Source organism: Anomalospiza imberbis, chromosome 14 (assembly GCF_031753505.1).
Source record: "Anomalospiza imberbis isolate Cuckoo-Finch-1a 21T00152 chromosome 14, ASM3175350v1, whole genome shotgun sequence".
In the NCBI taxonomy this organism is placed as follows: Eukaryota; Metazoa; Chordata; class Aves; order Passeriformes; family Viduidae; genus Anomalospiza; species Anomalospiza imberbis.
This window is the reverse complement of record NC_089694.1, coordinates 2355844-2932559: the sequence shown is the minus strand read 5'-3', so window position 1 is coordinate 2932559 and position 576716 is coordinate 2355844. Positions and strand designations below refer to the sequence as shown.

Genomic DNA, 576716 nt, shown 5'->3' with positions numbered 1-576716 from the left:
TTTTTTTTTTTTTTTAATGTCTCAGTCCACCAAAAAACAAGGGGACAAGGCATGACATTTTTAGCCTCTTTTCCATTAGCAGGAGTGACTGAGCAGGGGGCTCAGCTTGGCTTGCATTCAGGGCACAGTGAAGCTACAAGGAAGGTGATGGGGAGGATTTTCCTGCTGTTATTTTCTGTGTCACATCCCATCCCGACTGTTTTAGCTCTGGACACCCAGCAGGGTTGCTGGGTGCTTTTCTTGGCCTTCTCCTGGCTCTTCTGGGATTGCCTCCACTTGTGTGGGCAGAGCAAAATTGGAGTTTCTGGAGGAGCTGGGAGCAGTTCCACTCAGCGCTTGTGGTGGCTCTGATGGCAGGCCCTGCTTTTCTGCAGACATTCAGGAACATTCAAATTCAATAAACCACAGATTATTGCAAATTTCTCAAAGTAGGTAAGATCTTGGATTTTCAGCATGACTCCTTTCTACAGTTCTACTGCCCACAACCTTAACCACCTTTTTGTTCATTGCCTCATGCATCTGAGTGACCTGTCTGGACAAATTGCTGAGGCAATTTTTATAAAGAAATGTCTTTTTACTGTGAGAAGTGTTCTTTGGTTGATATTGTACAAAATTTTGAGAACTCAGCAACACTAAAAAGCACAGCACAGTACAACAACCAAACCCCAAAATATCTGGAATTCCAATAATGCTAAGATTTACAATAATATGGATTTTTCCCCCAATAAAGTATCTGCAAATGAAGTCTATGTTTATAAAAGATACCATCAATCAGAAATGCATTTGAGGAGGAAATTTACTTTCTGAGTAATTAATAAAATTATTATTCACTTCAAAAATTTCTTGCAGTTTTCTTTAAAATCTCTGGTTACTACCACCAAATGGAATAGTGGATGAGGCTGATTCCACAGCTGCTCTAGCAAGAAAATTAATTTATACTTTATATCTGTGTACTGCAGTGAAATATGGTGAAGTACAAAGGTGATCACAGGAATGCAATTAGGAAATAAAATCTTCCAGAGGAAAAAAGAACTCTAAAAGATAATTGGTTTTGTGAGTAGAACATATTACACATAAAGTACTCCTACTGCTATTCACACTTCTGTGTTTAAGGTCAAGTCATCTTTAATCTGATGTGACACATGGGTAAGATGCAAATTCTCTAACGTAATGTTACAAGAATGCACATAAATATTTCAATATAAGTGGAAAGACAAACACAATTAATCTTGTCTAAACACACATTCTCTTTTCCCTGCATCATCCTCAGTAGTTAAAGACTATGATCTACTGTAGACATTTCCAAGAGTATAAATCTTGCAGCATTTGCTAATGATTCTCTGGCAGTGACAGAGAAAAGTAGAAATCTGGCTTTTAAAAAAAATTCTCTGAGTAAAATGCAAATTCTGCTTTCTTAAAAATCAAGAAAGTGCTCCAGAGACGAAACTCAATAGACCAGTATGGGAGTAAGAGTGGAAACTTTAACACCATTAATTACAACAATTGAACTGGGTACCTAGAGCAGTTCAGGGAACTTCATGGATCAAAATTATTCAGATAAATCCTTCCTCTGCCACCTGGATCCTACTCTCCAGAACCAGGTGTAGGAGAAAGGCACATGCTGACATCTCTGATAAGAAGGGTTTGTCCTGGTTTTCATGATCATTAAAAGACAAATCTTTACACACTGAAGTATTTAAAATGCTAAAAGATATATGCAGATTTCCTAATATTTACACTGGAGATAAAACAGGAACTATGGAAAAATAATGAGCTTTATACTGGAGGTTTTGGAAAATGCTCTTGGCCCTCGATATTCTAGATATGAGTGTGCACCACTGAGAGTCTGCAGATCTCTTTTCCCTCACAGTTTTCAGGTAAATGAGGATAGTGCATGGAACTGGGGATGCACAAGCACATGTTAACATAGATTATGTGCAGATATTTCCCAGGCAAACTCAGTAGCTGTGAAAAAATAATAAATTGTACTAGGTAGATGTCAATCTACTTTAGATCTTGTGGTTTCCTATACTATCACTTCAAAGATAAGAAAAGGCAAAACAAAATCGTAAAATTAAATTAAGTGCAAGAATTCAACAGGACCTTGGTTTATGAAAATCACAGAGCAACGATGCCATGCCCCCCACAGGGTAAATATTCTACCTAATCCAGAAATTTGGCAGACTCAATAAAATGGAGTGACTTCCTTACACTCGCCCATCACCAATGCCTGAACAAAATGAAGATTATTCAAATCACATGAAATTGTTTGAATTGTGCTTGATAGCATCATTTAAAAGACAAATTATTTATCTCAAATCTGCAATAAAAATCTCTCAAAAACAAATGTTTTTAAAAACATCTACCAACAAGTACATGGTGGGTTACGAATTCAGGGGCTGCAAACCTCTTGGTACAAGATTCTGCCCCAGCAGGAGGAAAGTCCACAAGCCTCTGACAGTAACTAATGATAACGTGAGGCAGGGGAGGACAAGATAAACTCCCATCCTGCCCTCTCAACTTTTCTTTCTGTAAGAACAAATGTGACTGTCACCTTCTCTGCTCCTCAGAAAGGAGCGCAGGCTCCATCAGCTGCAGCTGATTAGCACTCCAAAGTCTGCATTTCTTCTCTCTGTTTCAAAACAGAGGTTCTCTTTTAAACTGCACATGATGGAAGAGTGATGGGTTATCAAAACCCTCCACTCCAGATGAAGCGGCAGCTGCTGAATGGAGGACAATAGGTAAGAGAGAAGTACTTGCATTTGGGGGCTCAAATCAGGTATCTTAATAATTCAGTTGTAAGTAAAGTACATTATGGATGTAAGACTGCAATTACTGTTCAGTGATCCTCTATTATTTGTGTCTTTTATGAACATTGAGATGTGAATGCTGATATTCACATCATGGAACTCCTTACTGCTGACTGGTTGGCAAAGGCAAGTTCATAGAAATAAATCTATCTCAAGCAATTTCCGATAGAAGAGGAACTGGCACATTTATAGGAACTCGCTGGAGACTGGACAAAAGCTCCCAGCCACAAAAGGAAATGAATATCTTTTCTGGAATGAATTTCCAAGGTGAATAGTGGGGGGAAGAAATAAAGAGAAAAAAAAAAAAAAAGAAAAAAGGAAAAAAAAATAGATTTTTTTTCATGTATAAAAGAAATTAAATGGTGAAGTTGTTTAGAAAATGTAAAATTGAACTTGATGGCCAGAAGATTCCAAGTCCTATCATGTATGTTCATCTTGTCATTTAAAACATAAAGCTAAGATTAGACACAAATTACAAACAATTCACCAGAAGTTTTCTATTTGTACTTTCCACCTCAAAAAATATTTCCTATAAATTATACATCCTACATAACTTTTTCTATATATTATATACCAGGTTTTTGGCAGAGGACACCTGCAGAGAAAGTACTTCAGATTCTCAAGTTATACGGAAATTAAAGTAATCTGTTCCCTTTATTACTTGCAATCTAAGGAAATCCCATCACCCCATGATCACTTCATCTCCACAAATAAGCTGAAAAACCAACATCAAAACATAGGAGCCACACACAAATAAGGAAACGACCCACCAAACCAAGCTAGATGTCAGTATTTGAAAATCTATGTGAAAAAAAAATTGTGTCTACTACCAAAATCAAGGCATTAGCTAGAAATCTATATTGAAGGGGTGATGTGGCTCCATATTGCTTAAAATGGTCACTCTTCAATAATCCGAGTGTTTATAATTGTGCTGATTTGGGGTTAGTGTGCTCCAGCATGTTCTCTAACACATCCTGTAACCAGTGGCAGATGAGCAGAGCCATCTTTCTGCTCTCTAATGGCTGCTTTCCCTTTCCTGTTCACTTTTCATTCTTTCAGCTCTTCCTTCTACTGTGCTTCTGTCTTTCTGGTTTGATTATGTTCATCAGAGCTATAAATAAATAAACAAAGCACAATAGTCACTGATTGCTATTTTATATGCTACAATTCTAAGATACAGAATTTCTGAAACAGAAAAAAAAAGTCAGATCTCCAGGATAGCACTTGTTCTATTTCTGGAGTAACCACCAATAGAAAAAAATCACATTAGAATAACAAAAGCCCTGTTTTTTTTCCAATGATGGTGAAGAAAGAAATATTCAAACTCTTCTTAATAAAAAGTTTTCTTAAACTCAGAGTTTTCTATGACACTGCTGAAGAAATTCTGAGCAAATGTTCCAAGGAGAACTTACAGTTCTAGAAAAGTACACGGAGACCAGAAAAAAGGAGCACACTGGTTCAGCTTACCCTTTGAACCCAATAAACCCCAAAAGTGTCTTGGCATTTTCACCTCTTCTTTCCTCTTATCTATAGAAAAAAGATTGCTCTCTTTGGCTGCTCAGCCTTTGGGTCAACATCCTGCAGGAAAGATGGCTGCAGTGTTAACATATTCCTCTGATTTCACCATTTCCTGGCTATTTTTAACTGGAGTGGTCACTGCTGCTCCATTTCTCCAGCCTGACATCCAGACCTTGCTCAGGCTTTAACTGTGACCCAGCAGGTTGGGATCCCCTCCCAGGGGAGACAGAACTCTCCAAAGCAGGGATGTACCTGAAATTTTGCAATGCTTCCCTTAATACACCCAAAAGAGCAGAGGCAGAGAAGAATTTTATGATTGCATCCATCTGAAGGAAGGAGAAACCAAACAAAACTATGTAAAATATACTTTGAAAAAGAGAGCAGGACAAACTTTAGAGCTCAAAATTGAATGAGTTCTCATGGGGGCCTAAGCTGTCCATCTGTAGCTGCAATCCTTCTCCCAAACCCTCCTTTTTACAAGGGGGAAGTCGTTGTTGGATAAACTTTCTTAAGCTTGGGAACTTTCTTAAGGAACTCAGGAGCAACCAAAGCAACATGATGGTGATGGCATTTTCAGTGTTCAGCCAGTGATAAAGGCTGAGTGCACTGAAATTCTGCCTCAATGTGAAAGCAGATCTACTAGATCAAAAATACTGACAATTATGATGTTTTCACAAGTTTATAATGGGCAAAAGTCCCGAAAGTGGACCCTAATTTCAGGTTTGTGGTTGAGCAAACTTCTGAACTACTCATGTGCAAACCAGGCATTTCTGAAAACCCCATAATTTAAATACTGGGAGATTTCTTTCTGTTTTGTTCATTATAAATGTTCCACATTCAGCCTTTCATTTTATTTCAGGGTTTTCTCTCTGGGCTTCCTGACTTTTCAAATAGAGACTCTTGCTCATAACATCTCAGAAGTTAACTTGGATGCGGATCAAAATGACAAAAAATTTAGGAAGTTTGAAAGGGAAAAGAAACTAAAAAAAAAATAATAGCCTGTTTACAGCAGTATTAAAAATGGAATTCCTTGGCCTCTGCTGGTGTTGTTTGGATATGTCACAGGCCGTTACATCAGTCATGTTCTGTTATGTTAATATGCTGAGATGAATCACAGCAAGGCCACAGCAGCCAAGAAATGTCAAACACCAACACCTTGACACAAAGTGAGAGCCAGCCCTTCTGTGTGCTCAGGCCTTTGATTTGCCAGCAAATATCCCGCAAAAACACACAGCCCAAGTTCCATGCACTTACTGGAAAGTGAAAATGAAGTCTTTTTTGCCATCAGATGGGTTTTGCTTTAATTAAAAGAACCCTACACGTTGAAATACCATTAGGCTTCATCTTCTCAAATCATCACCTTTCCATTTTAAAGACAGGTATATTTATTCACCCTTTTTCATGAAAAAGCAAGAGACCAAATTCTGTAAGAAGGAATGATGGAAAGTCACCGAGTAAACACTGGCATGTCTTGTTTCTGGGACGTGGCACAGAGGTTGTTACCTCCAACCAGGTAACAAAATAAAACCAGTGGGGAATTCTCTCGTTCCTGATGAATTATCTGATAAACTAGAGAAGAAATTATTTGGAGTGACATACTGAAATAAGTAAAAATGTACCTGTAATTTTAATACCATGTCAGGTATATGGAGCTTTAATTTATTTAGAAATATAGGTTAAAAAAAAAGGCTTGTGAATAAATTCAGTGACGACTGTTATCTTTCAGTACCTAGCAACCCTGCTGAACACGATGGTTCCTGATATTACAGCAGTCCTCTGTGCTGTACTGGCACCACTTCTAATTTAAATAACATCTGACAGAAAGTCTCCTTTGGATCAGTTTATCAGATGATTTACATCTGTGGTCAAACCATCTCTTCATTTTCCCTATTAGAGGATTAATACACTGATCTGTATTTTTACTGTTTTTTTTTTTTTTTTTCCTGCCAGCCCTGAAGCTCAGTTTCTCTCTCTCCAATTTAAACATGCAGCCATGTAAATGTGATCCTCCTTTTGTAGCACATCTTCCAGGGAACAGACCAGCAAGGAGTCCATGGAAAAATCGGTGCAATAGCAACTTAAATTATTCCACTGCAAGTGTTAACCTCCTACTGCATTTCCATTTGGAAAGTTAGTCCTCCTGAACTCACTCCAAGCATTATAAAGGCTCGGAGGGCTGGATTTAATAAAAACAACTTGGTCAGAGTAGCTTAAATTTATACAAGTACAAAGGGAAGTCATTAGAGATGCAGTTCACATAAAAGCCATGCACTTATGCATTTCAATTCTGTCCCTTTTTCTACTTTAGCAGAAGTACATGAGAAGAAGAAAAAAAAGAAGATCAAAAGCTATGGAAGTTTTACAAGAAGCCAAGTTAGTTCATACGACCATATAACAAAGTAATGTTATTTTCCAAGTCAATGTGGCCTTAAGTGCCTTAAATATGCCTCGAGCTTGCTGGAGGCAAACAACTCCTGCAGACCATCCTGCTTCTTGTCTACTTTTTGTTCACTCATTAGGAAAAGTTTTCCATCTCATGTCTTACCTACCTCAGTCTTCCTCCTGCTCTGAGAGCACTTTTTAGTCACTTTGAGAGCCCATCTGCCAAATGTGCTCTGACTCAGCCTCTCCCCTCACCCCTGCCTATCCACAGGCACACCTGGACATGCACCTTCCCTGCACAGAAATGGAGTTTGTTTTATCTTGCCCTAAAAACACTGTTGTTGTGATATCCTTTGCCTGTAGGTTTGCTATGTTTAACAGGATTACCAGCTGTCACTAAATTCATGAGCTGTTTATAAATCTAACTGAATTCTTTGGACAGCTGTTCGTCTGGGCATAAGCACATTAATTCTAATAGCCACATTAGTTCTACAAGTTTATTTGTTTGGTTGTGATTTTTTAGCTTTCACTCAGTATAACTGCTTCTGACACTCTCCCATCAAATAACTTTTTGTTGTTGAGAGTTTTTGTACTTCTGTCTGTTTTAAGCCAAACCACTACAAATTTTTTTCATAGCAGATGCTGTAACATGATGGACAGGCTGCCATAAACAGATGGACTTGCTCTAAATCCAACCTCCAAAAAAACCATCCCATCAAGGATGAAGAGCTGGTCTCCTGGGAGAAGCAGTCAATACTCAGCACACCTTCCCCAGTGTTTGCTCAGCAGATCTCCTGGGCAAATTCCAAACAAGCAGCCATGGATGTGCCAATAAGAAAGGTAAACAGAGGCATTATTTTACCCAAAATACAGTAACCAGCTCAACTTCATGCATAAGCTGTCCCTGTTGTGGGATTTTGATGTGCTAACAGACACAGCATGGAGACAGAGGTAGGATAACAGGGGAAGGAGGCAGCAGGTGAGGATTTGGATCACGAGTCAGAGAGTGGCTCAGAGAAGGATCATGGAGCCAGAGACACTTGTCTCTGTCTCCTGTACCTATAAATCCAAAGGCAGCAAGACGTGCTAATCTATATTCTGTGCACAGAAGGCTTCCTCTGTGCTGAGGGAAACGGGCAGGTTTCAGTTCTATTGACTCACCAGCATTTAAGTGAGCCTCTGCAGCAGTTTCCTTCCCCTCCTTCCTGAGGGCTGCTCTGTTTCATGGCTCACCAGATCAAGAATGACTAGCTGGTATCATCCCTGGCAGACAGCACAACTAACTACTGACCACAGCAGAGCTAAACAGCCTCCTTGTTCTGTCTGAAAAGTCACTCATATTGGATTCCTTGAAATTCTAGCAACTTGACTATAAAGCATGCACGTGTTTCTTTAATTCTCTGGATTTATGGGTGCCCTGAACATCTCCGAATCTGATGTACTGGAACAGAAGCACCTGAAATAAATTGCTATGTACTTAAGTGTGGTTAGCTTCTCTATGATTATTTATCCCCTTCTATAAAATATACTACAAGTACATAACATGGAAAAAATATCATTATTAACTACATTCAGACATGTGATCGTCAACCTGCCTCTGGATGTCACTGTTCTGTGAGAGCTGAAAACACTTAAGGGAAGAAAAAGAAAAAAAAAAAAAAAAAGAGACTGAAAAAAAGCCCTGATTTTCTACAGACTTAAGATGTAGAACAGTCTAATCTCTTAGATTAAAAAGTATTTGTTACATTCTTCCTTTTGGTTGCACTTCCAGAAAGGTTCTGTTGAGAGGGTGGATATCTGAAAAGAGCTCTGTAAATTGCCTGCATAAAGCCAAGCAAACAGCTGCACTGTAAAAACATTCCTCAGGAATTTCACAGACATTATCTGAAAGAGATGGCACAGAAAACAGCAAGTGGATTTTCCATTATTCCGATGCATTTACTGTGTTCTGATGGACTGCTGTGATAAGGAAAGGAGGCACAAATCAATTTGGATTTTACATTCCATTTAATTGCATATACATCGGAGTGTGTTGGGGCTTTGTGTGCAATCTGTGAGCTGTCATCAGCACAATAAAGCTGCTTGTATCACTTGCACCACCACAACCAATTCTATATATCTTTGCATCAGGGAAGCAGAAGGGAATTCTTGGTTGAAGATTGCTAGGCTTGAATCAAGATCCACTAAAACCTTTTTTTCTAATCTGCCAGAATGGAATGGCTTAAAGCAGGCAGAATTTTTCCCATATAAGTTCTCTCGTTAATGCAGGGATGAAGTAAACATACTGCATCAGTGCAGAATAAATTTTACAGTACTCCAGGCTTGCCTGCCACTCTAGTTATGCTTTGTTTTACTCTCCAGGAAGCAAAGCAATGCAGAAACTCGTGTTTTTGCAGTGAGGGATCTGGCAGCCATCTGCACAGTTCCAGAGCACAGTGACTCATCCATGGGAGATACATAATTCAGGAGATGTTCCAGGCTTCTTCCATTCTCTGGTGTAAGAGGTGAAAAGCTGTGTCAGCACCAGGGCCTGCTCAGTGGATTGAGCTCTCAGTAAAGGGAGATTTTAGCAGGGACGTGGGTCCCAGCAGAGCCAGGGGACTGCAGTCCAGCAGGGCTCAGCTCCAGAGGGTATCAGGTTGCCCAAAGGATTTCTATCTTTTGCTGTAAGCTGCTCCTAGAGCACTCCTTGCCATCTCTGTGCCTGAGGTGTAAGTCTGCTGGGAATTTTTGGGAGTTTTATGGTGTTTGGGGAGTCAAGGTTCATCACTAACACTGCAGATCCCTGAAAATTTAAAACAAAATTTCAGAGGTAAGCAGCGATAAGAATCATGCTGTCTGTTCCCAGACACTCTTTTAGGCATCTCAACAGGATAAAATGCAGAGTGGAGCGACTGCGTTCCAAAAGTATGAGTTACCCATGCACGGTAAAAGATGCAGCAAATTCAGAAGAGCCACAGAAGGGAATTCTGGAAAGCCTCCACTTGGGGCATGAGAGGGGGAATATTGTCACTGAGATAACTGCTGGAGCTTCCAGAAGTAGCTTTAGCCTTTGGCTACCCACCACGACTTCCAGGACTGCAGCAGAGGTGAGGCAGCTGTAATTATGGTGCTGTTGTCAGCCCACAGTCTCATAATTCCTATTTTAAGCCAACATTTCATGTTCCAACTACCGAGAACATAATTTTCTAACTCTCATCAGCTCACAAATCTTCTACAGCAGAAGAACCTTCCCTTAAATCCCGCCATGGCAATACTCTAAAGTATCCCTGGGTGACTGATTTTGTCAAGTCTAATCATCTTGGATAAGACAGCTGAGATTTCAATTTGCTCAGGCGTGAGCTCTCACCTCTCCACAACACTATTTATAAGGGCATTGTGTTGACTGCAAAAGCTTGGTGATTAAATCACCCTTTTCAAGACAATTTCCAGCTTTGCCAGGGAGACTCCCTAATCAGTGACCCATATAATTACTTTTCCATGTAGATTGAATTTGAGAACTGTTCATTAATGCTCCAAACATACGGATATCAGTGTTTAAATACCCACAATCATAAATATTGCCAGGAGCAAAATTTCCCAGTAGGTTTTGTTGGATAAAGCAGCCCAAAAGATTCAGAAACACAGAGACATTGTAAGTTAGAAGACTCCCCTGGAACAGAGAGGAAAAATTGGTGGGGCTCATTATAGGGCTTGATTTCTGCTGGGGACTTGAGTGATAACAAATGAGTGACACCCAAATGTGTGCTCTGATCACTGGAATGTTGGTTGTTCTTGCTTCAGTGTTTTCCAAGGAAAGGAAAATTTTGTATCCTATAAAAAGTAGAATATTAAAATGATTCCAGGACAAAAATATATAGACATAAGAAAGTCAATGACAAAAAAATCTAAAGCCTCCAGATCTTTTTTTTTTTTCCTCCTTGGACAGATAATTTCAATTTCAGCTCCCTTTGCTGAGCCCTGGAGACAGAATGGTCAATGTGAGAGGCCAAAGTGACAGGCCACAGCACTCTGCCTTTCATTTTAGGTCACTGCTTTTGAGAAACCAAACACTTTCTTATGTCAATAGGAAATAACATAAAAATGGTAAAAGCTTTATGGGAGATGTGTCTCTTTTATGTATTTTTTTCCCTAACTTAGAATCTCAGTAAAAGAAAGAGCAACTACACAAAACAACTGTAAACTTCTCAGCACTGCTAAAACACCTGACGATTACATTTGTCCATTTTTATCACACCAATAACTCATTCACCCTTGAGGCCAGTATTCATTTTTATCTGTACCTAAATAAGATTTTAATTTGAGAAATAAAAGTCTCTACCTTGGACTGCTCATGCTGTGCAAGATTATCAACTGCTATTTTTTTCTTTTTAATGCAGTGGGGACCTCACCCCATAAATTCCTCAATGCTCAGTCTGAGACCATTTGCACATTTGATGTGATCTCCAGATTAAATGATGGCCTTCCAGCACTCCAAAAGTTCTAACATTCCTCAGCTCACAGGAATGGAAACAAAGCACACAGAAAGCACATTCCCAAGGGATAAAAGCACATTAACTCTGGTCACAAAAACAGTGCAGAAGGGAGTATGTAGCCAAGCTGATGAACTGCACCTTCAAGTTCTCCACACAAGCTCAGGGCTATCATCAGTACATCCCAAAAAACCCCAAGCAACCTGCCTGACACAGGCTAGAGCTTGAGAAGCTTCAGCAGAACCATTATTTAAGCAGATTGGCTTGGTCTTGCAGCTTTTATGTGTACAAAGTAATAATACAATGCCATCAAGTGCACTTCTAATATGCCTTGCAATTATGGTACCAAGCACTAATTACGCTGTTATTGCTCATTTTTATGATGAGAATTTCACTTTTTTTTTTCTTCTTAGTTCATGGGAATAGGAAACCTCACAGAAAACCATGGTTGTAAATTTTAATTGCTGAGCCTTAATCACAAAAAATAGTGAGAGAGGGAATTAGTCAAATACAGAGGAGCAGAAAAAAATTACTTATATCTATGCAGTTTGCCAGAATGACATCTGGGACTGTCAAGACTGGCAGTTGAGATTCTACAGGATGAAACTTTGAAAAATATGTACATTCTTTAACTTGAGCTGAGCTTAACAAATTTTCTGTGCTTTTCTGAAGTCTTTGCAGCAGCTTGTAAGAGAAGAATCCTCCCCCACCTCAACCAGGTGAAAATTTTAATGGCGAAAGTTCTCATTCCATTAATTTAATGAGTGAGATAGAATGATCAGAATCAGTCCCATAAAGAATCAGTCCCAACTATCAGACATAGATTTAACCAGAAAGTATTGGCCTAAATTTGACATTCAAAAGGGGAAGTAGCTGAGATATTTTGGTATTTATAAAAGAAAGCATACTTATACAAGAAATTGTTTCACTTACCAGAGTTTTAATTCATTTGATAACACTTTAAAAAAAAAACTTTTTTATATTTTCTGTTTTTAATTTAGTGAGCTGCTTTCTGTGAACAACAAAACGTGAATTTTATTGTAGTTACAGAAATGTGGGTCTGCACCCCCTCTTTCTGGGCAGCATGTCACTTCATCTTTTCTCTTTGTTAAATTCTGGACTATACCAAAATTCATTTTTGAACCATGCAGAATATTAAGCAATATTTTTAAGCCCTAACATTAACAAGAGTAACTTCACTTTTTCACATCTTCTAAAAATGTCAGAGAAATTTTCATTAAAGTGCCTTTCCTTCAAACTATCAATTTACTTTTCTCACAAGGATGTTTTTCAGGAGCCATCTCCTTGGTACGGTTGAGAAATTCCTGTTTCCAATGAGTGCTTTAATTCGGAGCAGATTGAAAAGTTCAGGAGGAAAAAAATCCAACAACAACAAAAACCAACAAAAAACCCCATGATGAAGATAAGGAGGAACCAATAAACAGAGCCAGAAAGGTAATAAAGTCAAGCATTACAGAGATTACTGAAGCTGCTGTGAGAGAGAAGTTCTCCAGATGTTTGCACTGAAGGCAGTGCAGATGTTTTAGATGGATTTAGATGGATTTAGATGGATTTTCTGCTCCTTCAAGAGGAGCAATCCAGCGTTTCCCAGGAGTGCTGCTCCACGAGCAGAGCTCTCAACTCGGGATGCCGACATCACTGCTGCTCTCCCCACACAGCACATCACCTGCAGAATTTCCAACCATTTACTGACTCATCAAACCCCGTGTCAAGCCTCATAAGCCTCACTAGAAGCAAACTGCTTCCTCAGTACTCATTCAACCTTTATTGCACCAACTGGGTGCTTGTTTGTTAGTGGTTTTTTTGCCTTTTTTTTTGTTTTGTTTTTTTAATTTTTTTCCCTTTTCTTTAATGACCTGAATTTGAAGACACAGAAAGTCTTGCTCTGGTAGCAATCTTTATTTCGCTAATACATTTTAAAGGTAAGGTGTTGTAAATGTGCTTGCCACAGTAAGGTGTGACTAACAGCTGGAACAGTTCTACATAGAATTGCTAAAAATTTGCAAACTAATATTAGTATTATAACGACAATATCCAGGGCAAAATTGCTTTGAGGAATTATTTTAGTTAATTGCCTCACAAAATGCCTTGGGTTTTTTTAAAGTTCTTATACTGTAAAAGAAAAATAAAAAGACTTATGCATCTAAATGTTTTTCTCTATTAATATCATAAAGAGGTATGTTGGTTTTATTAGTAGAATCACAGAATGGGCTGTAAGGAACCTTAAAATTCATCCCATTCCACCCCCTGCCATGGGCAGGGACACCTTCCACTGTCCCAGGCTGCTCCAAGCCCCAATGTCCAGCCTGGCCTTGGGCACTGCCAGGGATCCAGGGGCAGCCACAGCTGCTCTGGGCACCCTGTGAAGTTTGTCCCATTGCAAAGATTAGAAAACATGACATTTTCGTTAAATTTCTTTTTATTATCTTCCACTGTGTAAACAAAAGGAATATTTACTACTTCCCTGTCCTGCCAAACATTCTACACATGAAAAACAAATACTGGAAGGACAACATGGGAGGTCAGAGATGAGACAACAGCACTTGTTGGTGAGGCCTGAGCTGCAAATCTTTATCTGGGCTGCTGCTGGGTAGAGTTTCTCCCGTGTATCTGGAATCCTTTACTCTTCCTGACTGTATTTTCACTACATATATTCATTACAACTACTCAAGTCACTGAGGCTGAAGTCCTGTGTCCCTTACAGACACTGCCATTATATACAATCCTTTGTAATGCTTCAAGTTTACTCATGAGACGAACTCTTGATGGGAGCTGGTACACAACCCTAAAATGAAATCTATTTCCAGATGTTCAGATGAGGGGTAAATTGAAATCCAGATGCACTAAAGTGCAACTGAAGTTTGCTACCCAAAATGATAAAAGATTTCTTTTTATTCATTCCTAGATAACATTCCTGGTATTTCTAACCCATCTCAGCACTATTTTTTTTTTTTTACCTTTAGCCCATAAGAATTCTATATAATAATAAAAAATACATTATTAAGCTGGAGTAGGATCTACTTTGAGCTTTTTTTTAACCTTCTGCGTTTCTTCTGCTTCTCCGTTGCACAAATTTAAGAGTAACTTTGAAAGCTTAGTCTCAAAGTTGTAAGTCCAATAATTCTACATCACAGCATGACAGAAATCACAAAAAGATCAGAAGAAAAACTCTAAAGAACTGATCAGAAGGACCAGAGGTTCCCAACCTGGCAGTATTTTACATTACAAGACAGGACATTAATAATATGTCACAGGTGGAGTGGAGGTGGAGAATTCAGGCCGGAGTGCTAATAACATCATTTCCACACCAGATCAGGCAGCCTCAGCCACCTTCACTGGGCTTGTGCAGCCAGGACAGGTCAAGGATTTGAGCTCTTACAAACAGTGAAACACCCTGCAAACACTGCTATTTCCTCCTCTGCATGGGAAATCACAACTGAAAGGATGAAGGAATTCTGATGGATAACCAGGATATTGTGAAAATACCAAGTTGTATCAAATATTTCCCCTTCTCTTTTCTCTCACAGCCAGCACAATTTCTAATTAAGCCCTTTGCACCTAAAGATATATTTCCTTGGACTACAAGTTATTAGAATAATACAATCTGCCCTGTTCTTCATCTTTCAAGGGATCCAGAGAAGACCTGAAAACGTTTTGGAATGTCATTGTTGCAAAAGAGGCCACAAAGGGCACCTTCCACACATGGAAACTGATTCCACCACATGTGAGGATGTAACTGAGAGGAAGACTTTAAGAGCTGGGTTTAGTTTTGTCACTCTTGTATAGAATATAAACAAGATAGTCTATGTATTCTTGTACAGAATGCCAGTTCTCTTCAGGGGCCACTCCTGAGCCTGTGGGGTAAGGCAACCACACAGCTCAGCTCCTGTCTGAGCTCTGCCAAAAACCATCATCCCGATCCTCTGGCTGTGCTGCAGCCCTCCCACCTGGAGGACAGGAACAGCACTAACCAATTCACTATAAAAATTCCATAGCACCAAATTACTACAAAAAAATCTCAAAATCAAGTCAAACTCATCTCATGGCTAACTTGTGCATTGTTGCTTTTAGCCTGATGATTAAAACCTGCAGGGTCGGAATGCGAAATATTCTGTCTCCTTTCTCTGCAGAAAACGTGGAGTTTTAGCTCCTACTAATTTCCAGATATTCATACTGCATTTATAAAAAGGAAAAAACCAACCAACCAAAAAAACCAAACCCACGCAATAGGTGCCTGGGCTTCAACAGACCCCAGTCAAATTTAAAACTCTGTGAGTCTCAGCATAATTACTACCTACCTTAATTCTAAATTATTTTATTGGGTCAGTGGAATTCCAGTCATTTACATCAAGTGTAAAATGCTGGGGGACAAAACTGGGGAAGAGCTGTACAGACCTTCAGGCCAGGACTTTGATGATCTTTGTGGGTCCCTTCCAGCTCAGGATATTCTAAACAGACACAGCAAGCCAAACATGTTACACAGCCTCACTGCACTTTGATAAGGAAGAGTTGAAATTAAGTTATTTTATCATTCCTACTCTTTATTGGAGTAAAATATGGATGGATCACATTAGAAATTGTTGGACTAAAAAAATCCTAAATTGGAATAATCCCCTTCCATTGCCTTTATTCTAACATGGCACATGGAGGATCAACGCAACGTGGAATGATGAACATAAAAAGTGAGGCAAATGTAAAACAGTTCCTCCATCAGAATAAGCAAGAGCTGTTGTTTTGCTGAACAACTCCAGCAGTCATGGTGGCTTCTCCTGTTATCTGATGCCATAGCAACAATAATCCATTTTCAAACTCCTAGTAAGGTAATATATTATCATGACAGCTACGTTAGACAGCCTCTCCTTTGCTCTTGACTTTACACAACAATGTTAAGATGTTTTTTAACCAAGTTTTCAAGTTGAAAATAACATGGTGTCAAAATATTTTCTCTGAACCAATCAGCACTATTGAAAAACATCACTGAGCTTTGCATTTCCATGACAACTTGTCTCAAATGTTACAAAGCTGCACCAAATTTCCTTACAAAGAAGGGTTCTTACAAGAAAAATTGATTCACGTAACCTACTACACCTTAAAAACCTACATATGTTTTGTATGTTCACGACAAAACTGAATTGGTGATGTTTAGGTTTTCCAGATTTACGTTTCTGTCAGGAACTTTTCATAAATGGCAGGGGTAACTTCTCTGTTTTAATAAAATGTAGATTCAGCTGTGAATTGTTGATTACAAGGTAGATGCAAAAACTACAAACACAAGAATGTGAAAATTGAGAAATTATTTCCACCAAACAGAGCAGGGGCAATTTTGGCTTGAACTAACAGTTATACAATTAAAATGAAAAAAAAAAAAAACCAAAACAAAACAAACCTTCTATAGTTTCTGTGCATTTTCCCCTGGTGAACCACCATCAACAGCTGAGAAACTCAAAATCCTTGCTTCTTCTAAAGATAGCTCATCTTATGATCCCAATGATTTGTGTTTAAGGAAAATAATCCCTTTAATACACTGGCAGAGATGTCTTATCAAACACAGTCTGCTATGGGATTAACAATTTATTATCAAATCTAAAATCACTCAGATTAGCGATGCAGCATGATTAGCGTGGAATAAACATCACAAAGCATTATAAATTTACAAGTAAATTTCATTTGTAGTGGATTTCCAGATAACCAATTACAATTTACAATCCATTTACAATGGATTACTGTGTACTTTAAGGAGGTCTTTTATTAACAGTTGGATAGGGGGAAAAATATTGGCTTTCCAGTACTATTTCACCTACCCTGTTATTGCAAACTCATAAAGCACAGGGTAAAATTATAATGAAAATGCTTAAATTAGGTATCCTTTGACAATTAACTCGAACTTCTAATAGAGCAGTACCACCCTTTTCCAGTAACTCTGCTATCTGCATGGGCAGGGACTGTGGGGAGTGCAAAAGGAATTAGAAAAACCTGCACAGAATGAAATGGAAAATAACGGACTTAGGATAATGATTAACTTTTATATGGTCATAGAATATTCTTCTAACTCGCCTTTCCACAGATGTGACTTTCTTTAGTTTAAAAAAAAAAAAGAATTTTGATGGCATTGACAAATGGGTTCAAAGTCAGATGCAATCTCAGTTTTAATTGGTTGATATAACCCAGGCTGGGACTTTATTACAAGGTGGAGATCAAATCAAAAATAGATGTCAAAGAGTTGTTACATATTTGATTTTTTATTAATAGACTTTATTATATATGTAATTTTTGTCCACTATAAACATTAAAGAAGAGTATTTTTCATGACTAAAATAGAATGAGAAAACCCTGAATTTGTGAGCTTTATCCAGAGGTTCATTTCATGAGTGGAATTGCTTTGAGTAAAGCAATCAGTCTTTCAGAGAGTGCCTCTACAAAGTGATGGTTACAATTCACTCTGGCTAGGGAGGAAACTCTAGGAAACATTGCTGAAAACCCTGCTAACGATCCCAAATGATTTCTGTGTAAATCATTAAATGAAGAGAGATTCCCAAACCCTCACATTTTCAAGTGATTTGTCTGCCTGGTTGACAAGCTCCAGTGAAAGGCAATTCTATGGCACAGAACATGATTCCACGGAGCCCGCTGTGATCAATCTAAATAAAGTATGAAATGCAAAATGCTTCTCTGCATTGATTTCACTACATCTGGCAATAATCGTTCCAGCCTCCTTGATTGACTCCCAAAATTGCAGCCCACATTTTTCAGAGTGACACGTCCCCACCACCACACGAGTTCTGGCACAAAGCACTCGTTATTAAGCATCTTTCAGAAAGTGACATCAAACCCTTGTAAAAAACGACCAGACAAGACATATTCAGGTTCTGTCTGGGTGATGGAAAATAGCAACAACCCCCACAGAGAATGAGGAATTCTGAGGAAATGCATTGTTTTCAAAGGATAAAAGGAAGAATGTGCTATTCTACCTTGGCTTGACATGAACTTGACTGCTGAACTGGCCTCTCTGACAGATGAGCACCAGGTACTCACACTTGGCAAAACTCTTGTGAGATTATTAAGAAATCACATTAATTTCATTCTATTTAGGATTTTTGGTCCACAAACAGTTATTTAACAAGTAATTAACACCAAAGCAGTGAGTTAACTCACCATAACCAGATGTGCTCCACAGAGGGAAGAAGCAGGTAAAAGAAACTCCAGCCCACTTTTTCACACAACAGCAGCATCCCAGAATACTGAAATTCATTACTCCCAAAGCTGAAAATTGCAGTGGCAACAATTTGAAACTTTTGCATTTTTTCCTGACTTTTGCCCAAGCCCAGGGAGCATGGCTTTTCATTGCTGAGGTGCTAAAGCGACCATGTCCACTCCTGCACACAAGAAACCAGCCAAGAATCAACAACAACCTGTCAGGAGGATTTCCTGTGTCACTCCCATAGTATGATGCAGTTTCCATTTTGGGGTTTGAAAGGAGAGCCAATAGCTTAAAAAAAAAATGTTTTAAGAAATCACAATAGTTTGGGATTAAAAAAAAAAAAAAAAAACAAAATATAAAAAGCTTTTAATTCCAAAAGTCTATCACAACTTTAAAAACCCAAAAATGAATTTTCTGATACCTTCTAACAGCTGAGATTCTTTTGGTTTTTTTTTTTTTTTTTTGGTTTGTTTTTTTTTTTTTTTTGAGAATTAAGCTGAAGTTTTCCCAGCATGTTTCAATCCTTTAATTTGGTTTACCAGGTTAATGATTTCAACAACAAAAATGTCATCCTCCTAAACCTCCTATGGCAACATGGCACCTACTCCCTAGCTGTGCTGCCAAGAACAAATGGGTTGTTGGGTTTATTGATGTTACCTGAAGCAATTTGTTGGCCTCACTGCCTCCAGCAAGTGGGCATGTCAAATCCACCAGAGTAATAATTATTTTAATGTATTCTCTTGTTTGGATCTCCATTTCAGTAACTGCCTCCCCTCAAATCAAATAGAATAATTTAACTCCCTTACTAGCTGAATATTACAAAAAGAAATACAATTAATTAAAAGAAGGCAAATTCCTACAGCTCTTTCTCAATCTTTTCAGCAAGATGCAGAAGTAAACAACAAACTTTATTCAGCTGCTTTTAAAAGCAGATCATTAAACTATTTCATTCCTCAAATTACTTAGCCCCATCTGTACCCTTGCCAAGGCACTAAGACAAATTAAAGAGGGAGGTGCACATTTTCTAGGAGACACTTTAATATATTCTCATGTTTGCCCTACATAAGACTTTTACCACCTTCTCACAGTAACTCTTTGAGAGAGAGCAGGAGCAGAAGGAAGGGCTGGGCTTTGGTTTTTGTTTGTTTTTTTTCTTCCACAAACAGCACTGCAAACTTTTTCCATCACTTTGGCCAGACAGTCTGATCTCTACCCACCACTAGGTAGGATTATGTTTCTAGTATAATAATTAATTGCCAGATACACAACCACACACATAAAATATAAAGCCAGATGCCCCCTTTAAGATTTTATCCAGGGCTGCATTGGCTGCTGCCTGCTGTCCAGGTTTTTGCTTGGAAGAAACACCCACCCCAGAGCCTGCTCAGTGCCATCACCTCAGAGCTGCCTCTGAAACTTTTGGAGCACAGATGGAATTCTGCAGAGACCTGGAAGCACACATGGAACACCCTGAAATGAGCTTAATGTAGAAACAAATGTTTGGCAGTGCAAGATAATGACTGTGTAGCTTTTTGTGCAAATTAAGCACTTCTCAGGGTTGATTAGGGCTGCATTTGTAGAGAATTCATAAAGACATTCATGAATAAAAATCACTTGCTGGACTTTGGTCTAAGCTAATCACTGTCTCTCTGGAGAAACAGCAGCAGAGGCAGGAAAACTTCTGCAATATCATATGTTAAGCATCTTCAACATTTTAAACTCAAAATAATCTTAATGCCACATGCAGAATCAGACCCACGCTAAAACCACTCTTTTTCTGCCTTTCTCAGGCCTTCAAATAAAACCAAGCAACTGAGAGAAAACAGCTTCAATTAGAACAATTTTTATAGGTGAGTTGTAAATCTCTGAAACCAGGAGTTTATAATCACAACACCCACACAACTGTGACACAGCTCCACGAAGATAAATCAGTCCTGTAAGTCATATTCTATAAATCAGAAATTTGGAATGTCGATCTCAGCACTTCTTCATAAATCAGCAAAGCTGATCAACAGTAGGAACAATATTTTGGCTAAATAAATCACATTTGGCAAAGATAATCCCCTGTGTTAATTTGCTTAAAGTTTTTTTAAGGTTGCATTTTGGGGGTTCTCCCTGTGAGCCTCCCAAACCAGACCAAGATCCCAGAGAGAGATCCCAGGAGAGAGCTCGGCCTGCCCAGGGAGGGGTGTAGGGATGGTTCTGTTTCTGATTTTGGTGCCACAGTTCTTATCCAAAATATACACCTGAAAACTTGGCTAAACCCTCAGGTCCTGCACATTGTGCTCTACTCCAAAATCCAGGACTCTGATGAACAGATAGGTGTGACACCAGGCATGGATATATAAAGTAATGAATGTAATAGGAAAAAAGCAACGAGGTGAAAGACAGAAGCTTTCTGTTCCTGGGTTTGCCTCACTAGTTACCACCCAGCCTAGTGTAACCTCATCACTTCATTAAAAATTACAATTTTCAAGTACATGTCAAAAGTTTTGCTTTAAAATGAAGGAAATTGAATGAATGCAAGAAGAATACTGGCTTATTTTCTGGTTTTCCTGTGTAAATTTGCCAATGGTTTTCTTTAAAAAAAACAAATGGAAAAAAAATCCCTGAGAAATTGAATTTCTGACTTGTTAACCCTCTCCTAGTACAGTGAGAATGGCACTTTCTAGAGAACACTTCTTCCTAGTACACACATTTAATATGCTGTGTTTCTGACTGAAAGCTGTTTATCTCTTCAATGCAATCAGTAAACAAACACATGCACATGTTCATTTAGAGTAGTTTAATAATGTTCTGTGTTTACTGAACTCAGAAAGGCTCATCTGGGTTCAAGCTTAACTTCTCTTGCCTCCAGCCTTTAAATATGAGGGGAAAGCTATTTGTTTTCTCTTACTAAATGTTCAAGAAATTATTACTGAAGAATACCTCTCAGCCTCAATAAATAGAAAATGCAGAATGAAACTATTTTCTTTATTTATTTAGGACTTATTTATTGCCTCTGATACAAACCAGGGCCATCTCAGAGTGGGGCTACCTGTGCTCACCTTCCTAAACTACACTTACAGCAACAGTTCCTATGGATGTGAAATTGAGATTTCTCCTGAGGAAATATGTCACTTCCAAAAGTCCTGATGCCACCAGAGGAAATGATGCATCAGAAAAAATATTTTCTACTTTTAACTGTTCCTCCAGTGTAAAGGGCTGAGGGGATAAAGGAACAAAGCCACAAACTCAGCTCACCACCTCTCCGTCCACCTGCAGCTCTGGTGGCTAAACTGAGAAAAGAGACTGATGGCATTAAAAATACCCCTGCAGCCCTCCCAGGAGCTCTGTACTGCAGGCTGGGATTCCAGGAATGACAAAATGCCTGCCCTTGAAGTGCACACTCACAGCTGCCTCTCCCAGGGCACTACAGAGCGAGCCAAATGAGCAAATGAAGGGCAGGGGGATCTGTGGGGACATCAATCTTAATAAGGTGGGCTTGTGCAGTAACCCACAGCTGGGCAGGGCTGAGGTTCCTTTTGCTCAATGCCTCCTTCAGAGGCCCCTGTACAAGCACAATATTGCCATAATATCCCTCAGAATTTATCAGAAATGAGGAATTTGGACAGGCTGTTGCAGCTCTCTGCCCCAAACCACGGTAGGTTCATGCTCTAGAGGCAGGAGAAAAAAACATTTCTGTAGGATCATGCACTACAAATTACAGGACTGATTTAACCAGAAAATTAATGCACAAAATAGATAAAGATAAATTAAGTAGAATATCATGTAGAGTCCTTGTGTAATTACAATTTCAGATAGCAAGAGCTGATATGAAGTCCCTAGTTACACCGTATTTTCATATTGGATTTTTCAGCAGTGAGCTAACTTAGTAGTTTCTGTTAAAAAAAAGAAAAAGTCCTTCCTTTTTTTTTTTCCTGGTAGTATTCAGAGACGTGAATGAGATTCTAGTATTTGGGATGTGTTTGTAAGAACACTTACACAATGTGAATTATATTTGAATGATTCCACCTTCATAAATGACTGAAAAAGGGAGTCATAAGTGGAAATGCTCATCATGCTTTACTGAAATAATTGAAGTTTGCCATCCCAATAATTAACTTCAATCACAAAGTTTGTGATCTAACAATTCATGGTAAAGATATATATATATTTTTTTTTTACTTTGCTGGAATGTCTTCCAGGTGCACACTACTTCATGAAGATAGAGAGGTGTGGAAAAGAAGCAAGCCCTGTAGCCAACAAAATCTTAATGGGTCAGGTTAATACAAATGTTATGGTAAGTTATATTCATGTCTTTAAAACACCTAAAGTTATTTTGAACTGTTATTAAAATCTCTGTCCAAAAATACACTTTAAAGATTCACAGAGTCTGACAAACAGCAAAAAAGTACTGCTGAGAACAACCTTTAATTCCAAAGGGAATTCAAACTGTGCAAAAGAAACCAAGTCTTTAATAGTTATTTGTTAATAATTATGCACAGACTTGTGAAGGATTTTAATGGCATGATTTAATGTAAACTATTTCTGCCATATAGGCATTTCCAAAGAATTTATCCAGGATTCTTGGCCAGTCTCTTGTAACTGAAAAGGTTATAAAACTGCTTCTGAAGTACAACTGGAAACTGTTAAATGTAGCTGTGAACAGGCCAGATATTTCCTTTTCAAGCTCATTTCTCTAACAAAGATGGGATTGCTTCAGCGTCTGGTACCTTTTATACCCCAGAGGGGAATTTTTCAATACAGCATCAAAGCGAACCAAAGTTTCCATGTGTGTGAAGGACAGAGGATAATAAAAATGTACACCCTCTGTCATCAAGGTGTTAACTTTACTTGAAGTCACTTATTTTTTTTTAATTTTTGTCGAGTTATTCCTCCAGTGGATTGAAGAAATTAAATACAATTTATGGAGGAAACAAAACAAAGCATAGAGCAACCAGAGTTTTCTGGGAATCAGATATTCACCTTCCCCCCATCCCTCTACAGCTTTGCTGTGCAGGATACCTAAAGCTCTTGAAATACAATCCACATAAACAGATAAGAATTGGTGAGTTCCATTCTGAAAGTTCAATACTAAATTATAAATAAAACTCTGAAGCAGATGCAACTCATCTTCTCTGAATGTAAAGTGGGATAGATAAACATTGGTAAATGTTATGTATTTCAAAACACACAAAGTTTAATCAAATTAAAGCTCTGTTTCACATTCTTTGGCTTTTATTCCAAGGAAATGTTCCTATTCTAACTAGCTGTATATTTATTTTAATATACAACACTGCAAAATATCATCTTACTTCTGTTATTTGCCTGAAGGAAATTCATTTCAAATATGAAACTTTTACACAATATTTACTGTTCAAGTATTGCAGCTTTTATTAAATGGGGCCAGACAGGATGCCGAGGGATTTAAAGAGAGAATTAATAACAACCATTGCTAATTTAGGCTTATGCACTACTTTATTGCAAAAGCAAGAATGAGATAGGAAACCAGGGATAATCCAATTGATACTAAACATTTTGAACCTATTAACTGTATGTGAACAAAATATTTTTTAATGGCTACATTGCTAAAATAACATACATAATCCATCAGAGATAGCATAGAAAATTTATCTTTTCCTTTTTAATTTGTGTACATTTGCAATAACAGCACACAAATCTACCTTCCTCAGCTTCACGTGATCCACACTGATTCAATGAGGTCACAAATGAAAGGACAGCTGTAATTCACAGAAGCTCAAAACCCAGATTTCAATTAACTAATCTCACAAAGTAAGAGCACTGAAACAAAAGCAGGGCCATGGGATAATTCAGGCTGAAAGGGACCTGAGGAAATCCAGTCCAGCCTCGTGCTCAAAGCAGAGCCATGGTCAGATCCAGCTGCTCAGAGCTTGATCCAGTCCTGGCCTGAAACCTTCAAGAAAGGAGATGGCAAAACCTCTCCTGGTCACTGCTCCTCTGACTGGGCTCATCAGGAGAGTTTTCCTTAAATCCAGAGATACAAGGACTGTAATACAGAAATTCAAAATCTCTGAAACTCTAAATTTCTGAAATAAGATACAATTAATTTCTACAGCTAGGGTAAGAAACTAGTTTGGTTTGATTTCCCAATTCAATGCAGTCATCTGCCATTACAAATCTCTGTAGAGAAAAGGTGAAGAGAAACCCTAAGATATTGAAAATCCATATCATTAAGGTTTTTCTTTCTTAGCAGACAGGATGGATACACTAACTTTAATTCAGCATGTACATTCAGAATTCAATACAGACTCTGTTGACTTTCTACAATGACCATGTTGACTTATTCTTTTAGGATTATCTGTAATATTCATCAGTGTAGTGTCTGACTGGTCTAAAAATAATTAGTTAATTCATCTTAAGACCACTCCTCAGAATTACCTGCCATAACATCCTCAAATATCTTAGACAAAACCCCTTAAAAGTGGTGATTCCTAACTCACTATGGAACCTAAGAATACAGTAATTAAAATTTCCCCCCTTTTATTCTGTACAAGGTTTTTCTTGTGATGAAAACATGGTTAAATTCCTTCAAGAACATAAACCCAACCCCCTACAGCAGAGCCACTGCCATCAAAGGTCTTCAGTGTGAATTCTTGAAGATGGAAATCTATCAGAGAGTGTCAGGGAATCTTCACAGCAAATGGAGCTACAGCTCTCTTAAAGCAGCCCATATGCACTGCTTAATTAGTATTAATATTAATTGTGCATCTGTTCTCTGCAATTTATAATAGCAAATATATAGCAGAATATAACGCAAAAATGCACAAAAGAAATGCAAATATCCTTGCATTAAATAATGTCAAGATTACTGTCATCACAAGTCTGTACAATGTTGAAGAGAACATGGAGGTAACTTTGTGTTAAAATTCTTTATGGAAAAGATAAATTTTATGTATTGAAACCCAGAACTGTGAGAAAGCTGTATAAAACTACCTACAATAGATGACAATGAACTATATTAATTGTTAATGGTCCAGATAACCATCAGCTGGAATTATGTTTGAAGCATTAATGAAGGCATAAAAGGCACCCCAAGCTAAGACACCTATGCTTAGAAAGTTTAGCATGAGCTGCTCTGAGCTCATTTTGCCAAAGTCTGCAAAACTACAGCCTGTCATAGTCTTGGCACAAAATCTGTAATTTAAGGCCTCCAATCTAAGGCCTCCTCTAATATCTTAATTCCTACACTGGTTCAAGGTTTTTATTTTGTGAAAAGCAGGTTGCTCCCATCTTGTGTAAAACACCCTTTCCTTCCCATTCGTATTTAAAATACTGTGAAAAATCTCAAGCTCTCCCATGAAAATTGGTAGATGTCCAGTCAAAAAACAACTTCAGCTTTTTTAAATTTGAGTTGTCACTCTTCCTCAAAGCTTCTCCAAATCCTTTGGTGCTAACTGTGGTTTCTGTCACTGCTCTCCCTATCCTGTCCCATTTACCCACAACACAAACACGATATTTTTATGACTCCATTCCCTCACCATTTACAGGGCCCCACTGACTTTTCTGCCATGGCAATAAATACAAACTTATCTTCACTACAAGTTTTTCAGAATAGGAATAATTCTCTAACAGTAAGAAGCCCACTAAAATGGGGAATATTAAGGAGGATAAAATTATCCTCACCTTGCTGCTCCATGGAGAGGCCAAGCTATAGCAGAAATATCACTTTTTACACAGAGGGATCACTGACCTTTCAAAGATCTGCACACTCTCTCATTTTTTCTTACTCTTGATTAAATGGCAGGAAGGCAATTTAATAAGAACAAAAAAAAAGTCATATTAATGCATGAAAGCTCATAAAAATGCAGTGAAAGCAGGTAATCCCCTGCTATAATGTAGAGAGAAAGGCAGAGTCAAACCAAACAAATAAATACCCAGCACCAAACCATCCAGTTTCTACCCAGCAACTGATAGTTCCAAATACTGCAGAAAATTTAAAAAGTAAAAATATAAAAAGTTAGGCCACATTGCGATCACCATCACAGGGACTGCAGGGTCCCTTTTTGTAGAGCCATTTTGTGATCCTCAGACCAAGAATTTTCTCGAGTGTATATTTAGTTCCCCATGCTAAGAAATTCTGCAGATATTCCCATAACCAAAGACACCATCACTGAAATGACCAACAGCAATTATAAACCTTTTCTTTCACATTCTGCTCATTCCACAGCCTCACTTTGGGTTTGTGGCTTATTTTTTCCCCAATGAGACTACAAACAATTCAGTTTAAACTGATCTGTTTTTCCAGCATTCCCATCCCAAAGTGTCTTCTTCTGGTTTCTTAAGAAAAAATTCAAAACTTCAGGATGATCAGCCATTTTCCATTAAAAATGTCATTTTTGTTCAGTGCTTGCTTTCCTTCCAAAAGTTTCAGTGACAAACTTTAAGCAAGTTAAAACAAACTGAGAATGCAAATGAAGATATTCAGTGAAGACTGGTAGCTTTTTTCCTTTAAAACTTTCTATAAATAGCTCATGTCAGTTTGACCATATCACCGCTAACTACCACATAAGAAATTTGTATTTCTATGAAAATACAAAATACAAGTCCTTTGCTTTTCCTGATTAAAACGTTTCAGGCAGCAGTCTTTACAAGCACAAACTTTCTTTGATGATCTTCCAGTCTGCCACCACGTACAGATGGCAAGTTATAATGGGGAGGGATCATATACTAATTTGAGACATTTCCAGCTCAGATCATGAATCAAAGTGCTGGCACTCTATAACGAGAGATCGATAGAGTTTTTGTAGAAAGACCCTATAGAACTCTGTAAATAATGAGTGTTTAGTGGGATGTGCAGGCAGCAGAGAACAAATTACATTTCCTCCAGAGGGGTCTTTAAAACCCCACCTCAAATGTGATAAATGTAGTGTGATGGAAAAGACTACAAATGTTAGAATGCTGTGCAGCATAATGTGCTGGGAAATTAGAATCCGCTGCATTCACTTTCTTCTGTTTAATGGTTGAGCAATCATTTCATCAAGACCTTTTCTCTTGTTAGAGCAGCAGTGGGTCACAGCCAGCACTTCTCAAGGTTTTACAGATGGCAGCAAAACGAAATAACATCTTTATTCCCAAAGGATGGGGATATTTAACATGCTTGTAGTTTGCTGTAACACACTGCATGTGAAACATGTAAATATCTTCGCCAACTCATTACACCTTACTCCAGGGTAATGAGGTAATGGTCTTCAGCTAAGGCACCATCTGGGAGTCCCAGAAATAGCTTTAATTACTGAGCTGCACTTCCTGCTCTTGGCAGGAGGGTGGGCACAACACAGGCTGTGGGCCAGCTGGCAGCTCCAACACCAGGGACAGATCCTGGACAGCACCAACACCAGGGACAGATCCTGGACACCTCCAACACCAGGGATAAACCCTGGACACCTCCAGCACCAGGGACAGATCCTGGACATCTCCAACACCAGGGAGAGATCCCGGACACCCTCCTTGCCTTGAACACCTCCAACACCATCCTGAACATCCTCCTGGCTTCTAATCCATGGGTTTCTGCCACCCTTGCAGTTGGGAGGTGTTTGGGGAGACCATACAGAAACTGCCAAAACTCATCCTCCCTTCTACCTTGTAAACTTCACCTTGTTTTTCTTCAACAAAACAACCAAGCCTTGACCTTGCTCTGGTCCCTCTTCCCTCCTCTCACTGATACAATATTCCAGCAAAACAGAAGGAGATAGAAAGAAGAACACACCTCAGAAGAATTAGAGACAGAAGTAATAACTCAATTACTTCTTCACAGAGAGAAACTTCAAGCAGAAGTCACTCGCTAATCTTTAAATGAGCCCTTAAGCCATGATCACTATCAAAAACATGAGAGAACATCCAGGTATTGCCCAGAACTAGAAAACAAAGTCTAAGCCTCCAACCTGGGAAGCAATGCCTAGTTTAAGGATTTTTTTCTTTAGTGCTTCCCACATGGACATCCCAACATACCAGTAGAAATCACCCATATCTCTTAGATCTTGGTCTTGGTCCCAAAATTTACTTAATCAAGCAGGAAAGGAATGTGTGGGAAATTAAAAAGCTTTTCTACCATTTCAACATTTGATTCAAAACCTGTCAGTTTTAAGTCTAAGGATTTCCTCTTATTCTACACTCCCTTACTCTCGAAATGGAAGTGTTAAAAGGGACAGGTCACAGGCAGGTACAGCCTGAGACCTCTGCTTGCTCTTCCCTGTGTGTTCTGTCTCCCTCTCTGACTCCATGTGCCTCTGCCCCTTGTGCAGGAGGAATCCTGGCCCCCATTAATCACTCCTGTTAGCTGTGCACAAATTAACACCAGATCACTGACCTCCAGGACAACCTTTACAAATTCACGTTTTCAAATGGAATTCAGAAAGAACCTGATGTTTTCTTGGAGCAGAATTTTATCAGAGAGAGCTTCTGTGGGTTCTGTGAGACATGCAGGCTCCCTGGAGTTCCTCTGCAGAGATGTGCTGTCAGTCCAGCCTGCAGTGCCTCACAATTTCAAATACTCAAGGAGGTGCAGAGTAAATAATGGGTGCCTTTCTAGGGCACCATAAATCAAGGCAAATAATGAATAAAAATAATGTTCTACTTCACAGAGGTGAAGTTCTTTATACTCTTCTAATCAGCTGTAACTCAGAAAAATATGAATGCAAAGACCAACACTATGTCTAATGCCTCTAGAAGATTTAAGTGGGGAAAAGAACAGTGGTAACCAATAAACAAGATTTACCTGCTTGCTGTATGGCAATGTTATTTAATGCACATCTGTGTTTAGAAGCAGAGGAACACAACATCCTTTTCCTGGTTCTGTCAAGGTCATTGGAGCCATTCTGCTCAGACAGAAGTGGCCCAAAGTCACACAGTTAGTTTTAAGTTATTGCAAAGCATCGATGCTAATTCATCTAAATGAACACCTATTCATTTTGATTTATTTCTGGAAGGGACTTAGTCAACTTGGAGGCTACAGTAAGTCAATAAATTTCATCAGCAGTTATAATCTCTTGGCATGGACTGAAAAGAAAGATGAAGTGACAAAACAGAGTCAGTAATGTGAAGGTGTTACAAATCTACCCATCCCTACCGGCCTTGATAAGGAGAAACACATGCTCAGTTTACCAGTTATGAATTTTGGTATCTTTGCTTTGCTAGGCAGAGGAACTCATGGGACCCTCTCTTCTCCTTACATTTCTGAAAACACAGCAAGCCAGATGCAAAATTCAGGAAGTTAATGAATTTTAAAATCAATTAACTCTAGAATCAGTGGTTTATATCTATAGCTCTCTATGTGTATTTACACAGGAAGGTAGAAATATATGTAAGCACATACACTTGGCAATAAAAATATTTAAATGAATAGTTTTAGTTTGCTCTTCTCGAGTCCCAGGCTTTGCTTTTTTCTTATAGAATAAATTAAATGTTACACAATATAAAATAAACATTTACTTGGGAGTTTCTGTCCACATATTGGCAAATGCAACATTTTTATTTTTTCTTTTTTTCTTTGTTTTAACAATTGCTATTTGCCAGTCCCAGGACTTCCACTCTAGGGACAAAAATCTCTTACTGTGAGTGGCCATGAGTTGAACACTCCGGCCACTTATCAAAGTATTTTGCTCATCCTCAGCAAAACAGGAAACCACATTTGTTTAGTGGGAAAGGAGTAGTAAAGGCCATAAGAAAGCAATATGGGAGTGTCTTTATTAATGCTGCTATTACCAGAACAGTACTCAAAAGAATTTGGGGAATTTTTTTCATTATGTCCTGAATAATTTAGTTTAGAACATGCTCACAAGGCACACTTGCACAGAAAAAATACCATTACATATTTTATAACAGAAGCAACATGAACTAAATAATGCACAGGACATTCTTATCATTGCTGTTACATCGATTTTGATATTTGGTATTTATTTTATCATTCTGGAGACCCTGGAGGACAGAACAACACAGGAAGGGCAGAACGGAAATTAAAGTTATGCTGATGGGCAATAAAATTCTGTGTGGGGGACTAAAATTCTGTTATTCCAGACAGCAAAAATGTTGTTTAACTTCAAGAACAACAACAGCCCTTGCATAATTCATCTCTTCAATATAATTCAGATCTAAAAGGCCTTCATATTCTGTCCTCACGATAAGGGCCAGATCCTTTGACAGCTTAGAGCACTTTACATCTGAAAATCACTTTAATCACTTTTTAATCACTTTGTACTACTAAGTACCTTTGTGTTTCTAACCAATGGCAACTAAATTAAGAAACAGAAAAGAAAAAAACTATATTGAAAAGCACATTACTGAAATTGCTAATTCACTGGATCTGTTCCAAGTTACTAAGGCTGACAAATTGCAACTAAATGAAGGTTTACAAATTTTTGTAAAGATCAGAAGCTGTTGTACTCAGCACACAAATCGTGATCTACACCTCTACTTGCCTCAGAGATATTTTATCAATTAAATATATGAGACAAAAATGTAAAGACATTTTAGTATGTGGAAGGAATAGATGTACAGCATTAACATGGCATCCAGAAGAGTTAATATACAGTAACTGTTAGATTTAGACATTAAAAAATTATCTGCTTGGAACAGGTAAGTAGCCCAGTAATTATACATGCATATTTAGGTTGGATGCTTAGCTTCCAAGTTAATTAACCAGCAAAAAAAAATTAACCTGGGGTGTCAGCAGGAGATTTAAAAAAAAATCTTGATGTGTTAGAAACACAAAACAGAGCAGTCTGCTTCAAGGCTCTGATATATTTAATTTTTTAATCACTGTCTCAGGCATTCATTCCATTATTCATTCTCCTAATGTATTCATCCCAAGATGCACCTGGGAAACTGCTAGATGCTGGAATGTTGGTGTGCTAGCTCTGCAGGAGGTGGGGTGTATTTACTTCGGAAGGTTTGTGGTAAATAAGTCACTGAGCAGTTTGTCTGCTCTGGTTGGGAAGCGCAGAGCTCCCTGTGCCCTCCCTGCTCAGGTTGGACACACTTTACAGAAGTGACACATTCCAGGAAATCCCTTCAGCACTGCGGCTGTTTCTGAGCACTCTCAAATTCACTGAGCATCATCCACAAAGCTCCTGAAATTAAAAGTTTTCATCTGTCCTTTCATTGTCATTTTCAATCAGTTCCTGCAATCCATAAACATCCATTTTCTCTGTCTCTCTCAGAGTCCCTCCACTCCCACTGCAGGTCACCGTGGGACAGTTCCCTTCCTCCCATCTGCTGGATACAGCATAAACTAGATAAATTCGGGGGACATGAACATCTCTACTCTGCAAATTTGCTGCAATTCCTTTGTATTTCCTATCTATGTTTGGGGAAAGCCAGCTGAGATGTATCTGGCAGCCTCTTCATCTTCCAAACACGTGAGGATTTGAAAACCAGGCCACCAGTGCCAATGAAGAACGAGAGGCTCATTAGACCTTCAGCCCAAACCAAGCTGCTAAAAGTGATATTTCCTTTCAGTCCCAGAATCCTCCTGCCATTTATCTATGCAGCAATCACCTCCTCCTCTCCTGTCCCCCTGCTTATATTCAGAATTCTTCAAATCACATGGACTGTATTTTGGATTCTCAAAAAAGAGTTTTACAAAACTCACGCTGAGGAAAGACTGGATGCTGAGAAGGGGCTTTCCCACAGGTTATCAAGAATAGATTTTGATGCAGATCATGATTATGATCTTTTCTTTATTTGCCTCGGGAGTGGGAGATAAAAGACTTGTACCTCATACAAGCACTCACTCCCTCATCCACTAAAAATAGTTTAAGCTTTTGTAAGATCCTTTCTCTGCAGATTTTTTTAAAACTTAACTTCTGAAGAAAAAACTATGATATGTTTAAGATTTAAACATAGTACTTTTCATATAGATTGTAAATAAATGCTTGAAAATTGTCTGATTTGCTCAGTTCAGCAAATGGAGAGCCAGCTAAAATGCGAATTAGAAATTCTAAGATTCTAATCTTCTTACAACTTTTTTTTTTTTGATCTCCCAAAGGGAACGCAACTAAAAGCTTGGAGCAATCTGAAAATTAAGAGAGATAAATGTAGCTAATGAAGTCTGGAAAAAAAAAATTATTTTAATTACAACATTTTATGTTTTGTCATTCATTAATCATGTCAACTAAGTGATCCAAATGACTTTTTCATTGGATATTAAAATACTTCTTTGTGCTTATACAGGTCCATTGTAGGTGATTATTTAGTTTCAAAGAATTTAGTGAACAGCCTCTAAGACACAGAATGATGTGTGAACAGCTTCAGCATTTTCCCTTCAGAAAGGACTCATCTTCCTCTGGAATCTGGCTGCTACAGGGGGCTCTTGCAGAATATGCTGCCCAAGTTTAAAACTTTGATCTGTAAGCCCTCTGCCATTGTGAAACAGAAGTCACAGAAATTAAAGAAGATTTTTGCATCAAGTCCTGCTTAGCCCCTTTTACCCTTTCAAAGACCTTCGTGGACATGCAGGTACCTGTGTGGGACCAGCTCTGCAAATCCTCCCCGGGGGAAGGAGAAGGCAGCAATAAAAGCTGAGCTGTTTTTTCACTGGAACCACTGGGAGATTGTCCAGAGGAGATCGAGGGTCAGAACCTGAGCTGAGGCAGAGTGCAGAACCCACCAGCCCCTTCCCTGTCCACACCACTCTCCAAACCAAAGACTGAAAGGAAAAATCTTGGCCAGAGGCTACTCAGCCATAATTCATCCTCCCAAACCCTGTCACACCTGCCACTTGGAGCACTTAAATTTAAAATTTCATCTTTCAACAGATTCCTTATTGAAACTACAGTGACAGATCTGGATTCTGCATCCCTCCTTCCACTGGTTCTGGGTCTGTTTGGGCTATTTTAAGGGAAGACACTGCATTACAATTTTAGATGACAATTTTATAATCTGAAATGCACATTAAAGGAAAAGTGCCCTCATGTTTATCACAGGCATTTAACACGTGTCCACCACCCTCACAGGCAGGGTCAAGGACAGTTCAAGAGACACAAGCAGTGCTTGTCCCAGCTGCTCACCTTTGAGTGCTTTTTCTGTTATTCTCTGGATTGTTTTATTCCATACAAGCAAACCTCTCCAGAAATCAAGGGGCTGAATCATTCCCTACACAACCAAATCTGACACAGAGCAAATTCTTCTGCCCATATAACAGTGGACAGCAATAGGTCATGCTGAGGCGAAGGCTCAATATTCCATTATAATAAAATAATGCCAATACTTAGTGTGGCCTTCCATCTCAGAGAATTTTAGAAGCAATTATTAATCTTCATACTTTGCTATGAACCTGCTTGGAATAAGGGAATAAATTCAATATTTCTTTCTTTTTTGAATTTCAATATCTTAGAATTGACTTCAAAATGGTATTAGTCTGGTGGAGAAGCAGAGATTGTAAACTAATTATTGGTGTTATTTTTAGAGATATTTTGAGTCTTGAAGGTTTTAAGGCAACTCTACTGGAAGGCCCGAGAAACCCTAAGTTATAAAGTGTCTTGCATAGTTTTTACCTGTCACATAATTTTTGATATTAAATACAGAATTATAAGAGAGCTAATTATGAAATTACCAGCATGGAAAATAGTTCAGTTACCCAGTAAAGGAGGGAAATAAAAATCCTGCAAATTCTTACTGGGGGCTTGAAAAAGGTAATTATTTTCTATTATTCAACAACTAGAAGATAGGTAGGAATAATAAATGGCAACTGCTGTTTGTATGAGATTTCCAAGATAATTCTACATTTTGAGAATAAAGAATTGAATTTTCTCTAAATGATGGAACAAGCAACAGTAGTTTAATTTCTTTGAAACAGACAGACACACAAACCCCAAGCATTATATTTCAAAGAATTTTAATTAAATCCATATAACAAAAAAGAAATGTTTCACATCTTAATTGAAAAATCACCAGCTAGAGAACCAAGCCAGTGAAACCGTCTGGAAAGCCCTGAGATATAATTGAAGAAAAGAATAGATGAGAATATTCCAAATGGTCTCACTAGTCAGCAACCAGTGCAAATACTGCAATTCAAACAACAGCGTCAGAGTGATTAGGAGAAGAACCAATTTCCATTCTATTGCTGCTTTGCTTTGAGAATTATACCTCACCCTTGAGAACCGCTGAGTGGCCACAGAAGTCCCTCGCAGCCTCCAGGAGCCGCGAGGCTCATTGCTGGCACAAACACTGCACAGCAGAGCAGGGCAGCAGCCCAGGCTGCCTGGGGGGTGAGCAGGTATTCACCCTCATTCTGCAGCCTTCATCTGCAGCACAGAACCCTCCACCTTCCCAAGGGCCCTTTGAAAAGCACATGGAGGAGCAGGGAACGGGCAGGTGTTTGTGCAGCAACACCCAGCCACTGCTGCAGGACAAGGGAAGGGCTGAGCTGGAGCCCGTGGTGTGAAATGAAGCGGGTGAAGTTTTAAGATTCTGACATGGAAACATGCCAAGGCCAGATGGAAATCTCAGCTGTCACTATCAGAGGTCATCCCGACCTTCCTGGAACAAGGTGGTGTGAAAATCCTGTGTGCTGCTTATACAACTTTATCATACCTATCTTTTTCCATTTAAAATAATTTTTGTTTTATATTACTTTCTTGTTATTGCCTTGTCTTTGTTTACTTCTACTTTTAAATAGAGAAGTCCAGCAGAGATGCCCCCAGGGTAATGTTGGTAATCTAGGCTTACATTTCTAAGGGATTTGTTTAAGAGAAGCTTGGATATACCTTAAGGAATCTTTGATAAGGCTTTGTTATTTTAAATTATTTTAAGACAACGTTTTCAGAAAGGACAATTCTTACTGAGTGGAGGAAAGGTTTGTGGATGAGACTTTTCTAGTGGAGTTTTAATGGAACTGCTCATAAAATATTTTTACATGGTCTATTTAACCCTCTGAAACTATCAACAGCTCTGATATTATCATGCATGCTTAATGCTGATAATGTTGCCCACCAGAGAAGCAAACAGAAATGCCTCTTATATAACTAAACATGATAGGGTGGTCTATACCCTTCCTTTTTTTTTTTTAATATACTTTTCAAATTCTTTGAGTGCTGCTGACAATATATGTAGGAAGAAAATTTTAAACAATTCCAGTGTAGCACATGAAATAAAGAACAGCTAAGAAACGTGACCAGAAACATCAGAAAAAAATTCTTCTACTGGAAATAACTAAGTAATAGCTAAACCTGATTTAGATCTCCTGAAGAGATTAAATACACAACTGAAGTTCCTCTAAATCCTACAGTCTACATTCAGCTACATGTGAAATTAGATCATTCCTAGATTTGGATGATTTCTCCATACCCTTCTTGTCCTCTTTGCACCTCATGGGTTCCATTGTACAGTGACGCTCAACGACAGCATGGCAGTCCCGATGTGCTGCCAGACACCAGGGCCTGTGGTGACATCAGTTTAACAGCCCAGCCACAGAAAATCTGCACGAGACCAAAATCCCAGGCCCACACTAAGAACCTAACCAGTTTATTTTATTTTGCTTGCCAAGGGGAAGTTTTGGAGGGTTCTGCTTTCAAAGCAAGCCCCGACATTGGCTGCAGGGGTGAGCACTGACCTTGCCCACCTTGGAGCCATGCCGCTCAGATGAAAAACTTCCCAAAAAGCTGTCAAGGCAATTATGCAGATGTGGGAAGAGGGATCCCTGCATGGAAATCAGGGATTTTCATGGGAAATTTTCAGTGGAAAAGCAGTAAACTGAGACTGGGAGCTTTCTGAAGGAAGGGAGGACAGCACGGAGGTGATGGCAGCTGAGCTGGGCACTGCAAATCTTGTTTAGGTTGGAAGAGGTGGGTGGGACTGGCTGTTCTCTCCCCTTTAGTACAGAATTGAAAAGGCTTCAGAAGGTGGCAGTGCTTGCTTGCAACCAAAACTAAATAAAATAAAAAGGGGGGGAAAAAGAAGGGGAGCTTGTCCCACAAGACTTCTGGTACTTCTGTGCTGAAGGATGCTGTAGATGCTGCAGTTCCACACATGTTCAAAAGCCTAACTTTGCTTTACATGAAGTAATTAAATACAGAAATTAACTGAAGTTCAAAGTCAGCGAGGTGGAATCAGCTGTAAGATGGTTGCTCTCAGGGGGATCGATCATGTGCTTGCCCTGTCTCCCCTTTTCCCTAGAATTTTCTGTCTCTTTCAGTGACAGGATACTGAACTAGATGACCTGTGGCGACATTCCTGTGTTTTCAGGTTTACTTCAAATCTTTTTGTATAAATTAAATTAATACTCTAACTTGAGTAGGATTTTTGTTACTTCATTTTTAGCACATAAGATCTACAATTATACTCCAACCACAGGGAACTCGAGCCCTGAGAATACCACAAAGGGACAATTTCTAGACTAGGCTCCAGCACTGGGATGACACATCATTAAAACAAAGTAAAATCCATCCAAATCCATAAAATATTCCCTATGTTCTGACACCAATGGTCATGTACTTTTTCTCAGTTTTCACTAAAATTGTTTTAAACTGCACTAACACTCCTTTGCAATTTATCATGCATTCACTTAAAATTTTAGAAATCACTGGGCATACAAAGATTGTTTTTAACAGTCAGATCCTTGGGTTCTGTCAAAAATATGAGGAAAACAAAACTGATCTCAAATGTCATTACTTGAGACCTGAAAAGCTGCCATAATTCATTACAAATGACATAAAATAAATTTCCTGTTAAGAAATTCATTATTTGCTGGTCACTGGTGGCAATATATTTATCTGATGCCTGTACATCTGCATGTGGATTTGCAGTGTCTCCCCTTCCAGGTGTAAAGAAACACAAATCAAAATTCTCTCCATGTCCTGCTATCTCACAGGTGAAAGTGAAGAGAATGGTTTTGAAAACCCACTGGGTCAAAGGAAAAAAAGATAATTTATCTACATTAACATAGCCTGTCTGTCCTGCCACACAGCCAGCACATAACAACATGTTTCTAACTGAGAACCAGCTAAATCTTCACATGGCTGTGAGAGGAGGAGAAGGAAAAGTATTTTGCATGAGTTTAAAAGCACAACCCATATGTTCCCCTATTTTTAAGGATTTTTTCACCTTCCTTCTTCACAAACCTGTATCTGCACCTCACCTGGTTAAGAAGCTGCACGCTCAAGTGTCTGACCTGCTCTCTTGCAGTAATGTTTGTGCCAACAAATTTAATTTCTTTTTTCAAAGGCGTTGCAAGATTTGAAGCAACCTATCCTCCTCCACCTCCTGACAAGGGGAAAGGGAAGTGAGCTAGATGCAAAACCCTCTATTAGAATTGAATTTACTGAAAAAAACTTTGTATACTGAAGCCCACTTTGCATCCATTTGAATGTGCCTGGTGGACAAGGGGTGAGGACAGACAAGAAATTCTGTCTATGACCAGAGCTATCTACCACAGTCACCATAAGGCACTGAGCTGGAATTAGACTGGGTTGTGTTTAGTGCAAGGTTAATTTTTTATCCACTGCTATCTCCACAATTTCCCCCTTTCCTTTCTATATGAACAAACATTTATTGGCATTTAAGCAACATAATAATATGCAACTTTATAGCATTTCTACCTTAAAAAAAAGCCAAATAAAGAAGTTGCAAGCTGACAGTGTAACATTCTGCAGAGGGCACCCTCGGTACAGTCAGAACCGATCACCTTCTCCCACTGCATCCCTCCTCCTCCATAACTTTAACTCCATAATATCACATTTACAACTGTCAGGAGCACACAATAGCAAAAGGCTTTCCCTGATGGCAGCAGAACAATGTCTGATGTAGACCTGTGAAAGAGAACAAAGTATGCCTACACAGAGTACAGGCACTTTGCTTTTCAAAGATCAGAAATGATTTTTGGCTTAATAACTTATCATGAATTAATTTGCTGTCAAGAACTATATACTCATAATAAAGACAGTGTCTATCTGCTATTATTATTATTATTATTCCATTTTCTCCTGTATTGTTCCTTTTACTTACTCAGAGATACAGAGAAAATTCTCCATGAAGTGAAAGAAGGATTGCAAGCAAACATGGTTATAGCAGCACATATCTGATATGGCATAATATTAAGACTTTTCACAGTTTTAACATTGAATTCTCATAAACAAGGCAGGAGATACTTTCTTCATCAGAGGTGTGAGAAAAGCCTCATTTAATTATTATCCAAAAGCACATTCTCTCTGCATTTTACTGCTCAGACTGTTCATACCCCATGCTCTGTGCTTTTTGCTTACACAGCTGTTTCTTGTCCATCTCTACTGCTAATATGACCTGCTCTCTTTTTATTTTTTCTCCCGCCTCCTTCAGAACCATTTCTGGGCAGTTTCACAAGAATTTTCATTGCTGTTGTAAAGTTTATATCACTGCCATCTGACAGCTCTTTGCTGGCCTTGGTGGAATGAGTTGATGGTCTCAGTCAATTTCCTAACAGGCAGGTGTTCACAAGTTCAAACATCACCTCTGCTGGCACAAGGACTCCCAGCCAACAAAAATAAAAGTATAGGCTCACCACTGGGTGAAATCCATGCTTAAAGGGACACACATTTAGAAGTGCTCTTGGAAGGAAAGCTGAGCTTTGCAGAAGGATTAAAAATTAACAGAAAATGAACTCTGGTAAAATGTCCTGTAACAAAAGATCTAAATGATACCAGTGGATAACTTATAGAGAACCCAGAAATACAAAGCAAATTGGAGACCAAGTTGTGCTGATGGAGTTATTTCTATATCTTTATCAATATCTTTATCAATATCCATACAATAAGACTGCTTGTGAGCTGGGGAGAGGAACATACACAGAAGAAGCAGAACCTGACCACTCAGTGTTGGGAACTTGCTTGCTGCTCTAAAACTAAAAAACACTTCATTGTAAATTACAACATTTTCCATAATAAAGAAATTAATATATTTTCCTTTGAGAAAACAAGTAATTTTTAGGTAAATTCCTGGAATTCACTGTGATAAGCCAGTTAAAAAATGGGCACATCAGAATCATTTGCCATTAGAAAGCTTTCTAACCTGCAAAAAACATGTGGCGAGCATTGGGTAAGTAATTTAAGAAGAGTGCAATCTGAATCTTTGAACCCAATTAAAATCCAATCTCTCCTCCAGAAGTGGTCAGGAGCAGAGTTTAATACCCCTGTAAAACTACCAGGATGTGTGAATTCAGGTGAGAGCAGAACTTCCTCAGGAGATCCAACCATTACCATTGTATCCCGGATTCCATCTAACTGGGAAATGAAAGCAGCTTCACACCAACTGCAGAGCATTCTTCTGAGAGTAACTACTGCTACTTAATTTTATTTCCAGTGTATTTTTCTCAGACTCAAGGAAAATTACTCGCTCTTTGTTGATTAAATTGTGTCAGCAAGTGTTTTAATTTATGTGTTTTAGATAGCAAAGCAGAACAATTTCCATTCTTGGGCAAGGATAATCATAATTAAAAACACATTAGCTGATTATGCCAAACATTCATCCTAAAAAAAAATACTTTATATCATGATGTATAAATTATAATTTGTTGACTAACACATTTTGAAATGATACAACTTTGTAAGCTGATGAATGGTTTTTTGGTAATACCCCAGCTACGCAGGCCTTGGAGCAACCTGGTGTGGTGGAAAATGTTCCTGCCCAGGGCAGGGGGGCTGGAATAAGATTAATTTTAATGTCCCTTCCAACCCAAACCATTCTGTGACTCTATGAAGAAGCTTCTAAAACAAAGACTGAAATATTTTGAAGCTCGGGCGATGCTTTGTTCATCCAAGGATGGATGAATTTCCTCTGAAGCAGACTTGGTATTTCCTATTTCTGTGTGGTAAAAATATCTTACTGCTATAATGAGATTAATGCTTCCTTACAGATCTACTCATTTGAGCTCATGTTCAAGTTTTTGACATCCTCCACAAGCAATCGTATCCCATACAGGGTGTATTGCTTTAACAGGTATTCATTTTACTGAGCTCCACTATAATTTCTTAGTCTTACATGATGCCTCAAGATGTTTCACACATTCTGAAAAGAAAGCTAAAAGGGAATAATTTGCATATATTACTTAAGTTGTACATGCTGTAAATATTGATCTGCTGATAGAGAAGAAAAAGGTGTTTTTTTTTTTTTTTTGTTAATTAGCACTTATATTCCTGTAGCTTTTAAGAATATTTTTCAGGTTAAACTTGGTGAAGAGACCCCAGCTCTGCTCACCCCTGCAGCTGAAGGCTATTTGACACTGCAGCCCATGACATTCAGTGTATATTATGGCAATTTACAGATGATGGAAACTCTATACTTTACTCTTTTGGAGTTATTACCAATTCAGCACAAACTGTTCAAACCTCAGCTGCTGCCTGTGTTATGCAGAGAGTGAAGCTGCATTTCACAGCTTTGACCCATTATTTCAGCCAACTCCCACTGACTCTCAAGGATGATGCACAGATACTCTTGGGAAATGTTTTGGGTAACTTTCAAGCCTTTTCTCCCCTCAGAAGTGAGAAGCTGTAATTTATCTAACATGAGGGAACAAAAAGAAATAAACAACTCTTCATCCCACCTTCACACCAACCCCCACTACCCATTTGGGAAAGGTTCTAGTAAAGAACTGCAAACCTCAGTAAAAAGCAATAAGCATAAAGAGAGAAGGACTCTCATCTTCCTGGCATCCCTGGTGCCTGAATTAAGGTGAGATTCTGTCCCCCTCATCCCTTTTAAGCACCTCAGCTCCACACCAGGGCTGGGCAGCACTTGCTGGGTTTATTTTCAATTTTGTTCAAAATGCAGTGTCTCTGCTGCAAATGTCCAATGTGCTATTTCACATTATAACAGAACAAAACACTTCCTTCTACCAGGGAATACCGTGGGGCCCAATTTTTCATTGCTTGGATTTCTATTTTTAAGGTTTTTCCACCCAAACAAATGCTTTTGCTCTGACAGCGTTTAATAACAAGTTTGACCTTGGAGTGTGTAAGTTGAAATGATTTCAGAGAACGCTGCAGCAGAAAATCAGGGGCCAGGGATTCTTTTCCTTATTTGAATTTTATTATTTTGGGAGAAGGGGGAATCCCTTGTTTCACAGCAGAAATTACTTTTGAGCCACAGCGTGAAGACTTTTTGCATGAGCGCATGAAGAGCCACAACTTTTTCTGCTTCTTGAAGTTGATACAGAACTATCACCACAACCAAAGCAACTTTACTGCTTCCCCCTGGGAAATGTCCCTGGAAATACAGGAGAAAGAGCTGAGAACTGCTGTAATGTGTGCTGGGAAAGGAATATTCTCATTATCCTAGGAGTCAGGACACCTTGAGCATCATCCCTGGCTGGCAGCCCCGGGGGCTGGCACAGCTTTGTGAGGCTCCGTGATGTTTCCAGTGGGTTCATGTCCAGCATTCCCATCCTCATTACCAAACCCCATTCCCAAGAAAGGTACAGCTTGCATAGAGGAACTGGCAGGACTGCAGTTCGCTGTATTTCACGCCTGGATTGAACATGCACAACTCCTTATATCTGAAGCACCAAATATGCAAGGATTTAATATAGATGATTAAACTCCCCAATATACATGATCCTATTCACATATTTGGGGATTTTTTTTTTCATTTCTCAATTTCCTATAAACACCCCACGAACTCTGAGAAACATTAAAGACACACACAGAGTAACTATTTTATTTTAATGCTAAGCAAGAATGAAAATTAGTTTATGTTGCTGAACAGAAGAAAGGTCCTGCGGAGAAAAAAAAATACTGTTTGTCTAAGTTATTACATAATTCAAAGATTAAATTACCTTGGGCTAGAGCTGTATCAGTCTTTTTTCTCCTTAAAATAATAATATCCTGAGTACAGCTGTGTAGGTATAACAGTGGGAGACGGCTCCTGACAGTCTAATCATTGGTTGATCTAACCATGTTCACGGGGAGTCAAAATGCTGCTGTTAAATCACTGCCCTGCCCTATTCTAAAAAGCCACCAGGTGAGCTCTTTCATTGGTAATAGCAGTGGCAAACACAAAAAGAATTTATAGCCAACAGATCTGCACAGAAAAGCAGCGCTGCAGAAGCAATATTGATTGCAGCAGGCAAAAAAAAAAAAAAATCAGATGTACTCTGCATTACGCTTACACAAAGCCTCTTATGTAATGTGGGATGATGTTACATTTCATGGACATTCATTCTTGTGTTAAAACTCTCTCTAAATCTATGTGCTATTAATTTTCTGTACTGATCTGCAACAATTTGAATCTATACAACATGTTCACTATAATAACTGCTATACAAAGAACATTGATCTCCACAGAGGATCCCCTTTTTTTCCACAAGTATACACAGATTCTGCAGAAAATTCTATTTCCATCATGTAAACTCATAAACAGGAGAAAAAAGAGTGGAGAAAAATGAAAACAAAACCAAAGACAAATCAAATAACTTGATCTGTTTTCTCTCTTGGAAAATAAAGATGATGAAAGAAATTATGACCCTTTCATTGTTCATAAATCATCTCCAACACCAATAAATTTGATTCACATTCAGAGTTGCAGTTTAACTGCCATTTATGGGTGTCATGGGTAAACATCAAATTTATAGTGACAATCACTAGGGATTTCCATTTCTAACAAAAGTGTTGTTTAAAAAAACATCAGAAGCTTGTGCATTAAAAATATTGACAAAGAAGTCCTAGACTAAACAAAAGGTATCAAAAGCATTGCATTAAAAAATATTTTGTAAATTAAGACAGTTCTTGCAAAAAACATTAGAATTCATAGCTGGTAACTATCAGCTCTTCTTTGAGCCTCAAAAAAAAGTGTAGAAGGGCAGTTTTAGCAGAGATTTCCACATCTAATCCTTTCTAAATCTTTCTGTGGAGTTTCTTGTATTTTTACAAGGTTTAGCCTCTGGAACTGTTGCACCTTCCCTCCCAGGACATCCAGACCACATACACTCTGACAGTAATGGCACTTCATTTCATGAACAAGCCTTTCATCAAACAAGTATTACTTTCTGCCATGGAGATAATTTATTCTTTATGTATAATTGATTTGTGACTGCACTTAAAAATGTCTTTTGAAATCCATATTATAACTAATACTGTCATATAATAAAAAGCAACACTTTTAATTTAAAGTTAATTATTTTCCATTATTCAACATTAGTAGACAAGGCAAGAACTCTAGCTTAGTGCCAGAACATAAAAGAAGTTATTCTGAACTTATAATACATGGTTTAACAGCTTAATGTCAAGAAGCAATACTGTAAATTAAAAACTGAGTAAAAGGATTATGGTATCTCATATTTAGAAATTTCACATGACTACAGATAATTAAGTCAAGTGAAATATTTTTGCAGCATTGTCCTGAAATCTGCAATTATAAAGGAAGTATTTTTATAGCAATAGCACAATATTCTGTAATAACACTTTATAGACAGAACATCACTGTGGCCTCTGAGGCTTGCTGCAATACACTGCTGCATTCTTCAAGGGGTGGAGGAAGTATTTCTTTCTATTTCTTGCTTCCTTTTGTCATCACTACAAGACAGCTCACTTCACCCACCTTATCTAAACCCCAGCTGGAATTGGGAATTCACAGCTGTGGCACGGAAAGGTAGCCTCAAGCACTGCAGCTATGCAAAGGTGCTACTTTTGAGGCCTCTTTTAAGTGATTATTTCAGAAATAGAAACCACACGTGGGCAACACACAATTCCTTGCAGCTACTTCAGATTTGGAGAACAAAAAACACTTCATAAGCCACGTGAAATAATTTCAGTGTTGGCTTTCTGCAAACATAAAAGTTTTCAAAATGAACCAAACACCTGGAAATGAGCATTATCTCGTTCTGAAGGAATCTATCCTCCAAAGGAAAATCATCCTCACAGTAGGCTAGAAGCCACTAATATATTACTAAATTTGAGAGATGGAGAATTGCAATCCCTTATGGAGAGTTTGGAAGGAATTTAAAAGACAGATTTTCCATGTTTGTGTGTTCCTTATGCCACAGATTATGGTTATTCAAAAATCTCTGTCAAGAAAGTCACCCTCAGGGAAGAGCTCTTCCTGGAAAGTTCCCATCAGATAACACAGTCAGAATTACTCCACAATCCGTATTCTTTTGTGTATTTTGATGTGCACTTACCATTTTTTTTTTCCATATCAGCTTGGAAAATATTGTCTTTTATAGATGGTCGTCTTTTTGAAGTCCAAACCCCCTTAACACCCCCATCCCCTCCAAGAAGTGTTCTATTCTTCCCTTAAACTCATTGTCAGGAACTCTCTTAATGGGAGAGAAAAACTCCTTTCGTTGACCTAATTATGTGAGAGTGTCCTTGCTGGACTCAGACTTATTCCCAGCCATAACCCCTTGTCACACTAAGATGGATGAGCTGCTCCAGCCTGTTTGCTCCCTTCTGGAACATTCCACTGCACCTCAGTGTTCTCCCAGCACCCCAAACATTTATTGTGCACACACCCCTCACTGCTGGCTCTGATCTGTTTTGGGTGCCTGACTGGAGAGCTCTCAGGGATATTTAAAGAAACCAGCTCACATTTACCACTGCCAAGGCAGAAGCCTGCAAGTCCACGAGCCCCACGACATAAATCTCTACATTTGTGGCATATGGTTGGCTTTTTTTTTTTCATTTTGACAGAATGTGTTGGGATTTTTCAGTCAGTCAATCGAATCTCCCTGCACAGATTGCAATCGTTTCATACTTTCATAATCCACATCCAATATAGCACTGATTAAACAGCCAGCTACAAAAGGTTTTAAATCTTATTTTGAGAGTATTCACACACACACACACATATACAGTGGAACAGACCACTGGCAATATGCTTAACGAACTTTCAATCACATTAATTAACACCAAATAAGCAGTAGAGCTCTATGCCCACAGAAGCCATGGTATCCCTGCCTACAGACAGATGAACCATCACATCCAACTTCCTTCAGCAGGCACAGGAAGTTCTCAGAATAATTGCCCTTTAGTCATTACAGGACTACTTTTATTTTAATAGATGCTGGTGTGTGAAGGAGAACATAGAAGTAAATTTAATTTCTGAAATGTCTGTATCAATAAAGGTACCTAATTAAGGTATTCATTAAAATATACAAAGTTAACTTCACAGGAAAAAATCCACAAAATATTATTACATTTCCCCATTAAACTAATTTAATTTGGTTATAACACAAATTCTAATAGGATGATATTGTTAACTAGCTCGATTTCAAAATGTCTTCTCATGTTTATTATGTTACTAAGCAGAGTAGCAATTGACCTAATTTATTTTATTAAATAACATTTCTCAATCTGTTTAAAAAGGGGCAGTGGCCTACTACTGCCCATATGCCCTGAGCGTGTTGCCATATAAAAAGCTTACAGGAGTTCAAATTTGCACCAATTTCACATTCCAGCATTCAAAACTATGTACAATTTATTACTCAAATCAGTCATTGTACCTGCAGTTATGCAATTCTGAGGTTAATATCTATAGTCCCTTGTGAATAGGGAACAGGTCTCTATTTCAGCTGGGCCCCTGCTCAGCTGGGTATTTTTGATTCTTTTCTTTCACATTTTACTAACAGACAACACAGATGTTTTCAGCAGGATTTCAAATAGTTATTAATTAAAAACTACAAAGCTATGTTTAACAGCCTCCCAAAATGGAAAGAGAAGAACTGCCACAATAAATCAAAGTAATTTCTGACTTTCTGCTATGATGTTCTACTTAGACCACAGAAAATATAACACCTATGGTTCCAGTGGCACATTCACTGCATCCTTGTCTAACATGGACACTTCTGCCTTATGGAAACCCCCTATGGAAAGTTATGCAGAGTTTGCTCACTCTGGGCTGCCCTGAGCCCCAGCAGTCCACAAACGTTCCACGTGTGCCACCAGCAGAGCAGGACCCAGCATTCCAAACAGCACCCCATGGAGACATCCTTGTCTGTATGGGAAGGAACATGACATCTCCACAGGCACTGTTGATGCCTCAGGTTTTAGTTTTTACATTTTTCAGATTCTCTGCTGCTTTACTATGTGGGTCTGGGCTTCATATTAGGGATGGTGAGCTCTCTTCACAGAGCAGAGAGACAAAACAATTCCTTCTCCAGCTGGGGACCAAGGACAAATGATCCAAATCTCAGGCCCAGGAGCACAAACAACGTGGGCTGGAGAGAGGAAAACAAGCAGGATGGGACTGCACGGGCTAAAGCTGGAATGGGACAATGAACTCCAATGTGCCCATGGAGCAGAGCTGATCACAGGGAGAGCCCCCGGGAGCGCTCGTGCATTTTGGGACCATTTGGGTTCATCTTGGGTGCAGCCCTGGCTGGGCTCTGGTGCTGCCCAAGGTGGATCCATGGAGGAGATCCTTTTAATAAATCCCTGCTTTATTCTTTAGCTCTGTCTAGTCTCTGCTCTAGGTCAGCCTTGACAAGGCATCACTGCCAGCTGCATTATCTGGGTTTTTAACCTTGTCTGAACACCTTGTCTGTTCAACACCGAGATCCCGAGAAAGAACATGCAAACAGTTGTAATCCCTGCAAACTCTGCAAAATAACTCCTGAACACAGCTCTGTTCCCTGGCAGTGTTAATTATCACCTCTGAGCCCTCCCTTCTCCCCCTGTTGGTGTTGGCATCTCCTCCCATCCCTTCACCTGCAGCTTTGTCTCTGCATCCCTCATCTCTCAGCCAGCTCTGTGTGGAGCAGCTCCCTGTTCTCTGCACTGGGTCTCATCTGAGCCGCTAAACTCAGATCTGTTTCACATGGGTTGTGCATCAGAAAAATCAATGCTGACAAATTTTCAGTCCAACCTATAGATGTGGTTCAAACCCCAGAATGTTAGCAAGGTTTATTCAGTGCCAAACTAGGATGTAACCTAGTGGAAAACCAAGTTATTTTTGTGAATAATGCACAAATCATTCTTCTCCTGAGACTTTAAATAAACAAACCAAATAAAGATATTCTAATAGATTATATAAACATAACTTCTTGCCAAGAAAAATTAAAATAAATATTAGATATATTAAAAAAAAAAACATAAAATTAAGTATTTACATGAACCAAGATTGTCCACTATTCACACATTTTTAGTTCAGTGTAGAAGATCTCAAAACGAAACATTTTGGTCACAGAGGTCATATCAGTTTAAAAGCTTCCATCTGCTCTGCCACATTGATTTTCTAATGCATATAACATGTTAAAATGAATATGGTCAATAGTTCAGCAGACCATACAAATCAGAGGCCAGAAATGCTGCAAAGATTATCTCGATGCTTCACCAATCACAAAGTATGGCCTAATGTCAGGAGAATAAAGGGATTTAATTCAGTGCCAAGGGATTAAGTTTTATACTTTAGTACAAGTAGAGTTAAGTACTACATAAGCAATTACAATAAGTGGAATATGCCAGGAAGTGCATAAAATTATTAAATCTGAAGAAAATGGTAATTCAGTTGGAAGGTGGGTATCAACAATTAAAATCTTAGGCAATCTCACCTGCACTTCCCCTGATGTGGCAGAAAGAGGGGGGGTAGGGTAGGCTGACAGTGTGAATGGTAAAGAAGAAAAATGACATTGAAAGGTAAAGTAGAAAAATTGTAACAAATCTGTCCATGAACCAAGCAACTATTTTTTTATAATCTGGTCCTTTCACTGTGGCTCATACAATCCACCTACTACTTGTTGTCAGAGTCCAATTCTAAATAAAAATGTAAGAAGCCAACGTTACAAACTTGTTCAAGCTCAATCTCTTAACAAACACCTTCTGCTACAAAATTAATGGTTAATTTTAAATCTAAACAGAAATGTTGCTCAAAACAGGAACTACTTTGCTTGTTTGAAGGCAGAAAGGTGCTAGGACCTGATTTTATGAAAATGACACCACAGAGTTTGCCTGGCACAGAGAAGCTCCAGCACACATCTCTGGAAGTGAGCACTGCTCCATCAGCCTCACTGCATAATCAACCACAGATTCTTTGCACATAAGAGATTTCATACTGTACTTATGATTGATTTTTTTTTTTTTTGCAGCTGTGGGAAACATTATTATTTTTCCCCAGTGGAAGTTACTCCAGGTGTCTTTCCCCTGCTGTCACCTAGCTCAGAGCAAGTATAATATAATGGTTTTTATCTGGTTGCACAAACTTCTCTTACTCTTCTTTAAGCAAAGACTCCAAAGCAGCAGGATAATACCAGAACCTATGAAACAAATTATTTGACGTCCAAAACTCTGAATCTGGTTTAGCTATTAATTAACTCAATGACTCTAACAGCATCTTCCTGCATTGCTGCTCATGTATCAATGTATGAGAAAGTAATGAGAGGAATTTGCTTGTTGCTGCATTTATCTAACAGTTCATTATCATCATCAGGGGTCAAAATATTCATCACCCTCATGTAATAGGAAAGGAAAAAAACAAAACCACTTGTAACACCAAATAAATGCTGGCAATTAGTGGAACAAAGACAAAACACCTGGATATACAGTGAAACAATCCCTTGTTCCACTCAGACACGTGGAGGTAAACCAGAGCCTAGATACTGAATTTAAAATAAAGAACAGCATCAATGATATCAAGTTTGAAATTAGAAGTGCAATTAACTGAAAGCAGTTTATATTATGACTGCATGGGTCTGCAGTTCCAACATTTGTCTTACAACTTCAGGGCAATACTTCCAAACCCTCCCCGCCTGCTCTGTCATGTATTACTGATGCTGTGGTCACTTGAGGTCCTGCTCATTTGTTTCTGCTTTTCTGCCCCAACAGATGAGTGGATCCAAAATCTGATTTTACTTCAGAAACTGGCATTACATAGCTGAAGACATAAGGTGAATAATTTGCTCTTTTACTTTGCAGTTAACCAATACCAGAGTGACTTCAGTGTACTGCATGAGAGCGACTTGTTAAGAAAACACAAACTCATTTGGATATCATGGACAATCAAAACTCCAGTGAATTTCACTGATGTGATCTACATGCTCATTTCCAGGAGTGGTGGAACGAAATGATTTGCCCTCAAAAATTCACTTGTGTGAGCCTGTGATGGAAAACACCCATCCATCACAGCACTGGGTATTTAAAACCTCAGAAACAAACAGCAGAGCTTGTAAAATAGTAGAGGAAAAAGGAGAAAAAAAAAACCAAACTGATAATTTTTAAATGCTAGAATTTTGCAAATGCTGATTTATTTCCACAGAGGGCAAATTCAATATGGAATAAAATTCATTAAGAAACTGAATATTAGTTTTCTACAATACCCAAGATACAGCCAAAATAATGGAACCAGTAGTATATATTAACCAGAAGGTTTCAGAAATATTGGTTCTGCCTCAATCCCTGCTCCCAACTCCAAGAAACATTGGCAGAGGTGCTGTTTACATCCCAAAGATTCTGTATGGATAAGCAATAGACGTTATCCAGAAAAGAGGAGGGGCCAGGGAGTGTCTGGGGGACAGTGAGGCTCTCACATAACGAAGCAGTAACTACAACAATAAAATATTGCTAGTAGCACTTCTGCAAGCTTCCTTAGAAACCTGTGTCCACAGAACACAGTGGATCCAATACCAGTTCTGGCATTCTGCTGTAACTCCAACCTTTCCATGTGGCACAGCACAAATGCAGTTTACCCAGCGCCAGAGTCCATCTGTTCACAAGGGTTGTTCAATGTCTTCACTGCTCACTGGTACAGCAATGCTCAAATCTGCAAGGCCTTTGTGATTCCCCCTGCTATGACCTGACTGGAAACCCCAGTTTCTTTCTGAAGTGTTTTAACCCTTTAGTTAAAATAGATTTTAATAGTCTGGGGGTTTTTTGCCTACAAAATACCTACTGCCTAGAGGGTTGCTGCATTTTTATTTAAGTGTTTTATCTCAATGTGAAAAGAAGCCCAGAGAAATGGGTTTGCTTACAATTGAGAAGCAGTGATCAAAATATCTTTCTTTCATTCTCCCTAGAATTTTGCCCTGTCTCTAATAAATACTGGAAAAAAAGTACTTGAAACAAGTTGCAGCAAAGACATTTTGTTGTTGACAAAGTTGTCAAGATTTCTTAATTAAAAAAAAAAAAAATTCAAAACAAAACATATCTTTAACAAAGCTTTCTACATTGGAAACTCACTTCTTACCCTTTAGCGAACAATTTGTTATGGAGACTTCATGCTCCTGTCTTCTAATTGACACATTTTTTATAACCAGAGTGTTTTTCTCGTTCTTTGAATATATCCTGTCAGGCAGGACTTACATACAAAACAAAATTAATTTGGTTGAAACCCTAATTTGATTCTGTTGATAAAAGAAAAATATTCTGTCAAATGACTCAAACCATTCTGTCAACAAAACATCCCTGGCTACTTTCAGATCTTTTCTAGAGATGCAATTTGCAAAATAGTATCTTTGCTTGGAAAATAACTCATAGCTTCAAAATAGGTGTAGGATCCTTCTCTGCTGAAGTACTGAATGCCTTTGTGAGCACCTTCACCTCCCTCTGAAGGCCCAAAGTTGTGCATTTTGCAGATTTATATCCTCAGCCATCACATGAATTACAATGTGCTCTGTCACGCCTTGTCTCAGGCTGTCTCTGGCATTTCTAGCTTTTATTACTCTATATCCCAGAGAAAGGTTTATCAGACAAAATAGACTCTGGTTATCTGTTGGTGGCTTTAAAATAAAAGCCACATTTACAAATGAGATAATGTTATCTATCTTCCTGATTTTTCTAAGAAGTCATCATTCTTGTAAAATTTCATAGCGCCCTTTAGCTTCTCTTGTAAATTGCTGTTCAAGAGAATTAGCTCTGGGCAAGGCAGAAACTCTCTGGTATTTCAATATGGTGAAATAATCTCACAAAATTGCACTTGCAACATATTTGGGGGAAGCATTATTTATTTATTATTCACTTTGCTCTTATTTCTGTGTCAGAAATTCGTGTCTGAGAGAGGAAATGATAGCAGGGATCAATGTTATGGTCATTTCACAAAGCCTGACTGTATTATTGGGAGTAATAATTTTTTAGAGGAAGAGTCTGAAAAATGAAGCAAATTCACATCCACTTAGACACAGTGGCTGTTCAGATCTCTCATTCAGTGATATTTTCAACTTCTTGGTTTTTCTTATTTTGTATGTTAAAAGGGATAAGTTTGAAGGAAATCTAAAAATGAATATTGTCTGCACAGTGCATTGGAAATCTCTGCAAGCAACACCTGTAAGAGCTCCAAGGTTCTTCAGCTTTATTCACTTCTATAGCACAAAACCATAGGCTATGTATGTGCCTTCCACAGCTACTAAATTATTGTGCAGTTTTTAGAGTTACAGGTGAAAGCCCTGATGTTTTATTGTCCCTTCTTTGGCTCAAAGTATGGCAGATGAAACTGAATTCTGGCATTGAGAGGAAACAAACACCATCCATAGCAATTGAACTCTGGAATTCAATGCTGTAACAAGGGCTCCATGCTCTTCATACCTGACTATCACAGGCTCTACACTTCGTGTTAGTGACCAAAACCCAGTTTTTGTTTTCGTTTTTTTTTTAATGAATGTATTTTTTGTTCTTTAAATAATATTTTTACCATCCCCAAATGATTGGAAACATAAATGCCATGGACTTCAATCAGGCTTCCACTCATGACTCTGTGGACTCACGGAAGGCAGCTGCCTGTGCAAACCACATTTATAATAAATTTCACTCTTTTGTAAAGCTACTTTTGCCAGCACAATGAACCTTCAATTAAAAACAAACAAACCTGCAAATGAGTCAAGAGAAAAAAGATGAGTCTGCTGAGATAACAGCACTGTGTGAATCAAAGTTTGTGATGAAGTCAATGGAGGAAAGCCAACCAGAAAAAGTAAAGATCTGTCCGAATATATTGAGGAAATCAATCAAAATTGAGTGCTGTTGTTTTCTCACACATCATAATAATATGATTTTAAGACCAGCTGACCTTATGCACTTAATTAATGCACAAAACATGTTTGCAGTGGGGAGAAGGGGACAAGCTATTGATCAAGAGATGCTGAGATAGCTCCAGTTTGTCGCTTCAGGCAGAATTCTGAAGGACAGTCTATGTTCTCCCAGTTCCACAATGTGATATAAAGATATCCCACTCAGGTCAGAAGTTCCTTCCGGGCTTTATCAAATCCCCAGATCCCCCACATGACTTTAGAGAAGACGTCAAGACTTGGAAGAGGAACTCACACTCCCCTTCACAAAGAAAACATTTGCTTTTATGTTCTGCTGCCAGGAGAAATAGTGGAAAATAAACGCTCAGTGGAAGAAGCTGTGCTCTCCTCTTCATCCTCACCACAGCTGGGAAAGGAAAGACAGTAATACGCAATAATACATGGGAAATCTGTCAGGAACTCAGGTGGGATTGGGTTTAAGATAAATTCTTACACAACTGAAACCCACCTCTGCTTCTGGCCCAGTTCTGAGCAGCTCAGTCACTGCTGTGACATTGTCTGGGACATTAGAGGTGAAAGGTAACAAAAACTCTGCCTATTTCCTTCACCTCACCACATTTGTTTTATTTCAGGATTCCCTAGGGAATTTTGTCCCTGCTTTATAATCTAACAAATCTAGAATTTGTTAATTCTAGAATACTGTCCACACTAATTGATGCAGTTCTCACCTCTTCAGTGCATTTATAAAAACACTCTCCAAGATCATATTAAAAATATTTTTTATTTTAATCACACCTGGAGTTCTTTGCCCTGTCTTTTTTTCTCCCCTGTATTTAAACTATCATTATCAACTCCATTCATAGTGTATCATCAGACATCACCCAGTTTGCAGCATTCAGTAAATTTAGTGCCAGGGCTGTGCTCTAAGTCACTCCTTGCACAGCAGCCACATTTATAACTGTGACACTTTTGTCACAGACCAAGGACTGCACTCATGAGGATTTACACTCATACCTTCAGATGGCTCCACTTAAAGATAAGGGATCAAAAAAGGCAAGCATTTCAGTGAAGGAAACACAAAACCCATACCAAGGTTTCTCATGTGTCTTGGATTTATGACTTGAGGTTTATTTTTATCTCAATTCAGGTATGCAGAGAAGGGTGAGAGAAAGCAACCTCTCTATTCCTGTGGCAAACTTTTCACAAAACAGAAACTGCTTCAAGGGTTAGGGCAGAGTTCAAGAGCCTGAAGTGCAGCTCAAGGAAATATCATTGGGTTTACAGTGTTAGACTTCACTACCAGACCGTGCTACCCTGACCTAGAGGACATGATCTCACTTGTAAGAGACTGAACACAGCTATAGGTGGAAATGAAACCACCAAATCTTCCAAAAAATGAAGTCTTCAATCGCCATACAACCCAAATTAATTTTATTCAACTTACTTATGGAAATAGAACTAATTATTTATAGTAGTGGATAAAACAGGCACAAGAGTTTTGCCTTTCCAAGCCACCAAAGCTCAGAACATCATTTATTTTTCTACAGGTTGGGTTTGAAACCCACATCATTATCAATACTGGATCACAGAAAGGGCAGAGAATTAGAATTTTCCATATTTTATTTATTAAGATAATTTGAACACTGAGATATCAAGTCTGCTAATTAAAAGAAAAACCCCTATCATGAAAAAAAAAAAAAGGAAAAACAATGAGATGGAAAGAAAGGAAACTAAATGGAAACACTGAGTTCATTTTACAGTTTATCAAATCCTTACTTACTATAAAGATTAGCTGGATGCAACTCTAAGTCACTTTTTAATCCAGAATACCAAAGCCATACAATTTAATATAATTTCTAGCCATGCACTGACTTTGTATCATACATTGCAAGATATTTCATGCTCTGTAGAGTAAAAAATGTAGGTCAGCACCCAGAGGCTATAGTCAAGCCATGCTGCTGTGAGTTTAACATATTATTCTTTTGGGAAAATAATGAAACAATTTAATTTTACCCACACAAGCCAATGATCTTCTAACATTTCATTTTCCTAAGAGTAAAAGGAGACTGACACCTGATTGGTATGAAAGTCACCCTACCAGATGCAAAAAAATTTCAGTAGGGAAGCAAGTGGAAAATGTTGAAGTTTTTCCTTGCTTGTCAATGAAAGGTGCTAAAGTGGGTCCAGAAAATTTCAACTGATGCCCAAAGCTGACAGTCAGTTCATCCACCTGTGTGTTGTGGTTGGTCTTCTCCTACCAAATCAAAGACCTGAGGTCAGAAGAGTGGTGGAAATCACAGAATCAGCAAATGGTTTGGGCTGGGAGGGACCCTAAAGCCCCACCCCACCCCTGCCATGGCAGGGACACCTTCCACTGTCCCAGGCTGCTCCAAGCCCCATCCACCCTGGCCTTGGGCACTGCCAGGGATCCAGGGGCAGCCACAGCTGTGCCAGGGCCTCCCCACCCTCACAGAGAAGGATTTTTTTCTAATATCTCATCTAAACCCTCTTTCTTTCAGTCAGAAGCATTTTCCCTCATCCTGTCACTTCATGGTCTTGTGAGTAAACAAATAAGTGACATAGAAAAGGTGCAGGGAGAGCAGTTAAATTCAGACAACCTCCTGCAGTGCGATTTATTTGTTAATACATGTGAATATTGCAGCTCTTTGTTGGCCAAACGGCTTTTTTTAAATGCTGGAAATGTTCTGTGTATTGGTAACAAGCTCTGCCCACTCGTGGTCTTACCTGCAGTACCTCACCTCTCAGACAAACATCTCTAACAATAAGCACAGCAGAATTTGCAGGTGGGTCCGTTTGTATTAACCTTGCACTTCAGGAAAATACTCATTTCTTTCAATATAGCTTTCTGCCAGAAAATTGGTGATGTGGTAGTCAGAGCAGGAAGGCCTGTACTAAATAACCAGCTCTGACAGGAAGGATGTTGCTCCATCTTGCAGCACACAATTTTAGTCTGGTTTCTCCAGGGATGACAGCTCAAGGGAGAAAACATCCAGAGCAGGAAGGTTTTCATGAGAATTAGCACTGTGACCTGCCTCTGAAGTTCTGTTTAATGTTCTTCTCTCCCTACCATTTATATATGGATACACTGAATATTTCCTTTACCTGTGAAGATCTCAGGGGGCAAACGTGTGCACAACTGCACAACAAGTCATGTTATAACAGGCAGGGGAAATATTTTAAAGATTTATTTTACACTGTTTGTGGCTGCAGCACATTTACACAAAACACCAAATAATAAAAAATATCCTTAGTTAATCAGCACTACTCCTCTACAGAACAGAATATCCAGTATTTATTCCATTACACCAATACAGGAAGATGGCAAATAACACCTTGGGTATGGATTAGTATGAAGCATCTCCAGTGCTGCCTATGCAAAATGCTTTTGGTCCAATGCTTCACCAGCCACAGTTCAACTCATGGGCACCGCAGGCAGTTTTAGACTACAGAAATCAGGAAAATCAGCCAATAAAAAAAAATCCACACAAACTTGCAGCCTGTTTTACCAAATAGCTACTTTTTTGGCCGGACAAAGGCTGTCTGTAAACCTCTTCTTCTTCTTCCTAGCACCCAAAAAAGCTTGAATCCTCATGGATCATGCCATCACCGTGCCTGTCTTCACATGGGTCACACAAGCTGAGCCATGTAACACAATCAGCAGAAAGATGGGGCGTTAAAGCACTTTTCATTCTAGATGACACATCCAGATCCTGATTCATATTCCTGAGCTGAATCAAGCAGAGCCACTGCAATCTAAATAACCCCCAGCTAGTGAAAAAATCCTCTTCAAAAGACCTTACACTGGCTTTAATTTCTAATGGAGAAATTAACAAAGGAATTGAGGTGGGCAGAGTGAACCTTATGAAAAAGGTCTGTTTGAATATACAGATTAAGAAGTCAGGTAGCTCCTTTGTGATGATAACCATTGAAAAATATAATGGAAAACAGAAACCTGTGTAAATAATGAAAAACAGTTGAGTTCAGCATTCATCAGTTGTAAGATATATTTGTCCTTTTTTTTTTTACTCACTGGAGATGAGCATAAACCAACAGTGGTGCAGATTACCATAGAAAAACATAAGTGAGAGGCTGTAAATAAAAGTAAGAAAGGCACTGATCATACAGAAAAACTCATCTTCTACTTGACTCACAGAAGGATTTATGATTCACCTAATTTCCCATGTTTACAAGAAATCCCACAGAAAAGAGATTACAGGAGAAAGGAAGAACAGTCCTAAGAAACAGATGGTTCCATGCCCTCTTTTTCTTCAGTTAATGGTTAAATTCAGGTACCTTTGGGATTCAAAACTTTTGGGCAGAGACTTCTCAGGCAGCATGGGCTGGCTACTTCTGAGACCTTGTCACATGAAATATAAAAGGTTTTCCTTCAGGTGTTTCAGCCAAATACTGCAGTGCATGCTGGCCATCAGATGAAATTAGGCACATTGCTCCTTGGCCATTAAAATGAGCAAGCTTCCCAATTTATCCACTCAGTAATTTAAAGCCACTTCATTACAGCAGTGCCTTTTAAAAAGTAATAATATTATGAGTGCTTCTAGTTAAACTATTAGGTTTGTCCCTTCTTCCAATTAAATTTACTCACTTATGAAGAAAACATGAGCACATCTGAAACTGAAATTATCCTTGTCCTAGGAACATTTACACAGTTCCTTTTCTGAGAATGTATTTTAACACTTCAACAAGAAAAATCTGCTCATGTGAAGATAAAATTCAACACCAGAGCAGCATGAATATGTGCAAGGTCACCGTTCTTCTGTGATTCCGTCAGAGCACTGCAAATTATTTGTCTGATGTGCAAAATGCTGAGTTGCTAATGGCAAGATTCTTAATGCTTTGAAGCAAGGCAAGAGTAGATCTCCAGTTTCCTTAGTCTGTGAGCCACAAACCACAGCCAGATCATTGCCAGGCACCCTTAAAAATGTCACTTAAATGGACATCAGTCCTCAGGACATATCCAGTGTTCTGACCATTTTCTGAACGTACAAATTTTAAGTTGAAAGCCATCCAAGAATAAAACAGACATCGAAAAAAAGAGAAATAGAAAGAATGTCTGAGGTGCTGGTTTCATTCTGGAAGATTAAGACTGAGGATCTTAAAATGCTTTAACAAATAAGCTGTACAAATATCAATCCCATTTCACAGAATCCTGGGATCCACGGAAGGGATATTAAACAACATCCTATTCCAACACCCCTGACATGGCAGGGACACCTTCCACCATCCCAGGCTGCTCCAAGCCCCCTCCAACCCAACCTTGGACACTTCCAGGAATCCAGGGGCTGCTCTGGCACCCTGTGCCAGGGCCTGCCCACCCTCCCAGGGAACAATTCCTAATTCCCAATATCCCATCCCTCCCTGCCCTCTGGCAGTGGAAGCCATTCCTTGTGTCCTGTCCCTCCATCCCTGTCCCCAGCCCCTCTCCAGCTCTCCCTGGAAGGGCTCTGAGCTCTCCCTGGAACCTTCTCTTCTCCAGGTGAGCACCCCCAGCTCCACAACGGGTGCTCCAGCCTTCAGAACATCTCTGTGGATGACTCCAGCATGTCCACATCCTTACATTGGGGGATTTTAAATTTCCAGGCCTTTTGCTGCTGTTTATTGTAATAAAAGCAACTTAAAAACAAATAGATCTAAAAAAAAAAAAGCTTTACTTCCTGTCCTTTTAATAATCTTGCCTTCAGTCTTATTAAATTATGTCAATCTCAACTTAAATGCATTTTTGCATTTAAGAAAGTTACTTTATCCCATTTCCTTCCTAATCCAAGTGGGCTTTGCACCACACATATTACACTCAACACTTGGACAAAAATGCATTTGCTCAAAATAGCATCAATTATGCATATATACATGTATATATATTTATTTCACATGTCAAACACACTTAAATTCACAGAATAATTTTCTAAAAAGATAATCACACGAGATCTCAAAAAAAATTAATGGTTACTATCTGAAGACCTGACAGCATAAATACAGAGACCTGCTCTCAGGAATGTAAGTACTCTTTTAATGATGGCTTAGAGTGCCAGAGGAATTCCATACAGGCTTTAAAGGAAAGAATTTTTCTTCCAGGATTTTTCAAAGCAGGATCTTCATTTTACAACAAAGGATGCTGATGTGAAGGACACTAAATGACCCAGAAAATTTCTCATCACTACTCAAAGTAGTAACAAAGAGAGTTACAGATTCCACTTCTGTATTTTGAGCTCCTGTTCAAAACAGCCATTTATCCCTTGGGAACACTAAGCAGGAGTGGGGGAAATTTTAAAATCAAGCATTAAAATTGTAAGCAACAACAAATAGAAGAATTCACATTTTTCAAGAGGGAAAAAGCCTCTGCCTTAACTGAAGACAGAATTTCATTCAATGTGTTATAAATCCAACATACAGAAATTTGCCTACATCCATAAATAAACACTCCATTTTATACTGTTTAACCCAAACTGATGGAGTTGCATCAATATATGGAATTCAAAGAGTAAAACACAACATCTAGTGAGCCCTGGCCTTTGGCCCTGAGCTTTGTACAAAACAGAAGCCCTGTACTTCAGGCAGTTTACAGAATTGATGAATAGATACAATTCATTATCTCAAGTACTAACAAATTAATTGCTTAATTGATATAGATCTTTTTTTTTTTTTTTATTTCTGGATATGCTAGAATTAAAATATTGGGGAGGTGGAGATGACATATCTACAGAAAATTGACTTTGGTGTAGCCTGAAAGTCAAAAATGAAATCAGCTGTTGATACAAGCAAGGCAGATCTGCTGCCTGCAGCACAGTTTGGGCTATATTCACTATTTGTCTATGTAATTATTGTCTAATATTGTACAGATGCCTATTTTTACAAGCAGAAACTGGGATTCTCACAACTCCAATACTCTGATTTATAGGACTCAGTTACTCTTCCTAGGAAACAAAACCAAAAAAAAAAAAAAAAAAAAAAAAAAAAAACACCAAAAATAACAAAAAAAACCCAACCAAACAAAACATGACAATCAGTTTATTCCAAGCTGTTCCAATTATGGAGCCACTTGATTGGGAGCATGAAAAGCTGGAATATGACACAAGAAAAGTGCTGGAAAGGAAATGGTTGTTGACAGGCTCCTACTTATGGAAAATGGGAAACATATCCACTGTTTTAGGGCATTGTTATGAAACAGCCACTTGAGCCTCCAGAGTCTTTTTCTGGATTCCAGGGAAATATTGGAAGGCTCAAACTTTCTTTTCTCTGGGGTTTTTATTAGAAGACATTCATTCAAATTCAAACACTCCAATAAACAAGCAGGCAGAGTTAGTTACAAGTCCTCAAGGTGCTACAAACCATGAGTGTTTAGTGTCTCAAAACTATTAAACTCAGCACAGATTCATTCTTCAGTGTAATGTGATGATTAATTACTCTTTTTTTTTTTTCTTTTGCAATGCCATGAACACCTTTAAAGACTTCATGCCCCACAAATTCCTTTACACCTCAACCATTATCAACCACTTTTCATTAAAGACCTCTCTGGCTATCCAATGGATGAACTTTTCCTTATTCCTTTATACCATTTATTATTACACACCCTTGTGACCAACATTAATTTAAGCATTTATGCAATAAAGAGATGTTTTCAAACACATTTTGACTTTGTCAATCCGGAGGAAATTTTGTAATTTTGGTGATGGCAGCTTCAGCACCTTCATTCCAGGTGTCTCACAACAAAACACTGAATAACATTACAGCCAGTGGAAATTATTTTAAACAATATAAGATTCTATTGGAAGAGAATATATATTCTGTCTTCCACAAAAGTCCTCTGACTGCTAATTTTAAGCGTATGCAAAAATGATGTTTTTATCTCATGTTTGAAGCTTCTATATTGATAATGTTAATCACACTTTCTCCACTTCTTCTGCACTGGTTAATGTTTTTTCCATTTTCCAATGACTTTGCAACAGGTATTTTCTTTGATTCATTATTTGATTCAAAGAAACATCATGTAGAACATTTGTAATGTATTTTTCACTTTCTATTATGTGTATTAATTTATGCATTTACTGTGATTTATTTATTTTGGCAACTAAGGACTTATTGATAAATTTGCTATGTAACTTTGAAGAGCAAGTCAAGGAATTAATTTCTGTTGTACTAACTTAAGCACTGTTTAAGATCCTTTAGTTCCTATATACACTTCTGAAAACCATTATAAGATAAATTTAGTATAAATTTAGAAAACACAGATCTAAATACATAGACCTCATCGGGAACAATCTTTAGAATTTATTCTGAGTTGTCAGGGCTCAAACAAACATCTTGAAATCTTTGGTAAGAGAAACAACTTTGGTTTCCATTTCTAGATGTGCTGCTCATTCTTGACTGCCTCATGCTTTCCTAGGGTGGGTTAGCAAAAGATTTCCTGCCAAGAACTTTCCTAAAATCCCACAGAAAGAGTAATGTGCACATATATTGGCATATGATAACAACAGCTAATAGAGGGATGAGGAAAAAAGCAAATAAGACATACATAATAAAGTTGGGTATGTATATTGAGTCATTTTCCTGAAAGACTGAGAGCACTACAGAAAACAGACTTAAAATAAATAGTGCTTCTCTACTTCTGCCCTACAGTGAGACTTCATTGTAGTGATTTCATATCACTACTAAATGCTTTCAATCTAAACCAGCTTTCTGGTATTCAATGAATAATTTTGCAAAATAGAATTAGCATTAAGCTTACAATTTGAGAGGAACATGAAAACAGACATGCTGGGCTTTCCAAAAGCTCTTCCAGTCACTCTGCAAGGCAGCAAGACAAGCACTTTTTTCTGCTTAAAGTGGAAATAAAAACCACAAGACTCATTTTAAAAATCACTTGAGTACACAACTGCTGCACAGAGACATTTTACCTTCAAATTTCTCCTCCCACGACCACTACGCATTCAGACTGCAGCCAGCTGTCTGACATCCTTCTTTCTGATAGCTCCTCGTGAGGCATCCCTGGAAGTCCAGCTCTCCCACTGTTAAAGCCATCTTTATCCCCCTTCCCCTGGTTCTAATGCACTGGTGTATCACAGGAGCTGCCAGGGAACCAAAGGAGCCTTCTGGAATGAAGCAGAACTCCCTAGGGCTTGCTGATAGATGAACATTGGGTTGGAGTAACTCAAGATGTGAATTTAAACCACGGAAACAAAACCATGTACAAGACTTCAATCAAGTTATTTTCTAATTTCATTGCAAGCTGGCTCTAAAAAAAATATTTACCTGCAGAAAATGAGCAGGTGTCATACAGAAACCTGTGTACACATTGAAGTCGCCCAGTGCAACACATCAGGCTACTACTGCTGGGTGGTACAAGTGGCAAAAGGAGGGCACTGCTTATTCAGATGGATTTGGACAGGCTGGAGAAGCAGGCTGCTTGGGAAGCTCAAGGAGCTCAGCACAGGTGAGGGCAAAGCCTTGGACCTGGGCTGAAGCAGCCTCCTGACCTGCTAACAGCAGGGTATTCATTGTCTCCATTGCTCTGCAGTTCCACACACCCCATTGCTTCTCTGCTGGATGCTGTTCCTGTTGGCTTTGTTACACCTCAGACAGGTTCTGTCCCCAGGTCCCCTCTCAGACTGGCTCTGTCCTGCTCCCCAGGTTGCTCTCCCCTGTCAACCACTCATTACCAAAGCATTTGAGTCATTTACAGCCCTGGGGCCTCTGGAATCATCCTGTGCCTGATCAAGGCCAGCCCAGAGACAAAGGATAGGTGACACCAGCAGAAATAAACCCACCAACCTGCAATTTCACTAATTTCACATGAAGTTTTTTTTGTTTTTTTTTTTTTTTGGAGCATCTCTGAATTCAGCCCTACACTCTCAAGGTATATTCATCCACTACAGAAAGTTTTCCAGCCCAGGAAATTAACTTACTCTGGCATCATATTTGAGGTGATGCTATAATCATTCACTTCCTTGCATAATGTGTGGCTGATTACAAAATCCTGATTACAAGGTAAGCAAGAAGTGAGGGCACTGCCTATGCTCATGTGCAGCTCCTAAAAAGATCTCTAAACAGGAGAATCTATCAGGACTAATGGCATCAAGGAATGGATGAGTTTGGCTACATTACATGTGACAAGGACAAAATTTACCTAAATTTACTTTATTAAAGACATTTACAAGAACAAAACCTTGCCTGTGAGAGAAATAGAAAGGGAACATAGGAATGTTGGAAAAAACAGAATTTCAAAATTTAATTTCTAGTGTTCAAAACATATAAACTGTTCCTATAGGAAACTTGAATTGTAAACAGAGAATTTTGTTGCACCTGTAAGATTTTCTCTCATCTCCCTTGGAACTGAAAATTCTGTCAAGACTTGTGTAGTGATTCAGGATTTCAGTTTGATATATTCCAGAGGCATTAAAAGTTGGGCTGGTTTTCCATATGCTGGGATAAATTTCATACAAGTTGAATTTGCTCTAAGATCATCTTGAAGTATCACAAAGATTTTTAATCCTCCTTTAACACAGTACAGCTGACATGACCAGTGTTATGATCAGAAAAATGCCAAGAGGCACATATGTATATGTAGAACGCACTGTCTCAGTTTCAGATTCAACAAAATTCCATAACTTATAATTATCTGATGGTTTTCTTGAATGTGAAGGGAGAACCAGCTAGCTCTGATCTGCTGCTTCTCATGCCAGAGCCGTTTATCATGACCAAAGATCATATTTAATACATTAAATTATTTACCTTCCAAGAACTGCAAACAAGAATGTAATTTCAACAAGAAATTAATCCCACTTCTCACACCTGAAACTGTAAAACACAGAGGATTCTGCTAAAAATGTGTTTTTCAGCAAGTTTTTAAAAACACTCGAGAACATTATTTTTTTCTGTATGACATGGCCACGAAAGAGAACTGCCTGGTGTGTACTTAGCAAAAGAATAGTCAGGAAAAAACACTCCATGGAAACAAGTAGTATTTCTTTTATAAAACAGGGGAGGTTTTAAAAACGGGCCGAATGCAGAGCAGAGCGTGCTGTAGAGCTTTTGTCAGGGCTCATTTCAGATCACCTGAATAGCTCATCACAGCTCTGGCAGTCCGAGGCTGCAGAACTATTCCAGCAGTTTGCTATCCTCCTTTGTACCCTGCATTTTGTACTGCTCACTCTTTTCCAAGTGCAGTTAGTAGATAATAACTACAGCTGGGTAAAGGTAACAATGCTTTTTCCCCATCCTGTGCCTATGAAGACAACAATCACACTGGGCCAGATGAGGAACTCTGCCATAAATAGCCCACAAGTCTCACTATTCCAGCTCTTCCGTGTACTGGGTGTCTTTAATAAATTCAGAAGTTTCCCACCATTTGTGTCAAATGCAATATTTCAAAGGAGCCCTGCACTACAGAGCAGAGCTCCAAAAGGAAAATATACTTCCCTTGCAGAGTGGAAAGCGAGCCTGCCTAGTGCAGCCTGAGCTGTACTTTGATGTAGTTTTATGCACTCCTCTCTTTCATTTACCCAAAGTTAGCCAACTGATAAACAGAAAAAAATGTATCCAGGAAACCAAAGATTATTCACCAGGGAGAACAAATTATAAAACTGTTCTTCATGCCCGGTAATCACTTAAATCACAAACCATTAGCAGCAATCACATTGATCACAGAAAACAACTCTCATCCCCAAGAAGGAGCCACTGTAATCCCTCAGAATGCAGACTGATAGCAGGTGGATGATTTAGTACTCCTAATAAATAATAATTTCAAACGGCTACTTAAAAATAGTATTGATGGCCAATTTACTGTGAAGCTTTGACTACTGACCAAAGCAGGATTTTAACTAAACCACTGCTGTGGAGCTCCATATATAATAAAAGGTGTGGTAAGAATTTAGTGTACATACACACTGCAAGGACTTTGAGGAAAATACATTGAGAGATAAAAACTTTCAACTGCAATTTGTGAATAAATATTCCACCTGAACACCACAAAGTCCTGGCGATCAAACCACTCTTTATTAAACTGCCAAGACGCATAAATGTGCACATGTCAAATTCCACATTCACTTCAGCATCTCAAAAAGCAAGAGGATGCAGCCACTGCCATTATATATATATATATATATATATATATCCATTTCCATAGTATAAAGAGGTTTCTTAGGATTTTGAGGAGTATCCAATGAGATCCTCCCCAGACAACCTTGAGAAATTCCATTTCTTTCCATTATTGACTCTTTTGTGTTCTTTAATTTGCTGGAATGATGGACATATGAGGTATCCAAAGAGATTACTAGAATTTTTAACTTAACATCAAAGTTTTTGTCTCTTCTGTACCTCACCCCTGTTCCTGATGCCAAGAGCGTCCATCTCAGCAGTGGGTACCTGTGCAAGTGCTTGAACTTAACAGCAACACACTTGATCAAAAGGGAAAGCAAGAAAATGGGCCTCAGGATAAGCCAACATAAATAACTACAGCTAGAAATGAAAAACTGGAGGGAAAAAGAGGTGAGAAGAGAAAAACAGCAATAACTGATAAGGAACAGTATCTGAAACCAGCTGGAATAACTACACTAAACACATCTTCCTTTCTATCTCTTTGAATACTTTTAAATACTTCAAATGTAAGTCTGTTTTTCCTGCAACACACCAGATATAAATGAGCTGACATAATTTAGTGATACAGTGTTTGAATGCTACATTCAGACACACATGGATATAAAAGCAAATAAAGATACAACACATCAAATTTGAAAACTCTAAAACAATCTTTGAGAGTAAAAATGTGGAAACAAGTGGCTAACATGAAGAAAATCCTACAAGTCCATAAATAATAACCATAGGAATCACTGCTTAATTTAGTGCCTTTGACATTTCTGTTATCTGATCCTGGTCCTAGACTGCTCCACAGAAAACCAGAATTTAATATTGAAGATAAAACCAATAGCCTCCTATAACTACATTAAGTGAAATTAAATTGGTATTTCTGTTCTTCCTGGTACGTAGCCATTTGTTGCAGTGAGCAGTTACAACATCCATGGCTGAACACATGGCATTCATTCTCCAGCCTCTGTAGTGCTGGCAGAACAAGCTGGTGACAGAAACAGACACCCAGCAGCTCTGAAATCTGCCCAGAACGTCTGACCTGGACTGCAGGAAACACCCAGAGCTTTCCTGAGCAAGAGGAGCAGGAGGAGAAGCCCTCTGGGGGAGCACAGAGCAGCCCAGCCAGGTGCAGGTCACTCCCCCAGCACCACAATCCCCGCACTGGGTTTGCCCACATCCCTGTTGGATCTGTTCATTAATTACCTGTCCAGGGGGTCCTTCTGTCCCTTTCTGAACCAGCTGAACCCATCTTTCTATCTCCTATGTCCACAGATCTCTGAAGATGTCCATGCAGAAGTTCTTTATAGGATGTCCCCAGAGAGGCTGTGGCTGCCCCACCCCTGGAAGTGTCCAAGGCTGGATGGAGCTCTGAGCATGCCAGCCTAGGGGAGGTGGTCCTGCCCATGGCATGGGAGTTGGAACAAGATGAGCCTCGAGGTCCTTTCCAACCCAAACCATTCTGTGATTTAAACTGATGTCTTGCCAGATTTAATTAGTGCCTCTGGCTCAATTACTTTGATTTGTTGAGTAAACCTCCTATTTTCTTTACTTGCTGCCTTTGTGATTCCATAATACTCAATTTTCCCCACTGCAACCTCATATTCTCCAAAGAGTAGAAATTCAGCCTTTTTAACCTTTACCTACAAAGAGACTTCCTCCATCCTCTCAATTATTTTATCTGAGATCTTCTGTAACCTAACTTCACTGTGTCCTCCTTAGAACACTCAAGATACGAGCATAAGTTTTTAAATAGCCTTTATCTCTTTCTCAATACTTTCCTGATAATGCCAAAGGCTTTTTTTTTTTTTTTTTTGAGAACAGGTATTCACTGAGCCAGCGATTTCACAAACTGTTAGCAGTGACTCTTAAGTTCTGCTTTCTGAAATCTGTCAGCATCTTATCAGGTTTAGATATTTTTTTCCTCCAGATTCATTACATTAAATTTATCTGCACTGAAACTCATATGGCACTTCTTTGCTCATTCCTTACACTCTGTGTAGTCCTTTTGGCACAGCATTAGCCTACCCAAAAGAGCCTGTTCATCTGCAGCCTTGGAGCCTTCACTGCATACCAAATCACAGAATTTAATTTTCTCCTTTGCAATTCAGTCTGTTTCTCTGCTAATTTTTATGAGAGGCGCCCACTGAAGTCTTCAGCATTTTCCACAATTAGGCTACTGATTAGATTATGTTTGGATTGGAAATGACTTTTGAGCTATCTGCCTGCTACTTAGGCTCCTAAACCCAGCTATAACTTGTCCTTAGCTAACATTAAATGCTGGAAACAACCCCAGTATTTTAGACAACTCTTTGTACCTCAGACTACAAAGAGGAATGGAGTGATGGTGTGTGGGACTTCTCCCAGAGGCTGAATTCCTGTGAAAATGAGGCCTCAAAGATAACTAAGGTTGGGTCAAGGCAGAGTCAAATAATTTAGCTGAATATCTAAAGCCCATTGTACCTATCCTGGCATCTCCAGTGATGAAATCTGTCAGTCCAAAATTCTCTAAGTACAATTTTTCTTGCTCTTTTACGGATATTTAAAAAACATCTACAATGGATACATTTAAGATTGGAGAAGGCAAATAAATACATACATAATTTTTGAGAGAAACTTCAGATTTTTTAATTGAGTGAGTAATTGTAATAATTTCACTCCCTATTCTTTTTGTCCTCGCCATGCTTCAATTTTTAAAGAGCTTTTGATTGTATTTTTTTATTTGTTTCCTGGGAGTTTTTTGAGGAGAAGGAAAAATGTTTATTTATCACGTCTAAGTCATTGCTATACTTAACACTTCAAAATTTTGTAATGTCTTCATTCAGTGAAGGAAAAAAAAGCATTACAGGGAAGATTGTAGCTCCTCAGACATTCTCAACAGTGGCTGATGTTTAAACCCAGACAAAAACCAACTTCTCACACCTAATTCACTTGCCTGGATGCAGAAGTGCCATTACTTTTATGTTCTCCATGGATTTGGGAATACAGAGGTGCTTTTTTCCTCCCTGGACTACAAGTAAACAAATGCCCAGTGAATGGCAGAATAACAATATAACCAGATAACAATAACTGGATGTTCTGTCAGGAGCAGCAACAACCAATTAAATAAATTTCCTGGTGATCAAAGCTCACTAATAATGCTAAGTGACTTTTAGCTCATTTATAATAAATCTTGGTGAATAAATGTAGGGCAGTGTGAGTCTCTTAAAAGAACACCTGCACCCCCATCTTGACAACAAAGCTTTCCCTAATCACAGTGAGACAGGGAGGAAATTTGTGCACTTGGAAAACCCTGGATGAAAGCTCTTTGCCACTACAGCACATCACATTTCCTCAGAATGTTATTTTTCATTTTCTGGATGCTGTAAAACTCCCCTGTGTAGAGCAAAAGGCCCTAAAGCCCTGGGAGTTGGGCAGTGATTTGTTCCTGTGGTACAGCTTTGCTGTCTGTGACTGCAGAACCAAGCAGTGATCACTCCTTGGTATGGGTTTTACCATAATGTAAATTATTGTAAATGAGGTTTATCTGCTGCTAACAAAGGTGCAGCTCCCAAGCCACCAGTTTAAGGGACTGCTCTGTATTTCATGTTAGGACTCTGCTACGTTTTTTGATAGAAGGTCCTTTAATTCAATAATGCAGCTGGGTTACTCTTAATAAAAAAGAAACACAAACATACATTAAAATATAGGCAATAGCTTTCCACCAATACAATGTAATCCAATTCTATAGACATCTCTGGGTCTTACAGCCTTTCCTGCTTTTCTTTAATTGGTGGTGGACAGGGTCTTCCAGAAAGCAAGCAGCAGGCAGTGATCATTATGTTTCTTTACAGCTCATTATCATCATACAATTTTATATTTCTACTCTAGAAACACATTTTATGGATGAGGCATAAACAGCAACCAGCTAACAACCACCCCTGGCAGGATGGCATCCAACAGTGGGACCAAAAGCAGAGCAGGAGTCCCACGAAGAAATGGTGCCCCAGCATGAGGAACGTTCCCAAAGTCATTGGGATTTCTCATGTAACCAAATATTGGGCTGAAATGCTGCCACTCTCTTCTGCAATGCCCATAAAGTCCAAATGGATGGATTGACCATTGCTCAAATTATACTTAAACCACTGGAAAAAAAAAAAAAACACCACCAAACAAAAAAAAAACAAACAAAATTGAAACAACACTAATACCAAATGGATGTATTGACCATTGCTCTAATTCTGCTAAAACCACTGCCAATAAAACCTCATAAATGGAAGTAACAGCTTATAAAACTAGTCAAATGTAATGTATATTAATTATGTATATTAATTGTCATCTATCTGTAAATGATACCAGAATCAAATGCAGAGGCACTAAGACTACACAAAAAACCTCACACACAAATGAAGAGTACAGATAATTCTAAAGTCTCAAAACTGGTCTTTACACTGAACCCATGAGGACAGGGAGGGAATATAAACAAATAAACTTTTCATAACAGTTAATTTTTTTTTTCTTCTTCTTGCATATGCCTTCTTAAAAGTTATACAGAAAATTTCTGAAGTTAACTTAAAAAAAAAAAAAAAAAAACACAGTATCTTCTTCTCCCTTTCCTAAAATTTTCACTAAAATAGTTTTCACAGACCTGCATGTTCTGGCAAAATAGTTTCATCTGCTTCCCCCAGACCCACAAACAGTCACATACTAAATTAGTAAATAGATTTAAAAACACAAAATCAACAAGAGGAAGTTAACACTTCCACAAAATATGTTTACTAACCACACAGGAAGAACTATTCACAAGGGGAAAATTCATTTTAGAAAGCTGAAATTGAATTTCATTTTCCAGGATCTAATGCACTAAATCACTGAATTGTATTTTGGCTCAGGGCTAAATTGCAGTGCAGGTAGACACTGCAATACTAATTCTAACTTGAAGTGCTGTTCAGAAAATTCTGTAGAGTAACTGATAATTTTTTAAGCAGAACTTCCAGAAATGGAGAAAATTTATTTGAATCTCACCTTCCTGCAAATGAAGCTCTGAGCCTCTCCACTGATGGAGTAAAACAGCCCTGTTGCAGACCGTCCACCGGAATATTTCTAACTACAGCTGAGACAACTGCTGGAGAGTTATGGCCAGGATAACTGCAATCAGCTCACGAGTCAGCCTTGGATTTATGGGCACCCCTCAACTATTGCTCATGGCCTGACACCTCACCCAGCTGTGCAGAGATGTCATTGCTGGAAAGAGCCACGGGAGCCGTGCATCCCTCAGCTCCCCCAGCACTGCGGGGACAGGCAGGGAGGAACCACCTCTGCCACAGCCACTTCCAGTTATTAATACTACCTAACCTGCCAGGCTAAGGTCTTTGCCTCCTCAGATCTCTTTAAAACCTCTGCTTCCAGTGTTATGCTCTGTTTAATGGTGAAGTCCTTTCTTCCACAGAGATCATAAGTGCTTTGTGGAAGGGAGCTCTGACCTTGGGAGCTCCCTGGAAAGGAGGTGGCACCATGATTTCTGTGCTTTCATTTCCCAGGAAGGAGGTGGCACCATGATTCTGTGCTTTCCTTTTCCCAGAAAGGAGGTGGCACCATGATTTCTGTGCTTTCCTTTTCCCAGAAAGGAGGTGGCACCATGATTTCTGTGCTTTCCTTTTCCCAGAAAGGAGGTGGCACCATGATTTCTGTGCTTTCCTTTCCCCAGGAAGGAGGTGGCACCATGATTTCTGTGCTTTCCTTTTCCCAGAAAGGAGGTGGCACCATGATTTCTGTGCTTTCCTTTCCCCAGAAAGGAGGTGGCACCATGATTTCTGTGCTTTCATTTCCCAGAAAGGAGGTGGCACCATGATTTCTGTGCTTTCATTTCCCAGAAAGGAGGTGGCACCATGATTTCTGTGCTTCCCTTTCCCCAGAAAGGAGGTGGCACCATGATTTCTGTGCTTTCCTTTTCCCAGAAAGGAGGTGGCACCATGATTTCTGTGCTTTCCTTTTCCCAGGAAGGAGATGGCATCATGATTTCTGTGCTTTCCTTTCCCCAGAAAGGAGGTGGCACCATGATTTCTGTGCTTCCCTTTTCCCAGAAAGGAGGTGGCACCATGATTTCTGTGCTTTCCTTTCCCCGGAAAGGAGGTGGCACCATGATTTCTGTGCTTTCCTTTCCCCAGAAAGGAGGTGGCATGTTGATTTTTTGCCTGCTACACAGGCAGATTTTCAAATTAGGAATCAGGGCAAAAATCAGTTACTAGTCCTTGTCTAACTTCTAGTTTTCATATCAGAAAATTAACTTCCTAAGCTCCTTTTGGTCACCACTGCCAGCTGGCACTTACAGAACCACAGAATTAATCATGGGAGTTGGAAAGGACTTTTAAGACCATCAAGTCCAACCAGCACTGCCAAGTCCCGCACCAAACCATATCCCCAAATCTTTTAAACATCTTCAGGGATGGTGACTGCCCTGGGCTGCCTGTACTAGGGACTGACAGCCCTTTCCATGAAGAATTTTTTCCTCAGATCCAATCTGAATTCCTCCTGGTGCAACTTGAGGCCATTTCCCCTTGACTTAGCACTTGTTGTCACCTGAGAGAAGAGTCTGACCCTCACCTCCCCACAACCTCCTGCCAGCTGCAGAAATGTTTACTGTTGTCTTTCAAATAGAATTATACAATTATCCAAAAACACCAAGTCTTAAGAGAACCACAGTGCAAATCCTTAGATTTGGGTTCCCACTGACTTCAGTGTGAATTGGATAAGAGGGAATTTTCAGACTGTTGTTATGCATGCTGTCATCTCATTGTCAAAGATGAAATGCCAGGCAAAGTATATGAAGAATACTCTTGAAGAAGCAGAAAAAAAATCCTCCACTGCTTGAGAGAAAAGACCCTCCAGGCACTGATAAAGAAGGGCTTAGTGTCACACTTTTGTTTTGGAAGGATTGCAAGGACTTGCATGGATTTTTTCACTGGGCAAAACTTAAAGCTTGATCAACACCAAAAAGAACAGATAAGTGAAGCAGGACTCACAGTACTAAGCCTCCAAAATATGGTTAAAAGTTATTCCCCTTTCCCTTGTAGATTTTTCTATAATTTTTAATTAGACTCTAAACTAGACATGGGCCTTTTTGATATTTTCCACTTTGGTTTTCTTTGTTTAACTTTGCATTCATGACATGAGTACATAAAGCAAATGAAAGAAGTTAACAGTGATGAAAACAAAGGAAGAAAACATTCTTTACAAAGCTATAAAGTTCCATAAAAACCCTTCAGATCTTACTGTGGAAGGTGGTATTTTATCTTTAGGAAATGCTAGCTGTATCAAACGTTGACTGCTTCGTGAATAGGATTTTATGGTCAGCTTTATTAGAATGGTAAATGAGTTCAGTGATGGTTGAGTTAGGAGGAAAGAAAAAAATTTCCCTACAGTCTATGCAAAATGAATCATAAATAAAGAGACCAAATATCCAAAAGCAGCTGGGCAGCACCTTGCCTTGTCGTGGCAGGAGGTTTACACTCCAAAAAGGTAAAAAGCAGAAGTAAAACTGTACACATTCAATGTTTGATGCACAGACATGCTTATCACATTGACATTTCTTCTGAGGAATGGTTGATATTCACCTCAGGAGTGTTAAATATTGGCTCCAGGGGTTTTTTTTCAGTAACATTAGAGTTGGGAGAGTGAGCCTTATGGGCCCTGGATCTGGAATGTCATGAGCAGAGCTGGGATTAAAGCTGGTCTAATGACACCCTATCATTGTGCAGAAGTCAAAGAGCACCAACAGAATCACAGACTAGATAGCCATGAGATAATTAATTAGGTCTAGATAGCTACCCAGACCTAATTTGAGGCTATTAGAAGATGGAAAACACATGATTAATGCCCATCTTTGTTACCACAAATTTTGCATCCCTATTAAATCTCATTATTAAAATCAGACAAGGGACAGGAAAAGGATGAATACAGAAAATCCAATCAGAGGAGGAAAAAAAATGCACATTTCCATTGTAAAGCACATACTCTCTCCAGCTGTCTTCCCTTCTGTGGTGCTAAAGTGTGACAGCACAAAGCTCCCCATGTTTGGGGAAAAAAGAAAAGTGAAGGGCTTGCTTCAAAAGATCCCAATTGTACTTGGAGAAAAATATGCAAGGAGGAGGCTAAGGAGAAGACTTCATAACATTATTCAGAGACTGATTTAATCCCTTCAGAATAAGTACTTCAAATAATCCCTTGATTATGAAGACAAAAATAGGAAGGTAATTTCTCTCAAGATAAAAGTTAGATTTAATGAATGTTCATCCTCCTCAAGAGGAAAACACATTTTTACCTGAAATACAGAATTAGACCAGTAACAAAAAAAAAAGGGGGTGGGAAGTGGGATAAAATAAAGAACTAAACCAATCTAAATATTCCTAGAAATGCAGCACAAAAAGAAGGAAAAGCTATTTTACATGTTGCAAAGCAGAGGCTGTGAAAAGACTCTCGTAACCTTGACTTGAAAGTTAATGATCTCGTAATAGTGGAGTTATTCTTAAAATGTAAAAAAAGACACAGCCCCTGCATGGATCACTTGTGTCACTCTTGCTTCCCATGCTGGGACCAAATGCTAGACAGAATTAGTTTCACAACACAGTAATTCATAAGCCAGACAGTCCAACTGTGATCTATCTCTCATGCAGCAATTATTTAAAAAGTCACAGCAACTCTGCTGTGACGCAACGTAAGAAACTGATGTCCCCCAAAATCCATTCCGAAATTCCACCTGAAGGAGAGACATTAGCATTGCTGTTAGGGAGTGATTCTTTCATTTGCAAGGCATGGAGTTTGTGCTGGCTGCTATAAGCCACTCCTAATGACCAAGAAATGGAAATCAAACCAAACAGCTTCAGTGGACTTCAGAAATGCACATTCCTCCTCCCCTCCCTGAGCGCTGCTTAATATGCAGCTGCACTATAATGTTTCTTGTTAGGCAGACAGCTTCAAATTAGAATTGTGGGAGAAATGATTGATGACCTGGGCTCCCTCAGCCCTTTCAATGAAATATATTCCATTTCCATTTCAAATATGTTTATTATGAATTATTGGTTTGTCATTGGACCTGATGAAAGTAAATTTACACGAGCAACTCAGACCTCTGCAAGGGGAAACACTTTAATCAAGTAACCTTTTCCTCGGTGTTTTCCATACTTGATGGAAACAGACAAGCTAGCTAGGATTTTATTCTTTGCATACAGAACTAGTTTATTGATTGAGCAATGCTTTCTTGTTTGGAAGCCACTTACTCAAAGTCTAAAAATGTTGTGACCTCAACCCCTTCTTCTCAGAATAAAACCTTAACATCAGTGTTTCAGGCAAAGCTTTACCCTATTTGTACAAAAGGATGAAAAAGCACCTAGATATCAGATAAGAAAAAACATCTTTTCCAAGAGTTCCTTATAAAACAAAAATTTCATCAGAATGGTCATTCAAGAAGAATGTGGTGGAAAAATTTGGGTAAATATGCTTCAGTTTAAAGAATTCCAGTTTTCTAAGCAGCTCTAGTCTGAGGTTTGATACTCAAATCAAGCAGAAGAAGAGGGAACAGGTCCTGATGAGCGAGACAACCACTCCACTGCTGAACCACGAGGAGTTCCCTCTTCCACAACACCGCTGCCACACTGCCCATGCTAAGAAACTTGTGTCACAGCAGAACAGGGCTTTTGTCACCACATCTCAGCCACCAGAAAAGAATTGTGTCATTTTATCCACAAACCAGAAGAAGGTTATGGAAATGTTTTCCCCTGTCTTACACAGCACAGGGTATGCAGGCAGGAGGGTTTGTTTGTTGTTTTTATTTATAAAGCAGCCACAGTCACCACTGTCCCTCTTCACAGGGACTTTCTGAGGGACATTCAGTGACAGGGTGGGAACATTTCATACACAAGAGTCCCTCAGCCATCGCCTTAAACCCCCTCAGGTTCCTGGCACCAGTTGTTAAATCAGCAGTTTGGCCGACCATAGATCTCATTTAAAGTAGAAACCAGTCCTTGCCAGAGTGTGATGAAATGATTTCAAGGCCTGTTGCAAATGATGAATTAGTTTGCAATTAAAAGCATGCAGGAACCAGTAAAATGCTCCCTGTGGAGAAATTAAAGGAGCTTCTGAAGTCTAAGGTCACTGCACAGTATTGAAGGTCCATGTCAGCACAAACACTGATTCCTCATTCTCCTGATATTTTAACACAGGCTTCTGCAAACTCCCCATTATTTCTTCTGGTGATTGCTATAGCCAGGGCAACTTAAAAACTAAAACCAGTGCTTCTTCAACCTGAAGGACTCCAGGTCTGAATCCAGTAGTTATCTGAATTATGCTTTTACTTACCTAAAAATGGGACAACTTCCCAGATTTGTGATATTTCCTGACAGTCACAGACAGAAACTGATCCTACTTTATTTGCCAGTAGTCTTCAAAGTCATTCTATCTACTAAAATTGTAGATATATAGTGTCTACAGAAACATCATCTAAATAAATAAATAAAATTAAAGCCAAAATACACTAATCATTCTTTTTTTTTTTTTTTTTTTTAATGGAAAATGGTCTAGACCACTCCTGGACAGCATGCATCTAGCTTACAGAAGCAGCAGCAGTATCTGAGCTCCTAGAAAGAGATTTTTCCTAAAGAGTTGATATGGATTTTTATGTCATTAGGGTTGCATATTACAGTTTCTGCTTGGGATGATTTGCTTAAGCACACACTAGAGGATAGCCAAGGCAAAGAACTGCTTTGACAGAGCTCCTAAATGGTCCAGTACTACTCTGAACCCTGGCAAAGTGGACATGAGGAATAGTAAATAGGGAAACACTCATTCCACAGACAGCATGACTTTAATTTGTAAAAGCACTTCTGATATGGAAGGAATATGTGTCTTATTCACTGGTAAACAGCTGCTCTCAATTAGCTCAATAAGGATGTGAAGTCCTCCTCTCTCCATTACAGCATAAGCTTAGATTGATGTTTCATGGGAATTCTGCACCATTCCTGAAGTTATTGAACTCTGCTTCCCTTTCCTCACTCTGTTCAATGCACGGTCCCAAACTTCTCCCAAACAAAGCACACTCACACTCAGGAAGTCACAAGGAGCAAAGGGATGGGAAACACTGGAAATGGTGATCAGAAAGGCATCATTTCCTAGTTCCTTTAATTATTCAACTGATTAAAACACATGCATCTGGATTAAAGTTCTGTCTCCATACTACAGGCCAAGTATGGAATCTAATATTTTGTCTGGCTTTGCATTATTATGTACCACTGACATGCTGGATTTCAGCTGCCTTCTCTCATGGGTTTCTGGCCAGACAGTGCTAGTAATCTGATTTACTCCAGAGGGTGATTTGTAGATATCTAATCTTATTTCTGTAAAAACTGAGTGGTGTGTAATTTTATATCTTCTGTGCTGGATGCTAGTAAATGTACAACTAATGTGATATTCCATACCTGCACAGAGGGGCCGAAATCTCTGAATACATTACATCGAACCTACCTGTTCATTAGAGCACAGAGTTCAAATAATTGTGCTTCCAGGTCTACCTTGTCATCATTCATCCATCAGAGAAGCAAAAAAATGAAACCTAAATCTGCAGCATTAAGAAATATTAGAAAAACACCAAGTAAAATGTAATGTTCAATAGAAACTGTTCGATATCTGCATGCATGTACACTGCTGTTTGCTGTGCTGTTTTTCTACCTCTAATCAAAGGTAGTTAAAGGTAGAAGTCAACCAAAAAGAGGTTCATGAATTGAGAAAATAAACTCTTTCATCCCTTCTTCTCTGACTTTGCCTATCTCATATCTTTAATATGTCCTTTTGTGGTTTCCAACACAACAGGATTCTAAAAGGCTTGATTTCAGTTTCAGGTGTCAGTTTTAACAAGCATGTTTTTCTCCAGGTGTATACAAGACTTAGGTGAGCTACAGAGTGATGCAGAAGCAAAAGGGAGCTGATATCCTTGAGAATAGTATCAATAGAAAGAACAATTTGCCTCTCTGTTTTGGGTTTTTTTCCCTCTTCAGCAGACTAGCACAGCTATTAGACAGATTTATTGATGGCATGTATGATTATTTCAGCAGAAATGGGAGGGAGCCAAAGATCAGCACACACACCTCATTTCCCATCAAACCCCACCACAACCTGTGACCCCTCCTGCCATGCACTGAGGGATAGTGCCAGACAAAGAGAGAGCAATGCCCCAAACACAGATATTCTTTTCCTCATTCTGTCACAGGTAAGAGCATAAATTTACTCCCCATATGTACAGAAGTGTTTGTTTGCTTTGAATGTACAAAGCAGCATTGCCACAATTACCATCTGCCACTTCATCAAGGCAGAGAGATGCAGCTGTTGTTTTTGCCTTCTTTATTTTGGTTTGCAACCTTTTCTTGTGAATTTCATGCTACATAATGTAAACTATTACTAAGTGATTTTCCAAGTCACAGTGAGCAACAGTTTTGTTTTAAGGGCAGCCTCAATCCTTCATGGTAAAACTTGAGCACCCAGGTAAACTCTGCAACTCAAGTGTCCCCAAGTAAAAGTGAGACATGAGTATTAAAACGACCAAGTACAGAAATTATCTGACAGTGCATAAAGATGAAAACATAAGAAATCAAAGAATTGATAATTTGTGCTTATTTTACATCTAACTGGCATCTATGAATTGAACTATTTAATTTAGATCACCTTTCAGAGAAAGCTTTCTGCAATCTGAACTGCAGCTGTCAGGAAAAGGTCCCCAGTGAAACAAAAGAATGGTTTTAGGAAAAACAAGTAGTTTTTGTGTGAAAGTTGTAGCAGTTACAGCAGTGACCTGTGCTCTATCTTTGATAAACATAACATCCACAAGTGAAAAGAATAACTGTGATCCTTCAAAAGACCTTTTTCATCATCCCAGTGTTTGGCAGAGACATGAATTAAAAAGAGGCACCTTGTCTAGCCAGCCTGAAAGCTCATACACATATATCCACTCCAATCATGAGGAAGGTGAGAATAACAGCCATTTAATTTTAAGTGGCTCTACTCATAACAGATTTCTTCTGACAAAAATTTCCTTTAGGAAGAATGGAGAATTTCTCCCAAGGGAAAAAATTCAAACATCCACCACACCACCAGCTTCATTTTCATCTCCAATCTACACCCTTCAGGTACCCCAATCCATTCATTTCCTTCTTATATAAACATTTATGTAGTACATATCTCTCATAAATGAAATCCCAAAGCAATGATGAGCTTGCCATAAGAACAACTTGATAAAGATTATTATTCTGCAAGGATAGAGCCAGCAAAATAAAACCATCTTAAAGCCAGCATTTGGCAGGGGCTATCAAATCCAGCTTGTTACACAGTGTTACCATCGTTTATAAAAGTGCACTCTAATTAAGGTAAATGAGGTAGCAAGAACACAGTGACATTGGTAACTTAATGACCCATGGCCAAATTATTTAAAACTTCTTTGAAGTTCAACGTAATTGTAATAGATCTAATATGGAAGAATTTTTTAAAGCCCTGGATGCTTTGTAGAGTAACCTTAATGATCTTTTTCTCCTCTCCTTTATATTCTTGGTGTTTGTGTGCATGTGTTTAGAATACTGCTTATAATCCTGGTATTTAGTATGGAAGTGAATTCCAGTTTATAGCTGGTGCCATCCACGCAGTAAAATGGCATCCATGCTCTCCAGGCCCAGCACACTGCCATATTTTAAACTAATAAGGTACAAGAACTTGGCAGTTATTACGAGAAAACTGGGTTTTGACCAGATTTCCATTCTGTCAAATGAGGTTTTGTCCATGCAAAGAATATTTTTCCATAATCTAAAGACACGTTCTAAAAAAAAAAAAAAAAAAATGTTCTAAATACAAAGCACTCAAAAAACTACTTTAAATTAATTACCAACATAACTGTATTTTGCCTTGTTCTAGAAAGTACAGAGTACCGTGGGCTTCCAACCAAAACAAAAGCCAGTAAAAAAAACTAAGCTTTACTGCAAACAGCAAGTTTAAGTTACTCTGGAGATGAATAGTGAAATCCAACATACTTTATTTTTCTTAGCTGAATTATGAGGGCATTGTTTTCATCTGCAGAGTGAACCTGATGTCTAATGTGTATTTGTTATAGAGCAGAAATAGGCAGAACATTTTTTTTTCCCAATGATTTGATTATGAGTTCCAGAAGGAGAGTTTCTTCCCACACATTGCAGAGCACTCAGATCTGTTTAAGGCCGTTGGTACAAATCACAGAAGAGATTTGGAGCATTCAGAAAAGATGGGCATGTTGCATTTCCATAGTGGTTATCAGAGAATAAGGACACAATCAAAAGCACATTTGCAGCAAGCAAAACACACGTGGAAAAAACCCCAAATCTTCAATCAGCTCAGACTGCAGCCTTGTGGTGCCTGACAAGAGCTCTTGCACACAGCAAGTTCACTCCCATTAGTGGGAGTTTCTGATAACCACCACATGCTAGGGCTAGAGAAGGGCCAGGATGCCCTTAATACCTTCAGAGTGACCTTTATTTCACACAAGTCAATAAAAAGATCCACTGCTGCTCACAAAATCCCTCTGTTAACATCACTATCCATCTTCACTTCCAAAGAAATTAGTGTAAATGCTTTGCAATCTTCCCACCCACTCCATGATGTGGGAGATGATTTCCTCACTGCGTTTCAAACCACCCCATGCTTCAGCCTCAGCATGCCAAGCACAAGGGGCAGGGGAGGTTTAGCTTTAATTCTGAGCTCAGGCCTATTTTGCCTAGCTGAGTTCTAGAGAACAGGGCTCAGAAAGACCAGTGATGGGCTGTGCTTGCCATTTCACAAGTTACCACTTTCATCCCCGTGTCACACTGCAGGTTTTTCTGTCTTGCTAATGAAAGCATCTTTTCTCCTTCTCATCTGAATGCTTCTTGAAGCATCTCTATTTTATTTCTAATCATGTCTTATTCCTGAATATATTCAGCACAGCTCAAATCCACAGTACTGCATAGCAATTTTCCCCTCAGTAACATTGCTTTAGAGCTGACCAGTGGATTATAGGACAAAAATACTACTAGTGAAAATGATTCCCTGGAGCAACAGGCCAGGACTGTTAGAAAATCCATCATATTGCTTAAATTTCCCATAAGCTGATCAAACTACATTCAAATGTAACTAAACTTAGTTAGATCATCTAACTACTGGTTAGATTTTATTTTCTTCTGACACTTCAACAAATTATTATTCCAGAGCTGTCTTTAATTACCATTATTTTCTTGCATGATAGAGTTTATTTTAATTTCCTCTGAAACAGTCATATCCTAAAACCACAATTTAAGGAGAAGCAATATGTGCAGTGAGGAGACAGCAGTCCAAAGTGAGCACAGCCTGCACAACACATCAGAGGCTCTGGATTTGTACACGGGTCACTGGAGCTCCCATTGCTCAATTATCACATATTTACTAATGCCAGCTAAAAGGGAATTAGCTTGGATTTGCTTACTTACACTGTTAATCATATTTCCTTCAGCCACACAGACAGATTACTAAACTGAGGCTTTTAAAGCATAATTTTTATTAGAAATACATAGCAAATGCTGGGGCAAGTGGCATTTCCAGCCAGCCATTTGGAGGTTTCTGTCCCTCGCCGCTGTCACACGCTGCCTGGACAAAAGGAAATCACAAGGCTGCTCTCCTGGGGCTCTGATCTCTGTGGAGCTCCCAGGATTTCATTTCACACACAAAGAGCAACATTTCCATGGACTGATGCAACCTTTCAGCTATCACTATTAATGCTAAATAAACAAAATAAAAATATACAAAAATGCCTCATATTAGCTAAAGTAACAACTAACATGGTAAATGCATTTTAGAAAATCCACTTGCTGCTCTTCTTTGCAGTATACCTGGTCAAATCTATCCCTAAATCCAGTATTATCTCCATGATGATTCTGGAGTGTCCTCTGTGTATGTTTCTCTGAAAATCTGGATGCAATAAATGGAATATTCCCTTTGTTCTCTTTCTCACCTGATCAGTCTATGGTGGTTTTAGCTCCAAATTTGACAGGGATGTTTTTAATGCTATTTGCAGATTAATGCAAGCAGGAAATTTGTGCTGCATTTAGCAGAAGTCTAAAGCAATAAAAAGACAAAAGCAAGCCTATTGTGTTTTTGGTTGGGATTTTTACACTTAGCCACACAGATTCTCAATCTTTCTACAGTCAACTGAGAAAGTTAACAGATATTTACCAGTAGTCTCACCACTGTCTTTTCTCTTGATCAAACCAAGTGAATTTTCCAAAATGCCTCTATTGGAGGAAAGATGCTTTTTGAGAGCTACTTCTGGAACTGCGTAGAGACCAAGTACTTTCTGTATAGAGAGCTTTATCATTAGAGGTGAAACACAGGACAAGCTAACAATATGCTGGGATTTCTGAGACAAAAGCAAGCTCAAAACTACTACAAACAATTTAGGGATTATTTTCTATTTGCAGTTTCGACTCAGATGGGAAGCTGCTGTCGTGCTAGAATGGCCTCATCCTCTTCTTAGATATTTCAATGTTATTTAAGGTGCAAACACAGAAAGAGGATTTGCCTTTTGGAGAATTCCTACTGCCGTGCTGGCAGCTTCCCTCTGTCTTTTCACAGGGTTTGTACTTCAGCAGGGAGAAGCCCTCTCGTGTAACTCAGAGTTTTCTGCTGTGGTAATGAGTGTGAGCACAAGACTGGTTCTGTCCATTAAGGAATTGCATGTAAATAAAGGGACTGGAGCTCCTATTTCTCAGCAGATCCTCCTCCCAAATAGTCATCAGATAAGGATGGTAAAACCCATCAATATTTTTTTACAGCAAGTGTTAGGAAATGATAAAATCTAGGAGATATAAATGTTATGGCAAAAAAAAATGCATTGGTACTGATGTACCCAGCATGAAACAGAACTGAACCGAGGATTTGGGACATTTGATTTGTGTACACACAGTGACCAAAATCAGAGCTTTCTATAATTAATACAAGGCAAATTTCATTGCACTTTAACTTTTGCTGTTCCATGGAGAAAGTTACCGTGCATCCAACGTACTGTGGTGGTGTTTTAGCAAACACTGAAATACTCAGTTATCATCATGGAATCACTCACTGGTATTTTTTGGAACATTTCTCTTGACTGAGGTTCAATGGCATGAGGTAAGACCCATGAAAAGCAGTTACAAAAACTGAATAGCCCAAGTTTTTGAAAGAATCATTTACACCATAGCTGTTTCTCCAATCCATCTGTTCTCTCTTGAAATCCCACAGTGACCAAACAAATAAAATCAAGGCAGAGCTGCTGTGAACTTGAGTAGTGACTTTACCATTTATTCCTTTTCCACTGCATCTGGCATTTCAATATCCCCACAGCAGAAGGGAGCAAAGGGCGGCTGATGGCTGAATAAAACCCAGGGAGCATTAGTGGTAACACATGTGCATTTGCACTCTGATTTCTAACATCACACTTAATCTATTCCTGCTTGAAAACTCTCACTTTGAAATACTCAGGGGATTTGTTCTCCTTATTTTCCTGAGCTGGCATGAATCGGTGTTATTTGTTGGGGCTAAAATGCTCTCTTGTTGTAAAACCTTTTAGAATTTCATGCTGTAAATTAAAATTTATTTCATATTCCTTAATCTAGCAATTTAATTTACCTCATTATTCACTTTGTTAAACAAGGCCTCACTGGATTTTTTTTTATTCTTTTATTTTAAAATTTCCTTTTAAAATTATAATATTCCTTTATATGATGTGTCTCTGTGGCCAATATGTTCTTGATACAAAAAAAACATTTGGGACGATTTTTTTTTTTTTAACTGAATGTCAAAGCAATCTTTAGCCTATTTTTACAGTAGGAGCCAGCAAAAACATAAAAAAAAAATCAGAGTTCACAAACAAACGCACATGGATAACTAAAACAAAAAAGGTAAAATGTAATCAATGCTTATTAACTTTCATATAGGATCTAGAGACTTTTTGCTTTAAATTTGTTTTACACTGACATTATAATTGGCTTCATTAGTCTTGAAAATTGTCGCTGCAAGTCAGACAGGCTGACTGCCTGGCTCCTGCAGTTAGAAAATAGCATTAGAAAATGCTAATTGTTAAATGAAATTCCAGGCTAAAATATCCTACATTGAAACACATTGCACTTGAAACACACAGAGTTTTTGAGCAGGCAAGTAGAATGGGGATTTTAAAATGCAAACTCAAATCGAGAGCAAAACAGAAAACAGGGAATGCTGGAACTTTTAAGGTTGAGGCTGATTTGAAGAAACACATACATGACATTCGCAGGAAAAGCTACAGCTTGTAATAAAATAATTCAGTCAAGAAACAAACCTTCCATGCTCTGCTAAACAATTATTTTGCACTTCTCATTTTTTCTAAAATTTGCAAGAAATAATATACAGCACAAATCTCAAGGAAAACTTTCTGATCATTGATAAAGTTGTGTATTGTTAAACAGTATTCTCATAAGGCAAATAATTTATTTGAAGCAATGATGGAGAAAGCAATAATGAGATTTAACTTCAATAAATTATTTGGATTATTTCTTTATAGATTTCTGCTATTTTATTAAGTACTCAGGTTTTCCTCTATTTGTCATCGTTTTCCCCATTAAAATATTAGCAGAAGTTGAGAATGTTTGGGGGAAAAGTAAAATGCCCTTATACACAATGGTCTCTCTAAAATGGGCTCTTTCACCATTTTACTCCTTTGAGGCTTCTTCAGACTCCTCATACAAAATTCCTGTACAGCAGCATCCTAACACAGACATTGTAATGTTGAGAGAGAACTACCTCTAAGTGAATCCAAAACTTAATAAACATAAAGAAATAAGGTCTTTAAAAATCACTTTGAAATCTGTCATTTACTCAGTTCTTCAGTCTCATCTAAGAGGAAAAGTAAAAAACACTGGAGGAGGCAGCCTCCTCTCTCTCACATGGAAGAAAATGCATGTTAGCCAAGAAAAACTTTACAGGTCTGCAAAGCTGGTTCACAAAACTTGACAGACTTTCAGAGCTCAGCTCCAAGTTCCAGATGTAAATGCCATGACAATCTTGGCTAGAAAATGACATTCAAAAATCTGCACAGGGATGGATTTTATTGGGGTTGAAATCTAGAAAGCAGTAGGGGAAATTAGTGAAAGAAACAATGCTCCTTACTCCTCCTCCCTTAGAAATGTCTGAGGGAACATCTCTAAGGGCATTCCAGGGAACATCCATCCTGTCAGAACATTCCTTCACATCCACAGGGCCCTGCTCCTTCTGGCACTGGATCTGCCAGCACAGACAAAGTGTCACCAACTACAGAATGTGCAGAAAACCAGAGGTGGGGAAAACACAGATTTCCTTGAAGTTGATCAGAAAATTCAGTCTAGAGACAATAAGAATGGTGCTCACTCAAGATGACAATTTCCTGCTTTGCCCAAGCCCCAGGTCCTGCTTTGTCCATCTGAGGATATGAAATAAGAGCTGAGGTTACACTGAGAGACAGCACTGCTCACCCTGCCCTCAAGGCCACAAAGCAAAAGGAGGAAGAGCAGTCAAGATGAACTTGTTATAGAACCCAGATGGGAGAAAAAAAATTGATTTGGAGACTGAGATTCTGGCCAAGCTTGGAGCAGTTTACAATAGCTGCACCAAGGATCTGCTCCCAGGAGGGAGCCTGGTACCTCCAGCACAGGCAGTAACAGCTCCAGGAGCCAAACTGAGAGCTGGGACAGCTCAAGGGCTGGGATGTGTCAGCACCAGCAGGGACAGGAATCTTCAGCTGAGACAGCCAGCAGCCCCCAAAGACATTGTCAGGGCAGGGAGGTGTCACCAGCTCCCTCGAGTCACTCCCCGTGCCCTGTCCCACTGCTGCTCAGCTGCCACCACTGGGTGACAGGGCAGCAGAGGGGTTTGGGTGGAGACTGTGCTCCCAGATGATCTCCAGGCAGAGATTTGTGCACTGGTACCTGCCCCTAGAGAGGAGGAATTATACACACACGGATGCACTGAGCTATTAGAAGCTGCTGAGGCTGAAGAGCAGCCAGGATGCATTTATCGGCTGGGAAAAGCTACGGAGCAGCAGCACCTTTGACACTTCTGTAATAGTCTGTGTTCAAAAGATCACAAAGAAATTCACATTTATGCGCTATGTAACAATAATCCTGCAAGATGCTGTGGTTCTCCATATGCTCTGTAAGAGATAACAATTACAAATGCTATTTTCCCTTGTAAGGCTAATGTAGTTTTTAAAATAGTGTTTATGTATAACTACAAGATATGTTTTCCTGCAAGTGCTCAGATAGCTACTGGAGACAAAAATTGTTTCTGCTTATTCCAAGATCCTCATTAAAAAAAAAAAAAAAAGTCTTCAGCAGGCCATGATGCTGTGCAAAGGAATCACTCTTTTTTCTCTCTAGCCTTAAGAAAGTTGTAACAGCTTTATTATATTAAAGTTCAGCAGCACCACAGAGTTTGTAAAACTGGAATCTCTCTTACAGCCTATGAAGTCTAAAAGAAACACTGGAATTTAAGCAGTACATCCTCTCACCACAGAACACTTGTCTCAAACAAAACACCTTTTCCTTCCACTATCACCTTTGATAGATATTGCTGGTACCACTAAAATCAGCTGACAATGCATGTAAAACCTGACATTTCCTTAATCAATTACTTGCTAAATGACTTCATACCTTCCATATGAAGTGTTGGAGGCAGGAAAAAAAGAAAAGTTTAAATTCTACCATGGGATTAATGTCAGGAGGCAGGAGGATCTTACAGGGACTGTAAAGACTTTCAGATCCTGGTGAGAAAAGTGGTTTAAGTTTTAAAGTACCTGACTAGAATAGCATGATAATTCTACAACCAGTAATTTAGACATACAAAAAAATTACTAACCAACATCACTATCTCTCCTGAATTAATAATCCAGAATATTCTTAGTTTTTTTTATCCAATTCTAGCACTCCTACCCAAGCTAGCTGCTCTCCTGGTGTTTTCATACTCCTGCCATAACTCAGGACTTACAAAGACACAAAGTACTGACAGTGAGAGGAAATCAGTCTGAGACTTCATGCAGGTAACAGCTGACTACCCCCTATTTGAGCAGAAAATAATAAATCCAATTTTCTCTCTTACAGGTAGCACTAAAATCTGATGAAACTGCTGCTTAAGCTGAAGCATAGCAACACGTAACCGGCACAGAACAAAGCTGGCTGTGAGCTGTGCCACAGCTCAGTTACCTGGGGATGCTCCTGGGGTCCTTCAGGGAAGGCAGAGCACTGAGAACTGTCCTGACAGTCTGTCATCAGGAAAAAAACAGAATTCCTTTGGCACAGGGAAGGAGTCCCTGCTGGTGGTTAACATTCTGACTCCAACCTTGAAAGGAGGCATAGAGGCCACCTTGTCGGAGCCCAGGACACCGCTCTGGCTGCCCTGGCTGTCTCCAGACCCTGGCAGGGGGCTCGGGGACCTTGGCATGAAGTCAAAAACACCTGTGGCTTCCATTTTAGCCCATGGAAAAATCTGCCAACTTTGTATGAGGAATTACAAATCACAGGGGTTTGAGTAGTGTGGTAGTTGAGTTAACACAGGGTGGAAAAGTAGAATTTTGGGGCTTTTTAGAATGTGATTCAGGGGGTACAAGATGGAGGGATTTGGGCGTGTCCTGACCTTCTTCTCCTTCTCTTGCCCTCCATGTCTTGCTGTGATGGTGACACTTTTCTGTTGGTTTAAGGTACAGACACACTGCCCAACATCAATGACAGACATTGGCACGTTATTGTAAACATGGCACACGGAGTTTTTGGGATAAAATGTGAACACCGCCCTGAGGGCAGACAGAATGCCATGGCTGACCTGCTGGACAGAGCTCAGCAGGGCAGAGAGAGAATGTTCTGGATAAGGGAAAAGAAACAACCTGGAGAAGCCGACCCTGCGCACTCAGACTCCTTCTTTGGCTGCAGGGGCTGGGAAACGAGGACTTTTACACGCTTGGGGTCGTCCCAACACCCAGACCCTGAGAACACCCCTTGATTTGGGTTGATGCCTGCAGCCTCAAGCTTGTTTTGCATATGGCCAAGGTTTTAGTGCACCCAGCTTAGAGGTGCAAGTGTTCAGTCAGAAGCTTTTCAAAGGGCAACTATGAAAAGAAAAAAAGGATTATCAAAAAACCTGAAGTCGCCATTAAAGGTATGACTACAGAATACACAATATTTAAAAGCCTTCCTAAGTGCAGCTGCACAATTTCCTCATGAGAAGGTTCCACACCCCTCACATTTCAATTTTATTTCCATTTCTGTTCTCCTCCTGGAATGTATCAAATTTAACAACATGATTTGGGACTTTTTGGTTTGATTGCCGTGAGACAGACAAAAAGACCAATCAGATTCCACATAAGACAACCATTAAAGATTTCAGCAGGCCAAGGGTAAAAGACACAGCCTGTTTTTTTCTTGATATGATGGCCTGACAGTCCATAATAAAATTTATGATTACTTCTGCAGACTGTATATAGTTTTAAGTATTTATCAACATATTAATTCTACATTTGGCATTGATTCCACACCTTTCATCTTTGTGATGGAGAGCTTTGCAACCGTGACAGGGAGGAAGCACAACTTCAAACTTTGCAGCACTAAATATCTTTACTTTGGGGCTCTCCAGTCATCAACATCAGAGTATCAGCTGGGCAGAGAGCAAAATTACCCGGGGACAGCTGTGTTGGAGTGGGCAAAGAGGCCAATTGCCACATGGTCTGTGCTTTGTCTGACCTCAGGAGCTTTCAGCACTGGCCTGGGAGCAGAGCACAGCTCCCAGCCTCCCTGCCCAAAATACACAGCAATGCAGGCAAGCTAAGCCTGTCCTCCACCTGAAGTAGTTCCTGAAAGTAGGTTAAAAACCCCATGAAACGTTCATGGACTAAGGGAAAACTATTTCTCAGTGTGAAATGGATTAGTTAAGCACAGAGATGAAAATTTCTATCATGATTCTGACTGCTTTATTGTATTTGGCCACAACTTCACAGTACCATTCATTCAGTCGTTTTTACTGACACATGAGAAAGGCATGAAAAGAGGCAGCATTTTTGTAACATTTAGTCATGGAGGGTCCATGAGGTACCAAAACTGTGCAGATGAAAAAAGGGAAAAAATATTAACCTAAAAATTAAAAATATATCTATTTATTTTTCTGATGTAGTACATTACACAGGTACAGCACAATACCAGTCACGCACTGTGTGAAGAGCCTGTGAAGGCTTGATATCAAACCTAGAGACAGAGGGAGAATGGGACATTTTGAAGTGTCCACTTTTTACTCCTTCAAAACCCCACAGGAAATAGCACAGGGAACAGTACCAGGGCCCTTAAAAACTTACACCACCTCACACTCCTAATATATGTCTGTATATTTAAAATGTGTCTTTCTTACTTGTCCTTCTTTCCAGACACTTTTGAAATCTATTATTTCATACCACACTGGGTCTTATTTCAACAAAATTATCAGCACCTCCATGTGAAAATGTTATTTGCACCTCCATGTGCAAATGTTTTCAGCTCCCTTTTACTGCAACAGAAGTGGCCAGCACCTACAAACATTAGCACATTCCCTTCTTTTTTAAATCACTCCACACACATACAGAATTGCTGTTACCTTAGTGAGCAGCTCCAATATCAGAGTGCTGCTCTCTGAGTAAGACACAAGATTGCTGCTGAAGAGCAAGATCTCAGCACAACAGCACATAGATTCAGTCCAGATTGCTTGCATCATTCAGTACAAGGAGTTTTCTGAGATAATGAGACAAGATAGTGACTAAAATATCTTGCTTGGCAGAGGGAGACACGTAGCAGGGCTGTGCTCCTCTCTGGCTGTGGTTTCAGCTCCTGCACTGTTTGAGCTCCATGCTCACTGGCAACAGCCCTGAGCCAGAGAGATGCTAAAGTTACTGCTGGAAACTGGAGGTGATGAGCAGATCAGCTCTGCCCCACCTGCCGTGCCAACCCTTCCCCACACATGGATTAACCTGAGCAGATGATCAGCCCACGCCGAGCTCACAGAATCTGCTTCTCACCTGAGTGTCAGGCAGGGGCAACTGGTGTGAGTGGGATCCAGGAACTTGTGACAGCACCAGGAACTCAGTGCTGTGAGATCAAGGTAACCCAGTCAGCAGTTTCAGCAGTCTGGGGCAGCTGCAGAGCAGACCACAGAGCTGGAACACAGAGCTGTGCCTACTACAAGTGATGGGCTGAAATTTAATTTCTGACGCTGCTAACCAGTTTAGGAATTGCCTATTACTTACTGCAGCTTCCTCTATTCTGTGTGTAAAACAGTGGAGTGCAGTTCAGAAACAGCCAGCAGAAGGAAAATGAAGCACCTTGCCCAGGAGAATACCTGCTGCTGGATTGGTGGTCAGTGATGGAAGAAATTCCTACTCACACTAGTCAGGATTCAGCCTGCCCATAAAACCACTGATTTCCCAGGGCTGAGAGTGTCCTGAAGCAAGAGCAAAGTCCTTTGTGTTCAAGTGAAATCAGGATTCTCCTCTAAGGAAACAAGCACCCAGCAAGGAATAAAAAGACCATCATGTTCTGTGTATTTCTAGGAAAACTTTGGGATCATCTGTGAATTAGGAAGGAAATAAATGAATAGAACAATGAAGCTTCAAAATGAAAATTTTCTAGATAATCTTCATGCTTTTGATAGTGCTGTAGAATGTTATAGATCTTTACAGAAAGACTCCTATGATTGGTGCAAAAAATTGTCTTAATCTGACACAGGAGTAGGGATTTTTATTTGAACAAAATAACAGACAACCCCACACAAAACTAGGTTAGAGGAAAACTTAAATTAAACCTTACATAAAAAACCCTCACATATTTTTGATGCTTCTTCTATCAGCCATGATGGCAGGCTGAGATAAAGGTAACTTTTTTCCACGTTGACTGGCACGGGGCTGTGGTGGGATTTGTGCTGGATGCAGTGTTGATAACTCAGGGATGTTTTTGTTATCAGTGAGCAGCACTTGCACTGGGCCAAGGCCTTTTCTGCTCCTCGGGGTGCACAAGGGGCTGGGAGGGGACCCAGGCAGGCCAGGGGACCCCGAGCGACCCACGGACAGTGCGGAGAGCTGGGCAAGCAGGAAGGGAGGGACAGAGATGGCATTTCTCCTCCAATTCCCAGCCACGAGTGATGGAGCCCTGCTCTGCTGGGGCTGCTCAACACCCGGCGCCAGTGGGAAGGAGGGAATGATTCCCTTGTTTCTCTCTGCTCTCAAGCACAGCTTTTGCTTTTTTTAGTAAACTGCCTTTATCTCAGCCCACGAGCTCTCAGTTTTACCCTTCAGATGCTCTCCCCATCCCACCAGTGATCAGCTGTGTGGGGCTGAGCTGCCGGCTGGCATCAAACCACGGCACATCAGCAGTCCCTCCCCTCCGGGCCAAGTTTCCTTATCATCACCTCATGGTAGCTGATAACCAACGCGGGGGATAATTGGACTCTGGTTTGGAGTAAACTCGTTGAGCCTTAGCCAGGGGGTGACTCAGTCCCCCCTGCTTTTAACTCCCTGCACTGTTCTAAACTATCAACAGCAGCTCCTCAACTCCCAGTGAAAAACATAGGCCATAATGAAGGAAAAAAAAATACCAAAAACAAATAGCCCACAACCAAAACCCCTTGAAGTATTAAAAAAAGAACATCAGTAACAGCCAGAATTAAAGGATGTCCAAGAGCAAAATCCACGTGTCACGTATGTTAATCACTTGCAGGAAAATCAGAGATGCAATCCTTATTGCCTAAGAAGGAGGGAATAAGATGTTGCAGGTATTTTTTTTGCATATGGTACACAATTTAGAAAATAAAACAGTTTGTAAAGAACTACGTTTTTGGTGATTTAAAGGCCTCCTTTCTTCCACACACATTCAGCTCTCAAATGTGACAGACTTCATGAAAACTTTAATAAAAAACCAAATCAGTCAACATCGGATGAACATTTAGAAAGTTACAAGCAATAGAACAGATGAAGCCCCTCAAAATACCTTGAAAATAAGAAAAAAAAAAAAAAAGAACTTTTCCTAAAGATTTTCAGAGCTAGGAAGGGGAAAGCCAGAAGGAATTCAGTTTGAAAAATGACAACTGTAACTCCCAAAATTCACAAAGAGCCCTTGGGCTAAAAATTAAGACCAGCAAACAAGGCTGCTGGAGTCTGCAAGAACCCCCATGGGTTGCTTTCCAACTTAATTTCTCTCACATGTCAGTTTTGCCTAGAATATCCCTAAAAAAACAGCTCCTGGTATTAGGCATTTTCTATACTTGGAAAAATTATAAAAGGAAATGATGCTTATGACACCAAAGATGTTGATAACACCTGGCAAATTAATAGCCATCAAATAAAGGTTACAGGTTCCAACTCTAGTCTGGCAAGGTCCTATTACACTTTAATCATGCTCTAATAAGCTTTCACACTTTGAGAGTCAGTTCAAATGTGAATTTGCACTGGTTTTCTAAGTATATTTAGAATTACTGATAAAATACATTCCTGTCAAGACTGCTGTGCCTTGACTCCCAGCAATATAAAGATGCTGAAGTCTTCAGAAGACCAAGGCAATTTTCAAAATGAGAACTCCTAGAACCTGGACAGTGAAGACTCTTGCAAATGGCCTTCACCTCCTGCATTCAGGCCCAGCTGTAAACCATGCAGAGTCATCTGAATTTGTCCTGCTTTCACTATTAGATTGACTGTAAAAATGAATTTTCACACATTTTTCTGACTAGCAAGTACCTGCACTGCTTGGCCAGCACTGGCTGTTACCACTGGTAGCCATGGGAACCATGTCACAGATCTTTGTTATTGCACTGGCAGTTAACCTAAACTACAAGCTTTCTTTTATATTGTACTGCAAGAATTAAGAGATCACTCAGTGTGGTTTTACCATTCCACAAAGTCTTGTCCATTTTTCTGGAGGGTGGGAGAGAGGTTTTTGGGTTTTTTGTGTGTGTGTATTTTGCAGTTTGATATTGAGCTGGGTTCTTTTGTTTGTTTCTTTGCTTTGAGTGTTTATTTTTTTTTTTTTTTTTTTTTTTTGTTATTTAAAGAGAATTTGAAAGATTTGTTCCTATTTCGAGATGTGATTCAGCACCATTGTGCAAAGCTTTTTCACAAGTGAGTTAGAATTCTTCCATCCCTTTTTAGCAGAAGAAAGGGGCCGTGTGGGAAGGCATGTGGAAAGTGTGGGAGTTCAGAGAAGGTTCATTATGTAACTCAGCAGGGAACAGAAAGTCCAGGAGCGTGGAGAAGCCAGCTGAGTGAGCAGTCCAGTGAGCAGTGGGTAAAACACAGCTACTGCATCTTCAGAGGCTCCAAGTTTTGTGTCCTCCCTCTCCTCTTTCACAAAGCTGCCACTGCCTCAGATTCAAAGCCAAAAGGGATCCTTACAAATCACTGAAAAGGTCACGCTGGCCAAACATGAGAAGTACAAAACCATCTTGAATATCTTGCATTCATCTTTGAAAATACTGTCTCTGCTTCTCCAGGCTGGCTGCTCAACTTGAGCTTATTTTAGCTGGATATGCATTTGCTGTGATTCCAGGAAATCTAAAAATCTGGACACTGTTTCAATATGGATCCCAGTTTTATAATCAGAACTGCCTTTATTATAGCAATGTACAGTGAAACTGGGATGTGTAAGGAATCCTCATCAAGTCAGAAGCGTGCCAAGTGCAAATTGAAGTGTTACCTAACTTCACATAGAGCAGAAGGAAATTTCTTTCTACAGGAGCATTTATAGTGAGCCCGGCAAGATTCCTGAATTAACAGGAAAAGCATTAGCAATTGATCTGGATGAATCCAGTATCCTATGGCTGCTCAGCTTGGAGTGTTCTATGCTTGTGCACATCAAAGCCTATTGTGATAAAAAGAATGAACCAAATGAAACATAATCGTCTCTTGAACCACGATGTGCAGTGGGAGCACAATACATTTTTACAGCTGGAGTAATATATATGGTCAAAATTAAATATTCTTGATTGCTTACAGAAGAAATTAACTCCCAGAAAAACAGGCAGAATAGATCACAGGGAAAAAAAAAAAAAAAAAAAAAAGCTTTCTCACTAATTAGGGGTTGGAGTCCTGGAGGTTTCCCACCCACTAAAACATTTCAGTATTCACAGACATGTTTGCATGTCAATTCTGTGACTTGAATGGGGCAGGGGGGAGGTGGAAAAAAAACCAACCAAAAAAACCTTTTTTTTTTTCTCCATTTTGAAAAATGAAAACCACATCTGCAAGGAACAAGTCTAAAATGTAAGAACACAACCTCAGTGCCTGTTTTCTGTAGCATTATGAATGTTTAGCCCACACCTGAGAAATCCCCATGGAAATACCACAAAGCTCTCTACCCACCTTTATAAATAACAGCTCCCTGTAAACTTCAGTACCTTGCTGTGGGAAAGCACCAGCAGCTTTTCATAGACAGAAAATTGCTGAAACCAAACTCTTTTGTGTTTGGGCTGCTAGAAGAAGACCCGATGAGGTGTTTGTGTTAAGGTACTGCTAAATATGTCATCATCAAAATGGCACGAGGGGAAATTTAAAGATTGGCAGCACAAGCTCAAGAATGACATTTCCCATTCAAGGGGAATATTTGCTATTTTAGATAAAACACTGGAACCCACCTGTCTGTGCTTTCAGCTTAAAACAATCGACTGTCAAAACAAGCTTTTGCCTCCATCTTAGATGTGTGCACTTTGGACTAAAAATGGACTTTGCACTAAAAATGGACTTTTAGTGAATAACTATTATGACATTCTTCTCTTATTTTCTTTGTACTTTTTTTTCGTTTTCTACTTTTTCCCATCTTGGATTAGTTTTGAGCTGCCATTCATTCACATTCCAGCTTTCAATCCACTCCCACATACCCCTTCTCCTCTGTTCTTCTTAACATCTTTCCGTGGGATCTCCTCTCACCAACATTTATACTCATTTTCTCATTTATCTTCCCCCCACATACACTGGGTTGCACACAACAGCAGTTTGCTAAAGCAGATTAACATGCTGCATCATTCATGGGCTTTTTGACAGCTTCCAAAGAGTCACAAAACACAGGAATAATCATCACTTGGTATTTCAGCCACAGAGTTTCACAGTCTCTGCTGTTCTTACATCTCTTAACAGATGTACATTAGCACTAGGACTGTTGATTTGCCCTCGGGCAAATTGGAAATACTCAGCTGTAGCAGACCATGATTGATTTTGGAGTGATGCTGCTCTGTGGCTGAAGACACTCAGGTGTTGTTAACTAAGTTCCTCCCAACGGGGTTTCTGCCCTCCCTAGATGTTTATACAGAAACATTCCATGGGCAGGGCAAACAGCGTCTCCTTGGACAACAGTTACAGTAAAGGGCACTGAACAAAGACAAAAAAACAACAATGATCCAACATGAAACTCCTAAGGAAGCTGCTCATAATTATTTCATTACCTGTACAAGTTACTGGTAAAAACTGCTAACTCTAAAGAGAAGTTTTTTCAAGTTTAGAAATCACTGAAACACTGTTATACAATCTAGTTTAAAAATAACTCGCTTTGAAAAGAACAGGCAATAAAACCAAAACCCAACACACCCCAAAATGCACACACAGTCAATGCTAACATCATGAAAAAAAACTTCCAATAACCACGTATCTGGCATTTTCCCTTATTCCCCTCCTGGCACCATGCAAAATCAGAATCTCAGTTAAGAGTTTCCAGTTAAGAGCAAATTGCATTCAATAACTGATTTTCTATTTGAGTTGCAAGCAATGTACAGAAATCAAAACATTTAACAGAAAATTTAGCCTGCCTCACTTTGCTAAAACAAACAATAGTTATGAGAAGCAAAACACTCTAAAGTGGAACAATTCACTTCCAGCACTTAAAAGCAGAGAAAATGTGGAAGCAAATACAGACGAATAGTGGAACAGAGAATGGGTGGCACAGCTCTGCTTCCTTGCAGGAGATCAAGCTCCAGAGTTAGAACATTCTTAGCAACTGTGAGCTAAATCTGGCTTTTCTTCCTTTGCCTGCTTAATTGCAAAAATTTCAATCAACATTTCTCACACAGGCAATCAGGTCCTGGAATATGCTGAACTGACCTCAGTGTCAGACTCTGGGGTGTGCTGATGGCAGACTCCTGTGTGTAACAGCAAACTACTGCTCCATGCTGCAATAAAACAGATACATATTCATGCAATAAAACACCAGGTGTGGTTTCCTGATGATTTGGACAGTCATCTATGAATCAGTGGACTGAGGTTGTCCATAAAGTTTTTATTTATGCCAAACAGAAAATTAAAGTGAAAGAATAAAAGAACATCATTTAGCATGGAGGTCACAGAAGTGTCATAAACAGAAAAGATTAACAGTTCAAAATTGTTCAGGCAGCAAGAAACATCAAGTACAGTTCTTGTGTTCTCAAGAACTGCCCCAGCCCATGAGTGAAAAGAGAAATCCCCACAGCCCAACACCAGCTCTGGCTATTTCCCTGGGGAAGAGCTGAATTCACACACTGCACAGAGAGAAAAAAATGAACAGTGAGGAGACAGGGACAGAGTCCTACATGCTGTGATCCATCTGAGTATCCCTGGTTCTGCAGGCCCACTGACTCACCAGATACAGCTGAATAATTCAGGGACGCCCAGAAAGTTTTGGAGTAAGTTTTTCTATCTTTAATCCAGAAATCCATAGGGGTTACACGATTCACCTACTTACACGTGTGACTACACATCCATGGGGCTCTGTGCTGCTACAGCACTTCCTACATCCACCTTTTGAGAGAGGGCTGGCAATGGAAAGGAGCTTGGAAGTGTTACTAGTTCAGCTCGTGCTGGAGATAGGTCTGGGCCATCTCTAGCACCACACCGGAAAGAGGAATTCCCTTCTTCTTCCTCCAGCCTAAGATCTGACCTGCAAACCTAATAAATGGCAAAGCAGAAACTTTTCCTAGAGGCTGCTAGAAGAAACCACATATTTTAGTTTGAGAGCAAAGCCTAAATTTCACACACTTCATTCTGGGAAACAAATCTATACATAAACAAAAAGTAGCAAAGCGCACACATCTAAGGTGGAGGCAAAAGCTTGAATTGACAGAAATATCATGGACATAATTTCCTTGGACATCAGAGTGAAATGTCTAATGTTAGAGTGCTGTTAACCATAACAGCCAAACTCAGCTCTCAAACACAAGGAATAATTCCCAGTACATCATTGTGTACAATTTTGGGTTCATATAAAACTCTCTTCCTTCAGGAAATTAAAAAAAAAAGCAATTTCTGCTGTACCTCAGTATCACAATGCTCTTCAGATAACTAAATCTCCACTTTCCCCAAAGAGCAATACAGATAATTGCCCTCTGCTGTTATTAATACAGAAGCATTTGTTTGCAAGTATTTTGGTTTGTAGATATACTTTGTGGCTTGCCACTGAATTGCTGCAATCTAAGTGAAATTCCAAAACCAGCTTGCCTAGTCAAATGTTGGGCAGAAATGGATTTCCAGCAAAATGATGACTGCTTCTACTTCTGCTTGCAACTATTTACACTTCATAGTATTTTTCTCAAAATACATTCTAGAGTGCTTGATCACTCTTACTCAATTGCATTCTGAGAGCTTCTACTGCTGAATTCAACACAAAAACATCTGCCCAGTGAAAGTTTATGTTCCTGAGCTGCTTGGACTGATGCCCATAAAATATATCTTCACTGAAGCAGAATTAGACTTCAGCACAAAGAAGGTTCAGTCCATGAAGTAACTTTAGCATGGACAGCTTATTTGTGAATGATCAAAACAATTGGTCAAATCAAAAGTAGTTTTTAATTTCCCAGTTTTTTTTGTTTGGTTTTTTTTTTTTTTTTTTTTTTTTTTTTTTTTTTTTTTTTTAATTTCTAGACAATATCACCACTTCACCCACGCCAAACAACTTCCGCAATGTTTTCCAGCTGCATAGCTAGAAATTCTTTAGGACCAGGAACCAGCCACAAAAACTTATTTTAAAGGGTGCAACTCCTTAACAGTAATTTAGTGGTTACATAAAACAGTTGTCCTAAGAACAACATCCTCCCGTGAAAGGTAGGACAGATTTCCTGTTACTTTCTTCTTCTGGTGATAAAGCTGGAAAATATTAATTAATTTGGGCTATTTGCATACAACCCAGAGTTAGCAGAAACATGACTGCTTAGTGGCAGTAGAATAAAAAAGAAATCCACACTTAAAAAACCTAAAAGTGAGGTACATAATGCATGAAGGATAAGAACAGCAAAAAGTTAAGAGAGCAGGGAAATGTAGCCTGGCTCAGGCTCCCTGAACAGAGGAACTGGAAGGGCATCCACACACAGAATAAAATATCAGGCAGTAAATGAGGAAAAAAAAAAAAAAAAAAAAAAAACCAAAAAAACCCAGGATTAGTGGATAAAGCATTCATGGAAACATATCTGAGCTTCTTCCACTAAAATAATTTTATAGAAGATAGTTGTTACAACTTTGCTGTCAAAGCCCAAATGTTCATCTAAGCAAAGACATCAGGATCCTTCGACTGAAGCTCGGAAGACCTTCCTACCCCCAGAGTCAGCCTGCAGGGACACTCCTCAGGGAGCTTTGGAGTCCAGCTGGGATTCAGCTCTGAGCAGTTCCAGGAGGTCACTCACAAACAGGGTGTTTAACATCTCTGCACAGACAGTACAGTACAGGCACAGTATTTGTTTTGAGGACCTCAAACTGAGACAAACTTTGTGAATTAAATTGTATAGATAGTGAGTGTGCAAGAGTGTGAGAGTGTCCAAATGCTGGAAGGAAGCAATTAAATAAAATGTCAGCATTTCTAATTTTTTTGCACTGTGTATCGTGGCTTTAATTACACTCCTGATTCTTCTCACCTTCTTTAAGATGATGAAGGAGAAAAAAGTTCAAAGAAAATAAACCACAAATTATTTATTTGAGACCAGGATTCAGCAAAGGCTCAAAAACCTATAGCTGTAATACTTGTAAGTTAGTTTATTAACATTGCAGAGTTTCTTTTGTTTCACCTTCCAGAAGTGACCAAGCACCTGTATTCTTACCCTGTATCAATATACCTGCTGGTAGGTTACCAAATTAACAGCTCTTCTTAAAGACAATAATTAAAAAGTACAGAATAATGAACAGAGAAAAGAGAACAGGAAAAAAAAAATTATATGATGACAGTGATATGCCTCAAACAGCAATTTTTCATCAATATCTATTTTTCATGCAGTAATTATAATGCTAATCCATTCTTCTGTGACAAAAAGGCACCTCCACGTTATTAATGACAACTAATATCTGTAATATTAATTTTAAATAAATAATTCATGCAATAATTTATATACTAATAATGTAATTAGACCAGGGTTATGATCTCTGAATAGTAGATCAGTGCTCAGTTCATGTTGGTATCTACTCTCCTCTGACACAGTGTTTCTTGAGGCTTAATTAAAGCCTACAATATGTTCCAGCCTTTTTTCATTATATAAATATTCTACTCCCTCTCTGGACCATTCTTCCTCCTCATATTTAACTTTTTGGCTGAGCACAGCAGAGGTGCAGGTGCACATCAGGAGGCAAATACCCGTTGTGTCCTCTGAACAGCAGGCTGGTGTTTCAGGGAGTCTTCATCTTGGGTAACAGCTTTGTTTTAGAAGAGTTTTTCCCTGACCACATCAAGCCCCCTGCAAAGTTACCCAAGGCTCAGAGAAGCTGTCTGAAAGCAGAGAGCATCAACAGGTGCTGTGGGAAGAAGTGACACTTTCAGCTGCCCCTCAGCACAGATATCACCTGCAGCACCTCTGTGCCCTGGTGGGATGGAGCTGAGCTCACAGCAGAGCTCTGCTTTCCCCTCTCGCTCTCTCTGTCTCTCCCTCTCTCTGCCTTCCCCTCTCTGCTTTTCTCCTCGCCTCCTCTCCCTCTCTGCCTTCCCCCCTCTCTGAACTCAGGATGGTTCCCCAAAGTCACACAGATCTCTGCAAAAACCTACCCAGCTCCCAGCTGGCCAAGTCACCTCGGTTTGTTAAACAAGTTGGGAAAAAAAAAAAAACAATTTGTTTTCCTGCTTTGGAAATACTTATTGGTTTCTAAAATGTGGGGGTGGAGAGGAAAAAGACATGAGAAAAACAAAACAAAGAAAGAACTAGGACTATGCCTCTAATTACTTTTTCTTAGAAAGGCTCTTTAGACCCTCCCCTACTCAATGCCATTAACTAATACTTGTTCCATAGACAAACCCCATTATCTGTTTAATTAGTTCTGATTAAGTTTGGACAGGAGCAGCACTGCACAGAAATGTTTTCTCAGTGGCCCGTAATGGTTGTGGTGCTGCTCCTTTCCCAGACTCGTGTCCATATCCTACAGCACCACTATTCATCAGGAACCATCTGTGCAGCTCAGACTGCACAGGGCACAGTCAGGAGGGGCCAACAGAGCAGTGTTTGCCCTCCTTATCTGTGCATCTTCCCTTTGCTTCCTGGACAACTCTTGGCTGATTATTCTCCTCCTGCTTCCCAGCAATAGGAACCAGATAATGCATCTGCTTTCCATCCCCTGGACTGACTGTGCAAAAAAGTATTCTTGATGGTCTGAGAGCATCCCATCGTGCTGAAATAATGCAGCCATTTAGATTACTCTGGAAACATGCTTCTACTACAGCTCCCATTTCTTAGGAGAAATGGCTTAAGTGCCTTGGTAGTATGGTGTTCAAGACTGCTTGGCACCAATTTTCTTCTTTCTACAAGCCTGTTACAATAATTTATGATGGGCATTTGGAAGACATTTCTTATTTACAAACTATTCTAAAGAATAAAACTGGAAAGATATTCGAGGTTTCTGCATCTCATCTGGTGCTAAAGGACAATTTTACAGTAGTGGCTCAACCAACTCTTGCAGGAAATTTGTTCAGGTTGGACCCCTGTGGTAAGAAAAATACTGAATCCCTTCAAGCTGTTCATGCAAATTCCATTCATTTCCCAATACATGCCACACAACTCTCCTGGACCAGCAGCACCCTGTGAGCATGCCTGCACACAGCAGCATCTGATATTTACCCTCTTCTCACCACCAGCACCACCTCAGCCCTAAAACCACGCACAGGAACAACTGGCAGGTAACAGACTTGCAGCTACACCTAGAAAATCCAAGACACTCAACAGCTGCACAGTTTACACTATCTTTTATTGGTTTTTCTCCTAGATCTAAGGGTTATTGATGTGTTAGAAAGCCCAGCAGCGATCGCTGTCTTTCTTTACTGAGGTGATTATGTCATTTGCTAATGATTCCTGCTAACACAACTCTGTCTCTGAGGCTGATGGTGAGGCTCTCACAGAAGCAGCAAGCAGAAAACATCCAGCGCAATCACAAGTAACGTGTTTTTATAAAGCACAGCATAGTTAAAGACCTAAACAGTGAATTATGTTGACTAATGCATTAAAATGGAACATGCTTTCACAGAAAGGTTGCAGAAGTCACTGTTTAGCAGGTCTGGTAAGATTTCACTTAAGAAAACACAAAGAAGGAGAAGAAAAAAAAAGAAGAGGCAACTAAAGTTACATAATTGCTTATTGACAGTGACAAGTGCAATATTAAGGGTAAAATATTACATGTTTAAACAAAATGAGTAATTGCTGTAAACATCCATTTAGCAAGCATTCAACAACAAGGTGAACGAGAGGTCTCTTCATTCCAGCTAAAAAGTCTATTAGCCTAATTTACAATTACCCACACATTAGAAAAAAATCTGTCAGGGCACAGAAATGTCACTGGTGACAGTTTACATTACACCAGTGCTCAGATCACAATGGAACTGTTAGCAGCAAATTACCATCAACTCAAACGCAGAAGTGCGAGAGTTGGAACAATGTAAATCAATCTTCCAGCAATTCCATTTCTTTCCCAGATGTTTTTTGAAAGCCCAAACAAACTCACACAATGCTAAACCATTCTGTTTTTAAAAAGGAATCTGAGAAAACTTAAGCATTCTCTTGGTTTTTTAATGCTTTAGTAAACACATAGGGTACATTTATATAGGACACTCTTGCACAGGAAATTACATACAAAAGTAATTTTATAATTAAAGTTTCCTAGGAAATATTTTAAGAAATGTTACTGGCTTATCCTGCAAAACCTATTGCAATTCTGCCTCTATAGAAATGCCTCAATCTAAATTAAACAACTTTCTAAATGCACTGTAATCACATTTCCCTGTGCCCCATCTTTCATCATTTGCTTCTTCTGGTTAAAACGAACCATCACCTTTCCTTCTTGAAAGTAGTGATGATTTCCTACTGCCTGTGGCGAGTTGTGGTTTTTCCTTTTATATGGTACTAATGTGAAATAACAATATCAGGTATGCCTATACTTCACATTAGACTTTCAAGAGGAAAAATAAAAGAAAAAAGCTTGCACTTGCTCAAAAACTATAATGGAATATTTTGTCCAAACTATAATGGGATTACACAGGATCTCCTTGCAAAGCTCAATCACACAATACTCAAGCCTGGCAGTCAATAAACAATATATTCCATTTCTACCCTAAGACCACTGTGTAGTTCATGCCAAGGCTGCTCTGAAATCTGATAACAGAGTGAGCACGAGGTTAAAAACTGAATACTTCCAGTAAGTTTGCTAACATCCATAGTAAGTTCCATTCTACGAGTTTTTGAACAGTAAGGTCAAAGTTAACAGCTCAAGTCAACCTCCCAGTGGAAAACATCCACCCTGGACTATTTTTCCAAGTAAGAGCAATTTCTGAGTACCAGCAATGGAATTGTACAGCCATCGACCACTGTAACAATTCCTTCTTCAGAATGTCTTAATTGAATTCTTTACTGGCTAAAGAGATGCTGCTGCTTCAGTGACAAGTAGGCAAAGGAAAGGTCTGCTATGTGAGAGAACTGGGTTTGTGATGTGGGGGTGCTGCAGTTATTCTAAGTTACAAAAGAAAAGTAGAACTTGAAATATTTTGAGAATAATTAACCACAGTAAAAGAGTGAAGGGCTTGGTGAGCAGGATATGGAACAAGGGTAAGGATGGAAGTGACAAGTTTTATTAATTCCCAGCAGGGGAAAGAAATTGCTCTTTTTGACTGAGTAAAGGAGAGAAACTCCTCTCCTTTGCTCAGCCAAAGCAACTGTCCTTTCACCTTTCTGAAATTTAATAAATGGTTAAAGTACTTGTTCTCATCTCTGCTCAGCTCGGGGGCACTCTGCCACTCTCATAACCCTTAACAGCTTCATTGATCCTGAAAAACTTATCATTTTGGGAAATCATTGGCATAAAAAGATATTTATAAAACACCTGCTATCAGCCTTGCAAGTGCTGACTCAGCATTGCAGGTATGAACACTGCCTCAGCAACTCTCCATAGTGACCCAGCCCAAACTATGGAGAGGTTTGAGAGTCCTCAAATATGGACTTTGCTTCAGAAGTCACCAACAAAAGTCTGTTGTAAATAATTATGCATACTCCTTGGCAGGAGGAACACTTCCAGGTGTTATACAAGGATGAACTCTGACAAATCTGGACAGGGGAGGGTCACACCACAGCTCTAACAGCATCCAGCATTCAAGCACCTTTGGCCACTACCTGTAGCTGTATTATATTTAAAAACAGTCAGGCTATATTTCTTTCCTGTGAAGACATGTTTGTGCTTAGAAAACATCACTGTTTTTAATGATCAGGGGTAAAATCAGCACCCCCAAATCTCAGTTTAAGGCAGCCCAGTATGAAGGTATCTGCAGCCAGAGCATGTAGCCACAGCACCAGAACAGAACCTCAGCAACAAGCATGGCAATAAAGAGAATTAAGGAACTTGGTTTTTAAAATAGAAAACTGCAATAAAAGCAAATGGATTGAAAGCCTAATGGTGGAATGAGAATTATGTATTACAGCCCTGGGCATACAGATCAAGACAGTAACAGCTCAGTAAGCTTCTTTATCTAGAAACAATCACTGCAAAAGCGTGTCTAAAATGGGATATTTGTGAGTCAAGCTGCTCACAAGCCCTCTGTAGCACTACCACCTTCTCTCAGGCTGTTCTGACCACTGCTGACAAACTACATGCTGCTATTTTCCCTTCAGCTACACTCCCATCTCATTTCTTTACGCTCATGGTGCACAGCTCCATTAAATAATTTGCAATTATCACCTGCTCCATGTTGTCTATAAAACACTGCTACTCCACGCTGCCCAAATTGAAGCCAAAGTCTAAGCAAACTGAACAAAAGCCTAAGTTTGCCCACACTAAATGCTGTCGGAGACCTTCATAAAATTACAGCTCTGGTGATTTTCACCATCTCCCTCATCCTATGAATTACACTGGCTGCTGGCTGGCAACAGAATTTCCAGCATGCAGCTGCTGAGAAAAGTATTCAAAGATGTGACTCAGAGTAAGTTTTTACGTAAAAAGCCTGAAGTCGACAGAGATACACTGAATTATCATAGCTCCAAAAGCTGTGCAGGCATTCAGGTCTCAAAAACATTCCATGTGTTACAGAAGTGGTGACATTAGTGCAGAATGAGAAACCGAGGCTGATAAAAGATGCAGTGCTACAGCAATGATGGCTTTTGCCCAACCCATTACAATTCACACACACACAAGGGCAGGAGAAAGGCCAGACCTTTACTTTGGTATTTTAGTCCCCTTGTGCTCCACAATTAAGCTTTAATAGCCATGTGATATTTTTAGCAGTTTTGAATGGACTGCTGTTGCTATTTTTACAAGTAGCACCATTAGTCTGCTCAAAGTGTTGGTATGTAAAATGCATTTTTGCTTCTACTACTTAGGGTAGGCTCTTCAAATTACTTCAGGAAAACAGAGCATTAGAGACAAACATCTACTGCTGCTTTGGGATTTCTTTCCTCACATTTGATAATTTATGGATATAAAACTAAATACAAACAAAAGGAACATAATAGTACCAGTGTTGAACTCCTCCTGGGAGGAGAGGGACAACACAGAAGTGATTATTAAATCTGGGGGGAAAAACTTTCTTAGCCTAAAGAACTTATCCAACCTTGAGATACCCAAAAGAAATCAATTTTTGTTGGAATTGTGGCTTAGTTAAATATTAACACAAAATATTACCAGCTCAGAAGAAAAGATGATAGAAAAATCCCAGATGTTGCAGCTGTGATAATCTTGGTTTGCTGTTTTGTTTTTTTTTAATACTGATTTTAGCATGTTTATGGTGACATTTTTCCTTGTGCTGAGCAGCTAAGATTTCTGGTCTGCCCTTCAATCTGTCCAAATGTTTCAGTCTAGGGGCTGACATTCCCCTCTTCCTCCTGCACCTCCCCATTCTCCTGCTTTATTTCCAGTATTTTATGCTAATATTTCCTAAAATACTTCCTTTGCTTTTTATTTACACTTCCAGCTCAAAATCTCTCATTGCTCTTACCCTGTCTATGAGCAAATAATTCCAACACCAGCACAGTGCAGATTTCCTCAGCCCAATCACCAATCTTGATAAGTTTTGTTTCAAGCTACCATGATAATTGTAATTTATAGTTTCACACCAAGGCAGGGCCTTGAACAGCTGGAGTCACCAGCCAGAGGCCTGGATTCCCATTAAAGTGTTTTTTTTTTTTTTACAAAGGCTCCAGTCTGGGGGTTGAGCAGGACAAAAACCTGATCCTGTTTATAGCCAGGCTGCTACACCTGTGCAATTACTCACCTCCCTCAACAGAGACTTTTGCAAGCCACAGCACGCTCCTAGACCAAAATATTCCTTATTCCCTGAGAAAATTCCTCTATGTGTATTTCCTTCTCCTTAACATGTTTATTAGAACCCAGAATTTCTCACTGCTGTCTCTAGAATCATCCATCACAGCACAGTGTTATGCCCTTGGTTCGTTGCTTCACCTGGCTGCTGTACTTAAGGGTGTTTTTCACAGCCTACAATAATATTTTTTTTTTTTCATGCACACTGACAAAGTAACTTTCCACGGCCTGTTCTGAATTAAGGATTGCACCAGGAATCACTGCTTGTATTTCTACTGATAGCACTTGAAGACATGGAAGTTTTTGACCCTCTAGACACACACACAAAGCAAGTTCCTGGACTCCACACATTAAATAAAGCAAAGCTCTGTCTTTCCCTCGATGCACAGTGAGCGTTTCCATGAATTGAACCTTCCTTTTTGACTGGTTCAAAACAACACTTCAGGTGCTCACCTTTGTATAGTTTAAATATGTGCTTTGCAAAAGAGCCATCAGTGACATAACCCCAGAAACAGCAATCTGCTCCTGCTGACCCAATCCAGAATTTCGGGTTGATCCCATTAGTAGAGACTCTACTAGAAGCAAAATCTGCCAGACAGTGATAGCTTCATACTTAGAATACAGAAATACCTAATAACCCAAATACTTTCAGGGAAAATGTTTAAACACCTTGAGTTTGCGTTCCATGAGAACAATATTTGCTGCTCTAAAATACAACCTGCACAGTCATCCAGCAAACAGGCTGCTCAGTCTTCCCTTCTGAAGAACACCTAATATGAGGACAAAGTGAAAGGAATAGACCACTGCTGAGTTTCCCAAGATCACTCTCTCAGGTAAAGGACGTCAGGAGTCCTCCAGAGGACAGGCGAGATTTCCAATGTGAATGATATATCTCACACATTTTCTTTAGAAAAAAAAAAAAAAAAAAAAAAAAACCAAAAAACAAAAAAAACCCAAAAAAAAACTATTTAAAAATTCCCATTAGACAAACTATTAGCAAAGTAAAACAAAACCTTCAGGGTTTGTTTTTGTTTCAGAGCTGTTCTGTTATCAAGTTTTTGTACTCCACACACAGCAAATGCCTGCAGTGTTATATAAGAGAAACTGTTCTGCAAAGAGGCACCAGGTTGTCATCAATGCAGTTGGCAGTGAGGACTGACAGACTGAATCCCCTCCTTGCAGTTCTATTAATCATGCATTCTGTATCACACAATTGGGTGTTTCAGGGCCCAAGTGTGTTCACAGCACTGCGTACGCCTTGCTGACTTTCTAACACTTCACTTATTGGCAAGAATATTCAACCCAGTCTTGAATCACCAGCAAATGTTCCTGAAAAGAAATTGGGGAATTTGCACCTGCACCACAATCCTGAGAGTGGGAGTTACACTCAGCCTGGGAAGAGCATCAGAGTGCCAGCCTGTCACCAGAACCTCGGATCAAAAACACCATTGTTAGCCGCTGACAAGAATATCAAATTAGCACCCAGAAAGGCGGGAGCAAGGATTGCTCAACATGCAGCAATTAATATGTTTCCAATGACAGTTTACAAATTAAAAAGCAAGCTAGCCAAAAGTTACCTAACACAATTAGGAACTTGTTTCAATCATTTATTCAGCTCTGACAAAGTTTAAGACTCTGTTAATTAACAGTGATACATTCCATATATGCCATGGCTGTCATCTCCCAAGTGTTCTTTCTGCTAAGAAAGCAATAAATAAACACACTAAGCCCAAGTGAAAGCTTCTAAGTGTAATAATTGTAGAAACAGAAGTCCTATATAATTATTATTTCCATGCTGACATCACAGTATTTTAGGACAATCTCCCTCCAGTAGAACAGCAGCCACTAGAAACAGTTTCTCTGGAAGCAGATTCCTTGTGCAATGGAAAGAGTAATCCATGACTGAGGTTCTTGTTTGGTCCATGTGTAAAGCTAAGTTGGAGATGTCAGCTTGAGCTCCAGATCCCTTTTTTCCCCCTACAGCTTTTTCAGATGTAAAACTCCTTATTATCAGCTTCTTGGACAGTCTTATCTCCCAGAATCACTTTAAAATGATTTAAAGTGATTAATCATTTTTAATGATTTAAAATGATCCTCTGCAGCTTAACTAAAGCTGGAAATGGAAAGCTACAAAAATAAAAATAAAATAAAATAAAAAAATCATAATTTCCATTAACAAGAAGTGCTGTAACACCCTCCCTCCCATCCCAAATGGAACATCTCAGCTGTACAAGCCAGCCAAACATCTCCTGGACTGCCTGAGATCCTGGAGCAACCTGCACCAGCAGAACAGAAAGTGCTCTCCATCCTGTCCCTGGACACCCCTTGGAAAGGAAAGGCATAAATCCATTTATTCCTGCCCAGCACAGGAGGAAACAAGGCGCTTTCTGCACATCCCCCAGCGTTCACTGGCTGCTGGGATTTATTTGTCAGGCTGCAGATGGGTGATATTGTAATTAGTTATGACAGGCAGAGCAGAAAGGTCAGACAGAGCGCTCAGGGGAAGGCAGACTTCAGGAGAAAGGGAGAGATTAAAAACCAGGGGGAAGCAACAGCCCACCCAGAGAGACCTTCTAAAGCACCCAGCTGATGCTGGAATGCAAATCCATTTTATTTCCCACTAAAACTGATGAAACAACATCGCTGTTCCCTAACTTCTACAACAATAAAACTGGCTTTTATGAAGATAAGCTCAAAGAACTCTCATTTTTAAAAAGCCTATTATAGATTATTTTTCCCTCATTAAAGTTCAATCAGAAAACTGAAAAAGTTATTTCAAATGGACACAGCGCAAGAAAACTTCTTTCACAGAAACACAGACAAGTTCAGGGGACCTGGGAAGATGACAGCAAGACCAAGCACTATTACTGCTTTTCTTTATGCTTTTTTTTTCTGTTTAAGAATACATGCATTTTTTGGTGGAAAAAAAAAATCACACACCATTTACTTTTATATCGCTGTGGAATTAGAAGTGCAAAAACAATGTAAGAAAATAAATGCAAGAAAAAGTAGAAGGTTAAAGGTAAAGTAGAAGGTTAAAAGATGAATGGAATTCAAATATAAGATAAAAATTTAATGCTTTTGAATTAAGATTATCAATGTTTATAATACTTTCTGCTAGAGAGTTTGACACTGGAACACCTTTACTCCATTTTTACATTTCTATGCCATTAAGGTCCATTCAAAGGAGTTCTAGAAATCAGAAAATAGTCACAAGATACTTTACAATTTTATCTATACTTGATAGCATAATAAGTATGCTACTGTTACAACATCCAACTGAATATAAAGCAGGATGTAGGTGAACCTTGTTCATTTTCAGATGAAATCCATAAGTCACCACCAGCTCATTCAGTTTTCTGGATATTCTGTTTTGCCACACGATCTCTCCTACTGCAATAGCTGTATTTCATATAAATAAAAATAAATGTCTCTGAAATAAGGAGAAAATACCAAACAAACATCTAAACAAGGGTCTTCAAAGGCATTCTGAGGTGATGCTTCTATTTGGGTACTTTTTTTTTTACACAGTCTAAACATTACCAGTCCAGTTTACCCCATTAGTGTCAAAAATTAATTAACTAAAGTCTGTCACCTTTCAAAGCAGCTGCCCAGCTTAAAGCTTTCTGAGGTGGGTTACCTTCAGTTCTTCTGAGAACAATTGTGCTACTTGATACAAAATACATAAATATTCATTTCAGGGAGAGCAGGAAATGTGTTTAGGATTTCTTGTTAGAATGTCTGCCCAGGCCATTCCAATCATTTCTGCTAATGAATAACCAAACAATTAGTGCTCAGGTACACTAATATGGGGAATAACAATCAGAGTGAGGGCAAAATACCCCACTCAGACAGCGCTGCAAGAACACTTTATATTCCCCTGATAGCAGCAAACAGGTTTTCTGTCATTAGGGCAAAGCAACAGAAATCCAATTAAGGTTTCAGAACCACATTTGATGTAAATCTGTTTACCCAAAGCTATCTTTTGGCTGGACTAATTACTGTTCCTTTACATGTCCAGTTGTTAGAGATGGCTCTAAACTGATCCTGAGGCCATTCCTTAAGTGACATCTCATTGTGGAGAAAGCAGAGGTGAAGTGCATCAGACAATATCAGCTCCAAGACATCCAGCAGTAATATTAAATATCAATTCCCCTTCTGCTCTCAAACTTCTTTAAGAGGGCTTCACTTTCATAACTTTAGATAAGAAATTCACCATTTATTTATTTTTTTAATCACCAGGATAAATGTACTTTTACTTTGCAAATAATGGCTGGGTTTCCAGAAACTGAGACTTCCATTTTCACCATGACCCTAATTCCACTAGGAATAGCCTAGCCTTTCTTTATGGATGCTTGGAAGAAGAGAAGCAATAAACCCCTCTAAATACCGATTCATTTGCAGAAATAGCCTCACATGGCTCTCATGGGACCACAGGGAGACAGCACAGTTTAAGTAAATAATCTCTCTCGACCCAGATGAACCATTTGCTGCCCATTGTCCTTTTACCACAAATATCTGCAGATCTATTCCATTTGTGTCAAGCTGACACCAGCTCTGGCTATCTGTACTGCTATTTCCAGCTTTTTCTTCCCCCATCCTTAACTCATAGTCTTATCTGCTATGTATCATCTTCTATGTGTTATTTTTCAGGTTTTCAGTGTTTAACTATAGCAAGTTGTTCTACCACGTTCAGTTTTCACAAAAACAACATTGTAACAATGGTAAATTATCAATGAATTTTCACAAGTAGCATGAGTTGTAACAATGGTAAATTATCAATGAATTTTCACAAGTAGCATGAGTTGTAACAATGGTAAATTATCAATGAATTTTCACAAGTAGCATGAGTTCTTTCTCCCCATGTTTCTTTTTTTTCAGCTAGGTAAGATACTCCAGCAGTTACAAGAATAAATATATATATATAGATATAACAAGAATAAATATATATAGATATAACAAAGTTGACTATGAAATAATGATGTATCTAAAATGACTGACCCTGACTCCTGTTTACAAAAATATTTTGTATAGAGACAGTCCGAATCCCACTAAAAGCCATTAAGATTGTGGTTCCTCACATTATGTCTACTCTAAGAACACCTTATCACCATAACAATCACAACTGCCCAAGCTGCCACCTACAAGTGCATTTCCTACTCACACACCAGCACCTTGCTGAAACAGCTCTGCTGATATTTTTAGTATTTAAAAGAGCATCAAAAGTCATGGGCTTGATTAATTGGGGCCAATCATCATGGGCTTGATTAACTGGGGCCAAACTGTTTCCAGATCTCTCACCATTTGGATTGGAAACCCCTGTCCATTGCCATACAAATTCATCAGCTACTACAAGTTAGCTGTCACTGTGTATTTTTACACTCAAAATATGTGTCTGTTAATTAGTCAGACAATTTAAGCTTTCAAGTGATCTTTCATTTAATTTCATCCGAGTCCCTGTCCTACTGTCAAATAATGGTTCTATCACATGCTTTTATTACTTTGGGAAAACCAGGATTCAGGTGGGGTGGAGAGCATCAGTAAGTAGGTACAGACTCCCTAATGGCTCTGATTGTCATTTTTCCTTGCTTCAGACACACTGTTACAACTGTGACACATTATCAAAAAATTAAATCAAAAATTAAAACTTCAGGGAGCCTGAATGTCTGGTTCCAGTGACACAACACCTAGTCAATATCTATCTCTTCAATTTGCCAGCAGAGCTTGCATTTTGCCTCAGCACATTTAAAGGTTCCCGTTTTAAATTACATCCGAGTAGAAAACGCCAGAACAACAAGGCTGCTTTGTAAAGTAGAATTTGCATCTCTGCACCCATGCGCAGGTCAGTTAGACCATCAGTGAATCAAATTAATGATGTGCTAATATTTCTTTCTTCATTAAGATACTCCTTGGTTTTGAGGAGAAGAAGAATTTCAGATGGCATTAAAAAGCCTTATGGTACCACAAAAAGGTCAACACCAATGCAGATTTAAAATGGATACTTGATTGCCCGAGGTAAATTTAATCCCAGTAACAGAACCATTCAGAGTTACATGCACACTTCAGCTGTGCAGTGCTGCTTCTCTAAAATGCTAAAAGCCAGGGCAAGACACCCAGCTCATCATTCCTCCTCCTCCCAGAGGAGCTGCAGTTCCACCTGCACACACAGTGGACAGTGGGGGAAATTCTCATGTAAAGTAAACTTGAAAAGACTAAGTAATACAAAGATAAAATTACTAAACCGAGTTTAAACAGTAGGAATTGGTAACTTTTCCAGAGAGACAGACTGATTTTCTAACCCTGTGTTCAGTTCTTTCCATGGCAAAGAAACTCAACAGGAGTCTTTTATACCAAAGCCAAGGGAAGTTTAAAATCAGTAAACCAATAAAAATGGCTCTAGTAGGCCACCTTCCTCTATAATCTTTTTAACTTCTATTTTCAATCAATTCATGCTTTTTGAGATATGTACAATTATCTAACATGCTATTTTGCCATAAAAAACCCTTGATTTAGTTACACTCCACAGTTTCTGCTCTCTGACAACAATCTTTGTGTGACCTCTTAGCCACTCCCAGGAGCTCAGCAACCCCAGAACAAAGATTTAATGCCACACACACAGACTGCACGGTTCTGAACAAGCTGAACCAGTCAAGAGTTAATTCTGTTTGGTCACACAGACTTTGTGAAACTCGCTTTCTGTATAGGCTTGGAGGAGTTTGTTTTTGTTGTCCTTCAGTCCGTCACATGTGACACGCAGCAAAACAACCCGCATCCATCCGAGTGACACACTAATATCTAGGGATGAAAACATGACACGAGAACAAGGTCTTCCTGTCCTCCTAACTGAGCTCTTTCCTGGCCACAATGATAAACTGTTAGAGAAGAAGGAAGATGAGAGACAGAGGCAGAAAGGCAAAGTGTTCCACTCAGTTTAGCCTGATTTAGAGCTGACAAATGACTCAAATCACACTGAATCACCTCAAAGAAACCAATGAAATAACCTCAAACCAAAACCTCAAAACTCTACTAAACATCAGTCCTGTGCCACAGAACAAAAATGTGGTTGCTTCCCCCCACCCCATATAACTTCACTTTGCACTTTTGATCATTACCTAAGGGCAGCTTTAATATCATAAATTTAGAGGTCTTGTAAATTTCAAAGCAGTATTTCAACTAAAATTTCTAAATCAATATTTAAAAGCTCACAGACACTTTTACCTTCAAATACCCTAAACATACTGAAGTACACAAATACATTGTTTTCTATAGTTATGATGCCACATCAATAGAAAATTAAGCCTGTGAAGTGCAGTACAGTGACCTCACATACCTTTAAGTGTGTAATTTTAGATATAAAGTGTAGAACTTCTAAGGCTGTGCTTAAGTGTCAAATGCAAAAAAAAACTTTTACTTCAACTCATGCAAAAAAAGGAGCATTTCCCACAATTACATGAAATTAGGAATCACGTGGCATTTGTACAGCAAACACCTCTTACACATTCAAGTCCGCATTTGTTCAACATTGAAAACACAGCCAGCTAAATACACATTATTTCTGTGGCATTTTATCACAGAACCTTACTCGGTGTCCATCTGATTCTGCAGAAAGATTACACCTGGCACAAAAGCAGGAGATGAAACCCAGACAAGCTTTTCATAATGCTGGATCACTTATGTTCCCTGGATTAACCACTTAGTTGGGAATAATGGAATCAGGCTAATGGAACATAGTGTTTTCTGTAATTGTATATTGTGCAAGCACTTTGCACATTTTAAACACAGACTTCAGCTCTTCCACTCTCTTACTGTATCTGCAAAAAGATCATTAAGGAATGCTGTCTTTGCTGCTTACTCTTCATCACTCCAAAGAACGCAGCACGACGTCTGAGAGAGGCAGACAACCCTTTCACTTACTTTCCTCAAATTAGATCTCATCCACTCTTGGTAAAAACCTTACAACTTCAGTTTCCTGGGCCACTTAAGTGTTGAAAACCAGGCTGGCTGTGTCTCTCCTCAGAGGCTTCCAGTGTATAAGTCCTACTACTTTGGGGTATCCAGCACTCATAGAAGAAAAATAGTATTTGTACATATAATATCAGCTACTGCAAGACCTGCTGTAATTGCTATGCATTTTGCTGTAATTTAGAGAATACATTTCTAGGAAGGTTGGACAGGAACAATGAGAAAAAAGTCCAGCAGCAAATGCCATTTGAAATTGGATCCATAACAAAAAGGTAATTTATCTTGGTTTTCTCTAATAAGACCATTTCATCATTAAATTTGGCAATAACTTACACAGCACGAACTGCCCCTGTGATCAACACAGTGACATTTACAGTGAGGGGAATGGATCCACATTCCGGGGGACAAGTGAGGGCTGAAAAGGAGATTGAGGAAACTCAGCACTGAGGTACCATCATTTTTGTCTGCTCCACTCTCCCACCACCTTAAGATCACGTCTGCCTCTCATTAGAGTGTCTGGAAGTTATGAGCACACACACTGAGATTAGAAAATGCTCCTAAATCAACAAATGCTTCAAGTAATGAACTAGAACTTGAAAGGAAACAACAAAAGGAAAAGGTAGAATCTAGCAGGGATTGGACAAAAGTTTGCCTAAAGTAGCAACCCCTGCTCAGCAAATTCTCTGCCAAGCAGTTTTTAGCCACAAGAGGTACAGTCCATTCCCTCAGCCTCCAGTGTCTTTTAAAAGTTAGAACTCCTGCCTTGCTGCAGTTTATGGCACTTTTTACTGTGTGTACTTAGGAAGCAAGCAAGGCCGACTAAACAGATTTCCTCCATGACCTTTACTAGCGTCGGCTGAAAACAATTTAGTCCATTTTAAGTCATTTGAGAGCACTGTAAACATTATCCAAGGGGCTTAGGACTGACTGCCTAAAACATGACCTTTCAAGCTGACAGCTGACAAAAATCCTCCACTTTAAACCACTTTAAAAGATATGATAAAGGTTCTTATTCTGCTGAAACAGAAAGGAATTTTCCTTTTACCACTAGAGAATAAAGATGCCTTTCATTCCATTTAAGAAATCTTGGGGTTTTGTTTTGCCTTTTTTTTTTTTCCTTTGAAGGACATGGAGAAATGAGGGAAATAACCTAAAGTACTCAGATACTTTCTCTCTTCAATAAAAGTTCAATCCACTCAATTAATATAAACCAAAAAGTGAAACAAAGAGGTTAAACAAGCAACAACAGAGACAGGCCATGCAGAAACATAAAACCTTACATAGGAAGTAGTTTAGCTGGAAATTAAAAGTGAAATAAATAAATTATACAGTCCAGTTTTATAAACATTTGGTGTAAATAAACATTTATAAACATTTGGTGTATATACCTGTTTAATTCATTCATACACAAGGGAACACAGACATAACTTTCCAAAGAGCAAAATTAATGTGGGAAAAGCTACATTTTGATGGTTTGGCTACTTCAGACCATAGGATTACTCTGCTCATCAACCCAGCTCTGGGCAGAAGGCAGCCTGACTTAACCAGAAGTATCCAGAGAAAGCAACACACTTGATGGATTCCATATGGCAACATAGATGATCCCATTCAAATGAAATTAAGTGGGTTTCAGGCTATGTAACATGATGAAAAGTATTCCACATTTATTTGCCCTTGTCATCTCACAGGACTAAAATGTAAAAATTCTTATGAAGAACTTATTCCATTATCAGTTTTTAGAAAGTGTATAAATGTCATGATCACCAGTTTAGAATCACCCTGCCTTCCTCTTAAAACTAAAATAAAATCAACTGCAAACAGGCTGGAAATATACAATGACACAGTACTTACTTCCTGTGCAATTGCAAAATAATTCTGAAAACAGCCAAAAATATTTCAAAATTCCCTAGACATTCTGCTATGCAGATTTACTTGGCACTCTGAGGTACCAAGTAGTTTTACACTAAAAACCCTAACAGTGAGCTAAAGAAAAATATAATCCCTACTTAAATCATCTTGTTCCTTTTAAAGTTACTTAGTTTGATACTGCACCAGTCTTTGTAGCAGCACCCTATTGTGTGTGCTGTCTAAAATACTCTACTGGAGCCTAATCATCTAACCACTCTTCGTTTAAATCCTAATCTTTCCCAGTTTTTCCCTACCTGCTGAACACCCACTGGGAGCTCCCACAGTTATTCTTGTGACAGGGAAACAAGAATGGGACGCAGTGTGTGTGATAGAAGGGATGCACACGTGACTGAAACCTCACAGGATGGCCACCCTGCCCATCTGGATTCTTCCTCTACCCCATCTTCTGTGCAAAGAACCTCAGAAGATAGCAGTGAATTGTTTTAGTGGAGTTTGAGTGAATAAAAACATCTCCATTACAGAAATAATGAGCATCACTTATTTAGCAGGTAAATGAAGGCAAGGAAGGAATACCAATCTGCATCTACCTGCCTTTCCCTCATTACATACTGAATTTCCAGTGTGGCCCATTTTTTCAGGTTTTAATTCCATTACCTCTCTCATACTGAGCACTGTTTTTTTCCTATGCAGAGATCCAGCCACTCAAATAGAAGGATTCTACCCTAAAAGCAGAATGCAAACACTCTTCTGGAGAAAAGCTTTATCAGCTCACACATCCTCCACAGAACAGTGGGATTTATCCAACCACCTTGCTGTTACAAAACATTCAGTCGCTTCAGGGCTTTCAAAAGCTTGTTCTTGTCTCCTGTCATACCATTTTAAGCTACTTTGTTCCTCAGAAACAGCACAATAAACATCCTTTTTCCCCCATTCCTCTGGCACAGCAGCACTGCTGGACTGACACCTCTGCTTCCCTCGCCCTGCAGGATGAGCAAGGTGCCCTGAACTGCTCTAGGCAGCCACAGGAGCACACAGGACACAAACACAAACTACAAATACACACAAAAATGCTGCAAACAGCTCAGATACCAAACAGCTCTGTGGGTCATCTTCTACAAAATTACTCCCATTTCTCAGAAAGCTTAAAATTGGTTTGATTTCATGTTCAGGAACCAAACCAACTAAAATAGAGTTCCTTAACTACAAATAGAGTCAGATTTTACAGTTCAGTATTTATTTGCATTCAATTCTTTCTTAAATTCTTATTGACTTGAAGAAGAACTATTCTCACTCATCGCACTAATTTATTCAAAAGCAAAATTTTTATCCTAAATAGAGTCCAAAAGGGATAGAGAGAAGATTCTCATCCCATGGTAGAATTTTTCACCAGGTCTTGGTGGTCTTGCATGCAGAAATACCATTATGATGGATTTTCTTCCCTTCTCCTTTCTTGCCTAGGCATTTCATGTCTCTAACCATATTATGTGAACCACAGAGATTTTCTCTTCATTCAAAATTCACAGGTTTTGAGAAAGCAAATGAAATCTAGAGAAGTTCCAGATTACAGATGGCAACTGTCAATTTTGCTTACGTTTGTAAGATTACCTTTAGGGAAAACATTCCTTAATCAGATTTCATGTGCTTTGCCCATTACATCTCTGCAGTATTGCTGATGTAGGAACTCCACTGGCAGGAAAACCTTCTCCTTCAAATACAAAGTGGATTTTTTTTCTTTACACATAGTTCCTTTGTGTAAGCTGTACAGCACAAGCTTTTGAATGATGGTAGAACCTTCACAATATTTTTGAAAAAAAACATTTCAAGAGATTGCAAACACAATGCTACAAATAGATTGCCAGGGAATCAGAGAACAGCCTGGGGTGGAAAGGACCTTCAAGACCATCTGATTCCAACCCCCTACCATGGGCAGAGACATCTTCCACTATCCCAGGTTGCTCCAAGTCCCATCCAGGCTGGCCTTGGACACTGCCAGGGATCCAGGGGCAGCTACAGCTGCTCTGGGAACTTGTGCCAGGGCCGCCTCACCCTCACAGGGGAGGATTTATTCACAACATCTAACTTAAACTGACTCTCTTGCAGTTTGAAGGGCAAGATGGGCTTCTCCAGTTGTAGAGATAAACCAGGTGAGTGCAGCCTCACCAAACAGGGGACACAGTCCCACAGGATGGAACAGGACACAGCTGGGAGAGGAGAAACCTTCCCTGGAGTCCAGAGAAGGCAAGATCCAGGCAGACAAGACAGGCTCAGAGACAGGACTGGGCTAAGGCCAGTCACAAATTCCACCTTCCTGCTGGAGACTGGAGCAGAGATGAGCCTGGAGACAAGGAACCCACAACAGCTCCGGGGTTCTTCCAGGAGATGTGCTGGGTTCAGGTGTTCTGTGGCACAGCACAGGCAAGAGCCCCAGAGCAACAGGCCCCAGGTTACCCTGGTCAGGGCAGTTAAGGCTCATTAGTGCAGCCAGCCCTGACACAAAGCAGCGGTGCTGCAGCCTCCAGGGCACTATTTAAAGAAAAGCGAACACGGAGCAGGGATTGTTCCCTGTTTGGCTCTCACACCAACATCTGTTTCAGGTTAAGGCTGTATCAGTTTCCATTACCAGCGTTTTAACTTGGGGCTCTTTGGTAGGGTTCAAAAGGAGCATAAGGAAACTCTTAGCATACTTTTAAGAGCAGACACTTGATCAATCACAAAACTAATATAAATTACATAACTGGACAGGAAAACAAATTCCAAGTATTATAATTTATCCTGCAAAGGATCTTTAACACACTCGTCATCACCAGCCAGGGGAAAGAGGAAAGCATGACTCACTCACCACTGATAATATCTCAAATTAGCATTGAGCCCAAGTAATCACTGAGGATGCAGAGCAGTCTGAAATTTTAAACAGAAATGCTATTTTCAAATGATACAGCACCAACTGCAGCTGACCAGCCATTCCACTGCTTACACATACTTTCAATATTAGTTTTTCTACTGCCTTTTCTCTTAAATAACTTTCTACAACAAGGAATGAAAATAGCGCTAAGCAGCATAGATGTTTATCATGCTAAAATATCATTAGGTATGCAAATCAATTAACTCATTAGGCAGAAACAGTGTGTGACTCTATGATGACCATTTCAAAGCACAGCTGTTGTGGTAAGACAAGAAAAGCCAGTTGCAAAAGGAGGGCTTGTTGAGGATATCTGGGTACCCAATGAGTTTATAAATTAAAGAAAGCACGAAGAATCCATTATGCAATAGGCTCATTTTTCTGTCTTATCAGTAGAGAAGGTGGTGACTAACAAAGTCCAAGTATCAAAACAAGCAACAGAAAAGCATTTAAATTCTGTGGTTCCCAGACAGATTGCTTTCCTGCAGACACTTGTTCAGTTAACAGGTAATCCCTGTCTTCACACAAACCAACCTCTGAGTAGGAGAATTGTCCCAGCTGAAGTCCAGCTTCCCCAAACAAAGCTCTTCCCCAGGCCTCGCTGCGGTTTCCCTGCCCTTTACAGTGTCTGTAATGTTGTTAGAACACAATAAATGCTCCTCTCAAATGCTTCTGCTCCCTCAGTCATTCATAAAGGATATTAACAAAGACATTTCAGAAACTCAAGGAAAAAGGGACAGCTTAAGAAAAACGCTGGAGAAGTAATACAGTTTATCTACACTTTTGCAGAGCTTTAGAGGCAGCCCACCATAAAGAGCAAATCTACAAAGTTACCTTAAAATATCTGAGTTACTGGAGTAGATTAATAAAAGCAGATTTCAAATCAAAGGAGACTTGCAAGTGGGAATAGTTTCCAAGGAGTGCAGCAAGTACAGAAGTGCCACAAGAATCAATATTAATACTACTCCTTTTACTATCTCTTAAGATTCACACAATGCCACATGGACTGTAGTGACAATATTCACATAAAGTACAAAGCAGGGGCATTCAGCACCAAGCAAGGTTTACAATTCACATGCAGAGAGGGTTCCCTCTGCTACAAAGGGGACAGTGATGGAAAACAAAAAGGAACACAACATTTAATGAGGTATATCCTACAGAGATGTGCAGTAGAAAGAGCTGTTCCAAAAAAACAACTGTATTATTCTTCTAACTGGATTATTTAGTTACCAAATTCTTACCAAAGGGAAAGAACATTTTGTGATACTTTTGTGAAGCTCAATTTATATAACTCATTTCTTTGTTTAAAATAAATAGATTAGAAGTCAGGAGAGCATAATGCAAGAATAACAATTAGCACATCAATTTGGTAGCAGAGTGCCAAAGAATTAGTACTTTTAACGAGAATATGTTTTATTTAGGAATCGTGCTGGATCTTCCCTGCCTGAAATGCTATACCTTGGATTTAATATGAGCTTGATCACCATTGACATTTAGACAGGATTGTGGTTCATATTCACAGCATCTGGTAGCAATGAACTCATGGACAATGAAGGGTCCACATAAAAACTTCTTAATTACATATTCAATGTACAGTTTGATATGCATGCAGAATATACAGAGGGATTAAATGGAACCTTCATGCTGCAGTTACCTGAGCTCTCCCACCATTACATACATGTCATTTTCCACCATCACATGTTTTCTTTTTACCCTCAATAGTCACTGCTCATGATATTGAGTCATCTCACCTGTTCAGCATACAGAAATAATCACTACTAGCACCATCAAAAAGCAGCAGCCCAAACCATACATTTGTAAAATTCACCAGTAGCATGCAAACCCTCAACTTTAAGCCTTATTTTCTAGTAAATTAAACCTTTATTTAGTTTCTCTTCCTTCTGAGTGGGAAGTCAATGGCCAAAATCTTCAGCTTTACCACTAACATTGACCAAAAACCACAGCTCAACAGACCATAACGAAGTGACCTCCTAAACAAAGACACACATTTGTAAAATTCACCCGTAGCATGAAAACCCTCAGCTTCAAGCCTTGTTTTCTTTACTAAACCATTTTTTGACACCTCTTCCATCAGACTGAGATTTCAGTGGCCAAAATCTTCAGCTTTACCTTTACTATTTAGCAAAAACCGCAAACCGGACCAAAAAAGACCTCCTGGATAAAGAAAGGCACGTGTCTCGGGCTGGAGGCCGGAGCTCCGCACGCCCCTTACCTTTGCGGAGTCTCCGGGGACACCTCCCGAGCATCGGGACTCCTGCTGCCAGGAGCGGCCGGGCTCCGAGCGGCTCCAGCGGCTCTCGCAGCCCGCGGCCGCGTGTGCGCTCCGGGAACAGCAGCGGCGTGGCGCGGGAGGGCTCGCGTCCCCTCCCAGCAGGGCCTGCAGGTGGCCCCGGGGTTACACAGGTGGTCCCGGGGTCACACAGGTGATCCTGGGGTTACACAGGTGGCCCCGGGGTTACACAGATGATCCCAGTGTTGCACAGGTGATCCCGGTGTTGCACAGGTGGTCCCGGGGTTACACAGATGATCCTGGTGTTACACAGGTGATCCCGGGGTTACACAGGTGATCCCGGGGTTACACAGATGATCCTGGTGTTACACAGGTGATCCCGGGGTTACACAGGTGATCCCGGGGTTGCACAGGTAGTCCCGGGGTTGCACAGGTGATCCCGGGGTTACACAGGTGATCCCGGGGTTACACAGGTGGCCCCGGGGTTACACAGGTGATCCCGGGGTTACACAGGTGATCCCGGTGTTGCACAGGTGATCCTGGGGTTACACAGGTGATCCCAGGGTTGCACAGGTGATCCCGGGGTTACACAGGTGATCCCGGGGTTACGCAGGTGGTCCCGGGGTTACACAGATGATCCCAGTGTTGCACAGGTGGCCCCGGGGTTACACAGATGATCCCAGTGTTACACAGGTGGTCCCGGGGTTACACAGGTGGCCCCGGGGTTACACAGGTGATCCCGGGGTTACACAGGTGGTCCTGGGGTTACACAGGTGATCCCAGGGTTACACAGGTGGTCCCGGGGTTACACAGGTGGTCCCGGGGTCGCACAGGTGGCCCCAGTGTCACACAGGTGGTCCCAGGTTCACACAGGTGGTCCCGGGGTCGCACAGGTGGTCCCGGGGTCACACAGGCGGTCCCGGGGTCACACAGGTGGTCCCAGGTTCACACAGGTGGCCCCGGGGTCGCACAGGTGGCCCCAGTGTCACACAGGCAGTCCCGGGGTCACACAGGTGGTCCCAGTGTCACTCAGGTGGTCCCAGGTTCACACAGGTGGCCCCAGGGTCACACAGGTGGCCCCAGTGTCACACAGGTGGTCCCAGGTTCACACAGGTGGTCCCGGGGTCGCACAGGTGGTCCCGGGGTCACACAGGCGGTCCCGGGGTCACACAGGTGGTCCCAGGTTCACACAGGTGGCCCCGGGGTCGCACAGGTGGCCCCAGTGTCACACAGGCAGTCCCGGGGTCACACAGGTGGTCCCAGTGTCACTCAGGTGGTCCCAGGTTCACACAGGTGGCCCCAGGGTCACACAGGTGGCCCCAGTGTCACACAGGTGGTCCCAGGTTCACACAGGTGGTCCCGGGGTCGCACAGGTGGTCCCGGGGTCACACAGGCGGTCCCGGGGTCACACAGGTGGTCCCAGGTTCACACAGGTGGCCCCGGGGTCGCACAGGTGGCCCCAGTGTCACACAGGCAGTCCCGGGGTCACACAGGTGGTCCCAGTGTCACTCAGGTGGTCCCAGGTTCACACAGGTGGTCCCAGTGTCACTCAGGTGGTCCCAGGTTCACACAGGTGGCCCCAGGGTCACACAGGTGGTCCCAGTGTCACACAGGCGGTCCCGGGGTCACACAGGTGGCCCCAGTGTCACACAGGTGGTCCCAGGTTCACACAGGTGGCCCCAGTGTCACACAGGTGGCCCCAGGGTCACACAGGTGGCCCCAGTGTCACACAGGTGGTCCCGGGGTCACACAGGTGGCCCTGGCAGCTGCGGCCGCTGTTCCCAAGGATCCCACAGGTGTGGGCAGGATCACAGCACCACTCATCATCACCCCCGAGCTCAGCCGCTGCATGCACCCACAGCATCCCAACCATCGCTGCAAGCGCTGCCTTTATTTTTGGGCCTAAAAGGATGCATTTTCCTCTTTTTTGACCTGGCTGTATGCAAATGTATCAGATTTGTCTGAAATCACTGCATCTGTCTGGATCAGTGACCTGGCCTCTTCATTATCTGTCTTGGTGTAATCCACAGTAATTATCTTGGATGGTTTCATGTTTTCTTCAAGCTCATTGATAATGTGTCAAGCAGTGAAGGACAAAGAACCAATTACATTAGGATCCTTCCAGAAAGTTTTCAGTTGGATGACAATTTCCCTCTGACTTCCCAGTTATTAATCCCTTAAATGTATTGTTTTAATTTCTTCATACATCACTGCCTAGAATATCATGATTCCTCATTAGAATATTTTTCTCTGAATTAAAGACTCTTAAATTTTACTCATGAGCTGCTACAAAAATAATTTTAAGAATTATTTTTAAAAATCTGATTTTTAAACTAATCCCATAACACTGGCAAGTAAGAACTGTTATGATATCACTTATATTTTGTTTTTAAAAGCTTGTTGTAACTGATCAGGAATTTCTTAGTAATTATGAGAAGCTTGTGATTTGTAACCCACAATTGAATATTACTGTCTCCTACTTAGCATAATACTCATTTTTTTATTATAACTATTTAGAAGTCTGGATCAGTTATTGTTTTAACAAAGACTGACTATGCAAGCTAATGAAAGAAATTTCCAACACATTATGTAAAGAGTAAAATAAAAACATTATTTCCAATTAGTAGATAATCTGTTTAAACTGGGACTGATTTTTTTTTCCCTAGGTTACATGATACAATACAGTTTTCCATAGAATGAGGGAATACTCATTATTTTAAATAAAGTCAGGCAACAAGGTGGACCAAAATGTGGCCTAAGCAGTGCACTTGTCCAGATGCTAAAGCTGAATAAAAATGCCTTCAAATTCATTGTTTAAGGGTTATTTCCAAGTCAGCAGTTTTATATTTCCCTTTCAAGTGTGTAACTCATTATATCAAAACCCAGGACTTTGCGGGACACCCTGATGAACAGCACCCTGATGCAATGGATCAGTGCCCTTCACAAGGATGGAGTCCTGTGTAACTGTTTGAACAACAAGAGAAAGAACAAAAATAGGAGTGATTAATGTCAGAAGTTTATAAGTTACATCCACACACACATAATTCTTTGATTATATTCCAGTTCCTGCAACACAGTAGACTGGCAGTAACAAGATAAGTAAGTGCAATAATAAATATATTCCTTTTTATTTTCTTTTAAAATTAATCACATTTTAAGTATTTGTGTTATTTCTTCTTACATGAAAATTAAAAAGAAAGCAAAAGAAAATAATTTAAATTGATAACAAAACCATCCATGCCAAATATTGTAACTTTCAGGTTTTGACTGCTAATTTTTTTCCTACCTTGTGTACAAATGTTGAGTGTAGCATCTGCAAGTGCCCCACAGGCTGTTTTCTCAACCACTTCCCCACAGAAACCACTTTGCAGATTTTCATTGACATGAGTAGATTTTTCTTCAGACCCAAAAAGCCTGAAGGACCAGACCTGTCATCTGCTCAGAAATACCAGTTGGTTTTTCATTTTCAGGGACAAAGTGTGACATGAAATTACTGGGAGACAAATCCATACGTCTGTGGCAGCCCTTCAGTTGCTCACTGCAGGCTCAAAGGACGGAGCAAAGGTTGGGCAGCTCCTGTCTTTTCCACAATTCTCGGGCACAGAGCAGAGATGTGAGGATTTTCTTTTCTACACAAATGTGTCAGCCAGCAGAGAAGGGAATGAATACAGACTTAATATGCTTCTGGTCTAAGCTCAGCACAGACCTTTCTCCTCCTCTGCTCATTAACATGACTGATCTTAGGTTCTCATCTCTAAAGAGAGACAAAAAAATAAAAGTACAAAGTCATGGTACCTGCAATAATCTTTGAATCGATTTCACTGTCTTACTCACAGCATCATGTTTTAATTTGTTTATGCACTTACTTGGAAATTAAGTGTTAACCAAATTACTTGCAAAGAAACAGTGAATTTTGACAGAACATTCCCTTCAAAATCCATTGTAATTCAGTTTGTTCTTCATGAAGACCATAAATTAGTATTTACTTCATTTTTTGGGGGAACAAGGAGCAATGCTTTTAATAATCAACGTGCTTTCCTTCACATTTTGAAGTGCAGAAATACACATAGTAACAGCCACAGAGCAGCAGGAGCTTTATTCAGAGTGGTGGTGGTGAACCAACTTACATTTGTTTCTTACAGTTACAAGCAATGCAGATTGCAGGTGTTTGCACTGACATTTGCTTGATATGAAAATATACTTCCAAGCAAATATGCACTATCAGGCATCTTTAGCAGTCACTCTCACCATTTTCTTTCACATTTAAACACATGGGTGCAGGGAAAGAAAGCATAATTGAGCCATATTAGCAATCATTTTAAAAATGGTTTTGGATGATGAGGATGTTCTTTGACATTTTCTAGAAGAGCTCGTTCAGCAGCAGAAGAGAGCAGTGCTGTTCACAGCTGGCTTCTCGCTCTGCTCCTGCTTCCTTCTCCTTGCACACCTTCAGCTCAGCCCCACGGCAGTGATCCTCACACCAGCCCAGCCAGCCAGAATTCTCTCTTTGTTTTCCTGTCGCTCTGCCACAGCCGCAGATGAGATCCAGGTCTCAAGTGACACCAAACAGAGAAGTGTTCCTGTCCCAATTCCATGCACAGCACTCTGCTTCAGACATACTGTCACACAGAAAGCCAAAGAGGAAGTTAGCAGTTTATGGCAAAATTTTACTGTTATTTCGAAGCAGTAACGAGTTGTGAGTTTTCACCCAGATTTTCATTACATATCATCATTAAAATGCAGTAGTATTTAGTGTAGTGATGTGTTTTTTTAAGTATTAGCCCATGCAACCTTGCAGTGCGAGCAAAGCTGATCACACAACTACCTGCATGAGCAGAATTTTAAGTACAATTCTTTGCAAAATGTGTCCCTTGGCAGTGTAACCCTAGATTTTTCTTTACTGGAAGATACTATGATCAAATTATCATTTTTTGCTCCTTGCTGTACTTATTGTACCTTGCCATCTGTCTTGTCTTCCACATCTGTCTTGTATCCCAGTTCCTACTCCATTCATTTACTATCTGTCCTACTGGTCCCATTTGCCCTTACTCTACATTTTCATTCTCTTCATGCCGCTTGCATGCTTTTGCTTAAGCTCCAGCACTGCCCCCTCCTCTTACTAAGAGGATCTCAAGTGTGTTTAAATAATTCTTGAGCACCCCTCTCGTTTTCTCGGAAATTGGCCTTGTTTATTTAGAAAAGACTGTCTTTGCTGTCTTGTCATTTGCATTATTTTTCATAATTGTTTAACATAGAGCACGTTTAAAGGAATCAAACAGAAATCCAGCTTTTGATGCAATGGCAGGTTTTGTTTTTAATTTGTGCCTACAGACACACATATGTAAACTTCTCCTTCACAAAATCAACTGGCAGAAGCAAACAGCTCTCCTTAGTGCCATTGCTTTTAAGATCCTTTTCCATAATGGAGTTGTAGCAGAATTTTTTCACAGAGAGTGAGAGAGACAGCAGCATTTTTGCTATAAAGAGACCTTTTTTAGACTGGGGGGAAGAGAAACTTTGGCTGGTACACGATTTGGAGATCTCAGGGCTTCTTTCACAAGAATGGAAGATGATAACTGATGAAGGGACCTTTGAGGGACTCCAGAACTGTGTGCACCTCTTATGTTAGTCTAATAAAAGTGTAGCTGCTGAGTTCACTTAACAAGAATTACATTTTTCAATAAACCATTTTCTAACCTCTTTTGATATCAATTCCCTTGAGTCAATGATAGGTTTCTGAAAAAACAAAACCAAGGAACTCTCCTGGGCAGTTTTTCAGTGGCAAGTACCAGACACAATGGATCCCAAACGCTCCTGGGCACTTATGAGTACCTGTAACCATGGAGTATTCTCATAGTCACAGACCTCCCAGTAGTGTGTTGGCTAAGGACATGACACAGTGTTTGATGTACAAGCTGGAGCAGAGGGCCCTGAGTCTGTGTTGCTCTTGTTCTGCCATGTGTGGACTAAGCAGGTCACTCTGGGCCTGTTTCCTGTCCTGCTCCCTACCTGCTTTGCCTGCAAGTTCTTCAGAGGGAAAAATGTGAGGCACTGGTATTATCACTTACCAAAGTGAGGCACTGGTATTATGTGAGAGCTGCATTCTCTTCCTCAGCATTACTGAGTAATTCAGTGCTGGTGTACAAGATAAATTTCTTAGCAAATTGTACAAATGAAAAGTTCGAGTTGCACAGGCACCACTTTTTAATGCCCAGCTTCCTGGGCTCTTCATTCCAAAGAGATGCCAAAGGGTGGCAATTACAGCGGCATTTGGGACATTTGTCACCACTGCTAACATTTCAGTGTTGTGTGTTACCAATCATCACAGAACTGGGCATAAGGGATCTATCTGGAGTTTTTTTTTGAATCTGACTCATTTTTTTCTCCTAAATTTGGAATGAGAAGTGAGATTTCTTTAATTTGTAATAGCATTTTCTTGGTTTGTATGCTTTTATCATGTCTCATACACAGGAGTATCACCCAAGTTTATACAGAGAGACTTTTTATAAGGGAATGGAGTGTCAGGGACAAGAGGGAATGGCTTCAAACTGACACACAGAAGGTTTAGATTGGATATTAGGAAAACAATTATTCACAGTGAGGTGATAAGGCCCTGGCACAGGGTGCCCAGAGAAGCTGCAGCTGCCCCATCCCTGGAAGTGTCCAAGGTCAGGTTGGATGGAGCTCAGAGCACCCTGGGATAGTGGAAGGTGTCCCTGCCCATGGCAAAGGACTGGAATCAGATGATTGTTAAGGTTCCTTCCAACCCAAACAATTCTGTGGTTCTGTGATTCTCTAAAGATCTTATAGGGAGCCCTTGATCAGGTTACTTCAACCTTCATCCACCTATGTACAAAATATCACATTAGGCCTCATCCAAGAGTAATGCAACCCTTAGTATATCACAAACTTTAAATAAAAATTATCTGTAATTGTCATTATTGCTAATTACTTTACTTGGTCTTGTAATGTCAGTCATGCAGTCCATTCGTGGCACGTCCATTTAGTTGACCAAAATTCAAGGCTGTTAAATGGAATGACTTTCCCAAAAAAAGCCTGTAAATAAAAGTACATAGTGTTTTATATTTAGAACAATATAAATATGCTGTCATCTCATCAGTCAGCTCAGTATAAATATGCTTTTCACGTAAGGTTTAATGTTTGGCATTGTGCTGCCTCCCTTGCTGACCAAGGAGTACTTTTACATGCATTACGTGCCACATTCATTGCAAGCTAATGCATTATACAAAAATAATTAAAAAAAAATTAAATATTTACATTCCTTTCAAGGTTTAATACCAGATATCCCTAATGGCTGCATTTTCTCATTTCTGCATTTTATAGTAATTGCTTCCCTCACCATGTACTCTTTGGTGATTTTCCAATTAATTGCCAACCCGTCTGACCACCTTTACTCTATGTTTTATTTCTGGCTTATAAAAGAAATTTAGCAGCTGTTAAGAACATCATGGTAATGTTTTTGACTGCTTATGAATCTGAAAATGCTAGGCAGACATTAATTAAGTCACATAATGGTATTTAACAGACACCACTATGATTGATGGGATTACTTTGTGCGCTGTATATGTGTAGGCAATTCAAAGCACAGCTTCATAGAGATTCCCAAGCCTGGGTTTCACTGCTAGAGTCCACTTAGGGATTAATAGGAAATTTAACTCATAACATCAACAATATGACACAGTACCCAAAACCTGTGGCAGAAATTAAATGGCAGCCTAACAAATGTTAAATGGTACAAAAAGCCACAAATATTAAATGGTACAAAAAGCTAAGCTTTCCACTAAGTCTTCATATGCTTTGTGCGTACAGACTTTACTGTAAAGTTTACTGTAAAGTTTACTGTAAAGAGGGTTTAAAGCTATTCTCTTCAAAAACCAGGAATTAAGAAAAGGAAGGGCATCACGATGCAATACCTTCCTGAAGAAAAAAAAAAAAAAAAACAACCAAACAAAAAACTCCACAAAAGACCCAAAAAAAAAAAAAAAACCAAAAACTAAAAAGAAGAGAAAATATTACCAAAAAAAAAAGAAAAAAAAAAAAAAAAGAAAAAAAGCCTCAGCTGTATTGGCTCTGTTTGGTAGGATTTCATTTAAGGCCCTAATCGCAGGAACAAGATTTGTTCTAAACTGTTTGCATTCGCTTCTGAATATCTGGAAATTTGCTTGTTAAGTGTTCAGGTGGAGGAAAAAGCCTTCTCAGGTGCAGAAAGAAGTAATGCTGTGCAGTCAGTGGAAAGAAACATTCAAACAATTATACACCCTACTGCTCCAAGTCATATTAAAACAATCTATAAGCTAATTCAATGCTAACACAATGTCTCATAAATGGCAAACGGGCCGGATGAACATCCCGGCTGAGCAGGCTGGATGAACAACCTTCCAAGTCAGGAAATGCAGCATCATTGCAGTGTTCAACAAGGTTTTAACTGCCACTTACACTTTATACCTGCTGCATTTAATCAGGGTTGCCAGCACAGATTTTTTCCCAGAGTGTGTGAAGGCAAACCAATAACTAGCAAGCAAGATTCTAAAGTTTGATGATATTTTTTACTTTTCTTATTTCATTCCCATTTTTACTCATACAAGCTGGTCAGTAGAAGATAATCAAAGAGATTTAAATGGAGGTTTAAGACAGTAACCAGGATGAGTCTAAACCCTGCTCCCTTCTCCCCAACTCTACAAGCTCCTCCCACAATTAATGCCTGATTCTTCAAGGTTAATAAGGGTGAACATGTATTTTTGAACTTTCTAACTGTTTGTTGTTGCTTTTTACCTCTTTCCTCTGAGGCAAAATTGTTGGATCTGATCATCATAAGCACATTATCCACTTTTAGAATAAATATGGGAATTTTACTGCAATTCTAAGAACTGATGGGAAACTTAAATTTGAAGATGATGCTTAATGCCACCTTGCAGGCTTAGTAATGAGCACTCACAGATCTTCTGATTGAAAATTCAGCTGGCTGCCTAGTCCCTGAGATAACTTTAAATTAATAAAACTTCCAAATACTTTTTTCTTCTTAATTTTTCATGATGCTTCTATTTGATGAAAAAGTAAAGCAAAGCAAACTGTGAAGATAAAGGTAAACATGAGAATCCTGAATGCTGTAAATCCAAGGAACATCACTAAGGGTTCTCCAGTTTGCAGATGAGATGACAGTTTCATACCCTGGAGTATCAGTAGGATCAGCTCCGAGATTCATCAGTTAGGATATATAAAGAGAAGTACTTGCAGTAATGCTCCTGGTGATTCTTACATTACATTCATATCCTTATTGTCTTTAAAAATTAAGGTTGCTCTGGATCTGACAACCTACGGATATGATAAATATTTGAAAATATAAAAATAAATAAAAGTTAATTTGGAAGAATGTTTGAAAAGTAGAAGAAACTTTTAACTTTTTCATATTGCTGTCTGCAAGCCAAAGTAAGTACATTTAGCTCATTTCCCAGCCCCCCCCCACCTAAAAAAATATATATTTTAGGTCTGGAATATGTATTGAAAAACCAAGGCAAGAAAAGACTGCCCAAAAAGACAAGGTGGCACAGACCATCTGTCATGCATCCCCAAATGTTAATTACTTATGAGTAAGATTTGAGATCAAAATGGAAATGATCTTCAAAGTGTAACTGAAGAGCCATGGCTGTAATTCATCTCTCTGTATGTCTTGATCCTCTTTTTCTCACACTTCAATTGAAGCATGACACTTGGACTTTTCATAGAATCTGTATTGCAGCACACGTTACTAATCTGGTAAAAATTTCTGCAGCACTAAAGGGCAATATCTATTTGGAATGGCTGTTACAGGAAGTTTTGTATTTATAGAAAATTCAAATTGTAATTACAGATCTTTAAATAGGCTTTTCCCCCTCACTTTTGGTACTATGCAAAAAGAAATAACAGTGAATTTCTTCATATTCCATTGATATTAATAAACCTACAGAATGGCGGGGGTAGAGGAAAGGAAGGCAAAACTATTGATCTAATTTTGAACCTCTAGATGTGAAATGTTGGATACAAGGCAGCTCAGTAATTTTGATTCCAAGCTACATCCAAAACTGAACAAAGTCTATTCCTTTACCCTTAAGATATAAAATAATTTTTTTGTAATAACTTCTGTTCACTGAAGATTTTGCCCTGAGAGGAACAAAAGCATCACAAAAATACCTAATCTTCAGGGGTTTCTATACCTTACAAGGGAAAATTCCTGCCCAGAGAATAATCACTTGAAAAGAACTTATTTACTTAGCCCTCAGGTAGAAAAGAGTTTATGCATACACAGAAAATCCAGATAGTGTCTTAAATAGAGTCTTGGATATCTCACACAACCCCTCTATTCATTGCTATAGAACCGAGTAACAGCTTCAAAATCGCTGTTTGCCAGCATCTCTGGGGGAGGAGCTGAAGCTAAGCATAGCTATAAAATGCTTCCCAAAAAGACTAATAACATTTTGCAATGTAAGAATGGAAATCCTAATGTTCGGCTTTTCTTCGAAGAACAGTTTCTTTGTGTCCTTTGCTCAGAGAAGGCGAAGTGGCTGTTCAAAGCCCCTTGTTTTGCTGAGGAATGTTTTTGTTGTTGTTACTGCCCCGCAGTGGCTCATTGGAATATGTATGTAGGTTAGTTGTTTTTCTTCTGCCTGAGCAGGCATTTGGAGACGGGGAGGATTGCCAGGGAATCTTTTATTTTCACTCAGCCTGCCTTGCAAATGATCTACAGTTATAGGCAAATACAGCTATAATCCAAAAGCACGTTTTCTTTCACATCCTTATTACAGAGCTAATGTATTCCTCGCCTCAATGTATAGATTATATTTTCTACTTACTGATGGTTCTTTAGATTGGATGAAATGGAAAGATTTAGTAGATAAATGGGGGACTGATTCAGAGAACAGGCGTTTCATTGAGTGCTCCCGGTGACAGTGAATCCTGCAGTATGCCATGAATGGTAAAAACCTCAATGAGTGTAAATACACATCCTTGTGTGTAAATACTGTTTTCTCACACACTGGTCCTCTGTACACACTTTCATTTAACATGACTTATTCTGAGAACAAAACCAAAACTACCTTACAATGTCAATAAAAGTTGTTCTGTATATTTAAGACATGAATTTAGCAAGCAGGAGCCCCTTTTTAGGTTAGTGGTCTGAGTGCTTCACTACTGTTATGATTTGGCACAGTGAACACATTGCACAGTGACCCAGATTCTCCCTGTGCTCTGTGGCTTTGGACTGCTCTGCCAGCGTCATCCATCTCCCAGAGCAAAGGGGAGCTCCAGTCACACATTCTCAGCCCAATGCAACTCTTTGCTGGGACTGTAATCAGAAAAAGGAAGGGAGAATTCCAGTGCCAGCTCAGCCTCCTGGCCCCCTTAGCCATGGACATGGTACCTCAATTCTGACACTGGCCTTTGTGTACAGCAGCAACACTGTGATAGCGTAAGCATAAAATTACTTTTCTTCGACTATTTTTTCTAACAGTTCCTGCCTGTTTCAGTTTAGATACACTTAGTTCTGTAGTCAAATACATTTTCAAATTACTATCAGATTAAAAGAGCAAAAAGCATTCTGGAATTCACAATTGCTTTCAGTCAGTGAAGCAGGGAGAATGTTACAAAATACGAAGTCACCCTTCAGTCTGACCTTGATTTGCAATCTGCAATTTAGTGAATCTCACATCACATCAGATGTTCACTGGGTTAAAAAGATCAGTGAGCTTACCTGCCAGTACATATGTAGCTTATCTCTTTGTTTGGAGTTCAGCTTGTCAGCACACTAGTGATCTGTGCTCCATCTGCACATGGAAGCAGAAATATTCCGGTCTCATAATACATAGGCTAGCACTGCCCTGTAGTTCTTATTTCAGCTGAGGAATGTTTATGGGGCTGAGCATACTGGTGCTGTCATCCTAATTTTTCTACGTTGTTATTGTACCAGCACAAAGTTCTTGCAGTGTGTAGTTTAAAATGCTGGCTGCTCAGCAAATGAGCTAGTGCATGCAGCATTGTAATAACACAGAAATCTGCATGTTGAATTTCAATTATGCTTTAAAGCTTTTGAAACAGAATGCTTACACTTTCTTTTCAACATGCAATGAAATGTTAGTTGGTTGGTTGTTTTTTTTTTTTTTTCCTTTCTCTACAAGCATCAGCACGACAGAGCACTACAGAGTTTCCTTCTATGTAAGTTATTGTTCACTTCAGCTCCCGTGCCCTGTGGAAATCCTGCCTAGTGAGTGACCATGTTAGAAAAGAGGCTCACTCTGTTGTCAAATCAGTTAATGCACTATATCCCTCTCATGAAAGAGAGGAAATTAATTCTGTGGAATGCTTTTTACCTTCCCGTGTTAAATAGCCAGTAATAGTGCAGTAATGCATTTGGGGGTTGGTGCAAAGTAGAAGGGTGCCCAGTGATGAGATTTCTTTGCAGGAATTTGTCACTGGTGCCTGCAGTCAGCACATGTAAGGGACTGGCTGCTTGGGACAGGAAATAAAAATCATTATTACTTGAAACTGAGGTTTGCGACTCACTAGCAATCATCTTTTTTATTCTGGGAAGCGTTTGGATTCACCACCCTCTAGCAGGCTAGATTTCATGGTCAATCTCATAGTGCCAAAAGAACATATTTAATTACTTTAATAGAACATAAAGTAGAAACAGTGCAAGGCTGGATTCAGCCATGATGGCAGCGAGGAATTAGGAAAGGTTTCTACCGGAGCAGAGCATTCTCATTGTCACAAAACATGGTCATTTTGAATTTAACCCTGGAATGTTGCAAAGAAGTTCTCACAGCCTAAAAATAAAACCTAAAAGCAAGAGAATCATGTTAGAGAGGCTGAATGCAATCATATCAGCCCAGTTTGAAAGGCAGAGCTAATCTGCCCAGCTGCAATTTTTTTTGATGAAGCCACATTTTGTGAGGGAACTCTGCACTCTGCTGCACTGGTCTGTGGAGACAAGTCCATCATCTGCCAGGTCAAGCCAAATTGGGTTTAGGTAACGGCATATCTCTCACCATGAGCAAAATTACAGGCTGGAATAGGAAAGTGTTTTTAAAGTTAGAGATAATTGAAAAGAACAATTCTAGGTTTGAAAAAGGTGCAAAATAAGAAACAAAGATGCTCCTTTCTCTTCTCTAAGAGTCTAAAACTTTATGGTTCTTCAAGGTAATGGACACAGAAACAATGAGAACCAAAGTTCTCATTAACAATAATCAAAGAGAAGAATAAAGTTGTAAACTTTGAATAATGACTTCATAAACCTCATTTATAGAGGAGTGTAATTTAAAGCCTCTACTGGTTTACAGAACAACATAGCCTCCAAATGAAGCTCCAGCATATAAAAATCTTGTTGCACATAGTTTAAAGAAAATACAAAGAAATACCACATACCCATGGTAGTTGTATATTGGTCATGGTACCATAGTTGGTGTCCATGGTGACAGACAACAGGAGGAGGAAGAAAATGCGAAGGAAGTAAGACTTTCACTTTCTTCCTATGCAACATAAATTAAAAACGTGAGTACTACACTATGAGAAAGGTTCTAAGTACATTTCAGGGCCCCTACTGACAGACCTAACCACTCTAGCTCTGTTTTTCAGTTTAGTACAATGTCACTGAAGTCTCTTGAGGTGAACAGCTTCATAACCCACAGAAACTTCCAACACTAATTCTCTATTTACACATGCATACACTCTGCTTTTAGAAAGCAAGAAAACCAAGGGTAAAAATTTGGATTTTTTTCCATAACTAATGAATCTAACAGTAGTCTTGAAGCACCACAATAGAATAAGGTCTGTATTTGTTATGTATTAATATTTAATCCATTGACACAGCTACAAGGATGATAAGGGGAAAGGAACTGCCCCCATTGTCACAAGGCAGTACCTCCAAAATGAACACTGAATTGTGATAAAGCCTCTTCTTACAGCCAAGAAGACAATCACAATGCAGAGATCATAACCACAATTATTTGAATTATTATCCCATATTTTCAAGTAGAACTTGGTTTCCCAATCAACATGGGTGTTAAAACAAATGACAGAAGGAGCTGTTTTGGTAGCAGCCAGATTTTAAGATGAAGTGACAATGAAGAAGACTCCAAAGAAAAAATACTAGTCTACCCAGTAGCAGGAGGGGAAGAACAGGACCTGATCCCCTGTGAATACCCTGTGACAACAGAGTTGCTTGCAGCAAGGAGGACATCACTGCTCCTTTCCTGTGTGTCTCACTTCTTAACCTGTGCATTTCCAGAGATTTATTTGCTATAAATGCCAAAACAAGGGAAAATAAGCCTCAAAGATGAACAGATATTAAAGATACAGCATAATGTTTTGTGATCCTTCACTCACATGCCGATTTTTTGTTGATTTCATTCTAGTATAACTTCCAGCAACAAACTGTGCAACACTCCAATGAGAAACTTTACCCTTTACCTTTTTTCTGTCAGAGATAAAATTGACTCTAGTAGTACTTTTTTTGTGTCCTTGCTATTCTATCAACATGAAGCTGCTTGAAATTTGCTCCCTGCTAAGGCAAATATAGCTCTGTAGAACAAGAGGAAGCAGCTAGAGCTGATGATTCTAAAGTTTTCTTCTAAGGTACAGTTCTGGTTCTGCACATGTGTAAGTAATACGGACAAGCATCTTCCAATCCAATATTTAAAATTATTAAGGCTAAAATAACTGTCTGTGAGGACACAGTATTTGTATGGCTAGTTCTTAGATGTCCCACCAGAAGAGATATGTTAAAATGAATGGGAGTGCCTGAACAAGACAAATTCAAGCTCATTTGTTTTTGTCACTTATACATGTACGTGTCACTGCTTAGTGATTCATTCTTGAGGAAATGACTGGTAAATATCAGTCCAAATGACTGGAGGAAATAGTAGATGGAGAGGAAGACAGCAATTGTCCATGTATTACAGGACTGTAAAAGCAAGTTAACGTTAGGGGGATTTTGAGTGCTGGAACACAGAATGTCACAAATGGGGTGATACTTGGTTTTGTCTTATTAATAGGCAAATACTGAAAACCTTATAGAAATCTATCAAATAACTTCAGAGGAAATTTAAAACTAGTCTGAAAAAACACTCAGCTTTGCTTTCATTTCCTATTAGTTACTGTGAGAACTGTCTTCCGAGATACTGAAGGTATTATCATGGTTGACTACGTTACACTTAAAACCCTCAGGGCAGCACTACACTTACCTGTGCATAACCTGCAATCAAGTATGAAAAATAAATATTAAGGCACATTTTGAAATCCCTGAGGCCTTGTTTGAGTGGCTTATGCTGTCGACTTTGGTTTATGTCATGATTTAAATTTGGCAGACATATAAACAGCAACGGATACTTTATTTTCAGTTCAGACAAACCATTTTGTTTAACTATGGCTGGAAAAAGCCCTGAACTGCATGGCAGTACAGATTGCAGGTTGAGCTTTTTTTCCTTCATAGAGCAATGTGAAACATTTTTATTTCAGGTCTAGCATAGACCACAGACTCTGCTCTTCATTTGCAACATGGTACAAGTAAATGATTAGAAGCAGAAGTGTAGAAAGACCAGAGTAAATTGCCTTTGCCTTTTTATATAGTGACCCATGGCTATGGTCAGGAGAAAACAATATTCTCTAAAGAGATCTACAGTCTATTTCTCTGTTTTACATACTGAAACACTGCAGAGCACTGTGGGAATTGTAAAACAAGGCAATGTGCAGTTAAAATAAGTTGGACAGTGCCATAATGTATATGCTCAGGTGGTAATCATCAATCTGGCATTTACTGCTGCCATGCCTGCGTGGTTTTTCATTAGGACACAACTGCCCACGGTGTAGCTGGAAACCTGGGTAGCTCTGGCTTGTATTAAAGGATAACTCCCAAGAACCTGAGGGAGGTTTTATCGAGATCAGCTTCTGGCCCTACTCTCCTCTTACGCCCAGTAAGTCTGACACATAACAGACATTCCTATTATCAGTGTAGGATAAGATTTAGGCGTGATCTCATTTAAATTTTATCAGCATGGCTGTTGATCAGCTGTTGTTATTCACACATCTCTCCCAGTCCTAGAGTTATCTCTTTAACTGCTGTTGTACTGATGCCAGGGTATGCCAGTAGAAACATTTTATACCTGTGTAATTGGATCTACAGTGAAGTGATTGAAATAATGATAAAGCCAAAAGCTGGTGTCGTCTGTGCAGGGAATTTTATGACAGAAATCTGTCTCTATAGGCAGGGGTTCAGGCTACAAGTGACTACAAGAGCAATGCATGGAGGCACAGCACCAGCTAACCCATGGCAGCTCCTGCCCATGTGCCCAGCCCCTGGGGACACAGGACAGGACAGCGGTGCCAAGTTTAAGGTGATGGAGTCACCAGGCCCTTGCTACGGGCAGAGGGCACTGCCTTGGCCACCTGCTTGGCCCAGATGATGGATTAACTTGTTAAGCTTCAATAACTTGTGAGTGACTCTGAGTCCCCTCTTTATGTTTCCAGCAATTCCGGTCACCGTGTGGAAATGTTGTAAAGGAAGAGCAGCTTTTTTCTACTTGGCCTTACCCTGCCTTTTCAGTTATTTGAGGCACACAAAGGAAACTTATCAAAACCATGGCAGTGACTTTTGTTCAGTAGATCTCTTCTCTACAAAATTAATGTAAGGAACACAAACATAAAAATTTATTCCTGCCAAAGAACCCAAAATATGTGTTCAAGGTAGCAAAAGTTCAGTAACTGAAATAGAGGTGATCAGAACAAATACAGTAATAAAGATCTCAGCTACCCTGAGGAGAAAGGCACCCTAACCCCTAACCCTAACACTGAGTTCTTTTTTTGATGCTCTTGATAATGATAATGATGATAACAATGAAAATGAGAATAAATATCTCTGGATTATTTTAAAATTTTATTCATGCAGATTAACTTTGGAAATGAAGCAGAGGCAATTTTTCAGGGTTGTGCCCAAGATTCCTTCTTGGTCTGGCTTCTGCCTTATCAGACAATAAAATTACTCTTTCTCTCAAATTATGACCCAATATATTACATATATTATTAGATATATATTTGATACTATTGGATCAAATTATGTTCCTTCAATAATATAAAACTAGTGTAATATATAAACACAAATAAAATTATAAATACTCTGGTGTACTTAGGTTAATCAAACTTCACAATATAACACAAAAGGTTATTTTGGTTCATGAGTTTACATGCTATAGAAAAATGAAAATATCTTCAAAAATATTAATGACCTCACTTGTGACCATACCCTGAAAGGTGTGGTCTTGAAAACTCACTTTAAAATGTTTCCAGAGAACACAAGTAAGAATATTAGCAAAAAAAACCCCAGCAGCAGAAGGATATTCTCTAGGATTGTATGCTTTAAATGCATAAAGATTTATTGGAATTGGACCAAATATGGGGTTAATACATTTTTGCTAGTCCCTTGATTTCTAATTTCTTTGCCAAACAATTTTGAACAGTGGCGATGATTTATCCTGGCCCTCCGTAGTTCTGCTTTCATTTTTTAGTTTAGTTTCAGAGGAAGTTCAAGAAATTTAGGGTGGTTTTGTGCCCAAGTTTTGCAATTTATACTGATACAGTTAAAATGTCAAAACATAATATTAATTGATTGATATTATTTTAAAAGCAGTTGTAGGAGTTCAGGAGGGTGAAATCTCACTCACATAAATCCGCCTTGCACCAGGTCAACTACAGCTTTTATTACCGTGACCAAAGCCACAACTGCCATAGTGGTGCAACCAATTATATCTATTTTTAAACTGAATATCTAAGACATTAAAGAAAATGTCAGTCACCTGTATATTTTTGGACTCATGTTCTTGTCAAATACCATAAGTAGCCATCTTTTGAAACAAGCTCTGTCTCACCACTAAGTACCACAACTCCAAAGTTGCTTGCTTCTTTAAATTATATTTATCATGACACTCTGGAATGGACTACACACTAATTTTACTAGCTAAATGGAAATTTGAGACCTCTAGGCTATATCCATAGCTACTAGTTACAAAAAATAATAACCATGTGTTGCAAAAAAAAAAAAAAAAAAAAAAAAAAAAAATTGTTGTCAATTGTCTTACTATACATCAAATACATTATCTGCAAACTGTCATGGTCCAGGTCTGTGTATTATTTCATTGTATTTCAGTATTACTAGGAGTAAGCATAAGAAAAATATTTTAATCTGTTTTTATTTTCCCTTCAAATTCTTCAGTCTGAGAAATTCTGTGAGCTAACAACTTGGTTTCAGCATAGAAAAGATTTAGGACAGCAAATTTTATATATATATATATATATATATATACACATATATATATATATATATTTTTTTTTTTGCCCCAACAGGGATTTTCTTTCTTTAACAACAAGAAAAATGCTATATAAAACTTTAAAACTTGAATAAAATGAATTTTCTTCTACTGCAGTGAAATCTAGATTTTAAACTCAAAAGCAAAGGAGACCTAGGCTAAGCTTAATTAGACACAGTTGCGTTGTCTTGACAAAGAGTGATCAATGCATTTTAAGCTGTTTTTTACAATTTTCTTTTGCCGTTTGCTCTAAAATCCCTGTGAATATATAACCAGCATTGCCTTTTTTTTTTCTTTTTGACACTAATTGAGAGATCTCTTAATTGGAAGCCTTCTGAGGGACGTTTCCCTGGGCGCTTCCTTGAGGTTGTTACATGGGATCACGACTTGAGTCAGGCGGCTTGCAAGGTTAAAGAAGCCTCCCAAATAATCAGTAACTGGGCAGCGAAATTAAGTTGTAGCGATGAAAAATACCGCGTGTTTTGTTTTTTTTTGCCCCCTGTTTGACGCTAAAAAGGACCTTTTTTTTGGTAATTTTAGCTGCGAAGCTGTTGGAGGCCGTGAGGGAGTAGCGCTGCCTGGGGCGCCCTCTAGCGGCGCCGCTGTGGGAAATGCAGCCAGCTGCGGGAGCAGGCCCCAGCTCCTCCCGGGAGAAATCTTCATCCCAAAATGAAGATTTCATAACGCCTGTGGCATGATGGACAGCGCGTTAAACAGCGAGCAGCGGGGTAAGGCACTGTACAACAAACACCGCTCTGAGAAACAGGTAAAGCATCTTCTGATGCGAGGAGCCTTCCTCCCTTCTGCTTCACTGGCAATCCTGACGAGCCACGGTCATGAGCGTTAGCAACGGGTGTAATTTTGATGAAAAAAGGAAAACACCTACATGCAATTCTAGACTTCGATTGGCAAAAAATCTTTTTTTTTCAGGAAGCAGGCTTAAGAGTGCACACATAATAACCAAAGCTGAACTGAGCGAACATAATGCCCTAGGTTGCCGACCCACGGCCCAGGTAGGACTGACACGTCCGTACTGATACCTCGGTGTTCTTGTCAACAACCCATTCCATGACCCTGCTGGGGAAGGAAGGTCTGGAACGTTACATAATCCTGTGAAAACCTTAAAACTGAACGTTTTGTTCTCCAAATCAAAGGAAAACAATCCACATCCCGGTGGCACGCATTTCTGCATAACTCTTCTGCTCAAAACAATCCCAAGCATTTTTAAATGAACAGCTTCACTGACTGCTGAGATACAGCAATCCCTGGAATGGGAATTATTAAGCCTTTGGCAACATTACATGGCTGGAAGCATCCATGGCCATTCTCTGCTATCACTTTGCCCCTGCAACAGATGTTTGTTCAGCAAGTCCTGCCTTGTACTTGCATGGAATGAATAAAGTTCTTGATGGGGTCCAGGTAAGTGTTCTGTCTCAGAAACTCTGCTTTGCAAAGCAATTATTTCATTCTCTAGCCCATGAGGGAGTAAATTCTTCAAAGTTAGGGTCAAAGAATTGTGAGACTATGGACATGAGCTCCTGTTTCTCTGGTGAGCAGTTTTGGTACTCAGATTACAGAGCATGGGAAGCCAGGAAATATAATTTCCTGCAAATCACACATCAGACTGATCTCTCTTTGGTATTATATCACCACCAATACCATTGGTATTAAGGTGATGTCAAAAAGGATCCTAAAACATATCCTGTTATTAATGTTCTTCACTTTTGCAGAACGCAACATACTCAATATGTTAAGAAATCCAGGTCTGATGATGATTTAAAAGCACTTTATTTCAACAGGTGTTTGCTCTCTCAGCAAGATAATACAAGGAGATCTAGGCATGCAACAAACTCATAAAATCATTTCCATTTCTGAATGTGAATTTTTGAGCCATATCAAACAATATCTGCATATGTTTTTTGAAAATTTTGAAATATTTAAAATATTTCCATTACTGACATATTAATTTTCACATTAAATAAGAACCTGTCAGGCACGGGAATTAAAAGACTTGCCAAAAGCCAGATAGAAGAGAGAAGCCTGGTAGAAAAGGAAGATGGATCTTCCATCATCCAGATCAGTACCTGATTTACTGCATCCCTGTTGTTCTCCAGCTACAGGTATGCTCAGTGTAGGTATCTACCTGCTTTGTTATTGCCCTGCACAGTCACAAGGAGAAAAATTCTGTACCTTGGCATGGTCACTTCTGTCATTTCTCCAGAAGAAACAGCTCTTTTCTACCCCGGTGGTCATAAATTCAAAATCTCAGTCATGACTCTAGCTGATTATTCTTTATTTGCACACACAATTCAGCTGAAAGGAGAATGAATAAAAACATATTTATTTAAGACCAACTGGTGTTTGGAGCCCTATAATGAATATTAAATAGTATTTAATAATATTTATATGTTAAAATAGGTTAAAGAAGCCACTAAAGTAAGGAAGGGGAGAAACACAAAAGGATGTGACTTTTCTTGCTAGTAAGTAAAATATCCTGCAGAATATCCTGAAGGTTTATTTTTTCTTTTACAGGAAATCACTTGTAATTGCATTAAGTTGGAATGAAATTTATTTTTATTGTGGCAGGTAACAGAATAGCCTTTTAGTATCTTTTGTTTGGAATATTTGAATAGATATGCAATCCTGTTAGTGTGCATCATTCTGAAATTTATAGCTTTCCAGTAGAAGCTAATTTAAAATAATGAAAAAAAATATTGTTTATTCTAGCATTTTTGCATGTCTAGACTGCTTCTTAAACACAAGCTGTGCTGTAAAGTACAGCTAAAGACACAATATATTTCAGCTTTCTTAGTTTGTTTCTATTTTGCAAGACATAAATCCCCAGACACTCTTAAAGATGCACAGAACAGCACAGTGCAACTTGTTACATTTACAAAATGTATTTAAATGAACAGTTTCTGCAGATTCCTATTACTCAGTTTGCTGTTATCAAGGACAGGTATTTCATTAATTCCTAGCTGGAAGACTGGGTCTGATTTTGATCTTATTTTAGTTATTTTAAGCTGCCACCTGTATTGTCATAGATATCATTGCTGCTGGCTCCAGCAGGGAGCTGGGACCACGAGTTCCCCCTGCCCTGCGTGGCACAGCCCCTGCCAAAGCCCTGCCCTTTGGGTGTGAGTACAGCAACTCTCAAAGCAGAGCATAAAAATTGATGTATTTTATACATAATTCATGGCATTTAAAAAACATTGTCACTTGACAGCTGAGTTGATAATAAAATTAGTTTGTTCTACCTCCCGCAGTTAAGTACGAGCCTTCCAGAGCTCTGTGTTTTAATGGTTCTGGCAATACCTCTGTGAGATGATAACCACCACTGGTGCCTGGCTTTCCCTCAAAAATCTGTGTACTTAGAAACGGAGACCCTTCTAGAAATAACGCAGTCTAAACTTCCTCCCTGTCAGCAATGGGTGTATAATTTCTCCACTCCTGAGTGGAGTAGGGTGCATATAGACATCTGACAATTGTTCATCTCAATTTGTGGCTCTAGGGTTTCTTTTTTTATACATCTGTGTCATTTCTAGTTATTGTTGTGTACAACATAAAGTGATTTGATCTGATGTTATGCCAGTTTCTTGGCCAAAAAATAAAATTTCCACAAATAATTTAGGAAAAAAAGAAGATCAGCCACTGTAATTATAGAGCACTGCAAAGGGATGGACTCTGAGAGACCCAGAGCCACAGTTTGTGTTATTAGCAAATCCAAATACAGGATCAACTGGCATTGATGGAGTATGGGGCAAAGGAGATTAACATTTCTCCCAGAAAAGGTAAAACTTGGAATTTCCATTTTTGAGAAGCAGAAGTAAAATCCAGGCTAGTGCTCAAAAACCCAAGTGGGATTTATTTTGCATTTCCACTAAATGGGGGTGTGGAAAAAGGAGAGAAAGAAATTGCTGTTCACACAAGTATATGGAAAATAAGAGTCATATTTGGGACTGAGGCAAAATCCTAGCAAAAGATGTGGTATGATGTGGTTGCAATTTGTCCTCTGAGTTTTTCTGTTGTTCTAACAGCAACGAAGAAACAAAGCAGAACTTTGTGAGGCCTTCAGCAAAGACCTCCAACCTTATCTGTCAGGCTGGTGAAAGTAGTTCCTTTTTGTTCCCTGCACCAGTCTCCACACAGCCTGCATCCCCAGCACTGAAGGGAAGGCTTGTGTCTCTTATTTTCTTGCATAGAGACATAAAAGTGAATTACACTCTTTCTTTGCAGCTGTCATCATGTGGCCTCTCAATGACTTATCTGGCGACCAAAGTAAGGCTACTCAAGCAATATATTTTACATGACCTTTGCAAAAATGCTGAGAATTCGTCCTACAGGCAGTGCATTTTTATTAACAGGTTTTTCCATGACTGTAAAGCCAGGAGTTGTATAATATCTATGAGACTCTTACATTTTGAGAAGTTAATAAAAAAACCTGGCATCTGTGGGAAGAAGAAGCACAATAATTGCAATCAGGGGAAGGCAGGGGCAGCCCTTGCTCTGCAAGGCAGCAGCTCCCTGCAAGGCAGCCAGCCCCAAAGTCTCAGGGACCTGCTAGGACACAAATTGCTCTTAATCAGCCACGGTGCTGACAGCATCCTGAGGAATGAGCTGAAGGTGCTCTATGGAAACCATAGTTCTGAGAGTTTGTCTGCTAAATGCAAGTTTCAGAAAAGAAGCAAGCTTGACCTTCACAGTATGCAAAACTTTGGCTCTGGTCCTAGCTCTTTTCACATGTGAATAGTTCCTGTGGGGCCTCTTCATGTGCTCAGAGTAACAAACAATTTCAGGATTTAGACCTTGATCTGAATCAAGGGTAGCAGCAATACCTTCTGATGAACAGAAGTATTTTCTTCATAGCATTTTCTGCATGGACAGAATTAGTCTGACTCAAACTCTTCAGTTCTGTGATGTAACTGCTCTGGTTTGTAAAGGGTTCTTGCCCTTTTCCAGGGTTTCTTCCCAATATCTGTTAAATAAGCCACCTACTCCTTACTCTTTTTTACTTTTTTAATGAAATAACAATTTTTTTTACTAAATTTGACTTCTGGCTGTGCATTTCAAACGCAGTTGAGGCAGAATGCTGGATCCATTGTAGCTTAGACACCCCTTGGAAAGCTGGACAGGTCATCCCCCCCAAGACATACCCCTCGCTTTCCTATCTGGACTGGCTGATGCTATCGCAGCTGATTGCTCTTGCACAGGACAAACCACCCTGAAGGTCACTTGTGTCCAAGCAATCCACAAAAATTCCTTCCCCAATTGCCTCTTCTTAGGAATAAAATACAATTGTCCATTATAGACTTTGCTATTTTAGAAATCCTCTGTAACAGCAGCTCGGTGAAATGGGTATTAACAGGATTGATAGCCAGTCCTCATCTGTATGCCACCATTGTGATGTAAACCAAACATACAGAGCTGCACTCTGCTTTTTATTTTAGCCTTTTGTAGTTTATGTATATCCCATTTTATTGCAAAATGTTCAGGAATGTTGATAAATAGGTCTCAGTGACTGGTAGGTGTTACTCCCAGCAGCGTGGTGCACAGCAGTCAGGACACGAACTCTGAATTGTGGGTAATGTTTTGTTTGTACATAACGAGGCACCTCTGCCATCTGTATGTATGTGGGACAAAAATAATGAAGTCATAACTTGACATAATTCACAGAATTTAGCACCCAGTAGAGTAAAGTACAATGGGCATTTGGTTAGAGTCGGGCAACTGAAATACGATATGGAAATATGACCTAGAAGAAAAGGCATTACATCTGTTCTGGAGTATTTCAGCATGGTTAATGGCCATGCAATTGCTCATTTCAAGTCCGTATTCAAAGAATCTCATTGCATATATGAGTTAACAGGTAAGATAGAGACAATTCAGTGAATAACTGGGGATTTTCAGAAGCTGGTTTTAGAGCTTGCTCATCCTCTCACTTATATACCTTTATTTCAGAGAAATTCTGACATTTAAACTATATTTAGCGATAAAAGTGAGGCATCACCTACATCTTGCTAGAGTAAAGAAGGTAAATTAAGGCTTTCACAGACATTTTCATACTATTTTTAAAGAAGAGCACATGAAAAATGTGTGCTGTTAGGTTAAGTGCAATGGCTTCTCTTCATCAGAAGAGTTTAAAACTGTCTTGTCACCCAAGTAGAGAAAAAATGCTCAATTATTTACAAATAATTATTGTGTTCACTGAGAAGTCCCTACTGCAGGCATCTAGCAAAATACTGCAAATAATACAAAATACTCAACGTATTAAAATCAACACCACAAATTAACTATGAATTAAACTGCATTTTCACGCAAGCTGAACTCACCACCACAACCTCACTGTGTCATCACTGATCCCTGACCACAGATTGAACTGACTGCACAGGGCCACCAGCCCCTACCCCCGGCTGCATCGCCCCGGGCATCGCCCCCAGGCGGACCCCCGACTCCAGCGCTGCCCCTCCCGGGGAGCGGGGTCCGGCTCGGGCGGGACAGACCGGCCCGACGGACACTGGAGGCCGCCCGGGGGCGACCCGAGGCCAGCGCTGCTCCCCTCGGCGGCGAGTTCCCGCCGGAGGCTGCGGCACGACACCCCCCGCCTCTGTCGTGGTCTCCCGCACCCCCGAGCTCCGGCCCTAAAGAGGAGCCGCCGAAACGTGCGGGAGCCCGCCCCACTCCGCGCCCCGGACACACAACACCCCCGAGCCCGGGCACCCAACACCCCCGAGCCCGGGCACCCAGCATTCTCCGAACCCGGACATCCAACACCCCCAAACCCGGGCACCCAGCATCCTCCGAGCCCAGGCACCCAGCACCCCCGCGCCCGGGCACCCAGCACCCCCGAGCCCGGGCAGCCAGCCCTGCCGCCGGGAGGATTGCGCTCAGCCCCGGGCGCTGTCCCCCCGCAGGCCCCGCTCGGAGCCTTCTCGCGGCGCCCGTTCGGCAGCGGGAGCGCGGCTCGGCCGGCGGCTGCTCCGCTGCCATCGCGGGCTGCGGCGGGGGCGGTCGGAGCGGGCTCCGCCGCACTGACGGGCACGGAAGGCGGGCGGCGGAGCCGGGGGCGGCAGCTCTTCTGCGGGTACGGGCGCTCTCCCAGTCGGGGACACGCCGAGGGGCGATCCCTCATACCCCTCTTGCTCCTCCGCCGCGGCGCTTGTGCCGGCGGGGAGCCCGGCGGAGCGAGGCAGGAACGCATCGCCGACGCTGAGCTGCCCGGCCGCCTCGGGCGGTGAGCGCCGCGCCCCGCTCCGGTCCCGTTCGGACCCCGAGTGCCGGTTGTCCCCGCTTCTCCCCTGTCTGGGAGCCGCCCGCCGGGCGGTACTGGAGGGCGGGGGGCGCCGGCGGGGACTGGAGCCGCCCCCCGGCGAGGCGGCGGAGCGGCCACACCGCCGCTTTCGGGGGATTCTCCGAGAGGAGCGGGCAGGGCGGCTCCGGGAGGGGGAACCCCCCTCGGCCCGGCTATTCGCGTCCCCGGCGTCGCTCCTCCTCCTGGCGCTGATGTCAGCCGCGGGGAGGGTCGGCTGGCAGCGGCAGAGCGGGGCGCGGGCGGCCGCGGCAGAGCCGAGCCGGAGCCGCCGCCGCCGCCGCCGCCGGGACAGCGCGGGCTCCGCGGCGCCGCCGGCAGCGCAGCCCGCGCCCCCAGGGCCAGCCGGGCCAGCACCGGGCCAGCCCCGCCGGGGGCCGGGCGAGCGTCCAGCGGCGGCGGCTGCCCCGCGGGGGAACCCGGCGCTCCGGTGCCCGCAGCCGCCCGGCGAGGGAAGGGCTGCCGGGCTGCGCTGCGGAGCCGCACCGAGTTCAGAGTCTCTCCGCGCAACTTGGGTTACGCGGCCGGACCTCTGCGGACTGGTGCGGGGCTTCCAGGGCGCGATTGCCTTACCATCGTCTCGCGGCTGCAAAAGCAGATAATTGACTAAACCCAACAGAAATAAAACAAACTCAGGCTACCTAAAAGTTAGGATACCTTTTTTTCCCCACCCCGTTTCTTTTTCAATTTTATTCCCTATGTGGAACTCGTGTGTGATTCGCGCTCGGCACACTGCATGGGAAGAAGCGGCTAGTGCTTTGGATCGAGGATTTGCTGTTGCAAAGCGGTCTAACTTCCATGCAGTGGGGCAGCCTTCACTACTCTAAACGCCTTGATGATGTGCTGAGGAGCCCATGTAGATTGGCATCTTGTGCAGAGAAGGCACTTAAGGTAAGAAAGGGGCTTGGGGAAAAGGGGGATTTTTGTATCCTTTTATGTGATATCTTTTGTCCAGCATCCCCCCCCCCCACACCCCCCCCCCAGACATTGGACGCAGAGCCTTAGCGGTTCATCCAGATCAGTATGGATAGGCTGGAGCCGATCAAGTAAAATGAAAGTCTGCTTCTGTGAAAAGTGCACGGAGCTCACAAGTGATTGCAAAAGCTGTATTTATTTTTAGTCTGGTAGCACAGCACGGTGAGGATGTGTGCTCACGGCGCGGACAGTGAGCAACTCGCCAGCTCAGGAATGAGGAGATCCACGGGCTCAGTCTCCGATGGGCAGTTTGCATTGGCTGCTGCATTTTGTTGAATGTGTACCCCCCGCTACCTCCCTAGAGCATCCCATCAGCCTGTTTGATTTGTTGTTTTTTGCAGATATAGTGCCTACTATTAATGAGATGGGGTGAGGGGTGCGAAAAAAAACCGAAAAAAAACCCATATGGAACATTTTATTGATGTGATCGTAATCCTGTAATGGAGATTGCATTAAATGAGGATTGCATCAAAATGCCAGGCTGCTGTGGGGAGCAGAGAAAGCAAAAACTATGCTGGATTGTAAATGAAGTTCTCTGATTGAAGGATTTTTTTTGAACCATGAAGGGATGTCTGTAAGCTTAAAGTTGCTGTATATGTGGAGTACTGGTTTGGGATGAAAACCAGATGAAGCTGAAATGTGTTTTAATTGACTCAAGCTCTGGATACAGTTAGAATTGGTTAGAGGCATTGCAGTGATGCCCAGTGAATTCTTGGTTTCAGCTATGGAGACCACAGAAAGGCAAGGAGAGAGCAGAACACAGAAAGAGAAGGAGAGAACGTGATCGTGTGGGGAAGGGAAGGATGGTTTGTGACTTTTGCCATTGTGGTACAGATCTTGCAGCCTGCTGGCTACAGGCAGGAACCTTGCAGGCGATGTGGAAGGCAAAGGATTTATCTCTTTACTCTCCCTTTGCAGCCTGGGTGTAGTTGCCTGTAGAGTAGCTGCGAGGTTCATGGCAAGAGGCAAGCAGAGACCTATTTGCCCTTCTCGGACACTGAAGGAAACTGAGGTTGGGAGAGATGCAGTCGCCTCAGCTGATCCTGCCTTTTTGAGCTTGAGTTGATAATACATTTTGAGTAATTGTTGCTGCTTATCTCAATCGGCAGAGGAGGGGAGAAGATGTTCAAGTTTATTGAACCAAAGCAGACCTGAGGACAGTAGATACTATCAGCTCATCCTTGCATTCTTTTTGCGCTCAGTTATATTCTGGCATAGAGAACTGAGCCGCAAAGAGCACCTTCTTCAAACCTCACTGAAAGGAAGCCTAAAGACAACAAAAAGATAAAGTGAAAGATATTGTAACTTTTTGCTTGTCTGCAGTGGAAGTATCATTGCTCTGCCAGATTGCACAGGTCAAAAGAGGTAAGATAAGGAACAAAGTTATTTATTTATTTATTTATTTACTAACATTCCCCCACACACAAACAAAGTTGGCGTGCAGAGAAACATCCCAGAGCGTGGAAGCACCATGGCTGAGCACCTTCTAAGAAGGTGATGTAAACAGCAGAGAAATTAATGTAAGAATCCTCAACAGTCCCTATCTGTAACTGCAAAAGACTTGGTTAAATGCTAATTTACAAACCAACCCTGAATAGCTGGTGTTCTCAGAAGGAATTTGTTTTCCCATTTGTGTACAGAATCCCAGGTAACATCTCCAGAACTCAGTCTCTCTCTTGCTGTGTTTTTGGCGTAATGCTGAGACGGAAACACTTATTTTAAATAAAATTAAGAAAAGCAGTATAAGCATGTTGAATTCCTCTTAAGCATTTTATTTTGGCAAAAGGCAACTTTTCGTGAATTGTAAGAGATAGGTTTAGAATATTCATGGCTTAACTCCAGGGAGCTTAGTGTTAGCTCAGTAGGCAGAAGGTTCTTCCTCCAAAGAAGTATCTGTAAAAGTCATGTTTAAATTTCAAGCCATATTCAGTAGAGACTGTTGGTTTCCACATTTTAAAATCATTTTTTAATGCCTCTTAGGGGAATGATGCTTAATCTGGGCAATAAAGCAAGTATTCCTAGCTTGCTTTTTTAATGGAAAAAGCAAGCAGTGTGCTCCAACTGTACTTCTGTATGTCCAATACTCCAGATTTTACTCTATTTTTTATCAAATAACAGCTGTAGAAGAAATTTTGTCCTTTGAAACCATGGTTATCCATGCAGATCTTGGTGTATATTTTTGCTGCAGGAGAACTCTACTTCATGGCTGCATTGTTCATTCTTGAAGCATTTCTTTAAATGTGAGCCTCACTATCGTTAAAGGATAATTTATATTCAGTGTAGTACTGTCTGCACAGTGGAATTGGTTTTATACATCACAGCCTTTGCAAAAAAAGAGATCAAAGATCTGAACCTGTGGTCCTGTATTGCATTTGTATTCTAGGTGGACTTGAGTAATCTCATAGTGGAGCCATTCACACTCCCAGAGTTAGGAGTATGTCAGCCTTTCCATTAAAACACCCATTTGCTTAGGAATGTAATAGCTGGCTTTAAGGACGGGCTCCAAGCTTAAATTGGAACATTCATACAGTAAAAAGAAAAAACACATATCCCAAACAATCAAGTCTAATAGCATTTGGTACTGCTGAGTTTATAGAAAGCTTAGCAGTAAACAACACCTGTATGAACAATTGAGAGGTTAAAAAGGAAAAAGAAACCAACAAACCTTTCAAACGGCCCTTTTGGATCCAGGTGAATGTTTCTACCTGAATTTTAAAGGACCCTGCGGTTGTTAAACAGTCAATAGGACTTTTCTTAAAGGAGAACAGCACTGCCTGTAAGCAGGAATTAGTCAGATCTCAGTTCAGTTTCATACCCCATCAGAGCTAATGCCTTTGGCACTGATCCAGGTAGTTCTTTGGAGGGTTAAGTTGCAAGAACAATAAACTCCAAACCTTGTATTGTAACCAGTGATTTTTTCCTTTCAATGAGCCAAAGAGAACCGTTCACATTTGAATAGTGCTGATTGTCTGACCCAGGTGTTGGAAGCCTTTGGGGGATGCTGCTGCTAACTCTCACTTGCCAGGTTGTCCACCTGAAACAGCCAGCCCAGTAATCCTGCTTCCCATCAGCTGACTGCCAGCGGGGACAACTAAGAACCCTTTTGTCTAGAGCATCCCAAAGCCTTTTCCTGGAATTACAAATACTTGTGGATCCAGGAGTAGAGTTGCTCATGCTATGTAATGCCAATGTTCAAGGAGCAGGTTCAAGATGCAGCTTCCTGTATTCCAAGTGTTTTGGACTGGATGAAATAAATGAGTATTGTTTGCCATTTACATAAAAAAATCCTTTGGGGAGATTAATATTCTTCTGTCCCAATTACCTCTTTCTGCAAAGAGTTTGCTGAGGAAATTTGTGGCAGTTGCCTTTCTTTTGTGAAGTAGCAGTGACCATATCCGTCTTGGGTCTTTGAAAACTCATCCTCCTTGCAGATACACAGGCGAGTAATACGATGTCAGGAGAAGTTAATGTGAAAATTAAAATACAGATGAAAAACACTGTGGGATTTAGTGGACATAATCTAGTCGTGGTAGTTTTGACAGTAAGTAAGAAACTGTGTCACAATTAAGTATTCTTTTCCTTTGAAGTCTGTTGTCGTTGTGTTTGCTGAAATCCTGTCGGAAATTATTTCTGACACTCTTAGAGAATGTATGATTTTCCATAGGCTATGCAAGATTTAGCCTTCTTGATCCAACATGGTCTGAGCCAAATCTTCCTGCAATCTGAGAAAAAAATTTCTAGTGGAACAGAGCCTTCCATAACTGCTTTTTGTCTTGCATTACGTACATACTTTAACTTCTGCCAGTCCTTCAGGAGTTCTACTTGTTCATGTGGTATTGAAGGCATTGCTGTGAAGCTGTTTTACTTGCAGGGGTGGCAGAACTCAGGCAGTTTAACAGCAAATGCTTTACTAACTTTTCAAGGAAGCTCTTTTTAAATGGGTGTTGTTTTCCTTAATTTAAGTAGCAAAGGGAACCTGAGTAACCAGATCATCAAAGAGCCAAATGCGTTGTTAGAGAGACAGATTAATGTTGAAGTCACTGGAGACTTCCAAATTCAATAGTGAAATTACGAGCAGAGGTGCCCACTCTCTTTAAAAGCCATAGCTAGTGGGTTTAGTGGGGCAGTTCCCTGTGCTCAGAAACTTCTTCTTCGTCTTCCTGCCGAGGGAACATCTTGCCTTGTGTTCTACTTTGATGTGATATGGTTGTTTTGGGGAAGATTTTCTTCCTCCAAGCCGGTCTAGAAATAAGATGTCACTGGTGATGTAGTCTGTTTGCATATCAGTGTTTATCTGTTGCATCCTTAAGGACATAGTTTTATTATAGTTGTAGGAATTTAATTAGTAATTATTTACGCTCAATGCTGTCTACTGAAGTAGCAGGAAATACATGCTAAAGGGGGAAAAATCAAGTTTAAGTTTATAATGCTTATTCACAGCATATTTCATTTAACCAACTGTGCTATCTTGTTAAATAAATAAATGTATATGTATGGAAATCTATGATCTGCTGGATACGTGCTCTCACACGTGGGCACACTGCAGCCACATGCACTCATGTTTCCAGCTGTAGTCCCTGGCACAAGACACAGGCATGCCCACCCCAAGGAAAGTATGAAATGCTTGGGGGATGACTGAACTGCATAAAATGGAGAAGGGAACAGTTATAAAAAAGCCACTGTCTCCCTCCAGCTTGTAACTCAGATTTCATTAGGTCACTTTTTTTTTAAATAATCCTCCTGAGAAAGGAGGTTTCATGACTGTGTTTTATCTCTGGTAATGGAAGTAATCATTTAAACCCGTGTTTAGTCATGTCTGCAGGTTCTGTGATTGCTCTTGTAGTTATAAAAGTGTGTATCTCCCTGTCTCCTGACAGGTGTGGAGCTGTGTGTCCTGACAGGCACACGGTTACCTGGATCATTGGTTTTCCTTGGGTGTGATGGCATTTTTCTCTCTGAAATGGAGCCTAGCTTCAACTGGAAACACCATGTCAAGGTGCAGGTTGGATTCACAAACTGGAAATAGATTTTCCTAGGACCTGTGGGATGTTTCTGATGAAAGACCTAGACTTTTTAAATAGCGAAAGCGAGTGCCGTGGCATTCCCTAAAGAAAAGTGCAGAGGAACTCTAGTGGTTGGAAATTCCATTAAATGGTGACTTATAAAGAACAGTAACATGCATATATAACTCTGAACTCAAATGATTTAGGGCCTCAGTGTAGTAGTTTGTTTAGATTAGGGTTGCTGTCAGTAATTTGTAAATATATGTAGGATACAAGGATGAAACTAAAGCTATCATTAAATGGAGTAATGGCTTCACTATGTCAGCCATTTAATTGACCCTTGGAAAATGTACGTAGCAATGGGTTGTAAATCAAAATCAGGAGTGCGATGCAACACAGTAATAATTTTGAGGATGAAAATTGGAAAAAGAGTACGTAAAATTCATTTTCTGTTCATTTCCCTACCTTGTCTTCAATTGAGGTTTTCCAGAATGAATGGATTCCTGTGAAAGGTTTTGAAATAGTTTCTGGTAATTGGGACTGTCCTCCAGGAGATCAGTTCAGTGCTTGTCAGCTGAGAGTACATCCAGAGATCTCTGTTTAAAATTCATTTTCAGGAGACCTGTAATTTAATGACTTATTAAAGAAAATGTGATATATAAAGTAAATCAAGAATTTTACTCTCCTAGTTTGTTACAGAGGCCTCGTCCTCTGACCAAGGAGCAGGTGAATTGGCAGTTATTACTTCTTTATCTTCTATGATTCCACCAGAAACTTCAGGAAAAAACCCCATACACTTGTACATGTGCTATTGTTTATGGTGTTAGTGAAATCTGAGGAGTGAAAGTTACAGAAGGGTCCTTGGATACTGGAAAATAAGCGTATTTTAATTGTATGTAATCAATCTGGAATAATTATGACTAGAAAAGTAGAGCTATAATGAGATTTTTGGTATTCACATATTCCCCCACCCATGTATAAGCCCATTAAATATATCTAAGAGAACACCATAAAGCACACTTTCTTAGCAAGAGACTCCTTTAAAATCCCTCTTTAAACTGTTACAAAATAGTCGGCCGTCAGTTACAGTTATTTGTTCTTGACAACGTGATCATTCAAATATCAGGTTGTATCTTGCACAGTTTAGATTTATCCACAGAGAGGAAGAAAGACCATTTTCATGAGCAGCGCTGGGAGTACCCTAAAGCAGAATGCAAAGTATGTTTGAGATCAGTTCACAGAACATTAACTTGAGGTGTTTCAAGCTAGAAATGGGGAGAAAAAAGACACTTGGCATATCATTAAAAAAAAGAAAAAAAAAAAAAAAAGGTTGACCACTTTAAAAAAGTCAGAAATCAAAGACTTTACTGCTTTCAAAGAGATGTGTCACTTGTGTCTCTGGTCAGAAACTGTTGTGTGTTGTGTTCTAGCTGAGGAATGAGGTGGGATGTGTTGAACACTGGCAGCCCTGTGAGCAGTGAGCCCTTCTGGCTGTGTCAGTGCTGAGCCATCGGCAGCTCTGAGCAGCCTGAGCTTGTGTGCAGAAGGGAGAGCGTCCCTGGTGCCTAAATACCAGCGACTCTCCGAAGAGTTTTGTGTTTTAATGGAAGCACTTAAAAACTCTGGCTTTCTTCCATCCCTGAAAACAGGGCAAATTGAATTTACTCCTGCTTGCTCTTTCTCACCTTCTAAATTTGACTCCACTGCCTTTGAAATAAGTTTGTTAATTGAAGCTGAAAAGTTGGTGCTTTGATGGTTGAGTTTAGGACCAATTATTTCTTATTTAACATTCTGTGTTTTGTGGCTCATCACATGGTTGAGCATCAACCAGTCTGTCCAGGTAATGCAGTGGAGCCCTCAGCACTGGAAAAAGACACGGTTATATATAGGACAATCACACTAAACAAGAAATATGCAAAAAAAAAGAAGATTCTCTCTACTTTCCGTTAATCTAAACTTAGACAACAAACAGAAGTTAAAACACTGAAGGAAGTTTAAAAACAGGAAAAGAACTGGCTGAAATTTACCTGAATTTATGATGAAAATAATTTACTTTTATTCATAGAATCATAGATTCATTGTAGAATAGTGGGTTAAACCTGAAATCCATTGTATTATCCATTAGGTTGAAGAAAAAGGTAAATGTGCTGGTATTTTTTTTTTTTTTTTGTGCTAGGACAGTCTTTCTGTGATTGTATTGCCTTCCACAGCTCACATTCATTAGAAGGTTCCTGACAATATGAATGGAATTTGGCTGCAATTCCGTGTTTGAGTAGTGCTCTTTGGAATCACTGGGTAGGGTACTTTAAAAACACAAAACAATATCTTAATTAACAAAGTATTATTGCTCTTTGAGGCTGCTTAGCATCATATACTGGGTCAGTTGTCCTGTAACTGCTTCCTTTGGCTATTTCTTTTCTTGCTAACTTAGCAAGATAAGCAGGTTTCAGGTTTTGGTCATTGTTCAACATCAGTCGGAACACATAAAACCGCAGAATGTTTAACTGTTAAGTTTGATGAAAACTTTGTCTGGCTTCATAAAATGGCATTTGCTATGAGTCCCCTTAATGTCAGTGTTTGTACTTTTGTTGTAGCGCACTTAACAAGAAAAGAGGATTTAAAAAGTGATGCCTGAATCAAAAATTGTGCAACATGCCTCTCCAATAAATGTGGAGAGTCTCAGTTCCTTACATGTAATTCATTTTGGCAGGTACAGTACTTCTGAGCTCTATTGTATATTATAAATGCTAAAAAAAAAGCATTGAAAAGAATCATTGGGAAAAGGTTTAGAGTAAGTGATTTAGAAGAGGCTGGCAGATGGTAGTGTGGCTACTGCAGGAATAACTAAATTCTGGAAACCAGTCACTTCAGAGTATTGGATCCATGTCTTGATTTAGTCATTACTGAAGCAGAAATCACTTTGCTGATCTGCTGAACTGCAAGACACTGGTTGATGGAGATACTAATCAACCAACAGAAATTGCTTTCTGAAAAAATTGGGATGCTCCAGTGATTAAAGGGATAACTTGGTCAGGGCAGCTCTTTAACTGCTGCGTAGGTGGTTACATGTACATATGATACTTATGTAAAACCATGGCACTACAAATAGGTCTTTTGGAAACCTCTAAGGGGAAGTGAAGTGGAAATGATGAAATTTCAAGATGCTCTTGGAAACAGCTTCAGTGTGTTACTATGGTAGTAAAATACCTGTTGATGAGCCTCACAAAAGTTAGTTGTGCTCAGATATTTCTTAGTCTGAGGGCTGAGGGAATTAATGTTTTTAACAGACTTTTGTGTAATCCATAAGACCAGTTTTAGGATGACAGCCATCATTTTGGGAGCCACATTTATGGCAGATTTTCCTCCTTTCCTTTTCTTTTAATACTCTGTGACTGATGTTTTTACAACCTCAACCATAACAGTTTTGGAGGGAGAAATGTCAAATCTGTTGTGGGTTGGAAACAGCCATTTTCTTTCCAGCTTTTGAAGGTCCTACTCAGTTTTGTGAAGGACCCTGGAAATGGGAGCCCTATTTGGAGTCCCATATTTCTGTCAAAATGGAGTTTCCTGCTCTGCTTGATAACAGTGTGATTTTAGGCTGAGTTCTACATGCTAATTTGCACTAGATCTTTTGCCAGTTTATGTTTCCTGAATATAAAAACTCTATTCATTGAGTTTCCTAGTGATTCGGAGTGCTGCAAGCACATTAGATAATCTTGGTAGTAAACCAAAAGAAATACTTGAAGCGGATTCTCCTTTTTGCGCACTACAGAAATGTTCACTTAATATACAGAAGTATCCTTGGAAACTTTCAAAGCTTGACCCAAGGCCCTAAGCAGCCTAATGTAATTTAGAAGCTCGAAGCAGGTTTGGCTAGACAGACTCTCTAGAGGTCTTCCAGTCTGAACTTCCCTGTGGTTCTATAAAAAGACATTGACTCCTCTATGTAGGTCACTGCTTTTTGCCTTGTCTCAACTGTGATTTTTTGCTCAAATCCAGGAGCTTGCTCTGTCCTTGCTGTTCTGGTTGTTCGGGTGATGGTGAGGAGAGGGGCAGGACAGGAAGAGAAACCAACTAGTGAGCAGAGGAGAGCTGTTATTTTTGGGCTGGATCTCAGCTATTCCCGTCTCACAATGTGCTGTTTGTTGTAATTCTGGGGGCCTTCTTCAGCCGAGGTTATCGAGACAAGGCTGCCACTTCAACAAGTCATCTCTTCACGTTGTGCAGGGCCCTTCTCAATACAGGTTGAAGCACTGCTTTTGATCTATACAATTCTTTTTAGTTTCCTTTCTCTTTCCGAGGAAACCCTGCTGTTCATTTTTGTTCTTCTTTAAAGGCCAAGTGGAAAGCAGAAGCCTCAGCTTTATTAACAGAGCTGAGGGCAAGAGAACCTGAGACTGATTCTTTTCCCTTAGTCCTACAAAACTTAAGTTAGTTGACATTCAGAGCTGTAAGACAAACTTGTTAATTCAGTTTTTCCTGAGGGTTTTTTGGGGTGGACACATTAGCTTGAGTGTAATTTTGTTTGTATTTGTGAAGAGTGTTCTGCTGATGCTTCATGTTGATGGTTTATTGCTCTTGACTACAAGAGTGACTGGAGGTTGATTGGCAGATTCCCTACAGAAAAATGCAATAAATGCAGTTTCTAGAGAGGGACTTAACAATGTATGACTGTGAGGATACGAGAATAAAATCAGTTTGAGAATAGACAATGATTTTATGGGCAGAAATTTAAGTACTTTAATTAAATATAATAAAAGATCCCTACAAATCAAACCAAGGATCACAAAAATCCTCTGAAAAGGATATTTATGGTTACAGAAATTCTAATTTATTTGTTGTTTTATCATGGAATTATTTGTCAAAACAGGCAGTCAAATAGAAATTGTTCACTGGGAAGCAGTGATGAAGGTGCATGAATGTGAACAAGCATTTAATGATTTTTGTTGTTGTTAAAGCTTCATTTCTGGTAGTTTCACTTACTTCCCATGCTGTCTGTCTAACATGATGTCATTGGTATGTTTTTTTTGTGCATCTAAAAGGATCATAATACTGCCTATGCTAAATTTAGCTGAAATTTAGATTAAAAATTACTTCTGTGGGTTTGTGTTGGTTTATTTGGGCCAATTTTCACTGAAAGCTCAGCAGAATACTGCAAGTATTCATTCAGTATTTTCCATCCTTGATTCTTGCTGTACCATTTTGTTTCTACTGTATCCAAAAGAACATTTTCCTTTAAAAAATACTTAGGTCTTACTAAATATTTCAATAAATGTCTGCTGCATGCAGTTGGTTGGAGAGTTAGCATGGCTGTTCCACAATTATGGACTGTTTCCTTCAGATTCCATTGATGAAAGCTGCTTATCCTAATTATTTGTTTATCTTAATGAACGTGTGGTAAAGGCTGTATTGCATTTGTACCTTTAGACACTCTCAGCCTGATATTTTCAGAACCCTGCAGATGTGGATTTTAAACAAATGAAAAGAGCAGATGGCGTACAGGGAAATCTTTGGTAGGCCAAGAAGCTAAATCAAAGTTTCCCTGAGTTCCAGGAGGTACCTTATGTAGGGACTGCTTTTCCATCACTAGAAAATTTAATAAAGTGTTGATCTACACTATGTTGTAGAATCTCCTAAATATGCAAAATATTCTTTAGGAAAAGCCTGAGCCATAGCAAGAGATCTGCACCATGCACTCTGCTTTTTAGAATGTATTTTAACATGGGGCTTAGGCTTGCTTCGAGACAATCAACCCTGATGGTGCTGAATATAAAAAATGTCAATATAATTAGTCATCTCCAGCAGAAAATATTTTTTGCCATTTTTTCCCTGTGTGGAGGAGGGGGTGAACTGGTTTTCAGTTACTCTTTATCATTTTGGTTTCTATTTTTGCCGCCGACTGGGAACATTTACCAATTACTTTTTTCCATCTTGTATTTAGAGATGGGCTATCTTATGAGATAAAGATTTAGAACTGAAATGCCCTGGTGTACCAAAGTGAACTGGTGGTAATTCAGCAAAAGCTTCTCCTTGTCTGATGGTCAGGAATAGGACACAGAACTGTCCATGGTCAGCTTTGGATATAAAGTCAGCTACTTACACCACTCCAGTGCTTACCCGTGCTCTCACAGTTAAGACATTGCAAGTGTTCATTGTAGAAATTTTATGTTAAATGTTCTGGGCGAGGCACATATATATGAACTGTTTCTGTTTTGTTTTGCATTGGTGCCACTGCAGTAAAAGTTATACAAATAAAAGATGGTACCCAGAAAGTCAAAACACAGATCGTTGTTCTGATCCTTCCTTGATTTGAATTACCCTAAAAGAATCTAAAATATCCATAATTTCAAGCATATCTAGGCAAGACAGTGTAATTTAAATGTATAGTTACCATCATAGATACCATGTATGGGCTCTATAACCAAAGGGAAATCACAGATTTTCAATTTCCCTTGGAATGTGTTCATTATTAGAAAATGTTACCAGAGTATTGTTTGTTGTAGGAGAAGAAAATCCTGTTCAAGTTTTTAATGAATCTCTTGAGAGAGTCATCAGATTTACAGGTTAAAAAAGCTGTAAACATTCTACTGGGAACAGTCATTAAAGGGAAGATGAATGTGAGTGATCTGCACACTTCTTCTGAAACAGAAGCCCTGAAGATGATTTACAAACCAAAAAGCTGCTTCTCTCTAAATTATCTGTGTTGCTGCATTGTGCAATGAAATACAAAGTATGATTAAAGTAAGTCTGTTTGCAAAATCAGAACCAGATTCACTGTTTGGAGAATTTTTTAGGTCAGATTACAGTGATCTGAGTTTGAAGGGAAGAAGCCTGAGATAAATGTTTCCTTCATTTCTAGAGTACAAAAAGCAGTGGAGTGCCAGAAAAACCCCTTCCTTCATAGATAATCAATTTGGAGGGTCTTGTGTTATGAATTCCTAAATGAAATAAAAATAAATTAATAAATTTTTTGTAGATTAAATAAATAAATTTTAAAAAAAGGGGAAAAAAAGCCAACAAAACACTCAATCGTCTAATGAGTTACTTTTTTTTTTTGTAAATCTAGAAGTGACAGCAGAGGCCTGCTAAAAGATTTGCCTTTCCACAAGACACTTCATACCCTTGAGTACTCGCTCAAGCTTGATTGACCCAGCAGCAATGCTGTTAAAAACTCATCATTTGTGATTAAACTGCTTCATCATTTCTTCTTATCTGGAGTATTACAGATGCAATGAAGGGAACGGTTTTGAATATACCACTAAAAGATAAAAGGCAGATAAGTATTTCTAAACTTATTTGTCAAAAATTTTTGTCCTTGAAAGATTTTAATTGGTCAACTAATATTCCACTGAAGATGTTTTGTAGCCAAATATCTCCTGTTTCTTCAGAAAACTCCAGGGAAGGAATGGGAAAGACAGTTCTGTTGTAGTTGGGATGAATTCTGGCATTGGTTTTGTTTGGTTGGGGCAGCTCTTCAGTGAAGCACAAATGCTCTGAAAACTTGGAAAATAAGGAAACGTGAACTGTGTCCCAACCACATCTGTTGAACACAATAACAGTGGTTTCACAGTCACTCAGCTTTCCAAGAGGTCACCCCCTCTGCAAATAATATGCATAACAAACTGCTGTATTCACAGAGCCTCATCATTATGAACAGGGTGTATTTCAGCTGACACTGACATTCACAACATCATGTTACCAGTTTAGTACACAACTGCCAATCTGAACTTATTGTCAGACTGGAAATAATCAGGGCTCCACATAAAATCACCACCACACCAAGAGGATTGATGCTTCTGCTGAATTTTCTTAATATTTTGTAAAGATTACCTGTTCCTGAGTAGTATTTTCAAGATGAGTGTATGTGCATTTCATTTTATTCTTTTCTTTTTCTATTGAAAGCCTATGTGGGCATACGTATATGCATGGACATGCTGTGGCCATAAAAGGCATGATTTACGTCCTTGGTCTAAGCTGGACATTAAACTTTCAGGCTTTGGGCAAGCTTCTTCATGCAGCAGACCCAATAAAAATCCATCTCTGACCTGGCACATGTGCAGAATCCTCTTGGACAGACTTCACCCATGGCATTTGTAACAGCATGATTTACCAGAAAAGTAAATCAAGACGAGAATAAAGACTTCAGGTCTGCTCTTGCTTAAGACTGAAATATCACAAAATGTAAAGGAATGCACTCATTCATGCAGAATCATTTTTGTGATGCAGCCTGTTGGTGGGAGGTTAATGAAAAAGCCTTGTGACGTGTTTTGTACTGACGTTGTGTTTGGGTATATCTTAAATAGCAGTGGTGCACTGTTACATCTTGTGTTCTTTACATTTCTTTTTGCAAGAATTTACTCTTAGACTGTCATTTCTCTACATGATTGGAAAGTATTTTGCCAATTTTCATTTTCCACTGCCACCTTTCTGTGCCTGTTTGTCTCCCACTGACTCCTACTTTTCCACAGACATGGGCCCTAAAAGGAACATTTCTTGCTAGGAAAGCTCAAGATGCCAAAAGATGATTTGCACTCCTAGAACTATCTGCTTCACAAAGACTTGCAAGATTTTAGGAAAGATGCCAGCTAGTGCACAGACAGTTTGGCTCTCCAAACCCAGCATTAAGGTTAACAAGTTGTAAATAGCTGCATGTTGCCATTATCTCCAAACCCCACTGCTTTCAGGACACCATGAGGACCATAATAGGAATGTTGTTCATTACTTGTTGTATTTTTTTTTTCCTTCTCTTGCCCAGCACTTACTGAAGAATAAGGTTTAAAAGTTGGACAGCTTGTGATGGGGACTTGATATGATTCTTTCATCTCACTGACCACTGAATTACTGATGGAACACTAACAAATGGATCACTGAGATGAGGGGAAAAAACTGAACCCAAACCTGCCACTGGTTTTTAAAGAATTATTTATAGGAAGGAATCTTGGAATAAAAAAAAAATTGATTTTTTTTCCTACAAAAATAAATACAGTGTTAAGTGAGCTGAATATATTTACAGTATCTCATGTAAACTTTCATATATGTATAAGGCTTTCTTGCAGCTATATAAATCTGCACATCTTGATTGATGTCTTTTGAGCTGCACTGACTTATAAAAAACATGGATTGTATCTAGCATATGCCACTCAAAGTTACAGTATCTCCTTTTTCAGACATATATAAAAATTCAACTTGGTGCATTTAATGAAAAAATATTTTCAGTGTTTAGGAGATGCTTGCTTTGCTTTGGGAATGTCTAATGTATTAACTGCTCCATGAATGCTCAGTGAAGCAGCCAACTTTGAAAAAAATTGATTAATTAATCTTTATTAGTATATTTTTTTTAATGCAACAATCATTTTCTGACCCAGGAAGAGTTGTTCTATCAAAATGTGGAATTCTGTGTGAGTATTTCTTTCCATCACTGATCACTGAGACACGTTAGCCTCGGATGTGCTGTGAAAGAAATGAAGCCTGATGTCATTCTCCTGTTAGTGTCCTCTGTCTGAAAACACAGAAAAACATAGCATGATTTGGTTTGAAGAGTGAAATTGCTCCATGTAGACATAAAATAATGACAGCAGTAACAAGAGTACTACACCAGCGGTGCTGCTGATAGTACCACTGGACAGGTGACCCAGCCAGGAGCAACAAAATTCCCTTGGGGGTTTCTTCCCAGGCGTTTTGGATGTATCAGAATAACAACAAAGAGAGAACAAGCTGGGCAAACCTCAGTGCATTTAACTTTCTATGTCAGGAGCTGATGATCATTCGCTCATTCATTCATTCATTCATTCATTCATTTATTCATTCATTCATTTTTGCCCATTTATTTTGGAGAGGTGGGAGGGATGGAGGACAATACATTGCATTACCTGGGAGCTGTGTTGAGTGTCTGAGCTGTGTCTGCCCAAAGCCTTGTAAATTTACAGTGGGAAAGAATCAGAGCAGAGTCTTGGAGGAAGTTTCATGGATGTGATGACTTGGCTGTAGAAGTGCATGGCTGGAACCTCACAGCACTGAGATGAATATGCTGCAATACGAAGGCAAAGTGCCAGGGTGAAGGGAGTGTGTTCAGAGAAAGTGTGGCATTGGAGCTTCACAATAAAGGGAGGCTTTGAGGCAAGACACTGAAGTACTGAGAAAGAAATCAAAAAGCCTCAGCCGTTTTGCCAAGCTATCAGGGAACACAAAACAAGATGAAACATTAAATTCTCACGCAGAAGCACCCAAGTGCTGAAGGAAAATGCTAAAATGTGCAGATGAAATTGATGGTTCCTAATGCAGAATGCTTAAGAGGCGAAAGCAGAAGTGCAGAATTAAATAATGTTGAACAGAGGATGCATGGAAGCTGTCAAATTAGTTTTTTTTTTCCTTTGGAACTAAGTTTTTGGGGAAGCTGATGTTGTGATTCAGTCTGGCTTTGATTGACATCCTGCTTATGGCAACATCAAAGGATTTATTGGTGTTTTGGTACAAATGGGACACTTTACCCAAAGCATAGGACAGGAGTACAGAATTCTAGTACAGAGAACTACTATGTTTTTATTATAAAGTTATATGAGGGATGCAGAAATGTTTTGCTCTATATAAGATCCAAAGGGGGAAATTATTTTGGTAAGAATTTCCCTTAGGAGGATTAAATTCTACAAAATCCTACCCAATGACACTGACACACCTCAAGGTCAAAGGCTGACATGTTTGCAGGTTTATGGTGTATGAATCCTCCTGTTAAAGGTCTTCATGAAAGGTTATTCTAACATACCCCATTTCATTTCATTTCTGTAAAGTCAGTGCATACTAATTCAAGAAAAAGGACTTGTTTTTAATATGTCAGGAACGTACAGTTCCTTCAATATTCAGCTCATGATTATTCATGTATTTTTGTCAGTATGTCTTCGTTTCAGAAGTAGTTAAGGGACTGTAAGATAGATGGTGTCCTGTGAGTGGTGTGGAAATTTGCTGAAGGGAAATGAGATGCAGGTTTTAGCAGAATGGGAGACTAGCTTACTTCTAGCTTAATTTCAGGCAAAATGTGATGAAACTGTAGAAAGGGCAAGACAGGTTTAAAACTCACAGAGACTCAACTCAGCCCTGAGTAAAACTTGTCCCACTCTAATAATGGCTGAAGAACCAGTGATGACAATTTGTGTGTGAAATTGTATCTCTGTAAAATAATGCATGTTTGCCATGGTTCAGTGCACCTTGTAAGAGAACGCTGTGTGTACCACACACGTGGTGTTGTCCATGGAGTTGGTGAGAGGCCATTTCACTCTGTGCTTTTACTTTCATTAGAAATTGCTCTGTCTGCACTTGTATAAACCATTGCTCTATGCAGGCACTGCCTCAGACTGCCAGCAATGCTTTTTTCATTGTTGCAGAGCTTTTCTGTAGAGATAAGGCTTTAAGTTTGACGTTAAGAGGCAGTTTATTCCTTTGTTTTTCTTTAGTTTAAGGGTTTCACTGTTCTGATTAGTGTGGCAATTATGAGGATGACAGAAATGCTGCCTCACCTGACACCACCAGGGTTGTTGCACTTTTCTTCACCTGTTTATTCAGATAGCAAATGACATGCACTTCCAGAAGACACAGTATCTCGTGTTCTGTGCTCATTCTGACAGATTGATTGGACAAAACATAGAGCCAATAGGAAATATGGAAAATATGTGTTGATTTCCATCTCCTATAATGTCCTTTTCATGGAATAAGAGGAGAGCTGCCTGGTGCAAGGTTTTCAAATGTTCAGAGGCTGAATCATACAGATGTGTATGGAAGGATCCCTTGGAATGGAAAAGAATGGTCTTGGAGCAGCCAAATTTTTCCCTTTATCCTTCAAGTGTTTGCAGTTTTGGTGTGTAGCACTGAACACATTGGCACTGGAAATTTGGGGAAGAATTACTGGAGATTCAGAACAAAATTTGTACATGATCCAAGTCTCCCTTGGGCAAATACAGTGTGTTGGAAACTTGGGAAGATTTTATGTTATGTAACCAGGCTCAGTTTCACAGCTGATTTAGAAAAAAAGGGCATTTTGCTTCCCAGAATGAGATCTGGGAAAGAAATTTTATCTTGATCAAATGCAGCAGCTGCTGCAGTTTATATTCAAGTGTGATGCAAATCAAGCCCCCTTTGCTACTCTGTTCCGTTCTGCCCAAAAAGGGAACCATTGTTGGTTTCTTTTTTTCAGAGAACTGGTCTGTGATTTGACCTCAGCAATTACAAATTATTAAAAAAAAAAAATAAGATATACAAGTTCTGGAATATTGTAATGAAACATATAAACAGTTTAAAAATACGTTAGTGATGAATCTGTGTTGTAAGAGCCAGCTGCAGAGTACTTATAACTGGAGTATGTTAAACCATTTAAATATTCCAAACATTATGTACAACAGATCTTGTACTAATTCATTATGAAAACAGCAATTTCATTTAATCATTTATTAGCTATTTATAAGGTGTCTGCATATCCAGTATGCATGCAGATTGTTGTTCTACCTGAGGACCAGTATAATGCTTACATGTGCAGTCACTGCTGATTCTTTTTGGGCATCACTGTTCTCAATTCCTCCTCACCAGCACGTGTGGTTCTGAGATGTGTGTTTTTAACAGAGTAAATGAGTCTTTGTCCCCCCAAGAGGGGAAAAACCTAACAAATTGTTCAGAACAATACCCAGACTTGAATGTAAGTCATTCATTCCTCATTTCTGTTCACTTCTGGAATGTGCCTTTGCCACTGTCACCATAAAGACAGCGAAGCAAGCTGCCCAGAAACGAAGCAAGCTGCCCAGAAACGCTGTGTAATCTCTGTCCCCAGAGGTTTGCAAGATCCAAGTGGCCAGAACCTGAAGCAATCTGGTGTGAATTGGGTACTGACACATATCAGTGCGGGAGGTTGGACTGTGGCCCTGCCCAGGGCCGTTCCAATGGGAAGGATTCACCAACTTCCCAGGAAGTCCCAGCGTGGGGCTAACAGAGTGCTGTTAGTTATCTGTTGTGTTTCCAAGGCTGTTAAACACAGTTTGATTGTAGCACACAATGTTGGACCATGATAAAAAAAGAAACACATCCACATTGCAAGCTGTGCAATACTCTGTCATTCTACCATGGTGTGTCCTGATCCTTGGTATTTTCCTCACACTGCTGCAGTGCCTTGAGGTTTTCTCATGCCTGACACGTGAGTTTCAGCTTTCCCCTTGTGACAGTCTCTTTGATGGGTCTGACTGTACTGTAGGTGTAGTACCACAGGATCCAAATCTTATTATTACCTATCTTACATCCACGTCTGAATTGTCTTCATTATCTGATCTCTAAAGCCTTGAAAACCTTAATCAAGAATTTGCCACCAAAATTAAAATATATCCAAGACTCCCAAATCCTAGAGCCATGACTCTTATCTGTGTCCCATAAATATTTACTAATTAGGAAAGAGCAGTGTATTTATCATGTAATGCCAACAATAAATGTACAATGCTCAAAAGGGAACATGCAGCCACCTTGCTGAAATGCACCTGATGAGGTTCAGAGAATTCTTTTCCGTGCCTGGCCACGACTCTTTGCCTGCTGCACAGACCAGGATGGGCACTAAGTTAGGTGTAGGTTGAAGATGACTGGTGAAATTCTTACACACTGGTAAAGTTCTCACTAATGGGATTGTTTATTACATCTGGTCTTACTCCTGAAATGAGTATGTGAAGACTGGAAGAGAATTTGTAGGTCACCCCACTATATAGTCCTTTTTATAAATGTACTTACAGACCATTTAATCTTATAAAGAGTGTGTAAAAGGGATAACATTTTATTGTAAAAAATAGCTTTCTCACACACCTCAGAACTTTCATTTTTTATTTTTCCCTTCCCGAGTAGATAAATGTAAAAATTTCTCCTGCCAGCAAAGAATTGATAAACTACTGAAGACTTCAGATTTCCAGCTGATTCCCATAGTGGTACATTGTTTTGTCCTGTTGGTGTTAAAATCCTGGATGCAGGTTTTTACACTCATGTATTTGAGGACAGTTATACCATGTTAGGTGATTCTCACAGACAATGAAAATGTGAATTATGCACAGAGACTTGGCATTGTTTGTGATGCTCTTTGCCAGTGCACCTGCTTCACTCTTTTAATACCTGTGTTGTTGTCACTTTTAAATCTGAGCTTACATTTTGTTGTAATGCCTGTATTCATGGTTCCGATTGCCTTTTCTGATCTACAGATACATACTTACACAGAAAAAGTCAGCAGTTGATAAAATTAAATGGCAGATAAGGAAAGCTGTGGAAATCCTGAATCTCAAGTCACACATCAGTACCTAAAGGGCTTCAAGAGAGTGGCACAAAATGGCATTCAATCAAAATTAATATCATTACAGTAGCAGCAGTCGAGCTGATAAAGTATTTCAGGGATTATTGACAGGCTGAAAGGAACTGCTGCTTGCAGTAGTCAACAAAACTCATCTGGCTATTAATCACCAGGAATACCTGCAATGAAACCTTCATTGCTGTTATGACTTGAAACTGATAAATTCAATGGTGTGGGGTCTTTTTGCATAACAAACATTCATTTGCTGTTCAATATTTTTTTCAGTGTTTGCTCCTGCCACCTAAATATATTTCCTAAAATAGCATAGAGGAAGGAAATTATCTAAAATTGTCTACAAGGGTTTGTATGAAGTGCTGCTTTTGCTGCTGCCTTGAAGAAATATGCCATTTAGTAACAGACTCCCAAACCTGGCCTAAAATCAACAAGAATCTGGCAATGATGATACCAAACCAAGCACAGCAAATAAAAAATTAAAGTTCATAAAAATATTTGTGTATCCACTTGCCTGGCACCCTAAAGAGAGCTTTCCTGGAGAAGTAATGTCATTTAATGTATATTTTGGTGTTCAAAGTTTGATAAATTCTTTCATTTATGCTCTTTTTCCACCAGTGTACTTGCAGTGACTTAAATGAAAACTGTCTTTAGTGTTACTTGGTGTAACATTAACTTCCAGAAGCCCATTACCTGAATTGAGAATGAACTGCTCCTTGAGGGTGTGACTGCCATGAATTGGCAATGCTTTGTTTTGGAAATTATGGAAGGAAAGGCACAGAATGCTGAGTACTGAGGTCCTACAAGTGGAGTTTGGAGATCATTTCCAAGCAGTGGGACTGGCTCCCAGTGTGCAATCCAGGAAAGCCAAAGCTGACTAATGATCTTGTATTCCTTACAAAGCAAACCAGATGGAAGAAAAATCACATTTGTTACTCGAACAGACCTTGGAAAGCTCCTCCTTCCACAGTGTACCCTGATTCTGTGTTATCACTGGGATATTCTTTTATGTGCCTTACCAAAGTAATCGCTCTAAATTCCTTTTCAATTTCTGCTTAACCAAGCTGATTTGCATGCATGTAGAAAAGGAAATGAGAAAGTTTTAAACCAAAAGTCTGTATTCTTAGAATTTGATATTCATGTACATTTTTATGCATGGAATTCCCATTAAGATTACTAGCAAGATTTACCTACAAATCTTCCATTCTGGAAGAATGATTAAATTCCCAAAGTTTTATGAGAAATAATATATCTTGCTTTTCAGTTGTCAGTTAATGCTAATGAAGATATGAGCAATTACACTGTTCTGTGTTTCAGTTGACCAAAAGCTTTGTGTGAAGCTGGTTTGAAAGCCAGAGTTGGATAAGAATCCATGAGTTATTCATGTCTCAGAGGAGATACTTTTTGGGTTGACTTTTGCTTCAGCTGCTGAATAATTTTTATATTTTGTTTTTCTCCAGGGAAAGCATCATTAATAGTAATGTAAATATATGTGTGTGTAAAATAGATTATTGCATGAGTATCAGTGAAAATTAATGTAATGTTTCCCAAGTAAATTGTAACAATTTGTATAGCAAACCTTTATTTTTTTAAGGCTACTTTTCAATTTAAGAAGATAAAACTATCAGGTTTTTGTATGTGGTCTGTTGAGTGTGACGAAGCAAAAATTCCCATACTTATTTGAATTAAAATACATTTCAACTTCAACCCATCCAATTGCAAAAAGTCCCAGAACCTTGCTTCATTTTCTGTTTCTAGGGAAGCAGCACAGAATAAATTATTCCAAGTTTCAATGCTTGTCTCCAACTTGTGAGAAACATTTGGTACATCATTTTGCCAGACACATTATACCAGAAAACATGAATTAATAGAGGCATCTTAGTCTGGTAGTGATGAAAAGCCCCAAGAAAGATCTGCTGATTTAGTTTGAGCTGTTACACAGTGATATACTGTGCTCTTTACACTGTGCAGCTGTTTGAATCTATATGGTGAATTCAAGCAAGTGCAGAAGGAATAAAATGGGAAAAGCTCTGAGAAACAGTGTCAGGATTACAGTGCTGGAGCATGAATGGCTGCATTTTTTATCTGTCAGAATTAGAAGAATCTTCATTGTTCTTCATGGTCTTCTCTTTATAGTATTTCAGTGGAAAAAGAATCTAAAGATTATATTGCATTTCAGGGCAAAATCTGTCCTTTCCACCTATAGGTATCTCCAAGTCCAAGGAAAATATTGGCAAAACAGGGGGTTGATTTTATTGGTTACTTTCATACTGGCAACACAAATGTCATAAGTTGCCTGAAATCTATCCAATAAATGCCAGAAACTCATATACAAAGTGTGAAGTCAGGTAGCACCAGTGCTTCATCATAGCACTTTTGTTGATGAGGGATCAAACACTCTTAGTGTGTTCATTTTTATGCAGAGTAGTGATCCCATGTTCTGATGTATACAAATGCCTTGTGGAAGGGCGCTTTCTTTATGAACTTGTGCAGCTTTGCCGTTGAAGGGGTTGCTCTGGTTTGTCAGTGCTGGGCACAAGCCAAGCACGAGGCACAGAGCACCTGTGTGAAGGCTGGAGTGTTTGTGGCAGAGATCACGAAGGAATGTGCCATCAATTTCAGTTGCCAGCTGATTTATAAACTCCTTTTTCCCTAGTGTTTTTATAAACTGTAGCTAACTTTCGTTGATTATCATGATTCTGACAAAATGTATTTTTCTTAAATTTTATCGGCACAGAGATTCAAATATTTTGCTCCTTTTGTATTCTTTGTGCTGCATTCAGCATTGATGTGTGTTGGAAATGGTTTGGCCAAGTATTTTACACACAGCAGTTATTGACTATAGTTTTCCATTCTAAGCACAGGCTCTGCATGGAAGAGAATTTTCTGATTTAGAAAAAGCCATATAGTTCTTTCCAGAATTCAGATTCCCAGAGTAGTTCCTTTTATATTGTTTTACATATATATATGCACATATATAATATTATTGTTCAGGTTCAGGTGGATATTGTGCATGGCAGTAACATCTAGAGATTTTCTTGTCTGTTACTGCTGTGCACATTCATATTTCTGATTTCCATAATTCTGATTTGCCCTGGCAACTGGACACCTTGGAGTGTGGAATCAAGAATTCTAGAATTATTGGCAGAGCAGGAGAATTTCATCATTCTAAATATCTTTATTTTTACCTTTTAATTTAATACCTAATACCTCCTGCTTGCATTTTCTTGACTTTGTAGTAACTTTTAGTGTTTTGGGTTTTTTTTAACCTATAAATGAAGGATAAAGCCATCAGTTTTCCAGCAAAAGAAAAAGCAGCCCAGATTAAAAAGGAAAGAAGAAAAGAGAAAATGTAATTGGTATAAAAGTTGTATAAATGAAGATTCTTATATTTTGTTTTAAATAGTGAATCATTCAGTATTTTGGTGTTAATAATTTAACAGAACCCGAAATAAGATGTCAGCAGGACGTGTGTGGGCTGGGTGGTAGTTCAAGTTTGATCTAAAAGCCTTGCCTTTGTATTGAAGTTGGGTCGAAGCTTTGATCTATTTATAATGAGTATTCCAAGGGTTTACTAATTATTTTAAACCTGAAGAGAATCTCAGGGTCCATTTTTCTGTTGGAAAGGAACCAAAAATAAACCTTGCTGGAAGGTAAAGGCAGAAAGTCATAAAGTTTTTTAAAGTTAAAGCACGACCGCCTACTGGCTATAATTTCTGAAAAAAATTGGGGGGAAATGGATTTTCTGTCTCCTTTTTACATTCTGTAGCATTAGGAATTTCCTGACTAGAGATAAGGCATCCTTTATATATCCCATCAGTTTAAAGAGTTTGCAGCTATAAAGTTGAAATGAGGGATTTTTTGTTTGTTTGTTTCTTTGGAATTACATTTAGATTTTAAAATGTATACCCATTTATGTTACTTATGACATTAATTCTATTAACAAACAAAATTAGCATACATATTTATGAGAGATTGTGGGGTGCTAATACATTTATTAAGGGAAACTGTATAAACCATTCATGATGGTGCAGAAGTACAACTTTAAAAATAAATCTGAATTTATATCTGCTTAGAACATTGCTCAAGATTGGGAGCTTTTTTTTGAAAACCATACTTGTGTCTGATCCGTGCTTAATTCCATCTTTAAAGGCAAGATCCTTATTCTACTTTGTTACAATTGCTTTGTACAATAATTTTGTCAAATTACAGAGATCCATACACTATGGAATTAAGAGCTATTTACATCTTGTGTGAAATTTCCCCCTCCCCAATTTTCTAAGATTTTTTCCAGTTTTAAAAGGGTGCTAACAAGTTTAGTGAATCTATAATGCATGCAAAATAGTTTCTTTCTTTTTTTTTTTCATCCACTGAAACAGTATTTGGGATTAAAGGTGAACCTCTTTTCATGGTTCAAATAATTTTCATTAGCAGGAAGGAAAAACAACCTCAATAAGCCTGGTGCTGCAAAAGAATTCCTTAAAGTAGTTCTGAGGAGCAATTTTTGCCTTTTCAATTATGCAAATGCTCATCAAGTTTTTTGTCTTTGGTAATCTTTGGCTCATATTAAAAAAACTGACAGAGACTTTTTGACCTGACACAAATGTGATTGCTGTGAAGGTTTTCTCCTGCCTTTGCCCTGGCACGAGATTAAAGAAGTGCAAGTACTGCGTTCCACAAATCAATCTTATACTTACACCTGTATCTTGTCCTTGTGATTAAATTTTTATGGAATCATAGAATAATTCACACAGGAAGGAACCTTGGGAGTTTCTAGTCCAGATCTCTGTGTGCTCAGAGCAATGTCAGGAGTGAATTCAGATCTGATGGCTTTAGACTCTGTCCAGTTAGGTCTTAACCTGCACACAACCTGCTCCAAGGCTTCATTATCCCAGCTGATGGCTTTTGGCCATAATATGCAGTCAGAACCTTCCTCATTCCAGTTTTTGAGCTGTCCCTTGTTCTGCCACTGTGCACCTCTGTACGAGCCCAGCTTGTCCCTCCTGGGATGTTTTCCACGTTGGTAGTTCCTTCCCTCCTCGAACCTTGCCTTTAGACTCAAAGACCTTTCTCAAAGAGACTGCGGCAAAGTTTAGTTTCTTTGTCTTTCTACTGTTTAATGTCCTGTGTGTGGATGAGCTCAGTCATGAGCTCCCTGTGAAGCCAAGGCCTCCTGGTATTTCTGCTGATTTTCCTGGGCATGGAGTGTTGTGCTTGCAGAAGATTGCCCTAGCAGGGCTTGCAACTCTCTTGAGATCCTTTTCTTTTCAGAGTTCCTCACACAGGATCTCGCCCACCTGAAAAAATCCCTTCCTAAGCTGAGGTCTGTCCTCAGAAATTCCAGGGTCTATACTTGGCTACTTGCTGAGACAACTTTGTTTTCAAAAGTGAGAATATCACAATAAAAAGAAGTATGCTGAAAATATTTTAATAGCTGAATAATCACATTTATCATTAGGTTTTTTACCTATAACTTGACTTCTAGAGTGCCATAACTCAACAAATAATATATGGGAATCTCTTAATTAACATAATCTCATAACTAGAGACATTTTGCCAAATTCAGTGAGGTGTAGGTACTTTTTGTTAATTAATTACTGAGTGATCATTTAAGAATCTGTCACTGTGACCTAGAAGAATGGGTAATGAATCTGCTTGTTACAAAGTCAAATGAATCTAGATAGGAAAGTAAACAAAAAAGAATATTAGAATTACACCTAACTGATCACTTCATTGGTTGTACCAAGTAAAAAGCTGATAAAGAAGAATTTACTCACAGAATTTCACTTCCAAGGTTCTGTGCTTTAAGGTAAATAACACACAAGCTGTCCATGACTACTGACTACAGCAAGAATTCTTGTCCATTGCCATCAAATAAAGCATTTAGGGGGGAAAATTTGCAATGCCACAACATTAGGGACAATTTATGCCTTTTAAACAACAGATTTTTTTGCTATGCAAATATTATTGACTGATAAAAGATCTGAAATTCTGTAACAGTGAAACTTTCACAATGTCAAAATCAACACTGGCTCAAATCAACGTGGGGAAAAAGGAAGTCTTGTCCAAGTCAATGGAAGGTCAATACAGAACAAAATAACATAATACATGAGCAGACTGTTCTTTTATAGTAATTATATCTCTATGCTATTTGCTTTGTTGGGATTATAGTGTGATGGAATTTGGCTTGGTTTGAAATATTGTGGTATTTAAATTTTTTTAAAGTTTAGAATATTTTTGTATTTAAAACAGGAAGATGATTGGAAGAATGGAGGTCATATGGAGAAAAAAGTTAATTGTCTTTCACTCAGTTTCTTCATCCTTTCTGTTTTACTAAAGCTGGTGGAAGAGATTTTTAAAGCTCACGGAATCCTCTCTGACATGTAACTGGAGGCCATATATGACAAACCACTATGGCTGAACAGCCATAGTTTATTGTGTAAAATGAATAATTAATTCTAATTTACTGTGTTTATTTCTAGAACTTACTGAGTAATCCATATATGGTGTAATAATTGGCTAAGTAATGCACAGTAAACCAGATTTTTTTCTTCTCTGCTCCTTATTTTGCCAGCATAGGGGATGTAGAGAGGGACATATCACTTGGTGCTTCTACACATTTGCCTTGGGGTTGTAATTGGAGTCTGAAGAATGACTAAATACACTATATGTAGAAGGTACCAATATGTAGGGCATGTGCAAAGGTCTTATTCAAAACACATTGAGTTGTTCTAAGTGTTTTAATTTGATCTTTTAAGCCATTTAACACATCTATAATCTCTTATTATAGAATGTGTTGTGGCACAACAACAATTTTGCTTAATAATATATAAAATATTTAAATGTTTATTCTTTGTCTCAGTACAAGAACACGTTTGCTCATATGACAAGAAAAATAGATTGCATTTTTTCACCATGGCTTAAATATATTGTTGATATACATGAGATTTCATGTGTTCACTTGGTGAACATGGGAATATTCTCTGAGTATAAAAGGGAAGCCTTTTAAAACTTTTAGAGCAGGAAATTCAGAAAGAACTTTGATTTATTTCTCATTATTTAACATAAATAAAAATACTTCTGTGTAACAACAAAATAAAAAGGAAAAAAGAAAAGGAAAGAGGGATGCTTGCAGGCCACCAAGGACTGGAAGTGTAAGCAACGTACACAAATAACTTTCAAAAGCCCAGGCTGCTTTCTCTCAGTATTTACCATGTTTAAGCTCCCTGAAGACTGCCATAATTAGTTTTCTCCCTTACAAGTAATTATGAGCACCTGTAATTTAAAAAAAAATGAATTTGTCTCTGAGATACGATCCCTTGGGTATTTTTCTTTTAGATCCTTCCTCATTTGCTCTTAGAAGTTCTTTCCCACTAACTTCTACTCTTGGGATACTTTAAATGGGATGAACTGTTCCTCTTCAATTACTTTTAAAACCAGGTGAGGGCTGAAAAAAAACACCTTCTCAAAATAGCAGTGTATCACTCTGGAGGGAATTTTGCAGTACCACACACCAGGAGATCCCTTGGAGACTGAAAACCCCAGCATTATGTTCCTCTCCCCTTCCTTCTGCTCGGAGGTTTCACAGGTCAAACTCTACAGAAATTAATCTCCCATACCTGAATGTTGGCATTAGCTTTAAGCCAGAAGATTTCCTCAGAAAGAATTATTTAACAGTAATTTTGCTTAATGCAAGGAACTGACAGGATAAGCCATGAAGTCTACAAAGAATTGCCCATTAATTTGACAAACCTAAACCGCTGACTATCTGAGAAAAGAATTTGATTCAGTTTTTATTCTAATACTGTATTGATCTCGGAATGTTTTTGTCATTCTTTTCAGGGTAGTCTACCACTGATTAAATTTTGTGTGTTTTCCTTTTTATAAAATATTTTGCAATTTCTCTGTGCCCTGCCTGACCAGTACAAACTGAGGGAACTTCTTCTTCATACAAGCAAATTCTCAGTGATGGGTGGAAATCACTGACCATTATTTGGTTTCAAAAAGCACTTAGGTTTAATGTCATAATTCATAACCGTCCATACCTACCGGGATAGAAATGTGGAGCCTAGGATTTTAAACCTGTGGGCAAATTATAATGCACAGACCTATAAATATCTCCCAGGTTCTGGATAAAATGTCCATTATGGGAATTTTCTCAGTCTGGTAAGGAATTCAGCCCTTTCTGCTTTTGTATCCTCCTTTTGTAGAAAGAAATGCCAGTTGCACAAGTTTAAAGGTGAGATTACTTTGGCTGACTGGGAGACCAGAAGCTCCCGTTGTACAGCTCAGGAAAAGCCTAACTGGCTCTAGTTTTCATCCCCCTTTTAATCCCTCTTAAAGACAATGGAGACAGTGTGTTCTTGGAGGGCAGAAACACCCACTGTCTTTCAGCTATATCAGTTTCAGAATTTCTCTGCCTAACACATTAATATCAAACTAAGAAAAGGTTAATTAATACAGAACCCAGAAGTACAGTGTGCTCCAGAGCACCCTTCTTTTATCCTGTCATACAAATACTTTACAAGAATGGCATAAAGCTATTTATGTGGGCCCTACACTTGGCTCAGAAATTACCTATAGAAGAAGGTCTTTTCAAGGAGCAGTGCCCATTCCCTTTAAGGCCCCTGAATGTTTTTGGGAATGGTCTCCACTTGGTTACATTCGACCTTTTGAAAGGACTGCATTCAAACAAAGGGGAGCTAATCCAGGTTTCTCAACAAGACTAAAAATGAAAGCAATCACTGGCTTTTCAAAACTTGCAATGGTCTTGGCTGGCTGTGCTCACCTTGTAATTGTATTTTCCTCAAGAGCCTTTCTCCCAAATAAGAGGTTGGGATGCTATTGTAATGTCAAATCTGACTCACTGTTACAGTTGCTATTAAAAGTTAGCAGCTGTAATTAGGGAAGAATTTTGAAGCTGCAGTGTTGTATTGTCAGTTGTAACAGCTTTTAATTATCTTATATTTTTCTTTAAAGTGATCAGCTTTGCTGAAGTTGAATGTGCTTTTATCATTTTTGCTCTGGAAATGAGCTGACACATTTAATATAATTTAGATAGAAATACTGTTGCTGCAGAAAACAATTGGAATCTATGAACTTTTTAGAGGATTTTGAGCACAGGAGACAGCCATAGTGCTTAGAGGGATTTTGCCATCATCCAATTAAAATAGTCCTCCAGTCTTTCTAATACCATTCTATCTGGTCTTAAAATGCGTAAGACTAATTACATTAGCCCACAGAGGCTTGCATGGCTAATACTATTGGCCATTTCCTCAAATAGAAGAATTATAAATGATTAAACACTTTGCAAATAATGGCAGTTTTGCTGCAGGACTCGATGGCATCCACAGATACTCTTCCATTTCCCCCTGGCTCGCTGCAGCCTGTGCTGCTCAGCCTTGCAGCAGATGCCAGTGCTGGAATTCCAGTAGCCAATTCCATTGTTCCCCCAGCTTACTGGAGTCCAGGAGGAAACCAAATCCTTTTGTTTCTATTTCTACTCTGGACTTATGCTGGGGGTAGAGAGAATAAAGACAGAGCCTTATAGATTAGTCTGGTAATAGGACATGCCTTGTTATGCACGACTTCGTTCCCTTTAAATCCTTTCAGTTGTGTTGGAGAAAAAAATGAGTTTTCCAGGGAAGGATCCTGAATCTTAAGGATGTGGAAGAATGCAGCTGGTGTAGGAACTACAGAAGAGTCTGGGTGAGCAGACTGTCCTGTGGCAGAGTGCAGCAGCCTCGAAGGCCAGATACAGCTAAGGAAATACTGCTCTGTATTGTCATTTTTGGCAGGCAGCGTCCTTGTCAATATGCATGAGCACTCTGCAGAGTGAGAGAACCTGTCACCCAGGGGATGTTACACACTGATGACAACAACCAGGCACAGGTCCTCTAACATGTACTTAGATTAAGTTCATTTACAGTTGTCAGTCCCAGAGAAGGAAAACTGCTAGGCAGGAAAGGACAAGAAGCATTGGTGGTGCAGCCATTCTTCCAGCCAGCATTTCCACTTTTTGCATCCTGCTTCATAATTGATTCTTCAAGACTGGGAAAAATGAAAATTTTGTCTACTTCAGCAGCTCCAATGAGCCTGAAAATTAATCCTTATAATCCTTATATTATCATGTCCCCACAAGAGACCAATTTACCCATGGCCCTTGTGGGAATGCTCTCTCACTCCAGCATGTTGGCATTGGATTGGGTTGTTTTGATAAATACTGATTTCATATATAACGTTCATATCCAACTAAAATCCACCATGGGAGAGATTCCTGGTCATGTCATGATCTTGTTCATGTACTCTCTTTTAAATTATCCCAGACATTCCTGGCTCTGCCACACAGTCACCAGATCCTTTGGGGAAGGGATTAAATATTTGCTCAACTTGTTCTGGTTTGTTTCTTTCCTGTTATTAATGTTTGAGGAGGTGTGATGCCTTTCAGATCCCAAAAGGAGGAGCTATCAAAGGGGTGTGGATGGGTGTCCTTCTAATACCTGACTAGTAGACATCAAGAGATGGGTAGTAAAACTGTAATTTCAGAAAGGATAAGACCTTCTCCCTGTGAAACTCCAAAACAGCTCACAAAATGCTGCAGGGGAATTTTATTGTTGGAAATCTACATATTCAAATTGGAATTTGGCATGTGGGAGCATTAATTTATCACAGAGAAGATTATTTTCTTTGAAACACATTCAGAAATTAATTCCTGTTCTAGGCAGATGCAACACCTTGGCCTGGATTTTTGTTTGGGTGTTTGTTTTGTAAATATAAATGCCCATCAAAGTAAATCTCATCAGTAGGAAGTGCAGCGCAGTGTAAATTGTGTTGGAGAGTTTTGGGCAGTTTTGTGGTCACAGTTGCCTACAGAGTTCAGTATCTTGGGGAAAGAAGATCTCTATTACCGTGAGCAGTTTTGTAAATAGTGGGCTGTTCTATTAAATTTTGCTTTAATGCTCAAAAGAAGTTTATTCCATGGAATGCTTTTCGTTATTCCTTTTCCATATAAGCACTGCATGTATACACACATATCTGTAGACACATAAATCCTAAATAAGTTCATAAATTGAACCAGGAGATTCAGAGTATTATGCTTTCCAGAGTAAATAGGTTTTTCAAAAAATATTTAACTTTGGCTTTCAGAGCACTGGATGGGATATTCAGCATTGGATACACATTTCCCAGTGCTGGGGGAGCCCAAATTCTGCTGAATTTCAGGGGGACCAAACCACTGATTCTGACTAAACTATTTGTGATCTGAATTACTTTCATGGGCACATGTCAAATGAGGATATTTGAAAATTAATCTGTAGAATCTGAATAAAAAAATATTTCCAGTATCTTCTGATACCTTTGAGCACAGCCTTTCCATGGGCTTAAAATCTCACTGTTCTGAGGAAAGCACTGAGGGTAATTTAAGTTTCAGTAAAGAAAGAAGCAGTCTTTTTTACTTTGAGGGACTATTGCCTGCTTCTTGAGATTATTGAATTTTCATTCCAGCATAGAGAGGAGCAGTATATCGCCAAGATGAAACAGAAAGCTTAATAGGCACTATATCTCTTGATGTTTATAGAAACTTAGCCAACAATCTTAAAAGACACCGAATTGGATTCTAAAATACTGACACAAATGAATTAGCAGGAAATGGCTCTTGCAACAGTACTGCCACAAGTGCCATTCACGCTATTAAAATACAACATTATTCTTATTTTTTTTATATTATATTAGAAATTACATGTGTTGGAGAATAATGGGAAGTCATAGAATCACAGAATAAGCTGAGTGGGAAGGGACCCACAAGGATTTTTGAGTTCCTGGCCCTGCATGTCCAGCAATCCCAGCCTGTCCCTCCCTGGAAGCAGTGTCCAAAGGCTCCTGGAGCTCTGGGAGCCTGGGTACCATGACCATTCCCTGGGGAGCCTGGGCAGTGCCCACCACCCTTTATGGGAAGAAGCTTTTCAGAAAAAGAGACTGGCATTTATTTTTTCAGCAAGAGGCTGCAATAATTGAAGTCTTATAAGCAGCTAGATTACCTGCAAAATGAATTCTTAGAGAAAATAATTATAATTTACTTAACATGACAAAGATGTGTTCCACAAAGATCTAGTCCACATTTAAAATTGTTAAAGGAAACTGTCACAATTCTGCTTGGGGCCAAGGGGGACTTTTCTGTTATTTTTGCAGAGGTTTGGCTTGGTAACTTGATTTTGCTGTGCAGGTGAGTAAGTGGCGTTGCTTCTTGTGAGCACTTCAGGTCGTTGCAGAGTACTTGTTATTGTCAGGCACTAGGTGGCCTGCTTGCTAAAACATCGTAATGAAGCCTTCTGCAGACAATTTGCAGAAGCACTGCCTGAAAATGAGTAAATAAAAATGCATCTTTAATGTCTAATACAAACTGAGGCATTTAAACTCGCCGATGCCAAGTTCCAAACACGTGGAAGTCTGCAGGTGCTGTAACCTACCCAAAATTCAACACACAATGATTTTGTTCTTGTCTTGCAGACAATATTTAGACAAAAGATCAAAGTTTCCCACTAAAGATGGGATGCTGACCTGTATATTCTCTAAATCATAAGCTCTTAGTTCCTTTGAGGGAAGGTAAAAGCTGACAGGTGAAATATAGTACAGCATTTGTTTTAGCACCCTGATGGTTTGGTGTGTTGTGCCCAGAAATACAGGAAAGATCAGTATTTATAGTTTCTAAAGGGCAAATATAACTCTGGTGCTCCAGGAGTTAGTTGTACTCAATCTGATCTACAGAAAAGCAGAATTAAGAGCAGCAAGTAAAGCAAGACCTCGCTGGTTTTTGTTGTTTTGGTGTGGTTTGGAGTGATGGAAGGCTGGACAAGACCTCTGGTCTCTCAGTGTTGCCACCTGAGTCCTGTGCTGGTACAAACCACATTAAACTGTGTTTTTCAGAAATTTTAAGGTTTTCATTTGTTGTTCTGTGATTCTTGTTAGTGTCGCTAGATGTGTGATGATCACTCAGTTTGAGCTTTGGATATTGAACTAAAAAAAAGTATATTTTATTTATTTAAAGTGTAATGAAATGATAATTTCAATAACAAGCCTTCATTAAAATAGTTTTGCTGTTGAATTGAATGGCTAAAGTGATTAACCACAGAATGATTTCAATATGATTGCTGAGCTTCTTTATTTCAGGTCAAATGTAAGACTAATGAGATGGCTGGGATTGGAAACATCATTTTATCTACCACTGGTAGAATTCTAGAGTATTAGTGGTCAAGAAGGGTGCAAATTTCTGCTGTTCTGCAGAGACCACGGGAGAAGGATGTGGCTGAACCCAGGGATGAGCATAATCTGCATTCCACACAACTCTGTTGTGGTCACCTGCTTGGAAATTTGTCTTGCACACATTTTTCAGCTGAATTCCCCTAATGTCTCTGTTCTACACCAGATAAATGAACAAACAAGAGACAGCTCCATTGCAGTGATTTCTAATTGTACAGGAAAGGGCATTGTGTGGCTTGTGTAATTACAGGTTTTGTTTTCTCCTGAAATCATACCAATTAAAACAATTGATTCAGGTAATTGGTCATATTTTTCTAGGACAGGAGAGATGTTTCAACCTGATATTTGTGTCCTTTATTCTGAGTAAGAGTAGAACACACCAGCAAATATATGGCAGAATATGGTGTGTTCCAAGAAAATGTCTAATTGTTTTTTTTTTCCTCCAAGAAAATATTGCATCCCAATAGAAGAGGAACTATAAGAACTTGTTGTTTTTTGATTTGATCAAAAAAGTGTATTCCTCCTTACTGCAGCCAAGTCTGAGCATGAATCTCTTGAATTGATTTCAAAGAAAGCAGACTTGGCAGGATCCCTCAGGTTACAGAGAACGATTCTCCATTTAAAGCAGTGCAGCATCCATCCGCACTGCACTGAGGAATAAAGTGCCTCCTCAAACTCTGCCAAAAAGAGACAAAAAATCTGTGATATGTGGCACATACACACTCTCACACACACACAAATTCCTGTCACTGAAGCTTGTAGGAGAAGCAGGGAACAAATTACTGATGCATAGAGGAATATCACTGTGAGATGTCAGACTGCCTATAGGAATTCATCATGCCTGGATATCAGAAAATAGGTGTGATGTACTGCATCACATAAACCACAGTAGAATTTTATTAGGAAAATAGATCTGCAAGCTTTAAGGTACTCTTTATGTACTGGTATATTTGAAAAAAATCAATATATCTTATAATACTTTACAGTGTACATGGGACCAGCACTTTGGAGTTGCAGTAGGAATTGTGTCTGCTTTTCAACACCACAACACTTTAATACTGCCAGTTTCTATACCTGAATAAAACTTTGTCTTAAGGAATTTTTCTGTGGTGCATTTAATAGATATCTTATATTCCACACAACTGGGATCCTAACAGATCTTAGTAACAGAACACCAAACTTCCTTTTCTACACAGGATGTGTAAGTTCTGAGCTTCTGTTTTACTGGAAGTCAGTAGGACTTCTGACGGACACATCATCAGGCATTAAAGATTTGAAATGTTATTATTTTCTCTGCTAATTTAGTCACAAATCAATATTTCTGCTCCTTGTAGCAGTAATTGATGGAGCAGTTAATCTTGTCACTGTTGTTCTTCCATCTTGTGAGACAACATATAATTATGTCCTTGTGTCACTTGTGTTGATCTTGTTTAAGAGATTCAAAACAACCTCTGCATAGAATGGAAAACACCAATTTTCTTGGCAGGGCTTGGATTTTGAGGCATAATTAGCTGATGTAAAGGAGCAGTCTATCAGTTGTGTTTGCATGACATTTGTATTACAACCTTAATACAAATGTTTAACTTCCAGAAAGAACCAAAATATCTTTGGTCATTTTTAGTTTCCTAAAACAGGCTAAGTAACCAAAATATGAATCATGATAAAACTTACAAATGATGCAGGATTTTGTACAACCTCACGTTATTCAAAAATTCTCTGTGTTGTAATTGTTTCAGCTAATAGACTGGTTTGTGTTTTGTGGTATTTTTTGTGCCCTTTTCTGTCTTACAGCTAAATCATAAGCTGCTATCAAGTGGAGAAGTCACACCATTTATAGCAAAATTAGTTTTTTCACTTGGGTTTGTGGAGTAGGAACATGACTTACACAAAAGAGAGGAAGAAGTATATATATCTATTTCAAACTTTAATCATCGTTCACACTACTCCTTTACATTTCTCCTCATGCAATTTCTTCTTTCAAGAACTGAAATGTGATTTTCTTAAAAAATGTTCTGCGTAGTTTACGAGTAATGACAGAAGGCATCAAGGCCCCTGATATTGGGTGGGAAAATGTGCTTCCTTAGGGCTCTTAAAAGCTTCTCCATGAGCATGGTGACCTCCAGGACTCTGATCCACACAAGCACACTGCTCTCATTATTAGTCATACCTTTTGAAGCTGTTTATCCTGTTTATTCTGTGTCAGAAGAAGGAGAATGGATGGGAAATTGCATCCCAAATATTCCAAACTTCTCTGTTCTCCATTACAAGCCTGAGTCTCTGCACATCACTTGTGTCTGGAGGTCACTGGCAGTGAATTGGCCACACCAAGTCAATGGAAATGCAGATTTCCAGCCAGAAATGTTTTGTTCACCTTGCAGAAGCTTAATTGTTGGCAGGATTCAGTGAGGAGGCAGGAAAGACATGCAAAAAACACATTTCCTGTAATTTGAGTAAAGTCTGTGAAGGAGCTGCAGTGTCTTTATGAACTTTATGGCTCTGGGCAAAATGTTAAAAATCAGATTTTTCTGGGCTGGTTAAGCAACAGCTTTACCATGACAGGCTTCAAGAGCATGGTCTGACCTTTGTAATGCAATCTAAAATTAAACATTTAATGCTGACACATAACAGTCTAGGCAAATAGTTAATAAAGGCCTGTTGTTGAGGTGTGTAGGCAACTTAACTTTTTGTTTAAGTGAAGGAATTTTATTTCCAGAACTACAGTTCTGCAAACTTTGTAAAACCCAGAGAAGATGCCAGTGGTTTCAGTGGGCTTTGAATCAATTTAATTGTTGACCAGAACCTCCACCTCTTAAACCATATTTACTATACAGGTAAAACAAAATTTAAAGAATCAGCCCCTGCACATCAAATTGCTGCAACACATTTTAAAGTACCCTTATAATTCTGTTTTTATCCAATTTTGTGACTCTTCTTGCTGAGTACTTTTTGTACAAGTAGTTTGACTGGTTTTAGGTAGCTGCTTTCTCCTAAATCAAAGCAGCTCTGCTCCATCGTCTCCATGGCATGATTTAATTTTCAATCCCCTTTTCCAGAATCACTTCAGTGTAGCATTCTCTGTGCAGAGAATTTGCTTTGAGAAGCAATCCATGTGTTTGCCATCTCTGCAGCAGTTTGGGGATCTGTCAGGATGGGAGGTGTTTCACCAGAACAGTGGAATGTTCCGGTGTCATTTTTGTTTTTGAGATAGCACAGGAAAAGACTTTACATTTATGTGACTAAATGATAAAACTAAAGAAGTATTTTTGCTATTTAAAGAAGTATTTATTGTTATTTTGTTATCAGGCTACCAGCTGAGAAGCTGCCACTGGCAGGCAGCAGTTCCCATCACAAGGCTTCCACGGCTAAAGGTGATGATTTGTCATTGTGTTCATGGAAAAAAAATACATGTTTTTCCTAGGAGCTGCCTGAGGGAGTGAGAATCCCCTGACCATGACAGGGGAAGAACCACCCTGCCCCAGGGCAGGAAGGGGAGAGGCATTTGGCATCATCTGCTTTTGGTTTGTACCCTGATATAACCAAAAACTGATATAAAACCCAAACTACGATATTGTTCTGTCCTTGGAAAAGCCTTCCTCTCCAATCACCTTCTCTTAGTTGTTTTTTTTTTGATTTTTTTTCACACTGTCATGTTTTATTCACATGGTGCGTTTAGATAGTGCCAGTTTGCTAAAAAATGTGGTGAGGGCTTCCCTGCTCGGGGCCATCCATAAATGATGAGAAAATTCCTTCCAAGATGTGCAATTAGTTCTCAAGTTGTGGCACTCCTGGAGCTCCCAGAGTTGAGTTAATGATTTATAAAGATGTTTTCTCCTGTACGGTATCCATATGTTGCATGTGACCACTTTGGGCAGACGTGGTGATTAGGCTGTTAATAGGTGAGATAGATGTAAGGTATAGAATGTGCAATTTATGATGTATTTGATGTTTTAAACTCTTGACTAGAACCTTATAGATTGATTCTAATTTGCATTCAAGATATCTTTAAGAAGAAGAAAAAATCCCATATGAAAATGAGCAGCTATGCTGCTACCGGATGAAAAACTTGATGGGTTTTTTTTGGATATACGCTGCTAAGGCAAGGAGAAACTGATGAAAATAGCAAAGTTTATCCTTTTGGAGTCCAATATATGTATTTTGGCACCCAGAAGAACTATTTTCTCTTTCAGGAACTGGGTGCAACTACTGCAAAATTCCAGATATTCCGACTTTACAAGAATTACGGAATATAAATAGAATTTTTTCCCCTTTAAGTAATGATTTTTTAAAAAAAGAAAAATAGCAATATATTTAAGTTTTTTTGTTTCTCTTTAGAAATTTTGGTAACAGTGCTCTCTGATCTCACAAATGGCAAAATGAGAAGTAAATTACTGTGGTTTCCTCAGATCTCTGTGTGGAACTGGAGGGGTTGGGAGAAGGTGACTGATTCCTGCTCCTCTGGAATTCATGGAATGTGTGCACCTGGGCTCTTGGCAGAATTGTGTTTGGAATAAGCTGGACAAAATAGCACGATATTAACAATAGAAGAGCAGCCCTGCCCTGATTCACAGCCACTGGAACTGCTCAGTAGAGCCCCTGAAATGTGGATTTTACCAGAGAGAAATGAAAATTACTAACTGGCAGCAAGGCAGTGAAGCAAAATGCATTATGTATGAAACAGGTGATCTTGACAATTGCTATTCCAAAGGATTTGACACAAATGACTGAAATCAGATTGACTTCCATTTTATAACAAATAAAAATGTGTTTTACTTTGGAGTGCATCCAACAGCCACACACGTGGTGTCACATAGTTTCTTATTGTGGCCCCATATTCTCTTGCCACTGGTTCGTAGATGATTTTCCTTTGGTTTGTTTTAGCAGAGATTCAATTTTCAGATTTGAGGCATGAACAGATTTTTCAAGTACCAAAACCAGAGCAATTTCCACTTGATTGGTGAAATGTATTCATGTAGTACAAACACACAAATAAAATGCAAAGCAAATGACATTATGAATCATACCATTAACAACTTGATTGTTTGTAATGTTTTTAGAAGTCAGCCATTGAGTTATAGTGAATATATATTTGAGTTTGCAGAGTAATGTAGTGCTCACTTTGGAGCTGTAATGGTCTGCAGCTTTGTAGGGGGTCTGGTGTTGGGTTCGGTTTGATTTTTTAGTGTTTTTTACACTTTTTTTTTTTCTATTTGTTCAGGCATCCCATTATTTCCTTCTAAAAAAATGAAAATAGCCATCAGAGAGATCTTCAGCTTTTTTCCCAAGATTTCTGTTCTCAACCTTTAGCTCTTATGCAGCTCCAATGAGAAAAAGTTCCACTGCTAAAGGCAGGACCATTTCCTAGTGTCACTGGTATATAAATAAATTTGACATTGCATATTCTCACAGGTCTCTGAAATAATTTACAGGATATTTTTTAAGTATTTCCTGGGTGGCTGCTAGATACATTTTCCCAAATGTGGACTGTACTTACTCTTCTAGTTAAAAAGGGACTTCAGCTTTAAAGGGATTAATTTGCAACAATTAAAATAAATTACTCCTTATGCCATATATCAATGTGATTGAGTTTAATTTGTTCAACATGCTCACTGCTTGTTGTGTATTTGTAATTCTGCTCACTGTTTCCATCATTTTGATACAAGTTTTAATCAATACTCTTCCTATTAGCTGCCGATTGCTATCAGGAATAAAGAATTCTATCAAAGAATTTATCAGTTACTTGTTTTCCACACCTTGGCTGCTTCTTCATGTGGCTTGAAGAACCTGTGTTTTGGTCATTAAGTTTTTATTTCCTCAAGTGAAGAACATTTCTTACCCCTTGTGATGGAAAAATAATAAAAATAACTAAAAATACTCTATTTTTAAATAGAATCAGGAGAGCACACAACTGTAAGCAAGCTGTGCCTCTCATTTACTTAATTCATTTGTTGGCTTATATGGGTGTGGGGTGATGTTTTCTCCTGGAGAAAAGAATTTCCAGTTTAATTTTGTTCATCACTGAAGAAAAATCAAATTAAAGAAACTTCATTGAAGTCAATACCATCACACTCATAAAAAATAGATCAAAGAATGAATCAGTCCCTCAGTGGATTTAGAGTAAAATCATATGAAGGAATGAATTTGAAAGCCCTGATAATATAACAAATTGTCTGTTTCTCTTTGAGGTAAGTCTTTTTCTTTGAGTATGATAATAAAAGATCCTCTGTAGGGAGTGGATTCTGTGGATAAATATTAATGGCTGCAAATAATTTATGTTTGAAACACTATGGACAGTGACAGTGCGTTCAGGCTGGTTGGTGGCTTTTGTGCCTTAAAAAAATTGAGGAGGATTTCTGTCAGGCAGCAGCTTTGTGGCGTTTCTTATTGCCATCCAAACCTATTAAATACCTGTAAATCTGTACCTTTGTGAAAACCAGTCCACCAAACCCAGCCAGTTCCTTAAATGGCAGCTGGGCTGTGGTGGCAAAGGGGAGACCTTGCCGTGTGCAGCCAGGTCTTGGTTTGTTTATGGCAACCAAAAAAACCCCAACCCAACAACCGAAACCTAAACCACGAAAAACTTACAGCATCAAAACGTTCCCACTTTGGGATAAAGCTGAAATCCACATCAGCATGGTCCAAGGATTCAGAGCCTGTGCAGGGCTGCCTAATTGTCAGTGGGCACTTTGGAGGGAGCCCCAGTGACGTGGAAGAATAGCAAATATCTGGCTCGTCAGTGAAATAATGCAATAATCGTGGTGTTGAGTGGCAGATGGAGCTGTGTCATGGGGATCTTTTGCTCTGAGAAACACCATTTTAATACAGGGATTTAAATACTTCTGTTTAAGGAGCCCACGGTGGATTAGCAGCAAATGAAAAGGATATGATATTGAAAAAGTGTGGTGTGCTAGCAAAATTTGTCCAAGTAATTAAAATAGGTTCAGGAATATAAAGATAAGAATGGGAGTGATATTTTCAGGATTTCTTCTCTACTACGATTTTAATAATTGGATATTGAGGTAGCTTTGGACTTCAATATTCCTAATTTTTAAAAATATGATACCTTTTTCTTTGAACTTGATATGGTAGTTACAAAACATCACCACAGCATGTTTGTTGTACTCTAATTCAAATCTGAATCCAAGTATCAAGAAATGTTGTTGTGTTTCTAATCTGAAGTGGACACCTGAACTCTTCTAACCCCTTTACAACTTTTCTGAGATCCTCTTAAGGAAGAAATGACAAGTTCTGTAATAAGGTAAAGGCTCAGGTGGGACCAGATGGAGCCTTGTATATAAGGGACAGATTTAGTTTCTACCTTCACATCCTGCTCCATTATGTGGTTACAGCTTTTATATTCTACTTTTCAAGGTATGATTTGACAGCTGCTAAATGAAGAGAATAATGAACAGTGCTAATATTTAAATGACACCATTAATATTTGGTGCATTGGACAAAAAAGCAGGTACATTTGAGTGCATAGACAGGCAGATGAAGAAAAGCAATTTTAAACTTTTTTTTCCCCTCCTCCCCTCCATCTTGTCCATCTGGGCCATTTGCCTTCCTAGATGGGAAGTCAGCAGCACAGACAGCAATGCATTCTCTTGAAAGCTGGGAAAATGGCTTGGCAAGCTTCATGTTACCTTCTGTTAAACAATTTGATTTGTTCTTAATTTTTTTTTTTTAACCTCCTCGAAAGCGTGAGCGAGTGCTGGAGCCCGTGAAAGGTCTTTTAGACTCGGGCTGCTCTGTTCAGCCTTCTGCACTTTTGTGTTCCCTCAGTGTTCCAGGCTGGAACAGCCTGATTTCAGAAATGCCTGGGAAGTGCCTCTTGCTCCTGTTCTGTGCACTGCTGTTGCCATAGTATCCCTATCAGAGCTATGGCACAAATGACAGGCAACGTACAGCTATGACTTTATAAATAGGATTCTGGAAGAGCAACACTTTCCTCACAACACAAGATATTCTATTCTATATCCAAGCAGCAGACTTGTGTCACATTGGGATTTTTTCTCCTTCAAGGCCTACAGCTCTGGAACAGAGCTTCAAAACTGTTACTAGAATTATTTTGAAAGAAAAAAAAAAAACAATTAAAAAATAGTGTACTGCACAGAAGTTCAAGCATTGTAAATAATTGTTGGTCGTTTTTTCTGCTAAACTAACACTGTCTATTACATGTCTGTACCCTTTAGTCACTCAGGAAAATCTGTGACAGCAAAAGTCACCACAGAATTCATGCTAGCATTTATCTAACCTGGTTTATAAGTGTGCTGTGCTGTTTTTTCATGCTTTGAAGTATTTTCTTTACTATGAGACAAGAAGAATTTCAATAGAAGGGTTCAAACTTGGTTGAAAGTGAGTAAAAGTATGCATAAGAATGCAATGCCAAGTTCCACCCTGCAGTTTTCCTTACAAAACTCTTTGAGTCGTGCTGTTGTTATTTTATAATCCCCGGGAACTCCACTGCAGATGAAACTGGGGTTAAAGGCTTATAATTTAGTTTGAATATAAAGTATCTCCTGGCATGATCTCAACTTTCAGAACTGATTCGGGAATATTGTTGATGAACTCTTTAGATTGTTGCATTTATGTACTCCTTCTCATATTGCTTTCAAAAATATTCTTTAATGCATTTATTTGGATGATTTATATACCTGTTTGTACAATATTTTTACATCATTATCATGTATCAGCAATATTTGCATCAGTATTGCCATAGAAAAATTTGGGATAGAGTCTAGAATTTGGTTTATATTTATGGTTGGTGTTGGGTTTTTTTCATTTTCTCCCCTCAGAAATGTAAATTTAAAATATTATTCTATAAACATCAGGATTTGAAGGGTATTATAACCCTGTTGTGTTATTTTTCATTTTCATTTCTAACAGAGAGGAAGAAGTGGCAAAACAGTTCCTTCTAGTATGCAGAAAACATGCAACCATTCTGATTCTTCTTTTTTGTTTTAGGGAAGCATTTAAATGTAAACCTTTTACTGTAACCTATACATTTTTATTTGTGTTTTCCATAGGAAACAATGTAAATACATTTATTTCAGTAATAATGGATGCAAAGATGTGCTTTCCTGAAATAAAGGCTCTCTGCAGGCCGAATATATGTGGGCAATTGCTTCAGTGGATGACAATTGCTGGAGCTGCATTTAAAGAGATGCAGTTAATAAATCAAACAATAAGTTATAAATATATTTATATTATTTATTATATATCAATAATAGATCTGCATAATATTATATATTATATAATATAAAATACATATTATACATTATATATCTATGTTATATAATAAGTTAATAAAGCAAATAATAATCAGTTAATAAAGTTAATAAATCAAATTATAACAGCCAAACTAATCCACTTGCACACTATCACCAAGTCATTCATTGGGCTCACACTGCTACCATGGTGGTACCATAATGATGATCAGGAGCTGCTGATGACCTCCCTATTTGCATATTTAGAATGTGATGTTTGAATGGTTTATAAAAAGCTGTTGGTCCACTGCTCCACTCTGGGCACCTGGCTGGTGCTGCTTTGGGTGTTGTGAATCCCTGAAGTGCAGTGATAAATCAGGGAATTCCTGAAATGCCATCCCCTTGTCAGCAATCCCCTCCAGGTTCACTGAATTACTCAGGGAGCAAAGCCTTTTTCCCTAAGTGGGGACTTGCAGCATTTTTATTTCATGTATAATCACAAAAATGGTATCGTTTTCTCCTTTTGGTGCAATCATGAAGCCAGAAAATGCTGTCCAGTTAATGGTGCTGACATGGGGATCCACCTTGCAGATGGAGTTGGAATGTTCTGTGTCTGTCACTGCCTTCCAACCCAAAGCAGTTTGCAGTGTTTAAATGGAATAGCAATATTAATTGTTCCTGACCTGGTTCACTGCAAAATCAAAGCTTTAGTCTAAATTTCCCGGCAAGTGGCACTGCTGAAAGGCAGTAACTAACAGGTGGAGGCAATTACTGGCACCAGGGATTTCTTCAACCACTGCAACTTGATCTGCAGAAGTAAATCAATCTGTGCTATGACAGGGAGAATAAAATGAGAAGAGACAGGAAACAGAATTACACTTTCACCTGCACAGTAAAAAGAATGTAGATGTGTTGGCACAGGTATATTTGAAACAGATGCTAACCTAAGATTCCATTTACAAGAAAAATCACTTTACATGGAACTCTTGAACATTTACCTCAGAGAAATGCTATCCTAGCAGATCCTAAATTCTGGAATGGCAGAATTATGTGACAATTAGGCAAATATTCTATACATGGAGTTCAAGAGACTGATTTATGTTTTAAAAATTCTTGGCTGAAGGCTGTATGCAGCTACACAGATATTTGTGTGTACCTGTAAGTCCTCCTATTCCACTTCCATCTTTCTCGTGGTTGTTAAGAACCTCAAGGCAAGAATATATTGTTATTCAGAAAGGAGCTTGGAAAGTACAGATTTTTACATCAGGTTTGTATCTCCTTTTAAAGGTGGTGGTGTTCCAGAGTACTATGAACAGGCATCACCAAATTTAAAATTGTACAAAATTTCTTGCAATTCTCTAGACAGATTTCCACACATTGTTGGCTGAAGTTTACCAGACTCCATTTGGATAATAACATTTTCTTGCCAGTTTAAGTTCCTGAATTAAAAATATCCAGATTTCTTTGTTGTTGTTAACAAACATTACATAATTTTGTCAGTGCAAAACTTAGGGGGAGAATTAAGACAAGTGTTCTTCTATTCCCATATCTAAGCAAGAGGTAAAAAAAGATCTGGTTCTCAGCAGATGGTTGCTTGCAAACTTCTTGCCTACCTTTTTCTTAGGAAACAGAAAAAAATGAGTACAATGCGGCAGAGAGATCAAAGGAAGACATTTTCCTAAGGAGCAAAGGAAAATCTCATGCTGGAAATAGGGTATTCCTGTACTTATTTCTTCATTTAATATGATCCAGCCCTAAAATTCTTACCTCAGTATTCAGTTAAGAGTTTCAAGTAAAAAGTTGTGCAAGAAATTTTATACATATTTAGGAAGGATGGAGTCCAATGTGACTTTACTAATGAGGCTTTCAAACAGTTCACGTTGTTGTAGCAGGAAAGGAGCTCCTTTAGCTCTTATCGCTTTGGGCACACAATATTCTGTGGCTTTTAAAGGATTTTCCTTTCCCTTTTCCCAGCTACTCCTGGCGTTCTACACGAATACTCATTAGTCATTCTGGAGATGGACTTGCTGTCTGGAACCTACCTCTTGGCAGTCCTGTTGGCCTGCATCGTGTTCCAATCTGGCGCACAGGAGAAGAATTACACCGTGCGGGAAGAACTGCCTGAAAATGTCCTCATTGGCAATCTGCTCAAGGATCTCAACCTAACGCTGGACCCTGACGTGCCCCTGTCCTCCCCGCTGCAGTTCAAGCTCGTGTACAAGACCGGGGATGTGCCCCTGGTGAGGGTGGAGGAGAACACTGGGGAGATCTTCACGGCTGCCAACCGCATCGACCGCGAGAAGCTGTGCGCCGGCATCTTCAGCGAGAACCGCTGCTTCTACGAGGTGGAGGTGGCTGTGCTGCCCGACGAGGTGTTCAGACTGGTCAAGATCAGGTTCCTGATCGAGGATATAAATGACAACGCCCCCCTTTTCCCCTCGACAGTTATTAACATCTCTATTCCTGAGAACACGGCCATTAATTCCCGCTACTCTGTCCCGTCTGCCATCGACCCGGACATCGGGGTGAACGGAATCCAGCATTATGAGCTCCTCAAGGTGCGTTTCTTTCATCCTTCTCTGTTGCTGTCTGTGTTGCTGTCCTCCCACAAGTGTTGCCAGTCCTCACCAACCCGTCAGAAACCCAAAGCTGTGTGCTGCACGCAGTCACAGAAAGCCCAAGCTGTGAACTGCAGTTGTGGTACGGTGCAGGTCCGTGTGAGAGCGTCAATCCATAGCCCTGAGTGCGTTCTGGTGCATCTCATCCTCACTCTGTGGGAAGCTGTTTATGTGCATGTGTAACTGTGTAACAGAGTGAGGAAACATCCCTGTCTCCATGAGCTCTGCACCAGCATTCAGAGTGTTTGTACACTTTGGCTGACAGTCTTCCTGGACCATTAAAAATGTGTCCTTATTGCCCCTGACATGACAGTGCCAAGTGCAGAAGTGTTCTGTGCTGGGTTTATGCCTCCCATTTTTATGGAGACATTCTTTATTTAAGCCTCTCTTGCACGACTGGGGGACTTGAGCAGTAGAACTTGGCCCAGAAGTTGATGTGATGCTCATCTGTGTATTGATGAGCTTTTCCAGAGGGAAGGAGTCTGTTTGTCAGAGCAGCTTTGTAATGTCTGGGCAGGAGCAGCTCCAAATGTGCAAGGAGAGCAGTGCCAGTGACCTTGTAAGAGCAGATATTTCAAATTCTTGCTTCTTTTATTCTTTCTAGTAACTAACAGGGGAACTGGGATTAGGGAACAGAAGAATAACATAAACATGTGATGTTTATATAAACAAGAGTGTGTGATTGCTAAAGAAATGATCGCTTTTGTTTGAGTTTACTGAAACAAACTTAAGAACAGGAAAGATATTTACCCTGAAATGTTGCTGGGAAGCTGAAATTGCTCTCAGTTCCTTTGATTTGGAATAGGGAACTATTTTGTGGTTTGGCTGCTTAGCCAGCAATCTGACCCTCCTTACTGCCAGAGAAATATAGATTATATTATCCAATATATTGCTTGACTGACTGGATAGCTGGTATTCACTGATACCAGTACTTACTAGCAATTTAATAAAAAAAATAAAGCTCTGACTTTTTTTAGCTCTTTTAAATTGCTTGGAAATAATTGTGGCAGTGTGGGTGCTAAGGAGAGACAAAGACTTAAAAATCTTTCAGGAAACTTCATCCCACTGGGCATTTCTGGCTAGCTATCAAAAAATATATATATAAAAAAAAGATCCCACACCTATCTGTCTGCTCTCAAGGAACTTAAAACTTTCCAAGAACTTGCTATAATGTTTGAAGTCTTTGCTGTAAGCTCTTTAAAACTTTTCCTAGGTTATAGGAGAGCAGGTATATCTACATGTGTGGGTTTTGTTTGGGGTTTTTTAGCTGGCTAAGCAGAAGTACCCAGTAGGGCAGAGTGTTCTTTATGCGGCATATTCAATGAGATTTTGGGGAATGAATAACAGCATATTAAATAAATAACAGTAGGAGTAGAAAATAATGAAAAAGCCAGGGTTACACACAAAATGGGGCAAAATAATACCCAGTCTGAAGAGAGAAATGTGAGTTATCTGACAGAAAAGTGCTGTTATTGTAGGAAAAGGAAAACTGTAGAAAATGGCAGAATCAGGAGTTCCTGGGCCTGATGAGCAACAGTTCAGATCACCACAATAACAGTCTTGTTTTGTGAGCTTATTTTTGGCCTGTGCATTCAGAGGGAGAATGTAGCAGATCAGCAGAGTGGGAGCACATTTGTGTCCCACGAGCGGGAGCTCGTCTGAAATCCAACCTGCAGCTCTGCCCGAGGCAGGGCAGGGCACAAGGCTTGGCTGGAGATGCAGGGCAGCATGAGAGGCTCTGCCTGAGAGGGCTTTCACCAGGAAATGCTCAAATAACTTCAACATCAAATTATTTCATTTTTAATTAGGGGGAAAAAATGAATGAAAAAGGACAACTTACATGTTTATTCAAGTGTCTCTGAGAAAACTGCTTTTGCCACATAATGGAAAGGAAGGTGGTGAGGTTGAACACACGCTGGTATGGACTGGAAGTTCTGAAATCTTGTGCTTCATGTGCTGCAAACAAAATAATTTGTGAAATCACAGCCCTGTAGGCCGATCCTCTGAAAGAATTTAATTGCATTTTTATATTGAATGCCTGTTGGTCAGGTATTTTTTTGAATTATGGATCTACTGCCTTTAAATGAGCCAGCAATTTCACATAGCTTGGAAATGATCTGTAAAAACCAAAAGGAAGTTTCTGACAGCCAGACACCATTTGGAATAGTATTTCCAGATGTTATTCTACTGGTAATTTTCAGAATGTTAATATAAATCATAAAATGAATTAAAAAAACCCAAACAAACAGTAGAAATAAAAGATTCTGGTGAGCAGGCAGGAAATACAGCCAGTATTTCCTACAGCAGGGGAGGTCCAGGAAGATAATTAGTGGGATTAAGCACATTTCCTAAGAGGAAAGGCTGAAAAATTTGGGATTCTTCAGCCTGGAGAAAAGAAGGCTCCAGAGTGACCTTATTGATGCCTTTCAGTACCTGGAGGGGCTGCAAGAGGGACTTTGGACAAGGCCTAGCGAGACAGGTCAGGGGGGAAAGGCTTTTTTCTGACAGAAAGTCGGTTTAAATTGGATATTGGGAAGAAATCCTTCCCTGTGAGGGTGGGGAGGCCCTGGCACAGGATGCCCAGGGCAGCCCCTGGATGCCTGGCAGTGCCCAAGGCCAGGCTGGATGGGGTTTGGAGCAGCCTGGGACAGTGGAAGGTGTCCCTGCCATGGCAGGGGTGGAACCAGGTGATTTTTAAGGTCCCTTTCCACCCAAACCATTCTGGGTTTTGTGATCTCCGAAGATGCATCACTGGGGAAGGCAGTGGGGATGCAGAAGGAAAGGAAGAGTGGGCAATGCTGAAGCAGCAGGAGGGAGGTGGCAGGACAGGCACACAAGGGTGATGCTGCTTTCGCTGCCTCTCCTCCCAAATGCACTCTGTGTGCATCTCCTCTGCTTTTTGGCGGGGGCTCTGAAGATGCTGAGATCTTCTGGCTCCCGAGAGTGTTGGTTTTCCTTCCTTTTGCAAGCAGCAAACAGAGGGGACTGCAGCACGGGGAACTGAGCAGGGCCTAGCAGGGCTAGGATTTTGGGAAGGAATTTTGGGGGGAATTTTGGGAAGCACCTGGTATGATGTGTGTGGGCAGGGCAGTTTGGAGCTGGCAGAGGAGTGGAGGGTGATGGGATGTGGAAATTCAGTTCATAGAAGCAGAAAAGCTGGTGCTTTAGTGAAGGTGCAGCAACAGAGTGAAATGCTCTGTATTTTGGACAGAAAGGAATCGAAAATTGACAAATTGTCAAATGGAGAGAAAGATTTTCAGTTGTAGTTGGCTTTTGAAACAAATTCAGCCGTGATTTTCTTGTTGCCTGTGTGAATCCAGGCCTATTTTGCCTGAAAATAGGTAGATAGAGACTTTGTCTATGATGAATTCTAAAAAAGAGGGAACTTCTCACTAGGAACTCAGCTGACCCCTTCATAGGTGTTTAACACATTTTCAGCGCCTCGGTAGCTTTAGGGAAGGTAGCAGTCATGTGTTACAATATTTCCTCACTTTGTTACACTTACCTTACTGCCCCTCTCACAGGGTGTGGAAAAGTTTGCATATAATTTTCATATTTGGTTTCCTTTGGAAAGTAGATAAGAAATTATAAGGTCTTTGAATTAAATGACACTTTTCCTTTTTTTTTCTCTTCTTCTTCTTTTTTTTTAAATATTCTCCTCTCATTAAAACTCATTAAAGCAGCAGAAAACAAAACTTTGTAAAGAAATATAGTCTTGTATTTTGGATTCAGTGGAAGCTTTGTAAAGCAGGATTTCATTTATTTAAAACAAGACAGTGCTTTAATTACCACAGTGATTAACACTCATTTTTTGCCTGCCTGCATTTTATCAAGGTGTACCTGAATAGAAAATAACTTCTTTAAATGTAACTGATTCGTGGTACCTCATCCTCAGAACTTTCTGTGGCTCTGATTTTCTCGACCCTGTTTGAAACACATGAACTCTAAAAAGGCAACAGTTTTACTGTTAATAGAAAAGAGGAGACAGTCACGCAGAGCTTCTTGCTGTTCCCAAAGCTGCTGTGCATGGCATTATAAAAGATTGTGTTTCTCTGCTGAGATGCCCCAAGGTGACCATAGAGAGAGTGACATTAAGGTTTCACATGATAAACAGTGTTTGCTGTGAACGAGGGGAGGAGGGAGAACTCAGATATTATTTAACAATAGAAGAAAATTCATTTAGAATGAGAAAGATCTGGGTTGGGGAAGCGGATGGATTAGCACTGATGGTGGGAGCTGGTAGGTGCAGCTAAGACAAGAAATAAATGGCCAGATGGAAACCCAACCATTTTTGTCTCAGCTGAGATAACTACTGTAAGAATAAATGGGAAATGATAGGAAAAAAAAGAGCTGGGCATTCATAAATAGAAGTGGTTTGTGAAAACAGTGGGATGCAAGAGCAAATTGTGCATTGAAACCTTAATAAACAGTGATTGGGGATGAAGCTACAAATCCTAATGTTCTGCTTTAACCCAGGGGGCAGCCCAGCCTACAGGGCTTTGTTCACCCCTTCAGGGCAGTCCCATTGTTTACAGACTGACATAAAATGTGCATTGTGTGGGGCAGTGCCACCACGGAGCCATAAATACCTGCTTGCTGTTGTTGATTACGCTGTTCCAGCACACTGACATCTGAGCTCAAGGCAAGCTGATATTTAGTATTACCTATTAATACACTTCATATTTATAGGTGTCACAGGCCTCTGCTTTGACTACAAAGATTTTAGTGTGAAGCATTTCTTCATTCTCTTACATGTTATAAAGGCCAGCTGGTTCAGAACGGGCTTTGAATAGAACAGGACTCTCACAAGTGCATGTTTTAAATAATATTTTAATTAATTGATTGCTTAGCATTTCTTGTCAGCTAGGTATACCATGTACACTAGAAGACGCAGAGGTGCAACAGGAACATTTTCTTCTGTAAGCTGATCCTGCGTGCTAATATTTTCTTCCTTTAATCCTTGCAGTCTGGGGGAAATTAGATTGGTGTTGCTGTTCCATTACTCTTACCTGTTACAGTAATGTTGCTGTATTTACCTATCAGAAGCAGCTGGTGCATCCCTTCTAGAATAATATGATAATCTCTTTGTAGCTGTCAGTTCACACCTCTGTAGTCTGACAAAATATATTCCTGCTCAGCCTTGCCTCTGACAAGGAGAGTTTCATCTCGCTGCTCTAGATCATCTTTGTGATGCCTCTCAATAGAAGATATCCTCTTTTTCTGATACAGTTTGTCAATTCCATGACCCATGGAAGATGGAAATCACAGTTCTTCATCATACTTCAAGCATCATATTTCATGTTTGCAACTGGTTATTTCTGAGCCTCACAGCAGTCTTGGGTCAAGTAACTCATATCACTGTCAAGATCAAGAGGGGAAGATGTATTTTATGTAGAAATAAATCTAGGAAGGTAGTTGAAATTATAGACTGGGACTAGATTTGTAGTTAAATGTGTATCAGAAAGTCATATGAATGAAATCTTTGTTGATAATCCTGTGGTAAGCAGGGATACAAATGTGAAAGTCAAAAGCTGTAACAGTGGAGGAGGCCAGCAACCTTCCTCCAGTCTGTATGTTTTTAATGCTGCACTGGGGTTCAGTGCACAGAGGAAAAAGAATGGTTGGTGTCTCTGCAAACTCACTGCACAGTGACACAAACTTTGATTTTCTCATCACCAGGTGTTCTCACCAGATCAACCTCACTGTCCCAGACACGAGCTGCCTGGACCTCTCCTTCCTGTCCTTTTCTGTGCTGGCATTCCACCCAGTGGGAGCCAAACCCCCCTCCCTTGCACTCCCAAACCATGTCCCATGGCTTGTCACAGTGGAACTAACGTGGATTAAACGTGGGTGCTTCTCTGTGAGGGCTTCAGCAGCCTGACAGCACAGGGCAGTGCTTTATTGGCCCTTTCAGTAGGTCACAGGAAGCCTGGGGTGGTTATTACCAACATCTGCAGTCTGTGAAAAATCTGCCAACACAGAGCTTTTTTTCTGCTTGTAAACAGATATTTATTGATATTGCCAGGTCTTACTGAATATTGTAGTTAAATGCTAATACAAATAAGGAATTTCAACTGAATTTTTCTTACTTTTTCTACGAATCAAAAATTGTCTGTGAATTTATTGTAACCCTCTAATAGCAAAATATTCTTGAACTTTCTGTTTTTTTTTTTTTTTTTGTTATTGGCAACCCTTTCTAGCAATTGTGTAAGGGAAATAAGGCTGATAGGATGATGGCTATTCAAGATTCTGAGAATTTTTGTTTTAAAGACTTATGTATACTCAGGAAAATACGAGATTCAGATAGGAGACCTCTTGACTCCCTCATAGACAAGAACATGATCTTTTCATGATTTCTATCTTCTCATTCAGGAAACATTAGTTGTTCAGTGATATTTCAAGAGTAATTGCCACAAAAATGAAATTACTCTCATATTGATGTTACAAGTAACAATAGTACTTAGGTGCCTAAAACTTATATAAATTATGTAAAACCATACCCTGGATCTGACAGTGCTTACAGACAAGGTGAAAATAAGATGCATGTTGAAAAAGCATTTGAGAGTTGTTTTTTTTTAAATTATTTGGGGTTTCTTTTCCTTCTCGCTGTCATGTAGCTTAGACTGAAATTTTGAGTTTCTGCTTGCAGAGGCGGTGGTTTGTTTTTCTTACTTCACAATCCTCTGGAAAAAGTCAAACCCCACCTGGGTGTGATGATGTGCAGCTCCTTTGGCAGAGGGGTTGGACCAGATGATCTCCAGAGGTCCCTTCCCACCCCACCCCTCTGTGACTCCTCAGCACAGTTTGCAGCCCAGGCTGACTCCCACCCTCACTGGGATCTCTCAGGAGGATGAAACTGCAGGCTTCTGGGGGTCAGTACTCTTTCTTCTTTCCCATTTTGTGTGCCAGCATAGAAAGGGAAGTTAATGGATTTAGGGAACTCAAAAATAGGTTTAGGAAGTTTTTTTTTTTTGCTTTGGAGTTGAGCACCAGTCAAGCTCTAAGGTCACTCTCTAGTGCTGGTAATTTAATAAATGGGGAGAGCTGGACATGTTGTCTTTGTAAGGTAATTTTTAGCTGCCCTTTAAGAGAGAGGCTTTTTTTAGGACAGACAGGCTGTCTTTTGAGTGGTGCTGAGTACTTTTGTCCTGAGTCCACAGAGAGGGAATTGGTCAGACCCAAAACATCTTTCTCTTTTTCATTTGCTGGTAGAAGTTCAGTGTTTTGGTTAAAGTTAACACTTCTTCAGTTTTTTATGTGGATGATTCCCCCTGCATGCTTTTCCCTTGAGATGTGCTTAATTACCATCTGAAGTTTTTACATCACCTTTGCAAAATAAGTCTGTTTTCATTATGTTATGAAATATTTATTTTTAGCTGTAGCTTAAAAATAAAATATTATTTTCAGCTGCAGCTGAAAATCCACCTTCTTCCAAATCCCCCACCCCACTTGCTCAATTTTCTTGCAATCCAAAATACCAAAGTTTATGATACTTTAGAGAAGATTTTGTGCTAGAATAAAAATATTGCTCAGTGGTAACTTTTCTAGAGAATTCTGGACAGACAAGTGGTCATCTGTGAACATTATTTTGAAAAAGATTTTGAAAAAGATTTTGGAAAAGACACCGAGTCTGAGCGTTAAAAGGGAAAACTGATTTTCATTCCTACAGCTGTGACTTGGTGTCAGAGAGGAGATGAAAGTCTGCTCCTGACTGGTGGTAGTGAGTCAGGAGTCAAGGTAATTGCCTCTTGTTGGTGGATACAAGGCTCCTTTAGGGTGCTTTATGGCACTATTGCTGTAAAACTGTCAGCTCCCCTTAGCCTGACGTCCCTTTGGGGATTGACTGAGGACTGGAGGAGAAAGTCTTGCTTCAGGCACAGCAAGTTCAGTGCGTTAGGGTGAGGCACAAGTTGGTGTCTCTTTCTGCATCCCAGGCTCTGATTTTCACACGAGCTGTCATGGAACAATAATATATAACTTAGCATGTTTCAGAGTGGAGAGGATGATAGACTCGGGCTGCGAGGCACCGAGCTGTCAAACACAGAGCTCCACTTCATCTGTCTCAGCTGAACATCATCTTTTGCTGATGTCCAGACAGATCAGTTTTAGCTCCGATGTGGGGATGCTTTCTGAGCACACAGGGCTCAGCATTTGTTTACACAGTCCATGTGTGTGACAGCCCAGAGAAAGGAGCATTGTCCCAACAGCCATCGAGGAAACAATTATTTTAATTTATAAGAAATTGCTAATTACATGATCTATCATGCTCTCGACTGACAATGCCAGTAAAAGCACTAAATACCCCTTCTAAATGCAATTATACTCTGGTTTGCATAGATGACTGATATTGGAACTGCAAACCTGCAGTGCCACATAAAGTTACAAAAGGTAGTAAAAGTGCCGTCAGGACAGATTATGCTATACCCTTAATTTTTCCTACTGTCTCAAAATCTACCATATTTCAAAGCTGTCATACTTTTGTACATCACAAAAGAAAGAGGTAGGAGCCTTCCTCAAATGCCATAGCAATATTGCCACGGTGTTGGGGCATTATTTTTACATATTCAGTGTGAATATCTGTGAATAGAGATGCCTGTCTTTGGCCCTTATTTTATCTTTAAAGAATGACCTGACATAGGTGTCTGAATTTCAGACCATTTATTTATAAATTATGTTGGTGTATCTGCTTGATACACTGGTCACCTTGTATCCAACAGCATTTCAACTTTTTTTGGTAATTTTTGCAGTTAAGTCAGCAATAGATGTCACCATCCAGGCAAGAAACATTTTAAAGACCATTATTTTTTCCACCAAATTAAAAACAATAGTCACAATTTCTTCAAGAGTATCAGCTAATGGTTACTGTATGTTCTGTGAAAGTTCTTTGGATCCACTGTAATTCTTGTTTCAGAATAACTTTGCAAGGATTACTTTTCTCTGCTTCCTTTACTCATTGTAATGGAGGCATCAATGCATGGCTTACTTGTATTTTGGGTGGCTGTCATGAGAAACCTTTAATTAGATTTTCAGCAGATCCCAATACTATTCTGATCATTAAAAATCCCAAGTTTTTAAGGAATAGCTGTCTTTTTTCATGTGTACTTATGAGGTTGTAAAAAAAATTCTATTTTCAAAATATTGAGTAAAGAAAAGAAAAATAAAAGGTGAATATTACTTGCAAAAGATTTTTCTTTTGTCCAACTCACCTTTCTAATACTCACTTTTCATCCCATCTAGGGGGGATGAAGATTTGAAAATTTCCAATTTTTAGGATATGTTTTGAAAGTAGAAATAGTTTCGTTTTTTCCTGATTTAAGTTGTCATAAAATACACAATTAAAATACTAAAGTAGCTTTTATAATAATAATGTGTTCTTGATTTTATATTTACTTTAGGCTTTCTAATACTGGATTTTAGTAATAAAGATTTAAATATCCTAGCTAGTTTTTCCCCAAATACACTGTATAGAACACTTTCCTTCCATTTAAGAAGAAAGAGCTATCAAGGAATATCTTTAAATCAAGTATCAGCTACAGTTCACGGTGCTTGAATGCATTAGTACAGTTATTTTTATTCCAGAAAGAAAGGTGTATTGCAAAATAATTTATATTCTCTAACCCAGAAACATAATTGGTCTGAACACTTAAGTCCCGTGGAGCTTTTGAAGCTGGGACATGTAGCAAAGACTGTTTCAGACAATTCTGAAGAAACAAAAAGAAACATTGCTAAAAGCAATGAATTCTGAGTCATCAGCTCTCAGTATTGAAATACATTTTTCTCTCATTGTGCTGTAATTGCTGGCTCTATTAATGTGATGTGTTCTTGCTTTGGTTATTGCTGATGTTCCAAAGTCGAATAATTGTAGTTTTTTTTTCTCTGTTTTTCCAAGCAAATTGACGTTTTCTGGGCTTTTTTCCTCTTCTTTTTCTTTTGAGTCAGGATATTCCTCTGTGCTTTTCAGACTGGGATATTATATGGCTTTTTCACTGGGAGAATACATTTTCCTTTTTAACCTAACCCCAGCCATATAATTTTCATCCTCATTTCCATTAGGGGTTTTTCAAGATAATTTATTGCAGCAGATTTAAAGGTACAAACAAAGGAGTAACTTCTATTTTGTTCCTCATCCTCTTTCCCACCTAATATCAAAAATAGTATTCTGGCACTTACACATGACTTTTTTGTGAATTGTTTTTTGTTGGGAAAGCCAAGAACTATTGTGAATACCATAATTTGAAAGCCAGTCTTAAAAATAGAGCCTAAAATAGAACACTGATAGAACTTTCCTATCACCTTTTATTGTTTTACAACAGATGGCTTCACACTTTTATTGTTTTACATAAATAAAGTATTTGTCCATGATGAATATCCAAGATACTTACTGTGCTTGTACAGTACCAGAACTCAAATGAGTTCCTGGAAGTTTCCAGATTGCCTGCAAGATTCTACATTAATGCTGATTTTTTTTAAATTCTGAGGTAGTCCAGCCCCTCCCTCATAAAAACCTTTCATTTGAATAATTCAAACCTTCAACTGCCAGCATCATCCAGAGCTTGGCAATGAAGTTCAGTGTCTAAGTGGACCTTTGGCAAAGCTAAAGAGAAAAACCTGTTAGTGTGTGTGTGTTTTAATACCTGCTTTAATATCTGCCTCTGAGATTTTTATTGTCTGGCTTTTGAAGTGCATTATGTGAGGACGTTGTGACCTTTGCTGGGCACCTTAATTTATCATCTGAACTGGACTTTGGTCTTCTCAGTCTTTGCTTGTCTCTGTTTCCAAAGTCTGCAGCTTCCTCACGAGGGGAAGAGGAGGGGCAGGCACTGATTTCTGGGCTGACCCAAGTATGGCCTGGCAGGATGAAATTGAGTTTCCTCTGACCTTGGACCTGTCACTCACATTTGATGTCAGATCCTTGGGAATCATCAGAATATCTTCCCAAGCTGTTCCTGAGCTTCTGCCACTTTGAGGCTCACAGATTTCTTGCCCAGCAGTGGTGATTCTAATATTCTTATCTGCTGGGGCTTTTTTCCCATATGTGTAGTTGCAGTGGTATTTTGTATCTATTTTGTAAAAATTCTAGATTTTAAAATTTGAGTGTTTAGAATATTGGCAAAGTTTTAAACACTACATTTTGTGATGATCACTTGTTTTAATTTCTGTTTACATCAGTCCACTTGTGGCATTCTTATTCCATGAAGACAGCATTTTGGATGCAGTGATAAAATGCTTCAACTTTATTATTTGACTTAAAAAAGTATACCATTTTTTGGGCTAATGGAGGAGCTGACAAACCGTGCAAAGTCATTTTTCAGTAATATCCATGGCCATTGTATTGCATTAAGCAGAAATAAAATCAATTTGGTTTCTATTTAAAATGTGTATATGCTTGAGCTGAGGTGGGAAGTAAAGCCCAGAGATACAACCAGAACTTGTTCTGCTGCCCTGTGGCAGAAAACTTTGCAACACTAGAAATATGGTGTTCTCCTAAGTTTTCCTATGTGCAGGAACTGGCAGAACAGTCAACCCTTCTTCAGAAGTGAATTTACCTTTGTGGAATTAAAACCTTGTGTGGTTTTTATTGATTAACTTTCATAACAACTTCAAAATTATTTGATGATGGAGTGTATGATTCAGGGTTCCAGCTGGCTGAAAATCTCTGTCTTGGAACCTTTTACAGTCAGTGCTGTGTCTGTGGCTCTTAAAATCCTATTTTAACATCCAGGGTACTGGAAGAAGTGGCAAAAATATCAGTCTCATCATCTTGTAATATTCAGATAATACTGCAACACTTCCTGCAAACAGGAGTGAAGTCTTTCAGAATCTATTTGAATATTGTTTTAAAGTTCAATGGCACATTTGTCACAGCAGAGCATATGCTTCAGGCTACTGAATTTCACAAACAAGGTAGCAAAGAAAATTCCTTTTTTGTTACTCATTGCCTCTAACAAAGACTTGAGTAACATTTATGCACAGTGGATTTCCCCCCCTTTTTTACATTTTTTTTTTCCTTTGTGTATTTCCTGTGGAACAAGGCTATCCATCAGGACAGGTTTTAGTAGCTTACATGATGCTGATCAGGAGCTTCTGCCGTGATTTGATTTGAAATACTGACATCACTGAAAATCAGGAGGGCAGAGTTGAGGCTGCAGTGCTGTGTGCTACCTGGATCTGGCATCACTGAAGCTCAAGGTGCTTTACTCTGAGTGTTCCTGTGGCATGATGGCTTGGCTTTTCCTGCTGGGCAGCTGTTGGAACTAATCAGATTGTGCCTAAGAGCATAATAAGGAAAATCTTTAATAATGCTGAGCCCTCTTGGAAGCTCCATGGCTTCAGCTGTCACAGTCACTTTCACTAATTTAGTTCTGGTTTGCTGTTTTGTTAAGAGCCATAATGCTGGATTTCAAAACAGATTTCACTTAATTTTACATTTCACAATGGGTGCTTCCACATATAACCACAGTAGGCCTCTTCTTATGTTACCAGTAAAGTTAATTGAGTGTGGAAGCAGTGCTTTGACTCTGTAGGTAGGAAACATAAAAAATTTAGTTTTATAATGTCACCTTAGGATTTGAAGATAGTGCTCTATTTTGAATCCACATGACAACTGAAACTTGTTTTATTGTAGAGAGCAGTCCTGCAGCTTTCTGTGAGCAAATTGACTCAATCCTGTCTTGAAAATACTTGTTTTGTGTTCTTTCAGTATCTGTGAACCTGATGAGTAATGACACATGTAGTATTTGGTAGAACATCCTAGGCATGTTTTAAAAATAGCAACAAGCCATACTAAATCTTTGAATTCAGAATCCACTGTTTGTTTAGCTGACTGCTTCATCGACATAATAAATTGAATTATTGTTCTTAGCTTAATACCTTAATATGCAAGAATCCTAACAATATGCTAAACCCTCTAAGATAAAGAAATAGAAAATAATTAAGTGTACAAATCAAGGTATATACAAAGTATTTGTGTCTAAGTCAAAAATGGTTTCAAGACAGCTTAAGTTAAATTGTTTGAGCTGTGCTTTATATTCCATGCTAATGGTCATTTTCCCAGATGATGGACATAAGTTATAATAAAATTTCATTTCAGGATGGAATATTTTAATGGGTCAGGTTTTGTGGAATCGCTTGTTTACATCACATTTTTCGAAGGCTGAACTTCACACTGAATTATTGAGAGCGTGTTCTCATCCCCAGAGGATGCTTTGTCCCATCCCTGTTCCTCTCCTGTGTGTGGCTGAGAGGTGCTGGCTTTGCTTTCCAGGCAGGACGGGTGCTCTGGGCACTGTGCTGGGTGTTTGACCAGGGGTTATGGGCAGAGTGGGAGCTGGGAGGGGTCTGGGGAAGTTCTCAGCTCTGCTTTGCCACCCTGACACCTTCCTGCCTGGAATGGTGGCGGCAGCCCCAAAGCTGTTCATGGTTTTTGGCTGAGGAAGAGGCCTCAGGTCCAATTTCTGTGTGTGCCTCTTACGGAGCTTTGTTGCATCACAAACAATATGTGAGCTGTTGTTTGGGAACATCTGTTTTAGGACAGTGATTGAACTAACCTCAAAAAAGTACTTTGTGTGCACCCAGACCTGGGACAGCTTGGGTTTTCCCTTTGACTTGGGTTATAAGAGCCATTACTGGGGAGAAATGGCCTCACCAACCTTTGTTTAATTTGCTTTTTCCAGAATAGCACACTTTGTGAGAGAGCAGTCACATTGCTAAATAACTCCTGAGCTGTGTTATTTATTTTGGCATTAACCTTGCTGAGGACACACACCCCCTCACTCCCCTTGCTCCTAACATTCACCACTCTCTGCTTTTTTCCCAATGAGCTGTGGGAGGATTTGCCTCAGTTTATAATTTATTGGAGGACTCATTACCAGGTGAGACTAATCTAGATCTCTGCAACAGGACATGGATATTGTATTTACCTTCTGAAGCTGGTGCTCTTCATGCTTAAATATTGGCTTATTGTTTTCTATGGTCTCATGGTTTTCTTTGATTTTTTCCCCCCATTTTGGAGGAAAAAAATCCCTGTCCATTAGTTATAATTTTTAGTGTATATTCATGACTAAACTGCTATTAGGGAATATAAACAGTGAACAAAGACTGAGCAGAAAATCTGGAATGAAATTATGAGTGTTTGGTGTTTCCATTGTAAACATGCCATTCCAATATTCTTAAATTTATTTTCTTTCTTACAAATCAGTTACATCAATTCCATCTCTGATTTTAAGACCGAGAAATAGCTCAAGCACATTCAATTAGAGTGAAATTGGAGTTTTATTTTTGTTTTTAGAAAGGAATATATTCTTGAGTAAAACTATATATTGAAGTATAAATCAAATACACTTCTAAGATTTTTTGATCCCAAACTCACAGGGAAGCATTTTCTCAGAATATAACTCATTAACTGGAAAGTCAGGACAATTTATTTGCTAGAACTTTCAATACACACAGGTAGCAAGAGATTTCTTCTCAAAATTGATTTTCAGACTGAAGTTGCTGCCTTGCAGTAAGGAAATATTTCTCCTTTTTTATCTTGCTCTTGTTCTTGTGAGTCACACAAATAGGAGTCAGTAACACTGGAGGAGGAAGAAGTCAAGTTCCTGACAAATCCAGCTCCAGAAAATTTTTGGTTTATCCCCTACACTCCTTGATCAGTATAGTGAAAAGACTTCTATTTACTGAGTTTCAGAATTCTCTGGAGCTATTTTTAGTAGTGTCACTGTCTTCTCAGCCACCATCTCCCATTTATTTCTCTGAAATTGCAGTATTATTTATTATCTTCTCATGTGCAGTGAAGTGGCATCTTGCACATGCATACATCACACACTTTTACAGTTTAATATGGGAGTCTCACTGTTATTTTCTGAGAGTAATAAAAAAAGTATAAGTTTTCATTCCTTGAAAAAGTATAGCTTTATTTCGTTCAAAAGCAAAACTGATCCTGCGGCAGTTAAATGTCACACGCACGCACTCTTTCTTATTTTGATTTTTACAAAGCCCTGCAGAGTGGAGGCCTTGAGAGAGGATTATGATCAGGTCATTTCTGCAGCAGTTGTGACACGTCTGGAATTCCTAAAGCCTGCCTGTGGAAGCTGGGGGAAATCTGTTCCAAGTGGAGGATGTAAACTCTTTTCTGCTAGAGTTTTTTTCTCACCCTGTTATATTTTTGCCCACATGGGCTGTGAATTTTCTCTTTTAAGGCTGTGGATTTTTTAATCAACATTCATAAAGCAGTGACACATGGACATTAAAGTGCTGTGTCTGCACATGAAGGAATTTCCTTGTGTTTCTGGAAGCGTAGGGGGTTCCACGTGTGTGTGTGAGATGCTCCTGCTATTCAGATGGAAGATTTAGCAGCAATTTTTCCTAGAAGTTTAAGCATAAAGGAGCGATACAGTGGTTTTGCTCCCAGCTGAACTTGAGCTTTAGAAGGGTGTTAGGTCAAAGAAGACAATCTTGCTAAACAACTTGTTGGAAGAGCTGCAGCAACAGAGGTTAGAATATGGATTATTCTAAATGAAGATGCCACACATTTAACAATACCATACACACTGAATTTTTGTGTGCATGTATGTACAGGAGGGGCTGAGATTATAACTATACATTAATGAATGTTGATTTGCAGATGTTTGTGCTCCTTCTCAGCAAAGCAGAAGGATTCCAGTCTCTTTTATATTTTGTTATCCCATTTACCACAAACTGAATCCACACACACCCATTACCCCCAGTCTCCACTGGAATCACTGCGAGCTGGGGATGCTGCACAGCCCCTGCTGTAGGGGAAAGGAATTTTCAGAACTGTCTGGGATGTTTGTATTTCCTGCTGCACAAGTGGCTGCCAGGTTTAATCCCCTCCTGGCTGGCAGTGCTGATGTGCTCACCAGCAGGCTGTGAGCGGGAGGGCACAGCAGGTTCACCCCTCACCAGCACCTGGCAGGGCTCACCCTGAGCTCCAAATGTGCCACTGGGAGCTCAGACAGAGCCTTTGGCTGTCGAGGCACAATGAGGTTGTGATTTAGGAGCTGTTCTGAGCAGCTGAACAGAATTGTTAGTGCTTCCCTCCAAAGGCACAGCGCTGCACTGGAGCCTTGTACTCATTTATTTCTCTTCCTCGCACATCCTTGGTTCTGTGCCTGTTCTCAGCTAGGAAATAGAGCAAATATGTAACTGTCACCTTGTATAATGCAAATATCAAGTGCACTTGTTGGCTGTATTGTTGCCTGATATAAATCCTATTTTTTCTTTTCCTTCATTATATATCTATAGGGAGTGAATCCAAAGGCAGAAACGTCAGGTGTCTGGAGCTTTATCATGGGAATTCAGAGCAAAGCTCAAACATGTTTAATACCTTAATCTGAATATCCTCAGGGTGTTGAAAATGTAGCTTTTTGTTCAGTAGGATGTCTGTGAATATTTCTGAACAACTGTAATGGAGGAGATTAAGAGGGGAGGTTTCCTTCCTGGTTGTTACCTACAGCTGTTGACCTCTCTTATTTTGGTCAGTGTCTCTAAATGAAAGAACTTTGCTTGAAGTGTTCAATTCTAAAGTTTGGCTTCTAAAGTTGCATTCTAATGGTTAGTTTCTAAAGTTTCAAATGCCGAAATTTAATTTTAAAAATGAGTTACCACTCAGAAGTGGCTGCCATTTTCAGACCAGCTACAAACTTTGGACAATTGATAAAAGTGTCTCTGTACTTCAGTTTCCCATCTTTAGTTAGTCTACAACTATTTATACAGCAGGAGTATTGTGAACATAAATTCCTTACAGTTTTTTGGTGCAGCTGCATATTTTTCTGAAATATATAATTGTATGAAAGACCATCAAGTGATGGCCCAGTTTCTTGAAAGGAATTTCTTGGGAATTTGGTGTCCTGTTAATGCAGCAATATGGATTCACCATTATTGCCACCCTAGTTTGTAGAGGAGGATGAAATGAGTTTCTATTGCAATAAAAGATTCAGGTTTGTGGGGTTTTTTTTTTTTTTTTTTTTTTTTTTTTTTTTTTTTTTTTTTTTTTTATTGTCAGCTGTGCTTGAAAAGATAAATTAGATTTAATTAAGAACCCACATACAACTCAACTTGAAGCAACGTTTCAAAAATGTGAACTCTCTTTTTATTCATGAAACCTGGTGCAGTCTTCAAAATGTGAAGTTCATGTGGGTTATCAATTTTCAGCTCTGTCTGTTTTATCCCTTGTAAAACTTGTGATTAAAAATATTAACACTTTGAAGTTATGGAGTTTCAGGCTCACATTGTAGACTGAAGAAATTAGGGCAGCAAAAAAAGTAAGTAAATCAAGAATATGGTATTGACTGTCCTTAATTGTTTCTCCTCAATGGAGAAATATGATCTAATAAACATGTTCTGACACTTGAATGCTAATAATTGAATAGGATGAAAAAATTTTAGATCTACCTTAGAAAATAAAGTAGACAAAGATTAGAACATGACAAGATTGAAAAAGACTCCTTAAAGAAAGGACCAACTCATCTGAACACTTTAGGGAGATTCCAGCAAATTATTAGGACTGTTTAAGTTTTGTAATAGTAACATAAAATTTATCTTTCCAAGGAAGAAATTTCCTGTTTGGGTAAACTTCCTAGCCTTTTTTTTTTTCTTTTCTTTTTCAGAAAGTCAGTAATTTCAGTATTAAATGCATTGGTTGTCCTCTTCTTCATTCCATGTTATACTTTCTGCTGTTCCTTTCCAGCATAAAGTGGTTCATTATTACCCCTGTGTTCTACTGATCCCATCCACAGCATTGTGCTTGCTCTTGTTTTATGGGACAAGAGCAGTTTTGTGTGTGGTTGTGTTAATGGAGAGAAATTTTGGCAGTGCTTTCCATTTGTAGGAGCTCTTATATAGGAGGAGGAAAAGTAGCAAGTTATGGTGTAGACATTGCTCATAATATGATCTCCTCAGCTCTCACGAAGGAATGGAGCTAATTAGGATTCTGAATGCAGAAAATGCACTTTAGGTTTATGCATAATTGGATGCTTACAAATCCTATTTTTACTGTGGTTCTGAACCTGAAAGTTCAGTTTATTCCAAGCTAAACTTTTTTCTTGCTTCAAAGGAAACCAATGGAAACAGTGCACGACACTGACAGAAAACCATAAATTGAACAAAAGCCTTAAAAATCTTGGCCTACAAATTAAAAGGCTGCATTGCTTTGACAAAGAGAATGTTTCAAATCTGTAAGCAACTCTGCATCTGCTGAGGTCTGCATTATAAAAAATTCTTACCTTTGTAATGTTATTTTTCTCCTTTGAAGTTCTGCCACTTAGTTAATAAGGTAACTGCTGCTACTAATGACACTTATTTCCAGTAACTTTGGGCTGTAAGCTGTGGGATGTCATGAGAGGAGTGACTGTGGAGTCTTTAAGCAGGACAGCTGTCCAAAAAATGGCAATTTTCTAGAATGCATGGACAGCAAATTGCACACTGGGTGAGTAATAGCAGACTCGGGACCTTTATTTGAGCTGCACCACAGGCTAGCTTGGACCTGAGTCCACTCATATGCACCCATTACAGACACACAGATCCATTATTGCCTACCATGTGGAATATTTTGTGTTTAAGACGTTAACTTGGCTTTGGCAATTCACAATTTCACAGCCAAAGTATTGCCTTGGAAAGAAAACTGCTAGTTTAGTTTTCAGCTTTTATAGAAAAAGTTGTCCACTGTGTAACTGTGTGGTCTGTTCTCCTGCATTCAGAACGGGAGTTGTGCTGCTCTACTCTCTTCTCTGCTGACAGACAGCACAGTCACAGAGCAGTTCCATATGTCTTGGCAAAAACAGGCAAGGAAGAAGTGTCTGGGACCCGTCTTGTAGTTCTGCAGAAGATCTGCAAAGATTTTCCGTGTTGTTCCATGCTAAATAACCAACATTTTGCAAACGTGCATTATTTTCTGGACTTTTGGAAAAGATTTTAGGCTCCTTTGGACTCAAAACTACATTTCAGGCAAGGTTTTTATTTAAGTAATTACTTAATTAATTAATTAGTGATTTACTTTCTAATGAGAAACCAGTCTTTTAATATTTTTCTTCTTCTTCCTTTTTTATTTTAAGATGATTGTTAACATGTAATAAATATCAAAAAACTGACTTCTAGCTTGTTGCAATAGTCAATTGAGATCAGTTCCTGTAGAATACTAGTAAAAGTTTGAGCTGAGCGTGGCCCTTAACTTCTGTTTGAATTTCAGCTGAACCAAGGACATCTCGTGATGTGCTTGTCATTTACAGTGCCTGAAGTGTTGATAAGTGTAGGGTGAAGATGTAGCCACAAAACAATGAGCTGTCTTTGCTCCTGAGGCTTTCTCTGGAGGTTCAGAATCCTCTTTTGAATGAAGACTGGGGACAGCGTTGATCTACCCTTTGTCAGCTAACAAAGGAGACTTGTTACACACAATGACATAATTAGTACGTTTTAAGGAACAATCACTGGTAGCCTCTCTCAATCTGAGTTCTCTGTATTACAAGTAGTTGGGTTTGTAGCACTATTTAGCACAATATTCTTTCCCTTCCCCACTTCTTTGAGAAATTCCTGCTTTCTGCCAATTTACTGCTCTGCAAGTGCAGGTCCATAGGATGTTTTGAACACAGTGGACTGTGCCTCTGTTATCAGCATTAGCCAGAAGCTGATCTATTTTCCCATTCTTCCCAGCAGTGTCCAGGCAGTCAGTACCCCACAGATTTAACAAAATCCTGTGGTGAAAAGCTATGAAATGCAATATCTGTGTGTAGACTTCTGGTGCACTTTGTCACATCCAGTCTTGTCTGTAGCACTTAGGGCCTGCTCTAGCTTACCACACTATGTGTCCGTGTGTCATTGATTATGTATTTATGAAACCACCTAAATGTTGCAATTTTTAAAATCCTCTCTAATTTTTTATTCACATGACAGCCCAAAACAGCTCCGAAAAGGACATTTGGATCCATTACAAATGACCAGGTAAATATACACAGTAGGGAGTGTTCAACAAGAATCTGAATATCCTCAGGGAACAAGAAAGATTCATTATTTGAGAGACTGTGTGTGTAAGCCCATGGAAAGTCTGTAATGAAAATTGGATAAGGTAACAGAGCTCCTTATTGCCCTGATAAGGGATCTTATGAGCAGGGTCAGAACCTCTTTAAGTTAATCCAGGCTCTGGGATGGGCATAACTTTGGTTTGCCTCCAATAATTAGTGCTTAAATTGTATTTTTAAATTTAAACAGTCAATCTCTTGTATTTCTCACTCCCTTTCTTCTGTAAGGGTAGAGATATCTATGGAGCAGATTATTTCTACCAGTTGTTTTAATGGGCAAAGGTATTCTATAACTGTTAATTATCTACTGTGCTTTTCCAATGGGCTCTTGCCCTTCCCAGTGTGAACAAATCCTTCAGATCAGTGGGATAATGTGGTGACTGAGGTGCAGTTCAGTCCCAGTAGAAATCTGACCCTAAAGGAAATTTTAACTTCACTCAAATTATAATGATGATAGAGCTATTTACTTCAACATCAAGAAATTAATCCTGAAGGTTTTTCTTCGTGTTTCTCAGTTCTCACTTCTTTGCTCATAATAGAGAGAATTAGATATTTATAATCTTAAAAATTTATTTCTTGAATGCTTCTTCAATTTTTTGGAGTATTTAGAATGTGAGAACTATCTGTTCTTAGAAAATGTGTTTGTTAATTTGCAGCATATCACACCTAACCGTATCTCTTAAACAACGTGAAATATTCTTGTTTCAACTCTTGTTAGAGTTAAGAGAAAGTCTACTTCTCTGTAATGTTTTTTCTGTGGTTTAAAAAGATGTCTAAACCTGTAATGAATAGGAAGAAATAGACATGGGTAATATTTATTTCCATAGAAAATTATTCAAGCGTTAATAATGAACTTGGAAGAGATATTTGCATTATTTTCTGTTCTCTAGTCATTCACAGCTAATAATGGGGAGCTAAAGCACCACACTTTATATCAAACTCATCTGCTATGATGAAAATCCCCTCTCCCATACTGGATGAGAAAAGCAGAGATGGGCACATAGACGTGCAGCCACGTGAATTCAAAGTCTGTACCTAGTTCTTGTAGCTGTGGGATCTAATGACAGAATAATCAGTGCCCATCTGTCAACTTGTGTACAAATAAAGAGGTAAAGACAGCTGACAGGTTGCTTTTACTCTGGCTTCTGCTATTTTCTTTCCTCTGGAATCTATGTTGGAGCATAGAATATATAATTTATAATTTCTTAGTAATTATGAAATTTATTGCAAATAACTGCTAGCCAGATTGAATATGAAGAGGAAACTCATGCTCTGCTTCCTATCAGCATAGAATTACCATTCTAAAATTTACCCTAATTGGTTCAAAATGTATATCTTGATTTAGAAACTATTTGCAGGGCTTATATTTTCATGCCTTCTGCTAAAGAAGCCAAATCTGTATTTGTTTTATTACTTCAAAATGTGTTCCAGTTTACTTTATACTGTCCCCAGTTGCAACTTAATGTTGCCACAAATGCTGTGCAAATGGTACAGTGATTTTTGCATGTCTGGATGAATAGTTCTGTCCCATGAAATAAAAGATGGCTTATGTAGAGTCAAAATCTGGCTTTGAGAAACAATTCAGTGAGAATTCAGCCTCGCTCAGAAGTGTGTAGAAGTTATAAATGTATTCATTTAGTGGTGGGTACAAGATACGGGGGACACAAATCTTCTGCAACTAATGAGAAATAAGGAACCTTGAAGACTGGGAATGTTTTCTTTTGCTCTGTTCTGGAGTGTCTCAAACCAGTTCAGAACACAAGTGGACCTGGTCCAGTGGAAATGAGAGGATCTTTAAGGTCCCTTCCAGCCCAAACCATCTATGATTCTATGGCAAATACCTGAGTGAGGGTGAAAGAGGAGAAGAATAAGCAGAGAAAGAACAGTTGTTCATTATTACAAATATTACACATAAAAAGAAACTCCTGGTTAGTCCACAGTTTTATTTATGCCTTCTTTTTTCTGGTCATCCCACACATTCAGCATTAGCCATCTGCATTCTAGCCCTGCCCTTATGGAAGATGTGGCTGAAAAACTGCCTTTATATCTTTCCTCTGTGTGGTGAGATATGAGAAAAGAGGGTAATTACACTGCTCTTCATTCCTGCTTGTCTGAAGAGACAGAAGAAGAGAGAGGGAATTTAGTTCTAGATTCCAATATTTATTTTAGCAGATTTGTCAGCACTACTGTTTTTTAAAAAAGCTGTGTTTGTGCAATATATGTAGCATTTTGGTACAGCTCCAGAGATGTTCAACAAACCCCAGGAAAATATTGATAATTTTCAAATTGATCTCACAGTTCTGTGATTTTTTTTGAAATGAAAATAGATCTTCTTTTTTTCACTGGGATTGTAATTTCACTACAAATATAAAACATAGAGTGATGAATGCAGGAGTAGTTAAATGAAATTTTAAATAAATTTTTGGTGAACTGTTGGGACCTAGTTTTGTCTGTATCATCTGACATCTAAATGATGTAGTAAGCACTTCATCAATGATGCTATTGGTTTGGTGGGTTTTTTTTTAATTTGTTTGGTTGTTTTTTTGTTTTGATTTGGGGTTTTTTTCTAATGCTAATTGTTTCAGATCATGTCCAGAGTTGCACCACAAACAGTCAAATAATCCCTTTATCTCTGTTGGTTTCCTTGAAATTGAATATTGGAATAGGTTCTCCAGTGACTGAACTTTGTCTTCATTCCTCATTTCCACACTCACTCATACAACAGAGAAACTGAATTATATCAGTCCAGGAATTTAATAACTTTTCTTTAGAAATAGAGAATTTGGATGAGAAACTCACCACCACTCTCACATTTCCCCTTTTTCTAGAGTAGCTGCTTATTGCCATGCTTGCTCTGAAGCTTTCTCAAGGCTCTGGGGATTAAAGCAAAACTAGATATGGAAAAATAAACATAAATATAAAAATGTATAATCCTGTATAGAGTATATGCATAAATATATATCCTATGACAATTTCAGAAAAATAATGTGATATTTTTTTTTTAAATACACCATCAAGCTAAAGTGTGTTCTTTCTGTGTCTTGTAGGGTCAAAATGTATTTGGTCTTGACATAACTGAGACACCTGAGGGAGATAAGTGGCCTCAACTGATTGTCCAGCAGATCCTGGATAGGGAGCAGAAGGACACCTATGTGATGAAAATCAAAGTTGAAGATGGTGGGAGCCCCCCGAGGTCCAGCACTGCCATCCTGCAGGTGACGGTGACCGATGTCAACGACAACCGCCCGGTCTTCAAGGAGAACGACGTCGAGGTCAGCGTGCCCGAAAATGCCCCCGTGGGCACCTCTGTGTCTCAGCTCCACGCCACCGACGCAGACCTGGGCTCCAATGCACAAATCCACTTCTATTTCAGCAACCAGATCTCCAGCCTGGCCAAAAGGCTCTTTGCCATCGATAACACCACTGGCCTCATCACCATCAGGGAGCCGCTGGACAGGGAGGAATCTCCTGTTCACAAATTGACTGTTCTGGCCAGCGATGGCAGCTCCACTCCGTCAAGAGCCACGGTGACTGTTAATGTCACAGATATTAATGACAATGTCCCGTCCATAGACACCAGGTACATCATCAATCCGGTGAATGGGACAGTGCTTTTGTCTGAGAAGGCCCCCCTTAATACAAAAATTGCTTTGATAACAGTGATGGACAAGGATGCTGATCAGAATGGGAAAGTTACCTGTTTTACAGATCATGATGTTCCTTTCAGGCTAAAACCAGTGTTTGATAATCAGTTTCTCCTGGAGACAGCCACCTTTCTAGACTATGAAGCTACACGGGAATATGCCATCAAAATAGTGGCTTCAGATTCAGGGAAGCCTCCCTTAAACCAGTCTGCAATGCTCCTGATCAAAATTAAGGATGAAAACGACAACGCCCCAGTTTTCACACAGCCTATCATAGGCCTTTCCATCCCTGAAAACAACGCTCCTGGTACTCAGCTAACCAAGATCAGTGCTACAGATGCTGACAGCGGGCGGAATGCCGAGATCAGCTACATCCTGGGTTCCGACGCGCCCCCAATTTTCAACCTGGACCGCCGCACAGGCATCTTGACAGCCGTGAGAAAGCTGGACAGAGAAAAGCAAGACAGGTACTCTTTCACTGTGCTGGCTAAGGATAATGGGATGCCACCTTTGCAGACCAATGCTACCGTGACGGTGTCAGTGCTGGACCAGAATGATAACAGCCCTGCTTTCACACATAATGAATATAATTTCTATGTGCCAGAAAACCTGCCCATGTATGGCACAGTGGGGCTTATCACAGTTACGGATGCTGACGCGGGAGACAACGCTGCAGTCACTCTCTCTATCTTAAATGGTAGAGATAATTTCATTATAGATCCACTTACTGGTGTAATAAGGCCTAATATAACCTTTGATAGGGAGCAGCAGGGGTCATACACTTTCCAGGTGAAAGCAGTGGATGGAGGAAGACTGCAGCGTTCCTCAACTGCCAAAGTGACCATCAATGTTGTTGATGTAAATGATAACAGGCCTGTTTTTGTTATTCCCTCATCTAATTATTCCTATGAGTTGGTCCCAACGTCAGCAAGCCCGGGGTCTGTAGTCACTAAAGTCTTTGCAGTTGATAATGACACGGGAATGAACGCAGAGCTCCGCTATAGCATCATAGGTGGGAACTCCAGGGGCTTGTTTACCATTGACCAATTAACAGGCAATATCACTTTGAAAGAGAAGGTAATTACATCAGATCATGGCCTGCACAGACTGGTGATCAAGGTGAATGACCTGGGACAGCCGGAGTCTCTTTACACGATAGCTCTTGTGCACTTGTTTGTGAACGAGACAGTCACCAACAGCTCCTACGTGCAAGAGCTGGTGCGTAGGAATATGGAAACTCCAGTTGGCCAGAACATTGGGGATGGTGAGATAACCCCACAGACCAATGATTACGTCAAGATCATCATTGCCATTATTGCAGGCACCATGACAGTTATTCTGGTAATTTTTGTTACCGCTTTAGTCCGGTGCCACCAGACGCCCAGGCACAAGGTTGTCCAAAAAAATAAGCAGAGTGGTGAATGGGTTTCCCCCAACCAAGAGAATAGGCAGATCAAGAAAAAGAAGAAGAAGAAGAAGCGCTCTCCAAAGAGTCTCCTCCTCAACTTTGTGACTATTGAAGAATCTAAGCCTGATGATCCTGGCCACGAGCACATAAATGGCACTTTAGACATTCCTGTAGAGCTAGAAGAACAGACTATGGGAAAATATAACTGGGCCACCACACCAACCACATTTAAACCTGATAGCCCAGACTTAGCAAAGCACTACAAGTCTGCTTCTCCACAGCCTACCTTTCAAATTAAACCTGAGACTCCTGTACCCCCCAAGAAGCACCATGTCATTCAGGAATTGCCTCTAGATAACACCTTTGTGGTGGGCTGTGACTCACTTTCCAAGTGCTCATCCAGCAGCTCGGACCCTTACAGTGTTTCTGAATGCAGCTGTCAAGGAGGCTTCAAGACCCCAGGCCCCATACACACCAGACAGGTAATGGAATTTTAAGGTGCTTTCTTCCTCCTTCCCTTCTTACTTTGCCAGTCCTATAACTCCAGTTTGAAGCGCTGCAAGATAAGTTCTCCTGCAAGGAGTAAAGCTTTGAGAGTCCGTATTCGATCGAGGCGTTGTAAAACAAACAATTCCAGCTTCCTGAGCGGTAAGGCAGAAAATGAGAAGGGAAAAGAGCGTTGTCTGTGAGGAGATGGAGCAGGCAGAGATCCCTGTGGTGGTGTCCTGACTGCAGATGGCAGCATGGCACTTCCCACCTCACCACGGGACCTCGAGTAGCTCGGAAGGCTCAGAGTGGGACTGTCCTCTCCAGCCTGGTGTGCTCGAGGATCCAAGCAAACTAGGTGGAAAGCAATAAAGCTTTAGAGAAGCTCATAAGTGGTTCTTAATATTAATGGAGTCTGGAATTGCAGCCTTCATTTGGGCGTAGCTTTGCTTCAAGGTCTCTCAGGAGCAGGAGAAGATTTTCCTCCGAGAGTTTCAGGCATTTTCAGACTGGAGGGAGCCTTAAATCTGGTGGAATGACACAGCTGGCAGGCAAAGTTAGGGGAAGAATTAGAAGCATCAGCATAATTGAGCTCACTTATTTGCTGCTCTGCCTGATAAACCAGGTATTAGCTTCTTAGAAATGCAGTACAACAAAGGAAATGTCTAAAGAATCCTCAGCTTAAAATTAAAAATAAATTGAGAACTCAAGTACCCTTTATTCTTGAAGAACCTACAGAAAAGCTTTAAGTCACTGGAAATAGAATCTAATATTTATCCATATGTTGAACAGTTTAATAAAACTTTTCTGTTTTTCTATTTGCCTCTCTTTCTTCCCAAGTAACACAAAGTTTTCAGTGGGGATAGTTTTCTAGTTAAGCTTTAGTTGGTCAAGGAATTAATCACTAAAGTAACACTTACTTCAGAAGTGTTTATTTTATTATTCATAATATATTTTAACTTGATAATATGTTTAACTTAATATATTGCTCAGGAACAAATACTCAGCATGAGGATGGTAAATTTCTTCCTCCAGCTGAATTTTTTTCTGGGAACTTAGTTTTGTTACAACTGTAATGATAACAACGTGCTTAAAAAAAGCTTCTCATTCAGAGCAGTCATCATATCTTTGAAAATTTCAGGATATGTTGTTTCTTTTATTGTTTTTCGTTCCCTTTACCAACACAAATTTGTATGGTAATCTATATCACTGTGCATAACATTTTTTAGAAATGTATTTAGGTGTGTTGAGTTAAATTACGTATCAGAAAAGCCTCTTGCCAGCTGGTTCATCTGTTTGAACTCCCAGAACTCTGAGCAGAGGGCAGTGCTGTTTTCAGCATTTCTCTGGGCCTGATCTAAGTGATTTTTTTCAATGGAGTTCTGGTGCAGTTCCTGTGAGTCAAAAAGGTTCTTCCATTGTCTGCTGAAACACACTTTGTCGTGCAGTAATGCTGCTAACAAAGAAAGCAAGCTCGTGACTCTCAAAGCCCCTTCTGTGGCAGTGAAAACCTAGAAAGTGGCATGGGAAGCAATTCTCTTCTGCAGAAGTTGGTTGGGGGAAAGAGCATTTCCTTTTATCTGTGCCTTAAAGGTCTGTGACAGGGGGTTCCTATCTGGAAAAGCAGAATAGAACTGTGGGGTTTTTTTTAATGCTCACTAGCTGATACCAGCTTATCTTCATAGAGCTGCACCTAACATTGTTAGGATGATATGGTGAACAGATAAAAAAGAGATTATTGTTACTGTTTGTACTGATTTTGTTAAAATTGCAGCTATCCTTCTTTCAGAGATATTTTTCTGCATAAAGTGAACACCTTGTTTGGAGGAAGGGTAACTAATCACCACAATGGCCCTTTACACTAATTTGGAACCAGCATTCACCTTTAAACACATGAATTCATACTTAAATTTAAATTTATGTAATTTCATTAATGCATTATTTACATAAGTTGGGCCATTAGAGGAAATCCTTTGTGTTGTGTTCAACTGTGACTAAATGAAAATTGTATTTCTTGGTAAGTAAAATAAGTAAAGAATTTCTTAAAACTCAACAGATCTTTTAAAAGTCACTCCTACCCTGGCTTTGTATTTGTAGTCTGGGTAGTTTTGTCTCCTGTGGGGCTCTGGAAGGTGTCACAGGACAGGCTACTCTGTTAGCCAGCAAAAAAGAAAAAAAAAAAACAAAAACAAATAAAAATAGAAATAATCCTGAGGGCACAGTGTCTCCAGCTGTTGTCCCACCACCCTTCAGCCTCAAACACCAACAGGATCCTTGTGGTTCCGGATGATTTTGCGTCAGGCACTCTCTGAATTTGCAGAAAACTGTAGGACAAGTCAGTTCAGTTAACAAGGGAGCTGTGCTAATTTGAAAAGGGAAAATAAGATGCCTGATGTGAGGGGAAAGTTACATCATCTATCACTTTTACCATGGTGCAGCTGTTTTACAAGGCAAAAGTTCTGAAGGAGTGCAAAGAAGGTTCTGTTCACTGTGAAGTGTCTCTTCAGTTTGTATTGGGGACTGAAATTATTATAGACTGTGCATCTCAACGATTGTTAGGTTTGTCCATGCAAGACTTTCTACTCAGATATTTGAAACAATATTGTGTTACAGCTAAAAATATATGTTTTCTTTGGAAGCTCTAAATTTTGTGTCTGTCTGAATGGTATTGATTCAAGTCTTTAAAGAAAGGAAATTATGCCTTTGCTCTACTGCTAAATTTGTCTAAGTGATCTGTAAAATGACAGAAAGTCATTATAGCAGTTGTATTCAAAAAGCATGTAAGCAAAGATAGAAAGATTTTTCTACTAAAAACCCCCAAAATATCTCTTTAGTGATCATGTGGGCAAATAAATACAGCAGTGCCACAGCTGAAATTTTTATGGGGAAGCAATTGGAGACTCCCGAAGCAGCTGAGGACACTTTGAATCATAAACGTCAGGAAACTGAAGAGGGAAAGCATGTTCTTAATGTAATGTCCCCTCAGAGAGAGGTCAAATTTTTCTCTATTTTTATGTGAGAGAGGGCAATGGGCAGAGGCACGATACTACTCTGAAGTTACCAGGAGGAGTTAATCACTACCAGTGACAATAGACCCTCAGAGTAGCCCTTTTTTGGGGGATGTAGTCGAGATAATTCTTTTAAAGCAGTTTTACCAAGTGATAAATTGTGAAGGGGCTTATTCATAATAAGGCTTTTCAAACTAGCATATCTGGAGTGTAATAAAAATAAAACTGACTTTCCATGTCATCAGATTTCCATTGTTTTGGCAGTCGTGGGCCTCGCAGAAATTATCTTTGGTGCAGAAACATAGAGCATCCTTAAAGTTTATTTGTCTGCAAGCTTTGTAAAAGCTCAGTTATTTTTGATGTTCACCTCAGTGGGAGCAAACTGTGTGAAGTGTTCCACACTGACACAAATCTTCTAATTCTCTTTGCATTTGCATGGGAATGATGAGAAGAAGGGAGAGGAGTTTGCTTCAGTCTCATTTTCATGTAACACAATTTCAAAATCTGAAATCTTTGCTCATGCACTTTAAAACAACATTCAGACATTTCAAATGCCTGTCTAGGTATCAGCCTGTCTAGTCAAAACATGCACAATTATAGAGCACAGTGTTATCTGTGGCAGCTTGACTCAAAGAAGGCAAAGCTGCAAAGATTCATCAGAACTTGCTGTGCATTCTCCTTCTTCTTGTCCCTTTCTTTTACTGAATGCTGCTTCAGATGTGCCTTTTGTTTGAAAACAGTAGAACGCATACTACAGGGACAGGGGAAATCTTGGCAAATTTACACCTGGTCACTCAGATCCTGTGGTCTTTTGGGTTTCCATCTTTAACTCCAGAATAGGGTTTTTCTGACTGGAGGAACTTTAGTGCCCATTGAGGCAGCACCTCCGCCACTGGAGGAGCTGGAAGGTGCAATGTGCTCCGCATCTGGGGTTTTCTGCCTTTCTGGGGGCTTCTCCCTGCACCCCACGGGTCTCTGGTCTGTCAGTGAGTTCAGCTGCACTGCCTGGACACTGCACCGTGTTGGGGGAGCAGCTGAGGGAGGGAACAGGCATGGAGATGGATTTCTGTCATGTTGGCTGATGCAAATCTTCATTAGTGGTGTTCAGCTGACGGGATTCTCTCATCTGTGAACTTATCCACACTTATGAATAGGAGTTTCAGATGTCACGGTGATCTCTGCTGGTTCGTTTGGAGCTGATGGAGACAGACATTACACCCTCACAGAAATCTGAATGGGAAGTAGCCCTCATTTCAAATATATTGCATTTTGGGCCTCCACAGCCTCCATTCTGTGATTCTACCCATGCCTGCTTAGACCTAGGGGATATTTGGGTTTCTGATTTAAAATGTGGTGAAATGTCATTACACTAATGGAACACTGTGCTCAGGATGTGAGTGGAAGGAATATTGAAAAGAACAGCTCTGAAACTCACCTGTTCTGTCAATCTTTAGCTGCAGGATTTTTGTTTTGTGTAATAAGAGTGAGTTTAATTTAGAATCCTGTAATCATCAGTAGGCAGGGCTGATGCTCTGAGGTGTAAAATAGACATAGTACTGGTATTCTATATTGGCAGATACAGAGTAAATTACACTCAAAGAACATTTTCTCCTAAATTTTAGCTAAATAACTGTTGGTATAAGCCTTTCCTAAAAGCCATTTCAAAATGGATTGCTATGATTCTAAGTATTCTCCTTATTTTACCTTAATTTTCTGACTGGTAATTTTGCTTGTGGTTCTGATCTGCTGCCATGTACATACATTTCACCAAAAAAAAAAAAAAAAAAAAAAGAAATTTGAATTTGAAGAAGAGATTTCTAATTGGAATATGAGACAAAGTGTGCGAGTCAGAAGTTAAAAAGCAATTATTTAAATGTGCATCACTACTGAAGTAAAGCTGCTCAAGAAAATGCTTGTCCTCTGTGCAACACTGGTAGAAAATCTTCAGTGATTTCTTTTAATACTTTTCACTAGAAAAGCATGGAGGAAGATATTTGGAAAGTGTCCCCTTTGCCTCATAGTAGAAGGCAAAAAAAGAGCATGAAAAGGAGTGAAAAAAAAAAACTGTGTTTTGTGTGAGGAAATAATGAAAGTTTTTGGACATGACCAAAAAAAAAAAAAAACCCAAAAACAACCAAACAAATTAATTCAGAGCAAAGGCACTTTTTTCTTTTTTTTCCCCAGAAAGAGCTCACTGACTGAGTTTACACTGAAGTTGGTAAAAGAGATTCCAGCATTAATAACAGTGATTTTTGTGCAAGCCAGAATGACACAGAGCTCCCTCTCCAAGAGCCACTTGCCTTGGGGTAGAAGCAATTTGATTTTTCAAACATTAAGTGCATTTCACATGATTTTTTTCCAGTGACTGAAAAGTTTACTCTTTTCTCCTTGTGACTCAACTGTGCTATTTCAAATGTCTTACTTAACTATAAACCATTGCTAACAGTGAAGTCTGACTTAACTCTGGTTTAATTTTCACACTTGTTTATTTTCCTGTTTTCTCCCAGAAGGTATTGCACTCAATAATCTGCAGTTGATAGCAATTTCCTGACCAGTGAGTGGCTGGTGTCTTGGGGGCTGTGGTATTGACAGTGCTTTCTTTTCTGTCAAATAATTGATCAGAATGGCTTAATTTCTGTAAATCTTTAGTACTAAATCCCGTTGATGGTAAATTTAGATTAAAGATGCCAAATAATTCTTCAAATAAAAAATATTTTATGCTTTTAGGAGCAATGTTTTTGCATGAAGTCCACAAAACCCCTGTAGAACCTGTTCTAGGTAGTGCAGCAGCCTTCTGACAGCTCTAATCTTGCAACATTTTGGGTTTGAGTGGATAAAGCAAAAAAAGGAGTAAGAAACTTAGAATAATATCCATAGAAGCTATTTCTGTGGCTCCTTCTGCTGCAGCATTTGTGCTCTGTGTGTGGAGATCCTTGCCTGTGCTGGGAGCACAGACACACCAGGAATAGTTGGTTACTTAGAACATCTCAGACCGCACAGTGCTTGAGATCTGGTAGAAATTTGGAAGCGAGCGTGACAATTTATGGTGAAAATGCTGCAGGAAAGGGCTTTTCTCATGCTGTTTCTCTGTTTGCCAGCTCTGAAGGCCATCGCAGCTGATGTTATGTACTGAAGTCGTACGTGTACTCAATGATGTTAAGCCAGCAAACATGGAAACAAGGAAATAGCACGAGAAAGCCCTTTGTCCTGTCTCTGGTTGCCGAAGAAATTTATCGTCTCATCTCCAGAGGGGTTTGGAAGTGACCATGAACTGTTCAAGCTGCCCTACTGAAAGGTATCAAGGGCAAGGATTTTTTTTAAAAGGAAAAGACAAAGAAATTTTAGTACGTTGTGCTATAGTGTTCTATAACGTAGTTTTGCTAAGAAAACAAAGTAATGTGACCCATCCTTCTTCACAGTTGGTGATTATGGTAAATTTACTTTGCTTGTAATCATCTTCTTGTCCCAGATTTTTTTTTTTCTCCTTATTTATTTTAGTTGAAACAATTAGGAATTTTGTTTCTATAAATATATTAAAAGGGAGCAATAAATTTTATTCATATGTTAAAAAGAGAATGTAAAGTTCTTTATACTCCCTGCCTTTAAAAGAAAAACAACTGAGGTGTTGTCACTTATAGCACCATTATACATGTTAAGAGTTAAGTGTTATTTATATGTATCCATAATATTTTTAATTATGATATTGCTGCTATGGATCATAAATAGAAATGATCAAGTCACTGCTTTCTCATTTTTTAGGCACATTAGTAGTAGTGAAAAACTAGTACTTCCCGCTTTCTTATCCACAACATTTTGTAATAAATGGTCACCTTTTAAATAACTGGAAAGCACCCACATAATTTTAAAAAGAAAATTTAATTTTAATTTTCCTTGCTGAAGTCTAAATAATATCTATTTAAAGGTGCCAAACATTTAACCTTTTGAAATGTTTTTATTTAAAAAGAAAAAGTCACAATTCCAGTGGCTTGGTTTTCAATGTAATAAAATAGGAAATAGTAGACATAATTTTTTCACTGTTTGCCAGCACATGGGGGTAAATGGCCGACTATTGTTTCTTTTTATTCCCCAATTATTCTTCTATAAAGTTTTTTTTGTTTGGTTGGTTGACTTTTTTGTTTTTTGTTTGTTGTTTCTTTTTTTTTTTTTAACTAAAGCTTTTTATATTATCACTTGTTATTCAGCACAGCGCATTTACAAAATAAATCTTGAGTATCATAGCTTTGTTTGAAGGTTGGTTGCAAGTTCTTGTATATTGCCTCACACTTTAGGAAGTAATGCTTAATATGTATCATCTATAATATTAGATTTCATACACAATGCAAAATCTCTTAGGAAGCAAAGGAGTATAAAGAACCCTGTTTTCTGCACTTATATGAAGACATGTAATGTTAGTTTGCTAGAATAAAATGAAATACAGACACTGCTTTTAACTGGGATGTATACAGTATATAGAACTTTCTTTTAAAGAAAAAAGTTATTAATGATTCATGAATTAGATTACAACATGGAATCCTTACACATTACTGTATGTTTGATGTAAAGATATTTATAGGCTTGTACTTAATAATCACGTTGCCTCAGTTCTTGGACTGCAGAATGTCTACCATGACTGTTGCCTATAGTTTGCTCCACATTTGCTATCTGGCTCTTTTAAAAAAACAATGTGTATTTGGCTATTTGATCTGTAAAATAAATTCTATTAATAATGAAGTACGTATTGTAATTCAGCATATTGTATCGCATAATTATAGCTATGACTGTTACAGAGAGCTTTTCATTTCCCACGATGGGATCATTTTCTTGGGAAGAAGTTCATGTACCTGTCAGACAGTTTTGCTCTTCCTATTTTTAGCAGCCTTGCAGCATTTATGCTTCAAACGAAAATCCCCCAAGACTCCCAGTGGTCAGACATGCAGTGACATTTATGGACTCAGTGCCACAGCTCAGCCAGTTTAAAATCCATTCTGGGATTTCTCCCAGAAGTGCTGTTTGGGGTCCCACACGCTGCTCCTGCTGGCTGCCGCTCCAGTTGTTTGCGGAGGTGTTTCCTAGGTGGGTGATGGGAAAATTCAGTGATTGAGTGACAGCCCTTGGGCCCCATTCAGAGTACTTTGTCAGGCAGACAGGATGATTGCACAGGCTTTGAGGGTCTGTTTTTACTTTGAGTCTTTGGATTTCTCTCCTTACAAGAATTAGGTTGGGTTTCCTTTTTAAGAAAACCCCTATACGTAAACTTAATGTTTGATTAAGAGAAGCACCAAATAATTTCAGTGCTTACATTCAAACATTTTTTGGGTTCTTTTTTGTTTTTTGTTTTTTGTTTTTTTTTAATAATGAAATTTAGTCATCTCAAGTGAACATGTAGTTGCCCTCAGATTTTTTCTCTGTTGGTGACAAAACATAGATAGGCTGTAGCAGGTTATTTTGATTTTAGGACTGCATACCTTCTAGAAGTGCCTACTTTCTTACACTGAGTATGCAGATAACCTTTGATAAGTCCCTTTCTTGCACCTACTTAAATGGCACCAGTTAAGTGCTTTCAGAGAAGAATATACTTCATTTCGAGGTCCTTTGCTTTTAACTTAACTGAAGCTCTAACATTTTCCTAGTATTACACTGGTCCTATCATTCCAGTCTACCAATAAATAATTCTGAAAGCATCTAGGATGATTTTAAAATGTCTAAAAGTTGCATAAATGAAATAAAAGGTACATAACATGGTTTAATTACTGGGCCCAATCAGTAATCTCCCTCCTCTGGTTCTCTCATGAGTCAGCCCAGCCAAACATGAGAACCTTCCAAATGCCCTTAGGGAAAGCCAGAAACCTCTTAAGTGGCTCCGTTTCATGTGTTTTTTCTGTTTCAATTTTTGTTTTCTTACATCTAAATATCACTTTTTAAAAAGTTGTTTTTTCATAGACTGGAATAAAACTTGTTCAGAATTCATTTCCTCCTGATGGTTGAATGGGTACATGAAAGCCTAATGGCTATTGACCAAATATGTGTGTGTGCTGGATATCAATTTCTACACTTTTCTGTGATGAAGGCCAGTCAAAAAATTCTATTATTGTTTATTTAAATAGTATTAGTATCCTCAGTCAAAGCTAGATATATGTGTTTCAAAACCAACTCTGTTTCTCAAATGTTTTCACCTACAGAAATATTTTTTTTTCTGACTGCTTAGAAGTCAGAGTGAATTATGAGCAAAAATCACTGAGTTGACCAAATGTTACTTTTGAACTTGACAGCTCATTCTACTTTGTTTGGAGTATCAATATATTTATTATACTTGAGACTGCAATTATTACGGTCACCTCAGTATAAACTTCTCAAGGAATTCCCCCTTTTCTCTGGTGCTCATTGCCTCATCTCCAGAGCAGCCAGGCCGTGTCTGTAGGGAAAGCCCCAGGGCTTTGGGTCGGTTCCAGTGCAATGTGGGGCAGAACAAAGAGAAAACTTCTTTATTTATTGCCACTTTTAGGTGTGAGTGATCCCATGGCTGCTTGCAGCCCTCCAGCACCGCAGCTAGGGCTGGCTCTCGGATGAGCTGGCTGCAGCCAGTGCTGTTTTGCCAATTATTCTGGAATTCTTATGGATTTGTGTGTCTACCAAAGCTCCCTCCCACCCGACCTCAAACACTCCTGAGAGCAATCGAGGCACTGCAGGAACTTTGGGGGATTTAAATCCTTCTGAGTTCAGTTCTGAAGGGCAGTGGGGGGCTGTCAGGAACAAAACTGGTTTGTGATGTAAATAGAATTATATTTTTAACATAAACTGTAATGCTGCAGGGTTTTTTTTTTCTTACACTTCTCTGGTGATTTCCCATTTTACCATAAAACATATATTTATGGTGTATCCTGGTCTTACGTATTATTTGTAAAATCTTTTTAACAAATGATTTGAATATATATTTTTGCTTTAATATTGAATTACTGAGCACTGTTCCTTTTATGTCTTATTTATCTATTTCTAAAATAAATTTGGTTTGACTATTATATTTGTTATATATATTATATTGTGTACCTTCTGGAGAAGCACTGCTTTTAAATACACCTCTGGTCTGTCTGCTTAATGCATGCCCACCACCAAGCCCCTACAGAGACTGGTATTTTTCACAGTTTAGGAGCTATGATTATTAAATAACTTAACCACATGTAAGCTTTACAAGAAGAAACATGAAGGAATGTGCCTCTTTGAACACCTCAAACTCTTTAGCAGCACATTTCTTTTGTCTACAATGTTTGCAAAGAAATCTAAGCAGGAATTCCGAGAGTTACGCGTTTTCCAATGATGTTTCCATGCACATGAGGGTGTTTACATCTGTCTCTACATGAGGGTGTCTGTACACATTTATCACACTTTCAATTAACAAAGGTTCTAGGCAGTAAATATTGCACAGACTGAAACTGCAGAGATGTGCCCATCCCAATATCTCTTGCTGTGAAAGATAGCCAGGCTCTGAGGACTTCAATCTGCCACATTATTTGATTTTTGGGAAGATTTGTCTTCCCTTCTGAGAATGTACTGGGTTCTCAATATGTGAGAAAATGACTCTTGGTGATTTGGAGGTTAGGATACAAATATGAAAAGTGCAGTTTTGAGTTATAGTGCTGTGATTCTTTCACTAGGATATTTCACTCATTCCTATACAGTCAGTATTCTAAAATACAAATTTTTCTACTAAATAGACTCATATTCTTAAATTTTACCACTGAAAATGTTGCAAAATGACACATTTGTATTTTCTTCAAATTATGAGCTTCTGCTTATTTCATAAATAGACACATGCAAATCAAATTCAGTAATTTATATGCATAGACCTGGATATTAAGTGTGATATCAGGAATTTTTCAGGGGCATTATTGACTTTTTGCAATCTTTTAAATAGGTTTTATTCATGTTCTCATTTCCAAGGAAGGTGTTCATTCAAGCTGATATCACTTATAACCAATAAAAGCTGAATGATGATATCAGAAGTACGAGGTTTGATTTCTCATGGCTGAATTCCAGCTAAGAATCATGAGCTGAATTTTGGTCTGTTGTTCTCAGCACTGTTTTCATCCTTTCCTGAGAGAAGTTCCATGGCTTTTGGATGGATGAGGTGCCCTCTGCTCCCGTTCTCTGTTTTCTCCTGGGCTGTGATATGAACCTCTCCAATCATGGGTTTTCCCACACAAAAATACTTTTCCTAGCTCTGGATCTAAACCATCCATGTGCTGCTGGTTTTTCTCTCCCTCTTTTGTATGAGAAAGAAACCAACACTGGACAAATTCTGTTTTTTTCCAGACACTTGGGCACATGTGTTTCAGACAAACAAATGAACTTCAAACGGGTGACTGGAATTTGGAAACTCCTTCCCTTGGAATGTTTAGGGTATCTGAGTAATTGGAAATTACTCAAAATTTTGTGGTTTTCTGACAACCAGACTTGGCCAGTGTCTGCACAGCCAAGGTCATGACCACGTGCAGGAGTTAGGGTGGGAAGGGATGAGGGGAAAGGAAGATCTTTTCAGTCTATAATTAATTTTGTGGTGAGAAACTGAATCAAAATCCTACGTGTCACATCAGAGATCTTTGCAGATGCAGTTTTAAGTCACATTTAAGTCACATATTTTATGAATTGCTTTAGTGTTGACTTATTATGGATGAAAGCAGCAGAATTCTGCTGCTAACTGAAGGTATTTGAACATGTAAATGTGTGTTCATGTCTGGGCTGAAAAGTGATTCAGATCAGGGATTTATTGGGATTGAAAGGTAAGGTGTCTTTGTTGTATTGCTAACTGTTTTTTGTAGATTGCTTAAAATTGTTTCCCTTCCTTTGAAAAAGAAAGTGTTTGGAGCTGGAAGTGAAGAAGAAAAGTAACTCAGACTTGGAAAAATAAATGGTACAGTTTTCTTTGCTATTTCACTACAAGAAAATATTTTAATTCCTAAAGATGGTACAAAAAATTGATTTTTTTTTAAATTTAAACTTACCTGATGTAAAATTACAGTTTTTGTATAACAATCAACTGCCTTCCATCTTTGTTGCATTTTATTTCTTGAAATACACTAAAATAAATTTAAAAGCATGTGTTTTTCTTGCTAGTAGCCAGTTATTATGACTACCTAAGCTCATAGGTACAGATATTTTAAATTATGCCCTATGAAAGCCTAAGTATTTCCTAGTAGTTCTTCTCTTTTCCAAAATCTCTGTTTTTGGAGGTGTTGAAGATGAAACTGTCTGTAGCCAACACACCACGGAATCAAACTGAAGGTGGAAAAGGGCTTTTCTGTTTAAATAAGTCTATTTGTAAACAAAACTTCAAGAGGGGAGGAAAACATTGGATTATGTTCTCAAGCCTAGCAAAAGGGAAGCAACAACTTCTCCAGCCTGCTGGGATTTTGATTGCTATTGATTTCAAAGTTAGAAGCCCAAACAACTGCAATTGTACAAGAAGTGTTTCTCCCAACTCGTGTTGAACTCAGAACTCAGCGAGAGCTCTGGCTAAGAGCTGCTGCCACTTGGAAAGGTGTGGGAGATATTGTTGTTATTATTATTATTGTAGTTATTCTGAGCAGCAGTGATCAGCACTGCTGTATTCACTGCTCACAGCCCGTGCTGAGTCACCTTGGATCCGCAATATTTTCTGCACCTGAGTGGGAAAAAGGGATTTATCAAAAATCCTGAAAGAAAATCTGAGTTTTCCTCCTTCAGATAGCAGAAAGTGACTCTATCTAAATACAGATCTCTAATATTTTTCAGAAGTGTCTCATTAGACACACTGAATGCTTACCTTTTGAATTCTTATTTTACACACTGTAGAAGGTTTTACACCTGTATAGATATGTACACAAACAAAAAAAAGATAATTTCCTAAAACTTTTCTTGTTTGCTTTATAAGCCAGTGTTCAAAGCCATTTCCTGCTGTTTAGAAGCACGAGGCTGAATGGATTTTTCAACAGCCTGAAGTAGATTTTTAATCTAGCAAAACGGCATTGTGACTAATTTGAAAAAACACGGATAAACAGATTGGTGTTTGCTTACACATGGGGGAATCATCAAACCTACTGATTTTGCAAACAAGAGGCTGGAGGACTTGATGAATTTATTTTAGAAAACTCATATGGCCAAAGTTGTAAATCAGTCCCTGCTAAAGGATCTTCCCTGATTCATTCCTTTTCTTCATCAGGTTTATTGTAAGACCAGTTCTATGCATTATCTCTTTGGGCAAATTTTAACCCGCGTTACTTCATGTCCTGTCCATCAAATACTGTCTTTGTTCTACCATGCTGGATAATAATATATATATGGTCTAACAGTGTGAGATTCTTGTTTTCTTGTCTTTATTGGGTGGTTTAAGATTTTCTTACTGCTATGTTTTCTTATTTTTATATTAATATATTGAAACTATGGTGGGGGGGTTGTGTAAGAATCCAGACATTTGTAAAATCTTACACTTGGTGTTGTGTCAATTTGACATTTGATAACAGCACTGTGATAATCACCAAAGTAATTAGTGCCAAGTGTGTAAACCTTGGACAATATATTAGAACCATTTAGGATATGTTGGTGGGTAACACAATATGTATCTGTTTCTTACATCAGAATTCTTAAAGATCATAGAATTATAGAATAATTCAGGTTCCAAGGGATCTCTGAAAGCCACCTACTCCTATCATGGGACTCAAAACCAGCTTCTTTCAGATCAGTTTTCTCTGGGTCTTGTTCAGTTGATTTCTAATACTTTCCTCAAGAAAATATTAGAATAGGATCTATAGAGTCCTCAATAGGATCCTCAAGAATTTAGAGGTTTTTGAGTGGAAATCAGAATCTTAGATGTCTTTATGAATCCACTACCCACATGTACAAGTATCCAATGGATTCAAATTACTTATAGCTGTAAATAGTTTATCTATTTGTGTGCATTTTTGGGATGAACCCCAAAGTGCACTGTTTGCTGCTCACTTGTACAGCTCATCAACATTTGTTTTCATCTTTATTTTATAAATATGTTGGGAGTTTTTATTTGAATTTCTTCTAGCTGTAGTGAAAGCCCTGAGAAGTTGACACAATCTTGATTGTTTCACTCACAATGAGCACATCAAACCTCTTCAGAAACTTATCTCAAACACTGGATGTTAAAAGCAGACAGGAATAATTCTGTCAGGAACAATTAGACCAGGAAAACGTAATTGGAGGCAAAAACGGCTTTTGATGCTTCCTGTATACAAGATATACAATTATCTGCTTTCAGCTCCCAAGCATGATTTATTAGTTACAGTAGTTTGGCTTTGAAACACTGAGCAGGGCTAAGACAGCCTGTGCTCAGTTGTGTGAGGGCTCCAACATCTGTCCTGACAATCCTCTTACAGGCTGCCTTTGAGGAATTAGGAGATGGCAACATGAGTTCTGAAATGGATATCAAAGAGCCAGAGTTAGGAGAGAGGGTTTGGAAGGGGATATGCCATTATTTCATTGCCCTTTTTTAACTCAATAACTCCTTGAACTGTTTTTATTATTCCAGATGGGAGCAAGATGCATTTAAATGAATAAAATGAAATAGAAGAAATCAAATGCTTGGCTGCTGTTCAAGAGCTGCTGAGGCTGAGCTTTATTAAATTCACATGAGGATATGATAACTGTGGAATTTCACACAATGAACTGCACTAATCTTACTCGTGAAGAACATTATTTTTCTTGAGATAGATGAGAGAATCTGAAATTTTGTCATGAAAAAAACAAAGCCTCTTTGGAGTTCTATTTTCTGAGGGCATTCACTGCCTGAGTGAAATCTGTCCATGTCCCACAAACAGAATCTTCATGCACAATCCATTTTTTACACATCAAAAGTTCCAAGGGTTTGTTCTTCCTCCATGGCAATGTGGAGAATACTTCAAAGTAAGCTACTGTGTTCTATGCTAGAACTCTTCCCTGTGTCATCTACAGCCCCTTTAGGAATAAGCATATCTATGTTTTAAAAGAGGGCAAAAGCATGAAAGTTTAAAATTATATTAGATAAATTTAATTTATATTTAAATAGGAAAAATGTAAAGCAGAGCAAACCAAATATTTTTAATGATTATTTGTAGGACATTGATGCATTTTCTTTTCTTGTGACTGTAGATAATTTGTATGCCCCTGCAGTAGAATGGCTGTTTATAACTCAATGTTTTTCAGACATTTCCTGTTACTTAATGAAATTAACATTATTTTTAATATGTTGTTTTTCCTTATTTATTTTTATTGACACTCCGAAATTACTGTTGAAAATTTCTGATGAAATAATATTATTTTCCCCCCTCAGAACTACAAAAGTACAATTCCTGACAATACTCACATGATACATTTTGTTACATTTTCTATTTAAATGCAATGTAAAGCTGCATTCATAAACTATTTCCCTGTATCTAAAATGCTAAAAAGAAAATGAAAATGCTAAAACTTAGGGTTAAATGACTGAGCTCCCAAATCTATTGACAACCTTTTCTTTAACAAAAAAAAAAAAAATTGAAATATTATGGGGAATATTTATAGGAACTGATGAATCATTACCTTCCCAAAATAATGTATAATTAGAGTGGACATCACATGGAAATAAAATTAAAAAGACTAGAAGTCAACTGCTGGTTTGATGAAACCTCACGTGTTTTTTTGTGTAATTTTCTTCTGTGGGGCTGAATAACTCATTTAGTATTGTCTCCTTTGAAAATGAGTTAGAGACACGAGCTGTCTGCTTGATAAACTGCAGGAATTCATCAAAGCCACAAATGTGGAACTCACCTGACCACTTCCTGCACCTTTTCCTGAAAACAGCAGTCCAAGGGTCTGCAAAAACGAGAATGGCCAGACAAAGCCTGCCGTGTCACGGCAGACAGAGAACCTTCTCTCCTTGTGAAACCAGCCCAAAGAAAAGCTCAGATTTAATCAGAACTGGTTTGCCTCTCCCTGTGTCAATCAGAGCTTTTATATTGATAATCTGAGGAGAACAGGGTTGAGAACACAAAGTCTACTTTTGTATTATTGAGATGAAAAGATTCTGCTGAGGTTTGATAACACTGGAGATGCAGAGGCTGTTACAGAAACATAATGAATATCAAATATATCTGCAAAAAGGACTTTTTTATCAAGATCAAGTCCTGATGAAAAATGCCACTTAATCTTTATTTTACACCAGACAGGTTTACAGACTGCAAGTCATGAATGTAGATCTGCATTTAATGGAGGTGTTTAGTTTAGAACACTCTGTGCTGAAATATGAACCTTGAATTCAATTGCTTCTCATGTGATCTAAAAAAAATAAATTAAAAATTAGACTCATTTATTTCATATTCAAATACAGAATGCTCTATTAATAAATTATAATTTACCAGTGGATGTCACAACCTTATGGGTAAATCTGTATAAGTTGCCATTCCAAATGAGTTCTGTTGCATTTGAACTCATTTCAGTGGAACTAATTTTGTTTGTTGTTTGGTTTTAAATTATTTCTGGAAAAGAAAGTGTCTGACTAGTCACTTTTAATTTATACATCTCAGAAGTACTGGGTTCCATGAGGGACAAAATAAGATTTGGTACGATTAAGCAAAAGTTGGCATGTTTTAATTTTATATGACGGGTCAATGACTGGTCGGTTTTTTGTTTGGTTTAGGTAGGATAGGATTATTAGTCTGCTGTTAATTTTTTAATTGCTTTATGTTTAGGGTTTTATTTAGGAAGGAGAATGAGGAGCTGGAACAGGATGTTCCACTTCTGATCAAAAAAATGTTCTGTGATAGGAATTCTCAAGTGACTGTATCATAATCTTCCACAGGGGCTGTGGAAGATTGGCTTACACTGTTTGTGTTCCAGGACTTGTGTGTGGTTGTAAGCTTTGTATGGATTTTCTTTTCTGTAATTGTTTTTCCTTTAGCCATCCTGTGGCCTGAGATTGGAAGAAAAAGATAAAAGGTCAGAAAGGCTTAATAGCGATTTTGTGTTTTGAAAAGGAGAGGCTGGTTGATCCAGCTTAAATCTTTACAGCTGGATCAACCAATAACTTGAATTACAGAGACAAATGACAACTTCAAAACCTCACGGGTCAGCTCCGCAGCAGCTGTAACCAGGAGAGTGAGAAGGAAAGGTGAATCCATGGGACATATGGTCATAATATTTTGAGAGGATATGCAAAAAGAGATAGGTGGGAATGGAAAATCCCTTCTTTACCATGTAAACAACAATGAAAACAAAAGAAAACTGAATTTTGTCACCTTGCTGTTTGGTGTGTGGTTGAGGATGATTGGGGTTTTCTCAAGGAGAGGCAGAAGTGCATTGGCTGTAGCCCATGAGGTTTATGGAGCCTCATCCAGGTGTTGGTGAGATCTCACCAAAACAATGCTCAGACCAGATCACTCTCACACCAGCATTTTGTGAATATTTTAGGAGAAGTGCTGAGATGATGTTTTCCTTGTAACTGTCTTTGGGTTGCTTTTATTGTCTTTTGCACATTTAGAACAGAAATGCTGTCAGAGGGGATGAGCGAAGGTGTGTCAGGCCTGGATAGCTCCTGTCAAAGCAGGGCAGAGAGGGTAAGCAGAGCACCTACAGCCCTACCATTCCCTTGGGCTGATGGACTTCTGGGCGTGGAAGACAGACATTCAGAGTGATTTCTTCCAAGTGATAATAGTTTCCGTTTTGAATGACTATAAAGTTAACAGAAATATATATATTTTTTTTTTAATGAAAGACTTGGGTTGGAATTCATTTCTTCTGTAGGAGGTGAAGACAGAGAGCCACACAGAGAATCACTGCTGTAGCTCACACAAGCTGCAGTGAGTCACTGTCACTCTCTTTCCTCTAGGTACTGTGGGAGGTAACTATGTGAACACTTGGCTTTTAGATAGCTGAGGCTGAGTAAGATGGTTTCTGAAATCTAATACAAAAATAATTTTAAAAACCAGGGCTCACAAAGCTGAGAACATTTTGAAGCCGTGACCTTCAGTCCTGTAGGCAGATTGCTCTCGGTTAGAAAGCTGAGGCAATTAAAAGGTGGATAACACCGAGAGGAGTTTTCAAAGTAAGAGAAAGTATTGTACTCAGATATTTTCACCTCCATTGACTCTACTGTTAGGGTGCTTGTTCCCTGTATGTCGTTCAATGCTGTTTGAAATATTAGTAAATTTTACTGTGTAGAGAAAGATTAAACCCTCTGATACAATTCCCCTTATTTCTCTAGAATAAATTGATACGCTGTGTTAAAATGATCATATTTCTTCCCATTAATTTCTCCTCATAAAAACCTTTTTGTATCTGTATTTTCACCAGTTTGATTCACCTGCTTTACTCTTTGCCATAAGGTGACAAAGACCCAAGCGCATTCATTCTGCTTGTTTATTTGGCATGCCAGTCATAACCAGTATAAACACAACGAGGAAAGGGGTTGTGGGGAGGTTCAGTGAGGAGGCACATGCCTCAGACAAACTGCAGTGTTGCAGTTCAGTGGGTGCCCTGCAGCTGGGCCCCACAGATAGGAATGTCCGAATGACCCTTAACCTTAGCTAGACCCCATTGGCTGAGTGCCAGATAGCTCCAGCCCCCCTAGACCCAGACCTAGATAAAAAACCTTCCCGCCATTGTTCGGTCTCTTTTCCTGCATACCACCAGAGAATAAACACCTGGAAAACGAGCCTCTCTCTCCTGGTTTCTGTGGCACTGCTCCTCTGAAGTCCCCAAGGCTGAGCTAGCAGAACAGTTTGGGGGGGGCTGAAAGAGGGCTCTGCCGCACTGCAGGGGATCCTGGTTCATTCTAGCAGCATGAAAACCATGAATCAGGAGAAAGTGAGAAATGTTGTCCTCAGGCAGTGGGTGGTGTCAGCACTTGCTTTTTTTGCAAAGTTCACCCTTGCCAACACACAGGATTTTGTTTCCTGTGATACATCCAACCTTTGTGTCATAGTTGAGATGGAGACAATATGAAGCAACACACTCCATTTTCAGAAGAATTCAAACTGTTGCTATTCTAGCATGCATGCTTTCTACACATTCTTACAAAGCTCATAAGTTTACACTTCACTCATTGGTCAGGACAGACAAGCAAAGTGCTCATTGGAACAGGCACCTGCAGATTTCTCTTATTTCTCCTCCTTTCTTTCTTGGTTTCTGTGTCAACGACCTTGGTAGGAAATTCTTTTGGGGTAAACGTGGATCCTCTGATCAAACTTCTCTCTGGCTCACAGAAGTCTCTGTAAAACCCTTGGGGGAAACGCCATCCCCTGTGTGCTGTGCTGGCAGTGTGGCAGTCACAGTGGGGTCTGGCACTGCCTCCCCAGCTAAAATTCATGTCATGGGCCAGCAGGCAGAGTCAGTGTCACCCTGAGCTGTGTCCCTGCTCTCTGATCCATCACCTGCAGCAAAACATTTTGGGACAAGCAGTCCACAGAGAGCTTCTTACAAAAAATACTAGATATTTTACCATATAACTACTATTGCAAAGCCTAAATTGAGTTAATGCTTTTAAAGACTTCCTGATCCTCTTGGATTAGGCCACCAGGGCTGCTTTAGGAAAAACTAGACTAAGAATGATAATTTGTCAGGATAACAATTCTGAGATGGGTTATAAATGTAAAATATTGCAGTCAGTTGCCAATTTCCCCTTCCCTGAAACTTTTGGAAGACTGAGCAGCACAGCTGCATCTTTATGCAGGAGTGTAGGAGCAGAAGTTGGAAGTAGGGTGATGGGAAGATGGGAAGTGGGCACTTTGAGGGGGAGGATTTCATCCAAATTAAATCTAGACTCTCCTAAAATGTCACTGAAATATTTGAAGCAGAAGAAACTTGTTTCTTTGCATAACTTTAGCTGAAGTCCAGGAATTTTGTCATGTATTGGGCAGTTTTTAATGTAATCTTCCTTTGGAAGGAGCATTGTGAGGGATGAAGAGAGCCTTATCTTATGGGAAAAGTGAAATTAAACTCCACTGTAATACAGTATTTTTTTTTTGTTTGTTTTTGTTTTTGTTTTTTTTTTTACAATAGTCTATTGGTCTTTACTGTTGCTGGAGACCGACATCCCAAATCTCATCAACTGCTATCCCCTGGGATATTAATTAATACAATTATTGTGACGTCCAGAGCTATGTCAAAGCCTAGCTAGACACTGGAACTACATTACTACATTTTCAGCATAAGGACAGCTCCTGTCCTGTCAGGGTTTGTGTTTTACGGGGGTGAGGCAAAGCTGCTCTTACTCTGTGATAAAAATTTCAGACTAGAGAGGTTTCAAACTTGAACAGTCCTGCTATTCCCATTCAAAATTGGAGGAGTAGAGAAATCCAACCTCAACACAACCCATATTTTAATCCACTTTCTATTAAGATAATTTGACCAAAAAATTTTACTTTTGATGGCTTCATGTTGGTAAGCTGTAAAAAAAGAGTTTCTATTATTATTTCTTTGACTGATTTCTTTAAGGCTACATCTTGTAGCTATTTTAATGGAAAACCAAAGTTACAGCTATGATCTGATGCTTCATCTACCTTGCTTTCTTCTAGTTTGGAGAAATAGCATGCTGTTACTGTAGGAAAAAAAGAGCAAGATAAAAGTATAATGAAGAAGTGAAATGATTTTCTATGAAGGTCTCTCTGCAATACTGTACATGGTATTGCATTTTATTTATTCGCCGCTTTGCACTCGAAGCAAACTACAAGAAGATGAAACCTCAAGAGGAAAAGCCCTATGAAATGAGAACAAACAATATCAGGGCATAAGGTGTCCTGCTAACCTTTAAAAATGCAATTCAGTCCCACACAATTTTCCTCAATCAGAAGCAAATCTGCAGTTCTTTAGCAGCAAACCAATCAGTTGGGTTCTCACACACTTTGATGTGTGAGTTGAAATTTAATACAAAAAAAGAAAAGACCTTTTGGGAAATCATATTAATGGAGGTTCATTTTCATTATGTCCAGTTTTCTTTCATTATTGGATACTTGTGGGGATAGGTCTTTTCCCTGGAGTGCCCTTCTGTAGATTATTTTGTTATGTGTGTGCTTCTTCCCATGCCTTGAAATCAGTGTGATATTCTGCTACTGCTTTCTCCCATCTTTTCTTGCTGCATTAATTTTACCTGTGAAATTCCATAGGTTAAAATTTTAGAATCATTGCTCCCTCACTGTGCTTTGACCCATGTTATTTTTCTGTTCAGTGCCAGAAAGTTGGTACTGCTCTCCAGGATAGGATTCATTTGGAGCTTTATATGCAACCAAGGATCTTTGCATGATCTCAAGTGCTGAACAACAACCAAAAAGTGAAGCATTTTAGTAAATTGCTGGAGTTAATGACCCTTATGATGATCGAGGGTCATTATCTGCTTTTAGCTCCCTCTATTACCTCCTTCTACTGACTCAAAGCGCTGGAAGTTGATTATCATAGTGAAGGAGTGCTCCTGTTTTACAGTGGAATCAGAGGCAACCGCACTTGCTCAGGAGTTGAAGCTGCTGAGTGCCACTGGGAGAGCAGGAGGTCATTCCTGTTTTTCAGAAATTCCAACTTCTGCACATGCCTAAGATGGGCTTTTCCAACCGCCCAGGCAAGCTCTGCTCTCTGCTGGAGCTAACCACTGACTTCTGGGGAAGCACAGCAGGGTCAATGCATGGAGCTCTCCAAAACTCCATTCATCTGGTTGTCATTCCAGGTTATCACTAAGAAGGCAGCCAGTATGAAACAGGGAGTTGAACTGAGAATGCATGTGTCATTGAAACGGCTGGAGTTACAGATAACTCCATTACTGCCACTCTTTTATCTAATGCCATATTGATTTATTTTCAAATTACTTAATTTTTCATTGTTCTGTACAGGTTAGAGATCCATCTTTTCAGCCACCTGCCAAACCAGTGTGGGCTACACTGAGAATTATACCTTTTATGACATTATATTAAGTCAGGAAATTCCGTGTGTCTGTATAATGAAGTGTTGCATTAAGCTAAACCGAGCATTATGTCAAATTAAACCGTAATTTAATTCTCAAATTTGAAGCAGAAGTTACTTTGGGTTTGAGTAATCAGAGAGATGTGTGTGTACACACGTTTATTTCACCAGTTGTCTACAGTTGTCTACAGAAGAAAAAATGTTTAAATATTTAGAACTGACTACGGCCTGTGTTTAGAGCCATTAAAATCAAGGCTTCTCTTTGCTGATCCACTGCTGCTCACATCTGTTCACTGGGGGTTGTCTCACCAGGTTAAGCCAGGACTGGATGAATCTGAGTTGAAGCAAGACCAGCCCGGTTGGTAGGACAGTGGTTTGATCAAAGTGAGGTGTAATGGCAATGTTACCTTGCCAATTGGAGAGGGCAGGAATTGTCAGCTCAGGAATGATGATCTGAACACTTTTCAGGAGAGGGAGATTACAGTGAAGCTGTGGAAGGGAATTCTTCCCTGTCAGCAGTAGAAGTTATAATGTATAGATCTCTGAACAATACAGACACGTGATTAATGTGCTGCTGAAGTGTGCTGGTCATCCTCAGCAGTCATCCTGAGAAAGGGCAGGTGGGAACCAATGAAAGTTTTGTGGGAAATCTTCAATTTAGGTGAAATGAGATGTTGTTCAAGCAAATAGAAGGAACAAGGACTCACCCAAGACAGAGCCTGTTATATACACTGGAAAAATGTGAAATCAAGATTTAGATTCAGTGAATTAGGAGAGAGTTGTGATATGATAACTCTTGATCTGTGTTTTAAAAGAACTCCTGTGTTGCCTTCCTGAAGAAGTTGCTTCACACAAGCTTTTATTGACCAGCTGTTCTGTTTATCTGCAATTTTGTAGATAAATATAGAACAACATTCACTTGTAGTACAATTTGTTGAGTGTCATCCCAAAATTCACTGGAAAAGGAAGAATTTTTTTTATTGTGAAAGTTAACCAACCTATTCACAGTAGAACCTAATGGCAGTTTGTTTGGAATCCCTACAGTCAGATAAACACAGTCATAGATTTTCATATTTCAGTGGACATAGAAACTCTCCATTTGGAAATCATCTGTATTATTTTTGACTACATCTAGAACAAAAGATGGGGCCTAGTGGTCTTCAGTCTCTATCAGCTACATTCCCATAACAAGGACATGGCAAGCTTTAAAAAAAAAAAAAATCAGAGTAATTACTATTGTGAATTATTGACCACTTGTTCCACATATTAGGAACTATTAACCTTGTTATCCATTATTTAAAGGAACTATATCACTTCACAAAACTGAGTACTCTTAGGTGGCCAGCAAAAAGAATTTATTAAGTTGAAACAATTTTCTTTAATTATCCTTCAACAATTCACAGTCTAAGAACAATTGCCCTTTTAGCAAAATGAATATAATGAACCACTCCAGAGGGCTCAGAGTTTGTTCTGTACAGGAATCTCTGTGTGTTGGTGTTAAATAGTGGAGAAATTTCACAGCAGATGGAGCCCATAAATTAGAGGGAAACCAAGAAGAGAACCCAGAAAGGATCTACGACTGGATTAGGCATGTCCTGATTCACCCTGAAAAGAAAATCCTGAGCTGTGAATTGTAAATAGTGCTCCCATTGGAAAGATTTCACTGAGTATCTCTGTTTTGGTTTGTCTTGGAAGAAGATATGGTAACTGGAAAATGGACACGATATCCTTGTGTAGGATATTTCCTGGTACAGACATTCAAAACAGACTTTATCTCCCCGGGAAGAAAAGTTTATGAGTTATTTGTTATATAATGGCTTTCTGCACCAGGCAGAGGCAGCTGGAGCCTCTTTGGTGAACAGAGTGAGGAAAAAACCTCCATATGACTAGGAAAGTAAGGATGAGTTTTAATTTTAAGTTTTGAAGAAACTAGGATAAATTCTATTAAAAAAGAAAAAGAATTCTGAGAACTCATAAATCACACTGAAATCCAACTGAATACTTAAAATAAAAATCCTCCCACAAATTTTAGGGCTGGTATTTTTTGAATTATCATTTAGAATGAAATAGCAACAGAAAAGTAACAGAATTTTATCTTTTTGCCTTCCTGCTCTCTAAAGATTTCATACTCTTACAGATAATAGAAATGCCTGTGAAGCAGTAACATGGCCACTTGGCTCTGGAAGATACCAGATAAAAGTCTAATTCTTCATTCAGAGAAGTCCATCACTTTCATTTGCAGTCTTACTTGCACTTATTGTCAGATAGTGTCTGTCATATTTTCATAATTAAGATAAATCTGTAGGGTTCACTCTCCCTGAGTGATGCTCTCTAAGTTCTGGTTCTCTCTGCCTGCTTATAAAATAAAGATGATGAATAGATTCCATACATGTATTTATAAGATGTACACCGTGGCAGCTGGATAGATTTATCTTTGCTTTGTTTTTATTTCATGAGGTTTATCCTCTTCTGTTCTGGTAGCATGAGTAGCATCAGTGCAATTCAGTCTGAGGTTTTAAAATCTAGGAAAACTATAGCAATAGCCAGAATTAAAAACCTTAATTAAAAATAGAGGTATAAAAACCCTTTCCTGTGTATTTATGTACAAATAGTCACAAAAAATCAAGAATACCTGAAAGCAATGGAGAGATGAGTGACAGCAAATCAAGTTTACTGGACCTGTCTCTGAGTGGGCAGTGCAGTGCAGCTTTGGGAACTTGCAAAAGGGTTTGCTGGGTTAGGACACCTCATCAATTCCTTGCCAGCCCATGTTCTCCAAAATAAAATCAGTGCTCTGTGTCTGATGCCCTCAGTTGTGAGGATGCTGGTTTGGGGTATGCGGTGCAAAGTGCATGGCTGGGACTGGACCAGTGGCTCTTGCCCGAATTCCCATGGACTTTTGAGGCTTTGCTAACGTGCATACAGCATTTTAAGATGAGTCATGACAGCTAACATAATCAATTATTGTCTTTTATATGTGGAAATATATTCTCCTCTATATATTTGTTTCCACAAAAATCATCTGAAAAGTTCCAAAATCCTGAAGAACTATAAGTTATGGAAACAGATCTAACTTGGCATGATGTCAACAAAACCAAATGGTACCACTGGGGTTTAGCTACATTCAGAAAAGAGTAACATGCTTGGTCATGATATCTGTAGCCTAGAAAATATCCTTTGGAATTTAGCCCCTGATGGCAGGAAAATAATAAATGAAGTGACTGTATTCTGTACCAAGGTTAAAAGTAAACTAATGGTGTTTTAATGATCCTACTAAAGCTAGAAAACTGCTGTTTTTTCCGTCCAAGTGGGTCACTCAACTGAATTTTGACTGGGCAAAGGAATTAACCATTTATTTTCTGACTTTGAAACCAGTGCCTGTGCCAGTTTAAGCTTGCATTTTGTTCAGCTGTCTGAATTTTGCGAACACATTTTCCCACAACAATTGCAATGACATCCCTAATTAAACATACAAGTGTAATGTGCATGTCATCCAGCAGTCGAGAAAGAAAAGGAGAAGGAATTTTTTGTGGCCATAAATCAATATATTCACAGATATTGGCACGCTATATTCTGTTGTAAATTTGCTTTCCTGTTATCACTGCCTATTGCCACTGCTGAGACAATGAATGGAGCTCAATTCACAACATGAAGAAGATTCAAAATGCTTTTCTGGTGCTGTTTGTTCCAAAGCAGGAGTCAGAATCCCCCCTGCAAGCTTTCTTCATGGCCAGAAATGAAGATAGTGCATGTGGTTTCATATTTAAAGGTGGAAAACACGCCTTGCAATTGATTTAAGTTAGATGCATAAAAAACTGGGAATGACACGGCCACCCACAGGAGTGATAGAGAAGATAAATTAGGGAGAAGCTTTTGTTAATAGAAATAAAGAACATTTTCAGTCAAACATGTAGTGTATTATGTTGCTCATACAGAATAAGTTTTCTTGCCTGTAAGCACTGACATAACAGGACTGAGTTATAGGCTGTAGTATGGCACAATTATATGTATTTCTACCACTTTTTAGAACAGTGGAACTACATTCTAAATGTAAATTAACTGCAGAATTTCTCCCTCAATACAAGTACACTGCCTCAGTCTCTCTCAGACTATTTAATGTTTTTTTCTTGTCAGAAGAATTTCCTCAAGAACAAAATGATTCAGCAGAGTCTACATTTAAAACTTTAACTGTGAAGACAAAAAAAAAAAAAAAAAAAAAAAAAAAAAGGTTTTCTTGTATTTTCCCAATAATGGATTGCAGAAATCACCTTGGCTTACCCTGTATTCCTTCCTCAGGCTAAGTTCCCATGGAAGTGTGACTTTGATGGAAGTCATGAATAAAGAGTGCTGAACAGGACCCATTGTGATTAGACACCTATTTTGAAAAAGCTTTAGGAATGATAAACTGCACAGTTGCAACGTTGCTATTTTATTTTATATTTAAGAAAGACCGATGACATTTGGGATCTCCTAAAAGAGCAAAATGGATAATAAGAAGTATGTTCTTTCAGTTTCCATGAAGGCACTTTCTTGTCATCATCTGTCATGCTCCAAAAAGTGCAAAATATTTTGTTAGAAACTAAAGGAAAACTTCTACAAGGAGCAGCTTTTTTGTCAGTGTAATGTAAGATGAAGTCTTCTGAGAACTCACAGGATATACAGTGTTTAAAGATTAAAAAGCCAGCGACATTACAGACAAGTGAAAGGTCAGAGGAGGCCGTCACACACAGACATTGAATAATTCAGTGGTTTGCTGTGTGTGTCACCTGCAGAGCTCAAATACTTGAACAAAGTGCACAATCATGGCTTGTTGAACCTTGGTAATAGCCCAGATTATATGAATATTAATAATAATTAACTCAGAGCTTACGGCTCTTGTGAAGAGTTCAGCTGGCAGGAGGAAGAATGAGCTCTGTGGCTGGAGCCCCACTCAGCAGCCCAGCCTGAGCTGTGCATCCTGCACTGGGGTGTGTGGTGAGGCTGTAAACCCAGATCAGACAATACTTTTATTTTCCTTTGTATGATAATTAGTTTTCTCCGTGGAGCATGAGATGGAGAACAATAATTAGCAGCTGGGAGTGAGGCTGGGCCCTGGGCAGCGCTGGATCCTTCGTTAGGGGTGACAGTGTGTCTGGGAATCATGTCCAGGGTGTCACTGCTGGCTGCAGCACAAAGGAGCTCCACAAGGAGCCTGATAGGAAATAAAAAGCGTGCAATTAGGAAACACAAAAGAGAAAATTGCTTTGAAACTCAGTAGGGGTGCACGGCAATCCAGTGCTCAGAAGCAGATGAAAAGTCCCTCGGTCAGAGTGGAGTGGTCCAAGCTCCACACAGCACTGAGGATAATGAGAGCATCCCCAGCCAATCTGCCAGTGCAAACCCCACTACTTAAAGTGTCACAGCTGCCAAGGACAGTTTGACTCATCTGATGACAGTGCTGAACCCATGTCACTTAGAGGCAATCACCAAATTAAGTTTGAAATCTTCAGAAGATTATCTCAATTCAAAGATGACGTCGGAATCAATAGGCTTTTGGATCTTCTAGGAAAAGAAGGATGTAGGTTGGTTCAAGTTTACAAGCTTTAGACAATGGTCTGTTAAAGCAATTATAGTCTTACACCAGGCTGGTTGGAAATCAATATCTGCAAATGTGAGACATTTGCATCTTTTTTTTTTTTTTTGGCACAAGCCTATTTGAAATAAACTAATCATTTTCCCAATCCAGGCTTTGAGTTACTGCTGTTTAAAATCCACTTTATATTTTACATTCAGGATTCTTAGAATCAGGCAATAATATTACAAATAGTCTGGGAAAGCAATGAGTACCTGGCCTTGTTTAAAATTACTGTCATGCACTCCATTTGAAAGAACCTGACTGCTCTGTGAAATGAACTTGATTTACTGTCACTTGTCTCTCCTTTGCTTTCAGGAAGATTTGAAGTGCATCAGTGCTGCACTGCCAGCTTTCTGTAGATTTACTTAGCCACCCTTTCAACAATCTGATGGACTATTTTGATTCTTTTAGTCCTTTCTCAGAGTAATTTTAAAGAAACACTAATTAAAGCTTTTCCATTGAATAATGCATGTGCTTCACCCTCCAATGTTTAGCTTAAGGGACTCACGTTGAAAAAAATACATTATATTCCTTTCACTTAATTTCATTAGGGGGACTTCTTTGGCTTTTTGGGAACATACAGGTTTTTCTCCAGAACATGATAGAGCACAGAACAATTAGCAGAGCATTAGGAGTGACCAGAGCCCAGGAACAATGTCGGTTAGCCCAATGGCAGTATGTGAGTTCCAGGGCAATACGTAGATGTTCTGTACCATGGTGCATAAAATAGGGATGCACTATATTGTACTTGAGGCATTTTCTCTAGAACTCCAGCCAAGTCTGATACACTAAATAATCCCAATTTACCCAGCAGTATATTTAAAGCACTGTGTTGATGACAGAAGTCCACTTAAAATTGATATTTTCTTTTGGTATGCAAACCTAGGAAAGGTGGTATTTATGCTGCTAAAAATCAAAAGGACTTCTACTGAAATCAAGAGGGGTTTCTTGTTGTAAAAACAGGTTAAGGAAGGGAAGAATCATGCCATGAGAGGTGAGGGGAAAAGCATTGGTATTCTGCTGTGAGGAGAAGCTTCCTGCAATAATGAGGGCATAACAGAGGCCAAACAGAGAGCAATGCATTCGGGTTCAGCATCACATTCACCCTCTGTGGGCTGGGAGCACATGGGAACAAAGGGAAATACGAACAGTGATTTCAAATATTTCTTGTTATCTTTTTATTTCTCTACTGCTTTCTCTCCCTTCCTGTCAGTTATCAGTGATCATCATTTTAAAACCACTTGTAGTTCTGGGAACAGTTCGTACTCCTTTGTTGAAGCATTTATGATTGTCAGTAAAACTTTTCAGGCTATCATTTTATTTAATATAGGCCAGTCTCATTCTCTTTCAGATTACTAGATGCATTTTTCTTTTTCATCAGTTAGTCAAGTTGCATGGCTGTGCTGTATACGTACAGTTTGAATTAATGTTCTGAATTAAACTGCACTTATTTTAGGACAGCTCTTGCTCAGCCTTGGTAATGCATGTCTATTTATATGCAGGCAATTTGCTAACACTGATAGAAATTGATAGATATGTGTTATTATTAATACAGTTAATTTTTTAAAGTGCCAGGTCTAATAAAGGGAGCAAATGCAAAAATCGTCTGGGCTACTAGTTTCAATGTTTGTTCTATAAATATTCACATCACATGAACTAACCATAATGCAGGTTCTGTTCACAGCAAGGAACAGTCCTGGAAAATAACCTTTCAGTTAAAAATGTTAATAAAAAATAGTTGATAAACTAAAGTGCAAAACTGACTGAAATTCTGCCACTGCTGAGCTACTTCTCTTCACTAAGTACCTGCAGTTACAACTGTTATTTTACCAATTCAAAAATACAGCTTCAAAACCTCTGCTGTAGTGTCAAGACTTCTCTGACTGGGTCACCCACTCCTCCTCCTCCTGGTTCTCTAATCATTTCTGAATTTTGTTACCCACCAAAATTTCATCTCCTTGTCTGTCCTCTGCTACTCCTTCAGTCCATTTCCATCTTTGTCCTGTCCTTATGCCCTTCTCTGTCTCTCCCAAGATAAAGTTTCTGACTATGAAGGGTTTAAAGTCCATCATGGTACTGGTGGTTCATAGTTCCACATCCTGTGTCTCATATATCTTTTGTAGACAGAGAACTGAAATACAAGAGTCAGAATTTCCCTGCTGATGTTTCTTTTCCAAAGCCCTGACTGCTTCTGGCTTTCGCTGTCTTGCATCCAGCTTCTCAACCTTTGGGGACAGGACACCACCAAGAGTGGAGCACAAACGCGAGCAAAGTTGATACTTTGCCTCTAAAATAACAAAGTCTTGCATTTGCAGCAATGCAGGCTGCTGGAGAGATGGGCTTTTCATATCAACGTGCAATAAGGCAGCAGCTGAACTAGTGTAGTTTTTATATTTTTTTTTTCCAGGCTTGCACCCAAAATTTAAAGACCAGGCTACCTGTGTTCTGTGGTTGTTTCATGAGGAATTGAGTGTGTGACCCTACACACCAGCCAGTCAGTGTCACAACAGCTTCCACTATTCCTCACTGTCCTTCCAGATGAGAAGTTTCTCTCACAGGAGAATTTTTCTTTTTGCAATCCTCTTTAGGATACAGCTTCCTGCTGGCATAACTAATGGCTTCATTAACACAATTCAGCCACACATGCAACCTTGGCTTTGTCATTGCTTTTATTGTGCCCCGAAGCATGTTTTTTTCCAGGTTGTGTTCTCTGTTTACCCACAAGAGTCCATCTTCGCTTTGTTTCTGTGGCTTCTGGTTTCATCTCATGGCTGAGTCTTTAAGGCATCAGCTTGGTGTTCACCCCACAAGCAATATTGCTAAAGTCGTTGGCAGTTAGGGCTTCGAAAAGAATGGTTTCTTTCAAATAAACATATTTATTTGTGTGTGTCTGATGATTTTTCAACCATCTTATTAGTGATACCTAATTATAGCAGTGTTACAGAGGTTTTTCAAAAGTGTTTTCTTTCTATTGGCTTGATTTTCTTAAGGTTACAGCACCTATAAATAAATTGTTCCCACCTGACACTCCAGTCAGAGTTATTTGATATTTGACTCTTTCTCATGTGCTTTGGTGCCCACACATTTGCTGCTTGCTAAATCCTCATTGTGATTTTCTGAGATTTTCCTCAGTCTTGGATATTTTGCTTATCCATTTGCTTCTGAGATTCCTGAAATGAAAGAATGACCTTTCACCTTCGAAACTGAGGAATTATTATCATTTATCATGCTGCAGCTGTGTTATTTTAAAGGCACATTGCTATAAACAATGAGTAGTACAATTTGATAAAATTTGATATTTTTTTGTGCATATCAACTTGGACACAGGATACTTGACATAGCAGTCCAGTATCTTTCACCTTTTTAAAAAAGTTTTATTCCACTTTTTCCTTCAAATTGTTCAAATAGAATATAGACAATATTACAGCTTTGCAAGAAAACTATTTAAATATCAATCACTCTCCCTGGAATACACCTTTTTAAAACTCTCTTTAATCAAAATCTCTTTAATCACTACCTTAGTTGTAGTAAACTTGAGTGAAATGTCTTTATTTAGTTGCCACAAAAGAAGCTGTTAGACAAAACATGCTGGCCATTGTAAATGCATCACCTAAAAAGAGCTTTTTTAAATGGATTCCTGCCCCTTCTTTTCATTTTCACCAAAACCCATTCTCCTGTAGGATTAAAACCCAAAAGACCAACTGCAAAGCAGATGTCTCTGGATTAGAATGCTAAGTTTTTTCCTTTATTTCTTGATTTAAAGGGAAAAAAAAAAAAAAGGACAGCAGATTATAATCAACATTGTTTATTTCACTGCTTGACTTCCTAAATACGAGCGACTGGATTATAAGCTTGTCTGTGGATAATCAGAAAAGGCCAAGAATTGCCTGTTTTGCAAATCCTTTCCAGCCAGGGGTAGGAATCTGTATCTAGCAAAGCTGATGGCAGCTCCTAATTCCTGATTAGTGCCAGAAGAAAAGCTGTAGAAATTAACTGACCAGACAGTAATCAGAAAGCAGGGAGAGACAGAAACTTGGAATGCCAAAAGGATAAACTGATGATTAGCCCGAGAGTGCAGAGCTTGTTGAAATACTCAAAGGCAACAAAAGAGGAACACAACTGGAAAATAGTCAAAGCAACTTGTATATAATGATAAGAAGAATTTTTGTGCTACTCATGTAATTAAATATATGCTGTAATAACACTGGAATTGCCAGTTCTCACTTTTGGAGGCCTTTGGATACCTCACCTTAAGCAAAGTGTTGGCTGTGTGTCAGACTGACACCCAGGTGCTTCCCAGTGTGGTGCCTTGTGCTTGTGTGCACTGCTCACCCCCAGTGGAGAGTCAGCCCAGAGGGCTCCTTGAAACCAGAACTGAGATTTTTTTTCTACCTTCATTCCAGGACGGACTCCTGTTCATAAAATGCAGGGGGTAACAAATTATTTAGGTTGATTTTCCCTTTGCATTTTCTGTGTTTGTGCCTCTCAGGTTCCCACCAGGCTGAATTTCCTGACTGTCTGTGCTATGGATAAGCCCTGAATGCTGGGTGCCCTGGGCTCTCAATGCTGGCATCCCTGCTCTATCAATCATGTCTGAAAAGAATAATTCATTACATCCTTAGAGATGCTCCAAAATACGATTTTTTTAATCCCCAAACTGGAAAAAAAATTAACAAAAAAACCAAAAAACATTTGACAGCATGTCTAGAGAATGCCTAGCATTTTAAGAAGAGGCTCCATTCACATCTGCTAACTGCTGTGTGTGCTTTGGGTGGATTTGTGTGCTTGGTCGGGTTGTTAATTCAACTTCCACCTGCTCACGATGTGTAGGAATGAAGGAAGTCTCAGCTAGGCAGCTCAGAGGTTTTGCAGGAATGAGTTTGCAATGTGTCACAGGGTTTGGGGCTGTCAGCATTCAGGGTGGCCCAGTGCTGTCAGTTAATCAGGAATGCCACAAGTCACCACGGCTCCTTCAGTGTGTAGGGATTCTTGAACTGACTTTCATGTGTAATCTTCATGTTGTAATGTCCTCTGACTCCATGACACAGAAACCCAGTGGGCATCCTGAGCTGAGAGATGCAGTAAAAAAAAATGAATTTTGACCCAAATTGTTAAGAAACTTAAATATATTTAATTGTCCCAAGCAGTGGTTTGCCACTGAATAGCCACAGCTTATAGAATTTCAAATGTTTTACTGACTTTTCCCATTATTTAATTTCTTGATCTAGTTTTGAAAAGATTCTGTTTTATTTCCCTTTTTTTTTTTTTTTTTTGGTGAGTCACAGTGAGCCAGTGGCCTAGTGCTAGTCACACATTTATCTTCTTCTTATGATGTGAAAAGAATGGTCATCAATGTGACCTTTCCCTTTCGAATAATCTTTAGCATTCATAGAAAATAATGCAGAATGAGTACTCTGAAATTCTTCATTGTGAGTGTCGTGTCTTCCACAGAGTGCCTTCACAGTGAGACTAATTCTTTGTAATGGCTCTGAGGGTATATTTAGCTCTCTGTAATGTGACACTCTTTTCTCTCCTTAAAAGTTGCATCATTTTCTTGGAACTAAATATAACACAGTGCAGCTCTTCCCTGGAATGCTAATATGACTCCTGGGTTTGTGAGTCTACCACTTTACAACTATTGTGTCTTCAATATGTGTTAGTGGAAGTAGTTGGACATTTTTGTGCATTACTTGACCAATTACATCACCTCCCCAGAGTGTGAATTCAAATTCATGGCGTTTCTGGTGTCTGCAATTCCAAGAGCAAGACCACTCAGTCTAAGCTGCCTCCTTTCTAAGCGTAGTTATGACCATTTAAATCTCATTCTTCCTCTCTTTCTGTACTTTGGGAAAGTATTGCAGAAGTGTATTGCTTAGCAAAAATGATTGAACAACCCAAGGTATCGTAGAGACCTGGTGAACAAATGTGTCTGTTGGACTAGGAAAATGAGTGGGTTGCTAGAACTGAAATAATGTCTCTTGTTCCTGTAGCTGTCAGTGATTTGGTACAGAATTCCAGTATTTGAAACATTTCTAGCAGATGCAGCTCAGCAAATTGTAAATTAATGGAATGCAGAGACTCAGAAGAGAGGGAAATGATATTTTGGAGTATCTATCAATTGCAGGAGTGTTTTTGTGTGATGCATAATTAAAAATGCATATTCTGTCCAAAACTCCAAATGTGAAGAAAACAGTCAACTAAAAACATTGAAAATTCTCAGATCTCTATTTTCATTTCACCACTGGGACAGAGATGAAAAAACTTCCAGGAGCCAAAAGCCAATAGGAATTTGTGTGTCATCCCAAATGAACATGTGATGCTAAACATCAAAAGCACTCAGAGCTGGTGGCACCGAAGTGTGTGTGCAAATAAATATATGGTGCATGGAGGGGAGAAAGAAAGAGTGACAGATTTGAGTCTTAATAAGGCTGGGAGTAAAAGACAAAACAGAAGAGTGAAACATTGTGGGGAATATAATGAGGTGAATCAACAGGAGAGGCTGCAGAGGAGAGGGAGATGTGAGAAGTCATGGCACTGTTGAGTTAGAAGAGATGTCAAGGTGCAGAAGCAATGGGCAGATTAGTGCTGCAGCTGCAGGCAGAACAAGAATTAGTTACAGGGAATTATGTGAGCTCTACTCATTGGGAATTAATTTAAGCTAATGAGCATTTTACTTTTTACGAAGAGTTGGTGCCAGTTTGAAAAACAAGGGGAAAATAAATAGTTAAAATCTAAGACGCTGACAGAAACATAGTCAGGGATATGTCCATGGAACCTGGGACTACGTGTTGCACTCCATAAAACAATTCAGATTCTGTATCTGGCTTTGCAAAAGCCTTCCCTTAACAGTGGGAATCTTGTCAGAGTTTGGCTCTCTCTGGAAAATATCAAATTGCAAGAGATCCAAAGCAGGTGGTTTTCTCAGATGTTTGTGATACGTAGTTAGAAACTTTCAAGAGTTTAAGAATGAAGATCATTCAGCAGTAGAGCTGCAAATTATGCTAATTTTGTCATGGTTTTATGAATGCTAACAAGTAACTAAACTCCAGCAAATTAATTAATGAAGAAATACATTTAAGAAGCAGACAGCCCATTTTGATAAAAATGAGGCATTTTGTAAGGCTGCAGCTGGAAACAACACATGGGATGATCAGAGCACTTGTGAGGTATTTTAGCTGTTCTCTTGTTAAGAACTTGGTCATTCTTTGTGCCTTTAATAGGAGGGAGACTGACGGTTTTCATTTAATGGTCCATCCATCTGCAAGCCAAGAGATAAGAGGATCACAGAAATAACTTTAATATCTATCAAACTCTATGGGTTTGCTTTTCTTTTCCTTACTCCTTTGAATGGGGAGAGGAATATTTCTGTGGCAGAATTTCTCTCATTAGTATGAGAGGATTTTCTTATTGTTAACAAGTAAATTAAATAAATAATTGGCAAGATTTGATCACTTGCAGCCTAATATTCCTGTGCAATTAGGGCCATGGATGTGTCCAGGGTAAAACATAATTTGTCCACTGGATCAGTGTATAAGTACTGATATTAATATGGTCATGGAGGGATTTGTTAAATGTGCAAAGTGAATTTGTTATAAGCTTGATGTGAAATCATCAAAGATGGATTAATGCAGTTTGTATGAGATGTTGGCAAAGAGGCTTCTTACAGAATTTTTAGTAATTTTGGTTTGCATTGTTTTCCAAAGGCCTCTAAAAGGAAGATGAAAAAATAAAATAAACATTGTTTATTGTGTAGAAAAACATAACCTTGTACCTAACATGAGCTTCGAACACATAGGACACAAATAATTGTATTTGAAGTGTCTTTAGCTGCTGTTTATGGTAATGTCTTGAAAAGGAAAAACTCCATTTCCTGTCCTACCTGGAGGTTTTGGGTGCAAATGTAGTGGTTTATTTCTTCTGATGGCTCATCTCACCTAACTATTTTCTCATGCAAATATGACCTTTCTCTCATTTCATTGAATTAAATTAAATTGTGATCTTGTCAGGATTTGCAAATACTTTAGGAAAAGCAGAAAGGTTATCTGAGGAGAATTTGACCCGTGGACTCCTCTGCTGAAAAATATTATTTTTCTTCTTGCTAGCTTCTCATCTCTTCATTTTGATGATGGTACCTCAATAATGTCCAAATGTAAATTGGACAGGTACCTTCAGCCATTCTGGAGCTTGCAGGCAATTTGCAGTGTCCTGTGTTTCTGAGTAAACAGAAGACTAGACTAGGCTCCTAAATTTTTTTGTTAAAATGCAATAAGTTTTCAAGAATAGCTGATAGTTTTCCTGGGATCGACGGACTCCAGACTTTTAATAAAAGAATGGAAACTCTGCTGCTTCTCCCCATCAGCACTCTCTTTCTTTGCCCTCATTTTGTGCCCTCCCTGATCCCAAAGGCCAGCTTTACCATCCTGGCAGCGTGTTGTGCTGTTCAGCAGGCCACAACTGATTGTACACAAAACAAATTCAAATAAAGATGCAAATAAAGACAAAGCATGCAGCTGAATCAGACAGGAGCAGAAACAGCAAAAAGGGTGGAAGCAGAAGTTCTTCATATTTTACACAGTAAAAGATATGTGATGTTCTTTAGTTTCCTTAGAAGACAAATAGAAAAGGTCATTAATAATATTTATGCTACTGAGTGTTTTTTTTTTTTTTTTACAGGAAGGGGTATTAAATAAGGCCTTGTAGTTGCAATGTCTGGAGTTTTATTTCCTTTTCCTTTTTTTTAATGCAAACTTAGATTTTTATCTATGCAATGCTGTAGGATATGATGAAGCAGTAGACTAGATATGATTTCTGTTTTATTTTGTGCCATCATTTTGGATTAAATTGTTATGATTTTTTAAGCTCCTTACTTGTAAAATAAAGATCAAAGCTGTTTGCTTTATCCATCTCTTTTTTTTATATTCCAAAGCCAGATAAATCAAAGAAGTTCAAGTCCCCCAAACAACTTAATAGAAGTCAATTCATGACTGGATTGAGAACTAAGAATAGATTTAGTAATTTTTGAAAAGTAAGAATTGCAAAGTTTAAATATTGGATTATTTAATGCATTGTAGAGGATTTGGAAGTCAAGGGGGGTGTTCTGGCCTGGGTTCTGTGCTGTTGCTGAATACATTTGATCTCAGAAACTTGGGTTTGCACAATTCAAGACACAGCTGTGGAAACAAATTTCCACTTTTCTCCTTGCAGTTGCTGCGTAGCAGGATGCAGCGCCACGGCACCAGGGTGCAGAATTTGCCAGCCCTGGCTGTTCTGGGGCTGGTTCATGCTTTGCAGGATGGCAATTTAGCAATTTCCCTGATGAGGAGCAGTGGAGAGAGGGAGGTCTGCTGTGCTGGGCACTGTTTTCTATGCTTCAGTCACTTTAGTGAATAGCTCTTCATGTTGATGCACACTTTAGAAAGGTTTAAAAATTACCTCTAATAATCTGTTGCTTTTTCATCGTTTATCTTCATTTAGTATTGATGTCCTACTAATCTGATTTAATGTATGAGGGCACAAAGCTCTGGCTGATGCTTTCTGTGTGAAAGTTCCTTGGGTTTATTTTTTTGTTTTCCTCCTGCTAGAAGTAGACAGTTCAGATTAGTGCCTGCATAATTCACACCATTCTGGAAGAATTTGTGCAATTACCTTGATTGCTGATGCACTTTGTCAGTGCAGTTGGAATCTGACACTGATTTGGGTGCCTGGTTCCTGCAGTGGCTGTGGCTGTGCCTAAAGCACTGGGGCAGTTTCCTTGCCAGATTAACACGTGGGGACTTTATATTTCTTCATTGCAAATGTAGTGTTCATTCACTTTTAAACCCACCCCTGTCCTCTGTCTAGAAATAAGTCCAGCAAGGACCTTAACTTACATCTCTGTGGTTTTTCAGCTGGGGGGGCATCCATAGGAAAGAAATATCTCTGTGAAAATACATTCAGAGCACTGATTTGAGGATAAGTATTCAGAAATTGTAAGAAAATCAGTTAAGAAATGAATGTGGCAAAACTGTCAGCAAGGTACCAAAAACTATATTTGTCTTTTGCCAAGCCTTTGTATCACTCTTTCCATTGCAGGTATTGAGGTTATTTAAATAAAAGAATGAAATGAAAGTCCCTTCTGCTCTTCCCAGTGCATGTGCACTCTTTGTCACTGCTCTGACTTATGGCTGCAGTGTGCACTGCAGGGTGTGTTCCTGCTCTGCTGCTGGAATTATCATTTTCAAGTTACACTCTCCCAAAGAAAATTAATCATTGGCAGGTTGGCTGAAGAAAAAACCCTAGGCAGATGGCAAAGGAAACTAATATATGATGTTTTATTTTACAAATTGTGATTAATTTCAATTTCATTTTATAATCCTTGAGGAGCAAATCTTTTCAAGTCCCATAAGGTAATATGAAGGAAGAGCTTTATGACAGTGGAAATTAGACTATAATTTTCAGACTTTCAGTCTGGTTTTAGGTCTTGAGGATGAAGCTGCAAACCAGCAGTGGTGCACAGTCTTGAAAAACTCGTTCATTTCTGTCAGGAATGATAATTCTGTCAAACTGTTGGTAGTTCTCAGGTTCTTTCTCCTGGTTCTTTGATCTTTAACAAGTACAAAAAATCACCACAGCAGGAGAATAAAGATAGTGCAGAAACTGGGGGTACAGCAGTGTGGGGGCCCTGCCCAGACTGGGTCATTTGATCTTCCACATCATTTTCCCAACAAAGGGCAACTCCAAGAGGAACCCAGGGGGAGATGTGAGAAATGGATTTGTAAAGAATTCCCAAAACCCGACAGAAAGCTCACACGGCCTGTACATCTGTGTGCAAACTCTGAGATGAGCTGTGCTGGCTTAGGAAGGCCATGGAATAGCGGTGGCATGGTTGAGAGAGAGGTTGAGCTAGGAACAAGTTTAAAATATGGCCTGGCAAAAAGATCAGATATTTTGGAGAATTAGAACTGTGAAAGATGCACTGTAGCAGGACCACGTGGGGAAAAAAAAAATAAAGGCGATTGGTGTTAGGAGTATTAGCAGCACTGTGTGGCAAAAGCTAACAGGCTGGAAATCATTTCTGAGGTGCCGTAACCAGGAAATGGGCTGGCTTCTGATGGAATGGAGATGAGCTTTACATCTCTTGTGCCTCACCCTTCATCGGGACTGATAACGGAATAAAACCTTTTAAAACATATCTCAGTTGCCCCATCTCTGTAAAAACTGGGATTAATCCAACACCCAGCCTTCAACAATTCCATTTGGATTTGGTCTGCAGACTGGGAATCGAAAGGGTTTTTGTCTGTCCCTTAAAACTGAGGGACACTGTGTGGATTCCTGGCTTGATGTACAGTTTCAATGTGCAGAAATTTGTACAAAATTTCCTCCTTGTAAATGAGAAATGAAGACAGGATTGGTAGGGGATGATAACAGAAGAAATTTCATGTGAAATCTGTTGTTGGGCCATACAATAATGTGCACATGATGAAAATAACGCATGCAAAGCATTTGCTAGAAAAAGAAGCAAAATAACTGAGCTCTGAGTTAAATTAAGTCACGTTTTTTTTCTGTGACAATCTGGCAGGAAGCTGCTTTGCCATTTCTTTTTAGTCACTTTTTTATTAGTGGATATTGGTGACTGTGTTAAATGCTGATTTTTCTTTTAAAAATAATTATTATTTTAAATTATTTTTATAATTTGGTTATTTCTCTTACAAATTCTCAGGATAGCTAGGCTTGCTTATTCTTACCCTTTCTTACTTAATTTTTTACCTTGCATGAAAATCCCACTACTTAATCAAAAGAAAATTAAATTTCCTTGGATCACAAAACTCAAGAACTTTGATAAATGGTCGCTTTCATTGCACTTTCCTGTAAGCCTTGTTTTTTCTTTTGTGTAGAACATTTATATAACTTCCATGAATAACTCACTTGGATTATTACTTGCTAAGAAAGCTTTTACTTTAACCTTGAAGATTTAATTTCATTTCTAAACTATTGGAAGATATATTTGCTCATATGACATAGGTTTTGAATGAAACCTGAAATCAAGCACACGCTTGCAGAGAAATCTTATTTTTTAAGGGGAAAAAGAAGTAAGTTTGCATCAGGTTTATTATTATATTTTATTTTATATATATATATGAATGCTATATTAAATACTGTATAGTGATCCAAGAGACCAGCCTTGAGGAAGAAGAATCCCCAAAGAAACTGTCATTATTTTAGATCAGTCTTTCAGCTTTTCAGCCTATACCCCATCCCCTGGACCAGTGAAAGGAGCTTTGTCACCTGTGACAGCTGAGGGAGTCTGAGCTCTGCTCACTCCCAGGGATGGGACCCCCTGACCCTGTCATAAAATGTGAACCAGGTGCCACTCAATTTATCAGAGACAAAGGAGTCTTCTCTCCATCAGAACCCTGCTCCGGGGTAGTTGCTGTTCTTGTAATATTCAGAGGCGTTTCCTTGCTGAGAGTCTCTCTCTGGTTTGCATTTTCCCCCTGAGGTAGCAATGGAAATATTAAAGAATTTTTATAATTGTTCAATACACTTACTACAGTAATCAATAGGAGTCACAGGATTTCAAGTACACTCAGGCATGAAATAGTGACTTATCAGGGTTTGTGGGTGTTGAATGAAAGGACAGACTTGTCAATTGCAAAAAAAAACCCAAACAAACCGATGTATATTTTGTGCATCAGTAGTTTTGAGGTCTCTGTAATGTAAGAAATTCTGTCTCTTTCTTAAGTGACGTTTTATGTAGAATCCTGGGGAAGTATATTAAATACAAGTCATTTAACTGAAATGGGGAATGCTGAAAAAACTGTCATGAGGGTACTTAGTTTTATTAGGAAATGCCTTCAAAGTTAACTTTACCATGTTAATCACTTAAATCATTATCACCCTCATTCACTGGGGCGAAGCATTTAGCAGGGTTTAACAGCCAGGAAGTGCTTTGCAAAGCCAGCATAGCTTTTAAATAATATTTATTGAGAGAATCACATGGAATATTCACATGAGCTCTGGAAGCAGAGTTTAAGATTTCTCTGAAGGAATCCCAGTGGCCCAGGCTGGGTTACCCCAGCTCTGGATATTTTGAGCAGCCAAACAGCGCAAACTGGAGCAGTGTGTGACTTGCTGGGTTTTGTAAAACCTACCTGTCTGCAAGCGCTGATGTTTGGTAGTGTGCTCACATAAAAGTGAACGTCAGCCCATGTGTTAATCAAGACACAGAAGCCCAGTAAAACCCAGTTTGTCACACTGCAAATGCCTGCAGAGAGCTGCTGTGAATTGTGTGCTGGCAGGCTGTGCTCCAGTGTCTGCATTAATGGATAGAGTGATGGTAATTTGTCCCTGAGAATGCAGGATGAGGGCTGACACTCGAGGGAAATAAAATTTTTCAGGAGTGTTGGGAGTTTTTGCTCTCCCTAAATCATCTCCGTCACTTTTAACATAACCTGAATTATGAATGCATGTGATCATGCCACTGTGAGATTTGCTTTTTCTAAGAGTGCCACTCTAGAGGAGACTTATTTCAACAGCTAGGGCTGGATTATTGGTGTTAAAAATTATTAACTGCAAATTTAATTGATTATTTGGTTTAGGTATTATCCTTTTAAAATCCAGTCGGCACCATTATGGGAGTAAGTAATATTCAGAAAGTGCCCTGAGAGGACGCTGCAGATGAAATAGCTTTGGTATCTTGTGGTCTCTCATGCCTTTCTGTGCCTCTCTTTTGCAAGCCCGAATGGGAGCATGTGTGGGAATAATTCTGTCTGAGATGTGACTTGTTCTGAATTTTGAGGAAGATGGAGAACCAGGAAATGGCTGATAAATCTATGTTTTGGGTCCTTCCTGCTAAAATGTACATATTCCACTGCTTTGTCTCAACTCCTGAAGTTAAATCCATTCCACAAATAATTTGGTTTTTTGGGTTTTTTTTGAGTTTTTTTTTTTAATATATCCGATTTTGAATTATATAGGAGATATTGAAGGCTCAGACCCAAATTTTGTGGTAAATGATTAAGTGCTGAGTGTCAGAGATCAGCACAGTAATTTGTAGGACAGGGGTTAACTCTTTTCTAAGAGCTGGTATCAATACATCAAAGGGCTTTTGACTCATTGTAAGCTTGGAATCCAAACTTGTAATCTTCAGTTTGAAGATGCCATCGCCTCCTCTGTTCATTTTCTTCCTCACTGGAGAAGAGTGGGTTTCTAGAGATCTAAATGTCAAACGTCTCTCACTGCAGTCCTGCAGAACTGTTGTCTCTCCCACTCTGTGATCCACAGCCATTAATTGCTTACTTTGTTGGCCCATTTTATCTTCTAATTGTGTTTGGAACACCATTTGGTGATAAAAACCCAATCTGCTTTGCCATTTGGCTCTTCATTCACTCACTTCCAATGCTTTGTTTAACTGAAGGGAAAAAAGAAAAACAAAAGTTTTTTAAAAAAAGGGGTTTTTTTTGCCACAAGGTATCCAGCACATGAACAAATGCCACGCTGAAGAATTCACACAAGTTTTTGGTAGATCTGCTCTAAACTTCTCCTGGATTTGGACTTTAGGGCAGTTTTAGCTCAAGAGGACTGGCACGTCTGTATTAAAAGCTGCAGGGGAAGCTTGGTAGGCAGTGAAGATAACCCCCAAGTGCATTTTTTTGGATGTTCCAATTCATGTCTCTTTCCTGCCTTTACCCATCCCAAGCTCCCTGTCCATGGCAGCTTGTGGGTTCTCTGCTTGTTTCTTCTACCTCTGTTGAGGTCGGGATTGAAGGCACTTGAGACATGATTCCTGTCCAGACTCAGGTGTTTATTATTTCTGATCAGTGCTACAGCCTCAGAGCCATGAGCTCTGCAGTCTCTCATTAGAAAGGCACAAAATGGCCAACTATCTCTTGTTACAAAGTCTTTTAAAAATAAACTATCCAATTAAGAAATGACACCTAGATTATTTCCCCTTTTAACCCAATACACCTGAAGCCTGTGCAAACTTTTCTGTCCAATTACAAAATATTACCCAAACCCATGGAGAAGAAGGAAGTTGAAGAACAACCTCGCTCCACCCTAAAATCTCCATCTTGCTTCATATTTATTTCTGTATTCTAAAATCCCAAAATCTAAGTTTTCCACCCTGTGATATTACAGACTTCTAACCAACTACACACACGTAATCCCAGTGCTATGAAGCAATTTTGGAAGTCTTCTCCACAGCCTCAGGTCAAATGTAGTACTCTCTTGCGAGTCTGTGCCTTTCAGCACAGAAAGTTTAAAATTCTCAGCATCCAGGATTTCAACAGGAGCTCTGTGTGCTGCTGCTCTCACGCGGAATCACTCTGTCCTTTTAACTGTGTGCCAAGGCTTGCCATCCCAAGCTTTTGGAATAGCTGGTATTTTCAATATGTGATTTTCCCTGAAATAATGTTTTATATCTGAAGATATTCTCTCATGAAGGAGCTGCCTCCTTCAACCATTTGTTTTTCAAAACTGATTGTCTGTGGCATGGTTGTTTTACCTGTGTCTGAACAAGAGAATTCATCATTTACTCAATGTTTTAAATCAGGGAAACATCCTGGAGTGAAGAACAAAATGTCCCCTCTCCCAAAACAGCATTTTGGATATGACTATGTGATAATGTAAATTTAGCACCTATAAACGTCCTTGTAGATAGAAAACATGTAATGACACTTCATTTTCTCAGGAGTGTAGCTAAATGAGGAATTGTTGTAGGCAGAGGACAAAGAACTCCCAACACCCCTGTAGTATGATAGGCCGTGGATTGGGAGAAGGAAATTCTTGATTCTTTTACTGTATAATAATATATTAAAAAAAAAAAAAGCTACTATAGCATGATATACCATTAAGCCAGAAAAACAGAACCTTGTTAATGAGCTGCCTCTTCATTGAAGTGATTTTGTTAACCACCAATAGTTATGGCATGTAAAAAGTCATGGTTCTTTGAATAACTCTGTGTTTCTCACCCCCCACCCCGCACACCCCCAACACATATTTGTCACCAACTGTTTGGGTCTGAAAACTAGACTGATTAATAGTGGGAAAAGGAAGCTGTAAATCAGCTCTAGCTGGTGTATTCCAAGCACTGCAAATTAGAAGTTGGAAACTTCCAGTCTGAACTTGTTTGGCTTTTCTCATGTTTTCTTTCCTAGACCAGCACCTTCTTTTTAGAGAAGTCAGAAAGTGGGAAAGGTAGAAGCAATTATTGTCAGCCTATGATAGTCTGTGTCTTTGCAGAACCTTTGATTCTTTTAGATACAGATATTATATTTTACCTTTACAAATTAGTCCAGCTTCTTGTGAGCCCTCTGCACCAATTAATTCCCTGGTTTAACTACAGGGTGTCTGAAAAAGCATTTTTTTTTTTTTTAACTTCTTTCTTGCTAGTTTTCCTTGATGCCTCCCATAAGTTCTTCTACTCTTCTTCCAGTACAGGAAAACGCAGCGAAGAATCAATCTTTGCCTCCTGTGTCACTCAGCGTAAAGGAGTCATGTCATACACCCAAACTCAACTCTTCTGACAGGAGAAAGGTTGTTTGTCCCTGCTACACAAAACTTTCCTTACCTTTGATTGTGCTGTCTCTGGTTTGTTTTTTTTTTTTTTTGTTTGTTTGTTTGAAGCCCCTTGCATATTTTTTGATGAGTGGAGCCAGGCTTACAAGCAGTATTGAAATATCTGTAAGTGCTTTAGAAGGTGTTTCATGCTTAACTGCCAGAAAATTACAGCTACAGTCTGTGGTCAAGGAGTCAAGGTATCTTTAATATTTAGATTGATATTATGTGACACCCAGATGGATCTGGGGTGAATGTTTGGATGTCATTTGACATGCTTTTCAAATATCTGACTTGAGGTACAAAACAGCCACATTTGCTCTTGCTCTGAAGTACTCACATCTCAGATTTGGAATCAGAATGTCAATAGCACAATCAAGGATCCCAACATCAGATCAATGTTGTTAGTGGGACACGTGTCAGCCAGGATTGCAAAGAGCTCTGTGATCTATGAAGAGGATTTAATGGCAATTTGGGAGAATTTAATGAGTTACACACCTGCTTCTTTGCTGCAGTCACTGACTTGTGTAGGCATGGCAGCAGAGAGATGGTGACATTCCTGAAGAGAGTTTCCATGACTTTTGGAGGTGTTTTGGTCCTGTAGGCAGGATAATGTTCCTCACTGTCCAGGCAGGAGCAGGAGGATCCATCTGTGGTTTGTGTCCTGCCTGTGTGTCTGCTGGATTGGCTCTCACTGACACTTTAGAAGGGAGGATCAGAAGACTCACAGCAAAACCACCTGGAAAAAAACCAAACATCTGGCAGGCAGCAAAGTGCAGCAGCTCTTTTCCATGGATTCTGTGCAGCAGTCCTGTTGCAAGCAGGTTGAAGCAGCAGGGCAGCAGTTGTATTCAGAGTACCAGTATCTGTCAGGATGGCTTTTCCTCAGGCATGGGAGAGGAAGTCTTTGTGGTTTCATGTGTCCATTTCTGAGATGAAAGCATTTTTGCCATCCTAGAAAAGGTGGATGCTAAGAAAATTAAAATAAAATCCAAGTATCTGATTATTAATCTTATTTTAAAAATATATTTGGAAAGTTTCTGTTGTGGCGGCTAAGCTGAAATTTTCCTGCATGGAATTGACACATCTCCAGCTTTGCAAGACTTACAGACAGTAGTCCTGGTTTCTCTACTAAATATAGCTGAACTTGATATATGGAGGGTAATGAAAAACAGTAATTGTTCTGAGGAAATCACCTCAAATTTTTATTAATCTGCGGTTAGATATCCATAACTTATTTACCTTGAACAGACCAGTATTAACCTCTCCCTTCATGGATGGATGCTCAAATGGATTTTCTATTTTTTCCAGCTCTTCATTCTTTTGGGACCAGAAAGGTGACCACTGGTGACAATCCATTAATTTAAACAACTTCTGTATTTCAGAGGAAAAGGTGGAGGCTGAGGTCTGTGGGCTATCCATACACGGGAGTGTCCTCACATCCATCCTTGTCAGCAAGACTAAACAAGAAAATGATTAAAACTTCTTGAAACAGGATGGATTGAACACTTCAAAGTAATGAGGCTTGAGTTTTGCAATCTGTAATGCAGCCCTGCTGCTCTTACAGTGATTTATCCAGCAGGGACTGGCTTTCCGAGGGAGTTCTTACACTTTTTACAAGCCAACATCCGATCAAGGAAAGTTTGGCGTTTAGTTTGCTTGATGTGTTGTGCTTGTCCTGTTTTGGGCTTCCTTCTTCTCAATGATACTTTCATGCAAATATATCCTCATGCAAGTATATATTATTTGTTCTGGAGAGGATTACCCCAGGTATCTGTGATCAAATGTTCCCTGGCTCTAAAAATAGATTCCTATATTGAAATCTGAATTTACAGAAACTGAGCAATTGAAAGCACACTGTGTAATTAATCTGTACAAGTCTTCCACAATATTCAGAAGTGGGGGAAAATCTTTTTTCTTTCTTTATTTATAATCACTCTTCCTTCCCACAAGCTGATCAAACACACAGGCATAACTATCTAAGTTAGAAGGTTGTTGATTTTGGCAGAAGGCATTTCAGCGTTTGTCCACCTTGAAGTGTTTTTACATCACCATAAAAACAAATACAAATCGTGTTTGCCTTCTGAACTGTGCTTTTGGGGTGTTCTGTCCCAATCCTGGTACAGAGCTAAAAAACTGAATGAAAACAAAATACAAATAAACCCTTTCTTCATAATCAACAGATACAGAAACAAATCACAGTGTGCACTAATGAGATGGGGTGAAAACTGATTTGTGAAAGTACACAAATCTTTGTACTTCTGAGATTCTGCATGTGTGTGTGTAGCTGCACTCAACACTGACTAATGAGAAAAGCTGAAATATAGATGGTAATTGCTTTTTATCCCGGAGTTTATGAAACATGCAAGAACATTGCTTTGTGTCAACACTAGACTCTTTCCCAAATAAATCTACATATGGAAAATGAAAAAAAAACCACAACACATTCTATAAACAGAACAGCTGAAAAGCATGCTTGTCTGAGAGAGCAAGAAATTAGGGAATAAGAACCACAGAGGATTCCCAGCATCTACTTTGTACACTGCAGACTGCTTTTATCTGAATATTTTGAGTCCTGGGAATACTTGAGTGCTGCTTCCTATAAAATGCACATCTATCCTCTCTCTTCTTCCTCAGAACAAATCATAGAATCACAGAATGGTTTGGGTTGGAAGGGACCTTACAGATCTTTTCTTTCCACCCCTGCCATGGCAGGGACACCTTCCACTGTCCCAGGCTGTGCCAAGCCCTGTCCACCCTGGCCTTGGGCACTGCCAGGGATCCAGGGGCAGCCACTGCTGCTCTGGGAACTTGTGCCAGGGCCTGCCCACCCTCCCAGGGAATAATTTCCCCCTAATATCTAATGTAAACAAGGCAGGCAGCCTGGTGATAAAAAAAAGATTTCTGTACATTTTTAATTAGTGTTGGTGCACCCATTAAAAGCTTTCTAATACAAAAATAAATTATACTGGCTAATATAGCTTGATATAACTCTAATTAATGTAATTTGCAATAGTAATTTTGCTTGACTACAGTTTTTAGTAAGCTCTTGACATTTCTATAAATAAATAGACTCTTTGCAGGAATTTTGATGACTTTGTGTCAATCCACAAATAACAGCCAAACTGTAGACTACTTCTTGCAGTTACATTTATTAAATACATGTTTTTGGACACTGAATAATGAAAATGTTCACTTAGGAAGAATGTCTGCTTTGTACAGTGAGAGAAAGTATCAATAATCAATAAATATGTAATAAGTTTATTGCTTTAGACCAGTGTATTATTGAACACAATCATATTTTAGGGCTTATATTCATCTGTACTATTATATTAACAATTATATTCACATTTAAATCAATAGTAAGTTATTATTTGCAGTTAGTTGTTTGGTTTTAATTAACAATTCTCAGTTAAAACTCTTCTCTCTTCACCTACAAACAGCAACATCTTGCTTGTACCAGCAGCCAAGCTGATGGGAAATTCACAACACGCATTTCAAAGTGGGAAAGAGTCAGCCTTCAGCCTTTCAGTTCCCTCTGCATTGCCCTGAGACAACTTTCAGAGATAATTATTTTCTTCAAAAAACTAAAATGATAGTAATTTTATATTCTTGTGAATATAATTGCTTATATAATAATTAACATCATTGTTTTCTACATGTTTTTGAATATAATGTCAGATACTGAGCTCAAAATGGAACAAGAATTTTCTGAGCATTGCTTTTAAAATATGCAAAAAAGAACATTTAGCAGAGTGGGCTTCTAGGCAGAGTAAATCAAAGCTCTCACGTCTGATTCATAGAAAATATAAAGGTCTTCAATACTGCAAAGATTGGAAAATCACAAGTTATTGCTTGTGGTAGATAACGGTTCGTAGCTCTTCTGATGTGTAGTCTGCACAGTTTAACACTGTGTGGCTCCACTCATTTATATATATTTGGAATTTTTATTTTTCCTCCAATTAATGGTCACTGATTTTGTTTATGCCTTCTAATTGCTTCATTAGCACAGCACCATTGTGCCGTTCTCCCAGGATGGGAAAAACTTCATGTTTTATAAAGTTAAAACATTTCCCAGGTCGTTGTCTATGATCCACTCAGACTCTCAGTTGTTTTAAATTGTTCAGATTCATCTCATGGCAGCCCACATATTCTTAAAGGCTTTTGCTGTGGCTTCAAACATTGTTTGTTTCAGGTGTTTCAGGATTCTTGCACAAAGATTTTCAAGTGTAAACAGGAACATTTGTTTTCTGAACAAAAGCACCAAAGTATTCTTCCTATTAAAAAAAAAAAAAAAAATAGAACGAAAAATCTGGTCCCGAGTTTTGAAGTATTGAAGTTCACTTCCTTAATTAGTGAGCTTCACCTCTTAGCATGGAAGTTATCAGATCTCTTATTATAACCTAAAGGAATATATGTTCTTATTTTTTCCAGATGGGTTGTGGAGGGAGCTCTGATGGTGTGGGGGTGTTCAGGATTGATTAGAGAGTGGCTGCTATTAAAAAAGAGCTGTTTTGTTGCCTGAGATTTAGTTTGATCTGGGGAGGAACTCTCTGGATGCCTGTGGGCATTTGCAAATGTTTCCACATGTCAAAGCAGTCTAAGTGGTTGGAGCAGTTTTGAGCTGCAAAATGAGTGACTGAGAGCAGAGACCTGGTTTGGTCTTAAGTGATTGTCTTAAATAATGACACATTGGCAATTTGCAAATCATTCTTCATTAGTTTCAACCCAATGCCAGCCAGACTGCACAGCTGAAGAAAAAAGAACCCAGAATCAACAAACTAACCACAGGAGGCTCTTGCTTCATAGGGATGCTCAAAAATGTGTTAAAATATTAGCAGAGTGTGGGAAGTCAAAGAAAAAACCCGACTTTTGTCTGATCTGACACATAAATAAGTGGATTGATCTGGCGTAAACAAGTGGATTAATGGGAGTTACAATGGTTTGCAGTCAATATGTTTTTGTAATAAACTGGTGGTTGTAGGAGAGGAAGGAAAAAAAAAAAAAAACCTTTACCTGCCCTTCACTGATTCTTATCATAAAAGAAAACATTAAAGGAAAAGCAGGACAAGATGTATATTTCAAGCAAACCAGAAGAGGCTTTCTTCTCTGCTTGATTTTGCACTTGGGGAATTTTACTTCATCTCTCCCTTCAAAGGTAGCAGAGAATTCATTTACTGTAGCCTGAGGTTATAATAGCAAAACAAAGGCTTGCAACTTAACATACTTACAGAAAAAAAAAAAACATACAGAAAAAACAAAGTAATTCAATTAGACCAACTCACTCGGTTGTTCTTGGACATTTGTGAAGTTGGGAAGGACATGTAACTTCTGCTTTTAAAGGAGACAGTCTGGAAAAAAGCTCTGGGAGAAGAAAAAGGAGATTGAAAGGGAGCAGTTGGACTAAAGTCACTCAGCTCTCACTTCTCCCCCAGGTGAGCAAGGCTTTAAAGGAAAAGAACAGGAAGTCAGGCCGAGAGGATTGGTCATTTCTAAAGATAATGAATTTAGTCTAGAAGATAAAATGTTCACTGAAGTTGAGGTAGTGAATATTTTTTACACATGACCATATAATGAGAGCTTTGTCCCAGTGATAATACATCTCTCCCTTCTCTAAGGCAAACTACCTAACCTTGAGTAATTTGTCTTAAAAACTTGATGCATTATCCTTATAAGTGACTTTTGTCATGTTCTCTGATGTTCTGAGGTTTCATTTGATAAATTTAGAAATCAATCACCTTAATTATTTTTAGGATATTTTGGTTTGTTGTAGAGGAGAAACATAAGGTATTAATATGGTTCAAGTGCTAATGAAAATTCCATTGTATTCCTTAAATCAGTGGCTCAGACTTTTTGACCTACACAATGTCATACATGAGCTTGTACATTATTTTAGGACATTTGAAGAAAAAAAAAGAAAAAAAAGAAGAAAGAAATCTGGTAGATTTTTATGAAAAAACTGCCTGTGGATCTTGCAGTAATCTGGGTATGTCAGACCAGGATAATTTCTCCTTGATGGACCTTTAATTTGTAAAGCAATTTTTCCCTTGTTAGGGAAGCTGCCAAACCAATTAGCAAAGGAAATCACACGTGGTCCAAGCTGAGCTGCACAGAGAAGGTGATTTTGGTATAACAAGTGAGATTCTTTGTGGCTACAGAGCCCCAGCAGGCTCAGGGGGCACTTTCTCCTGGGCTGGGTGAGCTCCTGGTCAGTGGGTGCAGTTTCACAACAGCTTGTCCTTTCAGAGTTAGTTTGCATCAGGGAAAGCCTCTCCCATATTTCTGTGACCATTCTTCACTTCCAAGCCTCTCTAGCCAAAATCAGTGCAGCCATTTTTGCCATCTGCTTGTTGTCAGCTTCCCCTTGCAAAATGGTTTAAAATAAAGCCACAGTCTGCAGTTCTTGGCAGCCCAGTCCAATCAACCTGACAGGTTTCCTGAGCTGCCATTGTACAGAGAAACAAAATGTTAATAACTGGAAACCGGAACCCTAAATAGGGCATTTACATCACAAGTCTGTACAAATACAATGCATGGTACTTTTATTTTAGTGTTTATTGTATGTCCCCTTCTTTCCAGATTTCATTTTGTCTTTCATACTCGGTCACCCTGGTGCCTATAAGTTATTCCCTACAGAGCAAAACCAGATATAAAGTGCTCCTGGTTTTCCTTTTTCTTTTTTGCATCCTGTGGTTCCCATGGTGCTGAAAATCAGTTTTTAATCTCCCCAGATAAAAAGTAGGTTTGAGTTCAACAAACAAGAATATGATTTTTTTTTTCCCTGGGTCAGGTATGGCTCTCCCTAATTTTCTATGTATTCAATTCCTTTCCAAATCCTCAGAGTAATCCTGCTTTTACAAACATATTTAGCTTCCTTTCTGGAGATGAGAATTGCAGATGGTGAGATTTTTATAAAAATATTTAATCTGGAAATAAACTAAAGAGGATTTAAAACTATGATGGGAAAAACAGATGAAGAAAAGAATCTTGAAGTGATCCAGGAAGTTCAAACCCATTATATTTAGTATGTTAATGCCTATTTGCCTTTTATTATTCTTTTAAACACAGTTGCAAGCATAAATTTCAGAATTTCTTCTAATGATAGTATATTCTCTGCTAGTAGGGACCTTAAACATTTGTAAGAAGTTTCTAACATGTTAACCCACTAATCCTGAAATAAACACAGACTGACTTTTCTGAGCTTTGCTTGTAAAATATACAAAAAGAGCATTTAGTTGAGTGGGTTTCTAGGTAGAGTAAATAAATTCAAATACATTTGAAGGTTTTTGAGCCCGACTTCTTTTAAACATCTTTGTTCAGGTCCAAAACTTGTATTTTCATTTGTATTTAGTGGATGAATGTCTTTAATATGTTAAATTTCAATGAGGGGGGAAAAAAGGTTGTACAAATATGAACCGAAACGTTGCAAATAGATGAAAGAAGAACATGGTTGGGAAATGCCTCTGGGATTTCCTTCAGCTGAAGGGCTGTAACAAACAGCACTTATGCCTGTGCTGGGCAGCTGCAGGGGCTGAAATAGAGAGCAGGGATGGTGCTGGGTTTATGACAATAAAAGAAAGAATTGAGTTTTGTCCCACCTGTGGAAGAAATTCTGGCCTTTTAGAGAGAGAGAGAAATATAAGCTTGTCTGTAGAATGTTAACAATCACTAAATCACCATTGCTCAGTGAATATTGTCTTGGGAAAGGAACTTTTAGGAGACCTCCTTCACAAAGGCTGTGAGACGTGACTGTTTTATGTAAATAAATGGATAGCCCTAAGGAGCTCGTTCATTACTTCTGCAAAATCAACTTTGGAGGTATGTGGCAGCTGGGAAAAATGCATCTTCTTTAAGAAGTGATTCCTTTTCACATTTTATTTAAGTATCTGACCAGAGGGAGGGATATGGATCACAGTTAGAGGATTATAAAGTTATGTATATCACTTATTATTTCATTCTCCAAGGCAGTATTCTGTTTAAGGAGGGAATTGAGAGAAAAATGGACTTATGTTTGATTTTGGTTTTGTTCTAATTTATAGGCTTCTACTATAAGCTACTAAGAAGAAATATTTATGAAGTGATCTTTTCATAGCTAGGATTGCCACTATAAGTTTTTTCTTCTGTCCCCACAGCATTTCAGTAATTTCAAAATTACTTTTGTCTTAGAACGTTGACCCCTTCTATGAGAGTCTGAAGCTGTCCTAAGTCTGAATTCAGCTAGCCCCCAATATAATGTAAGCAACTACAAAACACTCAAGGTGATTTTTTTAGTTTCTGCTGAACAGCCATGCCATTTAGAAAATTTGTATTCCCATGCTGCAATTCCCTTTGAAGGCAGCAAGTCCTGCTCAGAGGTGGGAGCTCTCCAGGACATTGGCTGCTGCTGATGCCTTAAGTTTAACTTTCATATTTTCCAGGCTCTACTGCACTGGTGAATAACTCTGAACTCCATATAAAGTGTTTTAGCAAGTTCTCCTCACAGCTCAGGCACACACAACAATCCTTTTCCAGCCCAGAACCAAGGACAGCGCTGCAGCTTCAGCCCCAAAAAGTGCAAACAGCAGGGGATGGAGGAGAGCAACCTGGGAGGGTGGGACTGCATCACCTGGAGCTGGAATTGGACAATGAACCCCAATGTGGAAATGGACCAGAACTCATAAAAGTGTGAAAACTCCTGACCCAGGGTCCATCCTGGGTGTAGCCCTGGCTGGGCTCTTGCACTGCCTGAGGTGCATCCTTTGAGGTCTTTTAATAAATCCCTGCTTTATTCTTTAACTCTGCCCAGCCTCTGCTCCAGCAGCCTCTCCAGGCATCAGCTGCCTCTAATTTGTGTGCTCAGATGTGGGCACTGGTAAGAGCAGCCCACCACAGTCTAGCAGCTAAAAATACCACTGAGGGCTGTAGGAGAGTTGAAACAGACAGACAGATAAGGTTATGACTGAGCAAGAACACTGTCCAGGTTTTCAGCAGAGGTTCTGTACAGTAAACCCATGGCACAGTGCCTTTTCCTGATGGACTAAACCTACTGAGATCATGCTTGTGCTTGAATCAGACAAAGGAACACAGCCCTGGCTTGGTCAGGTTGCTGTTAATTAAGGTGAATGTACATAGCCTGATTCATTACCTGCTTCTTAAGTATCAAGAAATGCAGCTGAATTTTTAATTAAAATATTATCTTGTCTTTCTTACGATTTACCTTCTCTACAGTTTCTTAGATAAGCTTCTGAGTTGGGCTGTTGCCAGGTATGTGCTTTAGATGCTTCTGCAAATATAAATATGATAAAATAGAGCCAAACTTCAAAACAATTTTTTCTTTCTGTTATCTGGACATGTATTTGCAATTGCAGTGACTGCTGCTTTTCCCCTATGGAGTTGAAGAATGTAGATGAACGTTGCCACTGGAAAGGGAAGGGATCCCTTGCAGGGTAGGATGTGTAAATCAGTGCTGGAGATCCCTGTATTCATTAAATGTAATGAATATCCCAAACATGCAGCCCTGTCAACTGCAATGGTAATAAGTTGGGAGAGCTGAGTTTTCCATAGATCTGAATGTATTATTGTGAAAACAGCTTTAATGACTTCCTGACAAAATTTACAATGAAAACATCGTTCAGCTAATTAGTTTTGCTTATATTCCTTTGACAAGAGGGCTATGGCATGTGCTTGTAATTCCCTTTGGAGTACAGTTTTAGATTTTAATATGTACATTTTCTTTTCCAACATTTAGTTTATAAAATAAGAACAAGCTTTCTGCTTTAGTCCCTGCTCTCTGCTATCAACTGAATTAAACAGACATGCAACAAATAGATTCTTAGAAAATGGTAATATCTTCCCCCAGAAAATTTGCAGCTGTTACCTGCATATTTTTCTTTATTGTCTGCATGTTTCCCTTCCTCCTTTAGGTTAATCAGATTTCCATTTAAATAAAATATGTTTTCCTGTAAGATCATACGTCTTGTCTTTTGTACAGAGGAATAGCTAGACAAGAAAGACGAGGAGGAAATGCTTATTCTTTCTTGTATATTGATTTAGAAATGTAAGACTATAATGGAAACAATAATATAACTTTATCCAAAGCTATAGTGAAACTTCACAGCCATGAGTGAGCAGATTAAGAGTCATTTTCTTCAAGAGCAACCTCTCCATTCTTTACAGGAGTTGCAATGTTCTGTTTCTATACTGAGGTGGAGAACAGCACCTAAACTTGAGTGAAAGTTTTCATATTTTTTAGGCTGCTTTCCTCTTTTCACCCTTCTTCCACTTCTCTGACAATAGTGAAAGTAGAAAAGTTTCCAGACACTAAATGCAAGTTTTCTGTGGGGGGAAAAAAAGTCTTTGGTTGAAGTGCTCTGTCCTCTAAAAGTAGAACTTGGGCTGTGAAGTCAAACAAAAAGTCTAAGCTCCCAGGAGATTTATGTCCTTGCTATATTATTCAGTCAATATCTTCAGTTATTTGGAAACATTTGGTGATTCTCTAATAATATTAGAAGTATGTTAATATTTCATTGTTTTTTCCTAATGTTTCCTGCTAATCACTTATAGAAATGACCATTAAAAATTCAACGAGCAGAACAGCTCCACTTGTTTTGGTACACAGTCGTATCCTTTAGCTCTTATTGCTGTACTTGAAAACACAGTTAATGGCACAGTTGGAAAAAAAAAAAACAAAAACAAAACAAAACACCAAAAAACCTAAATTTCAATTCCTATTTTGATGCATTTTTTTTAATTCATTATAATTTATTTATGATTACATATTATTATTAGTATTGCAGAAGCATTGAGAAGCTTTGAATAACTGTTTAATTATATCAGACACTATAGACATGCAAAGCAAGCAAAAGAAAGGCCATTCTCCAGATAACTTATAATCTTAGGAGATAAAGACATGGTGGGGAAAGGAAGCAGCTTTGTCATCACTTTGCAGATCAGGCTCCAGCAGTGCCTGAGCCTTCTCTCTTTTGCTGTCCCCCTCACTTCCATTCTCTCTTGTTTGAAATCTCTTGAACACACACAGGAACAGCTTAATACAACAGCACAATTTCTTCCTGTGTGCCAAAATTGGCTGGGCTGCTGTAAAGCTGAGGCACGTTAGAGAATACATCCAAGGCATGAGCACATTTTTCAGCCCAGTGGAGCCATCGGTCATTTTGCCAAGTCAAATCATTGGTGATTGAGGGCACTTTTCAGCACCCTGGCTGTGGGAGTGTTCCTGCCTCCAAAATGAGCAATGCAGAGTGTAATGAAATCTCTTTTCCTATTGCCATTTTTCACAGTTCTCTGCTGAGTTTGTTGTTTGATAAATTGCACAGGATTATAAAACCCTGTGTATAAAATGCTCATGGGACACTGGTTTAGCCTCTGGGCATGTGTGGGAGTGTGTCTCAAGCAAATCTCTTTTATGTCCCATTCCATTCTTAGTGTAATATGTTGTGTAAAACTTCATCATTCAGATTCTTGGTGCTGATCCTTCAGTAGTAACATCTAAAAATATCCCATGGCTCTCTCTGAATAGCAAGGTGTAACACAATTGAAGAGGCTGTGGCTTTATCCAAGACATTAAAACAGAGTATACAGGAGTGATTTAACAAATAATATCTGTTGGAATGGAAGAGGAAAATTATTTATGTCAGTAATTTAGAAAGATTTCTCATTCACTATCATTCGTGGGGGAAATGTATATAGAACATTTTCTTCTCTTTCTTGAGTATTTTATTCCTAACAGTGTTACTGAATATAACTTCTTTAGAATAGAATAATTTAACTTTGTGCAGACAGTAGATTTCTTGCCAAAATTTAACACAGGATTGTATAATTGCAACTACAGATTTGTTGTTATTGTTTTTTCCTTAAAACCTGCAAGGCAATTTACTTTTCCTTTTAATACAAACAAACACATCCTAATTATAGTAATCAGTTCACATGCAATAATCGCATTAGCTCTGGTAATTATTATTTGCATCACCTGGACCTCTACTGGGCTTGAGAGACAAAATCAATAATTCTCAAGCAGGCAGAAGGGTGAGGCTGATTATGCGTTCAAGTGATCAGAGACCAGATTGCATTTGATTAAATGAACTGGTGAGAGATTTTATAATTAATGCTCTTTGTTAACAGACAAAAAGCTAAACAAATGCATATGCTTTACCCTGGCTGAGAAATGGCCGTTTTTTTCCCTCCAGAATGCTAGAAGAGGAATGTGTTTGCAGCACTGCTGATTGCTCATCTAACCAGCAGAGAGGAGCAGGCAGCTGAAGTGAAACATTACTGTCTTGCACTCTTAGTGTTTGATGCTTCAAGATAAAACCTTCCATGGAGGATGACAATTCACATTAGAGGCTAAGAGTCTGAGCATTCCTGTAAACCCAGTGCATAGCAAAATAATTGTTAGCATTTATTTGTCAAGAAATCTCCCTGTGATGTAGGTAAGATGGATTGTTCCATAAGATGGATTGATTGTGGCAGAATAACATCTTAAAATAATATAAAATGTGATGATTTTAAAATGAAATTATGTAAGCAAATGTGAACTTCCCATCCAGGATTCACAGTGTCCCTAAATTGAATCTGACTGATGAGTTAGGGAGATCTGAAGCCCAAATAGGTAAAGCACCCTGAAAGTATTTTCCTGTATATTTGTTTTCAAATAGGTCCAGAAAGCATTAAATTAGAATGTAGATATAATTAATAAAGCTCCGTGTTCAGATCCCAGTTATAAAAGAAGGTCATTCTGTGATATTCTTCTTTGGCCACTCAGTATGGAAAGCCAGCTTCCTATTCAGTGTCCAAGTCATTCCCTATTGGAAAAACTTTTGAAGATGCTCTTTAGCCTAATCAAGCTAAAATATAAGGTACTCTGAGAAAGCTACTTCTTATTCTGAATTTTATAGAGCAGATTGCTGAGAATTGTCTTGAGTTTCCACATTTTTACCTGTAAGTAACATTTTTTTCCCAGAAGACTTTGATGAATCTCAAAAATGTCCTTGGTCTGAGTGGTGAGGCTTTCCTGGCCAGCCAGCAGCTGGGTAGGGAAGGGCCACCTCTGCTGTTGGGACAAACTGAAGCACATGGGGACTGAGCTGCCATCTTTCGAGTCTGGTACCCTTTTGCCCCACTTCCCTTCGGATTTTACACCTTTCTGCATCAGTGCTTTTCCTCTTCTACCCTGGAGTCTGCAGTAATTACCATCTCGCTCTGCTTTTCTCTTCTTTTCTTGACTCCAGCTTCTTTTTCCACTTTCTTCCTAAAAACTCCTCAATTTCCTCAGAAACCTGTGCCAAGGTCACCCGGCCAGGCTGCATCCAAGCTAAGCCTGGGATCCCAAGCAGCTGAACCCCTGGGCTGAGAGCTACATCTCCAGGATAACTGAAGGGAAACTGGTTTAGGAAATGCATTTCCTGGGTGGATCAGCCTGGATTTGTGATTGGCACTCAAGTGAATATTTAAACCTTTCCTTCGGCTTTACAAAATAGTCATAGAATTGGCATAATCTTGAGGTTTTCTTAAATAGAGGTATTACTTAGTTGGAGGACTACTTAAAGTTTGAAATTTGAAGTTATCTTTCCAACAGACAGATCTTTAATACCCTAAATAAGTCTTCTTGCATCAAATAGCATTAAAGCTTAGTAGAGGATTTCTTGTGGAAAATTTTCCAAAAGGCTCTATTTTCCAGGGTTCTATACTGCAGCAGAATACTTCTAAAGCTGAGGTATATCACACAAAGTAGCCACCAAACACCCTGCATTTGAGTAACTCCCAATGGATGGACTTAAATGCTGTGTAAACCCAGATACTGGATGCTAGAAGATCTTTGGAGAAGTTTTGATGGATTGAGTGACTAATGAAAATAAAAACTTTGTTCCTGTCTATTGTCATTCTCCCTGCTCAGGGAAATGTTAGATATTAAATACTTGGAGGTAAGATCTTATAAATTTTGTAAATCAGTGGGGATTGACTTCTTTCTAAATTCCTCTGCAATGTGCAGAGTTGGCCCAATTAATTTTAAAGGTTTCAGGAAGATTGGGGTTTTCTTAGTCTGTTCTTACAGGTGATTTCACTGGTCAGTGACTGCAGAAAGCTGAGTGGAAGGACTGAGCCCTGAGACGGAATCACTTCAGTGTTGTTTCTGTTCAAAATAGTTTGTTCCTCTTCCCTCCTTTCCTCTCCTCCTCTTTGTCATTTAGCATTCACATCCTTAGGAATCAACAGTTTAACTACTGTGATTTATCCCACACAATGTAAAACAATCACTGATTTTTGACTTTTATTAATACATTTCATGGCAGTTTTCAGCCATTCAGTGACTATTATATGAACACTGAGCCTGCAGTAGGGATCTTTTATGGAACTTACAGGTTCAACAATCTCCAGTTGTAAATCAGAGTCCGGTAATGCTTCAAAGTGGCTCTGTTTGTCATGCAGTGAGGTCAAAACTCTTTCCTAAGCATTGCCTGGCTAGTCCTGGGTGAGAAATGACGACCCGGTCCTTGACCAGAACAAGATGACAGCCTGTCGAGGCTCCCATGAATGATGGCAGGAGAGAGATGCAATCAAATATAGACACTTTTTAATGCAAGTATCTTCTTGCTTCTATTATTATAAATGGTTAGAGTCCACGCAAGTGCTAAAGCATTAGCTCCTCATTTTCACTGTGGAATTACGCTCGGCGTTCTCTGCTTATCTGAAAGTGATAGTTCTTCCTTTCCATTTGATCTATTTTTTTTCCCCTCCAGCATAATGAAGAATGATGATACTTTTAGATGTTGACATTTTAGAAAGCTGAGATGGTCTGTAGTAGACTACAAATGATGAAAGCTTAATGAAAGTTATTTTCTCATAATAGCCCTAAATTGGCTATTTTCATAGAATGGAGTGGGTCTGCTGGATTGAGCTTGAACTTTTTACCCCACTGTGATCCTGCTGTTACCAAAAGTAATGTGGAACGGCTTTAACTGTTTAGCTTTTTAAAATCCAGACTTAAGAGAACTGATGCAAGTGTAATTTTTACGTTGCTCCTGGATTTGGGATTCTGTAGCTGTGGAGGGCTGAAGGATTGTTGTTTCCTGATGTCCTCCATCTCAAGCCTGGCACTCAAAGCCAGACACTGAGTTATAGGAATAGTAAAGATCCTAACAGAAAACAGTAGAAAATGGGGATGTTAAACTTCTGTACTAGGGTAAACTTCTTGTACTATCCAAACTGTGAGCCAAAATATGAAAACATTGAGTAAATCAGCCCATAATCATTTCATACGTGTAGAGCTGGAGATCTTCTAAACTCATTTCTCTCTAGAGAGTTAGAATGGTTGTTCCAAATACATAATACGGTGAGAGTTTCCTCAAATTTCTCTTAAAAATAGTAATATCTAAACCCTTGTTTTCAATACCTAGAATTATTGGTAGTTTTGTTATCTTTATTGATGAAGACACTCTGAGTGAAGTCATTTCTCTTTTTCATGTTCCAGTGGGTCAAAGACCCAAGGTAATAAACCTAAGACATGTTAATACAATTATAGGCAGAAGCTGTGGTTGCTTTTCTGTCCTCAAATGTAATTTTTTAGATGCCAGTCTCTCTTAGCTATTATAGTTAACAGTTTTTCAGGACATATGTGTTTATAAGAAAGGTTGAGTTTAATTCTTGTAGCTGTCTCAAACTAAAGACAGGTTTGCAATATTTCAACAGTATTAAAATGCCATCAGCATCCTGGGCAAACACATTATCAGAAATACAAATGGTTTCATATAGAATGTGATTCTATCAAATTATTAAGCATAAGCCTCTATTTATAGGTGATTGATAGAATTAATGAGGAAAACTCCACTTTGGTAAATCTTCATTTTATAAGCCTGAATTTCCCAGTAAACTGTTTGTTCACCCTACCAATTTAATCAAAGTATGTTGTTGAACTTCCTAAGGATAAGTTCGAGTTGCTGGATTGTGGAACAATTTGTTTAAAGTTCAATGAGCACAGAACTAGAGTAATTTATTCAAATCCACCACTTATTAAATCAGGATTTGACTTATATTTTTTTCCTGACTAATAAAATGGACTTGAAAAGAATTAGCTAAACCTCTGTGGAATTGTTACAAAATCATTCTGATGACTATGTTTGTTGCATACTGCCAGTAAGGAAGGCAAATGGAGATGAATACGTTCCCCATTGTTTTGTGGATTGTCAGAAAGGGATTTATTTTTAAACAGTTTATTGTCTCAACATCATCCTCCTTTCAAGATAAGTAACATGGTGATAATATACCTGCATTTTTATTAGGCATCTGAAGTAGCTGAATATTTCACAAGAAATGGTATTTTCTTTCTCTGTCACCAGTGAAACACCGAGATTGCAGGTGCTGAATTGGGATGGTTTTCTGGTGAGCATGAATAATTTAAAGGCTTGGATTTAAAACGTTAAAAAGATAAATATATTTTATTTTAAATATCAGTTCTGGCCCAATTTTCCTAATACATGTATTTCTGGTCAGAGAGTTGCTACTCCTTTAATCTAACACAGAAAGACAAATATAACATGAGAGATTCTTGAAATGTCAAGCTCACCTGCAGTCACTGGATTTTAGTGTGGAACTCTCTGAGCTTTTGATCAGAACCATAAAACTTCTTTTATTATGCATTAGGACCTGAAAGAAGGAAACGTGAGACTGGGAGAGTTGTGCTGTTGTTGTAACATTACCCTCAATACCTGTAAATCCTCTTTAGATCAGGGCACCAGAGTCCTGTGTCCTCCAGGAAAAAACAAAGCAAAACAGACCCAGGAGCCTGCAGACTTAGTATAAAACAAGTTGTAACTGAGGAGAAAAGAAATGCATTTCCTTGTCTCCCCAGTGAGAGAATATGAAATATTTATCTAAGCATCAGTCAGGTCCATGGGATCTACAGCTGTCTGCAACCCCAAGGCAATTAAGCTGATTTTTTCCTGCCCATGCTCCTTTTTGCAGGGCTCAGACACGGGCAGGGTGCAGACTGCAGCTGAGATGACACGAGCTGGCAGTGGCTGCTCGCAGCTCCCTGCCAGCTGCCTCCCAGGCAGTGGCTGTGGCTCAGACATGGCCAGGCAAGGCCATTTTTCCCCCCTCCAGCAGCAGCAGCAAAGCCATTTATCCCCCAGCAGCAGCAGCAGCAGCAGCAGCATTCCTGTGGAATTCCCAGCTTTGTCTCCATCCTGAGGTGAATGCACAAACAAGTGCAAACTCATGGTGGGGTGGCTCTCACGAGTTCAGGAGATAGCCAAGACAAAGGTTTGAGGCACCAAGACAAAGATTTGAGGCACCAAGACAAAGATTTGAGGCACCAAACCCTGCTTCCTAAGGGTTTTGACGTGTTCAGTCAGGATTTTGAAAATCTTTAAGTTAGCATCCTAAATAGGAATCACAGGACTGTGTCCATGAAAAAGGAAGGATAAATTCCTGACACCCCTTCAAAGACTACATGTGAAAATAATTACAGAGAACTACAGGATAAGATGGCAAGTTGATGAAGTCCAAATGTTGCCTCTTTCCAAGTAGATTTTTGCTGGCAAACTTGACAAGAACTCGTAATTTGTGTTGTAGATTGCCATGAGGAAAAGTGATGAGAATGAGCTAAAGGAATCAAACCGGAAGGCAAGGAATGGATTTCAGAGACTGAAGAGGGGGATGCCTTATGTAAAACTGCCTCTGATGACTTCACAAGAATCATCTTCCTAAGGGAATTGTAGGATTTTCCTGTGTGTATGCATGGGTGTCTGAAAGAGATTTTAAATAACCTGAAAAAGACTTTCTTAATTTTCTCTGTCCATTAGACACTCTTTAGGTCTTTCCAGCAGAATACCGTGGTTCCATTGCCACAAAATGTCATTAATTTTTCTTTCTCTTTGGATTCTCTGCTACGTTATCACATCCAACACAGGAAGAAAGTCTTCAGTTCTGAGTTAAATAGCATTTCATGACCAGAGCCTCATCTGGTGTAAAATTAACTCTGCCCGATTGCACACCTGTCCAGAGGATCCTCAGCATAACAAATAATTCCCCATGCTTTTCTTTTAGTGAGGAGTGTTTCAAGAATAAAAAAAAAAAATTACAGAGCAGAAAAAAGTAGCCACCATTTCTTGAAGAAAATTTTTTACATCTTAAATATTTTGTGTCTTGGTTAATTGAGTGCTTAATCTCTTAATTATAAGCCACCATTGAACTCAGTGTTTGACTTCACCCCACTTGTTAGAAATACAAGACACCTCTTAAGAAAATGAGCTGAGTGGATTTAGAGTTTATAATGGAATTTTTGAGTTTGGAAAAGCCCTCTAGGATCAGTGAGTACAACCACTGACCCAGCACCCCTGTGCTAACCCCTCAACCCAATCTCCAAGTGCCACATCCACATGTTTTTGAAATGCTTCCAGGAGTGGTGACTCCACCACTTCCCTGGGTATCCTGTTCCAATGTTGGATCACCCTTCCAGTGATCACCATCTTTTTCCTAAAATCCAGTCTAGACATCCCCTGGCACAACTTGAGTTCATTTTCTCTGATCCTGCCACTTGTCACCCGAGAGCTGAGATCAATCCCCCCTCACTACAACCCCAGGTTTTTATAGTTTCAGTTCTTCTTTCTTCTTTTTCTTTTTTTGTCCAGTCTTAAAAGCTACATGAATGAACAGCATTTGGGGAAAATGTGCTAAACCAAACTATTAATAAACCTTCTCTTAAATTTCTCTGCTTATTTTTCAGTTGGTGTGCATGCTTGCCATGATAACGAACTCCCAGCATTAAAAGCTTTCATGCCTTAACAAAGGGACTCAGAAAAGTTGCATTATCTAGAAATGGAAAGTTAAAAGCCACGGTGAAAGTGGCAGGTCCTCAGCACGGTTATCAGGGGTGAGAGGAGGCATCAGGAATGTCAATGATTCCAGAAGTGTCTGTGGAAAGGGACGTGCTCTGCAGAATGTGTGTCCTACACCTCTGATGAGCAAGAGTTACAGGAGATTAGACATTTATAAAGGAATGTGACTTTCTAAATAATATTATTTTAGCAGATTTTAGCACTAAGCTAGTGTTTAGTGAGCAGTGTGAGAGAACCTGTTGTTTGCAAAGCTCTTAAAAGTCACTGCAGTAATCCCCTCAGCTTCATTAAATTATTTCATGGAAAAAGGGAGGAAAAAAGCAAAGAAAAAAGATGCTCAATATACTTTGAATTACAGAGGATTTTTTGATTTTTTGGTTTGTATGGCAGGGGGCATAGGTCTTTTTTTTTTTTTCCTTTTTTTTTTTTTTTTTTCTTTTTTTTAATAGTGGAGTAAATGAAAGAGCTCATTTGTATTCATATAACTAACTGCTAATCCTTCCTTCAGTCTATTTACTTTGTTTCCATCATAGCTTGGCACATTGACTAGCACTTGTAATGTAATTATATAGTGAAAACTTCCCAGAAAGGAATAATGAAAAATAATTTTATGTATGTGCCCTGTTCTGCTGTAGTCTATGGGGACCAGCACTGAACACTGATCAAGCCCAAACACAACAAAACACATCTCTGTCCTAAAATTCAGAGTAACCATGTCCACGTGATGGTGTAGTTCTCAGATTACTCAGATAATTGGGGAAAAAGATTAACCACCAGATCTAAAAATCCCTTGGACTGAAAGCAAAACCAAAAAGGTGAGGAAATACAGTGATTTTGTAACCGGCTTCATGGAGTTCTGGATGTTGCAAATTCATGTTTGCTTGGGGTGAAGGGAGGAATCCTTTGGAGGAAATGTTATTTCTTTTTTCTAATGGCTTGCTAAGTGAATCTGTTGTACTGGAGGGACTGGAAATAGATATTTTTGCTGTTTATCATACAGTGCTGTTAGTTCTCAAGGTGACCTTGGCTGGGTCTTTTCCAAGGACAACCATAAAATATTCATGATTGTGGAGGTTACTCAAATTGACAGTTCTTACTGGGTGATTACCCTAGATTGATAACAATCAAAACTTAGTTCTAGCTCAAAAAAAAAGTTTAATTTATTATAACGAACAGAAATTAACATTCATAGGTCTGTTGTTCCTGATACCGAGTGGATACAACACAACTCAGTTCTTGTGTGTAACTTGTGGTCACAAACTTCCATAGTTGTACCCTTAAGGTAGAAAATTATCTGACGATTTTATGTTCTTGTTTAACCTGCTCTCCCCTCTTTAGTGTGTATAAACCTCTCCTTCTGCCAAGATTTCCTTAAGGTGAAAGAACTTTCCCTGTTGTGATCATTTTTGGATCATAATAGGAATAACTATTTCTTAAGATTAATGGAAGAGATGTGCCAATTAAAAAGCTGATTTAACTTTCCACAGCATTGAGAATGTGGATATGTTCCTTTAAAAATATATATTTATGTTTATATATATATATATATATATATATATAACACTATGGAGTATCTAAAGAGATTTTACTTTCCATATCAATGAGAACAGGGATATGTTTCCTTTAAAGAATGGTAAAGAGTATTTAAGGAGCTGCTTGGCAGACATATACAGCAGAACTGTGTTTTGTGCTGTATTCCTGCAGATGGTTTCATTAGATTGCTAAAAAGTTATATACAAAGGGCAGCATTTCTTACCAAGAAAATGAGATTTTAAAATAACTCACATTAGTGGTCAACCCTTGTTATGTATGTTTGAGTTCTAACAGCTGTAATGATTTGTTTTAAAGGAGCCATCTGAACCTGTGCTGATTTTTAAGCCTTTACTGATTGATTTGACTTGTTTGATGTATTATAAATCACACAGCTATAAAGTCACAGTAAAAATTCCATTAAACTTATGAGGTAAAAAAAAAAAAAATCCATAAATAAACCAGTACGAAATGCAAGACAGCAGCAAATGTGCTATTTCTTTGCCTTTTTTAAAATTTAAGTTTACAGCTAAGGCCTTTTTTATGTGAAAGAAAAACAATGGCAACAAATAAGAATCTACCAGGAGTCTCACTATGGGAGTATATTTTATTTCTTGTATTTGAACAATATTTCAGTTCCCTTCACTGAGCCTCTGTAAAGGCATTTTTTGGTAAATCAAGGAACAGAACTGGTATTTGTTTTCAAATTAAGGCTCTTAATCAGGAAAACTTGTTAAAAACATCTGAAAAAGCTGGAAGAGGTAAGGACTTCCAAACATGATCACTCTTGTTTCTAATTCTTTATTCCCTGTATTTTCACAGTCTAGTACTGTTTATACTGCTGAACCTCACACCAGACTCTATTTTCTGTATGAATTCTTGGTGCTCTATATTATGTGTGGTGAATTATCCCTTTTCACTTTCACATTTAGGCTGAGTTAATAAATACTGCAGTAATTCTTTAGAAGTGACAAAAAATGTGCAGTTGACATCTCCCAAAGGAAAAAGACCTCATGTTCTCATATTAAATGTTTTAAAAAGCCAAATGAGTTATTCCAGCTTAGACAATTTTATCATAATTTCAATTTTCTTCATAAAAAATAAAATTTAGCCTAAATGTAAGTTAAATAGATTTTTCATTGAAATAGGAAGATGTTAGAATGTACTTTGCTTTCTTTAATTTTATTTATTTTATATCTATAAATTCAGGGTAAACTTATATTATTCCATTGTATCTCAGCATCTTCATAGACACAGTGTATACTATTCAAGGCACAAGATTGGCATTTTGGGGTTTATCCTAACTGTGACAGGGCACGTTCTGCTGGTGGGTTAAACTGGTTTGAGCTGTGCTTTGGGTCAAAAGTGAATTGGGGGTTTACATGTGACACCTGTTAGCTGCCTCTTAAAGCATCCTTGAAATATCTTTGGCTGATGTTGATGATTCCTGGGCCTGTTCCTCATCAGTGAAATGTGGCTGAAGTTCTGGCGGGCTTCTGTGCTGGTAAAGACCCAGCAATACATTGATTTATGCTTTAGATCTGCATTTCAGCCCTGTTACATGGGCAGAAATCCTTGGCTCTGCTCACCCTCATTCTGTGACTTGCATTTCTGGTGCTGCTCTGCAGTTGGTTGTGCTTGGTGGGGCCTCTGCCCTGGGCCAGTTTGTTTCCTTCAGAGGAGCAGGGTAATCTCCAAAAAATGACAACCCATCTTTTGCCAAGTTTTAGGTGCTGCAAACTCTGCTTCTGGCCCTTGATGCAGTTGGTTGCACATTTGGATGTGCTGTAAGTGTGGAAAAGGGGATGCATGGCTGCTGTCAGGCCAAATAAATACACAAAGTGCCCCAAATATTGCAAAACAAAGGTTGTACTGATGAACTCTGCAGAGGTAAATACACCTGCTCAAGGTGTGTCCACTTCACTCCATTTGCTCTTGATTCACAGATGTTCTGGAATTTCTCAATAACATTCTGCATCCCTCCTCTGCCACAGGATCTCCACAGAAGCCTCAGAATGCAGCTCCTTTCTCTCCCCTATTGTATTTCTCTCTTTTTTCTCCCCATTTCCTTCGTTCTTATTTCGAGTGCTTTTCTGACTGCACGGAGCACATCTCATTAATCCCTTATCAGATTCCCTCTGTTGGTCTGTCATTTCATCCACACTTCACAATCCTGACATCAAGTGCTGTTCTTGACAGGTTGAACATTTGTTCCGGAAGAAAAACTTGGGTTTATGTTTCTCTTGCATATGCAGAAACCATTTCAATTAGATAGCAAAGAATATTTTGGTTGTTTTACTCAAAGGAATGACATTCTGTTGTTCTACAGATGCACACACATTATTACAAAAGAAGGAATAGTTGGTAGCTGTACCCTTTAACCAGTCAAATCCTCTTTGCAGCCATCAGAACTTTACAGAATGTGATATTTCAAATACTACAGTGGAAGAAATACCTGTTATTTCATGCTCTGGGACTTACACCATTTTTATTTTTTTTGGTGAAGAACTTTTTGTATGTCTTTTGTCAGTTAAACTGATAAATAACCAAATGGGAATTTTAAGGAGCACTGTAATGTTTGTCATGGCAAGAAATCTCAGAGAACACCTGGAATTATTTCTGAATGAAAAAAAAGAATATTACTGCTCTTACTGCTGACTACCCTTCCTTTAATCACTTTATCTGTCCTGTACACTGATGCCTGCCTCCTTATCTCATGCTCTTCCTGCAGCTTCTTAGAAACACTTGGGCTAGTTCAATGTTCTTCTTTGTTGAAGTCGTGGGTTTTGCTCATGTCAGCCCCAAACTGCTGCAAGATTAGTGCTCCAAGATTAGCAGGAGTCTGTACAGACTTCTTGGCAGGATTAGGAGAGGCCGTTGCTGCTTCAGATAACGGTGATAATCCAGACTGGTGGGGCTGCAAGCAGCAGGGAGCTGTAACCAGAGAGATGCCAAGATACCCTATGGCGTGTCTGAAAGCAGGGTGGAGCAGTGGTAAAGAGAGCGCACAGAAATGTGCCCAGTGCACCTGCTGACCCGCAGGAGGGAATGTGATAGCTGCATTTATTTCAGCTGCCTGGGCTGCACGTGCTCCCCTCAATTTCCATTTGCAGCTTGAAATGCAGTTAAAAATTCCTTGCTGCCCACAGCAGTGCTTAGATCTCCACGTGTTGGACAATAACCAAGTGGGAAGATACTCAGACGTGTGCCAAAGAATTGTAGAAGAGAAAACTGTGTAAAAAACCTCCGTGGTGAGATTGTGACCATTGCTGGGGCAGCTGCTGTGTGCCAGAGCCTGGTTTGTTTTCTCCAGCAGAGCCTGAGGGCTCTCAGCTTTCCAAAGGGAAGAGCAGAGTGCAGGAAAACCTTCTGCACTGGCTTTTGCTGTGGATTGCTGATGCTGGAATAGCCAGAGCTCTAGGAAGGGGAAGCCAGTGTGGGGGAATGCTTCTTGCTGAGCTGAGCAGAGAATGGCAGCAAAGCTCCCACTCCCTTTGATGTCTGCTGCCTTTGACAGAGTTTCCCAGGTGGCAAGGCTTCTTTCTGGATGAGGGTCCTGTTAGAAATAGCTTGTTCAGGAGACATCAAATAGTTCCCAATTTAGCCTAGTTTAAAGGAACTCAATATTGAAAGGGAAGCAGATAGCACTGAGACACTGGTGATAGCAGCAGGTGGGTAAATGTGTGTGGGGTGGGTAAGCAAGGAACCCACTTCAGAGTATAGGGAAATAAAGAAAAAATATATTTTGCCAGTTTGGATTTAGATAAATCCTCTGAAAGTGTCACTGAAATTAGAGTTTTACATGCTTGTTAATCGCATGTAAGGAGTAAAACTGGGCAGATGAGATCCTTTATTCGGTCACAGTAAATATGGGTATGAAAACAGCATTCACGAGATGTGGCACATGGAGATGTGAGGGAATTTAAAGACTGGGTTTGAGCGAGAGACTGGATGTGTGCACCTCTCCTGCTCGAAAGAAAGCCCTGAAGACAGCTGCAGTCTCTGAAGGGCTTTCCCCACCTTGTGGTACAAAGAGCCTGCAACCTCCCCCTTTGCCAACACGGCTGACTGTTACCAAACACCCCATTTCAGAGTGCCAGCTGGTTACTCTCTGCCCTTTAGCCCTTCCCTCATGGTGTGAATGTGTTGCCTGTGCAGTGATGACCTTGAAAAGCCACAATTGCAGGTCTCTTAGTCCAGTTCCCAGGAGATGGCTCGGTCTGGTGGGGTGTCCTGTGCCTGCCCTGGGCTCCTGGAACGCTCACACAGTGCAGGTGATTTATTGCCTGCCAAGCTGATGCTTTCATAATGAGACTAATCAGTTTCAAATTTACCTTTTACTTGTGTTCTGCATCAGAATGGCTTGCTGCAGTGTGAGATGTGCTCTACACACCCAGAATTTCCAGACCCTGGAATGTTTTCTCTGTATTCTCTCCTGTATATCTCCTTCAACAGATTTTCAAAGAAGTTAAACATTCTGGAGTTTTAGCAGATTTTAGTATTGCTCAATCTTCTTGATGGACAGATAGCATTTATCTGAATTTAGTGTGACAGAAAAAGATCCTCTTACCTTAAATATTTTCTAGATATTTTAGGATATCCATTACTATAACACCAAGGTTTGACTTTCCCACTGAGCTGAATTTGCATATGCTGGGAACACACAGAGGCTGAACATCCCTGTTTGCACTTTGCAATGCAGCACTTCAGTGCAGTTTATGCAATGTCAAATGGTTTTTCATTCTGAGTATTTTTCATGATTTTTCATATTTTCATCATTACAACTTCCACAAGTACTTGGAAGATGTTTCTTTTCATGCTAGTCAAACATCCAGCATGAGATTATAATATCATCTGTCTCTGATTACTATTTTGCCTTTTTCCCTTCACTAGAGGATTGTCAAATGGGTGTAGCTGATGGTACTTCACAAGCTGACTGAACAAAAAAAGGCTAATTTTTTCAGCACTTACAGTATTTGGATTATATATATGATATAGAAATAAACTTGCAATCTCACATAGAACAGATTTACAATCTGGGCCACTGCAATTAAAGAACAAACTGAATCCAAATCCAAATTAGAAGAATCTGATATAGATATATGTTTGTGCAGTGAAAGGGAGGGATTTTGGGGTTTTTTTTACATTTGTTTGAGGAAAGAAATAATAGTTTTTACAATGTTCTTTAATGGCAGTAATATTGAGATTCTTCATATGATTCATTCTGCTGAAAGGCTCAGACCACAAAGTTATTGAGTGGTTTATTCCTTGCTCACACTGACATCTCTATGACATGAGCATAACAACTGAAGGCACTGTACACAGAGAAAAAAATATTTCTCAGTGCTCAAGTATCTGATATCACAGTCAAACAGGAAAAAAATCAAGACATGGTTGGTATTTCCAAAAGTACCTTCAGACAAAACTTTCCAGACTTATTTCATCTTTCAAGAATTTTTGAAGGGGTGCTGGAAACACTATTATTTTCATGCATAGTGTTCCAAAAGATTTTTCTGGAAAAATGTCTGATTATATCCAAGGTGAGAGGTTGAAAGTTGTTTGCTGAACATTCTATTAAAAAAAATCTCTTATAAAATCATATAAACTCCTGTGCAGTGCTCAGCAGAGTAGAATTTTTAGGTACAGCTGGAATTTGTGAAATTATCAAGGTGCTCTCCAATTACATTCAGACTTCTTTCTTTCTCTGTGGGGAAATGGTATTTTCACAGGGTATCCCTGCTTCCTCTCAGTTTTGTGAGTTTGAGACTTGCAAAAAATACAATGCTCTTAATAGCTTACAGCAGACTTGATACCCTTAAAAAAGAAGAGAGATGCAGCATACAGTTCAGATCCACTTCTGGATAGGAGATGTTTATTAACACCCTGCAGAGATTGGCATTTTTTAAAAATACCATCCCTATTTCATGTGTCAGCATATCTGCTACTTTATAAATGTAAATTTTATTTATTAATCTATTTAAATTTATGATGGTATGATCTAGATGTATTGAATTTAGAACTTTGTCTTACTTTTGGAAGAATTTCTTTATTGCAAAGACACTGGACCAGATTTTTTAGCTTGTGTTTACCCTTAATTTCACTGCTGATAGTTCATCATTCCTAAATAATACAGTGGAAGTGATGTGTGTTCTCCAGAAGAAAGTCTCCCTTTCTCAGTTACATTTCTGAGAGAGTTAAAAAAGAAGTACACAAATATAATTTCTATTTCAAACTTGTAGCCTTTGTCTTTTTTTCCTTAGGAGATGTGCTTATGCTTCCTGAATTTAGTCATTGAATTCAATAATGTGTAATCTTGTTCTTCATTTCTTTTAGAAGTTAGGAGTTCTGTTTGTCCTGGAAGTCTCTCTTGAGAAGGAAAATTACTGTTACAGCCACTGGTTGATGGAACGGAGCCCAGCTTATTTGATTTATTAAAGTATTTTCAGTTGTAGCTCTGAAATAAAAAGAGACACTTAAATGGACTCCTGAAAGGTGCACATACAGACTTGCAATGAAAGTATTTTCTTTTTGAATTGTATCATTTTATTTTACCTGGCTTGCATATTTTCACAGCCCCTGTTCCATGAAATCTTCTGCCGTAATCAAGTTTTGCCTCCATGAGAGTTCCAGGATTATATCATCCTTTTATTCTGCCTCCAGCCTGTGATCCCTGCATTTGACTTCCCAGCAGCAGTGCCAAAATGAGCATTGACAGGACAGCTCTGAGGCGTGGGTGCGCTTTCCTCAGGTGACATTGTCCCCACAGCCCACGAACGTTTTCAGCTTGGACAGCACCCGACTCTCTCTGTCAGCTTTTGGTTCTCCCTGCCTTAAACCTCTGCTGTTGCTTTGGGCAGAGGCTGGACAGCAGAGTGAACGAACAAATAGCTAATTGCATTTTAAGGTTCCTTCATACTTGGTGAAGTACAGGGCCATAAAAGCACCAAGGGAAAGTTTTGCTGTCCAGTCAGCGTGACAATGAAGACTTTCTGGTTGGAGCTCTTTAACATCAGTCAAGGCAATTTGTCCTCTTTTTCTGACATAATTGGCTTGGCTCTGGATAATTACAGATCTAATAAACTGATCAGGAAACCTTCATATTTCTCAGCAAAATAATATCCTCACGGATAAAGTGGCCTATAGGTTCCACTTTGCAAATGTGGCTCTTAGTGGCTGTACTGAGTGGTGCTGTTGAAGTCAAACCTGTGAAATGGAGAAGCACAGGACCACTTTATCAAAGCTGTCTGTAATATTTAAGCAGAATGAAATTAGCTGGGCACGAATGAGATCAAAGCCTTAAGTGAGGTTTCGAGGGTGAAGAAAAGGCTGCAGTGGTGAATGGCAATTACTTGTAGTTAATTTAAACTTACTGAAAGATTTTAAGGATCAAAGTTGGGTCTTTTGAGAAAGGGGATTCATCCAATTTCATCTACTTATATTTTTCCAACATAAATTAATCTTGATATATTTTATTAGCTTCTTACTGTTATTTTTTTTTTCGCTTTTTTTAAGAGGAGGAGCACTTGGACTTTTGTCCACTGAAACTCTTCAGCGTTTGTTTATCAAAACCACACCAGGGTTACACCCTGGGGTTACTCTTCTGCTGTCACTGATTTTCCAGCTCAGAATATACAGACAAAAATGTTTTTCAGTGTATTTCTTATTTATTGAAGCAAAAGCTATTTGATCTTTCAAGTATGCAACATAGCCAAAAATATTAATATTGCATTTTTAGTTAATTCCATTACAGTGCTATTCAGCAAATGCACATTGGCAATTTTTTGTTTGTTTACATTTTGGCTTCTAATGCTTCAAAAAATGATTGTGGCCATTATATTTATTATATCTTTTCAAACTATTGAGCAATAGTGATAACAACAAAACAATTTGTCTGCTACTAATTGGATAATATATGCGTAAAAAGCACATTTTAATGAGTGAATGAGAAATAGAGTTCTTTATTTGAAACTTATTAGCTAATAATACACTTTCAACACTAGTATTTGTCAAAAACCTCCAAGAATATTTCCTTTTTAATTTCATGCTTGCGTTTGACAGTTGTGGCAATACCAGTATTTATTATTAGTGCACAGCTGAATGGCATTTTAAATCAAGTCTATTACAAATTGTCCTGCTCTAAAGTAATAAAATTAATAGCTATGTAGCAAAATAATAAAGCAAAGATTAATCATGGATTTCATGGGAATAAAAAGTCTCTTGGAAATTATATTTTCCAGGGATATTTAGCAGTAATTTTGCTTTCCTTAACAATTTATTCTGATAATTAAATATATGTCTTACAGTTTTAACAAAAAAAGTGCTTTTTAGGAAAATGTTGCCATCAGCCAGCTCTGGTTTTCCTGCTGGTGCTCAGGGATTGCGAGCAGCACCAGTGCTACAAGGTAAGAACACTGACAGAATTCAGCCAGGAAATTGCTTCCACTCTTCTGGCCAAACCTTCAGACAGCACGAAGTGCTCATGTTGATCCCAATAAAACTGTCTCCAGTTTGAGCCAAGAAGGAATTTGGCGCTCTGGGTTTGGAATTTTCATCCATGAAAGCCTTTCCACACCCTGCTGCTGTCACCAACGTTTACAGCCACACTTTGTCATGCTGCTCCCTGATAAGCTGAGGAAAAGCAGAGCTGCAATGCTGCTGATCTCCTGGGAATAAAGATGTGCATGTTGGGGATTTTCTTTCCTTCAGAGCACATTAGGAGCACGATTTGTATCCCTCAGTTTTGAGATGACAGTCTTTTTAAGCAATCTTCCAAATCACGGCATCTTCTCTGATGCCATCCTGTCTACAAAAGCAGACGCTGCAGGTACTGACTGGCAATGTGGGAGAAAAGAAACTTTTCAAATTGACTTCTTCCACCTTTTATTTTTTAACTATTACTGCTCTTAAAATGTGGAGTTTATCCCCTAAAGTGAATGGCAGAATTTCAATACAACATCCTTAAGGATTACAAAATCTTAAGGTCCGTAATCTTTTTAGTCTAACCTTCATACTCTTCTTCCTTTCAATCTGAGCCATGTTTAAAATTTCATCCTTAATTATGAAAGTCACAATTGTTGTATCTTCAATTCATGAGCTTCTTCCACTTACTACTAATTATGGCCTGGGGGAATAAAAAATATGCTGGTTTCTTTAAGATTGAAATAGAAAGCTGGGAGTTCATAAAATATTGTTATTTCTCTTAGCTCTTGACTGCTGGCAGTGGTGAAACACCTTCTGGTTTGCCCATGATGTTATTATCATGAAAAAAAAAAATATTCCTGCTTCATAGGAAATGTTCCATAATTGTGCTAAATTTCTTCATCCCTCATAATCCAGGCATTCAGCTGCATACACAGATCTCCACAAGTAAGTTTAAAAAGCTGTTTCTGGTAAATATTTATAGAATGTCTAATTCTGCACTTACTAATAATCATCACACAATTAAGCCCACTGTTTAAAAAAAAAAGAGAATTTGCACTGACAATTCATCTGGTTATGAACTTCAGAAAGAGAGTTTAAAGTAAGATTAGAGTTTTGGGATGGTGTGAGTGTGTATAATTAACTCAAACCCATTGATACCTTCTTGTGCTGTATTTTGGGAGGTTTAGACTTTCAGATTTGATGATACTCCCCATCTTTAAGGACATGAAAGTGTGCATCTTCACAGAAGGCTTTTTGATGCCATTACAATATTCCTTGAAGAGATGTAAATTCCAAAGCTACTGTCACTTGAAAGTGATTTATTATCTCTACTTTCAGTGAACAGAAATGGCAGAACATATAAGCTTATTTGGAGGTTGTCTAAAGCCATGATTGAAAAATAAAAGTTCAGTGGATACAAACAATTTTCACTATTGATTCTTGCAGAATGTGCCCACCTGCAGATGTCTGATTATCATGAGTGAAAGAGAGGATCTTAAAAGCAGAATTTCTCTCAGGGCCAGCAGAGAGAGAGCAGATCACGTTGGGGAAAACGAGATTTGTATCTCAAAGAAAGAAGAAAATAATTTTTTATATTGCATTTATTTGGCTACTTTTCCTTACTGTTTCTTACAGCAATTAAATATAAAATTATTTGGGATATATGAACAATTTTGGGGGGAGAAAGACGATAAATCTGCTCTGCTCCTTGAAGAACACAAAATGAAGAATAGTGCTAACAGCTAACAGGGTCCATTTCCAAATGGACTTCTCTGACTAAAGAAACCTGAAGAGGACAAAGTTCCAGGAGAGGAGGGTTTTGCTGGGAAGGCAGCTGAAGGAATTCAGCTGGATACAGGAGGAGAGAGGCCTTTAGGATGGATTCCTTGCCTGATAGGGCACGTGTGGTTTCTCTCTTGCAGCTCCTCTTGTAGCCATGTGAAACAGTAATGTGTCTTTTGGAAGGTGCATAGGTGAATTTTATTTTCAATTGCTTTTTTATCAAGTGTAATCTTCAATTTACTTTAAAGTGCAGTGTCCTGCTCAACATCAAACTGCCCACCAAAGGGTGTCATCTGTGAATTAGGATACTGGAATCCACATAAATATTCAGCTTTCATTAATGTTCTACTCCAGGATATTTAAAGAGTAATGGTGTGTAGCCCTCTGGTAATTTTATAGGCCATTTAGTGCTGTGGGTTTGAGGTGTGGAAGAAATGTCCTCTAGCGAACAATTTTAGCTTGCATGGGTCTCTGGAAAGCAAAAAGGTACTAATAGCTGCAGTCAGCAAGGTATTGTGATGTTCTTCCAAATCTGAGGGTATGGTTGGGTAGGAAATTTAATATCCATGAACACTAAAATACAATATAAAAATCTGGAGACCCATGGCAAGGATTTCCCCGGTGGTTTTTGGCTCGTGAGCAGAGCACATTTTAAACAGTGTTGTCTGCACATGCTGCTGTTTGGAAAGATGTGTCCCATGAAAACAAATCAGATCCCTTCAGTTTGAAAATGCCAGAGTATTTACTTGCTAAATAAAATATAAAGAAAGCTGTAAATATGCTTCATTACAACACAGCCTGGTCTTTAGAGGATTTTGAATAGCTGTTGTGCACAGTGGAAGACAAATTAATCTCTCTGAATCTCTCTCAGCTGAAACATTCTAATGTTAACTAACAGTTTCTAGTGATCAAAGTGATTTAGTTAAATTATTTATTTGCATATGCATTTAAAAGTTTTTATTGTTCTAGCTCAAGGGAAGAGAAAGGAAAGAAGAAGGGGAAGAAGAAGGTCTTAAGATAATTACCTGAGATTTAAGAGCAGCTGGCCTTGCATTGTCCCACTTTCAGAGGTAGATCAGGCAGCTTTGGCCACCAAATCTCATGACTGACATTTGCTCTTTGTTATGGTTAGAATTTGTACTCGTCTCTGCCATTTCTCCTTTAATTAGCTATCAAAATGATCAAGAATGGCTAATTTCAATCACTAAAGCCATGTTTGTTGTATCCCACTCTAATCAAAATGTTTGCTGGAAGTGTAAATCTCTACGTTTTCCTGCAGGGCCTTTTGAGGTTCTATTTGTTTTATTGTCTCCTTCCTGCTCTCTGGATTGATCTCTGTAACAGGAAAACGGTCTGCTTAAAAATCAGAGCCAGGCTGTGTTTGGCATGGAAAAGAAACCCAAACCCAGTGAAAGGTTAAGTTTATAGCATTGCTTTATTTTCCTCTCCTGTCCCTCCCCAAGCTAATGGCTCGCAATTGCACCTCGGTTCCTTCAGTCCTTGGTGTAGCAGGTGTCTGCCAGGCAGCCCCGGGAAATAAACTGATTTATGACAGCTAATTGGGGTGCAAATTTGTTTGCATTCGTGTAGAAAGCCTGGAATCGATATCATACAACAAACAAAGCAACTAAACTATCAAATCTTGTGTAGCTCAGCTTCAAAATGTAATAGGCAGTAAGTTTTGTTAAAAAAAACAAACAAAACAAAAAACATGAACAAAAATGATGCAGGGAGAAACGTGTCAGTTCTTAGTATTTACAGCATCATTCCTTTTCTCTTTTTAGTTCTAATTCCTTTGAAACATAACAAAAAAAAAAAAAAAAAAAAACTCAGACAGACTCCAAATCTAACAAAATAACCAACAACAAAACAAAACATGCAGAAAGCCATTTAGAAAGGTCAAGGCAAATCACTTTTTCTCCTGTCACCTTCACCTCTGTGGAGACACTGATTCTCAGAACTCGTAGGAGGAGTATTCTATTTTGACTCCCAAAAATTGGGTAAATGTAAACAGAATATTGATCTGCATATTCTCAGAAAGAAGCATCAATCTGAGTGCTTTGAGTCTTTACTTTTGTCTTTAGGGTTGCATTTAAAGGATTGCCTTGTCACACCTGTCGACTAAAATACATATGAGAAAGACTCCAAAATAATAATTAAGCTACTGGTGATTTTATTTTTTTCCCCTCCTCTTCTGGAACAGAAGATCTATATTAAAAGGTCAGAGCAACTCCACATTTTGATTTTCTTCAGCCATTTTTCCAAGGACAGGTCCCACGAAGAATTCTAGAAAATCCATTTTAGCCACTTATGGAAGTGTCATGTTTGTGTCCAGACTTGAGCGTGTCTGTTCCTACATCCACAGTCAGTTATGCTTGTGTCTGTAGGAGGAAACCTGAGAACAGGGAGTCTTTGCATGAATATTTATTTGTTTTGATGCTTTTCTACAAAACCACACAATAAACTCAGCATCCTATACTACAGCAAGGTGGTGACAGCAGATAAACTTATTTCAGGTGGCAAGTTACAAATAGCAGTTGTGACTGAAAAGACAACTTGAATCTAATAATAAGTATAACTGGTTAATTACATTGCCTCAGGTCGGCTTTATGCTCTTATCAAATATGAACAAGACCTCTCTTCACTGCTTATGAATGAAAATGTGTTCAACTGCTAATTGTTGCAGTTACTTTTTACAGGAGAATCAGTAAATGAACTATTCTGAGATTAGTTTCAGGTCTATCCTGTATTATCATATTCTGCAGACAACACATCATTATAATTAAAAATAGGCCATTTTATTGGACTCATTTGCACATTGATGTGATTTTTAAAACAGATGAGGTTTGACCTAACTCTGCTCCCTTTGGATCTGTCCATTATCAATGTTGCTGTGAGTCTGTGATTTTATACTTAAATTGCTTTTTATTTTTTCCATTTGTCTGCCGCCTAAAGAAAAAGATTATGCATTAAAGTAAATTGCTCTGATAAAATATAGAAATTAAAAACTTTTGGAGCACTTGTGAAAGTGTGTTTTCTCAATCTGTAAGTTAATCTAATTTCTGACCTGTCATTCTTGTTTCCAGTTCTGAATTTTTCCTTCTGTCAATTGCTGTCAACTGCTTTTGTGACATTGTCAATTTATTTGCCTTAATGAAGACTTTTAAACAGTTTTTCAGTACTGGGTAAGTCCCAGAGAAGAATTAGAGCCAAGGTCCCCTGAGCACACAAATTAGTGTATGACTTCATGAAGTTATTTCTCACAATAAAATTTAACAGGAGATAAATCAGATTTCTCTAGTTTTTGGCTGCCTCAGTGGCATTTTTTATCTTCTAATTTTGATGATGACTTATGGTTTCATCCACAAACACTTGGAAATCAAACCCTCACATTTAGTGTGCTTTGAGGTGTCTGTACATTTAATTGTACAATTGTACACAGGGATCCATCCCCAGCACAGTGTAAACTGCAGGAAAAAAAAAAAAAAGACAAGGTAAAAAAAAAAAAATTGAATTTTTTTTGCACCTCTAGATCTTAAATTTCACACAGCATTATTTCTATCCTGCCTGTTGTTCAGACTTCAGATTCCTTTTTCTATGTAAATTATCCTATCACTGTGCTTTTCTTCTCTACCTTGGATGTTTGAATTTCATATCTTAATGTCAGACAAACTTATAATTTTCAAATTTTCAAGCATTATTCTGCTTGATTATTTTCAGCATTTTGACTTTTACATGTTCTCTTTTTCCTGCTTTGAGTCTGGACAGAGTTTTATGAGACATTATTTTTCTCCTTTTCACCAAGTTCTAAAATTTTCTATTTGAATAGATGCATAATGATAACTGCAGCAGTTCTCTAATTCAAGCCATCTGCAAAAGTAGTGTCTCCTTGGAAATGCATTAACCTCATCTTGAGGAAACAAAGGAGTGTTTGTTTTTTTTTTTTAAAAGGACTCACTTGAAAGAAGAGAAAATCCAGTGTGTGCATATTTAGGCTTTGATTTAAATAGCAATCCTGAACCTTGAAATTTTACGGGTGGGGTTTTAGAATGTAAATTGTTAAAAGAGAATGATGAGGAGGTGGTTAACAGTGATTTCGAGGGCTGTGGAAGCAAATCCTGAAGGAAGATCCAATCCTTCTGATTGCCCACTAGTATAAGAGTTTAATTATTATGGAGATTATTGAGGCTGCCATCCTATAAATCAATACTTTTTCCCTGGGTCTGCTCTATGTGAGCACAAATACTATCTTTTACCAATCATTTGTAATTATGCTGAGTTTGTGAGCTCCCAACACAGATCACTACTGATAAACACAATCAGGAATGCAGTTGCAGTAAATATAAGCTAATGCTTATTAGTAAAAATGTGTAATTACATTCCTAAAACACCTAAAGGCTATGGTAATGTTAAAGTGCATAGCAGATGATACTGGTTGTCCCAAAGGCTTTTGCACTTTTTCTTGAAAATTGACTTTTAAAAATTCTCTTTTCTTTGTGTGAGATAAAATTTACCTTGAAAGCTGACCCTGGCATACCAACGTCACTGTGCGTTCTAACACTGCTTTTAATTAATCATCTCTAATGAGAATGAGTAACCTGCATTCTACCAGATTAGTTAAAATAGGGGTTTCCAACTGCAGTTTAAGGGACAGAGAGTGGCAGAAAGGCTCTGACTGTGTTCCAGTGACAGGAGGCAGATCTTGGCTGGCTGTCAGCACTCAGGATCTCGGTCAGGACAGAACCTTCTCCTGCCCTTTAGTGCCTCGTTGGGTTTTCCATTCTTGTAGACTTCTGAATAGACTTCTGATGATGTACCTTGTGATCATTTTGGTCTTCTTTCTCTGTGACCCATTTCTTGCAGTGCTTTCTATGTTCAGCAAAACATGCACCCACTTCTTTTTATCAGCCTCTCTTCGTTGCCTTTCTTTCTGTGGGCAATTAATTCCATATCTATATATTATGTATTTGATCTAGATGTGTGTATTCATTCCACTGAATAGAAACTCTCAAGTACCCTAGTCTGTGATAGCTATAAATTATTCAAAATTCCAGTCATAAATTTTAATTTCATTCTGAACAACATACTAATCTAAGGAGATGTTAAGTAACCTTTGCAATATATGTTGATGTATAAATAGTGGCTTTAATGCCTCTGAACATTTCAATAAGTGTTCCATGGTATCATCCCTTCTCCAGCTCTCTCAGTTCTAAAAGCCATTGTTAGCATGTGTCATTTTCTGAGTGAATTCTCTGAGCCACATCCCCATCAGAGCTGCTCCACAGCTTAACCTGTTTTCCATTCATTTTGCTTCGTGCAGTGTAGGATTGGGTGTGAGGAGTGTAGGTGGTTTTGCTAATTATGAAAGAGCTGTGGAATGACCTAGGACATGGAAGATATCTGAATGTTTTCTTGCCCAAAACCCAAACAAAGCGTGGCAAACCTTGGTGTACTGAGAGCCTTTTCCAGCTATTTTTTATTATTTCCAAGAAGGATGATTCCATTAAACTTTCGGCAACTTACTCCAAATTGTATTTGTGAATGATTCCAGGTCAAAAACAAAGAAAAAAGGCTTTGAAGTATAGCAAAATCCAGTCCTGTAGCTTCAAGAGGTGAGATCCTCCATGTGCATGGTAACAGAAAAGAAATGAATCATCTCTGTTTTTACTGATTGAATTACAGGGGCACATCAGCAGAATGCTGCAAGGAATGCAGGAGTATTTTGTCTTTTAGTTATGAATTCAAAATGCTCTCACTCGATTTAAAAATCAAACACAGCTTTCCTGTGAATTGCTGTGAACTAAAAAACAAGTGTTTGGAATTTGTAGTGCAATTTCGTGTAAGAGAATCAAATAAACCACAGAAAACAGCCAATGACAGGAAGAACAGATAACTTGAAAGTTATTTATTTGGGATATTTCCTACAGTAGCTGTTCAGGATGATGAGCAGAGGAAGATTTTACAGTGCACCTGCCAGGAAGTCTGTAACCAACTCTCCCAGCTGCTAATGCACCGGTGCTAGCAGTGCGAGCCATGACAATTGTTCTATCAATAATTCCTGAGACAGGGTAAAAAGCAGTGCACCTTGCCCCTGCAGCCAGCAAATGGAGGCCTGAGAATTGTCTGCTGCATCAAACTGTAAAATAGAATGACTTTTGAAGGCTGGAGTTTATGAGAGCAGTTCATTATGTGTTCCAAACAATGCTTTATTTTGCTGTTGTTTCTTCATTATGTGGATAGGAAGCGCTGTAGCAGAAATTGGTCTCAAGGGAAACGGTGTCTACCAGTAGTTTAACCTTGTGACATTCCACTAAAAAGCACAGGTTCTTCTGAAATACATAATACATGAACTTCTCTGATTGTTTAGCATTGATCAGTACTCAAGTAAATTGAGTTACTCTCTTATTAGCATAAACAGCCAGGCTCTAGCGAGTCTCTTCACCCTCCCATGGTAAGAGGCTGAGGGACTTCTGCTTCTTTTAAACCAAAAGTTAAAAACCCAGCATGGAAAGCTCTTTACCAAAGACAAGACAATATTTTGAAGCAGCATCCTTCTGGCTGCACTGGTATCTATTTCAACTTCAGTGTCCAGGTTTCAGTCTGGATCTCAGACTTCTTCTCTTCCATTGCCAGCTCTGTCGGCAAATACCTTTTCCTCTCTCTCCATAAGGGCATATATACATTAGAGATAATTGTATATGTACAATATGGAGTGTATATTTCTTCTGTAGCATAATTAGGCTGTGTTTCAATGTTAATAAAACTTATTAGGTTATAATATAACACATATAGGCTGTGTTTCAATGTTAATAAAACTTAATAGGTTATAATATAACACATATAGGCTGTGTTTCAATGTTAATAAAACTTCTCTCCCCTCTTCCTCAGAGAAAAAAACAATAAAAGCCTGGTTTAGAAGCATATTCTCCTTTTCTTTATGAGGACCCACAGGTGAAATCTTTCAAAAGCTTTACAGCTTGTTCTTGAGCATCTTTTTCATTATAACTCTTCACCTTTCCCTCCGTTCACCTTTCCAGCTGCAGAAAGCAAACTGGCCCAAATGGGTGGAATGTTTCTAGTGTAACAGAGTCTGATGGAGTCTGCTTTTATCCTCACTTGTACATAATTATAATTGTCAGCATTTATTTTTAACTCTCTGCTCAGGGTAAGGATGAAATATTATTTTGAATCAGGGGAACATGCAAGATTAAGGCTGCCCATGTACTAAGAGCATTTCAGCTCTGAGGGAGGCATTTCTGTCTAAATTAAAGTTTGATGTATTGGGAACTAACTTTGATTTTTTAATGTTCTGAGCCAGACATCCAGATTATCAAAGGTAATTTGCCTATAAGACAGGCAAGGAACATCAAAAAGAACCCTTTCCAAGACTAACTGCTAAAGCTTTAATTGTTCAGCATCTCTGACAGTTTTGAATCCCTCCTTACCACGCTGTGTCAGACACAGCTTGGCTGTTTCAGGTGGTGCTTGAATATCTAGAAATGCAGGAGTATAGGAATCCTAGGATAGGCCAGGCAGTAAAACCCCAGCTTTTGGGTCTTTTCCTGCACACTGGTGATGCTGAAGCTATTTTTGATAAATAAACAAGATGAGTATCTCATAGATAAGTGGAACTGGGGTATAAATAAAAATATGTACTAAAATATAGTATCAGCTATCACTTGCACAAAGTTAAAGCTTTTGTATAAAATAATATTGCCAGAATTTAGAAGGAACTATATGTGTGTATATATTTGACAGAAGAACTTATGTTGTATTAGATCAGAGAATTTAGTGTCTTGATTGTTGTTTGCTTCCCAATTTGGTCCTTTCCCCTTGAGTTCCTACTTATCTTCTGGCTGTTAAATACCTTCCATTCTCCTGTTCAGGCACCCAGAAGTGAGATGCTGATTTCTGGGTACAAAACCTCTTTCGTGGCTCTGTGAGACAAGCCAGTGTCTGTAATTGTTGGTGAAGTTAATGCTCCTTTAGAGCATGGGTAAAGTCACGATGTCACCTTGGCCAACAGCAAAACACAAAACTGTGAGGAAAAATATAAGTGTGGGAACTACTTCTTTTAGCCTGCACTCCAGAGCAAATAATGTCCTTTTGGGACTTATGATTTGTCCAGCGCAACCATGAGAACAGAATCATCAGTCTTCACTGTCCTTAGCTTAGAGCTTCAGCTGCAGCTTGGCGATTTATCTGAGTCCTAAAAAGGGGGTTTAAAGTCCTTGAGGTCCTGTGGCTCTTCCCTTCTCTTCCTGTCTAAATCTGATCTCACTGTTCTGCTATCCTGGATCACCCAAGGGGATCCATCACTGACATGTGACCCCCAATATTTCATTTCTCTGATCAGAAAAACTTGAGGTGCTGGTCAAGTGCTGATTGATTGTGAACTTCAGCTGGGGAGCAGCGTTGCAGATGTGAGGTGTGGGGTGGGCTGGAGGTGGTTCCCAGGCACGAGGGGCAGCTGGGATAAAAGGGCTGGGATAAAAGGGTGCCTGCTGTGGGAGGGGGTGCCAGGAATGGGAGTCTGGGAGAGGTAAGGATGCTCTTGATGGTTAACTGTGGAGGAGGTGCTGTGAGGTGTCCCTGTGCTCTGGGGGATTTTTTGGGACTCCCTTTACCTGGTGGCCTTACAGTGCAAGCTAGAGGCTTTCTCACCCACTGTGTTCTGGGTTATATCTCTGTTCCAGCAGGGTTTGTGGCATGAATTCATTCTCCAGCAGGCAGAGGCAGTTCTGCACTGAGCCAGCCCACCTCAGTGTGGGCTCTGGAGAAACTTTGCTGCTGTGGTTTAATTGGCTCACTATGGTAGAGGCATTTAAATGTACATGTCTGAATAGTTCTGTAATTAGTGTTTGTACAAATAATGATCCTCATTGTCCAGACTTTCAGGAGTTAAATTTCCATTCTAACCCATGAAGCTTTTAATTTTCTTTGCCAAATGGTGAAATAGTGACTGAATTTGCCTACAGCATTCTCTTTTATTTCTCTGACATGGAAATATTCTAGCTCCAAGTTTCATTTGTGCCAGCCTTGCTCCTCTACTTTGCACTCTCCAGTATCATATATTGTAATATCATGGTGTTCCTGCTTCTGCCTAATGTTCATTGCCCTGCATGTACTAAAGTGTACTATGATATAGGATAATGGCACCAATTCATGTAATTCAGTTATTTTGGGGTGAAAGATTAAATCACTGCTCTGTTGTCGTCCTGTTGCGCTAATTCAGCTTTGCAGATACAGTTTGTTTAGCTACTTTTCCTGTTTGATTTATAGTGAAGCTAAAAGCAATTCCATTGTAGTAGATGTCATTGAGCTTGACCTGTTGGTCACCTGTATTTCCCTGCTTTGTTCTTGGCACTCTTCTAAACTGGGTGTGGATAAATGAGCATGGATTGCACAAATGGGAGGTCTAGATATAATTAATTAATAACCTAAACCTTTTTTGTACATAGTTGTTTTTTTTTTTTCTTGCCAAACCAGAGATTTGTTATGCACAAAACGCAGACTTCCCCTTAGACTACGTGGTTGCCAACCCATTTATTTAGTTTTTTTTTAATTTATGGATGTGTTTAAATGGCCACAACAACATACATTGTATTTTTTTAATAGATTAGTTGTAGGTTTCTTGTACTCTATGAAGGAATAAGAGTCAAATCCTTATGAAATCTTTAATCTATAGAGAAGCTAGATCCGTTTCAACAGATTTCAGAGGAAGATGTTGATTTCCTTTTGTCCATAAATCCTGTGAGATTTATAGATGAGCCCAGGCCGATGAGACAGAAAATAAAAAGTTATTGGGAATGTGCTAATAACAGTTTACTGCCTATATGCCAATATTCCTCTCATCTGTAGAGAGAAAATAATCAACCTCATTAGCATAGTGAGATTTATCAGAGCAACTGATGCTTCTGCAATCTGTACATGGCTTTTCATAGGAACGGCTGAGAAATGCTGCCAAGTGTTGATTGATTTGGAGGCTCAAAAGAACTTGCTGAAGAATCATATTTTTGTTATTTGTTTACTTGAGACCTCAAGTAACCCGCTCTATAAAACTTATTTTAGGAAGGTTAATATCTTCTGAAAGATTTTTACTTTCCCTAAGTAGTTTCAAAGGGTAAATCATATAAATTTTTAGTCAGGGTGTATCAGAACCCAACTGTTCTTAGTACCTGTATTTTAAATAATTCTGAAATAGCATGTGTTTGAAATTATTATTTTTAATCAACTGATTATTAAACTAAATTCAGAAACTGAATTTCAGATCTACTTCCATTTTGTGCATCATTACTTATGAAGTTTTGAGGGGTTTTTCCTATCTGTTTAGCGTGTAGGGGGTTTTAATATTAAACTAAACTAAGAACATATGTTTTTAGCAGCCTGAAATAGGAATTTTTATAGTTGACATTGTGCAGAAGCTCCTTCCTACTGGAATCACTGCTGGACATTGTGTCTGTCCCTCTTTTAGCAGATTACAAAGTCTGAATGCCACAACGTCTTCAAAAGTGGCCAGAGGAAATATTTCCTCTCTTCACTTCACTTGCCTTGCATGCAGGACTGCTGCATTAACATTTATGAAAAGGTGACACGTGCTGGTGTAAAATGGACCCAAAGTGGGAGAGCTGGGGTGGAACACCTGGTTCTGGCCCTGTGTCTGCCTCTTTATAAAAGTAAGAGAATGAATTTCTGTCTTTTTATAAGAGTAAGAGAATTAATAGATCCCCCAATTCATCCCTCAGCTGTGGGCTACCAAAAATGGGAGCAAGCTCACGTGTTCAGCTAATTTGATTGAAGATTTTAAATAATTAAAGTAAATGAAAATCGTGCATTTTAAAGAGGACCCAATCACAGAGTTCTGATTGTGGCCATGCAGGTACAGCTGTGTGGGTGCACAATCACCTGAGAGCAGCTCCAGCTCTGATCACCCTCCCACAGGAATGGGGAGTTTGGAGCTTCATTAGCAGTGATTGAGCAGAGAATTGATTGGAAACTGGGACAAAGCTGCTCGTGTTAAAGTGGAAAACACGAGCTAGAGCGAGGCTTTCCCTCTGAGCCTGTGTGCCAATGCCCAGCTTGGTCCTGGTAAGCCCAGGGCTGTCACCTTCCCCCTCCAAACCCATTTTGGAGAGAGGTCAATCCCCACAGATTTGGGCTGTGTGATGTTCCACAGCACAAATATGCCAACTATCTGAGCTGGTTTTGAAACACTTTAAAGATTAATTCCCTTTTAATTATCTCTTTGATCAAACTGCTGGAGTCAGCTGCCTTCCCCCAGCACACAAGGATATTTTTCAGAGAGAAATACCAATAAAAAATAAACCATCAAAACCATATTTGTATCTGAATTCCACCTTTATCTGGCAGTTTAGGAACAAATGCTTCTAGAGTGGAATGGAATTAATACCTTCTCTGCTGATAAATTTCTCATCAAAGCCACGCAAATTAAATTTGAGTATCTCTTCCAAAGCTTTTACTCTTCATTGCTTGGGCCATATTTATTTTTAGCTCTCACCAAACTTATGGAAAAGGACACTTTCAGTAATTTTTATTTTCTTAGGCCTGATTAGTGCAGCATTCCCACTGGATGAGTTTCCTCTTATCTTTATCTCCTTTTTTGTTCTTAGAGATGTGATTTTTTTTTTCTCCTGAATATGCCTGTTACATCATTTCTTTTTAAAAAGTGAATCTTCCTCATAACTGATTGGTTCAGCATTCACATAATTTGAGTACTTTTAGCAGAATGAGCATTTGCTTTGACCTTAGTAAAATAACAAACTAGACCCTTTTTTTTTTTTTAATATGCTTTTGACAAGAGCAGTTAGTTCTGGACTGGAACTTAAAAGACCTGGCCTAATTTTTTGTGTGTGACATCTTTTTTTAGCATAAAGAAATATTTAAGTTTTTGCTTTGCCTCAAGTCTCTTAGTAAAGCTTTCTTTAATTCCAATGACCACAAATCACTGACAAAGTAAGTCTGTGGCCAAAAGTGTCAAAATTCTACTCCCCGCTAAGTCATGAAAATACTTGTAATGATGATTTCTAAACAATTTAGAAGTTAAACAATCCCCATAAATTATCTGCTTATCAAGGAAAATATTTTGTAAGGCTTCTAATATTTATTGGAGACTGATTCATTCAGGATGCACCATGTTTATTAATGTAACAAAACCCCAATTAAATCCAGAATGCTCTGACTTTCACCAAGGAGTAAGGACAGTCCTCTGAAGTGAGTAATTTGTATTCCAGTAGGGAAACAAGAATCAAACCCAGCTACTGCAAGAGGAATAATGATTTCAGTTCCCAATATTAGTTCAGAGTCATTCTGGTGATAACTCCACCAGCAGAAGCCCTGGTAGCAAAGCTGGATTTATTTCCTTTAGGGTCCAGAGGTCATTCCTTGTCTGCAGGGATCCAGATGTTCAGCTGGAGAGCAGCAGCATCTGTTTGCTTTCCTGAACTCTACTTTGTGGATGGGAATTCCTGTGCAAGTGTCTGGGTATAAATGAGTTGTTTTACCCATGGTGTGTTCATTCAGCCAGCCTGGTGATCTGAAATAATTCCTGCTGCTCTCGTGGCCCTCAATAAATAACCTTAGCTGTGATTCATGTGGTAACTTGCTGATAAAGATAATTTCAGGCTTGCACTGCAGATACAGAAGATGTCTCACTGAAAAATAACATTGATTCCTGATAACAAAGCAAGCCAAAATTTTCCTAGTGCAGTGTGTAACTTTTTTTTCCTTTAAAATTCTTCCTGTAAGACTGCTGATAATTTTCATTGCCAGACCTTCTGTATATGTGTTCTGTGTCCCTTTTCAATTTGTGGGTTCAGCTCAGAGGTACATCTGAAATTTAGACTCCATAGTGAGCAGTGATGCTGTGCCCAGTCTCCTACTAAAAACCATGGTGCCTTCAAAATTCTGCCCTTAAATCAGGGCTCCTCCCTCTGTACACTTAATATATATTTTTTTTTAAAGCAAGTGAAATTCAATGTAGAATTTTATTCTTTGTAGGGTGAAGGACAAGGCTTGTAGTAAAGGGAAATTAAGTAACTGTGATTCATTCAGTCATCGGTGGCACAAATTTAAATAGGCATTGCAAAAGCATAGACTTGACATGCTGGAATTGGTGTAGAAAACCAGGAATCAAAACGTTAGAATGTAGGAGCTTGCCCTGTCTGAAAGCTCCTTACGAAAGAGGAAGTCAGAAGAAGGATGATTAATAATGGACAGTGGAAGGAAAATAAAAATACTGTGAGACAGGAAATTTCTTCATCAGTGTCTGTAACTCAAAGTAGCAATATTGTGTGTGCCTTGGCCCAGAGGCTTAATGAAATACTTGAAGAAAAGATGATTTGCTTCCTGTTGAAAGAATGAATTTCGGGTAATGGGTAGACAATTAATTGTATCTTCATCAGTCACTGTCTTATTCCTCTGCTCCTGTGCTGTGAATGTCTCTCGTAAGCCTTGGGACTTTCACAGTGAGATCATTGACTCACAATGTTCATCTCTCTTTAAACCATGAGAGAAACAAGGAGCAAGGCTTGTATTGAAAGGCTAAATTGGTGTAAATTGGTGCTTCTCTCTGACCTGGAGACTGACCCTGCCTCATTTGTCTCATCAGAGCTGGGGATGCTGAACTCCCTTGGGATTTCTCAGCACAGTGGAGCACTCCTTGTGTTTCCCACCCCTGGACTCAGAACAGCTGCTTTGGCAGGAGAGCTTCTGCAAGAGCTGGAACCTGATAGTGGCACAACCAAATCCGCTTTATCTAGCAAGTACTGCAGCAGAAAAATATCAGGAAGTGGCTTCTTGTGGATTTTTCCAAACCTGCATCCATTTGCTGGAGTGTACATCTGCTGGTGGACTCGTGTCAGACTGAATCAAGTTCTAAAAGTCCCATTGTTAGGACAGTTACCTCTTGCTGCAAATGGAGTGATTTTTAAATTTTGTCCATGACATCTCAAGTATTATCTCTTTGCTAAATGCTACACTGTAGGCAGGCCATTAGCCTTATTTTCAGTTTCTAATCTGTTTTAGTGCCTCTAGGAGTAAAGGACTGAAACTCTGAATTTGACTCGTGTTGGCAAATTATTCAGTGTACTGTTAAAGTATTCAAATTTGAATGAATAAGGAAATAAGCATTCATATTTGGTGGGATTGTAACTCCTGAAACTTTCATTTAAGTGGCTAAAAAGGCTAATTTATAATACCCTGAGTAACTTCATTTTAGGAGTTGATAGTAACTTTATAAACATCTTTAGCTGTTTTCCTTGTGCTTTTGGAAGCCTTGAGGTATGAAAAAATTTAAAGTGTCTTTTTTTTTTTTTTTTTTTTTTTTTTAAGTTAAATGCCCAGTAGCACAGCATATACTATTGTCAGGCTTACCTGAATGTTTTGGGATGAAATTGTGCTGAATCCCAAGGACTGTCTCCAGCATAGGGGACATGGTGAAGTGAAGCTCTTCAGTATTTGGGGCTGTTCTGGTTACTGCATCCTCCTTTGAGTGCTCTGGCTCTGTTACAAGTCACTGAAGTTCTGGAAGGAATTCTACAGCTCACACAAAGCATGGAGGTTTTATAATTAGAGCAGAGCAAGGCTGGAAAGCAGCAGACAATTAGCTCCAAAGAATGAGTCCCCATTAGCAGCTGAGGAGTTTGGTGGAGCTCTGCTTGGAAACCACGTTGGCAGCTGTGTGCAAGTGCTGATGCACACTGAGCTTCTGAAAAGGGAAACTCTGGCAAGGGATTCCCATAAAACAGCCAAATTCAGAGCCAGCTTGGGCCAGCTGGGCCATATGGAACCAGCAGCAGTGGCAGCCCTTCCCTCTCTCCCCATCCTTTCCAATCCATATGGGATAGGAAGGAGCCAAGCTCCAGCAGAATTGGTGTGCTAATTTGGGATCCAGAAAGCTGTGCTAGGTGGAAGAACTCTGCCTGGGGCATTGCTGGAGCTGGGGAACTCCTCTAGGAGCTGTTGTAAAAGTTCTCTGGAGATCAGAGCTTTTGAAGGGGCTGGAATTCTCAGCCTGACAAGTTCCAAAGCAGGGTGACAGCCAAAGGGTGCCAAGCCACATCCCTCCCTCTTCAAAAAGAGCCACCATTCTGTTCTTACCAGAGCTGTGGCTTATCTCAGCAACTGCAGGAGTCATCCTTAGGTCAGTTATGGAGTGGGTGCCGGAGAGATTCCATCAAAAAAAAGTTAAAAAGGAAAGGTACTGTGAGCCACATGCAGCTTTCTGAAGTGTTGTGTGTGCTGGGAGGGAAGTCACAGAATTACACCACAGTTAGAGCTGAGGGGAGATTGTTTAGTCCATGGCAGGATCTCCTGAGGAAAGTTTTTTGCATTATTTTAGGATCAAAATTACATGTTCACAGGGCATAAAATTGCTGCTGTGAAGTCTGAAGTTCTGTGGTAACAGTATGAAATTTTATGTAATGAGAACATTTCTCATCTCAGATGGAACCTAATTGTGTGTTGTGTGTCAGATAAAGGAGTTAGGCAATGCTGCAAGACTGTTGCTAATGGAAAAGTACTTTTTTTTGTTTCTGCTGCTTATGTTTTACCTTGTTGGAAATTGTTGGAAATGATATTGAAGCTGTTTTCCTAAAAAATGATGATACTTAATTAAAGAAAGACCTTGCTGTAAGGGATAAAATATCAGATTTTTATTCTGAATTTCTAATCCATTTCTTGAAGGAAGTAGCCTAGCATGAGAGAAACTTTTAAAGATAAGTTCTTCTTAGTGGCTGCAACTAAACTGCTCTGTATTGAGGTCTTCTGAGCACACAGGAAACTAAATTTATCTCTCTATATATTTGCTGCCTGAAGACAGCTCTTGGAGTTGCATCTAATATGATCATATGGATATTTCTAAAAAAGAAAAATCCCTCAGTTCTGCCCCCTACTACAGGGCCCACTCCAGGATAGGATACCTGTGAGTCCATCTGTCCTTCCAGAAATAATGCTGGAAAAGATGAGGAACGTGTGGGAGTATTTCCTAGGTGGCCCCTGGCATGGAGACATGTGCAATTTCCAAGGAGGAATTTGCACACTTGTGAAAGAGAGGGAGATTTGAAGCTTAAAAGGAAACTGGAAGAGCAGAGAGCTTGCCAGGGAAAAAAAAAAAAAAAAAAAAAAAAAACCACCAACAAAAAAACCCCACCCAAATATGAGTTGCTAACAACTGTGAGGGAGTTATTCGGGGTCACATGGAGAATGTACTGGACTGGCATCCTCAGATGGTTTCTTAATAGAGTTGGCTGATCTGCTCTGCTGAATTGTTTTTGGCTATTCCATCAATGTAAATTTCTATTTATGGCTGAGAAGCCAGAATTTCTTTCTTAAGAAACGTATGGTCTGAAAATTTCAGTCCCTTCTAGGAACTTCAGTCCCCCAAAGTTTGTGTAATTAGAATATCCATAGCTGCTTTTTCAGTGTGGCTGCAGTAAGCATCTGGGGAAATTCCCCAGTTAATGATGGGAGTTGTTGCTCCATCAACTTCACTTCTTATTTGTAATGAAATGCTTTGCTCTGCATTCTACCATTCTCTTCAGAAATACTCTCAGATTTATTTATATCTAATTCCCCAAATACTTTAGTCCATTTAAACTTACATGAATTGGAGGAGCAGGAAGTTCAGATTTTAGCAATTATGGTTGGTGAGTCACTGCCAAAGACCATGAAGTGTTTAGGGGTTTGTTTTGTTTTGGTTAGGTTCTTTCCCCTCTGGTGAGCACATAGTTTTTAAAAGAGATTTATTAGAGGCCACTAATAAAAATGGTGATGTGTGCTCATATTGCATAAGGCATCTTTTTATTTATCATCACTCTTCATTTATTTGCTGGTGAATGATGGATTAGTTTAGAAATAGCCATTGCAAGTACACAAACTTCAATTTCCAAAAAGTACTTGGCAGAAATAACTCAAGACCTAAGCTTTCTGTAAGAGGAAATGAAAGCAAAGGATGAGATTTGGCCAAAACTTGTTCTTGTGTGCATGTCTTTTATTTCTTTTTTCTTCTCATTTAGGACAGGCATTAGATTGTGAACAATATTTGAAACTCTGATTTTAACATAACCATGTAAATAAATTGGGTTTCTGTCCTATTGGTGAGCTTTTAGCACATTTGTGATTTTGTAATTACTGTCAATATAGTTCTTACTGATTTGTCTCCTGCTAAGAGAAGATGAATAGGATATGAAAGGGAAAAAGAGGAGCTGTAGGAATTTCCACTCTCAGAAGGAATTGCACAAGCCCAGGGCTCAGACAGTAGCCTGCACTTCCTGGTATTGTTTTGTGTTTATTTAAAATTCTCCAGTCTGCCAGCAAGGTTGGGACCATCCCTGGAGAAGAGAAGCTTTGTGCTATTGCCAAGAAGCATCTCTTTGATTAAACACATCAATTAATGCTGCTGTAATCGAACAAAATGGGGTCCTTTTGGCTTTAACCTTTCTTAATGTGGCATGTCTGCTGCAGACAGGAATGTTTTTAATTGAGGGAATAATGCTGTGCACACTAAAGAATACTTATTTTTCTAGTAGAGAAAGAGCAAATGAACCCCCTGAAATATCCCTCCGTGTGTTATGGCCTGGGTTTAAGCAGCTCTGTTAGCCAATAATTTTATTTATCGTTGACAGCCAGCATCAGTGGCTCTTGGGAGAGTTGGAGAACTTGAGTTTTGCAGATTTTGGGACATGAAAAGACAGACCCCCAGTAAATCTGCATGAACAGAAAGTGCCCCAACCCAATTCAGGTGTATTCTATCAAGCTAAAACATTTTTTACACCTTATTCCTCAGAGGCTGAGCTTGTGTGAGCTGTGCTTGCACCTCTGCTCGCGCTGGATGTCGTGGCTGTTGTACAGAATTTTCTCCATGGACAGAATTGCTGCAGAGCTGCTGCACCAGCCCAGGTGTGACACCTGAAATCATTATGAAATGCCACCACTTCTTGAAGCTCTTTGGCCTTTCACAATGTAAGGTGTGACATGGAATCATTGGAATAGAATCATTAAGGTTGGAAAACTCCTCTGAGACTGAGCCCAACCCTTGACTGGTAACCACCAGGTCAGTTAAAATCTGGGGGCCACATCCAGGTGTTGAACTCTATATACCCAGGGAACCATTGGAAATTCATAATTAAGAATTAAGGAGAACACTGTGTCATTCCTCTTTTTTCATTAATTTCTCATAGAATCAAATTTACTTGAAAACAGAGAAATATTGGCTGAAACAAGCCAGCATGGAATTTAGAAACCTACATTCAAGTTACCTGATGTGGTGAGGCATTAATCAGAATTTGCAAGGAGGAGAAAGTTTCATGTTTCTGTCCTGATATAGCTCAAACTTTGGTGGTTGTTTTTGTTTTGGTTTTTTTAGGGGTTGGGCTGTTTGTTGAGTTTTTTTTTTTTAATTAGGCTTCTCTGCAGGCTAACATTGGTCCCAGAAAGTCTTAAATAATGTTTTAAATAAATATAAGAGGTAACAATTTAAATAAAAATAAATGAAGTTAATTAAAACACTAAATTCAAAATTGTCAGCATTTCAGCATTTCCGTTCATGAAGTGCTACAGTGATAAATTAAGTTAAATCTAGAGTGACAGAGAAGAATGTAGCTTAAAATTGCCTTTTTCATTGTAACCTAAAGAAAGAATCAGCAAAGAAGAAAAAATGCAAAGGTATGGCAATGCTTTTAGTTTTAATGCATATTGAACATCAGCAATACTTAATCACTATTTAGGTGTTGCAGTGCTCTGCAGTGGGTTAGAGCGTGCTGTCTGTAAAAATGTTTGTGGGGCCCAGGAGCAGCCAGTGCTGTGATTAACATGGATCATTCACTGCTTCCATCTAAACCTGCACAAATCTCTGGTGAGCAGATACAGAAAATGGACAGGAATTCTGGTGCTGCTGGAGGGATGCTCAGGGAAAACACTGATCATTTTCTTTTTCCTCCTTGTGAAGCCACTCGGAACCCTACATTTATAATCCAGTGAGTGATGCCACATAATGCAAGGCATGTAGTCCCATCATGGGAAATCGAGGTGTTTTATAACTTGTGGTGATTGGGTTATGGAGATGCCCACTGCTCTGCCACCTCCCTTCTGATCTGGCTGTGATTTTACAGTCCAGCTCCCAGTTTTACCCAGGAATTCATGCTGGTTAGTTTTCCTGAGCCATTAACCTAGGTTAAGCTCCTCACACATCTGATTTATTGATGTTTTGCCCTTCTAAAGCTGGATGCACTGTAGAATTTATTTATTTCAAAATATTTTTTAAAGATCATGAGTTAGTGTGTGGAAGGTTTTCCTTAAAAGCCATGGTGTACTTTTTGTGGCATATGCAAGGACGATCAGGAAACACAGAGGTGCTTGTTCTTTTTTATGTTGTGTCTTTAGGAAAAGGCTGTACCCATGTTTGGAGTGAAAAGTCCGAGTCTTTAAATTGCTAGAGAATGGGATCTAGCTTAGGCCGAGTAAGAAAGGCTCTTTATTTCTCCTGGAACTGACACAATAATGAGCTAAATGCTGATGGGGCACTGGCATGGCAGGCAGATGGCACAAATGTAGTATGCTGAGGAATAATTCACTTACAGCCATGGACATTTCTATAGACTCTTCTGTGAAGAAAGGCATGGTTGGCTGGTGGGATTTTCCGTTGTGTTTTAGCCCAGACTCCAAAATGTGATTTTTATTTTTTTTAATTTTCAGTGTTTGTGTTGGCAAATGAGGATATAGCTTGAGCAGATTTGGGCCTGTATATAGAGTTTAGGATGAAAATAGAAAAATGCTTTTTTTTTTTCTTTTTTTTTTTTTTTTTTCTACCTCTCCTTCATTACTTGGCATGTTGTATTTTCTTTCAACCTGGTTAAGCCTGTAATGTTGAAGGGTCTCAGCTGCTCTGGAGTAATAGAGCCATAGGGCTCCATCCAGCAGGTGCTGAGCTCTCTGAACCCAAAGCAATACACAGCTAAATGATTCCTACATTTACAAATGGGGTGGTCACAATGAGGATTTTCATTTATCTGCAGGCTTGATTTCTTCCTGGGCTTTAAGGGAAAAGCCATGCAGCACCTCCGACGGATAAAGCTGTCAAGAAAACATTTATTGATTTGTTACTGTTGATGGAGTTTTGGGGTTCTACCTGCAGAAGTCTTTGCTGTTTGATGTTGTGTGAGGATGGCTCATCTAATGAATTCCTGGAATACTTTTATGCCTAGTTAATCTATTTTTCATTAGCAGTCTCTCTAAGCTGGCACAGGTTTGCTGGTGCTCTAAAGCACACAGGATCTTGTAATCTTTTGTTACATAAAATCGAACAAGTCTGAAGTGAACACAAGAATTGAAAAGCTTGGTGTAAGTAGAAGTTGAAATGAAGTTGGGTTGCTGCTTCTCTGTTGTTCATGTGATTGTTGTGTGAGCAGTAGCCAAATTTGTGATGACTGCTTTTTAAAAATATTGACCAGTTCTGGGAGATGAGCTCGTCATCTTCTCTTAGTTTTGGGATTCCCTGTAGAAGATCTCTTCCATATCTTCTGTTGGTTTGCTAGAACATCACACACAAGTTTCACCAACTTGCAACTAAGTTCTCCCAGAAAAACAGACAAAATATCCCTAATTTCCTGCCTGATTTAGCTATTAAAATGGTATTAGGGAAAAGCACTGTCTCTCTCATAATTTTGAGGAAAAATGGGCCATTTGACCTTGTATTTACTAAAGACAATAGCCAGCTAGCTGCTCCTACCTTCCAGCTCAATGTGACATCTCTGGTCTTTATTCTACATTTTCCTTGAGGCACTGGTGCTTTCATTTTGCTTGATGTAGAGTAACAAAAATGTTTTGATTGAAGGGACCAGCCAGACCTAACTTCAGTGTTTACCCTGAAGCATGATCCTTGTGAACACATGGGTTTTATTCATCCAACCATTACAGAAAATGTTTTATTTATTTAAAAAAAAAAAAAAAAAAAGACTTGCATTCACTGATTTCACTGTATATGAAGGCCCAGAGTGTTCCCTGTGGGGCTGCCATTACACAGAAAGGTATGGATTGGAGAAGAGGGGAAGACTTGTATGTCTAACTCAAACACATCAAGTGTTCACTTCTTTGCTGCAGAAGAATAATGCATTTAATTAGACTATCATTGTGACAAATTGGTTGTGATGAGGCTGTCTATCTCAAGAGAGTGATGCTAATCTTTCTTGTAGTTTAAAGGCTCTCCTGTGTTGGCATAAGAGAGAACTCATCTTTTTGGGGCTGTGGGAAAACAAGGAATTCTTCCTAATGAAAAGGTCAGGTGCTTCAGTTGCCTTTTATGGGTATTTCTTTAAATGAGGAATGGTTTTGAGGGCCATTAAAATCTTGAAGGATTAAATCCCGCACTACAGAACTTGTGTACTTAACTGGTTTTGTTTTAATCTATTGACTCAGCATCTATGGAACCAGATTTGTGCTAATATGAATACAACGGATGGATTTTAATTTTCTTTTTCTGGTCTCTACCATTGTTTTTTTTTTCCTGTTAAGGATCATGGAAAAGGTATTTTTTGTTGTTATTTTTTGTTTTCAGAACCTCATGTTTTAAATGTTTTAGTGGATGGAATCTCCTGTCCATTTCAGCATAACCTGCTAAGTTTCTCATCATGGAAATGTAAAAGTAGGTACTTGCTTTAAACATTTCTTAAATGAGTTTCAAATAGCAGGGAAATCTTGGCAGATCTCAGCTCTTTATTCAACTTTTTTCTTTTCTTTTTCTCCCCTCCTCTTCTTTATACTTGGCAATCCTTTTCCCAGACTGCTCCTGCACTACCCCGTTTCACTGATCAAGTGGACTTTTCCCCTTCCCTAACAAGTCTGGGAGGCTTGTCTAAGGAGGAGACAGAACAAAAGTGCTCAGTTCACCCTGGAGTGTCTGGCCAGTTTGAGGTTAATTGGTGAGAAATGGCCCAAAGCTGCAGTGAGAGGATGAATGCACCCAGCACTGCTGGCCTGCAAGGAGTGATGAAGGGAATTAGGAATTCTAGCAGCACTGCTGATTTGTGTAGAAACACTTTAAGATTAGGCTGGAGCACTTCAGAATCCAAGGCATGGCAATTCTTGGCAAATTCTGGGCTTTTCAAAGACAGCTGTTCATTAAATCGGAGATCATCTAGAGGAGAAACTGCTGGAATTTCCTTGACCTGCAGCAGGTCAGGGTCTGCAGAGAAGTTGCCAAAGGTTTGGTTTGCTTGTTACGTTCATTAGAGTTGGTTACCAGATTGTTTCATTTATTGCTGAGGGAAAGGCAGAGGAAACATTTCAATAAAAGCTGGTTAAAGCTGTCACTGCTTCTGTGCTAGTAAATTAAACAACTCTTTCTTCTACCCTTTTTCTTGTTTTCCCTTTCCTTTTTAATGAATACTGATCACCTGTCTTGCAAATAAGTGACCTTATCAAATAATGTGCTTTTCATCTGTTGCTTTCATCTGGTCTGGAGAGCTTAATTTAAATAGATAGAAGTTGTTTTTTGTTTTTTGTTTTTTTTTTTTCATTGAATTGAAATATTTAGAATAATTCCCTTTTTTCCAATTAACCTCAGTGTGATGTTCTGTTCTTTAGAGTGTTTGATATAAGCACAAAAGATACACAAATCTCCCTTCTTCCTCTTCTTACTTTGTCTTGTTTTGTCAAGTAGATTATTGCAAATTAAGTTGGACTTCCTTTCAGACCTGTATAGCCTGAAACAGTCTTCCCTGCTCTGGTTGCGTGTTTGCAATGCAGGCTTGGCTTCTAAACTCCTACCTGACCTTTAAACAAAAAAGGAAATAAAAAAAACCCAGGAGTCCAAAGATTGGAGATTCATTTTATAGAAACACTGGAGCATTGATCAACTTTGGTCTTTCTGGTATGCTGGAAACACATTGCTGGGATTCAAACAGAGCTGCTGTGTCCAAATAACAGAAAACAGAATTTCAAGATGATTTTTTCTGATTTTCTTAAATATTCATAAATATTTATTTGAAGAGCACATCCCAGGCCAGCCAGGTCTGTAGCCTGTCCCACGAGCTTTGTCTAAGGTTCACCACAGCTGTAGGCATAGCAAGAAAAGCTTCAGTGGAGATGCAAGAAAGCCAAATCACCCTCAGGGTTTCCTGGCAGGCACTTGGAGAACTCTTAAGAACATGATTTGTCGTGTTGGAGATATTTCTTATCCTTCCTTCTGGGTTAATCCCTTATCACAGCAAAGTTGTGCTTGTGCTGGAGTAGAGGTGTATGGGAGAGGGATTTGCTTTCTAATTAAATGGATTATAGATAATATAAATAGATTTTTGTAAGTGTAAGTACATTTATTTGCTTAGTTTTTAACTTCCTCCTCCCCCAGTCTTTGCAGGTTGGCAAGCCAGTGTGATTTGAACTTTTGGGTAAATCTTCCTTCATTTCCTCCAAGATTTGTCTCTGTGTGCTTCAGTCACATTGCAGGAGATTACATGTATATAAAAACCACTCAAATCAAACACAAATTAAACATTGATAAGGTTAGGCTGTGGCTTGATAAATGTAAGTTGTGATATTTCAGATAAAGAGTGAGTGAAGAAACACAGCTTCACACGAGGCAGGATTTCTCTGGGAATGTGTGTTTAAACTTGGTGGGGATTTTTCTATGCTCATATTAAGCTGCTGGAATCACTCAGCAGATTCTCTTGAGCCTGATTTATCCACAACTATATTTGTTTTGTTGTTGTTGGGGATTTTTAGATCCTATATTTAGATCTTGTGTTTATCCTTCCATGTTGTTTGAGCAAGGAGCTAAAACCTGAAAGTCAGTTCTTCACTGATGCTGCAGGGGCAGAGCTGGTCTCAGGAGAGCTCCCAAAGGTCCTGCCAGGTCCACGAGAAGAAAACGGGTCAAGTACCGAGTCAGGAAGGCTGGGCCCTTGCTAAACATCTCTTTGCACTTGTGGGGCTGATAAGCTGTAATATAACAGCTTTTTTTTTTTTTTTTGACTGAAAATTGATTAAATTCCATGCAATTATATCTAGGTAACGTGGGAAAAACCCCATAAATTGCACTTCTGTACTACAAAATAACAAAACTCAGAATATAACTTTAATGCTGAGTTTCTGCTTATTTAACCACATTCATGCTATTTCAAGGATGTGAAGCAAACAATCTATAAATAATATAATGTGTTTTAAGCAAAGTTTTTATTGTTTTGTGATTATTTCTTAGTTTGGCATTTTGCAGCTGCTTCTTAGCTTGCCATACCCAGAAGAGCCCGGCACACATGCATTTAATGCAATAACTTGCTAAAGTTAAAATTTGGATTGAGTTTTCCCATTTAAAAGTCAGACATCTGAGACTTCTATAGTATGAATTTTGACAGGTTGGTGGTTTGGTTTTTAGTCTGGGATTTTTTTTGTGTTTACTTGTGTAGCATCATCAGAAATGTTTCCATCCTCGCCTGAGTGTCCCTGAAGGGAAGGGGCAGATACTTTTCTTTTTCTGTTCTCATTACTGGGTACATTTGCATTGAAACAAGCTAATTACAACACCTTTTGCTTACAGTGGATTCCCCATGTACTTTTAATTAGATACAGCCTCCTTGATTCCATTTTGTGAACAATTATGTAACTTGCTCTGCCATGTTAAACAGTTTGTGTTTCACCCCAGAAACGTGTGAAGTGATTCATAACTGTGCTGGGATCATAAAATCACTTTGTTGGTATAAAACTGTCGAGGGTGAAAAGCAATCCAGGAGCACCAGGGATGTGTGGTGGAGGAGGGAGGTCCTCACAGGAGAGGGAGTGGGACCTGGAGCTGCCAGGGCAGAGGAAAGCAAAGAGAATTCAAGTATTGCAAATTCTCCTTTTCATCCCTTCCTGCCTCTGTCCCCTCCAGGCTGGCAGGGCGAGGAGTGTCCCTGGTGATTGCAGAAAAGCATTTACAGATTAAGAACCCTGTCACTAGGAGGGCAATAACCCTGTTTGGGTGGGAGGGGTAAGGAGAGCCTGGTTTGTGCTGTGTCTGTACCCCAGTGAGACCCTAAAAGCCTGCAGGCTCTGTTGATGCCTTGCAGAAGGACAAACACTGTCTATTTTGCTGCTCTTTCACTTTGTCCTGCTGGAGCTGCTGTGTTTTTGCTGTCATTCATTTCTTCACTGCAGGGAGCTCGGAATGAGCTTGTTAAATGTTCTCAGTACCTTAAACAGGGCACTCTGCAACTGTGTTTGAAATGCTCACTGGGTTAGCAAAGCCTTTGGGGGTTTTTGCCCCCATTCTTTCTGAGCATTTTCTGTGCATCTCTCCTATCTCAAGTGTCACTCTGTATTTTCCCCACTGGATTTGTGGCTGCTTTATTGTGTGGTTCACTTCCTTAAGCACTCTGGGTTTGTTTTTTCAGTTGTTTTTCTTCAGGAGTCAGTTGCCAGTAGGATGAAGTAGGAAGGGAGGTTGTCCAAGCCCAACAATTTTAATACAAATGCTGATTTCTCTGCATGTCTAAGGACTCACCTTGGTGCTAAGCCTGCTCAAGAGGTGGCTGAAATATCTCTGGTCTCTCTTGCCAGCCTTTTTCTTTGTTGCAGGTCCCATCTCTCCTGGCAATATAAGTTTTAAAAGTACCACTCATGTCATGATCACAGCTGGCATTTGTGTATTTTGGCAGAAGAAAAGGTGAAATAAAGGATTTGTTTCCCATACATGTACACTGTACTTAACAGCATTCAGAATGATTGGTCAGAGGTGTTGGCCTAAGGAGAGCTGAAAAAGTACCTATGAGTATCCCTCAATTTACTAAAATCCTTTTCCTGGGTAGGTGCTCAAGTTTGAAATGAGTTTCTGACGATATTCCATTTCAGGGCAATCTTTGTGAGGCTTGGTTTGACAGAGCCCTTGCTGCTTCTCCAGGCATTCCACAACAACCCCTCTCCCTTCCCTGTGCTGCAGGGCAGTACCAGGCAGCCCACCCAAGGCTTAGAAATATTTGGATAGCTCTAAACAAGGGAGTTTTCCCTTTAATTGGCACCTAGCATAGGGTAGTCTTCTGAAGGAAGCTTTAATTAGAGCTAAAGGAGCTGAGCTTGTGTCTCAATCCAGGCATTTGTTTCTTTGATAATAGCCAGCTTGAGCTATACTGGCAGAAAGTTCCTGGAGATTACTTTGCTTTCCTTCCCAAACAAGTTGGGTTTTTTAATCAGATCCTAAAGAGCAGAAGCAGCTTTCGAAACTGGTGGCTTTGTTCTGTTACTTCACTGCAGAGTTCTAACAGCTTTTTAATGCATTTTGATGTTTGGGTTTTTAATTTTTAAACCAGGTTCTCTATTACTGATGAAAAGTCAACATCAAAGGTACTAATGTGGAGATAAGTCTTCTCCTTGTCTGAAAAAGAAACAGAAACATTCCAGCTATCTGATTTCCAAGGGAATGCTTAATTTTATTATGCCAAATGCAGGTGCTACATATTAAGTGATGAAACTTAGCTAGCAACAGTCACTCAGAGTTAGAAGGCCACAGTGTAATGTAATTTTAAAGTGGGAATGTGTGGTTTATGCATATGGAAAAGGATAATAAGAAATTCCTGGCTTTTGTATTGCCATTTGCATAGTTCAGAAGCAGAATGTCCCCTGTCTGTAGTTGACTGGAAGGTCAGGAGGTTTCTGGTTTTAATGGCTTGAAAAATCCCTTTGTTATGACAAATCCCACTTTCTTGAGCAAATGTATTTTTATTTTGCCCTTGCTGCAGTCACTCATGTTTAATACAAAATGACACCTCCTCCCTCAGCAGGCACAAAGCCCCAGCACGGTTGGGCTCCATCCCCTATCCTGAGCGCTGTCCCTGGATGAGATCTCCATCCCCACCTGCCATAGGGACACCACTGGAAATGTGGCCGGAGCTCACACAAAAGCAGTTGCCAGCTGCCTACACCTGAATATTGCCCCTGTTTTAGTGTCTTCCAGACCTTCCCATCCAGAGTTATTCTGGGAAGCACTGGGAATGGCTGTGCAGCCTGCATCTGGCAGGGATACCTTGGGATACCTTTTCTCAAGGTGTAGCCGGTTGAGTTTTCCAGGGTACTCAGGTTTCCTGATGTGTTTCTCTATGCAATTTTTTGAGAGAATGTCCAACTATATACTTATTTTGTAATGTGGCTTTTTTTTTCCTGTGATTTTTGTGCATTTGCACTCACCCTAAATAAGCAAAGCCTCGGTTTCACTGTGCCTGCTCCTGTTCTCCATGCTGCATGGTGAATGTGTTTCTCTGGCCTCGGGCTCCCAGCACCAAACAGGCCTCAGTCATTGTATTTATTATTTTGGAAACTTAATTTCTGGGTCAGAAATACAAATGATCCAAAGCAGGTTGGAAATGTCTCTTAAATTCCCCCTTTTCAAGGGTTGTTGTGTTCTCCTACTTAATTTCATCAGCAGAATTCTCCATTGGTGTTGAGGGCTAAAGGCCAATTTACTAAATTGCCAACTTAATAATTTCAGAAGATGGGGCAAACTCTAGAGCTCTTTTCAGTGCTTTTTTAATCAGTTTCCAGGCAGGGGACCCTGGTCCTCAGTGTGACAGAGTGCCAGAGGTGGAATGTTGGGTGTCCTGAGTTCCTGCACCATTGGGGTGGAGTGAGTGCTCTCAGGGAAGGGCAATAGTCCTGCAGAGGTCGTGTTTCATTACCTGTCAGCACAGGGATTTTCTGAGTAGGAGGGAGGCTGTTTAAGCCAGAAAGGGGGCACCAGGTTTGTAAACCTGAATAAAGTAAGATCCTGAATCAGAACTTTCCAGGGGACCAGCTCTGTGGAAGGTGGGAGAAGGATTGTTTGTTTTAGCACCAAAGCCCCTGTGGTCAGTTTAGAATCAGTTTTGTTGTACTTCGTTCCTTTCTGCTTTTCCAACTTCTGTAGTTTTAAAATCCCTAATATTCTTGGTGAAAACAAATTCTTCATGAATCTTCCTTCTGTTGGTGAGATTTGGGAAGGTTTTCTTTTCCTTCAAACTTAACTGTTGTCAAGATTAATTTCTGAAACCTTCATCAAGCGCGTTCCTTTTGGAGATGGAGTGGATCAGTGAATCTATTTGCAAGGTGTTTGCAACCAGGAGAAGCCAGGAATGTCCAAAAGTGAGGAAGCCACCAGTGAGGTCTCTGTGCAGGTTATTGAGGGGAGGGCTCATTGACCATGAGCCCCGTGATGAGGGAAAAGGGACAAATAAAATTCCACAGGCACAGCTGGTAAATATTATCTACCAGAAAAGGGAAAAAAAAAACCAACAAAAAAAAACAAAACAAAAAAAATAAACAGGGAGAGATTTCCTTCTTCAACGCTTAAGAGCACAATGATATATCTTCACCATTTTAGCAAGACTAAAAGAAACTATTTACTTTTGTTTGTACTGCTCTTTGGCTATTTCAAATATTGTACCTGGATGTTTTCAAGCAGAACAACTGATTTTCATTTTTTTTTTTTATTCTCCTAAGGTTGTTAAATGTTATAGCAGATTTATGTTTGCTTATGTAGCTTCTGTTACGCTTCATGAACACTTCATGAATGCTTTGAATGCTCAAAATGTCTCAGCCAACTTAGAGAAAACTAAAGACACAATTTCTGTTTGGGTTTTATTGTTGTTGGGTTATTTTTCTATTTTTCCTCCCTGTAAAGTTTTGGTTCAGATTGCTTACTTGCCTAAGATAAAACCATCACAGTTCTCTTCAATCTTGCAATAATCTATCAGTCTAAACATGCACTGCCTAATTAGAGGACCAGAACAATTGAAATATTTTGATAATTTTGCTGTTGTTGCTAAAATGGGTTCCAATTCAAGCCTGCTGTTGTCCTTGCTGAGTTTTTGTATTTTTCTTGTTCAGGGACAGTTTTCATTAGTTTGGGTCTGTGGTAAAAATGTGTGCCCTGAGAATGTACCCACTGTACGTTGGGTAACACGGTGGGGTGATATTTTAGCTGCTGTTGGGAGCTGTGTGGAGAGCAGGTCTGGGAGCTCCTGGGACACCCAGGGACCCCTGGGCTGGGTGTGCTTGGGGACTCAGCCCTGACAGCCCCTGCACCAGGCTTGGAGCCCCAGGAGGGATGGGATTTTGATATCAATAACTGCACCTTAAATCCCACAGTCACTGATTTGGGAACTGAAGATTTCCCAAGCAGAAGGGACTGAGGACCTCTGCCCTAAGTGGGGCCTTTTTTATGCTATACCTGATCTTTTCATGCTGGGCTTTCAAACTCCTTCCTGGCTTCTATATGTGTGCACTCATCGCTGTTATTTCTGGGAGCTTTAATATCAGTAACAGATACCTTATGGCCAGAATAAATTCATGTTTGGCTCTTGTAAATGATTTAGAAGACTTTAATGCAGCTCCATTTTTTAAGAAGGGGTTTCTAGCACCTACTGCACCTTCTGAGAAACTGTTTTTAGCGCTTTGTTTGATCACAATCAGTATCTATTTAGGATCAGTGTTCCCCTTACAGACCACTTCAGTCATGCCAGTTTCTGTAATTTCATCACAGCCAATTTGTCACTTTTTTCCCCCCTCCTGTTTTAAAATACCAAACACCCCTGAACTGGTGTTTTTGGCTGTCTTGCTGGTGAAAAACTGACAAATAAAAGGCTTGGCTGGCTTTTAAATTGCACATCTGATAGGGGACACTGGAGAAAAGCTTGACTGACAATACTAAACGACAAAATTTACTTGTTTTTCTAACATCACTATTAAATCATAGTCCAAAAATGTGTGTGAAAATGGAGAGGAACTGTTTTGGTGTGTGAAAAATATTCTTCTCAAAGGCAAGAGATGGCTAAACACCCTCCTACTCAAAGCATCTCAGGTTCTTCAGAGCCATCCAAATGTAGGAACAAGAAAGTGGAATCAATCTCTTCCTCATTAATTTAACAGGGTACATAAATTAGGGCCTGTTGTGTCCACTGACAGATTCTGTTTTCTCCTTGGTTTGAAACCAATCTGATCAAATTGTGTCTGGAAATGGCTTCAAATATGAAGTGAGTTCAGTAAGGAAGTGCTGTGAGGTGTAAAGTAACAGTAGAGATGTTAAAAACCCAGCGTGAATGTTTGAAAACAAAAGCCCTCATTAATAGTTATGGAGTTCAGTCGTTGATTTAGGAGATTTTGAGCTAAGTCAAACATTCCCATGCTGCTGAAACACATCTCAACTATCTGCCTTGTGCTGGGAGCTGCTGCTGGTGTTTTAATTGTTGGGAAGGTCCTGGTAACTTCTGTAATATTCTGGTGGAGTTTGTGGGTGGTTTATTAAAAACTGAGGGTGTTTTTGCCCAAGTAGCAGTGACACCCTTTAGGGAGCCTGTGTATGTTATCATGTTGGCCTTGTTTGGGATACCCCTTATCAGCACCAAGCCATAAAAAGTTGATTTTGAAAATGCTCACAAGTGGCTGCTGAATAAAGTTCTTATGCTAAAATTCTGTAGGGAGTATTTCACCGAAAAGAAATAAATGTTTCCTAAATAACCTAAATTTAATTCTCCGAAGTACCTGAATGTGTAGGCTACTTCAGAGAGTCACTGAAAATTGTAGTTTAAAGCTCAATCCTTTTTCATAGGGAAACAAAACATGAAGTATACTTAAAAAAAAAAAAAAGTCACAAATATTAGCAACTCTGATACAAGTGCTTTGGTTTTTGTAGGTCAAAACTCTTTGGTCTGCTCTAATTCCTCTCTGCAGGCTGGTAATTTGATGTACACCCTGATAATGAAAAATAGTAAATCCTGATCAATGTGAATGATTTTTTTGAGATTGATCATTCCAGACTGAGATCAGAAAATGTTTCAGTGTGTGCTACAAAGAGAGGAGCCAAAATTTATGAAGATAGAAGCAGTTTTTCCCCAGAACTGGTGGGCTGCTGGAGTTAAGGATTAAAGAGGTGATATGTTAATTATTAATCACTTATTTTGGGCTAATATTGCTCAGCAAGAATTTTATTCATAAAGCAGGCAATGCAGAAAGTTAGAGGAGTAAAGTGGTAGGTGTTTGCTGATATTTTTACTCATTGTAATAGAAGCTGCATTTCTGGAAAAAAAAATACTTTCTCTTTGTGATTTATAGGAAGATGCCTAAAGTAATTCAGCTTGATAAGTAGGTCTTTCAGGAATGATTAAATGCTCAAAGAAGAAATTGATGTGTGCTTTAAGTTATTATAGACAGGCTGGCAGCTTGCTGGGTGATGCTTTCTGTCTTACTTCTATCCCTTGCTCTGAAAAGCCAGAACCCAATAAACGACAAACAAACCTGAAAAGGAACTTCAGCAAACAGCAGAAGCCTTTAAGGATCAGAGGATCTTCTTGGCCAGGCCCCATTGCCTTCAGCATCTCTGCTGAAAGGAAGTCTTACCTGACAAAAGAGGCAATTCATTTGCTGAATGACAACCAAGCAATGCCACCACTGCTAGTGATGGCTCTATTCCTTATTCTCTTGGCAGGTCTTATTATTATGAACATTAAAGTAATCAGTTCCCTGTCACTTAACAAACCTACCTTCCCTTCCCTCAAACAGCCTGATTTTAGCTGCATGCTGCATTATTTATGTGTTGTTTTTACTAATCCTTGCTGGCCTAAAACATTACAATAATCTTGCCATCTAGTAGAAATATGACCCATAATAAGCCTGAGGATGAAGTGACAATGCCAATGATCATTGCTGAAGGGATTTTTATAGCTTTGTAGTGCCAAAGGGGTCCTCCACTAATTTAAAGAAGACAGCAAAATGGATAATTCAAGGAGCTCATTTTAGTAAAAATTTATTTTCCTACTGAAACTGATGTGAGGCAGATTTTTCTTTTCTCTTAACTATCTGCAAGTATTTAGACCCCCTGTGGTCCGGACTGGCTCTTCTTACATGGCATCCTGTCAACGTGCTGTTTATCAAATGCACCCAGCCTGAGACTACTTTGTCTCCTTGTTCTCTCTCTGGGATTGCTTAACTAAAACCACTAATTACAAAACAGCAACCAAATGATTTAACTGATCTAAAATTGCAAAAACTGTTGGGAGATATTGGACAGGATAAAGCAAGCTGTCTCTTGACAATTTTGTGTAGCCTTACTGAATACTTGGAAAGTGAATTTGCCAGTAGGCTGCTGGAAGGGATGTGTGCATTTTAGTTCAGATCAAATTTTTTTCTAATTCCTGTGCTCCCTTGCATTTTGTGAAATGGTTTGGGAGTATCAAACTGGGTTTGTTCTCAGGTAAAATAAAATTAAGGGTTCAGGGGGATGCCTGTGCTTCAGTGAAGAGTGGTTTTGATCAACTGGGACCAAACTGAAGCTCTGAAAGATAACAGGGCAAAGCCACTTGTGTTGTCACAAATAATTCCCCTGTGCTCCAGCTGCAGACCACTGCACAGGCTCCAGGCTGTTCTGGGCTTTGAGCCTTCTCTGTGTTCATGCTGTGGTTTAAACTTTGTCTCTTCCAGTCCAGTTAATTCCAAATACTCTGCTCAGGGAAATTAACAACGTAAGAGACACCAATGACCTGGTCTCAGTGTGGGTTTTGGACGATGTCTGTCTTTAGCTGCGTTGGGTCAGAGCAGTGCTTGCCTCCTCTCATGTTTATTGAATTCCAGACAGTTATTCTGTCAGAATTTCAGACAGTTATTCCACAGTCGACTGTTAAGGCTGTGGTGTGTTTTTTTTTTTTTTTTAATTAGCATTTTTAAGGCACTTTAGGCAAGAGCTATTAAAAAAAAAGCCAATAAATAACTAGGAAAATCCTCTAAAGAAACAAAGATTGGTGAATCCCTCCGTGCTAGCTTTCAGCAAAGAGTCCCAAGGTAAATGGTGCAGTCTGGCAGTTGGCGATTTACAGGAACATTAACTTTCAAGCTCAATTGGAGCCTGGGAGCTGTGCCTGGTGTAAAGTACGTGCAGGTTGTGAGGAGTCGTGGAGACAAAGGGGTCACCTGCTCCATTAGAGGGAGAGCACAGTTCCACAGTCACTGCAGCAGCAGGGGCATTAATGAACTGTGGCCCTTGCACTTCTTGGTTCTTAGCAAAAGAAGCAGCTGTCTTGCTGTAGACACCAGCAAAACATTTTTTTTTTGTTGTGCTGTCATGACAAATGATTATGAGATTGGTAATTTGGGAGGTCTCCTGTTGGAAAAATCAAATATAAAAACAAGCCCACAAAAACTGTCAATGTCTTGGAAGCTTTGGTAGCTTACAGTTTAAAAACATCTTTAAAATAGAAGTTGGCCGTTATGAAACTGTGGAGGCTATGCAAGAGGTCCTCAGCAGAGTGGAAAATATTCTTCTAAGTTTAAATATCTCTTCATAAATATATCAGAGACTTTGTAAATTTTTAATCTAGAGTGAATTTTTTTCCTGAAGATGTTTTAACTACTTTTTTTCTGATTGGATTGATACTTCCAAGATGAGTAACTTCTGAAATTTCCTCGGCTCCATCCCATTTGCTTCTTTCTGCTGCAGTTCATGTCTTGTACTTTGAGAGGAGGAAGTTTTTGTCTGCCTTCTTACTGCTTTGGTGAAATTGGGTGGTCTTTAATGGGCTGAAAAGTTCTCTGTGTCAAATGAGTCAAGTTGCTATTGTTAAATATTGTGTTTGCCATTGAATGAGCAATTTGCAAGATCTGTGGCACAAATTTGAGATACAGAAGTGGAGCTATAGCATAAGCATTTACCATTTGCTGTAGTCTGTGTTGTCTATAGAACTGGCATAAAAAATTCACGTAACAGTTGTGACTGGAACTTTCTACAGTCTGAATTTGCCTTATTACTGCAAGTGTTTTCAGATATGTCTCTTCAGGAATTTAATCAAAGGTGCAAATTCTAAAGCATCTGCTCTGGAAATTCCTGGCTGACTAAAATAATTCCTGGACATGAGCACCAGGGTTGCACCTTACTGCTCCATTGCAGTATCTGGCAGTGTCTATTTAAGAGGGTTAAATCAACACTTGTTGAAACATTGATGTCTGAAATAAACCCTGCACATGCTATTGTTCAGGAGGGTTAGGGTATCTTCCATCTAGAACATTCCTGGTGTGCTAGATTAAATGTTTTGGTGTTAGGAGGTGTTAAGTCTGTTTCGATGAATTTCTTATCCTACCACTTTGAAAAATTCACTTCATCTTTTGATTATTTTTTTTTTCCAATACCAAAGATAAAAACACACAGGATAATAATGCTTATGTAGGGTGAGAATGGTTTGGTGAATTGATATCTCTGTAGTCTTTTTGCTTTGAAGAATTAATTACTTAGTTGCATTTGAAAGTGCTATAAAATATTGTCAAGCATATTTAATCCTAAAAAAAAAACCTAAACTAACAGCAAATCCAAGCCAGATAAAAAAAAAAAAAAAAAAAAATCAGCAGGTAGATGGACAGAAATGATCTGGCTCTGGTTTAGGAGGGGACAGTTAATATTTCAGATGGCATCTTTCACTCTGGCTGAGCATCCAGTTCAGGAGAATGTGCATGTAAGTAAAGCTCAAATGAAATGCTCTGCACAGAACAGAACTTACTGAGAGGTTTGAGATAATTCTTTTCCTTCAAGAAATAACAAAAGTCAGAGTGAGGCTAATGCTTGTGGTAACAGGCATAATGTGATGGATATATCATGTGTGAGGTAGCACTTGCCTTTTCCCACAGTGGTACTTGAATAAAAACAGTAATAGAAATGTCTCTACTTTGCCTTTAGAGAACCTGTTGACCTCTCAAGTTTAAAATGCTCATATCTTTCTCTTATTAGCATCTGTTGGGAGAAATGAAGTGAAAAGATTGCTGCTGCCTTCTACTTAACAGCCTATTTAAATTAAAATGGTGATGCACATGGGTGTATATTGTCCTAATTTCAGCTTTCTGCAATTTTTCCAAGCAGAACATTTTGTGTTGAAAGTTAAGGTGTGAGCACTATTTGTCTATAAGGATGAATTAGCTCAGTGGCTAAAGCATGTAAAAAAAACCCCAAACAATGAAGAGAAAAAATGATATTTCACGTAAAGGCAGACGTGTAAGGAAACCAAACCTAGTCTGGCTTCCACAGGTCTGAGTCTCTGGAGTCTTTGTGCTTTGGAGGCATCAGCAGGGAGGGGGAAGAGGACATAACACAAAGCTTTCCAGGCAAAAGAGAAATCCAGATATTTCTTGCAGCTTCTAAAATGTATTTACTGGAGTCATTTATTCTGGCAGGCACCAGAAGTGCTTTCTGAAAGTTTCCAGGTGTTCTTGAAAGACTTCAGAGTAAAAATAATGTATTAGCTCTGTAATTACTGAGTGTTGTTCTTACTGGGAGGGTTTTGGAAGTTTCTCACTGGTTACCTGAGCTGAAAACTCAGGAGATGGCTGCTTTTTGATCCAGCTGTGCTGTGAATTCTCCTCTGCAGTAGTTTGGATGGCTGTGACACAAGAGAGGTGAAATCTGGCACTGCATCTTCTGCCCTGGAAGGGGCTGTAGGGAGGCACTGAGGGTGAGAGGAGCTCCAGGAATGCCAGGGAAGGGAATTCCTGGGTGGATCCCTTGTGGGAAGGAAGGGGTGAGGAGCTGTGAGTGGGACCTTGCTTTATCCCCCAGGAATCAATGCCCTGTTGAACGGTGCCATTCTCAGATTTGGGCTGGCATGTCCCCTCAGGTGTCAGGCAGTAATTGTGAGTGGATCCCACCCTGCTTATCCCCAGGGAACACAGCGTGCCCTGGCACTCACCAGTGTCACTATTTCAGTACGGGCTCTAAGTTATAGCTCTAACATGTGGATGTCAAGTGTTTTACACAGCTGTAATTGCAAATCTATATAATTAGATGCAGAGTCTCTTCAAGATGCTGACCCCTGCCTAATGGCACAAACCAGTTTTTATTGATGGTGGTAATCCAGATAGCTGGTAATAGATAACTAAAAGGATGGGAGAGTGAGAGAAATGAAATGAACCTCTGAACTTCAGCTCTCACTGAAAGAAGGTTTAGTCCAGTAATTTAATCACTGGAGTTCAATAGAAGGCCTACTTGCTGTCCTTTATCTGGAGTGCTGAACAAGTTCTTCAGCTTCAAAAAGAGAGAAGCTGTGAGAAAAGTACTTGGACATATTTTTAAAATAAGTAACCCACAACAAGCAATCTCTGACAAAAACCAGAAAACAGTTTTCATTCTTTCTTAAAATAAAGATACACCCACAAGCACTATTAGTGTCATGTCAGTCATAAAGCATCTTTGTAGTTATGCAATTATGTTGTACCTATGGCATTTAAAACTTTTCAGAGACTGGAGAAGGTTGCTTAATTAAAAAAAAAAAAACCAAAACCGAAAACAAAACCCCAAAAAACTTTTGGAGCTATACACTTTGAGATGTTGAAATTTGCAATAGTTGCATAATTGAAATAAGTGAAATTGGTGTTGTATAATTAAGCACTTCAGTATATTCCTTTACTTATTAACTTTGAGATACTGCACTCTTCATTACCTAAGTTGCTGCATATGTATATATAATTACAGATTAAAAAAGAGGGATAGGGATAGATATTAATTACCAGTGATTTATTAATTTACAAGGCTTTATTCATGCACTAAAAATATAAAGATTGATAAAATACTCATGAATTGATATGCAGGCTGTATGATACCCTGAAGGGGAAAAAATAAGCATAGTCTTTTAAAAAATTATCAATATTTTATAGTGTTCTGGCACCCAGTACCACCTGACATGATATAAATAAACAGCACCTCAGGTATCTCAGGGTGTTTTGTGTTCCGTAAAGATATTGGGCACAAAAGATGAGCTTTAGGAGTTCCTTGGGAAAGTAGATCTGGGCTGAGAGGTTTGGGTTTATTCCAACACAAACAGACCAGCAGGCTAGGGAGTTTCAAAGAATTTCAGTGAAGCTGGAAGTATTCTTACTTTGTGACCACAGTTGTCACTGAGTATAGACAAAACCATTTCCTGCTGGTGGGACATTCCTGCACATACCCGTTTGTGGTGAGCAAATTTATTCTGGCCAGAACAAGTCTCCTGGTGACAACGTGTATAAAATGTGGTTGTCATGCTGCCAAACACCGCAGTGCTAGTTCCATACAAATGGGCATGTATTCTGGGGTTTCTGAAAAAAAAAAAAAAATAAGGGAGGGCAAAAAAGGATATTTACAGGTGTGGGATTTTAGAGCATTGTTTTAAAATGAGGAATCTCACAAAGAAAGCCCCCTTTATACAGCCTTAATGAAAAGGGTTTAAAAATCAGATTCCAGAAGATACTTTTCCTCACACATGACTCTTTTTTCATGGGCTGGTGACTTCAACTGAACAGTCAAATTGGCATGAGAGAAACCTGAACGTGTCTGTGAATGGCAGCAGAGCTCCAGCCTGGGGAAGCAGGGCTGGAGAGGGAGGAATGGATGAGCCATGGATCTGCTGTGCTGGAGATACCTCAGCTGGAAATGACAATAATGCCTGTGACCTAGAGCTGAGTCTGCTCTCTCACAGAGTCCTACATTGCAGGAAAAAGGAGAGATTGCAGCTTTGGAAGAATCCCTGAAAGCACATGGTCAGCTTGGATTTATCCCCAGCAGCAGGGACTGGGGGGTTGTTGGTGGATTATAAATCCCTGAATTGTGGTTTTCCCTGGATCTGCGTGGAGCAGTTGTAGAGGGCAGCCAGCAGGACATGCTCCAGGGCTGGGTCTTTTGCTGCAGCCTTGCAAGGCCTGTTTGCTCTGAGTTATGGAGCTGTTAATGATTCTGATGGAGATCCTGGCAGTAACTTTTAACACTAAGGTCAGCACAGGTGTTTTTGTCTCAGTGAGATGAGCTCTGAGCCAAGCTTGCCCTCTTTGCCAATCTCAGGAATTCACATTTCAAGCTCAGGAGTGTGTGCTGTGCCAGGGACGGGGTGTTGGTGGTTAACTTCTCCAGGTTTATTCGCACAACTCTGGCTGATAATGAAGGGGGTGATTTACGAATGCTCCTCGAGGGCACTGTAGGATGAACCTGTTGACATATAAAAGCAGCAAAGAGCACGTTGAGCCTCAGGAAATTGTAAAAGCGTTTTGCACTAGTGAATGTGTTCTGTGCATTAGGGAGCTGACCTTAGCACCCCGGCACATTTAATTTTGTCTTTCTTTTAAATTCTCTGAAATACTTTTAACATGAAGTTTTTTTGGTTTTTTTTTTTAACTCTTGCAACTTAGAGCTTTCCTCTCATGAAACTTGCAGCTGATTTCTCTGAGAGTCAAACAAGTTTTATTTATTTATTTTATACATGGAGTTGAAAGCTGACCATCACACACTCTGCAAGTACAGGACAACACATCTCCTGCTCCTACCTTGTGGTTTCCTCCTTTAACTACTTGTATTATTGCTGAAACGGAGTTTTCCACAATGTGTAACTCTCTGGAATAGCAACTGTTGAATGATTCAGTGATTCCACAGGTTCTGCTGGAGCTGTGGTCCTAAGTCCGACGTGGGCTGTGATGAGAGCCATGGGGATTGTGCTGTGCCCTGCCCACACCCAGAAAGCCACGTCCTCCGAGTTTGTGAAATTCAGTCACTGGGGCACACACACGGTGACATCTTGGCACAGCTCCCTTGTCAGCAGGAGCCCTGGTGCTGTTCAGGGCTGCTTGGCCCTGGAGATGAGCCAGGCTTTGCCAGCTCACATCCAAAGAGTGTGGACAAATGCAAATCTGCACAAACAAGGAACACTGTGTTGCTAAAACTGTAAAGTACATGAGAACTAACACGGGCAAATGTGAGTTGTTTATGACAAATGTGTTGGAAGTGCCATAGGGTGGAATTATCACTTATAAAGATCTCACTCCCACAGCCCTGAATAGCTTAAAGGTGCTGGAAAATAAGGTTCTGCACTGCTCTCCGGAGATCATGTCTATTTTGTCTTTATTATTGCTCTGAATATTGTTGCTCTTTAATGCCATGTTGTGAAATCCCTGATGTGCTCAGCACTCCAACCAACAGTGCAGATGATTAATCCTGAAAAAAAACAACATAATAATTTAATCTCCCCACTTCTTCAACTAGAATTTTGTGAGCAGTTGCTGTACAACTTACTGGACCTACAAATACACCTGGGTGTCAGTACATGGATCCTCTGCTTTTCATTATGCTCTAAGATGTACAACGCCATTTATTGTGATATTTCTGTAGGAGAGATACATTTACTGTATCTGTATCCATTGTCTTACTGTCTTTCTGACTTGCCAGATGATGTGGTGATCTTTCCAGAATACAAAACCACCTCACATGACATTATGGACTTGCTCCAAGAAGTCGGAGCAGCTCAGTCTTAATTATAGTCTGGATAGTTGAGTTACAGAAGTCACTCCCTTAAAAAACAGAGCTTTTTACCTGTATTTTTGCATGACTGAGTCTAGTCATTAGTTGAGATCAAGTCCTGGGTGGGTTTTCTAAAACGATTTTTTTTTTCCAGTTGTACTCTAAGAGTGAAGCAAATGGAGCAAATTGAAAGAAGTTTTCCCAAAGTGTGATATGGAAAGGCATTTCCTCAGAGAAGTGCTCACTGTGGTGGGTGTTGGTCTGTGTGAGAGGGTTTGAGGAACTTCTCTGTGTGTGACAGCAAAGTCTCAGGGTTCCAACCATGCTCCAGCTCTGATGGGAAGTGATGGCAGCAAGACTGGGAGGGCTGAGGGGTCAATTGGCTCTGTCTGAACCCAGCTGTGATGGCAAATGCTTAATCCTAAATCAATCCTTCTTTATTGCCACAGAGAAATGCAAATAAAGGGTGATTACAGCTTTCCTCTTGCAGGCAAGAGGTGAGGCTTCAGGAAAGTTGCAAGAGTCAAAGGATTGATTTGTTGTGGAGGATAGTTAGAGGAGACAGCAAATCAATTTACTGAAGCCAGAAGTTTGTGGGAGGGTCTGAGAGGACTTCTGGCTCGGGAGGACTGAGTTAAATGATACCCCAAAGTAAAATGATGTAGATAAAGGTGGGCATTTGTGAAATGAAAGGAAGGGATGTGGAATTAAATGCAGATCTAAAGCAGCAAAGAATCTACTCTTGTGGTTGGGAATTTATGGTAGAGGTAAATTAAAGATGCCAGGTGTTGGCAGAAAATTGCTTGAAGAGGTTTTATAAACTAGAGATAGAGTCATAAGGACTGAGAAAGTAAGGGAGAGGAAAAATCAAATTTAAATGTGTTTCTGGGAGGGAAACATTACCATTTGTTAAAGCTGGTCTGATTTCTGCCTGAGATATATTAAACTTTTGTAAGGAGATAACTATTTAAGGCTTTACTTGAGCAGTGTAACTTCCTTTAGAGACATTTTAATCTTTTATGATCAGATACTAATTTTTGCTGAAATCAACTGGTTTCCCTAAAGTGAATATCAATGAAATCTCTACAGCAGACAATTTCTTTAGAGGTAAATGTAGGAAAAATGTGTAAATAGAGAAGTAGAAAAATTGCTTCCACAGTAGTTTTGTCTGGTTTTTTTAAAATAATGATATATTATTATATTTTTATGATGTCATATTTATAGACATAATCTGAATGGAAGTTAAAAGATGAATTCTGTATTATTGGTATTTTGTCTTGGAAAAATGAGTGTATTCTCTGTGTGATGAGTTGGGTAGAAGGAGAGAGACAATTGAATTTGTAATGTGGTTCATTGAGTGTTAGGAAGAGAAATATAACACAAAACTTTTCTATCTTCTATTTACTGCTTTTGGCCTTGCTAAAATTATTTAAGAAGAAACTAAAAATTCACCGGTATAAAATATTTCCTTAAGAATTCCCATGAAGGAGAGATGCAAGGTTACGTAAAATTTCTCACTCTCAGGATCCAGGACAAGGCAGGATTGGGCCTGTTGTCTTGCAGTTGATGTTTATCATACATATTTAACACAGAAAATAGTTTTGCAGTTTTTATTTGATCTCCAGCTTTCCAGAAGTCTTCCTCCACCGTTGTTGATCTTTTGTCTCACATCAGTCGCGTGACACGTGCTCATTTTACTGTGTGTCATAAGCAGGTGGTTTTGAGGGAACTCTTTCATGTCATTTCCTTTGTCATGTCATTTACCACTTTTATTAATTATTTTAGCTGTGATTTTTATATTTGCAGTGGTTAAATTTCCCTGGTATAATCAGTGTTTGTCTACAAAGGAGAACAAATGTCTTTTCATTCCCCAGTTCAAAAGGTTTGTCTTTTTGGGCTCTTCAGTTAATACATTAATCAGCAGTGTCTCTGAGAACCCACTGACTGAGCAGCAGTGACATTTTCCTTCTTCTCATTTTCCTTTTATATTCCAACTCCTTGTTTGCTCAAGAAACGAGATGTGCTGTCAGTTGTAGGCTGTTGTCAGCACGGGTTCCTTGGGCTGGCCGATGGGGACCTTGCTGAGGGTTATTTGTGCCACTGCTGCATCAGAGTTGGACACGGGGATTGTGAAGGACATGAAAAGTTCATGATGCTCGGATTTTGAGTTCCACTTCACTCATACTGAGCAGCTCTCAGCTCCAGAGAGCACAGCCAGCCTATCTGCACTGCCTGGAAAATTCCATTTGGTTCAGTCAACACGTGTTACGCGGCCTCCTCTTTCTTTCCAGCTGCTCCCTTTGAGATAAGCCTGCAAGAGTAAAGAAAGGAAAAATATTATTTTTACCTTTGAATGCTGAGCCTTTTACATATGTAGAGATATATCATAACATCTTTACATCTTTCTAATAAAGGTGTTTTATCTTTATTTACATTGTAGCAGAAATGAGGAGAATACTTAAAGGATTGTGGGACAAATCCTTACTTAGGTTGTTTCAATATGTTTTGTTAGATTTCTCTTGGTGATTAATGTTTCAATTCACACAAAATACAAAGCAGTACTTAAATTTAAAAGATCAAATAGTCTGTAAAAATAAAGAGTACAGACCTAGGATATTTTGGGTTATTTTGTGGAGTTTGATGCTTTGGGGTTTTGGTTTGTTTTTTTGTTTGCTGGGTTTTTTTCCTTCATTCATCCTTGTACCAGTGTTGTTACTAGAAAAAATCACTTGATACAAGTTCAGATCTTTCAGTTCAGTGGGTAATTCATGAGATGTAGGAGCTGGAATAATAAAAAAACAGAGCATAATCTGATAAGGTTTAAGGGTCACTGTCCTGTAAATTGTGGAAGTATTTCATGTTCCTTAAGGAAAATTCCTGAAGAACTCACATGAGTAGATTTAGTTCAGTAATCTAGAGATGACAGAATGTGGTGTTTTGGTTTTGTTTTTTTTTTTTTTTTTTTTTTTTTTTTCTTTTTTTTTTTTTTATGCAATACATACATCATAGGTATTAGAGAAGATAATACAAAACTTGCATAATAATCTTTAGAAGTGAAATTATTCCCAGTCTGTTGTGTCTGGACAGAGGAGCCCACATTTATAAAAGTATTTCACATAATAAAAGCAGTTACTATGTCTGATTTCACTGCCATATGTTATTGCACTGAAGGTGTGCTTAATCTAAGACAAGTAAGAATTCAGTGTAAAAAGTTTGGAAAGCCAGTGATGGCCACATTCCATGGTTTTTGCTCTCAAATGTTCCAAATGTTTATTTTCATATCCCTCGTATGAGACATGCAAACCCTTCACCTTTCATCAGAATGATGCCTTAATGATTTTTATCTCATTAACTATTTCTAAAAGCTCAAATTATTCTTGGTATTTGTCATCTGGAAGAATGGAAGCAATTGCCCCTAATTAAATAAAATTCCATTTTCCTTAATATGTATGAGGGCTCTGTGTAGAAGACAGCAGTGACAATGTTGACATTGTTTTCCTTAATCCGTTAGGATGCATTATTTTCTGCAGAATAAACAAGAGGTGATTTAAAGTGAGCTTTGGTTTTGTAAGTTCATTGTATGGCTTCATCTGCTGTGGAGGACACTTGGTGCTGGCCACCACCAGGAGCAGGTGACCTCTGCCTCTGCTGCCTGACCCTGCTCTGAGCAAAGCTCTGGTCAGAGCAGGGACAAGATCACAGAGGTAGTTCTTGTATTAAATATTTAACATTTAAATTTAATATTCAGCATTTAAAGCCAACCCAATATCTGGGCCCAGGAGCCTTGTAATGATATCTGGAATATAATGATAACACATCTGTGTTATAGGAGCTGCCCTGAGTATCCCTGGGTGGGCTTATAAACCCTCCAAAGAACAGTGCCTCAAACTGAGAATGCTGCTGAGCCTGCCTGATTTGCAGTCCTGTCCTGCCTCCATGCCCCAAGGACACAAATCTGCCAAACTTATGGAGACACTCACGAGCCAGGGAAATTGTGGAACTGGTGGACCTTGGCCTCAGTCTGTCAGGGCTTCCAAAATCTCTTTATTTAGAGCAGCTTCTGATTAATTTTACGTTCTCTCCTTCCAGAAAGGCAACACAGCAGACACATTATATAGGTCAGCCAGAAAATAATTTTGTAATGTTATTATTTGTTATATTTAGCTGAAAAAAACAATGGTTATAAATTTATGATTGCTCTTGAAATAGAATGACTATTCTCTTGACAACAAGCTACAGCAAAACCTGTGACATCAAGGTAGAATTTTTCCTGTAACTTCAGAAGGGAATTCTAACAGAGTGAGGATGGGTTTGGCATAACACAGGAGTGTTGGGGGAAACGTGATGGGTCTTTGTGGGCATCTGTGATGGCACTTTCCCATTGAGAAAAAGGGAATATTTGTATTGTTCTTCTTGATGGGACGCTGATGTGCAGAGCTGTCCAGGGCAAGGGAAGAAGAAGCAGCAGTGAGGCTGACAGGCACCAGTTTCTTGCTGGTGCAAAACAAATTTTTATGGATTTTACTAGAAAAGTGTGGAGATTTCAGGCTCTATTCTGACCACCTGCAAAGTATCAGAAGACCTATAAATTCTTCCCAAGCTGTGCTACTCCAGCCCACGGACATTCTTGGCTTAAGTGAGCGATGGAGCCGCCTTGCACAGATGTGTCTTGGGGCAGCTGGAGCCACTCTCACCTCCCTTGGCCCCTGGGGACTCCCACCTGCCTCCCCCTGCTCCTCCTTCCTTTACAAGTCACATTCTTTGCAGCCAGTCTGAATTCTGTACCACAGCTTAGGATAGAGGCTGAATCATTTACTCAGAGTCATGGTAAGGAGCAATAAAAACATTTCCCAACATATTCCTTTATCTCTTGGGGGATTATTTATGGTAGGAGTGCCTGTCCTGGACACACTCTTGCCACCTGAAGAACAATCTGACTTTTTATTTTACTTCATATACTCAGAGCTCCAATATGTACTAGAAAAATCTAACATACTTTATAAGATGAATAGTCACAGCTGGGGATAAGGAATATAAATAGGATGACATCAAATGAAAGGAACTGATGATCCAACAAGGCTTCTATAGATCATGTTGTCTAATGTCAGGAGAATTGCAGATTAGTCTTGCTGCTCTTTATGAGTAAGCCTATTTATCAACTTTCTGGAAAAATCTAATTTAAGGCGGCACATTTTCCTTAGTTCTGCCACACTTCAAAGCTTAAAGTGTAGAGGTTGGTCAGCCATTCTCCCCTGGCTGTATTCAGTGTTTAAGATTCCCTTTCAGGCCTTTCTGCAGCAACCAGGTCCTCGCTACTCCTGGCTGACTCTGATAATGTAATTTTGGTTGGCTTGATTAGTAAAAAAAACTAGGAAGCCTTAGCTTTTAACAACTTTATCCAATTCAGACTTAATGTTCAGAGAGAAAGAGCGCTTTAAATTGCAAATGTTCTTTATAAGAAGCTGGATTTCTGTAAAGTATAACTTAGTCATCCCATAGAGAAAGAAGTGACAAGCCTTATAAAAAAAAAAAAACAACCCACATTTGGACAAGGTGGATCTGGGCAGGGGCTCCTCTGTTTTTCCTGAATAACCTGCAGAAAGAGAAACTATTTTTATGACAGGATAGAAAAAGAAATGTGAATTTTAACAGCTCTGAAGGAAATATGTAGGAATATAAAATCTCGTAGTTTTGCTACCGTGTACTACATTTTTAACACAATGCTTTATATCCGAGTCACAAAACAGATTTGTGTACATTTATATTTGTTCTTTAAAAGCTAAGTAGAGCTCAGGAAGGTAAAACAAGCTGTTTGATATTATGTTTATTCCCTCCTTTCACTTGAAGTAAGAATCCCTTAGCATCTAATGTCACATTAGTTTTATATATGTAAATACTTTCAAGCCAGAACATATAGTGTAAGCATATTTTATCAGCTATTACCACTAAGATTTTTATGTATATGAACTAAAAAAGCTCAATGTTTGTGAGATTTGAAGTTTTTTTTTTCCTCCTTTATGATTATCTGAATTTGTGGTAAACCTTCTGTTCTTATATCAGAGAGCATTTAACTCTGCATTGATTAGGAATTTCTTTATGGTATTTGAAATCTGGGAAACTTGCTTAAGTTTATAAGCAATAATGTGCAAGATAAAACAGAAGGGTAACACAGTTTTTGGTTGTAATATAAATGTAATAAAATCAGTTGTGCAACAGTCTTCACCAGTATATTCTCACAGGCATTTTTCTTAGGCATTTAAAAATACTGCTATTCTTAAGTTTATTACAGGAAACTTTAGAATAAATCTGTATAATTCTTATGCATGACATTTTGAAAGGACCACGGTTGTGAATATCACACCTGCTTGCTTTTAAGTCAAAAGCTTTCATGTGCAGAAAACAATGTTTCAATTAAAAAAAAAAGAGAAAAGGAGGTCATTTGACATTACTACAGTGCAATCAGAACCATGTAGAGGAGAAGGAAATTAGAGCAATTTCAATAGGATGCTGCCTCAGAGCTGAATAGACTTAAGCATTTGCATCACCTGTTCAAGAAACTGATAAGCCACAGTTTGAGTATCAAATTCCTGTATCAACTTGCAGACTTGGTGGTCTCAGTCTCTTGATTTTTTTGCAGTTTTGCTGCTGCTGGTTACTGAACACCTGAATTTACTCTCTGTTGTTCCCACTTCAACCTTATCATCATGTGGTGCCTGAAATCTGCAATTCTCTCTACTAGAATTTTAGCTGGGAAGACACTGAGTAAGATGGCAAATACAAATATCAGGTGGAAAGAATTTCTGAATGAGTATAGTGACTCTGCTTTGTGCTTTTCCACATGAACTGGATTTGATTTGCAATTAAAAGTATATATATGTGCTCATAAGATTAGTGAGCATTTTAATTTTTAATGCTACATACACTACCTGACATATCCCTTGGGATTCACAGAAAATCCTTTCTCCTTGCATAAAACCAAAAAGATGCATTTACCCTAAAATTGCCCTTGAAATAGATACTTTTCCTAGTAGTATTTAGAATAATTTCTCCCTAATGACATCTCCTTTGTGGTTACAATGCTTCATGGTTGAATCCTGAAGTGCAGATTTTGGTTTTTTGCTTATGGTTGGGTTTCTTTACAGAACCATTAAGAGAAAGCATTTTCCCAGTGAAGATTCACCATGTAGGGATGGATTTGGCTGCTGTATAGAGAGCATTGTTCTTCTGTGGATGACCTCCTTGTGCAGAATGATAGTTTTATCCTCCTCTACATCATTATGTTTGCTGTACAAAAATCCTGCTGTGCTACATCATAATAACATGTAATCTTCTTGCTCAGTTTAGCTGAGATTTAAGGAGCCGCTGTTCATGGCAGCAGTTTTCTAAAGTCTGATCTATAATTTACCAGAATCAACCAGGCAAAAGAGCAAGAGGCTTTATAAGAAGGATACAGCCCTTAAAACTCTTAAATGAAGATTAGTTTAAAGTTTTACAATCCGGTACAGAACCATCTGGCAAATCTCATGTCAGGCTTTGTTAAAACCTCTGAGCATTGCTGCTGTCCTACACCCCACACCCTGCCTTTTATCTTCCATCCCCCTGCCTCCTGCCCCGCACCAGCTTTGCTCAGAGATGTGTTAGAACAAAGGAGGGAAATAAGGGAGCCAAGGGCTGATTTCCCTGCAGGAGCAGCAGAACAGCTGTGGGTGTGCTGCACCTCTGGGAATCATGTCCTAATGCTGGATGTGCGCTGGGTGATTTATTGCATCTCTCAAGAAATACTTGCAAAGTAAAAGCTGCCTGTTGGCGGCACCATTAGAGACTTGCTGGGTGAAATTGTGGCTTTTGAGCCCAAAAAAATTGCTGGGAGGATGCAGAGCCACGTCACAGGGCATTTTGGTACTTCCAGAGACGGAGCTGCAGCTGGTACAGCAAAACAAAACAGAGTGGAAGCTGTCAGTGGTGATTCCAGGTTGCTGCTTACTCTGGAAAGCTCCTAAGTTACATTTCAGGGTTCTAGACTTTGTGGGCTCCTCACTGATCCCTCCAGAAAGGGATTCTTATCTGTATATTTATTTGTATTTCTGTCCTCTGGAAAAAAGCAGACAATTGTTTCTGGAACACAAAGCAGAAATCTTCCTATAGGAATCCTTAAGGACATCTTCATTTCAGCTGTCCTGTGGCTTGCTTTATATATAAATATATAAACCTTGGAAACTCAGAATAGAATAATTTGTTTTAGCAATTTGTAACATAAACTTATAATATTGTCACTAAAATGAACCCTTCTGTTCACCTTTCATGTGAAGGAGGCTGAAGGACAGGACTGCAGGAATCCAATTACCTGAAATCAACTTAAAGGCAAGGAGGAGGCAGTGTTAGAGATAATCTCCTCCCCAGCTGACAGGGTTCCTCTGTCTCAGTGCAAAGGCATTCTGCCTGGACAGTAAAATCAGTAGACCCGATTTCCTGATTGAAATGTGCGACAGAAAAGTAGTGAAGAGTGCACTTCCTGTCTAAAAATGTAGATTTTGGCAGATAGAAGCTGCCCCAAACAGATAACATTTGCAATCCCAACTATATCATGATAATGTAACATAGCTGATATACAACTTAACAAACATCTTTTGATGTTTATTTCCCAAATTTCACTTTGAGCCATAGAAGTTTTCAGCTTGAAAGCTTATTTCTTACTTTTTTTTTTTTTTTTTTCCTTTTTTGTCAAGTGCAGGAGTGGGACAATTTGGAGTCAGACAATTTTAATGCTGTCATAGCAGTTTCCTAAGGCACCAGAGAAAAATGCATGGTATTATCTTGGAATTTCAGTCTGCAGTTACTACTCACAGTAATCAATAACCATTAGAATTACTGGTGGTAGTATCTGCCTAGATAATTCTAGGGCTTTTCCAGAAATCAGATTAGGTAACTGGAGTTGTTGTGTTGTAACTTTTTATTTTTCCTTTTTAACTCAAGATTTGCTTTGAAGAAAAGCAAAAACTTGTTGATAGAGAAGCAGGATGGCATGGAGGTAGCATCTATCCAGCTGAACCAATCCAGTATTTTGTATTAACTCAAAGTGATGAGGTTTTATTCTATCTCAGATGCACCAAAGATTCCCCCTCATGTTTCAGAGTGAGGACCACTCTGAAACACCCAGATCCATCATTCCATTAAAGACAAAAATGATATCTGACATAAAACACTTTCATAACCTTTAAAATCTGTTTTAGAGTTCATTTTCTCTGGTAGGTTTTGGAAGACTGGATATTACCTGTCAAGATGTCATAAGTAATTATATGTTTGTTAACTTATTGCTCCTAATAAAGAACAGAAAATATTCATGATGAATTTCATTTTCCCCCTAAAAAATATTTAATAACTGCTTTGATTAAATATTAAAGCTTTCTTTTGCCGTTACAACCAGACAAAAAATCCAAATATCAGCAAAATGTTTTGTGAACAGTCTTTTAATGACCCGGTTATGCTAGAATTTCTTGATTGCTAACACCACTGATCAGGGTAATTTCTAGGTGGTCAGGTGTTGGGTCAGACTGATGGGACTGGCTGTATGATGGCACAGCAAACCAAAACTTTGTTCCCATTGAAAATACCTGAAAATTGAGGTTTATGTAGGTAGACAGGCCTGGGGAGAAGTTGGAATTATTGCATTTCCTAGCTGGCAAAAGGAAATAATTCTGACATAAAGGAAACCTTTACAGCCAGCGAGGTTTTGTGTGGTTCCCTGTCTGTTTTGGCCGTGCTCAGTGCCCGTACCACAGCAGGGGCACAGAGTGCCAGGCAGTGATGCAGGGCAGAACGTGTCTCCCTGAGCTGCAGCACAGGGGGAGGTCTCAGGAGCAGCTGGATGAGTGGGAGGAGCAGGAGCAGCTGTCCAGGTGCACCCTGTGCTCAGGGAACAGCAGCTGGCTCTTACAGAAGTACAGGTGGCTCTTCCAGCATGGAAAGAACCTCATTTATTCCACCAGGCAGGCTTGCCTGCTAGAGAAATTGTAATTTGTGTGTGCAAGGGCTGGGGGAGCTCTAATGGCACTGCTGGAACCACAGCACCATGTCCAGGTTGAAATCTTCCATCCTTGATCCAATCCAATTCCATCTTTGATCTCATCACGAGCACAGTTCTCTTCCACGTGTGGAACTTAAATGTCGAATTGGGGAAGTGGTGGAACATAAACAAAGGACTGTGGGCACGGTCTAGTGTTTCTTCAGGGGAACTGGGGAAGATGCAGAAGGCTGTAGGAAGATGCTCCAAGCAAAACAAGGGGATAAAGGCCTCCAGGAGCTTCCCAGTGTTAGTAAGAGCTTCTTTATCTGTGCTGGAAGGAAGAAGCTCCTGTGAGGATTGTCTCTCATCCTTCTTTACAACAGAGGAAAGAGAACTTGTGGCTGAGTGCCGCTGGTGTGATCCATGAGCAAGGTGTGTGTATCTCAGCCGGGGGTGAGTAAGGAGCTCTGTACTCCAGGTGTAGCTGCTGTTGTAGCAGGTACTTCAGAGCAGGTATCACACCTGGAGAGGGGCAGCTGCTGGGCTGGAGCTTAAGAGGATTTGCCTCCTGTCACTGGTACAGGCACTGGGTGGGTGCCAGCTGTCCCCTGTGGGACGTGTTTGGCCACGTGCAGAGCGATCACACAAATGCCCTCCCGGGTTCTCCATGGCAAACCAGAGCTGGTTCTGAAACAGCATTGGAAAATTGGAGTGAGAGCCACAAAGGTGTTTCCTGTGTGAGGAAAGCCTGCAGGGATGAAGGAGCTGCTGCTTGGTTTTGTCCTCCTTCCCTCCAGGAGCAGCCCACTGCCTGAGCAGCAGTTACCCTGGGATCTGCACTATTTTCACTCTTCCTGTGTGCTCTCCCCCTATTTCCTGGAATTTTATCTTCAGAATGGGGTGAGAGGGTCTATTTAGGGGCAGGGCAGGGGGAACTTTAGGATGTAAATGGGGCCAGTCTAAATAAAGTTCAGCATTAAGTTCCTTGAGTTTTTATTAAGTCATGTCTAAGATTTACAACATGGTTTCCAGTGTTACTCAAACACTTTAAGTGCTGTTTCACCTAAATGTACTTTTACATCTGTTTTCCTTGCATAATCACTTGTTTATTCATTTTCTCTTTGCTCTCTGAGTGGACAAATGTATGAAAAACTAGTGTGAAATGCTAAGAAGAATAATTTCTCAAGAAATAATGTGATTTTTAACATCAATTCCTTGTGGACTGTCCCATGTGGCATTATTATGGTATCTTTAGCATCACAATTGATATGTTTAATAATTTTCATTGTGTGTTTGGGTCCCTTTGATGGCTGATGATTAAAACAAGATTATAAGGTAGTTACATTTTCTTTTGAACACATGAAAAACACAACCTTCCATTTCCAGATGCATTGATTTTAACTCTGTTTAGCATTCACTAAATCTGTGGTTATTTCTTTTTACTTTTTAAATGCACTTATTGTTCTATTTCAAAAATGAATCATATTCCATTGCTACCCCAAAATATAAAATATCACAATATGGTAAAAATTATTGCTTGTAATCTATTATTACAGGCAATCCAGCCTGCCAAAACACAATTGCCATTTAATAAGGTGTTTTTTTGAAAGAAGCCCTGTGAATGCTCCATGCAAACTGAAGTTGCCCGCAAATTCTGTATTTAAAAAAACACTGCTTCCTTTTAAGCAGCCATAGTTTGTAGTAAAAGACAAAAATTCCAATGGCATCTCTCTCCTTTTCTTTGTCAGTCTTTGCAGTCTCCATGGGCATTAGGAGCACTCTGATGTGAGACCTGGACAACGTGATATTTGTATTGGCAATGGTCAAAGGGTAGTGCATTAGAGATGGATTTCAAGAGGAGGAAAACCCTGGTGCTACTTGAAAGTATTTCAGCAGAGGGTCTTTTTTTTTTTTTCTTTTTTTTTTTTCTTTTTTTTTTTTTTTTTGAGTGAATGCCATCGTTTCTCTTTTATGACAAAACAAAAATTTAGGGAGAAAGAAAATATGGGGCTTGTATCCTTTACAACAGTGTGTAAAATTCCCTCACTGGAAGCACATGTGGAGGAAATTAAAAGGTGCCAACATCCTGTTCCATGCTTAGTCCCAAAATGCTCAGTGACCAAAATCTTATACATTTATTATTGCAGTAGAGTAATTAGATGTTAATAAATAATTGCAGGATGTTTTGGTATTGTAAAAAAAGAAAGTGTGAAGGATCAGAGTCTTTGAAGGCCACTTTAATCTATTTGGTTAGGTGGACTTTTGATTTGGGGTGGTTGTTCTTAAAACATTCCAAGTAGTGGGAAGTCAAGGAGACAGAAAACCTGTAACTGCTCTGTCTCCTGGCTCCAGCTCTGAAGATTAAGGAAAGACAAGGGCTCTCATCTGAAAACATGGCTCCACATCCAAATAATGCAGTCTTTAAAAGTGTTTCTCATAAATTCCTGTTTTGATTCATCTATTTAAGTTACAGTGGGCATAACACAACCTGGACAGGAAACAGCAGAGAACCCAGAGTTCAGTTCTCTCTGAATTTCTGCTGCTGGACCTTACTCTGGTGGCAAATAATTTCATATTTTTGGCTGAATTTTTTATGTGTATGCACAGATGAAGGTGTGTACCCCCACACCTTGAAAGATACAGCAACTCTATAAAGTTACTTAGCTGGGGGGGGGAAAAAATGTTACAGCCTACACCAAATGTGTTCAGCGATGCATTGCATTATTGCATGGAATTTGTACCTGTTTTATTCCCTCAAGGGATATTAATGCTGTATGCTGACTGAGCATATCATTGACACATTTTTTTCTCTCCCAAAAGCACATGAAAGAGGTGGGAAGGCCACAAACTCCTTTGAAAGAAACGACCTTGGAGTCCTGGACTCAGCCACAGGTAGGCTGGAACAGCTTTTCTGATCACTTCTTTTCTGTAGTGGTGGTTTCTGTAAGTACTCATGGAAATAATCTGCAAAGAAATGTTGCAACAAGTTGCTCTGTGGTTCTTCTGTCACATGTCAAGATGATTTATTTTGTTTTTTTGGCTGCCCAGACTATTGGAGTCCTCTTTCAGTTAAGTTCTTTTTAAGGGAGAAATGCCAGCGTTATCTTGCCTTCAGCTTGTGCTTAAAACAATTTTGCAGAACTTGACAAAACAGAACTACTTTGATGGTTCTATTGGTGTGTCAATAAACCGTGAGCATCTGGTGTAGAAATGAAGTGGTGGATGTTTGTTATTTTGGGAGGGAGGTTTGAGACATCAACCTTTTGCTTCATGAGGACTTAACCAAGAATAAAGCAATAATTAATCATGCAAAAAGCAATAACGAAACATGGATATTAATATGCAATCTTTCTTAGCACAGAATGGGTTTTAATATTTTGGCCTTTGTAATTACTTGAAAAAAACGTTCATTATGAATGTTTTATGTGCAGGATTTCAGAGGCGTTTTTGGTGTTTATTCCCTGTGTGTCAGTGTACTGCACATGGAGTATGTGGCTTCAGAGGTGATGTGAGGGAACGAAAGAAGCAGAAATGTTGGAAGTTAGGTTTGTTCTAGGGGCCTCTACTCCCAAAGCTTGTGGTCAATACAGTGTAGGAATCGAGATGCAGAAATGAACCAGCCCTCACAGCTCTGTTCAGCCTGAGTGCATTTCCCTTTAGCAGGTGCAATGCTGGCTGTGCAGGCTTCCACGGGACAGTCTATACAGCCGGCTAAAATATAGAACTTCTCAACGGAGAAACCCTTCCCTGCAGTCCCAGATATGTGCTGTTTCTGTTCATGCAGAGAGGGGATATCCGTCTGTAAATCCGCAAGCCTTGGGCAGTCCCTCAGCTGCTGCTCTCCAAAGCACAGCATTTCCCCTCTTTCCCAGGCAAAGGCTCCCAGGGCAGTGTGTGCCCTGTTCCCAGCCCCGGCATGGCCAAACCTCCCAAATCCTCATCCAGGCAGCTGCTAATCACAGCAGTTAAGCCTCATCGATCCGAGGCTGCAATCAATAATGTTTATGTGCAGTCCTGAGGGGGCTTGCTGTGCTCCTCAGTTACCAGCAGAAGTTAACTCTCCATGTGCAGGATCAACCTTTGGGGAAGTGTCTGGTTCCAGCAGACTCTGTACAGCTGATGGAGCATTGATGGGCTCCTCCTGCTCCTCTCCTACAGCATTTCCTCGCCAGGAGCTTGGAGATGGGGCTGGGTTTGGGTTCTTTGGGAGGATTTTGACTTCTGAGTTGAGAGAGGAACTGCTGAAGCAGCTTGATCCTGTGATTGTCATTTGGTGGGCACTGGTGCATGAACGTGGGTGACAGAGGTGAATTTTGCAGCCACTTTTCCGTGGTAGTTCCTGTGACTTGTTGCCAGCAGTCCTGTCAAAGAAATATTCTGTTGCACTGTCCCAGTGTGGATGGGAATCCTTGTTCTTTCTGGGCATACAGACCATCACCATGTTGTTTGTTTGCTTCAGAAAGCTGCATTTGTCACAGCTTTACTTAATAATCACAAAGGTTAAAATTCAGAAAATATTTTTGTCATTCCTATTTGTTTTTTATTTAAAAAGATAGTCTGTTTTCTAAAACAAATACACACAAAGAAGCTAACACTAATATGTTTGTTTGTTTCTTGGAGAGAAGAAATGTAATCAACAAAATCAAAAACTGCTGGAACCATTATTGTAGCAGAAAATTAAATTAGTTGATAATTCTTTCATGGATGTAATTCTGGCCACTGCAAATCCCTCCTTAGGTATTTTGTATAAAGTGAGTAAAAATTCATGGCATGGATAAAAGCTTTGTCTATTTTATGAGCAACAGGCAAATGATCCAAATGGTGCTCATAAAGCAAATGGTTCCCAACTCTAAAAGGAGGAGAAATGTATTTAAAAGCTGCTGGAATGAACCATGAGCAAAGCCAATTTCTCTGTACAAAAAGGTGTTACTTCCATGAGAATTTTTTGAGTCCCCCATACCACATCCAAGAGAGAGACTCGCTACTTGTGTCTACTTAATAATAACAATAAAAAATCATTTAGTGTGCTTGAGCCTGCTGTGGGATGAGTTCTGCCAGCAGAGAGAGAGTGGAGCAGCCCAGAGCAGCGTTTGTGTGCAGGGCCAAAGGGCAGTGAGGCAGAAAGAACCACATCTGGCCCCTGCTAGCAGCAGGACAATTTCACACAGAGGTTACAGGCTGGGGAAACAAGGGTTTGGGATTTGTGCTGCCATGGCTCCCACTTGCCTTATTTGCTCAAGGTTGGATCTTGGAAGCAGCCAGGTTTTGCTGGGAATTTTCAAACAGCTCTTCAATTAGACAAGAAAAGAGCTGTAGTGCTTTGTTAGGCTCATTTCTCTTTTTGTCTGCTGGGGGTTTTGTTGGTTTCACCGTTTTTTGGGGGTTTTTGGCTGTGGTTGATTAAGTTCACAGAGCAGTATGACATCGAGATTGTGGGGATTCTTTTTTCATGGTCATGCCTTTTAACTTGTAGTTTTCTGCATCTTTTTTCTGTGAACTCAGTGAATGGAAACTGATGTTACTGCCTGGAAAATAAAGTACGAGAGACTCGTTCTGATAAATTTGGGACAAGACCTTTGCAGATAAGGAACATGTGTGGGAGTAGTTGCCCAAATAGATTTGTCATTGGTTTACAAGCTTTATTTAAATGCTAAATACCATGTATTCCTGTGGTTGTGTTTTTTGCTGCTTTGCCTGATTAAACATTTAGCTGATAAACCCTGTCAAGGCTGTTCAGAGCTACTGCGGTTAAGATTATGTATTTATAGCCTCTAAATTTACAGTCCATTATAAACAGGACAATTTAAAATCAAAGTAATCTGTGATTGTTTAAATTTTTGAGGTTGCTGGTGCTGAATTTTGTGTGGCAGTGACATGAAATAATATTGATCACCATGGTTCTGAATCAGAAACAAATTGTTTCTTCCAGACTTTGGCAAGGTGGGATTGGTCTCAGGAGACAACTGACAGGATGAGAGGAAATGGCCTAAAGGTTTGCCAAGGTTTAGATGAGATGGCAAAAAAGAAAAACTTCACTGAAAACACGGGAATTAGGCTGCCCAGGGAGATGGTAGAATCACCATGTCTTCTCCAACCCTAAAACCTCTAGGTTTTCTCTTCTCCAACCTTAAAAAACCTCTAGGTTTTCTCTTCTCCAACCTTAAAACCTATCATTGCTGGGAAGATAACTCTAGAAAGAAAGAAACTACAGGGATTTACAATTTTCTTACTTGAAGAAAAAGGAACAATGCTTAAGTTTAAACTGCAGCAGTGGCAAATAGTGAGGTTTGCCAGCATGACAGGTACAACAAAACTCCCACTCTTCAGTTGCAGAATATTTCTGATTTAATTTCTTTTTGGTGACTCCTACATCACTGTCTATTATATGTCTCTCTGAAATACTTCATACAAGTGGTTCCTAGAGGTATTCAAGGGGATAAAATGCGAGAAGGTGATGATAGTGCTGTAGCTTTCTATTTGTTTATTAATTATAAGAACTCCAAGTGCTTTTAGTCACTGAAGATAATGGCTAAAAAGCCAGGATAGAGCTGCATTAATCTTCCTGCTCCAAATGTAGCATAATTACTTTAATGAACATGTTAATTTATCCCCTCTCCTCACGCTCTTCCTCCTTCACTGTTCACTGTCAGTGGAAACTGAGACAATGATGGCCCTCTCCTCAGAGTTCTCTGGGAGCAGTGAGTGTCTGAGGACAATGACTTCAAATAAATGATGTGTGTTCAAATAAACCACATCTCACACCAACAAGGCTTTATTACCACCTGCTGTAAAGGTGGGGCATTCCACAGCACTGAGCATCACAAGCAGGAGCAACAAGATCCAGGTCAAGTACAACCATTTGTGACTCAAAAGCAGAAGAGAATTCTTCTGAATCTATAGTTTTATTTTCTCTTTATTTGTGTGCAGAGCACAGTCTGTTTTTATTTCTTTTATTTGTTTTTTAGCAAAATTACTTTTTCTGGAAAGGCAAAACCACTCAGACTCAAATCTATTTACAAATGATAGAGTGTAGGGTTTGTTTTTTTTTTTTTTTTTGCTCAATTTTAAAGAATCACTTTATAATCTTAGAACAGTGGATACAACATCACTAATCCAATATTTTAGCAGTAAATACGTTTGATGATGGGAATTGCTACACTAATCTTATATCCCTCCACAGTATAGTTAAGAAATCCACAGGGGGTTTTACTAATCAGTTTTTGTAAAGTAAATCAAGTCATGTAATTCTGGTTCCCTCCAAATGCCCAGTGATGCAGGCACAGCCATGTGCAGCACTTCTTGTTCTTTTCATTGGTTTTGAGCCCTAATCTGCAGCCAGGCTTTCCCCTGAGCATTTCTGGACAGAAAAGTCTCCAAGCACCCTCTGACAGAGATGTCTTATTAGGGGAGCTGGCAATTCACCTTGTTCCCCTCAGCTCCTGCTCACAGGAAAAAAGCTGCCAATAATAAATACAATCCAACCACATTTGCTACTCTGCTTCTGATAAATATGCTTGAGGGTACTTATTTAGGCACTCATTTTATTGACAAGTGAGATATTTTGCAATATGGCCTGTGGTTTGATCTTGGCTTTAAAAATATTCAAAATTAATATAGACTGGTTTTGGGTTTTTTTTTTTTAATTATAAAAAGAGTGTTTTAAATTAAGAATAAATATTAGCAACTGTGGTTAAATATTTGAAGAGAAGTAATTAATAAGAATTCAGTGCATATTTTGTTCCCACAGTTCATTGGTATAGAATTATTGTTCATGGAGTCCTGGTGTGCTCTGTTTGCTTAGGTCACAGCTTGAGCCTTTAGGACTCAAAACCAGTCAAAGTCAGAATGAAAACAAAGCTTTTTTTCCTGGTTTGGTGTCTTCAATAGAAACTAGCCACCTAAACAGATTTATACAGTCTATTCAGACCCAGGTTATATTCAATATTTAGAATTTGTGTGCTCAAAATATTCCCATTTTATTTGGTGCCTTAGTAAATTCGAATATTCTTTGAATATATTTCTTATGTAATGGAACTTAAATTGTAATCCTGAGTGCTAACACAAAAGACTTGGTGAAAATTAAAAAAAAAACAACCCAGTAATAAAAGACCAGATCAGAGTAGAAGGTGTGGGTATTCTAAAAACAATTAAAATTGCCTACATACATTTCTGAATTGTTTTTGAGCACTCCAGTCTTAAAACCTGATATTTTATCTCTTCAAAGGGACACCTCCCAAGCTTGAAGCCAGCTGGAAGCAGACAGTTGTCTTGGTGTGTTTTGAGTATCTGCAGGAATGAAATAACATTTTATTGAGAAACTTTAGAGATAACAAAATACACTGATTATTCCTGACACCCTGAACAAATAATGTATCCAGAAATCAGGGCACAGTTCTGGAAGGTGACTCTGAAAAGGCAGTTTATGGAATGGAAAGGGGCTTTAACAATCTCTTGTCTATTGATAGCTTCCCCTGGTTCCAGTTAAAGTGGAATAGAGCACCACCAACTTGCCACATATAAACCAGTATATCAGCCTGTAGTAGGCCACTGGGAGTATTCAACTGTAAAATAAAAAAGGTAATTACAAGATGTTTGCAAATAAAATCTTAATTCTAATTAAATCAAGACTTACTCCGCAGCGGAGCAGGGTTGCTGAGGTTACCTGGCCAACAGGCAGAACTCTATTTGTATTAACCTAACAGGATTTCAGACAGACTTTAGTATATATAAAATATTTTTTCAAGGTCCTGCTTTGCCATAGTGCATGGCAGTGGAGGTTAGTCTCTGGTGTAGCTGAAAAGTCACTCAGAGAAAATAAGGACAAAAAGAAGCAGGCTCTCAGAGCTGTGAGCACTGAATTTGCTATTGATTTCAGCAGGGGAGACTAGTACAAAAGCAGAATATAATTCCCATTTCATTTAAGTTTAGCTGTCTGTTTTCCAGACTGGGTTGTGATTCCATGATAAAAAACGTCTCAATCTGAGCCAATATAGAGCTCTCTCATGAGTTAATTAAAAGCAGGGAGGCCTCCCCAGACAGTTCCATGCAGCTCAGTCCAGCAGGGAGCTGGGGCTCTGGGGCTGCATCTCCTGTGCTCAGCCCTGTCACACAGCTCCCTGTGCTCCCACAGCCCAGACATCCAAACTGCTCAAGGGGAAATCAACCTATAGCAAAGGCTTCTCGTCCTCCTTGAAATATTTAAATCGTTTCTAAGACATTTGCCTTGTAGAATATCTTTTCCTTTTTTGTCCACCGTGACAGCGATGTTGTCTGCCTAATTCCTTTGGCTCACACTGTTAAATCTCTTCTTTTCTCTTGCTTCTGACATGCCAGTGTTGCTATTACAGGCTCGAACAGAGGTGCAAAGAGGAAAGGATTGGTAGGAGGAGCAGGGAGCTCAGCTGTAGTGCATCACCTGGATCCGCAGCCCAGTGTGCATGCTAACAGGCAACCCCAAAAAGCTGTCAGCGTGCCTTGGGCTGGGGCTGCAGGGAGGGAGCTGAGCTGCTCAGAGCAGCCAGGGCATTTATCCTCCTTTTCCTCACGCTGAGTGGGAGGAGATGGGCACTCAGCAGTGAAACATCCAGTGACATTGTTTAAAAAAGGCAGGTAGACAGCTACTCCTTCATCTCTGGAGATGCACGAAGCCCTCTCAGAGTCTGAGTAAATCACAAGGGGCCTGCATTCAGAAGATGTAGATGAGATCTGTGAGGTGCTCAGGTATCCATGGGGATGCTCAGAATGGCTTTTGCTTTTCCTTCACCCCCTTTTGGCGAGGGAGCAGGGACATCTCCGTTATTTAGGAGAACGCTCTGAGTATCAAAACCATTAAGTGCCATTGGACTGTAACCTACCTGCTGTGAGCCATGCTCAACTTGCGTAAATCTTCAGACTGGGAGCACAAAGGAGCTGAGTGATTGAGGTGTCCCTTTTCCACTGTCCACCTGGCAGTTAGCTGCACAGGGAGGCAGGAGCTGTGCACAGGAACAAAGCATCCTCTCCACTGCTCCACCAGAGAAGGGATTTATGCATCTGGGAGGGAGAAGAGCAGCTTGAAAAGCCCTTGGAAAACATGAACATAATAAAATCACTCTGGTGTTGTGCTTTAAATCTTGAAATTGGTATGGGCTGCCACGAGGATCTTGGCATGGAGAGTGTTTGAGGGAAAGCTTTTGGAAGTTTTGGGTTCTTAACTCTTAGTTGATCTCCTGATGTTTTCTTTCCCACACTGTTTTTAGGGAACCTGTAATGATCTTTTCCTGATGGTGGTGTTTTTGTTTGTTTGGTTGGCTTTTTCTTAAGTGTAAACTTTTCCAGTGTTTAGTAAGAACATTGTCATAATTCCTGATGAATTAGTGACACAAATTTTTTGTTCTGGACAGCAAACATAGCCATAAAGTCTTGTCCCAGGCAAAGACAGAAGGAGGCACTAAGTGCACTCTGAGCTCTTCACCTGCAGAGGTTCGCTCCAGTTGTGATTCTGTAACACTGAATAATTTACTATTGCTCACAAAGGGTGGAGACTGAAACCCAGTGTCGAGGGACAAATTATTCATAAGTGCCATTAAGGCTCCCAATGCACACCCAAACACTCTCTCACACATCTTCAGCGTTGAAAAGAGATTTTGCCTGAATTTAGTTAACTGAAATGTGGGATTTCACCAGTCCATTAAGTTATATGATTATTGTTTTCTGTCTGTAGTGGAGATGGCGGCTCTGGGTTGCCAGGTTGCTCACCCTCTGAGGCAGCTCCTCATCTGCAAAATCATTGTTTTTCTTGAAGGATATTTTATGGTCTGATTAATTTTTTGGCTGAAAATTGTTGCATATAAAGCAGATACACTCCAACTTGGTGCCCCAGTGCCTATAAGGTAATGCGTATTTTGGAATCACTCAATCCCAAATGAGATTAACACCACTGCTCTCTCCATCTGCCTTTGAGAAAGAATCCAATAAATAATGAGGGGAGATTATCAGAGTCAGCATTTGCAGCAGGTTTTAATTCCTGCAAGGAGACAGGGACCCTCTGAGGGTGCAGGTGCTGCTGTGCCCCTCAAGGTGCCTGTATTGAGTCCTTTTAGTTTAGGGTAGCACTGCCCTTTAAAATGGACATTTCTTACTCCTCAGGCCATGCCTCTTGAGTTCACTGAGCAGCAAAGCTGCACAGGGGCTTTTTGCTAAGATTTTATTGGTTTTCTTCATTTAGAAGGGATTTCAAAACAGAGAAGTAGTGAAGAATAAATTGTGCTGCGGAGACTTTTCCTTCTCTGAAAGTTTTTGATTGCAGATTGAGATGCTGAGCTGGGAATGTCAGAGTCCAGCCTGGCCACAAGTCTCCCCTGCCTGTGTCCCCTGATCTGCATCCACGTGCCTGTGAGATGCGCAGGGACACTGGTGTGCCCTCTCATAATTAGCTCAGCAAATGAGATCTTCCTCCAGATCTCTTTTTTCCTTCATGTTGCCCCATTATGTATTTCTGCAAAGCAGGAGCAGTTATTGATTTTCAGGCCATAGGAGTTCCAGCCATTTCTATCCCTCTGACTGAGCCTGCATCTGTCACTGTCCAACAGCACAAGTTTGTGCCACGGTTGGAGACAAATTACAGGGAGTCTCAAAAAGATGGTGGCCTGGACTCCATTGCCACTGAAAGGGTGTTTCCAGCTTCCATTCTGCCTGCTTGGAACTGAAGGACACAGATGAACAGCAGAATCTGTATGCTAACTCAAAATATGCTGAAAGTAGATTTTTATAATACAGTATTTGTTTTTTCTTAGGAAAGGAAATGTTTTTGGATGGCAGCTAACTCTGCCTTGAAGAAGGAAGGGAGTTTTTCAGTGTGTATCATCCTTTCTGTGGATGAACTTCTTATGAACTTCTTCATTTGGAGGGCTCCTTCTTCCATGCTGTTATGAATACAAACTGGTTTTTGCTGGAATTTTACAAACTGGTTCTAACTGAATTGTTTATTAAACTAAACTAGGGAAAATGCCATTAGAAAAGGATGCCAGGCTCCAGAGAGTAGGTATTGGTGCTGCAGATCAGCATCTGTAGTTTGGAAAATGATCAGTAAAACCTTACATTTTGGCTTTGTTTTGAAATGCTTTTATGCTTTTCCAAATACCACAATTAATTGTTGTGCACAGTGCTGTTTTTCTAACAGATACTAGAAGTTTCCCAGACTCAGAAAAGAATTAATGTTGTAAACAGTCTGACAGTGGTTGGTGTTTGCAGTAGAATTCATCATCCCTGAAAAGATGCATATTCCACTGCTTTGTTTTGAAATCCATAAATTTTCACAGTACTTTGTAATGCCCTGAATTTCACTATATATCTGCAGTACAGATGGTGTAAACTACCAGCCGAAGCAGAAATTGCACTCTGTTTTATTTGTCATGCCCTCTCTTTGTGCTGCTGCTCTCCCTCAAGATTTTATTCTAAATTCCTCTTCACTCTTCAGCAAAGACTCACATAAATACTCAGGTTGCCACCATTTGTGGAAACTTCCTCTGCCAGGGTGCCCACAGTCAGTCATTGCATGGGCAAGATTAGTTCTAGGTGCTTCTTTTAAGTTAAAGGTTTTAGGGGCAATATCCTAACATGAGCTGCTATTATCAGATTAATTAATTACTTTTTACCAAAGTATTTGCACTGTGGGGACATTTTTAGTACTGGGTTATCTGGTAATATTTCATACTTATATTTTACTCTCTGAATTGCTATAGTTATTTCCCTATAAGAAAACCTGATTTTTACAGTGATCCTCTGTCATGTACATGTTAAAATTTTCTCCCTCCCAAGTTTTATTTTAAGGATCAGTTCACAGAGTCAGTTAGGTTGGAGAAGATCGCTGTGCTCACAAGTCCAAGATCCATGGAATCTTTGCCATCCACAGTGGATTCTGGTGTTTTATGTGTGCTGATTTGGTTTCCCTGTTGAGCAGCCTGCCTGGGAGGGGTGCATGAGACACTCATGTCTCAGGGAGAACAAGGCTCTTGGTTCTTTTCAATCCCAATTGTTTTTTCTTTAACTGCTTTCATACGTGTGCCTAACACACAGATCTCTATCTATTTAAGTGAAAGTGAGGATGCTTTATGATGTGTTTCATTCTTTCTATTTCAGGATTTACAAGTGTTGTGACTTGGAAACATCTGAACTTTTTTCTTTTTTTTTTTTTTTGTGAGGAGAAGCAGAGAGAGAGGAAAGAGCTTTCTGGCTCTCTTTTCAGAACACAGCTAAAATGCTCGGCTTCTGGGCTTGGCAGCTTTACAGCAACTTGATAAAATAAAAATAATCGTGCCATCACTATTTTATCTTCCTCCTTTCAGATGTGTTTCCTTCAGAATTGCTTCTTCCTTTCATATTTGTGGCACTGTGCTCAGCAGCGTGGCAGGCTGTTCACAAGCTCTGCCAAGCTGAGGATTTGAGAGAAAGTAAACAACTCAGTTGGAAACAAGGATAGCAAGAGTTGTGGAGGCTCTAAGAAGCAGAGATATGCTGCTGTATTATACAAGAGTTCACTTAATGGAAAAATGCTGTTTTCCCCTTGGAAGGAATGAATCTCTCTTACTGGCCATTGTGAAATAAGCCAGCCGTGCCCAGCACTCTGTGCAGGCAACTTCTCTATCAAGTGTTTTTGTAGCAGTCATCCTGACTGAGGGGAAAAACAAGGATTTTTGGTCTTCAGTTAGAAGATAAAACAATATTTATAAGGAATAAAGGCACGTGCCAGAGAGAGCTCATAGAAGGAGCTGGGAAATTCCCGAGGGAGATGCAAGATGGGCAGTGATTGAAGGAGTCTTTTCCTTTATGTAAAAAAGCTTTTCCTCACATATTCCTCAAATATTAGTTTACTTGCAAATGGTATTTATTCCGTCGGCTACAAATCCATTAGTGTTGCGTTACTCTGGCAGATTTTGGTTTTTGCAAACAGGCATGATTTAACTCAGCAGCTTCTCAAGTCATTTGTGTATCACTCCTGCCCTCACCAAACAGCAGCAAGATGAAACACTGTTCTTAATTGTCTTCCTAGAGAGGAGGTGGGGCTTAACTGTTAAGAAACATCTTAAAAACATTGTCTAGTGCTCTTTTCCTGAGGAATAGAGATTGCTGTTGGAGGATTTCCCTCCTGCCTCTTCTGTGCTGTTCCTATGCAGGCTCTAACTCTCTGTTCCATGTCTCCACAATCTGAGAGAGATGAAGCTCAGATTAGACCCCAGAATTATTATTGTCTAGTGTTAAGTTCATCCTTAGATTTGTGAGGCCCTGAGACATCTATATTAAAGGGACTGTAGGTAACACATGCTGTATGTTTTGCTGAATTAATTCAGCCCTCTTGGAAGCATACTTCAGGTCTTCAGGGATAAGTTTTCACTGAAAAACCTTAACAGACATTTCTACCATTTTTTTTTCCAGTGATATCTCTTTGCTTTAGAAACCTCAGGATGTGTGTGACATTGTGCATTTAACATAGTGCATGCCACTTGCACTCAGATATCAGAATTATTGGACAGCTTAAATAGGTAGCTGTTAAACTTACCAACTTTTCGGACAGGAAGATTCCTGTTCCACTTTTCTATTGTGTAGAGAGATGATATTTTTGAATGGGGTGAGCCTGGTATATCTTAAATGTGTTTTAATATCTACCAAAACACTTTCCCAGGTCCTTACTCGGTGATCTTCCTTCTCCAAATAAACCAAACTCCCTTGGGAGGGAAGGTGGCAGTCAGGATGGGGAGGAGGGAGTGCAGAATGCAGAGCACAGAACAGCTTTTTGTGTGATGCTGTAGCAGAAACAGGGCAAACCTGTGTTGGTAAGTGGCAACATACAGAACAAAGAATGCAGCAGAAGACCAAACAAAAAGGGCTGCAGAAAATAAATGCTTCTGAATTAGTCTGTTTAGCTATGATAGATGCCTTGTCAACCTGCTGCTCCTAAAAGCTAAATACATGGGTTGGAGAGGGGAAAAAAAAGCCAATTGAAGAAAATCAATCATTGGGGTGTAGGCTATTAAATGTTGACAAGTTGTAAAGGCTGGTTATACTGCTCTAAAACTTTGGGGGATAGCAAAACACCTTTGAGTAAACTTAGACTCTTTAAATCAAAAATGAAAGTTCGTTGTTTTTCTTCATGGCGTGATGTGTCAGGGGCCAGTATTCTCAGAGACTGTTACACAGTGTGAAATTACTGGTTTGCTCAGTTCTTTATATTTCTGACCTTGAGATCTGGATCATTATAGTCAATGCCCCTGACAGAACTGCAGAGTTCAGAACGGGTTGAGGTTCTGTAACAATAAAAATCTGATTTTTTTTTTTTTTTTTTTTTTTTTTAGTTAAATAACAAGAAATAATGTTAAGGCAACGTGGAAGTCAGGTAACTGATTAATTTCATTCTGTAGGGAATAGTGCACAGAAAGGCCACACAGCTTCTCCCTCCATATTTTTTTTCTTCTCCAGCCAAAGAATTTGCCACACAATTGCATGAAAATGCAAACTGAAGTCCTAAGGAGACAATGCTTCAGACTCCTTGGAATTGCTTTCTTGAAATAACATAGGTCCCATTGATTTCTACTTCCCCAATATGTCTTAGACTACAAGGTTTAAATTGTTTAAATTTATATAGAAAAGAGGGAGAACACATGGGTTGTGTTAACAGCATGGAGACCCAGGGCTTCAATGGCCTGTTCCCTTGCTATTGATCTGACTGTGTTATTTGGTGCTTCTGCCTCTTCCCAAGGGCTGAGGACTGCTGATCAGCATTTACTCAGTGAGTGAAAAGGAGCTGGTGACCAAATATAACTGTGACAGCCCCGTGTCCTCTTGCCAATGCATAGGAAATGCACTTACACCAGCCAATGTAAGAATAAACCCAGTGGTGCTGGGTGATGAGCAGTTGTCATCACTCAAAGGCTTCACTCACTGGATCTACCAGGGAGAAACAGGAAAACAAAAAGCAAAAACCTGGCCTGTGTTGTTGCCCTGCTCTTTTAAAAATTATAAAGTTCTTTTAAAAGTTTTCTATGCCTTCTGATGTTTACATATTTCTACTGGAGTTCTCATGCACTGTTCATGTAAACAATGATTGTTTTGCATTCTTCTTTGTGGGAGGAGAGAATTGATGGACTGTTAGTTTGACCATTGTAGTTGGAGAGGTAGCAATTTTTTTCCTCCAATCCCCTGTCACTGTTAGAATTCTATATATTGCGAGGTCAAAAATAAAAGTTCCTTCCTTTTACTCTTTTGATCTTAGGGTGAGCGCGTGAGTTATTTCATGTCGTAGTACGACAGCGTCTAACCCTGACTGCTGGTGAGTTTTTCAAAAAGATGGTTTCATCTCTCCTGTAATTTGTGTCCTCTGCTGTTTTGCTCTGAGGTGCAGTGTTGGGGTGTTGTGGCCCGTCTGAGCCTTTGGCAGTGGCTCTGGTGGCAGGATTGTGCTGAACAAAACAGCAGCTCTGGGGTCCCCAGGGGAAACTGCTCTGGGTGCCTTCTAAGGCTGGTCTGATCCTTGGGTCAGCTTTTACAAGGCAAGGGCAGGTGGGTGTAAAAAGTACTTGCTCAAATCATTACTTCAGTATTCTTCTGAAAGTCCTTCTGGCAGGGTGTTTGCCTCAGAGTTGGCCACAGTTGCCTGACACAAAGAAGAAATTGCCTCTGAATAAAAGCCCGCTGGAAACGATCAATCTTCCATAGCAGCACTTGAGCTACTGGAACAGAGAGCAAAAAGTTATATTTGTGTTATATGGCCTATTAGTGACTCCTAGGCATGGCTGTAGAGGAGTCAAGGCTCCTCTGTGCACTGGAAGGAGCTAAATATAAAACTGCTAATTAAGCCCAGACAAAATTAATTTTATGGTGTGTTTCCTACAGGTAACATGCCATGGCTGTGGCAGATTTTATGGAGAAATTAAGGCCAGATGAGGAAAAGGCACTGCTGTTGTACATCTGGTTTTCCTGGGAAACAAATAATGCAGGATTTTCAGTGGTGACCTTACCTGCATGAAACAGAAGGAATTTTTCAAATGGTAGTTGTGGTTGCAAGGGTTTTCCAATTTGATTGTAGTTGCTGGTGAAGTTAGCAAGGAGGTGCAGAAATGCACCTTTTTTTACCTGTCAGAGCCCATTCATTTCAGATCTTGTTAGTAAAGATGTAGTTCAAAAGGCAAATTCAAAGCACCAAGTGGCACGAAGGCCCAAGAGAGCAGCCCATGGCAGCAGGGCTGTGCTGGGTATCCAAATATCCCTCCCTGAAATGTTGGGATGTGTCACCCACAAGGATTTACAATCCCTGTGTGTTGAATGGATCTTCAAAATTACTTTAAAACAAAGAATTTCTAAGCTTGTAATTGGATTTTGTGTGTGTTTGTTTTTCTGCTGTCAGTTGCCTACTTGATGAAATTTTGTTTTCTTATACTAATTGTTGTTCAAGAAACCCAGATTAAATTATCTTCTTATAATGACTTTGGAGATGCAAAAGAGTAGGGAGACTCAAAACATTTCAGGCAGGCAAAGACAACTGGAACTCTAGAAATTCCTTAAATTTGTCCACAATTTTTAGTCTACATTCTTTAAATTCAGGGAACTGGAAAAGTTTAAGGACTTGTTTTACTGGTAAAATCTTTACTTTAAAATAGATCCTTGATGTCATGCATGAGATAAATCATAGCAGGGGTTGTTTTGACACTCTGGAGTGTGGTTATATTATGCACTGGTTTCCCAAGAGATCTTAAAATTTAACAAGCAGAGGCCAGTGTGAGTAATGAAATGAGGCAGCAGTGTAGCCATTTCAATTACACTTTTATTACACAGCCATTCTTCCTACAGTGCTCTAGACTTTTTGCAATGCTTACCAGAGGATGAAGTGCTTCGTGGGAAGGAAGGGGAGCTCTGATTTTTCTGTCTAAGTGGGCACTGTGATTTCAACTGGCTTTGACAGCGGGGCTGGGGCTGCAGCAGTTTGGAGAGAAGGGATGCTCTGCTTAACTTGAATGGCTGAGATTGTAATTACAATCAAAATTATAATATTTGATAGTTATTAATATTGGTAGGAACAGAGGTTTAGGTTCCTCTGAGTTGTTTTGAATATGATGCTTCCAAGTCTGTGATTACTTATTTTTCCCCCTCTTCCCAGTAGGCCACTACAACAGCTTTAATATTAATCATGTTCCTTCTCTTTTTTTCGCTGCTTATCTCATTGTTATCTGCTTGTACCATGAATTATTCCTGGATGTTTATTTCGAATATAGGCTATTATCTAGAAAGTCTATTAAATTTTTTGAGGAGTTCTAGTATAGCTTGTACTTTAGATTGTGAACATAAGTTCTCTTTTCATGCCCACAGACAGCAACAAGCATGCTATATGAAATACATAGTAGAAATAGAAATACATACTAGAAATACATAGTTAAACATCTGAAAGTTTAAAGCATCTTTCTCATTTATTCCACTTTAGGGAGCAATTTGAAGGCATCATAAGGGATTCTATTAAAATGACTTTCCATTTAGGACTGCAATAACAACACCAGGCACGGGAACTCTTGGGTTGCACAGCACATTAAACAGCTTTTGTTTCTGGAGTAAATTTATCTTGTGGCCTCTGCATGCTCTAGGGTAGGGACCTAAGGGGGGCATTTCCTGAACCCTCGGCGTGCTCACTCTGCTAAACCAGCGCAGGAGGCACCAAGGGTTCACTGGGCACATTTTGGACAGGGCAGGGGTCACCCCTGCTCCCCTCCCGTGGAGCTGCTGCAGCATCCTGGTCAGCTGGGGCTGACTGGGGTTACTGAACTGCCATCAGAACACACCAGCTCTCACTCTAATGCAGTGCTATTAGAAATCTCCCTCAATGTCTAAGATAATTGTTCATTTAGACCACTTGTGTCTTTCTGAGATTAGCAAGCAGGGAATGTATTTTTCCTCCTTTTACCAGCAGCCCTGTTAAACCCTTTCCTGAATGGAAAACGATTACAGGTCTCAACTGACAAGCTACAATTTTTTCAATTCCTGAAATGTCATTTATAATAACAGCAATGACTAGCACAGCACACCTACAATATCTGTGTTGTGAGGGAACTCTGATTAGGATTTCAGCTGGTACCAAGGGGGGAGCTGTTTTTGCAGAAGGAGGCAGTTAGGCTGCTATTCATGTCCACAGCTACTCTGGCTAGCAATGGGTATTCATATTTCTTCTTAAAAAATAGAAAAATTTGACAGTATAAATGCAAATTGATGGACTGTTATTGAATTCTTCTGATTAGAAATGGATGTGCAACATTTGCCCCTTACAGAAATTAAGGCTGTGGTGCAGTGAGAGCATATGAGGGAAAAAATTCAATTTTAGAAAATGCAAAGGAAAAAAAAATTTTTTTCCTCTATTTGCTACTTCTGCTTTGAGGAAAAAAAAAGTGAAAAAGGCTGACAGATCTAGTGTTTGAGAGCAGAGCTGTATTTCTTTTCCCTTTTAGGCAGGTTTTTTGTTTTCTTCTTTTTAACTAGCACATGTTAAAAAACCTCCTGGATGTGATGGAATGTGCGTGGAGCTCACGGGGCAGGTGGAATAGCTCTGGTGCAGGGGCAGCACTCTAAAATTCAGGAAGTTTAGGAGCTGCATGCCCAGGTACCGGGCTCTAAAGTTCCTACAGAGCTCACACCATGGTTGTGTCATGACGTTGCTGTTGTGGCACCATCACAGCCCAAACCCAGGCACTGCAGGAGGAGCCCTGCAGGGCTCAGGGCTGGTTCAGGAGTGGCAGCTCCTGTTCTGCTCTTTTCAATAACTGCACAGACCTCAACAAGTGTTGGGCACTCTGATTTTCCCTCGTAATACCTGTGATCTGGAATTAGCCATTTATTATGCACCCCTTTTTTACTTTGCTTCTGAGCTTCGAAAGGAGCGTTTTGTGGGACAAAATGAAGTGAATATCTCGATGCAAAGGATTTCAATCAAAATTGCTTCTTAGCCATTTAGCCAGCCAGCCTGTTCAATTTTGGATGGATGACACACTTCTCTGCCTCCTTTCACTTTTTTTAATCATTCTCATAAAATACACCACTGCAGCATAAAGAATGTTCCATCTGACAATATGCATACGTATTTTCCAGGAATAAATTAGGACATTTCCCAATGCTCCAGCACATCACTGTTTAATATAGGCCAATAGATCAAAGGCAACCACTGTAGTTTCCCTCCTGGGGCTGTTAAAGCCACTATAAATGTGACCCTTTCTAATATGTGCTGTATTATTTAGAAAGCTAGAGTTAATCTATTCAAGAAGTTATTGAATTTGGACTTCTTTCTAAGTTCATCTTTCTGGAAAAAAATGTCTCTGGTTATCAAGTGAATTTTTTGTTGCCAGCTGCACCTCCACAATCTGGGCTATGAACCAGCAGCCACCAATAACAGAGCCCAGCAGTAACTTCACATTTCTTGTGTTGAGCCCTCCAATGGTTCAGGAATTTCTCACTTTGCTGAGGAATCCAGAGAGGAGGATACAGAGGATCAGATTTTTACATGTGGGATTAATCTCTGCAAAGCCATTCTCTTGTTCTGAAGAGTAAACTATATTTTAGTGATTATATCTAGGGGATTTCCCTCCAGTACATCAGTAACATTGTTGTGTGTGTAAGAGAAACGAGAAATGCTGTGTATGAATGGAAAAGTTTGATGGGATTATTTACACCACTCTGAGAGGCTCTTGTGTAAGGTGTTCATTAAAACATTAAACACCATCAGTAAGTGTGAAAATTTGGGAGCTTCCCTAGAAAGTAATTGATTAAGATGTTGCATTAACTAAATATTAGTGCAGTGAAAGTCTTCTCACCACTGAATTGCCAGAATCTTATTATGGCTTTACAGTCTTAGCATTTGGGAGATGTTGTACTAGTTTATTGTGGAATTAATGTTACAAGAACTGGGGGCAAAGAAGAATGGATGATTTTATTCTGTTATGGAGATCAAAATGAAAAAAACCCGAACCAGCAAATCCTCTTTTGTTTTTAGCAGTACTCCAGGTAAATACAGTTAAAAGCTTCCTAGTATCAGGTAAATAGTTCTTAGATTAAGAAAGGTTGGTAAGGCTTTTTTTTTTTTTAATTAATTGTAAGAGAAATCTGTAATAGCCATTGTTCTCTGCTGAATCTTTAACCCAACTCACAGCTATGTCTGTTATCTCTGGTTTCTGATTGGAAGCTGTTAATAGCCAATTTCATTATGAGAATAGTAATATTTAAAAATAATAACATTTACTGGTTTGCAGGCAGTACTGCTTATTTCTGTAAGTTCCTGCCATGTCACAGCTCTGCCAAGATTGATGCTCAGCCTTGGGCTCAGGCATTAACTGGCCCAACCTTCTGATTGAACAGCGCAATAGAACTCCACAGCTCTCCATTCCTTCTCTGTCATGCACTGGAGATATTTATTATCCTCCCTTACACAATTTAGTGCACTTTGGCATATGCTCAGATAAATTACATCAAAGATTAGTGAGGTCTTTTATTTTCCCCCAGAGACTGGAATTCAGCATTGTGCAACTTCACCAGCGCTGCTGCCCCCACCCACCTGCTGTTTGAAACTCACAGGATGTCAGTTGAGCAATGTTTGCTTAAATCAGCACTAAAAAAAGCACCTGCAATCAGAGTTTCAGACATATTCAAGAGTGGCTGATCACAGAAATCACTTCTTTCTGCCGGTAAACACGGCGAAGTGGTTGCATGCTTTGCTTGTTAATACACTCAGGGCTGTGTGGCAGATTTGCTGTTTCTGCCTTTCCTAGGCATGGTCTCACAAGTGTTTTGTGATTTAATGAAATCTCGAGGAGCTGAAGTAAAGCATCGAGTTCAGTATAAACAAATCATTTATTACATAAACAAATGAGGTCTAAATTACAGTGATTTTTCAGCTGATACAGATCAGTGCAAGGTAAATAGTCATTTGCTTTACACCATGTAGCTGCAAGAACACAAATGCATTGCGGTGTTGAAGAGCAGAGGCTGCAGGTGGGGGATGATGGAGACTTGTCCCTTCCTCTGCCCAGTTTCTGCCTGAGGACACAGCTCTGTGTCCCCCAAGGAAATCCTTCTTCTCTTGCAGGCTCTCATGGGGTTGATGGCTGTGGAGCCCTTAAATTTTTCAAGAGCTGTTCAAGCCAAATGAGACAAAAGAACCTCAGCCTTTTTCTTCACTTGCATTTAATTTCCTTCCCTTGCATAGTTTTTTGATCTGTGAAAAAAAAATATTCTTTCATAGAATCTAATCAGTTGAGAAGGAAAAAGAAAAAATATCTTGGTTTTGACCTTTCCTGACATTAATGCTACAGGGCTAAAGCAGCTCTAACTCAGCTCCTGGGTTATGGGTGGTTTCTTTTTGTTGTTTTTTTTTTTTTTTTTTCAACTGGATATTTTATAGATAAAAGAATCACTCAATTCCTGTGAAACTGGAGCTCTGTTGGTTGCTTTGAGTTGTCTTTGGGAGATAATCAGGCTTGGAAAAATGGGTACAGATGTCAGAGGATAGGTCCAATGGCCCGAGACTGCCCATGCCCACAGACAGACACAATGCAGTTACAGCATCTCTGTATCACATGATTTAAAAATAAATATCCTTTTAACTTGGAAGGGAATCCTGTTATTGGGGTTGATTGTTCCATTTACTGGCAGGGATGCTAAAAACTGTTTCTTCCACCTTGGTGGCCAAGAAGTCTGTGTTGCAGTGCTGGATCAGGGGTAGCTGTTGTTATCAGGCAGAAAATGATTCCTGTTAGCCAGCTTAACCTTCACTTGAACTGTCAGCACTGTTAAGTTGTTGGTAATGGCACTCATTTGCTCCAGCTTGGTGCAGAAAATATTTTCCTGACCCAAATAGAGCTCTCCCATGTGTCTGTAGCACAGTGCTTGTAAAATATTTTCTTTGTCTTGTGCTTTGCTTCTAATGATTAATAGTAAACCTAGTGGTGTATGTGAGCGAAAGCGTGGCAATTATAATTTCATTAATCACCTAATAATTGGGGTCCAGGGCTCAACTGTGACTTTAGCTTTTCCATCCTAAGGAATTAAAGAGAAATTTCTATTAATCACTGTGTCCCAGCTGCTGACAAGGCCTGTTCTAACAATAGATCATCATTTCATCATTTCAAGATGCATCACAATTAGTGTGAGGAGGATAAAGGAGTTTGTCTGAGCCAGCCTCCAGTCCCAGGGGGCTGCAGGAAGGAGCCTCTGTTCCACCAACCCTTTACCTCTAAATGCCATGCCTTAAAGTCAGGCTTCCCTGGGCATTTAGAAATGTTTGAGACCTTTAATGAACTTCACCTGGCTTGTGGAGTCTGCTCCGAGCTGGAAGGTTGGGTTGCAGTCAGATGTCCCTGGTGAAATGGGGTTGCAGTTGTTGGGTGGTGCCACATCTGGAACAAGAGGTGTTGGAATTAAGGGCACAGCGTGTTCATTAACTTGTGCACGGGAAAACATCTGGTGGCAATTCCCTCACTGTGCTTCAGCTTGTTGAGAAGGTTTGAGCAGATGTGTGGCTAAGTGGCAGATGAGGAGAGAGTGCTGTGCCTGATTTTGTGTAACCAAAGAGCAGCTTGGTGGCACCATTAACAGCCCGTGTGTCCAGCTAGGCTGGGAACAGCAAATGCATCTTCAGCTGCTGTTTCAGGCCTCCAGCTGGTGGGAGCAGTGTTTGTATAAATCTTCCAGAGGAATTCCTCATGCTCACTGCCTCTCTTATCTGCCCTAAGTACAGAAATAAATGAAGCCACCAATGTGTGAGCAACATTCTGAAAACAAAGACTCCATGCATAGAGAAATAATGAATTTTCTAAGTTCTATCTGTGGAGATAAGGCAGAGGTACCCATGTCTGAGATACTGAAATGATGTAACTAAGGCAACTGGAATAATAATTTGACATCAGAAGGAAGTTGGTATAAATGGGATTTCAGGGAGCTGTATATATTTTCCAGAGGTTTATTTAAGCTCTTTTCAGGAAAAGTGAAACTTATCAGAAACATAAAAATCTGTTGTTGTAGTAAATCTCTACAAAAGTTTGGTTTTGAATGGAAGATTATAAGGGATTCTCTGAAAACAAATACAGCATTTTAAAGGTTTTCATATTAAACCTTCGAAGTCACAAATTGTGTATGATTTTAGAAGCTGGTTCCCTGTTGAAATATTCACATTCGTGGCCCTGGGAGGTGCCAGGGTAGGAAGCAGCCTTCCCCATGAGTAGAAAAACTCAGCCAAGCCTTGTTCTGAAGGAAGGTTATTGAGCTGAATGGGCTAAAGTTGGGAGACAATTAAAAGTAAAAGAATTTTGGATCTGAAGCTTTTTTACAGATATAGCGATTTTTGGTCTTCTTTGTTAATGTTGATAGCACTTTGTCATGAAGGAAGAAATAACCCCAGCACCCACTTTTGGGCTAGAAAACAATCACCTTCTTCATATTTGGTACTGAATTACCACCTTTTGTCTTTGCTAAGGCAAATGTTCTTTTCCATCTTCTGTGGTGTGGAAACAATTTTTGTCTGAATGTGTTTTGATTCAACCCCAATTTCTTAGAAATGAGAAACTGTTTTCTCTTATTAAGGGCTTGTATTAAGTTTGTGCTTTACAGTAGTTTAATACTCAATGGTGGGATTATTTTTAATGCATTTATACTCCCTTTTAATTTAGATGGGTGTGTAAAGAATATGTAACATTGTAGGAAACTTACACAAATCTTAAAACAGAAATCTTAAACCTTACACAAATCTTAAAATCTTTCTTTGTTGATCCTATTGAAGATCAGAGCATGGAAAGAAATGGGAAAAAAGCCACAAACCTGTTTATTTGCTCTTTTTTGTACCAGTTTCCTTTCTTCTCCTAATGTAATTTTCTTCCTACTTTCTTTCACAGTCACACATATACTTATATATTCTTTATAAAGAATAAAGCACTATGATATTACACCCTCAAATAAGGACCCTGCAGCTCCACATACATCAAAATTACTCCAGAATTAATTTCCTTGATGAGGGATGCTGTGTATTGCAGTCAATGCCTGTGTGTTTTTATTGGTGTGCATTTGAGGCTGGCATTCTCAGGGCAGCCAATTTCCAGCACTCTTTGGGTCATGAAAAAGACTTTTTGTGCTTTCTTCCATGAGTACTATAAATAATGAAATTTTTGTATTTGTCCCTTCCTTGTAGGGGCTGAGAGCAGCAGCAGCAGTGATGTGGCAGGAATTGCCATTTGGGATCCTGCTGGCAAATAAATATAGTGTAGCAAAAAGGTGTCATTACAATTCCTTGTTTTGCCCAGGTCGTGAAAGGCTGTGATTCATTAGCACCAAATATGCTACAGAACATAACTGCTGCAGCCTGAAGTGGTGCAAAAATGGAAAGGCAAGAAAAAAATGGATTTTAAGAAGAAGGAAGGGGGGAAAGGTAAAGGAAGTCCCTCTAGCAGCAGTTGAGGATATTCATTTTCACTTGACATTGATAAAATGAATCTGCAGTAAAAATGAATCTGTAATAAAGGGACGTTATGTAAAAATTACTATAGAGATGAATATTAGGAATAGCCAGTATTCATAAACCTTTGCGTAGGATTATTTTATGTCCTTTATGATTGTTCTTTCACTGTGTCTTCCAGTCATAAGCTACTCAGTTTAGGAAAAAGACATGTCATAAAATTTGTGACAGATTTACGGTAATCAAAAAATGTATAAGTGTTACTTTTCTTTTTGTGAGAATATATTGTTCTAAAACGTGTGCCTTAAAAAGTTTTGGGTGTTTTCGCTTGGTTCAGTAAAGGCAATCCTTCAAGTAAGGGGAGAAAATTAGGATATGAAGATTCTCTTATGGATGATGTGAGGAATTTTTCTTCCCATTTACACCAACTTCAGGTCCCTAAAACTTCTTCAGCAAAGGGCAGGAGGATAAAAATTATTGGTTATATGGTGCTTTTGTTTAGATAAGCAGGAGAATACGTTTTTGCATCCCTCCATCCTACACTTGGATTAACTTTGGATTCCGGACCTTTCTCATCGTTTCAGCCTATTTAATTTGCTCTCACAGTAAATTTTGTTGACACTTTTTACTTGCTGTAATTTAGGATTTCAAGTTCACCTTGAGCTAGGGCTGCATACCAATGGAGGAAATAGTTTCATTTTTTAGTTTTAATTTTTGGTGGAAGGTGTATTTGCAAGCAGGTTCTGTGTCCTTGTGTGGAATATCTGCTCTCCAGCCTTGTGCATGCCATGTTTTATTATAAGGATTTTTAGCAAGAAATGTTTGCTTTCTCTTTTTTCTTTTTTCTTTTTCTGCTGGTGCTTTGCTCTAACATGGCAGTTGGCTTATGCTTGCTAGAGGTTTTTTTGCAATATAGGTGCAATCTGTGGAGAATATGTAACATTTCCAATAAAAGTAATTCTTATGTCAAGACATGGCGATGTTAGAGATTGTAAATTTTGTCTCCACTGCCAACCTCTGCCATCTTTTCCTTGCTGCTCTGTGCAATCCTCTATTGAGCAAAATAATGCCATTGTTATTCTTTAAATAGCATGGGGACATAATTTCAGCAGTAGAAGGGTAAAAATGTCTCAGCATCTCTTTCTTATTGTGTTTGTGACTCGTTCCACTCTGCAGTGTTTTTTACTCTGTACCTAAGGTGGCATTGCCTACTAAATGTAGTATCTTATTAGAATCTCATTAGCATTCTTTTTTTAATGTGTGCTGCAATTCAAGTATCAGAGGGGAGCTCCCTTGCCCAATTAGTGTCATTGCTTACCTGAAGACTGTTACAACACAGAGTGGTTTTATTTATTTGGTCATAACTGCCGTGGCAGCTGGGAGCCCCAGACCTGTGCTAGGTGTGAGAATCTTCCAGTAGTGGAGTTTTTTTGAGTATTTTAGTTGACCTTCACTTTCCCCGTGGCCATTGCAGGGGTTCCCATAAGATGAAGGTGATGGAGCCTGGGCAGCTCCTTTGCTGTCGAGATCTTTTTGCCATTCAGGCCCAGCAGGGACATCTTGGGGGGTCAAGGGAGGCTGTGTGGGGTGGCTCTGATCCTGCCAGAGGGGCACATCCCATGGCACAGACTGGTGAGTTCTGTGGTTTAAAAATGACTTACCATTGATTTGATAGGGTTTTTTTTCTTTTTCATTGTTGATTTTATTTAGGTTTCGCTTTGTTTTTTGTTTTTTTGGGTTTTTTTTGTTTTTTTTTTTTTTTTACTGTAGAGACTGTATGAGGAATATATCAAGCCATTAACTCAGTTTTATAAAATATTAGCTTAATGTAACCAGGGAGATGAAGCTGCCCTTACCCTTTCCCTTCACTGGAGACCCTGTCAGGGAAAGTGCACAGGACTGTGGCAGGATGAAGATGAACTTTCCTCCTCTTAAGCCCATGCCCAGTGTTGTAAACATGTAGTACAAGTGAGGGAGTTCCTGAATTAATTCTGAGGAGCTGTTCCAAGCAGAAAGATCACTGCAGCCCCTGGTGCCTGGCTCCCAGCCGATGGGCTGATGGGGCACTTGTGATTTATCAGCAAATGTGAGATTTAAATCTATTGATTTAAACTCTGCCTGGTGCAATTCTGCCTTGGAGCATGACCTCAGTGAAGTCAGCTTCAGGTCTATAACAGCACAAATGTAAATCATGTGTCTCCCCAAAACACCCCCAAATGCTGACTAGTAATTAAAATTTGCACGGAGATGGGCGTACCTAGCCATCCACACGAGCTGGTTTAGAGTTTCATGTGTCTCATGTATTTGCATTATTTAAAATTTAAGCTCTACATCTAGTGGGGGGAGACTGTGCACAGTCCTCATTTAAATTGGTAAGGATCCATATTTCAGATGCATTTTCAGAATTGCGTGACTGCTAATTTTAGGAGAGAGGTAAATGCCTAAATACCTTTGAGGACCGGAGAAGAACTATTTTCTTTTTTTTTTTTTAAAGTCTTTTACTTCTTTTATGAAAATTCAAAACTTGCTGGAATTTTCCTCTTGAGCTAAGAAAGTCTCAAGCTTTTTAAAATTGAAAGAAAAGTTAGGAAGGCACTTTTCCCATTACCTCAGAATTAATATTTTATTTATATTACTTGCATGAAGTGTATCTCTGTCTGAGATCTATGGTCAAGTGTATTCTTTCCATTTAACTGCAGGATTTCAAGATTCTCTGGGGATATGATATCCAATATTTCTATTAAAAGAGAGCACATGCAATAGAGTCTGACTTCCCTAAGGAGGAAAGAGTGAAGTCTGCCTGGATTGCTCTGTAGATTCAAAAGCAGAAGGTGCAGGAGGAGGGAGATGTGAGATTTGTGTTCAGTTAACAGCAAGACTTGGCCACACTGGTGACTTTCAGTGTGGGGTCACTGGTCCTGGGGAGGTGACCAGCCGAGGTGACCAATGTCACAATTTGTGACAACAGAGTCATCTCCAGCCTGTGGAGGGTGGGGATTTTGTGACTGCACTTTGGCCAGTTCCTCTTTTTGCCCTTCTGAAGCACCAGATTTCTCTTGAGCACAGCTTGAACCTGTGTGTGTGCAGTCAGGACATTGTTTTTTATCTCTGAGGGGTTGGTTTATAGAATCCTGCCTCTGAGTCATGCTCCATGTTGGCACTACATTACATTTAACACTAATTAAAATTTGACAGACAAAGGCAAACCTTGGGACAGAAATCCAGTAATCAATATGCAACAGTGACCTGCCTCCCAGCATTTTGAATTAATACATCTCTCTGTATTGCATCAGAATTTCTCCCAGATGTGGTGCAGTAGGAATTGGTAGTTGAAGCTTCTGGGTAGCATTTCCATGAATTGTTTCCAGCTTTTAGATGAGGATAAGCAACATGTATTTCCATGAAATCTTCACACCGAGTTCCTTCTTCGCTGCCAGAAGGAGAAATAAACTTATCTATAGCAGTCTTCACTGACTTTACTGCTGCTAGTTAGTTTCTAGTAGTTAATGGCATAGGTGAGATTATGGAATTAAGCCAATGGAGCAATGTTTCACCAGACAAGACGTAGTAAAATGTTGGAAAAAAGTTGGTAAACAGTAATGGATAAATGAAAGCTTGGATTGAGTGCAATGCTCTTTCTTGTAGGTTTGATAGTTTCTGAATACCAGCAGTTCAAAAAATAATACAATTAATTGTCAATTATTTGTTGTGCAGCTATAATTATCACTTAGTTAAAAATTAGTGTTTCTTCTGAAATTAGGATCTTGCTAAAGATTATAGAAACTCTTCAGACTGAAACTCATTTGAAACAGAAAATTCAGTGTAAGCTACATGTGATTGAAGATGAGAAATTTTTCCCAAGCTCCTTTTGTCTGATATAAATGTGCTGATTTCTGTGAAACAAGTATTTTAAAGTGCTAGCTCTTTGATACTCATCTTGTGAGCAGTTTTCAATCTGACTTTATTTTTCCACCAATAATGTATTCCGTGCTGTTTGGAAACTGCATGCAGCTGGCAACACCACTTTGAAATATTCTTATATTAAACTGTAGCATGCAGTGATAAAGGGAACTGCAGAGATGTTAATTCTTGGTTTAACTGTGCCAAAAATTAGTGACTGGAAGTTGGAATGTAATGAGAGGGGCTCCAAAACAAATGTGATAAAATGATGATGGGTTTGGCCTTTGCTGTGAGGGCACCTATGTCGATGTTATCACTGAAAGGACTTGATCAATCCTAAATTAGCCTTGTCTTGCCCAGGACCACAGGCTGGTGCCCTTATTTTTTGTGAAGAACAAAGGTTTTACAGTAGAGTCAACTTTTCACATTCATGACAGATTGTAAAGCACTGGTGTAAGCTCTGTGGCCTTAACTATGTAACTGGGAGGAAAAAAAAAATCAAATAAAATACCAATGTAAGATTTGAATCAAGTCAAAATAACCTGCTCTTCATGTCTTTTTGAGCAATGAACTAAGTTGAAATGACCAAAAAAAAAAAAAAAAAAAGATCAGTCAGGACTCTTAACATCTGGTGGAGACTTTGGAAACAAATATAAATCAGAGACCTGAGGGATGGGTGGGCAGCCTCAGGCCTCACCATCTCAATGTGATGCAGATTTTGGGATTTATCCACAGCCAGGAGGAACCAGGGCAAAACGGGCCTGGCATCATCACAGCCTCTGCTCTGCCCTGCCAAGGAAAATGAAGCTGTTTGGTAAAGACCTGATAGGTAAAAGCTGAGCTCAAAATAAGTGAATTAATTTGGTGGAAAGTGATTAAGAACCACACAGATCTGGAGGGGTTCATCAGTGGGAATTGGGCTAATTTGGTGGAAAGCATATTTCTTCAGTGGGCACTGCTGGAGTCAGAGGAGGGCACAGCCTAATACTCCTGAATTAATAATGTCTGAAAACAGGTTTGAAGTCCCAGATGGTTTCTCAAATTAGTCTTTTGTTTAAATAAGGTAAGAAAATGTATTTTGGTGTTAGAGCTGACCACTGGGGAATTAAGTAGGAAATAAGAATTCCCAAAATGATGTAGGATGGGTTTACATACATCTCTATCAAAAAATATTTTTAAAAAATAATAGAGAGATAGATAAATTGTGACTTGATTTCAGAATGCTGATTAATTTGGTGCTCAGTGTACATTTCCCAACAAAGGTTAATGAATCTGTTGAACTAATGAACTTTTCTTAATTAATAGAAGTTTCAATTTTCTCAGAGCAAGGGCGCTGGAGAAGAGAGCAATGAATATCACAAAAACAAGAGCAATGAATAACACACAAATAAGCACATACTGTTGTTTTTGTCAAATAAAATACAGAAAGGATTGAGTTGCTTTGCTGTGTCTATACAAGGCATTGCTTATCAGACTCCAAACTTCCTGCTGGAATTATAAGGCTCAAGTCAAGTGGCTGGAGCAGAGTTTGTGGTCATCAGAGGGCAAATCCTTCAGGTCTCTTCTGTGTTCCATAGTCCAAGGGGAGCAAACTTTTCAGAGTGCACGGTGCATGTAAGGCTTCAAGCAAGGGAAATTTTATTTCCTCCATCATTATGTTAAATTACTTTAATAGAGGAAAAAGGATTGGATACATCATTTCTATTTATAAAAGTAATGGTTATGCTTTTATTCTGCTAAGTGGCTACTTGGGATTGCCAAAGATGATTTGTAAAATAGGAAGCCAGAGCTTAACTATGCAGATTTTTAGAGGTTAGCAGAATGTTCCATCCTCCTTCTCAAGTGGGAAATTTATTGGGCTCATACAAAAAAAGGGAAGTAACTGGGTGTGAGGGAGAGTGGGAAGAATTAGAGGTGTTGTGAAGGGCCAGTCAGAAGGATGTTTAAAAAATATAAGGTTGCATTGGTTAACAATGGGCTAGAATCAATGTAGAGAAAATGGAACTAGACCCTTGGCACTTTTGAGCTTCAATTCCCAGTTCCAGGAATTGTGTTACTGTTGAAGTTGCATGAACCCTGCAAAGATCCACAGAATGGAAGGGAAACCCACTGTATTTGTGTAATTTGAATAATTCATCTCTCGGGGAGATAAAGACCTTAATGCACATTGCTTTAATTCCCAGCCTTTGGTGTAATCCCAATTCCTGGTGCAGCAGGGGCAGCACAGCTCCCTGCAGGCTGCAGCTGCTGGAGGAGCAGCACAGGCAGGCACAGCAATGAAATGCTGCCTTTGAGAGGCAAGCAGGAAAATAAAACATCTTTGGAGTGAAGGGGAGTGTGTGTGTGCACCGTGCTCAATGAGCACCAGTGCAGTCAGTGCCAGGAAGCAGGTGAGTGCCCCAGCTCCTCACATGCTGCTTTCAGGAGACTCAGGTGGGGGAACAACCAGTAAAAAGATTAAATGTTTTCTACTGCATTGAAGGCCAAAGTATCTTAAAAGGTTGAAAAACAAGTAAGTCCTGTGAGGGCCGAAAAGGATCTCCTTGCAAGCCCCTGTTTTTCTCCCCAGCATTTATGGGAAATCAGGCATGTGATGATTAATCCCTGTGTTACATTGATTGAGCTGTTTGTACAAACTCAGCTCTGTTAATGTACAGCTCCATCTGTAGAGAATACAGCATATTCAGGCACTACAATGGAACAATCAAGGCAAGCACCTTCCATTCTTCCTGGGAGAGTGCTACAAGAACAAAGTACAAAAGTAAGCAAATGAAAGTGTTACCTAAATATCAGGTGAAAATATTCCTTTAGTGCTTTTATGAGGCTTTGTTCAGAAATCCCGTCTCTCTAACGTTCAGAAGTTTATTTGTGTTTTGAAAATAAAATCTGGTTTGCCACACTCATTTTTAACTTGTGTAAATATTTGCTTATATTTTCATATTCAACTGTGTGGTATTTCTTTTTCCCACTATCACAGATGTAGGCAATTTTCTATCCCTTCCCCCCAGCATTTTTTTGGCAGCTAATGAATGCAGTCCTTTGGATCTCATCTGATCTTTGGCAGGATATCTGGAATTGATGTCCTAGGATGTGTGTAGCTAACTCAGTAATGATGTTACAGGAAAACTAAACACTCCAAGCCACAAAGATCTATTCAGAAATTTTATCTCTGATCCAGAGGCAAACTAAACCCCACTGTAGTCCCGTGAATCACAAACTGAATATTCAGTAAAGCACACAGAGAGCCAAAGGAATGAGAGGGTGATCCTCCATGGAAAGCATAATACCAGCAAGTCAGAGTGCTGGGACTCCTTGTCAGGGGTTTGTTCTGGGCTCCTGAACAAGTTGCTTAATTGTCTCTCCATTGTCCTGAAAGAGAAGTATAACCATGTAATGCAAAGTCCTGTTGGTGGATGGGTTTGTATCCCTGTTCAGTACTGAGATCCCCCTGTAAAGTCAGTTTGCATTTCACCTGCTTAGAGCTAATTCCTGCCTCTGTGTGAGTGAGGCAGCAATTCCATCCAGGATTTATCCAGGATAGTCCCAGTGCCAGGAGCTATCACACAGCGCCTGAGCTGATGTGAGACAGGTGGAGGACACTGTCACTCTCCTCATCTTCTTGGAATAATTCATTAAATGCTTCTACCTGTGTCAGTTACAGGTAAAACCTATGGTGCAATTACTTGTCTCTGTTCTCGTTAATCCCTTGCCTGTCAGCTCTCATCAGGCATTACATCCTGCCTGCCTTGGCAATTTCCAGCATGCAAATTCTCTGCCTGATGAAGTGCTGCTAGACTGTCTCATATAGGTGTATATTATGGATTTGGGTGTCACACATTAATCGTATAGCAATATTTCTCTTTGTAGTTTGGACACATTCTAGAATAATTATTAACACCAAATAATTTATTTTTTTTTCTTTTCCCCATGGAATTAGACATTTATATATTGGTTTCTACTGACACGTCAGATAGTTGGAATTTCAGTTGCAGTGGATGGGTGTCTCCAGCACACCTCGGTAGAGTACAATGCTGGAACACTTTTTCCATGGAGGTGATTGCATTGACAGTAGCAGCCCCAATGCTTTCCTGAAATGCGGGTACCCTGAGCCTGGGATCCTGAAGGCATTTCAGCATTAAACCTTTCTGTAAAATGGCAAGTCAAAAAGCTGAAGTGTTGTATATCTGCTTCTACCTGTTGTAAGAGGACAGACAAATTGCAGTTATGTCTTCAAGTTTCAGCTAGGACAGATACATCATCTTTTTCAGAGGCATCTTGTTCTTGATGCTGTTAAAACCTTTCATTTTCACATTATTTAGGTTACTGCACTGGCTTAATTCTTACTCAGCATATTCTCTTGTCTTAGGGAAAAGAGCAAACCTTTAGGTGAATTTTATTCTGTCATATAAATTACAAAGTACTGATAAAACAGTGCTGTGCATTATATATATATATGTATATATATATATATATATTTTTTTTTTTTTACTAGAGGGTGGTAATTCAGCCACTCATGGACATTAATGCAGTTGAAGTAACTTTTCTGTCTTGACCAGTGAAATGGAGACATTTGAATTTTGCCTTTACTCACACTGAGCACCACTCTCCTCCCAAATGGCCCTGTTGGACTCGAGGCAAACTCTGACTCCAAAGACAAAACCCAGGGGTTGCTGAGGGCCCTGCATTCTGCAGGACTGGAATCTGCACTTCCAAACTGATTAGATGAGTATGTTCCCCATCTGGAAATTGTTCAAATACTTGCAGTCAAGGGAGGTTTTATCCAGCACCATTTGTTTCAGATGTCTGCCTGTTAATGTTTAAACATTTTCTGCTGTATTTGGAAAACTCTAGACCTTGACTAGGCACTAAAAATTTCACTCCTCCATCTGACTTGTATCTGCACAGCTTCTATGTTTCACTCCACTTCCAGCCCAAAATAACCTTCGTGTAAATTCTTTGGAATGCACAAATCTTTCACCAGCTGAAGCTTTTGGAGCAAGTCATCCCAGGAAGGATGGAATTTCATCCCTGGTGAGAGCTAATATTGCACATACATGTTCAAAAAGCAGATGATTCCTGTCTCTGTGAGGTCATTCAATTTAATTTCTGGAGACATGATTGTTGCAGGTACATAGCAAAGGGAACAATTCTCTGTGGCAAATGCTGTGCCAGAGCTTCAGAGGTTTTGCAATGGTTTTAATTTAGTAATGTGGTTTTTAGGTGGTGGTAGAGGGGAGCCAATGGTCACTGTCCTTACAAATTGCCTGCACCCACTCATAGATTTGGCAACAGGGAAATTGGGAGTGTCATATTGCATCCCCAAGCTTAACACTGAGTGGGGAACAGCAAAACACAAAATATGAAGTGTGGTGCACTGGCAATGAACGGGATGCTTTAAAAATAACCTAGAAAATCTTCTCCCACTCTCCACAGAGACACATAAACCCATGGCCTATGCCAGCCCTAACAACCAAACCCAAAGTATTTATCACCGAGGAAGCTGGAATCTTCCTGAGAGGAATGATGGATTCAGTCAGCTTGTCCCAGTGCTTTAAGAGCTGGCAGAGGACTTGCCAAAAGTAGTCTGGTCCCCATAATTAGGTTTTAATGTAAAATCAGTTCTTGGTGGATTTTTTTCTTTCATAGGTTTGCAGCTGTGTGAGAGCAGCTCTGGCAAACGTGGGTGAGCAGCAGCAGGTTTTCAGCCCTGCTCAGGGGCTGGAACCTGCGTCCAAGGGAACATCTCTTCTTCCAGCCCCCCTTTTTGGCTGCTCTCTGGGCACTACTGCCAATTAAATGAACAAATCTTGTCAGTCCTTCCAGGCCATTCAATACCTTAATTTATTTTTGTTAAATCATCTCTTGTTATTCATGGGGTACCAACATTTTTTTGACTGAGTTTGAGATTCATACACTTACTTCCTGAGTGTAAAGGGGAGTTTTATTCCTTTTTTATTGAGTTCTCTGTGTGTACTTAAAAGAAGATGACTGCTTTGGGGGTTGGGGTTTTTGGTTTTGGGGTTTTTTTGTGTATAGGATTCCTTACAATTCTGAGAGCTTCCAGCAACCAAAACCTAGTTTGGTTCCTGGCTATGCTGCTTCTTTAGTAAATGAGGTTTAGTTGCACTTCTCTAGTTCTAGTGTTTAAACACTGGTTCAAGGTGTCCTTGCTGCTTTTATCTTTTTTTCCAGTCAGAGCAGAGCATGGGCAGTAGGGCTCGTTGCAGTGCTGCTCTGTGAGTGAAAGGTGCTGGAAAAAATTCAGGGCCAGGGAAACCAGAGACTTCCTTCCAGTCCTGTGTGTCAAAAAGGCTTTGGACAGGGTGGGATGGCCACAAGCAGCACAAAAGATGGGCAGCAGTGGGTGGCTTTGAGATCCAGGAGGTGAAGTGGATCTGCAGGAGCATCAGGAAGGCAGGCAAGGCTTCTCTGAGGCCCCAAACTCAACTTGCTGTTGGATCCTTCTGTGTTGAACTTCTGAGTTCTGAGCTATTGGAATGCCTTTGGACTAACTGGAGTGCCAGCTGGAAAACATTCCTGCTGCTCATCTCCTCTCACAGCAGTAATAGATGGGGGATTAAAATATAAATGTGCTCTGGAAATATTAAAATTACGAAGGAAATAGGTTTATTAGTTTTATGTGTGCTTTTAATAAGAGGTGTTGGGAATTATAAAGCTCTGTCTTCTCATGCAATTGTGTGTCTGTGGGTATTCCAGAGGGAAAGCTGTCTCTGGGAAAAGGTATCAGAGTATGAATACTGCTGAATGATTCATTTATAAGTCGCTTTATTTAGTTAGGAGTTTTTCTGTTGTACTCCCCTCTATAATACCTAAACATTTCCATGCTGTAATAGGCTCATATTCTTAAAACCTTTGGGAAGGTGTGCTGTCCCTTTGATCTCAGGGGCTGGACAGCATGACAAATGAGGCACAGCAGACTTCCTTAAGTAGCCTTAAGATTCATGTGGAAGTGGAGCAGGAATATCTCTGTTTTTTCAGGATTGTTCCCAAAGGGCAAACTTTTCTGGGTGCACAAAGGAGCCACTGGGAATCTGGGAGTTTCCCTGGTGAGACTGGAGGTATCTGGCATGGCTGAGGTGCTGTGTTGAACATGAAGGTGACCATGTAAATTCTCTGTGTGGGTTGAGGAACAGTAAGCAATAAATGGTATGACTGACCCACTTTAATAAATTGCCAGTTGAAATAAATAATTTCTGGACACAGAGTATTTCTTTTATGCTGCATAAAAATCTCTTTTGTGCGCTTCATGGATTTGTCCCAAGAAAATATATATTGTACCCTGAGCTAACTTGTCTTGATTGTTGAAGTTTCTTGTTCTTGGTGGTGGACAATAATGACATTTTTGGGTTTGATTGCTCTTTTTTTTTGTTGTTGTTGTTTTTTAAAGAATCCCCAGCATTATTCTTAACAGAAAAGAGCCAGGAGTTCCATACATTCATTGCAGTGCTTCCCACAGTACTGACTATGTATGTTATGAGCTACTGAATATTGATGTTCTTCTCTTTTACTTCCAAGAGTTTATAAATTTTTTTTCCCCTTCAACTTTTCAGAGAGAAGAAAAATATTCTTAAACTTGTGTCTTAAATGTGATCCAACATAGGCTTTTCTTGCTGTAATTTACATGGAGCTTAGGTGGCTTAGCAAACAGCTTTTTTTTTTGGGTCAGCTACATGATGCTGATGCAGCATAACGCACTTTTCTGCAGCAGTTTCCTTAATTAATAGAGTTTCTGCATGCTTCCTGTGAAGTCCTGGATACCAGGTTCAGAAAAACCTCCTGATTCTTTAACCTTTATGATCAGAAGGAGCAGGAGGAAAGCAAACTGCTTAAAATGAAAAGCAGTCAAAATGTTTTTTTTTAAACCACTTTTAGAATATGAATATATGCATTATTATAGGGCTGGAAACACAGGGAGAGAAGGGCCCTTGGTCTGCAGTTTTTCTGGGAGTCTATATTTGGAGATGAACAAGGCAGTTCATTGAAATCTGCTTGTATTTTCCACAGAAACAAATCTATCTGTCTGTGTCATTGTCTGTTAAGAAAATGTTACCGTGAGGAATATTTGATGCAGTATATTCCTATTTATTTGTATCTCTGTGACATTTTGTTAAACATAAAAGCAAATGGGAAAATAAGGTGCATCAGGGGGGTGTTATGGCTGAGAGGGAAGTTTATCACTAAGCTGTCATTGACAACAGAAAGGATTCATAGACTCGAGTGTCACACGATAACACATTGCTAACAGCAACTTATTTAAGTGTATCACTGGGAATTTAATCTCTGTGCTACCTTCAAGGTTAGTAGCTAGAGGATACTTGGGATCAAAGAAGGGAGAGTATGAAAGAATCTGTTAGTGTCTAAACTGAATGCTTAACTTAAATGTTGAAATGGGTTTAGTGCCTGTGTTTAGCTCTGAGTCTGTTGTAGTGGCCTGGTCATCCAGAAAATAGTGCCATTCTTGAGGACGAGGCATGGTGTGCATGCTCGTCATCAAGAAAATGATTCATGGAGTCAGCTGAGCTTTGTCTGCAAGAACAACTGAATCCCAGCATCTTGGAGAAATATTTGCATTTTCCCTCATAAGAACTTGCTGACACACATGGTGATTTCAGGTATGGGTTCAAAGGAGGCCTGTAAAGACTGTCTTCTTTTAAAAGTGTCTTTTGGAGCTTCTGGAAAGGAACAGGAGGGGATGAGGAAGAACCTGAGAAAAAATTTGGGTTTGTACGTTGAGTAGTGACCCAGAGTAAGGAGTGAAACTTTTGTAACTGCAGTAGAAGCTTAAAATAATTGGGATAATTGAGCTAGTTAGATGATTCTGGCTTAAACTTGAGTGATGGTGTGTGGAGGGAATTCTCTGAGGGAGAGAGGAGAAAAAGCTCAAGGCAAATCTCAATCACCTGAAGCAGGATGTGGTGCCTTGTGGTTTCCAATAACCAATAGCTTTCTTCAGTCTTCATTCTGAGATGATCTTTAGCTGCCTCTCCTGAAATGAAGAAGTCTATTGATGCACTGATGTCAAAAGCCTGGAGTCCCTCAGTTAACACACTCCCCCCTTGCCCAAAACACCATGTCCTTAGCATGGCACATCTGTTACTGCCCAGCAAGGTGGAATCCATGCTTCCCAATACATTCCTCACCATTTATAGCTCTTGATGCAGTGCCTAAAGCTTGATTTGTCACGTTGGGATGACTCCATATCAAGTGCCATGAATCAAATTATTTTCTAACACAATGGCTTTAGCACCTCTGCTGCTGTGATGAATGGCTGTGCAGGGGCACTGAAATAAATGCTCCAGAGCAGCAAGGTTTATCCATATTTCCAATAAAATCTGCCCACTTGTCCACTCTTCACTTAGCTAGAGAGCAGCGCAGGAAATTGTTGTCCTTTGTGGTAAACCCACATCAGTGTGTGTTGTGAGCTCTTGGGGATTAATTGTGCCTGGGAGAGAAATGTCCCTGAATGTGCAGGGCAGGGAGCTCGGGGGGGATCCTGAGAGCTGCTGCCCCATCCCAGGGCTCCTAGGAGTGGGAAGGAAAACCCAGCTGCAAGCCCTGAAAAGCCTGCTGCTGGTCTTGTCTTCAATTTTTAGGCCTCTGTGCATGTCATTCCCTGTGTTTTTGTAATTATTTCAAGAGGTATATGGTACGTGCAGGGTTTGAGGCTTGCAATCTGATTCTCTGTTTTGAGTGCAAGTTAACTCCTGGCAACTTTGCTGATGGGAAGTCTCTGGCTTTCCAGTGAAACAAGAATTAACCTATCCATACTGCTTTTTTTTTTTTTTTTTTTTTTTTTTTTTTTTTTTTTTTTTTTTACTCATTTAAAAATTAGAGAAATAAGAACACTGGCTTCCTGAAAGACCTTTCAGTTGAGTACCTTAAAGCATATCATGAAATATAAATTATTTTCCCTTTCTATCCATTATAATCCATTTGTTGATGGACTTACCAAGTCACATTGCAGTATTCTGGAGAATGTAGATCATGAGGGAGAGGAAAAAGCCCCTGAGAGATGAGTAGGACATTTTAGAGACATTTTTCATTTTGTGAAAAGGAGACACACACACACATATGACAACACTGACATGCAAGAGCAAATTTTAAAATAATTATACCTGCATTTGCTTCCTGAGTCTTTAATAGTTTTCTCCCAGATCAAAAGCTTTGACATTCAAATGATGTTTTTGTCCTTATAAAACATTAGAATAAAAACCCCAGGGCTGTATTGACAGGAAGCTGGGGCTGTGTTCTCAGTGCTCCTTTGACTGCAGCAAACACCAGCAGATTATTGACAGAACAGTTTCTCTCCAGGTGAAGGCTCACCTTCATCCAGGAGTTTATAGGACATAGTTTCATATGGAAACTCTTCTCTTTTTACAAATATAGTTTGATATTTTACACAGGATGTTTTCTAGGCTATCAATTTTATACTTTTCCTTTGGATTGCATGTTACTAATGCATTGCAATTTCTCCAAAATGCTGTGGAAGGAGAGACCTCCTCCATGGTGGTTATCTGGATAAAATAGTAGCCTTCCACTTCAGGGACTGTATTTTGCATTTAATTTGAAATCCCTGTGAGAGATATTGAACTGCTGGAAACAATTTGGGCAGCTTGTGGAGTGCAATATCAAGGCCCCTAGATAGTGTGAGAGGTGGGGTTGTTGCCTTTTTTTGCTTTCAAAACTACAGTGTCAGAGCTAAGGACCCTCGTATTTAACTGGATCTAAAATGTTTTTATTCTCTAAATTGTAAACTGCTGAAATCCCATGGGAAATGTTATAACTACTCTTAACTAGTTTCAATATTTTTGTTCACCTCAGACACTTCATTTAACATAGACTTGAGATTTCAGTCTGTCTCTAAACATCAATAACGAAATGGGTGTATAGGTAAGAATGATTGCACTAATTCTGTGCAATCATTGCAAATTATCTCTGGTTTCTGATATAAAGGTGTTTGCACCATTTGAGGACCAGTTCTCAGTGTGTTTGGTTGTCCTCTGAGCAGCTGAGGAGCACTCAAAGACAAAAGTACTGAAAAATTCCTGAACTACGACAGGATTTGTGGTCTTCCTAGGCCTTCACAGTGAGAGAAGAAATCCTGTCCAAAATCTTGCTTGGATCAGAATAGAAATTTTAAAAATCATTGTGTTGGCAACAAATTTCACAGGGCAATTCCTCTGCCTATTCCTATTTCCATGTTGCTGTTGTGTGGTGGAGAGAATCAGACACAACTTTTTGAAAGGACTACACTGGAAATTTCAAACAGAAAAAATCTCTGAGAAAAATAAAATTCACTTTGTCATGTAACATTTATATTGCACTGCCACTTCACTGGAGACAAATTGAGGGGATGATTTATTAGATAAAAATTACTAGCACGCACTGTAATTGCAATAAGTTAAGAACCCATAAGTGCTATCCCAAAAAATGGAAAGAAAATGTAATAATTTAAATTCATTAACTCTTGTCCATACTCAGTATTTGGATATAGGCTGGAATTGTCACCAATCTTGCTTTTTTTGTTATTTTGTGTTGGGCTTTTTGGCAGACTCTTCTATCTAAGTTTATCTAAGACATCTATTCTGTGTAGAAGCTTGTAAGAACAGTGAAGGAGGGATCTCAGTAAACAATTTTGTAATGTCACCTGTGGCATTTGCCTTCCAAAGTCATCTGCAGCATTTGCAATCCATTTTATGAGAAACAGGAAAAGGTGCAGTTTGAGGTGCTCTGTGACTTCATGGCTTCCCCACACAGCTGAAGCACATGCTGAAGTATTGCAATGGTGCTGTGAAATCTCCTTATTTTCTGATTTTAAACGCTCTTGCCTATTTCAAAACCCCATCTATTTAGTGAGAAACTTTGAACTGAAATCTAGAATTCCTTATTCCTGCTTTATTGTTTCAATCATAAAACTAAATCTGGATTTTTGGGGTTCAATTTTATTCAGAATCAAATTATGCCAACATTAGTTTCCCAAGGGAGGCTCCAGATCCCCCAGTTCCATGCACAGACTGACAGCATTATGTTTTGCTCTCCATGCTCCGTGGAGGTGTTTTCTGCAGTGATTTTTTAACAACCACTTCAAAAATATCAATTCCACCTGCTGCAGCCAACATTAACAACTGCTGGATTGTGAACTCCTAGGAACGCAACAGAATGTAACAGTATTAATTAAGTCCTTCAAATGATGGCAATGAGTAAAGTGATAATGAGCAAACCTCTTCTACTTTCATTAGTTGCAGGAGAGAATACTTTTTATTACAGAGCTGATTTTTTGGTGGGAGCAGCCCATAATGTGATTGAAGTTTGAAGGTTCATTCGTATTAAATACGACAAAATTACATATGAAGCAGGTATTGAATCACCATTCAAGGTTTCCCAGCTTTTTGACTTCCAATCAAAGCTGTATTGTTACTGGGAAATGCTTGACACCGACCTTCTGTTGTAGCACCCTCAGCAATGTAGCAATGGGATTTTGTCCTTGGAGCTGAGTGAGGATATAAGTACATTTCAAATGAGGAAATAGACCAAACATTGATGCTCTTGCAGTAAATGAAATAGGAAGATATTAACGATGAAAAGAAAATCAAAGGCACTGCCTATGTGAGCCGAGTCCTGTATACATAGTTTAAAAATTGGTGCGTGAAAATCCATACTCTGAATTGGAGGACAAAGTCGGGCCCAATGTGTGAATAATGCCAGTTTTACTGTCTGTTTCATAAGGAAAACTTAGTCTCTTTCTCTGTTTGTGACCACTATTTCCATTATCATTTCATTTTTCTTCTTCTAACAAGAATCTACGCAGCCCCATATTCTTATTTATTGAATCTGCAAAGCGGACAGAGTCCCTGCCTTCCCAGAACAGATTTAAAACCCCCCAAATGCAACCTCCCCTGAGCTTGAATTGCTTTCATTTCATTACCATCACTCGTGGAAGACTCTGCTAAGGGCTGCCATGCACTGATCATTTATTTTGCAGCTTCTTTTCAAGTCAGTGCAATATTTACAAAGCCCAAGAGCTGCCAATCATTGGGAGTGCTCGGAAAGGAGCTGCTCCCCTCCGGGAATGCTGCTTTCCCCATGCCAGGGAGGGCCTGAAGGCACAAGGTACAGAATGAAAATCAAATGAGGGGAGCTTTAGGAGAGTGCTACGTGCAGGTAGAGACTCTGCAGAGGGAGCTCAGACCTCCCAGACATGCTGGAATCCTCTGGAAAGAGCTGAAGTGGCAAATCAGCCAATTTTCCTCATTTTGAGCTGAGATAAATTTGTCTGGATGACTTGTAACTCTCTCTGCTTGTGAATGAGAGCTTTTGAGTTAAATGCATCACTCCTGATAAGGGAAAAAAAAAAAAAAAAGATTAGGAGACAATGACATCTGCTGGCATTGGAAAGAGAAGGCATCAAACCAGCACACCCTGACGAAAGGAGGGCTCTGCTTTCCAGCTTCCTTGGACTGTTCCATGAAGCTGTGGGTTATTAACCTATGTTAACCTATAAAGCAACATAGGAAAAGGCACTAAAAGGATTTATTCCTGTCCATCAGGCACCTTGGGGAGCAGAGGCTGCTGGTTCTGTTCTGCTGCTCCACACCCAGCCTGGGCAGGAGGGGGTTGCAGGGAGAGGGAAGGTCCTGACCAGGAGCTGCTTCTCTGAAAAGGTCAGAAAATGTCCCTGGAGACACTTCTGCATCACCTTCTGCTTCAGCCAAACACCCTTCAGGAGCTACGTTGTCCTGGAAAACGACAAAACAAAGAATGACAGAATGTTTTGTTTTGTTCCCTTGGTGGGATGGGATAGATCCCTTTTCAGGCATTTCTCTTGGAACTCTCTGCTGGGTCTGTGCTACATGCAGGATACAGCATCTTCCCTCCGGTGATGTCAGAAATCTTTAAAATAGAAGTGCATAAATCCTACCTGTTCTGTTCTTTGTTGTTTGTTTTGTTTTGTTTTGGATTCCCTCCCCCCCCCCCCCCCCACCCCAAAAGTTAGGGACTTCTTATCCAATATTTCCAGCCTCATTTGTTTGGGGATCACAAGACTGGATTGAAAATCATAACATTTGCATTGCATATTTTAGGAAGATTTTTCTGCATTTGCTTTACAGCTTTGATTAAGATTCATATACTAAATCCTTCTGCAATCTCTTAAATCTCCAAGTGTCATATAATCACATCCCTCTAGCAGCAGACATCTAAGGAAAATATTAAATAGGAGCTGTTATAAATTAAAAATTGAGATTTTTATCACTGGAGAAAATGGAGCCACTGTTTTTTGGGGATTTTTTTCAGATATTTCTTTGGGGGCCCAAAAGCCAAATGAAAATACCAAAAAGAAATCCTAGACTTCAGCTGGTGTGGGACTGCAGTGGTTCCTAAAGCTTCCTAAAGCTTCCCTTGAGCAGAAGTGGGAGAGAGAGGTGCTAAAACAGTTTGGCTGCAGTAGAATAATGTCCCAATGTGCATGTGGTGTTTGATTTGATCCTTCAGACTCAGTACAGAGGGAAATTTGATTACAATACAGGCAGCAGGCTCCAAGTAATTATTATTTAGTCTGTGTTTTCCACTTGGTGTTCATCTTTATTAGAGCTTCTTTCTTGCCTTCTACCACTTGCCCTCAGCTCCAGAGTTTACCTTGCCAGCTGCTAACTGCTAAAACTCTCCCTGCTGGGTATTCTTTGCTTTTCCATTTTCTTTTTCTGACCACTCTTCAAATGTGATTTTTTGCCAACTTGCTTTTCCTGTCCTAACCTGTGCGGTGAAAGGAGAAAGGTTCTCAATGGGATATAATAACCCAGATGTGAAGTCAAATTAGGATTATGGTTTCACTTCACAAGTAATTGCACTGCTTTTGTGTGGGAAATGTAATTTACTTATTTCCAAGCTGGGGAGTGTGAAACTGTGATTCTGTCAGTCAGCTGTCATCCATCTCCCTCTGCAGCAGGTTTTGCTGTTGGATTTATTCTTTCTGTTGGTGTGGATTTAGTTCACTTTTTTGCTTCAAATCCAACCTGGTCACTTAGTTTGCACACTGAGCTGGGTTTGTCAAAGAAACGTGTTGGACTATCACAAAAAGGAATCAAAAAGATGGAACTCTCTGGGCCCAAATGCTTTGAAAACTCCTCAGTAGACAAGAAAAGAGTTGTTAGCATTCCTAGCACGCTGCTGGAAATGCATTATATATTGTTGCCACGTCAGTTTGTAATATTGGTACATGGCTTCGGTGCCTTGCTTGGGTTTGTAATTACATTTAAATAATTTAACTCCATTACACCACCATGTCTAGTGGAAATGTATGATTCTGTAGGAAGACATTTCCTTTCAGATTGATCTAATGACTCCAGAAAATGCTGCTGCTATTAACACTTGTTAACTATTGATATGCAAAACTAAAACTGTTAGCAGTGCACTGGAAGACATTAATAAATATGCTCATTTTCAAGGATATTTTTGAGAGCTGTTTGATAACTCATCACTTGATTTGTGATGTGTCAGATGGCCTTAATAGCTTGGCTAGTTGTATTTTGCAGATCAAAGGTAGCTTTTATCAAGATCAGACTAAAAGGTTTCCAACTGATGAGTGATTGAAGCCATCTAGTGAAATACAGAACTTGTCCTACAGTTATGCAATACCCAGCTCAATTCTTGGACTGCAAGGTTCAGAAGAAGCTGGAGAAGGTGGTAGAGTACACACAGTAGAGTTTTTGGTGTAGGTTTACTGATAGATTTATGCTGGGTGTGTAAACAACAGCTTCATAAATGCTGAAATTCAGAACTTTGCATTCTCACAAACACTTTAAAGTTGCTTTCCAGTCTTCTGATGGTTTTGGTTTTAGTTTGAGTTTGTGGTTTTGGTTTCTTTTTTGTTTTTTCCTTATTATTTGTTTTTGTTTGGTTGGTTGGTTTTGGGTTTTTTTAATCATTGAAAACACTCTAGCACTAGTGGTGAGTATAAAGGCTTCACCTCTGTTGCAGAATGTGACACCAGAGAGGTTCCTCATATCATAGAGATGTACACTGGTGGCAAGGCGTGATTCCTTCCTTGTGTTCACAAGAAATGAGCCCATGTGCAGGCTCACAGGAGGAGCTAAATAGTAAATATTTACCTGGAGCACTCTGGTTTCCCCCTGTAATGCCAGTGAGTCTGTCCTCAGCAGCACTGTGGGACAATTTATAGAGAGCCAGAGTAATTGATCAAAGACACTTAGTAAATCTGTTGCACCTCCTTGTCCTTCAGTTGCTGATTCATTTCTTGCTGTCAGTCCATGAAATGGGCACAGGACTCTGCTCTCTCCTTCCAGGGTGCATCTCTGAGGTTCAGTTTCTGGGTATCTTTTGCTTTTTGCTTTCCCTTTTTCCAACCCCTTTATTCATCTCCATCAAATTTGCCTGCCTCTTCCAATTCTTTACCTTCCTTTAATCCTTCCTTTCCTTTCTATTCAATTTCATTTCCTTTTTTAGGGCCTTTTGAATGTCCTCCAGGCTTTTTGTTCCTTTTCTGTGTGGGAATTCATGTGAAGGTCTCAGTTTTGCCATGCTCTGTGCAGATGATGTGCTCTGGCACCAGGGTCCAGCAGCATCCTGCACCTCCCACCAGAAGTGACAGCCTCACATTTGTGTTACTGGAGGAAAAAAAAAAAAACCTGTCTGGATCAGGTTTTCCAGTCCATTTATCGTAAAATAGATCTCCTTCTTCTTAAAAGGCTTCTATGGGGCAGAGAGAAAAATCAGACATATATGAAGCTAAGTGGAAATGATCTCACTGAAATGCCAGGACTGTCTTTTATTTACTAAAGTAAAAAGTAAATTTATTTAAATTAGTTAAAAATTAAATTAAGTTAGTAAATATATTACTTTTATTTAGTATTTACTACTTTATTTACATTATTTGTTTGGGTTTTTTTCCTGCTTGTTTTCTAATTTTGCCACTACTGATGAAATTAGTGGATTAATGTAAGTGTTTCTACCTGATGGTGGGCATGGCTGAAAAACCCTGAAGGTTTTTTTAACCATGTGCCTTTAAATATTTCCCCATAAACTACCTTGAGGTTTTGTTGTTTTTAAGCTAAATGGTAACCATTTCAATTACTGACTTTGTATTTCCCTACTGAAAAGACACTTTCATCTGCTTTAATATAATCAATAACAAAATACACTTTGATTTGGAGAAAAACAGATGATTTAGTGTTGTTTGGGAAATGAGGACAAATGGCCACCTCACCCTGTTGTCACACACATTCCTTTGTTTGATTGGAAGTGCAGATATTTTCACTGTATGTTGGCTGTGTGCTTAATGAAATGGACCTATCCCTACAGCTCAAAACTAGATATAAATTACATATTGTTATAGTTGCTATGGCAAATAATTACCATTATTTAATGTTAACTTATGCAACCATTAAGTATCAATGCAAAAGTAGTTGCTAAAATACAGAGTGCTATTTCTCAGTGGGGTAAACTTAATAACAGAACTCGATAATTTTTTTTCCTAGTTGTCTGGCTTTGTGTCTGTTTTGAATCGTGTATTTCTGAAATATTATTGGGTGTACAAAGAGACAGCTTGATTTGGACACAGAATATACCTGTGTGTACTCTCGAGTTCTGCTTCTTGGAGTTTTAGAGATGTTCTCCATTCCTGCTCCAGCCTTCTCTCTCTCTCTCCCACCTGTTGGTGTTAAGAATCTGTGCCATTTTTACCTTCTCATGAATTATCCCTGCATTGCTTCAGGCCTGTCTAACTGGGGCTCACCTCAGTAGGGATTCCCCCTCTAATATCAGGGGGATTTGGATATTTGTCATAAATGGCATTCTGAGTTACAGCTGAGAAGACAGCACTGATGGAAGTTCTTGGTGCTGGTCTCTTAAAAAAAGGAAGAATTTCTGTCATGCACTAATCTTTTGGGATTGTTCATGGAAATGAACAAACAAAAATTTCTTGTAGAAATTTTCTAGCTAAAAGAGAATCATTGTAGTTTACTCAGGAGGGGAACAGATGCAACCACATAGGTAAATATAAGTAGAAACACTGAGAGCTCAATATTCTGCAGAGGAAAAGATGGAAATAAATCTTAGGTGTATATTGCACTGTCAAACCCACTAGTATTTTTAAGATTAATTTGCCTCCCCATTATTGATGCATGCCACATTTCCCCTGAGTTAAGTTGAATCAAACCCTGTTTATTTCTTGCCTTTTCTCTCCCTCCCTTAACATTTGAAAGGTGTCTAATGTGGAGAGGGAAGTCTGGAGCTGGGTGTTATTTAAATAATGGATCAATCCAGAGCACTGTATACAAATACAAATGGTGCTGGGAATAATAGCAGATTTTGCACAACTCTACCAAAAGTGTGGCAATGGCAATGAAAATTCAGCGTGTGTCTGTGAGTGTCTTGTGCAGTGTTGTTCCTCCTTGACAATAAATTATTTACAAGATTTTGCTGTGGTAAAAGTCAGTGGGTGCTGTTTTATCAGGTATTCTCTGATTCATGACTAAACATTTCTGAAAGAGGTGGCTGTTAACAGGGCATGAACTCATTTTAGTACCAGCTTTGCCACAGAGACTACACAAACACCAGATATCTTGGAATCCACGCTGTCTCTTGCAATTTTCAGTGCTGGGGCTTGTCCAGGATGATTTCTGTTCTCAAGGAACTGGACAAGATTGGCATTTGTAGGTTCTGTCTCACAGAACTGGTCCTGCCTCATTTCTCATCAGTGCACTTTGTTCATATCTCAAATATCCGAAGGCAAGAGTGAAAAGTCTGTTAGAAAATGTGGCATTTACCCTAATCAATGAAATATCTTACATTTGACAAGGATTAGAAATTTACAGCATGTAAATGGAATTACTAATTACATAAGATATTGTTTATGAAGATTCTTGATCCTCCTGCTTCAGAGTGTAAGCTACTTAGTAGGCAGTGCTGAAAAATTGCCTCATCTTATGGTAAGACTTCCTGGAAAAACTGGGAGTGAACACAATGAAAACCATGTGACATCAATAGATCAGAGCAGACTTCACTGGCTCTTGGTGAGAGGTTGGGCATGCAAAAAGCTGGGAGAAATAATCCTAATCAACTGGAGAACTAAAGTGGGGATGGCAGCAGCTCTTCAGGGGGAAGGGAAACTTGAAAAATGCAATTCAACTTTTTTTTTTTTAGAAATGACATCTGTGAGAATGGGAGATAATTAGATGTGTATCTGAGATAGACCCTTCTCAGCAGAGACCACTCTGTGAGTGTTTTAGGCACAGGCAGTGAATTCATCTCTCTGAAACGTGAAAATCTTCAGAGTTTTTCAGGCAGCAAAATAATGGCTTCAAAGAGCCCTGTGCAGTGGGGTGGTGAAATCAGGGCTGGCTCTGCCACTGCCCCACAGCCCAGATCATTTTGGCTCCAGTGGAAATGAGGGTTAGGAAAGGGCAGCAGCTGGCAGAGGTCAGATCCCTGCCACAGTTCACCTTCCCACGAGCCTAGAAAAGGACAAAAAAAACCCAATTTTTCAGCAGCATGGTGCTGCAGTGCGGGCAGGACAGATTTCTTAGGTTTGGCTTTGCCATACAGAGCCCTGCGCTGCTTTTGCTGCCTCAATCCCTCTCCTCACTCATCTGAAGGATCCACTAGCTGCTTCAGGAGAGGTCCAGGCTCATGACCTCTGCACTTAGAGTACTTTGGTCCTGCTCACAAAATATTGTACTGGAGAGCAGCTCTGTTTGCTCACTGGGCTGTGCTGGGAGCCCTCTCAGAGCCTCCGTGGTTATTTGTGCTCCCAGAGCTTCGTTAGGAGCTCGTGGATGTGATGAGTGCACAGAGGAAGAAATGCCAGTGTTAAACTAATTAAAAATCTTATCATCATAGTGCCATTTTTGAGATGGAATTCACAATGCCACCAGGCCTCTGTGGAGGTGTTTGTGTGCAAAGTTCAGGGTGTGTCTGTGCTTCTCCTGGAGAGGAAAAGGGCAGAAACAGGACACTGCAAAGTCACTGGGGACTGCAGACAGGATAATATTGTGGTTAAAGATGATAAAAAGCAGGGTAATAATTGGCTCCTTCTTTCTTCACAGTCAAGAGGAGTGTAAAGCAAGACCTGTGGAGTTACGTGAGGGGTAGTTCACATCAGGAAATGACCTAAAACGGGATAGAATGTGAAAACTTGAGAGAACAAAAATGTTGTTTTTTTTTTTCTGTCCACGTGCAAACAAGGTGACTTAAATATTATTTGTCTGCTTTGTTTCTCTGGTCCTGTGACACCAGGAAAGCTCAGTAGACACCTGAGCTCATGCAGGTTAAGGACTGCTGCCTTCCTGCCTGCAGAACTGCTTGGGGTCAAGGCTCTGGAGAGAAGCGGGCCTCAGGACTCGGGTGTGATGGTGGGAGAATAATCATTCCCAGCTTTGTCAAGCACTCCAGACATCCCACGTGTTGTGGTGTGTGTGCAGCGTGCTGATCTGTCAGACAGTTTGTGGGTGACTGCATTGTGAGGAATATAAAGGTACCAAGAAGCAGCAGAAAATCAGAGCATCCTTCAGATGTGGGATGAAAAACGAGTTAGGCTTAGCCAAGGTCACAGAAGTGACACTGGAACAAGTAGAAAGTGGCAGGTTGCATCTCCATTGCATATTCTGTGAGCTCTTTGTCTTTCTCTGTCTCACTATATTTTTTCCTTAAGTATAAGGTCATTAAAAGTTACACAAAGTGAATAATTCTTCTAATTATTTTTGCCAAAGTAACAGATTGATATTATCACTCATGTCTGAAGCTCCCTTACCATTATTTTAATTTATTTTTCTAATTGTCTTGGGGTTTTTTTTAATGATTGTCATAATAAAGCTTTGCAAGGCTTTCCAGATAAATGAGAAGCACAGAATGTTGTATGTGATATATGATTTTTTTGGAAGTGCCTGACCCAGGCTTTTAGCAATTTTGTAAGCAGGCAGTGGGTGAACACAGCCTCGGATTCCCAACTGCACATTTATCTGTTTATGTAATTTGCTCTTAATTTGGATTGCCTGCTTTTGTCAATAAGCTCTTAGACCTTCAGCTTGTAAAATGCTGGCTTGGATGCTGTGGCTCTTCTCTCTTCCTGCCAGTGGTTCCCAGTTTTTCCCTTGGCAAACTGCTTCTAGTCAGTCAGTGACTTATTTTGGTAAGAGTTCTCTGGCTGGCTAAAATTTTTTTGGCATGATTGAAGCCAGTGCAAGAAGTAGTGGAAAGAAAGTGGAAGACAACAGTTTGTAATTGTAATTTACTGTGATTCAGGGACCCTCCAGCACAGGCTGCAGTTAAACCCCATCACATCTGCAGCCAGTAAATAAAGTCCTAATGAGAAATTAAAAGTGTTGCAGTGATTCCAAGCTCTGCATTCCCATGGAACTATAAACTGATGCTCCTCCAATATCCAGAAGAACATACCAAGATGAGAAATCAGTAAAATTATGTTAATCTAAGTTAGCACTTAAACGTCCACTGAAGTTTGGTTAACTAGGTAGTCTAATTTCAGCTCCTCATGTACTTGCAGTTAAGCCTTTCGTAAGTGCTTTATTTAGATGTGGATGATGTTTTTCCCATCGAGCATTCAAGCAGAATGAGGAATTTAACTCCTACAATTGCAGTAGATTTTACAGCTTCTACTCCTTACTGAATGGAACTGGAGTTCTTTTCTTGCATTTTCTTGTGTTACAAGTAGGAATTAGCTTATGTTTGGTAATTATGGCACTAATCTTTCAGTAATTCATTCTTTTTCTGCGTGGCTTTTCATTCTTCAAGTGTTTTTATTGGTACAGCATCTTAATATTTCTGTGGGTTTTTTCCAAGTATAGTGGAGACTTTGAACTCAAAGGGGGGAAGGCATGAGTAACATCCAAAAGAGGAATTAAAAACTGTGCTAAATACGTTTTTGCCAGAAGGACAGGAATCATTCCTACATAGAAGACTCAGGGAAAAAAAAGCATTTTAGCATCCTTTGGGGCTGGCAGAGTGCATTTGCTGCCCTGATGGCAGTGAGTGGGAGCCCGTGCACTGCTGGCTGCCGTGTCCCCTCTGATTTATCCCATCCACCAAAGCTCAGCAGAGGCACCAGAGCAGCTGGGAGGAAGTGTTATAAAGTGTGACAAACCCTGCTTTCCCAGGGGAGTTCAGCTGCCACGATGCATATTTTACATCTTTCTCTGATGTAATGAGAGGTGTGAGCTCCTTTCTGATGTTACCTTTTGGAGCTGGCTACACAGATTTAGCCTTGCCTGGAGCCAGGAGGTGTCCATCAATGTGAAATGTTTTATTTTGGGTGAAGTAGCAACAAATCTCTTGCAGCTGGAAAGAAGGGCTGGGTTTCCTGGTGCACCTAAACCCCAGTTTGTGAAGAAAGGGCTCAATGAGCACCCTGTTGATTTTGCAACACAGTGTTGTAGGCTGATAAATATTCTGGCTTAATAAAGTGTGGTAATTAAGTGTGGTAGTTAAAGAAGTCCATCAAAAATGCTAGGAAGTATTTCAGGAGTTCAGAATAAAATACAGAACGATCTGAAGGTGTCCTCAGAGGTAAAACCAAAGCCCATGAAAGCACAGCTCTGCAGGAAGTTTAGCTAAACTGAGAAATACCTAGCAAAGGAAATGGTGATATAAAATGAGAGTTAAAAAGAGAGAAACTACAAAATGTCCCATTTTCAATAAATTAGGCAAGAAAGTGATATTCCTGATCTTTCTTTGTTATATTTAACCTGCTCTGTGTCGAAGCACACCCACATTATTTGTGTAAAGCTGTTATAGGCTGAGAGATGACTGTACACAAGCAATAGAATGTAGGTGTAAAACCAGAGCTAGGAGTTTGCCTTTTTATCATTTTTGCTCTCCTTTTCAAGAGGCAAATAGAGTTTTTCAAATGATCCCACAAGGAACATCATTACAGGAGAAAAATCTAAGTAAAATATTATTCCTCCTCACAGTGGGGCATAACTAGCTAAAGTTTTTTTGGTTGTGAAATCTGATTGTAATAATGGAGAAAGAATGCTTTGAAGAGCTGCTGGGATATAAGTTTCTGGGGATCTGGAAATTCTCAGCAATGTACCTGGAAGACATTTATGTACATGAACCCTGAAGAGAAATTACAATAATCAATTGTATTGTTTTCCCCTCACATTTCAGGATGCCATGCAACATCCAGAATACAGCAAAAAATCAAGTGAGGAGAAAGGGTTGCCTTGTTAATTCATCTAACTAAATTCTAATTTTCAGGCCCTTTGTTTGGCTGGGGAATAGCACTGGCAGGATAGCAGCTGCTGGCAGAGAAGTTCATTTCTTTCCCAGAAGAAAAGAAATCAAGGCAGCTTGCACTGATCAGCTGGCCCAGGTTGCTGGATCAATGGTTGGCAATTTGCAGGGCTGTGCTGTAGATAAGGCTGTCACATTTTGGCAGTCTCATCACCACCAGGCAGCCACATAATAGCTGATAGGTCCCTTTCAGATAAAGATGAGCAGAAGATAGAAAACTGAAGAGAAAGGAGAGAGAAAGGGGAATAGGGGAGGAAGGGAAGGTGACACATCAGTAGTTTCAACCTCACTTTGTGGCTGTGCCCCTTTGGTCTCCAGTTCATATAAATGTGTGTTTGTATTGCTGTTAATTCTTGCAGTTTTCAACTCACAGAGCTGCTCATTGGTGTGATTCTTGGGTTTATGCTTTATCCTTTTGAAAATGAACAGATGTTTGCTGAAAAGTAGTGCCTCTCCCAAAGTCCCTGAGCCCAAAAGTGCAGGTTCAAGATAGCCAGGATCTGCTTTAAGATGTCAAAATTCTGCCAGGTTTCCATCCTAGGACTGTAGTCTCTCACTTTAGTGTAAATATGACATTGAGTGTGGTTTTCTTGAAAAAAGGAAGTGGACTTTAGGCCAGATCTCCTCCTGGTCCATTATTTATTGAAGCTTAGCTCTGTGGGGCTTGGGGGTTTCTCTAGCAAAGCTTCTGCCCTGGGGAAGGTAAGCTGCTAAAGAAGTGAATGGAACAGGAGAAAAAGGTGCTTAAGTAGCAGCTGAATTATTTTCAGATGTTTCTGGGTTTTTAGGAAAATTGGGCAAAATAGCAGCTTCCTCTGAATTCTGCTGCTTCCCATTTTTTAATGTCTCACTGCAGATTTTAAGGAAATCTGTTAGAGACTGGATGGCAGCAGAGAGAAAAGAGGTGAGGGAATCATTACCTTAAGACTGATAAAGCTGCTAAATATGCTCAGGGAGATGTAGATATTTCCAAAAGCTTGAGAACACAGAGAATAAAGGATTCATTAGTAAAAAGTGCCCTGGCTATTCTTAATCATCTTGAATCTTGAGTTTTTATTAGTTTTATTTATTCTGACTATAGAGAATGTTCCCTATTTCAAATTTCTAGTGCTGTACAGCCTTCCAAAATCAATTCTATCCAGTGAAGAGAATATTTTTTTAATTTTATTTTTCCTTTTATTCAGATTTCCAAATTTTACCTTTCAGGAGGAAAAAAAATGCCTATTTTCTTTATAACGGAACAAAAGTATTTTTTTCCCCAGCAAAAGCAATTTTCAAATGTTTTTTATGAGTGCAACTTAATATGATTCATTTTGGAAATCTTCATACAAATTATTTCTGCTGTTTAGTCCTTCACTCTCTGTCTTGTGAATAGGGGAAAACAACTCCTTTTGATCTGTTGCAGAGAAGCTGATGAAACTCTGTATCAGCAGTGAGGTAGAAGAACCTTCCCTAAAGTCCAAAAGGATTTGGGATGTAGTCAGCCAAGACTTTCAGACTATTTTCCAACTTGATTTAGTAAATTCTTATGGTGCATTGCACCACTTTGTTGTGACTCGATGTCGGAAATACTAAAGAAAAAAGGGGAGGGAAACTTTCCTTATTGGTATTCAGGGGAATTAAAGACCACTACGACAGTGGCAGCTGACTCGGATTGTTTATTTAATTCTTTCAATTTGTTCACTTTAATGAAACACCAAAAGATTTGAGAGAGCGGTAATTAACAAGACAGAGCCTGTCTAATGAAACCAGTACAGGAGGATATTTGTTCCAAGGATCAATAAAAGACTGGGGGTGAGGATCATACTGGCATCACTCAGGATAACAAATCACCTCATGCCAATCAATTGTCATGCTGCACATGCATGGATCTGTGTGGAGCATTTTAAATATTGCATCAGTCGAGAGACAGGCTGGGTGAATTTGGAGGTATCTCCTACTTAACTTGTTAGTCTGTCAGGTACTATAATTATACTTGTAGCATTCTTCTTCTGTGCCTTCAATAGTCATTACTGAGCAAGTGTGGTGACACAATCTCATTAGAGCATGGCTCTCTCAGAGCTCACCCAGCCCATTCCATGGGGTGGCTTGGTATTCCATAGCTGCTTGCTTGTCTGCAGGAAAACAACCCAGCCAGAAAGAGAGAAAACAGATTTAAAAAGCTCCTTCTCTGACAATCCTCTTGGCCCTCCAGAGACAGCACTTGGACTCCCTGTTGCCACCAGTTGACTTAGCAATTAATAATGCAGCAATTAGCAGTGAGCTTCCAGACCTTGGTGCACAAGGCAGGGTTTAATTATACAGCAATGTTACTGGCAATAACAGAGCGAAAAGGAATCAGCAGTGGAGAAGTTGTGTCTCAAAATAGAGTCAGTCAGGTTGTGGGGAATATGGGGTTAGTGCTAGAGGAAGGTAAATATGTGCTACGTGAGATTATCAGAAGCGATTTTGGACCTGATGTGAAATTGTTTTCCTTCTAAAGAACATAGCTTTGAAATTATGTGCTTGAAAGAACAGAACTTGGAATATTTTCAATTGGAAAATGCAAATTATAGAGAAATGTTAAGGAACTGTATTATACTGCTGCCTGTAATTGAGAATGGGATGGATGGAGAGGAGATACAGGTGGCCTCCTTGGAACATCACCTATAGATAATTCAGAGCCCTAATAAGGTTTGGTTTGTTGATTTTTTTGGTCTTTTTTTTTTTAACAGAAGGTATAGACATAATTATTTGAAAAAGAACCTCCCACACTTAAGCTCAGCCTTTGAGCTGAGCAGTGGAGCAGTCCCAGAGCCAAGGCAGAACTGAAATGAAAATAACCAAGGGAATGTTCATGTGGAGATTGGAGCTGCAGAGAATTGTGTGGAGGATGCAGGGAGATTGTCAATGAGGTTCATTTGAGGGGCTGGAGGAGGTTCAAAGCTTTCCTTTTTTCGCTCCTTGTAGATGCAAAGATGAATGACAGTTTTGCTGCACATCTTGGTATATTTCCAGAAATTTTTTTTCCAATACAATTTTTTCCACTTTTTATTCTTGTCTGCAAAACAATTAGAAGATGAATGTTACAACTCTGTCTGATGTAAACCTTGTTAGGTAGTCAGAAAAACTAATTTTGATTATGGAAACACATTTGCAGCACAAATTCAGAAATTTAAACCACCATGTAAATCTTATTGGCCTTGTTGGTTCCAGCTACAAAAATCCTACTCAGCAATTGTATTTGTCATTGACTGGCAGCCAGAGCTGAGCTGTAGCTCTGAAAATTCCCAACCCCTATGCAGGGGCAAAGAGCTCTGGCTGGCTTTATTCCTGGGGTGGTTTGGACTCCCAACACAGGAAATGCCTCGAGAAAGTGGAATTTGTGTGGAACACTCAACCAGCAGCAGCCCCACACAGGAGGGAATGCACCAGGGAGAGAGTAATTGCACTTTGGTCAAAGTATCAAAGACAAGATGATCCAGGAGTCGCACAAGGTGACAAGATTTATAGGCTGGAAGCTGCAATAGATTGATGAGAGGAAATTGTCTTTAGCCATTGCAAATAGTGGGTTCATGTATCAGGATATTGCCCCATCAAACTGTTGGAAGAGACATGGAATAGCAGGACCAACAGGAGATTTCTTCAGTGACTCCTTAGAAATGTTATTTCTTCTTATTTCATCTGTGTGTAGACATGTTGATGGTGTGTTTTCAAAAAAAAAAAAAAAAAAAAAGGTATTTATTATATCACAAATTATATCTGCCATGACAGCAAGTGAATGGGTTGTGGGAGGGTATGAGAGAAGAATGTGTTCAGTTTGCAGCCTTTCCTTTGTGTAGCAGGAGAATTAAATTGGGCTAAGGGAGGACCTTACATAGTGAAAGTGATTTAGCATTCCTTCAGATCCTTGAACAGATTTCAGCTGTAAAAAGAAAACAGCATCTTCCCACAACCACCAAATTGGAAGCAAATATATTGCAAAGAATAAGGGCTCTCTGTGAATATGTCAAAAATCTAGATTTCATTAATCAAAATGAGATGCAAAACATCTCAGTCATTCAGCTGGAGAGACACTAAATACAGCTATTTAGGATTCAACCTCAGCTCCTCTACACTATTTACTAGTTCCTGCTCCTTGTCAGTTAAACGCATCACTTGTAGGGAGTTTTAAAATTCCCAAGTAAAACAATTGGAAACTTGAATTGTACAAGACATGACTGGTAAAAAGGACTTTTTTTTTTTTTTTTTTTTTTTTTGCAGTAGCCAAAATATGAATCATGAGAAAGAAGTACTGCTGACAGGAAGAAAATTGAAATCTTTGAGGTGCAGTGCTGGCAAAATTTCAGAAAAGTAGACAAAGGCTTACAGCAAATTTATGTGTTTGCTCATGACAGCCATCGGAATGATCATTATCTAAAAGATATAATTAAATGAAAGCAGTGCTGGAAGGTCATGGTAACAGAGGACAACCATGGTCACAGGGATAAAAGATAATCTGGGGGGGTTGGATCCTGATGCTCAAAGCTATCAGTCACTTGAGACAGCTTCTCAAATTCTGTTGTATGGAGGCTATAAATGAGTTTGTTTTGTTTGGGGTGGGTTATTTTTTGCTTTTTTTGGTTTTTTTTATGGTTTTCCTTGTGTTTATTTTAACACTGTGAACCTGATAATATCATTATGCTGCTTTTGGAGGAGGAATTGATCCTCCTCCACGTTTGACAAATGGTACAGCTGTGAGGTTAATGGCTGCTAAGCTGCACAGGCATTGCCTGTGTTCCAGTCTGCTCTTGGAGCTGTGGGTTTGAGTTTCAAAATCCCCACAACCTCTGACGGATGCACCTTACAATAAAACTTTATGGGGACACACATTCTCTACATGTGGCCCTGCATGACTGATAGTGACATTTCTTTATGGGGGTAGACATCTTTCTCCACAGTGAGAAAAAACCAAACACATTTCTTCTCTGCTTCTATTAAGACTTCTCTGATTTTTATGTAAGTGTTGGTTGGTTTTTTCAAGTACTTTTGTTTGTTACTGCTGAGTTCATAAGTGAGTCTCCTTTATCTGATATTCTTCCCTCTTCATGTTTTGCTCTTTTTCTGATGACTTAAATATTTTTCTGTAAAATCATCAGCACACATTCGTAATATGACCAGGTACATTTTCAACATAGAGAAAAACAAAACAGATGGGTCAAAACCAAAAAAAACACATTTAATTTGCATGGAGTGGTAGAGCATTCAGTGTTCAGGCTCTTGGTTTCTGCTTTCGTATCCCATCATAATAAATAAATTAAAGTGCATGACCTATCAGTAGCAATGAGAAGGTTGAATTAAGTTACATTACATTTTAAAGTGCATTTTCCTTGTAAAATGACCTGAGACACTGTTGTAAATATTCTATACGAAAGCATGCATCAAAATTTGATGTTCTGGGAATGTCAAATTGTTGCTCGACATGAGTTGGAATTCAAAAGATACTCAGCTTTTCTTTAGTGCAAAGGGGCACATCAGGCTCATTAAATTCACTCAAATTTCTCCTTATTTTTAATATTCCCTTCTTTCTTTCTCTTCGAGTGTGTACCTGCTAGATTATATTAATTACCCTGAAACAACAGACGTAAATCAAACATCCCAACTGATTTCATCCCTAATGTATCTCAGAACACTAATTATTAGCAGAAATTAGCAAAAGCTGCACATGAATAGGTATGCAATGAGTGAAAAAAAAACAAAGGCGCACAATCCTTGTGCTGCAAGTTGCCCTTACCAGTCTCAGATGAGAAATGCCTTCAGAGCTGGTGTGGGGCTGAAAACATTGCAGTGCCCCTTGTATCTGTGAGACATCCCATAGGTGTTTGCCACTTGTGGGTATGTCTGAATCTTTTCCTAAATAAATCAGGTACGAGAGTTGCTTTGGAGTAGTTTAAGATGCTGGAAGAACAAATATTCATCTTCTTCTCCCTGGAATCTCTCTCTCTTTTTCATGTACCTCTGTCTTTTCTACCCAAAGAGTCTGTCCTTATTGCTGAAGGCTTATGCTTGAAATTTTAGCCAGCTCTTGTCCACAGCCTTATCATTTATGTTGGTGAAATGTATTGGATTTCAACAACACCAGTAGTATCTAAATATCTATTGCATATGTTAAAGCAGTATGAGGCAAAAATGGCTTGTTTTTATGGTGTATCAATATTCATGGCAATTGTAATTGCTGTTGCAGTTGTAAAGAGAAAAGAAATGGGGAACCTATTAAACAGATAAAATATCAAGCATCTGAATTGTGAAAATGATTTAGGATCTAATCTAAGTCAATCTGTGCAGAAACTGCTGGAAAGGCTTAGGGCTATTCCATCCTAAAAATTTTGCAAGTAGATACTGTTACTTGTATTTATTTATTTAGGAAATGTTGGGTTCCTTCCGTTTGAAGGATGCAGGGAATTAAAAACAGGCTCTTTCTTTTCTCCTTTGTACATGCAGAAGAACCAGTGTCAGCACAAATTGTTGTGTCACACAAATGGGAATGTGGCTGCCTCATTTTCTCCCTACTGCTTTGAAACTGTTCCTTGCTGTTGTGTGATTGGGTGTATGACAGGCAGAGGGACTCATTCAGGATAGGAAAATATGACTGGAAAGTCTCCAGGTGTTTGGTTTGATTTAGATGCATTTGTGGTTGTGTCAGAGAGAGAATAAACCCTAAGGAAAGCCATAGAGCTGTGATGTATTGCACTACAAGGACTGTGCTAGAGCCCCTGTCTGGCAGTGTAAATAAAGACTTTTATATTTTCATTTATTGACTGCAGTGCTAAGAAAGCTTTGCATTGCCTGGTAGAAGAGGCTGAAAAATAATGTATGGAAAATCTATAGGAGACACAGAGGCATTTCAGACAGTAAAGAGCAATTGGCTATATCATCAAAGACAAAAGTATTGCTATATACAGGTGGCTTTGATTCTCCTAGAGCCTATTGATATTTCCCCTGGTATTGAGCTGCTAACAACACCTTCAGCAGAAAAGGCAGAGTGTGCTCTCGCTGGGGGTGAGTGGAGCTGCACACTCCACTTATATTTTCCTAAATTACGATATCCCCTGCACAGAATGGGTCCAAGCCCTCTGCCACTGGGGCTATGGGATCTTTTGCTTCAGCCACATTGTTACCAGACTGAGTTCTGGGTTCTATGGAAATGCAGCAGTGCTGACCCAACTGTGCTTGAGGGCACACTGAGGGCTGGAGAAGAGACTCAACCTCCAAACCACAGTTAGGTCTGATTTTGAAAGAACATGGAAGAAAATGGTACATCAGAGACCATGAAAAACTCACACATTCCATTAAGTCTGTATTCATATTTCTCTTCATAGGCTTTTGTATCATTTAATGTGTAGGGGCTATGACATACCATGTAATACCTTCAATATTTTAATAGAAATAAGTAATTAATAAATCACAAAGCAATAAAATTCTCTGGTCACTTCATTAGTTCGTGAAAATTAGCTGTTTTCTGCAGAGCACATACATTGTCCTGTGTTCTAGAGTAAGTCTGTATAATATATACAGCAGTAAATGTACCCCTGAAGGCTTTTAAGCATAAATATATGAGTCTGGAGCAGGCAGGAAGCACTGGCCTGAGCTCTGCCACTGCCACAACTCCTGATTCGGCCCCTGTGGCTCAGATATCACTGCTAAAGTGGAAATGGATGTGAACAGAGAACTGCTTTGGAAGACACCACAGCCCACATTAGTCAGTCTAAAGCTGTCTTTGGAGACTGTTCCCTCCCAGTCAAAATCTGGTTTTATTCGTGTAAATATCAAAGGAAAAAAACCCAATGATCTTGATCTAAAAATTCTCCAGGAATGTCTGTGAGGTGTTTGTAGTTGTCCCTTATTTATACTCATTTGATGAAAGAAGGAAATAGGATCAGGATATAGAATCTGTCACTTATTCTTTGATCAGCACTACGCAGGAAATGTCACTAAGACAGGAGAAATGTGCTCCAGGATCACACTGATGTGTGAGGTGTCTGTCGAGCCACAGGTGTGAAGGGGAGGGGGTGAGGGGATTCAACTGGGCATTTCACTCTGTGCAAAAAGTGCAAATCATGAAAATCAAAGATCTGCAATCCTTCGTTTATCAGTGAGGCATGAGAGAGCTGGGATCTTGAATTTAGATGAGAAGAATTGAAGAGTTTGTAGTGAGGTGGGGGTCGATCACTTGTCCTAGGTAACAAGGGAGAGGATGAGACAAAATGTCCTCAAGTTATGCCAGGGCAGGTTAAAATCAGATATCAGGAAAAGATTCTTCACTGGAAGAGTGATCGAGCATTGGAGCAGGCCCAAGGACATGGGGGAATCACCATCCATGGAAGTGCTCAGAAAATGAGTGGCTGTGGCACCTGGGAACATGGTTTAGTGTGAGCACTGGAGCTGGGTTAACTTGGACTTGATCTTGGAGGGCTTTTGCAGCCTTGGGGATTCTGTGGAGGGACAAATGCAGAGCTGATCCACTGGCAGGGAAGCATGGCCAGTGGCTGGGCAAGAGCTTTGAGTAAATTTCATTTCTGTTTCCCCTTGAATGAAAAATAACCATCCCAGCCCCACTGCCCTGCACTCACACCACTGCAAAGAGGAGACTCCTGCTTCCCAGGGGTGAAGCTGCTCAGGGCCGGTTCACCTGCCCAGGAAATTTCCATCTGGGAACCAATCACCAGTGCTACTAATGAAATGTATGTTCAGTCCCATGACTCGGTGCTGTACCTTCCTAAGCCTCGCACTGCAAACTCCAATGCTTTGGAGGAAAGATGTATGCCTGCGGGCTTCTTAAATTAGCAGTCCTTACCAAGTGCCCATACATGGTGTGTAATTATGTGGTTTTAACTCCAGAAGTTTGCTTTTATCTCTTTGATTTGCACTCACACACATAGCCAGTCACACCACACATAATCCAGTGTGCCTAAGAGGTGCTGCTTACAAATTTATGTGAATCTTCAAGTTGTTTCTGAGGAGTTAATTAATTAATTATGTTTGTGACTTGTTTAAAAAAAAAAAAAAAAGTAGTTTTTTAAACTGTAAGGTTTAAGGTTTTATTGTCACATATGCACAGCAATAATGTTAAAAGAAGAGCACTGAGCTTTCTGCTCTCTTTCCAAGGGGTGATTTTGAGGGATTAGTTTATCCCAGTGCACTGCTTTGCTGAGAGGGCAGACACTTGCTTAGGCCAGCAAATAGCTCAGGCAGGTTTGTGCCATTACCCTGCAGGAAGAGTGGCAGTAATTGCTCTGCCAATTTTAGGCTAATGGTTGTTTTCCCGTGGCACTGGTGAGTGGGCAGTGTGGCACCTGGGCGACAAGGGGACAGTGGTGGGACAGACCTGAGGGCCAGGACTCCTCCAAACCAGCACCGAGGTGTGCTCGGGCTGCAGCTGTTAAAAGCAGTGTGAGTTTCAAAATTTCAGCTTTCCTGCCACTTCCCTGCTTTAGTCCATTTTTCTATATTCTATTTTAGCTGGAGTCTCCCTAATTTCACAACTCCCCCGTGGTGCCCAGGATTTTTTATAGCTGTAAGAATTGTGAGTTGTTGCCTTGGAAACACAGTTGTTCATGCAGCTGTTGTAACTATACTTGTTAATTTTGCTTTATCACAAAAGGTTTCAAAGCTTTTCTGTATTTTTCTGACATTTCTTGGTTCTGTAACTCTTTATAACATTCTGTTTGACAAATTGGAGGAGGAAATAGAACTTCAGCCTCACAATGTACAGCATGCCCCCATGTCCTGACTGAATCGCCTGCTTTCGTGCCCTTGGAAGCCTCCAAACTCCATTCAGTCTCCTTCCTGCCTATTTAAAAAAAAAAAAAAAAGAAAAGAAAATGGGAGAATTTTTGAAAATGTCTTTCAATATTCTACATCAGAGCTTCTGTGTGCAGATGCTGGGGAGAGCATGAAGCAGCAGCTCCTCCAGGTTTCTGCAGCTGTGGGCAGATCTGTCCTGTGCCAGGCAGCACAGCTCCTGCTCCTTGGGACAGAGCTGGCAGGAGCAGCAGGAGGTGCCAGGTGATGCCTGAGTGCTTTACCCATGTGTGGCACCTTTCCCATGAAAGCTCCTTTGAAAGACTCACGTTCATCCATGCTGCCCCTTGCTACAAGAGTTCCTAATCCTCTCCTTTGGGCCTCCAGCTCAAGATCAGCTCCTTGAAGCAAAAGGCATTTGTTCTCTGTCAGTGCTGAGAGCTGGGGCTGCTGGATTGGAGAGAAAGCACCGAGCATCCCTTTCCAGGCCAGGCTCCCTCCTTGCCAGCTCTGTGCCGGTGCCAGAGCCTGGAGCTGGCAGAAACGTGTGGGCAGGAGCAGTGTCATTATGAAAGTTGTGTATGTTTGCTTTTTTTTAGCCAAGGCCCCTAATTGCTAGCATATTTTCAGTGCATATACCTGTCAGCTACACCAGTTTAGCTGGCATTGCACTGCCTTTATGCTGTCTTTTGGTTTTATAGCAGTATAAAAAATGGTTTGGGCTTTGTGAGTCGCTTCCTCTCTGAGCTTTCCCATTTCCCCTGTCTGCAGCACAAGCCATAACAGCTGGGGAGAAGGACAGGACTGCTCTCTGAAAGAGGGAAGGAGTGCTACTAAACCAATAAATAGAACAAGCCGCTAACTGCAATGTTACAGTGCTTTTGTCTCCTGGCATTGACCTGCTTTCCATGGGCCTCAGTCCACTGTACTGCCCTGTGCTGCCACAGTTTGTAGCTGAAGTTTTTGGAACTTTATTGTGAAGACAGTAACAGAAAGCACAATCACATCTGGCTTTAGGTGCCCAGTGTGGTTTGACTGAATTTGCTGTGAAGAAAGGTAACCTTACTGTATTATAATGTAGTGCAACTTCATTTTCTATTTAATTTATTCCTGCAATTTTACCATAGTAAGTTATAGATTGCCGTCTTTAAAGCAGTTTATTAGGAAAGCTACTAAAAAGGAGATCAAACCAGAAACACCTGAGCAAGTTATAGGCAAATATAAGTGCTGAAGCAGCCAAGGAATGGATGTTTGCTTACAAACTACCTTTATAAACACCACAGAAATTGTAGCAATTCTTTTCAAGTCGTCATTATCTGATAACACAAGTTTTTCAATCCAATTGCAAAAATTACTCAGTCACTTCAGAGGAAAACAGCAGAACAAATAAAAAAAGACAATGGCGGACAATTGAGGAGTTTCTTGTGCTGTGGTTGAGAATTACGGAGAACATCCTGAGGGTGATCAAAGGCATTTTTCTACTCCACTCTCTTTGGTGATTCACTTTTTGGAATAAGTGATGTTTCTGCAGAGAAGCACAAGCCATACCTTCAACCCCTCAATTGCATTCATTACCCTGTCAGGGATGATAGAGGATCTGCTATTTTGCCCCAGTTTCTCATTGTATGGGGAGAGGATTAGCAGAGCTCACCTTTTTTTTGGCTGGGCAACTGCAACAAAGTGCATTTGTAACTTCAGAATCAGGGCAGTAATTTAAAGTAGAGGATGGTACCAGTTTTAGAGCAGCATCTCTGTCATAGTTTTAGAAAATAATTAAATATTAAAATAACCACAGTCTGGATTGTTGAAATGTTGACAGTTAACTAATCTGTGTTTTTCTGATTTTATGACAGCACCTGAAATAGTTGCTTCTACTGATTGTGCTGAGTATAGAAAATAAATTCTATTTGACTCTACAAAGTTCATATACTAGCAGATGCAATATTCTGGCAGCTAGATATTAATGGTCTGTGAGTATCTGTACTATAAGGATTGGTAAACTTATTAAGAATTTATTGAGGTTGTGTCCTTGGCTGCTGATTGGATTGAGCTGTGAGAAGTGTTGTACAGTATGTTCTGTCGGATTCGGATATTTTCTTATTCTGTCAGCCCTTCCTGGGAGGACACTCTGACACAATAACCTTCACAACACAAATTTCCAAAGCTTGATCTCTGGGACCTTAAAACCTTTTGGGCTTGCAGAGTTGTTTGGGTTTTTTTTTTTTTTTTTTTTTTTTTTTTTTTTTTTTTTTTTTTTACCTCGACTTGGCGGATGCTTTAGATGGGAAAGAGATTGTCAATTGCAAAACACTTCACATATAATAATTCAAACACAGCCCGTGCTGCATTAGCAGCAGTGCAGGCAGTAGGTGCAAGGAAGTTATTGTTATATTCTTGAGCTCTTGTGAACCCCTGCCTGGAGTCTGGGCTTGGGCTCCCTGCTCTGAGATAAACACGGACTACTGAAAAAAGTTAGGCAGGGGCCACCATGAGCTGGTGCATTATTGTAAAAAATGTAGCAGACCCCGGCTCAGGGAAGAAATGATGATGTCTGGCTCCAGATCAGAAGACTGAAGGATTGCTTTATTAAAACTATACTATATTACATTAATATACTATTTAAAGATATGCTGTACTATTCTACATACTTACCTGTTACTCACCTCTCTAACTCACACTCGTGACTCTGCTGAGAGCCCGAGCCACAGCTGGGTCCCACTGGTCACTGACCCCAAACAACTTCACCAGAACCAACCCAGCCATCACTGCAGGTGAACAATGCCCACACCACATTCCACATGGGGAAAACAGAGGAGCAGAGATAAAGATTGTTTTCTCTTCTTCCCTCTGTGCTTCTTCTGAGAGACAGAATTACATCTCTCTGTCCAGAGAATGGGAATGCCACAGTGCATGTCTTTGAGGAGATGCTGGGAACTGGGTTTGTCCCTCTTGGAGAAAAAGTGGTGAAGGGAAGATCTCACCACAGTCTGCAGGTGCTGCAGAGAAAATGGAGACACTATGAGCACCTACCACTGGAAGAAATTCCCCAGAAATCCTCTGGAATCTCCATCCTTGGAGAAATTTAGACGTGGCTCAGGGCAGCATCTTCTAGCTGGATGTACTGTGAGCAGGGGGTTGGACTAGATGAGTTCCAGAGGTTGCTTTCAGTCAAAATTATTCTCATCCTCTCTCATTTTTTTTCAATCTCATCAACCTTATCAAAATTATATTCATCATCTACAAAAGTAACTAAGGGGATAAAAAAAGGAAAGGCTTTGTATTTGAGGATTCATTTTACTGTTTGCTCAAGCAGAGAAACTGGTACAAAACAACAGATATTTGCCATTGTGAGGGGATGCACAATATAAGAAGAGAGGGAAAAGAAACAAAACAGAAAAAAACAACTCCAAAAACCAAAAAACAACACCCCCCAAAAAAACCCCAAAACCAAACAAAGTAAAAAAAACACAGAAGCCCCATCATGAAGATTATTCAGATCTCAGAACTCTGTCAGAGAAACTGAAAAAAACCTGCAAATTTTCTTAAATTCTCCACCCAGGAACGGGTAGCAGTGGAAATGAGTGCTGCATTTTCTACCAATGATAGCACCTCAATCCACGCACTTTGTATTTCCTCTTGCATTCCAGCTGTCCAGCTCCAGAGTCAAGAAGCTCACAGCTCTTCAGATGAAGTTCTGCTTGCCTATTCCTGGCTGTGGTTGCCCCTGGCAGCCTGTGTTTGCCTGCCTCTGGCACTCCCACAGATCAGTTCCCATCCTGGCACCCAGGATTTGCATCAGGCCATTCGATGCACAAGGACACCCTGAGTGAAGCCATCAATATCCTAAAGCCACCCGGGGCCCTGAGAGCCTTTGGGAACTTTTTAAAAAGTGGCTTGTGCAGATAAGGAGACACCTCAGTGAGCCACCTTTGGCAGCTGCTGCAACAGCCTGAGGAATTGAAACGAGATTTAGGAGGGTTACTCAGTGCTTTGCTCTTGATTCTACCAAGGGGAAGAAAAGCTCCATAATAGGAGAGGGTTGGATTCCAGCACTCTCAGAAATAACTGCAGAGAATTAGTTGCCACTAAAGCATTATGTTCTGCCACTGTTCCCACCATTGGGAGCACAATACTTGCTCAAAAGATGCCAGACACAAGCAGGATTTTTTGTGAATAGCTCTCCATCTGCAATATTAACCTAGGGATGGATATCATAGAGGGAAGAGTGGCATTGGAAGCTTGCAGCTATCAAGGCAAGTATCCTTCCTCCAGCTCCCTAATTTAGAAAGTGCCTTACCTTTTTAGCAGATTTTTTTTTTTTTTTGGTGTCACACATTCATGCCAGTACTGCTTGACATATCAGCAGCCTTCTGATGGCTGGAGAAGCCAAAAGGGGAAGGGTAGAAAGGTAAGGAGGAGTCACCTGCTGTTAAAATGATCACATGATGATCATCCATAGCCTCACAGTTTAGTAATAAAGGATAAAACTATTCTGTCTTCTCAGAACAGCTTTATTGACACTACAATGTCTTCTTCAATGTGAACCTGTGAAGGGAAACTCCTGTGATGGGTGTGCAGCCCCTGAGCAAGAAAAGAGTTGTAAGTTCTTTCCTCCAAAGGGCAGAACAGACAAGTGTCAGAATTCTGTGTAATCTCTAAGTGGTGGCTTGGAGTCTCCCAGTTCTGCTGTACTTAACTGCTTTGACAGCTAGTGCTGAGGGCACAGAGCACCGAAACGGGCTGTTAGACAGGCAAAAGGTTAATTTGACTGGTCTGGAAAGCACTAACAGAAGAATGTGGCAAATCCATTCGTCAGTCAGAGGAAGGGGAAATGACTTGTTATTACTGAAGCATGTATTGTTATTTCAGAAATAACCAGCATCAGTCACAGAAATAGCAACAAGATGGTTGCTTCAAGGTGCTTCATCCCTGGGAAGGGAAGCATGGAGACACTGCAGAATAAATTGGAATGGAGTTGCCTGTTGTTAGCTGCTATGCCTGCAGATATAATAACTAGCCATGGACCAAAGCAAGGCTTTGATGCAAGCACAGGCTCACTTGAAATGCCCAGCACGGACAAAAGAGTTACTGGGGCTGCTGAAGTAGCTCAACGGCAAAAGTATAGCTCTGATCTTTTTAACAACCCACATTAAGCATAAAAACCCAAAAGAAAAATAAGAGTCTATAAGTCAGTGTGTGTACCCTCCTATAAACTACAGCAGGAAAACTGAATGAAGCTGAAAGACAATTTAGTAACTCCCTTGTACCATAGTTGGGCACAGTGAGCTCCTCAATTCAGCATTTTATAGGAAAGAGAAGAACTGGAGAAGATGAGGGGGTGTTATTCCTTCCCTGTAAGAAAACCAGATTTCTGTAGCCCACCAGCTTTATATTTTTTTTTGTATTCCTGGCATGAGATTTGACTTCACCATGGAGCTACTTTGCAGCCAGTAGGAGTCAAAAAAACATGAGGGGTTTTAAATCTTAGTGAAGCTTTTGTTTCAATAGATTATTTTTTTTTCATAATATGCCAAAAAGCTGATTGGCACATTGAAGGCATGCATGTGTGTGAGCTGACATATATCTATGCACACAGCACACAAATAGACATTAAAATCCAACATCTGAGAAGTCACTCTCAGCAGCAGCTTTGCCACAGGTGAAAAGGTGATTTTTTTAGGGCCATTGAACACTATAAATGTGTTCATTGTATCAGTGCTTCAGAAATACCCATTCTAAATGACTTTGTGTTGATCCACTGTGAAAATTCATTGTGCTCAATTGCCCTCAAAATTTCTCATTTCTCATCTGTGATGTTGCAGTTTGCTGACTGCACACCAGCCCAAGGTGCAGATGGGCAGGCACCCGGCTCCAGAGGGCCTGAAAAGGATTTTTATTTCCTGCCAGGCTGCTCTGTGCTCCCCAAAACCTGAACAGATCTGTGGCAAGGGCTTGGAGCTGTGAGGCTTTCACAGGTGGGAACAGACTTCATGGAGCTGATGTTGGGCTGTGCACACACAAAGGCTTGCGTGTGTCACATGTCACATGTACATGAGATGTGGAAAATGGAGCTTGGCTTTAATTTTTAATCATACCTTTGATTCACAGAAGTCAAACCCACTCTCTCATCAGTTCAGTTCTATTCAATTTAGGAGAAAAAGGAAAAAAAAAAACCCCAAATTATCAGGTGGCATAAATAACTTTCCGCATGCATGGCAAGAAGTTGAGTCATAAAATGATTGGGGTTTTTGACATCTCCTTGAAACAAGACTTAGAAGGAGGGTTTTTTCAGTTTTACAAAGGAATATTTATAGCTGACTGTTAATCTGTTTTATTTGTCCTTTAATTTACTGTATTGTCTGACTCCTTATAAAAGCCTGTTCAAATCAGCCTTTCAGCTGTGAGGGAAACCAATGCCTGCTTTGGAACAGAGGATGGTGAAATTTAAAGACCTCTTGGCCAGCCCTTGGTGTGCTGCAATACCTGAGGATTCTTCCAGGCAGTGGAATATTGGTGGTATCAGAGAAGCCTGGTGGGATTGACAGAAGCATTGGGTGAGGAAGCTGTGTCGAGGAAAATGAGAGCTTTGCATTCGAATGAGATGTGGCAGGAAGTGTGCTGTGGAGTACAAAGCTGGAAATGCAAAAGAAATGTCGGTTTGCTTCACCTTCCAACCTTCTGCTTTTGAGTTCACAGACAAACTGCTGCCTTTAGTTCAGACAGGTTGGACACTTTGTCTTACAAGTCAGACCAGGAGATGCTTAATCACGTAAGACCTTGATTTTTCTTCCAGTTAGTAGGACCTTTAATTACATTCTTGCACTATCATCTTGCTGCAGTGATGGTTCAATTTGGGGTTGCTGTAGTGGGAGAATTCCTCCCTGAGCAGCACACAAGCCACTGCTCCAGCAGTGATTCAGCCTCTGTTATTAAACCTGAGACTCAACAGGACAATGGCAAGGTTAGGCTGCCTCACTCACAGTCTGTTCAATATGGGAACCTACTCCACATTTCCCTAAAAATTCAAAACTCTGTGTGGTTTACATTGTTTTAATCTCGAGAAAGGGAAAAAGAGAAATAAACTCTTTTTTTTGTTTGTTTTTATTAGCAAAGCATTTGTCTTCCATTTCTTCTCTGCGCTGTTTTTTTGTTTTTTTTTTTTCTCAAATAGATTCCTTGTCAGCAGGTGAAAGCTGTCTCCCAGGGATATGAATATCAGCAGTCATTTTTTAAAAGAAAAACAGTATTTGCAAGCACACTGCATTTCTAGTCTGGGATGTTAAGTGTGCAACAAATTTTAGTCTTGGCGAACACATCAAGCACTTTCATGTCTTTGTGTCTCACCATTAATTTCTGGAAGCTAGTGATGATACTGTGGGTGGCAAAGAAGTACTAATTCATATAAATGGTGATATGAACAGTCATAATTCATCTGTTCTTCAGGTTTAAGAAAAAAGGACCAAGCATTCTAAACCAGAAAATATTATCTGATTTGATTTTATATAATAGTTTGGTTCTTTTGAAGTTCTTGAGAGCAAAGGAAAGCACTCTCATTTTAGTTCTTTCATTTTTTTTTTTTTTAATGTATTTAAATGCATTAAATGAATAGAACCATTCTTATAAAGAAAATAAAACATCAGAGGAATATTCTTCTGCCTAGGCTTGTGAAAGCTGGGCTTTGTCTAAATTATTTGCTGACTTCAGTCATCCATTTCTCAGGAAGAAAAAGAAAATGTACAGCATCACATAATCTCAGAAGGTCTCTCAGGAGAAGACAAAGGCCAGCTCGTGCCCATTGTCTAGACTCAACTGTTCAATACTCATCATCCTTATTCTTCTTATTCTTATGCCTCAAAGTAATTTCAAAATGAGAACAGATGACGGGAGTAGGTGTATGAGAGCAGCATCTCTGGCAAATATGACCAGTTCTGTAGAAAAGGAGCTGCTCTAGTTATAAAGCTTTAATTTTCTTTTACTTGGTTTTACTGCAGGTCTTCAACATTTCACTGCTGGTTTTATGGTATTTCCAAAAACATTTGCTTCCCCAGTAAAATATTATATTTATGTTACCTGTAAATTTGCACTTTTCAGGGCTCCAATTGTGTCGTTTATTTCGATAAATTGCATTTACACTGCAGTTGCACTCTGTTTCATAATTAAATCACTTTCAGTCTAAGTAAGCACAGGAAATCTATGCTTCAGTGTGCAAGTCTGCTGACAAAGTGAAGGGTAACCCAATTCTCATCCACACAACTTTTTAATTAGTTGCTGCACATCTGAGGATTAGGCTTGTTGGGATGTCTTGCAGAAAATAACATTAATATTCAATTTGGTTAAGGGTTTTCAATAAACAAACAGAATTAATAAAGCTATTAAGCAAATGTCTCTGATGACCACTTTCCATATGGATTGCAGCCCTTCAGAAGCATTTCCAAAGGCAGGCAGCTGAGAAGGGTTTCTCTGCCCCTGTTTTGGCTGAATCTTGAGGAGTAGCAGGGCATATTCCATCCTGAGCTCATCTGCATTTGAATTTGCTGAATGTATTTTCTGGGGTCTACAAAAGCCAGGGGGAAAATAGTGCTTTGTTACAAGCTCTGTTATCAGCCTCTCAAAGTACAGTATTTCATTTTCTGTCTATTTTGTCGAGGTTTCAGAATATTCTGCATCTGAACAAGGAAGCACTTTTTTTTTTTTTTTTGTGGGTTTGAAATTATTTTAGATGTGAAAGGTTTGTTAAATTATTCCTTTACCTGGATTTTTTTTTTTTTATGTGAGGAATGGTTTTGTGAAATGTTCTGGATGAGCCTCAATAGCTCCAAGTCAAATGACTGGCATTAAAAAAACCCAGTTAATCTAATGTAAACCTGGGGATTATTTTAGGCTTATATTTAAGTTTGAAAAATCTGGAATTTCAGTGAAAGAGAACCAATATAAAAATTAATTCATATTTCTTGGAAAATAAGCTCTGCAACTTACGTAAGCAAGAGTGGTGTTGATTTTGTGTGGAGATTTTGGCTGCTTTTATGGTGTCATAAATTCACTTTATGTTATAACTTGCTATAAATCACAAACATCCTTTCACAGCTTTTGAGAGCTATTGAGGTAGCAGTGGTGAGGTAACTTCTCCCAAAATACTGTTTACATTCTGTTAAGATTCCTGTAGGGACAGGTTGTGTTTGCATTGAAGAGACATTCAGTTCCTACCCAATATACAGTATTTGCAAGTGTGTGTATGAAATTGATTTCACTTTTTTTTTTTTTTTTTTTTTTTTTTGCCAAAAAAATGAAAAGAAAACCAATTTAGGTGGTGCTAGAAGTAGGGCTTTTAGGAAGCCATCTGCCCAATAGGAATTAGACTAAACCCTTTGGATGTTTGTGATTTGCTCTGCACTGAGCTGCAGTGATGGGGTTGTCCACCTGCCCAACGAAGGCTGCAGAGGGCTGCAGGCACTCCTGAAACATATCTCCACAGACTTAATTTGGTGAAGAATACAAAAACTGCTTCCTTTACCCCACTGACAGAGAGGCTGCTGGGTGATCTGGCCGGGGGGTGCAGAGGAGCATCCTCCAGGAAAGGGTTTGGGCAGGAGGCTCTGGAGAGCCATTCCTGACTGTCCCCATTCCATTTGCTGCAGTTTGATTTGAGCCTCTGCTGGTGAGTTAAAGATGTTGAAGCACTGCAGGGGGTGTTTGTCTGGAAATGTTGTCTTCCACTTTATTGCAGAGGGTGTCCAGCTACTTGGAAATTACCCCGAGCAGCCACTGCTCTTCCCTTTGTACTTTGCTCCATGCTTCCTGCTCAAGTCTGGGACTTGAACTCTCTGGAATAAATGAGGAATGTTCCATATTGTGGCTGCCAACAGAAGTAGGCAGTGGAAGAATATTTCAAGGCAAGATTTCTTATGTCTTTTCACAGCTTTCAAATTGCAGCTTGCTTTGTAATCCACTGAAATGACACAAGTTTCTCCTGTCCAAGGCATTTTTCCCTGTCAGCAGGCAGGATCCAGCAGTCTCCCCACCATCCACAGGGAGCTCGTTAAGCTCCATGTTGTTTGTTGCTGTTAATTTGATATGGCATTGCATAAAGGACTGGCCCAAAGTCCACACTGCAGTGTAGTGTGGTGGAAATGATAAAATTCTTCCCTTCTTTGGTAGAGGTTGTCTCCCAGCCCTCATTTCAAGTTGTATCAGTGTTCAATGCAGAGCAGCTCTGCAGGAACAGATCTGTACTGAGCTTTCATTCCTGGAATGAGAAACCACAGACTGCAGTTCTGTGTGTGACACTGTTCTCATTTCCTGAATGAAAATCCTTTGAGCTGGATGCCTTTCCCCAGGGCTGGGGTTTGTGTAAGGGCTGGGAGCTGCCACGGTTCCCTCCCCGCCTTCCCACCTTGGGCTCTTGAAGTGGCTCCTGCAGCAGCTCCAAGGCTGCCCAAACCCACCCTCGCTGCCATGCTGAGATCTCATTCCTAAAGCTGCTGCTACACAGCCCAAACACAGGCAAGGTGGGAAAACCCTTCAGAAGGGGGATGCTTGTGCCAGGAAGGTTGGTACTGTTCAGCCTTAACAATGCAACAACTTCTTCTTCACCTCAATGGGAATTTTTCTATCAGAGATGGGTGTTATATATTAACGTGTCCAGGAGTAACCTATTCACACATTGATCTGTTGAGTTCTCAGGAGAAATTAAATAAATAATAAAATGTTCCAAAGTGATCCATTTGGAGGAAGTCTTTAATCAATTATTAATTGATTATTCATGTTAGCACAATGCTTGTAAGGATCAAAACCTAATTTTGACAACATATGCAAACTTTTCCTTTTGAATTTAATAATATATTCTCAATCTGTTGTTCATTAAGGTGAACATCTGTGAATTCATTATTTTTTCTCTAAGCTTGCTGCACTACAAACTTTCAATTCTTTAACAAATTTTCCAAAGAATAATCCCATTACAAGCTTAGTTTATAATACATAAAATGACAGCTCTGTTAGCATGTTTCTCTTGTTGTTGTTGTTTTGGGGCTTTTATTTTTTGTCTCCCAAGTCTTTGCAGTAAAATCTGTTCTGGGATGGCACAGAGAGTTAGACCAGGGAAAGTGGATAAATCTGGTTGAAGAAAATGGTTGCCGAGTTTGAGATGTTGTTAACTCATAAAAATGTACCATAGGCTTCCCAAAATATGATGGTTCTTAGCTCTGAATTTTCACTTGCAAGTTATAGAAAATAGACATTTCATCCACCTCAGTGTTTGCATTATTTTGTCATTCCAATGTGGAATTTTCAAGTAATGCAATTGTAAAATTCCTCGCTTGCTAATTTTACATTGCTGTTGAGGTGAAATTGTAACAGCTTTCAATGCACACCATGAAGGAGAAAGAAGAAACGGGTGAAAAATGCTGGGTTTGAACTTCTAAATGGAAATACGTGACACTATTCAGAGATAATGTGTTTCTTCAGACACTTTCCAGGCAATGCTGATGCTCTTGCATGGTCCAATTGTAGCTGAGCCGTGCCTGCTGAACCCTTACAGGCACCTTTCTGTAGAGAGCTGCCTCTTCTTGCTTGGACTTTTTTCCATAAAGTTAATGGTAAATGAAATACTGATGTTTCAGAGGAGATGAGTAACGTGCTGGATTAATTTGACCAGCCCACATTAGGACAGCACCGGGCAGAATTTGCAGCTGCAGAAGATTGTCACCATGTTCCTGTGCTTAATGGAATAATTTAGGCATAGAGACAGAAAGAAATCTACACTAAAATGAGTACAAGCACTTTTAAGCAGAAAACCTGTAGCTAATTTTCAATCCTGTAATTGAATTTGTGGGATAGCACATAAATAAAGCTGGGCTTTTTAAAAAGTTGGATGCTTTGCACTGCATAACAATGTTTTACTGTATAACAATGTTTTACTGCCTCATAATGCTTCTCCATGTGTTTCCCCATGCACTCTGCAGTTCCCTTGCAATGCTGCGTGCCCAAAACTTCACCCATGCTGCAGCCTACTCAGTATTGTGTCAGGAGGCTTCAGAAGTGCATGCAAATCATTCACAGCCTGCTAAATGCCAGCTGTTAATTTGTAATGTGCTGCAGCACACTCAGCCCTCAGTGCTGGGCCCCCCTGGACTGCAGCCTGAACTGAGGGCAGAGCTCTTCTCTTAAAGGCTTTTGGATGATTTTGTGTTTCCCTCCCACTAAAATCGCAGAATCACAGAATTACTTGGGCTGGAAGGGACCTAAAAACTCATCTTGTTCCACCCCCTCCCATGGGCTAGGACACCTTCCACTGTCCCAGGTTTCTCCAAACCCTGCCCAGCCTGGCCTTGGACACTGCCAGGGATCCCAGGGGCAGCCACAGCTGTCCTGGGCAACCTCTGCCAGGGCCTCCCCGCCCTCAAAATAAAGAAATTCTTCTTGATATCTGATCTAAACCTGCTGACTTTCAGTTTGAAGCCATCCCCCCTCGTCCTGTCACTGCATGCTCTTGTAAGTCAGAGCAGTTCTTAACAGGTTTGATTTCCAAGCCTGAGCTGTGAAGGTTTCTTTTCGTTTTTTGAGATGAAATTCCAGCAGAATTTCTAATGCTATTAAATTATGTCAAAAATTACGTGATATTATTTTTGACTTCTTCTGACTTTACTGAAGCACTTACATTTAGTAATTAAACAAGATTTTGCAAGGTGCTGAGTAAAATGGTGTTAAAAGTTGCCATAATGACATCAACTTCAACAGCTGTGCCTTTGAACTCACTGCCACCTCACAGGTCTGGGCTGGGTTGCGTGCATTAGAGATGCAATTTGACAAAGTACTGAATTTTTTCAACCTTTTTTTCAAGTCAATGGAAGTCAAGGCCACCTGGGTTGAAGCAGAGGACATCAAGCTCATTGTAAGATTGAGTCTTCATTGTAACTCATGCCCCTAACATTTTAGATAATCCATTGATCTCTCTTGAACAGCAAATTTCTGTAATAATGCCACATTTCTACATCACCCAAAGTCAATTAAAAGACGTGTATTGTAGCTATATTTTAATCAAGACTTACTGGAAAATGGAAGTAAAAAATTCTGCTTGCCCTAATAGTACCATTGGCAAAAAGAAAAGCTGACTGGAAAATCAAATTAATTATCTCTTCTTTATGTGCCCTTTATATATTCACTTGCTTTGTAAAATGTATTTAAATTATTTCTATACTAAGAAAAAAGGTATTTTAAAATAATGAAACAAGTAGATGTATTTTTCTAGACTATTCACTTGGAGAATTCAGGTGTAATTCACTAAATTTTGCTCTATAAATAAGACCTCAGTAAAAGACTGGTTGTCATTGAGTGATGGTGAGTGGACAGTGACTTTTTAGACCTTCCAGCCCCACCTACTTACAAGATTTAAACTAGAGGTTCTGCTAAATTTTGAAGGGTTTCGGGACCACTCCTGAGGAGTATTTGCTGCTTTTTGATGTGTTCTAAAGTAAAAAATAAAAGGGTATTTTACAGATTAAATAATATCATCCAAAACATGATCTCACCTAGTTCTTCAAAGCAAACAGTTTATTGCATGCATGTGAGGGAGGGAATTGTCATGGATGGTTGAATTTATTTTGATTGTTGGTTAGGAAAGCAAAGCCTGAGTTTCTGCGTACCACACGTTAAGAATGGGCAAGAATAAAAAAAAAATGCATTGGCAATGAATCTATTGGTCCTGTGACAGATTTGAGATTAAGTTCTTATACTTCCATGACATTTTGAAGTAGACCATTTTTGTTGAGGAAAGAGAGAGGAAAAGGAAAGGTCATGTCTCTCTTATCAGGCAGTCATAGTCTCCTGTAAAATAGAAATGTCTGTTTAATGTCAGTGAACAGCCCAGATGGAGATTCATGTTGGAGCAAAACATCTATACTTTATCTTACACCTCAAAGTTTACACTACTTAAACCTTGTGATAACAGACTCCTAAGTCATTTTCTGATGGGATTCTTCTATCATTACACCATGATTCTCCACAGCTGCCCATTTTCTTTTCCTTTTCTCCTCCACAATCAGCCCCTCTGCATTCCTGACAAACTAATCCTTGTACCAGGTATCTGCAGTCATGAAGGAACGAGGAGCTCAGACTCAACCTGCTGCATTAAAATATTTCATGGGCTTTGCTGAGGGTGATTTTTGCAAGTCCTCTTTCCTTCCTGGCTGAGGAGCAAAAAAATCATTGATCAAAGTTATCAGGAGTGCCACAAAGGGAGGAATGGGAAATGAAAACATTACCTACAGCAAGTTTGATTTCATCAGTCCTTTGAGCTCTGTAGAAGGAGCAACTTTATTTCTGTAATGCCTTTTATTTTGTTCCATCTCCTCCTCTCTCTTACGAATCTACTTCCAGCAGGTATTTGTTTACCTAAATGATTTTTTTCAAAAACACATCACTTGAAAGTTTTTCTTCAATGATAAAATAAGAAAGATTCTGATCTTCTTCTTAAACTTTACAGGCTATATGAAAATGGGGAAAAAAATTATTGTGGGCAGTCATGATAGTTTAATGAGAGTAATAAGAGCAACAGCTTTTATTTCATTACTCTGTGGAGTTTCTGTTCTGAGCTGTTACTTTTCCCCACCTTAAAATAAAAAGGATTTAAGTGCAGTCCACCTTGAGGTTAAAGGTGTGAATGCGCATTTGAATGGTTGTATACATGGGGGCCTGGTGTAAAACTGGCAAAACTGAACCACCTGCAGATGAATATGCTCAAAGGAGTTTTGATATTACCAGAAACTAAACTCATTTTAGCAGACAAGTGGGTTCTTTTATGTCTGTGTGCAGGTGCAGGGGTTTTTAATTAACCACATCTTTCCTCACCCTGCCCTTCTACATAAGGAATATCCTTCAAAGAAAGATACACTTTTTAACAGCTTTAACAGCTAAGACTTCCACGTTATTTCTGGCAATAATTGGTGGATATTATTTAATAAGTAATGATTGAAATAACTCTTTCACAGAAATTACCTATTACAGAATTTCTGAACTGATGGCAAATTATATTTCATTGCATATTCACGCAGTTTAATTTAATACTATATTTAATGTGAAATATGACATTAATTGCTTGTAAATAGTTTTTTATACTCTAGATGCAGTTTTTAAAATACTATAATATCTGGAATAATGACCTGGCCAAACGCTTCAATCAGTCAACATCTTTGTTAATATTAGATATGTTAGCAAACCAATAACCATTTGAAAAGAAGGAAGCTGGGGTTATTTAGTCAAGCAGGGATTTAATTACATGTCTTCTGGAGTCTGATAGAATAAAGCAAGTGGATGCAATGTTTTGGCAGCTAAGATCCTAGGAAAAATAAACATAAGTAATTAGTTTATGTTCTGTTACTCTCTTCCATTTTTCTTCACCTGTACCTTCCCCTTAATTTCCTCCTATTTCTTCTGCTTTTCTGTGGTCCCTCCATGTCACCGCTTGCTCATCCTCCTGCCGACGGTCATTTTATGTTCCTTTACTTTTCAGGATTGATTCTCCTTTTAGTCCTTTCCCTCTACCTTCTGCACTTAGTTTCATTTTTCATACTCAGACCAGTACTTGGCCTGATTTTTCATGCATTCTCATAAGCCCTTGGAGGGGTTTTTACAGAAAGAGAGGACGTAAATCAACCCATGGTCCCCATGAGCCAAAAAGAGAGATGGTCATGTCTGTGGAGCACAGGTCAGAGCAGCAAAGTAAATTTTATATAGACAGACACCTTTCAGTGTTTTGTCCCAGATTCCTGGAGTTCCTTCTCTTTGTCACTCTGGAATTTTGCTTCCCCGTTAGGAGTCGTTCATACCTGGTGTGATTTGCTGTCATTAGTGGGATTTTACATTTCTTTCCAGATCAAAACATGTAAATGTCTCTGGGTCTCTTGGAAAGCTTTAATCTCCTAAAGTAGGTTTTATTGAAGAGTTGTTGTTTTCTTGACATTCGTGATAAGTTTGATAATTGCATTAATAATTATTCTTTCATGTTTGCTATTTACAACCCACAAAGCATCTGATTCTGAACCTCGAGGAGAAATCAAAATAATAGTGGAGTCAAAGCCATGACGACAACTAAAAGCAGATATGGTTTGTGTTGATACAGTTGAGATTGGGGGAGAAGGATGGCTCTGGGCAGCTCTGCTGGTCACTGCCCACGTGGCAGGGGCCAAGGTGTGTCCCAGCTGCAGCAGCTGGAGTATGGCTCGATTCCCTGAGATCCCCCAGGACAAGAACTTTCTTTCATAAACTCATCAATTTCTGCCCTAAACCCCTTGAGCAACTATTTAAATAACTGCGAGCTTAGTGTGTCTCTGTTTTCAATTTACAAAATTTATCACTTCACCTCTGGGTTTGTAGTGGGGATGTGCTGAATCTGAGCACTTCAAAGGAAATTTAGCAGTTGGAGTTCCTAATAAATCCTTAGCTTGCCCATCTGTATAATTTGTATTAACATGTCCATTAAAGGTTTGCTTACAGCTGGGAGATTTCCTCCAGAAACGCTTCAGAATATTGAAATAAAGGGAAAGCAAACAATAACAACATTCATAATTTTATATCCATTAAAAGCTCAGACAGCATTTAAACAACAACCAAAAAAAAAAAAGATATTTCTTACTCTCAACATAATTAACCGAGTGCTTTACAACTTCCAAATAATTTTGCATCCTAGTCTTTCAAGCTGGGAAATATTGGAAAGATTGGTCCCTCTCCTTGCCCTTTTCCTTCCAGTAAATTCTACTTTGGAATTGTGTGCTCTTCTCATAATATCAGGTCTGCTCTGTTACTTTTCAGTTTTAAGTATGCTAAACATTTAGCCCATGATAAAATTTAGTTCTAGTTAAATTCTATTTGTCTTACCTGAAAAGTTACATGTGACAAGCAAGCATGTGATGGATTGTAAAAGCTATTCTTGAATGAGATTATATTCCTCTCATCTGCAAGATTTTTGTTTAAAAATTGAAAGGAAAAGCTTGGATTGGTGAATATTACCATTAGTTTTTGGGGGTTCTTTTTTGGCTTTGATTTTTTTTCTAATTCTGCCTTTGTCATGGATGGATGCTCTTGCTGTTAGTGTAGTGTTTGGAAATTGAAAACTTTAAAATATTCTATATAATTGAGTCAGTATTTGAAATCCATGTAATTTTTAATTATTTGATTTTTTTTCCCTGAGGCTCATGACACACTGAAAAATCTCTGTTTTGTTTAAATTCAGAAATCTTTTGATATACTTCCATTTGGGCCCCAAAGTTCATGTCCAAACATTCTTTCTAGCCTTTTGTCATCCTTTATTTCATGTAGGGGGTAAGAAAGTGAAAATGGCCCATGACTTTCTCCATGCTGGGAAGCAGAGGAGATGAGGAGAGCTGTTATTGCTCTTTGAGAGCAATACCAAAATATTATGAATTTCCAATGGAAATGGGAAATGTGTGCTACGTTTTGATTGACAGATCTATTTAATTTTAGCATCAATAAAAATCACACAGAGCCAGGCTGAGTTGTGGCTCCAGCATCTCCCCACCCTCACCCTGTGCCTCTTTATCCCATCAGCTCCACAAAAGAACCCAAACGTGCCTGGCTTTTTGCTTAATGCCAGATCATCTTGTAGAGGTTTCCATGCAGAATCTCAAGTGTCTGTAGGCGTGGGACTTCTCTGACACGCTTTCCATCCCATCCTTTCACAGTGTTATTAAACATGTTTCCTTCTTCCCTACAACCGCCTTGATTATTTTCTGTTTTGTCATAAAATATTTGCTTAGTAACAGGCACAGGGACTTGGCAGTCATCTCCGTGTTTCTGCCTTTGATTGTGAGGAGCTTTGAACCCATACACAACATTTCACAATGCAGAGGGGAAAAGCAAGCCTGGCAGTTGATTTCCAGCTTTTAACCACCATGCAGAGCAAAATATTTATTTACAGTGATCATAGCTCCATTGTTCTCCAGACTGTAGGAAATAATAATGCCTAATCAGATACTCCTGCAATTCAGAACCTAAAATTATCTTGGCTCCTACAAGATGGGCTTTAACCTTTATCTTGCAGATTCTTTTCTCCTGTTTTCCTCCGATTTTTTAATGACAGGGAAAAATGAAGACACTTTTGCATTTTTCTGACTGCAGCATGGAAGGTTTTATTGCCAATCTGTCTGACTGGAGTTAATGAGAATATCTATCAACCCTATGCTAGATATTAGCAATATTTATCAAAAAGTTCATTTTTCACATGAAGCTAGCGTTCCTTTTGAACCATCTGCTATTTTTCCCAGAACTCAGCAACTGCAGGGAATTTGCTAGAAGAAGCAGCAGTGTCTGATGTGGCGATGGCACGAGTTGGAGCTGGAATGTCTCAGTCCCTCTGTAGCCCTCTCGGGGGTTTTGAGTAAAGACAACTTAATACAGAATCATGGTTGGGGTTGGAAGGGACCTTGAAGGGACCTCTCATTCCAGCCCCCTGCCACGGGTGGGGACACTCCCCACTGTCCCAGGTGGCTCAGGGGATCCAGCCTGGCCTGGGACACACTCAGGTATGGGGCAGCCAACGCTTCTCTGGCCAGCCTCTCATTTGACCATTTCTCCTTTGTAGCCAACTCTGATCCAGGTCCACAATTCAGCCAAAGCTGGGGAAGGGGTGTTTGTCTTTGCTTTGTTTAAATTTCTGCCTAACCGAAAGTTAACAACAGGACAGGACCTTTTTGTATAAGAGGAAAATTATGAAGCCATGCAAATAAAAATCAGCTAATGCCAATAACTGGGTTTTGTCTTTCCAGGTCATGCCATGTCATGGTGTGTTTTACAAACAGCCTTCAATTATTCTGTGCCCCCTTTTTTCCATGATTTCCAGATTTATTTCTCTCTGAATAATTATCTGACATATGGCAGCCCCGATAGTGTTTCAGGAAAAAACAACCAGTGTAAATGAGTGGAGCAGCCCTGGGTGTGCTGGGCAGGAATCTGTGCTTTTATAGGAAATCCATGAGGCCCTGAGTGTTCCCAAATTGCTGAGCAGCTCCTGCCTGTGCCTTGGAGGTTTGCAGATTTGGTGGTTTGGGAATGCTGGACCTACGGTGAATATATTGTATATGATCAAGTTCTATGATGTGGAAATTTCAGGGAATAAATTTGGTATCTTTGTATCAAGTTTTTCCCAGAGGGATATATCAAGATGGAATAAATGTTTTAAAAATTGGGGTTTTTTTAAACTTTTGAGAACTCTGACATAGAAGAGGTAGAAGTTTTTTTCTTTTTGTTGTGGAAGTGTGTTTAGGATTTATTGTATAAATTAACTTTTTTTTAAAGTTAGAAAACCAAACAAGTATTTTAGCTTAATTGACATATACCTTCATTTTAACCTATTTTATTTGCACAAAATGCTTTTAAAAACTTGATTTACAGAAGGAATAATTTGACTTGGTAAAAATGAAACTGTTTTGAAATGCAGTTTTGTGATTCTCCCCTAACTACTGATCTTGGAAACCTTTTTTCTGTGATTTGCTGTGGGTGACTGCAGACAAAGTGTTATTTCTTGATGTGTTTGTACAGGTCAGGTCATAAATGGGTCTCAGTTTGAGTCCTTCCAGTGTGTTGTGCTTTGAAACCTGCTTGTGTTGGTCTCAGATGAATCTCGTAATACACTTCTTCGGCTTCTCCAGGTCAGATGGAATCGCAGTGCAGGTTTAGCTTCTCTGCATATCTGATGTCTTTAGGATTTGATTTTTCATTCTGAGGGAGGGCAATGCAAAGTCTGATTATTGCTGGGGCTTTTAATGTAAAGAACAGCATCTCAAGCCTGGTACTGAAAGTTCAAAGCACATTGTAGTAGTTTTTCCAACCTTTTTTACTTGGTACCATGTAACAGAATCACTTTCTCATTCAGTATTTGAATAATTGTCTTCAAATGCAGATAGGACAAAGTTTTCTCCAAAATTATGCCTGAAAATACATATCCAGGGAGAGAAAATAAAGTTTGGATGTTAAAATGCAGGAATGGGAGTTAATTTTGCATGATCACTGACAGGAAATCCAGTCTGTCCCACAGCCAATCCAGCCTCATAAACAAAGCACAGGCACCACAAATCATTCTTTTCTCTCTTCACTCTCTCTGCCCTTTGTGTTCATATTTTCCACCAGCTGCATGTGCTATTAATCTGCATTTAGGTGAGGGCCTGGGCATCTGCTCTGTGCTTGTAAACAGATGCAGTGCTGAATTTGGGATTGAGGCTTTTTAAAATGTCATCTTGTGTTTCAGCATGGCACACAACATGTTCCTTCAGTGCTGATTGAAAAGCTCCCTTCAGCCAGGGAGGCTGGAGCCCCCAGGTTTGTTATTTTTCCCCCTATTAGCACTCCTGAGCACATGGAGGAGCAGTTAGCACAGGGAGCAGCTCTCCCTGACTGCCTGTTCATCTGGGGGGATCTCTGCTCACCTGCAGACTGCATCAGCAAATCCCAGGCTGCTGGTTTGCTCCGTGTTCTGGGGCACTGCCAGCTCCCTCTGGCCAGAGGAATTGCACTGCTCTGCAGTCAGATGGGTTTGAATTCCTGTCAGATGGAGTTCTGCAGGGAGGGGATTGGGGCACGCCTGTGATAGAGGGAGCTGCAGCACAAACAATTGGTGCTCTGCTCTGGGGGGGAGCCCAGAGCCGGGGGGGCATGTGATCCTGTTGTTCACACAAAGGAACAGACTGGGTCTGTCCAGTGATGGTGAGGGAGACTTTGCCTTGAGGAATAGCCAGGGGTTTCTGCCCAAGACCCCCAGTGCTGAGATGTGAGACCCAACATCTGTGCAAACCCAACATCTGTGCAAACCCAACATCAGTGCAAACCCAACATCTGTGCAAACCCAACATCAGTGCAAACCCAACATCTGTGTAAACCCAACATCTGTGCAAACCCAACATCAGTGCAAACCCAACATCAGTGCAAACCCAACATCTGTGCAAACCCAACATCAGTGCAAACCCAACATCAGTGCAAACTCAACATCAGTGCAAACCCAACATCTGTGCAAACCCAACATCTGTGCAAACCCAACATCAGTGCAAAACCAACATCTGTGCAAACCCAACATCAGTGCAAACCCAACATCAGTGCAAACCCAACATCTGTGCAAACCCAACATCTGTGCAAACTCAACATCTGTGCAAACCCAACATCTGTGCAAACCCAACCTGTCCTTGTTGTTCTCTGCTCAGTTCTCAGGACAGCCCAAATCTCAGACACGCTTGAGCCCGGCCAAAGCCCCGCTGGTTCTGCTGCCCTTCTCCAAGATCCTGGGCCAGCAGCACAGAGAGCTCTGCAGGTTTCTGTGGCTGAAGGTGGGATGATGCATCTGGAGCGCGCCGTGGCAGCGTGCCCGTGCTCTGGCCCGACACAGCCTGCACGGGGGCTCTCTGGGCTGTAAAAACATCCCGAGAGGTTCTTCCCTGCCAGTGCTCCTAGCAAACAGCCACCCTTTGATCCATGGGGGAGACAGTCCCCGGGAGATAATCTGAATAGCAAAGCAAAGCAGGAATCAAGCTGCTCTTTCTGTGCATCTTTGATGCACTAGAGTTTAATTTACTTTATGCATAGAACTGCTTTAACTTTACCTGGAGGCGAGGTGCAGTTTGGATTGCTGCTTCTTTTTTTTTTTTTTTTCTTTTAAAGAAATCCCATTATCAGTATTAAAGTGTTTCATGCCTATAAAAACAGGTTGCAGATTAATTGTTATCCCTTTTATTTATTTTTTTTTTCAATCAAGCTGAAGCATGGGCTTCTATGACTTGTTTAGTTTGGAATCACTAAAATTAAAAAATAATTAATTGCAAACATTTCATTTGTCAAGTTATTCTTTGGGTAATATAAATATGGCTTATCTTATTCTGCAGGTAGATGTTAGTGCTCTTCTGTCTTTACAAGGCAGAGACACAACAGGCATGTCCCAGGAAAAGCACAGCTTAGTTTAAAACCTGTCTTTGTACTCCATTAAACCATCCCAAATTAGTTGAGCAGCAGTGGTATTTCTGTGATTTATCAATGGGAACTCTGACTTCTAAGTAAGTGAAAGCCAGAGTAGATAAAAGCAGGTGTGTCAAATTAGGTGTACAAATTAAATCACAAGATTTAGGTTCCTAAGTAAGTTCTGACCTAATTTTTCTTAGTGTCAGTCACTTGCTGATCCCATCTGCCTCACCAGGACAGGTGGGTTTTCTAAAAATATATGTGGGAGTGTAGCTTTAAGCACCTTGTTCTGAAAACAAAGCAAGGTAAACATTTTAAATCCTGGGATTGGGCTTGAATCTCTGATATTTAGATTAGATATCAGGAAGAAATTCTTTACTCAGAGGGTGGGCAGGCCCTGGCACAGGGTGCCCAGAGAAGCTGTGGCTGCCCCTGGATCCCTGGAAGTGCCCCAGGCCAGGCTGGATGGGCTTGGAGCACCCTGGGACAGTGGAAAGTGTCCCTGCCTGTGGCAGAGGATTGGAAATAAATTATCTGTAAAGTCCTTTCCAGCCCAAACCACTCTGTGATCCTCTGTTCTGATTTGCAATCTGTTGAATGCGCTTTCATTAAAACTTATTTAAAGTCTGGTGCAGTGACATCAATAGCGAGGGTTTAATTCTAAAACAAAGCCCATTTCTACCTAAAAACTATGTTCAAATAAAACTTTTGAAGTTGACTCCTGTAGGTTTATATACATTTTCTGCATGCTACCTGACAGAATTATGGGATGCCCAAGAGCAGCTGCCCATCAAGTTTTCACTCTGCCTCAAGCTGGCCCGTATCTGTGCTGGGATTCTTTTCTTTTCCCTAAATACTGTTGTCTAATAAAGAGAAGCCACTTTCTACTACTCCAAATTTTAATTAGAGCACTTGATTAATGCAAAATTCTATTCTGTCTTAAGTGTAAATCCCCACAGACTTTGTTAAATCCTGTTGTCTGTGGGTCATAGTTTAGAGCAGTGATTGGTCTCTAAAGGAGTTAATACTTTGGACAGTGGGGGCTCAGTAAAGCAAGTGCATTAATATTTTCCTCAATTCCAGCTAGCTTACAGTATTTCACTGGTCAGATTTAATTTGTTTGATGAGACATCACTGAAAGATGTTATCTATAGTGTAAGCTTAGGAATTGATTGTAACACATAATTCAAGGGCACTGTTTCATGCCTAGGGCAAGAAATGCTATTTTTCTCCTCATTTAATTTGCTCTTTCATAATACCTTACCTTTTCCAAACTATATCCACCAGATTTGTTTGTGGATTTGCAGAGAAGCAAAAAATATGCTAATAAGCCACCCTAAACTGTTTTTTTTTTCACCTGGACCCCCCATAAGACTGTGTTTATTTTTGCCAATGTGTGTCAGAATGTGGGAATATCTCAGACTAGTGGGATATCAGTTTTTATTTACATTCAAAGCTACTGTGGTTATTGTGGTTATCTCATTCCTCAGTCATTAAAAGAAAAGACTTAGACATCAGAGTTACCAATATTGTGAAATTCACATTAAACAGGCTCCACTGGTACTTTATATGTGTATTATTATATGTATATACACATAAACACAGCAGTCAGTCTTCAGCTAATACCAATTTAGGTGACTATTCAGCTCCCAGACTGAAATTCTTACATTGATTGGCTTAAAAATGTCCCCTCTCTACTGTTTCTGTCTAGTGTGAGCCTGGAGACAGCCTTGTGCCTCAGGAGTGCTGTTGGTTTTATTAGGCAAATCCCGTGTATTCCACTGCTTTGGACACTTCATGGTGGATTTTCCCCTGCAATAAGAGAGAATAGACTGTGATGAGTCAGCTGGATAGTTAAGGTCCACAGGAAATTTACTGCTGTGTGTGTGCCCTTATCACTGCCACTCCCCTGGGACTGCAGACATAAATCCACTGCTTCCCCTACAGCTGTCATTCGGCTGGGCCGGGAAATGCTGACATTCCAAGTATTAAAACAAACCATCAGGAGTTTTCCACAGCGCCTGTGAAAATTTCAGATTTCAGACAGTTCAAGCATCATTGACCTCGGATGGGTGTAATTTAGTAGGTTTTTTGTACGTTTGCTTTTTCCTATAAATGCTGTTAGCTCAGTTAGCTAAGTTGTAAGTAATGTTAAAATGCTGTACTTGAGTGCACTCTTCAGCTGAAACTGGACACAGGAATAATTTGGATTGCATTTGGTATGGTGTTTTCTGATTTTCTAAGATTCAGGTAGCTAGCACTGACAAGAATGACCAAGAAAAGGAAATTAATTGTAAGAAAGTTGGTTCTATATCCATGACCATAACCTGTCTATCCTTACTGCATGTAGAGGCTTCTGTCTCCCTCTCTTGTTTCTTTGTTTTACTGGGAAAAGGTTTCCCTTTCTTTATCCAGTGTTGATTCTGTTTGTCCTCCTGCCCTCATTTCACAATATCCCTGATGCTTTTACGTGTGCAAATTTATTCATATCACCATTGGCCTGGTGATTGGCATTGCCAAACACTTCTGTGCGACTTAATGTCTAATAAATCATTAATTACTGAAGAAGCAGCCATGAATTTAGTCCAGATGACTCTTTTCCTGATCAGATATCTGTCTGACTTTTCAAAAGCTTGTGGTTTGGAAAGCCGGGTTCCACCCATCCATATCAGCATCACTCCAAAGTGAGAGCTTGTGGCACTTCTGTGTAACATGAGGCAGGATTCCCTTTTTGCCTTGATGTCTGTGATCTCTTCTCTATTTTCCTCCAATACACCACAGATTGACATTTTTGCACACTATTTTACTATTTTTTTTTTTTAATTGCAGCAGCAGAGTTGGTTATTGGCCATTAGGATGCATCCAGTGGCCTCTTTGTGCAGCGGCTTGTGGAAAAACTGTGCTGTGGCTGTAATGCCCATGCAGAATCCGATGGCCCATGACCGTAAGGGACTCGAATCATTGAAGAAATGAATGCTCCCACTGCTCTGATTGTGCTTTTTAGTTCAGCCACAATGGAGATCCAGTATTGTTTTCCAGTGTTCATTTCTCATCAAAGCAAAATTATCTGACTCTTTGTGTCAGGTCATGCGCTGAATACATTTGATGCCCCTCGTGCTGAGCATTGTCTGCTCAGGATTCAACATTTCCCTTTGACTGAAATTGCCATTATAGGTGCTGTTGTCATGGTTCAAATTAATTTCCTGTTGAACAGGGATACTAACGCGCTCCAGTAAGTTGTAACTGCAGTGGGAGTCTGCTCAGCTAAAAACTGAAAAGTAAATTAGTGGTCTTTTGATTTCTTAGTCTTAGGATTGCCTTTCTTATAGGGGAAGTTCCATTATTCTCAGGGTTTTTTGAATGACATTCAGCATGGATTGAATTATGCCTTCCATTGTCTATATTTGGGCAGAAGATATTGTTATCACATTTTAATAAAAAAATAAAAATAAAATAGGTTTCCTGGATTTGTTCATAAAGTTTAGGACTGAAAGAACTGCTGGACATTTTGGCCAGACATACGTGACCACCATTCTCAGAATGTGTCTAATGAGAACAGTCACTAGAACATCATTTTCTCGTAGACTAACCCCATTACTGATGAGAAGAGGAAAGATATTCCTCTTCATTACCACATCACACTTCAGAATTCATAAATAGCATTATTTTCAGAAAGATTTTACTGTATGTCTGTGACTGTGTTAAGGAGCTGGGTTTGTAGAAATCTCGGGAAGATTTCTGCTTTGGTTCAGGCTCTGGCATTTTAAGTCACCTCTTCTTGCTGTGCATCAGGTTCAATGAGGATAACACTGATTTCTCTTCAGGAAGGAACATTCTGATGAAGTCTTTGGAAATAATTCCAGGAAGTAAATTGCTTCTAGGGGAGCATTAAATTTAGGCATTTAAAACCCCTCACAGTAACATATAATAGAGAAAATAATAGTAATAAATTTCTCCATCTCATGCATTTAATTTTTAATAAAAATTGTCTATTACCTAAAACTTTTTTTTCAAAATAACATTCCATACATTCAGGCAATTATGTTGAGGCAGAACTGAATGTTCCAAGCTAATTTAGTTCCTTTCTTATACTGTATACCAAATTGCTAAAAAAAAAAAAAAAAAAAAAAAAAATGTGTAGTTTTCCTACTCCAGAACATTTTAACAGAGTATTTTCTGTCATAATTTAAGAAAAGGAATCAGACTACTGCTCTGGAAAGAAAGGAGGATCCCTGACTTATAGTGAGCAATCCCTAGGACTGTGTTTGTGTTGGATTCTGTCCCTGTGATCAGAACTGGCTGAGGTCTTTAAGCCTTTGGATCGGGTCCTGCAGAAACAGAGCATATGTGTGGTTTAGGTTTTGCATAAATACTTTCGGAATGCTTTACCCTCCCAAAATCTGTCCCCTTTGAGTTCAGTGTGCTTTATTAGCACGATGTGGGCTGACTTCTGTGTGATTTTTTTAGAGGCCCTGGAGCCGATCCTCTCCAGGGGTGATGAGAGGGGAAGCTCGGAACTCAGCCCTTCTGCAGGACAGATCCTGCAGGCATCTTTCACACGTGTCAGACCATTTCCCAAAAGCCAGTTTGTTATTTTGCCACCACTCCCACACAAACAATAAATAATGTGAAATTAGGCAGACACCAAAGAGCTGAAAAGCGCAGCGAGGCGCGGTGAGCAGCCGCGAGGGCGGACGGCCGTGCTTGGGCATGAATTGATGGGAGAACATTCCAGACTACACTTGGCAGGGCCAGGCTTAATCAACAGGTCCACTTGACAAATTTCACCTCCCTTTCTGCTCATTTGCAAGCTTTCATCGCTGTGAATTTCCTCTCCTGAATTACCTGTGCAGTATTTCCTGCACTCTGATGGCAGCTTGTAACTGGCTCGGATGTCCAGCTTTCCTCATTACCATCACTGCCTGGCTGCCCACTGAGTTAAATGCTCCAAGTTTTGTACTGCCAGGCAAAATTTACCTGAAATGAGGCAAAGACCCCGTGCCAGAATTAGATTTGTATCTAGAATCCTTGCTTCTCTTTGCACAGAGATAATAAAATTCCTTGTCCAAAATGCTGGCGCTCAGGTTTGCCACTGAGCGAAGGAACTGGGGAAGTGATGGCACAGTCATGGTTCCTTACCAGGCTGATCCTGATTTGATTTGATGTTACACAGACTCATGTTCATATAATGTTACTGAAGAGATGTAGATGTTTCATTCACGGTATTACTGAATTTCCCCCAGGCATTTGGTTCGTATTAGGGTGCTGTCCTGGCATGATGGGATGTTATCCCTTTTTGTTGTATTTCAGTCCTGGTATTTATGGGGATTGAGTTTCTATTCACTTCCTCTTATAAAGGTAATTTGCTAAAGGTAAAAAAAAAATAAAATAGAATGGCCATATGTGGAGACAGCTATCCTGGCGAGTCCTGAGAATGTGGCCACAATGTCAGAAAAGTCGTGTCTCTGATGATGCTACATTGTTTGTGTTGCTGTTAAAAGAAACAATAGGTCATGAATGGATGTCTAATTATATTTCTACGTTTCAGCTTTCTATCACCCTTTCATTACAGCCTATGACAGCTCCAGTGATATGTATTTTCTTCTTACTTTTTCATATCTTAGTTTTGCTCAGAAATAATCTCTCCATGCCGTTTCTAAATGGCCGCTGTAAGAAAGTTTGTGGATTTGGAAAGATAACTGTCTTGTGCTGGCTATCAACACTTGCTGAAAGTTAGGAGCTGTGTCATGCACAGTTGTCTGTCACATCCCAATCCATTTTTCAGTGCTGCAAGGAAGGTGTGAGCCCTGCTGAGCTGGAGTGGCAAACGTGGTGCGAGGGTATTGACTGGGAGAGAAGCGCATTTTTGTTCTTCCTTATCCGACACCCCGTCATCCTCTCTGCAGCCTCCTGCTGTTTTTCTGCAAACATTGCCAGTGTTCACAGAGCAAATTAAGTTTTCAATTGGGTTTTCAACCTTTTTTCACATTGGTTTTAAGCGGTGGAGAAGGTGAATAATGAAAACCCCAGACACCACAGCCCATGGACTGACTGCAGAAACAAAGGGGTGTGCTCAGGATTGCTCTGCTCACGTCCCACTTGGAGCTCCAAAGGCTGGGATGATTCCCCCTTGACTCCTGACAATGCTCTGGTGATAGAACTCCTTTGGTGCTAGATCTCCAGCTCATTAGTCTCACCAGCTCTTTTTGCTGCACTCTGTCCTGACAGCTTGAAAGGGTATTGATTAAGGGCTTAACTCACTTTTTATCACAGCTAATTATATTTTTTTGGCTGGGTGCTAGATTCCAAGACATTGGGTTTGCAGCAGCCTGCAGCACACGGAGGGGTGATTATAACTTGAGTGAACTGTTTGCTACAGGTTCTGACTATCAGCTAGCAAAATTAGTATTCATAAAGAGTTTCAGAAGGAAAAAATTTCCAGTCTTTTGAGATACCTGTTAAGAATTCAGATCTTATTTTCATCGTGAGTACATGGCTGCTTCTCATCTTCCCTTACTCGCATTGCTGCTTGTGAAAATTTGGGAGGGGCTTTGAGCAGTGAACCACACAAATTTTGCTGCAGAATTGGCTCTGAGGCAGCAGTTGTGTTTCTGAGAGAGATGGTGGGAGCACACCTTTGAGAATGATAGATGAAGAATTAACCAGGGGCAAAGGTCCTGTTGTACTAATTAAATTTAATTATATTTATACAAGCATCAGCACAGGTAATTTTTTTCTTTTCTTTTTTTTTTTTTTAATAGTGTTTACATGGTTATAGTGTTCATTGTAGTGAGGTGCTGAAGTTTTCTTGTTATTCTATGCCAATTTTGTTTTCCTTCTGAAGGTAAACAGTTATTTCTAAATACATTCTAAATCATCTTAAATGACATAATTTAGTTAATCTGGGAAACATACTAAACCCAGATATTTAGGAAGAAGGAACAACATTAATTACCCTTGTAAGGAATGAGATCAATATTGTTCTTTTCTAGTTACTCCAATTTAGTTTCTCCATTCCACTTTGTAAAAGAGAGCCGATGTAGAGTGGGGGCAGAGGTTTAATGTGACAGTTTCCATAGTCACTCAAGTGAGTAAGCATCATTCCCAATTGCTTCCACAAACATGCTCTTGCACACTGCCACTGGTACTGGTTTGTTGCATCCAAATTACAGAGGTGGTTGCTTGAATTCTCCAGCATTTTGCAGTCAAAATCCTCTTGCTGTGAAAACAAAGGAATTTTGTTAGTCTAAGGTCTTAGTGGTCTAAAGAATTTTTATTAACCCAGTTATAATGATGCTTACACTTATAATTCCAATTATATGCAGTTAAAATTAATAAATGCCAGCTTTCTTTTATCTGCCCCTCTCTCAGCTGTTCTGTTGCTTTTGCACTCCCTCACTGCTCAGTGGTTTCATTCTGGAGGGAGGTGAGAATACCTCAATCAGGAGCATTCAGATCCTTTCACAGAAATGTGATGCTGATGGTTTCTTCTTCCCCACCCTGCACTATAGCCAGGGCCCTCTTTACATGCTTGTTAAATATTCCCCACCTTGCTCTTCATAGGACTGCTTGGACCCAAATTTATATGCAGTGATGTTGGATACTGGTTCTTCTTTCTCCTTGTTAACCCTAGAGCTCCCGGGGGTGCATTCACCTCTAAAGGGATGGAGTTTGTGCCTCTGGTCCCTCCAATATCACCCTGTGCCTGCTGTTTCAGGGCCTCCACCTCAGGTCATGCCCTGTCAGTTCTCCTCTGTGCCGCACTTCATCTGCAGTCAAAGCCAGTTCATCCTCCCCAGAATGTCTGCCTGTGCTGCTGGTTATTAGTTTCATGTACTTTTATGTGTCTCTATAAAACAATAGCTATTTCCCTGAACCAGAAGCTCACAAACAGTCGTGCATTTCTGAGAGTGGCTGTTCCAAGCAGACAAACAAGCAGAGCAAACACAGCCCAGCCCAGCAGGGCACGTCCAGCAAAGCCTGGCAGCACCTGAGCTCTGAGCTGAGCTTAGCCCAGAGCTTCTGCCCTGTGTGGGAAATAGTAAAGGCAAGAGACTTCCAGATTTATAGACTTCCTAGGCTGCCTAGCAAAGGAAAAATGGGAGTTAGCAGCAGTTTTATCCCCTGCAAGCATTTCACAGAGTAAACCTCTCTCTTTGCTCTTTCACCACAGTAAGGTGAAACCCTGAGCTGTCTTTTTCATATTTAACTTTTTGCAAACTTCACCTTGTTACACCACCAGTCCTTCATCCCCAGGCTGGTACCTGCAGCTCCAACTCTTGTTTCATTCATGCCCTTTGCTGTGCTCATTTTCCTTACCTGGGGATGGGTCCTGGAAGGTGCCCGGCAGTGAGATATCTGAATGCTGAAAAATAATGGTTAATCCGTCTTACTAATGAACCACAGGGATGAAATGTGCATTTGTGTGCTTTCTCTGCATCCTTAAATCATCAGTTTTGGGCAGAGGCACCAGGCCTGTGTGTGGTGAGGGTGTTGAGCACAGAGCACACAGAGAGGGAAGTCTGGACTCTGAGTAATTTGCAATGAGCATTTGTAAGTAATTCCAGGTATTAAGTGTAACAGTGCTGTCTCCCCCTGTGATTTTCTGCACCCATTTTTTCTATCTCTTCCTTGATTGCTAATCAAATTGCATACAGGAATGTTTTCCTGATGAGTTTCAGTTTCTGGGCAGTCTCTCATATGTGCTTCACCACCAAAATATGTAATTTGATCACTGTGTCTATATAATAAAATTCATCTTTTCAGAAGCTTGAAAGCATTCCCCTCTGTGCCAAGGGCTAAATATCCCAGAGTCTGTTAAGTGGACTCGTCCCCCAAGTCTAAGGAAATAAATGGAATGCTGATTTGATCGTTTTAAGCACAGTTTAAATAACCACAGTATCCCATTTCATAAACTGTGTGCTGCCACAGGCCTCTCTGTTTTGATTTTCATGTTTGGAAATGTTCTGCTGGGCTCTGTGTCCTTGTGGCCAGGGAGGATGAGGGGTTCCTGGGATGCATTAGAAGGAGTGTGGCCAGCAGCTCATGGGGAAGATCCTCCCCCTGTATTCTGCCCTGCTGAGGCCACATCTGGAGCACTGTGTCCAGTTCTGTCCCTTGGTTTTTGTGGTGATTGTGGTTATTTGCTTTTACTGGGAGGAAAAAAAAAAGGGGAGAAGTGAGAAGATAATAATTCTCCCTATATTTCTGAAGTATTTTCCTTTTTTTTTTTTTCAAAAGTTATAGGCTTTGATGTGTTTTTCCAAGCTCTCTAGAAATCTGATGGGTTAGAATGGATCAATGATTCTGTAAAAGTAAGATCTGAGGCAATAATGAGGAGCACATGTGAGCAGAGATGGGGACAAAATCCAGCTGTTACTGCATTGCCTGTGATCGCAGCCTTAGAGCCAAGTGAATAATAGACCTTTTTGGAGCTAAACTGCCAGCCTGTCCCTGAAATATTCCTGTTTTTCTTATTGAGTTAGCTGTAGCTCCTGAGAATCAGCAGGTGCTATTTCTGAGCTCCTGCTGTGGCCATGGAGATGTGACACCAGCTGCCTTTGTCCCCTGTTTGTCGCTCGTGTGCTTTGCCAAAGGTCAGGCCCTGAAGATTTCTGCTTAACTTTGGAGTCTGGTTTCTGAGGCTGTACCAAGGCAAATTGTCTATTTAAACTCTGTCTGGAATAAGATGTCTTTTGCTTACAATGGGCTGATTTGAGTCACAGTCTGCAGTGAATAATGAATGCAAAGGAGAGGTTGCAGTTCAGTCACAAATTATTATTTACGGAATTACTGCTGACTTCTCGTTAGCATTTGCAAGTGCCTGACCAGCTCTTGAAGGAGTTAAAAGATTGCTTAATGAAGATTAATTTATTAAGATGCATGGCTGGCCAATATACTGGTCATCACATTGATTTTAGGACTGGATCAGAGTGTGAGCAACCTTTGCATAGCTGAGGAGTCAAAAGCAGCTAAACTACTTTGGGCAACTTCTGAGGATTTTTTTTTTTTTCCTACTCTTTGTATTAAGAAGTATCTCATTCTTTCCTTCATTTTTTCTTTAAAAGCTTTGAAATAAAGAAATTTTGCTATATGATAATTTTTTAAAGTAGGACTTTGTATAATAATGCAGGAAGATATTGCACAACTAATCCTTAAATTTTCATTTCTTAGGGTAAAGCCTACTGCAATTCCCTCCACACAGGCAGATTTAGTCTGCTCCAAGCTTTGTGGTTCTGACAGACAAATTATATAGCATGTCAAAAGTGTAAACACAGTATAAATACATCTGAAAAATAGAATGTCTAACAGATATTTTATTCATAGGCATGGACCAGTGTCACCTAATCAGGGGGGATAAATGTCTCTTTGAACATAAACAGTTTATGGGTATAAATTGAGGTTATGTTGTGCCCCATCCTCATGTCTAGATCTCTCTTTTTTTTATTTTTCATCTTAACAAAAATCATCTGATTGCTCAGAGGTGAATACCCACACATGGTTTAGGTATTTAGTTGCTCCTGCTGCAGTCATCCTTGGTGTGCACTCACCTTCTTTCACACCCTTTCTGCTCCTGGGAAAATCCAGGGAATATGCTTGGCTTGGATGGAACAACTTAAAAATACATCCAGGTATAACCCAGGTGTTGTAAACACAGGAACCTGGGGGCTCCTGTGTGACCCATGGGGGGCTCCTGAATTTCCATTCTGCTGAACTTAAAAAAAAACAATCAAACAAATAAACAAACCCACAAACAAAGCAAAGAAACAACCTCCCACCCCAAAGCACCCTGGATGCCCAATGCTTTATTTTCCTGGATGGGAAAAGTGCCATTGATTGTTTGGCTCAAGTTTTGAGCTGGCTGAGATAACACAAATCATTACACTTTAAAGTATAAATTGCAAAAATTGAACTTTCTGCCTTTGGTGGGGGCATCTCAGTGGGAACCTGTTGTCAGATGTTAGCTTGCACCGAGGAGACACTGACTGTGCAACTTCCCATTGCTGGAGTCATTTGTCTGCCCCTCTCTCACTTCTCCAAACTGATCTGGTTTTCAGTTTTTTCTGCAAACACGCTCCCCTGGGGGGCAGGTGGGAGCTTGGGCGGCACGTGCCAGGGGCTGTGCTGGATTTCTGAGCTTCAAAACAGACACGAGAGGGAGAAAATCTACCTTAGCCTGCCTTGGCAAGCAACAGGTGCCACAGATATTTCAGTTGGTGCCCCCCAGTTCAGGGCCACTCCTTGAAGGAGGCCAGAGGAGGGAGGTGAATGCTCATTGTCCCTGCCTGGGTGTCTCTTGTCTTGTCCTGTGGGACAGGAACAGCCTGGAGGTGATGACCAGCCAGCATCAACAGCAGAATTTGACCTTTTCAGTTTTATTGTGTTATTTTTAATCAGCTTAGCGTTTTGCAAATTTCCCTTAAATATATAAAAAAAGGAAAAATCTGTTTGCTTGTTTGCATTAATATTCGAGATCTCTACCAACTGCAATGGAAAATATGTTCAAAATCACATTAAGTTTCAGTATTTTTCATCCACTGAATCTATGAGAAAACCAAATTAGCTTGTTCTTTTTATGGGTATTATCAAGAGTCTTAAAATAGTTTAGAAGTCAAACTACCTAATGATATAATTATTTTGAATTAACAAAACAGTAAAAGTCTGAGGGCACAATGTTTTCAGCTGTCTGGGATTAGCCTGATTTATTTTTCTTACTGTTTTGGACTTAATTATGATATCACTAAATATTCCTAGAAGTTATCCCAGAACAAACAAATAAGCAAATTAAAAAGGAGTTTGGTTGTAGTTTTATTTTTGTTTTGTTTTGGGTGTTCTTTTTGTTTAGTTTTGTTCAGTTTTCCCTCTTGGGGGGATTACTTTTGGTTCTTTCAAGGCTTTAAAATGGCTGTAGAACTTGGTTAATCCATGTGCTGCTTGTGGCGAGATGAAAAAGAACATGACATAATTGAAGAAAGGCTGGTGTGAGAGCTAATGTGGTTTTCAGGAGCCTGTTGAGAAAATCATCCCCAGCAGTGGGACTCCACAGCAGCTTCTTGCAAGCACTGGGAGGGGAATTAATTCTTTGCCACCATCCTCTTATCCACGAGGCACTGAGGACTCCTGCCCTGTTGCTATGGGAAGAGGAAGGTCTTATAGATGGTTTTGCACAGGTTGGTGTTAAAGATTAGGCAGAATGTTTGGTTACCTGTGCAATAACTCAAGCTAAACACAGAATCTGCTGAGGTAAATTTGCTGTGCCCTCGTTCAGAGTGGCTATTTTTAATGCTTCAGCTGCTCATGAGGGAGTGTTTGTGTCTGGAGCTGTAGCAGAGTCAGGGATGCAAGCTCGGACAAAATCAACCTTTCCAGGAGGATGTGATGCCTGGTGGCTGATTTTGATTGGCATTGATTTGCCCGTGTTGTTGTTTGATTACCTCCAGGCTGGTGCTGGAAATGTGGGCTTTTCCCTCCGTGTCCTATTGATACCTGCCCCAGGCAGCTCCTCTGCCCCCGCTGTGTGCAGCTCCCTTCCCTCCTGCCTCTGCTACAGCAGAAACTCACTGGGAAAAAATTGGGGTGGGCCTGGGGCTGGACACAGCCCTGCTGCTCTGTTTGTGTCTCTGAAATAAATGGCACTAAAGCGTTTCAGCATTCTTTTAATGCCACGAAGGTCTGTGGCACTCCTGTGACAGCATTCCTGAGGAAGCTCTCGAGTGCTGCTGTACAGCAGGGCTTTGGTTAGAGAGTCTTCTGGAAAATGCTTTGGTCTTCTTCTGTAGAGTGCTTTTTGTTTTGATGGTTTGATACAAGTTGTGCCAACGCTGAATTGCAAGAATGATATGGGGAAATAACTGACTACTTCTCTACTAATGTTTTCTTTGTGAAGGGAAACTTTAAAATTTTAATTATCTCCTCTTTTTCCTGATCTGGTTTTTCCAGTGGCAGCTTATCAGGAGTCAAGCTGTAGCCCTGTTTTTTGTATCTACAAGCTGGTGGCTGTTGCCATGTTTTAGATTATGAATCTGGATTTTACTGGGGCTTTTATCACTCATTTCACCCAACAGTTGTTTGGAGGAGGTGGGGCTGGGGGCAAGGTGTGGATCGAGTTTCCCATGTGCAGATAGGGCACCTGTTGGGGTATGGTGGTGCTGCTTTGGAACATTTTAAAAGTCTGAGCAGATTCAAGGTTGATTTGCTGACAGGAGCATCCATGCTTCTAATGTAAGTCCTGCATTCTGTTGCAGAGCTGATAAGTTGTTGGCAGGACAGATTTCAGGCTCTCCCAAAACTCAGTGGAATGAGGGTCAGACTCTGGTGGGAGCACTGCTGTCAGTGCAGCTGCAGAACAGGAAAAAGACACATTTACAGGGGATAACAGATAATTGTTATGGCTCAATCTTCAGCTTCATGAACCTGCAGAGCATTTCAGCAGGAACTTTGCTTGTCAAGGCATCTCTTCCTCAGCCATGGGTTTCTCAGCTCTGATTTGAAGATTTCCATTAATGAAGATGTCTGTTCCTCACAGATGGAATAGACTGCAGAACACATCTTCTGCAGTCACCAGGTTTTCAGTCTGGTTAGAGCAGATAAGATCATTATAGTTCTATCACGTAGCTCAGAGAGCTTCAGTGTTGGATGATGTTCTCATAGAGGTTTTTAATCCATCTGGCTCCATTGAAACAGGCTCCATTACCTCTCAGTGGGTACCTGCTGGTATTGGCCAAATTACTCAGAAAACATTTTATTGAGTCACTTTCTTTCAGGGTTGATATTGTTTTAAGTGATGTTGCATTTCTGTGCATTATCTTTGTAAGATGCACATGCATCATTCCCAGTTTGGGGCAGGCTGTGATAGTTTTTTGAAATGTAAATCATTTACTTTGGTATATCTTGAGGGAGAATAGCTTTTTCTCAGGGAAAGCATGCTAGATGGAGGGTGTGAGATGTGACTGCAACTTGCCTAAGAGTGTCACTTCTGCCCAGGACTCTCAATTTCATTTTTGGGTTCTGCCAGTGACACAGCCTCAGTCATGACAATCAAGAGGGCATAGCCATTTGTGCTTTGGTTTGTTGCAGTTGTTGTAACAACTGTCTTTTCTATTCTTTTCTTCTGAAATGGAATTCATATTTCTAAAGCCCTTTCAAGTAGAGAATGATATATATGTGCAAAATGCTATTATGCTATAGGCTGTTTTTCACATTTCTAACACCTGTTGTCAGTCTGGGGCAGTTGTTGTACATTTGGGTTGCTGGGAGAAGGAAATTTGCTGCAATGCAAAAGCTACAGGATGTGAAAATGCTTAATGTCTACCTAGAAAGTGTGAGAGCACATCACTGATAAGGAACTTTGCACAGTTATGCTGATATGGGAATGTGCTCCTGGAGTGACATGCAAATTATTGATTGGAGCTGGAGAGCCCTCTTTGGTAGCTGCTGTTTATCTTGTCTTTCTTCTGTGAGTCCTGGGGGAGTCAGCTGGGAATCAGACTGTAGCCACTACCAAGAGTGGATTTACAGTCTTTAACTGTGGGGGGAAAAGGGGGAATTTCTTTTGAGGCAGGAATGTAAACGAGGCAGAGAGGGAATATGTTGGCTGGGTTACAGAGGGCCAGCACAAGGGCACAGAACAAACGAGGAAATTATTCCCTCCCAGCTAGGGAAATCACAGCCACAGCTGCCTGATATCTTCCATCAGAGACTCTCAGCTTTAGCCATCATTTCTCTTATGGAACAAATGAACACGTGCTGGTCCTGAGCCCCAGAGGCAATTCCAGGGATGGAGGTGAGGGGGACCAAGTGCTGCTCTGGGTCCCCTTTGTGTCACACAAGCACGAACTGAAATCTGTGCTGCTTTGGGCTGTGTTCATTGGAGATGTGACAGGACATTTCTCCAGCAAATCCATCCCTGTCTGTGTCAGCTATCTACAGCAACACAGCCCAAGTCTTTTGAACTTCTGGGAAGAGGCAGCTGGTGTGCTTCAGGCTGCACTTTTGCTTCTGGTTTCTCCAAGAAATGCTTTGAAACCAAAGCAATTCTGCCAACATTCTTTCAAACAATGAGCCTACTTCAAGAGTTTAATATTACTCCACAGACTCTCAGGCAGGCATTGGGTTTTCAGAGAGGGGGTGGTTGTTTTTTATCAAAAAAAAAAAAAAAAAAAAAAAAAAAAAAAAAAGAAAAAAGGAAAAAAACCAGAAAAGTTGTTTTTTCTTCTTTTCAACACACAAGAAAGAGATCAAAGTTCCTTTAGTTTATGTTCTATGCAAAAGTCTGAGTTTGCAGCTTCATCCTCCTTGTGGTTTTGATTTCCCCGTTGCAATACCATGGTTGTGTGTTTACTTTGTTATGGATCTCAAAATGTCTACATCTCTTATAAATTACAGTTTGTATTTCTAGCTGAATCACCTAGAACCAATTGTGCAGCTCTTCCTCCCCTTCCTGGCTCACCTCAGGCATTCCCCCCCTTCTGAATAAAGAGATTTTTAAAAATCCTGGGTAATTAGCTATAACAGTAACTACCAGTATTTTTGATTCCTCAACACCATAAAACTGCCAAAGAACTGTAAAATTCACTCCATTAAAGGGAGTTGCTGAAGTCCATGACGTGCCTTGATTTCCGACTCCAAATGAAAACACATTTCAAACTCTGTTCAAACACAAGATGTTTAACAATAAGAATTTGCTTTCCTCTAATTTTTCACTAAGAACCAATATGATTTTAAATGAAATAGGATTCTTAAAAAAAATTATGATTAGTCTCTGGTGTAAAGAAGGGTCCTGAACGTGTTTGATAAGGCAACAACAAAGAGCACGAAATGAGCAAAGCTGATTCTGCAGATGTCTGGAGAGCATACTGAGATATAATTGGAGTAGAGGAGCTTGTTGCTTCTGATGGTTTAAGTGCCTTGCACACCCACTGCATGCTCTGAGCACAATAAAATGTTCTATCACACATTGCCTTCATCAAACCCTGCATAAGATCCATACTCCTGCAATAATAGCAGGGATAATTAATTCTGGCTTAAGTATTTGGGAAATTATTGAGTGCTGCAATTACAGGCTTTCCAAATGACAATCTTTAGAAGCAAGAAGCTGCCTCTACATTCCCCCCAGATCTGAGTGCACTGACAAACTTCTCTTCAGCACCAGAAGGAAAAAGCCCCATCAGGAGTGAATCTTAATGTAGTATTAATTGGGTAACACAGCTCCGAAACACAGAGGGTGCATTTAGAACAGGACAAATAATCTGAAACACAAGTTTGATGAATTCCCTTCATCTCTGTGCTGTGGCTGCTGCAGCACTTTTGTTTGTATTGATCTGAAGGGCGTGGAAGTTTTCTTTCATCTGTCATTTACATTCATTTTACCTCTTGCAATTGCCTCTGCCAGCTTTACATGCTTGTTTTCTGGTGAATCTATAAATAAGATTTCTAGTACATCAAAAGAATTTCTATTGGGCAAAGGTAGAATATAATGCACTTGAGGTGTAGGAGGGTTCCTAACTGCAATTTCACCTACTAAAAGTTATTAATGAGTTTTGTGAAGTAAAGAAAATAATTGGAAAGCATAATGCTAATTGCTTGCTATAGATTTTCCTCTATTGCTTACTTGTTTAGCAAGTGACTTGCAGAATGGAATATTTGCACCATAGCTTTTTTTCTGATTGCAATATGCCTTCTGAATTGACAAAAATAGGCCCAAAGGTCAAATTAATTAAAAGCAGTAGGAGAAAGAGAACAAGCTTAATGCTGCAAGTTTGTATTTACATGTTCTTGCCTGAAAAATGTGTGAGGTGCTTTTTGTTGTGTGCAAAGCCCAGATGCATTATGCCAACAAAAATAAAAAATGTCTTAAAGAGAAGAATTAAATGGAGTTCTTTACTCAGGAAAATTTCTGCAGGATGATGATTTCAGGGTGAGCAGCCAGGGCACACAGTGTGGGTTTTGGGCAGTGTAATTGATGCAGGAGTGCAAGTCTGTGGCTCTGTGAGGAAGGTGCCCATGTCCACAGTGTCCCCCTTTTACCCACATGACTTTTGCCAGCTTGCCCACATTAATGTTATTGCCTTTCCCCACAAACACTCTTCCTGCTGCTTTATTCCAAAATCCTCCCTGGTTCTCAAGTATCTACAGCAATTTGCCTTCCCCTGAGCTGTAGGAACACAGAGCAGACCTAAAGCCTTGCATTTGCTCCTCCATGGCTGCGTGTTACGAGGGATTTCTGCCTTTCTGGATCAAGCAGAGCAAGCAGTTCCCTTTCGTGATCCTGACCTTGGTGTCAGCCTTGCAAAAGCACTTCAGATTTATGGGTTGCAAGTTTAATGTGGCTTGTATGGAGAATAATATTTACTTCTGGTTTAACTGAGCTGTACATGGAGTTTGAATAATCCTGCAGTAATGATTGTAGAGATGTTAATCTTGTGTGTGGCAGGTGAGGATCAGAGGTAGCTCTGAGAGCACTCAGGGAGCTGCAGGAGCAGCATTAGCTGTGCTCTTGCCCTTCCCTCCCCAGCCGCTCAGGTTTCTCAGCTCTTTGGGGCACTCAAGAACTTTCCAAAGATGCAGGGACCCAGACTGAGGATTGTGCTACTTATGAGCACACAACACTGCAGTTTTGGGGTTTATGCAGTAAATGGCTTGGGACCATGCTGGTTTTAAGCAGACCACTGGTCTGCTCAGCACTGTGACAGAAGCTCTGGGTGTCTGGGCTGTGCAGTCAGCAGCCCAGTGAGCAGAAGCTGCCCTCCAGTGATGCCCAATCCTCACTTTTAGGACTTCTCTCCTATTTCCTCTTGGTGCTTTGAGTACTTTTGCATTAGCACCTTTCTCTTGCTGCTGCAGTTACCAAAGTGAAGTTCTGCCTGGGTTTCTGGTTCCTGTGTGGCTGCAGCTCACACCTTTCCCCTTGCCTTGTTTGCCAGGAGAGCTGCCCAGGTCCCAGGTCTGGGCTTTGCAGAGCCAGGTCCTGGTGGCAGAGGCCAGCCCAGAAGTGACCTTGCTCAGAGCTGAGCTCTCACTGGGGCTGCAGAGCAAGAGTCCCACATGTGGGTGGTGACACGGAACAAGGGCAGCTGTCCCCTGCTCAGCTGGAACAGCAGCTCTGGGCTGGCTGTGAGCAGAAAAAATCCTTCCCCAGCCTTCATCTGGATCCTCTCCTTTTCCCTCACCCAGAACTGCAGTCATTCCTTCCTGCAGACTAACGTGTGCTGCATTTCCTCAGCAATTTGTACTGCTGTGTTTTGCTCCAAGATGAGTGAGTAATCTTAACACTGCTAAAGAATGGCTGCACTGAATATGGAAATAAGCTGGGAAGATTTAAGGAACAAGGGAAGGCTAATGGCTTTATATTTTGCTTTGCTGAAATGACACAAGTGGTGAATTCTGAAAGACAGTTATATATTCTGATTATCTGAAAGGGCAATTGCAGAGGCATCGCTCTGGAGGAGCGAGGGATGATCTCAGTGATACAATGCAGCACTTCAATTTGCAAAATTCTTCCCATTTGCAAATAGATATTTCAGACATCCATTTAAGAATGCATTATTAGCATGTAGTTAGACTCTAGTAACTTTGAATATTTCATGTATTCTACTGTAAATAACAGCTAGATCTTATTCATTATCACCCTGGTAATATAAGCTGTGAAAATAGTGATGCAAATGGGAGATTTCTGGCTTTAATCAAATAAAATGCAATCTTTTTTCTTAAAACAACTTGGAGAGAAAAATAGATCTTTCAGATGTTTAAAACAAAACCAAAGTATTGTTCACCATAGCATTTATCACCCAGAATCTTTCCTATTTACAATAAGAGAAGAATGAAAGAATGCAAAGGGTACTAGTGAAAAATTCCTTTATTTCAGTATGTGGAATGACTTTTCTTATTGAGAGCAAAACTTTTATTTTACAATTGGAATGGGACTTTCAGGACAAAACTTCTAGTGAAAGTTTTCATGACCCAGAGAAATTTTCCTGGACCACTGGAGTCCACTGGAGAGTGTCCTGCTGATAAAAGAGTCCATCCTAGGATGCTGGAATTCACTTTGTGCAAATCAAATGCAGCATGAACTGCATCACTGCTTGCAAATTTTGGCCTAGAGCTTTATTTTATACATGCCAGCAGGTAAACTCTTGCTTCTTCCTTACCCAGTTCACCTAAAGGTGGAGTAAGTTTTGCTGCCTTGAGAATGCCCTCAGAGAGGTGACCTTGGTGGCCAGCACACTGTAAATTTAAAATTAAGGATGGGAAATCAAGGTGGTTAAAAGAGATTTTCTCAAGGCCACAAGGATAACAGTTGCAAGGATAACTCTCTGATACAGAGAGCAGAAAAGAGAATGCTTTCACTGCTCTCTAAGAAGGTCTTGAGTTTCCTCAGAGTCCGTTTTGGGCAAGGGGAAACTTTTTGTCCATTCTTTCCCTTCTCCAGAAAGAGCAAGGTGCTTTTTTTGACAGCTGCTGATAAAAATGAAATACATTCATTTTATCCTTTCATTTTATCTCTCATCAATTCCCATTCTAGCTAATCAAACACTTGATATCAAACGTTATAGATTTCCTGCTGCAAAAAATAAAATGCTGTTATAATAAAGGTGTGCTGTCATAACAAATGGAGATAGTGACATGCCAAAGAGCTGTCTGGTTACTCATTTTAAAAGGCTCCTTTTGAGTTTTTTGTTTTTAATTTTTTTAACCATAATAAAATGTGTTCAATTCTACAGCTACGAGTGCAAATCAAACATAAAGTTACTGCTTGTCTGTACTACATGAACTGCTTTATAATCATCCACACTGAGAGTAAAGATTTTATTTTATAGAGTGAAATGCAGCTGAAGTGTTGCACTACTACTTGAACTGGAGAAGTTAAGAACAGTCCTTGCACAAATCTTATTTTGTTTCTGACTTCGGCACACTTGCAAGCCAAAATTAGATAGCAATCCCTTTTTCTGGGAAGCACTAATAAGAACAGCTCCATTTCCTGCCTCAAAAATGATGAAAGCACATTTCCAGGCCACTTCAAGTGAACACTTGTTCAGCTCCTGGGGTTGCACACACCAGTGTTGCTTCAGAAAGATTTGACCTTTACAGGAAAAACTGAACAGGAAAAAAAGTTGCAAAGGGAAAATGGATCAGGTCCTTGAGGTTTCTTCCAGGTCTCTCTAGCCCTAATGACCTCCTCAGGGTTGCATTTAAGGCTTAGCCTTGACTATGATACAAAAGGACTTCACTGGAGGATTGTGAGTAATTCACTGGAACATTTATTATTCCATGAATCCATACCTTGCTCATGAAGAAACAGGAAATTTATTTATCTGAGCCATGACTGAAATGAATAATTAGCACAATCAAATTTGAGCTAGAGTCCCATGTACATTTACGAGAGTGGAAATTCTCCTCCATTTCAATATTAACACTAAGAATTCACAATTCTGATAAAACCCAATCAATAGTTCTGCTGGAAGAAGTTCACGCTGCTGGGGCAGCAGTCAGAAGTGATGTCAAATATTGCTGAAATGGTTCTGTGTTATTGTTTATTACAGTGCTCTTTTAACTATAAAATGGCCTTGCCTATCAGATATCAATCATTCAAGACGATAACATCAAAGATTATGAAATTGAAGAATGTATTAAAGAAAAAAAACAGAATTGAGATTTTCCTCTTTTTCAAACTTAGCAACAGCACAGCCATAGTGCAACTTTCATGTGTAATTTTTATTTAATCACATGTCAAATTGAAAGCTTAGATGAATTAAAGTTTAAAAAGCATGCTTTCAGCTACCATTTCGACATCTAGCATGCAATAACTGCCTTTCAAAAGCTAAATAAAATGCTTGACATGCTTTAAATATTATTTTCAGTTTTATTTGCTTTTTATTTCACTTCTTTGTTGTTATTTCGAGAAGCTCAGAAAATACAATTTAGTTGCTAAATGTTGTTGGGGAAAGTCTTATGAGAGATACTCTGGTACAACGAGGATTAGCGTCTGGAAATAAATGCCCTTTGAAGCTGTTAATCAGAAACTTGTGAAGTTCCAGGTTCATAATGGGTTTGTTCAGCAATGACTTGGGGAATGGGTTTGTTCCGTGACCTCAGTGCTGTGAGAGGACGACGGGAGTGTTGGCTTAGCCCCTGGTTACTTCAGTAAAAATTGGAAAATTTGCTTCTTAAAGCAAAGTGTTGGTTACAAACCCCTTCCTTTTCCTGCCTGCATGGGAAGGGTTTCACAGAACTCCCTTGCAATGGCCAAGAGCTGCAATATCTGACATTTCCCTTATCAGCTCGCTGCAGTTTTACCTGCCTGCAAGAGGAGCCTGCAGGGACCTGAACGTGTGATTCCTAAAAGGCACCCGAGTAAGTGAGTGCTGGAGGTACAAGATAGTCCTGCAAGATTATTTCTCATCACTTGAGAGAATTCTTTGTGTGAGTGAATCCAGCTATAAGATCTGACAATTTGAAGTCATTTCCATTTGAGCAGGTGTAGGGGCACCATCTGTTCTGCTGGTTTTCTGTGAAGGTAGCAATACTTCCATTGAAAATGTACAAATCTGTCTAAGATAATCACCCATGTTGAATTTCTATTTGTCTGGGCAGCCAACTCAGCTTTTATTTGCCCTTTTGAAATTAATCGGTCATGCTTCCTGCATCTAAATAAACTAACAAAGTGGGAGGAGTTATTTAAATCAATAAAAATGAAAGGCTAAAACTATTTACTTCTTTTATTCTACTCTGGAATAGTAAGATTTTTAATCACAGTGAGAAAAAGCAAAAGTATTTGTAAAATCTTCTCTTTAGAAGGCATTTAGGTACTGTATTTTCCCTTAGTAATTAGTGAGGGTGTAAGATACCAGTTACTAATGTTAATGAGAATTAATTAGGAGGACTAGCAAAATTTATAACAAGAATGTCAAAAGGATTCTGTTGGATTCCTCTTGGAAGTTTTGAAGAGCTGAAAATGCAAAGTCTTGCCAATGTTCAAAAGGGTAAATATGGCAAATTGGGAAAACAGCAGGTCTGTTTGATTTGACAAACAAGTAGACAATCAGGAGCTGAAAGGGAATCAACCAATAAATTTGGGGCAGTGTCTGGAACATCTGAACTCGTTCAATGAAAAGAAGGGCTTGTTCATCAAGTTTCATCTGTGTGAAATGATAATTCAGGTTATTAGTGTTGGCAGATGGGGATGATGCTTTTTTATGTGAGGTGGGGGAAAACTGTTTTAATGCCCACTAGGCTTGGACTTGTGAAATCAGCTGGGTATTGTCACTTTGCACAATGCCTCTCTCCTTCCCCCAGAAGATGAGTCCTTCATTTTTCTTTTTGGAAAAAAGCCAACCAAACAAAAAACCCCACACGCCAAACCCAAAAACCAAACAAAAAACCCCACACGCCAAACCCAAAAACCAAACCCACTCCTATGCAAGGTCACTGTAGGACCCATTAAATAAATCATAAAAGGTCACTGCTAAATTGGAAAAGGTGAATGCAACAGTGATGTGTTGTTAATGAAGTGTTTCTACTTGTGTGTGATAATGGTGAGCGATTTGGCATCTTTGTAGATACTCCAAGAGAAATACAGATGCCTGCTGGCAAAAATGGAGAAGTTTAATTTATGTGTGAATGATTATAATGATCTGTGTTATACATTTTGCCATGACAAAATATATGGCTATGACAAAGCCATCAAAATAATGTAATAAAATCTTAGATTTAATGTGCCAGGCTGCAAAACTTATGGGAAATACAGACTTATAAAAGAGTTAAGAGAAACTCTTTGAGCTGTATTTGTTGCGCTCGACGCTGCTCTGTATGGGGAAAGGAAAAATGAAATACTTGTCTCTGTTGAGTTTCAACACAAAGACATATTTCCCACTGGGTTTATGGTTGGATCCTCTCAGGCTGTTTGTTTTAATGTTATTCTGAGAATTTTGCTCTGGTAGTTGCTGGGTCCTGTTTGTCTCAATGAAAGTCTGTGCAAAAAAAATTGCTGTTTTGGAACAAAAGGTGATAGTTGAGGATAAACAGACAGGAGCTAGAAATTCTAGTTTGAATAGGGATCTTCTTTACTGCTTATCCTTGAAGATAGTTATTTTCTGGTTATTTAGGGTATTTCATATCCTCCTAACATTTGAAGTAAACAAGCGACTGAGAAAATTAAAAATTTATTTGACTACTCCTTTATTTACTGGCTGCTAATAGTGGAGAGAAATGTTCAAGTAGTCCTGTTCTTTTGTGCTGTCTCACAGCATCTCCTAAATAAGGTCGGCTTTAAATCAGAATTATCATCTAAATAATATAATTAATTCAGCATAAATTAAAAAGTAATGTTTTTTTCTTTATGATCTCCTTTTAAATGGATATTAATTTGCTTCAATGAATGAAGATAATAAGGTTAATAGTTTAATGTTCCTCAGTTGATATCTGCTGCTTTTTCTATTACCTTTTTTTTCCTTTTTGCTTATAAATTGGCTAACCCCTGGTGTATAATACCAGAAATCATCCCTTCAGTGTATCCAAAGCTATTTACTTAGACTCATCTTTTATTATTCCCACTGCCACAGTCTAATTATTGTAGTGAAAGATTGAGCACAGAATAGTTTGGGGCTTTGATCAGTCTTCATATAAATTTCAATAATGAGAGTAAAAGGTTTGCGGTTTTCTGAGATAATTTGATCCCTCCAGACACACTCAGCTTTTACCAAAGGCAGTGAATGCCATATGAGACCTCTGACAGCATTTGTGTCTGCTCTGTGACATCTCTGCAAGCAAAATGTTTTTCTCATACCAATGAAGAGTAATTTAATATTTTTTTTAAATGTGGTAGAGAAACTCTAGACTGCTGCATGGTTTTTTTCCTTAAATTTTCACTTCATTGTCCCCTAACAGTTTAATTGTCTGTATTACAAGTTCCTACATCAGAATCCTCTAAGAATACATTATAGGTTTGCTTGCATTTCTCTCTTTTTGAAAAAGCATACCAACTGTCATCCAGATAAATAAAACAAACCATAATCCTTGTTATTCTATTACTATCGGTGCTGACTCCCTTTGGAGATAAATAGAAAAGCAGCTGGAGACTGAGGATATTTTGTAATCTTATAAATTGAAATTTAAATGCCTCAAGGAGGAAATTTCCAAAATAATTGTGACAGAAGATAAGTCCCGGCTTTTGGCAAAATTTTATTAGAATTACTTGTTCCAGATCGTTGTCTGACGCCTTCATGAATTAAGAAAATGGCAGCCCTGCCATGTAGAGGAAGAGCTGAGGTTTTGTCATCTTGATAAATTTTTCTGAAAATGCTCTGTCGTCAGTGTTATCAGGTGTGACACACTCAGGGACACAATCAAATTTAAAATCATGAGCCTTTAGCTGATGCCAGTTGATTTTAATTCATATGGGTCTGATCTTTCTGACTAAGAACATCTCAATTTATGCAGCTAAATATTTACCTTTTTAAACTGAACGTGAGGGTTAGTTAGTAACATTTTTAATTTTGCTTGGGGTATGGGATTTGTTTTTTCTCACTGGGCTAGGCATTTAAAAAATGGTTGGTGACTTTCTGGTCTCCTCTACTGTCAGCTGGTTCAAAACCTCTGCTGTATTTTGACAATGAACCCTCAAAGAAATATTCCTTTTTTTACACTTAGTGAACCCCAGGTGAACAAAGTAGTAACCAGTTGTACAGAGCAACAACCATTGTGCTCCCAGTCATTTTCAAAAACTAGTATTGGTATCTAATGCTAAAACTTGGGCTAAAAATGTTTTAAGAATACTTAAAATTCACTGGTACCTTAGAGAGGAGAGGATATAACACAACACAAGGTGCAAACCTCACAAATACAGCTTTTACAAACAGCTCGTGCAATGGAGGTGGATTTTTTTCATACTGTGAATACCAAACTCATTTCAGATGAAAGAAACAGCACATTCCCTTTCCACATGTCTTAGCTGTACATCTGTGCAGACTGGGTGCAGTTTTGAATGCAGGGAGTGATTGAGAAACATTGCAGGAATGATTTCACTGGATCAACTCGGCAAAACTTCACTTATTTGAGCTTTGAGGAGGGAATTGATTGGCACTGCTGGTGTGGATAGGGCTCTGAGAGGCAGCTGGAGTGGAGTGGAATAGGACACATTGGTAATTTCTGTTGAGCCATCTGGGTTTTTGGGCTGTGCAGAGACACTCCATGCATTTTCACCCAGCTGTGGTGGGAAAAGGCAGCAGGAAGAGCAGGAGCACTGTCCCAGCCAGGCCCCAGGGCAGCCAGCTGTGGAGTTCAATGAGCAATTCTTCTGGTGACCCCAAAAGTGCAATGGGGGCATTTGGGGGCGTTAGGTGTGACCCTTTCACCACCTGAACCTTTTCCCAGTGGGCTGTTAGGCTGTCCCAGCAGTCACAGAGGGGTTGTCCTCTCCCATTTCCATCCCATGGAACTGGGAGCTATTCTGTGTTCAGCTCTTCAGAGCTGCTATGTCTTGGCTTGATCTGTTCCAATATTTCTCAAAGATCTGCCAAATGAGAGAGAGTCTAAAATCTGCAAATTTGATAAACAAGAAAGCAGGACTGGAAAGCAACGGATGAAATCATCTGGAAAAAGAGAATGGCAGGAACAATGAATGCAAAGTGCCACTCTTAGGCTGCAGCAATCGATGGCAATAACCAAAAAGGGAACAAGGAGGACAAGATCAATAAAGAGGACCTGGGCATTATGATGGTTGGCAAGGACACAAATGTGTTGTGCTGCCATGGCAAAGGAGCCTGCAGGAGATGCGAAATGATCCTGCTGAGTGCTGTCAGGACCTTGGTTGGAGCTGGGTGCAGGGTTTTGGGCAGAGCACGGAGCCCTGAGCGAGCTCCTGCACAGGGGGAGCAGCCGGAAAGAGCAGGAGCACCCGACAGATTGAAATAATAAGGTCTGCTTATTCTGAAGAAGAATAAAGTGCCAAATGCCAGAAAGATGAGTGGGAATAAGCAGGCCGTGATGGATGGGACTGAAGAAGTGATTTATTTTGTAACAAGAAAGAGGCAGGTTCAACATTAGAAGAGGAGCTCTCCATTAGCAGTGGTGAGGCACTAAAGCAGGTTTTCTGGGAAAGCCCTAGTGTCTTCCTGGTAGCTGTTAGGAAGTGCTGTCACTCTCATCTATCAGGGATTGCACAGGTGAGGTTGCTGCTGCTGTGTTCTTGGCTGCACATGCTGCAGAGCAGCTGTCTGTGGGCATGTGTAATAATGTCACTGTCACAAAAAGAGACTTGCGAAAGTGGAGGAGCTGAAAACTCAATGTAATTAGCAAAAACTCAATGTAATTGAATGTTTTCAACACCGCCACCCTATAGGAACCAAATATCTAGGGACCCCTGACAACATCTGCTCTGTTACATACACTATATACTTTTTTTGCATAATTGCATCAAAAGTCTGGTCTTCAATTTTGCTAATCCCAGCAGTTCTGCATCCAGAAAGTTTTGCATTGCCTTTCAAATGGAATTTTGAGTAACAACCCAGGAATACTTGAAACAGTTTGTTTTTGGGGTTTTTTTTGAATCTTCCCGTTTCAAGTTTCCAAACCATGGATATCAGACACATCAAAATGAGCAGGAGAGCTGCTTATATTTTGTTCATATTTTCTTCTAATACTGGGAGAGATTAACATTTCAGTTATTCAGTTCCTAAATCATGCAGGGTCACATAGGTAATGAAAACTCTGTCCTGTGCCTGGTTGTCTCACGTGGCCGTTCCTTCCGCATCTGGACTGAGATGCTTTCCATCCTCAGCTCCCTGGTTCCCAGCTTCCAGCCTTTTACAGTTAAGGTACAGGTCTGTGGTATAACGAAAATCAAAGGAGTTGTAATGAAATGTCTGAAGGAGAGCAGGGGAATCTACTTTTCATTCATTAGCTTAACACCTGTGCAATATGTATTAAAATTGCTTTCAGTACATAAGACTTGTTGTTGTTTGTTCTTTCTCTGCCTCAGAAGAATCCAACAGCATTATAAATGTGTCACATTTTTTAGGTCCAAAAATATGGAACAGCTTTTAATGGGAAAGAAAATGTTTTTTGAAAACTAGAAAACTCAGCAGTGAAATAAATTGAGCCTCAAAAAGTGATTGAAATCTCCAAGTCAATATTCAAAAGGTATCCAAAGACTTGTGAAGTCTGACAGAATCTCTTTAGTTTGAGGTGTCTTTCATTTTGCATCAGGGCTTACATTTTTAAAAAACAGCAGCAAGCAGTGCTGTCAGGTGCAGCAGGTTTGAAAGCAGCTCATGAAAGCCTGAAATTGTGCACAACTCTGGGTAGCGCCTGCTCAGCAGATAACCAAAATAATACATTTCCTAAATTGGCTGCATTGAGCAATTACCGATACCGTGGTGGAAACCGTTGTCATTCTGTTCCTTCCTTGTAGCCCCAGCGCCGCGTCACCTTCCACCTGCCAGATGGCTCCCAGGAAAGCTGCAGTGACAGCGGGCTCGGAGACCACGAGCCCACGAGCGGGGCCAGCACATCCCACCCGCTGCCCCTGGGCTTCCCCCAGGACGAGTTCTACGAGCAGGCGTCCCCCAACAGCCGCACGGAGGGAGACGGCAACTCCGACCCCGAGTCCAGTAAGTGCAGAGCTCTGCTCATCTCACCCATCCAGTCATTGCAAGCAATCAATCAATCAATCAATCGATCAATCAGTCACAGGGCTTTTTGTTCCTCTGGCTAATTATAAAAAGTGAGCGTTGGTTTTCGCGCGGCTGAAGAAGCGTTCTGTTTCTAAAAGTGGGAGGTCGGGCGGTTGGGAGTAAAACACTTGGAGCTGTTAAGGGTTTATGGATGAGCTGGTGTTTTTATGGACCTGGTGTGCTGTGCACAGAGGAGCTTTGTGAGGAGGTTAACGCTGCTGCCCTAATGGTCATAAATACTGTGCTGAGGGAATTCACATTTTTTAACGTTTCCCTCTCCGATCCTGCTGTGTGCTGTAGTTTAACAGGGAACTCATGGATGATGAGCAGCTCTGTGAAAAGACTGCAGTTTTCAGAAATAAGGGTTTCTTGATTAAAAGCAGCAATGGCACGTAGTAACAATCTCAGAAGAGTTTGTCATCTTCTGCCATTGCCACTGCCTTCTTGTGATGTCAAAAACAGGGAGGCACAATCAACAGGAGCGGGAGCTGTGGGCACTGGCTCTGCTCTCTGTGCTGTGCTGTGATGTGATAGCCAGTTGGAGACTCCACTGAACTTTAGTCAGCTGTTAATTGTCCAGAGGCTCCTTATCTGGATTAAACTGAACTGTGCCATTGATAAAGAGACACCTGAATGTCTCTAAGCCTCTAAGGCCTTGTTAGCGGCTTAATAAGTGATTTGAAAATACATCTGTTCTGGGCAAAACTTGGCCCAAAAGGTGGATTTCAGCTGCTTTAGTGTATCAGGAGGAATGAATTAGTGAGTGCTGTGCACTTGAAATAGCTGTAGAAGGTAGTTACACTCTGCAGTGGCAAATCCAGCATCCAGCAGAGAGCATTCCCTCCCATTCTGAGCTGGCTGTGCCACATTCATCCTGGCTCTTGGAAATCACCTCTGCCTCTGCCTTTGCTGCCCAGGACTGGAGCCTCAGGGGCTTTTTGCACATGTGAGGTGTGTCTTCTTTTTCTTTAATTTGTAAACTATTGCCTAAGTTTAACTTTAAAATTTGTAAGGTGATATGCTTCCTTAAACAGTGCCAGAATATTATGCTTTCCTAGTTGATGGACAGCTGACAAGAACCATCAGAAGTTTTTGATCTTGTGCTAGAAACAATCATCATTTTCTTTTGTGATTATGTATTTGAGACTGTAATATACCCTTAACAATATTCTAGGCAGTCAAACTGGGTTCTTCACAGAGTTAAGCTCTAAAGGGCTACAAATACACCCCCAAAGAAAGAAAATATCAAGTTATATATTATTTGTTGCTTTTTCTTTGCATACTCATGGTCTGAATTTTCTTTCCAGCTCTTTCTTGTTGCTTGTAACTGATATTTATACTTTACTGGAGTGAGAATGATGTACATGAAATCAGTATCCAGGGCCTTTCCTGCAGACAGTATGGGACAGGAGCTGGCGTAGAGGAGTTCTCAGAACAGGCATGTGCGTCCTGTCCTGCCATTTGCAAGGAGCTCAGGTTTGGGATTTACTCATGCTTTTTGTGCCCAGGCTTTTTAATTTCAGAATAAATATGCACCATGACTCTTGTAGAATGTGGCTCTAAAAGTAACTCAGCTCTGACATCTGAATGTCACTGACATACATCCCTGTGAGCAGGCTAAGCAGGCATCAGATGTCTTTCCAAGTGTGAGGTTGAAGAAAGTTTAATCACCTGTCTAATTACCTGACAGTTCAGTTTTAAACTTGAAGTCATAGTTTAATTACAGTTTATTTTATGTGAAGATTTTCCTTCCTTTCCTACTTGTATCTTATTGAAACAGTTTAATTGAAGTAGCATGAAGGTTACAGCAGGGAAAGCTTCTTTTGTGGCACTTTTTAATGTTCTATGCTTATATTAGTGGAAGCATCTAGTGGCAGGAACAAAAAAGCAGATTTAGGTAGATATTGTGTGCCCTCCTACATCTGAGTGAAAAAGAAGACCCACAGCATATTTGTGTCCAGTGTGCTGCTGCAAAGTGACTTGGTGCAGATGACAGCAACCCAAAATATCTGATGAGCCTGAGGTTCATGTGGTTCACTTGTGCATGGAGGACACATTTAGCCAACAGTGAAACAGTAAAAATTGCTCTGAATTGATGGTTTCCTCTACAATCTTCTTCTGGATTTTTGGTTGGCACTTTTTCTTAATCTAATTTGGAGTGGTTTGATGCATTCAAAGCATTTCTTGTCTTCTTTCATGTACTAAAATGTTGTTAATGTGAAAAGGGACAGGAAAACCCAGTCAGATAATCTGAGTCCATACAGCAGAACAAGCATGGCCTTCATTCCCTCCCAACATCTTTAATATCTGACCTGTCTAAATCTGAAACATTGTCTGATTTGTCACCTGGTGGGGATTTAGTTCAGCTTTGCCTGCCAAGGAGAGAGATTTGGGGTGAAATGATGTCAGGTATGTCCAGAAACAACCAAGTGCCCTACGAAAGCTGGTGGCAGCTGTGGCATCACTCGTGGCCACGTTCAAAAGTGTTTTCTTCTTCTTGCTTTGCCTGACTACAGTCCTTTGATGTTGTTTCGCTAATACTGGAAATTGTTGCATTCTGGAAGCTTTCCATTTACTAGCAATAGCTAAGTGTTTATTGCAAAACAGTGAAAAAAGATGAGCATAACAAAATAAAGAAAAAAAACCCTGAGAAATATTGGGGAGAGGAAGCTTTACAAATTCACATCTGATACAGGACTGAAGCAAGGAGGGGAAAAATAACTGTAAGGTTATAGTGGTAAGAAAACTGTGAGAAATTTATATGTAAACCTTTAAAATTAATTGACTGTGCTAATTAAAATTAGAAATAGGCTATTTTAAATGATTTGTCTTCTCTTACTTTAGTTCCTTCCTTAGAAAAACATAAAGTTCAGCGTGGTAGATGCATCATAAGGAAGAGATGCCAATAAGCTGTCACACTAAGTAAATAGCAATATAAAAAAGGATGTAGGTCTGTAGGGAACCTTATCCTTAAGTAACAGCACTCTTGTAAATGGTATTTAAATATTTTCTCCTCAGAAGCTGCTCAAATAAGGATGCTCCAATAACTCCCTATGCTAAGGATTTTAACCGAACCATCTTTTTCTGCTCTCTTTTTCCCCTCTGTTTAAATATAAAAACACACTTCAAGCATAGACAAAGACCAACAAATTCTCTGTGTCTGGACTTCCCTGGCAAATTCTCTCCCAGTGGTGCCCTCTCAGTGGCTGTAAGCAGTGATGTTGATCAAAGGGGTTGAAAGGTACATGAAAACCTCAGTTCTGTTGGGTTATTTAATACAAATGTAAGATATTAATGACAAATTTTCATGCTTCATCTGTTTTTATAGCCTTATCAAATCAGTTTTCTTTCCTCTAGACAATAAAATTATTTTACTTTTGTTTGGAGGAATAATAGAATATGACTAGTTCAGCCAAGAAATTGGGCAGAGCAAGAGGAATGATTGCAGCTTGGGGACAGGGAGTGTGGAAGGGAGGCCAGAAAACCTGAAAGTAATCTGCAATTAAATAATAGCAATCATTTTGTATGAAGAAAATGGAAATATAAACAAAGCTAGCTGAAAATTAAAGTTAATAAGGCAAATCACACTGAGATTTCAGGGTTTCAAACAGGAGGAATCTGGTGTATTAAGGAGAGGGGGTCTCCATGAAGAATATTTAACATGAATTAGTGACTAATAAGCCAAGAAAGTTGCATTGAAAATCAGCAAGTGTAGAGCTAAAAGGGAATCAGTAGACACCATAAGTTTGTGTCCATGCCAAGCTGGTGTAGCCAGAGGTGTCTGGCTGCTTATTTTTGTCTCCCAATCATACCTTCACGCTGTTGGAGAGCTCTTTGGGTGGACTGGATGGAAGAATTCCTGTGGGTTCAACCCCTGGGGACAGGGAAAGGTAAATTTTAAATCCATGGATTCCCCAGTTCCATTTGTTCCACGAGGCACAACTTATGGACAGCACATGGGTAAGTGAGCAGCTGGGGCAAAGCTCTGCTGGCTTTAAATGATCATCAGAGTGCAGAGAATCAGTCCTAGGAAGAATTAAGACTGCAATCTGTGGTGTTTAACCACATAAGAGGGAGGTTTGCAGCAAGCAAGACATCTGTTCATGGTTAAAGACAGCATATATTTCTTCCTCAAAATTAAAAGAACACTTTCACCTTGACTTAATTTTTGATAAGGATGATGTTGATGAGCACAAAGGCAGGCTGATGAAGAATGATGATAATGGCACTAAAAGTCAGAGCAGTTCAGTGCATTCATGTGGAGGAGAGGAGATAATCTTCCTCCCAGGATATCAAAACTGATAGTGTTTTTTCGTACTTTTCTGTAATTCTGACACACAAAGTGTCAAGAAAAAAATAAATCTCTGGTCAAGCTCCACTACTGGAAAGCATTTACAAAGAAGAAACTGAGATATATATGATTATGGTGCAAGAAATGGTATCATGGGTTTCCCAAGAGTAGGATGAGATTAGCTCCATTATCTCACCTCCATGATATGTATTTTCAACATTGGGGAATACATGTACAGTTAATCTATATATATTTAAGGACTAATAACTGTTATTATGACATTAGGGTGGAGCATTAATAATTAAGAATGAAAAGACGTAGAATAATACAAGAATGGAAAAGTCTCCATAATTATCTTCATTAAGGAGTTTGGCATTAAAAAGCAGGAACATGTCAATGAAATATTCTAGTAGCTCAAAGCCAAGCATCACTGACAATAGAGGAGGAGGTGTGCATGACACGAGAATTGGATTTTGCTAAGGATTTGAAGTAATAGCAGTGGGATGAAATCTAATAGTTGAGAGTCATTCTCATAGGAGCTGCTGTATGTAACTAGTATATAAATCACCAGCTGAAAATGGCATAGAGAAAAAAAAACAACTGAGTATTAAAAAGAGAAACTATAAATCACCAGTACCTAATGGGACTGTGAAAAAATCCTGGGTTACTCCTAGCAAAGAGAAAAAAAAGAAGAAAAGAAAAAACCCAGGGGGTTTCTGACACCATAACAGGCCTGTTATGAATAGGGTTGACTTCCCACATTAAATAAAAGTGAATTTGCATGAGAAACAGGCATAAAGAAATATTATCAATAACAGAGGAATGGGATGCCCATATACAGAGAAAGGAATTAATATTGGCTCGTTCAAACTGCCAGGTAAAGGCTGGCTGGGGCCTGGGGCTGCTCTCACACCACGGCAGGGAGTGGAAGCCGAAACACAGCGCTGGGCTGGTTCACAGGGAATGGGCTGGTGCTGCCTTCAAACCAGCCAAGGCTGGAAACCTGGGGGCTGCAGACGACACCAGTGAGGAAGTACAGAAGCAGGGCAGGAGAATTCAACCTGGCTGTAAAAAGGAGCTTGATAAATTTGTGAGAGAGAAGGCAAATTAATTCTCTGTGCGCGAGAGCAGCGAATCCAGTGTGTCACGCAAGAGGTGACTCTTCAAGGCTGGGAATGTGAAATCCAGGGGTGAACGTGTTTGCTGAGCCTCAGTTCTGCTCTGGGCTCCAGCCCCAGCCCCAGCTGGACACAGGGCTGGTCATCACCAGGCCAGGAGCGTGGCCGTGCCGCCGCAGGCCACGGGTGTGACAGGAGCTGGCCCCGCTGGCCCCAGCCCTGCCAGCAGCTCAGGGGCAGCCTGGGGGGTCCTGCAACTCTGCCTGCTGGAGGAGAAAGGGTCAGCACAGAGCTCATTCTCCCTGGGAAAAACGCCTGCATTTTCTGCCAGGCTGACTTGTCTGATAATCAGAAACTCTGCAGTTGCTGAAATATACTCTTTAAACATCATCAATAAGATGCTCTGGCAGCTGGATTTCAGACATCATGCTGGGACATAAGAAAAAGTAAATCTACAAAGTCTTAAGTTTCTTGTTCCCTGTCCAAAAACTGGACTGTTGACACATGATTTTTATTTTTTTTTAAACTATACTTTCAGTTTTTTCCTTCCCATCTTCTGTACTTTTTATTTTCACAGAAAAGTTGAAATGTAACAGCAATATTTTAGTTTAGTTGTTGCTGAGTTATAAACACACTTAGGCTTAGCTTGAATAAAATAGAAAGAAGCTGTCATTAGTTAAAGATAACAAATCTCAGGCTAAAATACATCCCAGTCTCCCACATCTGCCCATTGGGCCCCTTAACTTCTGCTGTACTGGGCTTTTCTAACCCCATGGCTGAACACTAATAATTAAGTCGGAAAGTGCTGAGGTAATTAATCTTTCTGAGGCAATAGAGTTTGATTGATCTTCTACCTTTAATCAAATTAGCTTGCACGTAGGGGGGAGAATGTAATGGCTCTGTAGCACTCTGTGAAGTGCCAGCCCGAGCGGTGACCTCGGTGAGAGCACCATGAATCACGGTCTGGGAGCCTCCAGAGCCACCTCTGAGGGGCTGTGGGATTCAAAGCAGGGGGGTCTGGCAGAGATGCCACCAGGATGTGCTCACCGCTCCTGTTTTAGGTGTGTCTCCCTCAGGGGTGCAGTTTCTGTCTGCGTGGCACGTGTTTGAGGGCACGGAATGCTACAAGGCATCAAGCTGTGTGGATTTTCCAGATGTTTCGGCTCTTCGTTTCTAAAAATAATTTTAGTTATAAGAGTAAATTATAGTTATAGTTTATGAGTTTTTTTATAAAAATAATATTAATTATAGAGTTATAAAAGTAATTTCAGTTCTAGAGAGTGAAGCAAGCCAACAGAAACTCCTATGAAACAAAGCATGATGGTATTCTGGATTTGTTCCTGACTGGAGAGTGGGTAAAAGGGCAGACTGGAGAGGTCAATTTGCAATGATACAGATGAGTGGCTTTTGCAAGCAGATTTTCACTTGTACCTGAGAGGATACAGATTGCATATTCAGAGATAATTCCATGATTTGGTAATTTGATCCCTTAGTGCCTGATTTAAGAGTTATTAAAGCAGCTGACAAAAAGAGGGGGAGATGGACAAAGCAAATTAAATTAAAAAATGCAAAAGCAAAAAGATTGTGCCACTCGGCCTCTCGGTCAAACACGGCACTATAAACACAGACGCTGAATTTTAAAATTTTATACTTTCTGTGTATAAGGAGCACTCTTTATAAATTCTTTTTAAAATAAATTTTAGATATTTTCTTGCTGATATCAGAATATAAAACCTTGATCTACCTTTTCTACTCTTTGAAGAAAAGGAAGATAAAAGCAAGTTTTCTGAGATGCACCATATTCTTTCATGCAAAATCAATGGAGATTGATGAGGAAAATCAATGGGGATAATATGCTGGATTTTCTAGACTGCACAGTGGGATGAAGTAACTCAGGCAATGCTAACATATTTGTGAATGCAACTTAATGTAATTCTTGACTGGGGTTTATAATAGAAGTTACTCTGTCTAAAGTGATTAGAAAGAATAGCTCTACCTTACAGCTGAGAAATCACTTCTCATGGAATAATAAGGCTTTAAAGCATTTGTTTTGGTGGGGGTATTTTTAATAATAAATGAGATCTGACATCTATAAACAGTGATTTAGTGGCAGATGTTCTGTGATATATATTTATGTTATCACTTAAGCTGACATGGTAATGGATAATCCTGTTTGTTCTGTTTATGAAAGTTTTAAAATGTATTGCTATGGTGAGCAGGCTGGTGGGCCAGAGGAGGAGAGAGAACAAATTCCTCCCCTCCAGTTTTTCAAACTCCTTTCAGCTCTGACTGGCTGTCTCTCTACTTTGTCTCAAACTTTTTTTTCTTTCTTCTTCTAAGAGCAGAAAAACAGATGATGCAATTTCTCTTTTTTTACCAAATCAAGCTAATCAGTCGCTGCAAGAGGAGCTTTTAGCAATATCAAATATTAAGATTTTTTTAGCATTGAGTTCCTGTTTTAAAAACAGAAATATGGGGGGGGGAAATTGTCTCTTTTATATAATTTAAGCTATGTGAAAAATTTCATGATTAAAATTTGATTTGGAGCATCATAATTTATTACTTGATTTCCACTGTGATTAATGAAAAATATATAATGAAATATATTTAAAGACTGTCAGCAGATACCAGTCTGTCATAGAAATTAAATAGAAAAATTGTATTTGTTGCACAAAGCAGATTCCCAGCTGATGGTGCATTTTAAGTCACAACATTTGCTGACTCAAAGCTGATCAACTCTATAAATCCAGTCATTGCTGTTCTTGTTTGTGTAGAGATGTGGTCGTCCTTTAATCTGATGCTTTCCTTCTAACTGGACTTTTGGTAGGGAGATAGGATTGATCCACACTTGAAGCATGCATTAGGAGCAACTAGAATTGTACCAAAAAGTCATTTGTATCCATATATTCCTGAACAGGGGAGATATTTTTACATTTACTCTTCAAATAACTTTTATCCATCTGGAAAAGCAGCATATAGTTAATTAACTGCTGTTTCTACCTTCTTTTGAGGTTGTATGATTGGCATTGGGATCTTTTTATTTTCTGCTTACTGTCCAAAGCTTGACTTTGCTGTAGCCCAGGAAGGAAGGGCCCCAACCCCTTGTGCAGGCTCCCCATCAGGGGAACGTGGGGCTGGAGTCCCTGTGCCTGCTGCTGGCCCAGCCACTGGCACTTTTCTGGAACCCTACTGGGCACTGATGTGATGTATTCATTCTGAAAAATAAAATATACTTGTCTGGGTTGTTCATGAAGAGACCTGGGCAAAATATTTATGATTATACTTTTGGATTTATATTACACCAGAGGTTGAGATCCTCACCTTTGTGTTCAATACCCATAAATAATGTTGCTGCTTCATAGTTAGCGGCAGGATTTTGCATGGATTTGCTTTATTCCTAGTGCTGTGTGATTCAGTAGTGCTCTGATTAATTCAAGTGACATTCTAATTGTTGTTAAATGTTTTCAGAGTTAACTCTGCGTGTTGCTGAAGTCAGCAGCTCCAGAAGCTCCAGTCTCGTGTATCCATTTCAAAATTCTCAGCCTGGCCTCGTGCTGCCTCGGTTGTTTGTACACATCCATTTCCATGTTTCAGTTGGAATTAGATGGTAAAATCCCTGGATTACAGAGAGAATTTTGCTCTGTATTCGTGGGCTCTGAGCACATTGTGGCTGTTACGCTGATTTTCTGCTCCCAGTGCAATTGCAGTAAAACCATCACAAATACTTGTAGAATAGAAGTGGAGCAGTTCTGTACCACAAACATATGCTCTGCTAGCAGTGCTTCTATGTGCAAATCAGGCCTTGTTTTCATGTCACCTGTAAAATCCAGCTAGCTCAGGGATCTCTGATTGCCCAAGGTCCATTCCACTGCTGATGCTGCTGTGAATGGGGTGGGCAGACAGGAGCAGTGAGCGGCTGAGAGGAGGAGCTGGCACTGCTGGGCAGTGCTCTGGTGGGCCAGCACCACCCCGGGGTAATTCAGAGTGACTTTGCTGCCAGATCAGCTGGGACAGGGAGGTTCCTGTGATCAGAAGTTTGTTTAACCATCTGTATAAGGTGCCTGGCAAATGCTCCCCTGCATCTTTGAGGCCAGCAACACTGACCTGGGGGCTGTGTTTGCAAATGCTTTTGTGTCCCTCGGGTTTGTGCCACTTCAGCCATGGAGAACAGCACTGGTGCATCTGGAATAGCTTGGCTAGGATGGGATAACAGGGTGGGGGAGTGATCTGGAGCAGGACTTCACAGAACCCTCAGCTTTTCCTGCTCCGTGCTTTGGAATCACCTCTGCTCCTGCCATGCCTTGCTGCCAAACAGCTCTGTTGTGATCCTTGTCCTTGCAGTGCCTAAAGCTCTGCCTAAAGCCTTGAGGCATCAAATTGAAGTTCTACCCTTATAATAATAGTAACAATAATAAAACAATAGTGGGAAGCAGCAATTGATCCATCCAAAATGCTATTTCCAGGTAAAGGGCACGGCTGTATGGTCTGCTGGACTTCAGTTACTCCAATTCAAAATAACCCTGTGTCTGTGAAGCACCAGCATGGACAACCAAGCTATTCCAATAGTTGTTCTTTTATCTGACTGATGTTCCAAACCCAGTGTCCCAGAAGATGTGTCCTCTGTAGGGTGAGATATTATTATAAAGTCTGGCCCTCATCTACTACTTTAAAAGAAAGCAAACCTTTCTCTACCAAGAAAGGCTTTATTCATGTCACACACTAATCATACACCAAAGGACTATTTAGAAATAGAAAGACCACCTTTGCCTCTCCTCCTTAGTTGTAGTACATATAAAGAAAAACAGTGGCAATAAAAGGAAATAGGAGTGGTGAGAGCAAGCACTTTGAAAACTATAAAGGAAAAAATTATTTTTATCTCATTAGACCCAATATTAAAGCTTTTCTTTATACACGTTCTCATTTTTTTTACTGAGGGTCAAATATCGCCGATTACAGATTCTACTGGGGCCGACCTCTCATCCTTCTGTCTCTAAAATTAGCTCCTTATTTCTCTTTTTTGTGAAGATCACAGGAATCTTTCTCCATCAGCCCCCTGATTGCCCTAACCTGGAATGTATTCAGAGTATTGTGAAAAAGGGTCCATCTGTGAATGAAGCAGGTCCTTTACCTTGTGTTGCTCTGTCCTGTGGATGCAATAGCATTTGTTGTGTCTGGATGTAGGGTCATATGAGAATTGGGAGTTTAGATTATTACAGCATGATTTGCATGTCTAAACACATATAAACAGTTAAATAATCTGCTTGGATATTGAATTATCCAGTTTTCCATTAAAGGATTCATAATTAAAAGATGTTAACTTTCGGAAAAAGGATGAGGTGCTTCCTCCTACATTTTATTTGATTTTATTTTTTTATTTCGCATCTGCGAAGCTACAGAAATATTTTTAAAGTGCAATACTGTGAATTACTCTGGAACTAGACAAGGAGAATTCTTTCTTGTTTGCTTTCCTCCCCCTGAAATCATCTGATTTCTGATACAGTTGGGTCTATTTCTGTGGAAGGAGTTCTGTGGAAGGAGTTCATGTGCATCATTGCACAACTCCTTGCTTTAATTTGTGTCAGAAAGCAGCAGATTGCCAAATCCTCATCCCAGCTTCAGAGAAGTTGTTGTCCCTGTCACCCTGGAGCTGGCACAGCAGCAGAAAGCAGCGAGGGAAGGTTTGTGGGGCTGATCACAGCACGGCTTCAGCACCAGCACTGAACTGCTCAATAACCCCAGTGAGAGAGAGCCCTCGGTGGAGCAGGAGCTGTGTCCAACAAGAGCCTGACTGGCTGTGTCTGGCTGCAGGGGGGGGATTTTGTCTCTGAGCCGAGCAAGGGCCATGGGGAGAGGCTCTGAGGAGCATTCCGTGTCTGAGGGTTTGTCTCCGGCACAGCCCGCGCGGTGCCGGGCGCTCTGCAATCACAGCTCCTCACCCACTGCCCTCCACGGCACAGCTGGCTCCCCACGGCAGGACTGGAACTGCCCAGGAGGGCACTGTCCACATCCTGATAATCCAGGGAAATGACAGGAAAATTACAGCCTGGCAATGCAGCCACAAAGTCCAAGACAGTTCAGATATCTTGGAGCACGGAAAAGAAGAAAATGTCCTGAGCGTATTCTAGTGGCTGTGTTAGGAATGAATCATGATAAGGATTACAAAACTTAAGATATAATAATTTAGCCACTTAAGATGTCCTAATAAAAACCTCTTTCATAATTCTTTCATTATGCTTTTTATAATAGTGAATTTTAGGATTTGTATTCCCTTTGGAACACAAATACAAAATAAACATGGTTCTGCTTCGTGCATTCATCTCTAACCTCTGCTATCAACTTTGCATCTCCAATCTAAAGAGTTCAGGAGAAATCATAATGCAAGGAAGCAGATGTTTTCTCTTTTGCATAACACCTATTCTTGCTGAATGGGGATAAAATATGGTAAATATGGGGGGGCATTAATATTTCTTGTTAAAACATGCTTTGCAGGCTGAAGAATCTCATATACATAATGATAATCAAATGTCAGCAAGTAAAAATAGGGATTTGTTAAAAAACAGCTGTGCTGCACAACTCTTTGACAGGAATAGAGGAACGCTTTATCCACTAAAATTCACTGAATTTATTTAGAAGACACTGTAGCTGTTAATTTTCATCAAGACAGAAGGTTAACAAGCCTGAAATGAAGGGGCTGGTTCAGCCTTGTTTCATGACCATGGAAAATGAAATTTTTAACTCTGACAGAGCTCTCACTTCCCTCACAGCAGATTTCTCTGTGGCACCATGCTGTAACTTCAGTTCATTGTTTAAAGCACCATCATCCTCGTGTTCCCTGTGGATGTTTCAGAGACATTCAGCAACACTGCTGTTTAATGCTCTTGCTGCCAGGTGTTTGTGGGTGTTTGCGGGTGTTTGTGGGTGTTTGTAGGTGTTTTTAGGTGACTGTAGGTGTTTGTAGGTGTTTTTCCCAGGGCAGGTGCCAGGGTGAGATCCTGTGTCCTGGGCAGGACACATTTTCTTCTTTTCCATGCTCCAAGATATCTGAACGGTCTTGGACTTTGTGGCTGCATTGCCAGGCTGTAATTTTCCTGTCATTTCCCTGGATTATCAGGATGTGGACAGTGCCCTCCTGGGCAGTTCCAGTCCTGCCGTGGGGAGCCAGCTGTGCCGTGGAGGGCAGTGGGTGAGGAGCTGTGATTGCAGAGCGCCCGGCACCGCGCGGGCTGTGCCGGAGACAAACCCTCAGACACGGAATGCTCCTCAGAGCCTCTCCCCATGGCCCTTGCTCGGCTCAGAGACACAAATCCCCCCCCTGCAGCCAGTGCCTGTGATGGTCACTGCCCTGGGGTGCCCCTTGCATCCCTCACTGGAATGAGCAGCTCTCCAGGAAATTTGGCTGGGACAGACTGGATGTCAGGAAAGATCCTGGCTTTTTAGCCAAGGGATCAGCAGCTGTGTCACAGATCATCCACTCTGTGAGCTCAGGAACCAGCCCTGCACAGCTGGAATGCAGGAGATCTTCTCAACTGCAGCATGGATGAGGCTCTGGAATGTATGGAACAAAATTGTGCTGCATTTATGCTTCAAAAATTGATTTCCCTTTAAACTGTAACTGCACCCTACTATTTACCGTCACTGGGAGAAACTGGCTCTGATGCTCTGCACTCGACAGTCTCTGACCTGTAATGCACAATTTGCAAATAAGCACAGAAGAGTAAACAGGGGGTCACAGAGACTTGTGGTTTTTTTTGGTGGTTTTGTTTTGTTTTTGGTTTTTTGGGTTTTTTTTTGTTTTGTTTTGTTTTTGGTTTTTTTTCTGTGAGACTGGCACAGCCAGGCAGCTGCATTTCTAATTCACAGTCACTCCATCCTCCACTCCCCAGGAAATATTCTCTAATCCATAAGCACTTTACATGCTGAGGTGAGATGTTAAATAGCAAGATTTGCTTCTAAATAATAAGATTATGATACAAACCAACAAGAACAGGGATCTCAAGGTCAAAGATACCATTTCTCATTCAGTCTGAGCTGGTAGAAAGGAAGAAAGAGATTAGAGAAAAAGGAAAGAAACCAAAAAATTATCCTGCCAAACCGAAGCCGTGACTATATCAAGATATTCAAGATATATCATAAAAAGGTTTTTACATCTGATGTCAGTCTGTCTATATATATATATATATAGACATGTATGTGTATATATATATATATAATTAAAGTATATTTGTTTTCCATTGTTAAAATATTTCTGTAGAGACAATCTTTCTCAGGTACTTGCTCCAAATGTACCTGATTCAAATCATCATGGTCTTTGTGGCATGTGTAGCTTCTTGCTAGAAGAAGGACATACTTTAAGGCAGATGGCAACTTTTTTTTCCTACAGAAGTAGAAGATGGTTCCAGTAAAAATATACTATCTTTATTCAGATGTCCATGGTAACAAATAGAGAAAAATAAACCAGCTTTTTCTCTCAACAGAAATCCCTTTGAAGACAAATGTGGGGTTTTTTTTTTACTCTAGTATTGGTGATATTTCTGGAACATGTTTGAATGTTAAGTGTTTTCTCTGAGCTTCTGTTAAGATTCTGCTCTGAAAGAGAAAACTGTAAGACCAGTAAGATAAACTCCAGTGTTTAGTTCTGTTCCAAAAATATTCACTTTCCAGAAGAGAAGTTCAGCTGAAAAGTGAGATGCCACTTTTCTCTTGTGTTTTGTGGGAATAAGACATCTTTCTCTGGAGGCCTTGAGGATCTTGCCTTTTCCCTCCCCTTGTGTCAGTAATTTATGTAACTTCTGCTCATGCCAGAAGAAGTTGTAAAATGTGTTTGTAAATTACTGTTTGAGGATCTTGAGCCTGAAGAACTGGTTTATTTGATGTGAAAATAATTCTGGTTTCATGTGTAAGATATATAAACTGCACCAGTAATGTTGCATTGATTGTACTGCTTTGTTTGGGAAAAAAAAAATACAAGCAACCCTGAGTGAACAAGGCAATTTGCAGCCTTGATTAAATAGAGCAGACAGAGGAATGGCTGAGGAGGGAAAAAGAGAGCTCTGAACCTGTGGACAGAGCAGTTCACTCAGGCAGCACAGATTTTCTCCTCATTTTCCTTTCATGTGCTTCAGCTTGGTCACATATTCAGCAGCAGAATGATGAGTTTGTAATGTTCTTTTGCCAAAACAAAGCAAATTTAGCTCTACCTTTGAGCAGGGCCCTTGTTGCCACCCAGGATCTTGTCAAAAACTCTGTGTACCTCTGAGTGAGGGATTTTGGTTAGTCCTGCTCTGCCTGTTGACATTTTCCTAGTCCAACTTTGGGGTCCACAGTGGCACTGGGGTAGAAGTTACAAAGGCTCTGTCTCACCAAAGGGGGGGAATCAGTCACCAAAATAATATTTCACCAAATATGGTGCAACTGTGAAGTGCTTAATAGCAAGAACTACCAATCTATAAATCATTACAATTGCTGTTTGCAATTATAAAGCCAAGACATAAATTAGGAAACTCTGGGCATCACTGTAGTAGGCACAGCCATGCCCAAATTTCACTAAGAAGTGCAATAAATAACGTGATAGATCTTGAGAAATTACATCTTCTATGAATAAATGCAAATAATTTGGACATGAAGGCATTTTGGGTGGTTGAAGAAAGTGCCTGGATTTTGAGCAGTGACAGAACTAGATAAAAGACCATTCTTAATATACAACCATCCCTATAGCTTTAAAGCGTAACAGAAAAGAAGGAATTTGTTTCAAATCTAAGTTTGAAATAAACTTTAACATCTAGATTCTGCCAGTGGCTGAGTACTACAGAGATCCATTTTCCCCAGTCACCAGGAAAACAAACTACCTGTATGTAAATTCAGCACCTTAGATGAGGGAAAAAAAAAAAAAGTTTTGAATTATATTTTCATTTTAACATTGAAACTTGTACGTGCTTGGAAAGCTGAACAGCATGTCTGGCTTTGGCCTGTGCTCATTTATAATGAGTAATTATCTAATGATGATGGTGTTCAGCATGCATGAGAGCTCCTGTAGCAAGATTTGGAATTTTAAGGAAATGCTGTAGATCAAATGATAATGTCTCATTTGTATTCTCTTAGTTTCCCAGTCACTACTGCATTTCATAAAGCAGCTACAGAAATGGACTGCAAATCTGCACCATTTTTGTGTGAGATGGGAAAAGGCTCAGTGGTCCTCAAATAGTGCAAACAATTCTTTCCCACACCTGGCAGCACCAGGTGAGGCTGTCCCAAGGAAATCACTCCTCGTGAAATGAGTTTTCAATCCTGTCAGCAAGTGCACCATTCCTGAGGTCTTTAGGGATTAATAAGTGTATAAATGAAGGCAGAATTGCAGAATTAGCTCTGAGGATGTGGATGTGTGGTGCAATTCCTGTCATCCTTCTCTGCCCGAAGGATGTGGTAATCTCTCTGCTGGCCTGGGCTGTAGGACCATGGCATTTGTGGGGTGTGTGTAGGAACAGTGACCTGAACAAAAGCCTCCATTTCCACTTAGAAATGCCAAGTTTGGTGATCCAGTTAAAACTTTTTTTTTTTTTTCTCTCTTTGTAGCTGTTAGTTAAGCAGACAGGAATCTGTATAGCAAAATGAAAATGGTTTATTATGTTAAAGGCAAAGAATTAGAAATAGGAGTACTCTATTTTAAAAAGATTTAGGGGTTTTCCATTGACAGGAACAGTAATTTGGCTTTTATTCTAATGTCAGTACTTTCCACTGTGGAGGAGATCTACTTGCATATATGCACATCTCTGCATATTTATCTGCCTTCATAATGTGAACAAATTACTTTTGCATCTCAACATGTGTATCTGCAGATGCATACATCTCGTCTCCCACTGACTGATGGCTCTGTTTTGCTTCATTCAACATTTTCCCCGAGACACTCTCAGGGAGCTGTGCTGGGGAAAGCCAGGCCTGCCTCTGGAAGGCAGCCTTGAAATTGGCACCAGCAGAGGGCAAAATGCTGTCGAGCCCAGCCTGGACGCAGCCCTGCAAAGCTGGGCTCAGCTTTTAACCTGCAGCAGCCTCTGTGCATTCTGTGCTTAAATTACCTACTCTGAGCACTTCCAGGGAATGCAGTGGGTCTACCCTGAATGAGCACAGTTAAGTAGGTGCATAAGTGTTTCCAGGCTTTAGGCTTTACAAGCTTTCATAATTAGTGCTCTAGACAACATTAATTAAAGAGTACTTTAGAAAGAATATAGCTGTTTAAACCTCTCCAGTGGTTTGCATCTTATTCGGGGATCCCAATCAATGCAGCACATGGGGAATCCACTCAGAGAAGCAGGCATGATTATAGTTTAATACAATCTGTATATACATCTTTGGAATTGTATATAGCAAACAGAACTGCACATAAAGTCACTTCAGTTCAAGGACAGTTAAATAAAAGACAGTAATAATGAAAGAAACGTGTTTTAATTTTCATTATAGTTTCTTCAAGGATTGTGATCTATGGTAATCAAATATGATGAAGAGGGAGGTTTTCCTGAAGCTAGCAATATTTCTCTTACTTCCTTGGAAATAAGAGCCTTGGGACAGTTAGAATTTGTATCTTACTCATCCTCTTGTTATTTTACATTTGAGGAAGAATTAAAAGTAAAACACTGACTGATGTTTTTTTATGGAAAAAAAAAAGACTTATTGAAATGTTAAGCATGATGTTATATCTGATTTATTGTGCAAGGCTGGTTTGAATGTTCTTGTCCCAGTTCACTTGGGATATGATGCAGTCATCTGTCTTCACAAAACCCTCTGAGTGTCATTTGGCAACTCTTTTGATTTGTGATTGAGGATTGTGTTTGGCAATATAGGATCCCCTGCAGCAGCTCTACTTAAGGCTTAAACACAGTTTTAATTCTTGACATTGCTTGTTTTTTATGCTCTTTTCCTCCCATACTGAGATAATTTCCAAATGCTTATGAAAAAAAATTACTGCATCTTGTACTGATATATTTGTAAAGGCACAATTAAATTTGACATCTTCCATTTTGTGTGTCTTGATCAGAAATAGGTCTATCACTCAGAACAATTTCTTTTGAAGCCTAAAGCAGGAAGGATATAATAGTTAAGCACAAAATTACCTGATGGGTTTTTAATCACCCTGACAATTATAAAGTAAAAGATCTCTGTCCATTATGGAAAGAGGAACAAAGACCAAGAATAGAAAAAGAGACAATGACAAAGTAAATGATTGAGGGGGTGGGAGCCTCCTGTCCTATCTAAAAACTTTAAAGATGCTCAGCAGTGACTCAGATATTTCCTTGAGCACCCTGAGCTGCTTTTCAGCTGGCTCTGAGTGTTAATAACTATGACAGAAAAAAAATACTGAGGAGCACCTGGACAATTTGCTTGTCTGCTTGTTTTCCTGTCATGCCTCCCTGGAAAAAGTGGTTCACCCAGAAAGAATGCCTGCAGGGTTTGAGGTGTGGAGACACATCCAAGGCACTGGGAGGCTGCAGGCAGGGAGCAGGACTGCAGCAATTCTTTGGGGATGGAGGAACCTGAACCCACAGAAACTCCCATCTTCACAGTAGCAACAGGGTTCCTTTTCAGAGGGGTCAAAGATAAAAAAGCTGCAGGTCTATAAAGAATATTTCTCTGTTTTCTTTGAATTATTTTAATTTTTTTTTTATGTACTTCCCATTCCCTCTCAGCATTGCTCCCAAAAATTCCACTTAGTGAAATTAGGTACTAGTAATACAAAAATTATTAACCAGGTAAGATTGATTCATCATTTTCTCCTCTGGCCTACACTTCATGCCAATGACTGCTGATTATAAATACCATTAGTGAAACAGAAATCAGCACAGTGTACTCAGGTTTCTTTTTTTTTTAAACAAGGGGCTATTTTTCAGCATTCAGGTTCCCCACAGGCTTTTAATCAAGGTTATGGAAAGTCCATAAACTTCCCACTGAATATTTAACAAGCTGAAGGTGGCAGACACGAGATCCCAAGGACAAGGGAGATGAGATTGCAATCAGAAGAGCAGAGGAGACCTGGAGATAAGCAGAGCTTTGTCTACAGATAATATCTGCCAGAGCAAACACCAGAGGCACGTGGGAGCTTCTTTTGTGAGATTTAATTTTCCCAGTATAAACAGCCATAAAAAGGGGTAAACACAAATGGGTGCTGTTTGCAGGAATGTTAGTCACTGAACTCCTTTGAAATGATGATTGAAATCCAGTCAGAAAAGAAGGTTAGAAATGGGAAACGTTTTGGTGTAGTTATATACTTTTCATTTTTACTGACCCGAAATCCTAATTCCTTAACGTTTTTTCAATAAATTCTCTAAACAGCCTCTATTATACTGAAATGTAATGCCTGTTTATATGTTCAGCCAACATTTTTTCTTTGCGAGATCTTTTTAATTGAACAATTTTTAACAGTCTAGTTGCGACAATATTTTCCTGTGTACAAATGGAAAAGCAATCTTGCAGAAACTCTTACCCATGCCGATCCAGCAGCTATAAAAATATAATTATAGCATTCTGCATAATGCATGGAGTGAATATTCAGCAAGTTATCTGGAATGTCAGCCTGTAGAGGCTACACAGTGTCCACTGTGCTGTGGCTTGGCAGCAGCAGTGACCAGATCTGTGTCCACAGGAGCTCTGGGGTGGCACTGGATGCTCTGAGAGTGTCTGGGGTGGCATCACCCTGCAGCCTCTGCCTTTTTGGGCATCCTCAGAACAGCCTGAAAGTTCCCTCCCCGGTAATTAGTGCACTTTAACCTGTGTATTTGCTGAAGCTGATATGTTGCTTATCCCTTATTTGCAGCAAAAAGTCAGTGAAATATTTAATGCTTACTTTCTTGGCACGTTCTGATTAGTATAGATATAAATTCCTTTTGTAAAACTAAGTTGCCCTGTAACTTTTTATCTGAGGATAAAAGGGTGCTGAGGCCCTGGCACAGGGTTCCCAGAGCAGCTGTGGCTGCCCCTGGATCCCTGAAAGTGCCCAAGGCAAGGCTGGACACTGGAGCTTGGAGCAATCTGGGACAGTGGAAGGTGTCCCTGATCATTGCAGAGGAGTGGAAGTCAATGATCTTTAAGGTCTCTTAGAACCCAAACCTTTCTATAATTCTGTTATTTTTCCCCTTGCTTTGTGTAAGAACCATTAAATTTTTTACTGTGAAAAATTCTGCTGAACTGGGAGGTGGAGATGCAGCTCAAAAGCTGAGCACATCTCATTTCTGTTAATAGGATAGCACATTGTTTTGCAGTAAATCTGGTTAAAACAGGTAGAATATACGCATAATATTGTCTCTGCCTTAACTATTATGGCAGAAAAAGGCTGCAGAACAGAAACTATGCTAAAAGTTTTTCCTCCTTTGATTGTACCAGATACTGTTAAGGAACCCAAATGTTGGCAACTCTGTGACCATTCTAGATCTTGGATGATTTCCAACAGTCTTTCATCAATCAAATTGTTGATTTGGGGCTTAATTTCTAAGAACTGGATTAAGTTTTCTTCACATTATTCCTTTTATAATTTCCGATCATTTTTGTTGACAGAAAGGAGAGCCCAGAAGAGAACTGTAAGCAAGATATTTTTTTTTTTTTTAATGATAAAACATTTGAGACTTTTTTCTTACAAAGGCTGTGTTTTTTACAGCACACTCATAACCTCCATCATTCAGGGAACAGATTCTTTAGTTCTTGTCAAGCCCTTCCAACAAGGAAGGCTAAAAGTGGCACAAATTTTTCCATGAGCAGTCTGGAATCTCTGTTTCACAGGAAGCTCTTTTCTCTCCCTAATGAATGAGTTTGCTCACCAAGAGTGGCTGGGCTCTGTCCCATGTGGAGTGCTGATCCTGCCATCCCTGCCCACACTGAGTGATGATGAAAAATTGATCAGGAACAGAGATTTTTGCATGACTCCTTTCCAAACAGAAAGAAAACACCTGGCTGGGGATTCTCCTTGCCTGACCTCAACCCCATGTCTCACCTCATTGCATGGGATGAAGATAATTTTTCCTGTGTGGGTCTGAGAGGGCAGGATCCATCACCCCTTGGTTTTGATCATGCTGGCCAACCATCTCTGCCACCATATAAATAATTTCAGCTGGAAAGAATCTCACTCGTGCAGCTGTATTTAAAAATACAAGACAAAAAAATTTGAATTGTGCTATCTTTAAGTCTGGCCATAAAATAACAATCAAGCATTGCAACAATTAAACTTGACCGATAAAAAGGATTGAAAAGCTGGAGCAGAAGTTGCTTAATAACAAATGGAATCTCAGTACTTCACTTCTAAGACACTGATTTTCACTTGAGACTGTGCTGCTCTCGAGATAGAAGAGCTGAAAAGAAGAATATTGTAAACATCCATTATATATAGTTCATGCATATATCTTGTTCCTTTGCCACTCTGATCATGCAGAGTTACACTTTCTGCATAACACAAACAAGTTCAGCAACTGATGAAAAAATTAGAAAGCTCATGTTGAAGATAAATCTTTGAACCCCACCATGTTTAATTTGTCCAGTGGACTTGCACAGAATGGAAATATCACAAGTTAGAAAGTGTCAAGCCACAAAAACCAAGCTTTTTTTGCTGGTTTAAATAGAAAATTTTGTTAAAAATGCAACAACTCTCTAATATTAATACCAGGAACAACATTAAGACTAAAATATCAGGTTAAAATTTAAGTTTTGGTGTTATGTAAAATTTTTCCCAAATTTATAAACTCAGTTGCTGTCTTGCCAGCCCAATGTAGGACATTTCAGTGTGGACCTATTGAGTTTAGTTTTTCCCTGTAACAAATCTTAATACTCTTGTTACCCTTGATGAAATATCCTTGATCAGGTGTGCCTGTCTGCCAGAGAATAGCTGAAATATAACAGAAAAAAAAAACAAAACCTTTTCATCTCTTCTAGCTGACCTTTATTCAACTTACTAATGTGTAATAGCTTCTCAAAAATCTTTAAACTTCATGCAGTAAACTTAAATCTGTTTCTCTAGCCACACTTAAGTTTATGTACATATATTTTAAGGAGCACATGGAGGTTGAGTTGTCCTGAAGAATAACTATTTCACAGAGCTGCATTATAAATCAAGCCTTTAAAAGTGTTTGATGGTGGGTATCTTTGCAGAGCACTCAGCAGCCAGGCTGGCTGCAGATGATGGATCAGAGATGTTTCCCCCAGCAGCAGCAGCTCGGTGACAAGCCCAGCTCTGGTGCTTTTGGCAAACACGAGCTCGGGGTTGTCTGACTTTGAAAAAACCCAAAAAAGCACAAATGGCCACGACAAAGGATGATTTCCCAAGCCATCCCTTGAGCTTCTGTGAGATCCATGGAATTAGAAGGAAAAGGGGAGACTAAGAGACCCTCAATGAGAAAATCTTCCACAGCACCTCTGCAGAATATTCTAAATTATGTGCTTATGAATAACACATCATCGCTGCAGATATTCCCTTTATTCATCTGGATGGTGTAGCCAGGGCAGTGGGTCCCATATGGATGTCTCTCATGTGCAGCTGAAAGGGATTTTTTCTATTCTTTATGCTTTTTGCATTTTCATTTGTTACCTCTGAAAATATAAGAAGTTTTTAGGAAACAAAGTATTGGAGGGTTTTTTTTTTTTGTCTGACAGTTTTGTTTTTCCTCAGAGATTAGGAAATACTTGTAAACCAAATGAGGGAAGGTATTAAAAACCAGAGATAAAACTATTTCAGCATGAAACTGGTTGAATAACTATTGATCTGGAGAGAATTGGAAATTTAACCCTATCTCTGATCAGACCACAAGATGTTTATTAGATGTGGAGAAAAATCTATATTAAAGGGAATATTATGGTGCTGATAGATATGAGAGGTATTGATAAAATGAGACATTCCACATTCAGAATAGTAAAAGGAAATATATATTATCTGATAATTGTCTGAGCTAATACAGAAATAGCAACATTGTTGGTAACAAATTTTAAATAATAAATGGGCTGCACGTGCTAATTGAAGAACAGTACCTGAAAACCTGGCAAGGCTGTGGCAGGCCTTCCAGATAGGTAAAAAACAATAAGGGAAGAATATGTGCTCTTGTCATATCAGAAATATTCATAAATCCTGCATAATTTGACAATGAAATGGTTTGTAGACAGATTAGGCAAGGAAGCACCAAATTATTTATTCTTTCCAAAAAATAAACCAGACTACAAAAATGAGCAGGATGACATCTTGTCAGCATCTCTGAGGACTTTATTTAGCCCACATCCTTCAAATCTGATCCATAGCTGCAAAGATGATAATGATAAATGAAAGCTTTCCGCATTTTGTGAAATTCAGTGCCATTTTTTTTTTTTTTTACTTTATTATAAATTTAATATAAATTATTATAATACTTCAGCCACATGTCTTCCTGTAATACAGAGAGATGCGTGGGCTTTTTGTACTGGCAAATTGTACTGGAAAATACTCTTTTTCAAGATGGGTAAGGGGAGAAAAAATCATGTTGCTGCTCTGTCCTTGGTGCTGTTTGAAGAAGTTTTGCTCAGGAAGTTGGAAAGAGTTTAATACATTTTAATTTGGGTTTATGAGACACTCATAAAATATCATAAAATATAATCAAAGCTGATAATGCCAAGTCAAAATCTGATAAAAGTAAAGTACAAAAGTGGCGTGGCATCAAGGGAAAATTGTCAGCTAGATATTTATTGGAGGGTTGTTAAGCTGTGGGAATGACAGGGATTTTCAGAAATTAATTTGAGAGTTCAAGATGGATATTTTTATCAAATCTTGCCTTCGTGTTCATATTTTTAAGTGTTCATCATAAATGCTAAATTTAATTATATAATTTCCTAACTAGCCAACTTTGAATGATGCTTATATCAAGTTAATATAAGAAAAAGTTATTGAATTGTGAGGAGCTTTAATAAATTTCTGTTGTTGACATATTTAATAGGTGGAATCTTCATAGCGGCTATGAAAAGCAAATAATTTTTAAGGGACATTTTATTTAGAAGCAAGTATTAATTTATTAATAAACCCCCCACCTTTCTGCCAGTGTACACTCAATAACTGCATTTTCAAATGAAATTATGAAAGAGATGGAGATTTGAAGTAAGATTGAACATGAAATTCCAAGAGTAGAACATAAGTAAAAGCAAGGAGTAGTACTAAGAATAGAAATTAATAAAGAAATAATTCTTCACATGTATTTTTCAAAGCTATGCTGACATTTTTCATTTTGCCAGTCTGTTGTTTGGCATCACTTATTGTCATTATTCTGAAACATTAATCCAGCAACAGCATCTCTGCCTTGATAAACTTCCTGGTGTGATTGCTGTATGCTGTCACCAACATCTGAGACTAAAATAATTTTAAGAAAAAGTTGCATATATAAGACTTATATGTGGAAAAATGCATTTCATGAACAGTCAGTAAAAAGTAATCAAGCCCACTCAACTGCAGTGATTTGGAAAGTTTCTGGAAAAAGCCACGGAGAACATTTTCCTGGGGTTTGGCAGTAGTGCTGGGCTGAAGTTGGTGTCCAACAGCAAATGTTGGATGGACACAGCCTCGCTGCCAGCAGGGCAAAATCATCTGCTGTGCAATCTGAGCAGTGGAGGTGGCAGGGGGAATTGGAGCTCAGAGCTCCATGGCTTGCCAGGCATTCACAGCCACTGTCCTGTAAATCTCAATTTGCTTGGTTTGGTTTTGCTGTGGGATTATTGCGGCATTGAGAACCCTCCTGCTTGTGAGGGCTCCATGAGGTTTTCTCCAGGGATGAGTGTGTGATGCTGCACCCTCTCTCCTTCTACTTGTAATTAAAATGCTCCAGAAATGAAGTAGGCATCACAGATATTTATTCATGTCACTTGAGGAAATGCTGTCAGTCATTCAGCTTGGGTAATTAGTTTTAGCTGTAAGAAATTCTAGGTAAGGTCCCTGAATGGAAGTGAAGATGCAAACCTGTTGTCTCTTCTAGTGGGTTTTGTGACTGTGCAACCGTTGATGTGTTGGGTACATCCACAAGGATTTAAATTAATCCGTGGTTATCACTTTGTGATTCAAGATGAAATACATGTAACCTGATCTTTTTTAAGCCTGCCTGCTGGAATTGAAAACCTGCTATCTGTAATTTCAAGTTTTCCAAACTTTCTGCCATATTCAGGCTGCATTCTTGTTTTGTCAGAATGAAAAAGGAATCTGTGCATGCACACCTTGAAAAGGAAGAGTTCTTGACTTTGTTGGTTAAACAGTTTTCAGAGAAGCCATTGTCTTACTCCCATAATAACAATTTCTTACATAACTTTTGTTTTTCACCTGAATGTTGTGAAATCCACAGTTAGACATGTATCCTGTGCCTTTGCTAATGTTAGGAAATCATACCTTCAGTCTGAAATTCCCCACAAGAAATTTCCTCTTTGTTAAATGTGAATAATGGAAAATTGGTGATTGGTTGTGTTTCAGCTCCCTGGGTTTGTTAAGTGAGGCTTCCTTTGGAGCACAGGGCTGGTCTGTGAGTACAGTTTTCACAGCACAGGCTATTATTTCATCAGCAGAACACAAACCTCCCTAATTTGTTTTATGATGACAGTGCCTGGTAGCTGGCACTTAGACATGTTTAAGCTATTGTACTTACCATTTTCTTTGGTGTAGCTTTCTGCTTTCTGCAGTAAATGCCATCTGCAGACAAATTAATAATTTGTTATCATTTGCTGGAGCAAGAAATAAGAGAGGTGGAAGTCAGCTAAACAGGCAGGGCCACCGTGGTGGCAGAAACCAAAACAGCAGTACTTTGAGTCTGCCCTCAAAACGTACTGGCAGAATGCAGTGAAGCTGAAAGAGACTCTGCATTGGTTTCCATGTTCAGTGCATTATGAAGAGAAAAACACTGAGAGGTGCTGCCAAGTATTGTGGGAAATCCAGGACTGCTGTACAACTAACTGACCAATCTGATAAGGCAGAAGCATTTACTGTTTACATCACACACATATTTATGGATTCTGCAAACTACTACGTACACACTTCTTGATTGCTGCCTTTGTCTTGTTCACTCGCTTTCTGCCTGCATTTCTTGGAGTATGTGATGGGTTACATCCAGGTGTTTCACAGTCCTCTGTTATCCATCTCTTGTGGTCTTGGTATTTGCTTTCTCAGCCTCTTCTCTCTTAATTGAGCTCAATTTATGTTCCAATAGCCTTGATGAATTCCTGAGGCTTTGATAACAAACGTAGAAGCAGTCTGGCTGGTGCACACTGTGGTCTAACCCCTGCAAATACATTGCAACAATCGAGTTCTGTCACCTCACTGCTCTGGGAGGGAGCATGCTGTAGTGTGGGGCACCAAGCCTCTTCTTGCAGCAGGAGTTTCATCAGCTCTTCATGAACAAGCCTCTGTAGCCAGCCAGGTAATTAAACACAAGCATAAATGATCTTTTACCATGTGTTTCTGAGTTTCTGAGGACTCTGCAAGTGTGAGGTGACTCTGTCCGTGAGCAGTGGAGTGATTTCTCCCAGTGTCCTGTGGAAGGGTCGTTCTCCAGTGCATTATCCCTTGGAGAGGGATGCAATGCAGTGCATTATCCCTTGGAGAGCCCACGGTGCCTCTTTAGGATGCTGAGGCCCTTCAAAAAGGCTCAGCCCAGCCCTTGTTTCTGCCTGGCTTCAACAGCAGTCTGGGCAGCAAGTTATTAGTGAGAGGTGAAGGCTGCTCTTGTCAGGAAATATTTTCTGTTTGGCAGTTTCTGATCTTGCCCTGCAGAAGGACTCGCAGGTAGAGGACACCTGGAGTCGTTTGCTGAGCTGCAGCTCAACGCGGGGAGCTGCCTGGCTGCTGCTTTTAATTAAATCCACCACCAGCCAAACATCTTGGCTTGATTCCATGGCCTCCTTTCTTAGGGGGTCCCCCTGCCCCCAGTTTGTCTGAGGATAATCCGAATGCTACAGCTTATTTGTGATGTTGACTAAATAACACATTGCTTTTCTCTTGGTAGTTTGATTAATCTTTATTAAGCTCATGGCCAACCTGGACATCATCTCATGATTTTGCTTTCTATTTTTAGTATAGTCCTTAATAAACAAAATCACCTTCATTCTCAAAGGAAGGAGTAAAAGTTGCCTCATAGACAGGACATTTTTACTAAACAAGTGTGTTTGTTATAAAAAAAAAGTAAGCTTGTTGAGTATGTGGTTATTTGCTGGTGCCTTGATGGAGCAGCTTACAAATCATGGCAGTCAGACATATCCTATTATTTATACAATGGGGTTCTTAGAAAGTTCATTTTTAAGGTAAGCAATCAAGTAATTCCTTATATGGGGATGGGGGAATACTTAACCTTGAGTACAACAACATTAACTCCGGTGAGCTTAATGAATTATTCATGCTATTATCCACCTTGAGAGACATCAAACTGCTCTGCACTGTCTGCAAAGTGCAGTTAACAAAAAAATGATAGCTTGGTGAATTATATTTGTATATCTGAACATTAAAGACAGTGCTGTGGAAAGGCACTGGTGGATGTACCTGCACAATCCATGCAGAGCAAGGTCCTGCATGGCATTTCCTAATCCACTTGCAGTCATAACTCATTAATAATTTGTTTGCAAGGAATGGCCCAATAGACAAAAAATCATTGAATATTCAAGGGTGCCTATACCAGCACTAGAGGATGTAATCACTGCAGGCACTAACCTTTTTACAAAGAAGCTGTTCATTATAGTCCCTGGAGGCTGCTACAACATCCTGAAGTACATGAAGTTGCCTTTTACTCTATTGTATTTTGGTTTTTACACACAGAAACAAAACTGCTATTTGCCTTTCAATATGCAGTGACAATTTTAAAAGCTTGGCTGAGACTGGTGCTGGCGTTTTCCTTGAGCAAAACAAAATTTTGTCTCTTCAAACTCCTTCTGAGGTCTTCAGACACGTGCTCTTCACAAATATTTCCTGTTCCCCCCATCCCTCATTCTGAGCTCCTGGTTTAGCAGCTCACTTAGGTAAATGCACATAATTAGGGAGCATACAGAGAATTATCAGTGTTTGGGTTCTTCAACAAGGGCAAACTTCCCACAGCTGTGTTTGATGCTGCCCAGGAGTTTTGGAAAAACTTCCCTCAAGGAAGTCATGCAAGAAACTGGGCCTGGTGGATTCCTTCCCTGAATTCATTTCTTAATAGGAATCTTCCTATTAAGAAGATTCCTGTACAGAAAATTCTTCAGATTCTCACTGGATCACCACTTACAGGGCAGTTTGAGAGACAAGACACACAGGCACACATCTTCTTATACAAGGAAAGGTGAATGGAGTTCCTGCTTTTTCTGGTGACTTGCATGTATTGCATTTTACTCCCCTCACATTGTGATTTAATAAATAAATTATTAAAATTATATTTTAATAGTAAATTTCCGTCTTGCTGGAACTGCTGATTTCAGGAGGTTGGCTGTAACAACAGCTTTGCTGGCTCCCAAAATAGAAAAATGGCTCTACACCACTTTTTCTTAATAAATAAATGTTTTAAGAGAAAGTGGTTTTGAATCTAAAAATACATATTATATGCACACATACATACATTTCTATTTTTAAAATACCATTAAGAATGCCAGCAATTTTCAGGGAATATGGGAAAGTACAAAAACAAATATTACACTGTTTATCTTCTGTTCAGTAGAACTGACTGCTTTTTATAATCTAATAAGGCTACCTGGGTAGGCTTAACCTATGATGAGACAAGATTTCAGCACAAAATTGCATTCCAAAACTTCTTAGATATTCACGGACAAATATTTACAGATATTTTTCTATGGCTGCTCATTCTCTGGACCTTAACACAGTATTGATAAAATTTTCTGTCATATTTATTATTATAATTTTAAAAATTATCCTTCAGAATCTTAGCAACTCTGCATAATGCTTAGAATGGAGGGGTGGGGGATGTTCGGAGGGGACAGAGTTTTGCTGTCTGAGTACAGTGAGATGCAGAACTCCTGCAGAAAGGGATTTATCATTAACTAAAATTCAGAACATCAAAAAGATTCAAATTGAACCCCCTGGCATCTTCAGCTCCATATCAAGATGGTATTACCAATTCCTGAATTTAGTCACTAATTGCTTTTGTCTCTGAGATGTCTTTTAACCCATTAAAACCGCTCAGGGCAAAACCCATGTCTTTTATGGATTTAGTTCCTAATACTTTGTAACACACAAGATCTGATAAGTCTGATAAATCTCTAAAGATTCCCATCCTCTGAGCCTCATATTTTCCTTGTGTACTATGCTTGTAGCACTAATTATGAGTTTTGCAGATATATAGGAACGCATTCACTAATTTTGAAATACTCAATTTCAAAGCATGATGCTCAGGAAAACTGTTTATCATCCAAACATCCACGCACACAGAACCTTTCCTTGCTATGGAAATATCAAAATGAGTAGGACATAGAGCAGTTTGCATCAATTCCAACTTTTGCCAAGAGATTTTTCATCAAAAGATTTAGAAGTGCTCCAGTGAGTGTTTAGACTGGAAAGAATACTGGGGCCACTGCAAATCTGGATTTCTCAACGCATTAGGAATAATAATGAGTAATTCTGAGTGATTTCAGAGCTTAAATTCATAATTCTATTTTCTGGAATATGGAAGGCTTGATGTGATGATATGGACTGAGGTTTAAAGCAGACTGAGTAGCTGGACACAGTCATGTTCAGCTTCCTGATATTTGGTTTTCAGGGACCTTGGACAGTGCTGGAGGCAGAGATATTTACCTCTCCCATTTACAGACAGGTCAGGACTGATGTCGCAAACAGCACAGGAAAGGAAATCTCAGAGTTTGCCTGCTAGCACTGGATCGTGGGATGCAGCTCTGTTCCACAGGAGTTCCATTTCTAATGCTCCCTGACCCTTACTCTGCAATAAATAAACAGAAATATTCATTAAAGAAATGGCAATAGCTTTGGAGAAGTGATGGAGTGTATATTACAAAAGGAAAAATACATCCAATTCTCATAACTCCTTGTGAATTGTATTGGAAAGCCTTCAGCTGAGTATATTCATATCCTGCTTTAAGAAATGCTACAAATAATGTGATGAGTTGAATTATCCTCAAATAATTCAGCTCATGTAGATGTGTGTGTACCTATTTCACTGTGCAGAGGCTTATCATTTTCTGTTTTCAGCCTGATACAGCACCCTGAAATATTGAAAAAAAGTCCTTTAATTTAAGGTCGAGTGTCACTATTGAAGTCATAAAGTCCTACGGATCGAGTGGTGCTAACGTGGTACTGCTTTGGGGTTTTTCCATTTCTGTGTTCTTTATTTTGCTCTATAAGCTTGAATCCTTAGCATTAACAGCCTGGAAAATTCTACTTTTCTAGGCATTAATGTAAAACTGATCCCTGGCTCTGATTCCACAACTTGGTCACTTGCAATGGATGTGGGTGGAGGAAGAATGTGCTGTCAGCATTGTCATTCCCGTGTGCTCAAGTTTAGTGAAGGGCACTCTAGAAAGAATCAGGAGGATTTTTTTAGTATTAATATTGTATTTGAGGATGGCTGTCTTTGGAAAATTTCCATTTGGTCATGTGAATCTTGCCATCTTTTCTGGGGTTTTTGTATTTCGTTGTTTTTTTTGTTGGGTTTTTGTTTAGTTTTCTCTGCAGTCATAAATGATGGAAGCACTGTTGGATCTGGAACGCCTGCTGCTGTTTTGTTGTTTTTTTTTTTTTTTCCTCTTCACAGAAAATGGAATTTCTTAATGCATTTGCAAGCTGATGCTTTAACAAAAGAAATTGTAGAAGAGCAAGGAATGCAAAATTCAAAGACTTATCCAGGCTTTTATGGTCTATAAAATGCCATACCTGAGAAAGTTCTGATAGGCGCACTGAGAAAAATTTTCTTTTCTGTTCAGTGAAACAGAAGAAAAGCAGATATTAGCTTTTGAGAATTGATTTTAATTTTTAACCAATTTAATTAACTTTATTAAATATGATCTTTGGGTTTGTATCTTGAGCTTTGGCTTTGAGATGAGACCACAGAAATCTTCTAAGGTATAACATTTACAGATGTTCAACTTGATTCTGGAAAATAAATAAAATCTTTTGCTGAAGGCTTCAAGCACCACTGGAACTTGCAGACTTTAGCAAAGACTGCTGTGTGGTTTTAAGCTAAAAGAGGGCTGGTTTTGATTAGATGTAAGGAAGATGTTTTTTTACAATGGTGGTGGTAAAACACCAGCACAGATTGCCCAGAGAGGTCATGGATGGATGGATCCCTGAAAATGTTCAAGGCCAGGTTGGGTGAGGCTCTGACAGCCCAGCCTGGTGGAAGATGTCCCTGGGGATTGCAGGGGCTTGGACCAGATGGCCTTTGAAGGTCCCTTCCCACCCAAACTGTTCTGTGATTCCATGACTTTTTGTCACAGAATCCCCCAATCATTAAGGTGGGAAAAGACCACCAAGACCATCGAGTCCAACCTGTGACCAATCCCTCCCTTGTCAGACTGGCAAGAGGATGAAGCCCAGCATCCAGGGATGGCTTGAACAGCTCCAGGGATGGGGACTCCACCCTGGGCAGCCCCTCCAGTGCCTGACAGCCCTTTCCATCAGGAAATTGGTCTTCGTGTCCAAACTGGAACTCCCTTGGCACGCATAGGAAGAGTTTCCATGGAACAGTTTCCAGTAGAACTTTCCCTGCTATGCTTTACCTCTTGAACCACCTGTGCATTTATCAGCCTTGGTGTTCATGCTCAGATCAGGTACCAGGTGTGGCACTGCAGTTTGTGCACAGCCTTTTCTGAGCCACAGAGCACCGTGTTTAGCACAGCTCCGAGGGCAGGAATTTATTTTGCAGTTGTTCCTGTGATTTATGGTTTGATTTGCTTTTTTATTGGTTTGATCCTCTGACAAGGAGGCAGAGCTGTGATGTCTGCAGTAAAGTGAGGGCTAGCCATGGTGCTGGCAGCAGTGCTGGAGGAGGATCCAGGCACAGGAAACCTGAGAGTGGGTCAGGAGTGACTCCTCAGTGCTCAAGCACACAGAGGTGCAGCTCTGTTCTTTCTGGAATAAATGGAGATGGGAAATTACATTTCCTTCAGTGATCCATCCTGATTCTTCACGGGGCTCCTCTGTGCCCAGCGCTGCTCACTTTTGAAAAAGGAGAGTGAACTTTGCAGAGGGTTCTTATGGCACATTAACAGTGTCCACAAGTGCAGCAAGTGCAGAGGCCCCTGCAAATTTACAGCCTTATTTACTGCATAATAAGTTCCCAAGGGAGACACAGGCTCAGGTGCACTGATCCATAGAGGCTGAGATGAAACTGGAGACAAGCAGAACTCACCGACATCCTTCCACTGATTACTCATAAACCTTGGAAAAATACCATTTGCAACCCCGAGGCAGCCTGGTTTTATCCACACAGTGCACTATTTTAGCTTCATGTTAGCCTAGAAATCTTCTCATGTTGCCCTGGTAATTTATGTGATGTTGCTTTGCAGGAACAAAAATCTATCTTACACTTAACTCCTTTTGATAATTAATTCTCTCCCATCTGCTTACAGCTGGTGTGGTAGAAATGTGCTGGAGTTTCCTTATTTGCTCATGCCTTGGAGTCATCTTTTAATATAAATAGCTGTGAATCTACCAAAAAGTTTGAAATGAGCCTTTCTCAGTTTCTGACCAGCATATCCAAGTTGTATTCCTTGATGAAATTTTTAGTGTGTTTTTAGGGGAATGCAGACTGATCTTTTTATACTATTTAATAGGAAGGTATGGGCTTCATATGGGATCCATCTTCCACTTGAAATAAATTTTTAAGAGCAGTGTGATCAGCTTCACATAAACAGAAACATCATATCTTCGAGTTTGGCTGTTTTCTTCCCTCTGACAAACTTCACAACATTTAAAGTACATTCTTTTTGCAGCCAGGCAATGTTTTTCACCTAATAAATAATTGCAGAGTGTTGCTGCTCTACCAGCTTAGTTTAACACAGAGTATGGCACTCTGTGTTTCCTCTTGCCCTGCTTAACACATTGCGCTTTTATGTAGGGTTTTAAAAAAAAAATCTTAAAATAATTATCTTTTGACCCAGTTTTTAGGGTAAATCTATCCAACTTTCATCTTGCATATCTGATTTATTTTAAAAGCCTGCAAGAAGGCAGGAGAGAATTCCTCCAAAACAAAATAATACAGATACAAAGCAGCTGGCCATGAAGTAGAATGTTCCTAAAACCTGGGCAAATGAGCTCTGTTGACTTTGGATTCCTTGCAGCTTTCCTGATGTGTGATAATCTCCAGTGTTGGCTTGCTTCTCATGCAGTGAAATAAACACTGGATTTGCAGTGCAAAAAGAGCTCTAAATGTGGATTTTAATGAAAAAAATGTGTGCTTGCACAATGGGGGTGCACATGGCTGTCTGGAAGGATTCATTTGGCCTTTGCAATCAGAGCTTCCACTCACCAAGGTTTCACTTGGATTTTGCAGAAGAGAAGGTGATTCTTTGCAACTTGGCTGCGTTTAAGGAGGTTTAATTTACAAATTGACTCTTGTTCTAAAGTATTTTATTTTTTTATTACTCTGAGCTGATGGCAGACAAGTATTGAAATGTTATTTCTATTTATTACATGTTTGATACTTTTTAATATATTAATCATCCATTTAAAATTATCCTCACCAAACCCAATATTGAAAACTCCTGGAAGTCCTACTTTTCAATTAATAATACAAACTGAAACATGCATCAGTCCTTATTCATGTGCTGTCAGCTCTGAGGAGCTGTTCATTTGCCAGATTAACTCATATTTTTCTATTTCAGTTAAAACCTGCCAAAAATGATCTGAGGTGTTCAAATAGATCATAATGAATAAAAATTCTAAAAGAAGCTTAAAAAAAGACAGGATTTTTTTTCCTCAGGAAAGTTAAATCAAAACACTAATTTCTGATAAAATCACATATTTTGCTGTACCATTTTCAAATTAAAATTTTAAATTAAAAAGCGTAATGAAGATAAATTTAGAAATTATTTGGGGTAAATGCTTTTTTCTTTAAATGTCAAAGTACTCAGTCTTTTCAGGGTACTTTGGTTTTCACAAACAATTGTGTGCAATCAATGAAATGCCTGTCATTTTTCATAATATGGGTAAATACAATGCCAGCTAAAAAATACCAAAGCTCTTCTAAATCCAGTGGAAAAGACCAAGGGTGATTTTTGTTTAGAACAAATTGTCTGTCCTCAGAGAGGCCACACAGCAGGGAGCCAGCCTCGTGCCTGGCAATGTCTGTGGCTGCAGCAGAAAGCAGAAATTAGACTTTGTTTCTGGTTGCTGTCACTGGTTCTGCTCACTCTTGAGGAAGGAGTTGGGCAGTTCCTGCTGTGGCAGTAGAAATGTGGACTAAAGCCATCCATGATTTCTCTTCAGGTACAAAATTCTCTTGACTATTTTATATTTTATTGTCCTCCATACACAAACCTCTCAATCAGTTATTTTTCTGAGAATATGCCAGAGAAATCAATGATATTCTTTCAGTGTGCTTTAAAGTTCCTTTCTGCTGCAGAATCAAAGCCAGGCATGAATGAAATAATCATTGTGAATTTTGGCGTATTTTGCTGTTGACACTGAGTGGTTTTAGCACGGGACTAGCTACGATGTTCCTGATGAAATCTTTTCATTCTCAGGGATTTGGCTAAGCAGAATTGACAGTCTGAAAGCAGCTGAGGAGCTTTGGGGTCTGACCTCAAGCAGTCGTGGGTCAGCACCCACTCTTGGCTCTGGAATGTGTGGGGAAAGAGCTTTCAGGATTTTCTGTGGTGACTGCTGCAGGCCAAGTAACAACAAGTGTTAAAATACCATCATCATTTCCTGAATTTGCTGCTCCACGTCCTGTCCACAAGGGCTGGGAAAACCTCTGCTCTTTGCTACTACAATCTGAATTTTAGGTGCACTTTTCCACTATTTCTAGATGGATATATTTAATTTCTCTCTCTTAAAGAAAAATAAGTTTCAGGCCACAGAGCTAGTGAATTTTAGGGAGGCAGAAATATTCGTTATGCCATGTTGGTGTGTTTTCTTCTAATAGTGCAGTGGTTCAATTGTTAAGGAAATTTTATCCAACAAAAGGCTTGGTCAGTTTTCTTTGCAGCCTATTTCCCTACATACTTCATCACCATTATTCAGTTTATCTCACAAAGCTTTTTGTCTGGGTTGTGATCATATTCAACTTTAAAACTGGAAACACAAGCAGAAGAGACTTGAACAAAGAGCTTTTGTCATGCAGAAGGAAGATGTTGGACACAACTTGGCTTTAACTGAATTCCCATTCTGTAATCAGAGTGCTCTCACTGCTGGGACTGAAACCACTGAAATGACTCTGGTGACTCCAGAGCTGCACAAACAGTTTAAATAATCTGATAATGGGCACTTTCCACCTCATTTAACATTCCTTCTTTTGCTTTAGCTCATATTTCTTCTTTTAAAAAAAAGCTCTTTTATTTACTTATATCTGTTTCATTTTATTTCACTTTATCTGTTTCATTTTATTTAATTTTATTTTTTATTCATGTTTATTGCTAGTGCTCCAAACACAAGCCATTGCCATCAATGCTGCCATGAGTGGTGATTCTCTTATTGAAATTGGGATCAATTGGAAATATTATTGTCTGGTTCCAGGCTCTGATTTAATTGCTTTCTTTCCATCTGAATTACTTATATGGCTTTAGAAGTTTGTACATCTTCCTTTGGGTTTTTTTTTTTGGGTTTTTTTTTTTTTTTTTTTGGTTTTTTTTTTTTTTTTTGAAGGTAGACTGGACAATCTAACAAACCAGGAATTTGGGGAAAAACCTATTTTTTGTAGGCAAGTAGTGAACATCAGAATGATTATGTTTTAAGAGCACTTTACAAGACACAGAATAAATTCTAAAACAAACAAATTGGACAAAAACTGAAAAAAACACACTTCTCTATTTATACTTTTTGTTTTGTGATCCATTATTGGATAAAATTTTAGATAAACAAACTATAAAAATGTCAATATTCTATTTGTGGCATTAAATAATTAATAGGACCTAAACTATTATATTATAACTGTTGTTTGTTTACTTACAAAATGTAGTATCAACAAATAAAAATAAGTTAGGAAAATACCTGATAGCAATGAATAAACAGAAAACTGTGACAAACTACCAAAAAATACTCTGTTGTTCATTAAGCTTTTTAATTGGCATTGTAGATTTCTTGGGAGAACACACCTGGTGAGTATGATCTTGGACTTCATTAATTCGTATTATCAGGTTCCAGTTTCTTTTGGAATCAATGCAGAGGTAGCCGAAGGAGGACAGCTAGAGAGGGCTTTGATTTGGCTGCTTGCTCAGTCAAAGAGCAGGGTTTGAAGGTCTTGTTTGCACAGCTCTCTGCTCTCTGTGTTAATTTTTCTGAGCTGTAAATTGTCCTGCACTCCATAAATAATTTGACTCCTGACTTTCCCATGTAAGGACATCTCTCAAAGTACAAGTTGTACTTTGCTGCTGGTGGTGATCCCGTCCAACGCATTGAGTCAACGTCTCTCACAATTTGAGTGCCATTCTAATTAAAACCTACAGTTTGGATAGTCAAATGCCAATTCATAATTCTCACAGAGCGCATGGAAAATCTAATTCTCCTCCCTTTTTCCAAACCCTTTAGATGTCAGCATAGCAGACGCAAAGCTTTGTGCTGCTGAAGCACCAGTTGCAAAGAATCCCCTCAGTGGGACAAACTACCATTAAGTCTGTGGTTTTATTTATTTTTTTTAAGATCTTTCTTTCTAAAATATTACAGAGAGGTTGCACCATCTTTATTTGTGCAATAGTATAGGCAGCCTACAGAACTTGTGTGTGTGGAAAGTCGGCTCCAAGTGTTATCCTAGCCACAATTCTTTCAGGAACTAGCAAAGCAAAAGTTGTTGGTAATTATAATGAGCCTATTAAGCCTAGTCATGAGTTAAGTTCCATCAGGAAAAGTTTTAGATTATTTTCTCATCTCTTCTATTCCTTTGAGAATAATTAGCAGCATGATAATCTGCTTACTTTAAAAGAGGAATAATAATCACTTTCTAATCCCAGTGCAGTGTGTGATATAAAACAAGGCCATTACACCTTTGAGTGTTTTTTTTTTTTTGTTTTTTTTTTTTTTGTTTTTTTTTTTTTTGCTTGTTGGTTTCTTATTAAATTAGAATTAGGATAGCCATAAGTGTGAAATGGGTGACACGGTCAGTTAAGTTGTCTGGGGCTACTTTTCATGAGCACAGTGCCACTGAGCTGGCTGGGCCCTCTCACATCTAATAAGGCTACAAAAAGTTCCAGAGGCTTCCAGATGTGACAGATTTGCAGCTGCAATTACAGAGATAAGTCCCCAGCAAGATGAGTATTCAGGTGTGTGCTTAACATGGCATTACATGGTAATAAGTCCTGGTGGCCTTGCCCTTCTGGTTGTCATTGGGGCTGAGCTGCGGAGAGAGAAGCATCAAGGACACCTCCAGGGTTCCAAAGTGAATATTCTGCTACATTAACAGCAGAGTTCTGGGTTTGCTGCAGGTACAGAGAAACCTTGGAGTGTTTATGGCAAGGAATGGCTGCTGTCTAATGCTTCAGCTGCTCCACTCACAGTAAAATCAATAATGGTCTCAGACAGATTTATGGTTTTAAATATTTCATTTACCCGTTTTGGTGCAGGAGCTGGTTTTTGTTCTTTTTTCTTGAGGAAAGAAAGTGTGCATTTGGGGTCCTGAAAAGCTGCATACACCACAAGCTCTTTTTTCACTTAAAGTAAAAAAGATACACATGCAGAGAAATTATGTCACTGTGTTTCTGTGACTAAAAAGAGAAATCAAATGGCCAATTCCTGAATTTGTCCTTATTGGTTTTTAAGGCAGGAACAGTGACAGCTCCTAGAGATTTGGAGCACAGTAATTTCTGCATTTCTGCATTGCTCCAAAGGTGTGTTTGTGTTGGTTTGAATTGCTCATTGTGACTGAGATAATTACAGACAGCAAAACCACCATGATCACTTAAAGACAGGAAAGTTTTGATGGTAATTTCTACTATTGCTTGCAAAAGGTTTTGAGGCAGTTCTGGCTACAGGCTTGGTGTGCACACTGAAGGTACTGACAAAAGGCAGCTTGGTCCCCAGATTGTGCCTGACATCTTTGTGCCATTTAAGTCCTGCTTAATTTTGATGGAATCATGAGAGAAGACTCTTTTCTGGGGCTCTAACCAGCAGCTGTCTTATTTGTTTACATTCTCTGGCAGGAATTTGCTATTGATAATTACAAGTTAGAGTTTGAAGGGCACCAAGGGGGAAATTCCCTGTGTCCTAAAATCAAGCTCCCCATTACAACAAAGACCATGTTTTCATGTAGATCACAGAACAGAGAACTGGTGCCACCCTGGTGATATCTAAAGGAAATGTCAATTTCTTGCTCTAAATGCACCAAAAATAAAAGAGCTGTGACTGGGTGACACAGATTAAGAAAATAAAGCAGAAGTTTAAAATGGGTTATACGTGTAGCAATCAGCATTAACTGAGCAAAAAGGTGCTGACAAAATTCCATGTGATTTTCAACACTTTATTTCTCCAGAAGAAGTAAATGTCAGTGCTGTGAACAGTAAATATAATTTTTGTGATAATACTGGAATGATGTTTCTTGCTATGGTTTTTAATGCCTCGTTTCTGCATCACTAGGGAAGCTGCTTAATATGTGCAGAACAGTAGCAAAATTGTTAATAGAGGAGAAGCAGCTCCCAGTGCTCTGCTCAAACAAGTCCTATTGATAGAACAAACAGGCTCCTGCTCTTGGAGAGCACCAGCTCCTCCTTGCTGGGTTTATGTAAATCTGCACAGAGAAGCAGACCATGAAATGTGTTCTCTGTAGAATGCTTGTGCAGAGGCTGGAGGGTGTGTTTGCTGAGGAATGGGTGTCTGAGGCTGCACTGGAGGTTCCTGGTGCAGAGTTCTCTTGGTAGACAACTTTGAAAAGGAGCATTTTGTGTCATCCAGCTGACCCCTCAGGCTGGTTTGCCTGCTTTCCAAGTGTTGCATGTGTAACAGTTTTGGGTTTTAGTGTGTTGACAAGTCAGACAATAAAATAATTTCTTTAGTGTAGACTGTTGTTTTGTATTCACTAATGTATCATATTTATGTCCTCGTTATTTTAACATCCCTGCATGACTCACAGGGATCAGGGGTTGTATTAAGGCAGTTTGTCTCCTGCAAAAGTTACAAAGCAAAAATGATTACATACTGAAAAAAACAGTTGTACCTTATTGCAAGAATAGTGTACTCTCAAAATCAATATCCTTGAAAGAAAAAAGAATTAAAAGCAATAATAAAATGTATTAGAAGTTAAATTGCTATGATATATTAGGGTGTGTTGGTAAAATGGTTTCCTATCTTTTCAATGGTGCATTGAGAAGTAAGGCAGGATGGATGGATGAGTCATAATATCCATTATTAAGAAATGGTTAGGGCTCACCAATATCCCAGGGTCATTAGGCAGCTTAATGGGAAATGATTCTGGTTCCAGAAAAGGACTGTGCTGCCCCATACCTTCTGATAACTGGGTGGAGCATCTGCAGCACGCCCTGCTCGTGGCCCACTGTGAGCACAGGGGGACTCAGGTTCTCGATCTCCCTTCCTGACAGATCATCTGCAATTCTTCCCTGAAGGGAGAAAAACAGAAATGATTTTTGAGATATGAGCAGAATGCCTGCCATGCATGTGGAAATGCAAAGGTGAAGCATGAGAAAGCCAAAACGGAGAGAAAGCCTGGCCTCTCTTGTGGTGAGCCTAAAGCCTGCTTGGTGTAGCTGTGTTCTTCCACAGCTTTTCTCTTAGCAGCTTAAGTGGGAAATACTTTGTGCCAAGCAGATAGCAGGAGGACACCCTGATCACAATTCTTTTCATTGTTCTGATAATATTTGATTACCAATTCTGCACTTACTTTTCTTTTTGTTTAGCAAAGCCTTGGATTTATTTACGTGTTTCTTGATTGCTGAGTATTTTAACAAGGTGGAGATTTTCCTAATGCACAGACTTAGACTGCAGCATTGTGTTGGCAGCTATGCACCATCAATGAAGGAAGGTGCACACTGGACACTTCTCAAGTAGGATTAATAGCATTTGGGTATAAAGATGATTTAAGTCATCTTTTATAAGGGTGGATAGATAGCAGGTTGCAATTTTATTTTTCGTTATTTCTTTAATTAAACATGACACTCAGACCAGCTCCAATTACATCAGTGAAGCAGTGTATTTCACAGTGTGTTCCAATTTTTGTTAAATCAATACCTTCCAAACTAGAACTTTTCTGCACAATTTTTCTGACAAGCTTTGCTGGCAAGTGCTGTGAGCTGCTTTGAACTGCTGGGTCCTCATTGCCCAGACTGCTCATCAGACATTTGTGAGAACTCTCAAGCTTAATTTCTCTCCACCTTAATTCCTTTAGTTCTTGTCCATCACGTGCTTCTCCTCAAAAGCCTCGGTGAAAGTAGATTCATTATTATCAGAGAAGAGTCAGATGGCCCAGTGAGGAATTTACAGAGTGGTGATAAAGAGATGAATAATTCTCCCATGAAGAGGTGAACAGGTCTGTCCTGACAGCTGAGTTGGAAGCATGCAGTAAAAACTGAACAACTCACACACTAATGAAGACACACCAACCAAAATTCACTGGGTGTTAAATAAAAACTCTGCATCCAGGCTTTTATAGTGAAAAACCGTATCAAACTGCACACATGCAGAGGCCTCAGGCTTCAAACACAAGGCACAGAGTCACCTTAAGTACTGGATTTTTTCAGTTTTAACACTGTTTTGTCTGAAATCAGTGTGTGAGGGAATGGATGAATTCACACCGGATTGCCTAGGCCTGGTCAAACTTGAATCTTTCTACAGCATGTCACAAACTCTGCATACCACAATTCATAATTTTAAAGTAATTTTTTTTTTAGCTCACAATAAATAAAAAGTATCAGAAGTGGGAACAGTAGCAATTAAAATCCATTCTGCCAGCATTCTCTGTTGCAGTGTGCATTAATAACTCTAGCTCTTTGTTTCCTGGATTTATTAGAGCTGCTGATGTCTCCACAGTTGTTTGGAGCACGGTGTTAGTAACACCAGGGGTGTGGGGTCAATCCACATATGGGTCATTCACTTAAATTTGGGATTTATCGCCCTTGGGGATCCCTTCCAACTCTGAGTATTCTGACTTTGACAGCATTTTTAAATAAAAACCTGGAGAAACCCCCAGCAATGTCCCACTGTGGCAGTTTTGGGTAGAAGCATGCAGAGAATGACACTCTGTGAGCAGGAATGACAAAACCACTCAGCCTCTTCTCTCTCAGCAATCACCTTGGACTGAGGGTGTTTTCTTTTTGCGCCACAATAAATAAAACTGCATTTAAATAAGAAAGCAGGAATGAGATGAGAATGCATAAGAGAGTAAATTGTGTATGACCCAAGCAAGGAAGAGTGCAGACAGGACATGTGCTGAATAAAAGTCTGGGCAGTCAGCTCGCTGTGAAAGCTGATGCAGTGCTCAGGGACGGCCCTGGAATGAAGAGCGGCAGATCCAGGGGTGTTCCTGCCATTGCAGGTGAGATTCTCAACCCTCAGAAAAAGAAAGACCAATTGCATTCAGGATTTTTAAAAGCCTTGATGGAAATATCCTCCTGTTTCTCTAAATGTTCCATGAGGTAATCATCAAAATACTTATTTTTAAATGGGCAAAAATCTCTGCTCTTTTTAGAATTTGTTTCAGAGTGAGACATAGAAACCAAAGACTTCCAAAAACAACTTCTTCCTTTTCTTTCTCTTCTGAACTGGAGCTGAGTGTATTTAAAATGCTCCTCTTCTTCTGCATACCATGGCATCAAAAAGTTTGGGTCTGGTGGGGTGTGAGGAGCATTACAGTGCTATAATTTACAGGATCAACCTGGAGCTGTAATTTGTATTCCTGGATGAGCAGTTCAGAACTAGGAGCATCAAGTAAGAACTTCAACTCATGTCTGTTTTTCCTGTAAGAGGAGAGGAAAGGAAAAGAAAAAGGAAAAGGGAAAGAAAGAAAAAACTGAGATTTAGTTACCCTGCAAGAATTTTCTCTTGCTATATTGCTCCTAACTCAGCTTGTTGAATTATAGAGCTGCAGGTTAGGGATTGGTTTTTGCTGCTTGCACAGTGGAGTCTCATTCCCTTGCATTGTTCTGTGTGCATGCAGTTACACACAGAACAGTGTGAATTACTGCTGAGAAATATCAGTATCAGACACTTTTGGGTGAATCTTACTGTGAATAAAGTTTGCCAAAAAAAACGAAAGGTAGATTTTAGTCAGAATTATCATGCAGCATGGAATGGAGCTTTGTGCCTGGTGACAGAGCTGTCTCTCAGCTGCATCACTGGAATGTGCAGATTACACCACATCTTTAGCAGAGCCCCTGCTGGCCCACAATCACTGAAGAGTTTGTCCAAAACTGGAATTAGTTTTCAAATAAACCATCAGAAATAAAGGAAATAATAGGAAAGCCACGTGACTTTCAAGAAGTGCTTTCCACATTTCTAATTTCTAAATCTAAGGATGTAAAATGTTATAACTTCTAGTAAATGCAATTCAAAATGTTTTCCCTTTTTTTCAGTGTTTGCATATATCCAGTGCATATGGAAAATACCTTTTTGAGAAAGTCAGGATCAGTCACTTCAGAAAGCTCTAAACTCAAAGAGGCTGTTTGTTGTCTATTGAAAATTTTCAGAGACTCTTGTTATTGCCTTCAGTGGAAGATAAAAGGTTCTTACTACAAATGCGTTATTTAATGAGTTGACTTTTCCAATTTTTAAATAAGTTCCCTTTAAAATATTTTAAGAAGTGTCAAAGAATTCACATTGGATAGTGTGAAACAGGCAGGGTGAGGACATGAAAGAGAATGTGTTTGCACACAAAGGATAAGTGTCACTTCAAAGCTACCTGTGACCTTCCTGCTACACAGCACGAGCCAGGCTCAGCTCTGGCTTATAACTGCAGTCAGACCAGCAGCAAGCTGGACTGTTGTTTTAATGAAACAATAACAAAATTGTTTTAATAAAACAGTAACAAAACCCTGTTGGTTTTTGTTCTCTGATTATGGGGAAAAAGCAGCAGATACTCTGCCAGAGCAGTAGGCTAAGATGAGGAAGGAGAGTGGTTGCTCAAAATTGGAGTGCAAATCGTGTGTGGCTAAAAGATTTGAAACACAGCAGAAAGAGCAGGAAGAGCTAAAGGAAAATTTTACATTTTGGTCTTTTTACAACTGTTTACTTTTACATTCTGGGTCTTTTTACAACTGTTTTAATCCAACTCTTTAATCCACTGTTTTTTGCAAGTTCATTCTTCAGTAACAACTACTTTACAGGCACTCTCCCGTTTTTTTTTGAGAGCAAATGAGTGCTATGCTAAGCAGAGCAGCTTTCAAAATATTTGTTCTAACTAGCCTAGCAATAATAAAGTACTTATTCAGCTGAATTTTATGTTCTTGAATCTGTTTTATTTTTTTGTCTCATAAAAATATATAAACAAGCTGAAAACTGGAGAAATTGAAACTGTTTAGATACCCGAGGTCACACAAGATAGCAGTTTAAGATTTAGAAACAGAAATTGCCCCTCCTGATTCCTGTTATTTGCCTCATCTACAGCATTATGGTATTTTATATCCTTCCTTTATAAAAGGATTCAGGAAATGTTGTCCTTGCACAGGATAAAAGTGAGAATTCCATTCTGAAAGAACATCTTTAAAGCACATTTGTCCCAACTTCTCCACAGGAAAAATTAGTACAGCGAAAGCTTTATATTTAAAAAAAATACATTATTTTTTTTAAATCAGTCTAACAGTCATACTAAATAAACAACTCATCTCTGTCAATTTATGTATCCATAATTAGTAAGATTCAGCCAGTAGGCAGATAAAATGCAATTTGTAATTGTTTTTTTTTTTTGGTGAAAAGCCTCCTAATTATTGCACAGTGATTCTGGGCACTCAGGGCACTGCTCCTTTCCTGGTGTTATTCACTAAGCAAAATTTAATTTATCTATTGGATCATTATGTACTCTTGTTGTTTTCACTGGAGTATTTTGTCACACAACAAACATTCCAAGAATTCTCTCATGTGAAAATATTTTTGCTGCATTTCTCAGTTTTGATACAGACCAGCAATAAATTTTCACTGAAAAAAATATCTTTACAAGTACTACTTTGAGCTCTCTTTATTACAACTGTTAGGCAATTGTGCTTTTTTGCCAATCATGAGAGAAACTGGCCATGACACTGGCTGCAGACTTGCTTCTAGCATTTTATTTCAAGTGACACCTTTAGGTTTCATTAGAACTCCTTTTTCATCACCCATTTGCTGAATAACCTCAACAAGCAGCCTTCACCCAGCAGGACTGCTGGAACATTTGTTTGATTGATTCAATGTTTTGTCATGGGTTTCGTGCTCACTGGCCTTTAAAAGAGGACTCATAATCCCAGCAAATATTGGGGTTGGTGAAGGATTTCACAAATTCCTCCTGTTTTTAGGGTGCTGGTATTTCAAAGATGAAATGTGTGTGAAGCAGTGTGTTTATGTAATTTCCTTTTACTCTGATCCACTTTTTGATACAATTGCATAAAGAGGTTTTTCTGCCGCAGGAATTTCTGTTTCTAAAGGATCTGGAAACTTTGCAGAGCTGGTAGATTTCTGGTCTCCATGGTTCTGGGTATTGTGGTGTCATCACTAAGAGCTGTGTCTGGAATCCAGTCTCACAGCTCTGATGCATTATTGATAAGCCTAATGAACCTCAATGAGGTTTTAAATTTTAGGATCTCAGTGCTTGTTTACACACATGTACACAGGAAAATTAATGCAAATGAGCTCTGAAATTATCTTAATTCATTTTATCGTTCGTTTAGGAGCGAAACAACATAAACTACATTAAGATCATTTTAATTTTAAATAAGAATAGCTACACAAGGACTTAGGATAATGTAATTAATCCACTTCAAAGTTCATACATTTTAGTTAATTCCAATTAACCTTCTTGAGTATCTTCATGTTGGTGAATCCCTGTGAGCAGCCTGTCTCTAATGCAGTCGTGCAGAGGGCCAGAAGAGCTTCTGGCATCTCTCTCCAGAATTAGAGCAGGGAGCAACTTCCTTGAAGATGCTTCTTTCTTCTGGGATATGTTACTCTGCTTGTCTGACCAGACACACTTTCTGAGGAGTACTACAGGATTCTTTTTACTTTTCTCAGGAAGAAGAAAACACCCCAAACACTCCTATTTTCACATGGGCAGGACAAAAGACTGTAAGCATTATCCCAAAGATCAACAATCTCACTTTTTTCTAGACTTCCAATCATTTGTATACATATAAGCGAATCCTTTAATGTATGAATTCTTTAATGTGACTTCTTTAATGAATATGTTGTGCTGCCTATGTCACAGCATCATCCCTGGAGTCACACTCCTTGGCACGTGTTCAGATATATTCCACTGGGGGGGTTTGGTTATGTCTGTGTTCCTTTTAAAAACAGTGAGCATTTATTTCAAAAGTGAGGAGTGTTTTATTTAAAAACAGTGTTTATAAACAGTGTGTTTATTTTAAAAACAGTGAGGAAGAGCTGTCTCTTCCTTTTCTAGATACTTCTGTCCTTTGGGTGAAGCCCCTGGCTCCCCTAATCCTCCTTGCAAGGGGAGTGGGCTGTGATGGAAATGAGAGCAGGGCCTGTGCTGTAAATTGTCTGGGATTTCCATCCTTCCAGGGAGCTCTGGGGATGGGTAACTTGTGATGCCAATCCCAGGTCATTCCACAGTACTGACGTGATCCAAATGAGTGCCTGTTGAGCACAGCACGGGGGAAGCCCTTACACTCTTCTGGCCTCATGCTCAGGCTCTGGATCAGAGCTGTTTGGGGTTTTTTTCAGCAAGCTGGCTCTCTTCACACAGTGTCCCTTCCCCAGAGTGGGATTGCAAACAGCTTCTCTGCCCCTTCTTGCTCCTACTCCCTGGCATTTGCTCCTCAATCAGCTCTTCCCATTAGCAGCAGCAAATTTCCACGTGGTTCTTTGTTTTCCTCCTTGCATAATAATATAATAATCCTGCCTAATAATCCTGCACTTATTCTGGATACTCCAGTTTACAGGCTAGTGGCCAGTTTATTTTGAGTTGTTTATTTCCTTGTTCTCATTTTCATTTAATCTACAGCCCTCCTACAAAACTTCTCTGCACCAAAAGAGCTTTTCTTTCGTATTTTATTGAGCACTCTTCAGGCAGGCTGTTGTTTCTTCTTTTCTGCAGATCTCTTATTCAACACTGCCATCAGCTTTTTCCTGCATGTGGAAACCCAACATTTTTTGGACTTGTTTTAAAATTCTCTCAAATCTGTTCTTCCTTCTTATTCTTCCCTTGCTTCCATTTATTTTTATATCACTGCATAATATCTTGTCGCTTTCTCCTGGGAAAAAACCTGACAAAATGAGGTGTTTATCTGTGCCTTCCTGTTGGTTTGACATCCTTTCTCCATCACAAAGATCCTTCATTACAAAGGTTTCTCATCTACTTCCTCATCTCCCTGTTCTGCCTGTCCCATCACATTTCCTTATATGTCTTGCCCTGTTTTTATCTTTCATTTCCCTTGACAATAAAAACATGATTAAGCCTTAAGCCTCTCAACCTTTAAAATCACCAAACTTCTGAAAACTTATGAAAACTCTGCTTCTGTTCTATGGTTTCTGTTGGTGTATGCAATATTCTAATTAAGGTTGTCTGGAGCTCTCTTTCTCTCAGTCTTACCCCACTCCAGCTCCTGAGCTCAGCTCAAACTCTTGTTACCAAACTGCTAATTGCACATTTTCAGTTTGAAGCCATTCTCATCTTACCTGAGCCATCAGATGCTTTAAAAGTCAGCCATGCTTGGGTTTTTTTTTTTTTTTGAGATCTTGTCATTTCTTGTGCTTTGTTTCATCCTACTATGGAATGAACATGCATCTGTCTTCCATTTGCCTGTGGTTCGTTTTTTTTCTTTATGAGCATTTTTATTTGGTAATTAGGGCTCCTATTTTTTGTAATAACACAAATAAGAAAATTTTATTGCTTCATCCAAAGAAACTAGTAAAGTTGAGGTGAGAAAGGAAATTTGAGAACATCAACCAAAATACTTTCTAGAACTAAAGTGGTTAAAATTAAACATGGTGTTAGCACCAACAACTTCAGAACATTATCTAAAAGGGTTAAGTTAAGTATCATGTCCAAGTAGTAAGGAACCCATAGAGTATTGTAAATAAGGGATAGGTGTAGGGTAAAAATCACACCTACCTGGGGGCACTCTGAGGGTTTTATCCAGTACTTACATGGTCTCCTTATAATACCAATGAAGTTTCACTACATGATGTCCTCCCAAAAATGGGAGACAAAAGTAAAGTACGTTTTTACATCTTGCACTGTATTGTACTGGAAGTGATTCCAAGTAATTACGTTGCATTTTTCAGTGACTTCTTAAAAAAAAAAAAAAACCAAAACAAAACCAAATATTCACTTATATCGAGGCCAATGAGCAGAAATCCAAGATATCCAAAACTGTGTGGAGTCTGTGCACATTTTCCAACAACGCCTTTGGGAATTGTCCGCTGAAACCCAGAGTACATCTTTGCAAAGCTGCCTTGGGACATCAGACAATCTGTACACAGCAGCATCTCCCTGGGCAAGCAAGGTGTTCCTGCACCACGGCGTGGGAGGGCTGAGATGGCTGCTGAACCACCAGCTGGGGAGGGGATTCATTTGTTTTAATGACAGCAGCACTCTGCAATCCCGTGGAACTCCGTGAAACAGCATCAGAGCACACGTGCAATGTGCAGCTCATCAGTGCCAGGACCTGCTGGAGGATCTGCCAATGCACAGGGAGATTTGGTGGCCACACTTTCAAAATGTTCAGGTTCAGGATAAGAGTTTGGAAGAGGCATTTCCTGAGCATCCAGCTGGAAATTTGGCCTAACCTTTAATAGTTTTAGTTAAAACTACCATTGGGAGTAGAAGGAGCTGTAGCATGGGGGTTTTGTAAGCAGAATGACCCAGAATAGAGATCAAGAAAGACTGAGTAACTTTGCACCAGATATTAGTGTTAAAATATAAATATAAAATAAATAATATATATATATAAAATATAAAATAAATAGCATTAAAATTAATGTTATTTACAGGAAAAACAGATGCTGGATCATTATGCCACTGCATATTCCAAATACTCTGGGTTTTGTTTGGACTTTTCCACATGATTTGGCCGTTGTGCACAGTAAACTGTTCTTGACCATTGAGAAAAAGTGCTCTGATGTTAGACTGTAATAAATGAGAGTAAAACTTAGAAGTAAATGAGAGTAAAACTTAGAAGTAAATTCAGGGCTCATCAGAGATTCTCTGCAGGGGGAATTAGCATATGAGACTTTTTATATAAAGTTAGAAAAAGAAAAACAGCTCTGCAATGCATATTCATAAAGCTGTACCCAGAAAGCTCATTCCACAGTGTAGGATTATTGCATTACAGTAGTCAACTTTTCAATGAAAATGCCCTTAAACATAAAATAATAATGTCTGCAATCTTGATTATTGTTGTTCATATATGAGTCAATAATATCTTACTCAGAGTCTAAGATTAAACTCATGAATCTGCAATCTCAAATACTGTGTTTTCCATGTGATCTTAGGTAGAAAATACTAAATAATTTACTTTTTGTTTAGCTTTTAATAGAAACAAACCAATTACTTTCTAATACCGAATTAGAAATGAAAGCAGAAAAGCCCCAAAAAAATTTGCAGTGGTCTAGAGGAATAACAAGAACAATGAAGAAAAAACTGTTTTATTACAAGTGCAGTCACACTAAGCAGACTTTTTTTTTTACATTTTGTTACTTCAAGACTGTTCACTGAAGAAATGCTGAGTGGAACTGGTTTTGGGGCATAACAGAGAACACGAACAGGTGGCAAATAGATTTTCAGTGTGTTATGGTGGAAAGGTTGTATTGGAAAAAGGATGTGCAGCCCTCACAGAGCACAGAGGGATCTGCGGGGTGGGGTTTGCTGTGCGGGAATTCAGGAATCACTTGCAGAGCACATTGGTAAAGTGCCTTTCACTCTGTGGGTCCTTCAGTGCCTCTGGAGGTTTGCCCCCGACCCAAGCCTGGCCCCGGGGATTTCAGAGCACAGGGATCACCCTGGGGTCAGTGCTGGAAGGAACCGAGAACACACACTGTGCTTCCAGACCTTTCCAGAAAAACCCCAGCAGAGCTGGGATCTCCAGAGCCGCTGGAAATCCTCTGTCTGAAGGCTGTGCCAGCCCAGGATGTGCTGCCTGGATTTTTGCAGATTTACACACAGCCAGCAGGTTTGCACTGCAACAGCAGCTCAGGCTTTATTTTATGCCGCTATTTGGGAGGATATGTAAATTGTAGAGGCACCAGGTTTTTTTTATTCTTGCCTCCAGACGTGCTATTTCAATTTAGATATTGCCAGTTTGTCTAAGCAAGTTTGGATTAGGTCAATGCTTCATGCTATTCCTGAAGCATCCTAGTTTTCCTTAGAGACTTTTTATTGAATAAATTGCACTTTGAGTCAATACTGAGCAAATCACTGTGTTCAGAGGCACTATTGCAGACAATGTGTCAAACAAGTGTCTCTTTAATTTGAAACTTTTTATGGGCAAGAATCAGCCAAAAAAAAAAACCAAAATAGCACTGGAAAAATGTGACCAAAAGAAATTTGTTCTTGAGCTTATGTGAATATGCAAAAACCTGCTGTGCTTTGGCATATATTCTAGATTCAGTACCTACACAAAGTGGCAATTTTGGAGTGTTTAACAATTGTCACAGAAAAAGAGAAAATGTTAAGTTAAAAAGAAAAAAAGAGAGCTTCACCTTTTTTTTTTGTTACAATTCTGTGTTATCAAACAATTTATTTTTATTCTGATATGTTTGCCCTATTATTCTGATAATGGCATGAGGAAATTACTTTATCAAGTCCTGCATTAAAAAATTATTATAAGATGGAAAATAGTTTCATATCTATTTTGTGAGCCTGTATGATAGTGCTGTTCCTCATTAACTTTGCCTGAAACTCTGGTTGTTATAGAACTTTCTTACATGATTGTAGTTCTGACAGATTTGTGACTCTTGTAACTCAAATCCAGCATGGGAGGCAACTGCTGGAAGCTTCTCCTAAAAGTGTTCTTCAGGTCTTGTGTGATGTTATGAGAAAGGCTGTGCTGGTAATAGGAGAAATCTGGACAAGAGGATGTTCAGTTCTGGATCCTGACAGGGAAGGTCTGTGAGTCCTGTCATTGCCTGGAAACAGTTTTGAAGATTTTAACTGAGACAAATTCTGAATGAAATTTTCCTAAATTTTTTTTTTTTTTTTTTTTTTTTTTTTTTTTTTTTTTTTTTCCAGTGGGATTATATTTACCATAAGGCAAAAAATTCAGTATAAAGCTGAGTCAGGTACACCTGTTGTAAGGAACAGCTACAGCTGAGGCAGGAAATGGAGCTAAAGGATCACACAGAAAGAGTTAACACAGACCATCTGAAGGAACAGAAGTAGGAGTAACTCCAGCCAAGGGATTAACAGAGAACAGCTCTCGGAACTGTCTACAAACCCAACTGGCATGTTGTGCTAGGAGTGAACTCAGATTTCAAACAAAGCTCTGCGTTACTCTCAGCCTGCGATGAGCCAGAGGCACTGGTGATTTAAAGCTCAGCTGCTTTTCCCTTGGACAGTCAAGGCTGAGGAAAGTGCAGGATGCTGAATTGCGGTGAAAAATAAAAACCTTACCATTCTGATAGATTTGGAAGATTTTGGTATGTAGTTTCAGCGCTGGACACACGCCAGGGTTTTCTCTTCAATGTACATGTGTGCCCTTGAGGACCTCCGATCTTTTTTTATTACTCCAGCTAATTTACATATGCATAGAATTTCACAATAGGTTCATGCATATTCATTCTTCTGCTTTCACGTTACACTTACAGCCGGTTACACTTGTACTCAGTTTTTGTCAGAAAGTACAGAGAGAACTCCTGGGTCACTCTGTGCTGTCTGTTTTAAGGTCTGAAGAGTCTCTTATCTCTTTAACTTGGAAATTCGCATTCTTTCTCTTTAGCTGGGGCAGTTTTGCTAGTGCTGCAGTTACCAGACTAAACAGCATATTTTACTTATGTCAGCAAGCTCAAAGAGGCACATTTCACCTAAATCCAAATGGATTTCTACCCTGTTAAACTCTCACTCTGTCTCAGTGCTGCTGGTGCAGAGTGGGGCTGGCAGTGCAGCAGTGCTCAGCTTTGTCACTGGATTGGTGCTGCAGGTGGCCAAGGAGTGGCAGGAAGAGTCCTTGGCAGGGCTACCAGACACATGCAGAGCTGAGGGAGCAGCTATTTTGACACACTGTGCTTGGTTCCATCAGTGATGTTGTCAGCCATGTGATATTTTAGTACATCAAACACTTATGTTACATAAAATAGATTTCTAACTCAGTAACAGGCCTTCCACTCAGCTGCTGTGCAAGGATTCATGCTCATGTCAAGTCTGGCCTGTGCTGACAGATGTCTTTATAACATGGGTCTGTCAACCTGTAAAAACCAGAATATACATAAAAGTTATCCCTCAGCTTATGGGGTGCAGTGAAGTCGGGGTACAAGGAAATGTGATTACGCTGTATGTGGTGACAGGATTGTGAAGTTATGAGGTAAATAATTGTAAGCAAGTATTTTCCTCTGAGAAGTCTGAGGGGCCGAGCATGGAGACTTTAAAGAAAGCTGAGTATTTATTAAATATTTCCTCATGTCTCAGTGGCTCAGGCAGAACTGGTTTCTTAAGCATTTCATACAAGCTGTCTCGAGGAAACTCATCTGTCAGGAGTTTACTCACTTTGCACAGCTAAACACTGAACACTTTCCAAACTGCAGCAATTCTTACAGTGTCACCAGGTGCTTTATCCACAGCCCCTTCAGGACGTGAGGGATTCCGTGAAATGATCAAAGCATTGTGCCACTGCCTTTGCTGCCTAATGATTTTTGTTTCTATTTTTAACAAACCCTTTGCACCTTCCTCCTGAAATAGCAACAGAACTCTTCATAAAAGCAGTATTAAATCTCAGCGGCAGCATGAGGACTTTGCTCTTTCTGTATTCTGTGGCCTGTTATGCAAAAGAGGCTCAATAGTAAATCAAAATACTCCCTGTGGGGCGCACCACTTTCCTCCCTGGGGAGAAAGTTCAAATACTGCACAGGTGAAGGAGCCTCATTAAAAGCATTTACCCCCTAATGCTCTGCCAGGTAAAACTGCCTAAGTCTCAAGGAGAAAGGACTTATTTAGACTGCAGACAAAAAAGGACTGCCAGAATTATGTTCCGTTCAGGAAAAGAAACAAGAAACAAACTGTAAAAGAGGACGAAAAGTGCAGTTTATAGAAAATGTGATGACAAGTTTCCTTTCAGTACCTTTTTTTTTTTTTTTTTTTTTTAATTCAAGGGTTCTACATAATCTCTCATATGAGGTCTTATGACTTAAAGTGAAGAAATAGGGAATGCAGCTCAAGAGCTCCGTGACAGAGCTTAAAGGTGGATGGTTCAAGGGCAAATTCTGGCTTTCAGCACTCCGTAGAGGCTGCCAGTAGTTTTGGCACATTAAGGACAAAAAAAGTCTGGACCATGCAGTTAGGAAATAATGAAAGTAACAGTTTTCTTCTGTACTTCAGTAGGTAAAGCCAAGTTTCTACTACAGATCATAAAAGTTTATGGTGGTGGTGGTGTGGTTCTTCAGGTGAACAAATGAACTATTTATTATCCCCTCTTGCTGTTACTGCTGGTGGTAAACAGTTCTAGACTACAGTGTGTTCTGTGAAAAGTACATTATCTGCTTCTTGATATCTGTATGAAACAGTTACACTTTGGTAATTGCACTTTTGTAAAATGCAGTGAATAAAGTAATGGATTAGGGCAGTGTGGTGAGGAAACAGAAGGGGAGGACTTACAGATTTGGGGGCTGGAAAAGCCAATGAAAAACCAAAACAAACCTCTTCCAGGAAATAAATTTATTGACATTTTTGTGGGGAACATCTTAAAATCTGTTCAGAGTTAAAGTATTCTGATTTAGACGTTGCTGCAAATTTTGCAATCAGTGACCAGTTTTTCTTGCAGTTTCTGTTGATGAATTTGAAGCACTACTAGAATAAAACAGAAGTCTGGTTTTACTTCTTTCATTCTTTTTTTTCCAAAGAGAGCGGAAACAGAAACTAAAGTGTTCAAGTGGAATAAGAATAAGCACTTAAGATTCTAAGAAGGAGCAATTTAAGCAAAATATGGGATGTCTCAAAAATATCTCTTTACTTTCATAGGTCTATTTAATACAATTAAATTGTCTCATTCCTCCTATTCTAAAAACAAAACAAAAGCATTAGAAGAACAATCTGAAAAGAAGCTTTAACAGGGAATATCAGCTTTGAACAGGATGCCTTGCTAATAGCATGTATCTACATTCCAAAAAACCAACGTGCATAGGAGGCAAAAATCTACAGGGGTTGGTTTGTCTCAGTTTTGTATTTTGATAGGATAAATGCAGTGATAATGTGGATAGTTGGAGTGCTAGAGGTGTGAGAATCTGAGCCCCACCAGGGCATGGGAGATCTCCCTGTCCCAGTGCTGGATGTGCTGCCTGGATAATTTCACACCCCAGGCTGTGCACAGGGAATGTTTCTTTGCATTTCCGTGGGTTCTTAGAATTCACTGGGAACCAGAGCATCTGCTAAACTCTGTGTAAAAAAGAAAACATCCCCAGATGCATTCCACAGGAGCTATGGCAATCAATTGGTAAAAACGAGCTCTTAATGGTAGGTTATTTTGCGGGATGGAAACTTGTGATATCACGACCTTGCTGCAGCAGGTACACCGTTCATGCCTGGATGGAGTTTCTGACAAAATCAGCATGTAATCATGAGCATTTGATCAAAAGTTCAGGGGGAGAAGATACAGTCACTCTGAGCTTGACAGGGTCACTTTGAAAATGCATTCAGCGTGCACTCTTGCATACCTGCTGTAGCAATGCAGTTCAATCAAAGGCATTTCGAAAAATGGCTCCATCACCAGATGCTTCATCTCTGGTAATATCTTCAGGTCCCATTTCCTTGGAAAGTTAACAAGGCATATTCTGAGGATAGATGCCTTTGGCTAGGGTGCATCCAATATTGTATATGCAATTTTTCATGAATATGAATGAGTGACTTCAAAATTAACATGTAAGTATGCATTTCTTCACTGGTGAGGAGCACTATTGCACACATTTCTGAATGCAGAATATTCTGAAAAGCAGTGGCTCTGAGGCTGAAATTAGTAAAAAATACTCCACTTATTTTGGCTATTTTGGTAACTTTTCACAGTCTTCAGATGCTCAGATACTAATGAATGAATGGGTGACTAAAAGCTGAAATGAAATTAGGTTCTAATCCTGTCAAATTGCTAGTCTGCCTCCTCATGAGCTGAGTGAAGAAAGCAGCAGGATCTTGCCAAAAGCATCCAGCCTGGGATCTGCTTGTTCCTGCATCCCCCACAAGGCATTCAGCAATGAGCTGTAGCTAGTGTTTAATATTTACTGCTCAAGGTGCCTCTACTTCCAAAAATAAGTGGATTGATAATTATGTTCTTTTTTCCAGAAAATGCACACTCTTGTATGCACTGCTAGCTAAACTATAATATTGAGCCAGAAGTTACAGGTGCCTCAGGGTAGTCTCTTTCTTCCCCCACTTAATTCATGGTTAACATGAAGGAATCACCAAGATTAATAATGAAACCCCAGAGAAAATGATATCTGCTGCTATTTATAGTCCACGTTCCTGTAGTCCCTTCTCGGGGCTCGAAGGATTCACCAAGATTCCCAGCCCAGCCTCAGATTTCCAGGGTGAGTCACGTTTCCCACACTTTGTGCATGCAAAGCAAAGCTGCAGTTGGACACGTCAGATTTGTTGTGCTTACACAGGATGTTTGCATGTCACACACATCCCAGCTCGAGCTGGGACACGCAGGCACCCAAACAGCTTTATGCCAAAATGTGATGACAGCTAGGAATTTGTATGCAGAAAATGCTTCAGAGCTGTGTCTTGCTCACAGAGCTGGAGACCAATACATATTTTAAGAGCTTTTCCTCACAGAGACAGAGGAAACAATGTTGGGAAGTTCTCACCTAGCAAATGTGGAGTCTCAGGATGAGCCAAGGAGAGGTGAGGTGTGGGCCCAAATTGTGGTTGCAGCTGACAGTGGCTCCCTGCTGTGTCTATCACACCATCACTCTGATCCCGACAGCCAAAGGTATTGTAGAGTTGGGGAATCTTATTTTTCATGCTTTGATTTGGCTAAATAATGGCTTTCTGGACATTAATATATGATTATTTAGTAATTTCAGCTCTACTACAGTATAAATAAACCCTAAGGCTCGAGCCAGCCTTTGATTTCAGGATGTGCCAGTAAAAGCAAGTGGTATGGACAAATGGCTTCCTTGAACAGCCCTCAGAATATGAAAACTCATCTACATATCTGTCATTGGATATGTGATAATAGCTACAAATCTAACATTAAAATTTCATTTTCCCTCTTCTCCAAGATGTCATGAATAAAAACCAGTCAGAGTTGTAGAAAATTCTTTTTATGATTTCATTTCTGCTTACACACCAAGCAGTGAGCATCACTTTCCACAGCCCCTCTCTCACATCAGGGTATCACAGTTTATGGCCAGCATGTTAAACTTCCCCCCAGTTGGAGGAAATATTGCAAATAAAATACTGGAAGCACAGAAACACAGAGGCTGGAGAGAGCCTCTGAAGCTCATCTGGCCTGAAAATTGAAATGCCACAGGAAAAGCAGCACAACACTCTTTGTAAGTAAATATTTTATTCTTGATCTTTATTTATATAGGAAAGCCAAGAGAAACCTTGTTCTTCTCCCCAGCAGAATGAGAAAAGTATTAAGTACTTTTGTGTGCCACTGACATCCCTACGAGCTGGAAAGGGCAGGGGATGTGAAGTGATTTGTGCAGGTGCCAGAGCAAGGGGATGTCCAGCAAAATCCTGTTGAAGCCAATGTCTGGAGGAGTGAAATAGGTCACTCCTTGCTCTTGGCTGCTCTCTTGTACCTGTAGGAAAGAGCCCTAGACAGAATCCGGTTCTTAGATTAGAAATTGTGTTTTCCTGCAGAAGAGCTTTGAGAGTGGTGGAACTTTAATGAAATGTCATTCCCAGTAATGTTTTTTAATAAAAGGGTACTTGTGGTGAAGGTAGACTCATCACAGGGGTGTCAGGGAATGCTGGAATTGTGTGCTTAAAGAAGCAGCAGAATAAACATGTTTATATTTCTACTCCTTCCCTGCATGTGGTCAAAATAATTTAAAAATTGCTTTCATTTCTTCAGCAGAAATTGAATAAATATTTCATTCTAGTGATGCTCTCATGTTAATGATTTTGGCTGGTCACTTCTGAAGCAAAGATAATTTTTTAAGTTCTTCTGTACTGGACAGACACTGTGTATTCTAATCTTATTATTGCATTTAATTAGTTTAGGATAAAGGTCACAAAATGCCAAATTTAATGTAAATATAATATATAATTGCTTTTTGAGTGGATTCTTCATAAGAATTGTACACTGCAGTTTTTACCCCCAGTCTTATTTACAAATTATTAATTCAATAGTAGCATTGCAGCATATACCATTCCCAATGCTTGAACTTAATTAAGAATGCATCCCTGCTAATTGATTATGGTACTGCTTTCATAGGTCTTTTTCCCTTATGGCTATCTCAGGAAATTTCCTACTAATTAGGTAGAAAATTTATTTTCTTTCTTATATTGTCACTAAAAGTAAGAACAATCTGAACTTCACCTTTGTACTATGAGATCTATAAGTGCTTTCCTAAAGTTTCAGGGAAATTGCATGCTCTGATGTTCCCTACTCTTTTTCAAAATCAGGTCAGGCATATTTAATTTTGTTGGTTTGGGGTTGGTTTTTTGCCCAATAAATTAACGAAATTGCCAATCTTGTTCACCAAGTGCATTTGTAAGGATGCTTTTCTTCTCTGAGGAATAAAAGTGCTGTGCTGGATCAAAGCATTTGATCTGCATTTGATTCTCAGGTACCTCCAAGGAATCAAAACTGACTGCATTGGGTATTGCAGTAATTTTCTCTCAGGTGTGAAACGAAAGGAGGTGTGACAGCTCCATGCAGGGGGGCAAATCAATAAGGCACCAAAGGGTCAAATACTGGGATTTTGTGCAGATTAAAGGAATGTGGGAAACAAAAAGTTCAAGTGTGGCATACAAAGTCTGAATCAGCCATTAAATCTCACCTAAAATAAATAAATGAGTGCTCAGGTTAGGCAGTGCACTAAGCCCTGATGCTGCTGTGTGACACCTTCAATGACACCTTCACCTTGCTTAGACTTGCAGATGTGGGAAGGGACCATGAAAGTCATTACAGCAGCCCCTTCATCCTGTCATGAGCCCGTGCATAATGAAGTAAAGAGGGCAGGAGTAAACAGTTGTTTAGGGGATGGCTCCATAACTATTTATTTCTCATTACTTTGTGCTTGTGCTCCTCCACTTCTGATCTAAGAACTGACAAAAGTGGGCTTGACCCCTGCACCCAGCACAAGCTGGGATTAAGGTCCCCAACTTGAATTTGATGTGAATTTTTCAACTTGAATTTGATGTGAATTTTTCAAGATTTTACAGCTTCCCATTAGAGACAAATGAGAAGTGACCTAACAACTGATAAACTCCATCAAAGAAAGATTATGTGTGTGTGCATGCTGTGCCCCAGAACGTGTCTGGGAGAGCTGATTTTAGGCAGAGTTCCATTTCTCACATCATCTCCGTGAGGAAGGGATCTCAGGGCACCAAAGCACCAGCAGGCGATGGAATAAAATAAAATAAAATAAAATAAAATAAAATAAAATGAAAATATAAAATAAAATAAAAATATAACATAAAGTAATATAACATAAAATATAATATAATAATAACTAATAATAATGATAACTCTGATGAATCTCACTGCAAGGATGCCTTGAGTTCAGCTTTTATAGCCTGTACTGGAGCCCTGCAGATGCACACAGGCACTTCCTTCAGTGGGTGTGTGAGCCCCTGGAGCCACCAGCTGTTCCTGCTGTTCCTTGGTGTGTGCCCCACTCCCGGGAGGAGCAGCTGGGAACTCCTGGGACTGTCAGGACCCTCCAGAGCTGCTCTCTCAGCCTCCTCAGTGCTCACGTTCTGGCCCTGGTGCTTGCTTCCCACAGAAGTTTGAATATCTGCACACAGACAATTCTGGAGGTTGTCAATAGTAGTGAAGCAGGTTTAAAAAAGTTTGAAGGAAGCCACAGGAATAAATTATACAGGGAGGAGCCCTTACTTTTCCTCAAAAGGAATTGGAGTTTTGGTTCTACTTAGCCATTTCTTCAGATCTGTTATCTGTGGGCTTGCTAGTTTTTCACATATAAATCTGGTTATTTGCTGCATTTTGGAAAGCCACATCGAAGTTTGCATTTTTCAGTGTGTGGCCCTTTTAATCAGCTATCTAATGACAGTCACTTCCAAGATGTGCGTGGAGGGCAGAAATGCACTCAAGAAACAGAAGGAAAAGCACGTATTAGTATCCAGATATAATGATTAAGATTTTCCTTATCTATTTCAATCTGTAAGATATAAAATGGAAGTGTTGGGATTTTTTTGCTGAGTTGAATTCCCCTGAAAGACGTCACAGAGTTTTCTTTTTGAGAGTTTACAAAAAGATTGTATTTTATAGACACTTTGGTGGTCAAAATACGAAAAAAAAAAATCAGAGCAAGTGTTTGGTATTCAGCAAATATCTCATTTCTTTGGTAATTTTGCTCAGAACAGACTGTGTCTTCCTGAAAGCACACTGACTTTTTCTCATTTGATTTTTTCCCCTCTCTTGCATTTATCTTTGACATTTAATTTCCAGATGGGTGCTTAGTATGACTGATGCTTTTTTTTTTTTTTTTTTTGTATGTGTCTGTGTGTAATTCAATCCTGAATTCATTTTCAAGGCTGCAGAAACTTGGTGGCTGCCAGTTAGGTCCCAGCATTTTTTTGTATCTATCTGTGAAATCCTAATGTGATTAATTGATTATTAAATGCAGATTAACACACCATGAGCCACACAATCTCCCTACATTGCTGGGGCTCTATCTTATCTGAAACATTTTGATTTGCTCCTCATCGACATCGCTGTCACCATAGTTACCACTAAGAGAAGTTAGGAAAACGTCTCAGTAAAAACAAAGGAGAAAATATCCCTGGTGTAGGGTCTAAGATGGCAAAAGGTTGTCAGATAATTATAAATGGTAGGCAATATTCAGCTTTTTTGCATTGTGAGGTGTTGGACGTGTCTGATTTAAAGTTGACGGGCAGAGGATTTGACAAAGTGTTTGCAGGTTCGGTGTGAGAGTTACCACGGGCTAAGAATTCTTTTTCTTTGCCTTCAAGAAGCCTAAAGGTGAATACTTGAGAGGAACAAAACCCAAAGAAAATCTTTCAAAGGAGTTGTAACAAGTGGGAGCTGTTTGCTTTCCAAAGACCAGTCACTGGAAGAGCTGAAGATTGGGAAAACAATTTGGCAACCCAGTCGGCAGAATAAAGTTCAGAGGAAGTGCTGATGGCAGAAGTTCATTTCATTTCATTTGGCTGATTAAGTTTAGCATTGTAGAAAACAATGATTTGCTTTGCAGTGGGCCAGACTTTGGGCACAGGAATAGTTTTGCATGACTTGTGGGAGCATTACATAGGTGGCCTGGCAGAGAGGGCCAGCCAGCATTTTGTACACACAGCCTTTGCTTCCACTGGATACATTTTCCTCTCGATTTCCCCAAATGAACACTGTCCTGTAATATTATCATTAGGAAGGCTCAGTGATTCTGTATATATAAATATCTACATCTATATCATCTACATCTCTATCTATTGGATATTGCATGTGGGTGAGTAAATAATGGAATAATGGAGTGGCTCTGCTCTTTTGGATAATGTTATGCAGCATTTATGTCAAAGTATCAAAGTTAGTTCACTTTCATGGATAATTCAGCAGTTCCTTTTCAGTCTAGATGAGTGAAAAATTAACTGTGACATTTTATATCTCTCAAAGTATCTGACCTGATCTTTTTTTCCTATCCCTGCTGTATATTTTATATTGATTGGTCCCACTTAACCCTGTATTTTGATGGAGAAGTACTTCCTTTGAAATGACTGAATGTGCTGATATATATTGAGTTCAGCAGGTAAAATGCAAAAAGGGGAAGGGATTTATTTTAACAATAAGGTCCTCTTTTAGAAATACATGTTTGTGGTGGGAGAAGTTCTGGACTTGATCAAATAAAGACAGTTCACACTCCAGGTGGATGTGGTGTAGGATGAACACAGATACACGCCCAGGGTCAGACACTGAAATGTGGAAATAAGCCTACAAGTGAGCAATGCTGTAAACTCAATAAATCTGCCAATTGGAGATTTAAATGAACAGCTCTGGTTGCTTTACTTTTTTCCTTCTACCTTCCCCTGTAATGCCAGCTCCATCTGTGTGATTAATAATGTTTTATGATATCCTTGCTGCAGTCTGGTTATGTTCATTTACAGATCCCTGTGACAATCACTATGGAGTTTCTCATAGTACCTATCAACCAGCTGATGAGGAAACTTCTTTTCTGTCCCACGTTCACTTTAAAAGAGAGGAATCAGGAGGGTCACACATCTATCTTAACATTACAAGTGGTTCTTTTTCCCTATTGAAATCTGAGAACAAGCACATTTTCTAGTCAAATAGAGAAGAACAATGCAAACTATAATTTAAAAAAGAAATTCAGTTTAGCATTTCTAATGTGTGATTGTGTAGCAAGATAACCTTCAAGTGCTCCGGATCTATCATGAATTTTTATCTCAGTGAATTATATCTGCATGTTAATTGTATTAGATTTTCCTGCTATACATCACATGTCTAAAGCTTGTTGGCCATAAGTAAAAGGTTGCTGGAGACAGAAGACAAATAAGATCTTTAAGTAGAAGCATTTCAGCACATGAAAAATTTGCCTTCTGTTGTCACATGCATTTTTAGGAGTTCTTTTAGGGTTACATAAAAATCAGTTCTAAGTCTGATTTTCCTCTACATTTTAAACTTTAAACGTTTTTAATGTAAAATTCTCAAATAAGTCTATCTATAATATGAGGGGCTTTTTGTCTTATGATATTAACTTCATTAAAAAGGGACAATTCTGGTACAGCTTCCCCTTAGTGATATTAAGAAACCTTGTAGCTCTTACCATTAATTAATTTAGTTTAACCAGACATTGAGTTGATAATACAATACAGAAAATGTAAAATATTTTTGATAATTTATACTAACACCATTCCTTACTTCATGTTTGCTGTCTTTTAAGCCACTATTAGACTGGCATAAAGCAATATTATGCTTTTTTCAGTCATTTTGTGCATCCAGCACTTGAGTAGCAAAGTTCAAAGTGCAATGTTTGTATTTAAATAATCTATTTTTCGATTTTTTTAATGATTGTGTGTAATGCAAGGAGAATCAAAGCCTCATTGTGCTTGGAGGTGTGTGTAGATAACGAGACAGCAATGCTGCATTAAATAAGCAGCAGTCACAGTGGTGCTTCACCTTGTCAAAACCCCTCTTTGGGCACAGCTCTGCCAGGATAAGGTGTAGTGGTGATGACAGAGTCCACGCTGATTGTTTCTTTGTCCTACGGTGTGAGACTTTGTACGGTGTGTTTCTTTGTACCACGGTGTGAGAAATGCTTTGCTGACTTCCCTCAAGTGCACAGCCCAGCATTAAGAGCTCTGGGAGCTGGAGCTCTCAGGTCAGGCTCAGCACTGCCTGATTGTTTTTATGACTGTCACAAACCTCCCGGTGATGGAGTTAAAAATGCTGATAATTGTCTAAATCTGCTGTCATGACAGGAATCCAGAGATCAGGGAGGTTTCCCAAGACTGTAAAGCCACCACTGTCTGTGACCTGCAGTGGTGCTGAGTGCAGGAGTCACTAACTCCCTCAATTAGGAGGCTGAGGAAGGCAATCCATACTGTGCTTCCAGGGCAGGGAAAAATATAGACCCACTTAGTGGAAATATGGTTATGCCTCTACTTTGAAAACCCTATGATAGCTTTACAAATGGTTACTGGGCAGAAAGGAGCCAGCAACAGGCAATTTGCTGTTAACACAATTACAGCTGGAATGGCTGACTCGAGTTTTGGTGTGTGACAGGAATCTGAAATCCTGCCACAGGATATTATGCATGGGAATTTCCAAGCACAACCCATTAGAAAAAGCCACAGTGCTGCTCTTTCGAGTTCCCAGCTGCAATTAGGCAGCAGTGGGACCCTGATGTGAAGCCTTTATGAATAGAAACCAGCATGGCCCGGGGCAAAAGTGTGTGAAGTGAAGGGATGGCTCAGCAGCAGCAGCAGGGGACAAACTCGCATTTTGAACAACTCTGTGTTGCATGAGAAATGTGTTTTAATGTGAGCAGGCATCTACATTCACCTGGGTATTAGAGGAGACAAACTCCCTGACAGCTTCAGCTCCATCAGACCTGACTGGAGCAAGGAGCAGGGTGGCTCTTAAAGAGCAAAGTGTCAAATTATTCTGTTTATGGAAGTTTTCCACAAGCTAACCTCCTAAATTGAGCTAGTAGCACTGCTGAATTTTATGATATAGTAAATTTGTTCAGGGGGCTCTTCAGGTTGGTTCCAAAACTGAGCAAGAAGCAAGGAAAAACTGAAAAAAAAAGTAACAAGTGAGTCAGTTTTTGCTCACTAAGGTTTGGAGTTTGTTGCCTAAGGGCTGTGATTTGTGGTAATTCCTTTCTTGGAAGATTGAGAGAGATTGGGTTGTACAGCCATGACTGGGCAGATAAGAAAAAATGATTAAGAACTGTCAATGTATGAATGTACTTAACTGAGATAAATCAATTGAGGACCTTGGTAAATGTCAAAAGATGCAGAGCTTGAAACAACTAAATTATCAGGTTACAGAGACAAGGTCTCTGTCAGCAGGGTGAGGAAAAAAATCAAGAATGAGACAGGAGGCTCTAGGTTCTTACTCTCAATTTCCATTGCAGTTTTAGAGTCCCTAACTCTTCTTTGTTTTGTGTTTCATTTTCTTTTCCCTAAGAAATGCTGTTCTGTGCAGTTCCAAACATCAACTGGTTGCAGAAATGGCAGAAAGGCAAAGCTTCTGAAGTGATGTTTCGTCAAAAAAACTATATATAACAATATTTAGTAGGTGTTAAGTGTCAAGGTACAGAGTCAGAGGGGAACCAAGTCACAACAGCTGAAATCTGCAGAGTTTAGGGAAGCTGGACCTGAACTTCCCTGGAGGATACCAGCGAGACCTGAAGCTGCTCTGATGTTCATGCAGCGTGTTAAAAACACAGATTACTAGAAAAGCACTCAGGCACCAAAAGGTGGTGTTGCTGAGACAGTGTTACCTGTTTCTGGGTATTTCTGACTAAGTCAGAACAGCTAATTAAGCAAATCCCAGTAACATGGCTTATTTTGTCCGTTATTTGCATAAATTCTGCACTCCTGTGTCATACCCCTGGCAGAACTTTGCTGCAGCATTCAGGACTAAATGCAAGCACAGTTATCAGGTGTAGTTGCTCTCAATTAAGGGACAGATTCAACAAAATCTACAGTTTTACCATAGCCCTTGAACTGCTGATTGAGGCCAGGCTTGAAAGACTCTTGATTTTAAATATTAAATGTTAATGAGTTCCAAATCAGAACTATTTTGATCACTCCCGGTATTTCTAAAGCTGAAATACTTCAGAGGTCAAAATTCCCAATCAAGGTCCAAACATAACTAAGCATTCACTGAAAAAGAAGTGAGCAGAACTCCATAAATGAGAAAAAAAAAAAAAAAAAAAAGAACAGTACTAAAACTTCCTAAAGAAGAAGCCTCAGAGTAGACCCTTGAGGGTGGGGGAAAAAAACAAACTTATTAAAAGTATTATATTTGTAAAATGATCTTCCCTAATCATAAATATAATCTTGGTATTGTCAGATCAGTGTGAATTTTGCCCTTGACCCTTTGAGTCTGGATCTGAAAAAAATCCAGACTTTCAATGCATTTTGGGGAAAAAAAAACCAAACAAAAAAACCCCAAAAAAAAACAAACCACCAAAACAAAAAAAAAACAGATCTACTTACACAATCACACTGATTATTAATTAAAGACAGGGTAAGGTAGTCAGGTCAGGGGCTGTCGAGCTCCTTTGCAGCGAGCCTGGGCAGACCAACAGGCAGAGGAGCTGCTGTGCTGCCGTGACAGCTTTCAGCCAGAGCTGCATGCAGGCAGCTTTGAGAGAAATTCCTTGGGGCTGTGGTGTGTTTAACCAGACCAGCACCAAGCCATCTCCTACGTTTCCACTCAGATGCACAAACCTTCAGCTAAATATGGAGGTTCGTGCTTTTACAATATTAAAATGTAATTGGAACTGCCAAAAAGTAGCAGTATTGTCTTAGAGATGTGAGAGTCATATAAAATGCAAGAAAATGAGGCACAAGAAGCCTGATAGAAATCTTAGATTTGTTTTCACCCTAAACTGATGATACTTTAAAGCTTCTCCTCTGTCAAAAATGGCCAATGAAGATACAAAAAGGAGGCACATCCCAAGTCCATGTTTCCTGAGGATACACTAAATAGTTTGGAAGAAAGTTCAAACAGCTGGTCCTATCAGAAGCATTTAATATGCAGGAAGCATTTATCCTGAAAATATTTTTAAAATCCATCCTTCTCAAAGATGCTTTTTTTTTTTTTTTTTCTGTCAACATGGCAAAAACTGAAGCTATGTAAAAAGCCTCATTATCCCATAAAGGCAGCTCTGAAAGCCTTGTCTGGCTGCCTATTGAATTAGCAAATACAAAAGTCGAGCGCTGCGATTGATGCTGCCCTGTCAAAGCAGCAGCCAAGAGGATTTAGGTGGCTTTATTAAAGCTGGGTTGTATGGCAAGACTAAGTATTAATTCTTAATATGGTCGAACACAAGGTTGGAGCATGTCTGCTGAGACTGCTTTTTGCCTCTGTTAGATTACCAGATTCAGGCTTACTGTCAAAACGCAGAACAGAGGTTTAGATGTAAAGTGCTCACTGTATTCCACCAAAGGAAAAAAAAACAAGCTCTAAAATTTTAACCTTATGGCAGTCTTAAGAAAAGGACCCTAAGCCCACCCTCAAACTCGAAGCAGTGGAATGTGTGAAATAAAATGTAAAGGATGTTTATACTTAACTTTTTCAAGAGTGGTGTTTGATTCTTCAAGAGTGTGAAGAATGAAGTCCTAAAAATCACTGGCAAAACAACGACAGGAGCGGAGGTGGCATCAGCAGGGTGGCATCAGGGCTGAGGCAGCCTCTGCAGGGCCAAAAGGTCCCATCCCCACACACTCCCAATTCCAGGAAAACCAGCCCAGGATTGGTGACAGGTATTCTGTTCAAATGGCAGAAAGATTAAATTCCTTTGGCATTCAGCAGGCTTGAAGTACTTACACAGCTTCATTTGTCTACTGCACATTCTGATTAAAGGAGAGTCAGTTCATTTCTACAGAAAAACCCTCTGTAACAAAAAGAGCACCAGAGTTACCTGGCTCATTGTTAACTGGTGGAGATGGAGTGAAAATTGAACAGGGTAGACACTGAGGTTTGAATTCTGAAAAGATTTTTCAGGCTTCTCTTTTCGTGTCTTTAACATGAGTCAGATAGGAAATTCCTACAACTAGAAGAGTCATACTTTTTCATCAACTGCTGGTTTTATTGCCTACGTATTTTTGTGTATCCAGAAAGCGGCAGAAAACAAAAATGACATTCAAGTACAAGCTTACTGCTCATCACCACCAATGCTGGGAACTACTAAAGTGTCTGTCAAGATTTATCTCTGTGAAATGTATCTGATTGTGCAGGCTATCTTGTTGCTATCCAGAGATGAAGATATTCTGTTTATGTTCTGTGATGCCAAGTGCACAATATTGGAATGCCACAGACAGGATTGTGAATGGTGCTAAAAAATTCAGGAGAATGTCTTAAAATAATTAAATGCCCCTCTCAGTTTCTGAGAGTTGCATGCAACTTTTGTGTAAGCTTACATCTGAATTGTTATCAAAAGACGTCACAAAATATGGGAAGAGCAGGGACAGAGAATAGCTTGATCCAAAGTTTAAATATCACTCCATTAGTGCAAAATAAAAGGAATATTGTACCATTTCAGAGGTGTAACTCCCTAGTTATAACCCACATCCTGCTCTAGAGTGTGGAAGCTCCTTCAAACAACTTTGACAACAGCAAGGACACAGAGTTTGGTGTCCAAATTTACGTGAAGTTACCAAAAGTGAGAACATCTGCTTACGCCCTGAGGCGAAGCAGGAGCCCAGGAGCTGATCCCTGAGCAGCAGCATATTGCAGAAATCAGGCAGCGTGTGCAGAGCAGAACTCCAGAGCAGCTCCTGTAGTTCACAGCTAATTTTTGCCTGGCAAACAAGGATACAAATTTGATGAGCTTTAACATACGAGATAATAAGAGCAGTCCCATGGTAGGGAACACTATACAAAAAAGAAACAGGGAAAACATGAAAAGCTAATTGCTTTAAATTCTCAGCAGCTGTAATGAAATACAGTAAGAAACATCCCCAAGCATAGTGCATTAGATTCACTTGCTCAGAAATCAAGAACTGGTTAAACAAGCAAAACTGAGATTGAACACTCCCGAGCTCAATGGCTCCAATTTCAACATAATTTTTACAGGAAAATTCATGCTGTTTGCCCAGCATGCACAAATTAAAATTAAGCTAAAAATGTTTTTTCTTTGTTCTTTTCTACTTTACTTTTCAATGAGCAATTTTTCTTGCATAAACACTGAGCAGAGCAAATAACAAGCTCATTGAAAATATGAGTCAAGAACAAGCAGTTGATTTCTTATCTTTGCACTGCAAATTAGGCATACAACTCAAGTACAGTGTTGCCCTTCTTAAAATGCATCTTGAAATGTCTGTAAGAACATCTTCATTTCCAAAAAATGGGGTTCCTCTGCCAGCTGAAAGATACGTTATCCTAGTGAGGTCTCCACTTCTGCGTTATCCTGGGTGTGGGCCTTGAACTGAAGGCTATCCCTCAAACCATGGGATGATGATGAGCAGTAATTCATGCCTTCACCCACGGCTGAAATGGAGTCAGTGCAAGTCAGTCCAGTGTTCTTGTGCCTGTGAAAAAAGGGTAGAGTTAAGGACACAGCATTTCCCAGAGAAAACAAAAATCAACCATCCCCAAACATTCCACTGCTGGCTTAACTGGATGAGGAGAATGGAGACCAAACCATGGAGACTGAAAGATTTCAGTGTCAGATTTCTCCATCCTAATTTGTATTACTGCTCTATACACTATTGCCAAAGCCATCTGGCACCAGGGCTGCTGCCTGGACTGCTTGGAGCCCAAGCTGATGATATGACACGATCTGAACTTCAGCTGATTGCAGTCATTTGCTACAATAAAAGGTTTTAACCAATTCAAGCAATATTTGTTTCTTGCCCATCTGACATGGCTGTGCAGCAGGAACCTGGGAAATCTGTGAGAGGTTCTGTAGCTCCCCAGCACAAGCCATCAGCAACTGCAACTAAAATTAAATCTGCATTTAGGACTACTTTTAACTCCAGATAGAAAAAACAGTATTTTGTAACCTGGCATTTATGAAAGTCAGGTGTACTGGAGATCAGGTACAGCTCAGCTCTCTCGAGTTCACTGATAACTCCCAGAGAGGGACACTGCTCTGATTTAATCACCTGCCTTTGTTAAGTATCTATCAGTTTTACCATTTTACTTGCAGAAGTCTTTGCTAGCAAACTAAAAGACTGATTAAAGTTGCTTTTCCTTAGGACCTCAATTTGGGGAAAATTTCTGTTAAGATTTTCTAATTAATTCATTTCCTCTTTTTCACTTGGCAGTTGAAAGTGTAGAGATTTATTTAAACAAAAAGCTTGTGGGTGTTAATTCTCATACTGCACGTCCTTACTGCTGTTGACTAACATGCTGATCAAAAAAATTGTAGCACTTCCTTTTCCAAAAACACAGAATTACTCATTTTTCACTTGAATATCAGGTATCAATCAAATGAGGGTCTCATAATTACGGTTGCACAGTCACTTCCATTAATTAAGATTATGTGCATAACAACATATTGTTTCTAAATTCCTCTTCAGAAAAACAGGATTCCACTTTTTCTTTCTGCCATTAATTTAAAGGTTAAATTTTGATTTTAAAGCAAGAATTATATTGTGCCAAATACAAAGCTCTGTTTGTTATGACTTGCACTTAAAGAAAATCTTGCTAATTTTATTCTGACACTTCCCATTCTGTACATGATTTTTGATAAGTTGAATAAATATAGTGCGGAAATACTTCAAATATTCTTAGTTTGACAGAACAATAAATAAATCAGTAAGTAGAAAACATATTTATTGCTGCCAGCAACTGCTTCCCTTGTAAGGAAAAAAGAAGTGGTTTAATTTTTTTCCCAAATATATTAAAAAACAATTGTTTTGCTGGTTTACACCAGCACAAAACTATTATATCTCACAATATTTACCCAAAATATATTGAATATTGACAAAAACATATTAACCTTTAATAACTAGAAGAGTTCAATTTTTACATAATTATCCAGAAATGCCAAGAGGTTTTGGGTTGGTTGCGGGGTTTTGCTACTGCTTTTTTTGTTTTTAACCCTTCTGACATCTACATTAAGAGTAAATTTTGGTTTGGTCTGGTTTAATAGTTTTTTCAGTAGCTGAAATACTGCCTTTGGTACCTGAACTTCCCTTTCACTGATTCATTATCCCCACTGTGAAGCAATTTGGATTTTCCTCCAGGTAAGATGGATCCAGGGAACCATCCAAATCCCGTGCTGCTGTCCTGGTGCTGAGAGGGACGTGCAAGTGCAGATGTTTCCTCTCCTGTGCAGTGACACAGGGTCAGCACTCTGACAAATCCAGCTGCTTTCTGGATCCTCAGGACGGCTTTTTCCATGGCTCACAGGCAGGAACTGAGGGGAAGTTTGAGCTGCAATTCTCCACCTGTTCACCATAAGGTGAACTTTGCAGACTTTAATCTCATTAAGCCATCTTTAGGGAAAATGGTGAGGAATTCTGAGCAGTAGGCCCAGGTCTTAGTCTTGCTGCAGGAATATCCTCCAGCTATTGCACATCTGCCATTGAGAAGCTTGCAGCAGGGACAAAATGTTCTCAAACTGGGAAAATGTGATTTGTCCATTAATATGGGAAATAAATGCAATAATTTCTTTGGTGTTCCTTGAGCTTGGTGGACAGGTTGGTTTGATTTATGCACTTTACCTGCCCAGGCAGCCCAACAGCCTCAGCAACCCCCTAGTTAGGGGGCAATATTGTGTGTATCCAGCTGGGATGGGGCTGCCAGGCAAAGGGCAAACCCAGATCTCTGTGTTTGGCTGTCTTGCAGCAGAGCTTTTCAAGAAAGAAATGCCACAATCCTTTAATTGCCACCCAGTGGGAAAGCCATTATATCACACATTCAATAGGGCAATTGCTTGGGCAATTTACATCCTTTCTGCAGATTTCACTCACGTGAAAATGCTTCTGCCTGAACACCAGTTAAGGCCTGGTCCTTCTCAAGAGAAATGGCTCCCAAAAAAATCTCCTACCACAATCTGGATGCTGGTTTTGTGGTGCTAGCATACCATTAGGAATCAAAAATGATTGGAAAAAAGTCTTGGGATTAGCAGTTTGTGGAAATCAGTTTTGCATTTTCAGTGAAGAGCGTGGTGCACATGAGCTGTGTGAAATGGGTTTGCACCTAGGAAGGCTGGGCTTGGGGGCTGGTTATGGATTGCAATCAAAGCACAGCACACAGACTTAAGAGTTTCATTGACACTCAGGCAAAGGCTTCTAAAATTTTAAACAAATGATTCTGGGGTCCAATCCTCTCCCAAATCAGATTTTTGCAGCTGACGGCTTGCTTTCATCCTGCCTGAGTTGTTTTCCTTTCTACAGTCAGCTAGAAAAGTAATAAAAGACAACCTGCAACTGTGAGGTTCAAGAATAGCCATTTAAAAATCTATTTTAGCAATCTTTCCTAAATGATTCTTGGGCTCTGTGACACCTTTTGGCTGGCCTGTGCCCGGGGGGTGCTGCTCCATACCCACAGGTATGGATGGATCATGAGATGTTTTTTTTTCCTCCAGAACCCCTCTGCCTCAGGAATCCTCAGCCCTGCTCTGGAAGAGGATTCCTGACAGGCAGGAGGGGCTCCCTCTCCCCATGGCCCCTTCAGTCTCTGCTGCTTTTCTTTTCCTGAGCCTGCCAGCAAAACTGCCAATTAGTAGCAATTGTGATGGTGATTTCTGAAGTGCAGTTTAAAGGATTTCTAACCGGGTTGGAGCTGTTGTCAGTTGACTGACTGGAATAATAATAATAAAAAAAAAGCTCATTGCTTCTCCAGAAGCTTGTTAGACTTTCCTGTGTGATCTGCTGGAACTGCAACAGCTTTTGCATTCAAAAGAGGGATTTTCCTAAAAGCATCAGTGAGCACTTGGCTGTTTTATCTGCGCTAAAAAAACCTTAATATTAAATTCTGTTAAAAACAAAAATAAATGAGGATCTGGAAATAGGAGGGGAAAAAAAGAAATAAGTAACCTGCGGGGCATGCATAACTGTTTCAATACACCAGGATCCCTTAAGTGTAGACTTATCAAATGGAAAAAATATTATGCTTTTTTTTTTTATGTACAGAGTTACTGAGATAGAACCATAAGCACTAAATGGGCTGAAACACAAGGGGCCTGATATACGGCAGCTTTGTGTTGACATTTTATCATAAACATTCCAAACTGACACATACTGACAAGCCATCCAAAGAAATAAGCATTTTTTATTTTTATATAATAAGGGAAGGCTTGAACTATACGTGAACAGCATGAATCCATTTTCTCAAAAACTAATCTTTGTTTAAAATATCTTCTTTCTGGGACCATACATATTTAGCTTCAATTTTTTGTCTCTTGCTAGTTTGATCTTGCAGCACTGTGAGAGCCGTTCTTGGAATTAATGCACTCACACAAGGAGCCTCTTTGCAAAACAAACAGCAATCTTAAATCTCAGGGCCATGTGTATTGGTTGCATCACATATCAAATTTTCTTTCAGCATTCCCAAGAGGCTTTGTTTTTTAACTTGGGGATAAAATAAACCCCACATTCCAGGCCTGAGTGAGTTGCAGGAGCATGGGGGGATGGCAGCCCCATGTCCTCCTTCCTGCTCCTCTCTGGAGAACTTCCAGCTACCCCTGAAGCTCTGACTGATTTCGCTTCGCTCCTCTTCCTGAGCTGGGGGAAAAGGGGGACGTGACTGAGGGAGCAGTGTGGAGACCTTAGGGTTTTTTGTTAAGGCTGGGATTAAATGTGTGAGATGATATTTCTTGTTCGAACTCAGATGTTTATCAGTTCTTAGCTATATTACAGTTTTACAAACTGTGAGTTGTCCAGTACTTTAATAAACTAAAAGTGGAGTTGTATCTCTCTCTTTACAAGGCTTTTTAAGGATAAACTGTCTAATTAAGAATTAATTGGACAGATTGGAGATGCCCTCCAATACTTATAATATAGAACAACAAAGCCAACCACCAGTTCTTTGTATAGAAGGGGAAAGAATGAATACATCCTTCTAGAAACAACAAATCAAAGACTCAGAAAAGCCCTGACAACTCTCCATATACCTTCTCAGAGCACAAACAAAGCCAACCCCCTAGGACACACTGTGGGGAGGCTCCTGCATGGGGAGAAGGCTTTGCCAAGAGCTCCTGGGTTTCAACCCCAGCCTCTCCATCCTTTTATGAACAACCAGCAAAGTCTGATAGGAGGGAGCAGAAGGGTTTAGAGTCCCTGTCCTTGGAGCAGGGGCTGTGAATTTGTGAGAGCAGTGTCCCCCTACTGCACCCACCCGGGGTCACGGCTGGGATCCTACAGGCTGAACAGGGGGCGAGGGAAAATGGGGTGTTGGGTTCATTAAATGAGGGTTGGGTCACTTCTCTGGGACTTGGAATCAGTTAAAGTGAGGCTTTAAAAATACCAAAGCAATTCATTTGGGTGTTTTCAGAAGACTCTGAAGTGTGAGACCTTCCACACTCATTTTGTGGTGCCCTGAGGATATTTGTCCAAGGAGACTTGGGGAGCACCGCTGAGAGATTGTTCCTGCTTCTAAAACTGCTTTTGTGACTTTAAATACCTGCTGCCTATTTCATAACTTCTACTCACATCCTAAACCCCACTTCTTTTTGCTGTGTCTATCTGTTTTACAGTGACATTGAAGCAGATGTAAATCATTAAGAGTTTTACAGAGATTTGGGTTACAACACTACATTTCCATAAATAGGAGTCAAACCTCCCAGTATTGCAATGCAGTTTTTGGTTTTTGTACATATTGGATTATATTCTGGTTATATAAGGGACAATTACATCAGAGACTGAAGGTGTTTTGAAATCTGCAGTAGCTCTCCTTTGGGGAGAAAGAATTTCTTATTCTAAGAATTTCACTTTCTAATGCTAATAGGAAACAGAGAGACTGTGGGTGTAAAACACCTTTAAAATAATTGGTGACCAAAAATACGTGAGAGTTTCCCCCTCATCCTTTTCTAACGCAGAAAAAAAAGTTGTCTTTCTCATTTGTAGAAGAGAAATCAAAATTACTTGTGTTACTTTTTAATCTGAAAAACTAGGAATTTAATTCTCAAAAACTAAAACTGTGTCAGTTAAAAAAAATGTTGGGATAAAAGTTATGTTTTATTGGAAGAGGGAATTTTCAGTTTATAGGAATAGCACAACTGGCCCCCTCCACTCCTGGAAGAAGCGGTGTCAGTGCAATTAATAGACCAGCTAGTAGCTTAGTAGCTCACTGAAGTTTTGTTGTTCATTGTTATAACAACAAATAGTTTTGTTGGTTGCATAACTGGGTCCAGAATAAGACCAAAAATGTCTGTGGTTATTTTCCAAGTATCCACATTTTTCAAATGCAGTTTTGTGCAAAAACATGCGCATATATATATATATATATATATGTGTGTGTGTGTGTGTGTATTCATATACAGTAGCCATATTTTCTCTCATAAAACAATAGCAACTCACAAATGGCTTTTTATGTAAAATTATTGATGTAAGGCTCTAATGTGTTTTTCGTGGCTAAAGCCTGCCTGAATATATAAATATTTTAAAGTAAATTACTTATGTGACTTTTGTTCTATATACCAAGAAAGATCCCTGTGATTAAAGTGTGTCACGTATTTTAGACACAAGCAGTTTGCCAAATTCAGAGTTATGAGCACAGAACTCTTCTGTGTAAACAAAATCAGCCTCTGTTTCTGGCACCCATATCACATAATATCTTTTATGTCAGGCTCTGTCTTAAAAATTATTCTTATGACTGCTTGGAGCTATCAAATTCCTTTAATGGTTCTTAAGTTTTCTAATTTCTGTGCCAATTTATTTGTGGCATTTGTTTTGTACCAACAATATTCTTTTAATTTGCTAATTTTTATTCTTATGGTTCATCTAAAAAAATCAATGTATTTTGGAATTCATTTTGTTAGGCAGAGGAGCAGGCATCCTTTAGTCTGCTTGTTGCAGAGTTCACTTTTCACCAGCCAGCTTTAGTAATTTTCTGCACCCATATCTATGTAACTTCATTTTTCTTTATTGCTGTTTACAAGAATCATGTAAACCCTCTAGATAAGACCCTCATGTATTGAATTAGAGCATGAATCCCTCCCAATATCTACAGAAAAATTCCAAAAATGCCTGTACAGAACAGGAAAGTGCATTCATCTTTTTCATCGTCACGTTAAGTGGGAATGTTTAGAAGGAGAAGCAGCTGGGGTAGTTCTGTAGAGACCCATTATCTCCCAGTCAGAAACCCCTCTGTAATTCTATAAATGTATATACTGCGAGAAGAAGGGGATACTTTGAAAAAGAGGTGGGGAAAATGGAGACATTAAAAATAAGCATGTGGGAGTAAACGGAAGTTGCTAGGGTGGAAGAATTTTGGGATGCAGTCATCCTGTTAATTAGTATTCCAAAGTTATTTTCATCTTGTAACTTTTCCCATGAACTGCCCCCTGGGCTACCATTTCCTGTTATTAGTACACTTAAATTTTAATAGTGTTAAATTTCGTTTTGCCATCCTTCTCAAGGTCATCTCGTTCTTCTTGTTTGACATTCCAGTGCCCTTTGAGCTGATGGCTCTTCGTTTCCTCCCACCAGAAGACCCCAACAGCACCTGCTTTTTTATGGAAGCCATTAACACTGGGGAAGAATCCTCCTGCCCCCCTGTTCATTTTTTCCCTTTGCAATGTTTGTTTTGTAACATTTAAGCAACTTTTTAGCTCTTTTTACAATTTTCTTACTTCCACTTTCTGCAGGTTAACTCGTTGTTTCCTACACGTGTCAAATACTTTATGTAAAGGTGCAGATGGGTTGGCTCTACCACATCTCCTTTATCTACAAAATCAATTATCATTCTGATATATCATTCAAAACTGTGGGTGAACTTAGCCTATGTCATCTCCTTTACCATCCACCTCCATGTCTTTTTACAGGGAAAGTGATGACTTTTAGGTTTCTTCTCTCTGTGTGGAAGAGAAAATCATCACAGAAGAGTTGAACAATAAAAGATAGTTTATTTCTGTATGTTCAAAGCTTATTTTAGATAGGAAGTAATTCAAGTGGTTTTTTTTTTTTCTGGTGGAATTATAACAGTCATGTTTTTATGCACTATACCAAGTGCTGCCTTTCTGACTTGTTTCTCTGAATAATTCAAACTATATCTAAATTTCCTTCCTAGGGAAAAAAAAAGCTTCTGACATGAACATGCAAATACAGTAAAATATTGCAGTGTGCCTAGGAGTATGGGGTGGGAACATTTTGATTTTCTGATTCACGAGAACAGTCCAAGTGTCTAAAGTGGAATTCCCTGCATGGAGTAGGGAAATAATTTCCACTTCATAATTGATAATTTTGGAGTGATGACAGAATAAATTCAAGTCTTATATATATATATATTTAATCCTAAAGAATTATTTCTCCTACCTTGAACTCTGGGTCTGTGTGTAAGCAAATCTTATAAAATATTGGAATGACACATAGAATGTGATCTACCATATTGGTTGACATTATGGTTACAAGAATTAACATAGTTATAGGACTGAGGTACTGTAAGACAATGGGTTGTCACATGCAATGGGCTAAACTCAAACTGTATAGAGTTATTTTGTGGAATCTTTCTTAATGTTCAGCATGTTTATTTTATTTATATTATTCTCTTATAAACAACCACAGTCATTGCTTATAATCACAGCTCACACCATCTTCTGCTATAAACTCCTGGAGACACTGGCTGTGTTGTATCCTGAATTAGCAGTTTTATATAATAAAGTAGTAGCTAATTTTTGTTTTGAGCAAACTATCTATTCACCTATTAATATTTAATCTGTGAAAATTGCATTTGGATATTAACTTTCTATTCAGATAAATGGGGGCTGTTCATGCCTTGGGAAGTGTCGTGCTGTTTCACTTGGGTTGTGAACAAACAAGACAGCTACAAATCCTTGTGCAGGAGAGAGTTTATCTTTGAAAACAGAAGAAATAGAATCATTTTAAATTAAAATTTTCAAAATCTTAATAAAGCATAACATATAGGAAGTTCTGAAGTCCATAAGCTGCTTTTGTTGCTGTTTTACTTCCAAATTCCATAATTCCATTTCCATTAAAAGCTGGCTTTCTTTTTTTTTTTTTTTTTTTCTTGCTTTACACCACCCAAATAATGTCAATGCAATGGAAATCTAAACTTTCTCTTTGTTCAGTGTATTCCAATTACTTTCCAGGGACGGAGGTAAAGAAACTGATATCAACTTGCAGAAATTGCCTTTACAGATTTTATAAAGCTCTCCTTTCTTTGCCCCAAAAAACTGAAAATTTATTGTTATTCAATTAGAGGCGATTGTACTTAATTAATTGGATTTATTATTTGAAGTTCTAAAGGCAAAACATGAAAAATCTTTCACCTGAACTTCTAGGGTAGTCAACACTCCTTTTAGAGCAGAGTAGGAGTTATAATGAATGTGAATTACTGATTGATTTGAGAAAATATAGTGATTATTCCCTTTGCTGTAGAGTAAGTGAACAAGCCTATAAATATGTAAATTGTAAAATCTTTTCTGTTGTCTATGAAAAAGTTTGATTCTATTCTTCTCTGACATGCCTACGGTACCCCAGCCTGTCTTTGTATCTAAGCTGTCAAAGATTTCCATAGATTTGAAAATCTATCCCCTGTTCCCCATATGAAATGTCACTGTCAGTTTACTGCATGAAAAATGAAGTTTATTTGATGTGGCTGTCATGATCCTTGTACAAGCAATGCACCTATCACTTTTGTCTGCAAAGCAAAAACTGACACGATATGTAGTCAGATATTTTTTTTCTGCAGTGACTTTTGCAGAGCAAAACTATAGTAATGTGTGCTTTCTTTATTCAGATGATTTACAGAATACAGCAATATGTCACACTCTAAAGGAGAAGAGGGTAAAGGAGCAGGATTTACTCTGTGTGGGTCGTTGTAGCTGGAAAACACTGCTTCAGAGCAGTTGTATTCAATGCATTTTGTTCTTATCTATTGCAAATTTAATTGACAAATATTATGAAGAATTATTGCAAACTTTCACCCCTAAGCAACTCCATAGATTTCATTTATTTCATTTCTTATTTCATTAAGACAAAATGCTAACACTGACCATTTAATGAACGATTTCTAGTGAGAACCCTTCTGACCTGTGTTAGTACTTTTAAGTTCCTTGTTTTCCCTTTTGGCCATTCCTCTGCATGTGATAGGTACATTGAGATTGTAATTTATCTTTTTTCCCCAGTTCTGGGTTTTTTTGGCCCTTTCTGTTGTATTTTAGGATTGCCATCTCTATATTTTCCCAATGGGTAGCCTCCCCTCTGACAATCCACGTACACAGACATTCTCTTATGTTCCTGCAGAAAGAGAATAATTTTATTTTGGATGTTTGACAACTATATTTGGAAATTATTCAGTTCTTTCTCATCTGTAGGGCTCCATTTAGAGAACAAATTTCTGCAGGTCCAAGGCACTGTTTCAAGAGTAAATCTCCATGCTAAAGAATGATTATTTTCCTATTTAAAATCTAGAATGGCCAGAATTTTTTGGCTGAATGGCTCCTATCTATCCAGTACTTGTGCTGCAGTAATATTGCTGCTGGTGGATGTTTATTTTGTCCCATACATTAAAGAATAGCAGCCACTGAGTTCATGGAACACCTTAATTCAGGTATTTTAGCACGACTGAGCTTCACTGAAATATGTCTCTGGTACAGCTATTAACACTGTCCTTAATTACAGCATGGCCCAACTCACCTGTCACCAGCAAGAAGAAAAACAGGAATTTAATGAGCCATACAGTAGCCAAGAAGCAAATCCCACACTAACAGTGGTTCAGGAATAAACTTCCTAATGGGTGTTTACGAGTTATCTCGAATAAAGTGAGATTTGGTGTTTTAATTAAATACCTGTCCTAGTTTAGGAAGGCCAGTTTAAAATATGAATGTAAGTTTTGGCCTATGTTGACCTGCTACATTCTGGTAAATCAAGGAATCATTTAAGTGAAAATATTTTAGTCTGTCAAACCTGCCTAAGCAGGTATAATAAATAAAAAAAAAAATTAATTTGCAAGTCTAGCTGGATTATATATTATTAATAATAGCCAAGATGTATCAGGTGCAGAGATGGAGCATTAGCTGTAATGCCAAAGGGCTTACACAAAAAAAACCCAACACAGGTAGATCATCAAGGATGTGACTAGAATCTGTTTTCTCTTTCAATCATATAACTTCCTCCCATTAAAAAAATCAAAACTAGAACCAACCAAACAAGCAAAAAAAAAAAAAACCCCAAAACCCTGTCAGTTGCCTGCATTTCTTTTCACCTTTTCTAACTTTATTTTACAGTACAACTTTGACTCACAAAAACACTTCAGGCCTAATTTGTTCATCCATATATTTGCACATATGTGTTCCCCATTAATGCTGCATTTGAGTATTTCAGAATCCCTCTGAACAATTCTAAAGGTGAAATTTCTGATAGGGGAGGACTGAAAGGAACAAGCAGTGAGGTGATGGAGAAGGTTCAGATAAATTGGAGGGGATGGCAGGTGTAGGACAGATGTAGTGCCCATTTGTAGGACCTGGTGGTCTGCTCTCCTCCCTCCTGCCTGCCATGTTTTCACCTTATCTCCCTATAATCCCCCAACTGCAAACTGCTGACTCTCTTAACCTATTACACATCCCAAGAAAACAATCCCCAGGTCATTTTTCAGCATCCTAGCCCAGTCTTTATTTTAGTTCATTGAAGCCTCCTAATGGAAGGGGAAGGTTTGGGTTTTGAGGGGTGATGTGCTAAAGCTGTGGTATGGGATCATGGAAGATGTGGGGAGGGTATTTTCTAAACTCTTCAAGGAGGAAGAGCAGAGAAATGGAAAACTGGCCAGTTCAAAATCAGCACAGAGAGCTTGTTTTTCTCCTGGGACTAATGATTAATCTGCATCAGTCATTGCCATATGGTATCCTGATCTGAACATTAATAAGAATAAAATAACACTCTACTTGAAATGATTAATATTTAAATTATGTCAGAGTATTGAAAGGATTACAGATCTTATGCTTCCTTGCATAAACAGTCTTTTGGCACTTGTAGTAAAAAGTACACTTTTCACAGGATAGATTTGTCTCCTGAATGAAGAGTTTTGGGTTCTTTACTTAAAACATCACTGTTCAAGACAGGATTTGGGATTAGATGGATGACTGCTTTGATCTGTGCTGGCCATTCCTCTCGACACTCCCAGGCAAGGAGTTCTAGGATGAACATGTGTCGTCTTGAAGATTTTGGATCATCTGGCTGCCTTGGGAGATGGAGGGCTGCTCCAGGATCTGACAGGGTGCTGTGATGTGTTGAGATTTCCCCGTCAAGCTTTAGGCAGCAGTGAACGTTTAGTGACAAATTATCGCCCACTCAGGAGCAGTGATAGTAAAGGGAATGCTAAGGAGCCTTCAGCTCTGCTGGAGGAACCTGTGCTGCTGTAATTAAGAGGGTATCAGAAAATCTACAAAGCTTTATTCTATAACCTATTAAACTGTGGACCTTTTTTATTCCCCTCTTGCACAGAGTCAGCAAAACATGCCCTTATTTTGACTGGAGGAGGTTTGAGGGAGGAATAAGGAGATGTCTGAAGTTATTCCCCAAGTGCCAGCATTTTGCATCTATTCAAAAAATGTTGCTATTATTGTTAGTGAAGCTCAGCACACCTTTGACAAGTGGTGGAAACTGGGCTAATAATTTTGGTGAAAATACTTTCTTGAATTAGTGGACACTTGAAGAAGTTCACGATAGCTTAGTAGTGAGACAATAGGATCATGTAATCTGATCTAGAAGTGAGAGATTTTATTTTAATTAACTGGAGGAAATACTGACAGTGCATACCTGTAGACTCTCTTTTTCACTCCTTTTTTACTCAAAACACTCCATAATCCCTTCTTTTAGGGCACCTTCATAGCACATATGCTGTGTGAAGTCATCAGTCCTTGGAGCCCTGTGATTAAATTTGGGAGTTAATAGTTCCTAACTGTGGCCATCCTGGCTCAGGGTTTGGAAGTTGAAGCTTAAACAGCTCCTCCAGTATAAATTTAGTTTATTTAATGCTGACTTGAAAAATTTAACCCACAAAGTCAGTTCTTAGAGGAGTATGGGGTTGCTTGAATTAATTAAAAACACTTTGTATTTTTGGGAAGCGTTAAGTTTGGATCAGAGTTATTATGGATCAGGACTCAGCAGACAAGAACAGCTTACCTTGAAACCAGAGGGCTGCAGGAAGATCTGTAAATATTTGGACACATTCTCCATCAACAGATGCTGAACCAGAAACTCACTTTTAAAACTGCCATTGATATTAGAACACCCTGGTGTGTCAGCATCTATAGCCCTACTAAAAGTATCTCTTCTAATTATTGATGAAAAGAAAAGATTTTTTATGGGGTCGAGGAGAATGATTAAGTCAATGGTTCACATTTTAAGAACTGAGTAGAAAAAGCTGATTCTTGGTTCACTTGGCTGCATATGAGAGATTCCACTGAGCCCTGGTCTTGTGTGTGCATCAGTGGCTATGCCTACACTTGAAGGGGTTTGTGTTTTTTTTTCTTATTATTTCAAAGTTGTTTCTTAGTTTTAATCCAGTTGTGGGGGTGATCTTGTGCCTGTTCAATACAGAATACAGTCACGTGCCTCTGAGCCCCATTTTGTAGGGCTGTGCATCCCACAAGGCCCCCACAGCTGGGCTTTCCTGGGCAGTCGTCCCCTAAATGCTCCCATCTCCAGTCTCCAGCCCTGTGAGTGCAGCATCCCTAAACCTTCCTGCTTTGCCTCAATGGGACTTATTCAGGTCTCATTAGAGAACCTTAATCAAGACTTGAGAACTTTTTTTTTGGTTGTTGTTGTTTTAACCAGGGTTTTAAAGGGCTCTAGGCAGGAAACACAAGGAGCCAAGGAGTCCTTTGGGATACTTTGAGGAACACTGTCCCAAGGAGACACAACTCACCCAATGTACTTCCAAAACATTCATGCTCTGTGGGTATTTGGTAACTGTTTCCCAGAGATTGAGAGAGAAGTGCAAATGTATTTTTATAGCAGGACAGTAGGGTGTGTGAAACATGCAGATGGTGTTTGAGGGTGGTTCTGAAAGCCCATTTTGAAGGCTGAGCTGGGAGGAGTGATGCCTGATGCATCCTCTGCCATGTTTGCTCGTGGAGTAGTCCCAGATTTCATCTGTGGGAGATCTTTTGTCTCCAGTCCAAGAGAGATTTTGTAAATGAGTTAGCACACGTGGACAGGAAACTCAGAGCAAGATCCAAGGGTGAGCCCTGCTGACAGAATTAGCTACTCTTCTCTGGTTCAACCTTATACAAATTGCAATGTGACTTAATTGATCAGGAAGTTTGGTGCTTTTCTCTTTGTTTGTTTAATTCTACAGAGCACTTCCACTGACTTTCAGTAGATCTTTGGATTGAATTCTCAGGCTAACAGTGAAATCACTGTGACTACTAGAGGAGCTAAGGTTAAAAAGCTTTTAATTTTATATCACTTCCCAAACACTCAGGGGCTCGGATTCAATAAAAATACCAGTTCTTTTGAATTTTGTTGTTGATCTCCGTACTCTATTAAATTATGCATTAATTTAATGAGGGCTCCATTGAATTATGATCCCCACTTATGTATGTTTAACAGTGAAGCTTTATTCCCACGTTGCTTAAGTTGTGTATAAATACATAATTTAAACCCCCCCTTTGACTTAGGATGGTTACAAAAGACACAGAATTAGAATGCACAGTTTCCACCTTTTCTTTTCCAGTGTCTGAATAGGTGCTGAGCGTTGCCTGGCTCTGTCTGGCCTAGCAGCTACCCCAAACTATTATTTTGGAGTGGCAGAGCAGAGGTAGGAGTGGAAGGGGAGATGCCGGCACTGTCTCTGAAGCACAGTCAGACTGTGGTTTTATTTTGTGTTCCCATTAGCAAATCACAGTTTGATTGTTTAAATGCACCTGGGGTTGAGGAGCCTTGAAGCTAGGGAGCATTATAAGAAGTACATAATTCTACAAGAAAATCCGTTCTTTTGTTCAAAAAAAAAAAAAAAGGGAAAAGAGAAAAGAACTTTTAAGTATTGCAAAGAAGTGCTCTTGTTACTTCTTTCAAATATGCAGGGAACGTGGCATGGTCCATGGATCTCTTCAAAAGTGCTTTGTAATTAAAGCCTTGAATGTAATAATAGATTTCAAAATTATTCAGTAACATGAGATTCAAACATGCAGGCTGTTCTAGTATTTCAGAGGGAAAAGCAAGCATCAGTGAAGGATTCTATTTTTTTTCCTGCTTTAAAGGTTTCTTATCTAAATCTGTAGAAAAATTTTCTACAATATTTAAAGCAAGCAGCAATTAAAAAAATGTTATTTTTAGTATCTCAAAAGGAGTCTATATATAATCTTAAAAGAAGTTAATAAACTTTTGTTTTATTTGTATCTAAGATACTCCAATATTTGATGTATAAGTTCAGTTCCATTATGTGCTACTTATTGGGTCCTTATGAAGGTAAATACATTTAACATTATAAAAACCTAAGCATGTGCATTAACTCATAATGCAGATTTAGTCACTCAATATCTTCAGAATCTCCAGTTAACTACAGTTTTGACAGGAAAAGGATTGCTTGGTGTTCCACAATTAATTTCTACTGTTGCCACTATTTATTTTACAAATGGGTAAATTAAAAAGACTGCATTACTCCTAATTGCACTGTTCTCACTGATTTCTTTCACAGTTGAGGCAGGCATGCCAAAAGGAGAATTTTCACCAGAGGGAAAGCCCTGTGGGTCTTGGTGACCATGCACTGAAATCACTGTGTGTGGAGAATTCCACAAGAACAGGAAAGGGACAGAGCAGTCATTTACAGGGTGTTTCCAATTCTCCTCTGCTGCTCCACAGAGTTCCTGAGCTCCCACTTAGGGCAGGCTGGGCCAGTGAAAACTCCTGCTTGGCCACTGCCAGCCCCACAGTGCTCGGGGTCTTTTGGCATGGGGATTTATCCATCTGACATTGGGATGCATCAGTGCTATAAATACATTAAACAATGGGGCACGTTTCTAACATCTTGAACTGATAGGACAGAGTGTGCAGAAATGGAGTGCTTGCCTTGTACTAATCCTCTCCAAAAGTTTCAAAACTTCTGTGTCTTCTCTTGACCATTTCCACCTTATTTACACTGATAAATTTCTCTGTTGCAAATGCTTGGTTGTGGCTGCAGAGTCGCACATGGGCAAATTTAGGAGCAGTAGCAACCTGACCTTGATCTGGACTGATTAACAATTTTTCAGTGGAGATGTGCAGGCAGGCTGACAGTTTTGCAAGTGGAAAAAAAAAAAAAAAAGTTTTTACACTTTAAGTTTTTGTTTGTCTACATCAGATCTCTGATGTAGATCTCTGAGATCTACATCAGATCTCCCTTCTCTGTGGATGCATTAGAGGGGAGATGGGGCGCCTTATGCAGAATATTTTGCATCAGCCTATTTTTTATTCACTTTCTTGGCAACCTCCTGAGGAAACAAGACATATCAAAATTAAAACAGCAGCAAGGAAAAATCAGTTGCTGAGGTGAAGTTGAGAAAAGCAAAAGTGACAGCAGTTCTATGAAGAAGCTCTGGCTCTTGAAGTTAAGCTGCTCTGTCACATACCATCAATTGGACTATTATCTGGCACAGGAGGACTGTAATAAATTGTCAGATTTTCTTCTTAGCTGAAATGATGGGATGGAAATTGTGCTGTGTATTTTTGGACAGGCATGGGGGGGGAAAATCCAGCATGTAGCAGATTTCCTCACATGCCAGACCTGCCATGATGCACAAACCCAATTTCCTGAATGTAGCCCTTAGAAAGCTTGTATGGTAAAAGCTAAAACAGTTAAAAAAGAAATCCTCTCTCTTCTCTGGGAAAATCAGGTCAGGGAGAAGAAAAGTCACTAATGAGAGACAAACTATTTTTATATACATATAATTTTAAAACATTTTAAATGTTGTTTCAGATTTTTTTTTCTCCTTGTCAGACAAAGTAATGACAAATTCAAGTTTTTTATAACACTGTCTGGTTCTGTAGCATTTTAATTCAAAGTAAACTTTACAGAATTGTGGTATCAGAATGTTGCTTGTTTAATAGCTGAACCTGATGACCATTGCCATTGTGTGGGGTGGGATATGGAGAAGAAGTTATTACTTATGGAAATAGTTTGTGGGGTTTATTCAAGATGATTTAGACTCTCTGTGACTGAGAAGCAGCTGATATTATGTAGTGATGGTAGGACCAGTAGATAAAAATCCTCTTTCAAAATGTTTTATGTTCTCAGGAGAGGAACTTCTTCAGCAGAATTATTGCATGATTAATATGTTTATCTGTACTTATATGTGTATTAACAGGCTATTGATACCCACTTTAAAAGCCTTAGCTGGATAACATAATTGATGCAGTCAAATTTGAATTATTTTCTATGGCCAGCATGCTGCTAACTCATGCTAAGACTTCAAGGACCTTGAAGGGTATTGCATTTTTTCTAAAATATTTATAATACTGTAAAAAAAAAGGTCCTTATTTGACCAGTACCCTGCAAAGACATCAACAGAAACACCCCAATGATGGGCTGAAATTCTGAGTGACTTTAGAAGCCAGTGGGGCTGCCAGCTTTGTTCCTCCACCTCCTTATGACCATTAGCTGGGCATTCACCTTTCCCTCTATTTTCCAGTCAGTTGCAGCTGTAGTTTAGCTGTGTAGAAACTCATTTTGGAGCCTTTCCAAAGGGCTTGGGGAGGGCCAGATGATGAATCAAATGTGAAAACACATCTACTGCCTTCAGCTTTCCCTTTGTGAGTCTTGGCAAGTCACTCAGTGTAGAAGGTTCAAGCTATGAATTACTGCAAAGACTCAGATCTCAGTGTATTTTATTAAATGTTCTGCGTACATAATATTTTCATTATTAGATAGGGCTGAAAAATGTTTTACTTCAACCTTCCCTCTTGGCAAAAGAAGAATATCAGAAGGTATAAAAAGGGAGCATTGGTATTTTTTTTTTTCTTGGTTCAAAGTTCTGAAATAAGTTTCTTTCCATGGGAAAATGGAAATTTCACCCATTGAAGTCAATACAAATTTGTACAAGCCAAGTAAGAAAGAGTGGAACAACAAGGGAGAGTATCAGAAACCAGTGGAAAGCACATCCTGGACTGGATTAATCAGAAATATGAAAACTGTAAAACAATCAACAACTCTGACAGAATACTGGGGAGCAGAAAGCAGAGTTGAGAATCATGTGGTGGTGAAAAATTGAATATTTACTTGCATTATTCCACTGCCATTAGAATCTGAGCCAAAAATGGAGGTGCCAGAGCATGTCAGAGGAGTGTAAAAAATCTTTAAGCACAGACTTTACAGATCTCTGAATTCTGAAGGAGCACACAAACACGAGCAAGCTGTTAACAAAAGATGTTTGCATCTAAATAAATGGTGGAAGGAAGAAGGCAGCAGCTGCAGCATCAAGTTTTTACAAAATTCTGGAAATTGTCATTTCAAAATGACAAAACATGTCGGCAAAATGTTTCAAAAAATCTAAAACCTTCTAAAATTCCTTTAGAAAATAATTCTAAAATAATCAAATTATGCCTGCATGACCTCTGCAATAGGATATTTTCCCATCCTGCTTCTTTAGGATTTCTTGTTTGTTGATTGAATAACAGATACATTGCACCTTTTTCAAATAATTCCTTGGAATATTAAAAGATTAAAGTCTCTGACAGATTAATAGAAAAGGAGTCGTCATGAATTGTCAGCTAAATTATTGCTTTGGATTAGAAACTTGATAAGAAACTAAAGCCAGGGTAAGAAGAAGTAAACAATTTAAAACGGTGTTGCCTCAAGGTTCCACTCTGGTAAAATAATAACAAAGAAAAAAATGGCTTAAAGTTACAAACTGATTGATGGCACATGAGAAAATACATTAGTAAATGTCAGAGAGGTCCAAGGATTTACAAGGATTTGATCTCAATTGAGAAACTTTGGTCTCACCTTTCTGTACTAACAGATATTCCAATTGTTTATACATAGTGCAGCCTATAAAGAATTGGGGCAACCTGTGTTTGAAATACTCATTAAGACTGTAAATACATGTTGTTATACTTTATGTTTTCTTTTACCATGGGAAAACAAGGTTTTAGAGGACTATGGGCACAGTTTTGTTATTTGAGTGCAAAATTTCTTAATGTCATAGCAAACCTCATTATTTAACTGAAACCAAGTATTCCTTTAATTTCGGACAAACTCAGATTATTCTGTGAGCCGTTGCTATTACAATGGATTTTTTTGGGGTGCTTTTGGTGTGGGTATATATCTTCATTCTGTGGCTAAAGCAGTGGGCAACAAATCTTCACAAGCCTTTACGAAGCTCCCCAGCCATGAAAGAGATTTCACGAACCATCTGCTGTGTGAAGGACATGCTGAAGGAGTCCCCCATTCCTCCAAAGCAGCAGCACATCCATGCAAATCCCTATTCTCCCACCTGCACTTGTGAGTGATGGAGTGCAGTGTCTGCACAGCTCATTGAATCCTCTCTGAGCTGTGCAGCCTCGTTCACACAGCTCCAGATCTGGAGAGAACACCGAAAATTCAGCACCCACTGAGGTGTTCAGCATTTCCATTTCCAGCAGAGGTAGTCAGGTCCTTAATGTGGATAATTACTCTGAGAATTAATTTTATCCAAAGGCCTGCTAAGGGTATAACAAAATTTTATAAAGCAGCTAAAACTTCTGCAGAAGGGTAAACTCGTGACATTCAATGCTGAATTAATAGCAGCTCCTCAAAGAATTAATCCCTTATTTGTCACACTTGAAGTTACTGTACTGAACGTCTAGTTGAAGAATGAGGCTAAAAACAAAGTAAAAAAATGAAAATGCATGAGTAATGAGTTCAGGGCGGGTTTTGTATTGTTTTTTTTCTTGTTTATGTTACTGATTGAACCAAGCAATTTAGCCTACTTAAATCAAGTGTAAAGACTTCATCCAAATTGATTACAGTGACTTTTGTACTCCAGAAGAAATGTTTCAGGCAGCAGAACCCTGTGGTACATCAGCTTCTGGAGATTGGGACCTTGCTGTGGGTTTCTACTTGTCTTATGCAAGCAAGATGATCCTGACTTCAAAGGCCTAGCACATAGAAAGGTTTCTTGACAATCAATGTTTATTACTGTTAGGATAGCTCAAATTCCTCCCAAATATTAATTGTCAATAGAAAAGCAGTAATCAGCAAAATCCAAAAAATCTGAAACTGTTCATCACAATCAGTGACACACAGAAGACACTTCAGACCTTTAGAAGCAGAATAGCAGGGAGCCTTCAATACATCACTGCTACAACCCTGAGCAGAGGCCAAGCAGCCCTTCAGTAGATTTTAGCACTAATTTACATGTATTCCTTATATTCTGCTTTGATATTCATGTGCATGTTCCGTAGAGTTAGAGTATTTAAAGCATTCCATTCCAAAAGTTGCCTGACAGCCCAGACACCTCCACTTCCACATGACAGGAAATCCAATGCTGAGCTTTGTGTTGGGCAGTCTGTGCTATTAAAATATCTACTTGGAATGGTGCTTTGATTCAGGGAAGTTTCTGCAGATATATCAGTTTGATTGCTTCACTCAGAACTTTTATTTTGCAGGAAAATAGCTCCTTGTTTAAAAGAAATAAGGAAGATGCCTCCTGTGTAAAACTGTCTCTTTACTCTCTTCTAGGACTTTTATCTTTTTTGTTGAGAAGTGAAGTAAGTTTAAAAGAAATTAAATTCCGTATCTGGAATGCCTGGGTTTACTACAGATTGGATTGGGAAGTTTCACTGTTTGAAGAAGTTTTCTCTTTTATTCACCTCTTGCAGCTCAGAGCTCTCTCCATCATGTCATAAAAGAAAACAAGTAGGGCAACAGAATGAAGTAAAAGAGGCAGATTTTTATAAGAGTTAGCTGGGGGGCTTTCTTGTCCTTCAACATTGATTTGTACTAAATGCCAAAGGCGTAATTCTATTCATTCTTGGGAAGTGATTCACTAAACTGCAGTATAAAATTTGGCTTATCACCTTAAAGACGATCTTAGTCATTCTGGAAATCTCATAAGGCAGTCTCATAGGAAATGTTCCTTTCATTTGCTTACTCTGGTTGAGTTGCTCTTATCGTGCTATCCAAAGGCAGCTTGCTGGTTTTATTCATTCGTGCCCCTGCTCTACTCCTAAATAAACCTCAAAGAGACTGCAGTGCCTCCAGCCTAACATTTTAAACTATATTTTTAACTGGTAACAAAGAATGGGGGTTAAAAAGTTTATGATCTAGTCCAAATTTTAAATCAGTGCCTATTTGTTCCAAGTCAATGTTTTGTTAACTGCAGATTAAAAGGAAAAAAGTCATTTTCTATTCCAAGATAAATAATCCAGGAGTCGTTTCAAGATTTGTTAAATCAGCTGTGTCAGTTAAACTTTACAGCAGGCTGTTACTTCCTCAAATAGAGAGCATGGAATTGAAAATAAATAAGAATAGTACAGAATAAATAGCACTGGAAGTGAATTCAGCACAATCCTCATTCACAGTGTGAGCTGGCAGTGACAATGTCCTGAGTTTCCACCAGTTGTCCTGCTTGAATATGGTCTTAGTTTATAAAGATTTGAAGTCTAAAACCAGGAAAACACCAGAAAAAAATAGAGAAATAGCAGATTAATCTGTCCTTGGCTGTGTAAACATAATTCTGTATATTGAATTGAGGGGTTGCTAATCCCTTACAATAATATTTCTTCCAATTAAGTTGCAGGGCTTTAAATACTTTCAACACAGGAGGCTAAAGAAGCAAGTGCAATGTCAGGAAGGAGAGGAGGGTGGTAATCTTAAATGAAAATAATTTTATTAGGAGAGAAAGCAAGCAGCAAACAGAAGTTCTGAAGAGGAGAAGTTCAGAAAATAAAAGATTCTGCAAAATGCTCTGACCCCCTAGGGAAGTGAAGAAATAAAACTGGGATTTTCAGCTTGATTAAAGTTTGATTTATGAGCTGCTTTTTGTTAACAGCACTGGCACAGAAGGAGGAGAAAAAGGATTTAACTTGTAAGGGAGAAAATTCTTTTGGAAATTGCCTTCAAGTTCATGGAGTTTAAAAAATAGTGACAAATGGAATTGTTTTGTAAGTCCTCCCCTTCTAGCTCTTCTTTGCTCTCTGCTCCCCTCCAGTCCATAGTTAGTAATAAATTATTAGCAATGATGACCTAAAAGCATAGCAGGTGCCTAATTTGATGTTTTATTACAGTTCAAGAGTAAATAACTTTATTTTGGGGTGTATTTCCTGTATTTATGTAGTGTGCAGATTTACATAGGTACCCAAAAAATGCATCAGAAGATCTAGGAGGAGTTCAAAAGCCTAGTGCTGGTGTCTTGCACAGAGGTTGTTATATGCAGGAGATCAGGAGGTGGGAGAAAAATTCACAAAAAACTGCCCAAAAAGGTGCATTCTTTAACAAATGGAATTCAGATGAGAAAAATGTAGAATAATAAAGAGATTCTTATGTTTTTCTCCTACTGGGAAGGAACATGGGCAAAGTTGGGACTGGTAGGGAGTGGTCCAGATTTCCTCTCAGTGCACGGAAATATTTTTCCATCCTTGTTTCAAAAAGCTCTTGCCCAAATTGATGTCAGCACCCAAAGCACAGAAGAGGGCAAAACAAACTCTCCATTTTCCTGCTGTCCCTTTCTCTGCAAAATATTCACTAAGGGACTCCTGGAGCCACCAGCTTCAGGCAGGAGCTGTTCCCACAGCCCTGGTTCTGCAGAAGTGGACAATGCTGGCATCCCCCCTCAGATCCAGGGTGTTAAAAGTCACCAATTCTTCACGGCACTGAAGGGTTAACAAAAATGCTGTCATGCCCTATAAGCGATAATGGGCTCAGATTGGCTTACAAATTGAAAGTTACTATTGTAAAATACCTTTTGAGGGTAAATGTAGGAGTAAAATTGCTTTTCAGTTTGAATTGCCTCAGATGCTGAAAATTCAGAATTGTCACCGTAAAAAATTCAGGCTGCCTGTGCTTTAACCACCCTTCACCTTTCATTTTTAGATGAAGATCCAAATCTGTGTAAAGTAATTGCACACAGAGATTTCTTTTTTTTTTTTTTTTTTTTTTTTTTCTGAAAAGACATTACAACTTATTGTCCATCAAAAGTTTTAAATGTGGCCATGATAGGGTAGTTTAGACCACTTTGTAAGTACATGAATTATTTTATTAATTTCAGCTGAACTTGAATTCTAAATAGACTCCAAAATGTCATGTTAATAACAAAGCTGTCACTGTGTTAGTTGATACTGCAATTTCATTTATAAACACTCTGACTGTGCATTTGTCAGTAAAACATACTTATTATGCAGGAGCAGTTGAAAATATCTTGCCCAAAATCAAGGCTTTGTAATTCCTAAAAATTTACCAGTATAAGTCCAACTGTACCCACTTTTACTTATACATGATTTATATATAGCTGAGTGAAACACTGGAGAAGGTATAAATAATGGATCTTGAAATAACTTTTTTCTTAAAAACTATAAGTCAGTAAATAATGTATATAATTTTATAGAATTCATTAATTTAAAGTTATCTTGTCTATATATCAGCAGATATTAGCATCTGCCTAAAAAAAAGGGGATCTGGACAGGTATGGTATTATGCATCTGTTGACCCAGCAAAATCTCTATTTCACTCTTTCAGCAGAAGTCAGAATGAAATATAAGGGTTTCCCAACTGTTATCCCCAGCAAAGCTCTCAGTCTGGAAGGCAGAAGTTTGTCTCTGGACGCTGCTGATGGTGGTGAGCAATCATTCATCAATGCTGTCAGTAAATCCCAGTTTCCCACAGGCTCAGCTGGCTGTGGTCCTGTCAGAACCCTCCCCACAGGTACCTGGTGCCAGCCCAGCCCAGAGGCTCAGCTCAGGTGTCTCTGTGCCTCCTGCACACAGAGGAGGTGATGCCTTTTGGGGCCACCTGAAAACAGGGGCCAGACAGAGTTAAGGGAATAAAAAGCATTTCTATTTATTGAAGGGCCTTCAGGTACATTTGGGGCAGACAAAGCACCCAAAAATGGACCACGGGTCACAGGTTTGCATTTGGGGCAGACAAAGCCCCCAGAAATGGACCACGGGTCACAGGTTTGCATTTGGGGCAGACAAAGCCCCCAAAAATGGACCACAGGTAACAGGTTTGCACACTTTTATAAGTTTGGTCCATTTCCATTCTGGGGGTTAGTGTTCCAATTACAGCTTCAGGTAATGAAGTCATTGACCCCAAGTTTGCTCCCCCAGACTCACTTTTGTTCACATCTCTGGGGCCTGAGGCAGTGAGGTGTCCTTGGTTGCCAGGCCTGGAGAGGGATTGCTGTGTCTGCCCAGAATGGGACAGCAGCAGCTCTGACTGTACATGGAGTTTAGAGTTACACACTGGAGAGCTGCAGGAGCACAAATACATGAAAAATAGAAAAGTTAAAATCCTAAGGCATCAGAGTCATGGCTCCCAGTCCCCCTGGCAGTGCAAACAGAGCAGATCTGGGGGTGCCCCTGTCCCCTTTCCTTTCTCAGGCACCTTCCTCTCCCATCAGAGGGGCACAGAGCCAAGGAGCCCCAGGGGCACGGTGGAGGGGAGGCTGGCACAGCTGGGTGGAAGGGAAGAGGGGGCTTGCAGTGCTCCATCCCACTGAGCTGGGAGCAGGGAAGGTGACTCCCCTCACCCAGAGCTGCTCCAGATCCATCCTTGAATAGGCCATAGCTCGGTAAAGAGCAAGTTGTGAAGAGAGAAGAGATTTGAGACATCGAGGTATGAAACATCTAAGATACCACAGATGTGGTGTGTAGCAAATGGTTTGGCATGAAATCAACATCAAATGTCTGTTTAAGATGTAGCGTCTTGGCTGAAAAATCTCAGCAAGGTCTCCCATCACAAATCTAAAACCTAACTTTTGTTTTTTGCTTCCTGAGTTTGCAGCCACCATGATAAAATCAGACAGGATAAAAACAAGGCTTGCACACCAGATGTGTCCTTTAATAAGGACAGAGCACCTTCTCTCCCAGCAATGCCCACGTGTAAGACCAGCTTGGATGCAACGACAGGAGGCACTGGAGCATTTAAATGTACAAATATCAGTCTGTAAAGTCAGCAGCAGAGATTAGAAAGTACAATTTGGTGTCTTCTCTGCATTGAAGGGTTATCCTTATTATAGTGTGGGTGGTAGGGGGCTGCTGCATGTAGAGATTTGTCCCTACAATCATTGTGCCTTTTAGGAAGTCCTCCTGTCACTTGGCTGTTTCTAGGCTGTCTCTGTGCCATTTAGAGAAGCTGGATTGTCACAACACTCCTGGCTGCCACTGTTGAGCTCGTGGAGGAGAAGTGGCTTAAGTACTGCTGATGAGTGTTATCTGTAATTTACCAAGAAAAGCAGAAACTTTCAGGGTTAAAATTCTGCCCTCTCATATATTTTCTGGGTGTTATTTTATTTTTAATGTACTCTTACAAGGTAGCTTTGAAGTCATTTCACATAAAAGAGCCTCCAGCCATACATCTCACAAAAAGCACGCAGGCCTCATTTAATCATTCTTTTTATTCCTCTGACTTGAGTGTGATCTCTGTTCCACTCTCACTGATGGAGCAGGCACTTTATCTTCATCCAAATTTATTCTTGATCTAATTCAACAGAACACACAGCAGAACAGATTTCCAAAGTGGAATAACAGCCACTTAAATATTGTTTAAGCCTACCACATACAGAGGCAACAATTTCAATTTCTTCAGAATTATGTTACATCTTCAACAAACACGATTGTTCTTCCTCTTCCTTTTTAAGACACCATCTAAGTCACAGCATGTTAGCTGTAGGCCAGAGGTATTTTTATGTGATCATTGCTACACCTTTTCTGTTGGAGTGAATTTTTATCAGCAGGTTGAGGGATGGATTTTTTTTTTTTCCAGCAGAAAATGGGGTGGTTCTGCTTGGAACAATGGTGAACTTCACCTGCTCAATAACTATGGAATTTAGCCTTTTGGATCCAGTGGTTCCCAGACCAGAGAATTCTCAGATCGTGTGTATTCTTATTTCCATCAGAATGAAATGCAGAGATCAGCAGAAATGCATTTGTTGCTCACTTTCATAGAAATACTACTCAGCCTGCAGAAAGAAAACGCGCTGACATTTATAACTGTCTTGAAATTTTGGATCAGGTGGGAATTGTTACCTCTTCCCATCTACCTCTGTGTGAGTAGAGCTGTAAGTCAGCTAAAGTGCAATTGGATTTAAAAGCTGGGATGTCTTTTTGTCATTAGCCAGTACATGAAGTAGCAAAAAGGTCTTCATTACACAGGTTCATCTCTGTGAAATAACTTTGCAAGAAACTTTTTTGTTCAAGTGTGCCCTTCCTTTCTTCACTAAGCAGCTTCCTGCTTAGTGAAGTAAAGTAAAAGAAAGTAAAAGAAAAACATTATTAAGGCAAAGTGTGTCCTGGATCAATCAAAAATGATTCTCTGTCATCTAGGTGGTATTTCTTGCTGTGCTTTTTGCTAGGAAGGGCACTTTTTAAAAACTTTTGAAACAAAAAAAGGAAACAAAAAGAGGGTTCCCCGCCAAATTTTAGCCATGCAATCATACAAAGTTCAATTATCCTAACATTTTTGTTCCCAAACTTACAAAATGACAAGAATAATAGATATCTTCATTTTATAAGGATATTCTGCATGAGGTGCCTGTCAAAGCAAAATCACATACAAACCTGGAGTACTCTGGCCTTCAACCTTTGATTCAGTACAAAGAAGAGAATCACAAATGGTCACAGAGTTCATAAATTAGCAGCAGCGGTGCTGTCACAATTGTGCCACGACTATGACATGTCATTTCCTCACTGTGATTAACTGTGCTTTACCAGAAACCCATTTTTCAGTAGAACAAAATGGGAGAATTAAGTTTCCTTTATATTTCACTTAGTTCATTGTGACCGTAGACTTCAGCCTGTGTCATCCAAATTGGTTAAATGTTAAAGCAATTTGGCCTCTTTTCAGCTCCAATTTCTACTTTCAGCACCTGAAGACCGTGAACTCTGTCTTTCTAAAGGGTAAACTCAGTTTTATTTTCTGTTATGTAAGCTAATTTGTGAGGGGTTCTCATAATGTCATGTCTGCAAGGAGATGGCAGCAAGTGTCTTAAAGTTCAGGCCAAACATGGGGATTTGCTGTTCGTGTTGTAGGATTAATTAGCACTAACTCAGATCTTTTCCAAATGTCCAAAATCTACAATTCAGAAAACCGAAAGTCTCATCTACAAGTGATCTGAGACCTTAGACAAATTCCACCAGAAGTGTATTTAGAGCAGACATTGGGATTCCTCTGTTGAATCTCTGGCTGTCCCATTGATTCATTATTTTTTTACTTAGCCTTCAATTCTTTCTCCATTAGTGGCTGTCATATTGCTTACATTTTTATGGGGGCACGACACCTAATTATTGCATTTGGCAAACTCTAACATAGCCAAATGCTTTTTAATAAATAATAAGGTGTTACTGAATGAAAGCATTTCCCATTTTGGGCAGACACAACAATTCCTCTCCAGGCCTGGCAAACAAGGACACCTCACTGCCTTAGGCCCTGAGAGATGTGAACAAAAGTGAGTCTGGGGGAGCAAACTTTTGGTAAATGACTTCATTACCTGAAGCTGTAATTGGGAGATTAACCCCCAACATGCAAATGAACCAAACTTATAAAAGTGTGCAAACCTGTGACCCGTGGTCCATTTTTGGGTGCAGCCCCTGGAGGGCTTTGTCTGCCCCAAATGTACCTGAATGCCCTTCAATAAGTAGAAATGCTTTTTATTCCCTTAGCTCTCTCTGGCCCCTGTTTTTAGGTGGCCCCAAAAGGCATCTCAGGAGCCATCCCTGCTGTGCCAGGTGGATCCCTGGAGTTCCTGGGGAGGGATGCTCTCCTGTTTGTGTGCTCCCAGCTCCCTGGGCTGCTGCTCTCTGCTCCTCCCGTGCCTCAGAGGCAGATCTGAGCAGGAGCAGGCATGCCAGGGCATGGCAGCTCTGCCTGGCAGAGCTCAGGGCTCGTCTCAACCCTCCCATCATCTGGCATCTACCATGTGCTTATGTATTCCAGCTGATTGTATTTTAATGAATGACAGTTGTCATGCACAGGATAGAAAAAACATTCATTAAGTTCTTGATAATCTTCACGAGTCTGGCCCTGCAATAACAAAATAGCTGCTACCTTAGTTATTTCTTGTTAATTGTCCCTGGCTTGCAGGTGAATGCACAGTGGATTTACTGTACATGTGTATTTGCAAGCTGTGACTGGGGTTTTTATGAGCTGAGTGAAACAAGTAAACTGTAACATGTGTAAAAAAATTTAAAATTTCAAACAGAAAAAGATAAGTTTAGGGGACTCCTCTGTTTTTTGAAAGCACTATTCACAGTGGTGTCTAAATGCATTGCAGATCTGTGCTTTTGGAGAGCTCAGAAGAAATTTTGCCAGCCCTTTGAGAATTAATTTTGTGTCATTCCATTTTTTCCATATGTAATCTACAGATTCCCATTTCTAGTTAAATATTTTATGCCAGTAGCTCACTGAAAACACAAAACTGCAATATTGAGGATAAAAAGAAGAAAAAGCTACTCCTGCTCTCTCTGTTCAAATCTGGAGAATAAAGGAGGAGCCTTAATCAAATGGAAATACCCTTTGGTGTTCATAACAGCCTGGCACTGGCTATGAGTTCTCTTCTGAGCTTTGTAAATGAGAGTCAGGAGTTCAGTGGAGTATTGTAAACTGCATCAGCTGGGGATTTATAAAGGGAATATATGACCAAAGGATTCTCCTTCAGGGCTTCAGCTGCTCAGGAAATGTGCAGCCCTATGGAATACAAAGCATAGAAATGTTCAGAAACTCCTAAGTTTTGTTAAAATGGAAAAGAAAAATATTTCAAGGTCAGCTGAACTGTGGTTTCTTCTGGATATTTCTGGAAGAATGGCATACAATAACAAAATAAGCTCTATAATGATGACCATTAGAAAAGTGTGGATCAAATGATTAAGCTGTTTTGCCATTGTTTACAAATCTCTGGCCTCCTTTTTTAATATCTGAATAATGCTTCTGCAATCCTGTAACCCAGAGAAAAATCCCTGCCCATGGTAAGAAAGCTGAGGAAATCCCATTGTTCTGAACATTTTTAAATTAGTTTGGATGGAGGGGAAAAAAGCAAATTCAGGTAAAACAAGAATAGTTCTCAGCAGAACTTGCTCTGTGTTTCCTCTCTCCTGACTTAAACCAGAAGTACATTTTAAAAATAAGCTTCTATTAATTGCAGAATCGTTTAAAGGATGGGTTTTTTGGGGATTCAGATGGTTTTAAAAGGATGTGAGACGACTCTGAGAAGTTAGTATGAAGAGATATTTTAGCAGGTGGTTCATTCCACTTACCTCAGGCACAGGGCTGTGGGCTATCAGGGGTTGGATAATCCTGCTCTCCTCTTCCCTTGGCCTTGTGGTTGCTTTGTTTTCAAGCAATTCTTTAGTTTTAAGTATCTGTTCTACTTAAATCTACCTCTGTTTTGAATCTACTTTTTTTTTTTTTAGCATTCGCAGTCCAATTTATTTTGTATTAAGTTACCTGAAAGCCTCACTTGTGCCCATAAATAAAATAAATTAAAACAGAATCCAAGTTTTAACTCTGCTTCCCGGCAGTTACTCACTAACGTGAAGGCAATGTAATTAATTACTCAGTTTCTTAAGAGACTTGTAATGCTGGATATCTTGATACAGCGGAACTGGAAAAGCAATATTTGAATTTCGGTCATTATTGCTGGAATTCTCTCTATAAAAATCCATACTACAATTATTTACACTGTTTAGCCATGGCTAAGGGGTGATTGCAGATCTGTGGATTTCCAGATAGCAATCCTTTCATCACCAAGTTGTGTGTTTCACGAGCACAGGGTTTGGAGGCTGTGATAGTTGCCATGGCACCCCATGTGTACCAGGAAGATTGTGAGGAAAGGTGATTTATGTTCACAAGAAACTGAATTTTTAAAAAAGCGATCAAAGGTGAGTAGTACATTTTAAACCGTGTTCCTTAGAAATCGAATCTTTTTTCTTTTTGGAGTGAGGCCAAAGTTGTGATTCTCCACACCAAAAAAAACTGCTGATGTGGAGATGGAATGGCTTGGGCAAGGTCGTGAGGCGCTGCTTTAACAGCCCTGCCCTGGCCCCTGCTCCAGGACACTCACAGCCATTCCAGGCAAAACTTTATTGCACGAGGGGTAAATGAAGACTGCTAATAGCTCTCCTCAAAAATTCACAGAATAGCCATTTTATTGGTGTGGCCTCTTGCCCAGCAGTTTCAAATCACACTTTTGATTTCCATCCTGTCCGTGCGGCTGCACCTGGGTGGCTTGGGAAGGAGTCAGTGCTCATTTCCTGGAGAAGGATGGGCAGAGCCAGCTCTTCATGCTCAGCTTTGCCCTTCCTGGGCTCAGGGGAGGCAGCTGGAAGTGCCCCCAGCCCTGGCATTCCCTGCTGGAAGGAGGAGGCTGGGCCAGCCTGGGATGGGCCAGCCTGGGATGGGCCAGCAGGGAGAGGTGAAATCCAAGCCCAGGGCCAGGGGCTGCACAGAGCCAGAGCAGCAGGGAGCCTCCTCCTTGCCCTAAACACCAGCTTTTCCTCTTGAAGGTTGCATTCGTTCTTCCTTCCAATTAAGGGAGGTGACCACTTAATTCCAGCTAATTAGGGAGCTTTTTGGTCTATTCTCCACTGTGCATGCCAGATCAGCACCCTACCTTTGCTGTGAAGTCTCATGGATTAATCATTCCTACTGCACAGTTTAATTAATTCTGTTCAACTCTTACGTACTTTTGACTTCTAATTGACTTTAGGAGTGCCTTTATTTGTATTGTGTGACTCTTCAAGGAGAAACCAGTGTGATTTTTTTGTGGGTTGTTATTTTTTTTGGTGATTGTTTTTCCAGTAAAAATGAGAAAATACCATCAGGAAACTTTGCTATTATATGGATAAAGTTGTTTTCTAAGAGATGATAAAGTGGAGGACTTAAAATATTTTTATATGTAGGCCAAAGGCTTTTGTAGTCACAATTTTCTAATTTTTCTGAGTTGCTGATTCTCAGTTCTAGTTAGTAGTTTTCCCCCCTTTTTTTTTTCATGTTATTTCATCAGGATCTGTTTTCTGATCATCTGGCAAGACTTTCATTTTGAAAAGAGGCTTCTACCTGTGAGGACTGAGATAAAAAGCCTCAAAACAAGAATCCTGAAGATGCAAAAATCATGAAGGCGAGGTGAATGCAGCTCTATAAAATGTTCTCTAAGTGTGACATCATGCTTGATCTTTGGATTTCATTTTCTGAAAGTCCTCTGGGGGCTCAGTTTATTGTCCCTATGGCATTATAGTGATGCCAAGTTTATTTTGTCTCTAATAAATATATTATTAATCCATCAATAATAAAAGATTACTGTATATCCTTTTCTAATTTTAACTTGCTATCTTTAGTTGTGAAGTCGAAAGGCTGGTTGTTTTTTTTTTCCTTTTATTCAATTTCTTCTCTGCCTACAACCATTTTCTCATTCAGTTTAACACTCAATTTATGCAGTGTCCATCTTCTACCCTCAAGAGCAAGAGTCTTCTACTTAATAAGAAATACTTATTGGCACATAGCTTTGATTCATAAAGAGAATATTTCCTTGAGAGAGTAATTGGTTTGAGATTTTTTTTTCTGCTTACCAAAGGAGCTTATCCAGTTCTTTTACAGAATCCTCAATATTGTTGTTTTTCTTCCTTGAATGTGAATAAGTGCTACAGTCTGGAGGAAAACTGACTCCTAACTTATCTCTCTTTCTTGAAATCAAAAAATGGCTTTCACAAATTGTGAGTTATAACTCTTTTCAGGGAAAAAACCAAAAAATCTATATTGTTGAGTGCTGTAAACAAGATGATCCCTGTGACTGCCAACTGTGTTGGTTCAAAGGCAGCCAGGTCCCCTTGGCCCTTTAGAGAGCAAGTCAGCTTAGAACAGCATCTAATAATGCAACAGAGTTAGAGGTCAAATTTGTTGGGTTTACAGTGAGAAAATATTTTAAAGGCTGATGTGCTGATGGTCTGTCAACATTAGGAGTGAAGTGGGAATCAGGTAGACAAATCTAGTGGGTATTTGTCTAATTAGCAGTGACCTGTATTAAAGCAGAGCTGCCTGAATTAAATTAGTTATTGCTCATCTGGTACTAACTTTCTTTATATCTGAGAATCTGGCAAGTCTCATCTAGAATGCTAATTCTATCCTTCTGTCTTTTCCTCTGAGGTAGCTTTTCATTTAATAATGGGTTCCTTCATAGTTTTGAAATTTAGAACAGAGCCTGCTTTTTTTGGGGGGGGTGGGGGTATCTTTTAATTTCTGCACTGAAATATGTAAATAGTTCTTTTGAGAGAAAGCCGGAGGAGAGCTGGGTGCTTCAGGCAGTATCAGATCTGTTGCTTTCAAACATAAGAATAAAATGTTGAGTAGCAAGGTAGCATCTGAAAACTTCTCTGTGCCAGAAGATTTTAAAATTAATCTCCAGCATTTAGCATCCTCGTGTTTTAAACCTAAACACCTTTTCTGGGGATTTCTGTGCTGCCACTGTCCATCCCTCTTCTCTCTCTCGGGGTTAATAACTTCCCTTTGTTTGGATAAATCTGAGTTTCCTTGAGCTGCTGACCACCCAAAGTTTGAGCAGCTTTAGGCTCAGCTTTGAAGAAAGTTGAGGCAGTGCAGAGTGACTGCTGTTCATGTGAACTCTGCCAAGATGCCTTGATAAACTGGCAAGGAAATTAATATACAAGGGTAGAAGGGATTACAGACAGAGATAGAAGGATTAGACAGTGCACTAGCAGCAAGACTTGCTGTAAAACTGTTGCTTCAGGCTTTTGTTTATTATTTGGAGAAATTCTATTTAAATGCAGATTAGATTTTCTACCTAGAAGTACAACTTGGTCTTTGTTTAGAAACTCCACAAAGAAGAATGAACACAGGGTCTTGTTTTCATTTCTTGGTGAACTTTGACAGCCACGTTGCTTATCCCGTTATCTGGATTAGATATGCAAGCTCTGCGTGCAGGAGTTTGAGCAGTTTGTTTGGAGACCCGGGTTTAATTAATCAGTGTAAGATTACCAAATTGCCTTGGGATGAAAAACTGCGCCTGAGAAGTTGTAATTGGCTGCTGACTAAACAGAAGGGCCCAGCTCTGCACTGGTTTGGGAGGGGGAGAGGAGAGAAGAGGCAGCAGGGAAAAAAGGCAAAGAAGAAGAAACAATCAGTGAATTAGACAGGTAGATTTTGTGACCTGAAATCTGTTTGTATTCTGTAATCAATCACCTTGTGAAATGACATTTTGTCTTCCTTAGAAGTAAAAATGAAATGAAAATGGTGCTTTAGCAGTGCTGATGGGTTTATGAAAAGTAGTCTGAAAAGTCTTACCTTTAAGTAGACTCCTAAATACACAAAAATTATTATTTTGCATACTGCAAAAGGATTTTCCTTTTAATTTTCATAAAAATATCAGTAAATTGTAGCTAAGGAAATATCCCAATCACCTCCCATGCATTTATTTTTATTCCTTTATCCATTCTTCTTCCATCTTGTCAGCACCTCTCCAGAAATCCTTACTGGTCTTCTCAAAATTATAAGAAATTATGAGAAATTGATAATTAACATAAATAAGACAACTTTTTGTTAATCATCTCATTTTTCTGTACAAAAAGAAAACAACCCACATGCCATGCTAAAAACACTGATTTCAAGGGATATTTTAATTTCTTCCTATTTCTTCCTCCCCAGCATAATTTGTGGCTTAGCCACCAAGCTTCAGGACAGAAAATCCACCCAATGATTGGCAGGAACTGTCACTGGGATTCATGTACAGAAGCAGAACTGAAATATGTTTCAGGACTTGAGAGTTTTTGACCCAGTTCTAGAAAAGCACGGGTAGTTTGAATTGGTATATATATATATATATATATATATATATATATATATATATAAGATGACTCTTGTTTTTGGTCTCATATATCAGATGGCAGCCAGATTTGGCTGACTGCAAATCAAGAGTGTGCTCTGAGCAGATTTATTTCACCAGACATAGAACATGTTCAGTAATTTTATATTGACCATTTAGCATGGAAATAACAAGTCACTGTAATGCATTTAATATGCTGTTATATGGTCATGGTGAACCATTTGGCAAGGTAATATTTTAGTATTATCAGGTTCATAAAAGCTTGTCTTTTGAGAGTGTAATGAACATTTCTCCATGTATTATCCAGGTTTGTTACAAAGTGGAGAAAATATGAAGATCAAGTCTTTGCTTAAAGGAGGTTGAAACTTTTTGCTTCGTGCCATTTTAGGTGCCCTGTGGCTTTTTTACTCCTTTCTTTATTTCTTTTTGATGGACAAGATAAAACAATAACTGAAATGAAAAAATAAAAAACACCATTATTCTTCAGAAGATAAGAATCCTGGACCAATATTTTACAAGGAGTAACATATTCTTGAGAGCTCCCACACTCCATTCAAAGTATCAGATCTATTTAAAAATCTGAATTTATACAATTTTTTTCTGTGCTGCCCCTTCAGAGAGCCAATTGTTTTCCTTCATCCATTTTTTGGTAATATGATAAGCTGTGCATAAAATAAGTCAGAAAAAAAATTCTATGATGAACAATGCATGTCTGGTGAGTGAGAGAATTTGCCATATGTCAGAGGAGAAAGCACTGAATCCCAGAGTGAGCAGTCTAGGACTGTCACATTCTGGTGTCATGCAGAGCCAGGGGATGGACTGAAAGGTAATCGTTAGAAAAGCTTATTTTCCTTTAATGCATAATTTCACAGTCATTTGTACTCTTAAGCTCTATCAGATATTTGTGTTCTTTTTTGAGAGTTTCCTGTAACACCCTTTTAATCGACGTGAATACAGCAATGACCAGCTTTGATTTGAATATGTGCTTTAATCTGTGTGCTCTGGCCAATCTTTTTTTTAATACTTATTTTTAATACTTTTTTTTTCATTTTTTGGTACCTTTTAATTACCATTTCGGGCAGGTTGGCAGGACCAGCAAAACGTATGAGCTCCAACTTTAGTTGTGTTTTAATTGAGAACATTTTGTAACAGGTTTTTTGGGATTTTTTGTGCTGGAGAGAGAAGCCTGCATTCAGGGTGCTCACTGTGAGCTGTGCAGCTTCTGAAGTAACTGTATCTAAAGATCTTTGGACAAATGGCCTTTCTACTGGGTACTTGGAGTCCAAATTAGAAAATGCAGTTTGCTGAGCTGCCCTCGGGTGGCCAGCACCTTGTTACTTGTGAAGATGGAGCCTCGTAATGAAAAGCCTGGCATTAAAACCTGATGGACCAGAGCTCCTTTGGAGTGCACCTTGCTTTCCCCTCTTCCCTTTTCTCTTTCATGAAAGGATAGATATTAATATCTGCTTTTTCCCCCCTTTTTTCTCTGGAAGATGAGAATATGACCATTCACTTCAGAGCTCTTATTCTTCACGTTGTCACAAGTACAGGGGCCAAGTGCAAAGCTCTTTTGTTGGGAGTTGGACACTTCTCCTCCTGCTTTGGAGCTGTCCTCAAGCCCATTTACACACTCTGCTGCACAATTATATTGATCTAATCTCTACCCTCATGAAATACCAAGCTCTAATCCATTTTAATGTGCTTCTTAGTTCCTCTGAAAGGTCTGTCTTGAGAAAAGGGGTGCGAGCTCATCCAGGGTAATTTGAGTAACGTGGCAAAGACATCTGAAAAGTCATCATTTAGGAGGATCAAGTACATTTTTTTGCAATTTACAATTTATGAAAGCTATCCTCTAGATGAATATACTTATGAGAGTTTTAAACAATTGTACAACTTTAAAGTACCCAAAAATTCTAGTTCAACAGCAGATTTGTGTCCTGTTCTCCTTTTTGCCAAATGGTGATTTGGTTCCAGTTGCATTATGAGCCAGGAGGTTTTTGTTACATGACTTAAGGTTTTTTTCCAAGTATTACTGAAAAGTTTTAGCATTTGATGCACCAAAAACAGCACAGAAAAAACACAGAGCAGTTTGAAATACCTCTGGTGCCACGAAGTTTGCAATGTAGCAGGGAGTTAGACGTAGTCCATTTTCTCCTAAAAGTTGTTTTGCAAATCCAAAATCACAAATCCTGATAGCATTTTTTGAATCATCAGTGTATAAAAGATTACTGGGTTTAAGTGACTGCCCTGAGCTCCCTGTTGCTGTGGAGCCCGGGGAATTCAGAGCTTTCTGCCATCTTCATGATAACCTTTTGCAAAGCCACTTTTCCACAGATGATGATGGTGTTGGAACCAGAAAGGGAGAGCAGACTTGCTGCTCTCAAAAGTATTTCCTGCTTTCTTCTGCATGTGTCTCATTCTGCAGATTCTTTGCTTCTTTTCTGCCAAGGTCGGGATTAAATCGTGAGATGAAATTTCTTGTTTGGACTCAGATGTTTATCAGTTCTTATCTATGTCACAGTCTCACAAACCCTGAGATCTAAAACATTTCACTAACAAACTGAAAATGCAGCCCCATCTCACTCTCTACAAGGCCTTTTTAAGGATAAACTGTCCAATTAAGAAATGACACCTCAATTATTTTCACTTTTAACCCAATAACCAACCACCCGTGGCCCACAATGGAGACGTTTTATCCAATTACACAAAACCACCCAAATCCATGGAGAAGAAAGTGAAGAAGAAGAAGAAGGAGGAGGAGAAGGAGGAGGAGAAGGAGAAGAAGGTGAAGAAGAAGGACCAGCCTCCGCCCTAAAACCTCCATCTTGCTTTATATACATTACTGTATTCTAAAACCTTAAACTCTAATTTTTCTACCATGTGACATTACACACTTCTATTCAAACTCCACACCCACAAACCCAGTTCTATCAATTTTGGAAGCCTTCTCCACAGCCTCAGATCAAATGCAGTGTTCTCTTGGGGGGTCAGCACAGAAAGTCTGAAATCTCAGCATCCAGGGCTCCAACACCGTTCCCCTCTCTTCATTCTCAATCTCTGTCCTTGGCTCACTCCCTAAGGAAATGGGATGGAAGCTGCAGCCTGTCTGTAGAGCTTAGGGAGAAAAGGGCACAACCCATGGCAGAAACACCCAGGGAAAAAGGCTGCAGAACAAACCACCCATCAGCCAGGGGTAATAACAGCACAGTGCTGAGAAACACTGATGGAGGTGCACATGTCTCATTGCATAAGGGCCAATCTATTTTAACTTACATAAAAATAATGAGATTTTACAGTGGGAACAGTTGCAACTACAGTCCAGTCCGTTTTAAAAATGAATTAAAGTTTGATTCCGAGAAGCACTTTGAGGAATTTCTAGAATAGGTTTACCATGTAAAATTTTATGAAATCGTTACATTTTATTGCATTACAGTTAGTGCTAAATTTTAAGATAGATCTTTTGGAAAGTTTTGGCACCGTAGGAAATCATCAAAGCACATAAAATTCTCTGATTCTTAATGGTTTATTAAAATAATGAGCTCTTCATCATGGGAAGACTATTTTAAGTGTATTCATGGGTTTTTTTTTTTGATAATTTGGTTAGATTTAGTAATGAAAATGAAAGAAGCTAGTTAGTATTCCTATATTTTGTTGAAATGGGCAACACAGCTCTTTGGTGGAGGGGAAAAACTGAACTTTTGGTATCATGTTTTGTCTTTTGGGTTTCTTTGAATGCCAAGAACATCATCCCTTTCTCCAAAAGGTATGCTTTGAAAAATATTATAATATAATAATATAATTAATATAATATATAATATTATATTAATATAATATATAATATATAATATTTAATATATAATTAATATATAATATATAATATATAATATCCCGTGTTCAAGAGTGTAAAAATCTGGTTTAAGCTATCTCAAGTTGGGCACCCAGAAATAATGGAATAATGCAGGCTGCATAATTTTTGTTCAATTTTTTAATTCCTCACTTTCCCAGATGCAAATGGCCTCAATAAAGCAAATAATGCAGGTGGGGTATTATTTATGTTCACGAAGCTTTTGATTGTGCTGTGAAAACAACAGAGTACATGAGGGAATGAATAAATCTGCATTCAACAGGAGGCTTTGAAAATATTAATTAAAAAGGTGTATGGCCACATGCTGATTAGAGTAGATAAAGAGAAATATTGAATAACTACTTACTCTCTGAATTGGGCCCAAGGGTTCTATGAGAAAAATAGTATATGATAATTTAATCAAAGTTTGCATCAAAACACATTTACACAAGGGAGCTGAGTTAATACTGCAGAGTTGGCACTTTGTTACTCTCCAGTGCTTCCCGGGGAATTGTTGGATCCCTTTCAGCACAGAGGTTCTTCACTGGGACATCAGGTACTGATCAGACACTTGCTATATTCACCTCACTGAAGGCCTTAGATTCAAGGCATTCATAGAATAAATAAGTATTTGAATCAGAAAAACCCCAAATACTGATAGCAGCACATTTGGAAGCCCAATTCAGTTGGGTTCTGGAATATGATAAAAGAAAGGAGGGGAAAGGGAGCTGGGGTGTTCTGAAGGAGCCATCCAGATGAGCCTACATATTTACAAACACTTGAGCACTGACATTTATTATTATATCAGTATATAAGATCCTCTGTAAAATATCTAGGCAGAGCTGAGTGGGTTTTTTATTTCCTGGACAGGTCTGGACTTCTCACTGGTGTTTTTCCCCTCTTTTTCCCTGGAGAAATTTGGTTGCTCAAGTCCTGAAGCTACATATTTACTCAGTGTAACAAGAGCAGGAGCAGGGAAAGGGCTCTGGTGTGTAGAGAATTAGGAGACAAGTCCATGAAGGGCTGGATAAATGGAGTCACAGTGTGATAGAGAAGGGACCATGACCAGTCCACACTCGAGTGGAGGAGGGAATTCTCCCTGTGCTGAAGCTAGGAACAAAACATTAACTGGCTGAAATAATAATAGTTAGAATGTTGACTATGATGCCATGATTAATTTTTCATTTCAAGTGTTTCTGGGCTTTACAGTAAATCTCCAAACCCCTGTTACAATCACAGTGGTGCCACATTCACAACAGCAGCTCGCTGCTTTCCAATTCCCCTGGATAATGGACCTATAGCTACAAAATGTGTTTGATTTTTCCTATTGTAACAGCACCCCAAACATGTTATAAATGCTGTTATATCCGCTTGCTTCTGTAATTGAGATGATGTATAGATACACAGCAAGTGTGGTGTAACAGAGGAGTAGATCTCCCCAAGCCTACAGTTCTCACGGGGATAATGAGAGCAGATAGCAAATTAAATAAATCAGTGTTGCACTGTGCAGCACTCAGCAAGGCCTTGGGTGTGCTGATGAGCAGCCTGTGGCCCCAGAGCATCAGGACCATTTCTGCAGAGCTCTGAGTGTCCCTGGCACTCCCTGTGCCCCTCTTGGGGTGTGCAAACCAGGGCCAGCAGAGCTCTAGTGATTATTTCTGCCTCAGGGCAGCACAGAGGGTAAGAGAAACGTAAGAGAAAAGGGTAAGAGAAAGGACCTGTGAGTGGGAAAATGAGGAAAATACTCAGTGTCAGAAACCTCCTGGAGTCAGGGGTTTATTATTTGTTTGTTTTCCCCCCAAGAGTTTCATGTCCTTTTCTGCAGAAGTTCTGCCATCATTCCTGTTTCATCTCCCAGCATTCCAACAGCCCAGTTGGTGGGAGGCTTTTTCCCAGCCATGATGAATTATTCTCTGTCAGAATCTAAATCTGCCTTTTCAAGTCAGATCATTTGTGATGAATTTATTCTGTTAACATGGGCTTGAATAGAAGCGATAGAGGATAATAAATTAACTTTGAGCATATTAATGACATCTCGAGACTATGGGTGAATTAAGGAATAAATAGATGAAATAGGTTCAATAACAGGCTGGTGAACACTTAGTCAGCAATTGACTGGTAGCTTTTCATTTAAGTCCTTTTATATCCTATGGTTAATTAAAAAACTTAGAAAGATTTAAAGCAGCCCTTTGGAGCACAGACTGAGCTCGAACTCCTCCTGCCATCCGCAGGAACTGTAGGAAAGGTGGTTGTGAAATGCAGTTTGCTGAAGCTCAAGGAACATCAGCTTCAGAAATTCAGGCTTGGACCCTCTCAAAGAGAAATCCGTGCCAAAAGTGGTGACAGCTTTCTATATGGCATCTGCCAGAGCAGCACTTAGCCCAGACTTAAAATATCCTTTCTGTAGAACTTAAGAAAAAAATAAACATAAATGCTGGGATTTTGTGGGTTTGTCTTGTGAACTAGGGATTAAGTTAGTTCAAGAACTTTCACTCCCAGCAAGAACTGCTGGGATTTATTTGGTTACCTCCAATGTGTGTCTGAGCTGACCAGGATTTCAGAACTGGTTTGAAACTTAGACTTTCAAAAGAGCTGGATGCTGGATGCTGAGCTTTAGTGACTTTGTGAGAACTGATTTTTCTTAAATCTGAACCTGAGGGAGCCTCTGTCCTATGCAGTAGAGAAATGGCTGATTGAGGCTCATATACTAAAGGAGGTGACAAGTTCTCTGACAAGTCTGATTGCTAGTTTTTAACCTTGTTAAATAATATATGTTAGGCTTTTATTAGCCTTGGCATATTCATGCCAAATCTTATCAAACAGGACTGAACATTACATTTTTTGCAAAGACAGCTATGGTTCAATATATAAAAATATGAATATAAGGAGAGCTGAGTCAAAACTTGACACCTCCTCTCTGAAATTTGAAGGTCAATAAATTTATATCTCTCCCCAGAATCCTTACATAGACACACATAGACAGTGTGTGGTTACAAGAAGGTGTTTATATAATTGAGTTTATGAAAGCATATTTTAAAGGTCAACCAATGTGTTTATTTCCATTTAAAAATATTTCCATCTTTGAAGTAATGAAGTTTAATTTCATGAACAATTGGATACCTTGTGAAGTTTAACTTAATACCCCCACAGTTTTATATTTGCTATGCTCCAACTAATTAATAATAATAACAACAACAACCACTACCCTGTTTTCAAGCATCATAGTCCTGATGGTTGCAGCCACAGAACCTTTCCTGACAGCTGTTGCAAAGGGATGACAAGATGCTGTCAGCAGCTGCTCAGATTCCATTCTCTTGGCTGATCTTACTGACACTAAAATCTTCCAGAATAATCACAGCTATCACTGTTTCCTAACAATGTCTTCTTAAAATTATCCGTGCTACGAGAAAATGTTCTGTAAAGAATTGTGTCGAGTGTTGATCTGGTCTAAATTATTCCCATCACTTGTCAATTGTCCAGGGGCTGATAGAATCATCTGTTTAAAAAAAAAAAAACAAACCCTTACAAGTTTAGTAATCCTTCTAGCTAAAATTCCAGTATTTTTATAATTTAATTGAAAATTAGTTTGAAGAATTTATATATATATATAAAGTATATATTTTTATATGTATTATATATTTATATATGTTATATATAATATATATTTTCTATATATGTATGTATAATATATAATATATATTTGTTTTATATATATATATATATATATATATATATATATGTATGTATATATGCCAAAAAATGTAATAGTTGGAGAAGGCTCATCTGATTGAGATGAGGAACTTTCAGTCAAAGAGCAAAACTTCAGTGGAACACCTGGTAATGAGGGAATGTTCAAGAGCTGGTAACTGTGACAGTATTGCCTCATCAGGATGCTGCCCAAATTTCTGGAGGTGCCAGCAATGCCTGTAAAAGCCCAATTAGGTAGTTGGAGCCTTCTCAGACAGTGATTTTGAACTCTCAGGTAAATGATGGAAGCTGTAGATTTCAGGAATCCTTTTTCTTGTTCAAGTGCCTGCTCGGAATGAGGCTCTGAGCTAATGTGCAAAGATTGCTCCAAATCACTCAGAGCCACACTGCAATGCCTGACTGGAGCACAATGAAGTTTGGATTATGCTGTTTTAAATTATCACCCATTTGAAGTCATTTTCTTTATAAAACAAGATTAAAATGACTGTAATTCAAAACATTTTACCTCAAATTGATGTGAAAATTGTAGTGTTCATATTATTTCCATTTTTCAATTTGACAAAACATTTCACTCTACATACAAGCTTTTCTGTGTTGTCACTATCTTAACAGTGAAAATATGAATTTTATTTTGCGCACTTGACTCTTTCCTGATGTGTCTTATTTCTTAACACTACTTATTTAAGTTTTTTGAAAGCATGTCTTTCTATAGATTGTTGTAGTACCTGGGGAAAATACAGACAGATTTAGGTGGTTTGCTTACCTCCTTTCTAACCCACACAGTAACAGTTTATAACTTCATATTGTTCAGTTTGTTCTCTGGTCCTCAGACATGCCTGATGGTTAGATAACTACTGATGAATAAGCAAAGCAAGGAAGAAATTTAAGCTCTAGCTTAATGGAGTTGAAACTCCGATTATTTACCTGAAACTTCCTTTAATTTGCTTTCATAGTAATACCACAAGAGAAATTTCTCTGCATGAATTTTTCCTCAAAGTTTCATGTCTCTGAATAGAATCATTTAGGGAAAGAATACTCTTTTCTTTAGAAGTTTCTTTCATAGACAGGGAGTGTTATCAGTAATACTTTTTAAAAATCCAGTAGATTCTGAGTAACTGAGTTCCCCATATAAAAGGGTATTTGTGTTATCTAAGACAGAGTTCTTGCAGAGTTCTTGAGGAAGCAAAGAACACAACAACACTGAAAAGCACTGGAAAATTAAGTGACTTGCAGAAGTCCTTGTCTAAACTATTGCCAGTGAGATTTATAACTGCAAAGTTCCCGGCCTAAAAATACAATTGCATTTATTTTTTAAGTCACACTGTGCTCGACCATAAGTGCCACAGAATGCCAAACCTTATCACTTAAAGTAATAGCAAGGCACATGTCAGCTCTCAGACCCTCAAACTCTGCAGAAGGGCTATTTCTGTGTGCTCAATCTGCAGAGGATAATTCATTCCTTACTAGGGGGTATGATTTCAAGAGCTGAAAGCTTTAACTAGTACATATGTATAGGGTAGATTTAAAGTGATTATGGAAATGTCACCGCAGGACAATGCATTATTAGCAGGCCCTCATATGTTGTATGCTGTCCCCTTATGTTTGCTGATAATTAAAAAAGCAGATTGGGATGTCATGGTGAGAATGAGTGCAAAATGTCCCTCTTATCATTTGCAATATATATGAAATAGTGGTCTTGCTGTATCCTTCAGTGATTGTTCTATTTGTGTTGGTGACAAATGACATCTTTCTCCTTGTAATGTGCCTGCAGGGTTAAATGACTTTATTATTATTAATGAGTCATTGCTTCAGCTGCCCAGAAATACAGGGAGTAGGAAACAGAAGAGATTTAGACCTAAGTAATTACAAATGTAATTATTACCTTTCAAATTTCATTTTTACAGCAATCACAAGGTTGTTAATCAAACATGGCCCTTTCCATGTGTTCACACTTTTTGGAGCCTTTGTCAAAGGGATGAGTAGCTCCGTGGGCCCACTGAGGGTAGTCGGTGGCAGATTGACAAAGTGGTCTTGACAGAAAACTGCTGTGAAAAATTGGATGGAAGCTGCTGTGTAGCCATCAAGGAGGATGTGCTTGAGAGGCTTCTCCAAGAGGAAAACCCTCCTGAGCTGCAGCCATATGGACAAGAGTGTCCCCTTGGGGAGGGGGAACGCTGGAGTGTTCCTCCTCCAGCCTGTCCTTCCTCAAGGTTGCTGGTTGTCATGAAGGGATCTAAAAAACACAACAGAGCCAGCATGCTGCTTTAGGGGAATTAAAAACCATGGCCTCTTACCCTGAAATATTTATCCTAATCACTCATAATTAGGGATTTGAAAGTTTTGAGGTGGTGCATAAGGTTTATTCTCCTGCAGTAGAGGCAAGGGCGTTGCAGGGAGTTCAGAAAAGGGGAATAGCTGTGATTATTCTTAGGCCATGTTGCAGATGCCATGGAATATAAGCAGTGCTATTTCTCAGAATCATAACCTGAACTGATATTTATTGTGGAATGCAAAATCTGAAGGACAGCTTTGGAGAAATGAGAACATTTCCATTCAGTAATGCCATTTCTTCATAATATGAAGGATCATCATATTTTAAGGAATAAGTGAAAATTAATTTAATCGAGAAAATGGGAGCTACCAGTTACCACAATTTATACCCCTAAATGTAATGTGAATCAATACTGTCACAAAGCATTTGAATTTTGGAACTACATTTTTGATGGGAAAATTGTTTTGTCAAAAAACCCTCATCAAGCTTTATTTATATATTCAGTTGGAACGGATTAATACTGTTGATAGCCCACTAAAATGTATTAGCTATCAGCACTCAAAAAAGCATAATGTGTTACATAGATATCAGCACAGGTAATTATTGTAAAAATGTTTAGATGTATTTGAAAATAAATAGTCAGGGTATTCACAGTAGAAAAAAAATTGCTAATATTCTAATAAAGAAATATAGTTTGTTTGTTTGTTTTTTTTTCCCTTGAAATGCAATTGGAGTCACCACAAAAGGTACAGAATATTTTTAGACTGTTGTAGGCTTGTTTTGGTTGCTGCTCTAGTGGTCTTTGACTTTAAATTTCTGTTTGTGTATATCTGATGAAACATAATTCAGAAAAACTTTTACTGGCTATCTTTTAAGTTACCACAGGAGATATATGTTTAGTAGCTCACTGAGCATTTGGGCGTTTTATGACTCCCTTTTGAAAATTAATGTTTCATTTAAGCGTCTGAACTGTGACCAATTGCACACAGTTGCTCAATTACTTCATTTAAAAGATTTTTTTAGCATTCTACTTTCCATCAAACTTTTGTTTATTTTTTACTATAAAGCCAATAAAAAGGAAGGCAGAGCCCCATTTGGCATGGAGGTACACCCAGAGTCTGAAGTGCACAGAGGCTGCAAACACAGACACTTGAGGGGCTTTTCCCTTGAAGGAGCTGCTGTGTGTGCACAGACCTGAGCAGCGATTTCTGCTCATCCCCATCCTCCTCACCCAGCCCCTGAGCTCTGCTGAGCCCCCAGTCTGCTCCTTGGCACAAGTGTTGGAATCTGGGATTAGCTGATGAAGGAATATGGATGTGTTCATGTGGGTCCTTTATCAAGGGTTAGTGCTACTGACCACGTCCTACCCAGAAATTCTCTTCCCTCATCTCTTTCTGGCACTCACCCCCTCTCCAAGCCCACATCTTTGTTCTGATGTATCAGAATTTTTGATTGATGTATCTGATTTTTTTTATTACACAGCCTAAGCTTAGGAAATATTATTTTTTTTCTATTTCCACACCAAAGTGAATTTATATAGTTTGCATGGTGATTCTTAGTTCTCTTTATGAATCTTCACTCTTTTGGGATATTTAGTGACTTTCAGTAAAATCAATAAGCTGCCTTTCCTTCATGGACACACATAATTTTATTTGAAACTTAAATCTGAAAATCATATATATATATGTATATATATATATGTGTGTGTATATATATATGTGTATATATATATATATATATTATAATCTGTGTAAATGGTTCCTCTGAAAATTGAAAGCTGAAGCTCTTTCTTATTCAGCATATTTTTGTAGGATGCTGTGTTTATTACAGGAATTTTACATCAGTAGCAGAGCTTAATATGTATCACTTAAAATGCATAATCTTTGCAGGTATGGGGGGGAAAAATGCTAATTTCACTCTTTACTATGTTTCCAGGTCGAAGGTTATTGCTGGAGGATAAACCATTTCTCACTATGTAGTTTCACCTTGTTTAATTGATTTGAATTTGAATTTATATTCCATGTTAAATAATGAACCATGTATTAATAATTAAGAAGGTTAAGTACAAATGGGAAGCAGTTAATTAAATATTTAATAAAGCACATTGTATTAGCCAGTATTGTAATCAATATATTAGATTTTAGGTGATCCATTTTAGATGGTCATTATACTTTACTAGTTATAGTTAAAATTCTCATTGAAAACTCAATATACAATTTATAGGCCAGGATACATGCAGCCTTAGCAAATGACCATTTTTTTTCCATAAATATCAGCAAAACATGGACATAAAAGATGAATTCAATTGAACTGTTAGAGCAATAAGGGTCACTGCCATGTACTCTGTCACACCCATGTTCATTAAGCTGAAAAAAGAGTTTGCAGGAGGTCTGGGGGCTTGGTTTTGTTGTGTGGTTTTGTTTTTTTTTTTTTCTTCTTTTTGTGTGAAATCTCTTTCTGTGGAAAACAGTAATTATTGAAGCTGAACTTTTCACAGGAGCATTGCCTTTAGACCATGTCTTGGGTATGATTAATACAAGATTGAGGTTCTAGTCAGAATAACAATGAGGTAACCAAATGAAAGATTAATGTGCTTTATTTGGGGGCTATTGTTTGTGAGGGAAAGATTCACTTCACAAGAGTAGATAATGAGACAGGAATTACCAGAGGCTGACTCTCTTGCCCTGACACTTCCTCCATTTCCTCTCTCCCTCACCAACTTTCTTTGGCCATCTTTAATAATGTTTTCTTGACTTGTTGAATTCAGGTGCAAAATCCTCAAACCTCATCCTATCATTTGGATTTCATGAGAAGTATTTTTTTCTGATTAAATTCAAATTAAAACCACGGCTGTTAGGATATAAACTGTGTTCACTGGAATGGAAGCAGAGCTGATTCTTGCAAGCTGCCCCGCACAATCTGGCAAGCCTAGGTAGCACAGGTAGATGTGATTTCCCTCATGCCTGTTGATTCCTCAGTCAGAACATCTGGAGGATCAATCTTCCTCTGATTTCTCACAAGCAAAGCAAGCTCTGTACATGCAGCAGAAAATTAGAGAGTGGTGTGTCCTACTTGTTCTTTGAATTAAAAGGTTCCAAGGCTAAAATTTAAGTAACTCTTTTGGGTTTTTAATTTATTGAGACATATACAAGAAGTAAAATATTTATAGGGAGCTCCTCCCAAAGGCATTTTATTATTAAACCAAAAAGCTAAAGTATATTATAGCAGCACTCATTTAGGGTTTCTACATCCAAGCTTCTTCCTCCTGACCTTATTAAAGTAACCCAGTTTACACTAACTACTATTCCCCCCTCCCTTTTTTATTGTTAATGACATTTCTGTTCTCCTCATATGGTGGAGACCTCTAAATGATGTTACTCAAGTGGCCACTTTTGGTCACCAGGGTAATTCCGGACGATAATTTCCCCACATTACGCTTGAATTCCTGCTTAGATTTAGTACCACATTTAGCAAATACACATGGGCACAACGTGATGTGGGGGCCTGACCTATTCCTTAGGAACTACTGGCTGAGGGGGGAGTTGGGGTTGTCATCTCCATCACTCTGGTGGGTTCCTGCTGAGCAGAGAGCGCTGGAGGTGCCCTGGGAGCTGCTTAACACGAAATGCTTCAGTAAACGAGAGGCACTTCTGGATGCTGACAGAACAGTGTTGGCACTGCAAGCCATGTATTCATATATGTGCTGTGTTGTGAAAATATGAAAAATAGCTCAGCAATGGCATAATTATGGGCAATTTGCTTAATTGCTTGCTAATTGTTGCTTGCTTTATTATGAAACAAGAGTGCTCTAAATGTAACACTGGATGGTTTGCATCCAAAATGTGTCAGATTCAAAACTGGCTTTTCATGAAGACTTCAGCTACATGGCTTTAAGATTCAAGCACTCTGTATTCTGTGGTTTAACGTTTTTCTCTTTTTTTTTTTTTTTTTTTTAATTGGTTTGGAAATTTTCCTTGCACTCTTTCTATGCCCCTATACTTGCATTGGTATAGTGCAGTCTGGTGGGTTCTGAACTTCTAATGAATCTGAGCACTTTGCTAATGAATGCATTTATAAATATATTTTTATCGTTGCTTTTTCAACCAGTATATCCAGATATGAGCAGAGGGTTAGACCACAAGTCCTTTCCAGCCTGATCTCTGTGATTCTGTACTACAAGTGATGACTTTCATGGCAGAGTGAGGAAAGAACCAGCTTTCTCAATGTTCTCTTAGTAGTACACGTCTCTTTCAAGGCTGGAGGGAAAGGTTAGACAGGAAAATGTGCTGTCTATACACCAGGTATGTGCTTCAATGATCTTACAGGTCTTTTCCAACCAAAATGAGTCCATAATTGTAACTTTTCAACATTCTGAGACTGCTGGTAACATACTCACACCAACAACCTATCTAGCTTTGTGAATTTTCCATGAGAAACAGTCTTAAAACTGGAACATGATATTAAGCTGGAAATGCCAAAGTATTGTGCCACATTTTGTAGACTGAGAAGGAGAGTAGCACTGTCGAGATCTTTGGTTTTCATCTCCAAAGAGCAAAGAGGAGAATTAACATTTTTACTTAGCACTCCCACTCAGACTTTATAACCATAGGAAGTCCCTGGTCAAAACAAATAAACATACCTTTTTTTAGGTATTTTTTGCATCTGTTTGTATTGAAGGATAGCTATCTGGCAAGGCTGAAATTCCACATTTTCTTGAGTGAATGTAAATATTCTTGAAAACTGTTTTGAACTATAAATGATGAGACTGTGGAACAATGCAGAAAGTCTTTTAACTGTTGTGCTTTTAGTTATATTTGAAAGTTCTGATTTAAACATTTCTTAAGAGCTGGCAGATACTAAAATTTTTTTTAGTTCTGCAGACAATTTAAAAAAAAAGCATTCCTAAAACAACCTGCAGTTCAAATCAAAGTGGTAAACTCACATGTGCATGAGTGTGATCTATTATAGAATTAAAAATTCTCTTTTGTATTATTTGTATGTCATGTTTGAAGAGTCTCCATCTAGTATGGAAAAAATATCTAAAATTGAGGGTTTATAACTCAGTGAAGTAAGAAATTAGTAAGACTGATAGAAGTTCAATGGAATGTACTCTTTATTCATAATATGTGGGGAATATGCAAACTCCTATTTCCATTTATAAACCTGTCATGTCTTGTGTGAGAAGATGGTACCAGACACTGAATTTCACTTGCAAGAACCATCATTTCTTCTGAAAATATTCAGAGACAGCTGGAACTTTCTCTTCCTTGATGGGTAGAGGCAGGTGTCAGAGGTGTTTCCTTCCCCTGATTACTTATCAGACTATGCAGAATAATCACCTGCACTACTACTTTGGAATGAGAGGGAAACTTTCAGAATATTTGATTGTCACCCACATTTAGAATGACTTGCAAAGAAACAAAATAGAAGGAATCTTAAAGTGTAGCAGGCAGAAGGTGCCCTGGTAAATTTGCCAAGCCTCTGATACACAACCACTTGAACACTGAGCTTCACATCTCCCACAAGGGTGGCTGGAATGATATGTAAGGAAAATGGAGAATGAGTTTGACAAAAAGGAGATCTAATTCATGGCCTGGAAGAGCAGGCAAAAAAAGGTAATGCTGGGAGAATATCCATATAGAAATTTTCCTGCAGTTTGTTCTAGTTTGAGTTATTTTCCAAGAGTCTTTGCTTTGTGGGTGGGGAAAGTTGTTTGTTTGTTTGACTTAGAAAAGGGTTTTTCAAAGTTCAGAAAAACTGTGTATTTTACATGGTATTAACCATAAGCACTGATGAAAAGCTTACTCTGACAACAGTATTGAAATGAGATTGAAAGAAAGATTATGACTTCTACAAAAGGTAAACAACCCTGCATTGGCAGACTTTTGTATAAAAAGACCCCCCAGCTTTAAACCAAAATAATTTGTATTCATATCTTAGGATTGTGTCCAGGATAATTAGAAAGCTTTGGGGTTTTTGTTCTTGTGGAGTTTTTTTGTTTGTGTTTTCTTTTTGTTTTTGTTTTATATAAAACTAAAACTCAGATTAAAATATCTCTTTCTTAATAGAATAAGCAAGACTGTAACTTTAACAATACTCCTATTGTTAACATGATAACGTGTTCCAAGTCTCCAGGTAGTCTGGCAACACGTGGCACAAAATTACTGTCCTGATCTTTGAAATGGTGTGGAGACTGTTTTACATGTGACCTTTTTTCTTCCACAGTTGCCTTGGCCAATGTTAAATGTTAGATTTTTATTGTCAAATGCTTCCTTTTGCTGCTTTAGCTTTGTGTGCTCTCTAACTGTAGTTTGAGAAAAATGGTACAGTAGAAGTGTTGTAACAAGTTGCTGTGAAGAGCTCAAAACAAATAAGTATTATTTCCTAATAAATGTGTGTTTCAACTTTTAACTGAATTAATAGCATTTTAAGGGTTTTTTCTAATTAATGCAAAAAGATCCGTTTCTCTACAAAATGGGGATAACTCCACACTGTCAAGGTTGTACCTGATTTCAGTGGATTGACTTCATCAGAATAGTAGCAAACCTGGATAATTAAAGAGCTTAAAAGACTTGTATATACTTAAATTTATGTCTCTAATAGCAGATAGTAGGACACAGAAAGATTAGACTAATCTACCAATAGAAACTTTTCTTTTTTTGCAGTAACTATTGCCTCCACTGAATTATTTCCATATTTATGTCTCCTACTGCCCATCAAAACTGGATTAGTATTGCAACAGCAAGGTACGAAAGCTTTGTCAGGATTAAACTGAAAAATACTTAGGCAAAATGATTGAGGACATGTTGAAATGCCAGCAATACACCAAAATAACATTTATAAACAATCACTCCTCTAACTGACACGTACAGCATCCTGAAGGAGAAATAATCAAGAACAGAGCATTCATGATATAACAAGCAACCAGCTGTCTTCTTAAACATGGTAGACTTAAAAAAAAAAAATGTATCCTAGTTTGGACAGCAATATTATATATTTCAATGCCTGAAGGAAAAACTTAATTCCTTTGTATTGAGATGTAACATAGAAACGAATGTTTGTGCTCTGCAGCTTTACACAGATTTCAACATGCAAAATATTTGTTAAAACAGAAATGCAGCATCTGTTTAAACATAAAGCTCAGAAGGTGGGAGGCTCCTACTCAGCACTCTCACTGCTATAAGTAATTTTAGTGGCATTCCTTCTCCAGTGCTTATGAGCCAGAATCCCATTTTAAATGCTATTTTCATTAAGACAGGTATTAAAAGTATGTATGTATCTTCAGTTGGGAAGTTTTATGAAGAAAACACAAGGAAATATCCAATCAGATATTCTTCTGCTCTTCTGATGTATTTAACCATGTACACAGGAAGAGAGTATAAAATTAACACTTGCAATATTAAAACTATTTTGAGGAATCATGTGTAGAAATTTAATTCCATTAATTTTTAATTTACCTACCATGGTAAAGCCCCAATTTAAATTAAACAGATCAAGAATATTTATGTATTATAAATGAACATCTTTCAGATTTAGTAGTATACTTTGCCTTTGAACAAATTAAAATTTCTGTAATCCTTTTTCAAGGGCACAAACCTTGCATCTACTGAAGAAATCTGGTTTGATTACTAGCAAAATATAGAGGCTACATCTGCTTTTGCTAGCACTCTTGGATTTTTCAAGGTGACCAGTACTGAATGCATGGAGAAATCAATTCTCTTTAAAATAGCTGTTACGCTCTCTCATTCTTATAACTCTTGAGTGCATCTTTGAGGCCAGGGGACCATCTTTGGCTAGTGCCCAATTTAGGGTTTTTTGCCTTAAGCAAAGGAAAACAATAAAAAATTCCAGTTTTAAGGGTATACTAAAAAATCAAAGTTCTTTTCTTTCAAGTAATTCTATGCAAATATCTAGAATAATGGCATTAAATTTTTATAAAGTTTTTAGCTTTATTAGAGAAATGACAATTGCAAGGAATGAAAATATTATTTTAGGTAAGTGACTCGTCCAGAGGACATGGTCAAGTTGTGCCAGTGGAGGTTTAGACTGGACATTAGGAGAAAAAATTTCTTCACTGAAGAGGTCAGCAAGCATTGGAAGAGGCTGCTCAGGGAGGTGGTGGATTCATCATCTTGGCAGTGTTCAAAAAGCATGTGGATGTGGCACTTGGAGGTTTTTTTAGTGCTGAATGGGGTGGTGCTGGGTTAGTGGTTTAACTCACTGGTCTTAGAATTGTTTTCCACTCTGAGCAGTTGTATGATTCTAGAAAATCGAGTGTATAAGGGCTTATTATAAAGCTTTAATAATGGTGTGAACTGTGACAAGACTGTGGGCCTCAACAACTGAACCTTCACTGATGCTCTACACCTGGAGGCCTTTTCTCCCAAAATGTGGCCATCATTGTAGGACAGGAATTGTTTTGTTTAGGAGGCCTTTTCCTCCCAAAATATGGCCATCATTGTAGGACAGGAATTGCTTTGTTGAGGAGTCCTTTTCCTCCCAAAATGTGGCCATCCATGTAGGACAGGAATTGCTTTGTTGACCTTGATTCCCTCTGGGCGTCTGTCCTCACACCCCTGACAGTGTCCTGTGTTTTTCCACCCTCCCAGCTATCGAAGTGAACCTGCAGAAAGCTCTGGCCGAAGCCTCTGAGAACTGCACGCAGGAGTGCCTCATCCTCGGCCACTCCGACAACTGCTGGATGCCGCCGGCCCTGACGCAGTTCCAGCAGCCCAACACCTCCTTGCCATCGTTTGGCTTCCAGCAAGGCTGGGGCCGAGGAGCCAGACCCGAGGGACGTCACACTCTCGGGAGGCCCCTGCCAAAGGACGACAGTGACAAAGGCCAGGGAGGGCCCAGGCCCCAGTTCTACAACACCTGCGAAAGACATTGCGCCGGCGAGGATCCCGTCAAGGTCATCCCCCTGGCAAACTTCGCCGCGTCCCACCCAGCGCCGGGGGCTGGCAGCAGCGCCACGTTTATACACGAGCACCAGCTGTGAATGCAAATCTGACAAATCCCGAATTCCAGGCTTTAAGTGTGACTGTGTATAGTCACGGCCTAGCGCCGCTCCTCGGGCGCGTGCAAACTCTTTAGGCTTGTGAATATTTGTGTATATAGAATCCTAAAGCTGAAACAGAAAATCTAACTCCTTAGGACCTGGTTGAAAGGTGTTTACCATAGTTCTTGGTAAAATCCAGAAAATGGGGAGGAGAACCCACAACCCAGAAAGAATCAGAAGAAGAACGAAATGCTGTTAATTTTCTTATATGGGCCATGTAGTGCAAATATCTGCCAGCACTTCTTTCTCCCTTTGAAGGCAATTCCTTAGTACAGTTTGGGGAATATTGCAGTCTAAAAATAGCTTACTCAAATTTTTCTTCGTTGTTATAATTTATAGCATATTCATAGATTTCAACTTCCATTTGCTTAGCATTAGAGATCAAGTGAGCAATTTCTCATTTGATTGCTTGACATAATAGAATTAATAAGATCCTAAAATCTAATTCTTCAGAAGGATGGTATATCTTCCCACCAAAATTTATCTTTTATATAATTAAGAAGAGGAATGTACGTGACAACTGATTTTTATTTTAATTTTTTTGGCTCAATGTACAGGTATTTATTCTCTGAAAGAATGCAATAGATGAAATAGAAAGCTCTCAACTAGGCTTTTTTGTGTGAAATAAACAACGTGACAGTGAGAGGTATCCAAGATTAAAAATGGAAAAAAATAACAAACAACTTTTTTTAACTTCCAAGATTTTCCTTTCTATAATAATTCAAGGAACAATATGATACTAATTATGTTTTTTAAGCCATAAGTCTATTTCTCTCTTTTTTTTTTTTCTTTTTTCCATTTTGCAGAGCTTGCTTGGCTACTGTTCCTGTTAGTTGAAAATTACATGGGCACTGCTGAAAACAGTAGGAAGTGGGGTAGTTTTTTTGGCTGATGTGATGTCGTGGCAGCAAGCTACCAGTGTTTTAAAGAATATTTAATAGTGATGTGTACGGCTTTTTTTTCAGCTATATTCACCTATTGTAAGTATCCAGTAAAAGTTTAACTATCATATTAGTTACTTCATCACAAACCTGTTAGATTAAGAAGTACTTGTCATTGTGGATTAGTTGTTAGAGAATGACTGATAGTGCTCAGCAAAGAAAGAAGGACCTAGGTAATGGAAGTTGGATTAATATAAACAACCCCTAATCATATTATTTGAAAAACTCTCAAGGTGATTCTCTTTAAAGAGGAAGGATTTTTTTTTCCAGTGTTCTGTGTACTGGAGAATATATTCTCTTGGTAAATTCCACAGTGGATGAAAAGGAGATTCCTTCTTAGATGAAAAAAACATATTTTCTCTAGTATTTCCTTCTAGTACTTTGTTGGTCCTTAGCCATTTCATCATTTGCAGTATGTACATACCAAGAAATTTTTCCTTTTAGAAAATGCATAACTTTTTTGTTTTATTGCTACATTAAGTGAGACAATCGAAGCTGTATGGAGGGGAAAAACAGTGTGTGAATATTTCCTATGGGTAGAACTCAATGTAGGCTTCATAATGTAACTTAAATCTGTAATTTATAAACAAAACTGTGTGTAAAAATGCTGTAATATTAGCTGCTTGTAAAATTTACAGAAGTTCAAGTTGTTGAGGGTTTCCAATGAATGCTAAAAGAGCTTCTCTTATGTGCCCAGCAGGTATAAGTAGCTTTATATATCGCTGTCCCCACTGTAAATCTATTCAAACACATTTAGATTTTATGTGCAAAATAAAAATAAAAAAAAAAAAGCTTCACTTTTAACCTACTGATAGGGTTTAATTAATGGACATCAGATTATCTAATGGTGTACTTCTTTTGCTTTCTTTTTTTTTTTTTAAAGTAGTTTTCAATAACATTTAGAAAAGATGTGGCACACTGGCTTCCAGTTGCATGTAAATCCTGGAAAAGAAAAACACAATCCTTTGGGTACTGACACATATCATTTCCAATTCTGGGACAATTAAAAAATTGACAAATGAATTAATACCTAATGTATACAAAGCCCTTTGTTATTTGCTTTGGAGACATCAGGAGGAGATAATTCACCAGTTATTTTCAGGGATATGCAAAAAATGAGCTTATCTGTAGTTTACACAGATTTACCAAACATACTAATTGTGCAAATTTAGAATAATGCTGGCAGTAATTCCTCCTAGTGTAAGCAGAGGTATTTAGTTTTTATTGCAGATGCTGTTGTACCAAATGTTTACAGAATTGGCAGCTCCATTGGAAAACTCTCCTTTTCTTTTTTGTTTTTTCACCTGCGACAGTTCTTTTGGGGATGAAAATTGTAACTGAAATTTCCTGGCAAAGAATTCATTTCTACAATTTTAGGAAAATTGTATAAATTTTTATAGGAAAAGGTGAAGGACCCAGAATTAGTGTTTTTTTTTTTTCATTGGCAGGGAAAATAAACCTAAAAAACTTCACTTAATTTAAATATTATGGGGTTACTTTAGTTTTTTTTTTTTTTTTCCCTAAGGTAGAGAAGCACTTAACCATCCCCCTTCCCTGGAAAACAAACAAACAAAAACCCAACAAAACACCTAAACCAAACAACAATAAAAAATAATTTAAAAAAAAGCATTATAAAAATGAGTCTGATTATAAGTATTAAACATTATATCCATGGAAATGTGTTTGTTATTCTAAAATTCAAACAGGATACAGAACAATTACTTGTAAATACACATTCTATCAGGAGATAAATTGTTCCCTAATTTTTGTTTATTATATCTCTAAAATATAAAAATACACGTGAGGCAACATTTTTCTGAGTAGCATGTCAGTATCCAGAGGAATAATGTTACTAGAAACTCGTTACACATCTTGCCATATATATAAATAATTTATCTAGTACATAGACTGTATATTTTTGTGTATTTTTTTTTTCTTTTTTAGTCATTTAACTTATTTTATCTTACTTGTGTGAATTTGTGGAGAAAACAATTCTATATACAATATACAGTAAATTGCTAGTTACATGATTAGATTTGTTCCATACGGTGTAACAATAAAGGAAAACCTTTGCCTTCAAAGTGATGTGTCACACAGTCGACTCCAGATTATTCTCCCTCCAAACTCATGCTTGTTGCACTCGTGAGTATTGCAAAAAGGAATATTTCCACATTGTAAAGCAGCCAATGCTAAAATAACAAACAAACAAACAAAAACTGTTAAAAGAAAGAATTGAGTCAAACTGTTTGAAGTAAAAGATGCTGTTTCTTGGTTTTCCTGAGCTGGGCTGCAATCTGAAGTGTAACTTAATTTTAGGAATAATTAAGCATGTGTGCTTGGCCAGGCAGAGCCTGCAGAGCGCCTGCTCTGGCGGGTGGGAGCTGGCCGGATGCAGGTCATTTAGCTAATTAGCATGGCAATGAGCCCGTGCTAATAGGACCTGGGGTTTATGAATGACAGCTCGACACAGCATCAGCCCTGTGGTGCTGAGCCTTGGCATCCCCGACCCTGGATCTGCTCAGGATTTTCCTCAGAGAAGGGAACCTTGGCTCTGTTGTACCCCGAGCAAGCTGTAATCCAAGGGGAGCCCAAAGCCACCACTATTCCCCTGCTCCCAGCACGGCCCAGCCTAAATATTTCCACTGGTAGAGGTTGATTGGCTCAAGGTTGTTGGAGTCAAGCTGAGGTCTTAAAGTTGGAAAATTTAAGCTTGGCTTTTTGGTTTCTCACGTTTTCCTTTTGCAGGTTGAATACCGACCTTTAATCAATGCTAAGCAATTAAATGATCACGCTGCAGTTTACTACCCTGATTTAGCCGGGTAAATAAACGGGAAGGAATTGGTTTGTGCAGACACAAAGTAAGGTTGAAGGCAAAGATTTTGTTTGGTATACATAGGAAAATTGTGTATAACTTATGTTATCCCTAGTGAAGAAAGAGATTGACAATTTCTTGTAAATATTTGAGTTTGTATTTCTGGGAAATCTCCCTGCTCTGTGGCATACTACAGGATCTGAGAGTGAGCAGTGTATGTCTGTGTATTGAAACAGCCCTAACCACACTCTACAAATAATGCAGCTGGACACCGTGTACCACAGTCCAGCAGCATTTAAAGTCCAGTCAATTTGCAGTAGTTCTATTTCAGGTTTCTGTACAGCATGTTGTCTTGTTAATTACAATGCTTATTAATAAACTAGATCCACGAAAGCAGTTTTCTCCTTTGCACTGTTTTCTTTGGGTTTCTGAAACATAAGTTCTTTAAAAGTATTTCCCCAGCTACACTTTTCTCCCATTTTCAAGTGGGAGCTTTCCAAATTTCCTTTTACTGGGAAGCCCCAAACTGTCAGAAAGTCAAGAAAATTTAACTTTATTTGCAGTTGCTTCATGCATCCGAGTAGAAGGCTTCTGGTAAGCAATAAAAATATTCACACAATGTGTACAGCAATTGAGCTTTATATGCTCAAAAATATCTTCCATTTCTGTGCCATTTCTCTTTGTACCAAGCTCCCCCTTTGTACTATGCCTCTGATACATTTACTTATAGAAAATCATTATGAGCTGGAGGCAGGAGAGTTTATGGTGTTTGCTTTGTTAGAAAATAAGCTATTTCTAATTGAGAGAACATGGTTAATGAGTTGTTGTTGAGCTAAAGGGATTATCCTCTCACCATGAATGCGATATAAAGAAATAACCATCAAACGAGGAACTAATGAAACAACATTTTATGCATTTTTGTATCTTATTTTAGTCCATATTTAAAGAGCAGCTCTTGTTGGCCTGACACTAAGGCAGTAATATCTTATTCTTTGATGCAGTTATGGCTTTTATGTCTGCAGGACCCTTTCAAGCAGGAAAATATTATTTATTTTGGCATCAGAACTGTGCACGAGTATATTCCCTTACAGCCAATAACTGCTGACACATCAGTTGCTAGGCTAGTTAATATATTCAACCTCTAAATTAAGAAAATGGGTGAAAATGTATGGAGCTGAAGGGCTTCCCTGGTTTGGATGAAGTTGGCAATATTTTGCAGGCCTACCTTGGGAGGCAAGGAAAGTGCAGAATTTCAGAGATCCGGCCAGACAAGAACAGAGCAGTGTGTAGCACCTGAAGAAGTGCAGAATTTTGTCAGTGGTGTCCCTGCAGAGCTGCAGGGGAATTGCAGAATTGTGCTCCCATCGTTCTGTTTTCCTCCCTGCAGGGAGCACCTGGAGCCCTGCTCTGGCAAGATGGAAATTCCTGGATCCCAGGGATTTGCTGGCCAGCCCTACAAAATGCAATGTTTTCACCAAAGTGTTCAAAAAACATCTCTTGCCTGTAGGAAAGGCTTCAACTCCTGCTAGGTAATTTGGGCAGAGGTAAGGGCTTGCTGGAATGTGCACATGGATTTCTTTAAAATAGAACATTTGTTTCCCAGCAGCAGACAGTTTTGGAGATGTGCTGCCCATATGATATTTTAGCATTTTTGTCTTTTCCCCAGGTTTTTCCAGGTGTGGCCTTAGGGCTGAGCTGCAGTTGGAGCAGTCCTGAGTCTGCTCCTCCTCAGAAGTGCCATGTGCCAAGCAGAAGAGGAAAGGAGCAAGAAGGTGCTTCCTGCAGCAGCCAGAAAACAGCTCTCCTCCCTTGAGTGATCATGAAAGTCGTATTTTAAGAAGGTACTTATAGGTTCTACTTCCAAATAAGTCTTTCTCCAAGATGTATCCTTTGTGTCCTGGTCCTTGCATTCCTATTCCAGTATGAACACGTGGCATGTCTGATGACTACAGTGGCACTAATAATGTATTTCCACTTTTATTTGTATTATTTTCATGATGTAGATGTCTTTTGTTGGTGCTAATTGAATGCTTAGAGCTAAAGTAGAGGTGTTTAGGATGTCACAGGTAGGTCTTCCTATTTAATTCAGAGCAGAAATCAAAATCTGTAGGTCCATGCATTCTGCTTTTCACTATGGAATTGGTGCTACCTCTTCTCCCTCCTTTTCTCCACCAGGATTAAGTTTGTGTTTATGAAAAGGGAATTACTGAGCACATCCATCCAAGAGACAGATGAATGGGGTGCCTGGGAGCTCTGTGCTGGATTTTAACCCACAGCTGTAAGCCACCAGCTGTGATGTGTTCTAGAGCAGATGAGTAGGATGTGCAAAGGAAAAAA

At 39.4% G+C, this 576716-nt stretch overlaps 1 protein-coding gene and 2 long non-coding RNA genes across 12 annotated transcripts; 2 read left to right on the top strand and 1 right to left on the bottom strand.

Moving 5' to 3' along the window:
- Positions 1-138117: 138117 nt before the first annotated feature.
- On the top strand, positions 138118-143737 carry LOC137482309 (uncharacterized). Its single transcript, XR_011003998.1, has 2 exons — positions 138118-138866; positions 141684-143737. It is a non-coding gene; the product is annotated as an uncharacterized lncRNA (long non-coding RNA).
- A 1484-nt stretch (positions 143738-145221) lies between these two features.
- On the top strand, positions 145222-571572 carry PCDH11X (protocadherin 11 X-linked). Of its 10 annotated transcripts, XM_068204552.1 has the most exons (7): positions 145222-145644; positions 189465-190048; positions 210014-210061; positions 213186-215672; positions 342356-342427; positions 451267-451465; positions 570175-571572. In XM_068204552.1, the coding sequence occupies exons 2-7, from the start codon at positions 189509-189511 to the stop codon at positions 570564-570566; spliced, it is 3738 nt and encodes a 1245-aa protein (XP_068060653.1). In that variant the 5' UTR covers positions 145222-145644; positions 189465-189508; the 3' UTR covers positions 570567-571572. The 10 variants fall into 10 exon arrangements, with proteins under 10 accessions (XP_068060653.1, XP_068060654.1, XP_068060660.1 ...); XM_068204553.1 differs by lacking the exon at positions 210014-210061; XM_068204559.1 differs by lacking the exon at positions 451267-451465 and having other exon boundaries at positions 570175-570303.
- Positions 567606-570261, bottom strand: LOC137482308 (uncharacterized). The gene is made up of 2 exons (XR_011003997.1): positions 570109-570261; positions 567606-567915 (listed from the first exon to the last, which is right to left on the bottom strand). It is a non-coding gene; the product is annotated as an uncharacterized lncRNA (long non-coding RNA).
- Positions 571573-576716: the final 5144 nt, after the last annotated feature.

Bases quoted from the DNA above. Each gene is read 5' to 3' on its own strand.
- PCDH11X (XM_068204552.1), top strand. From the start codon at position 189,509: ATGGACTTGCTGTCTGGAACCTACCTCTTGGCAGTCCTGTTGGCCTGC. The intron at 190,049-210,013 runs GTGCGTTTCTTT...TTCACATGACAG, and splicing joins AGCATTATGAGCTCCTCAAG to CCCAAAACAGCTCCGAAAAG. The intron at 451,466-570,174 runs GTAAGTGCAGAG...CCACCCTCCCAG, and splicing joins CAACTCCGACCCCGAGTCCA to CTATCGAAGTGAACCTGCAG.